At 41.0% G+C, this 576716-nt stretch overlaps 9 protein-coding genes and 2 long non-coding RNA genes across 37 annotated transcripts; 4 read left to right on the forward strand and 7 right to left on the reverse strand.

Moving 5' to 3' along the window:
- Window positions 1-7147: 7147 nt before the first annotated feature.
- PTER (phosphotriesterase related) lies at window positions 7148-30445 on the forward strand. 4 transcript variants are annotated; one of them, XM_075143865.1, is made up of 6 exons: window positions 7174-7247; window positions 18856-19291; window positions 21476-21741; window positions 25195-25335; window positions 25924-26077; window positions 29601-29689. In XM_075143865.1, exons 2-5 carry the CDS (start codon window positions 18860-18862, stop codon window positions 26066-26068), a joined length of 984 nt encoding a protein of 327 aa, XP_074999966.1. In that variant the 5' UTR covers window positions 7174-7247; window positions 18856-18859; the 3' UTR covers window positions 26069-26077; window positions 29601-29689. The 4 variants fall into 4 exon arrangements, with proteins under 4 accessions (XP_074999963.1, XP_074999966.1, XP_074999964.1 ...); XM_075143862.1 differs by lacking the exon at window positions 25924-26077 and having other exon boundaries at window positions 7148-7247; window positions 29601-30445; XM_075143863.1 differs by lacking the exons at window positions 7174-7247; window positions 25924-26077 and adding an exon at window positions 7415-7455 and having other exon boundaries at window positions 29601-30445.
- A 2250-nt stretch (window positions 30446-32695) lies between these two features.
- On the reverse strand, window positions 32696-38920 carry C1QL3 (complement C1q like 3). The gene is made up of 2 exons (XM_075140791.1): window positions 38303-38920; window positions 32696-33361 (listed from the first exon to the last, which is right to left on the reverse strand). The coding sequence occupies exons 1-2, from the start codon at window positions 38888-38890 to the stop codon at window positions 33182-33184; spliced, it is 768 nt and encodes a 255-aa protein (XP_074996892.1). The 5' UTR covers window positions 38891-38920; the 3' UTR covers window positions 32696-33181.
- Window positions 38921-65362: 26442 nt separating this feature from the next.
- RSU1 (Ras suppressor protein 1) lies at window positions 65363-176728 on the reverse strand. Of its 2 annotated transcripts, XM_075143866.1 has the most exons (9): window positions 176377-176728; window positions 175985-176096; window positions 168121-168171; window positions 151364-151484; window positions 147628-147746; window positions 146059-146141; window positions 145674-145788; window positions 131802-131934; window positions 65363-65836 (listed from the first exon to the last, which is right to left on the reverse strand). In XM_075143866.1, the coding sequence occupies exons 1-9, from the start codon at window positions 176452-176454 to the stop codon at window positions 65734-65736; spliced, it is 915 nt and encodes a 304-aa protein (XP_074999967.1). In that variant the 5' UTR covers window positions 176455-176728; the 3' UTR covers window positions 65363-65733. The 2 variants fall into 2 exon arrangements, with proteins under 2 accessions (XP_074999967.1, XP_074999968.1); XM_075143867.1 differs by lacking the exons at window positions 175985-176096; window positions 176377-176728 and adding an exon at window positions 175690-175747.
- A 7057-nt stretch (window positions 176729-183785) lies between these two features.
- On the reverse strand, window positions 183786-332836 carry CUBN (cubilin). The gene is made up of 67 exons (XM_075143880.1): window positions 332583-332836; window positions 332299-332428; window positions 331834-331926; window positions 330796-330834; window positions 329912-330013; window positions 327794-327897; window positions 324103-324229; window positions 322477-322645; window positions 321577-321708; window positions 320303-320398; window positions 319621-319742; window positions 318152-318338; window positions 316298-316416; window positions 314757-314991; window positions 313219-313400; window positions 312246-312408; window positions 311857-312047; window positions 306402-306558; window positions 305651-305829; window positions 305057-305219; window positions 304594-304810; window positions 303452-303582; window positions 295014-295200; window positions 292562-292722; window positions 291819-292000; window positions 291003-291159; window positions 288327-288514; window positions 275397-275556; window positions 265640-265821; window positions 258364-258538; window positions 256542-256723; window positions 250352-250508; window positions 248561-248677; window positions 246167-246280; window positions 244761-244889; window positions 244358-244490; window positions 241956-242161; window positions 240489-240670; window positions 238737-238926; window positions 237466-237663; window positions 236985-237131; window positions 235910-236100; window positions 235451-235634; window positions 233917-234091; window positions 232710-232888; window positions 230791-231000; window positions 230355-230495; window positions 228389-228570; window positions 226659-226830; window positions 225458-225664; window positions 222236-222385; window positions 221247-221368; window positions 219137-219362; window positions 216916-217103; window positions 214459-214615; window positions 212795-212944; window positions 206316-206516; window positions 203974-204103; window positions 202818-203035; window positions 192328-192533; window positions 191310-191472; window positions 190636-190844; window positions 189854-190001; window positions 189556-189737; window positions 188284-188449; window positions 184498-184733; window positions 183786-184106 (listed from the first exon to the last, which is right to left on the reverse strand). The coding sequence occupies exons 1-67, from the start codon at window positions 332699-332701 to the stop codon at window positions 183999-184001; spliced, it is 10905 nt and encodes a 3634-aa protein (XP_074999981.1). The 5' UTR covers window positions 332702-332836; the 3' UTR covers window positions 183786-183998.
- An 8735-nt stretch (window positions 332837-341571) lies between these two features.
- TRDMT1 (tRNA aspartic acid methyltransferase 1) lies at window positions 341572-371425 on the reverse strand. 14 transcript variants are annotated; one of them, XR_012672699.1, is made up of 12 exons: window positions 371278-371425; window positions 362573-362682; window positions 360846-360922; window positions 359268-359339; window positions 355412-355477; window positions 353811-353880; window positions 352816-352920; window positions 351951-352321; window positions 347900-347957; window positions 346753-346882; window positions 342605-344607; window positions 342257-342336 (listed from the first exon to the last, which is right to left on the reverse strand). XR_012672699.1 is itself a non-coding variant. In XM_075143868.1 (11 exons), the coding sequence occupies exons 1-11, from the start codon at window positions 371339-371341 to the stop codon at window positions 342236-342238; spliced, it is 1224 nt and encodes a 407-aa protein (XP_074999969.1). In that variant the 5' UTR covers window positions 371342-371422; the 3' UTR covers window positions 341572-342235. The 14 variants fall into 14 exon arrangements, 10 of the variants coding, with proteins under 10 accessions (XP_074999969.1, XP_074999980.1, XP_074999974.1 ...); XM_075143868.1 differs by lacking the exon at window positions 342605-344607 and having other exon boundaries at window positions 341572-342336; window positions 371278-371422; XM_075143879.1 differs by lacking the exon at window positions 342605-344607 and having other exon boundaries at window positions 341572-342336; window positions 352816-352899; window positions 371278-371356.
- LOC142079527 (uncharacterized) lies at window positions 357326-368272 on the forward strand. 5 transcript variants are annotated; one of them, XR_012672705.1, is made up of 6 exons: window positions 357326-357622; window positions 357891-358248; window positions 360155-360285; window positions 362502-363162; window positions 363957-364383; window positions 364493-366061. It is a non-coding gene; the product is annotated as an uncharacterized LOC142079527 (long non-coding RNA). The 5 variants fall into 5 exon arrangements; XR_012672707.1 differs by lacking the exon at window positions 360155-360285 and adding an exon at window positions 367709-368272 and having other exon boundaries at window positions 357336-357622; window positions 362922-363162; window positions 364493-366278; XR_012672703.1 differs by lacking the exon at window positions 360155-360285 and having other exon boundaries at window positions 357329-357622.
- A 13252-nt stretch (window positions 371426-384677) lies between the features above and the next one.
- On the forward strand, window positions 384678-392874 carry VIM (vimentin). The gene is made up of 9 exons (XM_075143881.1): window positions 384678-385339; window positions 385519-385579; window positions 389611-389706; window positions 389851-390012; window positions 390537-390662; window positions 391393-391613; window positions 391708-391751; window positions 391913-391998; window positions 392510-392874. The coding sequence occupies exons 1-9, from the start codon at window positions 384798-384800 to the stop codon at window positions 392549-392551; spliced, it is 1380 nt and encodes a 459-aa protein (XP_074999982.1). The 5' UTR covers window positions 384678-384797; the 3' UTR covers window positions 392552-392874.
- Window positions 392875-414768: 21894 nt separating this feature from the next.
- ST8SIA6 (ST8 alpha-N-acetyl-neuraminide alpha-2,8-sialyltransferase 6) lies at window positions 414769-464296 on the reverse strand. Of its 2 annotated transcripts, none has more exons than XM_075143883.1 (9): window positions 464104-464261; window positions 463725-463820; window positions 452948-453046; window positions 447278-447364; window positions 434771-434915; window positions 432340-432452; window positions 430920-431012; window positions 427487-427959; window positions 414769-415091 (listed from the first exon to the last, which is right to left on the reverse strand). In XM_075143883.1, the coding sequence occupies exons 1-8, from the start codon at window positions 464196-464198 to the stop codon at window positions 427491-427493; spliced, it is 1197 nt and encodes a 398-aa protein (XP_074999984.1). In that variant the 5' UTR covers window positions 464199-464261; the 3' UTR covers window positions 414769-415091; window positions 427487-427490. The 2 variants fall into 2 exon arrangements, with proteins under 2 accessions (XP_074999984.1, XP_074999983.1); XM_075143882.1 differs by lacking the exon at window positions 414769-415091 and adding an exon at window positions 421907-423158 and having other exon boundaries at window positions 464104-464296.
- A 34522-nt stretch (window positions 464297-498818) lies between these two features.
- On the reverse strand, window positions 498819-516724 carry HACD1 (3-hydroxyacyl-CoA dehydratase 1). 2 transcript variants are annotated; one of them, XM_075143886.1, is made up of 7 exons: window positions 516399-516724; window positions 512421-512538; window positions 511163-511181; window positions 510993-511075; window positions 508176-508297; window positions 505734-505912; window positions 498819-504258 (listed from the first exon to the last, which is right to left on the reverse strand). In XM_075143886.1, exons 1-7 carry the CDS (start codon window positions 516524-516526, stop codon window positions 504176-504178), a joined length of 732 nt encoding a protein of 243 aa, XP_074999987.1. In that variant the 5' UTR covers window positions 516527-516724; the 3' UTR covers window positions 498819-504175. The 2 variants fall into 2 exon arrangements, with proteins under 2 accessions (XP_074999987.1, XP_074999986.1); XM_075143885.1 differs by having other exon boundaries at window positions 510993-511081.
- Window positions 516725-522636: 5912 nt separating this feature from the next.
- On the reverse strand, window positions 522637-525938 carry LOC142079531 (uncharacterized). The gene is made up of 4 exons (XR_012672708.1): window positions 525614-525938; window positions 524553-524677; window positions 524282-524392; window positions 522637-524097 (listed from the first exon to the last, which is right to left on the reverse strand). It is a non-coding gene; the product is annotated as an uncharacterized LOC142079531 (long non-coding RNA).
- A 235-nt stretch (window positions 525939-526173) lies between these two features.
- On the forward strand, window positions 526174-564181 carry STAM (signal transducing adaptor molecule). 4 transcript variants are annotated; one of them, XM_075143887.1, is made up of 15 exons: window positions 526182-526362; window positions 529085-529240; window positions 538095-538179; window positions 545016-545091; window positions 545179-545274; window positions 545826-545972; window positions 546245-546335; window positions 547846-548038; window positions 548369-548463; window positions 549736-549824; window positions 552395-552482; window positions 555115-555169; window positions 555432-555585; window positions 557633-557808; window positions 558949-564181. In XM_075143887.1, exons 3-15 carry the CDS (start codon window positions 538112-538114, stop codon window positions 559196-559198), a joined length of 1578 nt encoding a protein of 525 aa, XP_074999988.1. In that variant the 5' UTR covers window positions 526182-526362; window positions 529085-529240; window positions 538095-538111; the 3' UTR covers window positions 559199-564181. The 4 variants fall into 4 exon arrangements, with proteins under 4 accessions (XP_074999989.1, XP_074999988.1, XP_074999991.1 ...); XM_075143890.1 differs by lacking the exon at window positions 529085-529240; XM_075143889.1 differs by lacking the exons at window positions 526182-526362; window positions 529085-529240 and adding an exon at window positions 538507-538691 and having other exon boundaries at window positions 538093-538179.
- The last annotated feature ends 12535 nt before the right edge of the window (window positions 564182-576716 follow it).

A 576716-nucleotide genomic window follows, 5' to 3' on the forward strand; every position in this document is an offset into this window, starting at 1 on the left:
GAAACTAGTCTGCCACAAGCAAGGATGAAGCATGGGAATCTCAGAGAGGAGGCTCTTTGCTATCCAGCTCTAAAAGCAATTACCATAGATAAAAGCAAGTTCCTGGCAGGGCAGGCAAACTGACAGGGCTCAATTCTTAAATAGCAATCTGATCCCAGGGGAGTTTCCAGGTCACTAACAGACCTACCATCACGGCAGCGTTACTGACTGAAAACATGACAGCAGAGCAGAAGTGGGAGAGACCGTCCCTCCAAATACACTCATGTTGCCCAGAAGGAGAGGCATTAAAGAGAGGATTCCACGTGGAAATTACTGTTCTTGATGCAGGTGTTGGGGGAATGCAATATAGTCGGGGCTGATATGAGTGAGCTTCAGCTTTACAAATCAGAAGTAAAACTCTCAGGCATTTAAATTTTTAATTGAATCCCCTTTTAGTGTGCTAAATCTGATCAAGATTAGTGTTTGGTAGTTAATTTCACGGATCAGAACAATTGTTGCATCATCTCCCAAACATGATTCTGTAAGGCCTAAAGCTGAATTAAGTTTTTGCTGTGAGTACAAAGTAATATTATTTTTTTAATAAAGGAGGAAATAATAATACATTACATTGTATGGGGAGGCATCTATTTGGTCTAGTGTTATGCACTGGTTTAAATCAAAGTTAAAAAAAAATCGGAGAAAAGATCAAGGTTAAAGTCAAGAGTTAGGGGAAGACTGGAGAAAATGCAATATCTTTCATTTCTCTAAAAGAACGTTTTGAACCGTGTGTCTCATGAGCCATGACAGGGAGCAAAAACTGAGAAGATAGAGCAGAGCAAGAAGCTGGACAGTGAAGCATGGAAAGATGTATGCTTAGTATTACTTAGAGAGACAGGTGAAAACAACAGGTAAGTGAACAAGTGAGAACAAAAGATCAAAAAGATGCAGTTAAAGCTGAAGTGGTAGCAGATGGCCACACTGCAAGAAGGGAAAATAAAGAAACTCTACGTGTGAAAAAATATAGACCAATAATAGAAGTTTAAAAAAAGAAGCCACCACAAATAAAACTTTTAGGATGTGGATGGCTGGAGACAGGTCTATCAAAGTTTTACTCAACAGGGAAATGGTTAAAGGCATCATGTGATAACTCCTTTGCTGTCTGTGTAGTTCTTTGGATCAGGCTAGCTTAGTGCAAAGTACTGGCAAGCTAAGGCATGCATGGGTGCATCGTGATCACTAGGGGTAACCTAGATAGCATTAATAAGCACAAATACTTGAGCTTTCCTTGATCTAGCATTAACCAATTTCAGATCCATCTGTTCCGTTTTGGATAGCAGCCTGGATGTTTCATGTTAACTTCATATGCTTCTAAATTGCCATCGGTTGCATCTTCTAATAAATAATGTTCATAATTCAACAACCGTCTGGACAGAACAAGTGCTATGTTCCCCTCACTAACTTCAAAAAGACTACTTAGAGAATGGGGCAGAAGACCTGATCTCATGCCCCTAAATTCACTCCTAGGTTTAAAGAACACTACTTAACAGGATCTTTTTGTGCCCAAATTAGCAGAGAAACACATGTAAACAAAATAGAAATGTGCTTTAAGCAAACAAGCCAAAGGCTTGTAAGCCAAATTTTATCTTTTCTTAAACATAAGCAATCTCATGACCTTCAAAGGCCTTTTCCTAAGCAATGGAAATTTGAGGCTATAAAGGACAAATCTTGTTTGCAATAAAGAAATGGGAGGTAGGGAATTGATTTAAGGAGATAGGATTTGATCCAGTGAGTTAGTGGGGAAATAAAACAGTCTAGCCTCCCTTTATGGTTTAGTTTGAGCCTGTAGAGCCATCTCCATTTCAATTCCCCTCATTAAGGAGTTTTCTCATTCTCAGTTTCTCTCATTAAAGACATAAAGTTTAAAAGGTGGCAACTAACTGGAAGAAATTGTGTTTGTACAGTGAATTGAAATCTAACGGCCTCAAGTTTTGCCCTCAATTACATCCACACGAAGATATTCGTAACTTTGGAAATAATTGTAAGTACAGATGGTATCAAAGTCATTTATCTGCACCTCTTGGGATTTATCGAAAGAATGAAGGTAAAGTGGCAGGCTGAAGTGACTACTCTTGGTTTACTCATGTGTGTTATCACTGATCACTGGCAGAAATAGGCTTGAATTTTGTGCTACTGAATGAAGTCATCAGCACTGAGGTAGAAACGAAACAGCAGAAGTTTCCAAAATTCCTCCACATAGTACTAGAAAATTATGTTGAAGTCAATAACAGTGAGTGAAACAGTAAAAGTCACTCTAATATTTTTTTGTTGTACCTGTAAAAAAAATCTTTATTTCTTGAAAAGAGATGGAAATGTTTATTTGGGGACCTTTTGCTCTCAACCAGAAACCCATCATAAATTATGCAAATTGCCCCATTGTCCCATCTTCCACTCCGGCAGTGCAACCAGGGATTTCATTCCTCTTCTTCTGTTCCTCTACTGTGTAATCATCAACAGTAAGACACCTGCAGTTTCAGGTTATATGTGACTAGTAAACCTGTCATTTTCTAAAAAAATGTCTGCGTAGTCACTTGTCATCTAGATCGAGTAGATTTACGTACATGTCTTTGAAAAAATTCCTCTTAACTCAGAAAGCGAACATACGCTTTTTGCTGAAAATACCTCAGAAGCTTACAGACTCCTGGGAATACTTGTCTGCATACTCCTCTCCAGGGGAAAAAAAAAAAAAGAAGATATTTTTCAGATCAAACAAAAGCTTGAAAATACTTACCCTCCTAAAATATTAATCAACAAGATAACAGGAGACCTACCATCATATAACCCGCTTAGAGTTTCAAGCCTAGTCAAACAAAAGAAAAAACAGATGAAGGTGCTTAGAGAATTGTATTCAATGGCTGGAAAGCTATGGCTTATTCTAGAGATGCTTGATCCTCCAATCTCTTTCAGTTATACAAGTAATTTATTTTCTTCTGCATTTTTTCCATGTATTTTAAGCAGACATTAATTCCAAATATAAGGCGAGAAATGGCATTTTGAAATGATATTAAAGCTGAATTCTGCAAAATTTCTTAATGATCAGCCTAGCTTGGCTATTTCTAAATATAGAAACTAACTCAAATAATAACTAAGAATGTAAGATTAAGTAAGTCTTTAGTCGAACTCAACTTTGTTCTGCCTTTTGCCTCCAGAAAACCGTAACTTAATATTCTTCAGAGACATATTTACTTTTGGTGTTAATGAATAACTTTGTGTTATTTCCAGTTAAGTATTATGTATTGCCCACTACCATTTTGTATTTGCTCCTTAGAGCACCTGCAATTTAACACTCAGATTGGTACCTACATCTGCAGCACATCAGAATATTTCAAGAACAGCCATTGTCATCTTTGAATAACACTTCTAACCAAAAAAACCCCTTCCTAAACAAAAAAGACACACCTGAAGGCCCTTCCAAACAGTCATGGTTGATTTTAAAACCCTACTTACCATACAGTTAATCTCCTGCATGAACAGAAGGACTCCTGTCTGTTGTTCTGTCATTTAAGAGCAACAGGCGTACGCCAGACTGACAAGCAAATTATTCTTTCTAACCCACTCAATTTATGGAATCACTTTGAAGCGGAGGGGAGAGGCCTTTTTATCATGATCAATAAAGGGCTTCCCTGAAGGATCAAATTTTACATATTTTACCCTTGCTGGATGAATTTTCTCTGCAGTGTTTTTTATGTTCTGGGGTTCCTCTTCATTCATGCTACCAACTTGTAAATTGTGGATTATATTGTATATGTGCGCAAGTGACACTCTCACTTCCCATTTCTCAACGGTATGTGCAAATGCTTATGTTTGCAATGGCCCTTGCACAAATACTGCTTGAAATTACATTTTGCCTCTTTTTCCTTTCCTTGCTTAATAATAGTCACCTGTGGTCTTCAGTAACTAATCTTTATTAAAGCAAACTGAAATTCTCTTGTCTCCAAGTCATACCAGAAGAAAAACTCATATACAGCATCATATTGAAGAAGTGCTTGTTTGTGCCTGGAAGTTTGTCTGGTTTTCCAGTTACATTAGTTGGCCTAGTGAATGATATAATGTTTCACTGTTAACACACTCCCCCAAAAAGGGCTTTGTTCAAAGAAGAAAAATACTGCATTTAAGCTAGTGTACACATTATCAATTGCTCTCTGAGTAAACCAAAACATGGCATGGTTTTTGTATCTTCTGTAACACCTGAGTAATTGAGCCCTGTGCAGAAGATTTCAGGCTGGAGGAGGACCACTCGGTCCCTGGGGTCCCGGTGCAGCGGCCCAGCTGTTTCCATAGCTACCCGGGCTGCGGTGGCTGTCACAGCCTCTCTCTCCTGGGAAATCCCACCCTGGTTTGGGTACCTCTGTGCACCCTCTAGGTATGGCCCCTTTATGGCACTTCCCTCTAGGTCACCCTGAAGAGCACTCCCTTGCATCAGTTCTGGCGTTGCACCTACCGGTTTCCTCTCTTCTTCCTCCACCCCTGGAAAGAGAAGAGACGCTACTGATGCTCATGCGCTGCAAGCATCTGGTCCTTATTTTGTGTCCACTGTTATATAGTGGACCCAGTTTACAACAGTGTCCCAAATGGGAAAAGGATCAGTCATTGACTTCAGTGTTCCTTTTGGTAACTGCATGACGGAGGTGGACAAAAGCACAGGTGTTATTTAGTCCTGAGCAGACAGTAACTTCTACAAAAGCTACTGACACCAAGCTTTTCTTTAATGCAGACCTGGTAAAATAAAAAATATCTTTTTTTAATAGTAAATTGCTGCTCCTTGTTTCTGAACCATGCAATATGGATATTCCAGTTTGTGATGTTTCTGACAGTTGCCACTGCTATTTGTATGGCAACATAGCTGAGGGGTTTTTGTGGGGGTTTTGTTTCCCCCACTTTCATGAGCCATTTAATGTGGTAATCAATTCAATATTTCTAGGAAGCCTGGTTTTCAGACTTAGGAAAGGGGATACAAATGCCAGATACATTACATAAGGTTGTATATCACCTAAATTGTGAATACAGTGTCATATGTATAGACTCTGCCAGCTGCTGACTTGTTTTCACTGTTCACTACACATTTGGTCTGAACGAGACAGTCTCATTACTTTATGTTTACAAGCCTCTGTTTTGTAGCAAGTTGAAGTCAAGGACATAAAAAATAAAAATATAGTACCTTACTTTGATTTGGACATACTGAAGATTGCTTTAAAGAGAAGCTCATTCTGTGTGTGTAAAAATGCAGATTGAATATGGTTTTACTTTGTACCTACCCAAGTTTTAATACTGCTTTTATATTTTAAAACACAAAAGAGATGTAGAAGTGCAGGCCTTATGTAAAATTCATCGCAAATCTTCAAAACAGGTTTGATATGACCAGTGACAAATGATGTCCCATAAAGCATTGCATGCCTATTTTTAACATAGCTCTCATACATAATTTCTCCTGCGTTGATTGCCCAGCAATATGAACATGTTGAAATACAAGGCATCATAAATGACAGGCTTTCATATCTCCACTTAATCTTTGCAGGACCCATACTCACTTGACTTCATATGAGGAGCAAAGAAAAACAAGTGACGCTGACCACTGGAACCATCCCAGCAGCTTAGCTCTAGCCATCTATCCGTATTAATCACTGCTGCATACACGTGGTGACTGGCTGCTAATGGCAAAGATCCCAAGCATTTCACTTGCTTCACCTTCTTCATCCTTACTTTCCCTTTACTGGGCAGCAATTTCCCTTTCAGTTGAGATCCTAAAGGTGAAGTCCTCCCCACACCAATATCACCAGTCATTGTGGACTCTACCTCTCAGGTCTAGTATTCTCACAATGCTTTTTTGCTTTCCTTTTTTTTTAAGCCAAAATTCCATTTCTCCATCACTTTCATAAAAGCACAACTTTCTCCTACCTCCTACCTCTCTAAAGTTGTTTACTTCTGCACCCTCCTCATTTTTCATCCACTACCTCCACTTTCGTCCTTCACTGTAAGATAGATGATGAAAGACCCGAGCATCAGCATGCGTTGGCTTTCATTCCCAGTTTTGCCCACTCACTTTCTGCATCACAGGATTATTTGGGATCTGAATAAAGGCTAGGATCCAGCTCCCCCAGGCAATGAACAGCCATATTAAAGGCAGGCACACCAGAATCCATTTGCAGGCACCGTGCTTCAGGGCTGAGTGCAGGTTGAGGCTCTGCACAGCGGGATGCAGGGCCATTGCTGGCCCCAACCTGGTACGAATGGAGACTGGGAAGGAGTCGAAGTAGAATGGATAGCTATGAGAACAGCAAGTACTTCTCCCAGAAGAGCTTGAGCTCTCCTTCCCAGGTTCAGGTAACATGCCTGCACAGTGCACAAGGTGGCTTTGCTGCAGCTTTGGCTGCGTGCGAGAGCTGGAGGAGTTCACCACTCCTTGTGCCTTTGCTAGTGATGTTGCCAGCATCTGCTTAGCCTTTTATAAAATGGAATAGTACCACACAGGATGCTGTAAGCCTTTGGGAGATAAGACACTTTTGAGATCCTGGATGGAAAGTGTAAGAACTTGGTGTCAGCTGTGTTCTCATTTCATACCTTGCACCTGCATTTTCATCCAGAATCTCTGTCATTGTCATCCTGTTTGTGAGTACTGGTAAGCACCTCCTCAACTTTCCCTGTTATTTGCATTGCAAGGGCAAATTAGAAAATATTGCCTCTTGCAAGCCCAAGCATTCAGCGCAATCTCCCAACCCCCCAAAATGACTCAGTGGATCCAGGCCTCCTCCCTGCTGTGTAAACAGGGGGTACGAGCAAGGACAGGCAGGATGCTCACATCCACCGACTCTCACTTGTACTGGGAGCCAACGCTGGCACAAAACGCTGCTGCGCCTCCCTCCGAGGCGGAACGGGCTTCTAGGGAGCACGAACCGTGGGTGGCGGGGACGCGGCCCAGCGCCAGGGCCCACCGCGGGCACCGAGGGAGCCGAGCTCCCCGCAGGGAGCCGGCAGGGCAGCGCCCTCCTCCCCTGCCGCTCGCCCGGCCCGCCGGAGCGCCCCGGGCTCCAAAGTCCCCGCCGCCCTCGCACGCGGCTCGCTCCCCCGCCTCCACCGCCCGCTCCCGTCCCCGGGGCCGGGCCGCGGCGGGGAAGTCCCGCCCCGAGCGGGGCGGGAGCGGCGGGCTGCCAGCCGGGGGGCCCTGCCGTGGCGGCGGGGTTGACGTGCTGCCGGCGGAGGGTCCTGCCCGCGGGGTGAGCGAGCGGGAGGGCGGGCGGGCGGGCGCGGCGGGGCCGCGGGGCGCGTCTCCTCAGCCCGCCGAGCCGCTCCGCGTCCTCCCGCGGCCCAGACCCGGCCCGGGCTCGCCGTTAATGCCCTCGGCCCGACGAGAGCTGCTTCCGCCCCTTCCGCTGCCGGCCCGGGAGGGCCTGAGACGCGGAGGGCAGGAAGCGGCGGCCGCGGGTAACGGCCGCGCGTCGCGGTCCTGTAGGGCTGGGGCCGCGCCGGGAGGCGGCGGCCTGAGGCGGGCGGGCCGGCCACCGCTTCGTGGCGGCAAGCGCAGGTCTGGGTGCCGGGGCTTAGGGGGCCGCCGCTCCGCGGGGCTAAGGGCGCTGAGGCGGGGCCCGGCCCGCCCGGGTGCAGCCCCGGCGGAGGGGGCCGCTGGCGTGAGAGGGGGAGCGGAGGCGGGACGCGGGCGGAGACCGCGGCCGGGACAGCGGCGCTGGGGCAGGCAGGGCACCTGTAGGAAGCCCCGCAGCAGGTCTGGAGCTTGAGGTGACGAACACCTCCTCCTTTCTGGAAAAGTGTTTCAGAGGATCGGATGACAGTTACCAGCAGAGTAACGCCCCAGCTCAGGAGGGCTTCACTGTGTGAGTGCAGCTACGCTGCTGTTGTTAGAGCTGGTATTTAATATTTGTACCGCCATAACAAGTTAGATGTTGGAACTACATCCTCTCTAGTACTCCTCTCCCAGTCCCTGAGGGTGGCTCCATGAGGGAACAAATGCCTCAATCCAAAACTGGGACCTTCAAAGCCTGCCTTCAACTGCCTCTCCATTGGAAGCACCTGCAGCCTTCTGCAAGATGCTTCCAGAGTTGCTTAAGCTTGACAAGGCTCAACAGCAAAGCTCCAGACTTGCCAGCAAGCCTTGTTGGGATGCAGACACCATGCATTTTCTCCGTGGCCTGAGGTGTGCTGCCCTTTACAGAACGCAGTTGCAGCAGACGCCCTGCTTTGTCCTCCCCCTGCGCCAGTTTGGCGAACTGCGGAGAGGAGTGCTGGTTCTGAGTGAGGGGGGTTCGGTTCCCTATGCCAAGTGGGGTTCAGCGCTGTAGCCAAGCCACTGCCCAACAGTGGGCTTGGGTGTTTGGCAGCCCCTCTGCAGCAGGTCTTGTGTTGTGGTGACATGGTCCCGGGTTGAAGCAAACAAGTCCTGTTGGTGAGGAACTCAGACGAGCATCTTTTGGCCTAGCAAGTACATGAGTATATATGATCTCTAAGAAACTTGTAGACACAATACTTTTTTTAGGGATGTCTGTTGTTAAGGATGGTATCTTCTGTATGTTAGAGGCTTGTGATACTTTTGAATTAAACAGATTTTTAGCCGGAGGTCACTTGCTTTTGGAAGATTGTGTTTTGCTTGTCTGGAATTCCCCTGTGCTTTATACTGGATACATTATTTGACGTCCTCTGTCGTAATATGTTCTATAGTGTTTAAAGGTCGTTGCCTTCTTTTTGGTGGAGGCTATGTTTCAATGATGGGTAAAGCGGTGCTTTTAATAGGCAGTTTTGTATCATTTTGTTAGGTACTTTGGGATTGTTATATGAAAGACTACGTAATTGTCATTCGTTATTATGAACGTCTCTCATGGTTTGGAATTTAACAAACATAATATTTGCCATCATGTCACCATCATCACATTCATTTTTGTAGTTATAATCAAAGGTGGCAACAGTGGCATTCAGATGCTTAATTACATTTCGTGTAGGTGACCAGTGCTAACTTATTAAATTCATGCGTGGTGTAGCAGGAACAAGTGTCACTGCTTCCTTCTGTGGCTAGGGAGCCGTCAGCTTGCTCCTCACATATAAAAATCAGTATATAGTGAAGCATATGGCACCAACGAGTTCTGTGTTTATTAAAGGACTGTTTCTCTGAACATTCTGTGGATTTTATTTCTTATTTCACTTGTTGCAGATCTCAAATATTTTTGCTATCTTTCAAAACTTGAAATACTGAACAAGGTTCATTTTTTAGTAAGCTGAAACCAAGACTTCTTAAGGTTTCATGAAAACAGAGAGAGACTTCTGCTTGCATCAGACTGGCCACCTGTCTGGTAGGGGGAGGATTAGAAATCCATCTAGGTTGTGGAAACTTAAGGTTCAAGTCCTTGGTTTGATTCAGAGCAGTTTTGAACTTAGGTCTTCTCTGCTTCTGGAGAATATACAAGTCATTGCATTACCAGCTGTATTAGAAGGGAAAGGGACTGTCCCGACCCCTAATTCTAAAAAGAAATTTAATCTTCTTCTCAAAACTGGTAGGGTAGGTTTTCCACTTAACATCACTTTCTGGTCACAAATTAAAAAGCTTCCTCAGAATTTTCTAAGCAGTGGCCATGTCTTTAGTCTGATATTAATATGTAGTGGGTAATAATCCAAGAAAGGCATTTTATCCTAGGAATGGCTGGGATATATTTCAGAAGTATTAACTACTTGGATAAGAAGAAGAAAGACCACCACTACCACCACCATTATCTCTTATATGACAATTTTAAGTAAATCACAATTTTTCAGTTGGATCTCAGAAACATGTAGGATCACTCTTCTCAAAGATATTCTGAAACCTCAGTTTTGCATGGAGCAAAGCCACAGGGTTTTTCCTGTAAAGGAGGGAGGACCAAAGACGAATGGTATGTTACCTGCTGAGGTACTGTCTCTTTTTCTGCTCTTTGAGGATCTCACCTCTTACCTGAAAGCGTAAAAGGAGAATTGTTTTATTCCACAGTTGTCTTTGCCCTGTCCTGAGTCTTTGTAGTGACGACTAAATGAAAGGAATTTAACTCTTTCTTTGCTGTGATTTGTGTACCTTCTGGCAGATGGGTCATTTTCAGATAGGTCTTACTGCTCAAACTCTTGAGGGTTGTAAACTTTATTGCAGGACTTGTCTCTGTGTTACTCACTTTAGACTAGGTAGCAAAGATTTAAAAAAAAAAACAGGTAATAGTTTCCAGGGCAAAGATCCTGAGTTTGTATCTTCTTTCAGAAATACTGTGATATCCCATTCTGTGGTACAAAAAGACAAAACAGTGGCAGGGTTCTGCGTCCAGTTGTTGTTAAGACTGAAGATTCAGCAATACCTGGAAAGAAAGCAGAAGGATATGCAGGAAACAGTCTCATCAGTTTGTGTGTGTTGGTTGTTCCAGCTGTTTCACTATTGCACCCAGCTGTGGGTAAGAACTTAGCACCAGGAGCTGTACAAGCAAGAGGTCATTGTCTTTGACTACTGACAAAGCATGCAGACTCTATAAAGGCAGTCTCTAAGCTAAAAGATACTCTTTAAGTTACACCCGTCAGCTTTAAGCTCTCACTTGGCTCACATTAATTTTCTTGTGTGGGCTAGTTTCTTGCCCACAAGTGGACCTTGAGAGGAGCATACAGCTTCCATTTCCTGGCACAGCCATAGCAGAACAGTCACAGTTGAAACTGTGAAGGCTTTTCTTGGGGTATTTTTTTTCCAGTGGGTCTTCAGATTGATAGCAAGTTTTGGGATACAGTTGTTTGCAGTACTAGGAAGCTGAATTTAGTTCCGTGCATCTAAACCCATCGCTTGCTATTAAAGAAAGTAGTTTTCTGGAAGTCACTGCTTATCCCAGTTGCTGCAGTCTGAGATCTTGAATGAGGCACTAAATCCGATCTCCATGCTGTTCTCCACAGTGTGTGGCTTCACAGGCCTCCGTGAGTCAGTGACTGATATGTTCTGCCACGAAGCTGACCTTGGGGTTCATTCATCTGAATTTTCTAGCTAGTAATGTCCAGTCTTGACCAGGAGGTAGTAATGAACATTGTACTTCCATTGCATAGATATGTGTGGTGAGAAGGATGATGTCTCTTCTTTGGTGCCTTTGACCTCCATCCCTTTTCTCTCTAGCTCTGCATGTAAAGATCCATAGACTGATTTGGTGTTGCTCTTGGTGATGGTGCTGCACAAGTGAGTGATAATGCTCCATCCAACATGCTTACTGAAATGTTTAAGCTCATGTGAAAATATTTAAGCATATGTGACCTTAAATAAAGAGAAAACCAATTAAAGTCAATGAGAGTAACAGTAAGAGTAGAGTTATGTGTATGCTTCAATTTCAAATTTGAAATTTAGAGAGAATGAAGACTGGACATGCATTTCTGAAGCACAAACTTTTTTCCTATATCATGTTGTCCTAGCAAGAAAGAAAGTGTATGCTTGTAGCCCAGTACCCATGAGAAGCAAATATGATTCTGTTTAGGCTTAAGAATACAAATGCATGCATCAGCATGCAGGACTCAGCCCATATTTGCATATAGCGTAATATGAATTCAGTCATGATTTTTGGCCTAAAAACACTATGTGTGCATGTAAAATATAATTAATGTAATGTTGGACCCTAGGGGAGAATTTTTATCTGACCTTTTATCAGGAGTAATTTTGGAAGCTGCCCAAAATGTAAAATCCCCTGAAGTTCTTCTAAACGAGATTTTGATGAAAAACCTCTTATGGGGATATTGGTCTCAGATCTCTCTGAGGAAAGGAAACTTCAATGTGACTTTGCTCAAAGAAGCCTAGGTTTTGAGACTGTTATCTGCACAGCAATAAGGTAAAATAAAAGTCTGACTATTGTGCTTACAACAACTGAACTTTAACCAAATTGAAAAAAAAGGTGTGCAAAGTATTACATACTAAGTGGCTTAAACTCTGCCTCTGGGGCAAATCACTGTACGCGTGCATACGTGGTCATGTGCAGATCACATGTGCTTGCTTTGATCCCAAAGGTATGGCCATACTGTGAAATCGATATGAGAGGCCGCACTTTGTTCTGGTGTAGCTGTTCAACTGTAAAGAAGAAACCTGGTTCATGTACGTCTGGCTCAAAGTCTTAGCTGGAGCAACAATGTGACTGACCCTCAAACCATGAGAAGCTGGAAAGTCTGTCTGTCTGCCACTAGCTGAGCAATGGAGGGAGTACACAGTGAAAATTTTCACTTACCCTTTCAGGTGAACTTTTAAAAGCTTTGCTTCTCACTTGCCCAATTCCTTTCCCCAAAGTGTGCTTTTTGGAGGTTCTGAGGGCAGCGAATCAATATATTGGCCTTTCACGTATGTGTAATAGTGTTTAAATTTCTCCTATTATTTAAGTGACTTTGCTTTTAGGTTGTAGAACATTGCCAAGCATCATAACTGTTGTGGTGTGTGTACATGCATATTTTGCTGGGACTTCTGCTTACCGTTGTAGGATTATTAGAGTTGTCGAGCTAGGTTAGAATAGAGTTCTCCTAATTTTTTTCATAGCATGTATTGTAACTTAATATAAAGTCTTACTTCCGAATATGAAGTCTTACTTCCGGTATCCCTTCTCATTTCTGTAGTGTAAAAGCTTTTTGGTTGCTCAAAGCATATATAGAAGATCTAGTAAAAAACAATATTTAGTGTTTCTTTTAGCTTGGCTTCTTAAGGAAATACATGTTTCTGAATAGTTTTGGGACCAGAGCTAGGTCGTTGAAGGCCACTGCATTAACGCACAATTCTAAGTATCTCCAGAACAGTGTGTTACAGGAAATAAGGCGGCAAGGTAGGGATAGGTGGTGCTTTTTAAATATTTCCCCCAAGAGTTCTCTAGGTTTTCAATCTGTTAGCCAATTCTACCCAGTCGAGAGAGTACAGATATCTGAAATGGTGAAGTTCTTACTTGCTCCATGAAAATATAGCCACCCAAAGATGGGAAAATGCAGGTGCCCCATTAAAGGAAGAGCTTGTATGGGGTTAGACAGGAGAGAGGTACTGTAAGTGTTGTCCTCCTCTCTGAGAAGAGCTTTAGTCAAGACATGAAAAATCTCCCATGTGACATCGATCCTTAGGACACAAAGCCTTGCCTCAGTGTTGATGCTTGTGGAAGTACTAGTGTGCCATCCTTATGCAGTTTGACTGAGAACTAGGAGGAAGGCCAGCACTATACATCCAGTGTCCTTGTCCCCTTACTGCGCTTCTGCACACGTAGTAGGCAAGGGGCCATACTATGAAAAGCTGTCATGATACTTGTTGTTTTTTTTTTTAATTAATAAAGTATGAATGTAGTGAAAAAAGAAAACACTGCCTCTGAATAGATAAGATTATTTTCCTTGGCTCATTTTTCTGAATTAGCTTGAAGTTCAGCTAATCATGATAATCTTATACCTACTCTTCTCTTTGGGAGAAGAAAAAGACCAATGTCACTTCCAACCAATGTCAATCCTGAAGACGGGGAAGAATAAATATGACTTTAATGAGAATAATGTGCATCACCTTCAGAGAAGCACATTTGCCATTTCTGCAGAAGAGACAGAAGTTTGCCCAGAAACCTGCATTTTTTCATAGTACTTTTACTCCATTTCCAAATTCTGTTTCTTGGGCAAAATAGCCCAAAAGTAGTATGAGATGTGCTGTTATCTCGCGTAACACAGAGACAACTATCGGTGCTGTGAGAATGCCCTTGTAGGAGTATGGCGTCGCAGGCTGGTGGACACCTTTACAGACATTGATGCAGAGGGAATTGCTGGGCTAAAGGACAGGTAAGCCTGTATCTGTCCTTCTGGAGCAGATGCAAGTTCACTCCTACTGCTGCTCTCCCCCACCAGTGGTGGACTCTGCTCCACAGCCCCTTGTAGCTGCGCTTCCCTGATGCTGTGCATAAGCAAAAAAGCCATGCTTTTTGAAACCAGTGTATGAGAGAGAGATGGGTTTCAGGCATGTTTGTCCTGTAATTAGCCCTTGTGATTAAATTTTTGAAGAAGGTAAAGTAGATCTGGCACCCATCTGTCAGAGAAGTTAGAAAACTTGCTGGTCTGGTGGGGAAGAGGAAGAACTGTGCTGGCAGTATTGAGTTCCTTCCACCCTGTAAACCTCTACAGAATTGGCAGGAGCATAGAGGAAGAGAGAAAGAAGTTCATTTATTAATTTTTTCCTGACATAGTCTACATGTGTTCTCTTACCCTCTGCCTCTCGTCTTCCTTTGTCTTGCTAACTTTTCCCCTCGTCGCAAAATGCCTACATGTGGCGAATGGTGAGATAACACAGCATAGACTAGCTAATGGTAATTTACTACAGATGTCTCATATATTTCTAATTTGGGGCTTTTCCATGGTCTGTAGAGGTTGCTCACAGTGGAATTGAATGCTCAAAGTATTTCCTCCATCTGTAAATATATAGTGAACCTGCGCTGTGTCACATTTCCAAGGACTGCATGGTTATAAAGGAAAGACCCATCTACAGTGCTCTTGATGCAGCCAGGGCAGCCCTTGTTTCTAAATGGCAGCTGTGTTTAACTTTTTCTGAATATAATAAATACCTATTGAGCCATCCTTTTTGCTTTTTTGTAAATTTCGTGTCACAGCAATCTGGATTTAGTGTTGCTGTAATCTCACATTGAAATATAATGGCAGTAAAATGATTCCCATACAAGTCTAGAGAGAATCTGTGCTAATACCATTAAAATGTGCTTACCGAATCAAAACAAATGCGGCGTTAGCATGTGAAAACTGTGTTTATGCGATTATAATGTTTCAGCAATATGAGATTACTGTAGGAAACTAATCCAAACCTAGAGAGGCTTCCCATTACAAGACCATTAAAATGGCACAGTGACTGAAGCACAAGTTTCAGATGGGAAAAGTGGAAACACAAATCTTGTCATCAGTATTCAGGCAAAACATCTATTGAACTCAGTGGAGTTTTTACCAGAGTCAGGAATGCAGTATCATGACCTTTTTAGCAGCAAGTCTCTTTCCTCTTAACAATACCTCTAGGAAAAATATTTACTTCACCAGTATTTAATAGTTGGCTAATGGTGACAGTCGTGTTTTATGCACCATACTATTGGTGGTTGTAAAGATTTGTCCAGAGTTTATTACAGAAATGTTAAGGTATTGTTTCAAGGCTGTTGTGAAATAATACAAGTTTTGGTTATATGTTAAAGCAATTCTCATTTTCTTTTTATCTGAATATGTAATTTTCAGGAAATACTATTTATTTCTCTGTTTATACTGCACCTAGAGCAGAGAAGCCTTGTTCTATGCAGGAGCACCTTGGTGATACCACAGCATAAATTAGTGATTTCCAAAACCAAAATACCTGTTGTTGCCAGATGAGAGCCTACCTGTTTATCTTTTGTCATAGGAATTGGCACCTTTCCCCCTCCCCTCAGACTGGGTTAAGATTCAATAAGTATGATTCATACGTCTTATGTAGGACCATCTAAAATATACTTGTCTTGTGCAGGATTGTTTCTTGGCTCCCTCCATGGAAGGAGGCTGATATTACAGAAAGTGACTCGTCCTGTTCTGTTACGAACATTCAAAATAGGCTGGATGAGTTGCCTATGGATATGTCTTTTCCTCTCCACTATGAAAATGGTCTTCTGGAGAAGACATACATCATTTTAGATGGCTAAATGAGGTGATATGAATTCAGTCCTTGGTGTATGAAAGAAGCAGCTTTCTCAGAAGAAAGGTCTGTGTAAAACATGGAACGCAAGTCACTAGTAAAGCACACGAACATTGATTTCTATAGTAATGTATACATGCTTAAATAAAGCAGCAATCCTTATTCCATTTAAAAGCTGTTTGCACCTAAAATCTGTTTTAAAGACACTAATTAAATTCTGGTTCCATCAAGTGAATCTTATTATGAATAATGTGTCATTATAGCATAATCAGGGCATGCTGTCTGTGTAAATGACAGTGGGGAAGCTACCAGGACAGTAGTTTTAAAAATAATTCCAGTCATAGGTTGTTGGCTGTCTTTATTTTTCATAATTTTTTTATTAAAAGCTGTGGGTTTCTAAAACTGCGTTAGTAAGCAGGCACATACATTAATATTAATCATATTTTTCATGCAAAATTAGGCCTACTTTAAATGCTGTTTGGTCAGTTTCTGGTTTTGTGATGCTTCTTATATTTATAAAAATCCTTGGCCTCAATCAAAAGGTTCAATAGTAGGCACTGGTTCTGTAAACTCTGTATGTGTGCTATAATCTGAAATCTAGAGTCTAAAAATCAACAGATTGGTATCTGCTACAAGAGAAACCTGGCACTGGAACTGGTAATTTTAAATGTTTCCTGCTGTTATAAATCAGAAGACAGCATAAGAAGATTTCACACACGCAACCATAGGTCTTCGCAGTGGTCAGGACAGATTAATTGCGGGTAATCTAAGTTAACTGTGTCAGAAAGGAATTAGTGGCAACAAATGTTGAAAGTCAACTTTTTATCAAAGTAGTAATCTGAAAGTGAGCAAAAATTCACATTCAATTAGAGTGGCCTTTTTGAGTAACTGCACTATTAAATAACTAAAAAACTGAAGTGGAAACTTGTTAAGGAAACAGACTGTAATCGCTTTGTGTCAAGTTTTATCAAAAGAACTTCAATACTTATATATTTAATTATATAACAAAATATTTATATAGGTTTGTTTTCCTAAGTTAATAAATGTATTTGAAAATTGTCGATGAACATGGGAAGAGAAAAGTGTGTCTCCAATGCAGAGTAGTTATCATTCTCTATGCTGTCAGGGTTTTACTGAATACCAGAGTGTAGATCTTTAACGCAAAAAAAAAAAAAAAAAAAAAAAAAGCAAAGGTAATACAATTATCTTAGAATTATCTTAGTCTCTTTGCTGTGCATATAAGAATGACTCAGATCATTGAACTTTTTCCAAAATAGTGGATTGCTCTATAGAGCACCAGCTTTGTTCAAGGATAAAATTAATGACTGGGTTGGACAACTTAATTGAATTGCAGCTAGCAGCAGTTTCTGACTAAGACAGGTATTTTGCTTTTAATTATTTGCTCAAGAATAATATTTTCTGAAATCATGCACTTCTTAATTTATTTGGCAAAAAATAAATCATTATATTAATCAGCTAGCAGTCTGTTCTATGAGATTAATTGTTCTTCTGCCTTCTCAAACAAGTCAACATACTACTCTAGAAATGAAATTCATAAAAGAACAGTTCTTCCTAAGTCTGCTTTTACACAAGGCAAGCAAACATAGTCAGTCAGTCCTTTCTCGTTCTTATCCATAATTTTTCATATTAAAATAACTGCCAGGACTACAGACTTCACTAGGCAGGCAGTATCTGCTTTTGCAGGGGCTGGGTCACTTTCGTACACTGGTACTCTGATAGTGGCTGCTTCTTGTGAGATGAAAGTATCCCCAAAGAGACCTCGACGTTCTTGTGGCCTTTGATATGTAGAGTTCAGTGCCCTTCAGATTTCAGTTCTTCCGTCATCCTGGCAGATTAACTTTAGCAGTTAAAAGGAAAGTGTCCTCTGAGGGCTTCACCAGTAGCAAACCCGTGTTTATGATATTATTCACTAAAAGGGAGACAGAATGGGAAAGACCTCTCTCTTTAATCAATAATACATGCTCTAGTTAGTCCTGTCCTCTGGACATGATTAAACATGTATTTTGTTTCATAACTGATGATTTTGGTTGACTAGGGATTATAACTATATATCCTCAAGCCTTTGCAACTAGCACCAGGCAAATCTAACATGAGCTGGGTAGTCAGCTATGTTTAATGTTAATATGGCACATACGCGAAAAAGACTACCCCCACCCCCAAAAGAAAAAGATGCCCCAAAATCCCAATGGGGAGAGCTGCAGCTAATTCTAACCTGTAGCGAGTCAGGCCAAACTTGTACAGGGCAGATGCCTTTGACATGAACCAACTGCAGATAGTAAGCTCGATGTATATCTTTGTCACCACTCATTTCAAGTTTTGAGAAATAACGTTGTTTTGTTCATGTTAAAGATGAAGAAAAAAATTTCTCAGAGGCTGAGCCATATAAATTGTTAGGGTAAGGTCTGTTCTTAACTGGTAAAATATTTGGCCAATGAAGCTGATGAGAAAAGCACTTTGTCTTCTGCCCTGCTGGTTGAGGGCCACGCTCTATCTTTAGCGACTGTTGTTGGCTTTGGAGGAGTTGTCCTGGGCTGTTCCAGACCTCCACAGCACAGCTGGCGGGAGAACCTGAGCCTCTGTTGAAGTCTAAGAAGCAGATGATCATCCCCATCCCGGCGTTCCTTATACAGAGGGGCAGACAAGGTGCCCAAACACGGACAGCTTCACTCAGTGTGCAAGGGGAGTAGTGAGTCTTGGAGGACACAGATAAATAAAATGAACGTACCAGTGAGGAATATTCAGCCTTGGTGCCAAGTATGTTCATCTGGTGGCTCAAGCTGACAAAATTTGACAGCTGCTGAAGAGCAGAGAATTCCAAATGAACATACAGTGGTTGTTATTAAATAGGAAACATTTATCTTAATGTGATATTGACTATAGCACAATAAATTATGATGATTTCCCTGTACTGAAATGTGGTATTTTTACATTGCTAGAGTACTGATACAAGTGCAGTTGAGTAAAATAAATGCTTTGGTTTTCGTATTGACCACTCTACTGGAAACAGCGTTTGAAAACTTCCCAGTGAACACGCAGTGTGTAGGTACGTGCGTGAGAGAGAGAAGGGAATTCAGAAATTTAGTAAGAAATGTTTGCTCCATCTGAAAAGGTGTTGTTTCCTTTTTTCTTCCTTCACAGACTCTTTTAATCTGATTTTTTTTTTCCTTTTGTTGAAGAAAAATGCCTTCCTTGGCAGGGAAAGCGCAGACTGTCTTGGGCCCTGTGGATCCGGACCACCTTGGCTACACGTTGACTCATGAACACTTGACTATGAACTACAGCTGCTGTTTTTGTCCACCTTCTCCAGGCCAAGAGCCTCTGGCTGATGGGCCCATTGAGATGAAGAACTTGTTTTGGATTAAGCAAAACCCCTATAGCCATAAAGAAAACCTTCTTTTGTATCAGGAAACAGATGCTGTGAAGGAGGAGCTCTTGCATTTTAAAGCAGCAGGTGGTGGGACGATCGTGGAAAACACAACCACAGGAATTGATCGGGATATGAATACTTTGAAGAAACTTGCTGAAGAAACTGGAGTCCATATTATTGCTGGGGCTGGGTTTTATGTGGATTCCACTCATTCTTCTCAAACACATGCCATGACAGTGGAGCAGGTAAGTCTTAACCATTGCTTTGGAGACTCTCTCTATCAGTTATCCCTGGGGGAATCAAAGGTGGAGAGAAGTTCCAGCAAAATACATGAAATCTAGAGTTCTCAACATGAAAAACTTGGGAACAGCATTACTGCTTGTTTGTTACAGCGGGACCAGCGCTACTTGTGTGTGCTGGGATTATCTGTCAGCATTTCCAATTCTTAAGCTCCATTTTCTCTCAGGGATTTGTTATAATGCAACAGTAAAAGGAAAATAAAGTACTTCATGTGTGGGCATCTGGTACCACACCAATTATCCTGTTCTTTTTACAATTTTTAAAGAAGGAGTATATGCCTTCTGCCTCTTTTGTCTCTTTTTCTGGCTAATTGCTTCCCAATGAGATCACCCAGAATTCTTGTAAAAAGCATGAATAATTGCAATATTTACAGGCCGGTTGTAAATCATTGCTCTGCTCAGGCTGGCTGTTACATCTCTCTTCTCTACCATTTGTCCAGACTTTTCAGGGTAGAGTCTACATCGAATTGTTTCTACGATGCCTAAGACAATGTGTTAATAATGACCAAGGTCCCCAGATATTCCTATAATAATAAATATCCATTCATCTTTTATTAAGAAAATGTGATGATAGGGAGAAGAGGGAAGGGAACTCTCCAAGGCAGGAGACTGTGAAAGCAGATGAACGGAGCTGAGAAAATTTTTTAAAAATCTGTCATAGTTTACAAATGAGTCAAAGTAATTTTAAAAATCAATGGTCAAAACCTGAGCAGATATAAAGTGATGCAGTGCTGCCAACCACACTGGACCCAAGCTGGCCCAAGCTGTACAGAATGGTACTAGTTTTCCAAAATATTCTTGCATTGCTTGAAATTTGATACAAACAGATTTCTTGGGGCAAAGGTTTCCCTTCTGTATTTGGTGGACTGCTGGACACCCACAGATGTCCTGTACTTAGCAGGTAATAAATACTTAATCCAGTCCAGAAGACAGAAAGGGTTGTGCAGTGACTGATCCGTGATAACCAGTGGTTCCTCATTTGCCAGTGAATTTGACATGATTATGTTTTCTGATTAGGCAAAGACAATTTAAGTATTTTGTTGCTAGCCCTACCGGAGCTATTCAGTGACACAAGGATGTTGCTGCAGGAGAGATGTTCTTCAGGAGAGGAGTGAGTTCTATATCATAGGATAGAGTGTTGGGCAGAAACCTGCTGTAAATTGTAATATCTTGGACTGACTTTTGCGTGTAGATTGAGTATTTCCCAATACGTTGTATGAGGCTATTGAGAAGACAAGGTGTGGAGTAAGGATAAGTTACAGATTTATTTGAAAATTGGTGTGGGGTTTTTTGACTTCCTGGATTTGCTTGCAAATTTTCTTCCTTTGTTCACTTTATTCTTCCTTAAAGTCATGATTTCCCTAACATGAAGGGCCAAAGAGTTAGAAGATCATCATCAGTGCCATTTTGTGCTCTGAATTCTGAATGTATTCTTTAAGATATGTGGCCTATTCTGGAAAAGAAAAACTAAAGCTGTTATAACAAAATGCTTTTATTAGGAGATTCTGATGTCTTTTTTGCTTATGAATATTTTAAAAGCAAGCTAATTTTGACTCTGTAAGTTTGTCAGCTGAGCTTTGTTCTTGTAGTTCTGAAGTCATTGGAGCTCCTGTCGTTTTATGTCGGCATTCCCACAAGATTTGCCTTAAACTTGTCTCTTCAGGATCTTTGCCGGAGTTTCTCCCTTCCCTATCTGAGTGACAAGGTTTCCTTATTCTCTGAGCCCTTATTTTGCAAGAAATTACACTGAATTGTTTCTAGAGCCAATTCAAGAGTGTGAGGCACAGGTTTCATACTGAGCTAACTTTGTTTTTTTTTTAAATAAAAATTAGTCTCAGCCTAAATCAGTGTTCAAATTTTATGTAGACCAGCTTTCTCAGCAAACCTGGGCAACTGTGTGAGTGATACTGTTAAATTGATTTGCTTTGTGTTTATTTTGTGAATGGCTAGCATAACGTTAGTTGACAGAAACCAGATTTTAACTGCAGTGTTTTCACACACCCAACTGTTAATTAAATAAGTTCTGAAAGACCTTGGGAGTATAACTAGCACAGTGTCCACAGGCCAAATTTGATGCTATTTAACACAAATAGTATTAATAACCAAAAATCTCATTTTCCTGTTCTCTAGCTTACAGGGATTATTGTTGATGAGATACTCAATGGAGCAGATGGGACAAACATCAAGTGTGGTGTGGTGGGAGAAATAGGTTGCTCCTGGCCTTTGACTCAGAGTGAACACAGAGTGCTTCAGGCAACAGCGCAGGCTCAGTCACAGCTTGGGTGCCCCGTTATCATCCATCCTGGCAGGAACAGCGATGCACCTTTCCAGATTGTCCGCGTTCTGCAGGAAGCTGGGGCTGATGCTTCAAAGACAGTCATGTCTCACCTTGACAGGTAAGCAGACTCTTCTGCTGTTCTTCTGGCAGTGTTGCCACAACCCGCTGGGGTTTGGGGGAACTACTTGCAAATAGTTAGGTTTCTGTTGTGCACTGGGATCAGGACACGAAGAATTATCTTCAAGTTTACTCACTTAAAAATGTGAAACTGCTTATATAGAGCTTGGTGAGCTTCCAGCACTTCAGTCGGGGTCAGCTTTTAGGTTCACACTGTCAAAGAGATTTGGGCATTTTAAATGCTCTCTTTGAAGGCCTGGTGTGAGATCAGCAATAACTGTAGCCACATTTTTAAAAAATGGGGATTCCATTAATTCATATCCCTGCACAAATCACTGCATTTACAAAGCATTGGACATCGAGCAGCTTTCACCAAATTGGGTGGGAAGCTGCTGGGCTTCCAGCGTTTTGGAAACCTGGGCCACTCTTAAGGGCCTGACCAAAGTCTCTCAGATACTAGTGGAGAACTCCTTGATTTGGCTGGATGCTGGATCAAAGTAGAAGCCAGACCTTTTCAGTTCTGCTACCAGACAGAAGAAATATTGCTTAAAAAGAAAATAGTTGGGTTTTGGATAGCTCTTAGCAGAGACCAGATTGCTATCTTTTAGTTTCCTTGATAGCAAAAACCAGGAACCCCACATCAGACGTGGAGAGGAATTGGGGTGCTTTTCTCTCTCCGGTTTAGAAACACAGCCTCTTATTACCAAATCAGTTTTGTGTGACCTTGTGCTGTTCATGGTGAGCTGGAAAATGTCCAAGCATTGATTAGTTTGGCCAGTTGCTGAATAATGGAGACCGTTTGTGATCATGTGATTCTCAGCAATTGGATTGTTTGCCCTCAATGTGAGTGTAATACAGGCAAGAGCACTGTGCTCCAAATTTCTAACGGTTATAGGCTCTGAGAGCTTGTAAATCAAGCTACAGGTGTTTTGTATTCACACAGAGCTCAATGTTTTACTTGGGGATTTTAGGAGCATAAAATTCAGTGCCACAAAATTTTATTTATATTTGATTATATTTAAATGATATGGGCATTCTTTATGTATTTACCTGCATTCCATTTTATCTATAGCTATGTTTTTCTCTCATTTTTAAAGAAAAACTGGTTACCTAAGTCTTTGTATGAAAGAGGACTGAGCAAGCTGCAGGTGTATGTACTTACGTAGCCATTTTGATAAAACATAAACATCCAGTTATGGTTTTTTGCCTTTATACACTGTTGTAAATTGTTGAATTCAGTGATTTATTGGTGGAAAATAAGCAATGTAAGTAGAAAACAGTCAAGACAGAGGTGCAGTTTCACTAACAGCCGCTGATGCACAATATGACATTTCCTCATACTCCTTCTATCATTACTTTCACACATTCAGGTTGGCACTTGCTATAACATAAACTCTAAACTACTGTGAAGTTTGGCTTTGCAATGTGCATTTAACATTTTAAGTCTCCTCCAGTGAGAAGAATCGACGTGGGAGCATCCCAGTCCCTTAAATGTGAGATAAATTTGTACATAGCTCCATATTTCATGCCTGTTTTTGACATAGACAAAACGGTAGTTTTCAGGTGGATATACAGTCAAATGATAAAACTAAAATGCTGGCTACCATGTTTTGCAATTTAGCACCTTAGAACAAAAGGTAGCAAGTGTCCATAGTGAAACTATGGTATAGATAAAGGCTGGGAAGCAAAAGCTATTGAGGTCTTGGCTTTGGCCATTTATTAGGGATTAAGGTTATAAAGGTATCTTGGTAGAGATCAACACTGATTCACTTGAGTAGCTTTTGTTAGAAGGCTCACAGCAACTGTTATGAATGCCTGTTTGATAATGGTTTGGTGGATGTCCCTGCGGTGATTTATGGATGAGGTCCAAACTACAGGATGCTTCCCTGTGTCCCACCTCCTTTTCCCTGCGTTCAGGGCTGCTCAGGGACATGTGTTGCCCAAACACCTAATTCCAGCACAGGGATTAGCAATTTGAGCTGGGAACTGCTGCTGCTGCTACATCCCTGTGGCTTACAAGGGGACCCAATGGCTGATGAAATTAAGCTCTCCTGCTCTTCGTTGGGACAGAGCACCCAAAAGCACAATGCTAACAGTATTTTGCAGAAGAAATTGCTCTGGCTGTGATTTTGAAATATATTGTTGGGTGGTTTTTGCCACCTGCACAGGGATGAGTACTCTTGGCTACTGTCTCCCTGTTGAACTGAGCAGGGCTGGATCTAAAATGACCTGTTCTGCAATTTGAAAACTCATTTGGTAATAAATGTTGAATCTCTGTAAACTGTAACATTTATTTTAAAATAACATTTTTATTAATTACAGTTGGCAAGTCTTAGACTCCTGCTGATGGCAGGCTTGTTTGAACGAGGGTTTTCTCTCTCTCAACCCATCTGTTCCTCCTACTTGATCCTGTTGTTAAGTCATAATATTGAACTTGTGACATCAGTAATTTCCATAGCAACAGACTGTGATGTAATTGTAAAGGGTAAAATTACTTTGTGACATCAATATCTGCAATAATAAAAAAAATTAAACTACTGCCCTTTTGGTTAACTATGCTGTTCTTGAGGAAACTTGTTTTTTCCTTAGATGAAAAAAATTGTGTTGTGGTTATAAAGACAAATTTATAATGTATCGCTTGATACATTGCTTTCCTTCAGATAGCTTATGCTCTTGGTAAAAGTGTTTCAAAGAAAAAAAAATATTCCAGAGAGCTCTTATTTCAGTTGCCATTCTTTTCTGAATAAGTGTTGGTTTTAGTAGCTTTGTTCCTTCACTTCTCAAATCTGCTGCAAAGCCCATGTCCCAGGTACTCACAGTGCCATTATATATTTTGGTGAGAGCCTTTCCTTAAGGCATTCTGGCCAGATCCCAGTGCAAACAATGATATATTGCTGCTCTAATGACAATCTAGAAACATCACTGTACAGAATAGAAACTAAAGACAAAGTTGTGTATTACCGGTGTGTGATGGATGAAACAAGCCCTGGATGTAGCTGTCTCCTGTAACTCTTTTGGGAAAGTAAATCTGTCTTGTGTAAGTAATCCATTGTCTTTTTTTAAAATGTCACTATGAATTAACCTCCTCCTTAAATGTCCTTCCTTGTTAGGTTGTCTGTTGAGAGGTTTAGAGATATCAAAAGTAAGTAACTTTCCTGTTTCCACTTAAAGATTATCATAAATGTTTTCATTATTTCATGGGGGAAGAGTTGGTTTTGGTTTGGTTTTTTTGATGCATGAAGTCCTAAATGAATGTGAGAAGGACAATGCTGTGTAGCAGCTTAAGGTGCACGTGTCAAACAGGAGTCCTGTTTTTCAAAAGGGTGAATTAAATCCTAGATTATTGTTTTTGTTCCTTGCAAGTAGGAAGGAAGTTGCAAAATACCTATCCTCGTACCATGAGATTTTTTCTCTTCTGTTACAATGCTGACGTTGTGTTATATATGTTCTGCAGGACTATATTTGATACAAAGAAACTTCTGGAATTTGCTAAACTGGGATGCTATTTAGAGTATGACCTATTTGGTACAGAATTTCTTCACTACCAGTTCCATCCTGATATTGACATGCCGAGCGACAATGAAAGAATTGCAAGGTATCTGCTTCCATGAAGTTTAAGCTGTAGCATTGCCATTGACAAATGAGTATTATTGGTATTTGTTTTAAGGTAAAATCACAGAGTAATTCTGCTTGCTGTTCAAAATTGTCTTTGTTCATACTAAAATAACGACAATTTTTTTTCTGCTGCTGTTAGGTCTTTAGGGCAGCATGTGTAATTTCTTCCATCTGCAAAGGAAGATGTAGAATTATAGTGTTGTAGAAAGTTACTTGACAAAAAGATCAAAAGCTTTTTTAACTTTATTCTCCATCCTAATCCCATGCTGATTTGGTTGAATTTTATCATTTGCTGCATTTGTATAGACTGTGAAAAAGACAAGGCTGGAGATACAAGGCTTATATAGGGGTTTGGCTTGTATTTGAAACATAGTATTGGAAACCTAGTGCTGCTACTAAGCACCATCTGAGCCCGTTGCATCTCCTCACAAATGCGCTAACCGAGCAAAACTCATTGGTTGTCTTGGATGGATTTGATCCGTGCTTCCGTCCTGAAAACTGGACTTTTGTTCTTCCAAGCACTTCACCTCTCCTCCCCCTCTCCTTTTGCCCTTTCTTTCTTTTGAAGGATGAGATTCCTGTCTCCTCAGAACTCCCATGCACCTCACACTCACAATGAAAATATTGGCCCCACTGGCAGGAGGCCTCTTCCCTGCTTCTCATCAGCGCATGCAGTCTCAGCTCAGCTGCACAGCAAATCTGTTGTGCTGTGACAACACAAGGTATTGCCGAGGAGATGCATTTCTTGCAGAAACTGTCTGAGACAGGTAGGATCAGCTGGGAATGGGCTTCTCACTCTGTCCAGAGGTGTGGTCCTCCTGTGCTCTTGTTCACAGTGTTCGTGTGCAGTGAAGTGGCAGGTTTCTGGGGGGTGGGGTGCCATCCTGCCTGTGTCTTTTTTCCTTGCAGAGTCAGAAACAATTCTTTCCTTCTCTTTGATGAGAAAGATTTTATGATCCCTGATCACTGATGAAGTAACTTTCTAGCTTTCACTTATATTTCAGACGTAGCTTCCCTGCCCCTCATTGTCAGATTAGCCTCAAGACTTTTCTTCTCTGTTTTCAGGCCGTTCTCTTCTTAAGAAGGTGCTGTGGTTACTGTTCCACTTATGCCAAGTGTTTGCTGCTGCTTTTCACACTAGAAATAATTTCTCTCTCTTAACAGGGCTGTCAGTCTTGCACTCAGTATTTTAAACTGTTGCAATGAATCTGCAGTTTCCACATTTAGAATGGGTAAAGTTGCTCCCCTCCCCTGTGCCTCCTCCCCTCCCCTGTGCCACTGGAGGTCAGCATGTACAGAAGCACCGTGAGGAATGTGTGTAGAGGAACGGACTATGCCTTGGTTAACAAGTGCTTGCTCGACCATGGCAAAGTTTTCATTCCATCCATGATACTTGCTCAGCCACCAATGTCTCTCCTTAAACTCTCTGGCATTTGAGTATTTCTTAGAATCATAGAATCATAGAATCATACAGGTTGGAAAAGACCTCTAAGATCATCGTGTCCAACCGTCAACCCAACACCACCATGCCCACTACACCATGTCCCTAAGGGCCTCATCTACACGTCTTTTAAATACCTCCAGGGATGGTGACTCCACCACTTCCCTGGGCAGCCTGTTCCAAGGCCTGACCACTCTTTCAGTAAAGAAGTTTTTCCTAATGTTCAATCTAAACCTCCCTTGGCACAACTTGAGGCCATTTCCTCTTGTCCTATCGCTAGTTACTTGGGAGAAGAGACCAACACCCACCTCGCTACACCCTCCTTTCAGGTAGTTGTAGAGTGCGATGAGGTCTCCCCTCAGCCTCCTCTTCTCCAGGCTAAACAACCCCAGTTCCCTCAGCCGCTCCTCATAAGACTTGTGCTCCAGGCCCTTCACCAGCTTCGTTGCCCTCCTCTGGACGCGCTCCAGCACCTCCATGTCCTTCTTGTAGTGAGGGGCCCAAAACTGAACACAGTATTCGAGGTGCGGCCTCACCAGTGCCGAGTACAGGGGCACGATCACCTCCCTGCTCCTGCTGGCCACACTAGTTCTGATACAGGCCAGGATGCCGTTGGCCTTCTTGGCCACCTGAGCACACTGCCGGCTCATGTTCAGCCGGCTGTCAACCAGTACCCCCAGGTCCTTTTCCTCTGGGCAGCTTTCCAGCCACTCTTCCCCAAGCCTGTAGCGTTGCCTGGGGTTGTTGTGGCCGAAGTGCAGGACCCGGCACTTGGCCTTGTTGAACCTCATACAGTTGGCCTCGGCCCATCGATCCAGCCTGTCCAGGTCCCTCTGCAGAGCCTTCCTACCCTCCAGCAGATCAACACTCCCGCCCAACTTGGTGTCGTTGCAGCAGGCTGTCTATAGGAAGAAAATACGAAAAGTTTGTCTTCTCATTGTATGGTGCGAATATGTGCACTTGAGTTAGCAGTGCCATTAAATGGATTTTGTTGGGCTTTTGATGCATCCACGCTGGACATACGATAGCAGTGGCAATCTCCTTAGGGATTTTTTTGCCAAACAGCATCAGAGAGGTGGAAACCAAATTGACCTTTAAATGTGTTGATGAAAATACTAAATGGAAAATCTATGTTCAGGTCTTGTCTATTCAAAACAAACTAGTCATGCCATACGTATGCAAACACAGTTTAGCTGTGTGTGTATTTATGCATTTTTGCTGCAATTTTTATTTGCTAATGCAAGTAAAAAACTGAATTTTTTCAGGGACAGGTTTTCTTTGAGTCAGAAGCAAGTACTAACTAAACTTACAGGAATGAGCAAAAAGCAGCAATGAATATGGAATACAAAGGACCATATGCCTCCCCAACCCCAGAAATGAGTCCAAGTATGAAAGGAGATGATTCTAAGAAGATGTTTGGTCAGCAAATAACTTAGTTCCTCCAGCGTCATTGCTCTCATTCTTTGGTTGGCTTGTGGTCTCTCTATAATTCAGGCTGGAGAAGATACTTGTGATGTTGTAATAGTACAGAATGCGTAATGTTGTGCACTGTATTGCACTATTTACGGTGTTTTTATGACATGCTAATTTTTTACCAAGTTCTATCTTACTTGCCTTCTTCTGCTGCCCATATTAATTTGATCCTGCTACCTGTATCTCCTCATAACTAATTGTAATAAAAACTGACAGTAAGAGCTTTCAGATACAGTGTGGTTACTTATAAAACTAGTATTTGCTTTCTTGCTGATCAAAGCACAGTCAGGAAGGTAAGAATTAGAATTTCACAGCGCTGGCAAATGATGGAATTGGGTGCCTTCATGAGCAACGAGCACTTTCCAGGTCTGGTCTATCCGTCCCTGCCACTTTAATGCTGCAATCTACTGCCAAAAACTAAACTGAAGCTTATGGGAAACTTAACAGTCATGCAATACAGACACCCACCGAATAAACTCTAAAAAATGAACTGAGCAAGGGATTAAGGTTCCCAGAGTGAAATGTGGAACGGAAGGACTTGTTGTTGCAGACGGGTTACAAGGGAGCGACCAAAAGATTGCTTCTTTTTCCAAGCTGACTTCTTGTCATTTCGCCAAGTCTGGTTAGCTGGGCTGCTGTATGAACTCCTATTTCCTGGCATATGCTAGCACTGTGCAATGCCTGTCTTATTTATCTTCTTCTTTAATGAACATCTTTGAACATGTTTGGATGATAACTGTCTATATGGAATATGATGCTGACAGCTTAAAAATTTTTATTAACCTGGTTTGCTAAGTAGGAATTAACTAAAGATGTGAAAGTATTTGTGTAAATGAGAAGGCTTCTTAAAGGACCTGTCACACACAGAGTCTGGTCCTTAACAAATGTAATGACACTAGCTTTGTGACAGCAGCAAGAAATAACCCCATGAATCGATCATGCTGAGAAGGAGTTTATGTAGGAAATTATTACTTACCCATGTATGTAAAACCTGTATCCCATGTTTGGTGATGCTGAAGTTCTTGAATTCCTCCTGGACTTAATGGGACTGGGAATGCAAAGTCATGTGCCAGCTGGAAAGAGTTTTCCTTCTCCACTTTGCGATGTGTGGTGGTATGTTTTCAGAGGTGTTTTTTTTTTCATTCAATAAAATAAGTGCCTTAATTTCAATTAAATATAAGGAATATGTCTTCTGAGTAGCTAAAAATAAGTGTTTTCAGTTATAATACAGTCTAGCAGTGCAATAATGTAAAAAACTTAAATCCTGCTCAGTTCTGTGCTGTTGCAGAGTGAGAACCTTTTACTGACAGGTATTCTTTTTACTTTTGCAGGATTCGTATGCTGATCGATGAAGGCTATGAAGACAGAATTCTGATCGCTCATGATGTGCACACTAAGAATAGGTTGATGAAATATGGAGGTCATGGATATTCACATATCCTTAAAAATATAGTTCCTAAAATGCTAATTAGAGGCATATCCCAAGATAAAATTGATAAAATACTCCTAGCAAATCCAAAGCGGTGGTTGACTTTTAAGTAGGAATAATGAATAAATATTCCTATTTTATAGGGAAGCTTGATAAAATTCAGACCTGTTTCAGGAGAGCAGTCATTTTAAAACTTGGTTCTTTTCAGAGAAACTGGAAGTTATTAATTAGATGTGAACAAACTGATTATGACTTATGTTTAATTAGAACAAAAAAATTATGTATTCTCTCTGCATTTTCTCTGTTCTAAAAGTCTGTTCATGAATGATTTACTGGATATGAGCCTACCTGCAAAATCTTTTCAATTGAAATTTTAAAATAATTGTTTCTAGAGGGTAATCTAACCCTATTATTAAAAGTTACGGAAAAATATTTTTGAAGATGCATCATCTGGACTTTGAAGGAAATTACAGTTTTCAATTAAATTCCCCTTCTCCAGGGGGTGATCTTAATTCTTGTAATATTGACAATCTTCTAATTACCCTTATATTCTTTAAATAATGCTTGATAAAAAGTCTGGGACTTTTAAATAGCTTCCATAGACAACAGAAGGCAAAAGAAATCTCAAATAATTCTAAAAAGATACTGTTTCATTCTAGTTTAACAATTTACTTATTTTTAACTGAAGTGTAAAAAAAACCATGGAAAAATGTATTTTTGAATAAAGAAATTTGATGACCTCTTAAACTATGTGCAGTATGGATGCCTTTTTTTAATTGCATTAATTTTTTATCCTGAACCTTTGGAATCCCATAGCAATCATGTGCAACTTCATGCAGACCAGCTTCTTTTTGTAAGGATGCAACACCAAAAGTCAAAATATATTACATAATACAGTTTTAATGAGTTGCAATAGTTATAACAAAGGTTATGATATAAGTCTTTACAAATCAGTGTATCAAGATATGATGAAAAAGGAAGAAATGTTTGCCTTCTATGTGTTTTTCACATAAAGTGTGTTCTTTGCTCTTGTCTAACTTTAACCAGGGCAGGTGATTTATCCAAAAAATGGTCTTATCCAGTAGCAGTGGTAGCCTGATTTCAAAAGCTTCTTCAAATTTGACCATATACATCTTGTAGTATTGAGCTGTTCCAATAAATACCTTAGTAAATATGCATTGCTAGTTGTAAATGATCTCTAGCTTAGTACTTTACCGTTTAATACTACGTAGAAAATCTCTAGCTACACTGCTGTTGTGAGTGCGCTAACCAATAAAAGCAACAGTGGAACTAACAGACATGAAGTCAGTTACACATCTGTTATTGAAATACATTACCTCGTAGAAAAAAAAACAGGAGTAATCACTACAATATACAGATACAGGTTGGCACTTTGTCATAAAGTAAAAGCGTTAACCATTCTGGTGAGATAATATACAAGCACTGTGTCAGCACAGTGTCCCTTTATAAATCCTAGATGAGTTAGATTGGTGATCCTCTCAGTCAGCCTAGACTAACTCGGCATTTATTTTGAATTGGACGACTCAAAACAGAAACAGAAAGGGTAACCTGTTCTGTTGAAGAAAAGCTTCACTCATTCAAACGAGATTTTTAGAGAGATTCGTAAAATCTTCATCAGACTTTTACTGAGCAGCCAGCACTGAAGAGCTTTTTTGTCACAGTGGCAGACACTTTCAGCATTTTAGTACAGGTAAATCTGAGTTTGTACCCTTAGTACATTAGACAAGGTTGCTTGTGGCAAAGTACATGAAATAGAAATGCTAGGGGTAGCCTCTGTTACTCCTTAACAATTTATAGAAATGTTACTTTGATTTTGCCAAAATGTTAAAAATAAATAACGTAACCAACTGTGCTAAAGAGCTAGTTAATTTTCTTGCTAAAATTTAGGTTTAGAATGAAATCTGCAAGTTTTAACCTGAGAGAAATAGAACAGCTTCCCCTCCCAAAAACAAAACAAATAATAAATCCGTTTTCCGAATAAAAATATTCTGTGGACATTACTAGTATGACTGATTTTAAAGCATTTTTATAACTATGTAACTCATGGTACTTGTGTTTAGTTTAATTCTCCAAGCCATTAATCCTTTATATGGATTAAACTTCTTTGAGACTTTATATATATATATATCTATATATATATGAATGAGAAAAATAGGTTTTAATACACACTTTTTTTTGCATGTAAATATCTGCTTCTTTCTTTGCATATGTGTTATCATTTTTGGTAATATGCTTATCTGTGTCCATTTCATAGGCACGCCTTACTACAAACTGGTAACTAGCTACCGTGATAAGGTCTGTGTGACAACATTTTCTCACGTGTCAGATCTCCTGGTCTTCTCTGTGGGAATAATCCCACTAACTTCAGTGAGACAAGACACCTAAGACAAATACGGTTTTGACCCATGATATTCCTATGAAATTCTAGTTGAACATCTGCAATATGTCAAGTCATAACTATTTTATTAAAAATAGTACCCAAGTACAGACTAAGTCCTAAAAGACTAATGAAGCTAATTGCTGCAAAGAAAACACTCTACCTTAGTCTGAGGATGTGGCAGGCTTGCTAAATATTTACACGACTAACCATCAAGAATGGGCCTGTAATATTGCCTAAATATATATTTACACGTTTACAAATATAAAGCCAAATCCTTTTTCCACTAACCTCAGTGGGAGTTTTGCCATTGGTTTCGGTGGAATCAGGGATTCGGTCCAATAGAATAGTTTGTCAACTGTTGTATTTTTCAGAAAAAAAAATGTTTCTTCTATCCTTCTTTTTCTTTTAGAACACAGCTAAGGGAAAGACAAAATTTAAACAACTCCACTGGATTGATTTTATGTTAAAAGTCTAATGTAAACCTACAAAGCAGGAACATTGAGTTAAGGCTTGAAGCTGATTAGTTTCTAGTTTTAAGTGGAAGGATAAGAAAAGTACAAGGCAAACAATTCCTTTGGAGAGAGAAAGTATATTTTGATTACCTCTTCCTTTTATTGTAAAATCATTCCTCACCACACTATGAGTGGACTCCAAGCATCATTGTTAGCAAGTAAGTCACAAGAACCAAAGCTGAAGTATGGATAAAGCAGCAAGATCATAACACATCAAAGTATCATATACACTGAAGAAATAACTCAGCGTCCTTAGGCGGTTTTTTTTTCCTATAAAAATTTGATCTATGTAGGACTTCATTCACATGGACACTAACAACGAGGAAGTATTTGCTTTGGCGGTAGTGGATTGCACATCTGTGTAACTTGTTTTGTAATTTTTTAACATAAGGTTTCTCTGTGTTGTACAGATGTGAATCAGGTAGCATTCGACTTTTTTTCCCCGCTACTGAGGTGTTCGGTGGTCGCTCTGCTGGGGTGCTTGTTTTATTGACTCTTGCCACGCAAATCCATTGCTCAGAAGAGCAAGCTTCATTTTTCGACTGGTTTGGTGGGTCTTTTTACTCATCATCAGTCAGCATAAATAATAAATCCAGAAAATGTGCTGTATTTGTTGTTGTTTCCTCCATGTGCTTTTCCTCCATCTAATTTAATGTAAACTTCGTCTCCTGGCTCCAAGTGAAGAACCACGCTGTTACTGGCATAGTCGTAGTTCTGATCAGCATCCTGAGCAATCGCACTAGCTCGAACCTACGTAAAATACATAATTATGTGGTTAAGAAAACTCAGATAATTTTTACTGCACAGTGAAATAACAGCTTATCCTCAACGTTTTATTCAGCATGTGTACATTGCCGCTTTAAGTGTCTTGCAACATACATTGTGTTTTTTTCATGTGGATATTACAATACAACATTTGGACCTAAAGCAGTAACTTGCTCATTTCTTGGTTAGCATATTAATACACAACTGCTTGCACTCCGGTAAATGTTTGGAGCCTTTTTAAAATATATGCATAATAATAGCTGGAGAGCGGAGAAATGAATCTGGTTGTTTGCCAGTTCTACATCGGTGTAACTTTTATCTCAGCGGAACAAGTGATTGGCATTGGGGAGGATCCACAGTGAGAGGCCCTATTGGTACCAGGCTGGACTTCTTCCAGAGGCAAGTTATTGTCATACTACTGCAGAAAGAATACCAGAAGTACACACCCGCCCACACACATGCACATGCCAATGCACACAAGCAGGTAAGGATCCTAGCTGGGGTTTGGAAAAACTGTTACTGCCACATTTCAGTAAGCAAACATTTAATTTCTGTGTGTTGTAAGAGGTGCACTTTTGAAAAATCACAGGCAAGTCACTATTTGCTTTAAGAGGTTTGGGAATTTACAAGTAATTGAGGACTTTTCATTTGCAACTTTGACTTAAACATACGTTTTTTCCCATTTCTCCCTTGCTATTCCACTACTGATTAAATTTGACATTACTAGCAAACTGGAAGTAATCTGAAATTTCAAGATGTATGTTGGTTTCCAGCAACGAATAGCCTGTGCCATTGTAAGTCTCCAAATCATTTATTTATAATTTGACCCTGTTTGGTAAAATATTTAAACTTAGTTGTATGTGATTTATTTCAGTGTAACACATCATCTGCTTGTTGCTTGTCTTTGTTCTAGCGTAGTTACAGAGCAGTAAGTGATTTAGTGGTACTGCAAACCTGAACTAAGTAATAATGCATGACTTGGCGTACTATATGTGGGATTTTATCTGTTCTGAATTAAAAAAATAGGCTATAAGTCACAAATTTCCATGGATTCCTTTCAAAGTTTAAATGATAAATTTCCAAATTAAATTTTCATGTGATACGATCTCACATTAATATTGAAATGATAAAAAGGAGGGGGTTCTTTACCATGGCATTATGCAGCTTAAAAATCACAGTATTCTTTATACATCCTGTAAGAAGAGTGAGAAAGGCTTAAAAGACTTTTAGTGGTGTGACAGTCTGCAAATTTAAACTGATACATGGCATGATGATAAACCACAACTATTTCAGGGCTTCTTGATCCTGAATTGCCTGGTGGTGTTTACACAAGCGATCTATTTTGCTAGTGTTTAAGCAGTAATTATTCTAAGCAGAGGGTATTTCCTCAGGATTAATGACTAGCAGGGTGGAGTTGAAGGCTCTGGGCCATTAACCCTGAAAATACCCTCCAAAGAAAATAACGGGCTGAGGGTGTTGCTGGTTGTGTAAATGGAAAGGGCAAATGGGAAGGAATAAAAAGACTATAGATGAGGTAGAAAAACTTTCATAGAGAACTAGTATCTTGCATACTGGCAAACAAAATGGTTTAAATTACTTTCCAAATTTCCATTTACATCATAATGAAATGCTACTTCATGGATTTGTCTAAAATGTAGTTTTTCTGTGGATGGTAAAGGAGAATTCGAATTCTATTACTGACTATCCTGAGGGAATCTGCATATGGACACTGACTACAACAGCAATGGATATTTCATTTTTAAGATTCTAGATAGTACATATTGGCTGAAGAAAAAAAGATTCCGGGTATTGAAAGTCTAGAAACCAAAGTGTAGATCTTACTGCCCTGTGTATAAACAAATGTCCTGTAAACTTCAGTTTGCTATTCTTAGAGGTTTTACCTCCTTGTTTGGTCAGCCAGAGCAATTTATTTTTAAAGCCTGGGAGAACAGTCTCAAATGAATTCTCAGTGTACTGCTGCAAGAGGGTACATGTATCTCAAAATTAAACCATTAACGGACTATATATTTCAGACGTTGCGTGACTGCTCACCTCATCTTTCGTGAAGTTACACTCTCAGGTTGCACATACATACTAGCTAAGCTATGTGATTTCAGCACTTCCCTGTTCAAGCTTTATAACCATTAAAGAAGGCAATGTGTTAACAGTGGAGACCTTGAGGTTCCTCCTGTGCATTGTTTAGGAATGATTTTTTTCTGTAAGTCATACACGCTTTCCAATGGTTTGGGTTTTTTCATTGTTAGAAAACACTGAATTTATAATGTTATCTTTGCCAGACTCCATTTAATGACTTACTTCCAAAATTTCTAGCTTTCTTACAAATAATACAGAAAGTTAATTGCTATCACATCAGTGTTTAGCATTTCAAGAATAAATCACAATCAAAAGGAGACACTGCTGCATTAAAACTGCGCATCAATTTTAAATATCTGAATTCTATGCAGATATTCACCTAAATACTTGTCTTTGCACAGATATATACAAACATATATACATAGAACCCCCGCCATTTTTTTTTCTTTGAATCACTGCGAGTTTAATTTGTCTCATGTCTGATACTGGAAGTAGTTATATTTGGAAACAGTTAGACTTCAGGCTCAATTTAATATTTATAAGTGGTTACTTTTTAGAAGTACTGGTATGTATTTATTTTTCAGGGTTTGGGAAAACAAACATTTTAAAACATTATAAATAGGGGTCAAAAATAGATTTATGTTTTAATTGCAAGTAAAATGGTATTCTCGCCGTGGACAATATTGCCTTTGTACGAAGAAATCAAAGTGAATATATTACAATGTACCTTGTTTTATTAGTCCTGGTTTATCTGCTGAGATAGTATTTATGGTAGACATTTTCTAATTTAATGAATTGCTGCTGATGTCCTCATTATTCTGTTTTCACAGTACTTCTGAGGAGCCATAAACAAAAGGTTAAGTGGCATACCAGATTAATTTACTGGCCGCCGATGCTCCCATCCGCGCCGAGCACAAAGGGCCGTGGAGCGGCTCCCGGCCCCGCCGAGCTGGCGGTGCTTCGCGGGGAAGGCGACACGCAAACGAACGAGCCCCTCCGCGAATTGCGAGGCGTGGCGGGGACACGGACTCCGATTTTCAGTCCTATGGACACCGCGTAGTGCGGGTCAAACCCCCTACCCGCCCCGCCGGAGGGTGAAAAGCCCGGGGAGAGCGGCAGCGCGGGGCTCCGGGCTCCCCGAGCCTGGGAAAGCCGGCAGCCCGGCCCTGTAGCCCCCTGCGTGCCGGGACGGCTCCGGCGTGAATGACCTGTTGAGCGGCTGGTGCGCGGCTGGTCCCCCGCCCTCCCGCCGCACGGGGGGCCGGCGGCCGGCGGGAGGACCGCCGAGCTCCCGGGGACACGGGAAAGCCCGGGCACACCGCACTGCCCCGGGCAGCCGGAGCGGGAGGGATGGCGGACACCCTGGCGGCATCGCTAAGCGCTGTCACAATTAGAGCCAACGTATCTTGCCCCTTAACCACGTATGGAAGAAGCGCAAAATCGGGAAGAACGGCTCCCCGGGGGCAATGTTACAGGCACAGCCTCTGAGCGCCGTGGCAAATTTATCCTAATTAAAATGGATGATACCTCCGTCTTTCAGACGGTAGCACCGCAAGATCTGTGATTATTTTGAATGTTTCCATCCCCCCGCGGGGCTGCCGGCAGACCTGGGGCCGTGCCTGCCTTTGCCGGACGCCGAGCGTGCCTCCATCCACTGCACGATCCGTCAGCCGGCGCCTTCCCCGGCGCTCGCCCGCCAAGGGGCGAGGTCTGCGGACGTCGAGCTCACACGGTTACCGGTTTTCCCTGCCAGAGGGAAACCTCGCTCCCCGCCGGGGGCTAGGCATGTCAAAATCGGCGCCCCGCTGCGTGGGAGCCCCGTCCCGTGCCGTGGCTCCTTTCCTCCCCCCATCTCACCTTTCCCCGCGCAGGACCACCCTCCCCCGAGCTCACCCGCCGCCCCGGCTTCCCTTCCTTCCCGGGGAGTTTCCCCTCCCTGGGGGAACGCGCGCCCCCGTGCCTGCGAGACCGCCTCGATCGCTCCCCGGCTCCCGTCCCGGCCGGGCTGAGGGCTGCGCTCCGTGGCCGCGGGCTGGCCGACATCGGCCCGGCCCGGCCCGGCTGTGGGGGCCGGGCGCCGGCCACGTGCCGCTCTGCCCGCGGGCCGGCCGGGACAGCGGGCTGGCAGCGGGCGACAGCGGCGTGACTCTCGGGGAAAAGAGTGCGTCGAGTCCGCATTCACCCGGCGGCCCGGGGCGGCCTCGGCTCTGCGCGGAACCGCCGGCCCCCCAGCGGTCCTCGGGCACCCGAGGCGGAGCGGGGCGGCGCACCCCGCCTCGGCCCCGGCGCTGCCCGCCGGCTGCCCGCCGGCTGCGGAGCGGCGGGCGCCGGCTCCCCTCAGCAACCCCGGCGGCTCACCCGGCCCGCGCACCGCCCGGGCTCGGGCCCAATCCCCCGCACCGCGCCCGCACCGCCTCCAGCGGCCGCCCGGCTACCCCCCCCCGCCCGCCGCCCTCTTCCCGCCCTTCCCTTCCCGCGCCGCTCCGCTCCGCCCGCTCCCCGCAGAGAGTCCGGCTCCGCCTGGGCGCCCACTGTCCTCGCGGCACCCGCTCCCCCAGGGAGTGCGGCTCCTCCCCCGGACGCCCGCTCCCCTCAAGGCGCCCGCTCCCCTCAGGGAGCCCGGCTCCCCCCGGGCGCCCGCTCCCTCAGGGAACTCGGCTCCCCCCGGGCACCTGCTGCCCTCAGGTAGCCCTACTCCCCCCGGGCGCCCGCTCCCCTCACGGTACCCGGCTCCCCTCAGGAAGCCCGGCTCTTCCCAGGCGCCCGCTGCCTTCACGGAGCCCGCTGCACTCACGTCCCCGGCTCCCCCCCGGCACCCGGCGCGTCGCCCACCTGGTTGTTCTTGCAGAGGTCGGCCCACATGCTGGTGCCGTCGCCGCCCCGCATGAGCACATGGTAGGTGAAGAAGTAGATGCCGGGGATGGAGCAGGTGAACTTGCCGGTGGTGGGGTCGTAGTGGTTGCCCAGGTTGGTGACCACGTCGTCGAACTTGAGCACCTCGTAGCCCTCGTGCTGCCGCTTGAGGCCGGCGTAGAAGGCGATCTTGGGGACGGTGCTGTAGGTGGCGGCGCTGATGGCCCCCGCCGCGTTCAGCCCCGGCGCCCCGGGGGGGCCCGGCAGGCCCTGCCTCCCCGGCTCGCCCTTCTCACCCGGCGGCCCCACCGGGCCGGGCGGCCCCGGCTCCCCCGGCGGGCCGCGGGGCCCCGCTTTGCCCGGCCGGCCGGCCTCCCCCTTGGGCCCCTGGATGAAGGTGGGCAGGGACTGCATGAGGCCGCGGTCGGGCGTGGCCGCCGTGCTGGGCGCCTTGGTGCCGCCGTAGGGGTCGCAGACCATGCGGCAGGTGCCCAGCATCTCGTAGTGCGCCGAGGTGCCGGCCGAGCTCACCAGCACCGGGATGAGGATAACCAGCAGCAGCACCATCACCACCCCCAGCGCGCCGGCCGCGATCAGCCGCCGCCTGCTGCCCACCAGCCGGCTCAGCGCAGGGCGATCCTCTTGCCTGCTTTTGGACAAAATCTTGATGGTTGGCGGGGGACCTCCTCAGAGCCGAAAAACCGCCGAGCCCGCGCGAGCTCGGCTCCCCTGGGGCTTCGCCGCCCTCCCGCTGCCGGTGGCGGCGGGGGCTCCGGCGGGTCGCGGCGCTCCGCTGCGGCCGCTGCAGCCGCGGGGCGGGCGGGAGGAAGGGAGGGAGAGGGAGGGAGAGCTGCTGCTGCGCCCCGGCCGCCCGCACTTTTATGCTCCCGCTGGCGATCGACTTTTTTTTTTTGCAGGCTGTGCCAGTCCGAGTCAACTTTCCCTGGAACTTGCCTTTCCTCTCGCGATCGCCCCGCTCGCCTCCTCGCTCGCTCGCTCGCTCTTTTTTTTTCGCAGAGACGACAGTCCTCAGTGGGGATGCGCCTCCCGGCCGCCCCGCGGCCGCCCCGGTGCCCGCCGCCGAGAGCCCGCGCCGCCGCGCCGCGCTGGAGCCGGAGCCGAAGCCGGAGGGAGAGCGGGATCCTGCCCGGGTGCCACCTGCCAGGAGAGGAGGAGGCTGACGAGCGCGCTGGAGCAATTTATAGGCACCCAAAAGCGCAGGGGAAAGGGGAGCTGCTTTGGCATCTCATTCCAGCATCTGCTCTGCTCTTCCCACTCACAGAGAGTTTGGCATTACTCTGGCAGTGTGGGAAATATATATTTTTTTTCCTCTCTCCCTCCCCCACCCCTCCCGCAAACGGATGAACAGCGAAATCGTGAGCCTCACTCACTAGCTGCATCTTGCGATGACAGCTCTTTCTGGAGCAGACCAAAAGGAAGAGATGTGCTTAGCAGTCTCTGGGTACCCTTCAGGTCACCGATCGAGAATTAAAAGGTCAATCCACCTCCTGCTTAATGCTTCCCTGAGGCCACCCTGCCATATTAGTGTTTTCTGGGAAATACCGCTTTAAATGTAGGGATGCTTTACAGTTACCGATTGTCCAAGTACAAGTTATTTGAAAATATACCTCCCACCTCGCACAGTAATAGAGATTAGCATCTCTCACAATTTTGGATCTCCCTCTTCCCCCCTCCCCGATTACAACCATAAAGGCAGAGAAGGAAACAGTTTTTTCTGTGAATTAAAATTGACATACTCATCACCAGCTGCAGTGTTTCCCGGTGTTAAAGCCAGCCACCGCTTTGCTAGCAAACTGACACCGAGGGAAAGAGTTCCCTTTTGTTTAGAAGCCAAAGGAAAGTGCGGGGCATATGCAGATCAACAGATGCCTGGACCTGAGAAAAAGATCTGTCTGGCTTAACTCGGGGGCAGCAAAGCGTTTTGTTAAGTCTTGGGTTTTTATTTTGTGTGTGTGTGTGTGTGTGTGAAAGGTTTCTCCTCCCCCAAGGGCTGGTGGGCACCTCTGTGACAGAGTGGGAAGGTGAATGTGCAATATTAGTGGCCTTTCTCCCAAGAAAACATTAAGGAACTTGTCCTGCTTACAGATATACAAGGTACACAAAGAGCTGTTTAAATAAACAAACAGAATTGATTCCTAAATCATACTTCTGCATTCAGGAGCAATGGACGTCAATCAAACGTGGGTGACATTTGCCTGTCAATACAGGGATGATGGCTGGAAAGAGTGTGACTTATTACAGCAAGGCAAGAATCGGAAATGAGCAACAGTGGCAAATAGGACAACAACCAAATAATAGCATCTCCAGCGATGATCAGAGGGCTGTGATCTTGTCTTCGATTTTATTAGCACGAATCCCTTCTCCCCTCACTCGTTCTCTTTTCTTTCTCTTCTATTCTGCAACACAATAAGGTCAAACAAGCAGGCAGTGGGAAACAAAGATTCATTGATTCTTCCTTTTAAGCAGAAATGTCAGCAGCTCCTTTTGCTCTTTCCTGAGAGACTGAAAGGCAGCGAGTGTGTCCACGCCACGTAGAGATGGGCCAGCCCAGCTCCTTATCTCCCCAGAAAACTCCCGATAAAGCTTCCATTTCCCGCACTTGCAAATATCCCTCCCTTCCCTTTTTTTTTCTTTCTTTCTTTCTTTTTTCTTTCTGCTAATGCTCTGTCTTAAAAAAATTCTTTATCTGGCACTGACACAAGCTAGCCAGTTCCCTCAGATAACGGCTTCCCCTCAAGACCCAGGAAGGCAGTTGAACACACTTGGAGGATTATGTCTGTATCTCATCGCTCTCTTCACCCCATAGGGAAGGGCTTTCAGCACTGCTTTTTCATCTGGGCAGGAAAAAAAGAAAAGTTGTGCCAAGAGCGACGGGTCCACCTCAGCCTGTAGCTGGGCCCTTGAGGCATTGCATTTAGTCATCCCTAACCCAGGCGGTTTTTGTGACATCGGGATGTGCGTAAACCTCCATTGCAATGGCTGTTTACACATTGGGAAAATAGCAAATCTCTTACCTTCAAATAGGCACAAACCTATCGTGGTCTGTCAAACCATAGTGATGCTGGGTGACTTACTGGCATCAAGCACACTCTCAGTTCCTTACTCCAGCTATGATAAGCCTGATTTTTAAGGCAAGGTGCTACCATACCAACCATGTTTATTTACCTTCTTAATAGACAGTTTTATCGTCATGCATATTGCCAAGAATGCTCACTCATTCTAAACTCTTGCAGCTTTCTCACAAAGACAGCCACAAAAATCACAGCAGAATAGAGAGAATGGGTCAAGAACTGGTGCCGGGTTGTCAGTGGAGCTTATATGTTAGCTGGGAACATAACCCGGGACCTTGAATGCCAGACCAGTGTTTTAGTTACCAGATTATCCTTGGTTCCCAAGGAAAAAATATATTTTCCAAGAAAACTAAGGATGGGAAGCGGGAGGGCTCAGAAGTTATTCACTGGAGGTCTCAGTAGTCTGGAGCAAAGTTAAAGGAAACGTAGAAACCTCTTTTTACCATGGGACCTTTGTTTTCCTGAAGTGGTATGTCAAAGCATTGATTTGCTGTAATTAAGGCTTGGGTTGCATTTATTTTATAATATAATCTTCTCTCCATGCTAAAGGCTAACAGTCAAGAACAGTTAAGAACTCCATTCTTAATATAACCATTGTACCTACGTGAGCTGCTGCCAGTCTTAAGGTGTTATATTTCTTTGTATTTTCGAAGCCCTCTCACAGGCTTGCTCCAGCCTTTCAGGCTGTTTGCTTCCCTCCCCGTTCTCTTTGGGCCTTTACACATTCAGACCCGCAGTTGGTGTTTGAGCTGTATCCCCTGCAGCTTCTGCCATTTGAAACAGCCTGCCCACAGCTCTTTTCCTTACCGACTAATTAGTTAATGTTCACACAGAGCCTTAAAGATGTACAGTTCATTTTACCTGCGTGCGGTTGCCTCAGCACTAAGATAAGGAAAAATTGGAGAAAACCGAGTAAGAATGTATCCACTGGCACACAGGGAAACACGTTCTGCAGTTGCCAGGCACAAAATGGCTCCTTACGCCGGCAGTGCTAAATTCAAAGGGTTAGCCCAGGAAAAAACACCACGTAAGAACGGGCAACCCTTTACCAGCTACAGTGAGCAGGAGTAACATGGAAAAAGGCATATGCTGAACAAAGGAGTGTTCAAACACTATGCCAAGTTCCATACAGCTTTGCCTCACTCCTATCTGCATCTGTTTTGCTCTTGCTTATGTTTTAACTGTTTTAAAAATTATTTTCGAGAAGCGTTTTGAATTTCAGTCAACTCAAAAATTAAGGCTTTGCTACACTGTACCTTTATAAGGACTGGTTTAACTACGTATGTAAAGGTTAGCATTTCAACCTGGATACCAGTGGTATGGTCAAGGAACAACATGCACTCACTCCAAAAAGTAAGTGGGTTCAATGCTACAAAATAAAATTATAAATGGGGTGAAACTATTCATATCAGTATAGATGGCTCAAAGGTATCATAGTGGCTTGGTGGTGACACCGTTGCTGCTATCCTAAACCATTCCTGGTATCCTGTTTCAGTTGTGTTCACCCAGTTTGCTAAAATCTCAGGGCTGGCACATGTGTCAGACAGAATCATAGAATCACAGAATCATTAAGGTTGGAAAAGACCTCTAAGATCATCGAGTCCAACCATCAACCCAACACCACCATGCCCACTAAACCATGTCCCTAAGCGTCACATCTACACGTCTTTTAAATACTTCCAGGGATGGTGACTCAACCACTTCCCTGGGCAGCCTGTTCCAAGGCCTGACCACTCTTTCAGTAAAGAAATTTTTCCTCATGTCCAATCTAAACTTCCCCTGGTGCAACTTGAGGCCATTTCCTCTCGTCCTATCGCTTGTTACTTGGCAGAAGAGACCAACACCCACTTCGCTACAACCTCCTTTCAGGTAGTTGTAGAGCACGATAAAGTCTCCCCTCAGCCTCCTCTTCTCCAGACTAAACAGTCCCATTTTGCTCAGCCGCTCCTCATAAGGCTTGTGCTCCAGACCCTTCACCAGCTTCGTTGCCCTTCTCTGGACACGCTCCTCCATGTCCTTCTTGTAGTGAGGGACCCAAAACTGAACAGTCTTTGAGGTGAGGCCTCACCAGTGCTGAGTACAGGGGCACGATCACTTCCCTGCTCCTGCTGACCACACTATTTCTGATACAGGCCAGGATGCCATTGGCCTTCTTGGCCACCTGGGCACACTGCCGGCTCATGTTCAGCTGGCTGCCAAGCAGCATTCCCAGGTCCTCTTCCGACAGGCAGCTTTCCAGCCACTCTTCCCCAAGCCTGTAGCGTTGCATGGGGTTGTCGTGGCCCAAGTGCAGGACCCGGCACTTGGCCATGTTGAACCTCATACAGTTGACCTCAGCCCATCGATCCAGCCTGTCCAGGTCCCTCTGCAGAGCCTTCCTACCCTCCAGCAGATCAACACTCCCGCCCAACTTGGTGTCGTCTGCAAACTTACTGAGGGAGCACTCGATCCCCTCATCCAGATCATTGATAAAGATATTGAACAAGACTGGCCCCAAAACTGAGCCCTGGGGAACACCGCTCGTGACTGGCCGCCAACTAGATTTCTCTCCATTCACCACAACTCTCTGGGCTTGGCCGTCCAGCCAGTTTTTTACCCAGCGAAGAGTGCACCTGCCTAAGCTGTGAGCCGCCAGCTTCTCTAGGAGAATGCCGTGGGAGACAGTGTCAAAGGCTTTACTGAAGTCCAGGTAGACCACATCCACAGCCTTTCCCCACCCACGAGGCGGGTCACCTGGTCGTAGAAGGAGATCAGGTTGGTCAAGCAGGACCTGCCTTCCATGAACCCGTGCTGGCTGGGCCTGATCCCCTGGTCCTGCACGTGCCTTGTGAGCGCCCTCAAGACGAACCGCTCCATGATCTTCCCTGGCACCGAGGTCAGGCTGACAGGCCTGTAGTTCCCCGGATCCTCCCTCCGGCCCTTCTTGTAGATGGGCGTCACATTGGCAAGCCTAATAGGTCCTGGAAAGCTACAGACTCCTGCACCACTTTTTGGTAGAAGCTCATACAGGCAGCGCTAAGTTCTTCTAGACACTTGTTTTGGTCAGCATAACTGAAGACCATCTGTATTTATAGTGATGCAAGCTGCCCACTGCATTTTTTCATAAAATTAAGATTTTCATGCTCATGAAAGGAAAATCAGCTTTGGTGTACAGTAGAAAAAAAGTGTTTTGCTGAATTTTTGCAAGATTTTACCTGTGGTTTGAAATGTGGGAAGTCCTTCTGCTGGATCTTCTCTGCTGTTTAGGGTTTTAAGCCATCTTTTTGTGTGGGCGTGTGCAATTGGAAATACTCTAGATATTAAGTTTTATCACAATTAATAATGCCCTTTGAAGATCAGCCTCTGAACCTGAAAGCAAACAGGAACTAGATCGGGGGTTGGAACTAGATGATCTTTAAGGTCCCTTCCAACCCAAACCATTCTATGATTCTATGAAATGATCCAAAGAAAATGTGTCCAGCCTTGAAAGGGTTACAACCACTTTTAAAATCCAAATGAGTGGGGAATTCAAGGAGGGCTGTCACTAAAGTGACAGGGCTCAACAAGGAGAGTTTGCAAATAAATTCCACATATCTCTTCCTTTTTAGTTTTTAATCTGAAAAGATCAGCCAAGATCTGTACCCAAGTCATGTATACCATGTTTTGACTGGTGAATTACAGCAGATGTAAAAACATAACTGTGTATGTAAAAATAGGTCTTAAACACATAGGGAGCTAAAGATTACACATTCAACTGACCAAATTTAAGGATATAAAATAGTCATATATGACACTTGACAATTGCCAACATAAATAGCAGTAATTAATCATAAAAGATACTCATAACTGCAAGTATCCTTGTTTATTCCAAAGATTAAACCACTAGTTGCAAGCATAAAAGATTGTTCTAGCTGATTTCTCCTCTCCTCTCCCATGTGCCTGCAAGCCTGCTTCCCTCTTCGTCCTCTCTCTCCTTCCCTTCCTATGATCTAAGGTGGCAAGTATAAAGCTGTAGTGATGCACAGGAAAGTGTACAGTCAACCTTGGGAGTACTTCTCCAGCCCCAGTGGGGCCTGACCAGTTGATTGCTCTTGCAGTGGTGATGGTAGAGAACTGCAAGAGCTGTACCTAGGGTCAACTTCATGGTCTCTGGGTAAAGCTGCACCTGCTGAGATGCTTTTTCTGATCTGTCACCCCTTCCAAGTGGCAAGCCCATGCTTTCCTTTACAGGGGAAGCTGTGATTTGGACAGTTTCTAGTGAGGTCATTGAGAGCCATGGTGCTATGCAGGTGCAATTGAGCAATGCTTGCATCAACCACTAAACACCTCCTCCATAAATAGCCTCAATTTGCCAATAAGTGCACTGCATTTCAGGAACCGGGTTTCAAACGACGAGTTGTTTTACACCGCACTTACACCAGCTTTCTTCACAGGAGCCTGGACAACCAGTGCCCCCAGAGACTGCGATTGCGCCTGCTCGCAGCAGGGTCCAGCTCACAGTCTGGGTCAGCTGTACTTGCTGAAGACACCCTTTTTCTCTACACACACCACCTCTCCCTTCCTGTAGGATGGGCATTTTAACTCATCACCCTCTTTCGATGTAGAATTCTTGGCTTCTGCAACCACCTATTGTAACCACATCAGTGGTTGCGATGTTTTTCGTGTAGGCTTTCTTCTTGACCCCCCCTTAAACTCCCTTGTGATCAAAATCCATAGCAGATAACCTGTCGTAAGCAGGCACACAGAAGAACTCACAATGTTCATTAATAAACCCCAAAATATAGAGATATTCATAAGTGCTATTAAATCAAGGAGTATTGCTAATAGTGAAGGCTACAGTGTCGGCATTCTTATGAGGATATAAATAGCAAATACAAAGGGGTGGAAGATAAATGCCTCTAACATGGGAGTAAGATTAAACAACCACTTTGTCCCTGCTTAAAACTATACCAATAAGCAAAGGCATAAATCATGTTGCACTTCCATTAAAAATTATGTCAGTTGTTAGAGTCAATCAGGAGGAGATTTCCAAGTGATTTGCCCATGAGTATGATTTTGGTTACCTTTGAAATGGTTATTAGACTGCCAATGCTATTAAAGAGAGATGTTAGGGGAAAAAAAGCAAGAGCAGAGACAAGCTTTTCTAAACTGTCATCTGCGATTTACCCTACCTCCTCCAAACCTGAAAGACTCCCTTTCCATTGTTCTACCAACCTAGCAATCTTCTAGCGTTTCATACCCGAGTCCTTTATATTCATCAGGAGGTTGATAGATGGGCAGTAAGAATGGATAGCTGGGAGTGGAAAACTCAAAATTAAAATCCCCAGAGTAGCAAGATGCCCAAGAGATTTATTTTTTCTTCTGTCATGCCCTCAACTGATTTTCTTTTTGTGCCTGATTATTGATTTCTGGAGTAGTTAATGGTGTAATTTACTTCGCAAATTGCAATTATTTCTGATCATCCATTTTTTTCCCTATATGTTTCATTAGTTAAAGCAGGAGCCTCTTTGATCCCAAACAATCTTCTTTACAAATGGCATCAGTGGAATTTGGCGTGATCCTGAAAGATGCTGAGCCTTTGATTATTATGGTAGGCAACTACGCTCAGGATTTTGTGAAATTTGGCCTTACTTCATTAAAAAAAAGCATGTTGCAATTTGGATCTGCAGGCCTGATCCATCACAAATGAGGAATAGCTCCACTGAAGTGAGTAACTTGCAAGTTGAGAAGTTAAGAAATGCATGTGAGATCAGAATTGGCTCCACTATTTGCATCACATTCAGACAGCTGCAAAGCACAGGGAGATATAATGAGTGCACTCGTCCCCAAAAGAGACTGATTATGCCTGCACAATGAGGAAGGGACCAGGACGTTTCCTTGTGGCATTGTAGAGATACGAGCCATGCAGAGGAACCATCGTGTATGTTTCCCAGCATAACATACTGCTGATGCTATTATTAATAGGCTATCCTGTAGTGGATGTAACTTTGGGTTTGGTATTTGTGAATTTAACTTACGCTTGTGCATTTAGCAATAACAACAAAAATAGGATGCAGATTAGAGAGGAAAATCAAAGTCGTTATCAGCTTCTGAGATATGTATGTGTTCTTATGCAATACATACATTTTCAGTTAGATGGTTGGTATTTTTTCTACACAGCAATAAAATTCTAATATGCACAATTACTGCACAAATCCAAAAAGCATCAGGTGAGAAGAGGAACGTGACTGGCTAGAGAGCGCGTCTACCATCTGGGGACTGAGATTTTTTACTCTCCAGGAAGTTAGAATCTCAGCTGGAATTTTCCTTTCAAGTAATGAGACGTTATACATATGTTTATAATATGCAGACACACACATGCCCATGCACATGTATGTACACATACATAAAATAAAAATGTGTATGTTTTTTCTGGAATCAGAACAGACCACTAAAACCTGTGGTTATCATAATTCAGCAACCTGCCATTTTATATTTCATTGTTTAAATGTAACCAGAAAGAGAGGATAATTTACACAATATTCTGTGAAAATATTCTCAATCACTGGCGTGCACATGGAGTTACTCTACTGAGCTAACTGATAGAGTGCCAAATGCTGTTTGCGCTTAACACACGAGCGACTCCGTTGGCCTGAAAGGAGCCCTCACTCCTGTGTTACTATGCAGTGAAGCTCATTGAACTTACATTAGAGTTTCACTGCTATTTGTGAGAACAGAATTTAATGTGGGATCTTCTGTTTAATTAGCTTTAAATCACTACTGTCAGTCTATAAATATCTAAAAAAGGCAAGAATCTTTTATCAAATTTAATGCCAGGGAGAGAGAATGAAATGGGAAGAATTTACACTGAGTATTCTGATAAATGCCACTTCTCCTTGCGACGCTGGGAGGAATCAGAAAAGGATATCTGAGGAGAGGGCAGTGACTCTGAGCGGATTAAGACCCTCTGATCGGGAGACTGTTGTGGATGTGGATTACAAACGGACCATCATTTCCAGAGAGCAGCCTTTCTAGCCGTAATGTTGCAGTGATAATATGTTGAGATGAACATAGTCAGGCATTATTTTGAGAATTCATTTTGAAGCAGGCACAGCGCCACACAGAGAGTCTGTCTGCAGGAGGAATCTTTGTACTTCAACGCACGGAGCAGCACTGCAGCGAAGGTGAACGACGGAAACTTCAAGGCAACTTTGACCAAATTCTTCCTCCAGACAACTTGTCTGGTAACGGCTCCTCCAACATTTGTCTTCCACCAGGTAGGGATATTAACGGCTTTAAACATAAACTAATTTGCTGGCAAATTTGTCACTCAGGTTCCTTTTTTCAGGAAGCATGGCAAGCAGAAAGCAATATGCTGTTGTGCTGCCAAGCATGGACGCCGAGGTATCCAGCCATCAGACAGCCTGAGTCTAAAGTCTTCAAGTCAGAGCTCCCTCTTTATGTATTTAATCATCTCCTTAGGGATTATATCCCAGTTTTTTTTTTTTACACTGGGCAAGCATCTATTCGGCATTTAACATATATCTTTTAATAGGTTTCTGTTCTTAATTATGTCATTATCACACTACTTCACTCAATCTATTACACCTTTCTTCATTTTAAAGTGCTTATAAGCAGCTAGTCTGAAGCCAGTAAGTAGGTATCTCATAGCACCACATCTGGGCTTCCCTTCCTCTTACTATGCTCAGTGGGTAGGTAAAAATACAGTTTTTTTTTAATTTTCCAATGAAAATAAACAGCAATGACTTCAGTATGTCATGTTAGAATAGTCTCCTTCACCTGCCTGACATCCTTCATCCGCGCAACTTCAGACGAGTGGCACAAAAGATAGACTGAGCCGCTCTTGCTCGTTCCTTCGCAGGGTTTTCTTTCAGCTGTAGAGAGGAGAGGTCTCAGTGCCGAGGATGCTGCTGCCAGAGGACTGCGAGAGGATGGCAAATGCGAAACCATCCCCAGCGCTCCAATCACTCGGAGGATTCACTTCCCTCCACTCTGGACGATCACGCCTGCTGTGTTCCTGTTTATACAGGTGTTTGTGCCAGGTTCCCAGAGTCTCCTCGCGAGAACACTTTGAATGCCCATAGACACTCTCCTGGGGCCAGGTCTTTACTGCCTACACATTTATTCTCCTTGCGCTGGTTTATCTTCAGTTGTATAAAACCATAAATGAACCAATTTCCACTTGCTTCAGGTCAGACAGGCTGTAGAACAGTGAAAAATACAGACAAAAGATGATTTTTGTCACCCTGTCGGTTGTCGCCCCGGCCTCTCCCGCTGGACAGCTGCTCAGGGTGGTGCTCACCCGGGTGCTACGCAGCGGCATCCGCAGTGCCAGCAGAGAGCGACAGGGAAAGAAGGAAAAGTATTTCTCATCCAGAGGACACTTGCCACCAGCTGATGGCAATTTTCAGGTAAGCTAGGCGCTGCGGTTGAGGTACTTGATTCTGCAAAAAGGCCTGTGTTTGCCTCGCTCCACATGAGAGCTGTGGGAAGTGGAATAGAGAGCAAAAGTCTGTGGCTGATCTTGCTGAATGGGACAGATGGCAACCCTTGCCAAAAATAGCTTTGCTAGAAGTAGAACACATGGTAAATTGCATTAATTTTAATAATTGCTTTTTATGCTTTGATAAAAACTGGCAAAGACCTAAAGGATCCTCTACCCAAGATAATTAGCATAGCTCTCCTCGACTGCTCCCCTTTAAAGGGAATGCTGTTTTGAGGCTCTTACGGCTCACAAAATTGAGAAGGATGAGGCTGCCCACTTGTGCCAGGAAAGCAGAGTGCTCGGCTGTAGATGGGACCCACAGAGAAAACGGCTTAGCTGCTGATACATCAAATACCTTGAGGCCACTGAAGCAGTGCTACAAGGAGCATGCTTGTCTGCAGCCTGGCAACATCCAACCTCTGTCTGGCCAAAGGATCTTGCAGAGTCACACTCTGAAGGCGAGCAGATCCAAAGTCTTATAAAAAGAATTCAGCAAGAGTCTTTTTCCAAAAGGAAAGGCATATTTTAAGAAATTTTTTTTTTTTTGCAGCAGATACACAATTTCCTAGCTGCTGTAGGGGAAAGGGAACAGGCAGCTCCTTTGCCCACTGCAAAGGGGGTTTTTGCCTGCCACAGTGCCAGGTACAGCTGTCGCTTTGCCATGTGAAAAGGGATAATGGGAAGAGCATGCCCGAGCTGGGCTAAAGGGCACCGTAGCTGGTAAAACACGCATGTGTTCACTACCACTTCTTACAACCACCTCCGGTCAGGAATTAGGGATGCTTGGCTTGGAAAGAAATCCTCGTATCAAAGCGAACTCCTCCAGCAACGGTGCTGGGCGCAATGTCAGACAGCACCAGCACCTCGTTTACACCAGCCATCTCGCTGTCTAACTAAATTGGTTTAGTCTTCTGCCCAACTACAGCTAAATCAAAACATAGTACTCTGGCTGCTGGCAGTGTCCACACAAGGGGCGGTGCCAGTGACATGAAATTGGTTTCTAATTGATGCAGTTAATTCAGGGCATCCGTTGTTCAACTGGGTCTAAAATGACATTTAATTACATGGGGGATTTTGGAGAGCCAGCAACGCCTGCATTTCTTTCCAGTTCTTGGGAATACACAATGTGCTTCCTACTCATGGTGCTACACATTTTTGATATGAATGAAATATATTCTCTTTTACAGCTCAAAAGTGTGCCTGTCAGACCAGATCAGAGTCACTCCGGGATACAGTCACAAGCCTGTCAGAGTCAGGTAGGCAAGAGGCCAATGCCTAGGAGTGGTATTTGTCCCTGTTAGATTAGGGAAACTCACTGGAACTGCAGTTTTGTCCCCAAAAGAGCGCTGTGTGACTGCAGCTGAAGGGGGTTGATTTTCTTTTTCCTGCCAGGGCCAACCTCAGGCAAACAGGCAGGATTTGTGCCACCTAACAGCAGCCTGAGCAGCTCTGAGTGTGTGACAGAAAAGTAGAAATACAGAAATATGTGTCTGCATGCAACTAATGCCCCAAAAGGACACCTAAACATTGTTGGTTGGTTTGCAGGTGTGATTTGGATGCACTAAATGCTGATTGTTCAAAGTGCTTGGGCAGATAGCTTGAAAAAAATCCTGCTAATTCAGGTCTTCTCCAGCCACAGGGATTATAGAAGTCAGCAAACTCTTCCCTGGAAGAGGGGCCTGCTCCTCTCAAGCGTGGCGTGGTTTGGTTTTTCTCTCCCCAAGCCAGAACCGAAGCAGGAGCTCAGCGGGGCTGGGGGATGCTCTCGCCCAGGGAGGAGGCAGCTGCCAGCCGGCAGGTCCATGCTGCGGCACTCAGAGTGGGGTTGGCACCGGCAGCCAGAGCCCCTGCGCCCCAAAACGCCTCCCCTCGCTTCCTGCGCCCTCCCCCGGCACCCCAAGGATCTGGTCCTTGTGTGCGTGTGTGGATTATGCCACAGATGTTATTTGTATTTTTTAAAGCTCAGTGATTTAGATTGACAAATGTATTCTGATTTCCTAATATGTTTTCTTCACATCTTTGCTGTGTTTTTCCATAAGAATTATTCTGTTCAGCAGCTCAGGAAAAAACAATCAACAGCTAGAAGGTATATTCCACTTCAGATTTTTGCACAGAATTACAATGCCTCTTCTTTTTTTTTTTTCCCCCTCTGAAAAATGTATTTGTCTCTGTGTTTTCCCCACTGGCACTGTCCTGTAGCTCCGTGTTTAACCTGATATTCCCGTACCCCTTGTGTTTTTGCTGATGTGTTTCCATGAGGTGTACCGGGTCGGTCTGCCACGCTGGCACAACTTTTGCTCCCACTTTGCTCCTACAGCTGCACTGTTGTTTAACAGGCTCTTCACAGAGCACCTGGAAGGCTCTTGATGTTTGCATTGCTGCAAGTGCATAGCGAAGCCCTCTTCAAACACAGGCGGTAGCCGAGAAACACCGCGAGAGGAACAAGGAACGAGGGAGAAGTGGACATACTTGAGCAAACACTGCAGAAGGGATGAAATATTCTGGAGCTGCTGGGTTGAAACATTTGACTGTGTCACAGGCAGCAGCTGAGGACAAATTTTTGACTTTTCTGCAAACCTGTGGGTTTTCACTGTAACTGAGGATGGATGCCTCAGTGTGTCGGGAGATGAGAAATCTTAGAAACACCAACAGAATACAAAAAACACTGCAAGGAAATGAAGCTGATTCAGTTTCTTGCCTTACTTAGTAATCAAAGAAGTTGCTTTTGATAGCTTGCTAGTGAAACAGGCTTTGTCATTTTTCTCCCAGAAATTAGCATCTTTATTTAAATTACCATGAAGATGCCAAAACCATGCAGGCGGTAGGACAACTGCAGAAACAAACTGCATTTTAGGACTGACTGGGGGTGCCCAAGCCCCCAGCTCCAGCGTGTATTGAACAGAGCCACCAGCCTGTGCTCGTAGGTCCCATAAATGCAGAAACCCAGCTAGGCACTGGTGGGATTTCTGAACAGAGCCCAAGAGAGTGCTATTACAGCTATACTGGTTGAGCTGCGTGGGTTTGTTTGATGGCAGACAAGTCATTCTTCAGTGGGTAATTAAAAGGATTAGATATTGGTACAGAAAGAGTCTGTATGATGAGTGAGCTTTGCTATCTGGCAGCTATTTCCAGCACGATGGATACAAAGTTTTTTGAGCATGCGAGGGAGAAAATTCCTTTTTTAATCTAGCATTGGCAAGTTTTTGTCCTGATATTATGGAGAGGCCAGATAATTTCTAGAGACAGAGCCTCGGTTTCTGTTTAGAGCCAAGTTTCTGAACTCTACAGAGGGGCAGATTTGCCCTGCAAGCTCAGGGTGGACGTAGGCTTTCTGTTTAGGAGGGGAGATCCTGAAACAGGGCACTGCTCCATGCTGAACCTGGTTCAAAGATTCACAGTCATCAAAGTCTTGCGTCCGGCACCGAAGAGGAAGAAGGGAAGAAGAGACACCGAGTCCTGCCCCGCAGAAGGCGCTCTGCTCACTGCTAGGGCTCGGCTGAGAAGGCAAGCCTGCTCGTTACCAGTATAAAAAAATTTCTTCTGGACTTTCTTCTGGACCGGAGTGCTGACACTCCGGTGCTCAACAGCCATGAGACCACAAAGATTCTTCATCTGCGATGAATCGAAATGCATAATGTGTTTGTCCACTTTTTCCAAAATTTTATAGACTGGTCGAGCAAAACTCTTGCTGCAGAGAATTAAGGAAATCCAGATCTAAACCTTCCTTGTCTCAAAAGCTCTAATCGTGCTGCTCTGACCTCTGATCCTTGGGTTATATGCTAGTCTCTCTGCCAGATGCGCTCTGCAGAATTATTCATATTCTGTCTGAACTGCACCCAGCCAGCACAGCCCACCTCATTTACTGAGTGCACCCAAATGGTAACCCTGAAATGTAACGGGGGGTCATATCCGAGTTTACTTACGTGTTTGCATTTTCCATAGCCCACCTGCACGTGCAGAAGGGAAACTCACTTCACGGGCTGCCTGAAAGGGGAATTGTGACCGATGGAAACAAGAATACAAGACACGTACCAGAATTCCAAATGTCAGATTAAAGCATTTTGCACTACTCAGAAGCAGCTTAGCATACTTTGTTCAGAAGGAAATGCCACGGGAACTCCACCAGCTTTCTGGTGAACCTGTCTTATTTGAAATTGTGAGGGACACGGTCTGTGAAATAAGGGCAGAAGATTCCCTCTGTGGTGCCATTAGCCCTTTTCAGACACCCACGTAAGAGGCCTGGCTTTCAGAAATGTAGAAATACTGCTTTTTGCCAGTACAGAGGAGATTTATTTCGAGGAGGCCTCAGCCCCCGGTCCTTGCAGCGGGGTGAGTGGCGAGAGGCAGCAGCAGGCAGGGCACCCGCCAGTGCTGGCTGCATGGCTGCCCCCACGCGGGGCACCGTGCTCCCTGTCCTGGCCCTGAAGATTTATTCCTCTTCATAACATCTTGTAACTCCTGCCCAGGTGCACCTCCCTTTGTCTACTCCGTTGAGAAGTTTGACCCTTCGCCCTCGGTTTCCTATGCCCTTTCTTTTCAGAGAGCTACCACTTGACTCCCAGAAGCCGGGCTGAAGCCCGGCCCTTGCTGCAGGGCTCTCAGCGGTGTGGTGACGTTGCACGAGTACGGCCTCGAAGGCAGCTGAGCCTCCTCTGCTGGCTGGTAACGCTGAAACAGAAAATACTGACTGAACGAAGGTTATTCCAAACACAACATGCACCTTTCCTTCTCAACCATGCTTGCATTTTTTAAGCATGGGTGCTACAGGTTACAAATAAAGCCTTCCATCCTGCTGGCATGGCCACCAGACAACCTGGGAAGAAGGTAGGAAGCCCTGCCAGATAAAAAACTAAGGCATGAGGCAGAGCAAACGTGCTTCGGGCTTCATTGGCAGTTTTGCACCCGAAATGGTGCAACTGAAGGTTGGTATCTGGGCAGTGGTCTTACATGGTGCCAACAGTCACTCTTCAGCCTAAATTCTGGGTAACCCTTACTACCAGAGCGAGCTCCTGTACTGGTGGCTGCCTCCGTCTCTTTTAGTGTCGCATCACGCTCAAGCAAATCGAGGTGCTGCAAGACCTTGGAGATAAGAGTTGTGATCCTTGTGAAAGCGTTTCAGAATTTGGGCCAAATTTTATTTGCCTTCCTGGTAGGAAATGTCTGCCACGGCACCTGTAACCAGGAGAGCAGGCCCGAGTGACAAACATTTGTTTTCTTCTTTTTAAGAGTGACTAAAAGGAAAAAGACATTAAGTAAATACAAGGTGGGAAAATGGCTGATTTGAGAAATGTAATAGGTGTGTGATTTTCTTAATAATCCCACAGAAACTGATTATCTCAGTTTACAACTAGTTTAAGGCACAACTCAAAAAAATGACGAGGCTGCAGTCATAACCATCATTTTAGAGGGGGATTATTCATATCATATTAAAAGATTTCTCCATGTCCGCATTGCTGCAATTACTCCCAATTACTGTCACTCACTCTTGTAAGGGATTTCTTGCTGCTGCGTTTGCACCAGCAGCCTCCCTCCACGGGGACGGAGCCGCGTGCAGCCGCCATTGACATGCGGCGGGGGCAGCACCGCCGCCTCGGCTGCGCCAGCCGGGCAGCGCTTCTCACGTGCCGCCGGCCGCCCAGCTCGCTGCCGCTGCACGGGGGTTGCTAGTTTTTGGAGCAGGGCTTAGCCAGGCCACAGGGCAGGCTTTGCCCAGGCAGGGAGGCGTGAAGAGGGGTCGACTCCATCTCCTCTCCCCGCTGTCACGCGCTGCATCCAGTCGCTCCTTCGCAGGACGCTTGCCCTCAGCCTAATTACAGGCCTGCCCTCTTGCAGGGTTGACCCACGCCAGGGGCCTGGTGGAGTGTGGAGCCCCTCAGCCGCCCCTCAGCCGCAGGAGAGCGGCGGGCAGCACCGAGGCATCCATTACGCGTGCTCGCATTTTATCCCAGTCAGAAATGAATTGTCCGCCCCAGGCAAGCCTCCATGTTTGTGAGAAGGTGCCGGCTCTGTAGCAGCTCCCCCGGCTTGGGCTGGGCTCCCCCGGCGCGGTCTGCTAATCGTCTCTTCTTATCGCTGCTTTTTCTTCCCCTTCCCCGTTGCTGGTTTGAGGGACTCCTATTAACCCGACTGATTTCAAGACCGTCAAAATGATTGCCTTGAGACTTGTCCAATTATTCACCCTGTTATATCTCTTCCACTGTGGGAAAGGGGAAGGAGCAGTTGGAGGACTCAGCCCAGCTTTCCTCGGTGATCGTTACAACTCGCCTCCCCGAAGACTCGAGCTCACAGGGGCATGAAGCCTTTTATATCTTGCAATACGCCACAAACGGCTCCTGCCGCCAAGTCCTCCTGCCCGCTGAGCCAAGCCCAGGCGCCCACGCCCTGGCGATGGCGGCGGCCCTGACCGCCCGCTGGCCTTTGCAGCTCTCCTGCCGCGGCAGAGGTCCGTGCCCACTTGCAGACGCGGCCCCGTGCCCGGTGCCGGGGCGCCTGCGCCCCCTCCCCACCTGCCGGTGATGGCTGGTAACCTCCGGCGCGTGCCAGTGACACCCTGGTGCTTGCATTGCCTTGGCTCGGCAAGGCACCTCAGAAATTAGGAGTAATGTACCACATAACTGCAAATAATTACTGTGGAAATGCAACTTTTTTTTTTTGGTTTTCATCTGTATTTGCTGTATCATGACTGAAAACAGACTCACGCTTTTGGAAAGGAAACAAAACTCACTCCTCTCTTCATTTTTTGTCTTTTTATTTAAAACCCCAGATCCTCGTTCCCCGGACACCCTCCTTTGGTTTTTGGAAGATCTGGGCATTGATGGGACAGAAGCAGCTTGGCTCATCCTTCCCTCCCAGATTCAGACTTTCAACAAGAGCCGCTCATTAATGACAATAAACCACCAAAACCCAAGCACTTGCCATTATTGGGGGATTTTTTTGCAGTTACTAATGTGGTTGCCCTGGTAAGGACTGTTACTGAGAAATATGTGGCATTGATGTGATTTACTTAGATGTTCCTGCTGCTGCTGCTAGATTTGCTTTTCTACACTCAGATGCTGGAGCCTGTTTTCTGAGGTTTGTCCAGGGACAGGAGGAAGCCCTCTGGTTCAGTGAGGTTTGGTCTGCAAGCATACACAGCAAACACAGCCCGCTCTGCGCTGCCACCAGACCCAGCCACTCTCTACCCTGAGAGGATGCATTAGAAATGGCGTTGAGGGGGACAAGCGCAAGGAAAGGTGGAGTCACAGCCTGACATAGAGCCAACAGCTTGGCTCGGTGGAGAAACCCACTGGCCGGTCCTGAGGACCTAGGAGCGGCACCTTCCTGCTGGTGAAATTGATTTTTTCCATGCATTTATTGAAGGCAGGAGATACTGTCCCCTGCTAGTGAAACCACTGCTCAAACCAGGTGGACTTGTGTTAACCTCAGGAACATCAGCTCAAAAAGCATGAAATCCTGTTGGATCCAGGCATCGTCTGCCTCTCGGTGCCTGGATGCTCCTGGGGACTGAAATCAAACCTTCTGTAAACCCTGGCAGGGAGCTGAGCCCGACCAGCCCCCAGGGCCCGTGTGCACGGCGTGCAATCCTCCCGCCCTTGGGACAGAGCACCAGCTCTCGCCAGCGCCATTTACTGGGGCACTTTACCCATGACTGGCGGTTTTCAGCTCTGATTTGCAGCACTGAAGTCCCGGAGGCAGCACCAAGGCTCGGCTCTGGCTCTGGCTCCGGCCCGTCTGTCCCGGCTGGCTCGATGCGGGGGGTGGCTGAGGGGCAACACGGCATGGGGACACCCCTCCAAAACTCACGTGTACACAGCGCCGACCATCACCGCACGGCAGAGAAGAGGTCTTGCCTGCACCCGCAGTCTTTGGAGAGGAGCTGGGTTCAATGCTGCTCACCTCCTGGTGTAAGTTTTTGCAGGATTTGTCTTTTACCTTTCATTTCCCAAGAGGGCTTGTGAGCTTCACAAGTACCTAATGAGTCTCGGGGTCCCTCTCGTCCTTCCCATCCCTACTCCAAACCATCCTTTCTGCCTCTACCCATCAGCCCAAAAAGTCCTTACCACCCAAAAAGCTTTTCCCTACCTCTAACCCCCTACATCTGCAGTGTTATCCCACTCTCGCTTTCCTCGGGGTCCCTTGGTCACCCTTCTGCCTTGCAAGCTCCCAGGCTGCTGAGTGAAAAGATGGGAGAGCCAGGCTGGGATTTTTGGAGGCGCTTGGTTTCCAGCGACACCTCATAGGTATTCATGCTGCCTTCCTCCTTGCTGACGAGCCTCGTCTACAGAGTTTTCCTGCATAAAAAACTGCACATGTCAGAGAGGAAAGACAAATGACAATAGCAATAACGTGGAAGAACATCCTCTGAACATCTGAGAGGGCTGAATTCATGAACCACTTTTATCAAGGCGTACAAGAGGCACTTAAATATTAGCTGCTGCTTATAAATAATATTGGTATGTTAAATACACACATATTTTCACAGTTTTATAAAGCGAGTGATCTCTGTTTGCTTTCAGCTGGAAATCATAAAGTAAAAATCAATAAGCTTATATCAAGCTTATATTATAGTCCTTGAAGAGTCAACTGACTCTGTAAAAATGACTGTTTTCTAACGAAGATACCATTAATTGAATTGAGTTGGCAAAGTTTAAGTGCCTTGTCATATTTTGATTGCTATGCAGTGCTAGAGCTTATTGATTTTATAGAACAGCCTGTAGATAAATGTAATGATTAATTTCATTTGGTTTACAAGAACAGAAAACTTCTATGCAGAACTGGATGCACTTTTTTTTTTTTTTATAACCGCCTGTACCTCGCAGGAGCATGGGTCTAGCTGTGAAGCTATGCCAGGTGGCCTGGCCTTCCCTGGCTCCTTATTTACTCAAAAGAAATTCCATTTTCCTCCCAAACCCATGGGTTTCCCTCCCCCCTTTCATTTCAAGGCTTTTGGAGAGATTATTTTTCAATCTTTATTTCTTGGGCGGCGTGGGGTGGGTATTTCTGTTTTCTTGCTGAAAAAAGGAATGGTTGTTAAGTTTTATTCCATGTTTCCCTGTTTATGAAGCCGTCAATCACAGCTCGGAAACCCAGACCCAGCTTGTGGACCTGCTTCTAGGTCAGACGTTGGCTCCAGGCCCCCCATGCAGAGCCCTGCGTGCCCCAGGGGCCCCGCACACCTCCCTGCTCTGCTGCAACACCCCCGGCCCCGCAGCCCCCCGAGGAAGGCGCAGAGGAGCATCGCTGCGAGGGCCTGCCCTCGTGGGCTTCCCCGCGCCCCCAAATCCAGCCCCAGGGGTACGGCCAGGCCAGCTGCCAGGGGTCTGGCTGCCCCCCAAACGGGGCAAGCCGGGGCTGTGATCCTCTTCGCACACACTGCAACGGGGCTCTGCTCGGTGCGGAGCCCAGGAGCTGCTTTTCCCGAGGCTTCGGGGCTATTTTTAGCCCTTGCTATGGCACTTGGTGCCGCGTGGCTGCCTCTGAATTATTTGGTTTCTTAATTGGAGGAGTTGATGTAAAAGCAAAGTGAGGGGAAAGGAAATGGGAACACCCTGCCAAGCCTGAGGGTGACAGTCGTGCTCGCTGTGAACTGTCTCGGCACGTTTTTGTACCCGCAACACGAGGAATTAAAAGGATTTCAGGCCTTAATTTTTGTTCAGGTCTGGTGTTTTCCTTCCTCGCTGTTCTAATTGTATTATTGCACCCACTGCTGGCAAAGGTGGAAAACTGCATTTCTAGATGCTGTGGGTCATTCTTCCTATTTGCACAAGCAGCTGAGAGCTTCTGACAATTAAGCTCCAAGCCCACGCGGTATCTGCAAAGTACCTGAATTTAGATCAAAGTTTTGATTTTTATGTTTGCCCTCAGAATGGATTAGTATTGAATTCCTGATTTACAAGGTGTTTAATGCGTCTCTGGATATCACCAGCAGAGCAGAAATCTTTGAGTAGCTTAAGTTGACCAGAGGTTAAGACAGGAAAATCACGTTGCACGGTCTGGATGGTAACTGCTGAAATCATATCCCGGTGAGTACCCGTGCACCTCATTCCTCTGAAGCAGCGCGCTCTTCTGCTCCAAACACAGATGCTCATTTCTATGTGATCTTGGGAAATCATGTATGCCAGGCGTGTTTGAGTAGCTACCTAAAATAAAATATCTGGATTGATACTGGTGGCCCCAGCGGGCACGGGGTTGGCACGTGAGGATGACATGAGGAGGCAATCGCCGGGGCGGGAGGCATCCCTGCTCCTCAGGCTCTGCCTGGCAATAGCTCCGCGCTGCCGGGAAACCCACTGCCACCAGCCTGCGATTTCCACACCGGCAAAGCAAAGATTGGCAAAACCATGAGAAGCACAGCATCGCCCAGGCTCAGGCAGCGGGTGAGCCCTCCCCCGAGGGCAGTTAGGATGCCAGCCCTTGCAAAGGGCACCCCATTAAACGATTATTGAAACGATGGGGGTATTTTGTCCAGTGCTTGCATGTCGCCATCCGCAGGCACGAATCACTCCAGGCTGGAGGGTGCAGCTCAGCGCCAGGCTCATCCCCCTGCTAGCACCCGGCCGGCCACGGCCACGCTTCTGCTGCTGGCAGCTGCCCCAGCACCAGGCCATTTGAGACATTATCCTGAATAACCGGGATGTCAGGAAAATTGTGAAGCTATGCTTGGCCTGGGGCTCATCACCGCTCGGCTGGGCACCAGCTGTGCGCTGAGGGCTGCCGGCAGCACAGGAGCGGGGCAGAGCAGGCAGAGAGCCTCTCGCCAGCAGCCAGGGAGCCGAGGTGAGGAGCAAATGCCCTGGCAAAGCCGCCTCTCCCGGTGCTTTGCCCCCGATCGCACCTTGTCGCTAAAGCTGCCTCCAAACATGTCTATCAAGCTGCAGGTGACTACCGCAGCTGGTGCTTGCGTGATTACCATGCTCCTTGATCTAAAAATATGGTTAAAATTTTGCTCCTGAGATATATTGTAAAAATATCAATTTTAAGGGCTTTTTCATAATAGGGAAATGGTTCCTGGCCAGCTGTAAGTCAGTTCCTGCTCCAAGGGGGACGGGGAGCGGCGGCGCCTGCGTGCGGCACTCACAGGTGAGCTGGAAGGGGAGGCAGGAGCTCAGCTGTGCCAAAGGCAGCGGCTTCGGCAGCAGCGCTGGACAGAAACCAATCACTGTGCTTTACAGGCAAATTACTTCTTCTTAGATCAGAGGAAACAAAGTACCCAGGAGGGGAAGAAAATCTAACTTTTGGGAGGTTATCATCGTTTCATCCCAGAACATCTGCCAGCCCCGGTGTCAGTGCGAGGCAACAAACACATGGCAGGAATCCGGGAGTATAAAAGATGTATCATTGCAAGAAGGAGTAGGAGGAAAATAAAGCAAGTTGACAGCTCACATCCTGTGCCATAATCCTAGAAATTGTTAATATTTACAAAATTAACAACTAACATAACCGATGACAATCTCACTCCTCCTGGTTGTCATGAGGATATGAACAGTTACCACCCGCTCCAAACTGGAAATATTACCCGTCTCCGGAGCTCCTGCTGCTCAGCACGCGTGGGGACGGCACAGACCTGCCCTCCCAACTTTCATACCAGCACCAAGCCGTGAGCCAGCGTGGAGCACCCACGCGTTGCCGGGGCTGGAAATGCCTCCTGACCTCACTCTGCTCCCTGGCAGGGAGCAGGGGGTCTGGCAGAGCAAGAGGAAGGTTTCTCCCTCTCCCCGGCTCCTCCAGGAGCCCAGCACCCGGCCCTGCGCACTGCAGCGTGGTGGGGAGCGCCCAGAGGAGGAGGATGGGGAAGATACGGGGTGCCAGGAGGGAGGAGAGGTGAGGGCCGCCCTGGCTCGGATCGCACCTCCGAATAAGCTGCCATTTCAGGAGAAATGCCCATGCTGCTGGTGTGATTTGCCAGCTGTAAGGCTGGCAGCTAACTGATGAACAGATGCTACAGTGTCATTTTCTTAATAGGAAAGACCTGGCTAAAACCAAAATAAAGATGCTTGAATACCAGTGACTCCATGGGAAACATATTTCCAGACTAACAATCATAAAAAGGTGAAACAGTGTTGTTGCCCACATCTTTTTTAAATAAGAAAGAGAATAACAGCAGTGCCCAGGTTCTCAGAGCTGAGATTTTTTAGGTTGTGGCTTTTTTTTTTTTTAAAAAAAACTATTACTGTCCATCAGGAGGACTGCAGGAGGCAATACAGGGTTAACAGTACAAGAAAACTGTGGATGGTGCCTGCACATGTGGGATTTCTGGCTTCATTTTGCCCTATCTTTAGCAAGGAGCATTAATTCCCCAGGCCACTCTTTGCACAGGCACAGCATATCAGTCTTACAGTAATTTTTAAAAGTTATCTTTGTCAGGGTGCATTGTATGCAAAAAAATCGCCAAACTCTCTCCAGTTCACCCTATGCAAAATGAAAACAAGGAATTACCTGCATCGTTGTTTTCAAAGAGCTCCCAGGTGCTGGAAAGCTGTAAAAAGCAAATTTCCTTCTCATAGGAATCATTTTTTCCCCTTGAAGCGGCATGTTGTTGGCTGTATGAGAGGTTGGCCTGAAGAGGCAACCTGAACGAGTGACCATGAATGAATGGATGGAAAAAAAGTCCTTTTCAAGGCACCCTGAGATCAGGGATCTCATTGTCAAGCAGGCCGGTGAAACAATATTGACCAGAGGAGCAAAGAGCTGCCTTTACAGAGCTCCGTGCTCCAGGTGGCACAACACAATTGCTCACCTCGGGGCAGCACCCAAGGGCTCGCTGGAAGGGGCCTCAGTTTGATGGATCCTCTGGAGAAATGACCATGGGAACCATCAGAGGGACCATCACGAGCTGCGATGCTCATTAATTGGCTCACCGCAGGAGGTCACAGCAGTTCCTTTCCTTGAAGTACAGTGGGGAAATAAATGTGACCCAGTAAAATGAAACAAGTTGTTTTTAAATATTAAAAAAGCAATGACTCTAGAGAACAGATACATAAAACTATCAAACTCACACTAAAACTGTTATGTAGTTTGCTCTAAGAAGCTGGTACCTTTTTAAAACCACTAAAACATTAGCATGTGACATCCCAGATGGTTGTTTTTCTTCCCCTTGTCTTTTATTCTGCCCTGAGCCTCTGAAGAGCACTCCTTTCCCGCCCCATTTTGTTTCCTATTTGTAAAGCTTTATACATTTCAGTTTTTCATCATCTTCTCAGATCATTATCTTATTTTTTCATCTTTCTTTTCAAGAAACTTCTTTTTTCCCCATCTGCCACCATCTTCAACATAATACTTCTCCCTTTAGGATTTCTTTTATCCTTCTCATCTTTACGCCTTTCACTTATTCTTCCCCAGACCCTTCATTCTTGCTTTTGCTTGTCAAAATTGTGCTTCTTCCTCCTTCATGGGGGAAGAAGTGGGAAGGTTGGGTGGATTTTTTTGCTACGAACACCCAGGAATGCTCCAATCAATACTTCGAAACCCTGCAGAGGAGAGTCTGCACGAGTCTTTCAACACTTTCACAATTCGCAACAGCAGTTAATGGAAGTCTGACTAATGCTTGAAAATCAGCAGCTTATTTTAAAGCGGTGCTATAGCTTCCCACCAATAACATTATCAGGCCTTCCCCAACAAGCTTTTATTTTTACCTGAGAGACTCTGCTCCATGCTTTGAAACCCTTGTAGCCCCGTAGCAACTTCTCTCTTTCTAAACCCCAAGTCACAGAGCAGGTGACGGACGCAGTCTCAGACACCCCAGATGCCTTTGGCTCTGGCTGGATTTCTGTTCAAATCGAAGGAAAGCCATATGGCTACCCCGCTCACAGAAAACCAGGTGTACCCAGGGAGATTTCAGAAGAGGGCAAATCTGGTTTAGCTGGAAGTGAGTGTACGTAAAACGTCTTCAAGCCTGAAAACCAGGGTCTATGGCTGCAGGCATCTGTCAGGAGAGCTCAGCCCTGCGGGCATTGCCACCCCGAGGGCATTCAGTGCCAGGGAAGGATACTGGGGGAAGGATCTAGACCCTCTTCACCCTTTCCCCATAGATGTGCCCTTGCTATTTATTTTGTTCCAAAAGGCATTTGCAATAGTAGTTTGGGGATCTTCTGACATTTCACTGACATTTCTTCAGGGCTTTTTGTAGCATGATTATTATTGTCATTAGGTACCCTCACGTGCTAATGCCTACGCCAGATTTAATTGTGTGCGTTCCAGCCTGGGGCCAGTTTTTGCTGTGAATTCTTAACAAGCACCCAACCTAGCGCCTCCATGGGCCTGTTTCAGTTGGACCTGTTCCCCTAGACAGATCACTTCAGAGGTCTGGAAAACCCTCTGCAGAGCTTGCAACAGATAAAATTGACTGTTCCTGACAAATCTACCATTTTTACTGTTTTCCATCTGCCTACCAAGACTGCCTCATTCTTCTGAAGTACCAAAGACCACTTAAAATGTGTCTAAAGCTTGATGCCAACTTCCTAGCCCTGCTTGCCAATTCAAAAAATCTGTTGCAAAATATATGTCAATACATTTATTCTCAGACTAAGGCAACCATGTATTACTTAAATGCTGGGATAATCCTAAATGAGATCAAGAGGCTGGTGCTGATAACAGAGTTTTCAGATACAAAACGGCTTCTGTGGCAAGTATCATTTCTAGCATGAGATATTTAAATCCTTTTCTTCTCTCGTTGAACGCAACAGGCCTGTTTCAGCAGGCTGGGCATGTTTCCTGGCTTGCTGACCGGATGGCAGCCGAAACTGGGCAATGGGTTGCTCAGGTATGAAATTCATGAAATCGGAAATCAAGGGCAGGAAGGTCTTGACACGAGCGATCTAGGCATGAATATCTGTTCTTGCTCCTTGAGCTTCCTGGTTAGCTTTTGCTTTTAAGGCTAAAGTTGTTTGGAAATCACTGTCTGTAGATTTTAGGTTTTTCTTCCCCACTGGTAAGACCTGAAGCTATTTGAGATGTTAAACAATTTGCGGCTTCTGAGCTTGGTTGTGGTGCTGGCTTTGTACAGATAAATATAGAACCTGTGGCATTTTCAAAAGCCATTTGGAACAGATCTTCAATACAAGCACTTTCAGCAGAGATTAAATACATTATTTGGGTTTTCTGCCTAAAAAAAAAAAAATCACTTAAAAAATTGGCAGAAATACCATTTTCTTCAAATGAAAAAGTTCTCTTTCCCCAAATTGAGGCTGGCAATTGGCAGCTCTTTACAAAGACACTTTTTTTTCCTTTCCTCTCTCCCTTCCCCTACTCCTTGATTTCAAAATAACCTTCAAGGCAAAAAAGCAGGACATAGCAATGTAAAAAAAAATAGAAACTGATTAAAATTTTTCACTCCTTGAACAGAACGCTTACATTTTAACTAACTGGTATCAGATAAAATGGTATCACATTCCTACACAAGAAGTTAACACATTGCAGGAAAGTGGACACATATGTTCCTCAAGGAATTCGCTATTCAGAAGTCCTACTGAAGAAATTGAAACACAATACAAATAAGGACCTTTATTAAAATCACTTAGAATATTATATGAAATTTAATATTGTATAATAGAGGTGCAAAACCCCTGATATTAACAGGACGTGATACATGTGAAGAGAGGACATTAATATACATATAAATAGAAAAGCTAAAATGTGTTTGACAGTGATATATTAAATGGCTACATAAATGTGACCATAATTAGGAGAATAGGTAGTTTTGTGTTCCTTAAGCAGTATCTTCTAAAGCAGTATACATAGTAAATTGCTTTTACCTCTAGTGTCTGCTTTCTTATGAGTAACAGGAGATGCGTAGGACTATTATAGGCACATGCAAAAGCAATGTAAAAGATATAAAAACAGAGGCAGAAGCCAGGGACTTATTTGTTCTTGGCTGCCAGAGGCTTACGGCTGATCTTCTTTGACTTGTCATTGTTCTTTTTTGGAGGTTCAGGATTCGCCTGCATGTGTCTGCCATAAAGACTGTAAGGAAATGAGACAAAGAATATTTGTGATATGACCATTAAACACAGGCTTTTACTCGGCAGCATGTTAAACAATGCATCTAGTTACTAGAAATAAGAAAAGGAAGGTCATTATATTTTTTTTTTCCTCAACACACTGAATTTCCTATTAGATCTCATGCTGCAGTCTATAATAATGTTTTTTGTGACTTATCAGGAGAGTAACATTGGGAAGAGCAGGCCTTTGGAGCAGTGAAGGAACAATCAGTTTTGCCTTCAGAAACTAGCAACCTTTATTCTGCAGTTATGGGATTAAGGCTCAGAAGGCTGCAAGGATGTGTATTCAAGCTGACAATGACAAAAATTGGGTTGAACTGGAGAGATAGAGTGCCCACTTAGAGCAAAGTGAGCATCATCCCTAACCAGAAAACCTGAGGGCTTGATAATGTGACAGAGAGCAATGGTGTCACACCCGCCTTTGCTGCTCACACATGATTGATAGTACTGGGACAGCTACCAACACATCAATGCCACATTAGTAAGTACCACTGATTAAATGTTGACAAAGTATCCTACAATTAAGATGGCTAGCATTCACAGCGAAGTTAAATAGACTACATGGCTGAGAGGATCTTGCTAAATATCACATAGTAATTAATAGATAATTTATGAGTAATCCTGAATAAACGAAATTAAAAACCTACCCAAAATAAACACAGCTCAAACTTAACTTCCCTTATTGACATAAAGTGCTTTTTGAAGACGTACTTTGCGGGGGTGTCAGCGTATCTAGAAGGGAACAGAGACGAGCTTTGTTTCTGCTCATTCAGCTGTATAAACACTGGCAATGTTGACGCCAATACTGAAATCCCTCTGAAAGGTGTCCCCCTGCTAATACTTCAGCCCGATGCTGGTGAGTGTCCACCCCAACCCCGTACTCGGCTTGGCCAGTCAAGTTGGACGCTAACTTCTACCACTGGATAGGAATTCTGCTACTGAAGAAGATAACGGCACCAGTTCCCACAAGAGCCTTCTTGTGTCACTGCCCCTCCACATTTTGGTGGACTTTGTCAAGAAACAGGACAGATTCAGGGGCTTGGGGTTGAGAAACTCTGAGTCTTCCTAGAATTGCCTTTTGATGTTGTCCTGGTTTTGGCTGGGATGGAGTTGATTTTCTTCCTATTAACTGGTATAGTGCTGTGTTTTGGATGTAGTGTGAGAATAATGTTGATGACACACTGATGTTTTGGTTGTTGCTAGGTATTGTTTACGCTAGTCAAGGACTTTTCATCTTCCCATGCCCTGCCAGATGTGCAGGGGGCTGGGAGGGAGTGTGGCCAGGGCGGCTGGCCCAGCTGGCCAATGGGCTATTCCATACCATATGACATCATGCTCAGCATATAAGGTTGGGTGAAGAAGAAGGAGGGGGGGGGCGTTCGGAGTGATGGCGTTTGTCTTCCCAAGTAACCGTTACGCGTGATGGAGCCCTGCTTTCCTGGCGATGGCTGAACACCTGCCTGCCGATGGGAAGTGGTGAATGAATTCCTTGTTTTGCTTTGCTTGCGTGCGCGGCTTTTGCTTTCCCTATTAAACTGTCTTTATCTCAACCCACGAGTTTTTCTCACTTTTACCCTTCTGATTCTCTCCCCCATCCCACCCGGCGGGGGGGGTGAGCGAGCGGCTGCGTGGTATTTGGCTGCTGCCAGGTTAAACCACGACAGATGTGTCAAAATCTGGATGGGTAGCTGTCAGCATTGTTGCCACAGAACCCGGGTCCTGCATTTTCATGTGTCTGGGGCACGCAGAAGGTCCCAGCTGTCACAGGCGAGCTGCACTGGTCCATCCCACACACCCTCGCATGCACTCTTCCCCGCTGCAGTCCGTGTATGTAGCCTGCATGCCTGTCCAGCCCTCGCTGCAAACAAGGAGCAGGTACAGATCCTTCTGCTACTTTTGCTTAGCCCTGTCGGGACAGACTTAGTTACTCATGATATGCTGTTGCTTATACAGAAAGCATGACCTGATACACAATTCTGCAGTGGGTATCACCCTGAGCGGGTATCTCAGAGAAAAGCAACTCTTTATTTACAGTGACCTCTTCTGCTTTGCAGGTTGAAACTAATTTCAGCAGAGGACAGGCCCTCCTTCTTCTACAGGGCCTGGTGGACTATGCAGTCAACCGTATGCAAGAGACATTGAACAAGGATCCAAACAGGTAGAAATACTCTTGAATTACTGTGCTATAAGGCATGGCCATGGAGGGGCTGTTTATGTCAGATACAGAGAGGTTTTAGCTAAGACATACATTGCTCTCTACAGCTTCCTGAGGAGGGGAAGTGGAGAGGGAGGTGCCGATCTCTTCTCCCTGGTATCCAGTGATAGGACGCGTGGGAATGGTTCAAAGTTGCACCAGGGGAGGTTTAGACTGGACATTCGGAAGCATTTCTTTACCGAGAGGGTGGTCAAACACTGGAACAGGCTTCCTCGAGAGGTGGTCGATGCCCCAAGCCTGTCAGTGTTTAAGAGGCATTTGGACAATGCCCCTAATAACATGGTTTAACTTGGTCAGCCCTGAATTGGTCAGGCAGTTGGACTAGATGATCATTGTAGGTCCCTTCCAACTGAAATATTCTGTTCTGTTCTAATTCTATTCTATTCTATTCTATTCTATTCTATTCTATTCTATTCTATTCTATTCTATTCTATTCTATTCTAATGTCAGGAGATTAAAAGCTACAACCTGCTCTGGCTTTATTTTGCTGTATCTGGAAGATACTTCAACCCTGAGGTTCCTGGACTGCAGAATGGGATTAGAGCTTCTCGTAGGGTGGGGTGGAGAGGCAGCGCTCGCTTTCACCTCCTCAGCAGGTGCCGTTTTACATGATGCTGCTCAACAGGCTTGCTGTCAAGGTGCACTGTACCCAAAACAGCCTTGCTCAAGGAAAATACAACTGTAAACTACGACATTACTTCACCTTACTGAAATTTTGTGTGTGCCATCACCTACTGTCAACAAGGGATCAGATGTCATTTCCTGATGAACGCAGAGAGCCTTGACCCTCCGTGATAACTGCATGCTTACTAATAGCTACAATACACATATTTTTCTTTTCATAAGAGGTACAGCCCCAACAGCACAAGGCTATATTTTATCCAAGTACACAGTATGCATACTAATCAAATATCCATCCTAAATAACTGTCCTGTTCTAGAAGGCGTTAAGTGAGTTGAGGGAGGGAAGATATGGAAGGAGATGTTTCGGTGTCAGGAAATACTATCATTGTGGAAGAGCACAGAAGTGTCATTCAAGGAGGTTGTCCCATCAGAAACCGATCCAAGGTAGAAAAAGTCAGGGAACAAGCAGCATCTTGTTCTGAATGACATGCAGTGCAGCATTTGAACCACTGTCAGCAATAATTCTGTAACTCTGAAAAGTTAGCAACAGAGAAGTGGAAATGCATGCTCAAATCTGTGAACAACAATAGTTAGTTAAATACTAAATTAACATTCAAGTTGTTTTTTGGCTCTAGAGAAATAACGCTACATTGGAGTAGAATGTGAGGTTTTTTCATATAATACGAAAGTCCCCATTTGGGACTTTAAGCACTGAATTAACAGAGAATCCACTGATCCACTGTACCTGAGCACAAAAAAATCTTCGTGGATGGGAACAGGAGTCCCCTGTCACTGTCCTGTCTTCCACCTCCTGCTGCTCCACAGCTCCTTTGCCCTGTTAGTGCCAACCCAGAGAGGACTGTAACAGCTTTAGTGGTCTTCAGGTGTTACATACCCTTTTTTTGCTCAGGTTGGTTTAGGCTCCACTTTTTTGCTTTGGAAACCTTATATGAATTTCCCTCTCAGATGACACTTCTGGCATTCATTCTGCCTCTCATTTCCTGCTTTCTCAGTCCAAATGTTCAAGATTGTGGACTGCCAGAGCTTAGATTAGTGAACTTTTTCTCAAGTAAAAGGGTGTGGTGGGAATTCTACCGACTACACGGGTGCTTTTGAAGTGCAGAAACTGAATATTGACAATTTTGAATGAACTTCAGAGTTCTGGTAAAGTCTACTGGGGCAACGCCTTTTGACTGCGAAATGAGGTCCAGTGGCCACTGCACGTGTTAAACAGCAAAAATCCCAATTGACCTGTAAGTACTTTTGGTAGCAGTTTTTCTTTGATATTTGCTCCTTACGACATTCAGTGCTATTGGTGCTCCAGCAATTCCCTCCGCCCCATGCAAATGTCATGTTAGTAGTAGTAGATGTGCATGAGTTGCAGACATCTGCAGCATTTTTACATCCTTTTTACTTACTCTTATATCCAACCACTTCTATCAGCATGTGCACCGAAGTTTCATCCAGGAAAATAATTATTGGGTTTGAAATAAGCAAATCAAATATATCTACTTAGGTTTCTCTGGCAAAATTTCAAGGAAGTTTCAGCTGCACATTGCTATCTCAACTGAAGATAAGTGCTTTACAATCTATCACAGTAGTCTGCTACGCAAAGAGCAAGGATCAGACGTATTTAGATTATACAAGCCTTCACAGACAGGGACTCTCTTGTGTTTGCACACATCAAATACAAGGAGACATATGGTGTCACAACAACGTTTAAATACAATAATGACTGCGATAATGCCTCTGGGGCAGAATTTGCCTTCTGTTACTCTAGGGAAAAAAGAATTCACAATTTTCAATGAACTTCTGGTACAACAACAGACACCAGTTTTATAGTTCCCAAGGAAAAAAAAAACCAAAAAAAAAACCAAAAGAAAAAAACTAATGGAGCTGATCTGCACAGAGAAGCAAGTATCTGAATTACACGAGAACCTATAACCCCTTGGCTGTAATAGATGTGGAGTTTACATATACAGTCCTTAATGATTTCGATACCTACTGGAAGGATACAGCCCCAGAAACCATAGCTTGCACATCACCGTCTGTCAGCCAAGCTGTAGTAACTAACTGCGTACATGCTCTTGCTCTGGCATCACTGCGAAGTCAAACATGTTAGGCAGAGACACTCGCACACCGTCCTCGGCAGCGGAGGTCAGCTTAAGACACGCACACAGACAGTTACGCAGCTCAGCTGACGGACGGTAATGTACTAGGAGTTGGCACCTTGACATATCGGTTTGTACAACTAGACCCTTAGCGGAGGCAGATGGTCTCCATAACAGACAAAGGAATATTGAGGCAGATTGCGGCTACTGTTTCAAGGCAGATTTGTGAGATAAGTGCTGATAATACATTTATGGCAGCACCTTCACACTTGATATTTTGGAATGTCACCTGTTCACGGGGCTGGTATAGCTCTGAGCAGGACATCACACACAGCTCGCAGATCGCAACCTCAGCTGAAGAATAAAATCTGGAGTGCAAATAAATATTTGAGATGTTTGGGTTTGCAGCAACAGTCAGAAACTAGTTATTATAACCACAGTTCACAAACTGCTGAACCTTTGTAGACTTAGCTGCTACAGTATTGCATGCAGCCTTCTCATTATGTTAAAGTGAAAGGGGAGATTAACTGCAAGACTGGAAATGCAGAAAGCCCTCAGAGATTTCCAGTTGCTTTCTTTCCTTGTATACATTTTTCAAAGCAAATATCTCTCATGAACGTAAATGTTTCTTTGTATGCAAATATAAACATAAACAAAATCTCCCTGCATTCTCTATCTGCCCCACTGGAAGTAACAAATGAAAGCACTATGGCTGCTGCAGCAAAACTAACAATATCAAGTGAGAAAGATGCTCATTAAACTTCATCATTCTGTCTACTTTAATGATGCTTTTACTTAATAAAAATTCCCCGAGCAGTTGCAAGGATATTAGGCAAGGTCTTTGGTTATGTATCAGGGGTCTAAGCTGTCACTAGCAAGCATGCAGTTCAGGAGGGGCATTCCCAAGAGGAAAGAGTGAATACAGCTTTCTTGTAATAAATTCAGAGAGAATCAATAACCACAGCCTGCCACATTACTTAAGCATTTAGGAAAGTAGGTGATCCTTCTAAATTAAACTACAAATTGCTAAATGTTGCAATTTACAGCATAAGATCAGATATGAAGCCTTGTAATTTGAAAGCATACAGTCTTGCTACCAAAATCTCTGAATTTAAAAAAGAACCATAGTTAAAATTCATAAAGTTCAAAAGAGCCACTTTCAAAAACCACCTTCAGCACAATTGCCTCGAATTTTTCTCTCTTGTACAACACAACACTCACTAGCTGAAGGCTACGTGCTCCCAGAGATGAAAAGAGTGAACTTGTGTAACTAGTGAGCTAGTGTACAGTGTCTGATGCACACATTGGTCTTCTTGAGTTTAAGCATTTTGAAAGAGGATTTCAAGAATGAGCCATAAGAAATACATTGCTCTCACTTTACGTCTGTAATAGACCTACGGGGTGAGTATGCAGAATGAAAAGGACGCGCACAGTTAAATGCAATCCTGGAGAGATGCTACCTCCAGGTATGTACTGTAATCTGAGAAACAAAGGTGAAACATTCCAGCGCTGCTCGCTTTTCCAAAAGCTCGAGCTCAGGTTCAGGCGGGTATCTAATGCTCAGACACAGCTTCAAATGTGGGTATTTACAACGACCTCAACAGGACGGTCCCCAGCCCCAGCTGCTGAAGCAGGAGAGGGGAAAGGCTGAATCAGTGGTGATATCACTAGAGACCCAATGCTGAAAGAAGTGCTTGCAAGACCGCTATCTGCTGGCTAGCCTGTGTTAGTTACAATTCTCAAGCACTTACTGCAAGATGCTTTTGCCCTGGCAATTTTGGCGTAGCTTATTGCTGCTTCTGGCATCCCCTCTGAGCGACTGAGACTGGCCTTCTCTCCTGTGGGAGCTGCTAACACATCGCCTCCTCAACCCACATCTTCTCCCAGGAAGGGGACAGATACTGGAGTTTAGTTTGCCAGTAATGTACCAGTGAAGGAAAATAGTGGGGTTAAAATTACTTTGCAAGTGTCACGTTATTTTGGTAATTTACCAATAATTTATTTTTATTCTCTGTGACATAAGTCAGATGATTTAAATTAACAGGAACATTGCATGGGTAAGTGAAACGAATATCTGGTTTCCTTGCACACTCGGATGGCAAGCTGAAGTTTTAGGATTCTTAATAAGGAAGAACAGACAAGAGTGACTCATTTTATTCAGCTAATTTTTTGCCCCTTGTTTGCGAATGCTCTGAAAGCAGATGGCAGCAGTGTCAGAGATGTTCATCATCTGAAGCTCTCTGCAAGTTTCTTCAAAAAACTCAGCTCTGGCTTGTCATCTGTCTGTGTACCAGCTCACTCCTCATGCTCCGAAATGGAGGCAGCGCTGGCCGGCTGAAGGGGACGGGCGCTGGCGGTGCGGCATGCCTGCGACGCTGCAAGAGCCTCTGGGCTACTAAACCTGCAGCTCTTAATGTGTTGTAAAACTGCTCCAGTATTTTTAGGTCTGTAACAGTTTGTCTTCCCCTATTGCCCACTCACACTCTGGTATGCCTAATACTTCCGACTGCCCCCAATCTCCGCACCCCAGAGCCCAGCCCCAAGACACTCCAAAGTGTAACAACCTGTGATATTTTTCCGTTCCCTTCACCTGTCCCAATAATCTTCATAACCCGAAGTTCCTGCAGAGTTTGTCCTGGCATCACCCTCCCTAATTCCCCCCAAGTCCTGCATTTCACCTTTCAAAGAGACTTTCTGCATCACCAGAAATCCCTAATCCCCTCAAGTGCTTTCTGGGGTCTTAGCCCCCAGAGGCACTCCGCAGGGGAGCTGATCACTTCTTCCCATCTTGGTTTAGCTCTTTTTTGTAGCTAGTTTCATTTTTTGGAGCCCTAATTAGATAAGAAGGAGAGGATTCAGTACAGGTGGAGAGGTAGGTATCCAAGCCCATGTTGCAGTCACTGGAGATCTGGCTAATGAAGCCAGTGGAGAAGAGAGCTTTTTGGGTGACCAAATACAAGTGTCTGCTGTGAGATGCCTGGTTGCTATACTCTGTTACAGATTTTCACCAACTACAGTGGACAGTGGGCAGCTGGTAGACACTCACACTTAGATATTTTAAAATGCTAGATGAAGGCCACCCAAAGCAACCACTCCCTCTCTGTTCCCACTTTGCACGCTCTCACAAGCTGTTAGCTACCTTACATTATAGACCCTGCTGAGTCACACAATCCAACGTTGACTTACTGCGAATTCCTGCCTAAAAACACTCCAAATCTCAATAAGCAAAAAAAAGTATTCTGCCAAAACTGTCCTGTAGCTCACTGTCTCAGCGACTGTGTAGAACATGCATCCTCTAAATTAAGCCCACCCATCCCATGTGTCTCCTGCTGGCCACTTCATCATTCAATTCCCCACAGGGCTCCCTTCTGCCGGATCCCTCAACCCCAGTCTTTCCCCTTCACATTTGCTGTGCCATATACCTGAAGAAGAGAGATTCAACTTCTACGTGTCATATTTCCCACCCTCTTTCCCTACAGGTTACTGTCAGAGATGGACCCTGACCAGATGGACCTCTGGCCTGAGCTCAGGAGCTCCCCGTGGTGCTCCTCACTACAGCATCATCAGTCCTGCCATGACAACTCAGGAGCGCAAACACGGCAGTTATAAAGGGAATACGGTCCAGACGGACGTATAAGGAGACACCTCAGGGGAGACGTGTCTGTGTGGGGAGATTTGAGCCAAGGTAACTATGATTTACAAACACCTGCTCTCCTATAGGGCAATTCCTGGGTAATTTTAATTCTGCCAGACACACTCACTCTTAAACTGGTTAATTTAATTCCTGCTTCACCGAACTCACCATCTTGCATGTTAAGGAGAACTAATTTTTTTTTTTCCAGAAAGGAATTCCAAATAGGTGTTAGGCATTTCTTTAATTAAATAAAGACAATAAAAGAAAGCCTTCTCCTCATATTCTCTGAGGCTAGCAGCCTTTTGAAGCAAGTACTTTAAATGAGAGGCTTGTTAGGGGAGCACAGCTGGAAGCTCATAGAAACCTAGCAAAAAAAAGAAGTCTTTTTTAAAGGAAAACATACAGGCCAAGATTTGCAAAACTGGCTAACGACTTTGCATACCCAACTTGAAAGACCTTACAAAAAATGTGGCTTTTGGCAGAGAGGGTTTTGAAAGCACATGGAACGCCAACATCTGCTTTCTGAAAATCAGACCTATCTCACACCCAAGGAGCCCAACACTGAAAATCTCAGTGTGAGACGAAGCCAGAGAGACACACAAGGGGATCTCCATGGAACTGTAACGAAGATGGAAAGGAGAGCAAGAAGTAAAAAGACTATTCAAGTGAGAAAGAAGTGTGTTCTGTTTACTGAAGTCATCTGTATCATCACAACCCTTGTCTTTATGTATTTGCAATTCCATGAGCATGCAGTACATAAATCATCAGTTTGCTCCATTTCACCAAACCGTGTTGTTGGGACCATATTCAGGGCCACCCGCCTGCTCTCAAACTAAGCCTGGACAGGCAGTGAACATGGTGCAGAAAACATACTGGCACACAGCACAGGCACCTTCCTGGAGCCAGCCGAACAGAGTCTTCTTCATTCTTATGTTATTTTAACGTTGTTGTCCACATGGAGTCCTTTGGGCTTAAGTAAACCAGTGCTCATTTTCCTTTTTGAATGCTACACTAAGGGGCTCGCTGCTCAGATAAATCCCCTTACATAATCTTTATTATTGATTTACTGCATGCATTTTGCTGTGCACCTAATTAACATTAAAAAACAGGAAAACAGAGGGTAAAAATAGCTAAGTGCAAGCCAAGGAACTTTCTTTAAGTTATTCTACATCTGGCAGGTATGTATTTCTTTTCCAGTAACTAGACAAAGTGTACCAATAAAATGTATAGAAGGGACTCTGGGGAAATACTGATACGCAGACTCTCTTTTTTCCTCTTTTTTTTTAAAGCAAAACTGAAGTGTCTGAGTTAATCTGAGCCTGCTCTGCTGCACACTGAGGATGACCGATTTCACTGGCAGTAGCAGCGAGAACATTCAGGGGACCGCAATTCTCCACACCCAGGGTTATATAGCTGCTGTGCTCTGCTGGGCTGGCTCACACGCCGCTCCCAGGGTGTCTACCTCCGTCATCCCCACCGGCTGCAGTGCTGGCTGCCTAACGGCTCCTCAAAATAGACACAAAGACCAAACAGTGACGAGGGACACACTCAACCAACTAACCCCCCTGAATCACCGCTCCGGAGACCCTCAAAGGTGAAAGACTAAGCCCCGGTCCCGCCGCACAACCCACCTGAGTGACCCAACACAAGAAACTCTTTCTGGAAGGCTGTGCAAGCTCTGGGGACCACTGCGTAAAGGGGGCATAGGACTTACTGTGGGATGCTTAGGGGGAGTCTTGGGATTGAGCAAAAGTATTTAAGGATTATACAGGATTTATGAGATGTTTAGGGGAAGGACCAAGAGAGTAGGGAGGGATCAAGGTGGATGAGAGAGAACAAGTGCAGGAAAATGGAGAGAGGATCAAGTGGGGAACAAACGAGGCCAACAGTGTGCAAGCAGGAGGCTGGTCAGCGCACTTGTTTGGCTAAACTCTGCGCCAAATCACCTCCACTTTGTCCTGCCTAAACCCTCTTTCTAACTGTTTTCTGTGTGAGTGTGCTCTGTTCTGACAGCAAGCATGCATGACCCATCAGCAAAGTTCAAGCCAGACTAGCTGGTTACTAGGATGGACCGAGTTCTGGATACTGGAGAGACCAAGGATCTGGGACCAGCTCCCAGGGAGACTGAGGAGCCGTAGGCTGGTAAGACTGGGTCTGGGGGCCTGATACTTGAAACATCAAGATCTGGGAGCCAGGTACCAGAGGGATCCCTGACATAGGGGTTTCCCTGAGCATTGACCTCTAGAAATGCAGTCTGGCTGTTGTTTGTCCTCTCTGTGTTTATGTGGCCATCTGTCCTCCCGTCATGCTAATCTGTTCATGGCTGTATGTGTATATACACGTGTATATACATGTTCTGAATTTGTGGTTAGCCTTGCTACTGGCAGGACAAGGGAACAGGGATATGGAGCAGCTGCTCACTGCCATCGGTGGAGGAAACCCCTGGCTCCTCCAGCCCCCTGGATTTAGCTGCTCAAAAGCACTACCATGAAAAAGGTGAAGAAATGAGGAAACACACTTCACCTTTTTGACACAAAGGACCACATCCGAGGTGCTACACATCACAGACAATCCAATTTCACCCAGTCACCTGAGTCGGCTTTGTTTGACTCCTGTCGGATATACTTTCCAGAAAGGCTGTTCCAAAGGAACCTTCTTGGATTGAATTTTTGAACATGCATAACAGGTCCATGCAAATATTGAATTTGCTATCTTCCTCATGAAATCTCTTTTCAGTTCCCAAATACAGCCCTTTCAACTATGCCCTGGCCAACACTGGCACAAACATGCCAATGATGTCAATCTTCCAGCCACTCTGATGAGTTGTGCTCCGACAGGTCCACATACAGGCAAAGGAGCAAGGAGATTCAAAGCCAATTTCAAAATCATTGTCACCATTCATGTTACTTCATTATGGAAGCAAAAAATTATAATACAGTGGCGCGGAAGACCAAAGATGGTCACACAGATACCATGTAATAAAATGATTCAGACCATTCACCCCATTTTCCAGCCAGTTTTGAACAAAGCATCACACCATTAATATTTGGCTAACAATTACTGGGTTTTAAGCAAATCTTTGGCGTTTCTCCATGGCTTTTACTGTGCCAACAGAGCTGTTCCAAAATCTTTTCAGGAGGGACCTATGTTATGCAGCAGCCAATAACCTTTATGGTAATGCTGCAATGAAAATGTTGCTTACTGTAATGAGCAGAGATCATAAGCTAAGCCCCCAGGTACCTTTCTATTATTTTTCATTACAGTCTTTCCGGGTTTGTTATGCTTCAAGGGTACTCAGGGAATTACACCAAACTAGGCTCACTGGTCAGCTCTTCATTACTGAGATCACACTGAAACCGAGCAATCAGCAAACTGCACCAGCTCCTGAGGTGACACGACACTAAGATTTGTTTGAATATTTATCATTTCTTTTTTAGCTTGTCCTCTTTCTTAAAGCTCTGTTCTGTAAAACAAACTTGCCTGCAGTTGGAGGTGGTTCTGAAAAAACAGGAAAATCACATAATATTTTTTCATGCCATTAACACCTTGAGCGAAGGGTTGGGCTTCCTTTCGTCTACCAGAAACAAACCGTGATGTACTCATGTTTTCCTGACAGCAGTGTTTTTCCTAGTGTTCCATAGTGCTGGATGAGCTGGGTGAGACAAGAAGTCTCACTTGCTGTGTGAATCCTTGTCCCTGCTCCATTGCAGATTTTTACATTGGCTTCCTTCCCTCTTGCAAAGCAAGAAGCTGACCACCCCTTTGGAAAACAGCAGCTACGCTGACATCAGTAGGTTCTGATGTCATCCAATCTGCACGACTTCCCAAGTTGCTTTCAGTGTCTTTCAAGGCCCACAGTGTGAAGAACATAGAGCCTTTTGAAAGGCTTTCTTCTCCCCTGATGTCCGTCAAGATGAAATGGCAACATAGTGTCAGCCTGATTTTGATTTCAACAAAATCAATACAAGTTTTGCTTCTGATTTCAGTGAGTGCAAGGTTTGGCCTTTAAGGTCACGCAACCTATTCCTGACAACTGAAAATCCACTAGTGCACACCGTGCAGCACGGGCTATCCTGGGAGATAGGTCTCTCATCACAGTCTTCCTCGAAATCAGGTACATTTCTTATTTTAGTTCTCTCCTGAACAGAGTGACTTGGGAAGTGCAAAGACCTCTAGATTACTTAAGAATTACAATAGAGGTTTCATAATAATTTGTGTTGTAATTAGTGTTATCAACTGAGGCATATCTTGGAAACTGCAAGAACAAACACGGCTTTACGATGTCAATCAAACAGCACGTTCTTTGTTATTTAAATCCTCTACACATGGCCATTATTATCCATGCAAGCAAACAGGCAAACTGCACTTGCAGTACAGCTCACAAGCCCCAAACTATACAGCAACATACGAACATCTAGGCTGGCTATGAACACTGGAGTGAAAATAATGTCTTCTCATCAAGTGCTAGTAATAGCCAGGGCCAATGAGTCACTCTGTAAACTTCTTAATGCACGCATTAACCAAAATAGTTTCTCTTACAAGGGAGGTGGGATTATACATACTGATATGATCTGGTTTTGCTGAACATCTTTTTGCTGTAGGTAGGCAGCACTCATCCTAAATCGTTGGTGCTTACATACGCTCATGAGTTAGGGGAACAAATATGGAACTTTTACTTAAAGGGACAAGAATTAGTTTACTCAATCATCAGACATTTGCAAACGGGAGACTTCAAGAGTGATGCAAAATAAACCAGTGCTTCCACCTGTTTCTGGGCAAGAGGAAAAGGAACATGGAGTTGAAACCACTTGCACTGAATCAGTCCAAGCGCCACGGTAGCAACGAAGGCAGAAAGAGTGCAACAACGGAGAGCCAAACCCCAAGCTGCAGTCTTGGAGGATAAACTGCAGGACATCTACTCCGCGTCTTCCTAGAAACATGTTGGAAAACACATTGCAGGGAGGGCAGACATGGTCCTTGGACTACTGTCCTTACTTTCTGGTTCCTCAACACACAAGCTACTAACATGTTTGCCAAATCCCAGCCTATGCACGTGAGGTAGCAAACAGGCACCCCCTTACTTGTGAAACTGTGCTAGTATTCCCCCAGCTCGCGGCATGGAGCGGATTTATGAGAAATGCAGGAGTGGGAAAAGCAAAGTGGCAAAAGATTTGTCAACAGCTCTCTGTCACCGAGAAAGCACTTCATTAGCCTGTCAATTGCACAGTGTCTAGGAGATACATTTATTGACAACTCACTGCCAATTGATCCAACTTCTATATAAAGCTCTTCTTATGCAATGAGCTTGCTGACTCACATGATCATGAGATCTATAGAGAACTAATAGCTGTACTAAGCCCCAAATTGCTCTAATTTCTAAACAAAATGAAACAAGAAGTCGTAAAATCCCACCAGCATCTCAACAGCTAGACCATATTCACTGCTTACAGCACAACATTTTAAAATGAGATTAATTTTTGATACACTTCATAGGTGGGGTATGAACTCCATGGTGAATAAAAGTCCTTATAGAAAACAGAGTTTTTCACTTCTATGGTCATTTGTGCTTATGGGATTACTTTTGAAATACAGGGAGTCTGCATTTTCTGTTTCCTCAACTTAGCATGGAAGTACCCAGTGATGTTCAATTCTGTATGCCAACCAACTGCTCTGTGCGGTCAGGTCCCTCAGCCTCTCATCGGGTTAGGATAACGCTGCGAATGGCTAATTGATCCTGCAGTGGCTTTAACAACTGGCAGTCACTTCACACAGCCAGCAGCATTCCTGCAGCGCGCACGCTCCTAACCCTTGCTTGCTTTGCTTTGTACTACTTGTTTTATCACTTCATGATAAGGCAGCGTCAAAGACAGCAGGAGTAACCTATTCCGGCATCTCCATCTGGCACTATATATCAGGCTTGTGCTGCTCTGGTGGATTAGTTTCAGATCCCTGTTGGCAGATCAAAGGCAGCAATAATAACCACAAATCAATCCCTCTTTAAGCCTAAACCATCTTCTCCCTCACATAGAATGCCTCATTTCTTCACCACCCCAGAGCCCTTATAAATACCAACTTTGCCTAGACACAACAGTTGTATGCAGATACTCAGGCCCTGGAGAATTTGGCGCTGTGTTTTCGGCTGCCTTCTCCTTATTCACTGACAAACAAAATGAGCAGCATCGGTAGAGAGGGGCTCATGTAGATTAAACACTTGAGTCTCCAAAAGTCAGAAAGTTGCTGGGTGCCAAAGTGAGGGCATACAGAGAAGATGGCTTGCTTCCCTCAGTCTCATCTCAGGTAATATATTTTCCAGCACCCATCGGTGAGACAGTGCTGTATTTTCACTGAAGCACCCAGCTACCAGCAGCTCACTGCTCAGTGCTCTAAGCTGACCAACAGATGTTTTCAGAGCACGTGTTCAGATACAGAATAGATGCATCTCCAGTTGAAGAACTGCACTGTGCACAGGTTGCTTTCTAATGGTGTTTCCAGACAGCTTACCCACTTGATTAGCACATGCTCTAGAAAATAGGGCTCACAAAGGGGACTCACGAGGTTCAAGATCCACACAGCAGCTCCAATATAGGGGGAACATCTGGTCCCTTTCGCAACGACTGTGCTTGCATTCTTGAGATTGCGCTTGAATTCTTGATGCTCACCTGTTAGGTCTTAGCTAAAGGCAGTGGGAGTTAAAATATGACTCAAAGGCTAGGTATCAGCTCTCTGCCTGGCTATGCTTTACTGTCAAAATGAATTTTTACTGCAAGAAAAGTAGCTTTTGTTTGCTCCCTCTCCGTAACACCTTCACAGTGACAAAGCTGTATTTACCATGATGTGGTTAGGCAGTTCCCTAGGACTCAACTCACCCAGAGATATTGTGGCCAAAAAAAAAACATCTGTGCCTTGGATTTTACAGGAGAACAGCTATTATGCTGTAAAAGATATACTTGCATGGGCAGTGAAGACATAAGCCTTTCCTCTTATTTTTCTTTCAGTCTTTCAGTCTTGTAACTTGCAGTTTCAACTGGGTCTCCAAAGAGACTACAACACCAGCTAGAATAGCAACAGTTCAACATTCCTACGTTCTTCCTAAAATGAAGCCCAGAGATAAATAGTGAAAATGTTAGCTGCTTAAAGATCTTCCAAAATTCTTAAGAAAAAATGAATCAAGTAAAGGCAAACAGCCATAAATCCTCTGGTGCCAACATCGCATACTAGTACAGTTTGCAAAGACCAGAAAGACCTAATATTTCAGGGTTTCCACATGAGGGCCCAAAGAACATTTTGTCCTAAAATTCTTTTGAATACAAATGTAAAGTACTTTGATCCTGATTTTTTCAGTATTCAATTAAGATACCGTTCCACTTGATCAACTGTTTATTACTGATATTTTTTTTACTATGCACACAAAACTAGAACATTGTCTCAACATATGGAAAATGTGGATAGTACATATTGCTCATAGCTGCACATAATTTTAAGAACTGCAACTGTACTATTTCTGGTTAATTTTTAAACTATGACAAAGATGCATGCTATTGAAGAAAAATGGCAAGCCTATAAAAAGCTACATGTGTTTGAGTCAATCAAGTATAAAGAGTATCATTTTTTCTTATAGTATGATACTTTTACATGCTAGTGTAAGTAGGAAGTCAGAAAGGTTAACCAAAGATCAAGAAAAAAAGACCACCCTCTTCTTCCCCCCTCCTACTACTGAGCTTAGAAAAATATCCTAAAAAGAAAAAAAAAATTATACTGGCAGTTTCTAAAACAGTTTAATAAACCTTGGGGAAGGCCTTAGTGTTGAATTTGCCTTCCTGGTAGTACCTAAAGCACTGCTACTAAAGCAATACAATAAAGTTTATGAACTCGTCTTTACTGCTGCATAATTTATCTTTGAGAAATGATACTATGGCAAACAACTGCTCTCTATGAATCTCTTTGGGGCTTCAGTGGACTGCAGTTTTTATCACAGCAAGTAAACTGGATCAAGATTGAACTCGAAACCAAAATATATGTAACATTTTTGTATTAATGAAAAATACTTAATTCAAAAGTTAAACACTACTATACTCAAGCAAGTGTTTTCTTATGTTCTACGTCAACTTCCCAACTAAGAGACTTTCTGAGATATTTTACATTGAAAATCAAAAGAAACAATTTCCAGAACCACTCATATTTCTTTCTATTCAAGAAAACGTCCCCGTTCTGTTTTATTAGTTTCCTGCCTAACAAAAAACAAATATATCCCTTCATAAAAAACCCCAACCCAACCCAACCCAACAAAACCAAATCCAAAACCACACTGCAAATTCAAAACAAACATAACTAAACCCCAGCAACCAAAGCCAAAGATACACCAACTTCACTTCTTCACCTGGTCTACTGCTTATGGTATGGTTTACTCAGACTACTTTCCAGAGCTGTAGTTACACTGCTCTAGAAAATGTTTATTTTTGGGGTGCATGCTTTCTGTCAGCTGACCAAGGTAACATGACTACGCAGCTGTTTGGTTACCAGATTTAATGTGATGGAGGCATGGGAAACCCTAGTCAGAGGAAAAAGGTAAAGGAAAGAAAACAGATCAATCCATTTTTGTAACTAAAAAAACCCACACAAATTAGATGGTATGAATCAGAAGGTACAACTACACAGAGGGACATGCATACACGTTGCGGAGAAAACTTTGTTGTCACTCAAAGCCCAGAAGCCCATGCAAAGCTGATGTGAAGAGTGGTGAGGAACAAGCACAATGGAAGGGAGACCCACAGAATAACGGTCAGCTCCGGTTTCATGCCAAGAAGGTATTAGATCAGTCTGTAGAACAGCTTCATAAGAAAACTGTCAGATATTCAGCGTAGCCTGGAAAAACAATTGTGCTGAGGGACTGATGACCTGTGAGTACAGTAGGGTAGTTTTCATCCCTGGATGTTACGATTGTTGGCTGAGTGGCATTTCTCCATGCGTTTGTCTATTACGTGATAATTTCAGGACGCTGTATTATTTGATGAATTCCAACATTTCAGGGAATGTTCTAGGCAATGGGCAATGTCATATAGATTTTGGTGAAAACAAGAAAACAAAAGGGGAAAGGTACCTATACGCACAGGATTTGTGACCTCTTGCAGTTAGTTAGTAGATGCAGCTGTTTCAGCCATCCAGGTCTATGGGTAATGACCTATAGATCAAAGAGCCAGTGGATGGCTGCCATCTCCTTTGCCAGCATTAATGATCCCCCCCTTTCCTCCATATCGTTGCAGCACTTGCTCCCAGTACAGTTTAGAAACGCTGACACCCAGAACAAATTGCCTCAGGGAGAGGAAGAAAAATAAGAGGAAGAGCTTGTGTCTTCACTGCCCATGCAAGTACATCTTTTACAGCATAATAGCTGTTCTCCCGTAAGATCCCAGGCACAGATGTTTTTTTTTTGGCTACAATATCTCTGGGTGAGTTGAGTCCTAGGGAACTGCCTTTCCGAGCTAGGGAGAGGAAGGAAGAGAGGAAGGAAGAGCTATGAGGGCAAAAGAGGGATGAAGAGACACACAAAGCTTCATGTATGGAAAAGCAGCTGACCTTTGCATGGGAAAAAAGAGGACCACACTGCTATATTGCAAGAAACACACAGGCAACTCTCACTTTGGTGAAGAAAGGGAGCATGGAGGGAATGAAGAAACAGATGAGCGTGCAGACTGTGTGAATTCAGGGAGCCCTTATGGTATAGAACAGAAGAACATGGGGGGCTCTTGACTGATGCAAGGAGCATATCCCCCAAATGCTGTGCAAGTTCTCCTTAGTCTATGTTTTTCAATACCATTACTTCAAGACCAAGATTCAGCATAAGCACAGACTGCAGCAGACCCTTCCCCGTTTAAACATACATGGTGCTTGTCACTTCTTCACATCCATCTTTCAGTCACATTAGCGCCATTAATGAAAAAATAAATGTTGCAAAAGGGAAGTATTAACATAGCCAGTGCCAAGGACATTAATTTTAAAAACGCTATTTACTTTGTATCAGAGCAGTCATCTATCTTGATCTTGAGCAGTTCTTAGCTTTACCCAGATTCTGATTCCATGCTATAGAGACAAACTCTGTCCTGACTCTCCTTCCTGACCATGATTCATTCACTTGACATCTTTAGTACTGTACCCACTTGATGGGCTTCATGTATTTAGTAAAAGACAGTAATTCTTATTTAAGCAAAAATGAGTTTTTTAATGCAAATCCTGGATAGTGACTTACCGTGAAGTATAGACACAATACAGCTCAAACTATCTGCTTGAAGAGAGAAGTCACCTGGCTCCAAACACAACAGTTGGCCTCATGCTCTGTGAGAAATTTGCAGCTCCATGAAGAGAGTGTGTAGGTCCCCAGTCTCCAGGGATAAGCACTAGGTCCCGTGAGCTGCTTACAATGTCACTCAGCGTCTGGCTTTGAAGATCCATGCTACATACTAACAGTGCAGCTGCAGGACCCTAGTGAAGAGACTCGTGCAGGTAACCCGCCTTCCTAATCTGTTCCCCTAAAAAACCAACCAGAGATGTCAACTTTGCATTTTCCCCGAATCAAGAGAAAAAACTATAGAGAGGACAAAACTAGTGCCGAAGCACAAGGAAAAGGTCAGCCCATGGCTACTCTTCACAGTTTGTTTGATTTGCCAAGAGAACTAGGCAGCCAGGGCAGGAAAGCCCGTGCAGCCTCCGGGACGCAAGGGTGGTGCTGTCAAAACACAGAGGACCTGGGAATTATCTCCATAGCAGCCACTGTTAGAATTAAAGCCAGTATTTTCAGGAACCAGAGAGGAAGCAGAAGCAATTACCCTGTCAGGAAATGTGCCAATAGATAACTTGGGAATAACCTGCGTATGTGAACACAAGGTGAGTTTATTTCCACCACCTCCCCATCCGTGCGAGCCATGACTTCAGTCACTCGCTGGCAGACGCCGGGCGACCTCGGTGCTCTCACGCACTCATACCACATTACTGCCCGTCTCCCCAGCGGGGCTCTTTGGCAGATGTCACATGCTAAGTTAGCATTACTGAAGCCCCAGCATTCCCTTCAAAACTCCTCTGTTCCCCCCTTTCTCGGTCACTATGGCAACGCCCATCATCCTGCAAACAGCACCAGCCGACTCGGGGCTCGCTCTGCACTCATTCATCTAAGCTGTTCTAAGAACTGCCTTTTTTCCCTGTGCAACATTTCTAAAAACCGAGTTTTACTCCCTGCTGATGTCCCCACATCATTGACACAGTTCCACCGCCCTGTGTCCAAACCCATGGCTGCCCCAAATGCGGTCCCACTCCGGACGCGGTAAAAGAGCCAAAATCAAAACCAAACACAGCACGTTGTGTGAGTATCTCTAAGCAGACTGGAGGCAGACTGAGGACCTTGTCGTGAAAATCCTGGTTCTTGTGAGCAGCTTTCCCTTTTAAAAGCTGTCCCTGCTAAGTAAAGGCATTGAAGATCAGCTGTAGATAGCCAAAATAAAAACAGTGAGGCAAGGACAAAACAGCAGGCTTTCCTTTGATCTAGATTTTTTCCAGGATACATCTTCCTTACTTGCTATTTTGTTTAATTGGGCTGTGACTGTATGTTAATATTCCTCATGTTACACCCATTCTGTATTTATGTTAATCCTGGCCTGGGAGAAACAACAAGATTTCATTTAACTTGATTCTGTTTTTACCGATTTTTTACTATATTCTTGAAATATTATTTCAGTACTGGCAACTTTAGATCAGATATTCTCACAGGCTTTTTAAATATTTTTTTTTATTTGGAAATTACTTTTAGTAAGGAGGGAAATACACTCGTGGTGAATTTTTTAATTCTGCCAGAACAATGAAGAACAGACCAGGGGTTCCCAGATTCAAGATAAAATAATCAGCACATAAAATAAAAACAGTTCCAAGGAAGAAAGACAATTTTTTGAAGGAATCTTCCATAATTTTTGCAAAAATTAGTTTAATAGTACTGCTATTTACATGTATGGGGACAAAAACCACACATGCTACAATGGGAGATCTGTAACTTCTCTCAATACATGGGAGAAAACAACATTTTCTTTCAGAAGGAAAAAGTCATTTTTGTTGAGGCAGTATATAATTTTCCACACACAAATGTGTTCATCCAAACCCAACCTACATGTCTCTGTACCTTATGCTCAAATTTTCTCTCACTGCATTCAATACATTAAGTGCTGCCTAACTCCCACCTCCTGAATTCAGCAAAAAAATCATTTTTTCCTTTAAAAAAAACACCCTTTGAAATAGAATGTATTCTTATTGTTATAGCCTACAAGTTAGAGGCTGAAAACAGCCATTAGTTAACAACCTACCCATTACCCTGTAAAGTATTAACAACGCATGAACCACTGCTGTAAGGAAATTGCCCAAAGAAAAGGGCAGGGCACACTCCCTGATCCACTCACTTCTGGAGAACAAAAATGTACGGGAGGGGTGGGTTTTACGTCTCAAAAAGCCTGGCTCCTTTATCGTCCCGTGCTGGCTAACCTATGCTAGCTGGCAAATGAAAGGGTGGGCCACAGCTCGGCCAAGGGTTTAGCATCCCTGCACTCACCCATGCATCTAGGTCAGCGTCTAGATCCTGGAAGCTCTGTACCTCTTCTGGAGCCACCCCACCACCCTAAGGACAAGGAGATACTTGAGATTACGCACCACCATACTTAGCACACTGAAGGCTGCGCACCCCTTATACGCTTGAGCTATCAAGTCAAAGTGTTTGCTAGTTACTGTATTAAAAGCGGGGAGGGGATGTACTGAAACTTGCACTTTTCTAGAAGCATGAGGAAAAGAGATGATCCAAAATTGCTCAGAATAATTTTAAAGCCTGATAGTTCAAGCTATGATCCCAAAATAATACGATTCAGAAAATTCAAAGTAGTCATAGAGTTTAGCAATACCATGGTATTAAAGGAAGTGTGGTCTACCCAAAGTAAACATGGTGAACCAAAATCAGACAAAGGAAACCCAGAGTCCTAAGAAGAGGACAAGCAAGAAAATACAAGTTGGTTGTGCCTTTGACATTTGTCCATCATCCCTCTCTCCCATGTACTGATTGGTAATGGGAGGAAAAGGCAGCCAATACCCTTTTATATCCTATCCTTTGATTATTTGGTGTCCTTGATTTCTGCTTTTACTAAATCCTCCATTTTTCTGCTCTTGCTGCACTTCCTCCTATCTCTTCCCTTTGCCTAATCAGCTGATTCTCCTCATTTATCTTCCCTGTTGAGAATCTTGGCTCTTCCCATTTCTCTTCCCTTTCCAGCTCATCAGCCTTCGCCTTCTTACTGGTCTTCCTCCTGTACCACTTTTATGCTATCTCTCTTCCTTTCCTTGTTTCTCATCATGTTATCACTTCTTTTTTTATATAGGATACTCATCTTTCCATCTGTGCTCCCTTTTTGCCTCTCAGGTGACTGGATCTGAATAGGAGTGACTCTGTTTTGAGACATTTAAGTAGGAAAATCAATGACTCCTCTTAGTATTTTCCTCAGCAGATGGACACACACTACACGGAGTGGATCTGCTATAATGGGTTTTAAGGTGTTTCCCTGGATCCCATATCATCGTTCAAAAAAACATTTTAAAAGTATTTAAAAAGGATTTTATATGAAACATTCCATATAAATCTTTATGGGAATTGCAGTAAGTTCAATTTTTTTCCTTAAAAAGTAGGCATGAAATAAAAGTTACTACTGACATCTGTCATATTTTAAGTTCCTTTATAAAATTTAGTAATGGCAGCAGCAGATGTAGCATAAAACACTGTGAAATGATCTCCTTAATAGAGCATCCTTTAAGGAAAGCAGCTTCATCATTGACAGTCATTTAGTAACACAGTAGGCAGCTTCCCAGAAGATATTTGCTGCTGTTATATTAGAGGTAATTAAACTATAAGGTGATTTATTTCTTTGCAGCCATGTAATTGAACTTTCTAAAGCCATTGATGATACCTTATGAAAGTATCAGCACATACAGAACATGATTATCCCCAGCAAAACCGTGTTTACAACACATAGAGCCACAAAAATTCTACAAAATGCCTTTTATTGGCAAAATATTAATATATTAAGCCACAAAGGACAGTGCACCGAGGGTAGAAATGCTGTCACCAAACGTATGTCTCTCCTTCACCCTTCTCCCAGCTCTCCCTTGCCTATGATTGACAGCGATTTTCTGAGAGTAGGCATTATCTCCAGGCAAGAAAATCCGTGTACATAAAAAATAGTTTTACATTAGTCCTATTGCAGCACTGTTGATTACTAAAGGAAACTGTAGGCAACAAAATACCTATATTTAAAAAAAAAATAATGTGTATTTAAGAGTGGGAAAAAACCCTTATGTACAGAAATTCAAAGGAGCATCAATGTCTCACATACTTTCCCCACCATATTAACTAATCCAGCAAAAAAGATCCTTGATATGTCATTTGCTGATTGATGAGCACAGAGAGCTGAGACCCGAGCACAGAATTTTATTGCTGAAGACATTTTCATCTGCAGCCAAATCACCAGGGAAACACTTTGTCAAACAACTTCATTCTGCAGGGAGACTTTGTGACAATATTGGCAACTTAAGAATTTGTTCTGGTTTTTCCGATAGCATCTACCTGTCCATGTTGAGAAACATTTACAGTAGCACTGCAATTCATGCAGATGTCCAGCTTGAGACCCGGGAACAAGTGGTTCACATTTCATTACAACAATATGTAAAAAATAGATGCTCACAAGCTCTATTTTTTTTAGTATCTATCTATTTATCTATATATAAACGATCCAGTGTATTTTTGGCAGAATTTAATATCAAACCCCTGTACTCTCATAATAACAACTGATCTTATATCGAGCATCTGCAGGGCTACGAATCGTTACTTGTATTCAAGAACTCAAGTACCTCTTTTACCCTTTTTTAACCTCTTTTACCCACCACCCCCCCCCAGGGGGGACTGAATCTAACAAAATGCTGCTAACTTTTATACCATCAGGTTAGGCAAGATGTTAGGCTTCCAGTAGCACACCATGCGTTCATATATCCACACTCTTATCCTCTTGCTGCTCCTGAAATTGCTAAGGAATCTGAGTCCTGCTGGTTGCCTCGAAACTTATTTTCTGTGTTGAACAAAATTCCCAGGTTTCACAATTTTTTACTGCAGTGACAGCAAAAGTGACCTACTATGAAATTTTCTCAGCTGAGTAATAGTTATTCGGTGTTCTCAATGGCTCAGCTGTGCTCTCCACAATGGGCTAAACCTGATAAATCCAGAAACAGGTAGCCCCAATCAGGATTTATGTATAAAATTGTACGTACAATTCCTTTGTCCATACATGAGCACAAGAAAACAAATGAATGGCCAAACAAGATGGTTAAGGCTAGCATGTGATGGAATGGGGGGAAGAGAAGAGCGTTACTGTTTCCCTGCAGACAAAGGCATAGTTTCAACTCAGTGGAAAAACAGCAACAAATTCCCAGCTTCAATCCAAGCTAACGATAAAACTCCAGTCCTTGCAGTCAATGGGGTTAGAGTTTCTCCTTGGGATTTTAGGGTTAAATCCTCTAAGCCTCATTGATAATTCTGCATCTGAAAATGGGGGCTTAAGCTGAATAATCGTAATTTTTCCCAGAGAAGTCTCCCTCGGTACTGCGATGCCATTTCACCCAGGCAATCTGCCAATGGCATTGTTCCACCAACTAATTTAAAGGACAGGGGATCAAGTGTTTAATACCAGCTGCCAGTCAGCTTGCAAATAAAAAGGCTCTCATCCAGCACTGAGCACTGATCCATTTCCACCATTCCTATTGCCACAGGATCCACTCAAACCCCTGCTGCTGCCCATCTTCCTGATGCTGGCCTTCGGAGATACATACAGAATTATGTTCTAAAAAAACCCACACCATGCCACAGGTATCGTAAGCAAAGATAACATGCTGAAATATGCTCTGAGCAGGTTACCACCAACTTCATTACCTTTTTTTAAGCTACGATACATTCAAATAGTTAGCTCTTATGAAACGTACTTCTCTGTGTCACCTACTCTTGTCTGAAACCCTCAGATCAAGTCCCACCTCACACAAATCACCCCCTTTGTTTCTAGATAAATTCTGGCAGGGATGAAGGCTGAATGACTTGGTGTGAGATTTTAAAATTGCAACTCTTCATACCTGTTGTTTCATTTGCTCTTTTTTCATAAAAGCTGAATTAAAAAAATCCCAACACATTCTTTCCTACACCATGAACAGCTTAATAAAAACAAGAGGGTGGGTCTTTCACTAGCTAAATTACTTTGTGAGTAGAACCACGTGCCTAACACCCTCATCTGAGACCATCTACACATCTTTCTAAATGACAGGTGTGCTCTTCTTACAAGGGACAAGTCCCCAGCGCTAAGCTGCTTTTGCAACGGCTGGTGAGGGGAGCGCCCAGCGCCCTGTTCACTTGTCCTCGGTGTGAAAGGTAGAAATGACTCCTCTGGGCCGGGTATCCTCGGTCTGACACGGCTGATCTTTTCCTAGCAGATCCCTTCTAAACACTTTTTTTCCTGGATCTCTGCTTTGTGATCTTTGGCTTGTTGATCTCTGGCTGGTTACTACAGCTTGAAAGTTCAAATGGCATGCAAATAGGTATAATCCAGAGAGCAATGTTCTTACACTCCAGAAAAGAGAGAGCACGAGGACAGGTTGACTGGACACCTTGCCTCACAGCTGGAAGAGGAAGTGCTTTTCCCTTTCTACCAGAGCGTACGAATACAGCTTGTTACAGGCACTGCTGCGTTAACGTGACAGGTTTACAACGCCTTAGCGTGCTCAGCAGTAATGATCTTTCAACATCCCTGTCAGATCAATGCACAACTTTCCTTACGGGAACACTGGTCAGGAGGGAACGTAACTTCGCAAAACAGCGTCCAAACCAGACGGCTCTACCAGGAGCTGCTGCAGTGAGAGACACGGGGCTGTTTGCAAAGTTCTTTGATCCAGCGTGCTGGAGGGATGCATCCCTGACCCTTCACAGACCACGCTGCAGCACAGCTTTTCCTTGTGTTACCTACGATCGTTGAGGATTTTGACCGAATGATCTAGATTTGTTGTAAGTCCTTTCCCGCCACTGGGCTGTAATTTTTGGCAAGTGTCTCTCCCCATCTGGTCTTTGTCCCTGGCAAACAGGAGACAGTGGGAGGCAGTTAAGGTATTGTCCTGAACATACTTTGACAAACTGCAAATGTAAAAAAATTATGTGACATCTCATCACCATAAAAACATGCTGTTTTTCACTCTCTCCTAAACATAAGTGTAGCTACACGTAGCTTCATCACGAAGACCTGTTAAAAAACAGAAACAAAACAAAACACCCAAGAAATGACAGCTCAGCTGTTACTGTTGGGTAACGACTCATTTCTTTCAGAGCCCGTACAGCAACTTCTTCATTTGAGACAACAAGGTGTTTGAGTGCAGGGGGGAGACGAGAAGGGTTTCGATCTTTCTTTTTAATTTTTTTTTAAACACTTCACTGTTACAATCTAACCTAGTGAAACTAAATTTCAATAACAATATATATGGTCTTTTTCTTTTATATTTAAGCAATTAAGTTTTAATCCTCTTGCTCTACTCAAGAGTAATAGCTGTGAACAGATTGCTATTAGTTGAAAGGGAGTTCAGAAGGCAATTATTTATAGTTACCTTAATCACAGATGCAGGCCATATAAATAAGAAATAATTTCTTATTTTGAAAGTATTATTTTTTGGACAGTGGAAAGTCTATCGCAAAATTTGGAAGTTGTTTCTCAAGGATCTTCATTTTTGCAGCTCAGAATTACTAACGTGAAAACCCCTTCTTTTCAAATGTCAAACACCAGGCACTAACATATGTGTCTGAGTCCCAAACGTGGCTTCACCAAAGCGACACTGCCTCTTTCAAACCTGCCTTCTCTAAGAGGAAAGACATTAATACCTGACCAAACCATGCTAACATTGCTCCACCTCAGGAAGCTGAACCCCAGCATCTCAAAGAGATGTCAGAAGACTGCTACTATGGACTTATTACCTAACAACAAGCTTTAGGGCACAAATGCTAGTCTAACCTAAAATACATCAGTTTAGTCGTAAAACAAGGCAGCTTTACAGTAACTCAACAGGCACGTACGCCGCCATTTAGTGCACACAATCTCTCAAAAATAATTTATCCTACTGATCTGTTTTAAAAGAAGCAAAAACCAGAGTGCTGGATGGCAAGAGCAGCCAGCACCAGGAGGAAATGAACAAAGCCAGTGCGGTCTCCTTGCCGGGGTCCCATCGCTGGGGGCAGTTACACAGTTAAGGTCATAACGGAGCAACTGCAAACGCTGCATTTTCAATCCTGCTTCAAAACTATTATTTAATCTCTAATATATTGCTGTCTCCAACTGAACACCAGAAATAGTATGAAATTAGGACTCAGTACTTATTCATGAGATCAAATTTAAGCAATTCTTCTTTTCAGGATTACAGGCTTGATTCTCCCCTCATTTGCTCGCACACAGAAGAGAAGTAATTCTGCTGAGGTCAATGTCAGTGCAAGAAAGGGACGAGCCATTCCTGTACTGAAAGGGAAGAAGCGACTCCCAGCCAAGGTAGCACAGACAACAGCAAGCAGTGAAGAAGCAGAGCTATGAGTTTCAGCTGCACAAGACTGCTGAGCCTTATGTTGTTGTATCTTTACTGTTATTCTTACTCATTAAAACCAGCTCGACTATGTTCTGGCATGCTGAGGATCAGACTTTTCTCTGAAGAACAGACAAAAATGTTTGAAGTGTGCTCTGTTTACATGCCATGGGGCTCATCCTTGCTAGGTGTAAGCTGGAACAGCACGATGGAGCTTTGACCTCTTATGTCAGTGGACAATCTCTCTATATAATTTTAAGAAGTTAAGAGACAGTGAATTTACAGTATATATGTTTTTAAGTTTTACCCTTTTCTTACATTCCAGAGTAAAAGATCTAGCCTTTGACATCAACTGTTAAGACTATACTCAAGAATTTCATGGGTGGACTGGCTATAGTGACAAACAAACAAGTCCACAGATGATTCGGAAATGTTACCGACAGAATCAAGTCACAGTGGGAACACATATAGTGTGCAAAGACACCAGCAGATTAGACTAAAATCCACTGAAATGACTGCAAGGAGATTTAAATTTAATTAACAGGATACAAGATTCAGATGGACAGACATGAACAAAAACAGACAAAATGAAACGAAACGCTGAAGGTACCTCCTTTCAACTGCAGAAAAGAACTGAAAAAAAAAAAAGGCCATGGATATTTTACAAGTATGAGTATTAATAACAGTTTCTATATTCCTTTTACTTTCCTGTGAGGGAACACTTTTTTCTGTTCTGACAGTGACAACTTCTTTGACAGACAAGAATACTCTTTAACTCCATAAGGTACCAACTTAAACTGCCTCTTAGGAAGGCTCACACATCGTTTGGGGAGTGCCAAACCTGAAAACCCCTATCAAAATCTTGACAACGAACACCACAGCCTCACACCTATTGGAAATCAGCCAGGCAGATGAAGGAACCACTATGTTTGCAAGAAATTTTATCCAGAAGTACAAAGCCAGGATGATAGCACAAAGAAACCTGTCAAGCTGGACAGACAATACGTTTCAGAATCGGAAGAGTGACACAGCAGGCAAGTCATGCCGAGCAGCGCAGCAAACAGCAGCAGCTGAACGGCCAGGACCACCATCGGGGATCTGCAAGTGAAGTAACACGTAGGTAACAACTCTTCCCCATACCTGCTCTCACTCTTCTCTGGGAATGACTAATTTTTAACTTGATGGGATCTGAAGAAATCCCGCCAGAACAGAAGAAACTTGTTTTGCAAAGTTTAAAATCCATTCCAGCTTTAAGGAAAGGAAAGCATGAGGAGGCCTGGATAATACAATAAAAAATGAATGGAGAACGCAGTTTTACCAGTCTCTATTCAGGAAGAATTAGCAACTTTGTCTTGTAAGACACTATGATCAAATGAGCTCTGACCTCAGAGGACACAGCTGACCTTGAGTATTAGATCTATCACTAAAACACTGTGATGCAACTAGGCAACTTTTTTTTTAATTAGCCATGCATCCCCAGAATATAGGATCTCACTTACCAACCATAAGCTGAAAAAAAGTTGGATACAGAAGGCCACACTGGGCCAGAGGATCCGTCACTGGAAAGATCCCTTTGAGACTGGATCTACGTAGTACGAAGAAGTATGCTGGAGCACCAACACATCTATCAGATGTAAGCAGCCTGTGAGCACTGAAGAATGTGAAGAGAGGTTCTCCTTCATGTTGTAAGCAGCCTGTGAGCACTGAAGAATGTGAAGAGAGGTTCTCCTTCATGTTGCATCTGCTTACTGAACTGCTGGGCTTTAAAACAACATCTCTCTTCTGCCTGGTTGGCCAGCCCACTCCCCAAAACACTCCACTGAAGCATGTTTCCCCTCCTCTGGGCGCCCATAACGTTCTCTTGGAATTGTCTTAGGGAATTTATCTTCGATGCTTTTCATCACTTCTTAAGTTCCCACCTCCTCTAATTTGGCAAGTCTGTGGTATTACGTTAAGGGACTTAAGGTTAAACTTAAAGGTTAAAAATGCAGCTTCTAAATTATCTGGATCATGCCTTGGCTGCTTGAAACTAAGCATCTTCTTCCTTGAGAATTACTTTTCTCTTTTGCTTGGATGCTACCAGCATGTAATAACCATCAGGAACACCTGTTGGGGAAACTAGCAACTGCCCCTCAAAAATGCAATGAAATTACTGCTCTTCTGCAAAGGGGATTTTCTAAAAGCTGGCTATTTAGTCTGCTTCCAGCCTGCACGAACACTCTTCTCCAGCAGCAAACACATGAATTTTTCTATATCAGGATCTCATCTGTTTCTCTGAAATTCCCCAATCAGTACATAAGAATGAGGTAATTTTTTAATCAAAAGCCTATTCTGTGAGCTGTCTGCCCTCAGGTCCATCTCATTCATCTCTCTGGACATGGGTTTCAGTTTTTTCCTCCAAAGAGGTTAACAGATTGCCGTAATTGGATGCCCCAAGAAAAGTGCTTCAAGCACCAGAACAGCTAGAAACAGAATCCAGCCCATGCTCTGACCAATGAAAGATTTCCCCCTTATTAAATATTGCTAACAATGTGTTTTAAGTACTTCAGGGAAAAGTATGATCTAAAGAGTTAATTCACTTTTATCTTGCTATGAGGAGTTCTTCCCTGGCATTCAGGCTAAAACTATTCATACTGCACTTGTAATAAGCTAAAAAAAAAAAAAAAATATTACTCCAACTAGTGTATTCATTTTATAAACATCTGTAGACTGTTACGATCCTGTAATTAACTTCCTCCCCTTACTGCATTACCAGCCACTACTACTGCCACAGAAGCACAGCTCCTCATGTGTCTTCTGCTTTATTTGCAAGCCTATCTCCTCAATTATTTTCTAAAATTACTTTACGAAAATGCACGAATAAGATGTCTTTACTGACCTCTAACCTCGTGAAATCTGTACTGTATTTTTCATCATTAAAAAAGCACACCTGGTTCTGCATTCTTTTGATGTTTTGTTTTGGGTTTTTTTAGGAGGATTGTAACAAGGTCACGAGGTATCTTACTGTAATTACAACAAGCAGAAAACAGAACAACTTTCAACTAATCATTCATAGTCAGTTAAAATGGACATGTCTGAACAACATGCAAAGCTATGTGAAGCGTCATCTTTTCAAAAGTATATTTCTGTAAGTGAAAAACCTCATCGAGTGTCACATACTCCATCACAATTAAGACTTCTTGAAGTTTCAATCTGAATATGCCTTATGCCTTTTAATTCTCAAAAGAGTTGAAATATCCATGTACAATTGGTGAATATTTATTGACAGTTAGCATAACATTAAATAACAAAACAAGGCTAAATATATATGTGCCATCCTCTGTGATGGCTGTGAAAAAGAAACTGTGTGAAAACCCCTCACTACCAAATCAGATTAGACTTTTCAGTATTATAAGCTAAACTGAAGCCCTCCCCATTTTAACAAAACTGAACATATAAACTCTGCACTGACAAAAACTCAATTGTTATCTATTGATACCACTCACAGATAAAAACGGTCCCTGGGATGGCCCAGCACCACACAACGGCAGAGTACAGGGAGTAAGTCCCACAGTACCCAACATGCTGAATCGAAGATGATACATCTGGACAATACCAGTTAAATCCATAAATATGGTGACTCACTGGAAGGATAATAAGATATCATCTCTTATTGAATTGGGATGTGCAATGATGGATACCCTAAAGAATGATGGATACGCTTCAGTTAGAGGGAGAATTTCTGCTAGACATAAGGATATCAGAGGCAGATCTGAAAAAAATATTTACAGCCTTCAGATGAAACACAAATATTATATCAAAAGCATTTGCTATATCACTTAACCCAGGCAAAGATATAAAAACACTTTTAACGTGTCATCTTTTAAAAGCAGGTCTTCCAGAAAAATCCAGTTACCCAAAATACGTTTCTTCTATTTCCTGATGCTAGAATTTTGAAGCAATGCATGAATCAAAATTGTTTCTAAGAAGTGGGGTTTTTCTTTTCCCTTTTTGTTTTTAGGGTTGGGACAGAGTAGCGAGGTGAAAAGGACAACAGACCCATTCATTAAATTGCACACACATACATATTCTTTTACATCCAGATTGTCAAGAAAGTAAAAAAAGATCACCGTCATCCAAGTGTGAATAAAAAAATGTAATTATATTGAAAGTTCCTGTTTTAAAGGCACCAGAATTACCTGTCACACCAGAGCACTGTTCTGTGGGTCTGAGGGACAGCTTTGAAAGGTGTTTGTCACCGAACCAATTCACACAGGAAAACCGTTTAAACTGGCAGCACCTACAATACAATTGGACTAAAAGGAAGAAATATTTGCTCAAAGTTTGAAGTGTGTAAGGCATAGAGACAGAAGATGGCAAAAAAGCTTTCTTAAAAATATTAGAGCAATCAGCTAGGACTGTTATATCAAGCACAGGGGAGAGCTCTCTAGGAGCAGAAGCACCAGTGAAGCATTTGTCCCACATTAAGCCCTGCTCCCAGTGACACTTCTGTGTGTTGTTATTTATGTGCTGAGAAATTCTTGCAGTGTGCCGAACTAAGGGTGCTTACTCGGGAGGAAAGACTTAACGACAAATGTTATTTCTGCACGAACACATCCTCCTTAAAAGCACTGTCTTTAAATCTAACTACAGATGTAATATACTTACTAGAAACTCCACTTGAAAACCTGTGATTTCCCAAAGCCTTGCTTTATGATTGCTCCTCTTCTCAGGAAATGTTTTTCAAAGGGTTCTAAAATAGCCTGGCGGCTTCCAACATAAAAACTAAACATATCTCCCAAAGCATCAAAAAATATAACCAATAGATAAAAACACTTCATCTGACTTTTAAAAATACTGTTGTTGGAGTTACAAATCTGGAAAACGTAAATAAGAACTGGGGCCACTAGGTGTTGTTAAAAGAAAACTATTTCATATCGTTATACGGTTGCTTTGAAGCTTCTATAACTCTGTCAAAATGGAGGTGAGAGATTTTATGGGTACAAGAAAAATATTTCTTAAGTTCTAAGTGTTTCAAAACTTGCGTAAAAAATCATGTCCATGCTGAACATATGTGAGAATGAGATGGATGAAGGCCCCCTACGTTATGTGAGGTGCAGACTACAGTTCCAGCAACTGTGCAATTTGATGACCAAGTCACCACCGTTACGCTGGGCTGTGAACTTACAGCTCATAAGCTGCTCCTGCAGGAGCTGCCCGCACGCGTCCTCCAGGCGTGCAGTAAATGGCTTTCACTGGAGGGGTAAAGCACCTTTGCCTCAGCACACAAGGGTGCGTTTCGGCAGGTCTCAGAGAACAGCTGGTACGCTAGAAGGTGGTGTGACCATGCATCTCACCCTTGCTCTAAGCCTCAGCACTGAAGAAAGGGCAGGGAAGCACACTTGTAGCAGCTGAGGTCTTAAAAATAGCTTCCAGCCCAAAAAGCTGAACTGGCCCTGAATTAATCCTAGGCTCTCAGGCAATGCAGCAGTTACAGAGCGACTCTATGTAGACCACGGGTCAGCAACCTTGCACAAGTGGTATGTCAGACTGCATGTATCTATCCCAAATCAGTAGAAACCCAAAGGTACCAGAAGACGCTGCATCTCAGAGAAAAACGGGGCTCTCCTTTTACCAGTAGTATCTATCCTCTGTGGAGGAACCAGCTCTTCTGAGATGACAGCTTGGTGGAGAGCAAGTGCCAGAGATGTTACTTGTCTGGGACACCTCTCAGCACACTACAACCGCTAGCTCCTCTTCTGCTAAATGCCACTACAACCGCTAGCTCCTCTTCTGCTAAATGCCACTTGAAGTACATGGCCCTCTTTGCAATTTACTCTTACACAGACTACGTCAAACAGACAGCTGACATAAAATGAAGAGGGCAAGAGGAAGAAGAATGCTCAGTCCCAAGTCTCAATGCATCTCCTCTTTGGTATACGTCACTCCCTCCTCCTGTCACCCACAGGTGACTTCTGCACAACCTTCTTCTAACTCACATCTTCCCTATACCACTGAATAATATCAGTTTTTCTGCCCACAGAGCTTTAGGTGGATCCATCTCCAATAACCTGAATATTACGCATTTACCCAGAACATGGGTAGTCTGGCTGCATGTAAGGAATGTCCAGGAGATTGAAATGCAGCTCCTTCCCAAAGGCAAAAATTGCGCCTGGGAGGTAACAGTGTAGCCAGATGCAGTGTCTGGGTCAGGTGATGGCATGTGTTATGGACTGCTACTCCTACATACATAGCAGATTTCTGTGTCAGTGCAGAGGCTGTTTATAAACTGCTCTGCAGATACATATTGTGACATCCCACCATTATCCAAATCAATGTGCCTGTTCCTCTCTGGTCCATGCACCCCAATTTCTTTTCTGTGGGAGTAACGGTGAAGGGGATATGAAGAGGAGCGGTCTTGCCTTGAGACAGCAGCAGAATGAAGCTGGGACGCACAGCTGGACAGGGGACTTGGAGGCCCAGGTATAAGATCCAGCACTTTCTCTGCCACGCTGGTCTGCTGCCATGGGCATGAAGCAATAGAGGAGATTCTTCACAAGCTAAGTGTTCGACTAGCTGCACGCTAAGCATTCACCCTTAATATACATATTTCTTAACGACCCTAGAAGCAAGAGGAACAGGATGTCACATGAAAAATTTCTTTGTACATGTTCCTTTGTTGTATTCTTTTAGCAGCAGTGTGTGCTATGGCCTGTAGGACTGGATGAGCCTTTTTTGATCCAGCACAACCATTCATTCCTGTGGCAGATCCTCTTCTCTTCTGGCAACCAGTTTTAGAGAATTCCTGAACTGGGGTCACACCTAGTGTATCTTATTTAACAGGACTTTCTTCCACCAGTTTGTCTAACTGCTTCTGAAGCAAGTTTATGCTATCTGTCTCTACAACTGAATGACATGTGATAAAAACCAAACCACCTCCTTCCTTCCTTTTGTTTGTTTTACATCTGTCCCAGATTATTTCTCATAATTCTTGGATTATCAGAAATACTGGGTAAAGTTCCTTATTCATCTGCATCATGCCACTTACTATTTTACAGCTCTCTAACACATCCTGGTTAATCATTTCCTTTCCAGAATGGAGAGTTCAAGTCTACTTCTGCACATTTGTGTTTCTTGTCTTATACTTCTCCATTGAATACACAGTTTTCCAGTATTAGTTATCTTAATTAATTTAAACGCCTTCCCTTCCTAACTACGTAAAGCCACCGAAAGCCTATAAGCTCTGAATCTGCAACCCTTCAACTACTTCTGCTACAAATCTGATCCAAAATTATAAATTTTGTTTTGTCACCCAACGGACTCATTTTTCACTGTTCTTTTCTATACGATTCCAGGCTGAAGAGGTTTTGTTATAGTTTTACAGATGTGTACTACGCAAATCACTTTTAGATACAGGTATGCATAATCTTAACCTAATAAATATTTTGAAAGTAACCGAATGAGAGAAATTGTTTTACAGGCTTCAACTGGCACAATGACTTCTAAGACAAAAACATTATTTTTATCATGACTGCTCACCTAGAATACAATTTCTGCCCAATGAAATCCAACAGAAAAAAGAAAGAATTAAGAGTTCTTTTTTTTTTCTTCTTCTAAATTAAACAAATCCTTATGTGTCACGATCTCCCTGCTGGGCCTTTCTAGGTCGTGCTGCCCTTTCACTCAGGAACAGACTGAAGCCTTTGCTGTGAAATAAACAAACAAAAAGTATTTCCCAGAGGAATAATTTTATCCCTCTCTAGATAAGTCTCCCCCGTGCCTTTACATTCCCATATTACTCTTGAAAGACACTGACAGCAGACTGAAGGCTCTGTCACACAAAAAATACATCTGCAGAGGACAGAAATTCAATCTTGTAACACTTCTTTCCGACCAGATAAAATTTTTGTAGACCCTCTCCTAAAATGGAAAGTGTTTTTCTCTTTCTAATCGGTTTCATCTTTTGGCAAAATGAGCCTCACAATTTAAAGGAGGATTGTGAACGAGATGGTTTATTGGAGAAGAAAATGATAGCTACTGGCTTTCTAACTGCCAGAAAAAAAGGAACAGAATTAAAACGTTAGCCATCCCCTACTGAACAGAAAGACTACAGGAGACTTTGCCAGAATATCTGCTAAGACTAAGGCCATAACTCTACCTTGTTAGAAGTTTTACAAATAAAATGAGAGAAAAGTGCGTCTGAAAGGGAAACTGCATTAGGTGGAAAACAGTGTTTTAGGCTGGATATAACACACTTCTGATGGTAGAATTTAACCAGTCCCATTGCAAGTGAAACACTTCAGTTAAGGACATGCAGAAATCCTGCTAGGGCTGTCCCAAAATACTCCTGTTCTGTAACAAGAGATCCAATATAAGACATTGGTACTTCAGAATTTGTACTGTTACTCTGAACATGCTTCACTAACAAATAAAACACTAAAGAAAAGTTGATAAATAATTAGCCTCTCTTTTTTACTTAAGGAAGGAGAAATACTACTGAGCAATAAAGAAAACCTGAAATTAAAAAAAAAAAAAACAAGATAATTACCAAAAGAACATCTCCCTCAGCAACACTGAAAACCAAGAGCAACAAAATACACACAGTTTTCCTATAGACAGCATATGTAAACGTTTTATTTTTTTATATATACTCATTTTACCAAGAACATTTCCAGGTTAAATAAAATAATGCTATTTGAAACAGTTTACATTTGAAATGTCTTTTTTTACTTTAAAATACCCTGACACGACAGTCAAGTTTTACAAGATGATAAAACGCAACTGTAATTGAGCAGAACTACTCTTCAGAGCATTTCTACAACTTCATCTTTGTGGCAACAATGCACCTAATGCTGAAGTCTGATAAACAATACTTATTTGGCCATCTCTTACTGTTTAAGGGGTTTAATAGTATTCTGTGTAGATAACTACATTACATGCAAATACTTTGCCATTTATTTTGGCGGTGATGTATACAGAGTTTACTGTCAGCCACAGCAAATGCAAATTTTTTTTTTAAAGGAAAACTACAATTGCTTATTGTTGAAGCCTGTATTTTACACCTTTTTGAGCATAAGCAGATAAATTTTCAGTGTCACTGTTGCTGAGATTTCCTGCTATTTTTATTTTCTACTGACAAAATATTCAAAGCTGACAAATGTTGTAGAACAGACATAGTTATTAAAAGCTTCAATTTACAGGAAATAGTGACAGTTTGCTTTTGCTGCTCATAAACCAAAAATCTAAGAGGTGTAAATAGAGGGAGGGTGGCAACAAAACACTTAGATAGTTCTTTAAATAATTCTACAACTAATGGTGATACAGAGTAACACACTTGCTTTCACTGTGTGCATCCAACATCATCAGGTTTATGGATCTTGAAACAGCCCTTTTAAATTTGGCTTATACAAAAAAACCCAGGTACCATATGCCTAAGTGAGCAAAAAGACCAAAAAGATAAAGTGTACCGGTATACTTAAGCACACCTCTTTGAACTGCTGGGCTTTGCTGTGAAATACCACCGCTCTTCTTTACTGAGGTGGTCCTTGTGTTTGATGAAGTGGTGTCTCTCACCTCTCTAGCTTTAGTCCCTAAAAAGGTAATTTCTCCTTCCTCGCTCCCCCACCATAAAATTTGGGTAGCAATTACTACTAAAGTTTTTCAACACTCAAAAAGTTTATATTTATCTTTCAACAACCATGTCAAATACTTTATTTCAGCACACAGCTCTCTGAATCAGATTAATTTTAAGCCCTTTTGTGCAACAGTGAGGTAGTTGTCCGAGATGATGAGGATCCCTGGGAGCATGGCACTCTCTCTGCTTAGAGATGGCTAGTCAGAAATATAAAACATTACTGGCATTAAATACTGAATTGCTGGCTGTATATCATGTAAATTAATAATATTATATGGTAGAGTATAAAGGATAAGGAAGGAAAGCATACCTGCCACTTCATGGTAAAGACTGGCAGAACTCAACTATGTCAAGGAGAGCTGTAGCACTTTGTATTTAGGATGTTCTGGCATTACTGCACTTGCCAGTGCACATGCTCTGCCCGACCTCCGCACCTGCACAAAAGCGGAGGCAGCCGGAACGTGTCGGACCTCATCTCACAAACGATCTACAGCAGGTCTGTGGATGGGCAGCATCCCCTGCATGATGGAGCTTAAGGTGTATGATCTCCACTAGCAAAGAGTACTAGCATAAGAAAAGGCGATTTACTGAGTGGCAGAAGTGAAATATGGAAGACTAAATCATCTTACCCAAGCGGAGATCATAAATGAACTTGTTGAGTAACTATTCTGTGATTGCAGTGTCCTACAACCCTAACCTGGCTAGTGTGCACAGTCAAACAAGTCTGACGGTACATTTAACTTTTTAAGAAATCTCCCTTTATTTCTTCCTCCTAAAACCTTTTTCACCGAGCAATTTTTTTTTCCACGTATTCAACTCTAACTCAAAAAAGGCCTTCCTGGGCTTGAAAACCTGTGTTAATAAGCCTGCATTTTGCACAATTGACACTAAGCAGTTTTGCGTAATTTTTCCTTTCACTGCACTGTGAACACTCCCAGCACAAAGCACAGCACACACTGCTTTGCTCTTAAAAATTCCTAAGAAGACTCATTTTCAGTACATCAGGTTTGCAGGAAAATATTTTGTACTTTAGTTATAATATGCATAGTAATTGCTCTGAAGACTGAAACAATAGATGTTTCAAACAAAACACCAAATCAGTTGTCGATTTCACTGGGGAAACCAATTTAAACACAGGTGTGGGTTCTGACCAATGCGAGTTGCAGCCTGTTTCAATAACTGTATACATACATACACCATCTGTATACCATGGAATGAATAAAAAGGAATACTTAATACATACCTTAATAAGAACAGCAATCTTAAAGTTATATGTTTGATGCATCAATTTTAATTTTATTTCTTACTTTCTCCTAGTTATCTTCTCAGCTCAAAAAAAAAATGTAATGTTGACTGACAAAACAGTGAAATTTTATTTATTTCAGCTTTTCACACCAAAATTTTTAAAGGTGACTTACAGAAGACAACCTTTCAGGCTTTGTCACTGCTTCCAAATAATCCCCAAAGGAAAAAACTTTTGAAAGCTACACTTGACAAGAGCAGAAAACAATCTCATAAGGTAGCAAGCATGCTGTGGCACGTTTCTCTACTTTAAATACTTATTTTTGCTTACTAAGCAACTTGAAACTTTTCTGTTCACATTCTTTCCTGACAAAGTTGTGTTTTCAGCTACATGAGAATATTGTAAAGGCTCTTAACTTTTGTTTTAAAGTAAACTTCTCTCCCTCTTCTATTTAAAGAGTCTTCAGGGTTAGGACAGAAAATTATTTTTTAAAAAAATCAGAAAATCTACTGTAATGTCTTATGTGTGGTTCACACCTTCCTCTAGCAAAACATACACTATAAAGCAACATGATGGGTCTGAAATAAGAGGACTACAGTTCCATGACAGAGGTTAAGATGATGGAGTCTTGCAATGAACTCTGCCCACTGAGAAAGTTGGAAGCAAACAGAACTTGAGTTCCAGATTTCATGTGGCCTTTAGAAACAGTTGCTGACCAAAATTTTGGTCAAGAATATTGGATGCAGGAGGAAACATAGTGACAAAGGCTGAGGAAAAGGCTGAGGTACTTAATGCCTTCTTTGCCTCAGTCTTTAATAGTAAGACCAGTTGTTCTCTGGGTACCCAGCCCGCTGAGCTGGAAGACAGGGATGGGGAGCAGAATGAAGCCCCCATAATCCAAGGGGAAACAGTTAGCGACCTGCTACACCACTTAGACACACACAAGTCTATAGGGCTGGATGGGATCCACCCAAGGGTACTGAGGGAGCTGGCAGAAGTGCTCACCAAGCCGCTTTCCACCATTTGTCAGCAGTCCTGGCTAGCCGGGGAAGTCCCAGTTGACTGGAGGTTAGCAAATATGACGCCCATCTACAAGAAGGGCCGGAAGGAGAATCCAGGGAACTACAGGCGTGTCAGTCTGACCTCGGTGCTGGGGAAGGTTACGGAGCAGATCACCTTGAGTGCCATCATGCAGCACGTACAGGATGCACAAGCAGGTGATCAGGCCCAGTCAGCATGGGTTTATGAAACGCAGGTCCTGCTTGACCAACCTGATCTTCTTCTATGACCAGGGGACCTGCTTAGTGGATGAGGGAAAAGCTGTGGATGTTTTTTACCTGGACTTTAGTAAAGCCTTCGACACTGTTTCCCACAGCATTCTCCTGGAGAAACTGGCTGCTCATGGCTTGGACGGGTGTACTATTTGCTGGGTTAAAAACTGGCTGGATGGCCGGGCCCAAAGAGTTGTGGTGAATGGAGTTAAATCCAGTTGGCAGCCGGTCACAAGTGGTGTTCCCCAGGGCTCAGTTTTGGGGCCAGTTCTGTTTAATGTCTTTATCAATGATCTGGACAAAGGTAATCAAGTGTTCAGTTTTGGGCCCCTCACTACAAGAAGGACATTGAACTGCTGGAGCATGTCCAGAGAAGGGCAACGAAGCTGGTGAAGGGTCTAGAGAACAAGTCCTATGAGGAACAGCTGAGGGAACTGGGGTTGTTTAGCCTGGAGAAGAGGAGGCTGAGGGGAGACCTCATCGCGCTCTACAACTACCTGAAAGGAGGTTGTAGTGAGGTGGGTGTTGGTCTCTTCTGCCAAGTAACAAGCGATGGGACGAGAGGAAATGGCCTCAAGTTGCGCCAGGGGAGGTTTAGGCTGGACATTAGGAAAAACTTCTTCACCAAAAGGGTTGTCGAGCACTGGAACAGGCTGCCCAGGGAAGTGGTTGAGTCACCCTCCCTGGAGGTATTTAAAAGACTGTAGATGTGGTGCTTAGGGACATGGTTGGTGGCGCAGCTAGAATATGTACTTAAAATAGGGCTGACAGAACAGCAGGCAGATTACTTCTCCCATGTCACATAAGACGCTTCCCCAGTGATGTGGTGGCATTTGCTGACCCTCTGTGGTTCTAGAGCTCATTCTACAGATCCAGTGCTTAGCAGTAATTCCCAATCATGCATTCCTGCAGCCAGTACTTTACACTCAGCTTTGTTGACCTGCAGGCTGGTTTTTTCAGGAGACAGTAGTGGCAGTAGTATTTATATTTCAAATGTTATTTTATTTCCCAAAATCATCAATGGTGGATTTTTTCTATTGTAACTCTGTCTCCTGTACTGTTATCTTCTCTTCAACTCTGCTAATCACTTTATCATGCTGTCATGTCTACAGAAAAAATACTTGTCTACTGTTCTCAAATACACAAGTTCCAAATTTTTCACAGGAATACTTTCTTATACAAATAAACTGCATGACTAAACAGTCAGCAGGCAAGTAGTACAATAAGTAGAAGAAAGAGAAAGAAAAACAATGTCTGATATAAACACTGACATACCTTGTCCCTGTTATTCATGGTATCATATCTCCATTTTTTTTTCCTTTATTCTTAGCTAGCAGCTGCTTATACTGCACCTCAGGACCAAGCAGTAGAAGGGAATGTGCTTCAACCTTTTGTACAGTAGAGCGACAACTTCTCCCAAACAAGCAGGAGTGGAGGAAAGAGGATCTGACTTGCACTATGAGATGGGGTTAAAGACGGCATCTAAGAAAACTCTGCTTCAGAGATCCGCTGAAACACCTGATTTCTCCTACAGCAATACTGGCTATTCTAGGAAAACCAGTCACTGCCTTCCTGTAAGTTTTCTTTACTCAGATTTGGCTCAAGAAAGAGGCTGAAGGCTTGAAAATGTTTTCGAGCATTCACGGTCATTCTGAAGAATCATTTTCCAGTGCAGATACTTACACTCTGATCTAGTAAAGTGCTAAAACTAATGCCCAGCAGGTGTAGGCATCTATAAGGGAATACATAGCTATTAAATTAATTATATAACAACTCTGATTCAGGTGCCCCGTGCAACAAGCATAGTACTGACAAAGAGGGAGTCAGAGCTCTAGAGGTGTAAAACTGTAATGAAATAAAACATAGGTTGGCTAATGGGAATAAAGTCTTGGGTGAATTAAGTTTTGTTGCAAAGCCTTGAAAATTCTTCCACCAGAAATCAAACAAATTTTGGGGCAATCAGGATCTGAATCCTGATGCTGTTTCCTTCACAACACTCTGAAGATCTGGCCATTCCCCACTGTCCAGATAGCAAAGAGCATAATTTCCTTCTGTATACGTCACTCCTCTCCAGTCCATATCAGAAGTTACCAAAAATAGTTTACCCTTCTTCACCGCATTATGTTCAATCTTCTGTTTCTCTCTAGTTGGTTCTGCCCAACTACAACTTGATACAAAAGGACCATTTTTTTTCCCCCATCAATCCCATTTTCTCTGCCCTATCAATGACGTTAGCTTTATTGTCCCATTTACCCATTTCCCACACAGCAAACTCCTGATGTTCTTCCACCAACCATGTATGGATGAATCTCTCCTGACATGCTATGGCAAGGAATTACCCCTTTATAATTCAACATTTTCAACGAGGTCCCATTTATATTGCGAAGCATCTAACCAGTTATCAAAAAAAATAAAATCATGAAATTATAAAGCACTTGGGAAATGTTTATTCCCTTTGACATTGTGTTGTCTTTCAGACTCCTCAGTTCTCATATACAAGACAGTTCCTGATCTTGAGTATTGTCCAGGACATTTGGTAGCATCCAAAATCTAATAATCATAACAGCAATAAAAGCAGTAACACATTTCAGATGCTGTCCTTAGAGATTTCATGTTCCAAAGGGTTCAGCCAATTAATGGAAAAATCAATGTTGCCAGTAATTGCTTTTAGAGTTGGTTGGTTCAACCACTTTGAATATCATGGTTATATTTCCACCCACTGGGTAAACAACCATGATAGAAAGCTCGTTTGCATGATTTTTAGAACACAGCAGCACAAACTGAAGTGATCTGCATGATTTGCAAGGCCTACAACATGATGGTTTTTTCAGTGCATGTGCCAACATTAAAAAAACCCTTTCTTGCAACTCAGTAGGGGAGTAGGGTATTAGGAAAAAAACACTAATAGAACCCTGTCTTTTTACCTATAACACATTTTGAACTTCTTCCACCACTTAGTCAACAAAATTAGCAATCAGTAGAAACCCTAAAGCGAGATGGATGGTTTAGTTACTGTCAGTAACATATTTCGGAGGTCTGTAACAAATAGCAGCATCAAATGAATAAATAATGTTCAAAGTCTAACAGCCGGCTTCCCTAACAGTGTGAAAATATGTAAATGTTACATCGCTTTACTCTTCAAACTGGCTCTCCTTTCATTCCTCAGAGACTCTTCTGTCAGAATAACAAGCTAAAAACAAAATATGAATGACAAGTGCACATACTTAGCTGATTGAGAACATAGATTCGAACAGTAACCATATTAATCTCGTCTCTCAAAGAGGCTGTGTGAATTCCAGGCAGAAATATTGATTTTGATCTAGTCTACTGCAGTGTAGATTGATAATCAGTGTTCAAAATCTATGTGGGAGTGCTTTCCTCCAAAACAGCAACTTCCAGCACTTTTCTTAGTTCAATTAGAACACCTGGAATTTTATACTTAAAACCCATTAACACTGTCAAAATCCTCTGCTATTTCTATACATCCTTAACAAACATCTGACTTGTGAACTTCCAGTATATACATAATCATAGCCTAAAGACATAAGAAAACTGTAAATGTTATCAGTGACTTTACTCTTGAACTGGATTTTTTCAGTGAAGCAAGTATTCATCATATTGAAGCAAATCCTTTCTTTAGTGCACTACTGTCATGCTGACTTGCCTCGCTGTAGTACTGCAGTGACATTATTACCCCTCGTATGTCCCCAACTCAGCTCAACAGTTCCACACCATCCTCACTGTCCTCTTCTGTATACTGTGCACCTGCCATCACACTACAAAATCCTAAACTCATTCCCAGTAATTCATCATTCCCTTTCCTGCACACCCCCCTGCCAATTCACAAACCATCTCACCAGACCAATGCTCCTGAAGCTGCTGTTTAGCACTTACAGGAGTAAGATGTGGTGGATTACTTGGTACACAGTGGCTCTCGGTTCCCATTGCTGTTCGTTTCTGCATGACGGTGCCCCATCTGGAAAGTTGTGGCTAGTCCAGCCACAATGGTGGTTCTTTGCCACTATCCCTATCTGTGTATTAGCAGAACAATTTGATCTTAAGTATAATAAATCCCATTCCCATGTTTGGCCCTCAATGAATCAAGAAGATCAGTTCAAACAGAAAAAAGACCCAGCAGCTAGTGAACTTCCAGAACTTGCTGGTACAGGAGACTCTGCTGGCAGACAGTCTCAGGAGCTTAAAAAAAGAATGAGATAAATTTGCTGACAACAGGTCTGTAAATCATAGAATAGAATCACAGAATCATTAAGGTTGCAAAAGACCTCTAAGATCATCGAGTCCAACCGTCAACCCAAGACCATCATGCCCACTACACCATGTCCCTAAGCGCCACATCTACACGTCTTTTAAATACTTCCAGGGATGGTGACTCAACCACTTCCCTGGGCAGCCTGTTCCAATGTTTAACCACTCTTTCAGAAAAGAAATTTTTCCCAATGTCCAATCTAAACCTCCCTTGGGTGCAACTTGAGGCCATTTCCTCTCATCCTATCGCTAGTTACTTGGCAGAAGAGACCAACACCCACCTCGCTACAACCTCCTTTCAGGTAGTTGTAGAGCGCGATGAGGTCTCCCCTCAGCCTCCTCTTCTCCAGGCTAAACAACCCCAGTTCCCTCAGCCGCCTCTCATAAGACTTGTGCTCCAGGCCCTTCACCAGCTTCGTTGCCCTTCTCTGGACATGATGCAGCAGCTCAATGTCCTTCTTGTAGTGAGGGGCCCAAAACTGAACACAGGATTCGAGGTGTGGCCTCACCAGTGCCGAGTACAGGGGCACGATCACTTCCCTAGTCCTGCTGGCCACACTATTTCTAATACAGGCCAGGATGCCATTGGCCGCCTTGGCCACCTGAGCACACTGCTGGCTCATGTTCAGCCGGCTGTCAACCAGCACCCCCAGGTCCTTTTCCTCTGGGCAGCTTTCCAGCCACTCTTCCCCAAGCCTGTAGCGTTGCCTGGGGTTGTTGTGGCCCAAGTGCAGGACCCGGCACTTGACCTTGTTGAACCTCATACAGTTGGCCTCGGCCCATCGATCCAGCCTGTCCAGGTCCCTCTGCAGAGCCTTCCTACCCTCCAGCAGATCAACACTCCCGCCCAACTTGGTGTCGTCTGCAAACTTACTGAGGGAGCACTTGATCCCCTCGTCCAGATCATTGATGAAGATATTGAACAAGACCGGCCCCAAAACTGAGCCCTGGGGAACACCGCTCGTGACCGGCCGCCATCTGGGTTTAACTCCATTCACCACAACTCTCTGGGCCCGGCCGTCCAGCCAGTTTTTTACCCAGCGAAGAGTGCACCTGTCTAGGCCGTGAGCCGCCAGCTTCTCTAGGAGAATGCCGTGGGAGACAGTGTCAAAGGCTTTACTGAAGTCCAGGTAGACCACATCCACAGCCTTTCCCTCATCCACTAGGCGGGTCACCTGGTCATAGAAGGAGATCAGGTTGGTCAAGCAGGACCTGCCTTCCATGAACTCATGCTGGCTGGGCCTGATCCCCTGGTTGTCCTGTACATACTTTGTGAGCGCCCTCAAGACTGAACTGCTCCATAACCTTCCCCGGCACCGAGGTCAGGCTGACAGGCCTGTAGTTTCCCGGATCCTCCTTCTGGCCCTTCTTGTAGATGATAGGTGATAAAAGGAAGAGTCAGGCATGTACTCTCCATCACCCCTAATACAGCACTGGATGCTGGGAGAGAACAAGTGGAAGGGACGGCGGGTAGCAGCCAGCCTTGTGTGTTCTCCCTAAACAGTATCTTCTACCACCTCTCAGGGGGAGGCTGCTGGGCTCGATGGGTCACGCGTCTAACACAAAGTCTTTTCTTATGTCCTTAGGATGCCCATTGTAGAACCTGGGAGCTGAAGCAGTCAAACCACAGGTAAGACTAGCCACAAATGAATGATGCTGTAAAGGTTTTATTCAGAAAAAAACCCAATGTATTTGTCCAAAAAGGTCAAGAATCATTATTTTATATCTAGTTATGAAAAGCTCTCAAGTTACTAAATGAAAACTGAAACATTTCATTTAGAAGTTTCACTGTGAGAGGTTAAGGAAGCAGTTGCCTAAACTCCAATTAGTGCCATATCCCGTGATTTTCACACACTAATTCACAAAGGCCCATTTTAATTAAAGGAAAAACGCCAGGTCACTTTTGTTGGCATCATTAGGTGGAAAAAACCCCCCACAACACCCAACAAACCAGCAGCAAAAAAAACCCCAGCAGGCATAAGCAGCTGTTTACCACTCTAATGCCATAAATAACAATTACATTAAATCAGACTTCAGGAACAAGGCCCAAAGTTTGAGCTCGTGTCGAGTCTTTATTGACTCGAAAAATTTCTGAGATTGTAATAGCAATAGCATTAAGCATTTCCGCTCAGTGGAGTAGGTTCACAGGAAAGGAAAGGGTATAATAAAATTGATGACAGTATCTCATTGGCTGCTGTTACAGAAGGACTGACCAAGGGTAGTTATTGGCCCAAATTGCCTATTATGTTGGTTAAAAAAAAGGCTGAAAAACTTTCAGCCTCCCCTGGTAAAATTGATGTCACATTGTTCTGAGAGGAAAAAGGGCTGTCTGCTCTCTGAAGGAGAAAAGAAAGGTTAAGCTTTCCAAGTTGTCCATCTTTCATCCCCAAAACAATTGTACTGACAGTAAACCTTTAGCCTGCCACTGCCCTGAAACCCACAGGTAGTAGGAAGTGTCACTGCTTGCAGAGACTTAGCAAAGAAATTAATACCACTGGTTCACTATCAGCCCATAAGCACAAACCCGTCCTGGTCTCTCAGTAGCTTCCAGCCAGTCTGCCTCTTTTTGTGCTGGACACCCAGAGAGAAACTCCTTCCAATTACAAAACTCCCAGAAAGTCCATCTTTTATCTACACTGCTTGTGCTGGCAGAACAGATGGGTGAGACTGTTTGGACAACCATGTGCTTCTCTTAAATTGCTGCCCAACTAGAGGTGTAAAATATTGGACTGCATACAGAGAAAATCTCTTTTCTAACTGTAGCACAAATTTTCACAGAGGGTTTGAGGCACTTCGTCACGTACTGCTCCATTGCCTGGCTGGGTCACCCCTCTCAAATCAGCACATAATTTGACATTTGCTGCTACCGGGCTGTAAAGTTTCAGAATCCAGTCACTTCAGGTATTTGTCTTGTCCACTTGCTATAGCAAAAACTTCTAGTAACCACTGTCTGGGAATTGATTTCTGTTATCGCATCACTTCGGAGAAGCACACCTGGATCTACAGACCATTATGACACAATACCCTTAGGTTGGGAAGAGGCATGGGGGTAATTTGTGAGAGGAGTTTTTGTTCGAGACATAATGAAGTTGAATAGTGCGTTTTCACTGTGATCCTAACTGCCTTGAACCACAGTATCACACTTTCTGCAGAGCAAAAAGACTTTTCACATGTTATTCTGCTGAAAAGTTAAAACAGAAGGCAGCCCCCAAAACCTGGTACAACAGTCCTACACATTTGAGCACAGGAATTAATGAACAAATTGCAGTACAGAAAGATATTTTACTTAGTCTATGTAAGGGTGAGCTCAGACAGAAAGTGGATAAATAGGCTGGCTAAAAAAAAAAATTCCTTGGATTTCTCCTTAAGGATACTTACACTTGGCCAGCAAATCCAGCTAGAAATCTCCCCAGAGAGATAAGGTAAAGCATGTGCAGTTGCATTTCCTTTCTTCTAGCTTTCCTTATTTCTCATTTTTTCCCATTTTATTTGCAGCATTACGCCTATGTGGAAGACCTTAATCTTGCAACAGAATTTCCCTGGAGCCCAAACAATTTTGATGCTTTGCAAAATCCTTTGATAAACAGAGAGATGCTGCACTTCTTTGGGAGCAGGGAGTGCACAGCTGGGACTGTGTCTTTCGTTTGAATGTAAAGCAATTGCGTACCTCAGGCATTCTACAGGCAAACCATGGTCATGGCAGCAGTGGTCACAAAGCGATTTGTTATGCAGATTTGTCATGGTTAGCTTTTCAACTATCGTGTTTTTTTCTTAAACTGTTTTCTGTTTAATTATAAATGGGAATCTGGGTGTATTCCAGCAAGACATGAAATAATGTATAAAAAGGGATTGTTCCTGTATTCCCACCAAGACGTATTTAATCAAATGGAAAGTGTCTGTCTGATGGTTTGCGCAGAACTTTATTAGCCTCTAATTGCTTTTGACAACTACTGGAAATAATGCTGCATCACCATGCAAATGGCAGTACAGTAACCCATTTCTAAGGTATTCACCATAAAGCAAAACATTCCAGCTACATTATCAGACTCCTTTGGCTTTCCACAATAAGCCCCAACCAACTTATAACTGTTCTACACTCCTAATGTGGAAGTGTTTTAAGTTAAATTTTTCTTTCTGAAAACTAAGCTTTTTCTTCTCATGCTCTTCCAAATTACCTAAAAAAAAAATACATGGTTGACAAAATAAGATACACAAGATGTATCACCTTGGGTTCTTTCTGGATATTGGTACAGGCAGACTTTTTTGTTTGAATTCTATTGGAAATAAAGATGTCTTACCTGCGTACACAAATTAGCCAATGGTTTGTAGAACAGCCACCAGATAAGGTAACTGTGACTATCTTATAGTCACTCCAACTGCATATCAGGTTGGTGGAAAGCCTTCCCATCCTGCATTTTTTTTTCCAGCAAAAGAGCCTTGTGCCCTGACAAAGCCGGGGGAAAGAGCTGTGAGGCACCATGCAGTCAGTAGGTATATAATTGATTTTTATAACTTTGCTGGGACATCTGTGGGGAAGGTTATAAAACTGCATTATGAACATGTTTCACCATCGTATGGTATCTTTAAAAGAAGGAATTTATAGTTGTAAGCTGGAGAATGGATAAGCACATAAAATTTAATTAAATGCATATTCTAACTTCTTTCAATGTATATCCCTTTTTCATCTAAATAAAACCCTTTTTTTAAAAAAAACAGCAAACAATTATATGTAGAAAATATGTATTGCTACTAAATCCTTTGAAAGTATTCTTCAATGTAAACTGTAAATACGTGTTTTTAAGAGATGCTGATAAGGGTTTTGGAAAATGCCCCATGGATCATTCTAAAATTTAGACAAATTTGCATTATAATGTCATGATAAAATGGTTCAGAAATGTATTGAAGCAAGACATAAGAATAGAGCAGTTCATCTAGGCAGCAACCATTTATGAATAATTTTAATAAATATGCAAAGACTACATTCTGCCACATAAAACAGCTAGTCAGCTGTAAACCTACAATACATTTTTAGGCTATAGTATGTGTATATCTAGAATTAAATAATTAATTACGACCCCCATGAATATAATAATTCGAATTCTGCAATATCTGCATTTTGCATCAGTTCCTCCTGTGATTCATTTTGATTATCTCAGTATTTTACCTATGAATATTATTTTTAAAAATTTATTTTTAGCACCATTTGTATTTTTATTTCGTGCCAACAGAATTCTACACTGCAATGCCCATTGTTTTCTAAATCTATCGTTCTTCCTGGAAAAGAATAAAATGGAACTGAGTTAATGGATGTATCTACTGAACAATACATAATTTGTAAGCACTAAACTAAATATATACAGGAATGTGGAGAATATTTATGGATAGATGTGTGCAGAAACACATACACCACAAACATATAAACTCACAACTTGTTAGAAGTCCACCTCTCTCCTTCTAGCAGAAACACAGAGGGTGTTTTAGCTTATCTTAATCCAGACTCCCTCCTTCTCCAATATGTATACTCATTAGTGCTCATGCATATATTCCCATGCCAATGTATGAATGTTTGAGTGAAAGTGGCCTTTCCGATTCCCAACTCCACCGTCTGTGAAATTTGTTTGTGGAAAGGAAGTTTTCGTGTGAGATATGTCCTGGTATTATCTAACATCACAAATCAAGCCTTTACAGGGAAAGAGGAATGACTAACATTCACCCTTGTTACAAGGGTCTCATCTTCTTACACGTAAGTGTTAATACCTTTTTCAATGAGAAAGTAATGAAAGCAACTCACACTACTGACTTTGTGAACATAGGTAAACCCGGCTCTAGTAAACCAAGTTTCAGAGGATTAAAACTAAACATTAAACATAATGAAGCAATGCAACTAAGTTTATGAATAGTTATCTAGATTACTGGGTACGTGAGTTGCCAAGCACAGGGAATATGAAGTTTTAATTACCATTCATAACACCATAAGCCACAGAACACCAGGCATTTATATGTCCATAGGTAAATGTTACTGAAAAAAATTATTATCAAGCAATGCAATATTTATAAAATTAAATCTTCAGAAAAAGGAGCAAGCATCAGTACTGCCATAATCCAATGGGAATCCAAACACACCAGTATGTAAAAGGAAGATGTTTATCTTTGCAAACTGAAGTGTCAAATATTTGTGAGTGCTCAGGTTACTGTCACTAGTCTAATAAAAGGCATCTGTGGGTTTCAAGTTGGTCCATAAGAACCTTTACCTGCAAACTCTCCTCCATAAAACAACATGGGATGTACAGATTATTGCAACTCTCAGACATGGATTTGCCACCTCCAAAGCTATGAATCTATGCAGTGAATCAATTGGAACTGATACACGACTATCAGCCAGATTTTGATCATAGGCATTGCTGAATCTTTAGGGCAATCTAGTTGGGAGTACGTCATCATATGAACAGGACTGTACTTAAGAGGAAAGCAGAACAAACCAACTTTTCCAGAAGAGATTAAAATCTCGTTTTGGCATGTGTCTACAGAATAGTCCCAAAACTGAAGCAAAGAGTAAACAAATTAATCAAAATCTAAATTGTGAAATGCCAGAAATGCCAGACTGAATTTCCAAGAATTTCACCCGACTTCAGAAAGAAACTATTTTGTTTCAATTCCCAGAGTAAAACTGCAATTAAAGCCAATCAACAAAGAAAGAAAAAGGAGTCAATATTACTAATTAAAAAAAATGCACAATGGCTTGGTGGAGAAATTTGCAGACAATATAGCATGATTTGATGTACCCATGTGTAAAACTGTTTTTGAACCATCTCTCCTAGTTACATCAAAAGTATCACACCAGAGACCACCTCAGATGCATCAGGTCAGGTACAGTAAGTATCCAAATACACTGAACAGAATTCATCCTCACTAGCTTCTAACAAAAATGCAGGGTACAAGAAACAACCTCATAAAAAAGAAAACATCACCTGTTCCTCAAGTTCTCTGTACTACTGCTTAGAGCAGCTCTTGACCCTTTCCATCAGTGGTGGGAAGGGGCTGTGGGATCCTGAACCTGAAAAGCAGGAACCCACCCTGTTTGAACTCTGTGTGCTGAAAAAAGGCTAGAACTTTATGCTTTTGTCCTATCTATGGCACTCGAGAAACTTCTAGTCAAGTTACGGAAAATGATGGCCTGGCCAGGTAGATTTTACACTGGGAATGAAGTGAATGGAGTTCCCAGTGAATGGAGCAAACAAACTGTGTGCTCTAATGCCAGTTTGTTATTGACTGTCTGATTTCTAACCAGCCATCTGAACTGCAGATTCTCCATGGTAAAATGGATATGTGTTTTTGTTTACTGTATATGCGTTCAGTAGCCTTGTATGACCTTTAGGAGCTTATGGCCCTAAACCAAAGTTACCTTGTGTTGAGATCCTTGAGAAGTCGTCACTGTATAGAAGTCACTAAAGCTATACATGAAATCTGCAACAGACACAGGACTAGGATTCTAACTTACACCTTGTCAGCTTCCTGATACCTCTCCAATTTATAGAAAGACTTGGATCTCAATCTCCCACTTCACTATTCATCCAACGGATGCTTCCAAACTTACTCTGGGAGTACTCTGAAATACATATGTATTTTAAGCAAGCCTCCTGAGACACTGTCCAAACCACAGCCTTTAATCCACAGTATTTAACAATTCTATTAACTGTAGTTTTATATATTCCACCACAAATCTGTCCTAAGCCTGGACCAGTCCAAACTCCAGTCTGCCTTAAAATCAAGACCAGAGATTAGTTCTTTCTATTCTGAATGCAAATGCTACTGAGCAACACCCGTATAAAAGGTACACAGATAGATGGTTAGTTATTTTGACATGTTAATGACAAATACACCAGCTTAGAACTTTCATATCTCATTATAGATTTGTCTCAAAAATAAAAAGAAGATAAAATCTACTCTTGAAGTAAGATTCACACAGATGAAACTGTAGGTAGGCTGGTAAAGACAGTTAAAGAAAATGTGAAGCTGCAGTCAGCTGTTAGCATTGATTACTGTATCTTATCATTAGTTTTAAAACCACCACACCTTTATAGCTATATCTAGAAGAGAAATAAGAGAACTATATCTAGTTTTCTTACACCTTACATACACCACTAAGTGAGCAACCCACAGCAACCATTTTCAGCCATAACTCACTTGAATTGGAATCAGACCAGGGAGATAAACTTTAAGAGCTACAAGACAACAGTGTTTCTGTAAGCCGTTCATCCCATAGACAGCCCTATTTTCAGTCATACTTAGGACTACAAACACAGAAAAAGACAATGCTGAAGTTAAATACATTTCTCCTGTAAAAGCACGCATCGGGTGGAAGAGGGAACAGTAAGGTTTCTTCTGTGTCGTTCACACTTCTGCATTGCTTGGTAGCCATCCAGAAACATCCTTTCAGGTTATTAACACAGAATAAATTAAATCTCCCTTCAGTTATTTTTTTATCAGGTAAAACATGAAAGCTAGCTACCAGAACTCCACTAATGAGACTTGCATATTTTCGGCATCACCAGATTCATGTGAAATACACAGGCTCTCAGGATTTTTTCCCTCCCCCTATTTTCTGCACACAGACAAATCCAAACTTCCCATTACTTCACCGATGTGGGAAGTTTTTATTTTTAAGTTCTTAAAAGCACTCCTCCTGTTCTCTTCATAGGGGGTTTGCTTCATTTGGTGCATGAAGTGAGTCGCGTAAGGACCCAGGTTCTCCTCCTCGTGCCTTTGGATGCACAGCTGAGGGGCTGATGTAACCAGCTCCTGCAACCTAAACTTACCCTGGCTGGGCTACCTCTTCTATAGCTGTGCTGGCAGTCAGGCACTGAGTTCAAGGAGGTAATTCAGACTAAAACTGCCAAAATAAGTGATTAGTTTCCAGCTGTATCAGCTCCCCAAATCCCCTCACTACGTGGTCACACGAGAGCCAGTGCTGGCCTGGGTGCACGGGTGGGAATGTACAGCCAGGGGTGGACGCACAGGGCTGGTGTCACTCGATTGCTTCGGCAGCGTACCACCCGTGGAGCAGTGGCCAAGGGCCCAGCCTTCCCCTCTGGGCCTCAAGAGCATGACTTAGTTTTTTGGTGAACTGTCTTGGTCCCTGAGGTGCCCCCTTGACTATAGGGACAACCTAAGGTGACTCTTTCGTCCTTCTCGCTTGACATGCCTATGTTTGAGTATGGAGATGAAGCCAAGCTCCATAAAACAATGCAATTTTCTGTTTTCATCATTCCTCAAACACTTGCCCTCCTCTGAGGACAGGGCTCCCAGCTTGCACATGGATTTTCCCACCAACACATTCACGCCAGGGAGCCAACAGCAGTTATCAGGGGCAGGTGAAGCCACCAGCCACACTCCCAGTGCTGTCACCAGTATGTTCTTGCCACACACCTGTGGCTACGTCCCCTTGCAGTCGAATGGGCCAGCCAGGCCAGGGAAGCCCATTGCTCGTGCACAGAGACTCAACCAATGCAAATGTTAAATGCAAGAGCGTTTTGGTAAGACGAGCATTTTGCTTTAACAAAAAGGTAGATTTGGGAAGTATTCAGCTCTGGCTTTACTTGGTTACAATGACAGCTACAAGAAGCATGACCGGGAAATTCTTCTTAAAATACCAAACAAGAAACACGTAATCTTTTCAGAAAGTAGAAAGATTACTGTATCAAATAAGACACTACAGGTTTAACTGGAACAAATATCAGAGCTCCTTATGCAACTAGATCAGAGACTGAAGAATATTCGGGGCATGCCAGTACTACTCGCAGCGTACTTCCATCCCACCCTACTCCTGAAGCGCACACGATCTACTGTAACTAACTATAAAAGTTTCAGATTTTAATTAAGGTTCTATATTACATTTTACATAGAAGTTTCATGCTTTACCAGAATGGTGCTAACATGAAATATACATACATATATATATAAAAAATGGAAGGAAGAAAAGTCTAGCACAAAAGGAAGCAGTTGTGTCACAGTGATGACTATTTTAATGAAAGTTAAACGAAACCTCTGACCCTAGCAGTAAATGCAATACACAAGGGTCAAAAAACATGTAGTCTTGAATGATCTTTTACATGCCACTTTGTTCATCCTATTAAGATGCTAGTTGTTTCTTTGATTTATCTGATAATAAATTTTTGATGACTAGTGAGTCTCATAAAAATTGCTCTGGTGCTGACTACATTGATTAATAAGCCCAAAGAATCGAAACTGTCAGAAATTCATGTGCAAGAGTAAATTACTGCCAAACATACATTAGATATTCCATAAAATATAGAATAAAAAAGGTTGATTTGGTAATTTTATCTTGCATCAATTTGCTTGATATAATTTATATTCAGGATCATCACTGTCAGTCCTTACATAGCTTTCCTTTTTTTAAAGTCAACATTAGAGTAAATCTAAATTTGGGACAGCCAAGAAATGAACAGGAGACAGAATATCAAATGCAATAATCAAAACTAATATTCAGAATTTAGCTTGGAAATTATATTCAGTTGAAAGGTGACTAAAAACCATCGTCTTAGAGTTGCAGCTTTTGTAAGTAAAATTAACTTGTATTCTAGGAGTCAAAACTGGCACGCATATATCCATGCCTAAATCCTATTCTTCCAAAACTGTGATATCTCCTTATTGGAGCCTTTGCATGTAGCAGGTTCTTGCAATGCATTTTTGAAGAGTCCTGGACTCTGTGGTCCCACTCTCTTTTCTTGGATAACTTCCAAAAACATTTAACATGCAGAAAGTCCCACAAAACTAGACGCTGGAACAGGCCAGAGGTAGGGATCTGGGTATACATATGAATAGGGATCAAATTTCTCCTTTTCCTGTCAAGGGGAACCATACTTACAGCCCTGAGTTTAGGATTTGCTCCATTTACTTCTGCATATTTACCATCATGTGACAGCATTTTGCTGCAAGATGTAGGATTGTAGGTTTGAAAACCTATCTGATTATAAATTTGTAAGTGGGCTTTATGGATAATGAAGAGGATTCAGGGAATCACTGTTCTCCATTCAGTGAAATAAATGCTGCTGTTTACATCTAGCACTGGAGCCAGCTTCTTAAAACATCTGTCAAAACTATGTAGAGGGCTAATATTCTTGCATTTATTATTATTGCTTTTGTGAAGCTAGAGCAATTGAAATGGTCAGTATCTTAAGTAATTCTATTTACTGTTTATGCTCCTGTATACTTCACTTTAGACTATAATTTCTTTCCCCAATTTCCCAAGTGTAATAAAGAAGAAAAACTACAGGATATTTTTTCCTGGGATATTTGATACTAGCTGATTTTCAGTATATCAGACTTTTAGGGTTAAATTATTAATGTGGTTGGGTACAGAATAGAAAAAAGCCATTGCAAAGCTGTAGTCAAAAGGACTCGCCTAAACAGGACCTAAATCTAACTATCTCCAGCTTTAAAAGTAGGACATTTCTTAGTTGGACAGAGGAAAGGGTTGAAATGCAGGACAGAGAAATCCTGTGTCATATGCAGTAGAAGCTCCTGATTTTCAGGTTATACTTTTCAAGAAAAAGTTAATTTTAATAACAAGAATTTAAAATAAAATCTGATCATAACCATTTTCAACGCTGTGCCTTAGGTATAAGGGGCTGTAAGAGTGCATATAAACCGAATGGCAGTAAATACCTGCTAAAATAAAATCAAGGCTTTTAGAAAAAGTTTATCAGAGCTTGCACTACAAGTGGCTCCAGCAAATTATACCAGAATCGTTCCCACCTCAGCCTTCCACTGGATAAACAGCTGAAAAAGGCAATCATAAAATTAGGGACACTTCTCTATCTAACTGATAGCCCTCACCAGGAAGGTAAAAAAATTGCTAAAGATCACACAAAACCCTCAAATAATGCGAGACTGAAATAAGAAACTGGAGTTCAATAAAAGCCACCATGTAATAAAACAGATATGACCACGTAGAGAATAGAAATTGCAGACGGTTCTGCTTGATTATAAAAGCGCCACTTTTTAATTTATCTCTCAAATAAAACCAGCAAATGTGTGCAGTAACTCTTCTTGTTTGGTTGTAAAGAACCAATCTGAAGAAGAAAACAAGAAAGCAAATCAACTGAATTTTGAAGATTACAAAGGGTTAACAGGCTTACCACTACTTACTGTTAGCTACAAGTTTACCAGACAACCCTTATTGCTACCAAACATGTTTTCCACATTAGTTCTCAATTAGTATTGTTTTGTCTGCCATTTCCTATTTATTCTTCTCCCTGTTGCAGTCTCGACGATTTTCTTTAAAATGCTCTATCCTTTTTGTTACCTACTGTAAAGTCCAAATTCTCCTTTCTGCAATATCCTCACAAAAAAAAAAGATTAGGTGAGAAACCTTCAGAGAACATCAGCCAAGTTTCTTAATTGCATGCATTTTGGACACGCTGCCTTTGGTTAGCAACAACACTACCCAGCAACGTTGAGAAAAACCCTTGAATCCATTGGAGATGAGGAGCTGGACCCCGCATGCCCACAGCAGCCAGAGCAGCAGAACACACTATTGGATGTGAGGCCTTAAAATTGTGGCAGTTCTGGTAAAGTCTAAAATCAGGCAATAGATCACCGTCTTTGTATACTAGGCATAATGTATTAAAAGCCATCACGGTTCATACAGTAACTTTCATACTGAGATGTTGCTCTAAAACACATTTTCCCAGAAACTATCCTGAAGCAATCAGAGGACAATAAGAGAAAATGAATCTGCTACTTTCCCTGGCAGCTTGCCCTAATATAAGCATTCTTTTACAAGGTTGTACCTTGCTTTCTTTTCTTGATCTGCTTTACTTCTGCTCTCAAATAATTTTGAGATATCTATATCTAAACACATTTTTAACATCCCTTTAAAACTACTGACACCAGAACTGAATTCAGTATCAGCCTCAGCTGATGTTCAAAGTAGTAACTTCCTACTCCTGTACTCACTAACCCAAGGCTTCTTTTAGGCCCTTCCGATACAGCACTGAACGGTGAGCTGACAGTGAACTTCAGTTATATTACATCTCCCAAAACATTTTTTCAGAGCCAATTGCTTTCTGGAAAGCAGTATTCACTCCTGTTTATCTCCTCCTGTAATCATAACCACAACACATGGTATATCCTGCATACCTTATTCACAGATAGGCAACTCTTCTTTGAGCTGCTTTAAAATACACTATGCACAGGCACAGTTCATTAAGTGATCCAGGACAGCCCATATTTTCTGTTGTCTTTCACCAACTTCTGTTTCTTTCACCAACTGTTGTCTTTCACCAAATTGTCATCTACAATTTTTAGTCAGAAACGACTGTATATTTGCTTCCAAGTTCTTCTTAGTGTTTTATTGAAATTATACAGTGCTCACTTTCTAATGAGAACATTGTGCAGCTGTACAAGCTAAATGCTTCACAAAATTCTATGTAGTTAAAGAGTTGCCTTGACCAACCAAATTTATAATGTTTCTTTAGGAAATAGTTCTTAAAATCATATTCATGCCTTAATTGTACGAATTATATTCATACTACAGTCACATTCTTTAAATCTTCACTAGTAGACCCCCACGTCTCTTCTTCACTATTTAACCCAAAATTGATGTCAGACATCTGACATCATGACATCTGGACATAATAACGCCGTTTGGTCTATTCGTCTTCCCTGATGTTGGAAGGATACTAGCACTTCTGTCACTTTTTGGCATTTCCCTGACACCACAATCTAATTAAGACTGAACTTTGGTGAGTCCAGACTCTGTCAGTCAAGTCTCCTAAACCTTCTGAGTGCATGTCGACCGGCCTGGAGGTTTAAAACCATTTCTCACAACAAAATGCTGGTCAGTTTTCTACTTAGTGGACTGAGAAATAACTCATCTTCCCTAAAAGATCATCCTCCTTGCACTGAACATACAACAGAAGCATAGCAGAACATGACTTTCCTTCCTTCATCATTATTAATAATCTGATTATCATAGTTCAGAAAAGGGTTCATTTAATATGTAGATTTATCATAATCAGATAGCCATAACCAGTCTTCCGATGACTAAGAGCCTAACATGATAGATCCCACTTTGGATCGGCCCTCTTTCCCACTGCACATACTTTATTCAATCCCACCTATCATTTTTCCTGCTCAGGGTGCCACTTGCCTGCAGCTGCACATCTCACACTTTGCTTGCTTGCTTAGACCCCAATCCGCCCTCTAGGCCAGGTGCTCGATTCTGCTTCTTACCAGTTTCTTTGACACACACATCCCTACCTGTTTCTCATTTTGGATTTTACCATAATTACTACTGATTTTTTACGCAGCTACTGATCTTGCTTTGCCCTATAGTTAGGTGCAATTTTGTCTTGTTTCCCTACTCAAATCCTATATCCCACTATCACTGTTTCCCTACCTTTGGTTTCATCAAGTCCTCAGCTGCTGTACTTTCCTCACTTCTTCATTCCAATTCTGCTTCTAACACAGCCCTAGACATCTGCCCCAGTGACTTAAGCCCTGGGTTATCATCCTTGACATGGTAAATGGATTACTGCATAATATTCTAAACTTTATAAGAAGTTCACATCAAAGAGAATGGTAATATCAGTAGTTAGACCAGTATTTATATGTGCAGTATCTATATCTGTCAGATACATCAGTGATAGCTTTGTTTTTATTACATATCCATCTTAGTAATATATAAACACAAATATACAGAGATACTGTTTTTCTTGTTTATCTTTCAACATGGGTTCCAGTTTGCTCTTTTTTAGGGAAGAGTTACACATTTGCATGTAAATGTTGTCTAAAGATGTCAGGACTCCGAGTCATCTGTTTTCTCTGTTGGAAATAATGTACTAATATATTTATCAATTTTTAAAATACAGCCAATAAATACAACATTTGGTTGGAATACGAATCAGTATTTTCATATAAAATATACAGCACCATGCTTTTGATAAAACAGAACAAAACGTAAAGGACATTTTTTTTTACTTTCCCCACATCAGGTTGATAAAAGATTTTTATTGGTTAATTAAAATTTTTTACTGGTACGTGATCGAAATGGGTGAACTGGGATTGTTAACACTTGTTTATTTCTTAGCTGTGATGGATCTTGCTTCCTGCCATCCTTCGAGGGAAGCTTAATTTGCCGTGAGTTCATCTTCACAGGAGATGCGGCATCTCAGAGCATGTCACCTAAGGTAGATCACTGAGGTCCTCCCTTTCCACTATCTTTACCCAGTCTTTGAAGCCACCCTAGAATACACGAGGTCACAGCTATCACTGGCATAGATAGTGCATCCACGTTAGGGGCCAAATGGTAAAGACGCCAGGCTAAAAAGTCACTGAAATATAGACGTGAGCTCCAGCAATGGACTGTTGGACACATAACAATGGACACATCCTATTTCTTGTACATGGCCTAGGACAACCACACTGTGCAAATGAGAAGGGAAAAGAAGTTCTTACTAAAGGTTCATCCTACGAGCACATGCACAAGACCAATCCCTCTAGGAAGAATGATAATACCTGTTCTAGAAGTGTAAGTATTTGTAGAGCTGAGCCCAAGAGAAAACTAATGCATGAAGCCTTCTATTCCACAAACTACCAAAGAATACTAGTGACAAAAGAAAAGAAAAATGAAGAAGGAAAATAGCATTTATTATGGCCTATTTTTCTTAGCAAGGCAGGGTAGACTCACACTATGCAAGTTCTTTACATCTTCATTGACCTCTGTGTGTCATAGAAACAGCTGAGGCATCTAATCATACTCCTTTGAACCAAATCTACATTAGACATTTAAAGCAACTGATCTGTGTTCCTCTCTATGATCTTTATTTCCCCCAGGGAGTCCAGAATACTCACCATTATAAAATACTTCTGAGATCATACTGTGCTCAATTAGGTTCTTTCTGGTATTGTTACAAGATTAGATAATGACTGGATAATACAAGTTATTTAATTTTACTTAGAGACAGCCAAAGAGAAGCATTCTCTCTATGTATCTGTTCAACCTAAGTGGAGAAAGGAATATTATGAAGGTTTTTATAACCCCAAATGAATTTTTCCTAATGAATATATAATAACAAGTAATTATTAGGTTATTAAAAATTTTCAGTAATTTTAAACTATTGCACAAAACTGCCATACATGTTTATTTAAACAAGTTATTAAATGCAAGAATATGCAAAAAAATCTTTTGCCTTATTTATATTAACAGACAACAGTTAATTGCACTGTACAGTTATCTAAATATATAGGGAAAATCAGGAGACATGAATACAGGAGCACAAAGGTCTGCTTGCATCACAGACATGCCGTCCTCTGCCACAAGCAATCACGTCATATACTTCTGCTCAAATTGATCAGTGCCCACTTTGAAACAAACAAGATTTTGGCCTTCATTTCTTCTGTCAGAAGGCTATTTCTATCAGAAGGTTATTACCTTGCTCCCTCAATAATTAGATGTCTTCCTTCAAATATACACCTGACCAGCTTGCTTGTATTTGTTCTTACGTTCATCATTTTTTTTATGCTTTAAATGAAGTCTCTTCCTCCCCTCTCAATGACAGGAATGATCTCTGTTATCAGTCTTTGCTTTGCTAAATAAACCAAATACCTTTTAAATCTCCTCTTGGCTCCTCATTCCTTTTATCATCCTACTATCCTTCCTCACTTTGCCTGTTCCTGCCTGAATTCATCTTTCATGAACATGACCACCAGAACTGTGTAGTATTTCCTTTTCTGTACTGGAAAATTTCCACTCTCTTAACGCAGCTCTGGCGATTGTGCTTCTCTTTCTCTTCCCCTCACTCCAGCATATCACACTTGTGGCTCACGGAAAATCTGTAACAATACATGCAAGCCTTCCTCTTCATTTGCTAATTCTTCCTGTGTGGCATGCTGATTCTCCTCTGTGCTGCTAGCTTTGTGTCATCAGCAAATGTCACTTAAATACCCCTGCTTTTTGTGCTAAAAAATTAAATTCTTGCAGGTCCAATGCTGCACAAGTAACACCATTCCAGGACAATCTCTCCTCCTATCAGTTCAGCCTGCTGATGCCTCCATCTCAACTGCTGGCAATTCCCACTTCCCCAGCATGCTTCCCAAAAACCAACACATGGATTTTTTAATTGTTTGACCTCTTTTCCACTCCTTGATAGGTGGTTTTACTGATCATCATCTTTACATCTTGGACAGCACCAATCACACAGCTGAAATTTTATAGGCTTAACAACTGTGGAGTAAGAACAGGAGATATTTCAGGATACTAATTGTATTCTAGTGCATTACTCTGAGTATCTTGCCAGTCTCCTCTAGTTAAAAATAAATGCTGAAATACTCTTCCATTAATATAACCCAGAAGAAGAATCTCTTACTTCATGACCTGTGTCTGCTGGCCTGAAAGTAGCTGCTACATAACAGTGGGGGTCCAGTACAACAATTCATTCTCAAGAAGAAAGCTGGGGCAGTCCTCTTCTCTAAAGAGGACTGAATCAAGAGTGGATTTTCCCAGACTGTCACGGCTGATAAAATGAGGTTTTTCAATTACAATGCTTAGCACAGAGCAGCCTGCCCAGGGAAACCTATGTTCCAATGCTGCCAAGCGATATATGCTCAGCACAGCATTTGTCAAACCATTTCCTCTGCTAAGAGTTAATGTGTCAGTCTTTAAAATGGCTTGCTCTTCTACCACCTTTCCTGATAGAAACGTGAAAAGTGCAACTTACTTCCTTTCGCAAAACATCTTGTCAAGACTCTTGACTCCAAATTGACTGCCTCATGGGGAAAACCTGCTTTCTAGAAACTTAACAAACAGTGACTGTTCCATCATAATTCTGCCTCACTGGAATAGGGAGGTCAAACAGGGAGACAACAATCATTAAATAAAGTGTTAAAAGGTGATTGCTGACAGCTTAAAAATGCTAGAAGTCTGAATGCTATCCTAAGCACTCAAGACCTAGCAAATTATTTGTTTTAGCTGAGATTACACTATCAGGTGATGATGACCGCAATAGACTCTGCTGTGATAAAAAAAAATCACTATCCTTTTTGTTACAAGAACAGGCAAAGAGCAAGTTTCACATGAAGATTGATCAAAAGCACATGATTAATGCCAGAAATGTACCCAAAGAGCAGCTTTCTGGATTAACTTTGCCATAAATGCCAGCAACCAAACCCACCCACTGGTACCAATTGCACATCTCAGCTTTAACTCATCTTAATCAAATCACTAATTATCTTACACTGATCCTGACGAGCATCACAGGATTTCAGTTCTTCATAGGAGCTTAATTCACTGTTTTCTTTCATTCACGTCTGTCTGCACTTGTCTAAGTACATCGTAACCACTAAATCATACAATCCATCATCTCTTTGTCAGTACCCTAGACAGAGAAGATCCTCTGAGAATATGCTTACAACATAAAGGTCACTTTGAAAGTTGACTAAAGGCATGAATAAAAAATAAAACATTTAGTTAAGCCCTTTGAGAAGAGGAGGTTGCCATTACCCTTTACTGTTTGAGCAAGTTCTTCAACTGCTTTTCAACACTATTGTGACACCACACGGTGAGTTTGATGGTAGCTTCTGAATATATGTGGAATCAAAGCCAAAATTCAGCTTACTAACTTAACTTTCAGAAAGATAGCACGGCAGTCAGAGATTAAGAATCATTATATACCTGGCAAACTGACCTATTTCCAAATGATGCTGTCACAGGATGATATGTGCAGTGGGCATATTTTAGCCAACAAAAGCTACCAAAGCGCCAAGAGCTGCTGAATTTCCTGTTAAGAATTAAGAGCCCCTCCACACACATTTTCTGCCACAATATATGGCCCATCTTTTTGTCAGCACAAGTCTTCCCTGAAAAATGAGCGTTGAAAAAAATCACCTGGCATCATTTTTCATGAAAGGTAAGGAAATGAAAGGAAATGAAAGAAGCTACAAAGTAAGAAGAGCTGATCTGAGTGTCCTACTGGCTAACACGCTTCTGAAGTAAAGTGCAATTCCAGTTTTATACTTGGTGCATAAGTACCATGTAAAACAGGAGTGTGAAAATGTAAAAGTATGCAAGACAAATGACATTTTATCTTTAGACATAATCATCCCTCATGGGTGCCATCCCTACTTACCAATTAATCATTAGAGCATGAATATCCTAAGACAAGGCTAAAAATGGGGTGTCATTTTTCATTAAATACGCTTGAAACAGCCAGTACATTTCACAAAGGAAAGAAGAGGTTTGTGATCTATTTGGTAGTGGCTTCACAAGTGAAACCTCACAGAATCTGAATGGAAATCTCCCATATTGACTGCAGCGTACAGTTATGGCTTATGCCAGCCATCAGTAGAAACCTCAAGGTTTAGTAATGTGACTGCAATGACTGCATTGCCAAGACTTACCGAGTGACCACTTCCTGGCTGAGATAACAGCAACTGAGTAAATATGATGTTCTAGTCATTGCAAACACAAAATAAACTGTATTAGCATAAACCCACTTAGTGAAACGTGACTTGTAAGCCCCTGAAACTTGGCACTTGTGATTGTATGAGCATACCCTCTCTGTCTTGGCTAGTATAAACAATGTTAGACTTGTAAGCAAAGTAAAATCAGTATTTCCAATCAGCCAGCAAAAGCAATGGGCACAGGGAGACAATTATCATCTCTGGAGCTCAAAATCCATCTACCATACAGATGCACACTTCCTGGTTTATGAAAGTACCTGAAAGTAAACTTACTGATCTGATTACCAGCTGCTAACGTATGTGAGCTGTTCTCTCTCCTCAGTGTTGCAAGTGAGGTTATCTAAGCAGCATTCTGTCCAATCATCCATTTAACTGTACTGCTTTGCCTCAGAGTAAAACTTAAGGCGGCTGGGCCTATCAAATGTTGCAAGTTATTTTTTTTTTTCTTTTGGCTGAATGATCCAAAAAAGCCCAAGAGATCAATTTTGCTTAGTTAGATATCTATAGACAAAATTAACTACATTCACATCTCAACCTTGTTATTTGCTTAATGAGAAAAAAGACACAGTACCTGGACATAGGCTCTGAAAAAAAAAGGAAGGTAGTGTATAGCTATTAGTGAGAAAGATCAAAATTTCATCACAAAAAGGAGTTTTCATTTCTTCTGTGTTCACAGATTATTTGCTTTTGTGCACAATAATGCTGCTAGACCTGTTACCTGGATTATGCTATTGCTTATGAGTTTTAACACCTAAAATCAAATGCGAACAGAAAAATGTCTGTAGCAGGTGGCATCCAAGTAATTCTCAGATAACATATTTAAAGGAAATTGGAAATAAAAAGGACAATTTTTTTCAGCAGGAAAATCCACAAACTCTCTTTATAGCACGTGAAACAAGTACAATCAAGAATGAAAAGAAGTTGCTACTGGGATTCTAACAAAATTATACAGGTATTTTTAATTTATGGTTTAAATATAAAATGGTTATATGCTGAATATAAAAAAGTGAATCTAATTATTAACATCTGCATGCATTTGGTTTTCACCACTAATCTTTAAAAATAATAACATTTTAACGGAATAAGCTTCTAAGATCAAAATAGAAGCCATGAATGAGCCATGGAAAGATTCTTTGATTTTATTTTTCCCCCCTATTAATGGTTAGAGTCTGATTTTGCTTACACTGTTAACTCTACAGGCTTCAAATATTTACTGTGGACAAAATCAGCCCATTAGACACTGTTACACCTCAGCAAAGAATGAGACAGCAAACATAATATGGCTAATTTAAAACAAAGAGCAATAGTTGAGGCAAGTGATGAATTACAGAACCTTTTATGTCAATTTTGATTGCAGAAGGAAAGTTGCCAGAGCAGCTTAATATATCCACAGTTATAAAATTTTTTTTTTTTAAATTATAGATATATAGCAACAGCTCCCTACCCCTCTAAACTGAACATGGGTCAAATTCTCAAAACTGCACTTCAGTCTTTGAAACTTTGCTGTCCTCACAGAGTTGTCCCTGTGAGAACTGTATGGGGGTCCCTAATCTACATTGCTCAGTAAATAGAAATACAAAATTGGCAATAAAAAAAATTACAAAACATTATCAAGAAATCCAGATGCAGCTACACAATGGACTGTGGGGAAGGGATGGTCTAAGGATATAGACAGCTGTTTCCCTACACTATGTCTGTAGACAGAGTACTACTGGAAAAGGGTGTTGCAGCCTACTTAAATCTATGAATAAATCTACCTTGAGAACACATATTACAGCATAAATATCTGGACACTTCTGAGACACACAATTTTTGTAACCACTCTCCCATCTGTGATCCTTTTCACTTAAATTCTGTAAATGAAGAATAGCCTACAAAAGCCATTGCTGGATCATTTAGTTTCATATAGAAATTTACATCTCGGTTACTTAATTGGAATCCCAAAACCTTCACTTGTGAATACTCTCCTTTGGTAACTGAGTTCAGACAGCTACTGTATAAAAAAATTGTCAGAACTGCTTCTAAATTATTAAAATGTTTTTTTTAAAATAAAGGGGAAATGCAAAAACTAACTTTCCAACCTAGAGGTTGTACTGTGTGTTGTACTACCTACTGCTCCTAGGAAGACAGCATCAAGGTTGTTGTCAGACATGTAAAAATAATTTCCCGTCTAAAGTTTTACTGTGGAATGGTAACATGGAAATTTTTACTGAAAAGAAATATTTCAGTTCAGTGAGTGATTAGAGACATCATTTCCTAAACAAATGCTTAGCATTTGTACATAGAATTTTGAATTAAAATGGAAAAGTCCCAACATGAGGTTTATTTTTTTCCAGTTACACTGTTGAAGAAAGTACTAGTATCTGTATTTGAATTATCAGGGTTATACCTTTTGTAAACCAGTCCAGTTCAAAACAGGTTTCAATTCGAGACATCTCTTTCAAAACGTAACAACCTGCATCCAAAAACGTTAACAAATACCTATTTCAATCTATAAAACCTTACTGTACATACTTAAAATTAGTACTTCTCAAAGGCTTGTAAAGCTTGCTCTTTTACATCTCTCATGTTACTTAATAGCTCTTAGAAATGAACAACAAATGCAGGACGATATCAAACAGTCTTTGTGCTTTCCTAACATGTCTAAATCACATTTATCTTCTTGTCAGCAAAATTCCTTAATATAAATGTACAGGTTTGCATATTTGCCCTGAATACCAAGCTACTGCATGGAAGGGTGTAGCTGATAACACTTTGCCAAACACACTACAGGAAAAAAAAAACAATACAGCTACAGTATATAAGTAATACTTACTATTTATATGTTTCTGAACGAATGTATTCAAAAACATGAGATACTCCCAGCTGGAACTGGTCAGCAATAGGGGTAACCCAAGGATTGTTCTCTGCTTTGAAGACTTGCTTTTGACCAGTCAAATCCAAATTACCTAAAAGGGATTAAACAAAACAGCATATGAAAAAAATTTGAAATATGAAAAATTTGAAAGAAATATCTTGCTGTGAATATGAAACTTCTCATTCGTTTCAGAGAGTACAACCATAATAAAAGCAAATATTTCAGTCTTAGCAGAGAGGAAAAGGAGGACATAGTAGTTCCCACTATGATGGATGCAGTTCCACCCTATTCATTTCACAGCTCTACTACATATTGCGCAACAGGATTGAACTCGGCCCAGTGCATATAATATCTATTCATCAAATTAGTTTTAAGTAGGGCTTAATAAGCACGTAGGTGTTGGGGTGTCCTTCTGCAGGCGAGTAAATTCACTCAGCATGGGCAGAATAACTGCAGTAGAACTTGGGGCTTCCTGATTCCTAACTCCAAACCTCCTAACTCTGTTGAGGCATTAAGTCTCGCGCAACTCGACCATTAAACATAATCTTCAGGGCTATGGGACAATTCAGCAAAGTATCCCTCTCCACCATGGCTTGCAGGAATGAAAGGAGAATGATGCTGTGGTAGGAGTTTGCTCTGCTGAAGCTTAGCATTGCAAGCATTTCTCAACCACTGCTGCAAGCGTAATGTCAAAAAGCGATGCCCAACAGGCTTTTTGCCTTCCCAGTGCCCAATGTGTTGTTTGTACTGAGATCCTACCACTGATCTGTGGTTATAGTTCTCTATACTGAGAAAAACAAACAAAAACCATCATTCTTGCAATGTGCCGGTTTCACCTATTCTGTTGACAGGAAGACTTGAGAGACCTATTAGGGGTTTGCTTGGGGTTTTTTTGTTTGTTCATTTTGTAAATATTTACCACCCAAAACCAAAACAGTACATGCTCTACTGAAACTCCTCATGACTATGGATACAACAAGCTGAATTCCAGGAAGGTCTAGCCATTGAAATATTTTCTTGTGTTCTTTAAATTAAAATAAGAAATCTGTGCTACCATTTTAAATTTATTTTTGTGAATTTTACAATGAAAAGAGGCCTACCTTCCCCTCAGAAATATGAAGTAACAAATAAAAAAATCTTTAACCAATCAAAACAAAACAAAAATTACAAGGTTTTGAAGACTGACTGAGCCAAGCTGCCACAGAAATCTGAAATCAACCTGATGTACTAGCTTTTCAAAATTAAAGGCGCTCATGTAAGCAGCATGAACACACATGCATGCTACGGGAGCTGCTGCAAGCCATGTGCTTGCTGGCCATTTCGGTTGCATGTTCTACATTACAGCTAATCCTTGACGCGTAAAAAGGGTTAACACAATTAGAGTAAAGACAGACCATTATACCATGTGAAAAGATGTCATGCATCTCATATCGGCCTATCAACAAGTTACCATTACCTTAGCAAGCTCGTCTGTCAGCTGTCTGAGGCCTGTTCTTTTGAAATAACAGCAGGCAGGGAGCATTTCACCCCTCTGACAGTCAGGCGGCAATTGCCCTCGCTGCCTCACGCTTCAGTGCGCCTTGTTAGGAGCCTCGCACCCGTCTCCTTTATTAAGGGACTCGGCAGCCCTGTTCTAACAAGGATCAGGAAGCAGGATTAAGTACTGTGACAAAGAGGACCTAATAAGCTAGAAACGGGTGTCTCTAAATCTATGCTGGCTCAAGGTGCAGGCTCACGTTGCTCACTATTCAGTTTTCAGGCGCAGGCCACGGGGGAAGCAAGCCAGCACTGTGATTAGCCATAACCCTCTGACCGGTGCTGCTACGAAGATCATGTATCACTCAGGGGCTTGCTTTGCAATTGCTAATTGGATTTTCCATTTTATTACCTGCAAAAAACCGCATACATTGCTCTCCAAAACTACCGATGCTGTAAGCACTCACTTGTAATTACAGCTCTGCAAGTACTGCATCAAGGTAAAATGATCAATCTGTGTACAACTAATAAAAATAGTTAAATTTGGGGAGGCAAGCTTGGCCCCATCATGGGTCAAATTCAATGTTGCTTACAGGAATAAGTCACACATTCCCAAAATCTCAATAGCCAGCATCTCAGCTGAATCCTCTCGTCCTGAGCTGTGTCAGAAATTTACCGTCCAGGGAACGCTGCCATATGTTTCCATCCCCGCAGTGCAGTGTGCCCACTTCCATTCCAAATACCACACGGCCCATTTAAATGTAAATTGTAATAAATACTATTCTACTAAAGCCAAAGAAATCTTACAGCAAAAAAGAGGAACTACTCAAGCAAAATGAACTGTAGGTCCCCATGCCAAAGTAATCATTTTCCTCCGCCTTCTGTTTTTCCTCAAAACACTGGGGGCAGGTACAGATATTACTTCTTACCTTCAGAGGGAAGGGGCTGGCAGAGGCCCTAGGGATAAAATTAATGTCATTAGAGAGAAAACCCGGGCACCCAAAAGTCCAGCATCTGCACTGAAATCCACCCCCTCCCTGCCCAGGACACCCCTCTGCGAGCCCGGCCGGCAGCAGCTCGCCTGGCAGCCCATCCCACCGGCTGCCTACGGCTGGAGCAAGAGGTCAGCTGCCACCTCACAGCCTGGGCTTTTAATTGAAGAATTTAATCAAGTGTTGTAGTGTGAAAAGGAACAAGCCGCCTGTCCTCATGGCAAGCACCAGGCAGAGAGCGGGTGCCCCTCCGCAGGGGAGCGAGGGAGGGCTGTCTCACAGAAAGCAGGAAGGACGGGGCACACGCCGCCTTACACTCCTCCCTGTTCAATACCGAAATTTCCATCTGGAAATGAAGGACACAAATGGGCAGCAAATTAAACAGGATAAGAAGTCACAGAGAGCCTGCCTCGCCTTATCAGCACTAGGGAGGAAACAAAGTCTAACACTCCTGCCATAAGGCAAGCCACTTGAGAACAAAGAAGCCGTATAATTAAAACTGAGACAGGATGAAAACATGTCACTCCTGCATAACCATTTATTGCTTGGGGACATACCCCGGTGTCCGTTCTGCGCTTAGAACTAAACCATGTGTGAAATGAGGGCTCACCTAATTCTTCTCCGACCACAGGACCTACAGGAGTCCCAAGCACAAGGCCAAACTCTCAGTAACATCTCAGGAACAGTACGTGCTGGGGTAACCAAACACCCGGGAGCCCGGCATGAACCCTTCTGCCCCAGTGCACCAAGATGAACCCAGCAGTGTGGAAGACATGATCAAACCCGCCTGAAGCAATGGCTCTGGTACCAGGCTCACTGCAGGAGTGCTGTGCAGCTGGACACCTTACAGATGTGTTCCTCTCCCCCCAACCCCCAACAGTCTCCTTGCCTAGACGTTTTATATGGCAGCACTGTGCTGAGAAATGCTGTTCCATCCCTGCAGCACTAGAGCCATGGGCCAGGGAAAGAGCCATGGCAGATGCGCCTTTATGCATATTGTCTAACAGCAGCATCAGCAGAACACTATCCCCAGGCCTTTAGGAAATTTATATACTGTTCTGCTACACGGATCACATCAAATCCTTCTGATATTTTTAGCAAGCAAAATACAAAATTGCCTCTAGTAAAAATCCAGTACTGAAGATTCAATCACAAAATATATTAGGGTTGGGGATTGCATTGGTCATTGCTGGTTTGTTCTTTCCATGTGTATCAGTCTATAAAAAAAAAAATGTGTTTATCATCTCTAAAATTTGGCGTAACTAGTAGACTAAAATTATATTTCTTCATAAGGAACTTAAGGTTCTTGCTATTTTGCCATACTGAAAGAGACCAGCTCCACCGAAATGCATTACAGTCACATGCATCTGGTAAGAGAAGAGGAGAAGGCTCTCCTTAAGACTAGTCAGCGCAGCCCCTTTCCTAGATCACAGAAATGTTTTTCAAATTATTTTTGAGCACTTTAAAAATTATTCTTATAAATAAATAACCAAAACTATATATCCCAGAACCCAGATGTAACATGCTTAAAGAACCTTCTAATTTCTGAGCCTGAAGAATACTTTTTTTAAGCTTTCTATCTTGAACAGACATAGATTTCCAAGTAGTAAGAACGCAAAGTGGATGTATGCTGCTACCAGTGAGCAGACACTGAAAAGAGAACAGAGTCTGGAAAAGAGAAGAGCAGAGATAAAGGTTTAACAGCTGACTGCTGTGGATGACCTGCACAGAATGACCAAAAGCCTTCTAAAAGGAGCCAGCTGTGTGGTCTTAGAAATACCTGATCCTGGCTTTTTTTTTTCCTGTCTCAGCACTTATTGTATCTAAAGATGATCCTGAACTATTAAGTTTGATTGGATCAGTGTGACTGAAATTCTGTGTTTAACCCACCTTAAGAACAAATTGTTCCTATGCCCAACTAGTAACCTGTGCAGACCTGAAAACTGTCTGCTGCCCAAATCTGTTAGCTGTCACTTGGAAGCTACAGTAAATAGATCTACACCAAAACAAACCCCTGAAAATTCAAGGACAGAAATCAAAGTATGCATATTTTTAATTTTCATGTATTCTAGCTTATGTCATCCATTGACTAAAAATACCATTTATCACTGCTTAAATTCAGAGCTCCCACAGCCATGGGTGGACAGAAGGGACATCTCGTATGACAGGGGGCACACCCCTGAGCAACATTAAATGGAAAAGGCAGCTACAGTTTCCCTGGACCTCCCTCAATAAATCTATCCTGCATTTGATCTAAAACATGTTAATTAATGTTTCTTGTTATTTTCCTTCAGTGCCGTTAAAATAAAAAGTGGTTTGTGTGAACATTCATATTTTGCTCAACTGCCTGCAAAGGTCAGAAAAGAGCTCATAAAAGCAAATAAAATGCTGCCTCCCGCAGACGTGTTTGCAGGAAGTGTCAGAGCCAGTGATAATGCTACCTATCACTTTGACCAAGGGTGTCTCCAGACTTCCGAGGCTCCTCCTGTCCATTAGATCTAGCCTGCAAGCACCTCTTATATGCAACTATAAGCTCCTCATCCTCTTGTGACGTATGATATACCAAGTGCATAATATTTACCCAATGTATGTATACTTAAGGTATAGTAAGGTATGACTTGTATACATAGGCATTAATTTAATTAATTAATTAATTAATTAAATACAAACAAAAGAAAACAGAATGAACACAAACCTGACTTGTCCTTTCCACTCAAATGCCCCCTGGCAACATTTTAAATACTTTCAAAAATTAAAAGGTGAAATAAAGTAATTAAACAACTCTGACATTTGAGAAGTGAACATTGGCATTCAGCATAAGAAACATGATCCTAGCTGTAAAATACCAGATCAACGCTTCTTTGTAATGGTTTAAATCCATCCCTAGTGGAGCTTCATTAAAATCAATGGAAATAATTTTTAGCCTGTATACTGTTGAGTTTCACATCTGCGTCCCGTTGATACACTGACTCACCTTCCAGCCTACACTCTACTGCACTGACCTCAAGGAGAGTCCTCAGGCTGTAACATATCCCTTTTAGCGATGCCTCTTAAGACTGCAATTTAAATGTTCTTTCTCTTTACAACCCAAAGGTCTTACTCTCTCACTGTCGTACATAAGGACAGGAGGAATGAAATTAGTTTTATTTCTTTATTTAGATATAAATACCCTTGAATCCTGTTTTATTAAAGGCTAAGTAAGGGATCAATCCACTACACTAAATTTAAACTTCAGTTATATGTAAAAATATGTCTGTCCTGGCTTGTTTTAGATTTGCTTTACACTACAGAGCTTATAATTTTTATTACTTTTGTGGCATGTGCTTTGTCTCCATAGAGAGATTGGTTTAAGCGTGGGGGTGGAAGAAATATCATGACTACTATGTCAGAAAATGATACCAAAGTAGTTAATTGTCAATGATGTCTTAAAATCTACATAAAAAAATGAAAATATGTACTGACTGCTATGCCACAAAGTGTTACCAAAAGCAAATTACTTTTACACCAGTCTTAAGCACATGTAAGATGTGGATCGGTAACTCGAATCATTCCTATAAACAAGTAAGATCATCTCTACTTTGAAGACCACTATCACTTTTGAAGGATTAGTAACAGAAGAGCATAGATTTCAGCAGTAGTTATAAAGAAGCAGTAAGACAACGGAGAGCGAAGACTTCTTGTACATAAGTGTGACTCAATCTTTTTGGAACCAGCAGAAATATTCACAGAAATATTCAGTATGATAAACAAATCTACAGCTCCATAGCATATGTCGAAAATACACATTTGCTTCTTGATGAGTTTTTATGCACTAAAAGAAAACAACTAGTAAATCTAAACCCAGGCTGAAGCACCTCCAAAAGATCCATCCCAGCAACACTTTTGCCCTCTCGCCCCTCCTTTCTTGTTCTGGAGAAGGTCTAACAGTATCACTTGGAGTCACCAGCACTTCAGAGAACCCCGAAACAGCATTTGTGGTGGTTTTACCTAACAGGGGAAAAGGTTCAAGCCTCAAATAACAAGAAGTCAGATTCAGTCCGTACAAATAAACCAAACAGATACTCCAGAGCATCCATCAGACAGAAGCAGGCTGGAAGTCTTCCTCTGACTGCCTTCCTGACCGCACAGACGGGAATGTCTGCAGCCTCACCTGTGAGCGTTAGACAGGAAGCCCCAGGGTAAGAGAAGGCTGAATGAGCAATCTGAAAGCCAAACACTGAAGCCTAAGCCCATCCTCAGTTTTACAATTATTTTCAGGGACAGAAAACAGGAGCGCAGATATTGTAACATCACACATTATTCTAGCAACTTCTTAGCTGTAAATGAGAATTTCCAATAATGAGTTCAGAGATTAGACCCCAACTTGAATGTTCACTTGAATACATCTAACAGTAGATCTCTGTGTCAGTTCAGTAACTGCAGAGTTTAACAAAGACATTTCAAACAGAAAACCGTCTGGTCTGAAAAACATCAGGAGATGGAGTCTCTGCCAGTGGTGTCTTGTTCAAATGGTTCACCACTGTTAAAATGCATTCTTTTTTTTCAGCCTTAGCTCTCAAACACTGCTGCTGCTTCTGCCCATCTACAAGGGAGAAAGATGACCTGTGTTTTCTTCTCGTGGAGTTAGTGAGGATCGGCAGCTAAGTCTTCTCTCACTCTTTCCTTTGATAGGTTAAATAAAGACTCTGATTATTCTGTGTGATCCCAAAATGGCTACTCCATTTGCTTCAACTCTTAGCAAAAGGACCACAGCTGAAATCAAGTAAAAGCAGACCAACTAAATCTTGAATTCTTTACCCTTGACATAAAGGTGAAGTGATACAGGGCAAACTGGTATTGCCTCAGCTACCACTATTACGATTCTATGGGAAGAGGATTTTACTCTCCAGCACTGTCCCACCTCAACCTTTCATAGAAGAAAGTTTAAAACAAAGTGAATTCAGTCCCGAGATATTTATATGAAATTCCAAGCATCATAGCAAAGGTCAGCCAGAATCATTATACTAAAGTATAATGGGGAGTCTGGCACGAGGAGACTTCCACTCCAGAATGTGCCAGGACTGAAGATGAAGCCTGGGAAAGACAACAGAATGGATGAAATGCTGAACCTCTCCCTTAAACCACATTTCAGGCATTAAGTACAGACAGAATATAGACCTACCCTGGCTGGGCAAACTCACATTTCCATACTCAGGTGTCAGGAGGAGTGGTTAACTCCCTGGGAACAAGGGGAGAGTCCTGGCAATTTCTACCATCACTCCACACAACAAACCTGACAGGACAACTAATAGAAAGAGTAAACAATATTAACATTCACAGATGAAAGCCACAAAACAGGAACTTAATCAATGCAGCACACAAGGCACTCCTAGCCAAACAACACTCTGCTAATGGCTTGTGCTTCCCCATGACAAATCACGCTGTTTCAACAGCCAAACTCCACCACACACACAGTCTTCAGGTACCAAGGCAACCAGCCCGGCCAATGCCGTCATGTGGGTAGCTAAGGGGAACGGCAGAAGAAATAGCGTTTTGACAAAAATCCAAGAAATTCCTTCAAAATGTTTCCTATATTCTTTCTAAAATTATTTCAGATTAAATTAAGTTCTCCCACATTCCTAATGAGACAGTTTACTAGAAGATCTACAAGTATTGCTAAGTTTCAACAATTTCTTTCTTTGAAAGGTAACACATTGTGCTGGAAATACCATTTCCTTCACTGCTCTGTGTAAAAAATGTCCGGCGCTGACCGGGATCTCGAGGGGCAAACCGACAGTCGCTGCTAAGTGTTGCCAGTCAAGAAACCCAAGAAACACACTACGTGGCAGACGGTTTTTGGAACAAAGGGAATTAACGTGATGTCAAAGTAGTTCAACATCAAAAACGTTTTAATGGCAGAGGAAGTATTACAGGCTTAGAGGATCAGCATCCCAATTTATTCTGAAATGTATAGCGCATTTTTTCCAACCTCAGAAACTCCCCTGGGATTCTCAATTACACAGGAATTGAACAGAGCATTCTCTCTTTGAAGAGTCCCTATCAGACCAAAATCTAGTTAATTTAAAAATATGAGTTCAAAAAGGATTCACTGTATTGCTTTTGCCCTGCACCTTTGAAACTTCCATTCAAACACAGGTTGACAAGTACTCAGAAGAGTGAAACCACTTTAAAGTACTATGAAACACGTAAAATGAACCAAATTTAACAACAAATGTAACACTTGCTCAGATTGGCTCTAATTACGGTACTCTTACCTACCACAGATCCAACAAAACAGATGAAATATTTGCTGACAGAAACATCATTATTATGCTGATGGTACTTATAATCAGAATACAGTCAACATTAGGAAAGCCTACACACACACTGTAGTCATCTGAGAAGCGACAGTAGGACTTGCATATTTTAAAAACTAATGTAAGATCAAATCTGAATCTTGGGAAGTTTGGCAAGGATTACAGCAGTGTAAGGAAATGAATGCCTGTGGTGTAAATCTAGATGACAGGCTATAGAAAACATCTTTCTGGGTATAATGGAACTACAGAGCTGTCATCTCTTCCCATACACCTTAACTCCCATCGAGTACTCTGTGGAATCAGCCTGGTTTCTAAACACATAAAAAGTGGTGGGTTTTGTTGTCGTCGTTTTTTTCGGTTTTTAACTTAAAATAAGCCTAAAATGAGAAACACAATTAGACTATTCACAAATTTTCAGAGATGCTTTTCTTACATAGATGATCTGTCCATGACCTATTTTGTTATGTACATTTTTCTATTATTCCTTAACTAACAACTGCTACATCAGTAGTCCTACAAAACAAAGTTATTTTATTTATCCACAGGGAAGTTTAGTAAAGCTCCTTATTTTCTCACACCACCTTTGCCTTAGTTCCAACAGCAGAAACAGGTAATTTTTTTAAAAATTGCAAGGTATCAATTAGTTGTTCCAGTGCTCAGAGCTGGTGTCTAGAGAGCCCCGGGATGTTCAGGCTTCCAACAAGCACCACAGACCTGTATTTGCAGGTGTGAGCAGCATTGCGTTATGACACAGGTAGAGTGCAGTTTATACTGAAATAAGAAAAGTTTGGCGTTTACATTAAGTATATTTAGAAAAGAAATATCTTTTGTGAAATAAGTGATTCCTATGTTTGCACATGCCTGTTATAATTATCTAAGTAAACTGCTATTTCGATTAGTATTAACTTGAACAAACAACTGCAGCAACTACTTTGTGTAATATAATATTCATTCACAAATTCTAGAGCCATTTCAAAAGCCTAAATTTTAAAATGTCTTCCTGTGATGGAAATACTGAAACTTTTGGCAGGATTCCTTGAACTTTCTATTTAAAGCCAATCCTTTATCCACAGAAGATAATTTAACTGTTCAAAACTAAAAAAATGACGGAAGAATTACTTAGCCATTCTGAGATACAGATTTAATTTACAAAATGTTTCACCCTCCTTAAAAAGGAACATGGCTACTTACCCTATCAAGTTTTTTTTTCTTTTTTAAAGAGCTTGAATTTTCTACTTTTCAAGTATGTACCTAACTTTACAGTTTTGATAGTGTCTCCCTTTACCTGAGGAAATTATTTGATAAACTAGAATAGCATTGAATAGTATATTTAAAAGCCATTGATGTCAACATTCAGTTTTAGAAAAAGAGGATGGTAATTAAAAATGCATCCTTAGAAACCACTGTTCTTGCCACAGGCATAAACATGAGTGAACTCTGTGTACATGCACACACACACGTGTACTGGCAGCAGGGTAACGAACACAGTCAATATTAGAATCTGGGTTTTAAAAATCACGCCATTTGTTTTCACATTGAAACCGCAAACCTACAGATAAGCTAGTTACATTCTCTGGGTGGCTATTTACATTTAGCTACAACTTTGTGAGTATTCTGCACCATATACTACTCTTACACTTCTGACTCCGCTAAGAAAATCTTTTATGTGGCACATATGGGTCCACCCAGATGACCATACAATGAACTTAAAACACCATCATTGATCTTACTAATTGCATCTGCCACTTTACATGGTTCTCGCTTCTACTCGGCTTTCTTTCCAAACACCGTTCCAATTGTTAAATGGTCAGAATACACAAAGTGACAGATTTAGTGCTTCCTTGGCAATTTATATAACTGACTGCAACTCCATTGTTGCAGTGAATCATGATTTATTTGTCTCACAATGCAGCACATAACCTTTTAAATGCTAGGGAAAAAAATGCCAGCGCTTCTTTAAAGTTTATATATGACTGCCCACCACCATTCCTCATGAACGGGGTTTCGAGAGACAAATGATAAAAACAAGCTGCAAATTCCACCCACCTACTCCCGGCCATTTCCTGCGTTCATCACTCACACGTACTGTATTTACAGACAAGCACCCTCACCCAGAGCACCAGTGCACTCTTCTAGACCCCTCTTTTCCTCCTGGGCAAGAATATTTTTCTTAAATTAGTGATAGGTATCCTCTGCTAAACACAGAAGAGGATAATACTGATCTCCCCCAGCCTTCTTACCAGTGCATGCCAGGCTCAATCACATCAGGTGAAATCAAGGGCAGACTGCAGGGTTTTATTTATTGGTATCTCTCTCCGTTCCAAAATTGCGATCCCAATGCCTGTCTGTGGCCTTTTCTCATACCTTACTCTCCATGCCTTCTTCTGCACGTATTTCCATTGCCTTTAAAAACCAGTTTAATGTACTCCTCCCCTTCTCCTCATTCAAATACACTGTTCTATTCTGGTGTTTATATTGTGCCCATCTCCCAGGTAAATGAGCATCTAATGACTCATTGCTGTCCACCAGTGCCCGAACTAAGCCAGCCAAAAGCCTTCAGCACCTTTAATTATGAAAGTGATAATAAGAGAGGAAAGATTGTTTACTTTAAATGGAACAGCACTACCTCCAACTAATGCAAATAGGACCTGCTCATTGAAAAAGCTATTTATCCAACATGCACAGCACAAAGTATTTGGATAGTTCTCCTTACATTATAATTCAATTTTAAAAATTTAGCAGGGAGAACTCAGACAGCAGATAAAATTGTTTTTCCCTCAGATGGCGACTATGGAATCAGCAGTCCATTCATGAGGGTGGAACACTCGCATACCACCTTTTCTTGGCAGACTAAAACTGTCTGCAAAGGGGCCTGCTTCTCTAAACTGTCGCGGTTTACAGAAGGGAAAACAGGGCTGCAGAGATGAAGTGACTTTTTCCAATCATTCAGCAGATTCATGCTTGCCTGTGGCCTGCTCCTACCTGGCCTCCAACAAGCCCTCCAAAGCCCAGCCTGGTGCTCCATTTACTAAACTCCACTCCCTAAAAGTTTGCCTATATGTTTAATAAGCAAGCAAGAACATTGCTTTGCACAGTAAATATGCTTGCAAGTTGCACAAGTTACAAATCTAGACTTCAGTGTAATGTTCTCTGGAAATATACCCCAAAATCTAAGCCATTTTAAGTATTTGATATAGTTCTAGTGCTACACATGGCATAGACTGCAACAGAAATTATGCCAACCAACCATGACTGAGGATCTTGGGTAAGACCATAAAATGAAGCATTGGTAAATTAATACATGAAGAGAAAAGGATAATTTATAGAATAGCAGTTGAATAATAAAGAATGGAGATGACAAGCACTTAAGCTGAGTCAATGCACCTCATCCTGATCAGGTGGGGCAAAATTACAAGTCCTTTCTCTACCAGATTGTAATATTGTTCTATAACACAAACAAATGTTAACTAAAAGGAGAAATGCTTCCCTTGGCCATCCTGAGTTTTGCAGGTCAGTGCAAAACAAACATCAAGAATTTTGTTTCAAATGTTTCCATTTGGTTTGGACAATGATGGTAAAACCATTTGAAGTGAATTTGCTGTTATGCTTGTAAGGCAGCAGCATGTTTAGAACATTTAATTAGCCACAGAAGGTGGTTAGACTCAGTGCAGCATTTAACTTCCACTTTCTGGAAAAAAACAAGGCTATAATTTAGGAAGCTACAGAAAAAGATACTACACGCTTCTGAAATGTTATTGCTGTTGAAAGAGACTTCATAAATAAATATGATTTTGACAAAAAGCTAAAGAAAGTATACCCATGTCAAGGAATAAACACCTGAAATTAAGGAAACGAGAGCAACTTCCATCTACCAGTGGCGAGGCAAAAAAAAATACTCAGCATCATATAGTCCACTAGATTGATAAAGGCAAAAAAAACATGGTGGGTAAACAAGTAAGAGTCAAAACAAACATCTTCCCCCACCTCATAGAAAAAAAGCAGACACTTTCCTTTGCTGTATAAAACGAAAAGCATACTATCATATTTATGCACACAGCTGCCCCATTCTCTAATGGGTCAAAGCAAGTTCTTATGACAACAAATAATTTTGCTTTACCATGCTAACTTCAGTCACTATCTTTCTGAGTTTTGGCAATTATTATTTGGAAGGTACTAGTAGAAGCAAAGAAGCTTCCCTATATAACAGTTCACAATAACAAGAAACAAGGAGTAAACCCTCTGTAACAGGTGTTTCAACAACAGGTAATTGATGCAGCTACATTATTCCCAACAAAAATATTTTATGACAATCTTTAAAAAAGATCTGAAACCAAATTCTGGCTCAAACAGGCACAACTTCTATTGAAGTTAATGCCCCTCACATAAAGCAGAATACTGCAATACAAATTCAGCAAAATCAATACTTAAGTTTCAAAGAAAAACTCTACCTTATAGGTTGAAAAAAGCCACTTGTAATCATATTTAAATGGCCAATATCACAAATTCAAAGTACATCAACCAGATCCACTGCTTTAAGTGAAAGAGCTGTCAACTCACTAAGAAAGGTAAGCTACTGAAATAGAAAAAAGAAAAATTCCTCTAATTTAGCTATATTTCACTCTAGTTGATCAAACTTCCATTTTTACAGGAACAGTCACAAAAAACCACTTATACTGCTGTCATTTTTGCTTAATATAATTTTGGTTGATCCAAATACTGTTCTCAAAACACAGCCAGAGACAAGAATAGCTTTGCAGACCCAACATTTATGATATGTTATATAAAACAAGATGCTATATACAAATTGGCAGTCAGGTGTACTAATACACAAGGCAAACGTAACATGTAAAAAACTAGTAAAACCAAACACACATCATCTTCTGGCCCCTCTGCATATCCAGTAGGAGTGAAAGTGAGTGTTTCTCTGGGGAAAGTAAATATTAGCAGCAATGACGACTTAAGCATAATCATTTCCTAGAGTTTAACAACTGGTTTCATTTCAGAGGGAACACAGTGCATAATTATCATTATTATTCAAATAAATAAATGATCATCCATAATCTTACCTAGTTCTGGGGGCAGCACAGTAAGACGATTTCCCTGGATATGAAGTTCCTTAAGCTGAGTGAGCTCACCAATTTCTTTTGGCAGTGATATCAGGTCATTGTCTCTAAGACTGAGCTAAGAGTGAATATAAAGTAGTCAGAACAATTTTCGGTTACTATAAAGCAGCCTAAAACAGAACTCTACTCCCTCTGCCCCCACCTTTCTCCTAAAAACTCAATTCTTCCAATTTATTTACAAGTGTCCACTGGTAAACAAGAAACAGTTCCAGGTGTAGTGGTCTATTCCTGCAAACATACCCAACTACTCCTCAAATTGACTAGATTCTATTCCTACAAGCGTTGCAAAAGTGAATTGATTTTCCAAGAATTTAGATAAATTACTTACTATCTGCAACTTTGTGAGCTTCCCAATATCTGGCGGCAGGATTTCAAAATCGTTGTCACTTAGATAGAGTGCACGCAGGGTGGCTGCAAATTAAATAGCAATATATAAACAGGGTGGCACATAACCCAACCATTTGAGGTCTAATCAATAAAAGGGAGTCAGGTTTGATTAATAACCCTGACTCGGTGAAAAGCCTTTGACATACCCAAGGCTCACAATAATAACAAGCAGGTTAAACTTAGATTTACTGGCCTATTGTATTGTTGGTGAGTTCAGGAAAACATCTGTATTCAAAAGGACTGGCACAATTAACAATTTCTGCAATAGTAGACTCTGGCAGGTTCTGGCATATAGTCTCAATGCTCAGCTGCCTGAATACAATCATTACTCTTTATTACCCCCGATTCTTATTCATTACATCAATTTGCATCCTAAACAAACATTAAAAAAGTCATCTGAGTTTTTTGGACAAATGCACATCTGTGTCTAAGAGACCTTGAAAGAGAGCAATACAGAAGGCTCAAATTGTATAATTTGTAATTTCCATGCTTAGTCTCTACGAAATTCACAGAAAAAGAGATGACCCAGCACAACCATGTAGCTTGCTATTATTGAACAAGCATACATGACAGTTTGAAAAAAAAAAATTGAAATGGAGACTCACAAAGAACTGTTGGGTGCAGCGGGAAGGAAGGTGGTCAGGTCAGCAAAACCTCTCCTCCCCACCAGAGAGGAGATCCCGTTTCTCTTACGCAGTTTACTCCTCCTCCTCTTTTCATTTAGTTATATGTGACCATTTTTAATAATGCCGACTTAAAAATTTCCCTCTGCCAGGTTACAATCACAAAGTCTCTCAGACAGCGGCACTCCTTCCTCTCCCCTCACCTGTCACTTTTGCTGCTAAATGCATTGATCCTGAAGTCGCTTCAGCATAGTACACTGAAAAGACCAGTAAGGTAGCAGAATCACTGAAATCCAGAAAGTGCCAGAATTCAAGTTGCTTAGGCAACCATAATGCAGCCCTTTTGCACATATGCATTACAATACCTTTATTTTAACTCTCTGAGCGTGTATTTTTAACATGTGCAAAGGTCAGCTTAGCTCTACCCTTCCTGTGCCAAGTTTTGTAACCTTCACATATTTTTTAAAATACTGGTCACTTAAACATCCACAAGCTGTTAAAACTATTTCAGCAATGAACTATCAGGAACACAATTGCTTCCAGAGCCAACACACAACAGCCGCCTTGTGAAACAGTTTACTTTCCCCTGAGGCTCGCAAGCTTCCACGAAGTTTTAACTGAATATGGGACTCAAGGAAATATTATTCAGAAGAAAACAAATATACCATTACTAACCAAGTCTCCTCGTGTCCAATGATGTCAGGTGACTGTGTATCAGTGATAAATACTGCTGAGCTATGTAGAAATATTCAAAAGATATTCAAAGAAAAACATAAATATCAGAAAAAAATTCTGTTGGAATTTGGTTTCCATCAAATAAATTTCAACTGCAGAAAGGAAAGCACTGTATCATGAAGATTTGTAGAGTTTTTACAAAAGTTTCTTACTCAGATAGAAGAAGTTTCCTGGTAGAGAATTTTCATTTAAGTTGTTGTAGGTCAAGTCAAGAACCTCCAGAGCTGGTAAAGAGCCAAATCCCCGTGGCAAGGTGTTTAACCTGTTCATGCTGCAGGTAAAGAGGAAAAAACAAAACATGACATCAGTACTCACTTCATCTGGTAGGCATAATACAGGCAACCAGAGTTTCATTTCTAAAAAATGTAATGTACACCAAAATTCCCTTTCGTTTTGTTTTGAAAAGAGCTTGATGCTACAAGATATTGAGCAAGTCTTTTGTGACGCAGACCTTTTTTGACGCAGACCTTTTTTAGCTCTCACTCTCATAAATATGCCCAAAACTTATGCACTCACAAGGGATCCCATCTGCTACACCTGTTGATTGAGGTGCCACAGTGCTATGCTCAGCTTAAAGTGTGCCACTGAGCAAGCTGGTCCTTGGTAGATGACCTATCTTCTAGCTAAACTACAAATTACCTCTTTGCACAGCATCTTTACCATCTGCCATTCCCCCATACCACATATTTTTTCAGCATGGTACCAAATACAACAAGAAGTACCTCACTGCACAGTATTTACGTTTAATTGATAATTGCTGCTCAAACCCCTCCTTAAGAACAGCAAATTTGTGTCACTAGATAACTATTGATGCACATGGAGCATGAGGTAAATAAAATGTCAGCCCTCTGATTGATGTGGCTTAGTCTAAATATAGCTCATTCAGCCAGTCTTTAAGGGTTTAGAATACCAGTTCCTACTGGCAAAAGCCAGAAGATGATGGGGTAAGCTAACAGGAGAAAAAGGTTTCTCTGATAACCTGGAGCAGACAAGCTACAGAAAACACAGTAACTTTTCTCTGACCTCAAAGGGCTTGAATGAGGGGATCCAGATAATCGCTAGAGCTGCTGCAACGACAAAGAAAGGCAAGGAGCTGGAGATGATATTCATGGCACCTTACTGTTGTGTACAAGCTAGAGCTCTGGCTGCTTGTCACAGGAACCGAAAAGAACTACCAGCCCAGTATTTATACTGTCCCTAGTGTACACACACCAAACACGTAGCTTGCCTGTGTAGATCTTGCTTCATTTGTCACCTGGGTTTGAAAGTGGAACACAGAAGACGGGCATCTTCAGGGAGAGCACGTACAGGTAGCTATTTTGAAGAACTGGATTTTATTCTTACGATGGAAAACAGTCATGACCTTTCACATGTTATCTCTAAACTTATTCTTAATTTGACTCTCCTTCTGACACAAAAGTGATAAATAGCAATAGCTACTACTGAAGTCAAGAGAAGATGTAATGTGAATTTATGGAGAGTGATGTAATGTTAAAACTATGAAAACTCAAGTCAAAAGTATTAACAAAGTTGGGTACCCAAAAATAATAACGACTTTTGGCTCTATTCTCTCGGGCCTTCCCTCCCCCCCCCATGCAATGTTTGTGAAACACTGTGCTACAGTATGTGATAAATACTATGAAAGACATCTACAGGACACTTAATAAGCCCATCTTCTAAAAGTCCTTTGGATGCTGAATTAAACACAGGAGCAGCTGCACCTCCAGACTAAGCATGATGACTACACGTGCAACATTTCTTTTACAGACTCTCAGGTACTAATCTCACTTTTCCTCTCCCACTTCTGCATAAACCATCCCCACCAGAACAAGAACCTTTAGAGATCAGCTCTCTGTAGCTAAATTCTGAATGAAATCGTCTTCCTCCTCATCCCTGATGAGAAGTCCTACCATGGACTTGCACCTATAGTATTACTGTTGCAGTAGTAGCTATTAAAATACAGAAGGGCATTCTCCACTATTGCTACTGCAGACTTGTCACTGCTTTTAAAACTGTTCTTCATATCAAATAGGACTAAAGAAAGCAGCTCCTTTTTTACTAGTAAAAAGAGTAAGTGCCCCTGATGGCCTTCCCTTTTGTAAGCAAGGAACAGGGAGAGAAAGCGTCTTCTTCCTATTGACAACAGGCAGAATGGTATCTATTCTTTGGCATGGAAAAAGAACCACCTGAAAGTCCCTGCCCCGGCCCTACAGAAGTTCAAAAATTGAGCTTGTGCCACAGAAACCATGCCACATCTGCCTTCCAAATTTTTTTTTTTTTAAAAGCTTTTGGTGCAGCAGCGCACCTTCCCTCTTCCCACCCCACTACTTGATCCTTCTGCACCAAAATCCTTCCAAAAATCATCTATGCTCTTATTCAAGCTTCCCCTCTTCCCCAGAGGGTTGTTTTGATGCCCTGTGTGTATACATGCACTGCAGATGATTAGAGGCTTTCTGGGCTCCCCCCACCACAGTCCCAAACTATTAGAGCAGAGCAATTTCCCCTTCACTGATTCCAATGACTTCTGAAGCAGAACCCATTTTGCAGAATTAAACCTGTGTCTGGAAGAATCTGGGTAAGGAGGGGATTAAGAAGGAAGAGCATTTCATCTACAAGATCTTGGACCACATGACACACGAAGGTGGCAACTGTGGTTCCAGACCTAAATGTCTGCTGGTCTTAACCCCAAGTGGCCTTTGTATTACATTAATAGAAAAAAATGTAGTGAAGACCAGTACTTGAATTACACAAACACTTGTCAATGCTTCAATCCATGGAAAGAGTCCAACTTCTTCCGCCCTCTATACACTGCAACACTTCTATATGCCATTCCAAAATACGGATTTTAACTCCCAAAGCATATAAAATGCTGCTTTTCAGAGAAAATATTCATTCATGATCAAATCCAGGTTCAAACAGATATTAGGGCATGCCAGAGATCTAAAGTGACCACATAAAGCCCAGAAAAGACAGATCACCATGAAAACATTTATTGGCATTCCAACAGTTCAGAATGCAATTCAATTATCAGCACTTCACAAAAGTACCCGAAGCAGGATACACAGAGCATAGACAAAGTCATTTGATATTTAAAATAGTAAAAAATCCTGTTTGATTACGGTGTTCAGAAGTTTGAATTTATAAAATACAAGCATTCTTTCTATGAGAAGCCTATAAAGCTAAAGCTCGCCCCTACTAGTGCTTTCCTAAGTAGTTTAATATGTCTAGTTAGTTTTGAGAAGGTTCTGTGCTTCACATTTATTTTCTTGATAATTCAAGAAAGCCTTTTTCAACTGTAGTCATTATAAAGTATCACCAACTCTACTGGAACATGGTATCTGAACACTTAACAGGAATGCCTCTGGCTCAAATTCAGTCAATACTAGCTCTTTGAATTAAACGCAGACCACATTTAAAGATTTGCTGCTTCTTTTACAGGTTTAACAGAAATTGAAATTTCTTTAATCCCAAATTTGGAACTTTGGAATTCAAGTCTTAAATTAACATGGAAAAATTAGTACTTGTTTGGGTTTTTTTTCTAATTTTTTTTTTTTAAAACAAAGCAGAACAGAAGATAGAACTGGCTCTTACACAGCAACCACAGAATTAAGAGACAGTTGCTAGGGAAGTAAAATTCAATAATTGCTTAGATGAATATGAGTTGCTGTTGCCCTTAAATGGTTATTAGTGTATCAGAGTGCTTGATCACTTAAGTATCTGATTATTCAGGACATTAGCTAAACACTCTGAAGCCGTAATTGCCAAGTTATCATCACAAACACTTTCAAAAAGAAACTTTAATAGCAACAAATAAGAAGTTCCAGTTTCAATTGCAACAATGTTTGACAGCACCTCTATTCCAGCAAATTTTTGCATTAAGATACGCACCCAAGATTCAGGTGTTTGAGCTTCTGGAGACTGCTAATCTGTGTAGGCAGCTCCTCAATCTGGTTGTTGAAAAAGTTGAGCACTTCTATGTTTCTCAGGTCCGCGATGTTTGCTGGCACAGCTGTGGAAAAGTTTTCACAGTGAGAGACTGCAATTAGAGCAAGCTACCTAGACTATAGATGCTCTGCTGTCTCCTGTCTTTTGCCCTCTTTGTACAGTGGCTGATGGTAGAAACAGCATCTAATAGCTATTGCAATAAAAGCAAAGTTTGTATCAAAAAAGTCTCCCATCTGGAATCTGTTCTCATTGCTGAGCGCAGTCACTTTGTACTCTTCAGAAATTACTACCAGTATTGTAAGGTATTTTGACTAACAAAGACCATTGCAGAGAGAATGCTCTCAGAGTAAAAAAGAGAAGCAGGGCTTCCTCTGTGTTCATGTGGCACACACAGGTCTCAAAGGAGCAGAGCTTAAGAGACTCAGATCATGTCATTATTTGAGTTGAAAAAAAAATGAATGATACAAGCAGTTACACTAAGGTAACAGTTTTATTAAGGGTCTTTAATAGCAATGATGAAATAAAAACTCATTTTTAGCGATGGCCTATTCTGCTTACTGCTTAAGTAATCTAGTATCCAAGTTTTTGTGCATTTAAGATTCAACAAAATTCACAAAAATTTAAGTTCAGCCCTAGAAGATGAACAGTTCAGCCACGCCCTCCCATGATTGAATAACTGATCAATACACATACATGTTTACATTGGATTAGCAACAAATCAATACCTGGTTATTATCTAGAAACATGAAAAATAAGGCAGTAGCACGATATGAATATGCTCCTCAGCTCCTCAGATGAGGTTAAAAAGCTAGTCAGATTTGCATCTTTCCACCCTTAAACTTAGTGAGATTTAAGCAGACAGCTGAGGTTTACATAAACAGAGGTTGGCAAATCACCTGCACTGAAGCTTGCACCTGTGTTCAATATTCACCTTGGTTCAGTCTCAACTTTGACTGCACATCTAAATAATAAGAAGTTTTTATGAGGCCATGATTTTCTTTTATTTGTTGGCATGAGGCAATCTCAGTCTTAAAATGGAGTCAATAATGTTTACAAAGCAGAACATTATAGTATGTCACATTTACTAGATTATAAGCCTAATTACATTGTGAAAAATAACAGGATCGCTAACAAACACTCTAATTACACTACATAAATATTACTGTTGAGGGTCATATTCATTGTAGGAGACTTTTAGCAGACTTTTTTTATAAAGTCATTAAGGCAAATCTGAACATTTAACAGCCCTCCTTTGTGGTATTTTCCAACTGGTCCTTGCATATCTCTCAGTCAATGATGGCAAGAGTTATGTGCCTTCAGAAAGTAGAGAGTAATGTACTACTACTGTTGTTTTAAATTATTCCCTAAAAGAAGTTAACTGAGGATTTTAATTGACAAAATTCAGCTGTTTCCAGCCTCAATATTTCACAGAACAATAATTACCACTATTAAAATGTTTTCCTTTCAGAAATTAGGCTTTATAATTTGACTTGGATGAGATGGCAAACCACGTTTCTGCCTTCTCAAACATATACTATGTTTACGCAAGACTAGGAATCAGAAGTACTAGCAAATACAGGTTTTCGTTTAGTCAAAGCCTAGACAATACAGAGACAAAATACAATTCTCCCGAAGTTACACTGTTGATGCAATTAATAAAAATTTGGTATGAAGGTTTCGGCCTTTTTGGCAGTGTAAGAGATTAGTCTCCTAGAAAAAACAGTGCAACTTAACATCACAAGTTATACTAAATGCAATGCAGAGCTCTGTTGCAGGAACACTGAAACGAGCCCGACATTCAGGAGGCCACACTTACCAAGCCTGCAGTCAGCTTGGCTGCCTATGTGTCAACTCCGTGTTTCAATTATTCAGGCTGAACGCCATCACAAGATGATAAAGAAATTAAGAAGCTATTATCCGAGACACTGAAAGTTCTCAAAGGCAACTAAAAAAGTCTATCTTACACCAGGGACAACACTATCACCACAAAGACAGGAAGCCCATGAAACTTTTTTGATCTTGCTGTGAGGCTGGACTACAGAAACCGTCAGACTACAGAGACAATTTGTTAGTGCTACTCTCATGCGAGGAAAATCAGCAATACCTGACATGCGCTTCAGTGTTGGTTAACGGGCACCTTAGATTTAGTCAGTACTACTCACAGTGGATTTAGTTACCTAATGACCTCTTGGATCATGGAGTAGCAGTAAAGCTGTTCTGCATCTGTGAACAGACCACAAGATGGAGACAAGTACCCTCCAAGCAGCCTGACAGAGTCCAAACAATAAGTGACATCAAAGCAAAAAGCTGGACACTGTTACTGAGCTACCTTGAACTAGCAACACTGATTTAGTGGATGTGTCCTTTCAAATACCTATCCAAACCAGCTTGTTTCCCCCTTAAGAATAAATGAACTCTTAAGCTTGTACCTCACTTCTGACTTAAGCTAGGAGACTGTGGAGAGATGAAGAATCATTTCAAGGAAGAAGGTAAACAGATGTCTTAATTTAAAAAAAAAAACCAACAACAAAAAAAAAACCCAAAAAACCAAAACCAAACCAAAACAAAAAACCACAAACTAGAAAAACAATCAGAAAAACCCCATGAAACTACCTGGAAAGAGATGACACCTAGACACCAAGATAGGAAGAAAATGGCTTCCAGAGATTTGTTCATGAAGATTACACTTGCACTGAAGATCACACCATCAAAAGAGAACCCTAGTTTCAATGGGTTATTACACAGCTGAAGTTCTCAAATTCTGCCTGCTCATCCCACTTGCAAACACAGGGCAAAAACTCAACCTCCATCGGCTAGTTTACCAGAGGTTTTTAATTTGGTTTTCTTTTGTCAGGGGACAGGTGTGAGTAAGTGTCCCTAGTGAACAATAGGAGTTGTGTCCTTGCACATGGTCCGCTAACTTTCTGATATATCTGTATAATTCCCACATACTGTATTTCATGTTGTGAATCACACTCAGGATACTTTATATCATTATTTTCTTCAAGCCATACTAAAAGCTGCATGGGTAAGCAGGCTGAAAAGAGAAAAAGGATAAAAATTTAGCAAAGGAGTTGGATGAAATACTTTGTGTCTCACCCTGTTAAATCAAAATAAAAAGCCCCAATCCACAATTGCATTTTTTGGCTTGGATGGAGGGGCTGGAGGTATTTCCTGAGAAGGAAAAACCAGAAGAGTAACTCAAGACCAGACTTGTGGGAGGGGAGAGAGGACTTTTTCCTGTAACAGTTTATTTTCTGGTTCAACAATTCAGATTCATTTGTAATATGAATGAATGCTCTCTTGGATTCAAAGAAAAACAGAAGACCAAAATTAACTCCTGTACTGGTCTTGTAGCTAAACTGCACAGGTTCAGTACCTTCAGGTCTAAAGATCAGCAGCGGTCAAGCAAGGTTGACTATGCATATAATGTTCTCTGTTCTGAACTTCACACGACTAAGTGAGTCCCGACTATCATCCCACTGTTACGTTGCAAAATTCTTTCCAGATATATAGCAGACTGCCAAATACCAAGAAATTCATGTTCTGGCAATACCGAATTCCACTCAAGTCACCTTCTCATGATGAGCGGTGAGAGTGAACTGTCAGCATCCTGATTCCGTTCACCCACGTATTTACAGTACGATCCACAGTGTCTTAACAACTCTTCTAAGACCATCTGCTGCCCAGTGTCATTAACAACTAAACTCCCCCTCAGCAAATGCTAGTAAAATTTGGCAGCCCACTGCTTTTGCATTCTCCTGTGAAGCTTCAGTCACATCATGAAGCCCCATTCATAGTAAGGCTCACTTCACAAGACCAGGAACGGTGTCCCTCCCCTTGTTCAATACTGGAAATCGCATACAGTGATTCACTATGACAGCTACAGACTTCACCTTGATTTCAAGAGCTTGGTTGAGAGCGAAAGAGAGGGTCTAGAGGCTGCATATCAAGGAATAAGAGGACTTTGTTCATGCTTCTGGAAATAAGGATTGGCAACTTGTTATACTTCAAAGCTTTTAAAAACAAATATGCTCTTTTTTGCCCTGAAGTTAGTGGCAATTCTTTAGGAACTAAAATATATTCTCATCAGAGCAGCCTTTCACTCAAGGCAAGTTATTAAATTTTATTCCTACATAAGCAGCAGCTGTTCAAAAGTTCTAATACAATTTCCAAAACATACAGAAGAAGGATTAAACATTACTATTCAATGCCTATATATAACTCCACACCTAAGGATCCTGGATCTGGACCTTAGTTCTCTCTCCACATCAAGAACCAGAAGCCAACACTAGACATCCGTCTTTACTAGAGGTCTGATGTTGCCCTCTGTTGGAGAACAGATACTGGGTTAGATGGACCTTTTATCTGAGACAGTTACGCAGAGAAACATGCTAAGAACATTTAAATCAGTTAAAGCAGCTTGGACTTACAAGTGCCTCAGATGTAACCCTTTCTCATAAAGCAGGTAGTTAAGTGGTTCTCATACCATTACTTATCACTGACATCTAGATCCAGCTCCTTTTCTACACAAAACCTCTGCAAAGGAGGAAGAACACAGAAGATGGAAGTGGACAAAAGGAGGTGCAGTTCCAGTCTGCCACTCTTTAGTCATTCATCTAGGTTTCAATACAATTCCTCTTGTGGTGGCAAAGCCCTTCATGCAGCTGAAAATGCACAGGCTTTCTGATAAGTGTCTATTTCTGCAAATGATCTCCAGGATTGTTTCTCTTAAATCTTCCGTGAAGCACTGGAAAACAACAGGAATCCTCACAACTTTAAAAAAACTCAGGTGTTTGCAAGATTAAGTCTCCATTTGCTTTTCAACTAAAAGATGAAATCTAGTCTGCTTTATTGTATTTAGTAGGTACTGACATTAAACCAAACATTTCTGAAGACACTCTTAATAAAAAAGACCCATATAAAAATCTACAAATTAAAACTAAAATAAAAAACATTTTAGACAAGGATGCTCAGATGAAAAACGTGACAAGAGTCAATAAACCACCCAATTGAACAAGTGAAACAATTTTGTAAAAATGTAAGTCTCCATGAGAGGAACAATGGTATGTAAACTGAGCTAAACATTTCAATTCATGTATACCTTAACATTGAACATTCAAAATAAACATTGTCCCACTGCTGCTTGGAAAACCATCTATAACACCTGCCTATTCATAAAACTGCACAAGTAAGTTTACAATCTCCTCAATAAATATGATTCAAAGGCTACAGAAAATCTCCCATTGAATTCAATGGATTTTGAATCAGACATCAAGTGAAATAAGAATTTTAATTATTTAAAACATGATTAGTTTCTTTGGCATTCATATCTTTAGAAACTTTAAACTGCAGAATCCCTGTTTTTTCCAGAATGTTTCTTTAGTTAATGAATTAATTTTGCAGTACCTAGGAACATAACGTTCAGTAGTACTCTATACCTTTACAGGTTCTAAGGGAATATTTATCCAGAAGAGCTATTAAAATGGCACTACTTGTCAGAGAAAAGATTTATAAGACTATGTCAGTTTCTCATTAAACTGTTCCACTTAAAAGGTGGTCAAGAGTCAATGCAGACCTTCAAGAGTGCTATCAGTCCATTGTAGATCCAAGGTAAGGTTTTCTTGCCAAAAGCAAGAACCTACTTCTTAAGCCTAAAGTAAAACCTGTGGGCTATACAATACAATAAACCCAGTTCTGCAGACTGTTGCTATTCCAGTTAGAGTCAACAGGAACTTTTCATGAGTAAGGATTCCTTAGAGTAAAGGTCATAAAGACATGAAATGTTACTCATATTTCATGGGGGAGGAAGACTTTAGAATACTAAATATATAATGCATTCTGTGCATCCAATATAACTGTACTCATAGAGCTGGAGCCATGTTTAGATTAATTTGACAAGGGTTCTGTTATACTGAGAGAGAAGCAGTCAGCTTCACCAAAATGAAAGAGGAATTAGCAGAGGGAGAACACAACAGTTTTAGTTTTAAATATTCATAGGCATGCTGATATCATACTTGGCAGTTAACTGGAGAGAATCCTTATCCCAAGTGAAGCATAACAGTTCTTAATTTACACGTTATGTAGTTCAAGTTTCCCCTTTTGCCCTCCCTCCGCTCTCTTCCAAAGGTGGATACTAACCTTCCTCACACTGAAAACATTAGAAACAAACTTGTCTCCTTAATCTTCAGCTCTTTCCAGAAACCAGCAGAGTTCGTTTCTGCAATTATCCACAGAAGCACTGCAGTTATGAAAATGTTCTTATGAGCATGTTTAAATTATACTATAGCTCACTGATGTGCTACTGTGCTAACAAAACAATTTATCAATAAACAGTTTTAATTTAGAAGCCAGAATCTAAGGAGAAGTGCTGTGAGCACAAGAAAGGCTGAGAAGAGACTGGGAATCAAGTGACATCTAGTGAAGACAAAGGACAAATCTGTTCTTCTCTGAGAAGAAAGCTTAAGGTGCACTTCAGAGTTTGAACAGAAATACTAGAAACCAGGGGCTGAAGTTAGGAAGGGATTATTAGGTTGAAAATAAATCACTTAACAGCAAAGAACTAGAATCACACCAAAATAGCTCACAAAAATCTGATGTTTGTTAGCCTTTTTACAGCAGTAAGGAACAGTACTGTTCAAGTGGGGATGGGTATAAAAATGTGGATATAAACATGCCCCTTCATTTCTACAAATTATTTTGAAGAAAACAGAGTATTAACCAAGCTTTTTGAGGTAGTGTGACATGCAAGTACTGTAGCGGACCACATCATCTTCAGCTTCAATAATTGTTTTGAGGAGTGCACAGTTCAGCCAAGATGCTTTGCTATCTTACTTTTATGTCAGGAGAAAAAAACCACGTGGTACACCATGCAAAAAATTGAAGAACACAGCCTACAACCCCTTGTTACAGGTCAGATCATCTGTATGTGCTGATATTTCAACAGCAGGGAATGGTTAAGAAAAATAACTTCTGCAGGACTAAAGAACTTTAGCTGATAGTGTTAAATTGAGATTTATTATTAGGCATCCACCAAATGCAATTGCAAATGGTCTCACTACATCTCAGTGAGTCTGCTTCAGGTGTTTAAGATGTTTAAGCATGATCTTCTCAGAGTTTCAGATTACTGCACAATAGCCAGCTTTAGTTCAATCACACCAGCTGAAGTTCAGCATATTCAGCTTCCCCTCCCTCAATATTCTCTTCACTTCAGCCTATTTAACATGCTTTCTGCAGTTTACAAGAGGGACTAACAAAAGATGCCCTAAGTATCAGGTCTTGAACAGATACTATAGGTTACCCCTCACAGGTCAAGGTCACTTCAGCCTCAGGAATACTGATCTACTCGTGTGCTTAGCAGTGCTTGTTTACAAAATCCTGCTTTCACTGTATCTAACAAATAGTCCATACTTTCAGTTCGCTTTATTGGACAGTATTAGCAGTTGACACTTTCTGTACCACTGAAATGTTTTTAAGAACTCCTGTAGGACTATTTTTCACTGCTGCTTGGATCAACTGACTCTTTCCCCCGTTCAGCATCACAGACTGCCATGCTGAGACTGCTTATCAAAGACACCAGTCTGGCCTCTACACACACACACAGGGAGAGGCTGCCATAAAAAACCTCACTGCTCGAAAGCAAAGTCAGCACATGTGTTTACACATGTTCTAATTCCAGCCCTCAGAGTTGGGCATGAATTAAACTCCCTCCTAGTTCGGGCTCCCTATACCCAGTACTTAAAGCCGCTTCTTTGAGTCTGCATGGCAGAGTCCTCCCTGCGACTCCACATCAGCTGATCCCAGGCTTCAGCTGACTAGGGACATGGTTTAGTGGGCATGGTGGTGTTGGGTTGACGGTTGGACTTGATGATCTTAGAGGTCTTTTCCAACCTTAATGATTCTATGATTCGATACATTTCATTTCCAGCTACAGCAGATACTCCTCCTAGACAAGAGAAACCACGTTACCATAAATTGCCCATCCTCAGATAAAAATCAGGAAATTATTTCACCCTAAGGGTTATTTCACTCTACAGTATTTTTGACGCAGGGCACCAATGGAAAGAGTAAGAGGCCAGATGGGGTGAGTGGTCTGAAAGGAAATGCTGTGTCATTATCCACTTCAAACCAACACACCTCATTACTAGAAGAACAAAAAGAATACACAGAAAATAGAGTACAAAACCAAGAATACAAAACTAAACCCAGTTTTCCCTCAACCTAGACCAAATCTACCTTTTCACCTCTGTCCTTCAATATTAGCAACAAAAAAATTCCACTCAGCTTGTTAGACAGTAAATTCTTTAAGATGATACAAAATTAAGCTCTTTAGTGAAGTGAGTTCACTAGCTTTGAAAATGCCAACTTCAAAATAGTCTATATCTGGCAAGAGGATTTCCAACAATTTTACATTACAACCTGTACATACACATGGAGAAAGATCATTTATATGGGGCTTCCACAAAAAAATTATAGTTATTTTAAAGCCACTGGGATATAAGTGAAGACACAAGATATTTGTACTAAAACTCGTCAGAAAACATTGAGACTTACAGAAAAGGAGTTAATATGTTTGCAGACGCCTTTTAATAAGAGAAGAACAGCAGCTTCTGAGGAACTATGTTCATAGAATCATAGAATAGTTTGGATTGGAAGGGACCTTTAAAGGTCACCTAGTCCAACCCCCCTGCCATGGGCAGGGACATCTTCAGTTAGATCAGGTTGCTCAGAACCCCGTCCAACCTTGAATGTTTCCAGGGATGGGGCATCTACCACCTCTCTGGGCAACCTGTTCTAGTGTTTCACCACCCCCATTGTAAAAAATTTCTTCCTTATACCTAGTCTAAATCTACCCTCTCTTAGTTTAAAACCATTCCCCCTTGTCCTGTTGCAACAGGCCTTGCTAAAAAGTCTGTCCCCATCTTTCTTATAAGTTCCCTTTAAGTACTGAAAGGCCACAATAAGGTCTTCCTGGAGCCTTCTCTTCTCCAGGCTGAATAACCCCAACTCTCTCAACCTTTCTTCATAGGAGAGGTGTTCCATCCCCTGATCATTTTCGTGGCCCTCCTCTTGACCCGCTCCAACAGGTCCATGTCTTTCTTGTGCTGAGGGCTCCAGAGCTGGACGCAGTGCTCCAGGTGGGGTCTCACCAGAGCAGAGTAGAGGGGCAGAATCACCTCCCTCGACCTGCTGGCCACGCTTCTTTTGATGCAGCCCATGATATGGTTGGCCTTCTGGGCTGCGAGCACACATTGTTGGCTCATGTCCAGCTTTTCATCCACCAGTACCCCCATGTTAAAGACAAATGATTTGTTTATAGTGCTGTATTTAGTATGTATGCTTACTTATGATGCAGAACTGACTTTGTTGCCATACAGCACAAACTTTGACAATTTAATTTATGCATAAATTGGGGTAGTTTCAGCATGCACTCTTTATACCATTACAGCACAAAACTCTTTCATAAATTTTTCTGCTTCATTCTCCCAAAGCTTCTTAAAACCAAAATTTGTATTATTTAAAGCTAAAATGCTCTACCATCTGTAGTTTGTCAGAACCAAAGGTTTGAGGTTTTTTCAGGGAGAAAAGAAAAAAGCTAACAAGGTATTTAATCTAAACATTTGTGCAGAACTCAGATGTCACAAATTTAGTAAGGCATATGCATAGGGATCTCTTTTTCCCTCCTTTTCACATCCCCCTGTGCACTGCATTCATAAAGATATTTCCCTTTAGAGATCCCTTCACCAGAAATGGGAAGTAAAAACAGATCAAAAATATATTACAAAAATGAAAGGCTTACAGTTAATTTAAAGCACCACTCCCAAGCACAGTTGAGAGGCCACTGTCAGGCAGAAGTCTTGTGCTTTGGAAACCCCAGTTTCACTACGCAGATAGCTTGCTTACACCATTTTGGGGTATATCATGTCAGTAAAACAGTGTGGAATGACTTACCAGAAGGAAGCAGAGGTAGAACCAAAGTAGAGGAGAATACAAGAAGCCATAAAGAGTAAAGAGTATATGGGCATCTAGTTCCCTCTAGAAGTCAGCAAGTTTGCTATATAAATAACCTGATACCAGGCAAAATGTGAAGTGTCAGACAATACCAGTGGGAGACACCATAACACATTTCAGCAGTCTGGAGAAGACAAAGCAGCTAGACTGGGAAGGAATTCAGGACAGACAGATGCAGTGTTGCTGTCTTTGGACCACCTCCAATACATCTAGGTATACACTACAGCCAGAAAGGTGACTTATAAAGGAGATGGCCTAATGTAAGGATGACATCAAGGGAACTTAGCAGCATATTAAATAAGATCAAGGATACCCTCAAGAGGGTTAGCAGTGATGAAGGGACAAGCTTCTGTGCTGGTCACGCACAGAGAGCAAAACAATTTGGAAGGAGATGGCAGAGCAAAGCAGCAGTAAGCTGTGTGAGCAGCAAAAAAAGGAGAAAAGTTTTGAACTGGGTAACTGCTCTGCTGGAAAAAGGCAAAATGCACAAGGATGATAAAGGGTGACCACGTGGCTGTCAAAGCAACATGATGAATAAGAGACAGCTATTCTGACAGGATCAGAAAGTTAACTCAAACAAAATTCAGGTGTGGAAATGGAAAGCAGCAGCAAAAAGCTAATGGATCACCTCACAAAAAGGAAAGGACTAAAGATGAGGAAAGGATTACACTTGAGGATCAAGGAAGCAGCAGTGGAAAGAGCAGAGGACAGTAAGGGACAGCAGCTCAGAGGAAAGGGAGAGGAGATCAGAGAACGCAACATCAGGTAATACAGGGGAGGTTTCAGAAAAAAAAAAAGTTGTTCCCAATCTCTTGTCATTCAGACATTTGATAATATTGGGCAAGGAATCAGAGCACAAGAGCAAAAGGGTAGAAAAATCGTCAGGAGCGAGCTATGAATAGCAGACAACTTTTGAGGACATTGAAAGGCAGCACAAGAATATGGTGAAGCTGGCGAGCACAGAATCACCTGAGGTTAAGGAGACTGAGGAGAATAGCAAAACTGAGGAGAATAGCAAAGCTAAGCTGCTGTTCACTACTACCTACCAGGCAGACTGAATTGCTGCGTGGAGCATAAGCTGCTTCCCACGAAAGAAACTGCTAAAGATACTCAAACAGTGACCTCTAATGGACAAATCATATAATACCAGTATTTCCACTGACTGCAGAAACACTCATGGACTCCAGGTACGACTGGATAATGACACAAAATCTATAATCTCTGAATAGATTCTCCAAATTATTACAGCATCAATTAATCAGGTAGGTAAGTCAAGTAACTGTTACAGTAGTTACAAGCCATCAAAAACTTACAGCATATACCAAAAATAACTGAAAATAAAACATGCCAACTTGGCAGCGCAATAGTTGCACACATACTGATGACCAGCGCTTGCACCTGTTGTCAATGCTGAAGTAACCTTTAACATCCCAGCCTGCTTTCCAGGTTTCACATCTTCCCCTCTGTACACTCCTGGGATGGACTACTGTTAACCTGAGCTTCTGAAAGCTCTTCAAGCACACAGGAATGATGCAATACAGGGATTTTATTCATTGAACCTCATCAGCATACCAAGTAAGGATATTAAGTGTGACCATACTAGGATGTGAAATTTTGTACACACTTTAAGTAGCTGAAGAATACCTTGAGTTAGCCTAGCTATGTAAAGTCTAGAAGTTTCAGTACCACTTCATACTTCACGGCAAAATAGTTCACAAAAGCTGCTCTGCAAGGAAAAAAAAAGTCAGGTAAGGCATAAGCCACAATATATATGCTCAAGCAGTCTTAGATGTTTCCTTTAAAAAAGGATGTTTCTCTGTTGCTAATTCTACTCCAGTTACTGCTCACTTGCAAATCTAGTGGCGTAAGGGGACCAAAAGGTGAAGCCTCATCTACCCTGCTGACTTCAGTTCAAGCCTGCAAAAGTACTTTTTTCGCAGTCAAAAGCAGCCATTTGGTGTGCTAGTGCAACAACTTTTTAAAAAAGCTAAGTCCTCAAGACAACGTGATACACAAACTTTATTCCCAGCTGGATACCCCACCCCTCCCCACTCATCTACTTTACACTCTGTCCCAGAACTCCAAATCATTTTGCTTGAAGTGACATGGGGCAAGTCCCACAGTAGAAAAGACAGCCGAGCTTGGCAATATGTCTTTCCTCTCCCTGACATCCCAGTATTCTGCAATTCCCAACAACTGTCCCCCAGAACTGTTATGAAACCACAAACTCTAGTTGAAGAGGTTTGAACAAAGTAGGACAAAATTTGATTTCAAGAACTTCTATGACAAATTCCTTAACACAACTTTCAGAAGCCTCATGACACTCCAAACCACTGGAAACGAAACACAGAGGAACACACAACTGGCACGGCCGCCCCAGCATCACCCATGGAGCAGAAATCTAAGAAGCAGCATGCTCGCTGGCCCTGCAAAACATGCAGATCTACACCAACACCCTAAGTTCACTTTCATCCTGCACCAGGGTGTCAGAAAGAGCAAGGGGCCAAGATTGCTGCGGAGTTCCATTTGAACTTGGGTGAAGCAGTCCTAAGTAGAAGTGCACAAAACAGTAGAATGGATACCCATAAAAATTATTACTGTTGCACAGATGTGGAAACAGTATTTGTGATTGACTAAAGTGATCAAGCATGGTTTCTACATAAGTATGTCCTGTGGCTCCAACTCCCTCCATACCCCTCCAGCACAGTTACCCTAATTCCCTACCACTATTCTTGTCCTATTAGCAATCCCACTGAGCAGGAGGTGAATGCCACTTTTATGTCCCCCAGCTCCCATCAAATGGCATAGAACAAAGACAACTTGGTCACATCCACCCAAATTAATCCTCCACACTGAAGGGCAGATCTCTATCATTCAGTCACTCATTTCCACAAATTTGAGGAACATTTGTCAGGACTTCTATTCCATTTATTTTGATGTTAGCCAATGGGTTCAAAAGACACCTGGGTCAGGATCAGACAACCTATGCAGGCTAATAGCATAAGCATGACTGTCTTTAATTTTGCTTCTCATTAAATCACTAAATGATGGAACAAAAAACTCCCAGTACAATATATGGAGACACTGGCTCATGTGTCTATATTAAGTTAAGAAAACCACAAATACTCACTTTCTCCCTCTGCTTTCAACTGGATTGTCACAGGAGACCCCAAAGTGGAATCACCCCAGGTTTGTCACTTACGCAGCAACTGGCTCAAAAAGACTGCCGAATCGGAGCTATTTAGCTTCCCCTAGAGTTTTGTTTCTGATTTTGAAGCACAAGAAGTTCTCATCAAGCAGCAAAGGACAGACTCAACTGTTTCAGAAGTTACCTGGAGTAGAAGTAGCCAGTTCAAGACTCCTCCATTAGCACACCACCAGACAGCTGAAAAAAATCCAGCCTAATATTCTCCAGAAAAAAAAGTGAATGTGGATTTGAGAACTTCTGATAATGAATGATTTACAGGCATGTAAATGCACAAGCACCAGCAGTATGAATGGCATACTAGAAATATTAACAAAAACCGTGCCACAAAAATATTCTAAGCAGTACAATGGATTTAATAGTGCGGTCCTCATACTTGCTAATGAAACTTTACTTACTTTTACTAGAGTTTGCTGGCAAAAATATGAACTATGGTTACATAAAAATATGCATATCCAGTTTTTACATGTATTTATTCTTCCAGATAGACATATTTACTCTAAACAGCAGAAAAAAACAGCACACAGAACACTCATTTAAATGGCAGAAAACTAGTAGAAGATGCTAATATGACCTTAGTGTAGCATGTCAAGTGTCACTGCCACCACTTTCCTAGTCATTTTAAGAACAATCTGCTAAGACAATTAATTACATAGCTTAAAAGATTAGGTCAACAGTGTCAAATATGAGAATATGAACTTGAAATTTAGCCTTTTAAAAATGTGTGCCGTCTATTTAAATGTCTACATCAACTTGTGAAAGAATAGTAACTTTCAGGCTTGATGAGTTATTTTTCAGAAGCAGTGGTTTACCTTCCCATAAAAGAAATCCAAACACAGCAATTAAAAAGGCTGACAGAATCCCTTGGCTAACACTTGCAGCCTGCTGACCTAAGGGCTACTTTAGAAGAAAGCAGTAAATAAAAGTTGAGATTTAATATAACACAATTTTAGAGTAGTGGCAATTCTTAAACTGGTATTTTGAAAACTAAACCTGCTTTAAACAAATGGTGTAGTCTGGATTTTTCTTGACTAAACATCCTTCTTGGAAACCTCTTATTACCACATCCTTTTCCTCCCCCAGTCAGGTCTACAGCTAAGACTCTTAATAGGACATAGGTTACTTACTTAGCTTTTAATTCTGGCGCTCGTGTGCAAGTATGTCACCCTCAGCAGGCTCAGTTCTCAGACAACCAAGTTTACCATGATTGAAGTCTCCTTGCAGGAGTTTCAGCCTGGCTTCTCTTCCTCAGAGCAAGGTAGATATCTGCTGCCTGCCCAGCCAGTTGCGTGTTCAGCTGAACTCACTCTTTAGCTACGTTTAAGATTCATAAGGTGTCACATGGAAGAGATAATTAAGTCCTTGGAAGTCTGTTAGTTTTCAAAAGTTGTAGGATTTTTACAAACCCCAGAGAAAGAATGGTCAAGTTTTCCAAGAGTAATGCTTACAACTCATTTCATCCTTGTGCCAGGTAAGCAGCCCAGGTAAGCAGTCATTCAGACAGATGATACTAGAGCAGATAATTGGCACCAGAGAGAAGTTCTGTCTGGCAGGACTAGGTACCCAACTTTCGATGAGTTGTCTGACCTTGTCACACAGGCAACAGAGTTGTGCAGAATGAACTGCTATCTCAAGGTGCCCACAACCCTCCAAAAGCTGCAGGGAAAGCTGAAGTGGTTGAATACATTTAACTGCCTAGCTTCTAGGCAGCTCAAGTTCAGAGACAGGCATCTGCTTGCAGTGACCTGAGGGAACACAAAAGCCACCAGCTGGGTGGCCCTGTAACCCAACTCCATCAGTGGCTGATAACAGATGCCAGACGGCAATATGCCCAAAGCAAGTTTACCATAATGCTTTCCCAAAACATTCTCTCAGCTTCCAGCTATTCGTAACTTCAGGACCTTCTCAACTAGAGGTAGAACTGCGTGCTCAATAGCAATGCTTACGGTTTTCCCTTCCTGAATTTGCCCCTGAATATACCCATCGGTCGTCATTACATGTTAGATGGCTGGAAATTCCTGGTCATATTTATAATTTGAGATTTCTTTGACTACTACTGCAAGGACAAAAACAAGTAGCAAGAGGCCAGTCTAGAGGACATTACACAATCAGAAGCAGGGCCTAGAATAACTAATTTGTACTTCCCACAGCCACTCACATAGTGCTCATATTTTTATTTATTTCCTACTACTACTTCAAACCCTTTAAGCTGTGCATTAGTACCCAATAAACTGCATCCAGAGAAGAAATATTTGTGTTAGAATCTAAGAATATTTTCATTTTTTCCTCATGCTTAATCCTCTGCAAATGCTTAAAGCCTTAAAGTGAGGTTTTTGTATTAATACATATATTTTAAGTAACACAATATCTTACAGCTCATGCAGCAAATAATTTAGAATTCAATAGGTTTTTGTTGGTTTTTTTAACCCTAGTCTTAATTTGTAAAGCTTTTCTTGGGTATAGCCCAAGCTGCTAGAGCACCTGCGCAGTCATCTCCCCAGCACCCCCCCTCTTTGGTGGTTCCATTCCCCTCCCCATTTCATGTAGTCTTAAAAAATTCAGTTCCAAAACGGAAGAACTTTCGAGATAGAAATCCAGTGGCACATGCAGAGAGCAGACAAGGACAAGCAGAACATCAACAAAACCAATTCTTCTTTTCAGAAGATGTACAGTAACAGGGATCAGATGAAACTCACTGCTTTTATTTCAACAACCAAGAAGCAGGAGTGTATGAACAAGACACTGATAGGTAAGCCTGAAGCATTCTCCTAAAAAGAAATAATTTCTTTGCCTTGCAAAAGCCAGTCTGATATCTGCCTCCACTAAATTAATTCTCACGTTTGTGCTGCTCTCATGACATGCTATTAACCAACACCTCACTTGAGGGCTTCTTTACTATGGGAAGTAGGATCCACAAGGCAGTGACTGAAGGTGGTATGTGCAGTACAAGCAAGAGACAACTTACACTCAAAAGATTTTTTTTGACAGAAGGAGACTGCTTGACTTTCATGCCTGAAGCTCACATTCAGTTGGCCTTGCTCACATATGTTTGGTTATAGATATAATGCAGTTGAGTTGTAATTTATTTTCACTTGCTTCAGTTAAATTAATTATCCGTCTACTAAAATGCAAACTGATTCATTTCTGATACAGTTTAAAAAAAAAAAAAAATCAAAAGTCCTCACCTAAACATAAGGACTTCAGAGCTGTGGTAGGGAATGAATTTTTGGCTGAACTAGTAACAAGACTAAGAACTACAGATTTTCCGGTAAGTGACAGATGTGTAATGACGTTGAAAAGGCACGTTGAACACAGCTGCTAAGTCACATCCTCAATCTCTTTATTTTTAACAAAGTGCTTCACTAAGAAGTACTCTTAACAGTGACATTGTGCTCTGTTAAAAAAAAAAATCAAACTAGCAGTGCCAGGTTTTCAATACTGCTCAACTGCCTGTAATGAAGTCCGAAAACAGGAGCATACTTACTGGTAAGCTTGTTGTGACTCAGAACCAGCTGTGTGATATGAGACAATGTAACTGCAAATGAAGAGAGAAAGTTAAGTCAGTTTATGGACATGGCAACCGAGAGTTTGTATCTATTTCAGCTAAAAAAGAGGCAAGTTATTCTCTCCACTCCAGTAACTCCAGATTCATACACACTGTTGCAAAACAAGACAAGCTCAAGACTTAAGGACGTACCCAGCCACTCCTCTGCCCCTTGAGTCACGTTTCTGTACCGCATCAAACACAACGTAAGCAGTAAGCGCTGGTGCCTCCCAGCAGAGGTCTGGTTCTGGACACACATAAACACCTTTTTCATTTCCACCCTTTGGATCATTCCCAAGGAAAACCTGTTAGGTACTCTAACATTTATCCCATTAGGAACACATGCCACAATTATACTTCCACATGTTCCCAGTTCATCATCTTCAAGTCACTGGTGGATTTAAGTCCCAAGTACCAATAGCTGTATTTACAACCTTGCACCCATAAAGCATAGTAGCAGATAAGCATCATTTTTGCGTGGCAAATGGTCAGATGACAACATGCAATATTTACTCAAATTAACTGAATGATCTGATTGATCAAAGCCCCTCAGATTCCACCTTATTGAACAAACGAGTGCAGGGCACGAGGCAGCTACAGAGACCAGCATTCCCCCTACACTTCATCCTCCTTTACATTTCTTCTTGCCTACTTCCACCCTCCACACCATTACTGCTTTCCCTAGAAGCTCCACAGTCTACAACCGACAAAATTATCTGATCAGAAAAATATGCTGAAATAATAAGAGAAGAAACTCACACCTTGAAGTAGTTCTCAAACATCTTCCTCCTCCCTCCTGTAAAAAGTTTGATATACTTTATTGAACTAGGAAAATTGAGAGATTTTCCTCCCCTAGACCTTTTTCCTTACTTCCAGGGTAGCCTCTTCAAAACAGCTCTAGAAACCACCCGGCTGCCTCTCCCAGGCCGCTGGGAAATTTTCCTGCCTGGAGGACAGCTGATAGTGGTCTGTCTCTCATCCCTCAGAGCTTTCCTCAAGCAACAAACATCACTAACATTAGCCCAGCGATAGCCCACAGGGGTCTTGCTGCCTTAGGGAACGAAGATATCCTGGTGAGCATGTGCGAAAACTGGCCATGCTAACCAATGCTTATGAAATTGCAAGTCGGAGGAGGCAGCTTACTGACATAGCAACCTGTTTCAGCTAACCCCTGGAAGCTCATGACTTACCACAGGCCAATATAACCTGTTAGCAGAATGAAAGCAGTCACTCAAAGGCAGAAACAGACTGGAAAGTTCAGTATGAAAAAACAAAAGCATCGCCAGAGTTCCCTGTGCAATTGCAGGTTGTGGAGGAAGGAAAGGCAGGGAGGAGAAAGGAAGAAACAGTGCACCCACCCTAAATTTCTCCTAAAATACGAGCGCTTTAAGTACTGCCTGCATCAGCCCATGAAGCAGAACAGGAGGACAGAGAACGAAGCCCACAGAAAGCCTGTAAGAGTACTGTATAAAAACCAGCACTAAAGGGCAGACAAGTGCAGCAGCCTCCATAAAGAGCTCTAAGCTTTAAAACATAAAAGGCACATCAGCATCTGAACCATAAGCAATCATTTATACTAGTGATTACTTACACGTAAAGCTAAATATATGAACTCAGTTTACACAAAGTAACTGAGAGAAGGTGCTGGGGATAAGTTACAAGCTTGTGAACAAATGCCTAAGTACTCCTTATCCAGCTTTTATTTCTCTTTGTCACAGCTATTAAAATATCTAAACCATGAGTGAAAGTCAACATTTTACAGGCCCTTGATATCCAGCCCTAACTAGTAAGAGCCCTGCCATCGGTAGGGCAACCCATCTGCTGGCATCCTGAGATGAGAAGTGCTCTAGCCTGACACCTCCAGCTCTAAGACAACCTCATCTAGATCACAGCCAGATCCAAACTGACATCACCAATGCCAGGAAAAAACATCTTTTCCTGCATTTAACTTAAGAAACCAAGTCATTCTAGAGCTCTGAGGCTCTGGCTAGGCTCACCAGCATCAACAAGAAATCAGCCTTGCTCCACTGTATTTCAAGAGAGTCAATGATTTTCCTACCAGGCAGTGGAGTTACCTACTCTGCCCTCACCTGTTTCCTCCCACCCCATTAGGAGAGTAATGGGTATCTTCTGCATCACAATTCAAACGGTTTGTGTGCCTATCCATGTAATCTCCTCCTGTCCAAGATGCCCCTTTTCCCCCATTAGTCAATATAGGAAAGGTCCAATTAGTCAAGTATAATATCTTCCCCAAGCCTCAGATGTTCAAATAAATCCTATGTGATCAAAAGGCAGGAAAAAGCACACAACGCACACCAAAGACTTCCACCAGCTTTGTACTCTCAGTCTGCTCACACCGAGAGTGGTGACATCCCCCAAAGCAACAAAAAAGGCAACATCCCGATATTACTTTGAAAAGAGCAAAGGTTTAGGCATCTGTGCTCTGGACTACTTCCAGCAGCATTTTAGCCATATCTAGACAAAAAGATTTTCAGTCTTGAAAGGTCCAAAGCTACTACCAGTTCGGAGACAAATTTGCAAGCATTTTAAGAAAGGGAGCCTAGATATAAAGTGGCATTTGGTCACTCCTTACAAGGAAGGGAATTTGCTGCCTTACATTAAACTGACCTGTGTGAAACAACCAGCCCCTGGAAATACCAGGTGTTTCAGTACACTGCCACTCGCCTACTCCTGTGAAAAGGACTGTCCTGGGGGATCAGCTGACTGTGGTTTTCCTCATCCTATATATAAAGTCAATTCTGCATGACAACTAAACTATCAACTCTTCTGATAAAGCCACCTGTCTTAAGCAACTAGTTAACATCCCCGAGTAACATCTAGAAGGCTGAAGGGGGCCTAGGGGGGCCATTTTGCTTTGGACGTACGCAGCTCAGGTAAGCATAACTAGCAGGACTCGCTGAGGATCACTCAACAGGTCAGACGATTCACCCGAGTGCCAGCCCCCTGAGATTCGAAGGGGACCGTGATGCCCACAGGGGAATTACTGTAACCTCTGCATGATGCCACCGGAGGAGCGCCTGGACGCTAAGCAGCAGCTCCTCGAGGACTGCAGACCCCAGATGCCTTGTTAACGTTACAGTAGTTAGCATACAGGCGATAAATTATTTTGATTTTGAGAATGCATCAAATATCCACACAGAAGTTTGAGGGTCAGGATACTACCGTTTGCTAAAACAATTTACTTGCACAGTAGTTACAAATTCTCATTATGGTCCCAGTCCCACTATTGCTTCAAAACGGAGTGGGTCAAGGGAAGAATATTTAAGCTCTTCCCCTTTGGCCCTAGTATCAAGCCTTTTCATATACTGCTGTCATGCACTGCAAGTTAGCTTGACATAAAATATTTAAACGACAAGACTTGACTTAATTTATTTTACAAAGGAAAAAAACCCAAACAGGAAAACTCCAGAGACCTTGCTGAACCAAGATAAGACATTTTCTGTCCCATCGGAGGAAGTTAATGCAGGATGAGCATTACAATATCGTACAAAATGACTTACAAGTAGCCTGCCCCTCCATCTTTTTTGGTTATTTTAGGAGCAGACAATTATATCAACACTAACTTTCTGATAAAAAATTCTAGCGCATGTTAATTCCTACCACACAGGCATGTACTTTATGTAAAATATGAATAGCTTACAGATGGAATGATAGTGAGTGCAAATTAACACTTTCAGAGTAAATAGGATTTCATCCAATATTCTTTCCCTGACAACAAGACTACAGAGCAGCAGATGTCTCAAGTTATTTGGGCAAAATAATTCCTTAATTCATAGCTTCCCCATATCAATCACTTAAAGATAAATAAATCAGAGATTAGAGACCGGTCCCTACTCCAAGAACAATTCCATAATTGTTGATGGCTGTCTAAAGTCCTACCAACAAATGCCCTAACCATCAGGCTAGGGAAAAGGCACATCATGCCCTACTTGCCGAATCCGATTGTTCACCCTACAGTACATCTATTAACGCTCTCTCCCATTACCTGTCAATATCTAGGTGCGTTGTAAACAAATATGATCTATTTATTTCACAATGGAATTTAAAAAAAAAACCCACCACATTAGAACACTTCCACAGGGCAAGACATTTTTTAAAACTATTTGTGTATGGATGCACAACTATAGTATAGATGTGCTCACAAATGGTTATACCATTTGCTTTATCGCATGCCAGAATAAGAAAAGCCTTTAAAGTTTAAAATTGTTTCACGTGGTCTTTGCATTAATATGAGGTGGTACAGAACACCTAGATCAAGGGATATTTTTAGTCTGAAATGAAATCTCTTTTCTACAGAACACCTTTGAAAAAAGTTTTCTCATACTACATTTCCAAAAGCCTTGAAAATTCAGACGCTCTGAAGGCCTGCAGCACAATTCTAGTTTGTACTTTAAGTCATTACTAGAAAACACAGAAGTGCCTGGATTCGAGGAATATTCCAAAAATAGAACTCAACTTGTAATGACATTAATGGACTCCTGAGCAAGCAGCAGTTCAGGGACTACTGAACTTTTCTTTGTGAATCTGAACACCACGTTATAAACTGATATAAGCTGATAACTCCACTCACCCTTTACGAAACACAAAAGCAGGAAGAGACGTAGAGGTTGCCAAGCTTCTAGGTCTAAGCTAGTTTAAGGCAGTTTCAGATACCGAGTGTCAATCTCCATCCAGACAGGAAAAGTATTTCATCTTGATTTGGAAAGAGACATTGGTATTTTCAGAGGCAAGTTTGGTCTGTTTTGTCTCTCCCACAGCTGCTACAGAGGGAGGAAGTCAAGGCAAAAGAAAATATGAGTGACTGCCCTGTATTGTAGCAAGTCATTCACTAGACTAGAAAGAGAAGCCAGAAGAGAACTCCACCCAAGTCAGGGCACATATTCCCCTTTCCCTTTTCTCCTCTCTGCCCTCATATAACACCAGTTTTCTATGATCACTTATGTTTTTTTTTTTTTTTAAATGATAAAAACAGGTCTGCACCTGAAGGAAGAGGATTGGCACACTGAGCAGATGCTACACGGTGCACTGCTTCCAAATCCTGGTGTCTGCATTAACTCTATGTGAATTAAGTTGAGCAAGCTTAAATACAAGTCCACTAGCCACTCTGCAGCAAGTACTCAAATATGCAGTGGGACAAGGCTTGGCCCTTTTCTTGAAAAATAACCAAGACTAGGGGGAGCAGCTTACTTTAAGAGTTACTGGGCACTGGGGGCAGGGTATTCACAACCATTAAATAATTACATGAGACAAAATCCCTATCAGGGGCTACTGAACACAGTAACTTAGGAGTATCCTCCAACCTAGTAAGTCCTTAAACCTCAAATGGCTGAAAACAGGGAAAACACCACCAAAATGTTTCTCCAATCTTAACTTAATCTTATGTTTATATCTGAACATGCCCTCATTAAAGACAAGAAGTTAGGAAAGAACAGTCACTGGGCATGAAGCATGATGGTTATTTTTAACAAAGATTTTTATTTCATGGAAAAAACAGTGTTTCTGAAAAGGCAAGCTTTAACACTGCACTGTATCAGAAAGATATCCAACACACCTAGAAGGGAAGGCACCAGGTCAGACTCATTTAGCTTCCCTGCCAGTTCTGAGAGCCAGAGAAACCCAAAACACCCAATCTATGCTAGGAATCGTCATCCACTAGGAGTCAGATGATAGAGTTAGAAAACAAGCAAGTTTAACATTTTCTCAAACCATTACCCAAAATTCAGAGGTAACACCTATTGATTACTTTTTTAAAGGCATATTTGGAGGAAATTATTCCTTCTCCAGACAGGGAGTGGCAAATACCTTGATGATTAAAAAAAAAAAACCAAAAACAAAAAAAAACCCCTACAACACACCCAACTTATAATGCCTTCTCTGCCAGAGTGCAGAGTAACTGAAAAAGCAAGGAGGTCTCAGTTAACTGAACAGAAACCAGTCATCATTTCCCCCTCCCCTAACTTCCATCTCAAATTGGAGAAGGCCCCCCAAATCCCCACACTAAAGCAAGTCACACGATGTGCACCAAGAGTATCTTCACATAGACTTGTCTGATGCAGTGTAACTAGGGTACCACGAGTCTGCACTTCACATAGTGAGCTCCCTGCCAAACAAGCTCCAGATACTTAATTAGCAACTTGGTATCAGGGACCACCTGTGGACCACAGCGTCGCACATTGTGGTCCCTTACCCTGCTTGCACAACAAACCCAAGACAGTCTTTGTACAAGAAAAGCTTTTTTTTTTTTACTTTACCATTACTGATGTACTTCAATATTATCTTTTTTTCCCCTGTCTGAAAGATCAAAGTTGGCTAATTAATTATGTGTCTTAGCGTTGATAAGTTTAATAGGCACCAAGTCTACTTAACAAAAGCAACAGTACTCTGTTGCTGCCCCATACTCTTATTGCATTAGTTTACCTGAAAGGGATAAGTTCTGAAAAATGGGTCTGTAGTTAATGCGAGCTAAACACCACTTTGTCTCAAACAACTGTTCATCCAACAGAAATACAGTGAAACTTTCTATTTAACATGAATTCATATAGACAGGCTTTACACTGTAATTTTTCTGAAATCCAACGCACAACTCAGAAGCAGGAAAAGAATCAGTGAAGGATGAAGACTTAAGTACAGGACCTAGTTCTGCAAAACTGTACTTCAGTCTTCATCCTTTACTGATGGGACTGAAGATACTTTGCTCTGCTCCTGAATCTGCAGACAATGGTGAGTTGATAGCGAGCCACACATTCCCCTGAACTCATTTCCATCGTGAACTCATTTCCATCATGTAAGAAGAGTTACATAAACTTGCTCCGGATTGCTATGAAGTTTAACAAACATAGCAAAGAGTTAAACCAGGATACAGTTAGAGTTTCAAGTACATGGGTTGTTTTAGGTTTTGCTTTTTTCTCATTACATCATGCATTCAGGAAAATTTCAGCCTGTGGCACACTACAGCCAGTCACAACTTTAACTTACTGCATATCAGCTGTACCATAACATCATATGCACTCTCAGCCAAAGCAAAAGCAAGGTAAAGTCACCTGCCTTGCTCTTCATTCATGAGTTCTCCAGAATGCTGTAGTTAATTTACAGCAAATGCAACACAGCAGAAACAACATACTGTCACAATTCTGGAAACACATGCAATATCCAAAGTATGATATTGCTGTACCTGTAAAACAGTATTACCTCACTCTCCTTCAGAGACCAGCCATGCCTAGCTGCAGGCTAATGTCACCCTATCCCTTTCACAAACCAGTGGAGATGCTACTTGGCTGGTGGTTTTGTTTCGGTAGCAGGAAGAGGCAAGGTCGGACAGGAGGTAAAGTCTCCCCATCACCCAAGTGCCAGAATGACCGCAGAGAGAGACAGGGAGCGCTTAGGGTTGCAGGCGGTGCACGGGCAGAGGTGATGGGAGAGATAAGCCGGAGTCCCCACGCCAATCTCGGTCCCTCCAGAGCAGTGGGACAGGGGCTCTCCGGAACACACCCGCGTGTGGTGATGGTGCTGTCGGGGGCTGGAAGCAGAGCATTTCCTCCTGCCCACGAATCCCTCCCCAAGCCCCCGACGCCCAAAGCTTCAGGACACCCCCAGCACAGAAGCGGCTCCGCTCGCCCTGCCAGCGCCGAGGGGCCGGGGCAGCAGCCGGGAGCGGGGTGGCCCGCACCGCCCCCGCACCGCGACCAGGGCCGGGCTGCGCCCCCGGCCGGCGGCGGCCCCGGCTGGCCCCGGGACAAATAAGGAAGTTTCCGCGCTCTCCCCGCCCGCCGCCGCCGGTACCTACAGAGGCCGGGCACGTCCAGCATGTTGGAGATGCCGCGGTCGCACATGTCCACCTCGGGCTGGTTCTTCTCCCTGCTCTCCTCCACGATCTTCTTCAGCGACTTGGACATGGTCTGGGCGGGGCAGAAACGGACACCGTGAGGCGGGGCGGGGGTGCCGACCGGGGGCGCCCGCCGGGACAGCGCGGGTACGGCTCCCCCCCTGAGGGGGCCGAGGGCGGCGAGCCCGCTCCGCTCCGCGCTGCCGGGGGGTCGCGTCCCGTCCCGTCCCGTCCCCCCGCGCCCGCCCCAGCCCCAGCCCAGCCCAGCGGAGCCCTGACAGGGATGCCGGCCGCCCTCCCGCCCCCGGGGGGAGGGACGGGCCCGCCGCTGCCCCCAGGGCGACTCGACTCACCGCGCGGCGCTGCGGCGGGACGGCGGTCGGTGGCGCGGAGGCGTCTCCCCGCGACTGCACACGCCCGCCACGCCCCATCGCACCGCCTCGCCGCCCCTGCTCTCGCGCGCAGGCGCGCTGCGGCCCTTTCCCTGGAGCAGGGGCGCTCCCCGCGCCTTCTAAGGCCGGCCGGCCGCCCGAGCGGTTCCACCCACGGCTGGGATGGTGTTGGACCAATCAGCGCGCCTCCTCCGTGCCGACTCTCTGGCCATTGGCTGGAGGCGCGGAAGGAAGGTTCGCTGGCCAATAAGCGCGTCCCCTAGGTGATAGCGGGTTTTAGGCCGCGAGCCCCCAGGGTTCCGCTTGCGCGAGTGCGGCTTTAGCGCACGCGCAGCGGTGGGGGCTGCTGGCTGCCGCGTGGCCCGCCCGGCCCCGAGTGCGGCCTTGGGCAGCCGCGTGCCACCGCCAGACTGCGGAAGTCGCCTGCCCGGTAGCGGAGTGCAGCCCTGAGAGAGGGGCTGCCCTGTGGTTTCCACCATGGCGCCAGGCACCGGGGGCGGAACTGGCACCTGAGGAGAGGAAACTTGGCTCCCGTAGTGCTGCTGCTCGGGTGGTGGCCCGTTTCCCAGCAGGGTCACTGGGGTGCTTGTACACCTGGATTGGTGAGGGAACTTGGGGTAACGCAGTGTCTGGGGTTAATCCGGCCTTTCCTGTTACAAGCCTCACGTGGTTACACAGCTGTCTTTTCAAAATACAATGTTAACACCCGTTTCCATTTCTTCAGCACTTGGAAGGCACTTCATAAACCTGAGGAGGTGGGTTGTGGCGGGTACGGCGCCATTTGCAGAGAAATGGGCATGCAGGTGCCCTTCCCACAGAGCGCTCTGAGCAGCGGCAGCTCCTCGTGCCCTGGCAGGGGTCTGGACAGCGGCAGGGCTGTGCTGGGGGCGGTTGGTCAGCTCTGTCCTGGAGCCTGGGAGCTCTGGCTCTGCCCAGTCAGCAACAGGAGGAAGGAGGAGCAGCAGGGCTATGGAGCTGGAAAGCTCAGGCTCCCTAGGAACTGGCCAAGTAGTGTTTCAGAGCACTCAGAAGTTTGGTAAAGGCTACCTAAGGCAAAAAAAAATGGGTTCAATGAAATCAGTGGTTTCCATTTTTTAAGGTTTCTTTGTGGCTTTTCTAGTCGGCTCGAGTTGCAAAATTAGTCACAAGGCTGGGCCTAGGTTCTGAGCACTTTTAATTGACCTTGACACCATGATGGAGTTACAGCCTTACTGCTTAGAATATATTTACATGAATAACATTGTTAATAGGAGTTTAGAAGCTCCTACTTACTGGCATTCAACAGATATGGAAGCTCAGAGCAATTAATGACTAAATCTATAAAATGACCTAAGGCCAGGCCACCCATTGAGAACCACAGCCTTGAATTTTGCATATACGCTCCCTATGCACTGCACGGTGTTACTTAGAAGCCTAAAAATAATATCCACAGAAACCAAGATGATGAATGGGAAGGTGCCCAAACCAGTAAAGGAGAAACATTGCTGGAGGTGTAACTTTAGCTTTTCCTTTTCTAGGAATGTAAGGATTTAATGCTGGGTTGCAGAATTGCAGCATGTTTATCCCTAAATGGTGTTTACTACCTGGAGTCCTTTGCTGAAGTTACAGGCTGCTTTCAGATCTTTCTTACAAAACACAGCTGGAAGAACTTCCTTGCATCTAGATTGCTCAGCAGAACACACAGTCATTCAGATGTACAAGACAATGATGTACAGTTCCTTTTTTTCTGCAGGTACATGAATCAGGATCCCTTTCCTGTCTAAGAAAATGCCCTGATTGCCACCAGTCAGTTGTCCCAAAGACATAGGTGCCAGCATGTCAACTGTTCTTATTTCATGGAGAACCATCGCAGGCTTCATTTAGTAGCAAAGACTTAGGCAGATTCATTGTCTATAAAATATAGTCCTAACTTGCTTATTCCAACAAACAGATAAAGTACACATGACTGTGACAAGATACTCACAAAACGCTGTCATCATGGCTGATGAGAAGCTCACCTGGCTTCTCACTGCCCCATTTATGCAGTGGCCAAAATGATAGTGTATTACATTGCATGTGGCCTGGATGTCCACCTTTTACCCTTACCGTAGAAGTATTTAATTACTCCCTGCTTAATAAACATATTGTCATTATTCCCTTTTGTCAGGGTGAGGTTTTTTTGGTACCATCCACCTAATTTCATTATCCTCTTGTGTAAATAGTTCATCTATCACTCACACCTTCTATGTGATCTACTTTGGTTCTTGCTTTAGCAAACCTTTCATCTGAGTAAAGGCACTAATCAATACCCTAGTCAGGTCTGCATTGGATTTGGCAAAGAGGAATCGCTGTCAAGCCTTCCTTTTAAAGCTTCTCAGCTCCTCGTGAAGCACTAAATATCAACTGGATGAGAAGGCGTGGGAAGGTAAGTACATGTGCCACACTATCCGAGGTCATTCCCCGATCTTGAAAACTTAATTTTCGGGTTATTCCATTAGCGGTCATGCTCACGAAGACTAATTTCCTGCAGAGGGCCTATGCCACTGCAGTAGCCCCATCTCCCCTCTCTTATCCCCTACCACCTCTTCCCAGTACATCTGGTTCTTCCGCAACGCCTTTGACCCCAAATATCCTCAGCTCGCTCTATACCCCCCCAGAGGGCTGGTCAGCCTGTGTCTGGGGACTGGGCAGCGGAGCCCTCCCCCCATCTACGGCGGTTGAGCTCACAGTGCAGGCTTCTCCAATTTAAGTCTCGCTGTACTACCCAGCTACAGATTTCTTACTTAGGAAACACCTGTAAAATATCTTTGATATCTGTCAGATTTGTTCTAAATTTGTCACTTGCTCTGTAAAGCAAATGCCTGCATTCTTTGCAGTGGCTGGCCTATGCCTTCTGTCCTTAGGATAGCAGGCTGAAGTAGGTGACTGAGGTAGAGGCATGGCCAGGATCGTATGGCAGAGCTGCAGCTGCCGTGTGGTGGCAGGAGGAGGGGGGAGTTGCTCCCTGCACCGGTTCCCCCCAGCCTGCTCCAGCGGGCAGCGAGCGCTGGACGTGCCTCCCGCTGGCTCCTCTCGCTCTGCTGGGGCAGCAAGGGGACGAGCGGCTCTGACGCTGCCCTTGCTCTGGCTGTCCTAGGTAGTCCTTCTAACCAAGGAAATGAGGTTTTACATTATTACTCTATTTTTATCCTTTTGTTTTTCCCCTCCAAGGAAAGCTATCATAACGGTCAACATTAATGCAGGTCAGTGTATCACCAAAACGATACAACAGCACCAGGCACCTGCAAAAACGGTTCTGTACTGCTAGGCACTGCTACTAAAAATTTATCCGTCAACATTACAGTAACTATGTGTGACAGCTGGCACACAATATTTATTTTGCTGATCTTTGCCTTATAAAAGCAAACTTCTAGAATTTGGCCTCTATTTTTATTATCAGCTAATAAATATTTTAAACATTTATTTGTTAGTAATCCTGTATTGTAGCTATTGTTGTTATTATGAACAGTAGTCAATGCTATGAATTTTTGTTACATTTCATTTTAATCAGGACTGCAGAATAATTCTGCCATTTTAGTTTGGCAGCTGACAAAAATATAATTACACTAAATATGCTAATTCTGATGCCTAGGACACTTACCTTGAGTTACTGTGGGAAACTGAGACACCTCCTCCTTTGCTTTATGAGCTGAGTGAAAACTGTTTTTCAGCCAAAATTGCTTTGTAAATTTAACTAAAATTAGCTAATGTTTTAAATTGACCAGCACCACAATTTCTAGCATTTTAGCTGTATATCTTCTCTCTCCTTTACTTCAAGTAACTATAGCCCCAATGATCTCATTCTAGAATTACTCCGCATTTATTGTTCATAAAGAATAGCCCCGCCACATGGGAAGGGCAATTAAAAAACACTGTTACGGACCTTTTAGTGCTTATTCTTCAAATCCTAGTCTTTGGAATGCTTACCATTCATATATAACTGTCTCGTAAAATATACTTTATATAAGAATAAATATATATAGTAACATGCAGAAGATTTACACGTAAGTTAAAAACATGCATGTTCATTATCCGTGTTTTGTCATTGACGGGGGAGGTTGTTTGCAGTCATGCAGGTATCGTAATATGGACACGCAGCATGCAGAACTATGACATTATCTATAAAATAGACAGCAATGTGCACAGACATAAAAGCAAAGATATTCATGCCAGTATTGTGAGATAAAGCCATAAATCTTATTAAACACAGATTTTGTTTTTTGAATTGTACACTGCAAAAAACACACAGAAGTTAATTCTTTTTAAATTATCTGTTTAGTTGTTCCTGTTTGCTTTTGCTGTGCATTCATTTTAAATGACTCCTTACCTTCCAAGACAGAAACATGGCTTAGCACCAGCTCTCTCCTCTAAGGACCTCCACTTTAATACTCCTGCAGTGGTATTTCTGTTGTGGTTCCTCATATAAAATGTTAGAGGACAGCAGTGGGTTACTTTGTTCCTGTTTTTTTAAAGAATGGGTTTGATAATTTACTCTAATTTTAGACTTTGACTATTTTTGGCGAGAGTCAGTTGGGCTAGATCAATTGAACCTTGTACCAGCAGCTTCATTCAACAGTCTTCATGAGCACAAATTCTCTGCTGGACTTTCATTTTTTTCTAAAGAACCTCATGCATTTTACTCATTTGTAAATAAAATTATGCGCAGGTATGGAGTATTTGTAACATTTAAAGATGCACCAAGCATTAGTTATTGTTAGATTAAAAAAAAAAAATCTTACAAATTTCTCTTCTTCCCGTTCATAGTGCTCCTGAGTCTTTTCTTCTGCAGAAGTTCAATGATTCCATAAAATTTCTTTGACATTGTGACAGAAAGTCATGCCGAGACCAAGTATTTATCATATCAAAAAATATCTGAAAACATTTAACCTGCTTTAAAGTGAAACATGCTTTTTCTCTTAGTGAAATGAATCTTTTTGAAGTACAAATTTCAGCAAACTCATCAGTTTAACTGCAGTTCCCCTCTAGAGCTTAAGGCCAAAGGTTGTGTTACCAGAATGGCCTCATGCACATCACAGGTCACCAGAGCGCATCTACATACTATTCACTAAAAGTCAACAGTAGGCCAGCCTCAGCGCGGCGAGCACGGGGACGGGGGTGTCCTCGGGGAACTCAACTTCGTGTCCATAAACTGTACGATGTGTGGCTGATACCAGTCTCAAAAAGCCACTAATTAACTTCATTCATTAAAACCATGTACAGGTTTGTATTGGTTGTCAGTTTATGCTCTGTCATACTCCCGACAAGGCCAAGGTTTAACCTGAGAACTCATTGTCCGTCAGGCCGTTCAAGAGAAATGAACGTACCGCAGAGCACTACCCACAGCGGCCGGGAGCTGTTTGGGGGAGACGTGCCCTTCGCTTTCACCTGTGGCTTCCAGCTGAGCTGCGCTCCAGGCTGCTGAAATGCAGAAAATGACAGTGTTCTCGCCAAGCCGATTGTTGCCTAAAATCTGATGCGTCCACGACCAGCCACCTAGCAGCAAGAGACAGCAGCCAGATCTTGAGGGGATTCTCTGCTCTGCACCGCCTGCACCAAGTCCACAGTCATTCATAGGAAGGACAAAACCACAATCGACATTCACAAAGCCCAGCGATGCAGCCGTCCACAAGGAAGAAATGAAGTCCTCCTGATCTCTGCAGGCAAACAGCCGAAGCCACGCTTGACTGTACTTGCAGTGTCTTACACACTGCTATCTTTAGAGCTTATTTTGTAGCTTTATCTCCAGGTGGTTCAGATGACTTTGTTTTCTTTACTGCTTGCTATCCTCTTTATGGGCTTTTTAAAACATTTTATGGACAAAGATTGTATTGTCCCTTGATTGCTAATATGAAATCAGTTTGGCGTGAGCAAAAGTTTTCCGGGCCAGTAATCTGAAAATGTTTAATTTGACTATATGGTCTTTTTATGTCTTCCCTTATTAGAGGAACTTTCTGTTCTGCCGGCAGCTCAGTAGGACATAGATGTCTCCTAGTTTAATCCAAATACAGATATTTCTCCTTTTTCGATGTTATACTTCAGCATGTTAGCAGGAGTAGCACCTGTACACAGGCTAGGTTTTTCTTGGTGCTTGGACAATTCTAAAATGCTGGCTTACATGTAATTCTGTTGGCCAGTGGGAGTTCATAGGTTTCTCTCTTTCTAACTTATTACCAGATCATTTTGAGTTGTACTTTATAGCTTGCCATCTACCTTTTTGCCCTTTTTGTCTGTTTTGTGTTTTCTACATTTTCTTTTAACCAGGATGGCTCCTCAGCCACTATGAAGTTTTGTATTTTTGTGGAATGATGGCTTTTTCGGCATTCACTGGCAAATCTTCAGAGAATTCCTAGATTTTGTTAAAACTGCCATTAACAGTTTAATGTCATTTCATAATTAATTATTACAGCAATCACGTAAAGGAATTACTTTCACTGTGACTGACTCTTTGTAATAGTTATGAAGTGAGAGTCCTCATGAGGCCCATGTTCCTCTGCTGCTATGTAAATTCCTCTTGCCTGCCCATCACGGGTGACATTCAGGAAATGAATTGGTCATTCGTTCTGGGTTGTGACAAAAAATGTTTCATGGTGGGAATCAGCATCCTCTGCAGACCCCGCCAACAACATTTTTTATGTATGATGTGTGTTAGCCTCGGGAAGGAACAAACTAATTCTAGTCACAAGTCAACTGATATTTTTATGTTTGCCCTATTCTGAAGTTATATCTGTGTTACAAATGTCTAGGAAGTTGCCTACAAGTTGACTAGGAAGATGAATTGGTTACTAAAAATCTCACAAGTTTTGCATAAATTCAGTTGTAAAATAGATTTTGAAGCTTAAAGATATAATTCAATAAATATAATCACAGGTATTTGTGTATATTGAACATGATCCTGACATAACTTCTTGATGTGATTAAGATTTAGTACCACAGCTCATCCTTACTGTGTTAAACCTCAGTGAATGCTTGAGTACTTATTCAGCTGGGTTCTTACACCCAATCCACAGTATTACAGAAAGTTCTTCAGCAAAGTTATGTGTGTAAATGGTAGCAGGACAGGGGCCATTTTTTAGCAATGTCTGATTTTATTGTAGTTTGAATAAAAATTTAGGTAACGCTTTCAAAGGTTCTTGGGACAAAAACACATAACTATAGAACTAACTAAAGACAACTTCATATCTTAGCTTCTCTTATCAACTTTATGTTGAATATTTTGTGTTTATGTTTTATCCTGGCTAATTCACTTCCTGTAGCATTAAATGTAAAACTTTTTTTGGCATATTTACTCAGAGCGTTTGAAATTATGTAGAAGAATATAAAAAATACGTTTCAAAAACCAGCATAACCTCATTTTCACAGTTGGGTAGGTAATAGTTTATTTTCAGTACAATGGGAGATCATATATTTTTGACAGAATTCTAAATTTGTAACAGCTACACTTACAGTGATTTTTAAAAGGCCTTACTTCAGTTGCAATTATCATAACCAAATTTCAAACTTATTTTATGATCGCAAGTCTCTTCAGTACAGCAAGGAACGGTAATATATTTCTTCTAGACAGCGCTCTAGCTCGTCCAGCTTAACTGGAATCCTGATGGTAAAGTCACATATTCAGCATGAAATTTTATATAGACTTGATGAGATGTAGCAGTAAATGGAGAGATGTTTGTATCCTAAAAGTAAAGACAAATGAAAAACTTTATAGAACACCAAGATCCTTTGGAAAAGCCAGTCAGAGAGTTAAAACTGAGGCACAGATCGGATCTGTGGAAGGGACCTCAGGTCTGTGCTAGATACTGCTTTTGCATTTCTCCCTCAAGGTATTACAAATGTTTAAATCACGAATACAACTAAATACAGAGCAAAATAGCTTGATGATGCCTCCCACTAGATGTCACTGTAAGGTCTGCATCGGAAGGCTTCTAAGGTGCCACAAGCCTTATGCCTTCACTTCCACTCATCTGTATGGAATTCGTGCCAGAATTGGGGAAACAATCCTAAATACAGAACAGTAAAGATACATTTTAACTGCTTACAGGGTCACAGACAGTAGGGAATACATACCATCCCACAGTATGGCCCGGCTGGGGGATAGCTGGCGTCTGGCCCGTTGTAAAGAATCAGATAGTTGCTACTGCAATCCCCTGGGTCATCGATGCTGATGAAATCAAAGTTCACTGTGACAATTTGTCCCTTGGGCACAGTAATGGCCCACTCACAGTCAGTGTTGTTGTGGTAAGTTGCAGGGTAGCTGGGACTAGCAAATGAGCCAGCGCTGCCGTATAATGTTCCTCCGCATCCTGGAAACAAACATTGTTAATTAGCTTAGAAGGCTTAGTTTCACAAGATACTACATGATGCTACATTAGCACAGTATTAGTAGTAGCACTGAAAGAGAGAGACGCTGGGAGCTGGAACAATGAATGTGGCTAAAAGAGCATCATTCCAATAAGAGACAAAACTGAGGCTCTAGCTTCAACAGCCTGAGAAGAATATGCAATGGGCATTAGACCATCGCTGGCTATTACAAATCAAAACACCCAAAACTCTTTGAAACAGGAACCAAAGTCTTAAGTCTGTGCCTTGGTCATTTCAGTTCCCAACTACTCAACTAGAGACAAATTCTCTTTGGCTGTTCTTTGGAATGAAAAGTAGTGAATCCTCATCTGATAGAAAAATACAGAGAACAACTCGAAAGTAGTCATATTAAGTAAACTAAAGGCCATTTATACCAAAATTCAATCTCCAACAGTGGGCAGAAGCAGATGCCCTGCAAGTTTATAGAGTAAGAGTAAGTATGTGCAGATCATGCCCCAGACTACTCTCACAGTCTCCAAAAATTTTCAGCTCACAGCTCCCAGAGATGGCATCTTTGTATTTAACAGTCTTTATCAGATGTCTTCCGTGAACTTGTTCAGGTAGCCCTCGAATCCATGTAAATTTGCAGCATCCGATGGGAAGGAGCTCCACAGCTTAACTGCATACTGGGTGAAGAACTGTTTTGTTTGGTTTGTTCTGAACCTACCACCTCCTGGCTTTATCTGATGGCCTCTAGTTCTTCTATGGGAAAAGTCAATGAACAGTTGATCACTATTTATCATGCATTATCACTGAATTTTATAGATCTCAGTAGTTTCTTAATCAGATTAAAAAGTCTCAGCACACCTCATACAGAAGCCATTTTTTGTGTTGAGCACTTAGTTATGCTGGCTTCTTTATAAGAGGAGGAGACCAGAACTGTGCACATCATTCAATTTGTGTGTGAACTATGGATTTACACAGTGGCTGTCTGTTTGTTCTCCCTTCCTTTCATAGAATCATAGAATCATAGAATCATACAGGTTGGAAAAGACCTCTAAGATCATCGTGTCCAACCGTCAACCCAACACACCATGTCCACTAAACCATGTCCCTAAGCGCCACATCTACACGTCTTTTAAATACTTCCAGGGATGGTGACTCCACCACTTCCCTGGGCAGTCTGTTCCAAGGCCTGACCACTCTTTCAGTAAAGAAATTTCTCCTAATGTCCAATCTAAACCTCCCTTGGCACAACTTGAGGCCATTTCCTCTCGTCCTATCGCTAGTTACTTGGGAGAAGACACCAACACCCTCCTCGCTACAACCTCCTTTCAGGTAGTTGTAGAGCGCAATAAGGTCTCCCCTCAGCCTCCTCTTCTCCAGACTAAACAACCCCAGTTCCCTCAGCCGCTCCTCATAAGACTTTCCCAACATAAGAATTTCCCAACAATTCCTAGCATTGTGCTAGCCTACCTGACTATTAGTGAGCTCTTGCTTTCATGGAACTATTTTACCCCCAAGATCTTGTTGCTGAGTACTAAAAGTCAACTCAGAGTACTAAAAGTCAACTCAGAGCCCATACTTTTGTAAGTAAAGTTAGGATTGTCTTTTTTTGCCCACGTTCTTCATCAACACTTCCCTACACTGAACTTATCTGCCTTTTCATCACCAAGCCACTCAATACTGTAAGGTTATTCTGCAGTGCTTTTCAGCTGGCCCTGAGCTTTCCTGCCTCCAGTAACTTAGTGTCATGAACAAACTATTACCAGCTATTCGCTGCCATTTCATAAGCCATTTATGAATATGCCTATGATGTAGTCACTACACAGCATTATAGTTAGGTTATTTTCTTGGGGCAAATTTCAGTCCTCTTCAGGCTTAGCAGTGCCTAGGTCTTAGGGCATATCACAACCGGACTATTAATGGAGTAGGCTGAGTCACCACCACCACCTGTGGATCCCAAGATAGAATCATAGAATCATAGAATCGTTAAGGTTGGAAAAAACCTCTAAGATCATCATGTCCAACCATCAACCCAACACACCATGCCCACTACACCATGTCCCTAAGGGCCTCATCTACACGTCTTTTGAATACTTCCAGGGATGGTGACTCCACCACTTCCCTGGGCAGCCTGTTCCAAGGCCTGATCACTCTTTCAGTAAAGAAATTTTTCCTAATGTTCAATCTAAACCTCCCTTGGCGCAACTTGAGGCCATTTCCTCTCGTCCTATCGCTAGTTACTTGGCAGAAGAGACCAACACCCACTTCGCTACAACCTCCTTTCAAGTAGTTGTAGAGCGCGATGAGGTCCCCCCTCAGCCTCCTCTTCTCCAGACTAAACAACCCCAGTTCCCTCAGCCGCCTCTCATAAGACTTGTGCTCCAGGCCCTTCACCAGCTTCGTTGCCCTCCTCTGGACACGCTCCAGCACCTCCATGTCCTTCTTGTAGTGAGGGACCCAAAACTGAACACAGGATTCGAGGTGCAGCCCCACCAGTGCCGAGTACAGGGGCACGATCACATCCCCACTCCTGCTGGCCACACTATTTCTAATACAGGCCAGGATGCTGTTGGCCTTCTTGGCCACCTGAGCACACGGCTGGCTCATGTTCAGCCGGCTGTCAACCAGCACCCCCAGGTCCTTTTCCTCCGGGCAGCTTTCCAGCCACTCTTCCCCAAGCCTGTAGCTTTGCATGGGGTTGTTGTGGCCCAAGTGCAGGACCCGGCACTTGGCCGTGTTGAACCTCATACAGTTGGCCTCAGCCCATCGATCCAGCCTGTCCAGGTCCCTCTGCAGAGCCTTCCTACCCTCCAGCAGATCAACACTCCCGCCCAGCTTGGTGTCGTCTGCAAACTGACTGAGGGAGCACTCGATCCCCTCATCCAGATCATTGATAAAGATATGGAACAGGACCGGCCCCAATACTGAGCCCTGGGGAACACTGCTCGTGACCGGCCGCCAACTGGATTTAACTCTGTTGACCACAACTCTCTGGGCTCGGCCGTCCAGCCAGTTTTTTACCCAGCGAAGAGTGCACCTGTCTAAGCCGTGAGCCGCCAGCTTCTCTAGGAGAATGCTGTGGGAGACAGTGTCAAAGGCTTTACTGAAGTCCAGGTAGACCACATCCACAGCCTTTCCCTCATCCACTAAGCGGGTCACCTGGTCATAGAAGGAGATCAGGTTGGTCAAGCAGGACCTGCCTTCCTTCCGTGCTGGCTGGGCCTGATCCCCTGGAAGACCTGATATCTTCTGACCTCTCAGTGAAAGAGGTAGATCTTCATCTTAAGTGGACTACATCCTCTGAGGTTGCTAAAGTCAACATTAGAGAGAGGGAGTTGCTTCCATCACATAAAATGGATCTTGCCCCACTGGTTTTCAGGAAAAACTACCTCTCTCCAGTGACTGAATAGGGTGGACTATGGGTGCTTGGGAAGATCTTCAGTGTTGCTGAGGCAGGACCCAAACTGAGCAGGCTAAATTCCACATTTTTGTGTTTTCCCTCTATGTAGAATTGCTAAGTGGAATGACTTTTAATTACAGTCTTACCACTTGATGATGAAGTCCAAGTAATTTCATATCCATCATGAGCCCCTGAAAAATCACTCTTGAAACGAAGGTAGACAACATGATTTTTGGGGAAGATGGGACTGGGCACAGTGTTTCCACAGAACCTGCCAAGTAGTGGTGATTGCACATCACTCCCATTTCTGACCTTCAAGGGACACAAAAAAACATTGTCAACATTAAATCCCTATGCCAGTTATACACCAGTACAATTATGCAGTGATGTAAGCACAAACCATGTAGTGACTTGCATGCATACCATCATTATCTTTTTAATACTATTATTTTTCCTACTATATATTCCTCTATAGAAGGAAAAAGAGATCATTAACCAGTCTGTCTGAGTTTTGTAAGTAATTGCACAGAACAAGTATCATCAGAAACAGGTAGCTAAATTTTATGGTGTGGTACATCTCCTGACTGAAAACATTACTTGACTAGTGGCTAAGATGCGCTTTTGCAATTCAAGCCCATGTTTCACTTTTCATAAGAAATGTTAATATTCCAGATGAAAAGATTAATTCTTTACCCTGCAGACCACTTTTTTCCCCTGGTCACATTAAGACACAGATCATATTACATAGCTCAGATTTAATCTGATGTTTTTTTCTCAGCTCCAATAATGCTGGTGCACAGATCCATTTCTTGAGACAGTAAAGAGGATATGAAAGGAGAACTAAATAATGATTCTGCCACAGACATCTGATTTTTGTCATCTGACCAGTGAATAGGGAAACATTCAACAAGCGTGGAAGGACAGAGTGAGGATTGTGTAGGAGGATATGCTTTTTATTGACACAAAGTACCTTTGCAAGTATCCTACACTTGTTACTAGAGCTCCTTTTTTTTTTAAAAGAAAAAATGCTTTTTTAGAAAAAAACATTCTTTTTAAGAAAAATATCAAGCAGATGGAATCTACTGCTGGAACGAAAGCACTCAGTTTTATGGCTTTCTGTTCATGCACAGATGTTAATATCGGATGAAAACTATCCCGGCTTGCTCTGTTAACTGGGTAACATCAACAAGAGCTAGGTAAAGATGAGCTAGCTGATAATGAAACTATTTATTCATTGGTTTTGGGCTTACTATAGTGTGTATTATTTAACCTCTTACTAGACATATGAGTACCTTTCACCATAAAACTGTAGCAATAAATTAGTCAGTTCAGCTCAGACTTCATCCAAGCTTATTAATATCCTTTGAATTCAGCAGATTTTGACACAGGTCCACAAAATGTGTATACTTGCTTGGTACCTCTAGGAAATCATGTGAACACTGGATGCTGTCTTCCAAACTGAAAGCATGGAAAAAGAGAGAAATTGTGTGATTCAGGGGAGCTCGTAGAATGATAGAACAGTCCATATTATTGGGGTGACGACCAGGCCAGCCAGGGCTCTTCAGGTAACCAAATGGTTGGTTATATTCTCTGCTGCAACCTTGAGACAGAAAACCAGAAATATGTAAGCATTTCAAATCTCTGTATTGCATTTCACTGTATGGAATAAACAAAGAGAATGGTAGGTAAATTTTTTAGACATTTCTTCAAGCTTACCTGTAGCTTGATAGGTAAATCTGACTCCATTGTTAATCATATATTCATCTGATTTGAAAGTCACAATGGCCGTGCGATCGTAAGAATAAAATTCAGGGATTAGAAAAGTTTCAGTGCCACAGAATCTATGGACTGATCCTTGGCTGTGCTGGAATTCAATACATGTCAAATGTTACTTAATGATATAATTCAGTTTTCTACTTACTGAACTTGAGGTGAATAAATCTCTCAACACTTTCTATACCAGTTATACAAACGCATTTTAAAGTTCTTGTGGAAATCACTTAATAATGTCTCAACATTTTATGTTCAATTATTATGAGAAACAAATCAAATGTAACAGGTATTTTCATGCTAAAGTAAGAAACAATGAAGAAGGTTTAGAATAATATAATGCAAGGGATATAAACAGGTTTTTTTCTGGTGCTTTTTACAAACACTCTTCTTGGCATGAATATTCATTTTTATTATGGTTCTTGGATGGGAGGAAGTACAATTAGTTTATGAAAACTTGCTGTTGGGCAGTATTTTCTGGGTGTTACGTTTGGCAGCTCTGTTACTTGGTGCAACTGTGAAAAATTGTGTAACGCTTAGCAGGTCTAATTCAATGTGTGCTTCCATGAAGTCTGTGTAGCAATTAACACGCCTTAAGTGCTTTGGATGTGCCCCTCACACAGAATCATCAATTAATCTATTGCCAAATGATGGGTTTCCCCTCTCTTTACAAAGAGTGAAAGGAGCTGAATGTGAATGGGGAACGGTATCAACTGTAAATTTCTTACTGCTGGCGAGTCCTGGAGCTCCAGGTAGTTCTGAGAGCAGTCCTGGCTGGGATGGAGGTGGAAGGCATCTACCACCACCCTGACTTGCTGCTGCGGAGGGGCATCAATGACCCAAGTACAGAGAGTAAACGGTGGATATTCATTTGGGAAGTTAGGAGACGTTGCAGTCAGGGATGCAGAAGTTGCATTATAAATTCCTCCACACAGTCCTGTGTAAAACAGTAATAATGCATCATAGAGTGAAAACCTTTCCAACTGGGGAAAAATATTTATTGAGCAAAACTATACTGGACAATATACTTTTGTATTTACCTGTGACTCTCTAGAAGGAAAAAAAAAATTGAGGAAAACACATGCTTCTGCTGTGTCATTGTATGTCATAAAACTCAAATAGATGTTTGTTCCCTATAGTATCAGCGTATTTGTTAACAGTGTGTGTTACTGGTTTGCACTCCAGACTGACAGCCACCCAGCAACCAGTCAAGACCGAAGAGAATTGCACTGGCCTGTAGCAGTGCTGATTTTAGCGTGCTTATAGATGCTGTGCTAAGAACTGTCTTTGCCCGTTCCTGAGCCCTATATCTAGAACAAATTTGGATGATTTATTATTCAAATATGCATTTCCACAAAAGAGTCACAACAATATATATACATACATATATACGTATACTTACGATCCACTGTGGCGTAGGTAGCATTGAAACCCTCCCTTTCCACAGAATTGTCTGTGATAAATGCCACAGTTAAGGAATTGTGGGTAGAAAGAAAAGGAGCTGGTGTTGTAGATCCACAGAATGTGCCAACTAAATTGGCATTTTCATTATATCCATCATAAACCTGAAATAAGAAAAGTATATAAGCCACTAACAGTTTAGGCACAATAAACAAATAAATAGAAATAAAATTCTCTGACCTCTCCTGACATTACAATTTCTTTTACTTGAAAGCACAGTAGGTGCTCTTGTGCTTTAACAGGATGTTCTTGAAGACTACAATTATTCACTGCCATATTAACTAATTCTGTCGGACATTGTAAATCTCATTATGGAACATTCTGGTCCTGTCTCAGCAAATCGATGAAAAATTTATTCTATTTTAAATTGGCATTCTGATTTCTTTTTTATATGTAATCTCAAAGCGCTTTTCAATGAGAAAGATTGATTTTATTCACCAAAATGTAGAATTCATTCCTACTTTCATTGAGCATCTCTAGTGCTCAACAGCATCTATAACACTCCTTCATGGATCTTGCTAAGCAGCATTCTGCTATCCTACGCTCATCTCCAAGAAAATAGCTTTCACAGGTAAGCATTGAGCGTCAAGACTTATTTATTCAAAATTTTATAAACTAAAGTCTTTTCAAGCAGTTGTGTGTGATAATGAATCTGCAAGTTTATTTTCAAAGTGCTTGAGTTTTGTTTTGTTTCTATTCTGTGAAATAAATACTCATTTATATAGGCAGTCTAAGACCAGAAGCATGTCCCCATAACAATGTTAAAACTCTTATTGGTTTCCAAAAAGGCAGGATGTCATCTGGAGTAGTAATCTAACCCAACAAAAAAATTGTAATTATATTAAACAATTTAATTTCTTCATAAGACCATTTTCTATTAATTAAGTTTTAGCCTCATGAAGAGGATAATAGATTGTATCTCACTGATATTTTCTTGTTAAAATACGCAGTTATCTTACTTTGACATAATCATATCGGCAAGCCTGAGCAGACTGTGCTTCAAGCACGAATGAGGTGAAGGTGAGGTTGATCAGTTTGTTCACAGGCGCAGTTATGATCCATACACATTCCAGATTTTTCTCATATCTTCTGGTCACATTGGAGACTGGAGAGCCAAAGCTGGAAGCTGAATTTGTCAAGTAACCACCACAGCCATTCTGAGGTCCTGTTGAAGAAGCAGAAGTTTTCTAAAAGCAATTCCTGGCATTTATTTAATCTTCATATCTTTAATGTCAATCCAGCAGCTTTTTCTGTGCTACAGAATTTTATTGTCCTGTCTCACAAGGACTATCTGAACAATTAAAAGGCTTTCAACACAAACAGCGTTAGACAGATACGAATCACAATTAGATTTGGTAGAGTGAATTAAGAAAGGCTCATGTCTTCTGTTGAATATAAAATCAGAATACACTCTGAAAATGTAGCAACAGATTTTTTAAAAGGGACTGTAAGAAGACAGAGGACAGAAATTAAATAGAAGAATAGTGGTTAGAAAGCCTTTTAATGTAATTCTTACTTGCTAGTAAGAGTACTTGGACAGTAGGGGGCACTGGGTTGTTGACTTTGAAAATCTGGTTAAAAATTAAGTTGCTTATTTTGGCAATACGACCTCTTTCTAGGGGGATTGAATTTGGCAGCCTGACACTGGGACCCAGACTCATACTCAGGAATCTAGCTAAAAGGAACTTCTGGAAGTGTTTTGCGTGGTGGGAACTTACAACCCTTCTGAAAAGCAGGCTGCTTTTCATTTGGATCCCACAGAGCTAAGTCCCTCACTGTAGTTACTCGCTGTGAAAATTTGAACTCTGTAATGTTTTCAGTCACATTGAGAGAAATTACTTTTGGAGAAAAGCAGTTATTAGAAGATCAGAACCCTTTTATTGTGTCTAATTACAAACAAGCAAAAAATACAGACTATCTGAAGGGATTATTTTTTTTTTTTTTACTTTTTTTTTTATATGGTTTGATTTCCAGAGGTTGGACTGGGCTAGTAAATCTGATCAATTCAACTTTATGCTTCCTTCCCCAATCTCTATGGGGTTTCCTGGCCACTTATTTAATTCAGGAATTCAAATAAAGTATGGTCCATACTCTTGCTTTGAGTCTGAGAGAGTTTTTGTAAACTGCACAGAGCAAAGCGGTAACTGCAAGCAGCCTGCTGTCTCCCACAGCGAATCCTTTTAGGAGAATTAGATAATAAAAGAAGCTACAGCTGTGGCTAAGCCACATGAGCAGAGTTTCAGAATTTCATCTGCGTGTGTAAAATATGCCTGTCTGGCTGCCACGCAGTGACTTAACCTTGACACACTGATATATTTCCAGTCATATAAAACTGCGCCCTACTTGAGCTACAGTATTACAAAAGATCACTCTGGTGAAAAATCAGCATCCAACTATCAGGATTGCGTCAGTAATCCGGGGTTGGAGACAGCCCTGTCTCGCAAGACTGTAATAGTTAAACCAGAGTGACTAAGGCTAAATGTCACCCTGCTCTACTAACTAAAGCCGGAAAAACCCCACCCTAAAAAGAAGTTTGCTTAAAACCAAAATCTTAATAACATGAGATTTAAGCTTCTGCTATAGCTAAAAATGAACAGAAGAAACTTATTACAAAGTGAAGAAGTCAAGAATTAATAGACTCTAGTCCAGTTTTGTGGGCTGTTAATGAAGTCAGAAACTTGGAAAAGTGTTAGTGTTCATTCCAATGCCACTGCAGAAGCTGAGAACAACAGTGGGGGAAAAGCGAGCAATAAATCACATTCTTACAAATAGTCTAGGAAGGAGGAAAATGTCAGACAGGAGGGTACCTGGGCCCTAAAAAGGCAGTTTCACTATATTTTTCTCTGGGTTCACCCTTCTGCATGATTTAATCAGTCCCCCTCATTGGAGCCACTTCTGCTCAGCATTTTGGACATACTACTCTGGACATACATGTCTACTAAACATAACCTTAAGCATATAATCATTAGGCATAGATCATAGTCTGATCATCCAGTCCTGCAATATTGAGTCTGTAGCAATATATGGGTCAGACACCTTACAAAGCTCCCCTTCACCCTTTTCAGGGTTAGAGTTGCAGAGATGCCAGTCAGAACAATGCAACAGGAATCAGTGAATTGCCACAGTCACGAAACAGGAAAGCTCTCAGTGCTGTTGGATTGTCCTTTTTTTGGATATAAAATGTCTCGACTTTTGGAATGGTGCGCTTCACTGCTAGCTGTGCAGCTATAAAGACAGCTCAGATGACAAAAAATACCGATGTGGGTAACCTGTGTGTGTACAGCACATAAAATGGACCCGACAGCGAGAGAAACAGCCAAATCCTCATTATCAGAAAATTAATTCTAGCTAGTATAGCCAGTAATAGCATCTAAGGGGAGATAAATAACTAAAAGTATGATTTACAGTTAATAAAGATGAGGTTTCATCATTGGCTTTCACAATGCTTAGCCTGCTCAGCCAAGGTTGAGTCAAATGCTTACAGGACAGTACGTTATAAATAATGGCTAGACTGGAAGCCAACCAGATATCAAGTAGCCCTGCATCAAGCCAAATAAAGAGCAGCCCTTGTTGAAAAATCTATCTTTGTGTTTTTCAGTACTAATCAACGTTACATCTGATTGCAGCCACTAAAAGTTACAGAATAGTGAAGCTGTGTAGATCTAGGGAACGCCCATGAGTAAATGAAGAACCAACTGCTTAACAGGAGGAAACTCACGCTAAGAGAAACACTATTGCACTGCATTTTAGCCAGGACACAACTCATAGTTTCAAAAATCAGCACCACTTCTGAATAGAAGGCCAAATAGTAGCCATCCAGACTGCTAGTGATCATTGATGGAATGATGTTTATCGTTAGCTAATACAGCCAGAAAAAATTGTAGCTAAAATTTAAGCAAAATGTGGGAAAACTAAGTGTCTTAGTGGCAAAACTAAGAAGTCTGTTAATTTGTAGAATAGCCTCCTAGATATTAAAAGCTAAACTTGATAAAAATAATGAGAAATGTGCCTTATAGAACAATTTGTGTGGGCAGATGGATTGACTACATGGCTTACTGTGTTGTTTCAGTCTCTGGTTTCTTACTTAAAATAAAAATCATAAGGTCATCATAAATCAGATTGCAATCTTGTCCTCATAAACAGCTTGCCAGAGAACACAAGTTATGAGACGAACTAGGGCACACACTGTCATCACTAATTGGTTTTGGTGGGAAGCATTAATGAAACTAAAAGGCTGAAGGACCATTCAGAAAAGAAGGAATTGAAGGTTCCCTACGGCAAATAAAAATAATTACAGCAGAGAGCAAGCACATGTTTCTCTGTTAAGAGTTACATCCTCTAGGTATGGAATGAAGATGAAGATGAATCTTTGAAGCTGCCTGCCTTTGAAGCACCGCCAGGGGTAAGGTTCATTTATACAGGTATGGATGCTACGAAAGGAAGCCTACTGAATAGTTTTAAATCTATCAGAAACAGCTAAACCAATGACGTTTCGAAACACAACAAACTAATTTTGCTGCCCTTCCCTTCTCACTAAATGAGCACCACAAACACCTACTAGAAGGCAGCAAAGTTCAAAGAACTGTTTTAGTTCTGCTTGAACAGTAATGAAAATTCTCTCCCAGATTTCTGAATCACATTTGGTCTCACCTAGAAGCATCCCTGGGAACTCTAGGCTTCTCTCTGATCTGAACTAAAAATCAGAATAAGCAAAGATTAAGTCTGCCAAGACTAATGCTTCTTTCCTGACGGGTCTTATTTCCAGTGCAGAGGAGCGGCTGGACTAATTGTGGCTGTAATAATTATCTCATAGCTTGTTTGGATCATGGCTTCAAACAGGAAGGCTCAGAAGGACATAGAGCTGGAGAGAGGAATCGTACTGTCGTATTTGTCTCATGGCTGATGTGAAGGTTGGTAAACCTTCACAAGTTGAGCTGTAGAGGTCAGTTCCCATGTTTGGCAATCACTGTACAGACACTGTGACTTCGCATGGCAGCAGGACCCTTGCAGCAGTGCCTACCCCGACCACAGTGCCTGCAACGTTTCAGGAGGAGACTTCCTGACTCTTTTTAGTCCTCAGCCTAGCCTTGACACAGAAGGGGTTTTTGACTGGTTTGATGTCCTGGCAATGGTTCCAGCAGTGACATTTAGGACTGTAAAGCCCCAGTCTTCTGTTTTAGCAGGATTTCACAAATGCTGTCAAACAACATTCATATTCTTAAGTTTTTAGACTATTGGCTGATCCCAAATATAACAGTCCAGACATGCTCTGTGCTAAGCCTGCCCTAGTTCTGCAAAACTGTGATGTATGTACCATCCTATCCATCTCCTCAATGCTCGTCTGAGAGACCAGAGGCAGACATGCAGTCTGGCCTCATTCTAATACTTTCTAATACTGCATTAGCATGCCTGTTGGCATCACAGCCACCCAGGCCTTTGCAGATCTCTCTTGCGATGTGAATAAGAAATGTCTCCTCACCCTTTGTTTGTGTGCACCGGAGAACAGATTTTCAGCTGAAGCAGACATTGACTTTAGTGAAGCTAAGACAATTCATGCCAGCAAAGTTTGCCCACAGTTGTGTGAAGTGCCTTTAATTTGAATATCCCATTGGCTTTTAACTGTTTAGTCACCTACAAAGTTATGTTTAATCACTGTTTCCGAAAATTATTTTTCACCTAATTTTTTCAGATCAGTTGGAAATTTCGTATTTAAAAGTCTACCTCTTTTCTTGTCTGTCCAGTTTGAGTATGCAAACCACTTCTATTTATTTTGCTTTGGGAGAAGAAATGTCACAGACATTAAATAACTGACATTTCTGAGAGGCATTCGTAGACTATCCCTTAACTTAACAGTTGTATTCTTTTCAGAGATATTGAAGCGATGTATTTCAAAACTGCAAGTGCTTTCTAAATTTAGTCATGACGCATATTTTTATATTTGAGCCCCAAAATACATTTAGAAACAGTTCAGGAATTGTGACTTATGAACATATATTCTGAGTTTGTTATGGATGTTCTGATTTTCAGAGACTATAATAAGATCAAGAAAAGATATTATTAGCCATGATTTATTCATTATTTTAACAGATTAAGCTAATCATAGTTAAGCCATGACAATGTAATGACTCTGAAATGTGTAATATTAATGTGTTATATATTTGGTAAAAAATCATATGAACCAAAAGCCCAAAGAAATTTTTGCAAGAAGACTTGTGAGTTTCAAGCATTTTGCTTCTCAGCTAGATCCTCTGCAGCACCAAAGTTTAAGTCCAGATTGGATATCTTGAGATAACCCCTGGAAACCAGTCCTAATGGGCTGTGAAATCTCTGCCAGGCACTGCTGCTTTTCCAAAGGCATGAGAAAACGCAACAGCATTCACATGCCACAGTCAAGGACACGTTCCTCTCAGATTTTTTTGTTGGAGGGAGAAAAATTTGCGGGAAACCTGAGATTCAGCCGTGCTGAGTCCTTTCCCACTTAACAGGCCATAACTGCTGTTGTCAGTACAGGTGCCTGGTGCCACCTACAGCAGGTGCTAACATTATTTACATAAATCAGTGCAATGAATTACTGCTGGTGGTGTAATAATTTAAAAATGACTCACAAAAAAACACCTAACCCTGACCTATGCAATAGAATAACCAAACCAGTATTTTACACCTTATATTGCCCATTCAGAACAGGGTTTTTTTTCAGCAATTCTGAACAATCCAAAAAACCTCTGCAGCAACAGCGCATGCTGAGCACTGCTGAAAATCTGCACCTAGAAACTGAATACAGAGTGAGCCAAGCTTTCAGTTTGCAGGGCAGAACTGGACTTAGAACTATATTATGCAAATTTTTTTGTTGATAAAATAAAATAGCATAAAAATTCTGTGAAAATTCTACTGGATCCATTTTTTAAAAGTACACTTTAATTTCATTAGGGGAGAGCATAACAGTAAACCCATTAGTGGTAGACACTTACTGTATTGTATTCCAAACAGGAAACAAGTAATTCAATACACAGCTAATAGAACAAGGGAAGACAAATACCTCCGGGTGATTTATCAGGTAAATTACAGATCATTTTGTCAGGAAGAAAAGCATAGAGGTTATAATTTATTTCTGTGATATGCATACTAGATTATTCATGTAAATTAACTCTTTTTCTGGTATACCAGAGAAGATGCCTTTTTCCAACTACTTTTCTTCTAAACCCTACTCGCTTATGCTTTTTTTTTCCTATGTAAAATGATTAATATTCATTCAGTAGAAATCCTCATTTGAATAGAAGGACAGAGGGATCCTTGAGGGAAAAACTGGGCAAACTGAGGACAATGCAGAGGACTTCACATTCCAGCAGTTTAATGATTGCCAAAGGTTTTGGAGGCATTTCTTCTGCCTTAGAGCCTACATCACTAATTTTCTCATTGTTGCCAGCCTATTCTTCTTGCCTGTCTATATCCATCTGGTTTTCCTTGTCTTGTGTTTAAATCATAATCTCTTTGTGACAGCAGATTGTTGCTTTATTCTGCCTGTGCAGTGCCTAGCACAGTGGAATCGTGGCCCATGAACTCGTAAGCCCCAAGGTAATGCAAACAAGGGACGACATTAGTATTAATGCAGTACACCATATTGCTCTTTCACAAAGTATAAATGTGAATTTCTCCTGCATGCTCACAAGAGATAGTATAAAAAAGGGGAGGGGAAAGAGCTGGCTACAGCTTGAAGGTGAGCAGGATTTAGGGCTGTAGAGAAAAAGCAACCAGTCTTCCTGCCTCCTCCATCCCACCTTCCCCACTGTCCCAACTCCGTTTCAGTTTTGCCTGTATTGTATGAAGAAAGCTCAGGAAGAGCTTTCTGACTCAACCCACTTATCTAACCATGTGTAACACTTTGCTTCTTGTAAAATCATGTGGCTTCCTCAGACATCTCCCATGAGCAGAACTGCCTTTCAGAAAACCCCTAGACCCTTCTCCAATGGTTTAGAATGTGATATATTTTTCATTACTGAGACAATGGGGCTATGTACACGAGCACAGAAAGCTGCCAAGCAAAAGTGATGTGCTGTTAATAAGGTCACAGCTACATCTCCTGACAGGGGTTGCTGACTTCTTAAAAATAAGAAAAAACCCCAACCCTTATATGTCTTCTCAGCCTTTGTATCATAAGCCTCGGAGGGATCACAAACTGGGATGAGAGGGTCACCCCACTACTGGATGGGAATAGGCAGAAGCTCCATTTATCACCAAAGCACAAAGTTCCTGCTATCACAGCAGGGATGGCAGAGGTATGTGCAGGCTCTGTCCCTGCCAGCCAGGGTCAGCTGAAAAGCTCAGGTCTCCCCTTAGAGCTGGAGAGATAATCGGGAGATCTTTGGACGAGCCACAAGCTCAGTACCTGCAGACCTCGTTCTTTGGGGAGAGATCTTGGCTCTCCTTCCTTTACAGAGACATCTCATGTAACCAGATGCCTTAAGCTGGTATTGATTTATCTCTTCTCATCCTTTTATTGATTGCCTAGAGGAGCACACACTTGCTGTGGAAAGGAAGTCTCATTTTACAGACTGAAAACAAAGGCAGAAAAAAGGTCAGTGGTAACTAAGGTAAGAGGAGTCTTTCTTTCCACAAATCTAACACTTGGAGCAGGCTGGGATCCTCAAGTCAGCCCAGTTCACCAGCTCAGCCTGAGAGCATGTCCAGTGATTCCAAAAATGAGGCCAATAAGTGTCCAAACTTAGCAGCAGAGACAGTGGAATTATAAACCCGCTGAACTGCACCAACAAAGGCCATATGTTCCCCTGCCTCAAAGGCATCATAACACAGAGTCGATTATGACAAAGAATGCTGCTTGTGAAATGTGCACTTAACATTATATTGCACAGCATACAGAGTAGCATGGTGAAAGAAAAGACATTTGGCAAAAAAGGTGAGATATTGCTGTACTGTCAAATTAATACTATTTCACACTTTCTGTTAGTCTCCCTTTTCTGACTAGTGGGGGGACCTTAAATATTCTAGTGGGTGTAGGATCAGTAATGTAAACAAATAGTTTTAATTAAAACAGAGCATGTTTTTCTGCAGAAATTTCAGGGTTTAACTCTTTGAATGCCTGGTTATCGTCAGTCTTGCTAGGCTTCTGTGAGTTTCCTACTTCATCTTGTCTCTTCCCTCCCACCACAATGGTTATAAGATGGACTCCCTACTAATAAAATTCACAAAAGAGAAAGAATGGATAACCCTGGATTTTGGCAGTAACCCTGAGAGAAGCCTGATCAGGAAAGAAATTGGAAGAGCTTGTGAGGAAAAGAAATAGTTTAGTTTGCTACAAATGAGTTTACTGTTTCTGCTCACTTTCCAATACATAATCAGGGTCACGCACAGCATTAAACAGAGAGCAATAATTACGTTATCCAGTTGTGCTTCCCTAGGGTAACTACAGAATAATGTGCTCATTGTCATCCAACAGAGGATGAGGCTTCTTGTTTTTTTACAGATACCATCTTCCTTATCCAAGACATTTATCATTATTAATTGTCATCTGATTGCACTTGTATTCTTACAAAACCACATGGGTTTTTATCTTTTGACAGACATGAGGGAGCTTCTCTAAAGCACCATTTAGAATAACAGGCTTTTAGATCTTCATGGTTTTATTCTCTTTCATTTGAAGCAGAAAACTCAGACCTCATAGCACAAAGATGTGTCATAGATTTTCCTGGCTCTATTTTTTAGATAAGTCAAACTGGAAAAGTTTATAGGACTGTGACACATGTTTTCCTTTTATAATATACTTTTCTACTTTTTGGCCATTCTGTACTAGCATGGGACTGTCAGGATTCTTCCTAACGGCTGTGTGGTTTAGTTCCTGTGGCTTGTTTCCCACAGCGGAGAAAGAAGACCTACCATTAAACATCTCACCACCATGGGCTCTTCATCATACAACCCACATCTCCACATGGCCATCTTTTCCAAGCAGCTCTATTGTTCCTGAGTAACTCCTGCAACATCACAACCTCCATTTCCTTGGGAGCCTGCACAAATGTCCCTCCAAAAATTAGCCTAATAGATGTCAAAGTTTATTCATAAAGGGCTTCTCCTCACTCTAGGAAACAATCAGGCTTGGTACTGACTTGAAGAGCTTGGCTTGTGTTCTGTTGTGTGCTTAAGCAGAATCTCTGGCAAGTTGCACAAATAAATCTAAAGTCAGTGGCTAAAAAAATTGACCCTATGCCAACAGGAAGAGCAAGAGCTTGGGGAGTTCCTGATGATCTCACCCTGGAAACATGAACCCAGGCTGCGGGGGATCTCTGACAACTGATACCTAACAGTTTAAAGACAACAACACGTGAAGCAGCATTATGTTACTTGAAATAAAAGTCCACAAGAGTGGTCTTAAAAGATTCTTGTAGCAATTACTTAGAGTAAAGCAAAGAAAGAGTTAATAATAGTAATGACCATGAGGTTCTGTGGGAATATTTTTCTTGGCAAAGCCTGTAGAACCAGTTATTTTCCTTATCTGTAAATACTTTCTCAGACTGTATCAAATGAGAAAGTCGCTGGCTAGTGGTTGGGAGGGGATTCAATGATTCAGCAGAAGACTATGTTTGTTCTGCCACAAAGGCCTTTCATTCTGATCTGTCTGAGTGCCAGCTTTGTAAGCTGGACAATTACTTCTTTCTAGATCACAAAAACATTGAGTTAATTACACAGGAAACTAGTAGTGATGACATGAAATCAATTTACATGTAATAATAATTTGTTGCCTATCATCCCTAAACAATTCAGATGTTAAAAAAAGGTAAAAAATTCCTTTTACATCTTGGTTTTAAAAATAGACTACTAGGCTTAAACCTTTTTTTAAGGCAATAATCAAGTTTTGCCCTGACTGTTGTGTCCATTAAAACATTTAACATCCAGTGCCTTCTTACTATGATCCTTATTTATGTTATGGCCAGCTAACCAGATTGATACCCAAAATCAGTAGAGATCACCACAGTGGTGCCTGTGGGGAACCCCAATCTTAACTGAACTTAACACTTTAGTTTTTAAAAAGGTGTGAGGTGAACTGCAAGGGAATGGAAATTGAGGATAGATGGAAAGGAGGCGTCTTTAGCGCACCACCAACCTTTGACTACAGAAGAATAAGAGTTCTCAGGTATTGCCAGATTTCCTCCAAAAGAGAGGCCTTTGGGTGCTGCTAAGCCTTCAGTCACCCAAGAACTGTCTGTGCCTTCAGAGAGGCAGGAAAAGGTTAGCAAAGAATAAAAGGAATCAGCTCAGAACTAAGGCTGGAACACAGGGACCCCATAAGCCTCCTATTTAGCTTAGTTCACTCAATTTTTACAAAATCAGAAACAGTCTTCTGCTTCCAGCACCCCTAGTGAGTGAGACCATAACTGCTCGTCACCAAAGGAAATTACTTACCAGCAGATTCTTGGGGTTATGAGTCTGATAATACTCTTACCTAAGGTCTCCCTGAAAGATGCTTTCCATCCCCTGTCTGCTCCAAAGAAGTCAGTGTTAAACACCAGGAACAAGTTATTACTGGAGCTCTTAATATTCGGAGGCAGTTCTGAGCCACAGAATTTCCCGAGAAGAGGAGCATGGGTGTCTGAGCCGTCATATATAGCCACATAATCTTTGTAGCAGGAGGGAGATATTTCAAGCTGGAAGCTGTTGAATCTGTAAAATACACTTGGAGATTTAGGTATCGCATGTTCATTTCTATTCCTGTGCTATGTGTGTTTTTAGTGCTTGAGGAAAGGTCCAAGTAATAGCAATGGCCAAAGCCATACACAGATAGATACCACAAAACATTTCTCTTCAGGAACAAGCAAGCAGAACTGTTAACTGCATGGCAAAAACACTCCAGCTAACCAGCCTCAAAGAAATAGTGACCCTCACCCACTGAGCCTCTTGCAAGGCAAGCTGTCAGCACACCTCAGCTTTCTGTGAAGCAGCAGATCTCCCCTGTGCAAACATACCCTCTCTCACTTCTGCAAATTGCTCAGCCTGCAATTTCCTTGGGCACGTGAGGGGCATGTAAAATGCAGGCTCAGAGTGCAGCCCAGCTAGGTCTTCCACTTAGCTGGGAAATGTTCTCTTAATTCACAATCAGCAAATACATGACAGAAGAATGTATCTATCTTTTAATTTCTCAGTGGCAAGATTTTGTGGCAGCCATATCTCTCTTTTAGGCAGGACAGCACACACTCAGAAGTATACTCTTTCTGGGTGGGTATTATTACTTGGTCTGTAAAGTGAGTACCAGTCCTCTAAAAGAATTATTTTTTTTCTTATATCAACTCACAAGAGTCTTAGAACTCCTCAAAGGCTGACAGAATTTAACTAAAAGCATGAGCTGCATTTCTTAGCCCTCTTGCTAACCAAAGTAGGAAGTTACAATTGTGGTGATGTTTTGCACATAACAAGTTACAGAGAAAGATGTAAGGAAGCCTGAAGTTGATTAAGGGGGCTTCAGTAGCCATTTCTCATTTTAGTTCAGCTTTCCCCCTTGGAAAAAGGAAAAATGGAGAGAAAATTGACAATAATAGCTGTCTTTAATTGGAATCGGAGACCTCCCTGCCCCCTTGATGACAAGCTGAACTTGGATTACATACTTGAGGGCCACTACTTTGCCATTTCCAACTGTGATGTAGTATGAGCAGTTCATGTTGTTGTGATAATCAAGAACTGAATGGGCCGGACTGCTGATAACACCAACAGAGCCATTGAAAATGCCACCACAAGCTGTAGGGGAAACAGAAAAAAAAGAGTGATTACTGTCTGAATACCAGCTTGGTCCTAATTCACATATTTCTTGCAGGAGCTCTTGTTAGTCCCCTTTTAGCCATAAGGAAAGAAAAGCCCTTGATAAATTAAGAGCAGTCTTCACTGTCATGCCTAAAACTGTTAAAGGCAGAGATGTATATCAAGTTGTGCTCTGCAGTGGAATACTAGAGGCAGTATTGAAGTAACAGGTTGTTACTATTCCATACCAAATGGCAATGGCTCCGTGTTTGTGTAGTAAAAGATTGTGCCTGATTTCAAGTGTGCTACAGTAGGACCAGGGAGCAGCGGAACGGGGCGGGTGCCCTGTGCAGCAGAGTGTCAGGTGTATCTGGAGGAACCCTGTACCTGTTCTAGCTTGCCATGAGAAACCTGGCTGATAAGTGGGCAAAGAAATTTCCTCATCCAAATCCTGGCCCCATGGAAGCCTCTGAAAGTTTGGCACTGACACAAAAGCAGCCACAATTGCACGCATAGCCCTGCCCCTGACTTTTCTGGAATAACTGTACACACAGTCTCATCATCCCTCCATCTCCTGTCAGGGTGGGGGTTTTACTGTAGCATTTGTTCTGTGCAGAAAGGCAGAGAGGAGTCCCCAGGTGTCACTAACCCTGGGGACTGTTCCCCACCTCGCCTTGTGCTGGGACTTGCCAGCAGTGGGGGGTGGCTGAGATGGAGGACTGCATACTTGCTCTCTCGCTGAGTAGCAAGTTAAACTCTGCAGCTGTGAACTAAAGGCACTGCTTGGCTTCTCAGGGTTTCAAACCATGGACGCTGATGAGGCCAGGATATGGCTAATGTTTGTTCCCAGCTTCAGTGCTTGAGGGAACAAAAACTATTATAAAACCAACTCTAATCTCCATTGTTAGCTTCAGCCTTTACTTTATAATCTTAACTTGGCAAAAAACGTTTCCCTGCGTCCTGTTGATAAATAGCTTAAAGCCATACACAGCTTTTCATGTTTTAAAGGACATGCCATTACCCTGGCCACGACCTGAACAAAGGCAGTCCCATACAGGGTGCCGCTGGATACAGAGCGCCTGGTTCCTCAGCCGCGCTCAGGCTGGCGGCCTGGAGCACTGGCAGATAAAGGACAGGAGCCGGGAGGATCAAGAATCAGCATTATTCTACACTAGGAGGAGGAAGCTTTTTTCATTTTTTTTCAGCAAACAATACAACTAGAGGGAAGAGGAATGTTAATTGCTACAATCTGCTTTATATACAACAACAAGCTAATAAGGCTGCAGTCATGTTTCTCAAATGTCAGAAGTCACAAGTCAGATAGCAGCAACTGACTTGAGTGAGTTATGAAGGTCTTTTCCATGAGTAACTGCACATTGTCATTTCTCAGTGGCCTCTGTCTTATCTGTATCAGGCCATTTATTTTATATAAAGAATTTAGCCTTATGCTTTTTGCTGTAGCTTTGAACATGAGGAATGCATTAAGGGAAATACCAAAGTTAAGAACTCACACTTTTCTCTGCAGATAGAAAATGAAATAGCTTTCAAAAATCAAAGTACTGTCTTTACAACTTAAACCTAGAAAATATTAAAATTGGTTTTGAAAATAAAATTAATCTTTTGGGATATTTATATTTGTGCAGATGTAAATTTTAAACTCAGTTGGAAACGTCTTTTTCTAATACTTCTAGTATTTCTAATTAGTATTTCTAATACTAATATTTCCTCTTTAAAAAAAAAGAGATCTCATGTGAATGCCAAAAAGTTTTGGTGAAATGTAGTTTTAGTATAACAGAATTAGACCATTCTCCTGTATGTTATAAAATCTTTTAAACGATCTCTCAGTTAAATAAACTGGTGATGTTTCTCCTTAAACATTGTAAAAAAAACCAAAAAAAACCAAAAAAACCAACCCTGCCAAAATGGGTTGCATTTCTTTTCTATAGCAAAGAAAAAGTGTTTCCATTCCTGACGTGGTCCCATGCAGTGTCTTGAAATGAGAATTGTGAGATAACACATCAGTCACTGGCAACACACACCAAACAGTCCCACATCCTGGTCATGAGAGCTCTTTTGGGCATGTGCAGAGGGAATATGAATCATCTACATCCATCTAAGGTATTCCCAAAATGAACTACAGCATTTCCTGCACTGAACCATTATCCAGCTGGAATATTTCCACCACCTAAAGCACAGGACAGTGGCTACTCACCAATTGCTCTGTATCTTGCCTGGAATCCAAAGCCTGCAATATGGGAGTCAGTGTAGAAGTTGAGCAGCATAGGTCCAAAGACACTGACTGGGGCAGGGAGCTCATTACCACAGAGGGTGAGGAGAGGATGCGGTGTAATCCTGGTCCCACTGTAGATGCTTACTCCATCATAAAGACAAATTCTGCTCAAGAGTGCTGGAGCTGCATGGACATATAATGCAGAAGTATTAGCAGCATATTTTCCATGTGATTGACTGAGCTGCAAGTATATAGACCTCACACAGGATAACAATTAAATTTTGTATTACTTTCCATTCCAGGATCTCTGGATCTCATTTGCTTGCTGAGGAAGCAAATGTCAATTTTTAACATGCAGAAAAACTGAGGCAGAAAAAGGCAAAGAGACCTTGTGTATGAGACATCAGACTGGTCTCATTCAACACATCCTATCATCTGGAAAAGGCTCCAGGCCCCTTGAGTTCTTGGGAGTTCATAGCTGAGTGAACACCATCTATGAGGAGATGAGAGGACCTGACAAAAGCGTGGATCTCCTCTGCAGATCAAAGCAATGCACTTTCTGTTACAGGCAGCCAACTACCTGGTATTTCTTTCCCCTGATGTAGAAGTCAGAACTCAGTGCAGGTAATTTTAAATCACTAAGAGTAAGAATTTTGGAAAATGAAAAAATAGTCTATACGCTAACTAACATGTTTCAGAGCTGACTTCTTTCTCTCTGAATTCCCTCAAACTTTGGAGTACCAAAACCCAGATTCTTCAGCTTGACTCAGGAGACAGAAAAATGTAAATTTAATCTTGCAGTTTGCCAGTGAAATGCTGTAACTGTGGCAGTCAGTGGAGATTTGGAGGTGACTGAGCAATAGGAAAAGAAACAATGATTTTCAGGAGCAATCTTCTTTAGGGGGCAAATCGGTACAGATACTAGGGTGCGTGAAAAGCTGCCCATTCAGAAGCACTAAGAAACAGAGAAATGGGGAATGTAGCATTCTACATTTTTTCCCCATTGGTTTTTAGCTTCTCATTTGCAGTTAGTTTTCTGGAGGATCAAGCCATCCTCTCTGACTCTCTGCCCTACCTTCCTGACTTTCCAGCCACCTCACCATTTGCAACCAGATTCGACTGAGATGAAAGATCTCAAATGAATTAAGTTCATATAAGTTTAATGAAGGTCAGTGGCTGAGTTAGAGTGCCAGAGGAATGTCCCCAAAGAATGACAAGCTGTGCTTTCAGCATAAGGGCTGTGAGTTCGAGCAGAGATCTGCTGAGCATCCTGGGAGCTCAGAGCCAGCTGGGAGCCGTGGGCATGGGGAGAAATTAGTGGTACCCAGGGTGATGCCGCCAAGGGATGTATGGTGGGAGCTAGAGGGGTTGGGTATCGTGTGGGAGCAAGAAGGGAGCCACATGGGTTATGCAAGGAAGCTGGATTAATGCTGTCGGTGAAAAACACAGTACACATCTACTGAAAACCAAGCTTTGTTAGTTGTTAGACTTATAGCACAACTTGGTGTTTTCTTTGTCTTTTTATTCATCATTTACAAGCGCAATGGAAGCAGAGGTGCCACATGTTTATTGAGGTTAAATTATCATGGTTAGCAATCCATTAGCAGCAATGGGGCTGTTACTTAAATTGCAAAAGATTAATCAGGAATTATCTGAATTTAACAGGAGAGACACTGAGTTTAGCATTGCAGAGGACTGATTCCTGCAGATTGTCCAGTCAAAACAAGCTGCTTCCTAGTGTCGTAGGAAACACGATGACTCGTATTGAACAGGATGACAAACAGGAATGGAGTGATAATTCTGTTTCACCAGAAAAACAGAGTCTTCCCAGCAGCCAGATATATTTTAGAACCTCTCTGGAGTTTTATTTTTAAAATTCTTTCTCTCTCAATAAAGACAATGTATTCTAACATGTTTTACAATTATGCCGATAGGGAAATATGGTACCAGTCTGACTCTAATAAGAGTAACTAAGCTGAAAACAACCAGCCATGTCAAATAACTGATTACACTATTAATTATAAAATAATTAATTAAAAATATTCTTCATGTCCTACTCTATTATGAGAATACTTGATAATGTGATACAATTAAAAAACATAATCAATTTTAAAATACAAAGAAATGAAAAAAAAGAAACAGAGACAAGTGCAATTTCAGAATGGAAAAGGTTTGAGAAAGCAACTCAGGTCCCTTTCTGGAAACACTTTGGAGAAAGGCATGAAGTGAAACAGATTTCTCAGCAAAGCAAAGGTCCACAATACCCGTCACTAGTTGTTTCGAACTGCTGCACTGGGAAGAATAAGATGGTTGACGTAGGATTGTGAGCAAAAGGCTTAATTTCCAGCTTTGAAACCTCATTGTTTGGGCCAATATCATTTTTCACCCATGCATCCTGGCAGGACTGATGATTGTTTGATCTTTATCCTGTAACTCATCACATGTTTACACTTTTCCTTAATTTCTCACCATACTAAAATGCATTATTCTGTCAATAATCCCCAGCCTCAGATTCCTCTATCCTATCTCCTCATGTCATACTTCCAGCCTCTACACTTTTCTAGACAAACTTCTGTCCCTTGCACTACAATGGAACAGCTTTCACGAGTCTCCAGAGATCTTTTCTTAGCCAGATGTCAGACCCACATCCTCTTTGAGCTGACAGGCACTTTCCACATAGTTAGCACTGTTTTTCTTCATAAGACTTGTCTACTAAGAGCTTTTGCTCTTCCTTTTAGTATTACTGTATTCTGCCTTCCAATTCATCCATGAGGATTCAATGAGACATCTTCTCTCCTGTCTTTCTCTCTTTATCTCCACATTAGCTCTGTGTAATCTCATTTGCAAGGACCGATACAACTACTATCTCTGTGCTGATGACCCCATAAGTCTACTTCCCTCCTCCAGGTCTCTTTCTGTTCAGACTAAAATCTTATTTCTGTCTCTCAACAAAACCATTCAATAGGAGAGCTTTTTTCCCCTTCCCATGCATGTTCTTTCTTTACAGCCTCATTATTTTGCCTGCTCTCATTAGGTCCGTGTCTATGATTGGGGTCTCTCTAGGTCTTCACATCCAGGCTAGATGTAAGTATTGTCAAGTGTTTCCAGTTATTATCTTTAAGATAAATTCATTTGTATCCTTCCACATACCTATGACTCTCACCCAAAAACCAGTGATTTTTCCAACATTTGTCTATTTTCTGAATTGCGTAGTAACAACTGAGAAAGCAGATAGAGAAGACTCCAAAATGAAGCTGTGACCCTATCTCAGATTGCAAAATTACAGTTGCATGTTTAAAATAAAAGGAGAAATAAACAGGCTATTAAAACATTTTTCAGGTCGACATGGTATCAACACAATGCAGTTGTTTTGTATAGACAGAGTATAAATACTACAGAATTCTAAAAGCAGATATTGCAGGAGGCCCCCATCCATTTCCCCTAATTTTCCCTGATTTGGAATTCAGACTTTATTGCATGTTATACTCGAAGAGTATTACAGCCATTTAATAATACACTACTCTAGCTGTCCTAGAGGTCTATTTGTAGGGATGTTAATCTGAATAAAGCCTATGAACAAAAGATGGATGTGATTAATTATTTCTTAGATAGCAAGTCTACTAAGATAGATAGATAATGGGTTTTGACTAATTCTAATACGTTAAATTTGTGTAGACCTTTGATCCAAGGTGGGAGGATAGATGGAAGAGAACATTTGTCGCTGCCACAGAAGTGGGGCTGAAAAAACAAACTCACCCCCATTTGTTTGGTTCTTTATAAAATAACCAAACACAACAATGTAGATGGTACTACAAGAAGCAAATGGCAACCTAAGCAGCATCATGAAACAGGCAAATCAAGAGAGGTTCTGTAACTGTATTCAGTTTGGCACAGGAAGAGACATTCTTTGGGCTGCAAGGAAATTACAGAGACTAAACCAAATTCCATTCAAAGGGTTAATCTTGCCTATGTTTTCCTGCCTAAGTGTTAAGTATCTTGTGTAGGCTATTGTCTATGGCTTCCTGTAATAGTCAATGGGTAATAAGAGTGAGAGAGGCCTTCATTCCACCTGTACAGCACATTTGCTTTTTAGTTTAAAGTACTATCTTTTTCATTTCATTATAGGAGAGGATAAGTCTAGATGATAAATCTAAATTAGATGTTTATTTTCATGGGCTCAAGGTCAGATAAAAATGATTTTTCTACCTACAAGGAAGCAGCCAATTTAAATTAAATTTTGATCACAAAATCAACAAATGCAGTTTCCTCCAGTTCTCTCTTGCTCTGTTATTGCTATATTTAGTGCTTAATATATATTTAATATATAGTACATGCATGTCATGTTCATTTGGTTCCATATACTGACATTGTATCACTACTGTGGGTTAACTGCCTCATTTGGAGTAATTCTTTATAATCAGAACAGGCGACTCATCATAATTGAAAACATAACTACTCTGCAGCAGAGAGCTGTGACTAACCCATGAAGCCATTCAATTTTGTACCAATGTGTCACTGCACTATAACCAATTACCTTCTGCCTTCTAATTTTCTGGAAAAAATATCTCAACCAGTTAAAGTCAATGAGATACGTATGCCTTACAGGCATTATTTTAGGTACTTCATTTCATTACTAAACAACCATGAAAAAAAAATTGGATTTCTTTTGAGAGGTCAAATAGGTAGTAAATTATGTTAATTGGACATGTAGCTAAACTTTAAAAACCCAATCTAGAACATCTGTACTAGTATGGTTAAGATTTTAAAGACCACACTCAGCAACAATCTAAGCAGGTGCAATGCTTCCTTGCATATGGAAAAGCTGGAAATGTTTTTAACAGATGCTGCCAAACATTGCTCTGCCTTTGCAAAAGAACTAAGGGAGTTCACGCTGGAAACCCTTAGGCACATGTGCTAAACATATTCAGTGGGACAGCTGAATACGTTTTCACTTATGCATGATAGTTTGCAAGATGGTGGTTTCAATCTTATTTCCAATTCAAACCCAGGCAATTTCTCTTTGCTACAGGGTTATATTTTAAGATTCTGTGAAAAATATTAATAATCAACTACTGGAGAGTGTCATACTTCCTCTTTTATAATCAGATCTTCTTTTGCTCTTATCCAAAGTTCTTTTCTTTCATGTGACTAAGGACTTTTAGTTTGTATAGCCTAAGGAAGCCTATAACAATAAAGGAGCAAATTGCCCTGCAAGAATATTTTTAGTATTTATTTAGGTCTATGTTTATTATTATGTCAGTATCACTTAACTCTTTGTTTTAACCTTCTTAATAATAAAAGCTTGAGTTAATTTATAGATTAACTGAATGCACAGACAGAATACAGATCAATAACATACTTATAGAGATGTCAAAATTGACATCATCTGATTCAGCCTAATGTTTAGTGTGTCTGCTGAATAATAATGTCTTCTACATGAAGAAATGATGTAATTTCTGTGGTTTACATTTCATTTAAAAAAAAACCTCTTAAAGTAGCAGTTTGTATTGGGAGATGAAAAAAATGTTTACGATAAAATCATAGTCAAATCAAATCTTTGTCTCAGATCTAAATTAAGTTTGGACCAGAATACTTTGGAATTCAAAACAGTTTGCAAACTTAAAAGGAAAATAAAGGAAGCCTATTTGCTGACTTTATGAGTTAGTCTGAAGAAAAATTCAAATTATGCAGCCCAGGTTAGTAAAAAATTACTCAAAAATCTCTTTGTCTAGGTGACTTCAAGGGAACCAAATTAAGATGGCCTCAAAATATGTGATGCCACCCAAGTAGTTTGGACATACTGATTCCTCTGTGTTATCATGACATCTCTACCCATAAAAATTTGATCCTATCAAAGTTGGGAAAGTTTTACCATTCACACCAATAGACCAGGATATTATACCTGTTATTTCTTAGCTAAATGCTGCCAAGTTTGAAAATCTCAAGAGTGACTTTTGTTGATGGGTATATACAGGGTAACAACTTTTATAGGTTTTCAGTTACTGTAGTCTTTCACCTAGTTTCACATTTATATGTTCATACATCCTTGTATAACACCTGAGTATATTTATATCCATTTTATCGGTTAGGGAAACAGAAGCACTGAAATGCAAAACAGCTGGCCTAAGATCAAAAAGATTATAAGACTCAATGGCAAAAAAAAGACAGGAACAAACACCCAAATTGGCCACAGTCACTCATACTCCAGCCGCTTGGGAAATTCCCAACATCATTGCTGCAAGATATTCAACGAGTGAGATCTATCTTCACTCTTCTGGAAGCCGTCAGTGACGTGAAACTGAACCGTGGAAACTATCTCTGTAAATGTTTGTCTGTAAATGATTTTCAGAATGGACCGGCAAATTAAACCATCAACCATTTTCTAAGATAGAAGACTGGTATATTTTTAAGAAAGAAGTTACACTTCATAATACATACTGAAATTATGAAGAACCAGTTACCTTCCAAGTGGAAAGTCTCAAACTCTAGAATCACCAGTGACTGTGGTCCCTGATCTATGATATAACTGCAGTTCAAGTTGTTATCATACTGACTAGGGTAGTTAGGAGAGACGATACGACCTGCAGGGCTGGTGAAATTTGCTCCGCATCCTGCGAACATAAATAAATAAAACACAGTTATAATCCAGGTGATGATAACATCATTCTGGTTTTGCAGTGAGAAAACCTATAATGTACACAAGGACCTCATCTATCCTTAAGAGGCTGGTCAAAAAAACAGGGAGAGTAGTATATATCATGATGGCAAAAGTAGGTCCTACACACAGACAGAGAGCAGTGGTTTTGGGAAACATAGGGCCTTCCTGCCTGCATCCTCACACAGTATCTTTGCATGTCTTGGGTAAGACCAGGCCATAACCCCTCAGCACACTGACCAGAAGGACACAGCACTGCCATTCTTATGGGTTTGGAGCCTGCACATTTCAAAATCCCTTAGTACATACAAATGTAGCTGAACTGGATGGGGGGTTATTGGGGCACATCAGCAGTTTAGCCTCATTTGAAAATGCCCATATTAGTCCAAATGGTACCATTTTTGCTTCATGCTTGACAGCCAGGAGGATGTCTGTTGTAGGGCTATCTCTGGGTTGCTTTGCTATACCCAGAGGCAGGAGAGGTTTATCTCAAGCACACAGAACTGTTCATTTTCATGGCGCTTCTTCTGATCCTAGTGATTTGCATGGACTTGGAGTTTCTCTTTATTTTAAGCTACAGGCTTAAAAGAGTGCAGTGCACAGTGAAATGCTGGTATAAGATTAGGAACAGCCATATGGAGCCTGTGATTGTCTCCACTAAGAGGTTGTTATTTGTTACTGACAACATTAGTGCAGACATTATAAAAACAAAAGCAGTTTCAGTTCAGAATTCTGTAAACTTCAATAGTGTCTTCCTCCAAGCACTTCATTTCTCACTGTTTTAATCTGAATCCAGTGAAGGGAAAGCGGTTTCCTTTGGCAGCATCCTACAAAAAAACCAAACAGCCGACAGCAATTGAGCACTACTTCCTACACTTCTGGTGGGTTTGACCATCACAAAGCACATGCCATGGTGAAAGAAATGGAGAGCCCACCCAAGAAATGCCACTTGAGCTACATGAAATGTAAATACAACAAAACAAAGCAAAGGCCAGGGCAGGTGGTGAGAATTCATTTTTTCTCCTGAGAGCAGTTTATGTGAAGGGCATGGGCTACACTATACACAGGAGGAATTACCACAGTTTCAGCATGTGCCTTGAAAAGAACAGAGAGAGAAATTCTAAAGGAGGAGCAGATCCTTCTTCCTTTTTAAGAAGATTATAGCTTTAACTTCCAAGCAGTTTAACTAAAGAGAAACAAATTCTCAAAATTTAAAGCCTATTCATTTCTTTTCGGCACACTGAAAAGGCAAAGGTGACTAACAATAACTACGAAGTTATAGCTGCATGGAGGATCTTTGGCAAGTCCAATACTGGAGCACACAGTAGCTCCATTGTGTTCAGTAAGGAAACTCTTGGTTTCAAAAGCAGGGCAGAGGCTTCAGTGCCTTGCTGAACTGAGTTTGAATTGCTGATCAAACTAATCCAAAATGGACTAATAGAGCAGCCACCTGGCTTTGATGTTACTTACTGCTTATGAAAGATGCAGAGAAACCTGGCCCAGGAGCATCCTGAGACTGAAATACTGTAGTTATCACATTGTTTGGAGCAACAACAGGATCAGGAGCTGAACTTCCACATCCTGTGGTTAACAAAGCTGCTGCTTCTTCATCATTTCCTCTCCACACCTGACAAGCCCAGATTGAAAAATGTTTAGTGCTTTCAAAGCCCAGGAACTGCATATGCAATTGTTCTTTCCATAGACTTAGGGCAGGATTCATCTCACACTGAATCTTAGAGATCTAAATCTGAGCTAATCACTCTCCATTCACTCTACAGTCAGTGGAGACAAAAAGACTTCTCCAAGGAGTGAATCATAGAATAACTTAGGGTGTCAGGGACCTTTGAAGGGCATCTGGAGGTCATTTGCTCAAACCTCTACTGATAGCAGAACCAACATAGATCAGGTCCAGGGAACCAGAGAAAAATATTTTATGCACATCATTACCTACCTCCATTTTGTCTCTGCTAACTTATCTCCATACACCCTATGAATATGAATATCTGTGTATACAATGAATTATTAAATGCAATCCTTATATTATTCATAAGTCAATAAAAAACAAAGCTGTCATGCTAGGCTAATGTAGAGGCATCAAACTGGAAGATCTGGATCCTTAATATCTAGTGTTGCTAATCAAAAATTATTCCCATTTTTGTAATGTTGCATTCACTTCTTCAATGACAAGTATCAAATATGTAGAGAGTTAACAAAAGAATATAATTCACAAAAAATATAATAAAGAAAAATACACAATTTTTAAAAATATTACTTCAACTGTACCAATAGCCAATTTAAGTTCAATCAAACCATGCATTCAAGAAGCACATGCAGGTTTAGGTAGGTATTTAAGTGAAACCTTCTTCAGGTAATTACTTAAACATGTACTTGAGGCTCACGGTTTAAGCACTGAATTTTAACACACATCTAAAATGAAACATAGGCATAAATGTTTGATGTTTCTGAGTGCTTAAATAATTTCCTGAATTGGGATGTTTATTGCCAAGGATTTAAAATGTCTCCTTAAGAAAAAAGAAAAAAAATTTTATTCTAATAATAGATTTATTTTTCATCGATGTGTTTGAACAGTTTTTTTACTGGTACTTTATATCAAAAACATATTAAAAACAAATAATATCTGTTTTTTAAAATAATGTGTTTGAAATAAGTCTAGTGGAACTAGGACAACCACATGAAATTGTGCTTGCTCTAAACAACCATCCTAGAAAGGGTTAGCCAAGGGTTAGTCTGTAAGTGTAGGCATATGAATAACCTCATTCATCTGGCCAGGTGTTTGAGGCAATGGATGCTCAAAGAATTAACATAAACAGTCCATGGCCTGGCCAAGATTTTGCAAAGTCACTATTGATTTTGGATTCCTCTTTTTTGGCTGCTCAGCTTAGAATGAATGGAAGAAACTTACACCTGTTCCACACTTTTTCATATCCAGACACTTTCATACATCTCAAATTGGACATTCAGAAACGGAGGTGGACATCACCAAAAATTTCAGATTTTTCTCTATGGAGAAAATCTCCAGTTGACATAGTTTTGACCATGTCATTCAGACAGTTTAGAAATTTTAAATTAAAGCACCTTCACTGGGTGGCATTAAGACTTTCATATTAGTGAAATTTATTGTAACATATTACATCAATTAATCAGAGGAGCAGGCTATGAAACAACAAATCTAATAGTATTTTTTCCCACAGCCTTAAGAAATGAGTGCAACTGTGGTTTGTAACTTAGTAGGTATAGATCAGATGTACAGCTGCTCAAGTCTTCCTACATGTTGTCAAATTATGTTTGCCCTTTATTTCAAGTGGGAGTTGTACTGCTGTGGAGAAAATGAGCACAAAACCACTGAACATATGCCAAATGCCTGAGAAAAAAATGACACTGAAAAATTCAAAGCATGTCCACTCCATTCTGTTGCTTTGAAAACAAGTGGCTCTTGACAACCTATGAAAGATAAGAATGCTATCTTTGTTTTTTGAGATAAAAAAAGAAGGATTAGTGCAACTTGGACAGTATAAAGAAGTTTTGTAGAATTATAGTGTCACATTCCTGTTTTTTTACTCACTGGAGTAATTGAAAAGGTCTTTTCATCACCCTATATTTTCTCACTATTTCCTGGTTCTGAAGACATATGTACTTTTTTCATATTTTTCATTTTTGGGGCAGCATGTAGGGTGATGGGACCCTGCTGGAGGTGGAACCTCAAGAACTGATAAAAATTAAAAATATATACAAGCCAGTTCTCAAGGCATACAGAAAATTGACTGTATTGGTACAAGGACTTCAGTTTATATTTCCTAAATTTTATGCCTTGACAATCCTAACCATGACATGATTGCAAAACAGGATTCTGGAATCATGACTTCTTAAAGCACTGCTCTGCTGATCTAATGCCAACAATTATTTTACCTTCACATAACTGCTCTGGCAACTTCCATTGCTATCTGGGATCTGGAAGTTACTGTGGAAGTTCATCTCCAAGTGTTTGCTTTCATGCGTAATGATGGTCCATGTGCATCTGGTGTTCACGGGAAAGTTTTGAGGCCAGTGAGGAGACTTGATCATACCATTATCTGAATGAATGATTCCACCACATCCTGAAAAAGATAGCAACAGGTGGGAGGAATGTTCAAATATTTCCTGTTGTGTAAGCTTTGAATGGCTGCTTGCTTCTGTGGCTGCAAGAGTGAGAGTGAAAAGCCATGACACCCATTCAAATTTCATTTACCCCTCTTTTGCTTTATTTTCCTTCTCTCACCCCTGTAGCAGGGAGGTAGCTACACTCTAGAGAAGATCTGTCTTCGTACTTCACTTTCTCTTCTTCACAAGCTCCTTCTCCTTGCCAGTTCATACGCTTTTGCTTTGGTCCATCTATACGCTGCTGACAATTAGGACTATTGCTCACATAGAGAGTAAGGGTCAGAAATACATTAATGAGGAGCTTCTCCTGAGACTTCCCACACCCCACAGCATGCACATCATGACTGACAGCCATTCAGAGAAGTACCCTGGGGAAAAAAAAAATCAATCTACTGCTAAATCCTTGTTTTTCTCACTCTGCAACATGTTAATAATGCAGTTCCACATGTGAATCTACTCAAGCTACATCCGTTTACCCAGGGCAAGATGGTGACTTCTCCTCCAGCCCAGGCAGCCCTGTGGATCTCAGTGGGATTATGGAGAGGGCTGAAAAACATGCCTTTAAAAATTGTTAACAGATTCATTTATAAGGGGGAATAGCTGGTCATGGCTCTGTGGCAGCTCTTGTTCTTATACATAATAAGTTTAGTTAATTTGAAACATACTCACAAATACCATGCCAAGAATTATTTACTCGGGCTATGCGTACAGTACTAGCAACCCATTATTATTTCAGCGATGATGTAGTAAAAGGATGAATAAAGAACAAAAAAAGCCTTACAACATTCTACTTTTTTTCCTCTTAATTAAAAAAATATATATTAGCTTTAAAAGGAAGGTTTTATTTTTCATTTTTCTATGTTAGATAGCAATTGAGTTTAGAAGGATATGAGGCCAAGTTTTGCTCACACATACAGAATGTAAACCCAGAGGTTCTCAGTGGACAAATGAGAAGAAAGCTTAGGAAAGGACACCAGGTATATAAAAAAAGAAATCTCCTTTCACAGAGAGAATACTGACTACGCACATTGCATATATATGCTAATGTCTACTACATCATTGAAGAGGGGTCCTCCTTGCACATGAAATTCCAGTGACAACAGAGAAAAGTGTCAAAAACCTGCTTGTGACAGCAAGCAGAGACTATTGATGTGTTTAAGATGACACTCCATCAACTGACTGTGTGAATACTGCTAGATCATTAACTGATGGAAAGCTGCTCATCATCAGCCAGAAGGTTTGCAGCTCGAGGTGACACTAGGGAACACATTGCCGGCTCTGTACTGAGGTAGGAAGACACAATGAATTCTGCACTGCCACCAGCCAGCATATCTACACTTGCCTTTAATCACTTCCTGAAGGACAGTGTGCAAATGGTGAGCTACCTTTTTTTTTTTTTTTAATCCTGAGAGATGATAATTTCAACAGAGGGAAGGTATCTTTTTAAAATATACCAATTCAATCCTGCGTGTGTACCACCTTCAAAAGTGTACCAATATCTCCACTAAAGTGGAAAAGTTTTAGGCTGTTGTCACATGTGCTCTTTGAGAAGTTCTGTCTGCCTCTCTGTTTTGAAACTGACCTCTTTCTAGTTTTAAGTTTTTAAACCAAATCAAACTGTGAAACAATTGTTATTCAAGAAATGAAATGTCTCATAGTCACTGACAATAGATACCACTGCTGGGAGGATAACGGGCATGGTATCAATTTACAGACATCAAGAAACTACCAGTGGGAGGCCTAAAAAGTACAAAATCAGTCCAAATTTGATTTCATTGTGTGAGATCAGACAACTCTGGTTTAATACTTGACTTTTTTATTGCTGGCTTCTCTCAGAAATGCTGAAGATGTTGGCATGTATTTCTTTTGTTCTTTAATGCAAACCTTATTAAAGAGGAGGAATCCTATTTCATTTTCTGGTTGAAAAGTGCTATATAGGCATGATGTACCGCTATGTTAGACCTGACAAAACCAGTATTTTTTCTCTTACCTAGAGATTCTGCTGTCCATGTTGCATAAAAACCACCTCCTTGAATAGAGTGATCAGAGTTAAAGATGATGACTAGCTTGCTGGAACCAGACTGAATAGTCCCAGGGGATGTGTTTCCACAATACTTTCCTATGACAGGAGACCCAGGAGAGCCACCATTCAGGATAGTAACAGAGTCCCACTTACAAAGTGAGTGATTTTCAACGTGGAAGGCTGTAAAAGTAAGCTGCAACACACAAAAGAGATATTCAGGAGCTAACACCAGCCACACCAGAGGAGGGGTTAGAGCAATTCCAGCCAAATCCCGTAGCCATCCCAGCACAATGATTTCTGGGTATGCTCAGAAATCCGACTCTCACTTCACTGTGATGCTTTCCTGCAAGTATAGCTTGGAGTCTTGCCACTCTAAGTAACAGTAGCTACTTACCATGAAAAAAGAAATGGAAGAGGAACACACAAGTTCAAGACTGGCACTATTGGAACTTAACCATATGTTTGAACCTAAGTATTTGCTTCAAAACGGTCTTAAATATGTGCAGGTGTTGAACCACTTTCCTGCTCTCAAGGCTTCTGGTCATGAAATCTGAAGTTGCACATTCAAATATAAGTAGCTATGTAAGCAGAAAGCCTTGGATTTTTTTTCTTCCTATTATTTTGAATCAGAATACTTAACAGTTGCTAAAAATAATGCTAGCTGCCATTAAATCTGAGAGAAACAGTTGCATGGTTGGTTCCTGTGGGCCTGGATGCAGCACTTAAATAGATTGGGTTGGGCAGGCAGCCTCTGAACCCTGTCTCCCTGCCACACTGATGCCATTTGTCCTTGGAGCGATATGCAAATGGGTGGGATTTCCAGTTCAAAGATTTAGATTGCTGATCCAGTAGCCTCCTGGATTTGTTGATGTTGAAATATTGATGTACGCTAATGACTGCCTTGCCCTTTTCCAATAAGTTTTTTTTGCCAGTTCCAGGATTGGGATCTTTGTAGAAAAGTTTAGCAAATACATAGTACTTCTTCCTGTAACTTTTGTGTATATTCATTTCCAGAAGAACTCTGCCTGAAGCAAAGACCAAATACAAATTTAGTTCAAGTGGTTTAAGTTTGGAACTTTACCAGCAACTGAAACTGGCAGCTTTTACTGGAAAAGGTTAGTCTGCCTTCACTGAGGGGGCTGCTACTCAGTCCTTTTAAAATAGAAATTTACTTCCATCTGATTAAGATTAGTTCTGCTTTAAACAAATTTGCGGATTAAAGAGAAGTTTTGTCTTCTGCTAAAATAATCCTGTATTCCCTGAAGTAAGTATCTAGACAGTGGTCAGAATATCATGCAGCAAAATAATTAGGACTATGGGTTTGCATTTCTAAGAAATACCTTGGTAGTTGTAAATAAGGAAAACATGATAGGGAAATTAATGAAAGACATTGCATATGAAAATCTGCAATATGTTTTTACAAAATTGCTTTTCAGATATTTTTCTGACCTGGACCTCAGATGTCATCGGTTGGACCTGTTCTCCAAAGGATCAGTCAAATAATTCAGTGAGTGAAATTCAGCACTCCTTCATCATAAAGGTACTTAAATTGGTCTCTCAGCACTTTGGGTCAAGGAGGTAGCACCTCAGGCAGCCCGTTAATAAGTTATTGAGAAATTAGAGTAGGATCTCATTGATGTAAATTGTACCAATATTATCTTCCAGACTAACCAGAAAGTAAATACGCAAGTAACTTTCTAGTGGCTTGTAATTTTTCTGCAGAGAAGAAAAAACTTCAGCCTCATGTTTATTCTTATGATAACGACAATATCCATGCACATCTAATAACATGAGTTATTTTAGTTTCCTAAACGTAGAAAGTCATTGGTTAAAGGAGAAGTTGGTGCTATGTTTTGAGGTCAAGTTAGACTAGGATCCTTCTGCTTTTCAGAAAGCACAATCTAGTTTGGTTGTGTTATCTTCGTTTCCCCCTCTTCCTTAGGTAAGGCTGATGGAGAGATATTTAATTCCTCCACATTTCTGATTTTCCAAATTGTCTCAAACCTGTTCCTCAAGATTCAGAGGGTGCTTCTCGCACTGCCAGCTGCACACACAATCATGGCATTGTGTTACTCACAGTGATGGTTTCACCTTCAGGGGCTTCCAACAACCAGGAGCAGCGATTCAGGTTGCTGTAAGGCTCTGGGTAGTTGGGACTTGAGATAACTCCCCTTTCACCTGACTGTATACCACCACAGGCTGAAGAAAAAAAGTAACATTTCAATACATTTTAGAAACTGAACACTATAAGCAAATGACTGAAAAATTATTCAGCTTGTAATAGTATTAAAGCATATTTATGTTGGACTGATACAGGGAAGGATGAACAATTTATCTGGGAAAATCCAAGTTTTAAAATCTTTGTCACTGAATAGTAAACGAACAGATGCAATGACCTTGAAACTTTGCATTTATTCTGATACTTAATATAGCTCTACAAAACCTTTGCCAGCTGACACTTACAGCTGCCTCCTCCACCTTATCTTCCATTTATTTATCTCAGACTCCTAAGCAAACTAGTGCCATTCTTGGACCAACACAATCAAGTCAAAAACTTGCTGATGTGTCTAGATAAGCACCAGGGCTAAATTCAGCTGTGACAGGAAGAATAGCTGTGTTGGCATGTAAATGGCAAAGTGGTGTAATTTGCACTGATATGGCTTTAAGTGGATTTCAAAATGAGTGCAAAGGTTCAACAGCAGAATGCATTTCAGCCATGCTAGCGCTCTGGAGGCCTATTTGAAGTAAGTCAAACTTGGCTGCTGTTACCTGTTACATCCCTATTCCCAAGAGCAACCAGCTGTTCTGAGTGTTGCACTGCATTGCAAAAACTCAAATGTGGTTTGGGGAATGGGAACAGTGAGGCGGAAAATAAATCTGAAAGTTCAATTGCTAGCATATGTTTGCTTTAGATGGATATAAATAGTGGCAGGCACTGTGTAGCTTTTGAGGACCTCTTTTTGAGAGTTGATCCCATAGTGTGTATTCTCAGTATCACCAAATGAATGGCAACATTCCCCAGAAGTGCCTCAGTCAGCAAGGGCAACAGTCTATCAAGCCATGTACCTTCAAACGTGTAATGGGCCAAGAATCCTTTATCTTCTGTGTTTTCATCGCTTACAAAGTGTACCCAGATCTGGGGGGCAGCTATGACTAGTGGCACAGATGGTGCTGCCTGACCACAAAGTCTGGCTATTAGCTCTCCATCAGCATCCCCTGAGTAAAGAAAGGAAAAAACCACACTTTTTGAATCCTAAAAGAGCTACAATATCATAGGAATACATCAAAGGAATACATAGGGCAAACATGCATTTCGTTTTGTTTTGACTAGAAAACAGAGAAAAGTACATATCACAATAACTGATTATTTGTTATCGGTATAGGTAGGGTGCTGCAGTTCATTGCTAGGATCTACATCTTGACAACGAGGAAGTTCTCTCCAAAGCTGTTTTAATGATCCTTTTAATATCTTGGGCTCCTTCTCTCCCCTCCCTGCCATCCTGTACACTTTCATTTTGTATGACCCATCAGACCCAAAACCACAGAAAGTGTCCCAAAACCGCAGATGTTTGGGGCAGAACAGTGGAAGATATGGCCCAAGGACCTGATCTCATGGAAGCCTATTGAGTCTCTTTGTTTGTGACATCCTCATTAAAGTCAACAGGAATTTTGAGTTTTCTACCATATAGGGATGTGCTTCATCCATGAACAAGCTGTCACTGCTGTATTAATAATGGGCATCTCTTTCCTAGGGAGCTCAACTTACTGTTCTCTGTATGGCAAAAAATGCCAGCACTTGCTCAAATCATTGAAACCTAAAAAGAAAGCACAACACAGGTTGTTGCACTTCTGTGACGCTGAATGTTTGCTCATGTTCGTGTAAGCTCTTATCCATCACATATTGGTAAAAGTATCAGTTTCTGTTTAGTACTGATATATTCTCAGGAGAAGGAAAATGAGTGTAATAGTGTTCCTCACGACATCCAGGCAATGCCATTCCTAAGTTTGCTTCTCTAATAACAGCAGGCTGCTGGTCTTAAAAGTCTCCATTCAAAAGCAACTCCTAACTCCATACAGAGTGGCAGGCTGTTCTTGTGAAGAAGGCAGTAGAGCAGGAGGGAGAAACTTTGGGCACTCTTCAAAGCCCTTTCACAGTTATTGCAAGTAACGTGGCTGAGTAACTTAATCTTTCTGTCATATATAGTGACACAACCACCATCTGAAATGCCTTGAAGCACAGGGATAAAAGGTGACCTATAATAAAATTCTATTAATGTAAATTACATAGAGAAATGCTAAAACCTGTCTTGTTAACATGCACTAAAAACGATACTGAGCTGTACAAGCAGAAGACGTTCATGATAAATTATAGTTTGGGAAAAAATAGTAATAACTACTTTGAGCATTAAAATGTGAAGTGTACTTTTTCTTTTTTGCACTTCTTACAAGGTGATTGACTATGTGACAGATGTGACCCAGGTTACTCAGTCTCTACAGTGGGAAAAGTGACACCAGTCACTGCTTTCATGAATGGTCAGCTGGCCAGAGATCTATACTGTTGATAAACAGAAAATGTAAAAGAAAGATTGTGCTGTAAGATTTGGTTCAAACTGAAGGGAATGGTCTGAAAGACAAAAGCAAGTGTCTTCCGCAAAAGCCAGAAGTTAGGACTATATTTCACTGTAGCGATATGCTCAGCTTTTTTACCATGTACAGACTACATGCACGTGCCTGATAATTTAATAACTTAATATAAACCCTTGCCCTAAGAAATACGAAATATTTATTTTATCTATTTAGATTAAATATTTCTCAGTGAATACACAAAGTCAGTTCTGCGCTTTTTTTTTCCATTCAGTACCATTAAGTGTGTTGTATGGGTAGCTCAAAAGAATTTTACACATCTCAGCTTCATTTGGGGTCTCTCCGGTAACTTACTGTGAATTGGACCTTCCCCCAAATTCACATCTGCTCTGTTGAGAGTCTTAAATAACACGTGCCTGAGTTTAATGATATTCTGCACTATTTACATCTCGGTGCTTGTTAAATGTTACTTGTCAGCATACACAGCTGAATTAGGGCATTCTGCCTTTGATATGACAGTGGTTGTGAAACAGAAGATCCATTAGTATGGCCAAAATGAACATTACTATTTAGATGAAAAAACTGTGTAGAGCAAAATAAGACTACGTTTTTTCTCTTTCCTTTGATTGTATTACCTGGAGGCCTGAGGTTCACAATAAAGTTAGAGTAGTGGGAACTGATGAGTAACAGACCAGATATATTTTATTATTTCTTTCTCTGAGTTTTCTTTCTATTATTTCCTAGCTCCGATGCATACGTGGGAGGGAATTGTTAGGCTATGCAGCTATGCATGCTTTGGCTCTACACAGGACAAACGGATGCTATACAATCAAGAGCTCTCTTTCAAATGAATGCAAATAAGGATGTAACAGATTCCTGCTCTCAACCCCACCACATCTTTCAGAAACAACTTCCTGGTAAATTAGAACCTGCTCGCGCTGGGACTCACAGATACAGCCTCTCAGTGAAGAAGACAGCTGGAGCTTTCATACTACGCTTGGCATTAGCTGAGCGACTTCCACATGACATTTCCAGTTGCTTGTTCTTACGGATAGCTAAAGTTGCTCAAAAATGCAGAGATATTACTGGTGCATTAATCCTGTGATTTTTTTCCTTTTAAATGCTTCAGTCTGTATATTGTGATGCAGTCTCACAGGAAATATGGATTTGTTTTTGGAGAATCATCTTATAGAGTACAAAAGCGGGGTTTGAAGTGGGTATGCAGCCCAGAGGCTATGAATAATTAATGCATTCTTTACTCCACTCCTGCTGTCCCTGGAGATATTTCAGGAGCAGGGAGAGAATGGGCTGTGGACCAAATAAATTGTATTGATGACTTCAACTTCTCCTGACTGCCATCTTTCAAGGGAGATTAAGTGAAATTTGTATTGTCCCTTGTAAAGAGAGAGTAAGGTGTGTGTTGCAGGCACCAGAACACTTTATCCCCTCAAAATACGTATCCAGTTTTCCATTTTCTCCCCTGAAAGAAAGGATGACCAAATCCATGCATCCATTGCTCTGGCAGTGAAATCCCACTCCTGGTCCAGGAGGCAACATGGAAGGCATGCATGTGAACACTCTCAAATGTGCAGATCCTACAACAATCACTCTCTGCAAATATATATGAACAAGATTTGGCACAAACACTGTTGCACAACTGGAATCTTGACAGGCTTATTCCATTCTCCTGCTGAACATACAAACCTATTTGTAACTCTAGGTAGTCATACTGGCAGTCCTGGTGATGTTCCAAGTGGAAATCCTCGAAAGAGATATATATGGATGAATTATAGTGGGAGGGGTTTTCAATGGTCCATTCACAGTTCAGGTTACTTGTGTAATTTTTGACACCATCATAACCAGGAGAAGAGAAATTCCCACCTGCATATCCCATCAGGGTTCCACCACAAACTGCAGAAACAAAATATAATTTATTTAAAAATAGTAATAATTCTTGTATGAAGAGAAATCTTGCCCCTGTTTATCCTGATATGCGCATGTCAGCAAGTCTATGTACTGATTAGATCAAAACTTTTTCCATCTTCTTCCTTTTTTATAATTTACTGCTGTGTAAAAGAGAATTCTTGCCTAGTATCCCAGAATCTATTGGCAAGTCTTTAAAAACACATGTGTAAAGCAAAGAAACAACAATTATTCATGGCATCAAATAAAATATTTCAGCAGCACCATCAATACAACAAGCATTATTTAACATTTTGATAAAATCCCACTGCAGCTCCAGGTCAGTATTGCTCAGCCCTACCCATTACCTAATTCTAGACTCAAGAGAAGATTTTTCTGGAACATACCCTCAAGAGCAGTACACTCATGCTAGTGCATCAAGTAGGATGCTTGAGGGGGGGAGTTGGAAAATCAAGTTCGAAAGACTCAGGGCTGTAGTAGTAAGGTTCTGCCAGCTGCCTCCTCTCTGGAGGCTGAGCTTGCAAAAGTAGGTTAGCTGCACTCTTTCACAAGTTACAATAAATTAATTACCCCCCTGAGTAATAAAGAAGCACTTGAATTATTCAAGCTGTCTATGGCACTATGTTTTTTGGATCTTTTCATGGAATAAGACTACTTCAGACCATCTCTTACTCAAGACTAAGTACAAAACCATAAATCAGTAGTGAGAATAAGGACTGTGATCCATAACAGAGATTGTTCTTTCCATTTGAAGTTTGACATAACAGGCACATGAAGTCCATAACTCCCAGAGATTCCCCATTTTTTCAAGTCCTTTCAACTAATTACAGATATATATCTACTCCCATCCAGAGACGTAAGAGAGAAAAAAAGGTATCAGAGATTTGTGTTCTGTTTAGGTCACTTTTTTGACATGTGCCAGTACTTTAGCTATGAAATGACTCACCAAATATCAATCACTTAATTCAAAAACACACACTACCTGCATCTTCACTAGATGTGTATGAGACACTGAAACCTCTGGTTGCACGGGACATATCTGTCACCAAAATGACTTTCATTGTGTTTCCAGAGGATTTCACCTCAGTGCCTGGATTTACCTCACCACACAGCTTGGCCAGCTGGGGAGAGTTCTGTCTGAGGCCATTGTAAACCTGTTGGGTCAAAATAAACTCTTATGAGATCAAAATACAGTCTTAGGAGCATCTCCTGTATCATTTAACAGTGCTTCACATCTTTAATACAAGGTTCATTGATGTCCCCTGCTCCATTGGGAGCAGGTTAGTTCCCAAATCTACTCAAAACCTTGGAACAAACTTCCATTGCCTTGAGTGGATGAGGCTCTGAAGTAAAATATAAAAAATACCTTGCTTATTTTGGCAAAACATAAACATATTCCCTCTCTCTCTCTTTTTTTCTTAAAACAGAAATTGAAACAGTTTGGGAAAAATACTGTATTTTAGCTCAATATTTATATCTTCAATCACTTAATAATACCAGCTATTGATCATATTCATTCCATTTCAAATGATGGTCTTTGTAGTCTTGTTAAAGCCAACATGAGCTTTATTAAAAATCTCTTCCAACATATTCAGTGCTGGTGGGCATTTTTTATTAATTCAAACATTTCACTTTTTGATGATCCAGATGTATTTTGCTCAGTTTCTTTCATACAGCCTTTAGCCTAGGAGTTAATTTCCTTCTTTCTACTACTATCTCAGCAGTGCAAGTGAGGCGGAAATGATGTTTCCCACTGAGATTTGGAATATGTTAGAGTGCTGAAGGCACAAAAGCTGGCAGGACAGATCTTCCTTTAAGAGATCATTACTTCATTAATCGATAAAAAGCCAGCTCCCCATGGTCTGTCTAAAGCATCTGTGAAGGAAAATAAGGGCAAGATCATCTACAAATGACAAGGGAGAGCTACTTCACCCCTCACACTTGTGCATGGGCTAGCTTCTGATCATAGTAAAGCTAATTCCTATGTTTGCACTGCTAATCTGAACAAATGTGAAACTAAACTAGATGTCCCATTCCTGCAATTTCATAGAGGAATTATATTTTTGAGGCATTTGTACACCTGACCAGGTCCTTTTCTGTGTGCCAGGTTTGATTTTTTTTTGCACTAAATAACCAATAATCTAAAATAACCATGATAAAATAATCAAAATCTATCTTTTTGGAGATGGAGGGTGATAAAGAGGTAGAATTTTCTGGGTTTTCCCTATCTTTCTTTCAGAATACGCAAGGTCCGACACAATAGTAGCCATCTGTTGCAATCTCTGGCTTTTTCTCTTTCTTTTTATTTTTTTTTTAATTGACAACAGTAAGTAACAACAGCAGTAACAACCTCCAAAGTCAAAAAAGACCTGGAACTGACTGATGGACTTTGTGTCCACAGAGAAGAAACAATGAAAGCTTTCAAAAATCCCAGAGTTTTTTTCCATAATTGATAAAGAGCCAATTCCAATGATTTCTTCAAGTCCTCCCCTCTGCCCGGACCATAATTTCAAAATTTCTCTACTCTAAAACAAGCAGATGAGTTTAGACACCCTACAGAGCTAACTTTCTCTCATTTACCTGTTTTCCCTGGATTAAATTATTTGTCTTAAAACCAGATGTAGACCTATAAATGACATTTCAGCTCTATTATGTCCATTAATGCTCCATAAAGGGATTAGGATTGGGCGCGCCTTCACGCCCAATACTCACAGCCACATAATCTGATGAGCACCTCCAGTGTTCTTCCGTTTTCATATCATTAAAGGTTAGAGTCACACGTCGGCCTTCTTCCACTGTGATCCTCCATTCACACACTCGATTATGTGGGTATAGGTTGGGATAGTTGGGTGAAGTAAATGTTCCAACAGGGGCAGAAAAATCCCCACCACATTCTGAAATACCCAAATATTTGAACACTTCTTAGAGTAAAGCATTGCTTATGGAGTTATAGCAAAAAAACCATTAATAATGCAAGAAAAAGAGATCCTGAGTGCTTGATTTGATATGCTTATCCTGTCCATATGTTTGTCTAAACAGCTAAGTTCCTGACAGTCTTTATCACTCAGCCATAAATGTACTAGAACATTAATTGACCATGGCAGCTCCTTTTAGTCTAGTTATTAATATTGCCTTCTCTGAAGGGCTTATGCCAGGCTTCAGAAGCCTGAGTGAGCCACAGGCTTTGATGTCAAGTGATACAATCCTTTCACTGTGGCAGGATTGAGGCATTTCTGCCTTTCAGATGACTGAGCAGAGCTACACAGAACGAGCAGGGTCTTAGAGTGGGTAATGATGAAGGATGTCTTTTTCCTCTGCTGGTTAAGAGGGAGAGAAAAAGCGTTCAGGGATTTTAAGCAACACTTTTTCAGTACAGTTATTTTGTGGTTTTCCTATCTTTGTTATGAATATCAAACTGTGCTCTGAGGAAAGAACACTAAAGGTCTTGGGTATAGAGTGCATTTTTTTTCTGAGACTAATGGAATAAATTTACCAGCTTACACTTGGTTTCCATTTAAAATACAGAGATATAGTTTAATGGAGTGCAGTGGGAGAGTTAGTCCCTTTCCTCACCCACACAGGCTCCTGCAGAACAGTCTAATCTGTGTATCCACCTGCATTAAATTTTTGCTAATAGAGTTTCTCTTCTATGGTTGCATAACAGGGTCCTGGGAATGGAATAACATTCTTTTGGAGTTTGTTTCCCCCTCTGTTATTTATTGCAGAAGCAAACACAACAAGTAAGGAAGCTTCCAGCTGAGCTTTTAAATGAGCTGGAAAGAGTTAAGAAGGGTTGGCAGGAGATTTTTCAAGATCACTACTGCAAAGAATTTCTTAAAAAGTAGCCATATTTTGGCAGGTCAAGCATTGTACGGGCACTAAAGAATGTGAAGGAGAAGTGTGAAGCAGGAATAGGTCTATGTCCTTAGTCCTGATCAGAGCAGCTCTTTGAAGTCATTGTGCTCAGGACAAGAGACAATGGGCACAAATTGAAACACATGAAATTCCATCTGAACATATGAAAACTGTTCTATAAACACTTTTTACTGTTAGGGTTGTTGAACACTGGAATAGGTTGTCCAGAGAGGTTTTGGAGTCTGTCCCTGGAGACATTCAAAACCCGACTGGCCACAGTCCTGGGCAACTTCCTCTACTTGACCCTACCTGAGCAGGGGATGTGGGCTAGCTCATCTCCAGAGGTCTCTTCTAACCTCAATGGCTCTGCAGTTCTGTCGTTCTGCTTAAAACCTATTGGTCAAAACCTATTTGTTTTAGGGAGATTTAAGAATACCACTCACCTTAGAGGGAATAACATAAAGGAAAATCACAGCATTTCTTTACCTTCCTCCTCATCAAGAGGGATGTGGGGAGAATATGTTAGGACATCCCTGGTCTGATTGCTGGAGAGAAAAGGTGTGGAACAGTATGCTTCATTGTGTAAGACCTATCACTGATGGCAACATCCATTATAGCAGGAGACTGCTTGCCTCTGAAAGTTTCAGCTCGGCTAAGTAGTGATCATAGAGCTTTATTCATACTTCCCCCAGAGTTTAAATTTAAGAGCAAATACACATCACTCCAAGAATAAGTGATCTACAATATATGCTGTACTAGTGCAATTATGGTCTGTGGTATATGTTGCTTCCCCAAAAGTAACTTGCAACCTTAGAAATCCAACCTTCAGTACTGGAATCAAAGCGCAGTCTGAATCCTCGGGCATTGACTGATCCATCAGTGACAAACTTGACATAAGCAAAACTGTCAGAGGTGTCCACAGCATCAGGGAGAGTATTACCACAGTACCTGCCCAACAAATTTCCTGCAAAAATCAAATACCAAAAGACAAATATATCAATATATTATTTATATTTATATTGAAGGATCACTTTCCAATTTAACCTGACAGGCAGGAGTAAACTAGTAAAATCAAGTTATTGCTGGGAAATATAAGGGGTTTGTTCGCCTTACTTTGCTGCTGCAAGGCAGACAGAAGCAAATACTATACATTGAAAAGGCTCACTTTGTTCCCAAAGGGAAATGCTTTCAGGAACCTTTGGTGAGGTTGCGTAGTAGTACTAGGGAAGGGAAGACAAACACTGAAATAATTCTCAGACCAGAAGTGTTGTATTCTCGGATCTCCACAAAGTCATTTGTGCACTCGGAGGAGTTTTGAATATCTAGGCCTTCTAGTCTGATGGTAAGATAGTGGCCCCTGGGACCCTGCAGGAACCATTCACACTGCAGGTTGTCTTGATAACGAAGCTCAGGATACCCCATGCTTTCAATGATGCCAGTTTGTCCTATCACTGTCCCGCCACAGGGAGCTGCAAAAGGAAGAACATTGCTTGGTTGACTGAAGGACCTCAGAAAGATGACCTTTCCCCTAAACAAGACTTAAAGCTAAGGCACATCTGACTTGTTCTCTAGCTGTGGTAATAAAATAGGAATTGCCTTCCAGTTAAAAATCTTCCACATTCTCCTTCTAATTCAACCAGTCCTAGTTTGTTTTGGCTTTTTTTGCACACCTGCTTCCATTGCAAGCGTCCATTCCTCCCTGTCATATCTCTTATTATTTTGAATAAACTCACAGATTTCAAGGTCTATCTCTAATGTCTACCCATGTCTATATTTACCAGAAAATCTTGGAAAGCTGTATCAGATAATTATAAAGAAATTTAGTTTGCTAAATGTGGATCTAGATTTTTTATGACTGACAAAAGTTGACTGCTGGTTTGGGCCTACAGCTATGGTTCAGACTCCTCTTCTCTTTCCTGCAGTCCCTTCCTGTTCACATTCCACTCCTTATGATGCCTTGGTAAGGAATCACTGCACAATTCGTGAAACAGCTATTTATTTTTAATTTTCTCTCTCTGAAAACTCATTTCTCAGTGGTACCTGCAAACAGAAATTCATAATACTAAGGCTTACAGCAAATAATATTCCCAGGTGGAATTTATTGGATTTTACAGTATATTCTGTGTGTCTGCCAGTTACAATCTTTTTGTGGAAATAACAGTTCTGTTGATACTGTCTGCTCTTCAGAGTGATTAGTGCTTTGTTCCAGGATGACTGGCATACAGCTGAGATACTGTAAATCTGTTATGGATAAATATAAATTATGGCTTCATCTACTAACTATTTTCTTGCAAGTTGCTTCAGTTTTCACATTCAGAAATATAATAGCACACTGTATTGGATTAGGTGTTTGAAATCTAACACAATCAACAAAATTCTGTATAAAGCAATATAGTCCACTACTTTGCCTTTGAGAAATTAACAGTCCTAGACTTTCCTGTATGAGTGACACTAACATAGTAGCTGCTATTCTTTGAAGATTATTAACATTATCAAACCCAAAAAAGTAGCATGTTTCTGAATTTGATCAAAGACTATTTTTTATTTAATGTTAAAACTTTGCTAGTGCTTTCTAATCCTGTTTTTGCAGCTTGAGGGCAAATAATTTTAAATTATTTCTTTTCCCAGCTGACAAATAATGGTTCTTACTGTTCGTTTCTTATTCAGTCCATTGTTGTGCTGCCCCTATTCATCTAGCAGCATTGTTATTATAGATTGATTTACATTTACAGAGAGAAGCTCCTAATTTGTTCTTCTTCTGCCAACTCTGAGCTGGTCTTTGCATTCCCCTTCAGGATTCTGCTCATGAAAGTGACACTAATTTTGCATGCTGAAAATCAAATCATGTTACATGACTTTATCCACATCGACCTTTTTTTTCTACTGCCCCTTTGATAATTGTCTTTGACAAGAGGTTATCCAGTCTTTGTTTCCACTGCTGCAGATCTATAAGCACTTTCTTATTCCTGTTTCCATAATTTTCACCTCTTCCTAGGTGCAGAACATGCTGATGTTAACCCATATGATGATTCTGATGCCTTAACTCTAACACTAATTGAAAGAGGCACATATCTGTCAGTCCACCTCATAGGCATGATTTAAGCTCTATTACAAAAGCCTGACACTTGAGACCAAAATCTTCTCTAAAATCAGAGAAATTGATAAATCCAAGCATTACCAATGGAGTATTTAGCATTGAATCCCACATGCGTGGCACTGCTGTCAGACTTGAACTTCAGGTACATGACAGCTCCTGAGGATCTCTGCAAGCCTGGCATCGAACCTCCACACAGCTTGGCAATGATGGGGGCAGTGGAGTCGGCACCGTTGCGTAGCTCCAGGTAACTGGAAGTGCAGCTAGAAGAGGAGAGAATTTTCTGTTCAATGTATAGCAATAATGGTTTGAAATCATTTCAGTACGTGCACAAAGCCATGAAGCTGTAGTGAATTAGATCAATTTCCATGCACTATGACCAGGACAGAATCAACAGGTTAATATTCAATGATAGTTATGTAATATTTGAATCAAAAGAAGTGCTAGAAATATTGAGAAAGATTCATCCCAAGCCCAGCCTATGATCAGATCAGATCTGACAGAAGCAAGTCCTAGGGAAGGATATGAACAGCACTGATAAAGTAGTTGTGACCATCTTTAATATGTATTTTTTAGCAGCATTCAGGTTCAGCAGATATTCCCTATTAAGTCTCATTGATGATTGTTGAACTAAGGAACAGATACAAAACAGATGAAGGGAATAAAATTCAATCTGGGGGCTTACTTAGGTGGGCTTAGAAAGACCCAAAATATCTTAACTAACAGCTTTGCCTTCAGAATGGTGCAGCATCCTGGGAAGCCAGAGAGAAAGGACACCTTCGGGATTCTCCATCCTGCATCATTTTTTCTGCACATGGTCTCACAGGCGTATAGTGGTCCAGCCCCAAATCAATGAAGTTACAGCTGGAAACTAGGCCTTGTTTTGTGCTTCAGGCAGGGGGTGCAAAACATGTAGACCCATTGCAAATCAGCAGACAGGCAATGGATGAAGAATACAAATTGTTCTGGTGGTAATCCATTGGACTTAAAACCATTGTGACTGAAAATCTGAATATGAAAGCACTAGAGGGCATAGATTTTACAGAAGGCACCTTTCTACCATAAATGCTTCCTCTCTGTCTGTTACATTCATCTCTATCATGCACTGCAAAGTCCTAGGAATGTATACCAGTGACTTGATAGCTTCAGTGATCTCTCGTGAAAATTTCCTAATCGCTTTTGATTGTAAATCTGGAAATGCACCCTGGGAGGAATTACAGAAAGTAACAGGGAAAGAAGAATCAGAATGGAGTCTCTGAAGAAACACAGGCAAAATAATGTGGATATATACTTTGGTGAAGGTTCAATGTAAAACTGATCTTCAAATTGCAGCTCTACTGCATGTCCGTTAGGAGCAGTTATGGTCCAGACACAGTCAGCATGCTGGGGATAATTGTTCGGATAGTTGGGGGAAGATGTATATCCACTGGGGTTGAAATCATTGATATAAATATTCCCTCCACAAGCTGGGAAAGAAAAGATCGCCAATAAAACACAACAACATGTTAAGGAAATGGGTGAGGCATCAAAGATTTGAGTCATCACTATATTCCAACATAGTTTCCTTTCGGTGTCGTATAGTTACATCAAAACCAAATTCATTTTACTGTTTATTGTGGGACAACATTTTAATGCAGTAGAATCCTATGTTCCTGTGCTCCTGCTTACCTAGCCCTCCTCATTTCCAAATGTTCAGGGCCCTGAATAAAACTGCTATTAGTTCTTCCTTGGATTGCTTCTAAACCAAGCAGGAAACATATTTCTTGCCTTGTTCCTACCCCAATTCCCAAGAGCTAGAAAGCCTACAAGTCAGACCCATCAATGCTTCTGTGAATTATTCCCTACTTCTGCTTCCCCAAAATTGAAATGTCTGTTTGAGACAATAATGAATATGTGTGAGGAATGCCAATCAGAGCAAACATAAGGATTTGTTCAGGTCCTTTTTCCTACAAAAATATCTTTATTTTGACCAGAACCTTTCTGTCAAACCCCCCCACTATGTTCTAGCAATACTGGTAAACACAGGGTTTTAGCCAAGTGTCCTAAATTGAAGTGGTAGAAATACTATTGTACAGTTTCACCCATTCCCTTCATGAATCCCCTATGGTAATGCTAAGAATGATTCTTTGTGGCAGCAGGGAAAAATAGGCAGAAAACCAGCACTTACAAATTTGAGTAGATTGACAGGTTGTTGTAGTTGTGTTTAGTTACACTTTAATAGGAGGCCTCCTGGTGTCCTAAGTGGCGTTTGTCATGAATACAGTGGAATAACTGCAAATGCCAAGTCCCTGATTTACCCCTGGAACCTGAGTCTCCATTTTCTTCATTCTTTCAAAAAATGTTAGCTCTGGCAGGGAATGTTATTTTCTCAGCTGAGAGAAAAACTTGTGAGAAATGTTATCACCTTTCTCAACACACAAGCCTAAATCATTCCTGACATAATTTATCACTTGCACTGGATACTATATGTTCAAAATAATGTTCTTGTTTCCGGGTTTTTTTTTCCTTTCCTGTACGAATTATGAACATCTCTTCCTAACTATAGATGCTACTTCCCCGCCAAAAGGTCCACCATAAGTTTGGGGTTTTTTTGCTTTGCTTTGTTTTGGGGCTTTTTCCCATGACCTGGAGCTGGCTCTCTTTAAAAAGGAGAAATTTGAGAGTAGGATCAGAAGTCATGCACTAAAGAAGGAAACAGGACATGTCTGCAGACATCTGATTTTACCAGGGTTGGGACTTAGAACAACAACCTCCTTTAAGAGGACAAACTCCAAGTTATATCTATTGAGTTGCAGAACTTACTTACATTTATTTCCTAGACTTACCTAGACTCTTAGCCTCGTACTTCAGTTTGAATCCTTGACCCTCATTCCTGCTGTCAGAAATGAAGTGGACAAACAGCTGATTGTCTGTGGTGTACATGGTAGAGATGGAGCTGCTTCCACAGAACCGTCCATTCCCTCTTCCAGGCACCAAAGGTGGGGCAGCATTATCTAGCCCATTCTTCAGCTAGAAGAGAAATTGCTAACGTCACTCAAGCAAACAGCTCAGGAATGTAAACTTTGAGCACCATCTCAAGGCTTCCAGCCGTGTGGGAAAACAAAAACCTAGTGATTAATTAATGCACAGCAATAAATAAGAGAGAGAGAGAGATAATCTCTGTGGTATTTCTCTTTGGTATTTCCACCCCCTGACCACCTGGGCTGCCTTTCTGACACTGAAATCTACAAGATTCAGTAGCTTTAATAGCTTTGAGGATTTGGTGACCTAGCCAATAACCTCACCTCTACGTAATCTCCAAGGCTGCAGGAAGTATCCTCACTCTTAACCTGGAAAGGCTGTTCAAAATGGACAGCAATGATAAATCCAGAGGTTACCACTACATGCCAGGAACAATTCAGATTAGGAGCATAGTCTTGAGGATAGTTGGGGGATGTTATCACACCCCTGCCTGTGTGCAAATAGCCTCCGCAACCTGAGAAAAAGGAGTTGAAGCAAAGAAGAAAACATTACTGTCAACTATTCACACATTCATTTAGAAAAAAATCCAGTCTCCTAAAAGGAATATGTGACGGGTAAAAGCAAATGTTGAAGCAAGTGTATGAAGAGTTGAGGGGCATAAAGCAATGCACACAATGAATGATCTCCCAAATACAAGCTAGTAGACTGTAAGATGACACACACCAAACATCTTGACAGTGAGACTCAGTTCTCAGACTTAACAGATGAGTAAGCAGGCAGCTATGCCAAGGACCTCCCATGGCATGAGCATATTGTTACACTGTCTGAGCACATTGCTTCTAGCCATGGACCAAACCACTGTCACCTACTCAAGCTGCCAGTCAGAAAAACTTCCCCTGGCTGCACATTGTTGTCCTAACACCTTCCTTGGTGCCTCAGCCCATTCAGGAATCTGTTATCATCCCTGGGTGCATGTGGGAGGAGTGCCACTGGAAATTGCTGACATTCCTGCTGGAACTTACATAGCTTTCTGCATCTGTCTCTCTCTGTTTTGTCTCTATGCTTTGAGTCATTTATTTCCCTCTCTCAGTTGAGCATTCTTTCACCCTTCAGCTAAGCTGTAACAGACTTAAGCATGCACTTTTCTTACTTCTGAAAAGTGACTGGTCTGGTTGAATCATGCTTTGTTGTATTATATCGCTGGGAAAACAGCAAATTTTACCTTTGCAGATTCAGACATTTATTAATGCATATTCATGAGATGTGAATAACTGGCCTGTGTGGTTAATTAGATTGACTGTAGACAGCTGTTAAAAATGTCAGACACTTTTCTGTCCTTACCCCATTGTTAGCAGCAAGGCAGACATTTATCTGGGGGAGAAGAGAAACAAATCTTACTTTTGTGATAAGAGGCATTAAACCCAGCTCCAGTGACACTTGCATCTGATATGAAGTGGATGAACATCGCCTCTCCGGTTGATCTTATTGGCCCAGGAGGTTCTCGTCCACACAGAGTAGCCAGCACTGGAGAAAGACTAGTGTCTCCTGAGATCAAAAGAAGAAACATTAGTGTTAAAACCAAATCAGTTCACATCTGCCTGTTGGTGGCTGTGGCTCACACTTCCAGGCAGGTGCTTTTCAAGATCTTTAACCCCTTACAGAATGAGAAATATTTTTATAGACCACCAAATATTTTGCTAGATTTTGGTAGTTTTATTTTAACTAGCAGAATGTCTCAGCATAGAGGAAGAATACTGATTTAGAGTGTGTTCCCACTGCTATCTAGATTGCTTAAGCTCAATGGACATGAGAATTCCAGGTACTAGGACCTTGGGTGTCTATTGCACGCTGTCAGCGTAGTGCAAGAATGGCTTCTCACCGTCTTGGATAATAAGTTTGTCATAGTTGCATGAGCTGTGAGATTCTATGTCTAGGGTTAGGATATTGAACTCTACAGTGGATCCAGGAGCTCTGATAAGCCACACACAGTCAGCAAAATTTCTGTAATTCATGGGCCAGCCTGGTGAGAAGAGGAAAGAAGGTGTTTCTTCAGTTGTTGCAGTCCCTCCGCATGCACCTGTCACGTACAAGAAGACAAAAATGAAAGCATCCTCTTTTTAAACTGAACACTCCCCTTGTGTAATTTAAAATGGCAGTCCTATCATTAAGCACAATGAGGGCACAGTGATGATGTGTGTAGTCACAGGAATGCATTTCTTCAAGCATTGCTTCAGTTTGGACCGGGAATACAAAACCTGAAAATCCTGACCTATAAGGATGTTCCTGTGCTACCTGGTGCAGCAATGATGTGACCTATTTTACCATGAGGAGTATCTAGCAAAAGACCTAAAAGCATCTACCACAGTTTAACACAGGTTGCACATCAGAAAGGAATGGTATATGCATAACCAAGAATACATAAACAATTTAGGCCCTGTTCAAATTGAAGTACTTTTCTTTCTTCACTTCTAAGTCTCTACTATAAGTTTAGATGAAGATGAAGTTCTTGCTGGGATATCTAGTGGCTCAGTGCTCCCCCAGCACATAAACCCATTACATACTGCTACTACCCTGCAGAGCCCCAGGGATTCTTAGTCCCTCTGTCCCCAGAAATCTGCCTTCAGATTTAGAAAGAAAACATTGCACTATGTCCTAGTTAGTCTTAACTTTCTCTTGTTGAATTTGCTCAGAGAAAATAAATAGTACAAGAAGCATATTCCCTCTCCCTTCAGGACCTATTTGTCAGAGGTACATGATCATACTGAGCGTATTCTCTTTATTTATGGATATGAGATGCATTATAGCAAAAGGTTTCATATCACATTGGCCAGTGATTTAAGAATGGTATTTCAAGACGGATACTTTTTCATGAAAGCATATAAAATGTTTAGGTTTCATGAAATACCTCTGTAAAGAAAAATTACCCTCTATCAACATGCTTATTTTTAAAACACTGTAAAACAGTATATCTGAGAGTCTCTAGAACTAATTTTTAAAAGCTATTAAAATGCTTAATTAAAATGTCAATGAAAGCTTTCCCTCCGTTAACAGACAGGGCTTTCTCTTGTGGTGAAGTTGGAGGTTTTTAACTAAAGCTCAGTATATCACTGGCTATATGACTTTTAACCATGCAATCCACTGAAAACCCACCTCTAGTAATGGTGCGTGTAACAGCAGAAGCATCCACTGCATACCACTCCAAAAGAAAGCCTTTTCCGGTCACAGATGAATCTGACTGAAACTGGATTGTCATTGAACTGCCAGAGGATGCAAAAGAAACAGGGTCTGCACCACAATATGTTGCAATAGGACGAGAATGAATGGTGGGCCCATCATAAACCTGTAGAGAGAAGAAAACGGTGCCGTTCTCACACCAGCAGATTTTCATCTGCCCCATACTCAGCAAGTTTCCATGGAGAAAATTAGCCTCTTTAAATGAGTGAGGGATCTTTCAGCAATTCCCAGTTAGAGAGAAACCTCTTTTACAAAAAATGGAACAAAATCTCCCTTTCTATTATATACTGTTAATTGTGAAGCTTTCACAGAAGAAGGATCTGAATGGGTCAAATTCAGCTCATTCCCCATCACAGGGCTGCTCTTTGGGGACATGGACTGGCCTTCCACATTAAAAAAGTCCACCAGTACAATCTTGTTCCTTGCTGAGGAAAAAACCAACATGATCTAAAGGAAAAAAAAGGCATTGTTTTTTATTTTTTTTCCCCCTTTTTCCCCCCTGAGGAACACACATATTTTAAATTCTATCAAATAAATATGCAATAATATTTTTTTAATTTTATATATTTATAAGCCAAAATCTTGGCTGGTTAAAAGATGCTTCTCTTTTGCCACCTTTCAAACCTATTTGTATTCTTGTCCTCTTCCTCACAGTAAAAAATGTCCAGTAGAGAAAGCTAGGAAATATTAAATAAACATTAACATTACATTGAATATCTGATCCTTGAGTCAAGTTAAAGGTCAGACTGATTCACACCCACTGAACGTCTAGCTGATTTAAGAGACTCATTTTGCTTTCAGAGGGACAGGCAAAGAAAGGCAGGCTGAGTTAGAAGAAAGAAGATACCATTAAAATCTGACATGAGATGAAGGAAAAAGTTATATTTCCTTTTTGAACTAATATTAAATTTGGATATCAGTGAATTAATAATGAATTGAATATACTGAATATATTGAACTAGTATTAACTTTCTTTTCCCAAACATGAAAGAAAAGGATAATTATTAAATCAGCTGGGTAAAAAAAACCCAACCAACCAACCAAAATAAAACAGACAAGAAGAGATTTACCTTATTTAGCTAAGTAGCTATGTTTAGCTAAGTTCAGAAAGAAGTGTTGCCTCTATTGCTTCATTTTGCTTAGTACCATGTGTGTTGTATTTTTTAGCCTGGTAAAAAGGCTAGATTGTATTACAGGAGAGTATGGAAAAACAATCCAACAGGAAGAAAGAGGTACCTTCCTACTGCCAACAGCAAATTATTGATCCAGAGAGCAAAGAAGGTGCAAGTAAAGGATTATTCCTGTAGGATTTTAAAATAACCTTATTTTTAGAGGCACTGAGATGTTACTGTCACTGTTGTCCTCAACTGAACCAGCACAGAGCAAAGCTCGATCCGGTATCTGACCTGAAATTCTTGGATTTGAAAATTCAGGATTGTACCATTGTGGACTTATTTTTAATAAGTTTCAAACTTACAGCTTGGAAATATCTGTTAGGGAGCCAAAGAGTGTGTAACCCTTCCTATAGCTAATAATTACTGAAAAGACAACATAGCAAAAAAAAAAGCCACATCCTCGGAAATTCTTCCCATTCCTCTTGTAGGTTTCTCTATTCAAAATTTTTATCAAAGTTAATTGAAATAAAATAACTTCTCACAATGAAATCACCTTTAGCTTGTCATAACGGCATCTGTGATGATTTTCAATATCCATCTGCAGGATACGGCCATGAATGACTTGTGAAGCATTAACGCTTATCCGCCACTGGTAATTGGAATTGTGAGGGTAACTTCTGGGCCACTGTGGTGAAGCTATTTGTCCTCTGTTTCCCACAATGTCATTTCCATACACTGAAAAATAAGAAAGAGACAACTAATGCCTCTTATTCACATAGATTAAAAGAAGCGTTGGGGGCCAGCCTGGAATATAGCTTTCATTTCAGCCCATCTGCCTTAATTTACTTAGGACTAGACAGCACTGTGAGGCATAGACTTGTGTTTCAGACAGTCCTAGGATGCACATCTAATTACTTTCTTTTTGTGAGGGATGCAGTGTGCCCTTATCTGAAGGAAATTACCCATTTGAGCTGTGTGCCCCTACATGTAGGAGAGGTAGGAAGATGGCACATCTAAATTCCCCCCTGACTCTGCCTACTTCATGCTCATTTCTTCCCAAGAAACATTAAATAATAAAATGATTTTTTTAAAAATGCCTTTGGGTGTTCTGGTGAAAAATGGTTCTGATTTGATTGAGCTCTGACCTATTGATAATGCCTTTTGAAAATGAGTAGTAAAAGTCTCCAAGTAAGGAAAAATATTAGAAGTTTAGCTTGCATAATCAGAATGGCTGTGGATGTTTAGCTTCAGCAGTCTGTTCATGCAGCAAGTCGGAGCTTGATGTTTGCAATGGTCCCTTGCAATTTTGGATCTATAAACTGGCATAATTTCCTTTTCTTCTAATTCTGCTCCCTGGTTGATGGCATTTAGATCCAAACCGGAAGATGGACACTGTCGTACTCAAAAAGCAAAATGGAAAGCTGGGAAAGAAACACTTTTTTCTTAATTTGTCAATTGCCTAATAAATGGGAACATAAACATTAAATGCCATTGCTTAATCTCAGGTAGCAAAGACATATGGTCAGATATTTTTAACTCTAACAGGCTACTGGTAAACTTGGGTTGCAATAAAATTTTTTATTATATAGCTCTTATTTGTATCTTTACATCCCAATACTGCTGAAAGAAGAATCTGAAAACCAGGTGATAAACCATTAGAAAACAGCCAATGAAATAGAGAACATTTTATTTTCTGTAATCCGTGAAGTTTTTTGCTTCTGGAAGGATAATATGATCAATTTGAAAAAAGTATATAAATGATAATTTAAAAAGATAGAATTTAATGTCTAATTCTTCTGATTATGTTACATACACACAAGTTCTGTTCTCGTATGTTTTAGAACATCCCTTTATATTCAGCAGATATTTTACAAAATACTTTTTAAGAGAATTCAGAGCTTTGCTGTCAATCAACAGGCATTTTCTAATAGGCTTTACAGGACCAAACGTTCACTTCTTTGAATAATTTTGGAAGTGTTATGAAAGAACAACAATTTTCAATTAAATATAATTTACTTACAGTGAGAGAATGTGGCCCTGAAGCCAACATCAGGGCCTGAGTTGTCTGAGACAAATTTGACCCACAGGATATGTCCAACAGTAGACGTATAATTTGAAGGCAAAGAGCTCCCGCAGAATCGTCCTGCCAGTGTGCCTGTATCGTTCCCTTCACGAATCTCCAGGTAATCTTTGGTGCAGCTGCTACTATCTTCTACCTGAAATGCTCTGTTTCAATAGCAGTAGAAGAGCATTAGCAGGCATATGACTGACACATACTTCAGAGTTTGCCCTGCCAGGCCACAAATCCCGCTGTAGCTCGTATCCTACTGTAACAGTTAAGAAGAGGCAGCAACAAAACCCTCCAGAACCCATAAGTCATTGCTCATTACCTGGCAGTGCTACTGATACAGGGCGCTCTCCTTTCTGGCCCCTTATTTTACAACAGAGCTTCAGCATCAAAGTTATAATTTTTCAAGAGTCCTCAAACCCTTGTAATATTTGTTGGTTCTCCAAAAACAACAACAACAACTAACAACAACGGAAAGCTCCTGATATATAAAACAGATTTTTTATATAAGCCCAGGTCAGACTATTTACTGGGTGCACATCTATTGGGTGCAGAGAATATTTTTAGCTTTACAAATCAGTTTGCAGCCCCTTCATATGTGTATTATTTCAGTACACTCTCTGGTGAGATAATAATTTCCAGAGGCCTAGATTCATTTGTAGTTAAAACCTCAGAGCTCAGAAATCCCTTAGCAGTTTCTCCAGAATTATAAAATATTACTGCTTCTCTGGCCTCTCTGAGTTTCACATAGCTGGGTGTGCAAAATAATAATAAGGATTACTATGAACTCTCCTAAACCAATTTTTACCTTAGAAAAGGAATGGGTAGTAATCAAATTATAAATTATTGCACCAAGCTGAATGCTACATATATTCTAAAAACCGTCATGTTATTCCAAATGAAGTGCTTTGATTCAATCCAATATACTTTCCAGAAGCAGGCTATGAATATATAGTAAAGATTCCAGAGAGTGCCTCTTATAGCCAATGGCCCAAATATTTATGCTTTCTGATTTTCTGGTAACAGCTCCTCCCTTCAGTCCTGAATATAGCCATATGTGTTCAGTGTACACATGCTGTGAAACGGTTCCAAACACTCATCTGGATACACTTCAGACTAATTTAAAGCTAATGCTCAAATTGCAAGACAGGCATTTCTGTTCAGACTGAGCTGAAGAAAATTAATGCCTCATGCCAACAAAACTTTATAAACCCCTAATATTAAATTAAATAAAATAAATACTGCTTTCTAACCCAATTATTCCATGCTTTCCAGTATTTTCAGCTTGCCTTTCAGCTATGTGTAACTGAAGAAAAAGAGTTTACATCTACTCAGTGTCACTTTATATAACTGAATGTATGTTCCACTGATAGTTTCTGCTTCACACTAGATTTCTGTTTTGGTCCTGAAAAGTTGTTATTCATTATTTTTTAGCAAATATTTTGGAAAATGTTTTCAGGCTGTAATACTTCTTCTCTGCTTCAGTGAGTAAAGGAGGAATAGAATGTCCTTTTTATTGAATCAGTACATGCCTAACAAATTGCACCTTATGCAGTTAGCATGTTACTGGGCAAATTTTCCTTTTGTCCTGATTAACTGTAAATGCACGTTTCAAAATTACTTTTCTTTTCCTGCTGATTCTTAATAAGCTTTGCAAAGGGTCAGTGCTTGCTTTCTTGGCAGCAGCCACTGTTTGATGCCGGGAAATGGAGAGGCTCAGAAATCCACGTCAGGGTAAAGAACAACCTAACGACCATAGTAAAGGACTCCACATTGTTCTATGGATCACACATGACTTTCCTGTCAGAAGTTTTCAAAGGGAAGTTACTTTGCTGAAGGGAAAACAAAATTCCTTCAGATAATCTCCTGGCCCCTGTTGTATCTCCACTGCTATAACTGTTGGAGAAATTTTGAAGAGTTTAATATAAATTTTAACACTACAATCTGTGGAGTATCTGGGCCCTTTATATTACTCAGCTATATAATAAATACTACAATGAATCTGGTAGTAAGGAAATAGTAGGAATTTCCTTTGTAAAGAAAAGGCAGAGCAATGCTAAATTTCCTCTTCTTGTTTATAAGCGAGTGAGAACTGGCTTCTTCAGCATCCCATGTTGCTCAAACAATAAATCACCTACTTATATAATGCTGTCTATGCCTTAATATAAGCAATGACTAAGACAGGAGGGCACTGATTGCAAGCTGCCACTAACCACTGCGGTGTTCTCTTTCCACGTTACTCTAAAAATATGTTTCAGCTTTATCAACTGGTAATTACATTTCCTAATAAACACAGAGCATCCTCCTTCAGGTCTGTTAAAGGGCTGAATAATAACCCCTGGCAATGCATTTACATGAAGGACAGCTGGAGCCGGTTGCCAGGGGAGCTGAGAATTGTCCAGACACACTCGGTGTTGAGCGGATATGGCTCGGGATAGCCAGGGCTGTTGAAAGCTCCTCTGTCCATGTGGAAAGTACCCCCGCAGGCTGCAACAAGAAGGAGACAGCAGAGGCTTGAGAAAGATGACCAAAAAAAATACCTTGAGAGAGCCAGAGCATTTGCTAATCAAGAAAGCATTTCTCCTTGTCTCCTTATTCTTTAGCTTGTTGATATACTTGCTGAGACCTTGGCCAAAAAGAGGGAGGGCAATAGGGGATTTTAAGAGAGGAATGTCAGAGAGACAAAGAGATACAGGATCTGTTCTTTTTCTTAAAAGTCAAAGGCATAAGGTAGCAACACCTGTGATATGGACTTACATGATGATGATGCAACATAGGTGGCATGGAAGCCCCTGGCAGTAATGTTGTTGTTGGAGATGAAATTCACCACCAAGGCATTACCAAAAGAAGTGATAGGATGTGGTATAGTAGTGCCACAGTAACGACCTGAAAGAGAACAAGCCAGAGAGAGAAAAAAGGAGTGTTCACCATGTAATTACTATTGCTAATTTAACATTTGGGGTTAATGCCTGACAGCAACCAGGAGTAACATTTGTTGCTTACAATTGCAGTTGTCAATTCAATCTACATAAAAATGAAATACTCCATTTCATTAGCACAGAACTCAACTCCGGTGGCAATTTTTTTAAACAGAGGAATGACCTCCTGCACTCCAGACACCCAGTCACTGGCTATTCTGTCATTGAGCTCCTTTGTGTTCACTCTATCCAGAAATTACAGCCTAATTGAAAAAAAAAAATCCCATCAAATATATCTGACAGTATTTTCCATTTCACTCAATTGGTTTCTGATGAAAAAAACAAGAGACAAATAACAGACCAGTTCTTCTGTAATGGATTGTAACATGGGGATTAGGAATATGAATCATGATCTATCAGAAAGGCATCTGACAGCAAAAAGAAAGACAGCAGCTAGTATCCTGGTCTTTTTGCCAACTGAAAGCCAAGGGCAGGAGACCAAAAAATGAATTCTGTCTTAGTTACAAACCATTTAAATTGAGTGCAGCCCCACTCCTGACAAAGGAGCATATACAAAAGTAGAGTAAGGGAGAGCATAATCAGGCACAGATATTCCAAATTTCCCAGAAAGGAATTTGAGGCAACCCTGGGGATGTGAGGGGAGTCAGGACCACCCTGTGGCCAGGGCTCTCTTATGGCCTCCTGGCAGCATAAGCACTGAATTTTGCTGTTCCAGGCTGCTCCTGCCACTTGAAAGTGATGGCTCTGGACAGAGATGTTGGGAGAAAGCTGTAGAAAATTCAGGAACAAGCAGAAAATCAGGCTTTCTAGGGCTTGAGGAAAATCCATTTTCTGGTCCCAAAAATCTGCATCTTTCTTCACCTATGTTTAGTGTCGACTGTGCTTATGAGTGTGGGCTACATTATGTTTTTGTACAGTTAACTGGGAATTCAGTTTAAACTGAATTGCTTGGTTGCCAATATTGCCCAGCTGAGGAGGAAGGAAAAGGCAGCTGGAGTCAACTCCAAACTGCAGGTTAGTAGGAATACAGTCAGAGCCTGGGAGGACTGTGCCATTCACACTGAAGACTTATCCTCCATTCCCGGTCTCCTCTGGCCAGAGTGGCCAAGGAACTTTCTTTATCAGAGAAAATCCATGAAGCAGGAGGACTCTCACAGAAAACCTTCTCCTGCTTACCTTGGGTGTAGTTCTATATATGAAATAAGCAAGGAAAAGGTACAATACCTTGAAGAGGAGCCTCGTAGTTATTCCCATCCAAAATCTCCACAAAATCCGTTGTACAGTTTTGTCTATTATTTTCAATATCAAAGTCAGTGAATGAGAGTGTGATGTGGTTGACTGGCAACAGCAAAGAGTAAAAACTTAAAAAGAAGTTCGGCATTTCACAAAGAAATAATTACATGTAAACAAATGTACCATCTTTTCTTTTCTCCCCTGAAGTCAATCAGTCCCCATAAAGCATAACATCTGAAGTAGTATATTCCCTGATATGTGGAGTGAATTTGATGGAAGTGCATTAATCCTTACTGCAAAGGCCCTGGTAAATCTCTTCCTATTTCAGTACTTTCTAGTACAACCGACATTAGAAGCATAGGATTTAACACATACACATGAATCTAAATTTCCTAGTACCCGAATAGCTTCATTATACACTGAAAATGGCAGTAAATACAACATGGAAAATCTACACACATTCAGAAAAAAAATTATCTCTACACATCCATGACCTTCTGTCCCTTTGTGATCTATACCACAGATCCGGACAAAATGTGAATTGATGCTGTCCTGCTCCAGCTTAGGAAGGGCTGGTTCTTTCATCGTTTTGTAACGTTCCACATACATCAGTTGGACTGGTTAAAGGATCATTAACTACCCTCGGCTATATTTGTACGGGATTGGATTTTCCACACCCTTGGACTGCAGGCTACATCCTGAAAAAGAGCACTTCTGACTCAGGGTATTTTTGACTCTCCGATTGCTCTTGCTTGTCTGATATGAAAAAAGGTGAAGTCACAACTGGAAGAAGAGAGGCTGTCCTCAACACCAGTCTGTGACAGTAGTCACTCCTGGCCTTAGAGTTCCTATGCAGTTCGAGCGGGTCAGAAAAAGTCTCACGATTTAGGTAATAACTAAGTTTTCTCCCACATTGACCAAGCCTGAATTTGACACAAATATTTTGCTTCTCACTGGGCTACAATTAATTAGCTAGAATAAGCTGAAATGACAGACATGGACCCAGGCGCTGCATTCAGCAGGGTGCCACTGACTGGCATTCAGCTGCATAGTCTGCCTGTTCGGCATGCTTTTGTGTCCTGTCGGGTCAATCAATTACCGCTATCAATGCAGGTCCTCAGGATACAAAGCAAAAAGGAAAAACACAGTGGGTGGCAAGAGCAGGAGACCTGTTTGCCTTCTCAGTAAAAGCAGAGCTTTTTAGCCATTGGCTAAATCTATTGTATATGGCTATTGCATATGGCTATGCCCTGTCATGCTGTGTGACTGGCATAATGAAGCCTCGTGTACCTGTAACGTGTGGTATGTGGTGGTCCTGGCGGTAAGTGGAGGAAGTCACTACATACACAGGCTACTTCTTATGCAGCATTTTTCTGGTCTGTCATACTGATGTAATTCAGGAGACAACAGTTATGTATGAGTTTTCAACCTGGATCCAGGAAAAGATTGTCTTTAAAAATAAATGCTGTGTAGGTGAGGAACAGCTTTGACGATGTCCCTTTCATGTATTTGTATAAGAACCTATGCTAAAAAAAAAGTATTGCTTATCTCCTGATTTTTGTTCCGGTGTTTTCTTTGGCAAATTGGTTTTCATTTTATAACTTAGCAAAATAAACTATAAATGTGGTTGGAACATTCTATGATTTTAACAACAATGGCTAAATATCAGATGAACAACTGAAGTTCAGTAGTTGCTATTAAAAATAAACATTTATTTTAAATGATGTTACCAGGATACTATTACCCAATTGTAAATATTTTTTAGGAATCTTATACAATGTAAAGGTAATACTGGGTATTAAAGGTAATACTGGTATCTGATGGAAAATATTTGGTGCTTTATTATCAATCATAAATCTGTCTAAAATTAGGAACGTTTGAGAGTGTATCTATGCACATAAGACCACTTTATTTATATTTTTTTTATTTGAAATTGAAATTCCTCTGTACCTTTTCTCATTATTTAATTAAAATTTCTTTTTTTTTATGTTAACAGCATAGATTTGATCTAACACAACTCTAGCTTGAAAAGTCCAGGCCAAAATAAGATCGGCTAAATACAAGTACTTTAATTATATATAAGCCATTAGATTTTCTCACAGATGAATCCAACTTCACAGAGTATTCAGCACCTCACTTAAAATTGCAACACTTGTGTCAGAGTAAATCAGCTAAAATGACAAAGTTGTAAACTGTTTTCCTCACTATGCACTAAATCTTTTACAGTGAAATCTGACTTAGGACAGATTAGGAGAGCCACACACTCCAACTACCAGGATGCAGAACTTCCTAGAGAAATAAGGGAGGAATTTTGTATTGTTATTACAGAAAAGAAGATGAGGATGTTAGTCATCCCAGCTAACTATAAAAGATGTTTTTACTTACATGGTTCCTGAGCCTGAATAATCCAGCTGCAGTTCTGATTGTTTGGGTATTTGGCAGGATACAGAGGAGAGGAAATTGCTGCCCCAACTGAATCTGACTCTATGAAACTTCCGCATGCTTTAGAATGAAAGACATACAGACACACATACACACATAGATATTTATATACAAAAAACATGTCTTAAATTCTGTAGTGAAAACGAATGCATAAAATGTAACATGCTACATCTATGTGAAATGAGGATAAAATTCCTGACAGTAATTTATCAGAAAAAGAGACTTAAGGACTAGCTCCGAGCACCAGGTGTACTTTCATGACCTGGATCCACAGGCCATGCTACACCAGGCTGACCATCTAAGAGAAGCCAAACTGACGTGGGAACAGACCTCATATTCATCAGCTCCTCATAGCCCAGAAGAGCAATCTTGGGGCCAAAATAACTTGGTTTCAGGGTAGTGCAATCATACACCCATTTCTCTGATCATGTGCCTGTGTTGGCAACTAGGAAGGAAAAAATCATAAGAAACACTCCAGAACCTTCCAATGTCCAATGATGGCATCACATTGCATTGGCATGATCCTCTTGCGAGCTGCGTCAAGAAAACTGCAGTCCTGTGAAATGTTGCACATATGCAAGAGCTTGGCTGATTGCGTAACTTTGGCTGAGTGCTGCCATGCCTCATTTCTAAGCATACTGACTCATCATAAAACCCCCAGATCTGAGTTTAACACACAGCTGCTTTAAACAGCAGGGTGGGGAGTTAGGTACCAAAGACTGAGATTCATTTATCATGCTGTGCTGCCTAAACCGTCCAGCAGGGTTTTCACAGGAAGAGGGAAGCTGGGTTGCCTACATCCTAGGTAGGGAGCACTTGCTCACCAGGCATGTTTTGTGCAGAGCCTAATCCAGTAAATGTGCTCTGAGAATCTTTAACAGATTAGGCTTTCATAGCTGTTCGTCAGAAATGCCTAATTAGGTATCTAACTAGTACTTCAATAACTGGGGTTCCTGAGATTTTTGCTGATGCAAATTCCTCCTTTTCTTTATAATTATTCACAATATTTTCAAAGAAAAAAAAAAACTTCTGGGAAAAGTACTAATTTATAGTGAAAAAAGTCCTAAGAAGAAAATGAGAGAAAGGGATTTTCTCTGCAAAAACTAAATGGCTATATCTTGGGGAAAAATGTTTCCAATGTTATTGTGAAAAAAAGAAAGAAAATCACCAATCGTCAAATAGTATGCAATTTCTTGAAAAATTCTGCCCAGTTGGTGTTATTTTTCATTAAAAAAGAAACCATGTAAAATAACAATTAGTCCTCCACAAATTGGATAGTTGATGTTTGGCAGGGTTTGCAGGCCTGAATCCATGGACTTCATCAACAGCACCACATAGAATTCTTTTACAGCTTTTCAGATTCATGCGCATGGATAGACATATAAAATGTTATTTTGTCACTAGGTCTGTGGAAACCGCCAGTTGCACATTTTTCTCAGGACAGTTATGGGTAGCTAACCCTCTAGGGAGGAGGAATAAGAGGCAGCTGATGTGTGCTAGATGCCTTGCTATAAAAAGTAAATTTTTTCCCCAATCAAAGAATCTAAGATGGCCATTAGATTTTAAATTCTTTAATCTATAATTTGGAGAAATTCAGTCCTGTTAAAGATACACACTGGTATGCTGCATGTATAGAAACAATACTTCCCGTTATCAGCAGTGCTAAAAGATTGTGTCTAATACAAACAAACTGGTGATTAGATAAATGTGCATTAATGTAAATGACAAAATTACTTTCAGTAAAGCGAGCGCTGAAGCCCCTGTGCTGGATGGTTGTATCAGAGCGCAGTCGGATGTACATCAGATTTTTGGAGGATGTGACAGGAGGAGGAGGCTGTGTTCCACAGAGTTTTCTAAGAAGTGGTGCTTCATTGCTAGAACCATCAAATACCTGTTATGAGAAGATCAAATGAAGTATTTGGTTTCAATAGGAGTATTGAGAAGACTTTTATTTCATTCCCTGTCTTATGTTTCATACATTTTGATCCTGATACAGCCCTGGTATAAGCAGTGCAAACAAACTATGCATTGCCTATCTTAATTCTGTGGCCATTTCCAAAAAATGCATGTATTTCAGGCTGAAGCTACTGTAGCTTTTATAAGAAAAATGCATCAAGTAACCATCTTCCTCTATGTGTATCTGGTATGGAAGCAATTCTCCTTTAACAATCCAGATACCCCCATACATTTATTGTTTTCTGTTAATGGCTAACATGAGTTCCCGTGTAGTTTTTATTCAGTTAAACCCTACATCTTGCCTCAGTAAAGACTTCTAGATTGGCCCTAACATGCAACTAGAGCACCAGTGGGAGCTATGACTGTGTATAAAAAGAGAAGACACTAGAATTATGGTTTCAGATACATGTACCTAGCACCAAGGATCAGAGTCCATATATCTATGACTTAGCTTTAGGGTGCTGAATTACACACATATACATGAAGTGTTATTTAAGCAGAAGGTAAAGAAAAGTAAAAAAAAAGAGAGGAAGAAAGTAAAAATGTGTTTACAAAACTTCACTTTTAATTTTACCATAAATGCCTTCCCTCTCATTTTTCCCCTCACAGTTGATAATTCTGTTTCCTTCCTCTCTGTTTCACAATCAGGAAGAGAAGGATAGTGAAGTTAAAACCAATGAGTTTCTAGCTTAAGCAACACCAAAATTATAACAAGAGAAACCACAGAGAGGGGAAAATGGCCACAGTCTTAGATTCTCCCACTAATCTATCCGAGCACTCCAGCAGACGTGATTTGTTTCTGCTGTGTTTGGAGCCATAGGCCAGTCTCAGAGCCCTTGTGCCTGGTTTCAGAAGTGACGAGCACTGGAGCCATAAGCACAGTTGCATGACCCACACAGGAAGAGCCTCTGGGCGACTGGGCAGCAACAAGAGTTGAATTCAGTTCCTGTTTCAGCATTAACATCCTGTATTACCATAGGCACTTCATTTAGAATAACCTGTGACTCAGCTTCCTATAGCAAAATGGAGAAAAATATGGATAAAAATATGGATAGGAGGACTGGAAGATATTCAGGTGCTAGGATGTTAAAAGCTATATAAAAGCCGGCTTTGCGCAAAATAATGCCATTGGGTTAGAAGAAATTTATTTCTTATTGAGATTGTCATCTTTTACTTCAAAATGCCTCAAATTCCAGCAAGCCTGTGCAATGGAGCACTGATGAATTAAAAATTTCTAACTAGACTGTATAACACAATGCAATGTTTCTGCCTCCAGTATTCAAAGGCCTTTGAGCACATTAGTGAAAAAAAAATATAAAAACAGTGGGTGAGAGAAAGGTGACCTGTCTCAAATAAACCTCGGAGCTGAGAAAAAAAGGACAAAAATCCTGCTTAATCCACTGACATACTCTACATAGCCAATGCTGTATTCATGAATTAAACATTTGCCTTTGGGCCTATACACTAGCTATCTGTGTAGGACCTTGTGACAGAGTATTAAGTGTACTGCAATATCTGTAAAAATGAGTACCTGGCAAAAAGACCCAAAATATCCATCCATTCAACCTTTTCTTCTCTCTTGGCATCCTGCCACAATCAGCCCTTTAATACATAGTGTGCAGTATTCATTTTTCCTCTGCACATATATTCTGTATATAAATCAAACTGCCTGAAGTTAAAAACCACAAAGCATGGAATGTGAAAAAAAGTAACGACTACAAAATAACCCTTAGGAATTAAGATACTGCCTTTCCCTAGACAGTAGTGAGAGGATTTTGTCTGAATGTTAGAACTGAGAATAATCATTGCATTGACAGGGCATAGAGAGAGGGCCTGGCTACAGTTCACGTAAACTGCTGGTTTTGATGGATCTGTGCCACCCTGCACAGCTGAGGATATGACCATTGACACATGGACTATTGTGAGACTCTAGTAGTTGAGCTTTCTCACTTGGGAAGATATTAAGGATGACTAACATAAGAGACTAAGTAGGCATTTCATTCCAAGAGTTTTCTGGAATAAAGAAGTCTTTTTGTGGTAATACAGGGAGAAGAGCATGAAGTCAGAGGAATGTTTTCTAAATCAAGTGTATTTGCTGTTTCTGGACAGCTTGCTTGAAGAATAGTACTGTCTCCTCTTTCAGAAACCCAGAAATTATTCCTAGCCTTTTCACTTGCTAAAAATCTGATTCTAGCAACCGTTCAGCATAAGCATTAGTGAGATACAGCAGCAACTCTTAGGAGTTATGGCAGCTACAAGTTAAGCAGGAACAGTTACACATGGATATTTTATGGCTGCATCATTTTTGCTCACCTGCTATTTATTACCTTAAACTATTTTATAGGGAGGATTTCAGTCTTGAATCTAGATCAGAAGCCACAATATTCGCACACTAGTTCAGGAAAGAGTTGTGTCTCTCTGCAGCTTCTTAAAGTTATTTTGAAAACATCTGAGAAATGCATTTCTGTGGCTGCATGAGGAAAGGAAAATGATGCATCTGCTTACTTAAAAGCCAAGTTTTCAGTTGCACTAGCAGCAATTTGCTCTTCTCTTCCCTTTCCACAATGAACATAACTGAGTGACTCATTGCCCTCTTGTTCAAATGTGTCCTGCATTTTGCAAAAGCACATAACAAAAAGAAGATAATTTTTGAGTTTGAGCCATAAAAACTCCACATATTTCTAGCTGTCCTCTCTTGGAAGATCCTCTTTGCCAGCACCTGGAATAAATGAAGTCATACCTCCTCTCTAGCTCCCAGAGGCTTACATTTCTACATTTCTGTGTACTACTTGTTATACTGCAACAGGAAAGAAAAATAACATTTGCTTAATCAAAGCCACTGAAAAGAACAAACTATTTCTCCCTCCCCTTTTCAGTGCCTTGTGCTACAAGCACTGCCTTCCCAGCCACATCCTCCTTGAGTCTCCAGATACTTGAAACTCTTGCTGACCTGCACTCCTGGTGTAGCATCAGATACAATACTGGTTAAACACATGGGCAAAAAATCCAGGAAATAGTGCATTCACTATTTCTTTCTCTCTATTTTCCTTCAAAGAAACAAATTTCTTTGTTGTAAGACACACTCTCCAGATAGAAATGGGCTGGTACACAAAGAGAAATTAAAAATTTATTCCTTATGTATGGTGACAGTGACAGCATAAAGCCTTCTCAAAGATCTTATGCTTTCTATAGAATATAACCAAGTTATATTTGAGATCAGAGAAAGTAAAGGCTATACATCCTCATTTAGCAGATGAAGAGATGTTCATCTTTTCTGCAATCAGATAAGGTACAGAACTGAGGCACAGAAATTGAGGAATCAACTAAATTTAGGCAGCAAGGTGAATGAAGAATGTGCTTTTTGGTGGCCTGGACTGCTCTCTGCACACTCTATCCATTGACTCTAGAGGGAGCTCAGAGCAGTTACACCACAGGTTACCGTTACAGGCTTAGAATTCTTTTGGCTGAACCTAAACTTGTGCTCAGATTCACATGTGAAATCATTGAGTAGGACTGAAAAATGCACTGGGCTTTTTGGAGTTGCAGCATAGCCAAGAAGCAGCAGACATGAGTATTTTCAGTCCCTCCATTTTGCTCACATAACAAATGTGCAATGGAAAACATTGCAGGAAAAAAATACATTTTCATGTGTTCCCCATAGAAAGGAATTTACGGTAGAAATATTAAAAAAAATAATAATCTCGAGTCATAATGCAGGGAAAAATGACTGGGTCTAGAAGGGAAAGGATGAAGGAAAAGGCCGTTGGTATACTCAAGGGTGGAGGGGAGCCCCAGGAGAACTCACAGAGCAAATAAAATCCATAAAGATAAATAAAAATTTAAGAAATAAAAAAGGACAGAACCACTGTGTTACTCATACACAGTAGTTGTTCCTATATTAGAGAGAGAAAAACCCCACCAGCTTCCTTAGCTGCCTTATTTTCCATTTCCGCAGCTTTTGGAATGGAATTCCTAAACCACTCACAGTCATACATCTACTTATATATTTCCAGGCACTCTCTGTCTCCTCACTCTGTTCTCCTATTGCCATGTGAGGCATATAATAAGTCTTGGAAGGAGATGAACACAAATCACATCCAGGTGTTGGTAACAAGTGATTTTCTGCTTATTGGCATACCAGATAGAGAAAGAAACCCCATCCACTCCTTTCTTGCCCTGCTGGTCCCCCTACATTAGCACTGAAGAGCTCTTCTCTACCTCATATGCCAGAGTCTCAGAGCCCTTCATTATCTCTTGGCTTCAAATCAGGATTCTCCCTCATCCATTTTCAAACCACCTTCCATTTGGTAGGCAGTTACTGATGCCTGCATTAAATTTAAATCTCCCTCCCTGCTCACATTGCTGCTTCGGTTGTGTTTACACAGCTGGGGCTGATGGGCAACTTCCTCCACCACCACCCCCTAAAAAACCAAAAAGCAGAAGCAACCAACAGATACTCATATGGCAATAGAGGAAAAGGGGTGTCACTGCACTGCAATGGTCTGCAAACTCCACTCACGCAAAAAGCCACAGCCATCTCCCCTGCCAGCTGAAGGACTGATGCCTTTCAGTGATTAAAAACCCAGTACCTGTATCTGGCCTATAAAGGTAACGGGAGTTGTGCCTGTAACTGCAAGGAGCTCATGGAGCTGAGTGCTCTACAAAGTGTTTAGATAGGTACTTATATCCGTTGGCATCAGGTTTAAAAGAGAAACTTTTTTATCAGGTCTTTTCAGAATTTAGTCCTTAATTTGTGAAATTTTTTTGGCATTTTTACCAGTACTGCCATTTCAGATAGCCTGTGTTTCTGTCAGGCAATCTGATTTTCTACTCCTGTGTGATATCACAGAAGACTTGGAATTTTTTCCAATAGATTTTCCCTTTCAATGATCCCCCTGATGTAGTTAAACAATTTAAATAGAAAGACATAACCATATTTCCCTATGTTTCAGAACCAGAAAAAACTGAACAGACATTGTACAAAGATACTGTGGCCAAATGAAATCTTCAGTTCTGCTCAGCAAAATGGGGACACATTTCTTTTTTTCTGGTTCAGTACAAAAAAGCTTTACAAGGCAATGCTGTTAAAACTGATGCTGTTTTCAAGAGAGTCTCAGTTCCTGCCAAATTGAGTTCTCTGTGAATGACAGTTTATCAAGGAGAGGAAAGCTGGATTTTGGGCTACAGCCAGTGTGCTTTATCCGACTAGTACTGATCACACATGCCTTTGTACTGAGTGAAGTGCAATCTGACATCAAAGGTCGGGATTTCATGTCCCTGCTCCCAAAAGGCCAAGGGGAGACGTGGGGAGTTCTTCGTTGTCGTGCACTGATTGAGCAGCAAGTTGAATTTCTGTGACATCAACAAAAGCTCACAAACCAACAGCAATGTGAAGCTTTTAAGAGCGCAGCAGCTCTAATGAAGCAATTAGACAGCTGAGGAGCACCTGAATACACAGTGCGTACATAAAGAAAACCAGCCAGCCACAGTGCCCTCTGGATGTAGACCTCCCTCTCTCCTGAGTTTGTAACAGAGTGTGGGCAATCTATTATATATGTGGGCAGTCCATCTTATGGCTTGGAGCAAACTGCACTGTAAATGGGAAAGGGTGTCGTAATAACAGCCATCTATGTATGAGGTTATTCCTGCAGTGCTAACTACAACTCACACCACCAAAATGAAAAACGTGGTGCAGCATGCACTGTTTCAAGAAAAGATCCTTCCAGATATAAGTGGGAGCCTGGAAGAATGCAGAAATGCATTTGTGAAGCCTGTTTCATTGGCGAAGTGAAGGGAACTAGATCATAACTATTTAGCTGTAAATGTAAGACTTAGCTCATCAGTGAATAAATATGACTATGCAACTACCAGCTTACTATGCAGCCTAGGTTGCAGAGTAAGCTTCCTCTTTTGCTAGCTTTTCACCAGACTCATTAAGGAAACTTTTGAAATTGCTATTGTTACTTACTGCAACATTGTCATATTTACACGAATGGTGATTTTCAATGTCAAAATCCGTGAAGTTCAATAGGACTCTGTGGCTGTAGTCAACTTGGATAACCCAAGAACAATCTGTGTTGTTATTATAAGGTTGAGGATAGTTTGGAGAATGGATTTCCCCACTGGTAGCTTGGAAAACACCACCACAGCCTGAAAAAGAAAAATCAGTTTTAATCACAAGCTCTGTTATGCTTAGCGAGATTCCACCTCTATTTTTAAACTAAGGGAAGAACACCTCCATCTTTATATTTTCTACATTAAACTTTTGTAAGATGAGTGCTCCAAATGTTGAAGTTTCCTGCTGCAACAAAAATAAATGGAAATTACTATCAGGAAAATATAATATTATCATTATTGGTGAATATGCAACAGCAATGCTTGTGAGTAATGTTTCTTTCTAGCCCCAGGCTGGTAGTAGATGTCGTAAAGGCTGAAGCATTAGTACTGGTATACTTCTATCCTAGATATTGTAAAAGCAATCAATAATACCATTCATATGAATGCCACAGACCTACCACACTGCGAAAGCAATGACTAGGCCTAGCTGAGCATAGGGGTGAGAAAACCATTTCTGAAAATAACAAGACAGCTAGGAGCTCCACTTTACCCATGAGCAGTAAAATAATTGCAAGCCTCAAGTTTCTACTTCTCTGCTCATGCAGTTGAGGGCTTCCTGAAGACTCTAGGTATTTCTGACCGGAACAGCTCCAGTGCTCATGAATATCTAAATAGCCAGGAATGATGCATCCTGTGCAGGAAGTGCCAGGGCTTTCAACAGGACTAACAAACAAACAGACTTTTATATGTTGTAAAGGGACAGAGGAGGGTGAGAGAAAGATATCGCGGCTGCAGTAGATGGAGGCAGCCTGCTGGAAGGATAAAAACTATACTGTTATTGCGTTCTGGTGAGCGGGTATTTTAGAGGCTAGAGGGGGGTTGGAGTAGAACAGGCAAGATGCTGTAAAGGGATGAGAAAGCTTCAGGGGGGGCAAGTAGAAAAAATAAGCCGCCAGATCTTGGAAGGGGATTAATTCAAAGGACTATTGTAGACTTCTTTTATTCAAAAAAACTCTTGTGCCTTTCTCATAAAACTTGTGAGAATGGACAAGTATAAACCTTGACAAACTAATGAATCAGTGTGTTTAATCAAGCAAAACTGCAAGAATTAAAATCTGCCTCTCCTCAATTTTCATTGCAATTATTTTCTGATAATTAGCCTTTTCATAAGAACTCCCATGTAGAGACATGTGGTTGGGTCTTTTAAGCATGCCTCTTCTTTTACTGATTACCAGTAAGGCTTTGAACAAATAATCACATGCGGGATGGATGAACCTTATAGAGTTCAAGTATTTACTAATCGCTCCAAATATTTTTGGAGTCTGCTGAGTTCTCCAAGTTAAGCCACATTCTCAGATATTTTTCACTTCACAGTTTTAAACCAAAAGCATCATTCAGCTAATAAAGAACTCTGTGTGGATGAGTGGGTGGGGAGAACTGCCAGCATGCAAAAGTTCTTTTCTGATTACAGTGATGTCTTGATTAATTATGTAAAGAAGAAACCCCAACAAGGTAGACTGTTACAAAATACATAAATAGGCCTAGATTTCACATAGTCAGACAATTTTTAACTCTGTGTTTTTCAGCATCTCTTAGTGTTACCAAATCCAGTAACACCCAAATTCTCCTTCAGTTTTCAGTCTTATGCTGTTTGACTACTTTAAATGCTTGCATGGCTGATCCACGATTCTCAGACTTCCTGAATTTCTCCTAGTATTAATCAGTATACTCACCACCCAGATTTTCTTGCCAGGAGGCATTAAAACCTTTCCCTGTCAATGCTGCATCTGTCTTGAAATGGACAATGGCTGAATTGCCAGTAGTAGAGACACGCAGTGGGTTCTGTGCTGATCTTGAAACACACAGCCGGGCTAGTCTAGGAGAGAGGAAATCAGGGCCACCATAGACCTAGGAATGGAAGAAACACTATCAGAGTTTTTCAAAGAGACCATCCGCCACACAGAATACATGAGAACCGTTCAGCTAGGAGAAAAAAAAATCTGTAAGTATTGAAAGTGATTCCACATTTTGAAGTGTAAAGTAGCTAATAAAGTTATTTTCTGTGCAGGTTTACTTGGTATCTGAAACCTGGAGCAAGTATGAAATTCTAGATGATTTCAAAACAGCCTTGCATTAAATAAGAATTTTCTGCTTTGGGGACTTTGCCACATTCTTCTTCCCCCATCCTTCCAGGGTTAGCACCTTGTTTCTGTGGGAATATAAAACCAGATTTTTTTGTGTGCTTGTGCAAACAAACTGTATCTCTTTGCAGCAACTTGTGCTGATATTTTATACTTTTATGTTTAAAGGCACAGTTAAGACTGATTATTAAATTGGGGCTAGATTTCATCACTCTTTCTGATAAAACAAAAAAAATGCAGTTTTATTGACTTCAGTGGCAGAATCAACATTCAAACTATGGGATTTTGGGCAAGTAAACTACATTTTAATAATACTCTTTGGAAACAAGGATATATATCATACATATTTCCCACAGAAGACAGGTTTTGACTTTTAAGAGTAATTATTTCCTACTTGGAAGAGTGTGCTTCAGGCAGTTATAAACCAGAAAACCACCATTCTTTTAAACATCATCAGAAGTATTGTGTACTTTATGATGCATTTTTAAACCAATTATGTGAATTAGGTGGCAGTGCTGAAGCCTTGTTAATCCTGTTTCTTGTTTTCCAAAAGGGATGTGGAATTTTAGTTTGAGCCCATTTATAAATGGTGGAACTGGCTCACCTTACTTAGTCTTCCCTCTCTGTGAAGAAAATACACATGCTGAAGTGCAATTTTCAAAATCAGACGTGATTTTGGTGCCTAGTGCCTTCAATGATTGAATTTTTTTGGCTTCTTAGAATCATAGAGTCATAGAATAGTTTGGGTTGGAAGGGACCTTTAAAGGTCATCTAGTCCAACCCATGGGCAGGGACATCTTCAACTAGATCAGGTTGCTCAGAGCCCCACCCAACCTGACCTTGAATGTTTCCAGGGATGGGGCATCTACCACCTCTCCGGGCAACCTGTTCCAGTGTTTCACCACCCTCCTTGTAAAAAATTTCTTCCTTGTATCTAGTCTAAATCTACCCTCTCTTAGTTTAAAACCATTCCCCCTTGTTCTGTCGCAACAGACCCTGCTAAAAAGTCTGTCCCCATCTTTCTTACAAGCCCCCTTTAAGTACTGAAAGGCTGCAATAAGGTCTTCCTGGAGCCTTCTCTTCTCCAGGCTGAACAACCCCAACTCTCTCAGCCTTTCTTCATAGGAGAGAATGAAGAATCCCCTGATCATTTTTGTGGCTCTCCTCTGGACCTGCTCCAACAGGTCCATGTCTTTCCTATGCTGAGGGCTTCTTGCATGCTAATTAAATGCCACCTGATATTAAGGGTCTCCTGCCTTCCATTGGCATGTCCCTGGTAGGACAGCAGCTGCAAAAGTCAGCTTGACAATAACCTCAAATGTGAAAACTGTTAAAGAGATACACCAAATAGAGAGTGTGCTATTGTCTTTCAACAACTGAAGCAATAGATAGATTCTCATTGTATCAGCATTTATTATGTATAAATCCTAAAGCTAAACTAGAGAATGGCAAGCTCTAACAACAAAACCAGGGAATAGGAAGATAAGGCAACGAATCCCATCAAGATTTTCCCACCAGTAGCATCTCAAGTCTGCTGCAATATTTTATTAGTCTGGTAAACATCAAAAAGGTCTCAAAAGCAATCCATGAATCTCTCTCAGAAAGTGGCAGTACTATAAGAACCAACATTCTATATGGCCCTTTTGCCTCTGATTCCTTCTAGATGAGGGGAAACTTAATATTTTAATAAGCTCTGCCAGATACTTTTTAACTTCAGAAGTAGTTTGGGTTCTGTCCAAGCTAAATATCTGAGCAAGTCTTACAAATAGCTGAGCTAGTCCCACCACCTTCAGGGCTAAGTGTAGTGTATTGCTACATAATTTGATTGATCGTGTGCTCACTAACTGCTCATGGTGCCTGACACTGCTCTGCAATTAGAGGTATAAGGGAAAGAACTTTTTTTTTAAACTGGAAAAAATATTCAGTGACTCCAGGATAATGTGAGACCTCAGAAGCTGAAGTCTGCATCCCCAGAAGAAACAATGAATTAATTTTTTTATAAACATCATAGTCTGTTAGATGTTCAGAAGACTGTATTTTGTTTTAGTGGCTGATTACACAGGCTTAATAGCTTAAACATTTCAATTTTGACTGAGACAGCACTTTTTTGCATTCTGCAGGGAGGCTGCATGACTTGAATGGAAAATGGTTCCTCTGTTCAATCGATCGTCTCAAGGCATTCAAGAGAAGTCAGAATGGATGTAATCACAGCTCAGATTAAGAATCTGTAATGAAGCAGTCACAGTCTGGGGAAGAAGCATGTTTGTCCGCTGGAAGCTCAGTGTCTCCAGCAAAATCTTACTGCTTGGATGCTTGTGAGCCCAAGGACAGCTGCATTTGTCAGAAGTCTCTTCAAAATGTGGATTTTAAAATGTGTTTGTGGTATACTCCCTGAGTCAGAGCCACAGCATGGGATCTAGCAGGAACACATGCTCTTAATCATCTAAACCAGCCCAAAGAAGCTATGTGGCAGAGGAAACAGCAGGAGTTTCTAATATGCATCTAATAAGCATCACAGACCAGCCTCTCACATCATCCCTGGTGCTCCCTGGGGCCATCTGCACACCACAGGCAAGGGGACCAAACCCAGCTCTGACATAAACCCTGCTGATTTCTGTAGTATTACCTCAGAAATGATCTTGGCCCAAGCTGAACACTTATAGTTGGCCTGTTGGAAGAGAATTAAGGATGGGGAAGAAATATTGATGGAAATTTAAGGTTGTGGGTCTCCTTTACATTGTTAACTGTTCAGCAATGGCCTTCTGCACAGTTTCAAAATAAAAAGCACGGTCAAAGGCATGATCTTTGCAGTTAGGAGTGTATTTTCTTTTCTCCTTTATGCCAGTTCAGTTAATCAGATGCTTTCACAAGGGCTGGAACAAAACCAAGTTAGAATGTTTCCATGACAAAAAACAATAAAATGTTACTTTTGGCTACATAGAGGAAAACCAACAGTTACCACATGAAAAAAGAAGAGGGAAAAGAGAATAGATGGAAAGAATGAATTCCAGGGTGTGGTTCACAAAGAGTCACAGGATGTCTGAGCTGCAAACAGATAAAAATAAAAATAAAAACATCCAGTTTGACCAGAGCACCTGATCCAGAGATAAAATGATGTTGGATGGCATAGAGGGGATGCAGGACACTGCCATAAAGCCCATGGTTTTAGTCTGTTCTTATCATTTGCTTCTGCCCCGTTAGATCCATTTATTGTTAACAGTCAGCATTCCAGAGTTATTAGCAACAGAAAGCTGTTTTTATGTGGTTGGTCACCCTCATGACACAGATTTTCTGGGAATAAAACTGATCCCTCTTCAGATATAACTGCCAGCAAAGAGAGAGCCCAGCTTTGAGAGAGAATTAAGAATTATGGTAATACTTGATGTTTCTTTATATTTAAATGAGAAGACCAGGACATCTAATAAAGACTTGGAAGTGCAATAGATTGACAGGGTTCCTTCCTTTTCACCTCAGAGCTACTTCTTGCTGTGGCAGAATGTATTTATAGTTTACAAAAATCTGGCCCATGTTAAAGAAAAGATGTCATAATTTAACAAAGCAGGCATGGTCATTTTTCTCTATGTATGTATTTTCAATAGAAGCCATTTAAAAAATATTTTTAACTCTTTCATTGTGTCCAACATGATGGCTTCTATTTCCATGAAAAATTTCTAGAAAACATCTTTAAGAACAACTTCAAATTTTCTTCCGGATGTTTGTAAAAGGAATGGAATCTGATGGGGAAGAGAGAAAGACAGAGTGCAGCAGTGTCGTAAAAGAAATGAGGAGGAGGATTAAAGGAGAATGTGTCAAATGCTTGAGCGTGCAGAAGCCACGTAACTATTATTGCGCAGTCTTGGTGAAACATATGGCGGGACTGGGATACTGACATGGAAGGGACAGCTTGTTTAGGAGGCATTGTCAAAGGAAAGGGAAAGGAGACAGTTGCTGCATTTTACAAGAACAAATATGCTTCATAAAAATGTGCAAGAGAGAAATATTCAAGAAATCATCGTATAAAAATGAAGTTAGCAGCAAAAGGGCTGCAATGGGAAAGATCTCTTAGAATTTTCCTACAATTCTCTGCCAGGTCAAAGGGGTGAGGGTGTTTCTAAGCAAAAGCTAAATGCATCCAGGTGAGCAAGTTCTGTGATTACTAGGGAATTTTTATTACAAGGTAATACGTTTTGGAAAAGCAACAGAAAAGAACATAATTTATTGCAACATTCTAAAGACAGCTTCTTATTTCAGAGACTAGAGAGAGTTAATGGGACAGGGAGGGACAGTAGGGTGCAGAGCTACTTTAGTACTGATTTTGACTTCCTATTAAAACTGGAAAGTTATTTGGCTTGAAAGAAAACAGGAAGCGGTAGAACTCACTATTCAGAGATAAGGAAAAAGTGAAATCAGGAGAATAACTATGAGAAAAAGCAGACTTCAAAACCCAAAGAATTGGTTCACAGGATACTCTTGGGAAGATAATGTGAGAGTGAACGAAGTTTGGAACCTTACTGATCACTGAAACATACTGTGTCAAAGGCAAACCAGGAACCCCTTTTTTTCTAACACTTTTCAAACTTCTCTGTGTGTGGTTTTCAGCCTGGACATATGTCAACAACTACAGGAAAAAAGATTACAAGATAGAGCAGCTCCTGAAAATGGTTAACCACGTTCTTTTTTTTCCCCACTGAATCTGAGTCATCATTTATTCTGTGCATACTATATCAATCATGCTGTGAATGTGTAATTTTATAACAAAAGCGAGAATGTATGTATGTGGCAAGGTATCTAAAGCTCCACCAAATGCCTGCAGTTTGGCAAGGGAAGCTGTTCCCTGCCAGGCAGAACTTTCGATCTTGCACTAAGACATGAACCAATTTTCTCCAATAAGTTGATTTACATTAGGTTATCTGTCAGCTGATCAGAGACAGGTGTTGGGAACTGGATGAGCCAAGGTCAGGAGACAAGGAACTCAGAGGCATGCCAATTCTGAGGGCAGGAAGGTGGGGAAGTTCAAACAGCAAGGTGGGCATCTGTGCTGATGAATGACTAAGACTGGAAAGAAGTAAAGCATAGCAGCTAAGCTTGAAATGGTGAAGAAAGAAAATCCAAAACCTAAGATGAATACCTTGCTTAGAGACACAGAGCAGCAAACTGTAGGATCCTCTTAAACAACTTTTTTAAGCAATTTGTGTCCAGCAACCCACTCATTGGTTTCAGGCCAGCCCCCCCACTAGTCAAAAAGTTGTCAAGCAAATGGTTGCCAGCCATCTGTACTCTTACTGGATGCCGATAGGTCCTGGGTGACCACCTGCAGATGTAGGCACTGTCCTTGCACTATTCAAGAAATGGTCAACCACAGCAGACTTAGGTTTTGGGCTCTTTAATGGATTCTTCTGGGCAACAGAGGCATAACTGAAGCTTACAGGCAGATTAGCTTCAATCTAGTCATTTTAGGCACAAACAACAATGAAGCTGCAATACAACAGACTTCATCAATACCCAACCAGCCAACACGGGTCACCTACTCACAGGCACTGGTGTCAGCAACGTGACATACAGTCATACTTGCCAATGCTACTGCTGGAGAATTCATGGAACAACAACTTCCTTATACCCAAATCCTACAGAAGTCCCAAAGTCAATAGGATACTCAAAGTACAGTGTCCATTTGGTCAAGACTTCCACTTCATTGCTAAGCTAGAGAAGCCTGTTTCAGAGCCAGAAAGCTGGAGTTAAGTTATACATCTCTTCTACTCATACAAATGCTTAGCAATCATCTATCTGGCAACTGTATATTTAGAACCCGCTTTGGGATGTGGATTAAGTCTTCCAGGAATATTGCTGATGAGTGTGCACTGAGGACCATAGGCTGGAGAAAGCAAAGCTACAAAGGTAAGAATAGGCAGCAGTGAGTATGTGTACGTGCTGGATAGCAAGCTGTCTAGCTGTATGCCAATCACACATCACGTTACCCAGGAGAAGAGGAGAAAAAAGGCCCCAGTGGAGTGGTACAGAACTCTTAATCGATCTTTTGGGTTCATTACAAAAACATTCAAATGTCACCCATGTATTAATATTGAAAGACCCAACAACCATACCTCCATTAGTGATCTCAAATGTCTTTAGTGAAAGCGATCTAGCAAGTCTATACTTCTAAAGAATTTCTTCCTGAAATTACTTCCTATCCCTTCTTCCTGCACTGGAAGTCTATTCAAATCTGTTAGCTGGGATTGGTCACCTGGCTGCTTCCCAACACGAGCACAAAAATATCATATATAACAGGACCATCCAGTCTTATGGGTGTCTTAAAGGTCAGTAAACCCTTAGAGAGGTCCTTTTTCTCCTTGTTCCAGTATGCTGACTAGGACACTGCCACTTCTTTTATTCTTTTTTCTGGGTACAAAGATTCTTCACAGTTTTCAGCACTCAGGGTTATAAACCTCCCCACTTCCTTGGAATGTCCTACACAAAGTCTCACCTTAGTTATCCCCCCAGTGATCCATTATCTTCCTTTACATCAGGAAATTTTATCTCCATGGTACAGCACCCTACACTTAGTTCTTTGTAAAAGGTGGACTTTTTAAGACTCAGTTTTTCAAGGCAGTTTTGTCTCTTGTTAGGAAGTGGAAAGTGCCTAGCATCATTATGGATTAAGGTACACAGACACCAAAGGCATAAAAGCAAAAAATAATAAGAGCATTGTGGCTTCTGTGACAACATCCGTGGAACATAACTGTAACCGCAGCAGAAATGGGAAATTGCAGTAGAATTGTTTGTTCTGCTCCTGCAGTTCTTGGGATTATCTGCTCCAGACAGAAAAGCATGTAACTTGTGTATTTTTGAGGAGTAAATCTAATGCTCTTACCTCCAAAACATCATAGTTGCAGTTTGGGTGATATTCAATGTCGAATTCCTGAATGGTGAGTTGAATGCTGCTACCAGGCACTGTGTGAATGTACCAGATGCATTCCCTATTGCTTGGGTATCTGTTGGGGTAGCCAGGGCTGTGAAATGAACCAGAAGGGCCAGAGAGTTCTCCTCCACAACCTGACAACACAGCAAAGCAGGCCATCAGTGAAGGACCTCTGGAAAAACTCACTGACAGCTCTGCAATGAAGACAGGTATTAGGACCCATTTAATGCACAAATGTGTACACTGGACTTGAGGGTCTGCTCTATCACAGGGGACCGAGGTCTAGCAGGGAAGAGAAACTCAGGAACGGCAGGCTGGACTTGCTGGCACTGCCCATGCAGCAAGCACTTCACCTCCTGTTTTGGCATGTTTCTCACCGTACCTCAGCATCTGCTTTGACAGCTGAAGAAACTGAGACACAAAGCAAAAAAAGTGACATTTTTTGTATTGGCCTCTGACTTTGATCTGTTCTAGAAAGCTGAATCAGATCCATCCTCAGCTGTTACTGACCTCAACTAATACACAAAGTTATCATGGGGAGGGCTTCCTATTGTTGTAAAAATGCCATTTCCCACTGCTTTAGAAATCATAAAATTAAAGACAATGCAATTTCCCTCAGCCCACTGAGCATGATTACAAGCTGCCAAGTCACAGTGGATAAACTGGCTTTCTGACATTTGGTGGATTTAATGTTCTTTTATATTGAATTGTAACTGTGCAATTGTAAGACATGCCATGTTTGAAAAGTTATGTATTTTCTTTTCAGATAAGAAATTATTGTCCTAACCTCATTCCCCAGCCCCTTGGGTGATCAAGTTCTTGCATATTATGAGCTAGATTTGAAAAAAAAAAAAGATCCAAAACAATGCATCAAATGCAGGCCCTGATTTGACAGCAGAAAGCGGCTGGATACCTGAGACTGCAGTTTTATCATTGTTTTATGGAGATGTGGCAACTGCTGCCCTCGCCTCCTTTTGTTGAGTTCCTGGGAAGAAATCTCCCTGACCCAGTCCCCGGGGTGCAGGTGTCAGCAGGGTGGGAAGGCACAACAGCCCTTCCCAGCCTCAGGGCAGATTTAGATAAGCTACATTCATGGTAAAACCTCACCTTTAGAGAAGCCAGTAAGGTGGCTGGTGTATCTATCACATGCAGAAAGCAAGGGAATTGTGTGTTTGATCTGATTTTACATGTGTGTCGCTCTGCCTTGCAGCAGCATTTTTTTTCCTCTCTACATTACAAGCCCTCAAGTGCTTCATTTAGGCATGAGCTAATCTTTTGCTCACACGGCTTTTACGGGTCACTCGAGCTTTGTAAGTAAAGCCCACACTCCATCAATCTCTTTGGCTTCATCTCCAGAGGGAAGGTCCTGTCACATAGCAAAAAAGCCCCAAAATATTTAATAAAACCATCTAACAAACCATGAAGTGTATATTCCCAGAGGCAAATACTGCGGTATGTCAGAAGTGATAAATAGCATCTGTATCAGAACTTTTAGTTATAGGAGATATTTTATAACATAAAACAAATAAACTATCCCTCTGACCTGCTCAACTAATCCACACAGATGTGTAAAACTCCCCTAATCTCTAACAAGTCTATGCATAATTTGCAACTCGAACGAGGTATCTTTGGCCATTGCTCTGCTTAACACTTTTTTTTTTCTTCAGGAAGCTATAAATCAAGATCTACAATTAAATGCAAATACTTTCCTCAACACCTTCTGTGGCAAACTTGTGGTTATTGAAGGGTGGCTGCTGAGCCCCAGAAGCATTTGCCATTATCTCTACCATGGAGTCTTTCAGCTCCTCACTGAAAACCTGAGTTTGGCTTTGCCACAGTTGGCTCTAGGACTTCTAGGACTGCAAAACACAAATCTATGAGAGGAAAGAGCAGCAGGTCTGAAAGGAGCAAAGCACTAAGAAGCTATTTTAAACTGAAAAAGAGCCATCTAAATGTGGATGTGAGGAAGACATCAAGTCTCCAGCCATGCCAGCAATGTAACACAGATCTCTGTCAGTCCATCACTCACTACTCACTGGAAAACCACCTTTCAAACACAAGAATTCCCACAATTGAACAATAGTTAGTTATAACCCAGGAAAGCCTTTACATAGGTGAGGTTGACCTCACAGGTGAATTGGCACAGGCTTAGTTCTCCCTTTTTCCCCACCCTGCTGAACACGATGCTCCATAATCCTGAGGTGGTTTGCCCTGCAGCCACAAAGCTACATTGTCAAGCTACCGGATGTCTCAAGCAAGGAGTAAAAGAAGCTTTTAAGTGTATTTGAAACCAATCCTGCCTTCAGTCCCTCTGGAGAGAGAAACACAACAGAAAAAGCTAGTGCACTTCCGTGAGGTGGGTAAATGTTAAACCCCTGAAACTTTGATATCCATGAACATTTCAGCAGAGAGACAGAGAGGAAGAAAGCTTCGGGGTAACCCACCATCCCTTTTTTTTCCCCAGTGCCATCAGAAGATGGCCTAATTTTCCTCAAAAGAAACCAGATCGTTGGGTTTTTACAACTGGAGAAAAAGGGGGAGGGAGCCTTACAGCTGAATTTGCAGGGTGAGTTACTCTCTTTTCCCTCAGCAGCAGGAATGACACGGCCGCTGAGGACAGACTTCAGGAGGGGAAACCCGCCTTGCCAGCTTGGGAAACAGAAAGATTTCTCAAACAGACTTGATGGCTCCGCTCCTGAGGGGGTGGGAACGGGGAGGCAGGGGAGTTTCAGCAGGCAAGAACAAAGCCAATTGCTATTTATCTCAGCCTGAAGAAAGCTGGGAACATTTTAAAACTAAACAGGCAGTTATGACTCAGCTTCTCCTACTAAGAGTTTCCTGATAGCCACAAAGGCATGTTTTTTATTTAAACCCGAAATGGCTCAGATGAGTGGAAAGCTTGTGTGCTGCGCTTTGAGGCACAGACATTTCTTTCTATGCAACCCTTGCAGGTAGCATTCAGATTACTCACACTCCCTCTCCAGAGTGGTTTATATTTTCTCTGAGCTCAATCGATATTCTCTGGATGAGGTATGTGAAGCACATGAATAAGAACGTCAAACTGTTGTTAATGTGCCATTTCTTTTCTTCCAACTACAAATGTTCCCAGAAACGGCTTTTTGTTCAAAGAGAAGTGATTCTTTTCAAGTGCTCCAGTAAAATGGAGGTAAAGTTTAGATCTCTGTGATTCATTTCTTATAATGAATGTGCTGAACTAATGTTGCCAATCATTTATTAATTGTTTGCAAACAGATTGGAAATTGCTTGAGTTTATGCCTAAGTATTCACTGACTAATAGCTGAAAAAAGGACTCACTGATCTTTGCAAATATGTGAACTTCACACCTGAACTGTTTTGACTGACCTGCATATGGAAGCAGAAACCTCCGTATCACAGCAGAAACATAATCTCTGAACTCTGCTGCCAACTGGCAGAAAGTCTATATATTATGTTTCTGCTCTTATATAGATGAGGTAAGAATCAATTCTGTTGTGCTGCTTTGAAAATATAGATGCTAGATTATTTTAACAAAATATTTACAGAAATACTTAAGAGATCAAAACAAATGTTCCTGCCTTTAAACTCATTTGCTACATCTATGGAACACTAAAATGAGAAAAATAATGATAGAAAAACTTTTTGAAATGCTTACAAACGTTGTATGTGAAAGATTTGCCCAGCCTTAGAACAAAAAAAAAAAACAATTGTCCAGGAATACTGTTTCAAAATGAGAAGCAAACTTTGATTCACCAACTTTGCTTCTTATATTTCAGTTCCTGGAACATTACGGGTCCTTACTATTCACAAACTTTTTGTCTTGAATATTTTAAAAAGGTGAATTTAGAATTTGATCCCTGATTTATTCAGTGTCTTCCCCATTTTCATTAGCCACAAAATTCTTGAAGCATTATCCCTTTCTTTGGTTGGATCATAGATACAAGCCTTCAAGGAAAACTAAACTGCGAGTATTTTTCATATCATTTGTGTATTACCTATGAAGACAGATTCCCTGCCTTAAGATGCTTATACTAGGCTTTGAAATCTGCCTTGGCAGATATTTAAAATAATCAGAAAAGATATCATACAAATTACATTCATATAAATGCTGTTCAGGCTGAAGATGTAGATGCAGATGCATATTTATTTACATACATATATGAATATATGTGAATATATGTATGGATTTTGCATTTAAAAGGAAAACTTCAGGAGAAATGCCAGTCCTGTTTTTCTGAAGCATGCATTTGTATGTACCGTATCCTTTTCCCATTTTTTGAGCAAGCTAAGAAATACATTTTTATTTAACCTGGAATGCAATTTCCATACAAAAGTAGCCTTGCTACTTTATTGAGATATTGAAATAGGAAAAGTTTAAATGATGATGTAATCATCTCAGCTAATTAAACTTCTTCCATCTCTGGCATCACCATTAAATGAATACAAACCTTCTCCCAGTGTTTACATTTGTCTGCAAACATCAGATTAGAGTTTGCTTCTATTCAAATAAATGGAATTTGTGCTATTTATGGCAACAAAGTAAAAAAGATTTGGTCTTTAGGGGTAAATAAAAATGAGGACGCAGTACCTATAAATCACTCGTGACTTCAACTCTCACTGAAATAATAGTGAATAATCTGAAACTATTCTGTTCCTAGTGAAACATCTTTAGAAGTTTTTCTCAGCACAGAAATACACGGTCTTGCTGTATGTGGATAGCTGTACAGACAGCTGCACTGTGGAAAAGTTTCTTGCAGCTGAACTGCATACGGCATATGCTCAGTTTGTGCAGACCTCCTTGCAGTCATTTTGGAAACTTCAGCCCTGCAGTTAAACTGAGAAAAAAACAGGGAGGGGAGATGATACTCTTTCAGTAGTGTAAAGGTCCAGGAATTCCCTTGAAAAATACTTAAAACAACTATCTAACCTGGTGTTAGTTGCTAGGAAATCAGTCAACAAATAGAAAGCTCAGGAAACGTATATTTGGTGTCTTTGCTTTCCTCTGGCTAAAATCTATGAAGATTGAAGATTGTGCAAGGGATGATTTATAGATGTCTTTCCATATTACTGCCTGTCTGGTTAGCAGATGGTGTTCATTAACCAAAGAAGAATCCCTATTCTCATAAATAATTATAGCTGAATAGAGAAGTAGTGATCTGTGGAAACCTCTATTATTTGCAAGGTTTTCAGATTTATTCATGGCTATGTTTTAGCCACATGCTAGAAAAATCCCTTCCATAAAGTTTAAAGTGAACCGGCACTGTTCCTGTAAAATCGGAGTTAGGGAAATGAAAGGATTCAGAGTTGTTCCATTTGTTGTGCTCATGGTGAATATTTCAGTAAATGTTAACTGACTCTAGCTGCAAGAAGCATGTAGTATGAACATTTGCCTGTACTACACTAATACTTGCATGAAGTATAACTTGGATTTGATTCTGAAATCTTTTGCTCTCTTGAGTAGGTTTAATTCATAGAATATTATCCAATGGAGCAAGTGGGATAATTTTTGTGATGAGTATTTATGCAAAAGAGTAAAGATTCAAGTGAGAAACTGTGGTTTTTTTCTTCTTTCTGATTTGTTAATCACTTCTGTAGCTTTGATTATTATTGTTTTATCAGTCTTCTGAACTCTGGAATTTTCTTCAACATGTTCCAATCTGAAATCAGTAAGATGGATAATAAATAAAGATAGACTACTGGGACCCAGACACCTAAAGGCAAATTTAGGCATTTAAACAGGAGCTGAATCCTCCAAGATACTGAATGGCCACAGTTCCCATATCAGCTGCCAGTATTCAGTGTTAAAAAAAAGTCATTTTCTAGCTCTCAGACATGAACTGAACAGTTCAGCAACAAGCATTTTAAGAAAATTTTGGCCCTCATTCTTATATATTAGTTTGGGGGGGTGGGGGGAGGTCCAGTTTGCTGAAGAAACAGAAATGAAGTCATCCTTAGCTCTCATAGAGAACATGTCTGTGTTTTTAACGGCCAGACTGCAATACAAAAAGCCAGCTCTGAACATGGTATTACCCACAACTCAAAACAACTGCTCAGGACTTCAAAAGATCAGACCCTGTGCATCCTTAGACTTAATGTGACAGAAAGACACTGAAAAGGAATAGTCATTTTTGAAAACTGAACAAATGGCAATTTGTCAAAGGCTGCACGAGAAATCAACAACACAGTTATGATTCAGGCTTATGAAATCTGGGCCTCAGCTCCCTCATTGACCTGCAATGCAATATTATCTCCAGCAATCCTAACGGATGCCTGGCAAATGTCTGCAGTGAATGACTTCTGCATCCTAATCTAATCTGTTTCTGTTATGCTTCCCTGAAGAACTAACAAACTATTTCACATTTTACCTGGCACATATACTGAAAACCCCAGTCTTTAGTTATTGTATGCCTTTTAATAGTTTTCATCTTCTGAAAATACAGATCCAGAGTAATGAAAACTTCTCTTGTCATGAATCAAGTGGCTTTCTCCACACCCTGTCCATCAATCATTTCTTAGGGAAATCCAACAGAAAGAAGATGATGGTGAAGGAAAAGAGCAATACAATACTTTGGGGCTACATAATTCTTTCTCAATAGTGTGCTTTGCTTCTTTTTTAATGGGGGAATTAATGTGTCACAGAAAACAGAATACTGGGCGCAAATTTTGACTATGCTGAGAAGGCCACTTGAATTTATAAGCTCTCCCGACAATCAAGTAGCCTAATGAGTAAGCTTCCAATGAAATGAGATGTATATATAAAGCAAGCAGCTCCTACATGCACATTGCTTAATAAGGTAAGTGACGGGTCTAGGAAATATGTGTCTTCTCAGATAGTGACAGTTGTCACTGGTGTAATTTTGCACTGAGAGACCTTTGGCCTTTTGGCCTTCTGATTTTTTTTTTTTTAAGGAAAGCCATTCAATTGGCATGCCGTCTTTGCAACATCCAGACTGTTACCAAGAGTTTGGTCTTTCTCAAAAGGCCCAAATATGCCCCAAAATATATCTGCCTGTACTAAGCTTCCTAATAAACAGCAGAAGTGGAATGAGCACTTTGTAAATTCAAGCTTTCCTCTGGTGAATAAGCCTCTTGAGGCCTTGGCTGCAGAAGAAAACATTGCTGATTTAGCCAAATCAGTTGTAAATCCAGCTTCAACAATGAAAGCTCCTTAGATGAACCATGTTATTTCAGAACCAAAATCACTTTTAAAGTTAATTCTTTGCACTCAGCTTTCCATCCAAGTTAAAATTATATAGGATGCTTTTAAGCACAAATAACAGCATTCTCCTAAGATCAGTTACTAATTCTGCCTTTGGGAAAGCCTAAAGACTGGGTTTCCTTCAGCAACCCAGATTTGCAACTCGGCAACTGAAAAGCGGCGGCTTAGCAACTGGAAAGATCAGATGCAAATGTTTTAAATCAAAACGCTTCAAATTTGTGTTGTGTGTGGCAGCAGGAGCTCTTCACACCAGTTATCAATGAGGTAAGCTTTTGGCTTTTTGTGATCACCTCATAATCGCAAGCAAAGCTGCTGGAAAGAGTGTCTGAACTGAACTGTATCAGGCATGTGGTGGCAAATATAAGTGCTGCTCTCTTTTATCACCAAAGCATGTGAATGTCCTTGATATATACCTCATAGATGCTTCACAACTGCCAGTTAAGAAGCACATGGACAGCCTAAGAAATAGTTCATAGCAGCTTGAACTCTAGAGCACACATTTGTCACTTGAGCAGAAGTAAAAGCTCTTCTCTCAGCAATATATAGAGCCTTGTTATTTTCTTGTCAGGTGAGACGTTACCAGATCCAGGTTTAGATTCTCTTAGGGATTTGCCCTCAGGAAAGAGGGGACCTGAATGCTTCACTCTGAAATACCCAACTCAAAGCTGCGTTTCCTGATGAGTTCCCCTAGACTAAGGGACTTTCTCCACTGAGCTTTTTTGCGCTTCTGAAAGATTTTCAGTAGGGAGAAGCAAATATAGCACCCCGACCATGGGAACATATCTAATTTTATCCAGACTAGGGCAACAGTATATGCCCAGACAACGTAGCCACCAAGGGTAAGAGGAATACCCATATTTGTGCATGACACCAATTGAGAAAAAAAAAGAAGTGCCTGCAATGAACAAAAAGAAGATGACTGTGGTGAGCTCTGGAGGAACTTGCACTCATATTACAGGCTGTCAGGAGTCACAGCTGTGACGTTCGAAGACAGCAATGACATTCCCTAGAAGCCAGCGCTATCTGAACCCACAGATCCTGCTCTGCTGCTCAGATACAGCCCCATATTAGAAGTCTGGGCCCTGTGCAGCGTTGGGCTGCAGTTTAGTGTCCAGGAGCTAACAGAGGGGCAATGCCGGCTGACTCAGAAGTGAATGTATCCGTGCAAAAAAGGAGTGCAGGGGGGTGGGAGAGGGCTGGAGAGTCCAGGAAATGCTTGGGAGGGGATGTGTAGCGAAAGTGCAAGAGTGCTTACCACACAGGCAGGTTCTGGAAAGCTTTGAGAGCTTTAGAAAAGAAAGTTAACCCAGCACCATGGCTACTGTATGGAGCTGATGTCATCTGGCTGTGCATAAAAGCCTCCACTTTTTCTTCTTTTGTGCAGTCCTAGAATGACATCACCTCAAAGCACAAGAACGTACCTTTGTGCTGTGGCACTTCCCCTGCTGGCTCCTGCCACACATCTCACTCCTCCCGCATACGTCCCTCCTTTGCCCAGAAACACTCCTTGACCTCCGCTGAATGCACAATACCGCTGTCTAGTTGACGAAAGCCCTTTGGGAGCCCGCAGTCTGTGGTAGTGCAGAGGAGCTCCTATTCAAACAATGTATAGCATGCCGTACACCTCAGCAACCCATGGTGGGGCCTCTGCAGCCGATTTCAGCTGCTTTACAATGCTGTCAAAGCTGAATGGTGTGAACTGATTAGACAGACAGGGCAACTGTGGCAATTTAATTATTTTCGAGGTTGGATCCTCTTTGATGGGATGTACAATGGCACGATTTAATCTTGTTACACTCCAATATTGCTGTTAAATAAGCAGAGTGAAAAAGTTGCATTTGTATCCTCACTTATGAAGAAACTGCAAACATAGTTTGCAGTTGTACAGTCATTAACAGATTTGTTTATAATTGGCGTGCATGCTTGCCTACTTAATGAGGCCTGTGACGGTCTTGTGACATGCAAGAACATGAGAAAAAACACCCAAAGCACATCCTGGCCAATGTTATTTCATGCAGTGAAGGAGGGTGGGGGGCAGCTGGAAGTGAACGCGCTACCCAAGAAAACAAGCACCATTAAATAAAACTAGAGAGAAGCCTGCACAGAAAACACAAGTCTACAGGAATGGGGCAAACTGAGGGCTGAGTGTTTCCCATTAGAAAGCCCAAGTCACCCACGGTTCCCCTGTAATAGCATACATCTCCTGTTCAGTACAGAAATTCTGCAATGCCCCTCGTCCCTGTGCCTATTCCTGCAAACAAAAGCATATTTCACTAACAGCTGTCAGTCTCTGATCAGATGATCTTCGAAGGTGTGCATGTGCAGAAACATCCACTGGGAAAGTATTTGAGGAATTATAAGGAAATGCAATGTTTTTAGAGCTGTAAGAGGTTATTTCTACTTAGCTGACATAGGGTGGCATAAGCTGGAACTCCATTACACATACAGGGAAGAAGAAAACAAGCCTTCCCAGAGGAAACCTGGGTAACTTACCATTAACATGCCACAGCATCTGGAACCCACTTCTAGCGTTCAGTCCATCAGAATAGAACACCACATGAAGGCTGGTCCCTGTAGTGCTCCCTGCCAGTGGAAGAGACTGTCCACAGAAAGTGCCTATCAGGTTGGATTGTACATCAGGACCATCATAAAGCTGAAATAAAACAAAAAATATCCCAGTGAGTAGAAAGCAGCTCCCCAATTCTTAATGTTTTGTACAGGATGTCAAAGAAAAAGCAGTGAGACTTCTTGCACTGGCCACCTTTGCACAGCAATATAAGCTCTGGGGAGCATGGAAAGATTTGGATTAAATGATGAGCAAATATAACTGCAATATGTCTTTAAACCTGACTGCACACTGTGTACAGTAGGAAGGTTTTGCTGTTTCTGTTTTGGTGTGTATTGGGGGTTGCTGGGGAAGAAGATAAAGGGCAAATGGCAATGAACTGAAACAGAAAAAAAAAGGGGATGTCACGGATCTGATTTGACTGTGTATCTAACATGCTTAGTGCTTCCAAACCCCTCGGTGACAACTCTGTTTACATCTTCATTTCTTTAAGACTGCACTCAGGTGATTTCAGGACTGACTGAACTTGTGATGGAGAAAACCAAGCAGTCAGCATTACCAGGGCCTCCCAGAGTAGTGAGGACAAACTGAAAACCAAAAGCAAAGTAAATCCCCCAACAGCACAAGGCAAACTTCACAAGTGTTTATTTATTGTTTTGTGATCTTATACTAGTGTCCTGCTTTGGAGGAGAAGTGGACTGAGTCATGCTTTCTGAACTTTTGTACTTAGAAACAGTTCATGTTTGATCTCCTAGTCATATTCTACGTGATGGTATTTTGACAGTCAGTATGTTGGCAGATGTGGCCAACCTGAAAATCTTTCTGTTCACCAAACACAGATGAGAAATTCTCCATCCTACTCTTAAAACATCACCACTAAAAAAAAAAACAACCAAAAAAACAACCCAAACAAATAAAATGCTAAGGAAATATTCCGGTATTTAAATCTTGAAATCTGAACTTAGTCATATACTCACATTTAAATGAAAACACTTAATATATGTTTTGATGGGGCGATAGTGGATGCTTAGAGCTTTTAAGCTGGACATTAGTTGTCTCCAAACAGGCTTAAAGGGTCTTTCAAATCCAAGTTTTGCAACTTTTTTCAAATCCAGTAAATCACATTGAATATACATCTATGTTCCTCACAAAATATCCCAATGCTCAGTGTCATTTTTCGGGGGTGAGATGTATAATTTTTGAAAAACTGGTAAAAAGGAGACATTTTAGCTAAATTGCCTTTGACTTATGATACCAGATTGCCTGTTGTCAAGTTAGGAGTTGCTTTATTATTTCTACTGTTGTTACTATGATTCTTAAAGTTTAGAAAAACAGCAACCCTTGTGCTTTTTTATCACTTTGCCACAGTTCATCTGATCTTCTGTCTCACAGAGCATATCTTCCTAACACAACAGCAAATTACTGGCACAGAAACCATGTCTGAACATTCTCATTGTGAATTTTTGGCATGCTTCCTTTCAGAATTTCAGCAAAAACTTTTCTCTGTTCTGAAGCCATCACCGTAAAGTTCTCTCTGTGCAAAGAATCAAATCTATGATCTCTAGAAAAACAGCTAAGGTTTATTTATCTTTGCTTTCCATTCAAATCTCTTTTCCAAATATCTCTGATTCCACCAAGAATTCTTCTACACTCAACACCCCTAGTATGGAAGTATGATATTACAGTAAATATTGATTAACCATGCTAGCTACTAACTTTTGCACATGTTTTCTAGCAGACTCACATATGGGAATGAGTAATTAAACCCTCAGTTTTTCTCTTCAAGATGTTGGTCTTACAGAACCTTCAGAAATCTTGTTGATTTAAGACATAGTTGGGGCCAAGAAATCTACTCAAATGGTTTCAAATCCTCAAGCAGACAGTCTAGTTTTAATGTCTTTTTTTTAATAAAAAATAAATTGGATGTAGTTCAGCCAGAAGTTAAGGACAAATTGCAGGAATAATTCTATGGTAATATTCCAAGGCTTATTTTATGGCTGGTAACCCTGAATCTTTTTGGTTTTCAATCCTCTAATGCAATGAAAGGCTCAGAGCATAAGAACTTGTGTGTTGGAACTTGAGAACTATCACTCCATTTGGTATGATTCCTCTAGGTGAAATCAGAAAAGCTTGAAAGTTTCTAATTGCAGACCCATTGCTGGTAGTTCTTGCAAAGCCTTGATCAGATGTATTTCATAATAGATATGAAATTGTCATAAAGATTAGATGTTAAGAAGTTGAACATCCATCTGTATTCTTCCCAAATGTAAAGCTTGAAGGACCGCCTGACAGACAGATGAGCTGTCCTATGCCCAGCATTACAGTTATGACCTTCCTCCAAGCCAGGCTGAGCGCTTTACATATTCTTTTATGGCTTAAGTTCAGCAAAATGAAATAAAGTCAGATCCAATTAGATTTTTTAGTAGAACTACTTCCTTTGACAGCTTTGTGGTATATACTGCTCATATTTCTGTGGCTTCAAGCCATGGAAACCTTACACCAGAAAAATATGAATGGGGAAGAATGAATCAATGTGGAGATCATGAATCTGTGCTCTGAATAGAAGCAAAAACTGTGTTAAGATACATATTCAACGATCAGCCGTTAGCTTTAGTGATTACAAATGAGAAAGCATTCTAAAGAACTATGGACTAAATCATACCCAGAAACTTTCAAATCCAAACAAAAAAAACCCAACCTTCGTGAGTCTCCTGCAACGTTGATTCATCAAGGGAGTGTTATTTTTATCTAAGACAGCGAATGTCACATTTCTATGTAATTTCCGCAGAAAACACGCTGTCAGTTTTTCGAGACACAAAGAATGGTTACTATGGCAATCCCTTCATGCCGCGCTGCCCCGTGGGTCTGGGTTCAGAGCAGAGTTTCGCAGGAAATTCGAGTGCCTGGCCAGCTGTAACTCATTGACAGAGGCAGAGCGTGACTGCTAGAATTACAGCAGGGTTTTTCGAGCCATCTTTCACTTCTAAATGAAGGGAACAGCTGTGTGTTTTCACCGGGCATTTTGAACTTCTCAAACCCCATTTTGCTCTCAAACAAATACAGGCAAGTGAAACTGAAGCTGAACGCAGATCTCATGAACCACAATTTCTCTTCTGATCTCTGATACAGTGTTTCTTGTTTAAGGGCCTGCTTTGTCAGCTGTGCTATCCTAAACTGCTGCAAATTGAGGGAAGGTTCTTCCCCAGGCTATATGAGGCAAGGTACTCCCTTGGTCTATGCAAGACAATTGAATTTTGAGGCAGTTTATTAGCCGCTCTGGTACCATACTTACTCTAGGAACTGGGGATTGGGCTCCCTCCCAGCTACTCATTGGGAAGAAAGCACTTGCTCCCTTTCTGTGTAGATACTTGTTTTGTAATTTATTTGTTTGTTCAGACCTTTTAGAAAAAGGTCTATCAGAAAATCCAAGGGCTTCATAATGATTTTGGCAGACAATCCAACAGGCAAAACATGCAAACAGCTGCAACACATGTTCAGATCCTTAGCCCCCCCTCTTTAACTGAAGCAATTGTCCAGCAGCTCCCGGAGTGCTCCATTTCATCAGCCTGCACCCCGGCACCAGGCCCAGGCGGGGATGCAGTACATTCAGACAAATTATTAGGAATGGGCTCAATAACTGTTACAAGAAACTCCTTATCAGGCTGCCCAGGAGCAAGCGTATAGGCTGACACAAAAGTAAAAAGGGGAGGTACTAGCTCTATAAGGGATGAATCAAGCTGTGAGACTGCCCTACAGCAAAGTGGCAGCTGAAAACCATCTGCTGTACATTGGAGTGGGGCTGGGACAGCAGGACTAGCCTAGGCTGCAGGAAGGGTTCGGCTTGGATAGCTGTCCCAGAGGAGACACCATGGTCACCAGTATTACATTTTGGCTTTTCTGACTCTTCAGCCTGGAAATATGTCACTGACACCAGTAAAGATGCTCTGGAGGCCACAGCTGTTCAAATCTCTTTGGAGGAGCAAAGCAAAGCAGCATGACCTGTGTCACAGAGAAGCTCATTGCCAGAACTGGAGCTATGGCTCAAGGACGGACCTGACCGGAAAATTGAGTTTCTGCTGCGTGGAAAGAAATAAAGATCTCAAAAAAATGGGAGGAAGGAATCTTTGAACATGTTCCATTTGGGCATACTCGAAGCAGGGACATTTTTCTAGCCAAGCACCTTGTCAAGCTTATTCCTTCTTGCAAAGTGAGACTGACAGGACCCTTCCAGACAGGTAGTGGGACTCCATCTGTTCAGTTTTCCTGGCAGGAAACTGATTTTTTTTTTTAGGGCAAAATTTCAGTTTTCTCTTGGAGAACTTAACTTCTGTGAAAAGACACATTTTTTCATGAGGAAAATCATTATAAAGGAAAACTCCCAGTCTAACCTGCTCTGGAAAAAAACTGCTTGCGTAATTAGTTAGGCACAACATGTAGTCTCGAACCAGAGATGACGGAGTCTTCAAAGACAAACTTTCAGTTTCATATGAGGGGAAAATCCGTCCTATGAATACTGACAGTTCTGATTTTTATAGTACTTCTGTTATCAGATGTCATTAATTCATTATATAATTATAAGTAATTATATCAATAATTGTCTCAATTTGAGTCTTGAAACAAATTGTTTGCAGTCCGAAAGCCTTTTTACAGGGACCAGCAGCAACAGCCCTGTATTTGCAGAACTCAGGAAAGGAGGTTGCGCCTTGGATCAGACCAGCATAGCTGTGAGTGGCCCACCCATTGCCAGTGGGGACATCCTCCAAGAGCTATTCTGACACACACAAGTATCCCTTTCCTCTTGCAAGTGGAAAACCTGATGTCAGATTGATTTGACTGATCTAAACACTAGAGGCAATGACTACAGGTATCTGAGCAGCTCTTCCTGAATGGATCATTTTTTGAAAAGGAAATTCTGATGGCATCGCAACAAATATGTTACCAGAAAACAAAATGAAGCAAAAACCAGACAATATAATCAACATCCAAGTAAAAGAATGCACTCCAAAGTGAGATCACCATTAATTGTTAAAGCAAGAATTAATACAAATAAAAATAATCCATTTCCAAGCAACACATTTCCTTCTAGAAGAACTAGAGTGCAAGCTTAAGAACCTGCAGGTCTGTCAGCCAGAATAAAAAACGTCAAACTAAAGCTCCAGGATGTGGCACGTTGCACCAGCTTAGTGCCACGGTGACATACTTTTCATAGAAACAAAGGCAGCTTAACACTTTGAGCGATTTACTGTGTGGAGCCTTGTTATTTCTGCACAAACAGGAGAACAAAATAAGGTTATGTTTGTGCTTGCATGATGAGAAGTGTTTGCAATTGCCACTAGAAAAAAGCCCTCCTTAAGAACTCATTCTGAATAATGTTTTAATATGATTATTTAAATATGTTTATGCCCTAGATGACCTTTGATAAAACTCCTTGCTCTGACCACCGTAGGCAACTTTCTTGTCTCCACACAATGACACACTTTCACTAATTAACTATTTTATTCCATAGTACAATGGAGTTTGACATCGTGCATCACTAGACATACAGGCACACTGGTTAATCTTGCTGGGATTTATCTAACATATGGAAATGTATAAATGTCTAGTTTTTTAATAGTAAGAGTTGTATCTGAGTCTATGTTTTGTCTCGTAACCTGAGCCTGAAATACTCAGAGCCCTTTGAAATTTTCAGGAAAAGTTAAATTCCACATTGGACTGCAATGATATTTTTTAAAAAGAATTTTTCATCTTTTACATTACCACTTACTACCTTCTCAAAGAGAACAAGAATTTCTAACTACAGGCAAATCTGCTCATTCCTGTCTTTCTAGGAAAGGTTTATTTCTGCAAATGATATAAAAATAATGATTTTCTTTAGTAAGGTTCTGGATTTATTGTAAGAATGTAAGAAATGCAGGGTGTATCTTTGGATGAAATTTTAAAAATGTTTTAGATATAGGAGTAGGAAACAACTGCTGTTTAAGAAAGGAATGCCTAGGAGACATCCACCTAGTCGGTCAACCCTAAGACCTGTACTTAAAACCTTACTTGTTCAGCATGATATTTTAAATCCCCAAGCCTGTATTAGGAAAGCACCTCCACCTAATCACCATGCTGTCTGGATGGAGAAGGTCCCAGGCACCTGCAACAGGGCAGTCCTGGAGTCTCACCCATGCATGCCGGACAGAGCAGGCTGAGTCAAAAGCAAGGCAGTCCAGTGCAGAAGTGCCTCCAAAAAGCCTGCCTTTCTGCTAACCACTGCGAGTGCTTCGACATCAAATCATCGCTCCATTGCCTGGGGCAAACCCAGGCTGCCCTGGTGTCCTGTTCCTGACCCCGTGCCTCTCCCTGAGGTACAGGCAGAGGTTTGCTGTCATGGCCAGCATCCAAACAGGTCCCTGAAATGTCTCTCCTGCCTTTGCCGACCAAGGGGCTGCTTGGGGATCCATGCCCTTGTGGTAGTGGGATCACACATACCTGGTCACAAGGCTGCAGCTATTTTGGTAGAGTGTTTGCTTTCCTCAATACCTCAGAAATTGAGGCGGTTCCTCTGCAGCAAGAATCCACTCATGGTGGAGGTAGCAGGACTACTTTTGAGCTTGGAACAGTAATATTTCTAAAGTTATTCTTCAGCAGAAAGCTGCTACTGTGGAAAAAGCTCCTTAGAAAGAAACAGAGCTGCGCCTAGGGACACAGCAATTGGGGAGGATGGAGAAGGTGAAAAGCCCAGGGGCTTTTGCAGCGCCACTGACTTGCATACAGGGCTGAGTGCTGCTCCTCATGTGCTTTGCCAGCCCAGATGAACTGAACTGCCAGTGCAAGCAACATCACACTGACACCGTCAGAGCTAGAGAGGGCAGGATCCTTTCTGGGAATCCCCCCATTTGAGAAAATTTGCATCATGTATGACTATGGCAACTGAGAAGAGCTGCAGCTTGGTCTCAGCAAATGAAGATGGGAGAAAAGGGAAATATTCCTGCCTCTTAGGCTTTCAGGAAAGCAAAACGGCCTGCTCATGGGAACAACGGGCAGGGGAGGGACAAGACCTTCCTCAATGTCCGGTGTGGTTTTCTTTGAGCCATCTGGGGGCTTCCCTTTGATGAGAGGAAGCTTTGACCAATTCAGATGGGGTTTCTCCAGCCACCATGTAATTTCGTATCGTGATGCCTGTGCTGAGTGGGATAAGCCACTTAATTGCACAGCCAGTCTCACAGATGCTGGCCAGGCTTTCCAGCAAAATTTGGAATACAGAAGAACAGAGGAGAGAAGAATCCAGCTGCAACTATATGAGTCCCAAATGCCCTTTGCCCAACAAGGGGCATGCACACTACCATCATATGGTAGTATTTCACAGTCACTTCATTGTACAGTGCTTTTTCCTGAAGGTACAGGCAGTCACATTGCTCTGAGCTGGCAGGGCGTGGAAAACATTGAGTGCATGAAGGTCTGACTCATTTTGTGAGTCCAAGAGCAGAGTCTGTGCTGGCTTCACTCGTGCTTCTTGTCACTTGAGGTTTCTGTAGGCACCATGCAACCCTTTCATCACTGACAAATTTAGCTGTCTTGAGGGGTGGGGGGTTTTGTGTGTGCATTTGTACATCTGCTTCTAAGTAACCTTTCAAACAGCAAAGACGAAGTGTACTTTGATTCTGGAAATGCAGGCAATTGGGAAAACAAAAATCTGAGCCCTGAGCCAGTCTTGTGTAGGGTGGGCAGCTTTTGGCCCAACACTCTCCTTCTGAGTATCCAGATCTCGCATTGAAAATCAGTGCAGGGGTTAAGATTTCCTTGTGCACCAATGGTGAAGTCTGTCACAGAAACCCAAGGAGAATTATAGCTTTTATCTTTACAGTCTTACACTGAAGGACTTCTTGTGGAGGCCCATAAACCCCTGAAGGAATTCAGGGATGGGCTGGCGTGCTGCCAGCTTGCATGGTAATACGTTAATGGATACCACTGCAGTCCGGCCAGCAGGCTGTAATTTGATGTCTGTGTGCAGAACTTGGATGGGTATATTTAATATATTATCTGCTTCCCCAGGGTGATGTACTACCGGTGACATTTTGTAAATCAATGCATGTCCATAAGCAAAGCCATTCTCTGTGCTTGGAGAATTCCTGCAGCACTTTAAAAAGACACACTCATAAATAAAATGTAATAATGTTAATCTCCTAATATGGTTTAAGCATATTTACTAATTACAAGTACAAAAGAGAGTAAAACTAGAAATACTTTTTTTTTTCCCCTGTGATAAACTCATAAAAAAGAGGATGACCAGTTGAGTGCAAGCAACAATTATCTAATGCAGTATTCCCAGATGGAGAAAAAGGATATTATGGCACATCCCTGGAATGCTACTGTGGTTTAAAAAAGAAAAAAAAAAAGACATATCCTGTTACCATCAGAAGGAAATTAAACAGTTCTCGGGAGCAGATGCCATATTAATTACTGTACTCAGTTGATAATATTCCACAAATAAGGGTGCAATGGTGTTTTAGCCACCCTGAGCCTAATTGCTGAAAGAGTCTGGACTGCTTAAGTACACTGGCAGTAAGCAAGCAAGGAAGTGCTTTATTCCAAAGAGGAACTCTGTCCTGCCCTGCACTAGAAGGAAGGCTACTGTTGTTATCAGGCAGTGATTTGCCCCCATAAGATGTTCTTTGGCATTAACCCAATGGTAATTCCATCCTTGCCACTAGACTAACGTGCTGCCCAGACCAAAGGGGTGAGACTCAAACAGAGAGCTCTGAAACTTGTCTTGCTGCATGACACAATTTTACTATCTGCTTAGCAGGCTGGCGGTATCTTGCAAAAGACTGGGCAAGGTCTTCCCTGTACTTATTAAAAGCAGATGTTAAACAGACTGGACTTCAAGAGACGGTTGCACTTTCTAAGCAGAAGAACGTAAAGGGAGATTGTCACTGAAGGACAGAAAGATTAATGGTTTTCAAATGATATTTTTCTTGGATAAGAAAGGAGTAAATTTCAGTCCTACTGCAAGGTTCTGATCTTCAGGGCAATAACATGACATTCTCCTTACTTATAAAATAGCTTTGCCCCTGTGGAGATTATGTTCTGTCATACTAAATAAGAAGATGGGGAGTTAAATATATGCTTGTTCAGCTAATAACCTGATGAATGTAGAGGAAGGATGGCATTTCTCTGTCATTGTCTGTAATATCTCACTGGCTACAGCCTGATGATTCCTCTAGAAAGACTAATGTTAGGTTATTACGCCAAGCCACAGCACGCAATATAATTTAAAGACCATCCAATCTAATTAGTTAGTGCAGCATCACTAGGAAACAGTCTGCTATTTGGTATGCCTTGTATCATATCATTGCCACTTCTGTACATGTCTTTATCACAAGCAATTAATCTCATATTCTTGAAATTTTGCTGTAAAACTCCTTCCAAAATGTCACACATCCTGTGAGCATTACTAGCAATGAGCCAACATCCTCTGACAGGCCATGAAACACTGCACATTGCTTATTTGCTGATAAAGTGCTCATATGAGATTCATGTTAGAGACTGACATTATAAAAAACTGCAGTTTTGCCTCCTTCCCACACTGCCCCTTCTCAATTTCTGGCACGTATGCACAGAGGCAGAAAATTGCCACCAAATCAGAAGAACGGGGCTTTTTCCTTCCTACTTGACACAGGTATAAATAGTTATACGTGCTGAAGCAGCGGAGATGCAGGCCCTGCCCAGGCCAGACCGAGTCAGAGTCACTCAAGGCTCCCTGCGGAGATGGAATGCTGCTCGCCATGAGTAACACCAGCCAGCTGTTGCAAACTCCGGTCTCACTCACAAGAAGCATCCCATGATCAAAGGAGAAAAGGAAATAGGTAACGCAATACATGGCTGACTTCTCATTGTACAGCTGTGACTGCATTTCACTCTGGGACAGCCACACACTGTACTTGCACTTATTTACTTACTCTTTGGACATCTAACTATCTTTTTCCTTGTCCTGTATTCGAAACAGTTATTTGCTCCAGGTGATGATAATATCTTCGACTAGGAATACCTGTATCTAGAAACTTTTGGTTTTGTCATTATTCTACATATTTAATTTCTGACTCAGACGTGGACTAAGCCAGGGAGCAAATAGCAATCAGACTGAATTAGTCACGAGGCAAAATGCTCTTCCTGTATAATACATGTGGATTTGGGTCAGAAGTGTAAGTCATAATCAACACGAAGCTGAAGAACAGGCCCTTTTCCAATATGGAGACTGGGACCAAAACCACAGTGTCCAGTGGGCCAGGTCCAGCAGTACTCGGGAATGCAGCTTGCCCAGTCTAGCTGTCCCCACCCACCAAGCACCATGATTTTCTCCTTCAGAATTCAGAAAGATTTCCAAAAAATCAGAGGTCTAGTTTGAGACATTTCCAATGTCATAAAAATATGCCCACATGCATTAAATATGTTTCTCCCACTGATTTTTCAAAGCAACTCTGTTATTTTTTCTTTTTCTTTTTTTGCAACTGCCATTTCTTGATTGTACTCTGCTCAGGCAGGTCAGCTCTCTGCCATAACATCTCTGCAACACTTAATCTTGTCCTTCTCCGTCACAGACCATTTTCTCTTACTCCCTCTACCACCAAAACTATGATCATCACCTAATCCCATCCAACAGCTAACTCTTATCCTTCCCATCCCCAGCCTCCCAGCAAGTAGCAGCAAATATTGTCACCAAGCCTGCCATCTGCTAGCTGCCATGGAGTACCAGGCTGCTACTGTCAGGGCTGCCACAGAGCTGAGAAGACAAGTAGGGTGTTGCTGTCTGTGGCAAGGGGCTGAGGTGGGAGAGCTGCTGCCACCAAACCCAAAAGGAGATGGCAAAAGGGGCACCTAAAACCTCCTGGGGAAAAAGAGCACCTGATCAGCACCAGTGGCCACTCCAGTTTGTGAGTGCAGCTACATGAAAACTGAGCAGCAGCTTCCCATTTCCTCCAAGAAAACAGTGAAGGGCTCTGGCACATGGTCAATGCATCACCCACTTGGACTCCAGTGAACAGGATTATACCTTTATTTTCCCAGTGTTATACTCAGCCAGGGCATCAGAGCTTTCCCCTTTTAGGCCTCTAAGCCATAAAAGAATCTCAAAACTAGCATGTGGCAGAAAAGTAATTTATCTTAGCTGAACAGTTATGAGTCGGGGTTTTTTTTTATCAACCTTTTTTCCAATTTGCAGTGGCGTCAGACTCCACATGGATTTCAGACAGAAAAGTCCCAAATATCTGCAGTCTGCTTAGAAAGTGAACTGCGCACTTGTTCCAGATGATTCCCCCTTTCCCCTACACCACAGAGCACTCACAGCCTTGCCAAAATGCTCCCCTTTCGCAAGACGCAGGGTGGGAGCAAACATTATTCAGTTCCCTGGCTGTTTCAACCTTATTCTCTTTTTTACACTATGGCACATATTTGTGCAGCATGCAACAACCAAATGAGAACATCTTTTCCAAGTGGTATTTCTTAATGGCATTTGGAGAAAGACTTGTAAGTAATTCACTTGAATTGCAAATTAAAGCCTCCTTAACACACTTCCATGACTCTCTTTTTCCCTTGCATTTTCCTTTTTACGCCTCTTTCAGTCTGTGTTTTCTTTGATTGGAAGCACTGAAAAATTGTTAAAACAAAGAGTGCAAGTACTTTTCTGCTCCCTGTCTCCTCACTCCCTCCGATATGTTTTATTTCTGTTCTTTTAAGTGCTTTGGATCAGGTCCTTGCCTCTGGCACTATTCCTCCAGCCTTGACTTACATCTAGAATAGCATCTTCTGGCAAGTCTCTTGCTCCTCACTGGCTGGCTACTGTGTGCAGGGCTCCTGCTTTTCATGGATCAAGGGCTTAGGCATCTTGAGACTAGCACTGGCCTCTCCACTTGGCTCCAATGTTTCCTTTTCAGCCTCCTCACAAAAATGAACCAGGGTTTAATAGTTAGTTCTCAATACAGTGCTCCCTTGTTTATTTTCTTCACATGTCTATTCTTTCTTTCCATTCCTGGCCACAAAGAGAAGAAAGCTGGAAGAACACCACTTTTGCCAGTTTATTACCAATTTTGAGCTGTGAAAGCTGGCATAGTAAGGAGGTAGAGGGAACAAGGGAGGACATCTAGAGAGAACAGATTAGCCGGTCACCAGGCCTGTTGCTGCACCTTCTGCAAGAAGTGTAAGTAAGTATCCCCAGGAATGTGGGCACTATTCCTCTCCTTGGCTGTAAGTAGCCTTCCTAACACTTCTCTAAATTTCAATTCCTCTTGTGCAAAACCTAAGTAGAGCACAGGGTCTACATGCTGGCACCCTGTACAAGGGTGAGATCTGAAGGATGGATTAGTTCAGCAAAAGAGCGAAATTGTAGGCAGGATATTATAATCCTCAGTATAGCAGTGGTCATGACTACACTCTACTTCCCACAGTACCAAGTACAAAACTGAGAGAAAATATCTTTTCAGTTGTCCTAGAAATAAAATTTTTCAGGAAATTAAAATAAAGGGTACTTGGCTTTAGATTGACTGGATGGTTTTATTTGGCTAAAAATTTCTCTCTTTTTTTTGTGAGTAAACTCCGTTTCTTTCAGTCCCTTTAAAGAAGCAGATTAATTATGAAAATGAAAATATAAACAGCAGACATAGCAACCCTCCCTTTAAAAATGTAGATATAACACATTTTAAAGTTTTTGAACATTCCCGACTCCTTCTCAGATAAAAACATTCATTTGGACTTAATACTTGATTTTTAATGGCTAAATTTAGATAAGAGAAATTTCCCCTTCTGGTCTTCTGCATCCTTATGTTCTTCTTTATTGGAGAAGACCTGATTTTTCTTGTTTCTAGAATCTAGGTACATACCTTCAAGAAGTCACGGTCACAGTCAGATCCATCTTCTAAATCAAAGGCTGTGAAGCTATAGTTGAGTGTGTTCCCCTTTGTAGTTTGGATAGTCCAGTGGCAGTGCTCATTTAATGGGTAATTATTTGGATAATTTAAACTTTCCAATATGCCATGGCTACGATTAACAGTGAGAACTTCATGGCAAACTGAAAAAAAAAGTGATAATAAATTATATTTGTGCAGCGCTTATTAACCCAGTATCTCAAAAAATTACTAATTGAAGTTACTGATAGCATTACAAGGTGAGAAATGTTTTTATTCATAGATTAGAGAAATCATGCAGAAAGAGAATTGTGACCTATTGAAGAACATATTACCTATGTTGCAAACAAAATCCAGACTTTCCAAACTTGAATCCTTCAGTTCTATTATGTCCTCCTTTTCTGACACTTGCAGACTCATCAGTATATGTATTACATATATTTTTGGCAGTTTTCTTTATTCTAAATACATGGTTATTCCTGAAACATGTTTTCTTCTTTTTTTTTTTTAACTAATAATAGAAATTTGCCCTGTCATTTGAAATAATTTGGGGAGGGTGCTCAACAAAGATTGACTAATGGATTAAAATGGTTTATTTCAGCAAACTAAAAAAAAAAATTATAACCCCTGGCTAAAACAACAAATGGAAAGCACACTACTGTATTGGATTTTCTAGCTCCAGGAACTGGAAGTGATCATGAAATTCTTTAAAAAGGAGCCATGATTTTCCTCATGAATCATCCAATAACATCCTAGCATAAGAAATGGACACTCACATGGAATAATGAGAGCTTTCCTTGAAGTGCAGAGAAAATGAAAAAGAAACTGAACTAGATAAAGAGTGACGTTACAATTACAGCATTAGATCAGTGAGTCTCATTTTCCTGTATCCAACTTTCATTAAAGACAGAAAATATCAATGTGGGCAATCCCTCACCTGGAGATAGCATACAATGTGTATCGCGAGCGGAGAAGTGGGCAGGAGGCGGGGAGCAGGACAGACTGTTTGCTTTGTACAGCAAATCTTCAGTGTTTGAAGAGCAGAAATAGGTGAGATTCACTTGCAAAACTCGTCTGTCACTAGGGATAATACACCTACCTCCTGCAAATTTTTTTTATTCTTTCCAAATGATTTACAGAGCAGCAAGGTCTGTGTTTTTAGGACTTCAAAATGCTCAGGATATAGCTGAAGGTCAGGGTCAGGTGGAGTGGAGCTTGTCTGCAAAGCTACACTGAAGCATACAACTGTTTGAAAGGACAGGATGAAGAGCACAAAATGGATTTTGAAGAATGCAAGTCGGGTTAAAGCTGCTACCCCCTGCCATCAAGATTTTATTAGAAACATATCGGACACAAAGATGCCTTTGAATGTTAACTTGATACCATGTTTTCTTTTGCAATGTTTTCCAATTCATCATTACATTTCTTTCATGTACACATACAGATGCATCTGGCATCTAAGTATCCTTATTTTATACCACTATTTCCTACATAATTTTAGCTTTTGGGCAGGTCGTTGAAAGCTTTCACTGATGCATCTTCAGGAATTAAATATGAATGTAAAGTGTAGATCACATTATCTGATAGCTCAGGTTCTACGTCTGAGTGCTTTGAAAGTGCTCTTTCTGTTTAATTAATGAAAGCGGGAGGAACCCTTTTCTAATATATTGTCTTGACTTTGCAGTCTGAAAAGTACATAGTAGATATATCTTTAAGGAATGAGGGAATGAGGGAGCCAAAGCTCCCTCACTCTTCTAATTATTGTACGTGCCATGTGTGGATGAATAGCTTTGGTTTTTTCGTAATCCATTTACTATTGTCCAAACCTAGGACAACTTAATGTCTATAAACCTACAGCAATATCTATCAATTGGGCATGTCATATTTAGATGCTTGCAAATAATTTTGTATGTGGTGAAATTCCATATCTTCCAATGTGCATTCAACCATATATGCTAGTGTATAAAGAGAAAAGTAAACACTGGGACGATAGTCAAGGTTATGACTGGGAACAAAATAACTAATTTGTTATGTATCTTCTTGGACTTTTCTCCAAATGTTATTATTCTGATATTTCTGGGGTAGAACTATTTTAAAAAAAAAAATGTTTGAAAGAAAAATGTGACCCTTACCATAAGATATAAAAAATGAAACTTTTTGAAGTGTTCCAGGTAGGCTAAATGATCCTAAGCACCCACAATGATCCAGGATGGCTTATCCTTTGCCATCCTGCCTCACAAGCAGATAGAAGAGCAGAGAAGCTTTTTCTATCTGCCTTCTCTGTTAAAAAGTCAGGAGACTGTGTGAGCAGAAGAGCAAGAACAGTCCAATCTACCCTGTTACGGACTTCCAGCACTTGTTATTCTGAGTAAATCTGGAGTGGTAAGTGCCGCTGGTGCAGGTAATAGAAGCAGAGCCACCTCACCAGCTTTCTTCTAAGGAGGAGATAATCTCCATCACGGGTAGATGAGCAGATAATTTTTAGCTCTCTGTGTTCTGTGACTGTAGCAGACTAGAGAATCTGGGTCAATAATATGCTCTACACATTGTCCTCTACTCATGAATAGGTAAGATCATGGGCTGCAAGAAGCACTTTCGGGAACAAGCTGAACTGTAGAAACATGTTCTTCTCAACTTCTTTTACTTACTTACCCTGTTTGTATTTAGCTAAAAACCCTCCACCTCGCAGACTGTTATCTGTTCTTAGTTTTACATACATGCTGTCTCCACTGGAATGGATGGGTTGTGGTATCTGATTCCCACAAAATTTACCTAGCTGTTTACCATTACTGCTGTTGCCATCATACACCTTAAAAAAAAAAAAAAAAAGAATTTAATAAAGCTGATGGCATTACAAATCCAAGTAATTCCCCCCTGACAAATGTCTGCTTAGGGAATTATTACTGGGTATATAAGAGGTTAAATTCTATTTCTGCTCAGAGGAAGCCTGACAGGCATTTCAAAAACAAGCAATTCAGTGGAAAAACAGGAAGCCAGTAACCGAATACTGGTGGGTTTTGAGGGGCTTACTCACCAAGAGAGGAAAACTGAACTCCATTTCAAATCTATTAAAAATATTCAAATAATTTATGCAACAATTCAAATATGAAATTTGGGATTAACAATAGGGCTACTGACACTGTTGTGCCTTTTTCTTTGTAATTTACTAAGAGAGCATACTAAGGCCTTGGTCCAAAACACAGCAAATTTAAAAGATATAGACAGATTCTTGTTTCAGTAGCCTTTCTATCTAGGCATAAATGCTTTTCTTACCAGCAGCTACACAGACACTGCTACCTTACCTCTCACTGCTCTGTGATATGGAGGGAGCATGTCAGCATGGAGATTTCCTATTCTGGGTCTGTTCAATTACGAACATTTGAAGACCAGGGCCATGTGTTTTTCCTCGCCTGTGCACTCATCATACTCAGCTCCCTCCTATGGAGCAAAGTGTCACAGGGTACATACCGCAAGGTAATCGAAGTTGCACTTTGGGTGATACTCTAGATGGAACTGTTCAAACTGGATTTCGAATGGGGTTCCTCGGTTTCCTCTGAGCAACCAGTAGCACTCTGAATTGTGGTAATATGGCATTGGGTAGTTGGGAGACATGAAGATACCAGAAGCTGTCATCAAAGTCCCACCACAACCTGAAAATGGCAAAGAAACCAAACCAACATTTAACATCTAGAAGAGAGAATTAGGCATGATGTGTGAAATTCATGTACTGTGAGATACCTGTGTGAGATTCAGATTCACTACTGACCTCCTTCACATGCCCTGAACATCTTCAGTGATGCCCCAAAAATCTGCATTTAGCCAACAGTGTTGTAAGAAGAAAAGAGCCCATAGCACCTAGAAATATTAACTATCTAATTTGAAGAGTGCTCTGATAGATAGTTAATCTTCAAATAGAAACCTCCCCATTAAATTCTTGGTTACTGCTTTCCTAAACGTATGAGAAAGTTGATGCTACATTATATCTGGGGAATAGTACATCCTTCCCTATGGAGAAAAAGAAAGCCCAAGGATCAAGAAAGTTGTATCTTTGATCTTAACAACATGAATATATGTTGCTATATAATTAGCAGACAGATTTTAGAAGGTGGAAAGCAGAAAAGATGTGGGGGAAAAGGTGAGAAATTAAATACAAATGAAAGATCAAGAATGAAATGTGTAAAATGGTTTTATATCTGATGAGGTCATTTTACCTGCTGATGTACCATCCCACTCTGCTGAAAATCCCTGTCTTGTGCCAAATATGTCACTTAAAAACTTTATCCACAGCTTGTTACCATGAGAGATTATAACGGGAGGTAGGTCTGTACCACAGTATTTTCCCAGAGGAGGGGAAGTTTCATAACCTCCATCTCTAGAATGATAGAAAAGAAAAACCTTGGGTCAAAGAGAGAAACCATGAGAAAGGTTAAGAAATCAAAAATCTTGGGATTCTTTCGGGCCTGGGAAAGATTAATCCTAACTCTTCATCTTCCACAGCAATACAGCTACCAAATACTGGAGGAGTCCTTCCTGCAGTAAGGAGTCCTACCACAAGCACCTGCTTGCTGGGTATGTCCACTCTCTCAGCTCAGCAGCCTGTCCCAGAGTCTGTCAATACAATGACAGACTCAAGAAGTGTCTCAAATAGGCTTGATGCTGCAAAGGCAGGACCTTCTATGCATAATCATTGGTGTAACCAAAGGTAATCTTCTAATTTGAAGAAATAAGTTTGCTCATTTCTCACTGTTTAGCCTTGTACAAAACCAGATGACCTATTAAAAAAAACATGTTTATTTGACACCACACAAATGAGAACCCATTTCTCAGAACTGATATGATGCATGTTTTGAAATATTTTCTTAGCCTTCAGAGTTGTTTCTACAACCACTTATTTCCCATTTTTAAAATATGTAATATTTTCAGTAATATTTCTAATACTGTAATCAGGATGCACATGTAATGTTCTGTTTTGCTACCCGCACATATCTTATGGGAATAAAAAAGATGGTGACAACCTGCTTATCAATTGCTTCCTAACCTTATCTTTAAGCACTTTCATATTACAAATACCCCACAGGTCATTAGGACAATAATAAATACATTTATATCTATATATGGGTGTGATCTTGATATAACGCTTTTTAAGTGGACAGTAATACTTTCAATTACATTTTCACAGGTTTATACGTGCTTTTGAGAGAAATTTCTACTTAGACCTTGCCATTCTGTTTTCTTGTCATCCTCCCAGCTTAAATTGCTTGCCGCTGTCTCAGGTTACTGGCAGTTGAAGAACTGTGCCAGAACCTCCCCTCGCTTGCATCTCGGCCTCTGCAGCTGTGGTCAGATGAACAGTTTTCTTAGTTGACTGAATGCAATTTATCAGAGGACACCTCAGGACAAGAAACCAGAGTGGCACCTCATCTAAGACTTATCTAGCTACCCCATTTAATGGTATCAGGTTTGATGAGACACTCTGGAAATCCAGTTATGGCAGCAGAAATGTGCTGAGTTGCACTTAGCAATGTTCTGGCCATATCTTAAAACCTGTTTAATGCTGCTGAGCTCTTCACACAGACCACAGAGTTAGATTTATGCAATAAATGAATGCTTTCAGTTCTCGAGATGAAAAAGTGAAAAAAAACCCTGTTATAATTCAGGTCTACCCCAAATTAAGGTGTTAACTGTTAACATAAAGTTAGGTTAAATTTAATCTCAGATTGTTGTTTTAAAATGAAAAAATGAAACACTTTTTACTTCTTAGAAAATATTGAAAAAGCCTTTCAGTTTTTCGTAACTTTCTCCAGTTTGCAAGTACAGCTGAAAACAACCAGCTAATTCAGCAGGAATTCAGAATCTCAATACTGCAACTTCAGCAAGCAGCTTTTTGTTTGGTTCTAAAAAATAAGACACTAGTTACAGAGGAATAACCCATACAGGATATCTGGTGTAATGTTCAGAATGAGTTTTATCATGGTGCTTATTGAGGTCATGGAAACTCATAGCATGCTCAGAGTGAAAAACCACGCTGGTGTTCTGCAGATATGGTTCACCTAGACAGCTGGCTCAAGAGGACAAAAATGGGTGCACTGACACTGCAAAGTGCAAATCCCATACAGCAACACAGCAGAAAGAACATGTACTCGGTGCAGCTGTATTGTAAGCATGTAGCTAACCTTCCTGCAAATATTACTTTCTTCTACCTGTCTCTGTCCTGTAAAATTTACTAGAAATCACCATGCTTATATCCTAATTTTAATGGTGATGTCAGTATAGACAAATATCGCAGATTATGTACATGTTCCTAGTGCTGCATCATAGAATAGCTGCTGTTTAAAGATGATAAACATAAAACAGAATATGTCACAAAACAGGCAATAAAACTCTTTGTTTCTGCACTAAGAAAAACAACCAGAACGCAGTGCATGGGAACACAGTCCACATACTCCACTTGCTCTGAGAACAGGAATTGACCAAGTGGGAAAGCCGACAATGAAGCAGGATGGGAGGAAGAAAAGGTAGCTTTTAAAGTTCTCTCATAAGTCCTCTTCCCACATCGACAGCACAGGTGTATATCTAAAACTATAGCTTCTGAACATGCCTAAGTGGAGCTGGATAACTTCCATGGTTATCAGTAATAAGGACACGAGAAATAATTAGGCTTGCCTGATTTCTACATAATCCTCTGTACAGCGTTTATTCCCTTGCAAGGTGAAGTTGGTGAAGCGCAGCACAATCTGTCTGTTTATTCCCACTGTGATGGTGTATATGCACTCTGTCCGGACAGGGTAGTTATTGGGATAGTTTGGAGATGTTAGCACACCAGTTTCAGTACTGTAGTTGTGTGAGCACACTTTAAAAAGAAAAGAAACAAGTAGGAATTAATTTAATACGTATGCTAAATTAACAGGAAATTTCTATTTCCAACAGACAGAGGAGCAAACATCCTGTGCTCCTGTGCATTATAACTCTTCCTGGACACATCTTACTGCTGAATATCATCACTATAAACTAAAACCAGAATCCAGCTTTTTCATGAGATTTCTTATATTTGAGCTGATTTGTTCAGCTTTTACCAGAACACTGTGTCTGTAATAAATAGGCAAGGTAAGAGTAGTTCCAGCTGCCTAAAGTTGGCTTTGACCTAAAACGCAGCTAAGCAGAGAAAGGAAACTGAAAGGGACGTCTTAATCAACACAAAAGGTACGATTCCTGAATTTCTGAAAAGCAGTGGTGGTGGAAACCGAATACAGTCTCTAGCTACGAGGAGATTCTATATTGTTCGCAGGCATTTCCCATGATCAAACCTGGGAGATGGGGATTTTATATCTAAATTTCTTTTCCCATTTTCTGGGTCATAAGTGACAATTAGCTGGAAAATAGTATAATCCTTAGATTGTGAAGACAAAACAGTTCTACTTAAGGTCTTATACTAAAATCAGCTACACCATTCTTCTGTGAGCACTGTAGAAGCATCTTGGTATTATAAACTGCAAAGAAGAAAATAGTGTGGACTAATGCTGAGCCAGAACCTGAGCAATAATTAAAAAGAAGCTCTTTTGAAAGCACAGACATAAGAACTAGGAATAAAAATATCTGCTATACAGTGGTACATGAGACTTATTTTGGAAAGAACAATTGTCGTGTATTAGTTGATCACAATCTAAGCAAGGTTTGTGATCTGGCTGCAAAAAGGGCAAAAAGAAGTGTCATCCATGTCAGACGTTTTCAGTCGAAACAGGGAATCTTGATGCCACTGCACGAGGTAATGGTGACATGTCACCTGGAAAAATGTGGATAACCATGGTCACTGGTGTTTTGGAAATCAAATGAGAACAAGCAAGATAGAGGTTGTGGAGATAGTGGGAAATTAGTAGATTAGCAGGCAAGAGACACTAGAAAAGCTTAAATTGTTTAGCTTAGCAAGCACAGGGGAAAAAGACAGAGATAAACATCATGAAGCATGAAGAAAATAAAAATAGAATAGACTTTCAATGACAGTACAAGCTCTGAAGTTAGAAACTGTCCATGAATACAGATACACAGAAATTAGGAGAAAGTTTCTATCAGGAAGTGAGTTTCTAGAGCAATCATCCAACCAACATAACAGATACAGAAAGGGGAAAAAAGTCCACTGTTTTTTAAGATACCGTTTGATTAATAAAATTAAGAAGGGGATCACACTATGCAGCTCTTGGCAAAAAACAAAAGAGGGGGAGGTGTAAAATTGTGGGCTGTATTTGATGACCCTGGAGGCTCATTCTGGTTCTTCATTCCCCTGCTTCAGGTCCTACAGGTTGCAAATATAAGAAATGAAAGTAGATTTCTTAAATACTTTCTATCAAATAGGCAGGGTTAGACTAATTATAAAGTATAACTGAAAGAGCAAGCAAAATATTATGATTAACTTTATACTCATTTAAGCTGGTTTCCATAGATCTCTGAAACCTGTTTTCTAACATAGCACAGCTGCAGTGTAGTAATACTTGTGCTTAATGCTTCAATATGCATAATAATTTAGGGGGAAGGGATGAAATTACAGTTCAGGCCCTCCATGTCTAAGGTTGGTCATTTCCATGTCTGTTCTCCAGCCATTCTAACTACTAAAATGCTTTTGCTTTTAATGGTGGCTTTTTTAATGATGGTTTTTTGCATTCTTAGTCACATGGAAGGCCTCTGTTGAAAATGTTTTCTGTGGGATAAATACCCCCAAAGCTAGCTACCAGACTTATGTTCCTCATTCATCACAAGAACAAAGAAACGTGACACAGAAACAGGCCAATAATTTTCTGCCATTGGGTTGTACTTTGGTATTGACAAGTCAAAAAGGTTCCATGCACTAGTTAACATAAAATCATGATCTATTAAAGTCTTTATCTAGAATTTTAGTCATTTGTGTGTTTCATCACAGATATGTTCTAATGTATGCATATAACAATCAGGTTAGTCCTGGTCACCTTAAAAACGTTGTGCTGCTGTATAAATCCTTATAATGCCCTTGCTGTGCTGCCAGCTCCCATGGTGTTTCATAAATCATAAATCCCAGATCCTTAATTCATGCAATTTCTTGAGAACCCTGTCTGCAGGGTTAGAAATCTGACTTAGAAATATGACCCAAGTTTTTCCTAATGGCTTATTACACAAAAAGCAATAAAAAATTAAAATTAAAATTAATATGTGTGCATATTTATCAGCTTACTTATTTTAAGTAATTATTTTCTCCTGATTTTGGAAGGATGGGTGCCTGACTCATGCACATTTAACGGTTAGAGGAATTGCGATACTGCCATTCCTTATTCACTGAGGCTGAGACCATGAATATTAGATTTTAGCCTGAAGAATATTAAAATTGATGTACTAGATAAGGGCCCTTAGGGTAAAATTAGCAACACGGAAGCCAAAATATTTTTATCAGTCCTTTTAAGAACAATTTCCACAGAGTTGTCCAGGTTCCTTCCCTCATCAAAGATTGCTTTCTTGGGAGTAATCCATACAGAAACTCATATCCCAAGTGTGCTATTTTAAACTGGATGCTGTATACTGCTCTACACTTCACATAACAATCTTCTTTATGAGCTAAGAAGGATAAATACAGAAGGTGGAACAGTGACTGCCTTAGAAATGTCAAACTTCTGGCTACAGTGAAATAAATCCAAGTGTAGACTAAGCATATGCTGCTACGAGGATTAGGGAAAGCATAAATGAACCCATGTTTTTTGACAGCCAACTCTCTTCTGGTAACTGGATTCATTTGCTGTGTTCTACTTTCAGCAGGAGAGCTGGCACTCCCCTTTTGCACTCACACAGCATTTGGGGTGTGTGCTTGGGCAGTAATAGTTCCTTCAGTGAAAACTGTTAGCAAAGTTAGCACGAAAAAAGTACTTTGACTCCTTTGCCAAAGTTCAGAATGCAGTCTAATGCCATACTGTGATTATTATATGCCTGGAAAAAATACTAATTCAGTTTAGTTTGAAGACACTTATCACAGCTCGTGGAAAACAGAAGAAGGAGGCAATTGTCGAGGACAATCGCACATTTTGCTTTGCCAGTGTGTGAGGTTTGAAAGCTATTCAATCTGCTTTCTGATTTTGGTACTGAATGTATTTGCTCTTCTGAAAAAAATGCCATAAATGGCAGTAACCCACTATAATAGCCAACAGCAGTGAAAAATGCCAGCTTTTGTACGACTCACTCATGCAATCATGCCTACTGCAGAAAATTATATCCATGTTTTTTTCCATAAAGAGATATTCATCAGTTGCCGCAATTCTAATCAATCAAAAATAAAACTATAGTGTCGTATGTAAAATGGCAGTTTTCTTTCAACCTCACTCTGCCAAAGGAAAACTGGGATCCCTAATAATTAGGCTTGTTTAGAAAAAAAAGGAAGAAACTATCACATGAAGTATATGCCTCTCCACAAGAAACGGAAAAGCACATCTGCACTCCAGGGCCTTTTGTTACTGCAGCTGGCAGATGCTAACAGGCTTAATTTTTACCAAGAAGGCACACAAAGGTCCTTTGTACCGTTTCAGACCCAAACTCCTTAGAAACACTGGGTACAGCTGTTCAAAAAGAATCTCTGACTCTCTTCTGCTGATTTACATATAAACACACAAACTATAGAGTCATATACATGTATCTAGGCATATATAGGCAGACTAATGCCCTGATCAAACATAACCAAGTTACAGTGGCCTAACAAGTGTCAGTTGCCAGCTGATTGAGCCTTTTTCCTGAGACTCAGGATGAGCTGAGCAGATGCCCAAGATGCATGCAGGACTTCAGCTTTTTTTTCTGTCTTAGCTCAGGCTTGTTCAACCATGCCCTGTATCTCTGCACACACATATTTGTCAGATACTGCCTTCCATTCCTGTCTTTGCTCATTCAGCTGAAGAGAAAAGCCAGGCAACATCCTCCTAATAATTACTGGGTTCAGTCAGCAAGATGGGAACTGAGATCTCAACTTGTACTCAGCTATCAACAAAGACGACACACAACTCTATACATCACCTTCAGGTGCACTTTTAAGTCCATGGGTTCACAAATGTTTTTCTTTCTTTCTTCATCCTTCTCAAACTCTGACTTCTCCAGTCAGTCATTGTCAGCTAACTTATACCACACAATGAAGCTCTTTAAAACCAAGTTACCCCTCTTGATAAATAATATCATCCACAATTCAGGATGATAAGGAGGAAAAATCTTATCTTTCACCAAAGCCAGAGAAAGACCAGGAATAAAAACTCTACCAGGAAGGGAATCTGCTAAAAACCTTGTTGGCTGACTTTTCTTAGCAGAAAGGATGAGATGAAGCCTCTTTAATGAAACAAACAAATAGAGAAAAAAAAAAAAAAGAAAAAAGTCCCCCCCCCCAAACCCGAATTCAAAGTAAAACAAATAAATTCCTACTTACATGTGAAGAAGTTGAGGACAATAAAATACATACACTCACTCTAGCGCTATTCCTGTTGAAAAATTGTGGCCTGGATCTTTCAAGGCCCTGAGCAATGCTTCCATGAAAGACTGAGCCCTTACAAAGATCTTTCAATAATTTTACATGGGTTCTTTGTGGTGTGGTCAGCCAAGATGGGCAAAAGAAAACCCTAAAATCTATCATAACACTTAGATGGCTGTAGTGACATTCGTCTATCTAGTATTTGAGACCTGGGCTCTAGGAAATAAATCCAAATATTACTTTGCTTTCCATGTGACTTTCCCCTTTAAAAGACAAAAAGATGGCCAAGAACTAAGCATCCGAGGTACAGATAGTTTAAGTGGGCAATATACATTTTAAACAACTGAGTATCACATACGCATATTTGACTGAAGGATTTCCATTTGTATTCCTGCCATATGAGCTATTCACATTTACCAGCTGGCAGACTGCTAAAACAATTGTTTGCACTTTATGGACCATGGCCATGGCTGTATCTTGTGGCATTCAAATCTTTCGACGAGGAAATATAGCTTTGCCATTATTTTCAGGCTACTTTTCAACTAATTAATATATCACAGATAAATCATGCTAACAAAAACATTGTTTGCCAAGATGCATGGAGAAGGAAATTAGTTTTGTTTTACATAAAAACATTTTTTTCACTCCTACTTAACCTTTTTTTTTTACTCCTATTTATTCTTTTTTTTTTCATGATAATCTTGTCCATCTTTTCAATAGCTCATTCTCTGTAAAATAACTCCAGGCAAAAGCCTATTGAAACATTTAATATGAACCAGAACAGCTTTGACCAGTTCTAATATTGGTTATGCTCTAGCTGGCTAAGAAAACAGAGCTCAAAAGTATGAAGGATTCTTACTGCACAAGAAACATTATTAGAACCATATTTTCCTTAGCAAAAAAAATGAAAACAGGCAGCAGATGTAAAGAAAAAAAATATCCATAGCTTTGGTAAATCTCTCAGATATGATTATGCTCAGCAATTTGCTACCTTAGTGTAACTGGATATACATAAGATGAATATCAGGCCTAAACTTCTCACAGTGGGAAAACTAAACTTGATATGATTTCAGGGAAGTGGGGAGTTGCTTCTCACAGCAAAGTCCACATACACACATGTGTTTGCCTTCTCTCAGGCCATATCAGCTTCAAAACACTTTATTCTTAATCAAAAATGAATGTTAGCAATGCAGTATTTTTGACAGCTATGCTTGTGCTGGGACCAAAAGAAACAAATCTCTGTAACGAAAACAGATCACAGTTTCAACTTCTCTATAGGGTTATTACTCTCAGTTTCAGTGGTTATCTGCTCCTTTGCCATAGTTATGCAAACTATAGTGGTTGAAGTTAAAAAGCATTTATTCTAGAGATCATAGTTCTAGGCCTGAGTGAGAATAAATTGAGAATAGGCCTAGTTTAGCTGAAGAGTGGTAAAGATATCTGTGTTAATTATGGGGAAAGAAAATCATACCTGTTGTTTAGAGTTTGGATTAAGATACTATATAGTTCTTATTTCATATAAACATTTTATACAGTTTCTAGTTGCTAATAGTATTAAAGAGAAGATAGTCTTGCATTTTTAAGGCATAATTTGAAACCGTTCCAGGGATAGTAAAGTTTGAACTTCACATGATGCTTAGGATGCACAGTGCTTTGGATGAAAGATGAGAAAATCCTACCATCATGGTGGTGGTAAAGGAGGGGAATATGGAAGAGAGGAGACAGAGTAGTGAAGCTGGACAGAAAATCTTGGGATTCATCAGCAATGAGATACCTAACAAAATCAGAGAAATAGATAGGGTTACCCAGAGACAGAAATGTAGATTAATGTTGAGTAAAGAATATTTTGATCTTCATGAACTGTGAGAAGAGCTATTATAAGAACAGTTAGGAAGGAATCAAGTCTACCCATGAAACACTAATTTGTGGTAAAGAAAAAGAAAAAAATCACATTAACAAGCAACAATCACATTTACAGAAGTTACAGTTGGCAGCTGCAAAAACAGGCCCACAAAAGACTTTCTTTATGAAGCTGATAATGTCACAATTTCTTACTAGTAATAACTCAAGTTTTCAAACTACAGAGTCTTTCTTGGAAATATTTTTCAAAGTAGAACTTGGGGTTTGGCCTATTATTTTCTAACAAACAGAAATTTCCTCCTTGGAATAGTTCTCATTAAATCTTAATTGTTTTTACTGGCTTTTTGGTTTCCATGCCAGATAATTCAAGTATGAATGAAGGCAGATGAGAACATGGATTATTTGGATTTATAAGTTATCTGGTAGTGAATAAAAATAGAGTGGCAAAATCTGTACTTGTCTCGCCTACACACATGCTTGAGAGATGAAATAATAGCCAAATTTTCCAAGCTCTCACCATGAAAACAGTTATTTTTCACAAGGTAGAAATTGGAAATTTTGCTGGTTTTAAACAGGTTGGAGAAACTCAGAAAGTAGGAAAAATAAAATTATGAAAGAAACTAAGAGCAAACAATGAGCAGCCATGGGTAGTTTATGGCTACATAGATGAGTACTATGAATTTCTGGTATTCATCTAATAAATCCCTTGCGACCTGCACTCACACAAACCAGCTAGAAACTGGTTAATGATGGATAGACAAATAACCCAGCTACAAATGTATTCTCATTTTTACTTTTTTTCATTGTCCCACTCCACCTCTTCTGTGGTTTAATTCTGCTAGTCAGAACCTGTCCCTCTACCCACATAAATCCTCTTCTACTACAGATCTGTGTTTAGCAGTGAGGGGAGCAATAGCAGACCCTTGTCTATTGGGTTTATGAAACTGTCAGTTACAGTCTTTCACCAAGAGGCTGCTTTTTCAAGTGCAGTCACTGCTAAAACACTCTCAGTGCTGGAGAGATGTGCAAAACGTGGATCAAGTATGGTGGGTTCAGCATAGCTTGAAAACACAGATGTGCCCCCACCCTGGAAAACCTTCAAATCAGTTAGAATTCAGAGTAATTTCTCAGTTTTCCTCTGCTTTAGAGAACTAAGGGAATGAACGGTCATTCTTCTCTTCAGTAGTCTTTACCCCACTGCTGTATGTCTTGGCCCCTTAAAAGGAGATACTTAAAGAACAGATTTAAGGCATAACAGGAGCCTTCAACTCTTCTGGAGACAGAAACATTGCACTCTGTTGTAATGAAAAAAACAGCTTGTGCTTTCAAGTTGTTTTGCTGCTTTATCAAATTTCATCCTATATTACCTTTCTCTGCCCATCATCAATATTGCACCTTAACGGGCACTAAATTAATTTTTATGGCACCTGAGAGTCTCCCATTCAAGTGAGTTGTCCACAATTGCTAAGCTTCCTAGATCACACTTACTCAGCTCAGAACGGACAAAGTAAATTCAGAAAATACTTTTCCTAAATAATTCATGCAGTTCTGCCATTTCAGCTCTTACTGGCTTTTTAAAGAAAACAGCAGTGTCGCTTACAGAAATTGCTTTCTGCTTTCCTAGGGAGGAAAAAGCTTGTGAATAAAGCAGGATAAATAAGAAGGGATAGAGGAGGCACCAGGCAGTCTTCTGTTAACACAGAAAATAATGTTTCTGTTTCTTGTAGTGGTTATTTACAGTGACAGCAGAAAACATTTAATTTGCATAATTAACAGGCTGACATATTACCTTTTGATGCATCCAGGGAGATATAATTAATTGAGAAGCCCTCAGATGCAATGCTGTCATCAGTCACGAAGTACAACATCATCATGTTGCCACCACTAGTGAGAGATGGTGGAATTGATCTTCCACAGTACCTGCAGCAAAAAGATGCCCCAAATTGAATGGCAGTACTTTATGAAGCGTCTGTATTACTGGAAGAGTATTCAGCTTTCCTGAGAAGTTCGAACAGCTACACATACACAAATCTTTCCTTTGCATGATACTGATCCCAGCCATAGACCCTGTATCATGGCACTGAATATCACACTACATGTACAAGGGTACAAATCTAACTTGTGTGGCAAAGTCAGAGGAGAAACTGTTCATCAAGTTGCCAAATTCTTATTGAAATTATTCTATGCTGTACCTACAACATACTCTTTTGTAGGAGTCAGAGTGGCTGGCCAAAGACTAAGGTTGCAAAATGCTCTCCATTATAACATGAGAGTCATTTGCTCCATATTTTCCAAAATACTGCCATGTCAGCCAACTACTTTACAGTCTGTAGCTGCAGCTGGATACTCAAGTAGTTCAGATGTTCTTGAATTCTAGGACGGCAAGAAAACCCTGTATATACCCCAACTGGGGTGAAGGGGACTGGGAAAAAAAGAAAAGATTCTTCCCTAAGATAAAATCACTTAGCAGGAGAAAGTGAAAATAAAATCCTATAAAATGTAGACTTTGGTTTAGTTTTTGCTGAGATCCAAATGCACAATCTTTTAAGTAATCTTTCTTTCACTTCTGCAAGTGTTTCAAATCATGTCTTTTCCTGGGCATATTAATGCTTTTGAACTTATTTCCCACAAATTAAAATGTTATTGGAGCTGGAAAATGCCAGTTATTGAAACCTGTCCTTAAAAAAGCTGTCCTCTTGACACAAGTTAGTTTCTCCCAGTATAATATTTATTAAATGTGGTTCTCATTCCATGGTCAAAGAAAGCAAGCTGCCTTTACTATGCTAGGCAGTGAAATTGCTGATATTGTTTCTGTAATGCAGAGAAATTAATCTATACACAAAATTTAAGGAAGCTAATTGGATGTCAACATCTATAGAATAGTGCTCACTCTACAGTAATTCAGCTCTGCAGGCTAATGGACATATTCACCTTCCCAATTTTTGCACAGTGCTGTTGTCATATATTTCAAGATAATCCTTTCTGCAACTATAATCAAATGCCAGGTTAAATGAAGTGAATGTCAGGCGGATAAGGTAGCCGGGTTGAATGTTGATAGTCCAGGTACACTTAATACCATGTGGGTAGACATCTGGGTGGCCAGGACTTGTAATGGTTCCTTCTGGTGCAGTGAGAGTCTCTCCACATACTGTAGAGATTTAAAACATCAGGTTAAATGATCTGTTTATAAAAAAGTTAGGCACTTATGAAATTGGTTACTTTTCTTTCTGAAATTTCATAGTCATTTTTTCCTTGATGCATACTACACAATAACTGATTCAGAATGTATCTCTCATTACACCATCATAAAACTTGATGGCCAGTTGTTTTCAGTGTGCAGGAAAATTTGGAAAGTCCCAACACTCTACACAGAAAACAAGAAAAAAATCCTTACCTGTATCTAATGGCCAGTACTCAGCTCTGAAGCCAAGGTTGGTAAGAGAGGAAGCTCTGAATTTGATATAGAGATTGTTCCGTGTAGATTGCACTCTAGACGGTACAGCTGTACCACAGTATTTCTCCAAAAGAGGAGAGTCTGTGTTGTTGCCATCTCTGACCTGAAGAACAGTTTATTCAAAATATCCATACAAATTTCTATTATGTTCAAGTTGTAAGTATGCATGAATTCATAAGAATCATATAAAAGAGATCCTTAGTAAATCAAACCCTACCCTTTCTTCAGCATGGTTTCTACTACAGGCACATACAATGCAACCTTATGACTGCCAGAGAAGCACTCTCCCACCCAAAGCATATCAGATGGAGAAAATCTGAAATCTTTCACCCTCAACAGTAAGTGGCACATAAACCTCCAAAACCAGGTCTGTCTAGGTTTGGGATCCCATTAGGAACCTGGAAAAGCTTTTATAACTGCTGTAAGAAGTGCTTGCCTGTCAAGCAGTTCTGCTTTGGTGGAGATGAGTATGAGAAGAAACAGAGAGATAAGAATCTATCTACTATTCATAGTATATGAATTATTATTCTTTACCTCAATGTAGTCTGAGTCACAAGTGGTTGTATTTCCAATGTCAAAGTCGATAAAGTTAAGAATCACTACTTTGCTAGCTGGCTGGGAGATGATCCACTCACAGGTCTTTGGGTGAGGGGACATCCTGGGGTAGTAAGGTGAATGGATAGTGCCTGCTCCAGACAAGGAGCCTCCACAGGCTGCCAAGAGACACCAAGAAGCAGTACTTGTGATGAATGGTTTCAAGGAATGTATAATGTGATGGCTATCAAATATCACTATGAAATTATAAGAAAACCACCCCTAAAAACCTATCATCTTACAGCATCTACTACAGATCATCCAAGTAGTGTTAAGAAGGTATTTAAAAGAACATATTGCTATAAGTATAGCATAAACTATCTAACTGTGCCCATGAAAACTAATGGATTTGACTCATTTGTTTCACAGACACAGACAGATTTGTTGATGATTAAGAACTAAAAGATAGGAAAAAGAAAGTAAGAAGATTTAGGCAGAATTATAGCTGTATCATCTTTGGTATGTTAGCGGTAAGTGATTTATCACTAATAGAAGCAATGCAGCTTCATTTCCAAGCACGCTAGGAGTGCCTACAACAGACCTACTGCAGACATCATCTTAGAATTTCTAAAAGTAGCAGTTTTGTCTTAAGTTTGTCTTAAACCCATTATATAGATAATATAGCACAGAAATGACTGAAAGTGTCCAAATTAGAGATCACTTCACTGTGCAAGTCACCAGTTCCTCTTACCAACTTGATAAATGGCCCGGAAGCTAGCCCTTTGCACAGAAGCATCAGACTTGAACTTGATCCAGAGACTGTTGCTGGTAGAAGTGATTGGAGACATGAGTGTACTATGACAGAATTTGCTAATAAGAGAAGACATCTCACTGTCACCGTTTCGAACCTAGTCGTCGAAAAGAAAAAAAAAAGGTCAGATCATAAAAGCGTTGGGATGATACCTGGATAAAATTATAATCTCACAAGAGCTGCTAACAGGAGTAACTATTTTACTTATTTCTAAGAGGGGAAAAGAGCCATCACAGTAATTGGCACAAGCACATGATTTACAAGAGCTCAAAGGAAGGACTGGATGATCAACACAGAAGACACACACATACTACTGTCACAGGACATTAGGATGAAACAGATCTTCTCTATGAACCGCAGCTTTAGTACAATATGCTTCCAAAAGTGACACCTTTAGTATGTGTCCTGGTTTCAGCTGGGATTAACTGGTATAGTGCTGTGTTTTGGATTTAGTACGAGAATAATGTTGATAACACACTGGTGTTTTAGTTGTTGCTAAGTAGTGTTTACGCTAGTGAAGGACTTTTCAGCTTCCCATGCTCTGCCAGGTGCACAAGAAGCTGGGAGGGAGCATAGCCAGGACAGCTGACCCAAACTGGCCAACAGGGTATTCCATACCATATGATGTCATGCTCAGTATATAAAACTGAGGGAAGAAGAAGGAAGGGGGGGGACGATCAGAGTGATGATATTTGTCTTCCCAAGTAACCGTTACGTGTGATGGAGCCCTGCTTTCCTAGAGATGACTGAACACCTGCCTGCCAATGGGAATTAGTGAATTAATTCCTTGTTTTGCTTCACTTGTGTGTGTGGCTTTTGCTTTACCTATTAAACTGTCCTTATCTCAACCCACGAGTTTTCTCACTTTCACCCTTCTGATTCTCTGCCCCATCCCGCTGTGGGGGGAGTGAGCGAGCAGCTGCATGGTGCTTAGTTGCCAGCTGGGGTTAAAACACAACAGTATGAAAGAGACAGGTAAGGTGCTCACCAGTGAGAGCTATGAAATTTTTGCCTGCACTAAAATCTGCTGGGGAAAAAAGGGGTATTTGTGGTTTTCTTGCTCTGGCTATGAACCTTCTAGGGATTTTTCAATGGCACTTCTCCAGAACAAGCACATGTTCCATCACACCCATACATCAATGCAGCCAGACAGCTCACTAACAGGAGATGCAACTCTGAGTCCCTAAAGCACTAAAAAGGTATGCTGACATTTTCCATTACTTTAACTGAAGGGTCCAATGCATGATAATGAAAATTAAGCTAGATCAGGGAATCACTTCCAGCTTTTACCTTCTGCACTGCCACTCTATTGCCTCAATCAATTTGCTAATCAAAGGAGAAATGTATCTTATGTGTTTTCCCAGAAGTTGATTATAAATCCTGACTAGAAGGGAAAGAGGTATTTGCACCTCCGAACTTCAGGCCCTGAGCCCACAGTCTGTGAGTAACAAAAGGTGCATCCAGGAAACCAGGCAGAGTACTGGTATAAGCCAAGGAGCTCTGAACACCCTCTGAAGTGTCGGATCGATGGGCTGAGGCCAACTGTATGAGGTTCAACAAGGCCAAGTGCCGGGTCCTGCACTTGGGTCACAACAACCCCATGCAATGCTACAGGCTTGGGGAAGAGTGGCTGGAAAGCTGCCCAGAGGAAAAGGACCTGGGGGTGCTGGTCGACAGCCGGCTGAACATGAGCCGGCAGTGTGCCCGGGTGGCCAAGAAAGCCAACGGCATCCTGGTCTGTATTAGAAACAGTGTGGCCAGCAGGAGTAGGGAGGTGATCGTGCCCCTGTACTCGGCACTGGTGAGGCCACACCTCGAATACTGTGTTCAGTTTTGGGCCCCTCGCTACAAGAAAGACATTGAGGTGCTGCAGCGTGTCCAGAGGAGGGCAACGAAGCTGGTGAAGGGCCTGGAGCACAAGTCTTATGAGGAGCGGCTGCGGGAACTGGGACTGTTTAGTCTGGAGAAGAGGAGGCTGAGGGGAGACCTTATTGCTCTCTACAACTACCTGAGAGGAGGTTGTAGCGAGGTTGGTGTTGGTCTCTTCTGCCAAGTAACAAGCGATAGGACAAGAGGAAATGGCTTCAAGTTGCACCAAGGGAGGTTTAGATTGGACATTAGAAAGAACTTCTTTACTGAAAGAGTGGTTAAACATTGGAACAGGCTGCCCAGGGAAGTGGGCACCATCCCTGGAGGTATTTAAAAGACGTGTAGATGAGGTGCTTAGGGACATGGTTTAGTGGGCATGGTGGTATTGGGTTGATGGTTGGACTCAATGATCTTAGAGGTCTTTTCCAACCTTAATGATTCTATGATTCCATGAAGTGCCTATCTCATTCCAAGAGGGCAGTCAACAAGCTGAGGTCCAAAAAACAGGTCCTCTGCTATTTGCCCAGGCAAAAAATGCAATTTTTCTCCCAAAGATTCTCCTGAAAACAAAACAGTACTTTTCTGCTGTAAAAGTGGTGGTAGCTCACGTAGCTAGAGCTCTTTTTAAATGCACCTATATGCTGTTGACCCCAAAAACTCATTCCAGTGAAATCATTGGCAAAGGCAGGGACATCCAGTTTTCAGGTCCCCTCTCATCACCTCTTCTTTCCTCCTCAGCTGTATTCCTCCATGGGCTGGGAGAGAAGGCAGGGAACCCTCATCGGTGCCTTGGTGAGCAGGCAGTGGCTGGCCTGCTTGCCCAGCTTTGGCAATCTCAAGTTGGTGAGATGGCTTTCTGACTAACAGATATTTTAAATTTCCCTGTAACTTCAGTTTAAGGTGACAGAATTATTCTGGATTTACAGCAGAGCAACTGAGATCAGATTTTGTGCCAGAATATTTAGAAAAACTTTGGACAGCAGTGAAAGTTTCCAGAACTATAGTTCACAGGAGTTTACATTTTTTCTTGAGCTGATTCTCCTTACATTTTTGGTTTATAAAGCCCAGTGAGTAGTGATAAAAATAACAGGTTCTCTAAACCATGTGAGTAATGTCTCCTATTGCCAGTTAGGATGGCATGGAAAAGGAGCTGTCTTGGCTAACATCTTACCTCTGCAGCACCATGTCACAGTCTTCCTTAAATAAGTTTTATTGTCTCTAGTTTCTTACTGCAGATCCCTGGCCCCAGGCTGTTCCTTCCTTAGTAAGAGACTAAATATCCCTCCCTGAGCAAGTGCCTGTGAGCTGTGTCTGATCCCTGTGGAAACTCTGCAGGTTTCCTGGTATCGCCAGGGATGGAATAATCTGCACCTTTTCAAAGTGACAAAACAATTGTCGGAGAGTGACTTTTAAAGTAACTTAAACACCCAAAAGCTATCTCTTAGCTGAACTTCATTATAAAACCCAGTGAGACTGTCATTTTAGAAAAGCCTATGTGGAAAATCAGGCCTTGATAAAAGGGCACAGTGCTTTAGTCGTATTGACTGTCCCAGTCAGAAAATGTCGGTCCTGTTTCTCTGCTCTGGGCTAAGCTACCAAGCGAGAGGGCAGGAAGAAGAGGAGGACAGAAACACAGGGAAACTGAACAGCTTGTGACTGATCAGCAAACAGCGAGGTAAATGCCTTGCTGAACTAATACAAACTGATTGCGTTCAACAGAAATGTTTTTGTTTCTTTGGCTGCTGTGAATTTAGCTGCTGTTCTGCCAGCAATTAGGCAAGAGGAGTACCAGGCCAAACAAACAAAAGCTGTCTGTTTTCATTAAACACACTTCCCCTCTCATTTCAGAAATTAATTATACTTCATTCCAAACAAAGTCCGTGAATTAGAGGAGAAGGGAAGGGAACGATGTCAGCACAATAACATCTTTTAAAAACAGATTAACTACATGGAGCTCACAGGGGCCGATTCCTCGCTCGGTCAAGAAGAGATTAAGCACAAAACCAAACTCCACTGCCACGTAACCACGTAGCCGGCAGTGCAGGGCCCTGCGCTGGGGCCGCAGGGCTTGCTCCTACCTGCTTCAGCTGTGGCGGCACCTTCACTAATCAACCGGGTGTCTGTGCCCAGTTTGTTTTACTTCTGTTTACCTCTGTGCTGTACAGCCACAGTTTTATACAGATAGCAGTACCCAGCAGTCATTCCATGTAGGATGAGGTATTTATGACTGTATGAAGAAATACAGGCCGGACAGCAGGCGCCTTGAGACGTGGCGAGTTGGGGCGCGGTGCAGAGGAGAACAGGGACGGGGTGACAGGAGAAGGGGCACAGGCCTAACCGACATAAAGAGCTTGTCAGGCCCTGAGGGCACCACCAGGACTCACCGGCCCAGCCGTGCCTCCCCTGGGGCTTCCGCACCCCACCCGTGGCCCAGGACCCCACGTCAGCCCCCCAGGGCTGTGAGTCCCTGCCCCAGCGACACTGCAGCAGGGCTGGTCTCCAGCTCCCCACAGACCTACCCCGCCCCGCCATGGGTTCTGCTGAGCCAGCCCCACCCGCAGGTCCACATCCCAACCTGACCTTGGCCCATCCCTGTCCCCAGGATGCCTGGGGCTGCCCTGCTCCCTGGCCGGGGCAGTGGGACGGGCCTTGACTGTGAGGCCTTGCTCTGCCCCTCCGGGGAGCCCCCACGGGCCCCGGCACCCCCGTGCGCAGCACCGTGCCAAACCTCACCTGCGGTCAGTTAGAGAAACGCAGACCTGGAGCTGGACAAAACTGGGGTGAGGGATAACAAACAAAATGAAGAAGTGGTACCTAGTGTACTTAAAAGGCACATGGTAGTAGTAAATTCAGATGTAACATGAAGCTGCAGACCAATGAAGAGAGAGCTAGGTGTAAAAGCAAACATAAAAAATCGCCTCAAGTGGATCCCAGTTAGTATCAACATTACTATTGTATTATTATTATATTTTCCATATACAAATGTTCTAACTGTACTATTATTTTTTCTATAATAATTAGATTTAGACTAATAACAATTCTTGAACTAGACTTGTAAGATTTCAGTTATGCTCACAATAAACTCCTGGCTTTACATATATATACCTGTACATACGTATGGATATATAAATATATATATGGTGTTCTTCCTTTTTGTGCCAGAACAAGATTTTCCATATAATACCATGACGCCAGAAAATGCTGCATAGTGGCTATGGCATTATTTCTATTTTTTCTGCATTTGGCATGCATTTACCAAAGGTCCAAACTCTACCTTAATCATGTACAGCCGATTAAGAATTAGTGTTAAGCTAGACAGATTTTCTTGTTTTCTTATCTTTGCTCCATTCCAAATGTACAGTCCTGCGCTTTTAGCGCCTGTGACTTTTGGACCCTAATAAATTGGTATACTTAGTCCTTTGATTAACACCTATTTCTGCAGTGGCCCTTGGGACAGAAATTATACAGCATGGTTTTGTACACACATGTAATCAACCTTTCATATCAACTGATTAAGAGAAGTCACCTCAATATAATTCGATGAACAACCAGTGTGACTCTCCAGCTCCATATGGGTGAAGTTGAGGTATATTTTTTCATCCTCTGGCTGTCTGATAATGTAGATACATTGTCGATTGTTGATATAAGGGTTAGGCCAGAAAGGGGATGTGATAACCCCTTCACTATCCGTGTAATTTCCTCCACAACTTGGATCTGCTATATTAAGAAAAAAATATATCGAGATACTCATAAGCATGGTAACTCTTTCAGTTTAGGATGCCTCTGTACAATGGCTGCAAATCAAAGAGGATTTCTGTATTATTAAATAGCAAGTGTTAATTACATCCATTCATACGTTGTTGGCTATATCTTGGGAACGTCACAGATCAACCTTTAGTGCTGAATTTTACTTACCAGTAGATGTTGTATAGAGAATGTGGAAGCCTTTATCAGTAACCAAGTCATCAGAGTGAAAGTGAATCCATGCATACGGACCAGTGGTTTGGAGTGGGGGTGGAGATACAGTGCTACAGTATTTACCAAGGACAGGGTCTTGTGGAAGAAGACCATCTCGAATCTAGACAGAATGATAGATCAGCATTTCGAATTATTAGATGCGTGCCAACTGTGAACAGTACCAACACTCTTAAAGTTATCTCGGGGACCCCAGGAGATATTGCAGATGGTGGGTGGAGGGAAAGCGCATAGGAAGTTTCCTCCAAACACACAGGAACCAAGAAACAGACCCACCAGCATAGCTGTGATGGTGCTCCTAGGAGAGTCATCAAGGGTTTCATGAAAGGGAAAAAAAGTATCAGGAGATCTACTGTTGAACTGTTTTCCTGAAATCATGCCCTGCATTGCACAATTTTGGAGAACACGCTATTCCAAAACAGCTTCTCATTTCCATGACTGCGTATTGGTGAATTCTGTAACCATTACTTTGCACTTGAGAAAAAGCCCTAAGCTCACACATCAAGTCATGGACTGTACTATGATATGAGTCTATTAATCTTACATCCCTTTCCCTAATAGTTTACCTTAAGCTGATTAATTCTCTGTGGGTTGACATTTGACAAGGAGTTTGGAGACTGAACTTTGTAAGAAAGTGAAAGCTTCCCACCAGGTATTTGGCCTGAATCCTGTCCTCTTTAGTCACAAGACTTCCACTGACTTCAGTGGAGCAGGATCTCATCCCCTTTCTGTTACACTGCCTGTGTACACTGATTGTGCATTCATAGCTGGAATAGGTAAGTACGAATGAACATTTCAGCCCAGGATTTAATTTTCAAACAGTCCCCTTCTGTACATACAAAAAGTTTTGAAATATCTTGTTTTGCAATAACATAGCCATAAAATGTTGTCATAATCCACAATTACACTTTACCTCTAAATGGTCATAATTGCAGTTTTCATGGTGTTCTAGGCTTAGTGTGCCAAAAGCAAATGTGATGAGGAGGCCAGGACTGGTTGAGATGGTCCAGAAACAGTCTCTGTTTACAGGATAGTTACCAGGGTATCCTGGAGAGCTTATTGAGCCGTAAGTACCCGTCAGCTCACCACCACATTCTAACAGAAAAGAAACATGGAAGAACACAGACTTAAACACCACATGTGAGGTCAGAAGACAAATTCTCCTGTAGTGTCAAAACTAGGTACCACTTTGGGATCCAGAATAAATTCAAAGCCAAAGATCAAGCCAAATAAACCAACAAGTCACTTCTTTCTTTAAATTTTACAATTAATTCTGCAACTCAATTATAAAAGCAGAACTCCAAGTATTTCCTGATTTGCACAGTAAAAGATTCTTTCCCATTTATGATGGAAATATCTTTAGGAGAATGATCAAAAGCACTGTGTTTTGGATTGGATTTACAAAATTAATCTGAATTTCTGTACTTTGTAAATAGTCTCCACGTTTTATCCTAGCACACGACTGTTTTCATTTTAAAAAAATGTTAATTACAGGGAAGGCTGTTTTATATACCTGTAATAAAAAAAGCATCCCTCTCAGCGTAACAGTTGGGAATGGTAGGGGTAACTTGTATGTTATACCTAAGGAATAGCTAGTTTAGTCACATCTATACCTCTCTCCCTCTTTGCTTTTTTTGTTTTTTTTTTTTTCCCAAAAGATCTGTTTTCAGTTTTCAGTACCCATATTTGTCAATTAGTAATTACCTGTCTAATAATGTCAATCGAAAGAAAAAAAAAAAACACCAAAAATCACACTAAAACATTTCAATAAATATTTCTGGAATTAAAGAAACTGTCCCCCCCTGAATTTTCTATACTTTTTTTACTCTATGGTTCTTTCAAGACACAACCCAAAGCACAATTTTGTTTCTAGATAATACACAGAACGTTGAAGTGAGCTTGATGTTGCACAAGATAATTTGGGGTTTATCTCTGGAAATGCACTGCCAGGCCTCCTGGAAGAATCACGCAAGTGGTGTTACCAAGAATTCAGGCAGAAACGTACAGCAAATCATACCAAAAAGCTCACAGATAATTTAAAATCAAATTCCCAACAATCTATTATGTTTGGAAAGCATGGTTCAAACTCTTTAGCCTCTTGTAAATTGTCAATGGCAAAAAAAGGTAACTTGCTTGCTCAAAGTACTAGATACTTCTGTGGGAAAAGAGAACTAATCAGAAGAACGGCATCTCCAGGAACACATGCTCTTTGGGGGATTCCTCACAGGAGGTATAAAACAGCCTTAAAAAATAACAGAAAGTTATTCATGCAGAGGTTTAGGGTTGGAGTTTAAATATTTTAAAGTGACATATATGTCTACGCTTCAGCCTCACTCCCTAGTAAAATACTGTCCTACGGCTCCTAACATTTCCTAATCAAAGGAAACAAGTCATCCATTTTGCTCCAAAGCCATGAAGATGCTAAATTACTTGACATTTCATCAAACTTACCAGGATCCCGAGATTCCCACTGAACAGTAAAACCTCCAGCCATAACGGTCTGGTTTGAGTAGAACCAAAAATACAGGGAGTTGTGGGAACTGAAAAGCTCTGCAGGAGGTGAGGAGCCACAGTATTTTCCCAGCATGTGCATTGACGCTGAAGGCCCATCATGGATTTGAAGGAAATCAGAGTTACACTCATTACTTGCCTCCAGTTGGAAGAATGGGAAGATAATACGCAGAATCTAACAGGAAGTAACAAAACAAGAAATCTCTTTTTTTCCATCTGCTGAGACTCTGTTTATGCAGTAACTCTGTATAGAGCAGATATATGTGTTCATGCAACCATGAGAATCTACAAGCTTGGAGCCATTATGCCATATCCTGAAAAGTTCCAGGACAGAAGAAGATATTATAGAATCTTAAGGGCCAAAAGGAAAGAGAGGATAGATAGGAAAGAATTTGGACAGGGAAGTTTTCTGGAAAAAGCATTATTTCTACAAACTAATAATTGAGACCATTTGCCTGTGTCTGTTATATATGTGAAATACATATATGTATATATTTCAAGCCATGTGAAAGGCTTTAAATACAGTATAAAACACTTTATTCCAGGTTTCCCATGCAGTTTTCTCATCAGATAATTAACACTTCTCATCCATTGCTGTGGTTGAAATATTGTCATGGGAGTTAAAAAAATGAAATCATCTTTTTTTGCACGTATAAAATCAGTATTTCATAAGCCCACCCTAGATACTTAGTGATATACACAGCTTTATGTATGTTCAGATTCCACACTGATGTGCTTTAATATAGCTCTGCTGAAGACAGTAGTGGCTCTCAGGCTTAAAGCTGAGGATACGTCACATACATATATATAATGCTCTATAAAACACTAACAACCGCTGGTTTATAAAACTATTTAATTCATTCCATTAAATGTCAAAAATAGATCAAGTAAGAAGCCCCATGCTAAAGTGTGAAGTAACATATTTTGTAGTTGTTGTTTATAAAACAAGTGGAATTGTTAGTTGCAGATCAGAATATACATTTGAGTGTAACATTTAAAAATTAATCCTTAAAAAAATTCAAATGTGGTTATTACACAAAGCCGCAATTCATATTGACGATATGAATTCAGCATTCCACATTTCTTGCGCTCAGAAATTAGAAACATGAAATTGTTCTGGGGTCACTTAGCTCACGAACCAACTGCAGAGCCCATCAGAGCACAGCTTTTCTCATGCAGCTATTCACAGATCACATTCTAAAGCAATGTAAAACAGGCACCTTCTCTAGCTGGTGGTAGGTGAATAAATTCTAACCCTCAGCTGCACAGGAAAAACCTTGAAAACGTAACCCAGGCAAATTCTTAGGCTAAGGAGCCTAAGGCTTGTAAGGATCTGAAACTTACTCTGTTTGAAAAACTATTTATTCTGAGGGGATTGGATCACAATATTGGAATATGTGGCATGAAGATGGTCACGTTTGCTCTGATGAGCTGAGGGGTCCTGCAGAGTGAGGGTTTCTTTAACCTGAAGTCTATTTTACCTTGTTGGGATTAGTTTGAATAACCCAAGCGCAGCTGACCCCACTACTGTACTGCTGGCTGTTTGGATTGTTAGGGTAACTGAAAGTCCCCCTGGAGCCTGAGAGGTATCCTCCACAAGCTGCAGAGAGAGAAAATTACATAGATTAATTTGTGCTATCTCTATACAGACTTAAACAAAACGTAACTTTTTTGCATAGCTTTAGCTTCCTAAACATTTAAAACAAGGGTAAAAGATACTTCTATAAAAGGGTCTTCGGGATTTCCTCTGAAGTGGAATAATGTCACAAAAAATGAGCAAAATTACTCCCTGAGAGAAAAGCAGTTCCTGGAAAACGAACAAAGATTTTCAGCTGGAATATGTGAATACTGCCAAAAGATGTTGATTCTGCCTCAGGAAAATGTCCGTAAAGTTGTTTGTTTCCAGAAGGCTACCTCCAGATTGAATGTTTAAATTTTTCACTTACAATGAAATAACATTTTGAAGCTAACATGATGTAAAATTGTCTTTCTCAGTAGTGGTGCATCATAGAAGTTACCTTTCAAATGTTTTATTGTCCTATTTATTCTTTTTGGTTGGATTTCTGGGCCTGATATTACCTCTCATGATATACTGTGGTCTCTTCTCTCACTGAGCCATTCAATGAATGGGAGCTGTGAACTGGGAATCCTGAACAGCTACAGAAAAATATGTCCATAAAGCACCCAAAATCCAATGTATATATAGCTACAGTGTACAACAAGCAGCTGTAGTTTAACATAGAACTGATGCTAAAGAAATACTCAGTTCTCAGCAAACTGAAGTATTTTGTTTCACAGAGTGGTAAAAAGAATATAATTTTGTTTGAAGTGTCCATCTAAAACATCTCACCATTTCTCAACCAGATTCAGAATTATCATGTCATAGAATGTATTATTTTTCCCTTGATTAGGAACTAAACCAAAAGTTGATACATTATAATTTCTCACTGAATAAAAACTGGTTCTGTCCCTTCTATTATGCATGGTTAAAAATAAATTTTTTTTCCACATGTGCTTAATAATAAAAAATTACTGTTTTTAAGGATATTTAAGGAAAATAGGAAAGAGCCTGAAGTAGCTCTAAAATAGAGCAGATTTCACAGGGGCTTAGTGAAAGTTTTACATTCTGTATTCTGCGATAAATTAATCTGCTTTCTTCACAGCAACCTGCAATAAATATGAGCCATCTGACAGATGGTTGCCACAGGGACGCTGACTGGAATGCTATCCTGACCTTGTTTAATTAAAATTAATGGCAAAAAAATCCCAAACAAACCGAAAAATTGATATTAAGAAGAAATGTTAAAGGCAAGACCAAGGTCTATAAAACTCAGAGTCCCTCATTTTCATGGATAACATTTCTTTCGTTAAATCTCTGTTGGAAAACATTTTTTGGCTTTTTGTCTTGACTAAAAATGTCAGGACCTCTCAGCTTCTCAACAAATGAAATAGTATGCACAAAAGAGAAACATTAATATATTCTCTTGTAAATCTGTTCTCCTTATATTGGATCCTCTTTCCCAACCAGCTTACGAGACCACTTTCTCAGGAACAGAGATCTGATTTTAGGATGTCTGGCGTCTAGTCAAGGCCAGTGGGCCTGCAGATCAACTTCATTGTTAAGCTCCTACTGCTAAACAAAGCAGTTATAATAAAACCTCATGGAAAACTCTGACTTCAAAGCACTTTGGATTGGGACCTGTAATCCACCGAGAAGAGGCCTGTTTTCTTCCATCATAACTTGGTTCTTATTCACATATTAATCATATACACCAAGCATCTACTCGTTGAAGCCTGGTGGCCCATTTCTCCTGGGGAGGAGGTCCTGGCTGTACCTTGCTGGGCAGTCTGGCACTGTGGTCCTGTCCAGGCGCCGGTGCACTCACAGGAGTAGCCGTTGACCCCATCGGTGCAGCTCCCCCCGTTCTGGCACGGGTTGCTAATGCATTCGTCAATGTTCTCCGTACAGTTAGGGCCTGTCCAGCCCGCATTACACAGGCAGAAGTATCCAGAGATCATCGCCTACAGGAATAAGCAAATGCAATAAACTTAATGAGCATGGATCACTAAAGGAATCAATATAGTCGGCAGAAAGACTGATATTTACATTTATTTTATGTGGAGATATCAGAGCAAAGAAATAAAAGCTTCGGAATTTAATGGCCTTGATGGTCACTGGTGAACACCAAAATAAACCTAAAGCCTAATCAGATTATCTAGCTCTTTGCTTTTTCTATTAAGTTATTTCTTTGCAGGGTTCTTTCAGATTACTTTCTAAAAAGTGAAAATCTGTATTCATTTAGCCATTCAGAAAACTGTTTGCTTGGCTTTGAGATGATCACCCTAGAAACAAGTCAGTCATATTATCTAAACCTTATAAATAGCAAGTCAAGATAACAGTGGTTTATAAATCATTTCTCTCAAGCCTGTTCTCTGGGAAGTCTGCACTGCAGTTATGTGGGCTGACAACTTTCATTTTCACCCTGAGGGATGTTAAATAGAAAAAATTTCATTGCCTTCTCTGCATTATTCCTTATTCTGTATGTCTCTTTTCCATTTCTTTTGTCTCAACCTTTACCACTTCTCCTTATAATCAAGTTTTTCCATATCTCTAACTGCTTCAATTTTGTATGTCCTCTTTCAAATATAGCTGGCCAAATATAGCTCTGCTGTTCCTCTATTTTATAAGATGCTTTTGTAGTCCCATTACTGAAGTATCCGACTTTGTAGCCATGATCGCCTATGGTTGTATATGAGGATATATTTAGGGGAAGACTTTAATAGACTGACTAAAATAAATAGATTCTAAATAGTCAGAAAAAGTAGATTAGATCTGGGCATATCCATATAAACAGCCTGAGACTCCAGGGGGACTCTCACAAGATCAGCCTAGGAACACATAACTAACTGTACTGGATATTAACAGTCTGAAGGTCAGCAGAGGTACTTGATTTTGTTATCATGGGTAATTCCTCCATGATCCAAGGTGGTAAATTACTGTCCCACTGGGGACAGCCATTCATCAGTTCTCCCCCACCAGCGCCAGCATCCCATCGCTAGCCTGGGGTATCAGCTACAACCTCCCAGGTTATTAGTGCCAAGATTGCTGCCTCTACTTCAAACACAAGGAAATGAAACTCACTTTGTTTTCCCCAGGTATAGCCGTTGATCTCCCACTCCCCGCTGACCTTGCCTCATTACCTTTAGCATGTCTGCACTCAGCTTTCAGTCTCACCAGCCTCGCTGTTGTTACTGGTTATAACCACAAAACGTTGTCACTAACTGCGAGGAGCCCAGCACTTACCAAGCACTGCCCATTTGCACAAGGGTTTTGCAGCTGACAGATATCACTGAGAGGAGAGCACCCGTTTGGCCCATATCCGCTTCCAGTGTACCCAGATGTGCAGGAACAAAACGGCATTGGCCCTTGGGAGATGAGACAAGATAAAGAAAACAATTCGGTCCTTGTTACAACGACAATACCAATGACAGCAAAGGTCCTTGACATTTTGAAGCAGAGCCTTTATATAATTCTAACTTATTTGATCTTTTGATACCTTCCCTGGTCAGTGTCCAGTTTGACCATGGAAAGATCCCTAGTGTTGCTTTGCTATGGGTACCTGAGAGTCCAAGGTCACCCTTCGTGGGAAGTGGTGGGAGTAGTCAAAGGAGAAGTATGAAAAGGAAGAAGAATAGTAAAAGCAGATGAAATTGGAAAACTGCATCAAAGAGAAATGGTGAAGGTCTCCACATTTTTATGATGAAATCTGCTCTTTGGTGGAGCCTAAATCTATTTCTGTCAGTGCTTGTGGAAAGGCCTGCTGGCTTCAGCTAACCTGCCTCTAAACTCCTTTGGGTGAGGCAAAACTGACTGCGGAGAAGGGGCTGCAATCTCAATATGTTGCTACAAAGTGGGTTCAGCCTAACCAAACCCGCCTTTGAGATTCACACCGGTATTACTTACAGTCTTTAAGAGAGCATCGTACCTGGAGCTGAGGTACAAGTAGCCAAAGGATGGCACCCTCCGTTATTTATTGAGCAGATATCAACCTGCGTACATGTTTGTCCATCTCCCTCATAACCTGTTCAGAAGTAAATCTCAGTTAGTCTGTAACAAACTATGTTCTGTGAGAATCAACAGCAAAACAATCACCTGGTGAGAAAAAGACTAATTTATGGTGTAAAATCAGTCTTCTGCAGTTAAAAAGAAAAAGTTGAGATAGCCGCTGAAGTAGAACCTGGCATATTTATTGTGGTTCCTACATCGCAGGGATGGATTCTGATTGTAACTAAATCCTCCCGTGATTTTAGAAAAAAGATATATTAGTGCTAGCCAAATATCGGTGATGTCAGTGAGGCCATAGAAGCTGAGCTCTCTCAGCCACCATGTGCTGCCCCCACTACGCATCTGCACCCAGCCAGCCCCGACCACCTCCAGGCTTCCCGCTGGACACCAGAGCTGCCCTTGGGTCTCAAACACAACATCCAGCTCCTCTCGGGAGGCTCAGCAGGACCAAAGCACTGCAGCACAACTCTGCACAGCCAGAGCTGAGGTCCACTGCACCACATCCACGTCTCTGAGGCCACGTTTTCAGCATGGTGATAGCCCTTCAGCGCTCAGTAACTGTAGTCTATTGCCATTTAAATCGCAATTGAAAGGTCAAAATTAGAAACACTTTTTCCTGCTAGTTTTTCTAGTATTGATAGCTTTTCAGAAAGCATTTTAAATCATAAACCACAAATTATAAAGATGTAAGTCACGACTTCCACTGCTTGACCTGTACTGCAATGGAAACACTGCCTTCTTAGACAGCATTCAGAGCGTGACAATTATCAAGGCTTTTTTTAAGACAGACAATACAGGTGATTTATGGCACAGAGGATACTCTTTCAATTAATACCGACAATGAAATTACTATCATAATTACGCTATCCTCGTTCCCTATTAATGATCTTATAAAGGAAGTACTTCATCAAATCAAGGCTCTAACACTGAAAAGGGCTACCTGGTACAAGAGAAACACATTTCAGAGGATCATCATTAGAGACATACTCTACAAAATGTTCATTAATAGCTGAAGCAATTTGAATGGACTTGGACTCTGCATTCTATATTACAGTATTGCTTTGTGTATGTGACACTTCTTTATATAAAACCAATCTTCAGCTTCTTAAGTCTACCATAAAACAGCCTCAAATATGTTGAATCTTCATCTTTTAAGCCTTTCCATAGTTTTATCAACACAAAAATCCATTTTACCTGGTGGACAGAGCCCACAGTGGAAGGAGCCCATTGTGTTGATACATTGAACTATCGGTGCTGTTGAGCAGCCTCCATTATTACTTTCACATTCATCAATGTCTTGGCAACTGTAGCCATTTCCTTGCCAGCCTAAAAAGAAGCACAGGAAAGACACTAAAATGGAAAATGCCTGGCCTTTTCATTTTCTTCTTTGACCAGATCTTTTCATAGAGCAGAAAAACATGACTTTTGAATTTCACTTCATTAACAAAAGAGAAGCCCTGTCCCTCTCATAATTGATGAAAATTAATACTGGTCTGCAAAATAGGTTACAAACACAATAGAGTGGAGATGTGTGTGCAAGAACGTTTTATTTTAACTGTATTCTGGATATTCCAGAATCAAACACACTTTAACCTAAAGAGGAGGCAGTTCTGGTCTAGTGCACACATGTACAATTTGCAGCAAAGCTTTATCATAACTCTGGTTAAATACTTCCAATGCTCCTCCTATACACAACACCTCCCCAACTCAGGAAGAGGAATCATAGGTTATATGGCTTGAGGGGACAATTAGATTTTTATATTGCCTTAGGGCAGTGAGCGTAAGGATATGAAAGTACCTCGGACCTATTACATGAAGGTAATAGGACATGATGGACATGAAGGTACCTATGGACATGAGGGTACATCAGACCTATTTAGATGCTCAGTTTAGGATGGGATAAATCATGCGTTAGACCCCACTGCCTGCGTTATCTAGATAAGACGTAACATGCAGGAATTTATTCTCTAGAATACAGACCAAAGCATTTCATGGAGTTACTGTCACCTGGATCCTGTGTCTGTGCTTGTGACATACAGGCAGTACTACCTACTGCCACCCCTTCCCACCTGAGAGCGTGGAAGGACGTGATACCTGTGGGGCAGGGACCACATAAGTAGGAGCCTGGTGTGTTGTGGCACTGCACGAGCGGATTCTGTGAACACGGACGATTAGGGAGGCTGCATTCATCTATATCAGCACTGCAGGCAGGGCTGCCAGGAGGGGACATCCAGCCAATGTCACAGATACAGCGGTACTTGGGCTGCCACAGCAAACATCACATTACATATTTAAGACAGTTAGAACAGTCAAGAAAAGGGCAGGAGGAGCTCATTTTATAAAATGTCTTTTAAACTATAGCAAGAAAGCTTTCAGAGCATTACATGGTTTGCACATTCTGTTTTATAAGTTGCTTCAGTAGTTTTCTCAGTCTATTTCTTCCTCTGAATTTACCTATTTAGATTATGGAAACGACAACAGGCTCATTCATTACATTCATAAAAGAAACCTGTAATTTACCCCGAAGTTCCCAGAGAAAATGAACAGCAATTATGAGCTGTGCATAAACATAATTAAAAGTCATCAACTTGCTTTGTAACCAAGGTAAACAGATCAGTGTAAGCAACCTGAAATCAGCTTGGCTGTTTTCTTTTAAGCAAACTGTTCAGTAGTCTGTGCAATGTGCAGCGCTGACATTAAATTGCAAATATATGTTTTCTTTGAGGAAAACAGTTTTCTCTCTAGTAAACTTTACTAATGGCCAGATTTCAGCATTTATCTAGCTTTGGTCCAATTAAAGCTAATGGGAGCTGTATTGTTGGCTGTCACAGGAGCAGACACTGTTAAGCCAACACTGATCCCTTTTGAAAAGCTTTCTCCACAAAAAATGGGCAGAAAACAAGTGATGAGTTGTGAAAACTTTTACAAATTGAGTAAAGAAATGATTTTATAGCATAGCACGAAGAATATGTGGTGTGTCTGGAATGGTGCATGGGTGTATAGGAGTGTTAAGGAGCACAGGCTTGGCCGGGTGGTTTTGGAGGGCTGCTCTGAGTGGAAAGAGCCAAAGCTGGCATGTTCCATACGTCCCTTTGGAGTGAACACCCTGTACCCAGATTCTCTCCCAAAAACAATGAGCTGGCTTGCTCCAGAAGACCGTTCAAGTCCATGCTAGCATCCACCCAGTGCAGATGCTTGGAGAGCTTGGGCCTGGAGTCAGAGACCAAGTCCAGCTGACAGTGAGGAGCACCAAAGATGAGCAGCAGCCACCCAGCCGCTATGCAGCCCTGGCAGCTCCCAGGCCGCTGACAATAACGTTCCACAGGTATGCCTTTTCCCAAGAAAAACAAGATTCATGATGTTTGTCCTTCTTAATCATTTAAGTAATAAAATATTCTAGCAACTTAGAACTCCCCAAATAATGAACAGTAAGAATATTATGCTTCAAATAAGACTTTCACTTATTCAAAGAATATTCCCAAGCTCCCTATGGATGTAGTAGTAGATCTGATACTGTCACAAGTACCTTTAACAAGACACAAGGCATTTTCAATTTTTTCTGGTGTCCTTGGGACAACAGAAAGTGTAGGTTATGTTGAACAGTGGCATTTCTTGCTGTTTTTCAGCAGCAGTGTGTGCTACACAGTTTTGTGGTGCTCAGCATTATTTGTTGCTTATTCATGCTGTGTTGTATAATGAGACTTATACATTGTTCCTTACCTTGTTGGGCTGATCCCTCTCTGCATCTATGCAGACGCCGTGCCCACAGAGCATCTCAGATCCTCTCTGGCAGTCATCAAACTTCGAGGCACAGCGAGGCCCATAGGTTTCCGGAGTACAGGAGCAGCTAATTGTGAAAGCAGACAGTAAAACCAAAATGTTGTCTTTATATAGCTTAAAGATCACATATTGTCATAGCAAGAGACCATTCCCCACTCTTTTATTTATATGGTGTTCCTCATGAAATCCATCTATTTAGCTATACTGACAATCCCATTAATAATCGTGCACAGAGGCAAGGCTTTTGTTCAGCAGAGGCTCAAGAATCACGTGGGACTTGTGCATATCCATGACTGTCTGACCCTATGGGAGAATCCACAGCTTTTTGTTACATTCATAAGTGCAAATCCAGAAAAAACGTGAGACTTCAATAGAACATGAGCCTGGAAATCCCACTTCGGTCAGAGAGCACCTAAAGTTTGTGTTTCACTTTATGACATTCATATGATGCCAAGTGCCTGAAACCCTACCTCTAGCAACACGGAGCGCAATACCTTCACGCCCACACCTCAACACGTGGCAGCTGCTGTCTCAGCAGCAGCCCAGCTTTCAAGTAAGTGTGGTGGGCAGGAGGAGGCATTTGGGGCTGCTGGAGTGGAAGAACAGAGTAGTGGCTGAAGGAAGGCATTCTACAGGGGAGATCTGGCTTGCAAGCTGCCAGCTGCATCACGTTGTTATTTATAGGGCACACATAAGTCACAGCACTGTATGTACGCAGTGGAACTGAAATTGGGACCTTCTAAGCCATCGGGTAATGTTTTCCTTTTCTCTGGCCCTTTATTTCCACATAGGTCAAACCTGAGGCTCTGAAATACAACTGAAAGGGACCTAAACCTACAGAAAGCCTCCTATCAGATCACTAGCTTTTTATTAAGATGACAGTGAGACACTTATTTGGATGCAAGTTATATGCTGCGATGTCTGCTGATGTCTGCTCCTCACAGAGACATATGGCAGGTACACACCCTTCTTGGATTGCTTTTAAGCTGGCTAACAAAAAATAATCTATAAAAGCATTTATCTGCAGAATTTGAATCAGGGTATTGCAGTGCAGCTGATCTGGACCTTGGAGCAATTATTAATAAGCTGCTACTGTCCCTGCCACAGTGTCACATGCTCAGTTGAAATAGCAGTCTGATAAGCCAACTGCAGGTAACTAAATGCTGCACCCAGAACAAGCAACCCACATGAACTTAGGCTTAAAAAACCCACAATACCTTAATGCTTAACTGCAGTCTGCCATACTGTAAGACAGCATGTTCATTATTGTAAGAGACGGCAGATAGACCAATGCCATCTTGCCAGTGCAGTAGCTCAACCTGGGCAAGCACAGAGCAACAGGGTCAGGGAACCAGATCACCTTTATATGTTCAAAGTACATTCAGAGCTTCACGTTTGACTCCAAAGGACACAGCAAGGCAATACGGCCGGCTCCAAAGGAGGAGGACAATGGCACTGTCTCCTACCTAGTCTGGCAAAGATTAATCCGCTAGCCATCTGAAGTTGCTCAGAGAACAGCTTCAAGAAGTAGGTCACACTGCAAGGAGCTTCAGCCAAATTGCAACGCACTGCTGCTCAGCACTGCCCTGGTTCTCTCCCTTTGCTGACGGCATGTTGAGACGAGGCCCCCGTTATTTTGGTCCTGACACAAAAGTCTGATAGACCTGGGAACCCTCACAGCCTTTCATCCAACTGATGCAATGTCCCACTAAAGTCCTGATTCAGGAAGGCGTTTCCTGGATACCTGCTTTTTCCTCATACTTCTGTGCTTTCCCAAATTACAGCTCGAAGCATGCAGGTTAAGAATCTGAACAGGGACTGAAGACTGCATTATGCTCCATTTCACGGTACCTAACCTAGTACTGCCCTTCATCTGGTGTTATATCTGGGGGCCTATGGAAAGTTAAATATCACCCTTTTCTTTACCCGCAGTCCGCACTGGTGTATATACCGACACCAGAGCAGGAGTGGGGTGACCTGGGTTGCCGGGTCCCAGAAAATTTAGCAGCAATGTTCTCACAGCTGTTGAAAAGAGCTATGTCACGCTCTACCTGGGGAGGGATTTCGCATCTGGGGAGCACTCAGAAATAAGTAAGACAGTATATGAAGGGAGACTGTGAGACAGTACAATGGGGTTGGGGAAAGGACTAAACAATAGTCCTGAGGGCGTAATGCAAAAGCAGTAATATTAAGATTTGGATGACTTATGAAGAGGTCTTAGTTCATTTTAGGAAGCACTGATTCAGCAAGAATTACATTGGGGAAGAAACTTACAGGAATCATGACTGTACTAGCACAATGACAACACTTGAGAGAAAGGCAGAGGGTTTGTCCTCTCGAACCTTAATTTAGTCACACACCTGTACACCACATCTCTGAGCACAGTAAGAAAGAAGTAAAGGCAGGCTACTTCGTGGGAGGTTTCCTTGACAAATGTCTGTACTGGGGACAGCTGCAGGCAAGCTAGAAACAGCCTTTAAAATCAAAGAAAAGCTGACAGGAAGCATCACGTACCAGTGACACCTCAGCAGGCTCTGTGTTAACGCTGAAGTGTGAGGAGCACTGCGGGAGAACTTCCCTTGTCTGAGGCTCTTCCAAGAACTGACAAAGCACTATAAGCCAGTCTTACGCCGAGCAAATATTTGTGGGGGCTGAGATTTTCATGCAGAAACAAGGGACAAAATGCTTTGCAGAAAGCTGTGGCATGCTTTCCAGCCTGCTTGTTCCCATTGCACAGGGATAGCTTTGTATTATATCTGAAAGTTATTTATTTACCAGATTGTTTGACATTTTGGAAAATAAGACATAGAACGTTCAGGCTGGCTTGCCCTGTAAACAAGAGCATGTCTCCTAAGGAGCTGGGCACCGCCAGAGAAGGATATGCTCCAGGGACCTCAAGTCTAGGGGGGCCCGCACACAGGCAGCCCCGGCACCCTCCTGGCCAGCCGCCTGCAGACAGCACTTCTCCTCCCTTTCTGCCTGGCAGCCCTGTGCATTGCCTGCTCTGCTGCAGCCTCAGCCGTGCCTGTATTTCTGGAGGGGGTGAAGGCATTTCTCAGAGTTATGCGGTAGGCTGGGAATGCCAGTGATCAAGCGTGCCCATATATTCAGGAGGTTTCCAACAACTCAAAGCCTTTGCTGGGCCAAAGCTGTTCACCTCCTTCATCTCCTCACTCCCTTTGGTCTCAAGGGGTAGGCGATAACGGAGGGCTGATAACGTGGCTGTGCTAGGTGGGCACGTTGGCGAGTGCTGATTACAGACCAGCACGCCGCATCTCACCGCCCCATCTACATCCCAAGGTGCAAGCATCTGCACCTACAACAGAGGCCGGGTCACTGGAGCCCGTCTCCAATTTGCAGCCTTCTTCCCCAGCATGGCTGTGTGATAAATCTGGTTCTCGCTGCTCTTCTTGTGTCAAAGCAGGCAATGGCTTTGGAGGGCCTTCTGTGTCTGCGGTGGGCTCGGTGTACGGTGTATTAAGGATTTTATATTCTCTCAGACTGCAAGGGATTATAGTGCATAGATACTAAACAGACTTATTCCTAGAACTTGTACTGGAGGTGTGATACGGGGTTCAAAAATAGCAGAGTATTTTATATAGGATTTTTGTGTCTGGTTTTGAAAAGTTACCTGTAGCTGCCTGGTGTGTTCACACAAGTGGCTCCATTCTGGCAGCCTAACGCTGTTCCAGCATAAATCTGGCATTCATTAACATCCACTGAACACAGGAGGCCCTAAGATGAAATGGAAAACTGGTTTATTTTCCAAATAACTGAGAAATGAAGCAAACCATGGAGCCAATGTTTAATATAGTTTCCAAAGATATACAAACCATGGGCTGCTATCAACACAGCTTCCCTTATGAAACATTATAACAAAACTCTGTTTTTCAGCTGTGTTTTTGTGACCCTGGTTATCAGTCAGATGGGGGATAAAATATTTCAGATGTTTGTAGAAAGCATATGGAAAGCATAGTACTGTCATCCTCCCTACTTTCCAACTTGCTAGCAAAAGGCTCAGAAAACTTTCTTTCAAACTCTTTCTGTCAGGAGATGCTGTTTTATTAAGACTGAAAGCACAGCAGTTCTGACCCAAATCTTGCTGGGACAACTTTCAGGATGAGAGCCTTTGAGAAAAAGATACAACTTTTCCATCTCTAGTGTCTGTAACAGCACCATTCAAGCCTTTGCCAGTAAAGTCTTTGGATTTAAAAAACCCAGAATGGGATTGATTACTTGTACCCCCATTTGTCTTATCTGTTTGAGCTTGAATAAATATCCTTCCCTTCCCCCGTTCTCTCTCTATCGTTGCGCAAGATCAACAGCAAGGCATGCGGTGCAGTTCACTGCTCAGCAAAAAACCAAAGACTAATTCTCTGCTGTGGGAACTGCCAAACACCACTGACTCCATGGGCCATCGCCCGCGTATAGCAGTGCAGGGTCCGGCTCAACGGTTTGGGCTTCGGTTTTTTGCTATATATTGATATTGCTGAGAAGCAAATGTGTTGCCCTTCAACCAAACGATGAGTGTGATACTGTTGCTTTGCTGTTCAGTGTATCTCTGATTTACTCTTCACTGGGTAAAAAACTGGCTGGACGGCCGAGCCCAGAGAGTTGTGGTGAACGGAGTTAAATCCAGTTGGCGGCCGGTCACGAGCGGTGTTCCCCAGGGCTCAGTTCTGGGGCTGGTCCTGTTCAATATCTTTATCAATGATCTGGATGAGGGGATCGAGTGCTCCCTCAGTAAATTTGCAGATGACACCGAGTTGGGTGGGAGTGTTGATCTGCTGGAGGGTAGGAAGGCTCTGCAGAGGGACCTGGACAGGCTGGATCGATGGGCTGAGGCCAACTGTATGAGGTTCAACAAGGCCAAGTGCCGGGTCCTGCACTTCGGCCACAACAACCCCAGGCAACGCTACAGGCTTGGGGAAGAGTGGCTGGAAAGCTGCCCAGAGGAAAAGGACCTGGGGGTGCTGGTTGACAGCCGGCTGAACATGAGCCGGCAGTGTGCCCAGGTGGCCAAGAAGGCCAACGGCATCCTGGCCTGTATCAGAAATAGTGTGGCCAGCAGGAGCAGGGAGGTGATCGTGCCCCTGTACTCGGCACTGGTGAGGCCGCACCTCGAATACTGTGTTCAGTTCTGGGCCCCTCACTACAAGAAGGACATGGAGGTGCTGGAGCGTGTCCAGAGGAGGGCAACGAAGCTGGTGAAGGGCCTGGAGCACAAGTCTTATGAGGAGCAGCTGAGGGAACTGGGGTTGTTTAGTCTGGAGAAGAGGAGGCTGAGGGGAGACCTTATTGCGCTCTACAACTACCTGAAAGGAGGTTGTAGAGAGGTTGGTGTTGGTCTCTTCTGCCAAGTAACTAGCGATAGGACGAGAGGAAATGGCCTCAAGTTGCACCAAGGGAGGTTTAGATTGGACATTAGGAGAAATTTCTTTACTGAAAGAGTGGTCAGGCCTTGGAACAGACTGCCCAGGGAAGTGGTGGAGTCACCATCCCTGGAGGTATTTAAAAGACGTGTAGATGAGGCCCTTAGGGACATGGTTTAGTGGGCATGGTGTGTTGGGTTGACGGTTGGACACGATGATCTTAGAGGTCTTTTCCAACCTGTATGATTCTATGATTCTATGATCTCACTCTGTCCTGGGCAACCTTAAAATGCTACGCTTCATCACAATTACACTAGGCCAGGTGCATCCTTACAGTTAAAATACACGCTCTGTATTCAAGGTGGCTAAAGACTCACCTGCCAGTTGCTGGGACAGAGGCAAAAGAAACCATCCACCGAGTCTACACAGGTCCCTGAGTTCTCACAGGGGTTACTACTGCAGGCTTTCCTCTGGATAGCCTGAAACCCAGAAAATGAGCAGAAAATTAGGTTCCTGCTTACCTGGTGTTCCATTAGCATTTATTTTCAAGACAAACCTTTTTTTTTCTTTTTTTTTTTTTCCCCATTCTTTCTTGGGTTCCCCTCCCCGCTTTTTTTCAGCGGGGCTGGTTTGTAAAGGTTTTGAGCTGTTTCGCTTATCCCTGTACAAAATAATGACTAATATGACTGGTCTTACACAGGATGGCCGGCTGCAAGCACTGGGTGAGAAAAGCCCTGTAAGAAGTAAGTATTAATAGAGACTGTTCTTCAGCAGCAGACTGTGAGTCTAGATGGAGGGTTATCTTGCCTTCCCAATTCCATGGGTGACTCATCTGACAACTGCTTTTACTGGCAGCTCTAGCTGTGGCTTGTCACAAGCTCAGTGGAGAAGCAGGTGACAGTTGAAAATTAGCTATTTCCAGTACAATCTAAAATCCAGTTTGAATTCTCCAGTCTTTGTCTTGACAGATTAGTAAAGGAAAGGTTTACTTCTCCTTGGTATCTAGTTGTTGTTCTTGAGTCTACAACTGTTTTTCCTTTAAGGAATGCAGGCTCCTACACAGTTTATATTTTGTAAGAAGGCATTTCACCTTCTCCACAAATCTTGGCTTTTTTTTACCTCCTGTTACCAAAAAAAGTTTTCCTGAGTAATGCATGAGAGGAAAGAAATCATTTAGCTATTTAATCATTGTAACCTCACTTTATTTACTTGGGGCTGGGTTTTTCTTTTTTGATGTCTAGTTTGCTTCCCATTTACTCACCTGCTCTAAGCTTTGAAGTTTGTTGTCAAGACTCACGATCTGCAAGAGAAATGCAAATTACATTGTGCTTGGTATGAGAGTGGCCACAGAGGTACGGGCTGGATGCCAGTAGGCTAACAAAATATTTTCTTTTGAGAAAAGAGAATAGCTGGTATGTGAAACCAGGTGACAATCATGTTCAAATCTGGCCCCATTCACTGGGATCTGGGTATTTTAGGCCGTTTAGAAAACAACAGCTTAAATATGTCCCACTTTGGCTCCAAAAAGCAAGACTCAGTCTTGTGAGTGTATTCAGGTGCTCAACATTGAGAATGTGAATATTCCAGCCGGACTGTTCGGATGCTCGCGTGCATGCGAAGGACGGAGGTCTGAGACAGTACACCAAAAGCCAAGAAAAGATTCACCGTATCTCAGTGGGTTATAACCACAAACAGCAAGCTGAAACTGAATCGGGGAATATGATGGATATGTATTAGCACAATTTCCCTAAAGGGAGGTCTCTCAGCCTATAAAATAATAAGGCGCTTATGGCAACACTGTAACAAAAGACACTTAAACCAAGTCAGGCAAAGGTTTCAAAATCTTATGTTGGAGAAAAATCTTCAGTAGCAGGGAAGAGACAAAACTACTGCATAGGTCTTTTCTTTCTACTGCAAACCCCTGTAGCCCATTTCACCTATGGAATGGAATGTCTGTGTAACTGCTGTAAGAACATATATGGTCCATTTCCTGAATTTAGTGGGTTTTCACTTCCATAAATATTTGAGGATATAGCCCATGGAGATGTTGACAGCGAACAAAAGAAGAAGCCTGGTAACTGGAAGTTATGGGATTACAGGAATATTTCCATTGTCTCCAGAGTTACTGAATAAGTATCTCAACATTAAACACAGACTCTGAGCTGGTGTTAAACATGGACTCTGCCCCAGTTCCCTGAACTGGAGTCCAGAAATACTAAAACGAATCAGGTAATGATGTTAATCTGAGGAATGGAAAACTGGGAACGCTGGACAAGGATAACACAAGGGTATGGCTCACCTTGGAGGTCAGCAGAGCAACTTGCTGGGACACGTTCTGAGAGGCACCATTGGCTTTTTTAAGTTCTTGAATCTCTGCGTTACTTTCTCTCACCTAAATTTAAACAACAGAGATAATGTGAAACAAGCTTGGCTTTTTCAAAAGCTTACAAATGTAAACAAGCTTTGCTTTTTCAAAAGCTCAGAAAAGTTTCGTTCTTGCTTAACTTTACTATTATGAAGTCCACTTAAATACAGAGGGCTCTGTTACATACACAATTTAATCTTTTAATTATTTTCTGCAATGGCATGATTACTTTACAAGTCTGCAATAGCTTACTTTCATATTAGAGTGCTGACAGATAGTATAAAATAACAATCATACAAAACACATCAAACATTTGCTAAGACAAATTCTGAAGACAATTAAACTATTAATGTGCAAAACCGAAAATGAAAAAATATTAAGGAAAAGTAACTATATCACCTGACTAAAAAGTTCTGCAAGGTCTTCTTCATTAATTTTTATTTTCCCCAGTGGTCCAGTTCTAAATTCAATATTTTTGCTGGAGCCAGCATGGAACACTAAATTACCCTGCACTGAGGACAAACGGGGCCTGTTGTATTATGGAAAAAACAAAGAGATTATTTAGTTACACATATCTGCCAAAGAGTATGTAAAAAAGAGCTGCAGTAAAGCCATTCGGTTCCCATTACTGGCACTTAGAAGCCACCATATGAACAAATGTATTTGCAAGCAATGGTACTTACTGCTCATCATAAATGGTTCTTTTCTGCCTCTTTTTTTCATAGTGGTTTGATTCACAGCTCAATCCAGTAAGTAATAATAACGCAACTAAAAGCCCAGGAGCAGGAGCAGCCCAAAGCATTGCTCTCCTCCAGCCGTCCTGCGTTTGAAGTGAAACCTCCAGTGCTGAATTGTACTGCTGTGAGCCCAGGTGCCCTTTGCTCTCACACAGCTCTCTATTCACAAGGCGCCCATTCTGCTGTCTTGTCTTGCAAGGGTGAACTTTATCTCAGGTATCTTAATTAAAGATTGACAAAATCCTCCAGACATTAAATGCATTTTTCTCTTTTTGTCTTTTGGTTTCAGGAGCTTTGAAAGATCATTAATTGAAATCTGCCTGTATTTTATCATTATGTCTTCGACCTTTGTACAGCCGAGCACCCCTGTGTCTCAGAGCACCTGGTAATCTGCAGCTGGCTACCGCAGGCACGGCTCGCTCTCCCCACGTGCTGCACCACATGGGCGAAGGAAAGATTATATGGCAGCGCTGAAGGATCTAGATTGTTACCAAAAAAAAAAACAACCCTAAACCTCACGTATAAAACCCACAGTGGCTGGCAAGGAATATTTGTATTGAAAGAGAAACTTCCAGCCAGTAATTCTTTGGGCAGATGACACAAACAAGTTAGCAGTACCAAACAGCATGCCATGGATTACAACAGCAAAATACAGTTTTAACCAAATATGGTTGCTCTGACTCAAGGATGACTCAGTCCCCAGATGCTGGAGAGACGATTACACACCAAGGGGACTGCATTTTGTTTGGCATGTGTAGGCTGTCTTCATTGCACACACTAGGGCTCCCAAATTCAGGGCCAGCCATAGACAATGCAGGAGACCAAGAAAGAATTCAAAGGAAGCTCAAAAGTAATCAAAAAATGCAAATTAATATGTTCTAAGAGCCAAAATTTGAATCTTGACTCCATCTTCCTCTACCCTTCAGCAGTACCTCGCAGCCTTCTCAAAAGAAGCGTCCCACCCAGGTGCTTGTCAGCACTTGCCTCTCAGGCCCAGGCTGTTGCTGCTGGAAGCCATGGCAGAATCCACATCCCACCTCCCCTTTGCTTGTGCCAGAGTCTCCATATTCCCCTTGCACAAGACCTTGCTGCGCTTTCCTCTCCCTGTTTAGGGGAGTTTTCTGTATCTTTTCCTTCCTCATGCTAGGAGCTACCTGAACCTCCAGGCCCACCACCATTCCTTTTTGTTTAGTAGATAACTCATTCAGGTTGCTCACATTTCAGAACTCTACTGAGAAGAAAAGAGTAGCAACAGTTGTAACTGCTCTTGCAGTAGCCACTGTTCACTGATCCTTTAAGCCCCAGACCTTCCTGGAGGCCATGGAGCTCCTGCGCTTCCTAACCCTGCCCAGCCTTCCTTTCTGCTCCAGTTTGCACCTCTCACCCACAGAGGTCCCGCAGATATGCGGGACATGCCCTGGAGCTGGGGGATTGAATGAACTCTACAGCTTTCACAGAAATGTTACGAGGTCAAAACACCCTGGGAAGACATTGGATGTGGCCACAAAAAGTATTAATGTCAGCTCAAAAAGAGACAGAGGTGGACTGTGGAAATGAGTGTGAAGCCAGGACAGTTAATGTTTCTGGTGCTGCCCCAGATAACAACTTGATCCTTACGATGAATAACTATAATTCTTTATATCAGCTGCATCCCACCACCTCTGCTATTTTCTGTTGTTTGCATAAGAACTAGATTTTTATCATGTTTTATTATCCGTGTTTTTAGAAACTTATCTCAGAATTCAGAACAGCGTGAGCCTGCAGACCATCTTTCTTGTGCTCACACAGACGGTGATGCAGGTAACCCAACAGTCACTGCTGCTGCCGAGAGGTCTGCAAGGGCAGAGGTGAAGCTCCCCCTGAACCCATGGAGGAGAGCCCATCCCATGTGCCTCCTGGTGCAGGAGCAGCAGCTCAGCTCTCTGGAGATTCACCTGCTCCACAGCAGCCTGTGGCCTCAAGGAGACCGAGTCTATCAGCTCTTGCTGCCAGAACAGAGGAACATGAGGAGGAAGCCCCATCTGCTTCCTAGGGGAAGTGTTTACATGAAAATAGAGAATTGTATCCTCAGTTGTTGAAAACTATCACTGCTCCATTCAATCCAAATGAGTTACGGTATTTTACACCAACTGAGGATCTGTCCTCGCACATTTTTTTATTTCCTATTCTGCTCTTTGCTCTGACACCTCTGTTCACAAATAGGACAGCATAGATAAATTATCGACGTCTCTGCCTAGTCGACAGGACACCTTCTGCCTCTGGGTGTCCTGGTACTGTCCATTAAACTAGTGCTCACTAACATTCTTCATGTCAGTTCTGATGTCTGTCTGGGGTTTTTTGCTCTTTTTGTTTTAACAGTCTACTGAGTTTTTATAACTGTCAGTTGGGTGTCAACTTGAAGAAACTACAGGCCAACTAAACCTGCACTTCCTAGCAAGCTGGTTGAATGTATGCATACCTCAGGGACTTTCTAGCACAAAGTCCATTGTGTGCTGACAGTTTTCAGCCTGGACTTCGGCTGTGACCCACAAAATCCTTCCTTTTCTCTATTCATTTCTTTTGCATACTGAGTATGCATTGCCCCTCTCTGCGGCCTGTCAATCTTTGATTCAAGCTTCCCTTTCCAACTAATTAACTCCAACATACCAAATGACCAATGAGCAATAAACCACAGAGGATGGGGAGAAAGCTGCTAATGCAAGGAGGAAGAAGAAATAACTCTTTTCACCTTCTTTTCATGCAGGCTTTACAGCTTAGAAAATGGTTGACCTGAAGACCAGGTGACTTTGACTATGCACTGATTATAGGATGGAAAGAGAGCTCTGGACATCTATCTAAACCTTACATGACACACTATTTTCCATTTCATTAGACCTTCCAGATTTTAGTTAATTTACTCTCTATTCCTAGTGAATGCACCTTAGGCTGGCCAAGTTGGGAAATCTATAAACCATCTTAAGTAGAAAAATAGGACCACACCTTTTAATTTTACTGAAATGTATTGGATTGAGACATCATTTCTGGAGGAACAGAATGGAAACCCTGCAAGTATCTGGCATAAGAATAGGGGCTGTTCTTCCTAACAAGGAGAGCTGGCATGAACCCCTCCTCCGGGGACAGATCGTTCGTTGTCACTGACATTACGGCTGAGGAAACACCTCTAAAGAGTATAAGTTGTGCACAGACTTGGCAGGAAGTAATGGAGCATTTGTCTCTGTCTAATTCTGGTTGAAGTTCATCCCGTAATAGCAGGGACTACAACTTACCACCATCTTGCGTAGCTGTGTGGAATGAAATGATGGCATCCCTCTACTTCTCCAGCAGTATGTGCCTGCAATGCAAAGATGCTGCTGTAGAAGACAAGAGTTGACTCAGATTACGGCCAAAAATATCATACGCATTAATTGCACCTAGGAAGTCAACTCAGGTGCAGAGACATGACACGAGTCTGTGACAACGCTCTCTTTTTATATGGGGGAAGGGTGTGAATCCCCTGGCTAATTTTTTAATGGAAGACTAACAAAGAATCCTTTATTTTGTTCTATAGATGCAAAAAAGATCCCTGCTATTCAATGTTATGACTCAAATATTTGCAAATAATTATAAATCCAGCCCTGTTGCTGGTTTAATCCCGAGTAGTGCACATTTACCCGAGTTTCCCCTCAGCTGAGGTCATGTCTCCCAGTACTTCCATCTTCACTTCCCTGGACTCTCTTTCGTCTTTCCTCTTTCTAATAATATTCCAGTGTTCAGAAGTGCACACAACATATGAAGCAGCACTGTTACCTCCATGGTACAAATGTGCAAAATTGCTGCTGTGAACAATGCTCCGTATCGAATTCAGCACTTTCGGTGCGTCCCTATAGCTCTGAGACAACAACCACTAAGCTGGTATTAGGCCCTATACAGAGGATCAACAACCACAAGGTTTACATCAAAAAGGGGTGACTGAAAAATATTGTTCCTCTTTCTGTCCCTTACCTATAACCAGCCATCATCGCTTCCTTCCTTCTCTTTACTTGTGTCTGGAGTTTTGTGGCCGCAGCACCTTCCCCAGGGGCTGCAGCAGCTGCAAGGCTCCATTTCCCACACCACTCCTTAAGGATTTCTTTTACGTCTCAGCATACTGCCCTCGGACACCTGTTTAAGATTTTGCTCCCTCAACACAGTTGATTAAGTTAATAAGTTACCTGCTGATGAAGTTAAACTAACTGGCCAGGAAATCCAGGTTTTTCAGTTTTTAATAGCAAATAACAGAGAGATGAGTTTTGATTTAGTTAGCTACTTCAGCTGGAATTGATCTACTGTCCCAATTCTCCCTGGGTTCCTTTATCACAGTGAAGGCAGTTATAACATATATTAGTTTTTTATTTTCATTATGAGACTCGTATTTTGGTTCCTCCGTCTTTCTGATTTTTTTTCCTACATATGTTGTTTCTACAGATCACCAACCACTTTGATGCTTCCTATTTTCTGTTTCATGCTTTTTGGAAATTAGGTTCATGAAAAGTTTCCAGTCAGTTACATTGGCTTTGTTCTTTTCTATTGATTATTCCAGTCCTTTTAGCACATTCCAATTGCTTTAATGTACACTGGTTATTTTTAGGGACTTCCATTTGCACAGTCACCCTTCTCCACTAATAACCCTACAGCCATGAATGGACCTGGCTGCACAACCTCTCTCAGATTCGTTCTGTTCTGCACTGTCGGCTTTACCGAGAGGCTTAGATCTGAGACAAGGCCATAAATCATTTGCTGTGTATTGATGCTGTGATTACAAATATTGGCATTCTGTCACCATACAAATATAAGGAAGTAAGAGTGGTCATACTGGGTTAGAAAAAGATCCATCTAGGTCAGTACCCTGTCTCCAACAGTGGCCAAGAGCAGATAGGAAATGAAAGGTACACGAAGGGGCAAGCACATACGCTACCTCTCCTAGGTACTCTCTTGGCCTCCATTTATTTTCAGCTTGGGGACTTCTTCAGCCCAAAGTCTACTTACTCAGTACTCTCAAAGGATTTTTCTTCCATGAACTTGTGCAGTCTTCTCCTGAACTCTTCCCCATGCTTCACCTTACAACACACATACAATGAATGAGTAACGCCACATGGTAAGTAAGATCAACATACAGTCAAAATGCCACTCAGAAATACTAATTCTGAGTAGAATCCCATTTTTAAGTATAATATTTATAACCAGAATGGGATTAGTTTCTTTTTTTAAATACATACAGGGCAAATATTTGAACTAATCAAGACTATTTATTACTGTCTAGGTATGAGAAAAAATATTAGCACCATCAATGTGCTTTGCTTCCAAATGCCAGGTTGTAATTTAAAAATGTTTGAGTTACAATAGCCCAGCGCATGGACAAAAGCAGAAGACAAACATGCTCTCAATGAAGCTGGGATTTCAGGATGTGTTCCTGTGTTTAAAATCAGAGAGGCTCCCCACTGGAGATGTCAGGGACTTCTTTGCTGCAGAGTTTTCTGAATCCCAGTGAAGGGTACCCAGCCAGAGCGGCCACCTGGAATTCCCTCCAACACCACTCTCTCACTAAAAGTGGTGCATTCCACTCAATTTTGGCCTCTCCAACTCTGCTTCTTGCTTCATCAGAACTTTTACCAAAAGATCCCTTGTCCGTGCTTCCTCCCACTGTCAAAAGGACCAGGTGGAGGAAAATCAAAGAGAACAACTCAGTTGTCTTGTCTTCACAGGCGGCTGCCTGGTCATCTAAGGCCACATATTTCTTTTCTTCAAGAGCTATATAAATTCCCCAACCCTTGTAATCAAATAAAGATAAAAATAACACAAATCTCTTCATTATCTTCACAATAACATCTGAATTGACATACTATCACTACTCAATACTTCATTTTCCCTGGCGTCTTGGATATCAGTTATCTATTCAAACAAGTTGTTACTAAACAAGCATAAACTTCCCCTAATGAGGCTGTAACACTAGAATACTCATGTTTGCACAGGCAAAAGGAAAACGGTTACTGGAATTCACTTCGGGCTCTATGCCTACTTTCTTATACTTTCACGTTATTTTTCCTCAGATATTTCTTTGACCATTTCTACTTTATACACTATTTATATACGACTGCCCAGAAGTGCCTAGTGTTCTTAACCAATTATTACTTTGTCTCCTCCAAATCCTTACTAATATGGCATATTCTTTAAACACCAAGCAGAAAAAAATACACAGCGCACATATGTGGTTTCAAGTATCTAAGAGGCAAAATATATTAAAGTGCTAAGGCAAAGAAATATAATTCAGTATTTATACAATAAGCCAACAGAGTTAAACTTCAGTATGAATAGCAAGCAAATAGAACAGAGAAATCAAAGGGTGAGCTGAGAATGAATATTTGCTCAATTTTCTATTTATTTTAGAAACATGTGACAACTGCTAAAACAGAATTGTACAGTCATCGAAGCATTGGACCTGTTCAGATTTCTATTGAGATGTCTCTTTAGAAAACAAAATGGGCTTACCCATGACTAAGTTTAAGACATACGACAATGTTATCACAGAACAATGTTTTTCCAGCCTGTAACACACAGATTCCTGACGATCCTTATACTTGTCCTAAGAGGGTCAGCAAAAGGTGAGATAAAAATGCCTGTGGGCAGGAGCCTTACGTTCACTGCACGGAAGGATGCACGTCCACTGGAAAATTTTGAGCTCATGCATCAAAAAATATTCAAAGCCACTGCATTAAACAAATGGTATTTTAGTAACTTCACCGCTACACAGGTTTTTTCATGAGTATAGGGAATCCCTAGGTTAACTCAGATAAAAACAAGCTTATGTAGGTAAGACATTCTGTAAGGCAACCAGCAGGCTTCAAAAATGACTGCATAAATATGACACCACCAAATATGACATTCTTTTCCTCAGTGGAGCTTCTCGAGTTTGAGGGAATGCAACCACATCATCTCGCTCAGATAATGAAATGTGTTTCAGATGCGCAGAATAAGCGAGTTACAAAACCAAAAATTAGATTCTGGAAATCTCCCTCCATTTCCAGAGCTGTCTTCCAGGCTTCACTCATTTACCTTTCAGCTGCTTTTGTAATCACATTTCATTGCTGTGAAAATGCTTAAGCTGAAGTTGCAAAGTGCAGCACTGATGTAGGCCGCAAAGCACTCATGATTAGGAGACTGCTCGGAAAAGGACGCAACGTGATCATCAAGTGAGGTCAAGCAGGTGCAACCCAACAGAGCTCAGTAAACGAGTCTATTAATGACAAACAGATGGGATAAGAAGCAGCCACTCAATTTAGCTGCGCTGCTATTACAGGGTTAGCAGGGGTAAAATACACAAATACATATTTACAACTCTGAAATTTGTTCTTTCAAAATATCTCCTTCAGAAACAGCTCTGACTGGCAAACAGATTTCAGTCTTCACAATCACATTGAACTAAAATGCACCGTCAACATGTATCAGGCTGTATTGCTACATCTGTTTTAGATGCAGCTAGATAACTTTCAATTTACACTTTAATACTGCTTGCTTATGAGTAGCATATAAATCATTAAAACATGTTTTACAGATTAAGGAATTGAAAACAAATTGAAAATTGTTAATAGTAATAATTTGCCAAATATTATTAGTGAGGCAAAATGAACAGACTATTTACATGGTTTAGCAGAAAGAAATTCCAATTTATACATAAAATTGATCTCCTTTGTTTTCATTTCAATGTTTGGATCATGTTAGATAGCAACAGATCTTCCTATTATCATGTTTCTCCCAAGAACAAGACCATACAGCTACTAGTTATTGATCTGGCTGATAAATCAATAACAACCATGTAAACAGGTAACTATGGTTCATAACACTGTCAAAACCACACTTGCTCTTTGCAGTTTAATAGTAGAAACAGCCTAACATTAGTCTAGTACTTTTTTGCCATTACAGTACTACAAGAGACCAGGTAAAGATAGAGGCCAACCTCATCCTTCTCTAGAGCCTAGGCCAGAGCTCTTTTAGGAGAATCCGTTTCCATTTCTCTTTTATAGCTGGAACAACCCAAGCGGTCCAAATGCTCTTAGGGAGTAAGACAGGCTGAAGTAGGTCAACCCAAGCTTTTCCTGGTTTAACAGTCTAGAAGCAGCATGCAAATCAAGACTGAAGAAGAAATACACAAGGAGTCAGCGTAAGATAAACTACGGCACAAAATAACAATACCAAGCTCATTTTCTTTTTCAGGAGGACTACGGCAGATGAGAACAGCTGCAGTATCTCTACAGCAGCTCTGTTCTCTACAGTCTTTAGTCTCTCCTGCATTACCAAGTCTAGATGCAATACTGTTCCTATGTCATTCCATAGGAAAAAAAAAAACACCAGTCTTTTTCAGGATTGGCAGCTTTGACAACTTACTGCTTTGGTGCACAGGAACTATGACCAATCTAAGAAATCCTTCAGTTTTGTGACACACCAGCTCCCTAGTGGATGCTTACTAAGTGTCACCTCGCCTCTTCCTCCCTCAAGCTGTTTTTTCTCTGGATACCAATATAATATTACCTATAAGGAAAAACAACAACTGGAACATGTGCTTCTTTAGGCGGCTTTCAGTTTACCCATAATTTTCTCTGTTGTTTCGGAGATATTAAACTCACAATACTTGATGATTAAAAAAACATTCAGTCCAGCTCTACGAGATGGTGTACAGCTGTCTCTGTATGGCCATATGCAGTGGTTTCATCCCAACATACACTCCTGATCCTAGTACTACTATTAAGTTTTGTGAATCAATCTTCAGAAGCCCATATAGTCTTTCTCCAGTTCTTGTGCCATAGGAACCTAGACATGGAACTTTTAATTTTTTTTGTCTTTTATATGTAGGTCTTTGGTAGGAGCAATGATCTTATCCTGAGTAATGTAAGTGAGAACAGAAAGAGACAAGTTATTGTCAGGGTTGTGATAATCCTGAAATATTTTTATTCAGCTGCACCTAAACAAATCATTCCAGACAGATACAGTTGGATTCCAGAAACCTACAAGTATTTAGAGAGGATGAGACAACCATAAACTAAGGATGACACTGTGTCTTCTTAAAAATTGTATACAAAATACTGAATTTAATAGTTTCATTAGCTACAAAAAACCACATCAAAATCTCAGATCATATATACAATAGATCTTTTAAGAATGGATCACTGATATTTACAGATGAAAACATTTTACATGTAGAACTTGGTCTCTGCTCTTAATTAAAACAGCTGTGGCATTTGCAGCCTTTTTATACTGTACTAAGAAGATGGTTTTAAGATAAAATAAAATAGTCTTATCCATTCTCAACGAGGTACATGTAAATGCTGCTCTTTTTCTCATTTTGCAAACTAAAAAGGACATTTAAATACAGCAATTAAGTCCTGGAAACTTCCATTTAAATAAAACACCTCTACAGTGCAAATCCACCATAAAAGCAAGGTATTAAAAGTATGTCAGAACTGTTCAGCAAAATGTCTGGACAGATATTTCGGTAAGCTATGATTTTTGTTCAGCTGCCATCAGCTCTCTCTTGAAAGATGGAAGTATTTTCTGTCACCAGTCCGTACTCATCAGATTCAGGTTCTAAATTATCCAAGTAGAATGGAGATCAATTTTGCCACTACATGTACATTGAGGCTGTTTCCCAGAAGACGGTAGCATTGCTTTATTGTTATTTTGTCAGGAAAGCCTAAAACAAAAACATATAGTGCAACATCATTAGTCTAGGTTTGTTCCTAGCTTTTAGTCTACTGCTTTTTCCCCATGAACAGTTCTTAATGCAGTTATCACAGGCTGCAGCAAGGTTCACTCCCCCCTAAAATTCACAAAGTTACAAAAATAATTCCCAACCAGTTCATTGGATTTGGATCGATTCTTCCATTAGCAGTACTGCCATCCCTAACGTTTAACAAGAAGCCTCAAAACATTGCTCTATTGTGTAACTAATGCCGATCTACCTTCTCTTCATATAGCATCCAGCAGTCCCAGGGAGGGGCAGCAGCATCTAAAACACTGCACAACCACTACTCCAGAGAACATCCAGAGAGGAACGTGGCCACGACAGAAAGAAAATGTGATGATTCTGCAGATGAACTAAACTGCATTTCTCAATAAGCTTTATATTGTACTTCCAATCTGAGTCTCTCTAACCAGTTGAGGCCAATCACAGGAGTCTCTCAGTGCAATATACCACCAGTACAGATTAAGCTATGAGCAAGGCTTATTCAGTGAGTGATCAAGCAGCTGAACAATTTCCCATGTAATTCAATGCTGACCCTGTCAAATGCACTCAGAAATACAGACAGCATCTGAAATGTCCTTCACAGGGTAAGTGCATGGACTGGCAGAAAGAAGGAAAGCCCAGAAAAAATTAAACCGGTCCAGGTATTGTGAAAGGGCTGTGTTGTGTATTGAGCGTACAAAGGTGACCAAGCTTCTGAGAATGAAGAAGTTGCCACCAGCCAGCTGTCTGCTTTAACTGTCCTTTCTTGCACCCTTAGCTTACCCCAGCTGTGAGCTAAAGCGCATTTGCTTCAACTTGAGTGGAAGATGAACAGCAGTGGTGATTCAACCTTTAGGGTCATTTGCTAAGCTGCTGAAACTTGATCACATCCAATTATTTGATCATTCCCCAAGAAGAAAACCTAACTTGGCGCCCAAGGTCATCACCAGCCAGATTAGCTTTGATGCATAAACACGTTGTCTGTGCAAGTAGTGATACATATGCTCTGAAGTTTTCACAGCACTTCAGAAAAATCCTCTTCCAGGGATTGCTCAGGAGAGAACATGGTTGAACAGCTGCTGAGCCAAGGGTGGAAAGCTGAGGAGGAGGTGTCTGGGAGGAGTTGTTCCATCCTTCTCTGCCAGTTATTAATGCCTCAAACGTGGACTGCTTTGGTAAACACATCTTCTGCCAGCTCCATCCACTCTGCCCAGCTTCTGGCATTCACATTTGGGCAACCGTTCTTCCCTCTTTGGAACAATCACTTGCACTACCCCACACACTTCCTTAGATGGAGTTTTCACATTAAATCACTGAATAAGGTACAGAATCTACACATTTTAAAAGAGTATATAAAAATAAATATGTATTTATCCACACACACACATGCACATGCACTTATAGCGCAAGAAGCTTATCTGAACCCAGTAAATTTCAGAGTTTCTCCTTCTGCCTCTTGGCAACTGAAAGCCTGAATTAATTTTCAGGGCTCACTCTTTCCTTTCTTCCAAGCCTCCTCCATCTGCCTGTTAACATTATCTTGTACCTTCTATCTTCTTGGCTCAAGAGTAGCCTGCATCAGAAGGACAGATTTAACAACTCATAGTACGCTGGCACTTGCTGCACAGCTCTCACTGTATTGTTTAGGTCATGCATGCTACTTGATGATGTTGCGGTCTTGGCAACATGCACTACCACATTGTGGTGGCTTTCCACTGCGCTGCCGTTTGTTTCCTCATAGCTTACATACATCACTAACAGGAAAAATGGAAAAGGCATCCTGACATCACCCTCATGAAAGCAGGTCACAGGTGCAAGAATGCTCCCATCACTTTTAATGATAATGTTGTGGGACCCACAGTAGTGACTAAGACAAACGACTGCAGTATTTCATTGACATATAGTGCAATTACTATTTACACATTTAGATGTTAAAAGCACAAATAAATCTGTTAATGTTAAGAACGAACAATGATTTTAACTCTGGGCCTCACGTATTGGAAAAGGCCATCAATTTGTTAAAATATAGAACCATTTAGACAGAGACATGTTTCTTCTGATAATACTGTAGCTGCAGCTAGTAACAGCATCTGTTACAAGGCTTCCTGACATTCTCTTCACTTCATTTTCAGTTTATAGTTTTCTAACTCTTTAGCTTCTTGGACCAACAACATATTTGCAGTGGGTACATCTCCAAGCTTTCTGTTGTTGAAAACTTCAGCCCGAATGTTGCTGTCACTACAGAACACAAGTGCAGAGAAATTATGGCACATTTCTCTCTGAAAATACCAGACTTCACAATAATGACTTGAAATTTAACATGGGAGAAATGCTGTCAGGGAAACACTCTCTGCTGTAGCCATAAATATAGCAACTTTCAAAAAAGACCATAGCTTGCAAATCCTCAAAAGAAACTTAAGACTACAGTACCTAATTCACCACAGATTTCAATCAGCCTAGAGCTGAGGAACACTTTTTTTTAAGTACAAAGTGGGAAATTTCTTAGATTAAACACAAAGGAAAGAAATGTCAGACTTGTGACTCAGCGCACTGGGAAAAGCTTGTTCTGCCTATGAATCAGGAGTATACGCGAGAGGAAGCCACTGGTTGAGAGAGGCTTGTTTCATGTGTTGTGGAAGTTGGAAAAGTAGTATAGTGAGGCAGGGAACTGCAAGAACTGTAAAGAAGGTCCCACGATTAAGGCAGAAGGCTACTGCCCTCTGAGAGGTGGAATCTGTCCCTGTCCCCCCCTCCGCAGTTCCCAGGTGACAAAAGACAAGTTTGGTAAACGAGCACTTCGTAGATGGTGATGATCTGGATGGTCCTCAAATTCAGAAGCCTGACTTGTCTTGAGAGTTCAGTTCTGGTTTGCAAAAATATTGAAACTCACAGCTGTCCCTGAAGGTGAGCTCTGAACTGAGAAAGCATGGTATCATTACAAGCACTCTGAAATAGTAAAGGTCAGGTTTCACAGACTGATCCCTCTAAATTAATGGAGTCTTCCAAACATAAATATCTCCATTGTCTCAGTTCTCCCTCTGTAAAATACAAGCAATATTAACCCTACTACACCTTTCAGTTATGTTGCAAAGACTGATTTAACATTTGGAAAACACAAGCTGTATTTTAAAAAGAAGAGAAAATGGGCATTTCTGTGCTCAAAAGAGATCTTGAACACCGTGATAAACCTATACAAGCCCAATCCAGCCCTGTTTAGCTCAGGTTCCTTTACATCAGCCTACATCAATATGGAACAGAGCTGTACTAAGAAAAACGCTGTCTGCAAAAAGAACAAATCTATTAAAGAAGAGAGGCTATGAAAAAATCCTGCATGTCAGCATGTAACTCAACATAGCACACTCCTGCAAATACTCTTAAACAAGTAAGCTTAGTGCTGGCAACTCTAACGTTTGACTTTGCAACCTCAATAATGTTCTTTGAATGTAGTAATTTTGAATATAACTAATAAATGAGAAAACAAACTAAAACTGCAAAAGAAATGAATATATAAAAACTATTAGCACTCCTCAGAACTCTAAGTCACTGAGGAAGCCGAAGAAAAATATAGCAAATTACTCAAGGTCAGTGGTATCTTATTCTATGGATGCTTGTGTTGCTGAAAGACAGTAAATTGATCTGATGTGACGGCTGCAGGTCAAGCTCCTTCGCAGGTAGTAACAGCTACACTTTCTTGCCTGTCTTTCTTTACAAGGGGAATTCTGGTGAATTTATTTCAGGCTTAATTCTGGTTGACCTGTGTCCAACATACTGGTATTGCTGAGTCTTGTTCCTTGACTCCCTCTTCTCTACAAAAACAGAAAATGAAGTAATGGACCAAGGGCTAGGACTGCCTTTTCTAGAAAATAGAGATGAGTTAAAAGATCATTAACTGAAGAGTTTGATTACTCCTGAACAAAGAAATATCTGTATCTTCTGAGATTCTCTTTCTGTCATCAGCTGCAAATGTGCGGAAGGGAGAAATCAAGCCGCTCAAACACTGAGAACCACTAACAGACCTCCTAAACTGGCAGGATATGTTAACTTACCACAGTTGTGAGTAATGCTGGCTGCTGAGTAAGTAAATAGTTTCAATGTTAAACAAAGGTATTCCTTCATTGCCATTCAGTAATAGAGCATTTTCTCATGCCAAAACTTTTTTCTTAGTTTATGAAGATAAACGTAACCACAGAAACTGGCTCTTATAAATATAAAAAACTATGGACATTCAGAGAAATTCAGAGTTAGCCAAATAACAAGAATCAATCCTAAGAATTCAGCAGTCTAAAAAAAACCCACAAAATAAAAAGCGATTAGTCCCCAGTAAAAAAACATTATTGGCATTTCTGAAGAATGATGTAGAAATGGGTACTTTGCAGCACATACCAAATTCCAGAGGGAATCCATGAAGATTTGCTATTTCTCTTGGGGTAAAGTACCTCAGTTTTAGTGTTGACAATTTCATAAGCTTCTCTTCTTCTGGTAACTCCTCAATGCGTTTAAACACTGATTCAAGCTATGAAGAATATCCAAAACAACAGGTATCACTGCTGCAGGCCAAATATGTAAAATTTAACACTCACATCTTAACAGAATATTTCTTTGATTATCAGAGTGCCAAAGAAAATAGTGTGTTTTGCCTGAAAGTATGATTGATGTTGTATTTTTGCAGCCAGTATCTCAACACATAGACTTGCAAGAAAGAAATCAATGTTGCCATGAGGGCATTCATCATTTCTTCCTCCAGTTACAAGCTACACCAATACTTAAGAGGCAATCAAAGAACTATAAACATTTGTTAATGACAGGATAGTGACTTAATATAACTCAGTAGCAGACCATCCACGCAAATTAAGCTGTATGGATCTAGCTGTTCTAAAACATTCGCTTTGACATAATCCTGAGTTCCAAAGCTGCATTCTTCTTATGCTTAGAAATGCCACATAATACTAGTGAACAGCACAGAAGTGCAGGAGGCGGTGCTTGTGTACACAACAGGCTTTGTGAAAAGTATCTTGGAATGATGATTCACCAATACATTTATTTTTACCTTCCCCAATGCCAAAACATCACTTTGTGGTGAACTCAGTATCAACAGTAGAACTTTTCAAAATACTACATCTTCCCAGATAAATAATACTTTTGAAATTCAAACATGCTAAACATTTGAAAATATTCATTGGATAATCTGTGTATAAAAAATGGCCCTACATTCACGACACTGTACTGTAGTTTATCCATAGAATTAGTAATTTTTAATGTTTTCACATACCCCTGTGAAACCTCTGTATGACACTACAGATAATAAAATAATAGCTACTCATAATCTCCACAGAGAGAGGCACACATATAATCTTGATTTAAACAAACTGTTGTTTAGGAATGTGAAGTAAATCAATTGGAAACTCAGATGCCATGAAATTTTAGTTTTAAAAGCTTTTTTGTTATAATATTCAGAATAACAAAGCAGAAGACAGGAAAAAAAAAACTTTTAAAACAAGTAATTCTCATATGTTAGTCTACTCATTCTTACCTGTACATCTACTGCTGTCTGCAGAACTGAGCCTGTCCCTTCTACATAGTGTCCATACCTTGACAACAACAATTAACAATCTTAAATTAATATTTTCATTGGACCTCATAGTACTGACAACTGCAAAGATGCAGGGAGGTTACTTAGGTTCCTTTGCTTTGATGAACAAATCGCCTCCTGGATAGATAAAGCAAAAGGCCTTGTTATTAACAATGTTAACCCTTGGAGTGCAGTAGCCTCTAAACACGCTCTCTGGGGATGAGTCTGCAATCAACGCACAAGGGTTTATCCACACTAATGCCTTATATAAGGCAACCAGGCAACTATACAAGGCCAAGGAATTCAAGCATAGCATCATCAGAAAGGGTCATCTACATTGCACAAGCCAATTTTACATTAAGGGAAAATGTTTTAAAGGCCAAATGGCCCCAGGGGTTCAAATCGGCTCTCTGTATTCAAAGAAGGACAATTAGTGTGAGCCTTCAGCTTTTATATCAATCCATTAGGAACAAAGTGGTTCAGTCAGGTTTAACTTTTGGTTGCTTGTGGATTTTCCATAGAGGGAAGGGATGGGGGATGGCCAGGCACCTATGCAGAGCAGTAGAAGAAAGAAAGAAAAAGAAGAAAGACAGAAAAAAATTAAATCCAACTAAACAGTAAGCAAACTTACATTCTAAAACCATATGATAGCTTTTTTGGATGCTTTGTGGTTGATTGCATAACAACATATTTACTCTGTAGTCTCTTCCAGGCTATCATTTAAACGTAATTATGGGCTTTCAGAAACATGCTCTGCTGGTCTAACTATGATAGTATTTGAACATCCTGAACAGAAAGAGACTGAGTCAAGTCAACAGATGGCTTTTGCACAGTGGAAGAGCTTCAGAAGATCCCCTGCATTAAAGCGATGTGGTCTGCATCAACCATTAACAGATACTATTCTCTAGTTTTATCTGTGCATCTGTAAAGTCAGTTGCAAAGGTCTTTTGCTCCATTTGGCGCCCATTCTAAAGGAAGGCGCTGGAACAATTTTTGTTTCAAGCCTTTCTAATTCCACAATGAATAATGGAATAGTCTCCCTTCAGCACAGACACAATGACCCAATACGGCACAATCTTGAGAATTTCTTCTTCAGTCAGAAAAGCTTGCGAGTAGTTCTGCCAATATCAGTGAGAGCAACACTCATTTTAAAATCAAAGATTTTGCAAATCTTCCTTAGGATCCAAACAAAAGGCCCTAAATACTGATACAGATTAAAAACACATGGAATCGAACCGTGTTGTAAACACATCACCTTTAATTGGTTAGTTGCATTCTGAAAATTCCCTAATACCACGTTTAACAATGTAACACACATAGAACTGAGGAATCCTGATCTTCTTATGTAGCATCTGATCGTATTTCAGATGAATGTATCTGAGCCAAAATAAATAAATGAGGATAAATTTCAAGTGGTATTTTAGAGTTTTATTGCGGGAAAAGAATCTTTTAATAGGATCCATGTTATATAAAATACTCCAGTCTAAAAAATTGGCACTAGAGTACAGAACTCCTCACAAAAAAAATCCAGTTGGTGTAAAAGTGGTTTGGGGGCGGGGGGGGGGGTTGATTTTTTAACACAAATGTGGGCAGATGGCCAATGTTAGCTGGATTGTTATTAATTATTATTGCAGCTGCTGACTACAGAAAAATTAACATTCCTACCTTAGACTCAGAACATAATTAAAGACGGGATTTTTTGCCACAGTAAAAAATGATGCATTGATTTTCTGACATTTGATTACCAGTTATAATGAAAGAATCTGGCTTAAGAAATTACAGTCTTAAATTTTCATCTGACTCAAGATTTTTTTTTCCCCTCTCTTTATTTCTGAAAGCTTTCCAAAAAAACCCTCTCAGTTTCATACACAATATATTATTTCTGGCTATATTGTGTCCTGTATTATAAATAAGAAAAAGGTAATTTCCACAATGCTAGAGAGAGTTTCTGTAACTAATATTACACTATTTTAGAAGGTATTGCTTCTCTTGTCAACAGCACATCAAGAACATACTCGTAAGAGAAACCATTTGTATTGTAGTCTCAAGGAACTCAGCAATCATTTTCCAATTGCCTAGGGGTCCAAGGTCGGAAGGGAACGCAGGATCGTCTGCTTGATCTCTCACGCATCACAGGCCATTACATTTTGCCCTATACTCCACCAAAGCCTTTCAGAAGACATACTGGTATGACAAAGGCAAAAGGCAAAAAACTGATGAAATATCAGTGTCTGAGATCCCTGAATTAGCAAGGACTGGAGAAGCCATACCCAGATTATCCTCATCACACGAACCCTGCTGGAAATATCTGAAGATCAATCGTAGAACTGAGGGAAATTTTTCTCCCAGTCTCAAAGCTGATTATCAGTATGACTTATAAGAAAGACATCAGACAGGCATCTCAGCAGAGGGATTCTCTGTACTACTTGGAGTACTGTTCTGTACTTGGAGTGCTGTTCTGCTCCATTCAGTGTCCTCTTTCATAAATCTGATGCTTCGGAGAAACATAAAAACAGAACTCTTAGAACACATACAGCAGCAACTTATTCTTGGCCTCAGAACGTGTCCTGGATGAAGCCTGAGATGTTGATTATAATCTTTCTCTTACTGCAGAGCTGTAAATTATATGACCACATTGAGAACCATGTTGGAAACCTTCCTTCCTAAAGGCTCTTAAAAAAGGGAACAAAGACGGTAAATCAGATTCCTACATTTTGAGCCAAGAAGAACTACCACAACTATCTGGCCTGGCTCCTTCCACATCAGCAGAAGGGCAACAGTCACGTTCCATGTCAGATTTCCCACCACTATATATAAAGACTTCATAAGAACTACTCAGGAGCCTCCTTCAATCTGATTTTGATAAACATGACCACAAACTACCATGACGTATTCTAGTGAAACCACAAGTGGCCAATTTATTTTTGATGACACTTAAGGCATACATGAGATACATAAGAGATCATTCTGGCCTAAGGTTTTTATTTGACTATTCTAGTTAAGAAACAGATCCCATGAGATGCTGACTCTCCCACAACTCAAAAAAGTGAGGACAGAAAAGGTATATGTCACTGAAAGCTGGGGGAAGGGCTTTTCTGTTGCACAAATTTTGAACTTTTGAAATTCTATCTCTTCTCAGCTTTTTTATCGTCAAAAAGTTGAAATCACAAAATTTGCAGGAACTCTGTCAATCTGGCAGTCTAATTTCTACTAATTAAAAAAAGAAGATATAATTCGCTTTAACTCATCAACTAAGCCATTTTGTTTAAACATTCTGAGAATTCCAAAAAAACAATCTAATTTGAAAATTTCACCAATATTAACATTTCCCACAAACATCCAGGCTCCAACCGGCATTTTCCAATACAAATGCATTCAGTGGAAAAGCTCCTGACTGATTGTCTGCGGGGTTTTAGAACACTCAACAACTTCCAGAAGTCAAACTTAAAATTGCAAAGTACGAATCAGAAAACTACGAGACAGAAAAGCACTGATGTTCTGTTCCATCAAATATGATTTGTAATGCACCAACCTAACTGGTTTTATGACATATGGGCAATCCACAGCTATTCTGACCTACACAGCTGAAAAATCCAAGAAATCAATAAAATGTACAGTGGAGACAGTTTTAATGAGGAATGGATCTGTCATGCATGACACTTTGTAACTTCATTGAGCAATATAAAAAAATTCATTAATGAATCAGTACTATACCAGTCTACTGGAACCATATTTCCGCAGGGGTAATTAAGCTTCTGTGAAGGTCAACAACAAATGGCACTGTCTTTTGTGAATGCCTTTTTGGAGTGGGCATATGATGTTCTGCCAGACAGATTCTCATGCTGGCATTCCACTGGACCAGGAAGCACACTATATAAGGAGATTTTTTTTTTTCTTCCAGAGGCCTGTTTTTTTTTGATGAAATGGCTCTCCTTGTTTTTACAGTACACAAGCAAAAACACACTTAAAATTTCAGGACATGATTCAGCAAGACATCTTCTTTGCAACTTACCCTTTTGTAAAGCATGTGGATCTCCGGCAGGTGGGCTTAACAATGTCTAACAAGAAAGCATAGCGCAGTAAGGACTTTGGTGGTAAGAAATACTGACTCATTTCTTCATTTTCCTCTTCCAAGAAATCTTTTAGCATTTGAATAGAGGAATCATTGTTCTGACCATGTTTCCTTTCAATTTCTTCTACTGTTTCAAGCTTAAAAAGAAAGGCCCCTTTTGGTAAACTCTTCTTGCTTCTGCAATCAGGACCAATGTTTGGATCCGGATTCTTCTCTTCAGCAGATAAGGAAGAACTAACTTCACCCACTTTGTCAGTGACTTTGTCCTTGAGTAAGTCTTCTAGATCCTGATCTGGGAATCTTGTCAATATCTAAGAACAAATTTTGAGAAAAAAATTAAAGAATTGTATTTGATAAGCAACTTGACAGCAGACTCTGCAGTTAGTAAAAATTCCTTCAAAGATGCTCAGAATAAAGCAAGTAACCATTCAATGTTATTTTCACTAAGGTTTCAAAAAATGTTAGTATCAAGATGATGCTAACCAGCAATGATGTCAGGAACAACTGCAAATAATTGCCTTTGCAAAAAGACCTTTCCAAGTGTGTGAAAAAGGTAGCAGAATGCATTGTTTTCTCGCCCACTATCAGCCACTGTCCCCCAATAGTTTAAAGCCATCTAAGCCACTGGTATGCATTGCAGTCCTTAGAAAACTCAGTATCCAGGCTGAAAAAGAGAGACAGAATTTAACTTTTCTGTTGATATCACTTATCTCTCTCTCCATTCCTCAAACACACCACTAAACTGAAAATTTAACCCTCAATCTTCATGAAACAAAGCAAATTCAAGCAACACTAATAGACTCACCTGACCAGGAGCTTGAAAGGAAAATGGTTCTTGGTGAAGCTTTGCAATTAGAAAATATCGCAGCCTAGAATTGGGAATGCCAAGCTGTAAGCAAAATCCGTAAGCCTTTAGTCCATGTGATAAAGAGAGAAAAAGTGTCTATAGTGTCATACAAATTATCTACCATTATACACAGTAATAGAACTATGCCACACTAATATATTTTGCAACATCACAGATACCAGTATTTACGGATAATACCTAAACACTTATAACTTCCATATCTAGGTATTTTCATGGAAACAAGCAGGGAATTATTCTTTGTACCTCATGGTTTTTAGTTTCTCTGTAAATGAATAGGAATATAAATACGTGAGGCAAGAAGAAAAACGACATGCATCATGATTTCTTGGGACAGGTACTATCTGTTTTCTATAAAAAAGCAAAAAGGTGTCTCCTTGCCTTTCTGAACAAGGAATTATAAGACATCTAACAATGAAACAAACGCACCAAAACTGGTTTTCAAGCTACCCTCTATCAGCTTCTCTCAGATATGTACAGTACTTCACTGACTCCGTTTAGTCTTGCACAATCTGAAATCTCTCTCAATTCTTTTTTCAGTTGCCAGGGAAACATGCAAACAAAGCCCCTCCTCCCACAAACGACAGAGTCACATTTTCTGTGCTGTGAAATTCACAGGCATCAGCACTTCTGAAGCAATGAGGCTCCTGCAGGGAAAACCACCTTCCTGGTCACGGTGTAAATTCATGCCTTCTTAAAAAATATCAAATGGTAGCAAAGCAATATGGGAACTAGGATCTGAACAATAACAGCAGTATTATTATGCCAGTATACTGATAAAAAATCAAAAGTTATGCCAGATGGTTTTCTCATTCAGAAGAGCATCTTCAGCTCTGGGCATGACTCTTTTCTAATACAATAGATCATTTCCAAATGTTCTTAGGCTCAGTGCAGTTTGAAAAGTTAAATAATATTAGAGCAATTTTAGTACTCACACAGGTTGGAGACAAGAGAAATTCTTGATATTTAAATCCACATGTTTCTAGTGTTCGCAAAAGTTCATTTCTGGCAGTGAAAAGAATCAAAAAGCAATTACTTCCTTTAGGCCCCTTTTTATCCCAAATAAAAACACATTAAATGCCACACCTTAAGTACCAAGACATTCAGCACATTCAGTGAAAGAACTGGACAGAGAATTACAGATATGAAGTCATCCATTTCTGAACTTGAGGAGACAACATGCAAAGTTCAGTGTTACTGTAGCCAAAAATGACTATTACACATTACAGATATCTCACACCTACTTCAGTGCAAACACCCCTTCAAAAAATATCCCATCTCTAGGAGAGTACTTAATGTGTCAACAAGGAAAATAATCAGAGGGCAAGACATTCTCTTTGTTGTGAATTATAAAACAGGAGATTAAAACCACTACAAATAGCTCACTACTTCCTCACGCACATGGCATCAGCTACGCTTAACAAAAGGGCTACCTCAAGGCATGACGAAAATTGGTGGCTTTGATAATAACAGTGAGGTAGGACTGTACTTTATAAACAATGGAAAAATCACTGAAATGGAAACCTTCATAAAAAGAATTGTCTTTTCGATTCCATGCAGACTGCACTAGGCTGGAACTATAGAAAAAGCACGAGCTGTGACCTATACCTAGTACTGTGTATGACACTGCATCCCAAGTGTCGTAAGAGAAAGCAAGCGTTCTGACTGGGGTGTTTTCTGAACTACAACTTGTTCCAAACACTGGCCAGCAAGTCATAGCCTAGGGAACTGCAGGGTCTACAGCAGCAGCCTGCACCTCCAACAAAGTGTTCAAGTGTTCACAGAGGACTGCTGAACACTGAACCAGTGAGAGAGCTGAACATATGTCCCAGCTGCCTGCCATATTCATTAAGGAGCATGATATGCAGGGTGGCTGCTCTCTTGGTGCTTTAAGGAATGCTGTGGAAAGATCCTACTTTATTACAGCAAGAAATGAGAAGGAAGACTGCAACCCACTGTCTCCTGCTTTGCCCACAAGAAAGGAGAATGTCCTGCTGTCATTAGGTAACCTTATTGACAACTTTCCTCTTCCACATTTCAGAAGAAGATTACATACAGTCTTCATACTGTATCTCTGGACCATTTGATGGCAATCCTGAACCACTGATAATCCACTATCAACAAAGGTACTGAAGAAAGCCCCTATACTGTACTGTGATCTTAACACTAGATACCATGAGCTCTTGTAACGGATAAAAACCCAAAACCTCTGAGTGCTATACCTATTGTTATTTTTCTTTGAAAATTAATATTGACCCTTTCTAAAGGACACAGGATCATCAAATAAAATCAATGGAGGCAACTTGTTGTAACATATTTTATCCGCTTAGAGAAAGAAAGACTTATTTAGCAAGTTCCTTTCACAATCTAAGATTTTCATTCCTAAATTAAAACAGTATGTTTAACTCACAGCTGCTAGCTGTCCCATCTCATTCTATTTTGTTAATTTAAAGTCTAGGAAATAAAAATCCTGCTTTCCCCTTCTAAAGAAAATGTCCTTTATTAAAAACTAAAACCTGCATAAATTAGACTTTACCTCGCAGAAGAGCATTCAAATCCTTTAACATTTTCTAAAAGTAGGTATTTTGGAAGCTTCTGGAGCCTATAAGTTAAAAAAAAAATATCAACACATCAGAGTAACAAGATGTAAACAACATTATATTCATCCACAGATTTGTTTAGCTACAAGAAAGACCAAAGTATTTCCACATCATGCTAGCTGTTGAAGTTTAGCATCCTTAAAAAAATGTACCTCAACTTTCAAGATTGCCTAGATCAAATAATTCCCAAGTGAATTTAAAATGTGGACTGCTAGTAATTATAAAAAACAACAAAAAACACTTATGGATGTTCAGATGGACTGCCGTACCCTCCTGTACCCCACGCATGTTCTTCTGAAAATGCTTACCACGTTCATTTCCTAAAGCATAATATGATTATTCAATAGATTGAGTTTGTAATAGGAAAGATAATTGTCAGTGGAAAAAAGATCACTATTTAGCCATTGAACAGAAAACTTTTTTTTAAAGTGCTTAAACCTGAAATCAATGTCAAAATGTCACATCAACTTTAGTGATAACACATCAGAACCAGTAATCATCTAATTGCTTTAAGAAATATGACATGTTTAGAGCTCAAACTGCAGACATTCTCAATTTTCTATACTTAACTTCTTCATTTTGATGGGGGGCAGGGGAAGGAGGCGCCTGATGTTTGGCAAGATCAGTGCAGAGGTCTGGAAATAGGCTCATTCCAAAAACCGCATATTAAACCTCTGGAGAAAGGAACATGCCCAAACTGTGCCAGGGACCATTCTAACAATTTAGAAGCAGAGATGATTCAGTTTCAAGTCTCTGGGAACATTCCCTGGCACTGATTAATTCTCTGGTAAGGCTAATGTAGACATAGTATGTCAGCCACACATTGGGATCTCAGAAGAACATATAGAAACAGGATACTAATGCCAGCAGACAGCAGCTCCATGCTTATTTAAGTCTGTAAGTGACTTTGGACTTCCACTGGTACAAATCACAGCAGAATTTGTTTTAACACGTTCTTAACTATCATCAGTTAAAGACATTCACATGAAGAATTAAAGAACTAAAGCATTTCACAACAAATTGGAAAATGTACAAGATACTATGTCAAATCTAAAAATACTAAAAATAATAGGGAAAAAAAAATACTGAACTGAAAAAAACAGCAGCAGCCAAATTCCCTGGAGAGGAATGGAGAATATATCTGTTGGTATGTTTACCCACGCTCAGCATCATCATCACCTACTATGAAACTTATTTTTAAAGTAATGAATCCAGAGCACAGCCTGAAATGCAAGAGCTCATACAGGATCAACAGATCACAAGACAAGTAATCACTATACAAAGAGTATGTGTAAAGTACTTGGCAGGTATTATCATTACAAATGTATCTGTAAAAGTAGCACTTTGACGTCTTAGCATCAGATTTCCCTGGGTTATGGCTTGGACACGATAAACAGACAGTATCTGGACCATTTAGGTCAGACTTTGTTTGCCCCCTGGGTGCTCCAAGGATTTCCCAGGTCTTTCCAGATCTTGAAATTGTCCTTTCCATATCTCTAATACTTGTCTTCCCAAGCAATCTTTGAGCCTCATTTCAGCAACATTTCATTATAAAAGGCTGAACGTGAAATAGGAACAGCCAAGGGACGAGAAATTATTTTATAGTTTCCATAAACTGAATGCATGCCATACCAATTTAGAATGCAAAGTGATAATTCCTATATTAAGAATTTCCCTTTTTTGGGCTGAAATACTCCATACTCAATGTCTGGCAAACATGTCATATCCAGAAAACACACAAACACTATCTCAGTAAAACATAAATCTATTGGAACTGAGAAACTCTGCAGAAGCCACCATCTTGAACATATTACAGACTGCTTACAGTAAGTACTGCCTCAAGAAACAACCTGCCCAAGGGAGATAAGAGACGTCAACAGGGTCTCATGGGGCGTTGAGATAAAGTGCCACAGCCAAGCCCAGGTCCTTTGCATCATCGTGACGAAAAACATATGTCCTGCAGTGTCTAAAGCTTTGGTTTTGAAAAGGAAAATCTTCTGCCCTTTATCCAGCTAAGCCCACAGCAACCAAGAAGTAACCTTTCCATATTAATGCACAACAGTGTCCCAAAAGCAGCACCCTCTTAACTGTGTCTCAGTTTAATGGAAAGGAATACTGAGGTCAGGATTCCCTTAAGGATAAGGAAGGTACTATTATTCTGACAAATTAGGAACTTATACACTATCTGCTGTTTTTAATTTATCATTTTGAAAGGTCGGTCTGCAGGACTGAGTTACATTCCTTGTTCCAGAAAAGACATCCTTTGCAACTTCTGGAAACCCACGTTATCTCCCTATTTTTGTGCCTCTGCTAGAAGCGGGGGAGTAATAATAATCTTTCTTTTTACCTATTAATTGTCTAACTTACTCGGCTACAGAATCTGTATTGCATTCTGTTTTGTGTTCTCTGCCACAGATTTCTTAGGCGATCCCAGCCAAGCCACTCAGCCCTTCTGCGTCTGTGTTCTCTATCTGCTGATGACAAGGGCAAAGAGATGGTCCCATTTAATGTTGCTCGCTGCAAAAAAGTTGTTTCTGGAAGAACGATGAAGACGTTCTTCTCGCAGTAGTAACAGCAGTTTGAAAGAAAGCCTATTGTTGGTACTGGTTTCCTTCTGTGCAGACAGCATTCATTTAAAAAAAAAAAAATTAAGAAAAAAAGAGCGCCAGCCAGACTTTTTTTCATCCTCCTCCAACTCTGAGAGCAAGATTAACCAGTGAAAGAATATACAGAGAGCAGCTCTCTCAGTCTCCAGCAGAAGCAAGACTGCCAGGTAAGCGTCTGGTGGACTGTAACTAATGCAAATTCCCAGGCTCATACCAATTGGTACCCAATGGACGTCTCATTCCAGTAGCAGAGATTTCTGCTGGATAACCTCCCTGAGCAACTGCTTGCTTCACTTCCCCAGGAAGGGTTCTTACAGTGCTATACATCTCTTCCCAAAAAAGACTACAAGCATTACTTGGCGTCAATTTTAACACTCTCAGTAAGAACAATTTAGGTCAGCAAAAACCACTTTGTTTGGATTTACTGTTTCAAAATTTAATGCATAAATAATACAAATAATTATGGCTATTTTATTAGGAACTGAGGTCTGACCAAGCAAAAATGATAGATGAACACAAAGACAAGGACACTGTTCAGACAGTGCAGTGCTATTCAAATTTTTTAGTATTACTACTTAAAACAAGAGATTGTACTACAAACCAAAAATACACAAGCTGCCCCAAGGTATCTAGAAGCAGCACCAAAAAGACAGAATAGACACTTTAAGAAAGAATAGAAGGGAACGGAAGATGTATTGTATTGTGCAGTCAATAACATATTTAAACAAACTCTTTCAAATGTTACCTATTCAAAAGGTGATTAAATGTTGAATCAAAGCTTTTTCAACCTGGTAATTCAAACAATTTTCACGTTTCCATGATGCCCATTAGCAAACTATTATATTACCTACTCCTGCTTCTAAATAAAGTCAGTGCAAGTTTGATGTTGAACTGAAAATAAATAACTCAACTTGTTTCATTTATGATATAGCCACAGTTTAAACAGATACACAATAAAAAAGAAAACCAAACAATGAAAGCATATACAGTAACTATGAGATGATAATGGCATTAGTAAAATACAAGTATTTAAGTTATATATGATCACGTGAAAACAAACAAGTAATACAATACAATACTAACAGTATCCCTGTAAAACATTATAGATGACTTGTCTCGCTGCAATATAAAACACCTACTTAGTTACATCAAAGACTTAAGAACTGAGGTAGAAGTTCATTTATACCTTGGAAGAATATCAAGGATATAGAGAAAGCTCTTTGTCCGTGGATCAGATACATCACCTTGCAGGCCAATTCTAAGAAAGAATAACGAAACACCTGTATATTACTTGGAGCAGACTGACATTTGACTTGCATCTTTCTACAGAATGCTGACACTTTTTGCTTTGAGTTTCAAAAAGGGATTCTGCAAAAGCATTGTGTACAGACATGAGGACCTGCTCACAGAGGCAGTGTCCTAAGAAATGCTCTAAGGAATGAAAGTCTGCCCTGGAATCCATCAGCTCACAGTGAGATTAAAATCGAAGCATTCAGTAATGAAACCCACTCCCCAGTCTGCAAAGCATTTAGCATTCTGGTCTTGTCCAGCAAACCCCTTGAACGTACTTGGCTCTGAAAGAACAAAAAAAAAACCCCACTGAAGTTCCTGGGAATACCAAGCTATTTTATATGGAATATATTAAATTATTTCTATGAATTAAAGCCTCAGTGCTCACCATTTTGCAGGATTGAGCCCCATATGAATAACTTTGTAACCAATTTTGTAACATTAAACTGGACAGCTCATGTAGGTTTGTTGTGGTTTAACCTGGCAGGTTAAATAAAAACAATAACATAATAGAATGATTCCAGGCTAGTGTTCCTCTAACTTATACTTGTATTAGCTCTTAAAAAGAACAAAGCCTTGCTAGAAAAGCTTTAGCATGTCTCTAAATTAATTAGTCATACAAAGATTTTTTTTTTCCACAGTATTATAAAAGAAAAAAATTTGAAGGAATGATTCCTATATACATCATAGGTTTGCACAGATTTTTATAGATCAGCACCACTTTGGAGGGATTTCTTTTTAATCTTAGAACATTCATTGAAATATACTTTCTTACACAAGCAGTTTCATCACCATCAACAGAATTTTTCATGAAGCTACTACTTTGCATGAGTACAGTTACTAGAATCTTACCTCCACTGGTCACTGCTGTCAAACTATACGAATTTGAAACTAACCTGACAAGCAACATCACAGTAAGTTCAGTTCTTGATTAGCAGATATTTCTCTATACCATGCACAAAATTATTTCAAAGCCGTTATCCTCCTATTTTTGGCTAAAATAGAAATATTCCTCAGAATAAACTACTTGTGTGCACGTGCAATTTTCAAAGTATAAAAAAAAACAGATTACACTCTTAGTCTCAGGCAGAAGTGAGAAATTTCAATCCTCCTTCTGGATTTGCCCCAGAGAGCGATTAGATAGATACCTACAGGGAAAGAAAGCACTCCTAAACAGCAAAATCTTTTAAATTCACTGTTACAGGAACAATGCAAAATAGGTGCTGTAAGAAGCTTACTTAATTTCAACTGAATTAAAAGATACATTACAAGAAATGTGATCAAGAATTAAGATTCAAATTGCTGCATTTCTTCCACTTCAGTAAATCTCACGGTGAATAGGGCTACAACATTGTTGCTTAGGAAGAGAAAGATACACAGGTGAACCACACATTGCGTCACTCTTGAAAACATTTCTCCTTTAACAGCACATACTGTAACAACTGCACTTTTCTCCAAAGGTTGCTGTATCTACCTTGTAAATGGCTGACAGGGAGGACTCATCAAAATCATATCAAAAGATAATCTGTCAAATTCTTTCAGTGTTATGCCCTGAATAAGGAAAAAAATAGAAGAATTTTGAGTGTTGTAAACTGTAGGAAATTCTCAAGTCATCTTGACCAAACTACCCCTCTTACTTTCACTATATGCTTCATCTAGCAAAAAACTTGCTAATCTCCCATTTGACCTAATAATTTCATTCTTTTCTACCTTGGCTAACCATACAATGCAAATATACATTTCGTTGCTTTGAATATGAATCAAAAACACTAATGATGTTAGCATCTATACATAATCTTGAGGCTTTTATCTACTCATTCTTTCAGAAGACGTGTAGTGGTTCTTTCAGTAGATCACATCAAAATACCAACTAGTTATTTCCTCCAAATGAAGCATCATTATTCAGATATGAAGACTTTGTACATCAAAAACAAAAAAAAAATTAACATATCCAGAACAGGTGAAAAAATATTAGATCTTCTCAAAAGACAAAATATCTGAACAGAAAACTAGCTCAAGTGTTAACATGGTCATTTTTACAGGTCCAAACTGTGAGTTTTAACTCTTAGGAGCTCACTACCAATGCAACCTGTAAAGTTTACTTCATTTTAGCTTTTGCCGAGTAAAAATCCCTCAAAGATACTATACGGCTGAAAGCTCTACTCTGCAAAAATATTTATGTTCAGAGAAGAATGAATTAGTCTGTGGTATGAACTAATTACACAGGTAGAAGCTCCTCCAGACTAATTTTAAGCAACACTAGAAGGACAACATACTAAGAGGCCATGAGGAGAGGAGGAGGATAATAATCAAGTAACTATGAGCTAGACAAAGAAATCACCACCTTACATATTTTGACAGATATCTATAAAGCAAATGTAACATAACTGCCCATAGAAACTAGACAAAAGCTGCTATTTTTCCAATAAATTTAAAGAAGGTCTTGCTGACTGTAATCTGCATATTTGCATTTTCCCATATAAAACTTCAAACTATCATTTAGCCTGTTATTATTGAGTACTGAATAAGCAGCTAACCTTTAGCCAGCTGTTTAAGTCTTACTTAAGCTGATGTCTTAAAACAAATTTTACTGTCATGTTGTAAAACTGTAAAAGAAGATTAAAAAGTGTAGAGTAATTTCTAACTAAATCCAGGCAAAACCACATGCTTAGTTTGCCCTTCGATTATTAAAATAGAAGCCAGTTTTACCTAGTTCTTCTTCAAATAATTTGGAAGAGGGACAGAATTCCTAAAATATTTGATGTACTGAGCCCACAAAAAAAATTTAAGACTGTCCCATCCAGTATATTTTTTTGTGTTTTACTGAGCTCAACTGTAACTATAAAACGAAGTCATGCCTCCAAGTAATTTAATTAAATTCTTTCAAAATACATGAAAATATTTTTTTAATCTAAAAGTATGATTTTTGACATTCCTTTATTGCTGGTAAGCATTCCTCTTGACATTCACGTAACCCTTCTTGATGCGATAGTCAAGACTTTTAGGAAAAGTCTCCAGTGTGAGTATCCCTCTAACTTCAACAAGCAACCACAGCACAAGAAATCAAAGTTATTGTAAAACTGCTCTATTCATAACAACATAAATTAAATCTTTTTGTTTCTCTTATTAGTAACAAGGATAGTGAAGACAACTTACGTCTACAAATGCCAGACTAGAGCAAAAAAGACATTCATTACTCACCTCAATTGTCTTTGCCCATAATGGCGTGCTGGGAAAGTTGTGCTTATAAACTTCATTGGCAAGAGTGTTCACATCAACAGCAACAACAACTTCTGCAGATGTGCAGCTTTCTAAAATTAAAAAAGAATTTGAAAACTGTAGTTTCTCTTTACTACTCTTGGAAAAATGCGTTGTTCAGTTGCGTTACAGCTACGCTCAAAAATAAAAGGGAAATTACATGATCCAACTCTGCTGTGTTGCCGTTAAAACTTTATATGAAAAAAATACGGTGTTTCTAATCATATGGCCAATACTTCCCCTCCTTATATATCCAAAAATAAAAGCTAACTGCATACTTCTTAATTTGTAGGTACAGTCACACATAAACTCCAAACAGGGCGCATCTCTACAATGTCCTCACCTGCACTCAGTTGGTCTCTGTGGCCACCAAGTTCCTTAGCTACAGGAACGCAGCCTGAGTCAACCCGCTCAGCCCCCCTATCGCTGCCTGAGACTCTCCAGCCACTGACAACTTACAGGAACTAAATGTGTTATTCTAGAAGTATACCACTTCTCATTGTGAAAAAATGGCACCAATAAATATGTTTGAGGTACGTCTACTCTTGCAATAAAACTTCAACAAGTTGCCTGAAAAACATTTGTGCTTATATTCCAATAAAAGCTTGGGCCTTGAACCCAATTGCTGCCTCCTTTCGGTTCAAGGTCCCCAAAATACCAAATGCTTTGAAGGACAACATTTGGCAGCTCCTCTTCTCTTGAGATCAAAGGAAGTACTTCTGGACACTTAAAGGTGTTATAGAAAAGAAGAGAGTGCAGTGTAACAAACCTACTGACAGCTAAAATCCTGAAAGAAAAATACACTGAAAATAATGTAAATAAGCAATGGTTAATTTACAGAGTAACAGAATAATAGGTTCTACAGAAGCTAAAGACATAAGAAGAACAGTGTTTAATCCACTGCTCATCATGTCACACTATTTATTATTACTAACCACAATGCCTTCACTGAGCTTTTTATCCAGGAAGATAGGCTGTGGTCACTGTTATAGCCGCAGGCAGAAAACAGTACTTCCTGATATACAAGACCAGTTTCAACCACCAGGAAATCTACATTACAGTCACCACTACAAAACCCGAGATGAAACACAAGCAATTTTAAAAAATTTATTGTAAGCCAAAAGAAACAAGGCAAATAGCCACATGCCTTTGAATAGTCTCACAACACGCTCAACTAACATATCGACAAATGACCTTATGAGACATCTTATGAATTACTGCTAGTCAGCTAATTATTTACTGTTTGAGAGGATGAAAAACCAACTATGATGCCCCCAGTAGATTTAATTTTGAGTGATGCAGTTATCACCCATCTACTATCTTTCAGGTTTTCAAGGCCATCTTATTCAAAACTAAGATGAAAAAGAAATCTGGGTATTGGAAAGACTGTAGCAGACATTTTAACAAAGACCAACCTGGTTCTCCTGGATTTACTTGGTGCAGCAGAGGGCAAGAAGAACAGAAGTTTCACAAGAAAAAGATTTACAGACGGCCGCCCATTAAGGGTCAACATACAAATCATTATTTGGAGTTACTGTCTTGACATTTTAACCACTGTTAAAATTGTAACCTAAGTATTAAATACAGGTGTATCCACGAGGACAACAGAATGATTACACCTGAGATTACGGAACAGGTATGTTAACACTGACATCTAGCGTGAAAAGAACATCGCCTTAGCAGATTGACTGTCTCAATTTACAAGCATATTCAGGAACCAACACTTTCATCTTCCTAAAACAAAGCTGTAACACGTAAGTAGTGGGAACAAACTTCAAGTGCTGTTTAAGAGACTGCTTTTCTCATTTATTCTTTCAGTTCTTAAAAGAAGAATGACAAGCTGATCCTTACTGTGTGTTCCAGGCACTCCAGAAGAAAAGAAAAAATAAAAAAATCAAGAACCTCAAGTTATTATCTAAAATAACATATAGTTTAAAAATGGTAATTGGAGAGGCAGGCAGTGTGCTTTCTCTCACACGTCATGATTCAGACGTTCACTCTTTTTACTACCATCAATCCAATCTCCTCCTGCCTACATACAAGAAAAAAGAAGCACTGGGGATTTGCATCAAGGGACTTCACAGGCCCAAATGCCTGGAAATACTGAGAGAGAGCACATAGCTAATAGTAATTTATTGAATCCCCTTGCAATACAATGTTCAGTCCAAACCAGAAATGGCAACCCACATGGAAAAGGGACAGGAACTTTTCCTGAATTATTCCTCTCTTCCCAATTCAAAGACCTGATAATTTTTTCAAAGCTTCTCTCCTTTTCACTCAAAAGCTGTGGCTCTCTTGGGAGTTCCTGTTACAGAACAGACTCCCTCTAAAAGCTGATTAAGAGTATTTGTGTGGAAATACCCTGGAAATGCATGAAGGAGCTCGAGCAGACAAGCAGATCTCACACATCCAACCTAACAAAGAAAAGCTTGTGTAAATTTCAAACAATGCAAAAATGAAACGTTTTTAAAGAACTTCTGAAATTTAAATAACTTCGATGTCAAACTGTGATACTCTGTTTTTCTATAGCATTTCTATTTATTACTTGAAAATGACTGTAGGAATGCATCATAAAAAAGACTGAAAGCAGAATCTAAAAAAAACAGAATCAAGACTGTGTTTAACTATCCCCACTGACAAAAGGCACAAAAGAAACTCAGGAATATGAAAATGCCCCTGAACTGCTGACTTAGTGAGATGTTAAATCAACTCACCAAAATATATAGCAGAACTTCAATACAGAAACAGACACAGCTCTGGAGACTTTTTTTTCAAACAAGTACATCCAATTTTCAAGACAGCCATTTAAGAGAATTACATCTATGCAGAAAACAATTTAATTTTATGCAGACTAAAGAAAAAATAATACACATTTTCTAAGTGAAACTAAGTAGCTACTGGAATACTTGATTTGCAATATTCCTCAACACCACAGTTTTTGAACCAAGACTTCACATTTCTGAAAGAGATGTTGTAGCTCAAAAGGAAGCCACAGACATGATGGGGAAGTTACTGAGGGAGGTATTACGGCTTATTTTTAGGCAGAATAGATTGTAATACTCTCTCTTGGCTGAAAGCAGGTGAACTCAAATTTTTATCATCCTACTAGGAAAGTACTGATTTTGCACTTGAGTCTTAAGACCGCTAGGATCCATATAGCAGAAACTCTTTAAGTGTTATTTAAATTGCCTAAAGACGCAGCAATCAAACTTTGGGTCCCAATTCTCTATTTTGTTGTATACACAATGCTTACGAGCCATTTCAGCTACGTAGCAGTCACTCGAGTGAAAGGGACGCTGTTGTAATGATTGGAAGGTGTAGCATTTGAAACAAAGGAAGACAAGATGTATGCATCAGCTTCTGATTTGGAAAAAACAAACCCAAAGGGTGTCATCCTCAAACCCTGAAAATAAAATCTCTGACATTGCAATATCTGTTCTTTTCCTCTTCAGAATCGACTCCTTTGTCATGCGTTTCTAGCAGACCTTAAAATTAACATAGATCTGTTTATATTCAGCACTGTACTTTTGTCATAGAATCATCAATGTCAGCAGAGCACATGAAATACACGGTGTTACACCAAGGGCAGAGCCCGGCGGATCTCAGCATACTGGAAAATCAGAGCCAGAACAATTATCTATTCTAACAGGTATATGGAAACGGATGGAAAAGGGATGATTAGTCACATGTTTTGTCAGTCCTGTTTCCTTTTAAAACAGAGAGCAAAGATTTCATTTCTGAGTTGTCTGCTCTTGGCTGAAGTGATTAGGATGAACTGCCCATAGCTACAGTCAACACGACTATCAATAAACTTGATACTTGCTTCCTGCAGGATACTCAGCAACTTTTTTCACTGTATTTGTACAGGATTTGTTCATGTTCAGCCATATAAACTAGGTAAATTTACATTATAGCACAACTGGCACCATCTTGTGCTACAAAGGGCTATATTTTAGAGAAGCATTACATCAAAATGAGCTTAGGTGTAAAAACTTGCTCAAACTGACAATATTTTTGTTTTGCATTGTGCTGAATCCTAAAGCTGCTTGCCAGTTTTGTCTCTTTTGCCACTCCTCCTGAGATAGCTATGCTCAGTGTAATTATGCACACCAGTTTATTATGCTGTGCAATTCACAGAGATAATAAAATAAAATTAATAAACAGAGATGACAGAGGACAAGAGACTCAAATTCTTACTCTGTAAAATTGAAATGTAACAATTGCAGAGGAAAAATATCACCAACTTTATCACTGCAAAATTACGGCATTTTTTAAAAGATGTCCTTTCATGTTTTACGCACAGAGACTTTTTTCAGTGACCTGGCAGATTACAAATGCTTGTGGCAGAGAACTGGAACCCATTTTTCATGGGAAAACTGCCTAAATTAATAAGCCAGTTTAAGTTTGTTTTGGCTAGGAATGAGGAAGAGCAGGCTGTTTGTTTGATGGAAAGTTGCTAAGGAAATTAATTTGTAGCCATAGATTTTCTAAAAATAAGACACTGTATTTTTCACTGCAGAAACTCTGCACTTTATATATAAAGAATACATTCACACACACACATATATATATAAAGTATCGTAGGTTTAGACATATATGATCTAAACATCAACCTTTATAAATCTCGCAAAGATGGAGCACAGGGTGGGAAGAAGGAAGAAATGCACTCCCATCTCTTAGCTGCCTCCATCTTTCAAGAGTGTGAATATGAACAGACTCACTGACTTCTGACCTTAATCAAGCTCAACTTTCTAAATTATATCTTTTTGCATGTCTTTGCTGTTAAACTTAAAATACTATTATATAGCATTCAAAATCTAAAACTAGAAATTCTGCATACGCTGAATTATCTACAGCTAAAGTATCAACACAGAGCTAGACAATCCCCAAGATTTTTTTTTTTTTCAGTTTTGGACTGAAATCTAAATTCAGGAACAGCCTTCTTTTCACTGTCACTTTTCACCAGATTCAACTATGTAGCTATGTACTAATAACTTCCACCTACTGTTAATAGAGAAACACTTATAAGAGAGTATAAATTTAATGAATTTATTAAAATTCAATTCTTTCTTACTGTAGGTGAGGACAATCTCAAAACCGACTGCATACTACTTGGTGCCAAATGCATTCTACTTTAATGACAGCTGCCAAAACAATTAACATCCTCATCCCGCAAGCTCAAGTATAGGCTATCTTAAAATTAAGTTTATGAAAGATCACAGCCAAAAAGGGCTTCAAGGTAGAAAAGTCAGTGTCAGATTTGCTAGAAAATACCTATTTGCCAATTGAAAACACTGGCAATTTCACAGAGAAATCGGAAGTTGGACCAGCTCTGCTAAACATAACTGGCCACAAAACTGGCTACATAACACAGCCAGGAACCAACACTGAGCCAGAACTTGCCAGAGCTGCAGAATCCTTTTGTAGAACAAGTAGCTTTCCTAGGGTGCTGCTACTAAAGTATTCCATGTTGCTCTCTTTTCTACATGTTCCTATTATTTTTCTTGGCTGTATAGATTGACTAGAAACCATACCAAGAAAATAAAGTATGATACATAATCTTGCGTATCTGGTTTATGAAAGCACTGGCGAAATGGAAGGCTTTCTTTCAAGCTTCATATTTATATGGAAAAAAACCTTTTAATATTTCTGTACTTGATTTAAATGGAAGATGCCAAACAATCTGCCATTTGCTAAATGATATCCAAAAAATTGTATCAGAGACATTTTCAAATAGCATGGTTTCATATACACATATAGGCCTAAAAGATATAAGAAACCCTATTATTAAAGTACTTCCAGAGGAACATTCACTTTTTTCTGTTTGATTTCCACATAAAAGCAAACACTTAAATACCCTTTCACTTTACTTTGTTCCTTTATAATCTATATAAGAAAACTGAATCCAGATGTCTAAGAGACTTAAAAAGAGAAAACAGCAGAAAGGATCAGAATGCCTGACTATATCAGTGTTCCTGAATGCAATACAATTCATCAAAACCAGTTTTATATAACGACCTGACATTAAATACTTAATTCAGCGCAAATTGCAAAGAAGCTTTTTATTCAAATTGCCTGATTATTAGTTTTAACAACACTCAAAACAAGATATTCATTTAGAGGTGTACAGTTTGGACTTTTTCCAAGACAACACAATGCCTATGGGCTGAGTTCTCATATGTTTCCAAGAAAAATAAGCACCAGATTTGAAAATAGTTATACCAACTGTAATGCAAATAGCATTTTATCTATCCACTTTGCAAATTTCAATTGGTATTTAACCATTTAGTACTAGCTAGGGTCTTTTACACACATAATAATTTAAGTCTCCTCTTATACACAGTCCCTTCATCTATTTTGGCTGGTACCACTACAAAAGAATCTCAGTCTCACTATTCATACTTACTGTAATTTCTTCAGTCAAATGTAAGCCCAGAAGAACAGAAATTACAACATGCACTGACACTGATGCAGTTGTTTTCAGCAAGTTCAGAAACAGTAAGCTTGGAAATAAATTTACCCTTTCAGGAAATAATACAAGGCGTTTGGTTAATTCCTTCACCCTCCAAACTACACAATATATAAAGGTGATATACGATCTTAAGCCTTCATATGCACAGTGACTATCCACTGGGGCATCACTCAATCAGTATATCTTTTGGATACAAGTTTACAGTATTCTGATAATCTTCCAAGGCTGCATTCTCAATATTCCCATCCTTTTAAGTATTTGTTGTGTTGTGAATGATGCTTTCGTAAGTGGCCATCCATAGGATATCACATGTGGCATTACAATTTATTAACTATTGCAGCACATTACCGAACATCCACAAGACATCTAGTATTATGTTAAGAACATAGCTAGATAATATTCAGTAAAGATTTATTACATACATACACACACCAACAATGAAAAACAGCTGAGTGAAGGACCATGGTGTAGGCTAAGTTTCAGGAACCAGTCCACTTTCTATGGAAATATGGAAATTGTCTATAATACATAGATAGTTTCCCATCACTTCAGAAACAAGACTACTAGAAAAGCAGAGCGTTACCATTACAGCTATATACACTATATACAATGTATAACACCCTCTTTTCATTCCACAAAAACTCCAAAATCTGCAGTTCCATACAAAGATATATTTTGCTGTGAATATTCTAAGAATGTCTCTGGAAATAAGGAAAATGCATCCCTACAACAGGTGGTTAGGATTATTTACAATAACAATGTAGGTAACTATTTTTATAAGTTGTGATTTTTATACATTATATATATATAAAACATATATATACATTCAAGCAACAATTAGATAGTAGAAAAAATGCCGCGCTGCCAATTTTAAGTATGTTTTAAGTAAATAAATGATGCTAAACCGATTCTACTCTGTAAGCAGAACATTTTAATATTACACAGCTCCCTGGAAAAATCACAAGATAAAGTGAGTTTTCACCTGATGTTTTTATGACAATGTTCTCTGTTGTAGAGTATAATAATAGAGCTAACGCTTATGAAGGCTGAAGTATTTGAAGGATTGTAGTTGCAATTAAAAGTATTATGGTGATTCTCGTAAATTATACAAACGTGTGTTGAAACCTGGACTTCGAAGTAACAAGGCCTAGGGTACTTTACAAAGGAAATCAATAGCCCTGGCTCAATTTTTTATTTGGGGAAGCCAAGTCACAGAGAGTCTACAGGACTTGCTGAAGGTCACCCAGGCCATGCTTTAACAATTCAGCAAATTGAGCTCCAGGATTCCTTGTACCAGATCAAAAACCCACCTGGGCACATAGTCTAGCATGACATCTCTATACCAGTTCAAATTCCATATTTACAAAACGTTATACCAACCTCATATGGTCAGGCTCATATTGGATCACGTATCAGCCATTCACCTAACTATATGCCATGAAAACCAAACATGCCTATGGGATACCCTGGCGAATTTGATTATCATCCTGTGTCTCCATGATCCTGATCCCATTTGCAGCAGGGGCGCATCAGTAGAAGACAGAGCATGTATGAACGAACACAAAATCTCGGCCTCCCCAGGAGCAGCTGTCTGGGCTGAAGAAGGAGCATGGGCCCCTAATTTCCATCCCAATGTGCTCCTGGGTACCTGGTGCCACCCAGCAGGCCATGAACGCTTTCGGACACTGCTCAGTTTACAGCCATAGCCCCCTAATGCAAACACGTCACTAGCCAAAACCCAGTTACCAACCCCCCTTACAACTCGCCCCCACGCAGCCCCTGACAGCAGGTCTGTAATACAGCACCAACCCCACCGCCATAAGGTCACTTTCCTGCCCCTGCAGAGGGGGAGGTTGTGCCTCCGGGGCTTGGGATAGGGGACTAGGCCGGCCTCCCACCTCACAGCTTCCCTCCACACGGTGCTTGTGCAAGACGGTGGGGGAAGGCGACACCCCGCCTGCGAGAAGCGGCTGCGGTAGGAGAGGGGCCATCTTAGCCCGCCCCATCGAGAAGATGGCGCCCTCCACAGCCTCCCCTCAGGGGTCGGGGTCCCATCGAGAAGATGGCGCCCTCGGAGGTGGGGGTGGGCGAGGAGGCGGGCGGGGGCGGGCGCACGGCAGGGCTGCGGCGACAGCGAGCACCGAGGGACGCGCTGGCGGCGGCCGCTTGCCGGTACCTTTCAGGGCCTGGTGCATCCCCCCGATGCCACTGTAGAGCTCCAGCACCCGCAGCGGCGCCATTCTCCGGCAGCCGGCGCCCCGCCCGGCCCGGCCCGGCCCTCCCGGCGGCCTCCCCAAGCGCCGCCCGCCCGTTCCGCCGCTCTTTCGTTCCCACCTGCCCGCCCTCCTGGGTCCTCCTCAGGCTGGCGGCTCCGTGCCAGCCCTCGCCTGCTGCGCAGCCCCGGAGCAGCGGCTTAATTTGGCATTGCTAATTGCTCGTTAAACCCCAAAGTGGGCTTAGGCCCGGAGGATGAAGCCACCCCCTGGCTTAGCTGGTCCTGCTGCCCCCTGAGGTGGCCATGGGGCTGATGCTGGCCAGCAGCTCTACCATCTGCGTCCTCCCGGGAGTGAGGGATCGGGAGAGGGGCCCGCTCCCGGCCATGAATCCCTTTGGAGTCAACATCTCTCCCGGCCGAGGGCTCCTCACAGGGGCAGTGGTGAAATCCCCAACCCCATTGCCCTTCCTCAGGCCCTGCACCACCACAGGGTGTCCAGCGCCCACAGGGAGGTGGAGGCCAAGCCCGGCCATTGACATCGAGGCAGCAGGCAAGGACAGGCTGGAGACTGAAATGAATTTGGGTGGCTTGTGCCCAGCCAGGTCACAGAGAAGGGGGACGCAGGGCAGCAAAAGGGGCTTATCGCCATGCGGGGGTGTGCGTGCTGGCCTGCTGGGCAGCTGTTGCGAATGGTGCTCGACAGTTTTATGGGCCTAAGCGTTTCGTGATTTCAGTGTGCAGTGCTGTTTTTGAGAAGTCATTTCAAAGCCTGGACCGCTGGTGGAACAGGAAGGAAGGAAATAACTGATGAAACTCTTCTACTTTGCCGTAACAGTACAAAATTGCTTTTGCTAAATTGGAAAAGAAGAGGCGACTCAAAGACATTGTTGCCCATGAAAAGTAGTTTGTTTTTAAAACAAATGTTAGATGTGCATTTACATATATGTATAACAACCAGAGTAAATATCCTGCACACTATCATGTGGGTTACCCCACACACATGAGCAGACACTCACCTATGCCTCAGTTTGCAGATTTAGATTCTAAAGTGAAGGAAAAAACCCCAAACCTGAACATTTTTCTCTAACAGCTTCTTGAGTTAATCATATTTTTGCGGTACCTCCTAGAAACCTGTCAAAAATAAGGTAGATTTGAGGAATATTTATTTTTCCTTCGAAGCTGCCTCATTCAGCTGGTCATAGTAACTCCTACCTCTTGCATCTTGGTCAAGAAAGAATTTTTAGCTGAAAGTGGAGGGTGAAAAAGAGAGAAATCTGCTGCCTTTCAACGCGCTTCTCCAGAATATGGGACACATCAAGTGTGAAAAACAGTGAAATTAGAAACAAAATTTCAAAGTAAGAATATTGGTCCTTGCCAGCTTTTTCGAAACAGTTCTGTCATTCACCTCTGGGTCTTCATCATCAGAGTCTGGGACTGCTGCTTTATTGGTCAGCCATGGAAGTAAGCAGGTGACTAAAACAAGAAGTCCAAGGTCTACTTCCAGAATTTCTTAAAGGAAGTGCAGCAGCCGAGGTACCAGAGGAGAGCAGCACGCATTGCAACCAGCGGTGAGGCAGGTTGCCTGTATGGACGGGAGAACTGAGAAAGGTGGCTGAATCACATGGCATAACAAAACCAGGAATGTGTCAGCTGGAGAAAACAGTCATGGGACAAACACGGTGAAGGCTCTGAAGAAGAGGGTTCAGGATGATGATGTTGGCTACAAAGAGCAAGGTTGTTATCAGCTAAGAAGATACAATTCAATAGGACCCCTTCAAAATACAGATGCAAGGTGAAAATAAAGAAAAAGGCAGCTTTTAGACTACTGAAATTAATAAAGCTGATGAATGAGTTTGAGCTCCTTGTATTACTATTTCAGCAAACTATACATCACGGCAATGTTAGATACTGTGATGAATGAGAGCTGTAGGCAGCGGGGAGCTGTTCATTTATTTGGAGCTGACCAGTACCTGGAGCAATTAAAGCTACAGAGGAGCAGTATTTCCTTATATCAGCGAGACATAGATGAGCCGTGTTTTTCCCTCTCCTTTCCCTGACTCCAAGGTATTCTTGCCATTCTCACACGGGAAAGGTGGAGTCTGGTGGAGAAAGCAGCAGAGATGTCTCTGCTATATTGGTGGCAGTAGAACATTCCCTGCTCAGGGGAAATCCTCCACCTACCTCCTCCACCAGGCATCCTCCGTGTAGTAAACTGGAGAATCTGATCAACATGCCTCCGCTCTGGCAACAACAAAATTCATAAACTAGGTTGGGATTTTATTAGCTGCTTCTTGCAAAGAATGGGAAACACTAAAATTTTGCTAGTGCTCATTTTTAAACAACTGCCAGTAGTCAGTTTTATAATTCTGTATAACTGTGTCTGCCCTAACCTGGTTCTCATTATTATTTACAGCTGTGAAAAGGTCCAAAATGAAAACAGGGAATCTGGAAACAGTTACTTTTAGTGCTCTTCCCTTTATAAATGTAAAGTCAGCATAATAATAACCATACTTTTTGGATTAGACCTTACATAGTAGTATTTAAGGTATGCTGCTTATTTCAGAGACTGGTGCAATGGCTGAGAAGTGCCAAGATCCATGGCCACTCATATCTTTCTTCTTACAGAAAAACTGAATGATTGTGTGGAGAGGATGAGCCCTGTGAAAGCAATTGTTCATACTTCACTCAGAAAATCTTGCCAACACGTGCTGCCACTGCCATGGGGCAGGCTAAACAGTTGCTCACTCTTGGTCTTGTGATCCCAAAGCAGCCACATGTCTGCAGAATTTCCCAGCTGGATCTCTCTGACTTACTGACATTTGTATTGTGACAGTTCTTTCTTTCTCAGCTCCGTGCATATAGGATGGGTAGGATTCCTGTAAATCTCAAGGAACATTTCATTTGATTAGCAGAGGAGATTAATAACAGAGCTGAAGTCCAATGTCCACCTCTGGACTCTTAACACACTTTAGGACACAGGTATGGGCCGTTTCATATATCAGTTATGGCTCAACAATATAGCTGGCTTTAAATAACAGTTAATAGGCTTTTCTAAAAAGATGTTAGTTTATTCTAAATGAGCACATCTATAGAATAATGCATTGATGAAGCAGCTATTTTCTTGACTCTAATGTATTTATAGTAAAATATATTTTGAGCAAACTGATCATTTAATGACATTTTAAAGCCGTTGACATACACATGTGATATCAGCATCTTCATTGAGACAGCTTTTGAAAACTCCTGCCTCCTAGCAACTAGCAGCATTTCCTCAATGTAGAAGTTTCCAAAGTTTGCCCACATCTCTGATGAGTGGTATGATACAGGCAATCATGCTAGATCTGAAAATGTTGCCCTGGTAACCAATAAACACATCCAGTGAAACAGCTACATGTGGTAAGAGGAACACGCAAATGAAACCACTGCAGTATTTTCTCTTCTTACAATGCTTTAGAATTGTTAAAAATGTTACAATCATCACAGAAACATGCAGAAACCACCACCTTAAGATTCTGCATTGTACTTGGCAACTGAAAGGTAAAATTACAAACTATGACTGGACCGTGTACTCTTGTCCTCAAAGTGAGAAGAAAAGATTTTCACTGTTGTGTTTCTATAATCACACCAGCAACAAATGCACGCAACAAACACGCACAAAACATTTTATAGGCAACTCAAGCCTTCTGCAGTTACACGTAACTCTTCCCCCTGCCCTCCCACCTGCAGCAGAGCTAAGACTAACAGGCCAGCAAGGCCTCTGCCTGCACCCGGCTGTGAGCAGAAGGTTGCCAGTCTGCAGTGCGCGTCACAGGGGTTATTGATGCCGCGATACTGCAGCAGTATAAATTGCTTCAAGTTTCCTTTCAATGTAACCCCTCAACGTAAGGCTAGGTAATGGAAGTTAGTAGACCTGTAGCTGTGACGTGTTTGTGAGCATTTCCTCTACATTCAAAAAATGGAGAGAGAACAAGAAAAATCTCTTTCTGATGATACACCAAATGTTTAAAAGTGCATTCACAGTGATCAGCCAAAACTTCAATACAGGCAAATATTAATGTTGACGGCTGAACAACAAACAACACTTCTTGTGTCTGAATGTCCAGTATAACCTACTAAATACCTAAATAAGGATCAGGAAGAGTATACCGACATCTCAGCTGTCTAGAAGGAAAGCTCATGTTCTGGGTCAGAAATCACTGTGGCTAGGAAAGAATGTGAAGCATGTCATACCCTTGCAATGCAATCACTGAATTGAAAAAAATCACTGAGAGTGTCTAGCGAAAATTATTGTTTCCATAACCATTGGCCCAGTAGGTTACTAATAAAACTGAAAACCTTTTGCAGTTTATCAAAATTGATCTGTACTGGATGTAATGTTTCAGGAGAGAATTTATCAGACTTGGTTTCTGCAGAAGTGATGCTCAGTAAAGGTAACGCTCAGCCACAGACATGGCATTTCTGGGAAGCCTGCTGGGCCGTGCCAGTGTGGCTAACAAAGCCAACGATTTTCATTTATAATGCCACGCATCTGCAAGACTAGAAGTGAAACCCACATCAAACCAGATTTGTTAGCCTCTCTCAACACATTTCTAAGAACTCTATACAGGGGAAATTTATGTAGCTGAAATTATTTGGAAGAGTCATCAGACACAAACATTTTTAACCTTTCTCTTTTCAAATATATCAGTCTCTCCATTTCAGGATTTTATGTTCATGTTTTGGAGCTATGCATATACTCTGTAGGCAATAAGGAATAAAAAGACATTGCTTCTCTAATTAAATCTTTACTTTTCTGGTTTAAATAAATTTAAATCTAAATAAATCTGGCCTGTTTGTTATGTTTGGCCTGCAATGGTCGCCCTGGCTGGATGAGAGGCTTATGTTTACATAATGTTATTGACTTTCTTGTTGTACTTACACATTCCACTGCTTGACCAAAAAAAAAAAAAGGATAAAAAAAGGCTAGTAACCAAAAAAACCACCCTTTGCTGGACTGAACAAAACAGACTCTGAGCTCTGTAAGGCCCGCTGCAGTCAGCCAAAAGATTGCTGCCGCAATGAGTGTGTTTTGAATCAGACCCTTGAAGGGTCACAGGAAACGGGTGACAGCAGGCACGGAGCCAGGCGGTGTTAAAGGGGGGATCAGTTCAAGCTGCTCCAGCAGAATGAGGTAATGGCGTGGGAGATCCCAGCTCGCTTGCAGGGGCCGGAGGAAACGGCGTGGTGCCTGCCTGCTGCTCTCTCGGGAGGAGGGGGGATGAGGGGAAGGAGGGGAAGAGAGTGCAGATGGTGAGCCTGGATGTGCCTCCTACCTTTTTGCTTAAGGCAGGAACTTTCATCTTCAGCATCCCCATGTGATTTGCACAGTCTATAGTGTGCAAACTGAGAAAGGCTTGTAGCTGTATGTTGGCGTTGGTTATGCCTTTTGCTCACAAGGCCATCTAGTAACACCTAAAGCTTTTGTATACCATAGACTTGTCTTTTAAGGAGTTCAGCCCCTGCCCAAACTTTCTTTTTTCATTCAGTCCCATGTGATGAGTTTAATCTTTGACTAAGACTGTAGTTAGCACAGGAAATGAGATCTCTTATGCTGGTCACCATGGTGGTAGGATTTCAGTAGTAGGGTGTTTCCTCCAGAGAGAAAGAAAATCTTTAATGCAGCCGCAGGAGAGCTGTAACTGCGGACTTGCTGAGCTATCTTCAAATTAGATAAACCACAATTGCGCACACTAAGTACCATAAAATCTGCCCAAGAAGCTGAGCACCTGGTGCCTAGGCAGCACAGAGGTGTCTTCCACCCTGGCTATATTGCTGGCACTTTGCAAATGAGTTACTTTAAAGCTAATTTAAAGCTATTTGATATCACTTATGAACTGCAGTTACAGAAGTGGTTGCCCTGTAAATATTCCCTTTCTGACTTTGGATTTGTCTACAAATGTCTGTCAAGCACACCAGTATACTAAAGCTTAGCATCTGGGATGTAGCTCTTTTCTAACAGAAAGTCTCTTGGAAAATAGTCTATAGAAAAGCACAGATTTGAAGAAGTCGTGAGAATTTGTATGGATAAACTGAAATGGATAAATTGAAAAGTTATTCTGCAAAAAATCCCAGCTAAAATATAAAAGTGTCATTTTTGGCTGCTAGGTCTTTTGGGGTCCCTTCCCCCAATTAAGTATTGCTTCAACTAAGAACAAAAAGCTTTGGGTTTTCCTAAAGTGGAAACAAACCTTTTTTAGAAAAAGGGCCATGAATTTAAAATGTTATTTTTGCTGAGACAGTCTGGAGAGAGAAGCCCCAATAAGTCTAACCTAAACGGGTCAAGAAAGCCTGAAATAGTTCTTTCTGAAGAGAAATCTTCTTGCACAAGATATATGCCAGTATGGACTGGCAGTTTCAATATTCAGCTGTAGGAAGTTAGGCTGATTTAAGACTCCAGCAAACATGTTTCATATAATTCATAAGAGAAGTACAATGGGAAATTGTTGGAATTGTCTATTGGGAACCCTGTATGTCAGATGAAGTCCCTGAGGATGACTTCATTGCAGTTACAGTGCCAAGTCAGATGTAGCACTCATCTCCTACGGTATAGGACACAGTTGTTCAAAAACTAACAGAATTAAACTCAAGTAATTAATTAACTACACTGTGCGTAATTCCCATTGTCATTACCAGTCCAGGCATCATGTATATTGTAGTACAGTAGTATTATGTCCTTCATCTGCAGTATATATCTCAAGATTCCTCTTGATACCAAAGAAGTTGATTATTTTCGGAATACAACTGCAGGACAGTGGCATTGTTACCATATTCAGGGTAAACCATTCCTCAGTCTTTGAAAGATCCTGACATCTGAACTGCATGTTGTTTCATCCTGGTGTGTTTTGGACTTCATGGTAGCCTTGGTAACTTCCGTGTCGTTTATGGGAAATGCCCGATCCATGTCAAATAAACAGCCACAAACATTGGCAAATGTCTAAGAGTCAGCAAAACTAAAGCACCTACAAAGCTCCTAAGTAGTTGCTAAGTCCTTCTTCCTGCCATCCTACACAAGCTCTTTCCCACCCAATGAACGTATGCAAGACCAAAATCTCAAAGAAAATTTCAGGTAGATAGTGAGTTTGTCTTTGTAATGGGAAGCAGGACACCTTTCCACCTGAAAAAACATGGACGACTCCACTCTTCCAGGTATTTGCTCTCTTCCTTCTCCAGCCATATGCACCATCTGCTCTACACGTATTTAAGAAATTTTCCACTCCATTCCCTGTAGCCTACAATGTTTTATGCATACTATCAGCTTAAATCTGGATCATCTTCTCTCCTCCATCCCAACCGGACAGAGTATATTTATGCTTGAAAATTAGGCATAGAGCTGCGTGTAAAAACAGTTCGTCTTCTTAGAAACTCAGTCTTCTCAGCTTCGGGGTGTGTGCACCACCGCCTCTTCCCTTTGTAAGGAGCCAACTAATCCCAGAATGGCTAACACAATGTACGCTCAGTTTATGAGTCTCATTGGAACCAAGGATTTGGCACAAGAACTTGGACTGAGGAATCCACAAAAACTTGGCCCTCGAGGAGCTAGTACTGTTCTGCTTGTCCTGGGCATCTCAAAGGAAGAATGGAACAATTGCTGCATGCAATTAACGATTCCATTGCTGTGTCCTGCCTCTTCCTCAGAAAGAACATCATCATTTCCTGGTATATCATGGCAAGAAAACATTATGCTATTTATGCTTTGTGTAAGTGGTGGAACTGGAGGAGAGAGAAGAATGAAATCACTTCTCAGATTTAATTGTTTTTTGGCTAGAGGAGCTCTTTAAGCATTTTGCTTTGAAAAAGCTTGGCCAAAAAGTAGTAGTAAATGTCTAACTGACAGGGTTCATTAATGGCATTCTAGAATCGCTTCTTTTAGCTTTTTCCAAAAGAGAGGATGGATCAATGGATGACTCATCTTTGAAAAGATTTGCAATCTCAAAATTTAAAACAGCGATCCCAGACAGATTAATATTATGGCTTCCCATTGTAATGTGACAAATGAATGTTCATCCATGCTGTTGACTTCTACCTCTGCCAGCAGCTTACTGCAGGGATAGCAACTGAGCACTGTTCTTGATAGCAAAGTCAAGATAGCAAAGTCAGCAATGTGGCAAAGGACAGAAAAAAGCCCTGCACATTATAAACATTTTACATAGATCCTACATAGAGCTTAAGCTTTCCTTTATCTGATATTTAAGTTAAATGGTCTTTATAAAGTGCCTATCATGATCCCTGAACAGTTCCTTCGTCTTTGGCAAAACACAAACTTCATGAAACAAGGAGAGCAGATAGCTAAAATTTCAAATTATCTATTTTGGGGCACCCAAATCAAGACTGAGGGACTTTGTGTATTCTGGAAATTAGTTCTGCTTAAAGAGTTTCAGGTTGAGCATCGAGCCTCAAGCCATGGCAAACCTCTTGTCAGTTTGGAAAACCTTGTCCTTTATGTTCCAGTCATTGCTAATCATATTGCTGACATTCAGGAATCAGTGCTGTTGCTATTAAGTGAAGTGAGGCAGATGGAGTATACAGATTGTCATTCTTTTTTTTGTTTAAGAGATGGATTAAATAAATTGCTATACCTATGATAGAGTTGAAAAACTTCTCTTTCTCTTTTCTGTGTTGCTAGAACTGTGCATGGTGTTTGAGACAACCACAGGACTCGGGGCAGAGGGCTGTACTGGCTTTGAAAAGGAGTACTTGATTTGGTACAGAAATGTCCTATTTTGATACAGAAAATGTCCTGTTCTGGCAATTAGAAACCATAGTTTCACAGTAGAGGGGAACTTTATGCACGACAATAATAATTTTTGGAAATGTAAGTCATGCAACTGGGTGGCATGAGTCATGTTCAAAACACTTCCCTAGTAATGAAACCTGTGCCAGTTTCATATAGTTCATTTTACATTAAAATATAATATTGCAGAGAGACTTGGTTAATTTTGAGTATAAAGCCTAGTCATTTCCTTGAAAAAATCAGCAGCTAGTCACACCAGTTTGATATGCTTTGCAACACTGGCAACGACTGTAGGCAACATAACTTTAAAAATAAATTTCATAAAAGAATTTGCCAATTTCTTTCTTAAGACCATATTTGTCAAGGAAGTTACTCACAAGGGGAGACTTCAATGCCTGGACATTTAGATGTTCTGCAGCCAGTGGTGTTCAAAAACCCAGATCAGCTTCTCCCAGGCAGCGTGCAGGGAGACCTATTCTCTGGGTTCAGAAAAATCAGCTCTTCCCTGGAGCCTTTTCGTGGGGGCTCCTCATTACACTTCGCCCCCAGCTAAAGGGAGGGACCGGCCCCAGCTGAAGATGTACAGCCAGAATCCATTTTTTGGAAACAGGAACCTTTTTGTTTTCAAAACCATACAGTCAGTCTTTTCAGACCACGGTGAAGGAGGAAGTGCTCTTTTGGACTAAAGTTACAGCACTCGCTCGAGCGGTAGGCGACAGCACTTGCTGTGGCTGAGCATTACGGGGAGTCCCTATTCAGTTTGCTGTAGGACATTAAGAGTCTTTCATATCCTCCTGTTAAAGCTGGTCCCTTTTGCCTGGAGTTTGTTCAATATTCATGGAGCAGGGGAAGTGTGAAGGAATGCCTCTATGGCCCCATGCATGCCAGGGCTTAAGGTTACTGTATGGTACTGAAAACAAAAGTGATTGCATTTGCATAGCAGGATGTTTTTCCTGGGTATTTAATATTTATGAGTCATTTTATACCTCCTGGAAGCAGAAACTTTACTAAAAGTGCACAAATCTGATTAATGAAAGTATTTGCATCTGTTTAGTCAAGGTCTATAATAACTGGAAAGCACATTCAGTATTTGGACCAAATTTCCCCAGTTTCTCACTGTTTAAATAAAATGGCAAATCAAAAAAATGCGAATGCCATTCTTTTCAGTGATGTTTTCAGACCGACAGATATTTGTACAAGAAAGTCAGGGAAGTTCTGACTGTTATGAGGCCTTTTTTCTTTTTAGCGTAACAGATTTTCAATATAAAGCCATTCAGGCATCTGTACCCTCTCCTTATGCACACCCATTTTCCCTGTTAATGAAAGTTACACAACAATCCGATATTTTTTGCTACACTTCTAGGGCTTGACTCTGTATTTCATTCTTGGCAGTGAACCAATACATCAGTTCTCTGGCAAAAAGCCAAAAAATGCCAAAATAAATTTTGCAGTGTGAACTGAAAGGCTTACGATAAAAATACCTATTTCTTTTTTTAAGAGTGCCATTGGCTTACCTCTGATCTGCCTCTGTAGAGGCAAGTGACATCGCAAACCGACCAGGCAGCTGCCTGACTGCGTACTGGAGTTGCAAATGAAGGCATCGCAATAAACAACACAGATGACAACTAATAGTTTATGAATAATCCCCAATGTGGTGTGTAGTGATGCTATTAGCTCTCTGTCCTTCATGTAAGAAGTGGTCAGGATCCTGACCAGCCACGGTCTCCGAGAGTCCCATAGCACTTTCCTTAAAATTGGGTTGATTACTGTGGTTTCATTTCAGTTCAAAGAAGTACACTCTCCACGATTTTTATAGCTACGCTGAGGTAGAGTCTTTCCTGACAAGTACTGTGGAGATCTTTTTGCATTTCAAGAGACCAGTTCTTGTTCCCCTTTGGGGTTTGGGATGCAAATGTGCGTTAAATTTATTACAGCCTTGCAAGAAACTTAGAGCTTCCTCCATTTATGCATCTGTGTAAGTGCCAACCAGCAAAAGGCACTTAAAGGTTTATTGTAGTCCCGACAACTGACAATATCCGAACATTTCTAGGAAAATTTCATAGTGAGAAACAGCAATGAGGCAGGTGGCCAAGAGTACATATGGCAGCGGTGACATAAACATATGGAAATTACACTTGAAACATGGTGGAGAGGGTCATATTTATTTACTAAAACAAACACCTTCTTGGATTTTAGGGGCAAAGCAGTTTCTGAATGAAGGATGACTGTTGCATGTGTGTGCCATTAGAGGTTTTGTGGAGTATAAATAAGTTGTGCTCTGTTGGGAAAAACAGATTGGACACCTTTAAAAAACCAACAATCTGCTAAAGCTATCAGTACTTTGAGTAAAGCATCTTTAATCTGTGAGGCTGTTGGTTATGTGCTGGTTTATTTTTTTGCCTGCTCATAGGAGGAGTGTGTACTTTTGTGCCAGGGCTCACAAAGGCTCTACAGCTCAAACTTGATGGCTTAAATAAAGAGCTCTCAGAGCGCCGGACAGCACAACAGCGTCCAGGCTGGGCTGCGGGTACCCTTAGCCTCAGGAATGCCGGGTGACCTCTGCCTCCTATTCAGTGGGTGAATGGAATGAGCTGTAGCCCAGGACTTACGCTGCAAGCACTTCAGTAGCTCAACGTTGTCAGCTTCATTTGCTCGACTAAGCTTTAGTGAACAAAGGAAATTAAAACCTCAAGGACCTACATTTAGGTACAAACTGCATTCCTGCACTTCTTGTTGCCATCAGAATGAAACTAAAGCACAGTTTCCTTTACCAAAAAAAAAAAAAATCCTTAATAAAATATATGGGCTACGATTCTTCCTCCTAAGGTACGATACCTGAAGTACCACACCTGGAGTAAAATAGCGGACTTTACTGTGAATTGGGGTGTGAAGATTACCTTCCTCTCTGTTTGTGTTCAGGTTTCTCAGAATTTCCAGAGAAGATATTTGCTTCTGCAGGACTGCAAGTTAAAAAAGATTAAAAATTGATAGTACTTTTGCATCCCATAAGTGCTGAAGTAATAAATTACAGATAATGCCTCTACATCGTATTGGTCACTTCCCATAGCAAAGAGGAAAAAGATGTCGTTTACCTGATGTGTCAGTGCAGGATTAGAGAATATGAGTCGTGCTTTGGCCAGTCAAGTTTTAAATTATCTAAATGACAGGGATTCTGTCATCTCCCTTAAATGACTTCTGCATTCATAGTGAAAACAATCTGCTGCTACTCAGTCTTAGTTTTTCTCGGTTAAATTTTATGCCATTGCTATTGCCCTGTACTACCTACATCATTCTTCTCTACCACTGGTAGCCCCATTTTGATAGTAAAATTGCTCTTGAAACACTGGGATTTTTGTCTGGCCTTTGATGCTACACACATTGGATATTTGCAGATCATGTCTAATGAATAATTATCATTTTGCCAGGTGCTTTCCTAAGACTCTGATTGTGTGCCTACTGAAATTAATAGCAAAAGTCTGTTGGGTACAACAGTGCAGAAACAAACCTTTGTTAAAATCAAGCCTCCCACTATCCTAGTTATTAGAAGGATTGCATCTAAGACCAAGATCCTGATTGCAGGTATTTCAATAATGTACTATCGACACTAAAAAAATAGTTACTGCTGGGATTTTTCTTACAATAATGGCAGAATTAAGTCTTACCCATGTAAATGCTCACCCAGCTACAGGGAAAACACATTTAAATATAAGTGTTTTGTCTTTATGTTATGTAAGTGTTGAGTCTTCAGCACAGAAGTAGGAGCTGAGATTGCTGTCATGGGAGGCAGCTAGAGAAGACACACGTATTATTTTTCTGGCTGTTTATTTTGGACATGTGGCAGCCCTTTGTGAACAGTTAGCATCATTCTTCCCTGATCTTACTTTCTTTCAGGAAGATAAGAAAAGAAACAGATTCTCAAAAAGATATATACATACATATCCATATACACACATCATACCTATAGAAGGTTTTTTAATGTATGCATCCTGGGTTATCTGGAGTATTTTGCCCGTCCTGTAGCGTAACATTAAGCCCGCCAACCCTCCCTTGCAATCGCCGCGCTAACTCTCAGCGGGGGATAACGAGAGCCAAGGGAAAGCTCAGCGCCCACTTCGGCGAAGCCCAGGATGCCGCTGCTGCCACCCCCGTCCTCCTCGGGCGCCCCGCGCGGTGCCGGGGTTCGCCCCGCGCGGTGCCGGGGTTCCCCCCGCGCCGCCATCTGCGGGCCACCGCCCCGCCGCGCCCTCCCTGCCACTTCCCCCGCCTCGGCGGCCGCTCTCCCGCAGCCCCGGGGAGAGATCTGCCGGCCCTCGAGGCTCAGCCGCGCCGCCCCCACGCCGGGCCGAGCGGGGAAGGCAGGGGCGCTGCCCCCCGCGCCTCTCCCCGCCGCCCCCAGCTGCCCCGCACGGCCGCCTTTGTGTGCGCGGCGGCGGCGGGCAGCCCCCGCGCCCCCCCGCGCCCCGGCGGCCGCCGCCCCCTCCCCGCGGGGCGAGGCGCGACGGCGGGCGGCGCGGCGATTGGCGGCGAGCGGCGGGTGGGGCGGCGATTGGCGGCGGGCGGCGGGCGGGGCGGCGATTGGCGGGGCGGGCCCGGCGGCGGGTGGCGGCGCCCCATAAGAAGGGGCCCGGGCCGGGGCCGCCGCCCTTCTTCGCCCGCCGCGCACTCGAGCCGCCCCGCTCCGCTCCCGGATTACAAAGCCCGCGCCGCCGCCATGAGCATCAGCACCAAGAACTCCTCGTACCGCCGCATGTTCGGCGGGGGCAGCCGCCCCAGCACCGGCACCCGCTACATCACCTCCAGCAGCCGCTACTCGCTGGGCAGCTCCCTGCGGCCCAGCACCGCCCGGTACGTGTCCGCCTCGCCCGGCGGCATGTACGCCACCAAGACGACGTCGGTGCGGCTGCGGAGCAGCATGCCGCCCATGCGGCTCCACGACTCCGTGGACTTCTCCCTGGCCGACGCCATCAACACGGAGTTCAAGGCGAACCGCACCAACGAGAAGGTGGAGCTGCAGGAGCTCAACGACCGCTTCGCCAACTACATCGACAAGGTGCGCTTCCTGGAGCAGCAGAACAAGATCCTGCTGGCCGAGCTGGAGCAGCTCAAGGGCAAGGGCACGTCCCGCCTGGGCGACCTCTACGAGGAGGAGATGCGGGAGCTGCGCCGGCAGGTGGACCAGCTCACCAACGACAAGGCACGCGTGGAAGTGGAGCGGGACAACCTCGCCGACGACATCATGCGGCTGAGGGAGAAGTGAGTGTGCGAGGGGAGGGCGGGTTCGGGCTGCCGGCGCCATGCGCTGCCCCCCGCCCCGCCCGCTGGCGCGGAGGCAGCCCCTGAGCCTCCCGAGCTGGGCTGGGGGCGGCGGGAGGCTGGGGGGGAATTTGGGGGGACCCCCTGCTTCCTCCTGACCGCTGTCTCGCCCCTTCCAGGTTGCAAGAGGAGATGCTTCAGAGGGAGGAGGCCGAGAACACCCTGCAGTCCTTCAGACAGGTTTGCGGGGGCTGGAGGGAGGGAGCTGCGGGAGAGGAGAGCCTGAGGTGGTGGTGGTGGTGCCTGGGGCGGGAGGATGGGACTGCAGGAGTTTGCTTTCCTCGCACAAAGGAATTCCATCCGTTCTCACGCAAACCCTCCTTGTTTTCTTTAGGGGGATGCTGCGGTCTGAGGGGAGGGGAGGGAAACCATTGTCTTGCTTTATCCAAGTCTAGCCTGTTTTACAAAAAGTGCTCCGACGTGGAATCGCTTTGCGATCCAATAAAAGTGAAAGGGGGCCATCTGCTCGCTTGGCTGAAGGGTATTAGTGGTTTCTATGGGATTCACCGTGGAATGCAGATACAGACATTATGGCAAGTGTGGTGGCAGCACATTGAAATAATAGATCCCTTTGTGTCGGAGGGGAGGGCGCAGTGGGCTGCATTCTTACTAAATGTGTAATGGTGCAGGCATATTTCTAGGGGAAAGTGCCTATCATGTGTATGGTCCAGTTTTTGTACAAAACAGCTCCTTTTTAATGAATCACTTTGGTCAGTGCATTACTAGACAACAGTTTCAAATTTAAAATTTTTCATATGGCTGTTGTCTGCTCACAAAAAGTAGACAATTTGTTCCTTGGGGCGAGGTCACAGCAGTCAAGTTTGCCTCCTCTGGATATCCGTTAAGAACATAGAATTTAATCCTCTGTAAACGAAGATGTTAACATAGGAGACAAGTTGCGATAGTCTCTGTAGGGTGCTACAATGTTATCCAGATAAACTAAACCTATATGACAGCCAGAACCAACTGTGCAAGCAGTGCTCAAAAAGCATTAAGCTCAGGTTTTCACTTGTGCAAGACCAGCTTTCAGCTTGGATTAAGCCTTGTTTGGACTAGGAGATATTTAGGAATGTGCCGTCTCAAAACAAGGTCTCTTCCCTAAAACTGCTGGTGTGACACGGCATTGCTAGCATTCCTGCCAGCTGGAAGTGACTGCCCTTATCTCCAGACAGCTGGGCACAGGCTGACTTCGTCCCAAAGCTCTTCATAGGCATTAGTAGATGTCACCATTCAGGAAATCATCACTTGATTGTCAGTGCTTCCCTGGGCAAGGCTTTTGACTACAGTAGTTTATAGTCTCTGAAGGAGAGCAGGTGTCTTCATGAGATAACATGTGGAAACCGAGACACCTACTCCCATTCGGAGTCTGGGAATTCAGAGTCTCTGCTGGAGTTCTGGGGACAGAAGTTCAGAACACAACAGTTCAAGACACTGCCTTAACTTAAGCTTCTGGTTTTCTTGAATGCTAAGCCAGTTTAACGTAGTGTGAAGTTCTGTACAGAAGCATTTAAGTTAAGTTTTAGAGAACCTAATCTATTCTGATTCATTGCTGAATTCAGTTGAAGGCTTGCTTAAATGATCTTTCATACTTAATTGGTGCACTTCAAGGCATATCTACCTCTATTTCAAACCAATTAAACTTCATGAAGGCTCTAGGCTTTTAAGTGAACTTGGCTTTGTGCATGTCCCACGTTCATTATCCAGCTCTTCCCTGCACTGTGGAAAGGGGTCGTTCAGATCTCAGCCTCTAGCAGATCTGTGTGTGCAGTACAGTTAGAAATGGATCCATTTAACCTTTTAAGGGGTAGCTTATGCTTAAGAATTGCAAATCATTGTCTGTGGAAACACTACACTAAATCCACTCATGACATAACTGGTGCATGAACCACAGTAATACCTAAGTTTTCCTTACCGTGAAAGGGTTGGCTTAACATGCAGGTTTTGAAAACTAAATGTGTTTCAGTGTAAGTATTGTTCTCCTGCAAGTGAAATTAAATTCATAGAACACTGAAGTTGAAACATCCTGTTGTGCTTTCCATTGTAAAAAAATTAAACTATTATTCTTGCACTGGGAAGTTGTGTACATGGATTCGGAACACTTCAGCAGATACTTTACTGTACTGATGTAGCATCAAATTTACTTTTTACTTGATGGAGCCATTGAATACTTCAGTATTTTAAAAGAAAGTGAACAAATACTTGAACTTAAACTTTATATTTCCAAAAGGTGCCTGCTTTAGCGACTGTTCAACTCCGATGTACTGAATTTTAATTTAATTCTTCTCCTGAACAAAGACATGTGATTTTACTCATATGCTGAGGGGTGTACTACATAAAATAAACCTAAAGGTTCAGTAAGATCTTTCCTGTGGGACAAAACAAGCATCACAATTAGTGAGAAAGTTATTTACTGCAGCTTTGCCAGCTACTCTGGCAGCAAGGAATAGATCCTGAACCTATGATAACACTATGTCTGCTCCTGGCTAACATGAGGTTTGTCTGAAGTAAACATGGATGCTCAACCCTCCAAACTGCGTGACTGGCATTAAAGAATCTCCTAGGATAAAATCAATGCATGGTCCAATTGCATTTATGTATACCTTACACTTTGTTTGCTCAGGCTATAGGTAGCTTATTTATGTGGTTCTCCATATATCTAGGAAATACAGATACACGGATTCTTCACTCCTTAACTTAATGATACCATATATAGTAAAATACATATGATTTATTCTAAGTGTCTTCAATTTAAGATGCTTTCAATTTATTACAAGCTCCTAAAAAAATCCTGTAGCTATTCAGTTGTCCTGAAAAAATAAATAGTCTTCAGGATGCGGATTTCTGTAAAACCCACTGGAAACTCTTTGGATGTCTGTCTAATGGTGTAAACATGTTAGGTCATAGCTGTGTAATTTCTTTCCAGAATGATCTTCCAATTTTTTTGGGGGGAGGAAAACAAATGAATTAAGGAATTCTTTCTCCGAATTTAAAAACAGAGCTGATATGAACTGTGTGGTTGTAAAACTGGAGTTGATAGTGAAGTTATGGGATAACACATCAGAGGGGTGTTCTGCTGGATAAAGAAAATAGAAGAATTTTTCTGGAGCAAGAACCTTACCTCAGAGTAGGAATGATCCCAGGAGTGGCTTTCTAGGAGTCTAAAGAAAACATTCCTTATTTCAAAGGTGCCATAATAGTGAGAACTGCTGATTAGGAATGCTTATGCTTTGGGCAATCCAAAATAGCTTTAGAGTAGGCTGTGAAAACCTGATGCGTTAATACCATGTGAACATAAGCATGCAGCTCTGTATGTAACTAGTATGAAAGGAACAATTGCCCCCTTTCCAAATGAATTGTCTTGCACATTTAAAATGTAAGAAGTTACCAATCAATGTTTAGTCTTAAGTTACGTTTTTGAACTAATTCAAGCTGCTCCCATGTAACATTCATGGCATATCTCCTGTTATGCCTTAAATGAATTTTTGCTGTTGATTAAGACTATCTCCGTCTAGCAAAAGGTGGAGTCTTTGCCAGCTACTGTGAGGGTGTAGGCAATGATGACTAACTCGATTTGCGTTTATGCTCATAACTTCTTTTTCTCAAGGGAGATCTGTTGAACCGCTTCGAGAAGTAAAAGCTTGCAGTTCCTATACGCACCTCACTAGCTTTACAAGTATGCTTTCAACCTGTGGTCTGTGGACCCAAAGGGCTCTGTGGTTGATTACCAAGGAGACCATAAGAAATAAACAAGAAGTTAAGCTCACTGATAGGCATGTAGGCACATGGGTTGCACTTTTAAGCCCCACTGGAAAAAATGGAAGTCTGCAAATTGCAGGAATAACACTTTTTCAGTGTAGCCAAGCTAAAAGAGCTTATCGATGGCTTCTGACCCAAGTACCTGCTTCGTCTTTAAGCAGGATTTACACCTGCCGCAATCTGTGTGCTCACGACCATGCTTAGCAATACGTTGGCAAAGATGAAATAATCTACATATGCTGTATAGTTACCAAAATCTTAATAAAGGTGCATATAGTGGTGTCTGAGGCTAGGGTAGGAGGTGGCAAAAAGAGGTTTTTCACAGCTCTTGATTTCATATTGTCTTGCCAAAAAGCTCAGATGTAGCATCGGTCTGTATGCTACTGAACTTGCTGTAAAAGACTTCTCTACATCACAGTCTTGTAAGATTGCTAATAATTCTTCTCTCTGGTCAGGATGTTGACAATGCCTCTCTGGCACGTCTTGATCTTGAGCGCAAAGTTGAGTCCCTGCAAGAGGAGATTGTCTTCTTGAAGAAGCTTCATGATGAGGTAAGCTGAATAATGGGGTCTGTGGTTAGATGTTGACAGTCTAGCGAGCAAGTAAGCTCTTCACTGGTTCTGGCCCAGATTCCCCACCCATGTGTGTTCTGTATGTTGTTGTGTAATAACACTGAGTATCTGCTTCTCTCTAAGGAAATCCGAGAACTGCAGGCCCAACTTCAGGAACAGCACATCCAAATTGATATGGATGTTTCTAAGCCTGATCTTACTGCTGCCCTGCGTGACGTTCGCCAACAGTATGAAAGCGTTGCTGCTAAGAATCTTCAGGAAGCTGAAGAGTGGTACAAGTCCAAAGTAAGTAAAATCTGTTCAGGTGCCTCAGGCACTCCAACTAACTGTACATAACAGCTTTGCTGTAGCACTCTGCGTGTTCCCTCTGTCTCTCTACTGGACACGAACACAGCCATGGCACAGGGTCGTCTTTAAACTCCTAGTCTGGGAAGAGTACAGCTGAAAACATTACTTTGTGCCATAAGTACAGCATCAAAGTAATGGGCTCGTACTTGGAGTCTTTCCTATGCTTGCACCTGGAAGCAGATGTTGCATGAAATACTGGAGAAAGGAGTGAATGAATGGGTGAAAAAATGATGAAAAGATGGGAAACATACAGGGTGGGGAAACAAATAGGAAAGGTTTAGCTATGAATTCCAATTTAACAATTAGAAATAAAAAGGCATTTTAAGAGTAATGCTAATACTTAAATGTTTCAGGTGTTAAGGCTTTAATGGTTTCAGTTGCCCTCAAATGCTGTGTCCAAAAAAGTCTGTTATACCATTTCTGTTGAAGTGTTGCACTAACCAAACTGGGGATTTCCGCAGTTTGCAGATCTCTCTGAAGCTGCTAATAGGAACAACGATGCCCTGCGCCAGGCCAAACAAGAAGCTAATGAATACCGCAGACAGATTCAGTCTCTCACCTGCGAAGTTGATGCCCTTAAGGGAAGCGTAAGTACAAGACAGCAGTTGTTGGGACATTCTTCCCTTTGCAGCTTTAATCACTGCACTGCAGTTTAGTTTTTGATATAGATGTGCATGCAGCTGATCTCCCATGCAATAGAGCAACATATCTACTTTTTGAAAAGGATGCTATGGGCTCAATTTGCCTGCATGCACTACAGTACACTGGTTAGATTGATGTACTGAACTAGTCTTACTTAAGGTATGAACAATGAGTTGATTCTCTTGCTGTAATAGTCACTGTTCATGTAACACTTTCTGGAAGTGTTTATGGCTTGTCTGTCAGATACAGCTGAAGCTATACAAAAAGCTGGAGCAGAAGTAGAAAGGAGGTGCAAATCTTGCTGTTGCTAGAACCTGACTGCCTTAAAGGCTGGCTTGAAGTGGATTTAAGTGTGTAGTACACCTGCAGATCCCCTCACTGAGGGCTGCCTGCATGCTGATTTATACTGCATGTGTTGGACTTGCTGTAAGGGATTGCTTTGTCACCTGGTAGAACAAATAAATAGCACACCTCAGATCAAGTAGCAGGATAACCCGCTTTGACTTTGCAAGGGGAAGGTAAGAAAATGACAAATTTGGGACACGTCTGGGCACTTTCAGAAAGGATGCTAATGTAGCTCAACTTCCCCTTTTTTTTTTTTAAATTTTAAGGGCTTTGAGGGTGAGGAAGAGTGGCTGAACTGCAGCAGTGCTTGACTTCATTATTCTCTTCCAGAATGAATCCCTGGAGCGCCAGATGCGTGAAATGGAGGAGAATTTTGCTGTTGAAGCTGCTAACTACCAAGACACTATTGGCCGTCTGCAGGATGAGATTCAGAACATGAAGGAAGAAATGGCTCGCCATCTCCGCGAGTACCAGGACCTGCTGAATGTAAAGATGGCTCTTGATATTGAGATTGCCACCTACAGAAAACTGCTGGAGGGTGAAGAGAGCAGGTAAGAATCACATGCAGACGCTTTTCTAAACAGCAATTACTAGAAGACACTCTATACCCGTGTCTGACTTTATCCATTTCTTCTTTTCCTTCAGGATTAACATGCCTATTCCAACCTTTGCTTCTTTGAACCTGAGAGGTAAGCTGTTTCTGCTACTTCAGTTTAGACAGCTGTTCTATCATTAGCAAAAGGGTCCTGGATAGTTCCTTTTACTCTAGTATTTGAACTTGTATAAATGCAGTTGCATGTGAGGAGGCACTTCATTTTGACTATTGATAATAATACATTTTCTTCTGCAGAAACCAACATTGAGTCTCAGCCAATGGTTGACACTCATTCAAAGAGGACACTTCTAATTAAGACCGTCGAAACTAGAGATGGACAGGTTGGTGGTAACTTTGATTATATTTCTGTCACAGCTGGCTACCTTAAAATACTCTAAGTTCGTCTACTGGTCAGTGCAGCCTATACATGATAGTAAGTATTGAGTAGAACAGCATCTGGCAGTCCGAGCTACATGGCTGAACATACAGATGTAACAAACAGGCTTCTGTGGACATGATCACAAAATTCATCTGATAGTAAAACCTTAAGTGGCTGACAGTTACCTGTGTAGTGAGTATTTAAGTTCAGCTGAGTTAGCAGATTTCTTGCATCACCGGGGTAAAACATGTGGCAGTAAACAGAGGTACTTGTTTGGGACAAGATACTGTTTTCAGGCTAAGTCAATAAAGCTTAAATGGTTCCTGCACACTATTTACCAACTAGAACTTCTCTTTTGTGAGAGTTGATACCCATTTGTTCACGTTTCTGTGGTGCTGGATGTTCCAATTCTAACTCTTAAAAAAACAATCTTGCTACTAAAACTTAATGCAAGTGTCTCTGTTTTTCAACAGGTTATTAATGAAACTTCCCAGCATCATGATGACTTGGAGTAAAGCTGAAGTGAAGATGCATACTTATTAATGCAGGAGAAATTCTTACCAGCAAGATTTAAAAGTCCATGTCTTAAAGGAAGAAACAGCTTTCAAGTGCCTTTCTGCAGTTTTTCCATGAGCGCAAGATTATTATGCTAGGAAATAGGTCTTAGATCTTGCAAACTGACTCTCCCTGAAGGATTAGAGTTTACAATGGAGTCTAGTTTACAAATAGCAATATCTTGTGCTGCAATACTGTTTTTAAGTATCTGAATTCAATAAAACTGCTTTTTCCAGCACAGTATGAGCAACCTGTCGCTACTTCAATAAATCTTTGGAAAATGGCTCTTGATGTGTTCTAATTTGTTAACTTTGTGACTTTCTGGAAAGCCATAACAATGTAATGCTGGAATTACTATACGGTTGACATCTCCAGTACTGGTTGTATGGAATGCTGTTTTTTCAGTTTAATTAGATAAACTGTCTTATTCCTTTACTGCTTAGGTTTTGGAACCAACTAAAATGGACTATAACTGGCAGATGCATAATGTATTATGATATTTCTTATCACTTGAATAAAATATGATACTTCAAGCTAATAAAAATTAATCTTGCTTCCATATACGTTAACCCAGTTACTAAGAGCTGAGAATGCCCAAAATACCTTAAAACTTGGCTCTATAAAACATAGTAGTTAAGTAGCTGTGAAATAGTTCATGCAAGCCCTTATCTGACAAGGCACCTTTGCAAAGTTAACAGCTGACTTGATGCATTGAATTCATTTTCCAGGAAAGCCTAGTTCCCAAAGGCTGTCTGTATTACAGCAGCTAGATGAAGGCTTCAGATGGAGTGGGGGTTAGGAGAGGTATTTAAAAGGAATGCATAAAAAGCAATAACTTGTCTTACTGGTGACTTGATTCTAGCATATAAACCCCTTTAAAAAAGGAGAGCCACCATGCTTGGTGTGCTCTGCTGAACATCAGCCTAAGTGCAGCAGAATGGGGAAGAGAAAACTCCCATCTGGCCTGCCATAGTCTCCTGGGAGGCAGAAGTGAAAGGTTGAACTCCTCTGTGAACACTTAAAAGAGTGACTTTTTTCTGCAGAGCAAGATACTTCTCAAATTAAACCTCAGCACAGCTCTTACCCCACAAAAGTAGCTACTCTCTTCTGCATCACTCCTGTAAAGCCTGCTTCCTGTAAGCTTTCCCTCAGATACGCTTTTTGTGGAATGAGTAAATGCAAACTGGAGTTGTTCAGTAGGTGTGAATTGTATTCAGTGCTCATTCAAGGTAATGGTAACAGTTCTGTGTTGTACAGACACTCTCACAAGCACTTGGGAATTAATCAGTAAGTTTTTCTTACAGATAACTTATTGTTATCCCCATCTGATGATAGGGATGAAAAAAAATACCAGTTCTTCCCTTTGCTCCAGTGCATGACTAACCAGATGCAGTGCAGGCACTGGAGTGAGGGGGCAGTAGGAGTCCACTTTTTTCATCCCATTTGTCTGCAGCACCAGGTTAGGAGATCTGCAGCCAGGATGCTGAAGAGGGAGGTAGGCAGTGCCTGGGGTGTGCTGAAACCCTCTACAGCTCAGACACACAGGTACCCCGCAGCCTGGAGGTAGGAGCCAAGGCGTGATGGCAGTTTACATCTTTGAACCTCCCAGGGAGAAGTGCTGAAGCTGTTCATCACAGCAGAAAAGCACCTAATTTTTCAAACAAGATGTGGCGATGCTGTTCCTACTCTGCTTTTCTCTAGCAAGTGTTCACAGAGGACAGAGAGGTTCTCTGGAACCTCTCACTTCCACCTCCCGGCAGGCCAGAGGGCAGCCTTCTCTTCCCTATTACGCTGCACTTGGGCTGATGTTCAGCAAAGCATACAAATCCATTAGGCTGGGATATGTGGCTGTCCAGCTTGGTGCTTTAGGTTCTCACCCGAGAGAAAAGTTCTGTAGCTGGTCCTGCATTTGTTCTGGTGACTCTTCCATGCAAAAGGGTCAGAAGTGGCTCTGAGGACAGTGCCCGGACCCAAGCCTCAGCCACTGCTTCCTGCAAAGCAGAACAGGTTCAACCCGGTCTGCAGTCTGGTGAGTAGGATAGTCTCATCAGAAAGTGAAAGAGTGAACCCAGCCTCTTTTGTGCTGCAGAGGTTACAGACACCAGGTTTTCTACTACCTGTCAACATCCAGAATGATGACAAAAGCACAAGTGAGCTTGCATGGGAGATGCTTTCTGCGATAGTGACAGCTCTGGGTGTGTGCAACAGCTAATTTTGAACACTTAATAGGCACGGGCTTCTACAACCTTTCAGGATAAGAGTGGGATAAGGTGCTGATGTCCTGCCTATTGCAGACTACTGAAGTCTTTTTCTGGATCTGGGCACTGAAAAGATTGGGCAATGCTCAGTGTCGATTCTTGCAGCTGACGGACTGTGGGAGCCCTGGACGACGGCATGCGGCAGCGCGTGGGCAGGGAGAGCCAGCTCTGCCGGGGGACGGTGGGGACCATCGATGGGTCTGGGCAGAGACCCACAGCACAGAGGGTCTGAAATGCACGTTGGCCGCTGAAGGTTACCCAAATTGTGATAGTCTTTCAGATGTCGCTTCTCCCTCTGCTGCCAGCTACCTGGCTCATTGCTTTCTGTTGCCTTTGATTGCTTCACCAAGTAGATGAAAGAATTGACTGTATCAAGCACTGACAGTGCAGCAAAGGAGTTATTCCTGGCTCTTTTGTGTTCAGGGTTACTCAGAGCACAGAGAAGCATGTGGCAGAGCTTTCAACCCTGGGAATAAATAGAAAAATAAATAAAAACACATAAAAATAAAACCTAATTGCCAAGGGGATAGGAAGATGGCAGGAAACCTCCGAAGCCTGCGCTCTGTATGAGTGCGAGAGTACCCTCATGGTGGAAAGGAGAGCAGATGGTGACTGTGTAAACTTCTCAATGTTTGATCTAGCCGCACCAGGCTTATGCTTGTATATAATCGCCGAAAGCTGCTTAGTGCTGAGCCAGCAGCTGACCTCAGAACTGTATTTCACATCCTAATAACCGCAGGCGTCAGCCGTGCCGAGCAGGGCAGCCCACACCAGCGGCTGGGCACTTGTCCTACCCTCCAATGAGCACCGTGAAGCTGCTCCTATGAGCTGAGCAGCAGCACTCGAAGGCTGAACTTCCTCACTTGGTGAGTGACTGGTGCCCATGGCAGACACCAGGTCCTTGTATGGTGAGTAACAGAGGTTACTGCTACAGGAAACATTGCTTTTTTTTTGGTAAATGTTGACTTCTAACAAGCCCTTCTGACACCAGGTCCATTCCAGGTAACCCAGGCAGAACCTAAGTCACTTCTGTCGCATCGTGAAATCTCTTACACGGTGACTATCTCCAAATGTGTGAGCTGAACCCACAGTAAATAATATTAATCCTCCAAATAATTAAAAGTCTTCATATTTAGTCTATTTTGCTTCATATAGCCAACTTGCTTTCCTTTCCTTTTCTTTTTTTTTAATAATCCTGCAAAATATGGAAACTGTTAACAGAGACTCCATGTTCCAAGCCCCTGGAACATGCAACCAATGCATTTCTTCTGCCATCCAGTTTGTCTGCTTTAGTATACAGCAAATTTACTTTTCCCTCCCTCCACTCTCTTTCTTCCCTCCCTCCTCTCTCTTTCTTTTTCTTCCTTTCTTCCTTTCTTTTTCATTCTTTTTCCCTTTCCTTTCCTTTCCTTTCCTTTCCTTTCCTTTCCTTTCCTTTCCTTTCCTTTCCTTTCCTTTCCTTTCCTTTCCTTTCCTTCCCTTCCCTTCCCTTCCCTTCCCTTCCCTTCCCTTCCCTTCCCTTCCCTTCCCTTCCCTTCCCTTCCCTTCCCTTCCCTTCCCTTCCCTTCCCTTCCCTTCCCTTCCCTTCCCTTCCCTATCTCTCTGTCTATCTAACGTCCCAGTACTGAGCATACCTTTTGCCTCACAGCGGGTGCTCACAGCCCTGGCCCAACCAAAGGCTCCTGCCTTCTCTCTTCTCCCCTCTCTGACAGCTCTTTTCGGCTGTTACGTCTGTAAATGACTGGTGCTTTCATGCCGGCACGCTGGGCTCAGTGGGAACATCTGTCTTTTTTAAATGAAGAAAAAGCTAAGGGAAAGAGCTGCAAGAGACTGCTCTGAGGTCTTGAAAGCTTAAATGTGAGGTTTAAAGAACTCGGGACCCTTTGGATGAGGCCTGGTGGCAGTATGGTGGAAAGCGGTGGTGGTAGGGCGATGGCGTCGCTGTGCCTCAGGCTGCAGGGTGCTACCCCACGGCACCAAGCTGCCCCATGGGCTGTCAGGCGTCTGGGCTCCTCGTGCAAAGCCACGAAAGCACCCAAGGAACTGAGACCTTCAGAAACCTGTTTATAGGAAACTGCTCATCCTAGCCCAGTGTGAAACCTCCCAAGTGGGGTCTGGAGCAAATCTCACCACGCAGGCAGGGTGCCCAGTGCTGCCTGTGATAAAAGCACTTACGGGGCTCACGCTCAAAGTCCTATTTGCAGATGTGTCGTGGTTTAACCTCAGCCAGCACCTAAACCCCACACAGCTGCTCACTCACTCCCCGCCTCCAGGATGGGGGAGAGAATCGGGAGGGCACAAGTAGGAAAACTTGCGGGTTGAGATAAAAATAGTTTAATAATTGAAATAAAACAAAGTAGAACAGTAATGATAACAATGATAACAACAACAATAACAGAATATACAAAGCAGGCGATGCACAATGCAACTGCTCACCACCTGATGACAGCATGTCCCAAACCGTGAAAGCCCGCCCCCCCAGTTTTATACTGAGCATGACGTCACATGGTATAGAATACCCCATTGGCCGGCTGGGTCAACTGCCCTGGGTATGCTCCCCCCTCCTCCCCCCCCACCCCCCCAGCTTCCTCTGCACTTGGCAGAGCATGTGAAACCAAAAAGTCCCTGGTGCAAGCATCACCCAGCAACAACCAAAGCATCAATGGGCCATCAACGCTCCTCTCATACCAAACCCAAAACACAGCACACCCCCCCCAGCTGCTGGGAAGAAAGTTAACTCCGTCCCAGCTGGAACCAGGACAAGGTGCAAAATCCCACATGTAAGTGGGTTACTGGGCACTTTGGGACTGGTCTGTTCTCCCATTAGTCAATTAAAACATATCCCGTAGACTCTCAATCACCCTTAGGCATCCACAGAGCATGGAGAAACTTGTGGCTGATGTCCCTGTCACGGGGCTGTTGGTGGCAGCATCCGAGGACCCATGCTGTGTGGAGATCGTGTCCTGCTGGGACACACCTGGTGCTGGGAGGCTCCTGCTCCCGGCCAGGGCTTGCTTATGCCAACTGGCAGAAGGGGAGGTGCCCAGGAGATATAAATTCCCACATTTCGAGAGGATGAGCAGCTGAGTGGCTGGCTCACTGGTGCCCTAACGGCAGGTAAGTATCAGAGATTTTAATTGCAAATCCTTCCACAGGGGAGGGGAAGGGAAGCCTGGATATTACTGAAAATTTTAAAGTCAGTTGCATACAATAAACTGCTGTGAGACACATTTGCTTGAGTGCAGTCACGCATGCAGAATTAGGAAGTGCCAAAAATAAAATTACATCTTCAATCTTCATTTGGTCCCTTTGTGCTCATGCATAATGCTACGGATTTCAGATGCAAGTTCATGGACCTTGTCTCATTCAATGCACATACCCCACAGCACTTCAGGAATCACCACCACGCACTGCTAGAGCATTTTCAGACCTCCTGCCTGTGTGTTCCCCCAGTTTATTTATCTGCTTTAAGAAGTCTGAATTTTTAATTTCCCCTAGGGTACCCTCTGCTGTTCTTCACGGTTCTTCGCAACACCTCTGCAAAAGGTGGGGTATTATTAGCCCTGTTGCACACACGGGGCCATGGAGCACAGCAGTCAAGCTCAGAAGTAGAAGGTAACCTCAGGGGGCCGGTGTGAGGTCGGTTAGCACTGTGTACTTTTAAGGCATTTACCGATTTCAGGTCCAGGTACTTTCCCAGCCTGGATGTCAGATCAAGTTCTCACAAAATGAAGCTCAGACATTCAGGGGTACCAATGCAAAGCACGGTTCAAGTGAAATTCCTAGCCTCAGCCAGGAAAGCTATAGCACAAGCAGGAAAAAAAAATCCAGTTCTCCAACATGGTGTAGAGCTACCTTAACTGTAGGACCCTTCTCTCTCCACAGTATATTGCATCCTTCATTCCACAGTTCCCTTAGTCTGCAATAAGGGCAGCAATGCTCTTCCTAACAGGCCCCCTCACAACCCAGTCCAAGGTCATTCCCCAGGCCCATGAACTGGCCAGAGGTAAAAAGCCGCCTCAGTCTGCAGCAACCAAACTCATTGGTCCAGAAAAGGGCAAGTTCACAGCAGCCAAATCTCTGCACAGTGGTGTGTAATAGTTTCCATACAAACTCCTCAGCCTGAGGTTTTCAGCCCGTTTCTTTTTCAGAGACGTATTGCAGCTGTCTCCCCGTGGTGGGTTACATGAACTGCAAGGGGAAGACAACCTGCATGGAGCATTTCTCCCTTCTGGCGGATCCATGACTGAAGCGTACCGTGCAGGATGATATGGCCGCAAAGGGAAGAGGTGCAGCTTTCTCCAAGAATTGCTCTGCAGTTATTCTCTGCTATGACTGTGATTCTGAAGTCCAGGAAGATGTCTCAGACTTGGCAGGCAGCAAATAAAAACAAGTTCAGGATGGAGAAGGGTGGTGGGTTGAACCCGGCCAGCAGCCAAGCACCCACACAGCCGCTTGCTCACCCCCGTCACCCCCAGCGAGATGGGGGAGAAAACAGGAAAAACAAAAGTGAGAAAATTTGTGGGTGGAGATAAAGACAGTTTAATAGGTAAAGAAAAGAGCGGGGGAAAACCCCAAGAAAAAGAAAGGCAATCAGACACCACCCCCCATGGGCAGACAGATGCCCAGCTGGTCTCTGAACAACGGCCACCTTGGAAGCCAAAATCCTTCCTTCTCCTTCCTTTACCTCAGTCTTTATTGCTGATGATTGAGCTGATTGAGCATGATGTTGTATGGTATGGAATATCCCTTTGGCCAGTTCAGGTCAGCTGTCCCAACCGTGTCCCACCCCCAGCCTACTCGTTGAGGGGGCAGAGTGGGAAACAAAGAGAAAGCCCTGGTGCTGTGCAAGCACTGTTCAGCAACAGCCAAAACATCGGTGTGTCACCAATACTTTTTAGCCACAAATCCAAACCACAGCACCACAGGGGCTGCTATGAAGACAGTTAACTCCATCCTGGCCAGACCCAGTAGAAGAATTTAACAGAGGTTCAGAGGGGTGTGCGTGTCTCTGTACCTGGCAGCTGGGTGGAGGCTGTGTATGAGGACTGAGAAGGACCCAGATGCAAAGTCCATCTTTTCCAAATTAGGAGCAGGGTTTTAAGCCCAGATCTCCCCACATAAGAAGACTCTATAGATTTTATGGATGTCCAAGAAATGTATATGCTAGAAAAGCTCTGCCTTTTTTTATGACCAGCTTTATTATACATGGCAAAGTGAGCAATAGGGGTGGTTTTGCTGGCTGAAGTGCTCCACATGCAGACCAGGTTTCCATCCCCACCCCTAGCTAATGTTTAAATACAGTTGGCTCCCACAATCATATTTTTAAAACTTATTTTGCAAATTGGGGATGGGAATTGCAAACATACTTTCTGCTCTGACAGTCCTCCTTTGACGACGTTTGCTGGAGCGCATGACAGGTTTGCTGCCCCCAGCTTTCCCCATCAGCCCTTAGTGCCCTGCAGCTGGGTGGCTGGAGGAGTGCGTGCCTGTACCACTCCTGCCAAACACAGCACAAAGCGCTTTCCCTGCTGCTTTAAGCTAAAAATATTGGACTGTGGGTCTGAAGTGGTGAATTCTTGCATTGGTAGGATATGCTCCTATCCTGGCCAAATCCTGTTCCGGTGTTCAGTCACTCTCAAAGTGAAAAAGTTGTTTGTTTTATTTAAACAGAATTTCTTGTATTTCAGTTTGTGCCCATTGCCTCTAGTCCTGTTACTGGGTACCACTGAGGAGAGCATGGCTCCATCTTCCTTACTCCTTCCATCAGGTGTTTACACACATTGATGAGATCCCACCTGAGCCTTCTCTCCTCCAGGCTGAACAGTCCCAGCTCTCTCAGCCTCTCCTCGTATGTCAGATGCTCCAAGCCCTTCATTGTCTTTGTGGCCCTTGGCTGGACTTGCTCCAGTGTGTCCATCTCTCTCTTGTACTGGCGAGCCCAGAATTGGACACAGCACAGCAGAGGGGGCTCACCAGGGCTGAGCAGCGGGGAAGGATCACCTCCCCCAGAAAGTTTAGCTTCATTATATTGAATTATACTGACTGGTCTTGAAAAGTGGTGACCTGGCAGATGAGAGAGTAAGTAAAGGCCAGAGCTCTACAACAACACATGAACAGCCATACTGGGTCAGACCAGCAATCCACTGTCTCCTGCAGTGCTTGCTGAGGAGAAGGGCATAAGAAACAGGGCTCTAATCCCCGGAATAGCCTTCATTTTCCAGCAAACAGAAATTCAGGGACTTTTTGAGCCAGTGGCTTTATCTAGATCGTTGATGAACTTGTCTGATCTGATTTGAATCCTTTGATATTTTTGGCTTCTATCAGCCTGTATTTCATCATTTGACAGTGTACCAGGGAAAAACATTTCTTTTGATTATTTCATCCTCACTGTCTGATCATTTGGTTGATTTTCCAGCAGTTCTTGTGCTATGAAACATAGTAAATAATCATTCTGCTTTCAACCCCTCCATGCCACCCCTCATTTGACAGACTTCTCTAGTAGCTCCCCTCCAGCGCCTCTGCATGTTTCTAACATTTATAGTGTCTTCTCATCTAGAAGCCATCTTGTAACCCTAATAGTCCTCATCACTCTTCTCCTCATTTTAGTTCTGCTATCATCCATATAAAACAAGGTGACTAAGTGTATTGGGTTTGCATGGCAAGGTTTTGGTAGCGGAGGGGGGCTACAGGGGTGGCTTCTGTGCGAAGCTGCTGGAAGCTTCCCCTATGTCTGATGGAGCCAATGCCAGCCAGCTCCAAGACGGACCTGCTGCTGGCCAAGGCCGAGCCCATCAGCAATGGTGGTAACGCCTCTGGGATAACATAGTTAAGAAGGGGAAAAAAACCAAACTGCACAACTGCAGCGGGAGAGAGGAGTGAGAATATGTGAGAGAGACAACTCTGCAGACACCCAGGTCAGTGAACAAGGAGGGGGAGGAGGTGCTCCAGGTGCCAGAGCAGAGATTCCCCTGCAGCCCGTGGTGAAGACCATGGTGAGGCAGGCTGTCCCCCTGCAGCCCATGGAGGTTGATGGTGGAGCAGATATCCACCTGCAGCCTGTGGAGGATCCCACGCTGGAGCAGGTGGATGTGCCCGAAGGAGGCTGTGACCCCACGGGAAGCCTACGCTGGAGCAGGCTCCTGGCAGGACCCACGGACAGAGAGCCCACGCTGGAGCAGGTTTGCTGGCAGGACTTGTGACCCCGTGGGGGACCCACACTGGAGCAGTCTGTTCCTGAAGGACTGCACCCCGTGGGAGGGACCCCACGCTGGAGCAGTTTGTGAAGAACGGTAGCCCATGGGAAGGACTCACATTGGAGAAGTTCATGGAGAACTGTCTCCCGTGGGAGGGACCCCCACGCTGGAGCAGGGGAAGAGTGTGAGGAGTCCTCCTCCTGAGGAGGAAGAGGCAGCAGAGACAACGTGTGATGAACTGACCCCAATCCCCATTCCCCGTCCCCCTGCGCCGCTGGTGGGGAGGAGGTAGAGAAAATTGGGAGTGAAGTTGAGCCCAGGAAGAAGGGAGGGGTGGGAGAAGGTGTTTTTAAGATTTGGTTTTATTTCTCATTACCCTACTCTGATTTGATTGGTAATAAATTAAACTAATTTTCCCCAAGTCGAGTCTGTTTTGCCCACAATGGTAATTGGTGAGTGATCTCTCCCTGTTCTTATCTTGACCCATGAGCCTTTCATTATACGTTCTCTCCCCTGTCCTGCTGAGGAGGGGAGTGACAGAGTGGCTTTGGTGGGCACCTGGCGTCCAGCCAGGGTCAACCCACCACACTAAGACAACCAGCATTCTTCAAGACATGTGCATTGGAGCAACACAGAGTGACATAATGGGAACTCCTGTTTTGTACTCAGTTACCTTCAAAGTAACTAAAAATATCCCATCTACTTTTTTGATCACTGCTCAGTACTGAGCTGATGTTTTCAGAAAGTTATCCACAGTGACTCAAAGATCTATTTCCTAAGGACTAATAGCTACGAGTTATTTTTTCCTCCTACTTTACCATCATTTACATTAAATTTTCATCCACTCTTTGATCGCCCAGTCATCCAGGACTGTGATATCCTTCTGCAACTTTGAGCTCAGCATTAATACTGACTGCCCTTAATAATTTTGTACCAACTGAAAACTTTTGTCTATCTACCAGTCATTCTTTGCTAGCTCACTGAGGAATATATTGAATGGTAAAGTCCAGCGTGCAAACACTTGTGGGAGCCCAGCAACAGCTTGCTTCCACAGTGAAGGCTCTCCATTATTTCTGTCATTTCCTACTTTCTAGCTTAAAATAGGGAGAACCTTCCCTTTGTATTTCTTAGGAATCTGCAGCGATCGTTTCGCAAAAGCTTCTGACAAGATCTTCCATCTGCATCATCCTTAGCCACAAAGCTCGTAAAATCCTATAGATGTTTCCACCAGATTCATGAGGCATGACTTCCTCAGGAAAAAAACGCATGTGGAATCCTACCCAGCAGAGCTGCTCTTACAGTTCCTCCTGATTTTGTCAGCTAAAAATGTTAGATTTATTGCTCTATAGATTTCAGCATCACCCTGGAGACTTTTTTAGAGTCTGAAGTTATACTGGCCGTTGATGTTTCTCTGACACCAGATGCATTGCAACTAGCAAATTAGCAATTTCATGCTGAGTTACCCTGGGCCCATTTGACGGTTGCCATCCTGCCTTCTTACCTGTCAATGTATTGATTTGTTCCAAAATCTCTCCAGTTTGAGACTGTTCTTCATCTGTCACATGGGGCTCCTTCACCTTGTCCTTAATGAGCTGTATTCATGGAAGTTTTTTCCTATGGCCTTATCTTTGCTGAGTAATACTTCTGCCTCTTGACTGTCTCACTTGAAGCTGCACTGAATTTCTGGCAGACATCATGGTTTGGATGCGTTTGAAAGTGTTTTTTATTAGCAGCTTGCCTCTTGAAATGGTATTTGATACATCTCACTGGAGATATACTTTTCATTTGCCAGAATTTCCTAGTTTTCTCATTTGGACATGATTTTTGTCAAATTCTAGTAGTTCCCTTCACTGTCCTTTTCAATTGGGCTGGGGTTTTGTGTTTTTTTTTTTCTTTTTGTTTCTAAGAGGCTTTTCAGCAAAATAGTAGGCACTTCTCAGTTTAATACGGTATCTCAAAAAGTCTCTTTGTGGCTTATCAGCATTTTTAATCTTTTAGCTTCTAGGTTTTTTTTTTTTAAATTGATGCCTGCATTTGAAGGAAGCTCCCTTTTTGAAGTTCAGCTTGATTGAAATGGACTTCCAGGTCATTTTTCCTTCCTGGCTCGATTTTGAATTTCAGTACATGCAACTGCTACACCCTCTTCACAGCTAAACCTCTCCACTTTCCACACAGGCTGTAAATCACTTCTCTCTTTCTCTTTGCAAGATATGTTCTTAGCATTTCTCTCCTTTAACCCACAAGTACCTAGCCACCTTTTCCTTTAAGTAGCGCAGCTTCTACCTACCTAGTTGAACTTGGAGCAATTGCTTTGAACTTCAGGGCATCTATTTCAGACGTGAAAAAAAGCTTTCAGATGAGAGCCTGTCAATTTTTTTCTCCCAACTTTATTAGATAGACTAATAAAACACAGGGCCTCTATCCACAAGCCTTGACTTACACTGTCATCAAATGAACGGGCACTGCAGGTGCTCCCCACAGGGGCTGCGGGGCAGGGCCTCACCACCCAGGGCCCATCCCGCCTCCCCCAGCCAGGGAGCGGGGCAGGCTGGTGCGGGAGGGTGGCTGGGGCAGCCCCAGCCCAGGGCATCAGGCATCTCCCTGGGGAAGGATGTGTCCGATGTAGAGGGTGTCTTCTCTAGCCTGCCTGATCAGGAAGAACAAGTAGATGAGGCCTTCTACAGACAGCTAGGAGTAGCCTCATGTTCCCTGGCCCTGATCCTCACGGCAGACTTTAACCACACCGGTATCTGCTGGAGGGAGAACACAGCGGGGCATAAGCAGCCTTGGAAAGCACTAGAATCATAGAATCATAGAATCATAGAATCATAAAGTTTAGAAAAGACATCTAAGATCATTGAGTCCAACCATCAACCCAACACCACCATGCCCACTAAACCATGTCCCTAAGCGCCTCAAGGCTTCTCAGCCCAAGTGATAGAAGAGCCAGCAAGGAGAGGTGCTCTGTTGGAACTCACAAACAAGGAAAGGCTCATTGGGGATGTGAAAGTCAAAGGCTGCCTTGGCTGCAGTGACCAAGAGATGGTGGAGTTCAGGATCCTGAGAGGAGCGAGCAAGGCAAAAAGCAAGATTGCAATCCTGGACTTTAGGACAGCAGACTTTGGCCTCTTCAGGGATCCTTTGAAAGAGTCCCATGGGATAGAACCCTAAAGGAAAGAGGTGTCCAAGAAAGCTGGTTGATATTCAATGATCACCTCCTCTATGCTCAAGAACAGTCTGTCGCAAAGGAAAGGAAGCCAAGCAAAAATGCCAGGAGGCCTGTGCAGATTAAGATGTTGTTCCTGGCAAAACTCAGACATAAAAATGAAGTATACAGAAAGTGGGGTCAGGGTAAGGTGACCTGTGAGAAACGTAGAGATACTGTCTGAGCATACAGATGTGGCTAGGAAAGCCAAAGCCACCCTGAGTTGAGTCTGGCAAGGGATGTCAAGAGCAACAAGAAAGGCTTCCATAAATACATAAGGGGCAAAAGACTAGGGAAAATGTGGGCCTGCTGCTGCATGGGGCAGGAGTCCTGGTGACACAGGACATGGACAAGGTTGAGCTATTGAATGACTTCTTCACCTCGGTCTTTACTAGCAAGACCCACCTTCAGGAATCCCCAGAGACCAGGGGAAAGGTTGGAGAGAGGAAGATGTACCCTTGGTGGAAGAGAACCAAGTCAGAGAATACTTAAGCAAGCGGGACATACATAAGGCCCTGGGCTCTGGTGTGCTGAGGGAGCTGGCTGGTATTGTGAGGCCACTCTCAATTATTGTTGAACGATCATGGTGACTGGGATAGGTGCCTGAAGACTGAAGGAAAGCAAATGTCACTCCTATCTTCAAGAAAGGCAAGAAGGAGGACCCAGGGAACTACAGGCTGTGTCTGACGCCAGTTCCCCTCACTGGGCCTGATCTTGACCCCCACCTTGGGGTTGATATCTTGGCCTGGCCTCAGGCCGGCCCAGCACAGACTCACAGAGTAATTGAGGTTGGCAGGTACCTCTGGAGGTCATATGATCCAATCCCCCTGCTCAGGCAGGGCCACCTAGAGCCAGTTGCCCAAGACCATGTCCAGATGGCTTTTGAATATCTCCAAGGATCAAGAACTCCACAACCTCCCTGGGCAACCTGTGCCAGTGTTTGGTCACCCTCACAGTGAAAAAGTGTTTCCTGATGTTCAGAGGGAACCTGTTTCAGTTTGTGCCCATTGCCTCTGGTCCTGTCACTGGGCACCACTGAGAAGAGTCTGGCTGCGTCTTCCTTGCACTTTTCAGCTATTTATATACATTGATAAGACCCTCTGAGATTTCTCTTCTCCAGGCTGAGCAGTCCCAGCTCTCTCAGCCTTTTCTCACATGTGAGATGCTCCGGATCCTTAATGACCTTCATGGCCCTTTGCTGGACTTTCTCCAGTATGTCCATGTCTTTCTTGTACTGGGGAGTCCGGAACAGGACACAGAACTCCAGGTGTGGCCTCACCAGTGCTGAGTAGCAGGGAAGGATTGCCAGAAAGCTGTCTGCAGTCCATGCACTGTTACACCAGCGGTGGTGGGGCCATGGAGGGCAGCACCCGCTGGGGATGGGAGGGAGATGTCTGGGCATAATGTGAAGGGGTCTTATATTAATGTCTCCCTGTAGGACCTCAAATACTTTGTTTTGAATTTGTTAGAGCCACCATTCCTTGTTACCTTTGTAGTGTTTATGTTCTTTTCTTTTTTGTCCTGGCTTTTTCACTTTTCAAATGAGCAAATGACCCCTTTCTTGCAGAAGGGCCCAACACTAGAGTTTGTGGGGATACCGCAGAAGGTCCTGCCCTGTTCTTCGCTCCTGAGACAAGAGCTCCCCTGAGGCCTCAGATGAGCAGAGGAGGCAGCAGAGGAGCACAGCCTCACTCCTGCTGTCCTGTGGCTGCCTGGCACTCAGCTGATCAAGGGCACGGGGGAACTCTGGCTTCATGCGAGTAAAGACCTTCACTGGTCGATACTTCCAACGCCAGGAGAACAGCACTGGCTGTAATGCAGATGGGTATCCTGATGGCACGCATGACTGCACCATATTCAGCCAGTGTAACTTATCCAGAGTCCATAGATGGCCTCACTGCTTGACAAGTCCCTGAAGGATTGGGCAGAGATCGTTCTGCTGACTGTGCAGTCATAGGCCCTGCATACACCATATGAAGATCCCATTTGTAGTCCCCTCACAGTTGCGTCTCTGCAGGAGGTTGCATCGCTTTGGAGGGACCAGTGAGGTGGACCATAGGGACATGGTGAGTTTGGAGCCTAGCCTGGCACATCTCAGCTCCTGGTGCTGCTGCCCTCCCGAGTGGTGGGAGTGAGGCGCATTGTGCTCAGTAGAGCACGGCGGCAATATGTGCGTAACGCAGTCTGCATCAGTTCGCTCAGGAACTGCAGGGCTCTCCTTACCTCCTCCAAAAACATCACGGACATCTGCAGACAGAACAGTAGTCAAGCGTAATATGGTAGCATATATATGCACTAAATGCAGTGTAAAATGAGAACATAAGGCTTCATCTGGAGAGGAAAAGAGGCATAAGAGCAAAAGGGAAACATTTACAGAGCTACTAATAGAAAACATTTTACTTTAATTCCTAGATTGAACACGAAGAACCAACTACATTAGATATTTTGCGCTTGCAGAATATTAGTGATTGAGGCATGAAGTCAGTCTTCAAAGGGAGGTAAGGTAAGCACTAACTGGAAAGCCAGCATAAAGCAGCATACCAAAAGGAAGACATGGGAGAGCCTCACTAATGACATCATGATAAGAAAGCAATCAGGGAAGTATATGACTGTGATACTGTGATAAGTTTGAGAACGTCCCCAAAAGCAGATCAAATAGTCCACTAAGTGCTGGGGATTCATCTTGTGGGGGATTCACCATGGACTATGGACAACCAAAACCAACAGCAGGGTCTGAGTGTGGGAAGTCCTTCAGCTTCTGTGCGCCTACCAGCCTGAAAACACTTCCTGGTTTAAAACATGCTAGACTTTTTGTGTCCTTCCCTCGCTCATGATGGTTCTCACATTGCTGCAGCTTCCATGCAGACTGGTATTTCCAAGCAAAACAATAGGCATCACAGGCTTCTCACAATAGACCAGAGTCCCTTATATTCCGTACCATCAGCCTCCAGTTGGAGAGTTGCACTTTACTACTTTGCACTTTGAGATATGTTGACATTAAGGTAAGGTATTACGTGGGTAAAAGCCTACATGAATAAATTCTGCAGGGTTTATTTGCCTGCAGTCTGAATGGAGCCTGCTGGAACTGTTAAAGGGGTGAGCAGGAGAGAGCAGCAATCTGAGCAGAGGTGGTGGAAGTGCCGCAGGACCCAGAAAAGACAGATTAATATAGGCTTGGTTATAAAAGGTTTGGAAAATCACTATTTTATGCATGAGGCAAAGCAAAATACTGGGCTGGCCTTCTACCTTTGTTCAATCTCCTTTCCATGTACACAAAGCAATTTCAAATAGAGGATTTGCTTTTCATCTCTCAAATATTATTTCTGTTCATCCAAGAAGCCCTTCCCCAAATGCACCATATATCACTGGGGACCTGCTCCACACTCCAAATGTTTTTTTCATGTAATAAATACTTGACATTTAGAAAAATCGCTTCTAAATTTACACAGTGCAGAGCTCACAGTTTGAGATTACCCTCTAAACACCCTGAAGTGCCAGGCGCATAAATAAATATCTTTGCAAATAGATTCTCATTTATTAGTTTTGCAAGTGTATTTTCACTTCTTGGAGATGGGTGATTACTACAGAAGGAAAGAAACAGCTCTGGTTTAAATTAAATAGTAAGAAAGTGCAGGAGAAAGGCTGATCAAAAATGTTAAATTCTCTCCTTATTCTTTTGATTTGCTTTCTCTCTTTGTAATGTAAGTTTCATAATAATGGTACTATACATCTAAACTCTTCAGTTATGCTTTATGTCATGGCCAACCAAGCATAGATCAAGCTGTGAAACAGCAGCAAGAGATAAACTGCAGTTTTTAGAGAGAGGGAAAGCTGTCTGTCTGCAGTTCATACATGGTCTCTGTCACACAGAACATAAGCGGGTCTCAAGACGTAGTGGATTTACCCCCATAACACTACTGGGCGAGGACCAAGCATTGCTGTCCCCATTTTGAAGAGGGAGTAATAGACGACTAAGTACTTGGCCATAGAGAAAGCAAGGGACTGCTCACTACTCTCACTACACGGAGATTAAAAAGAAAAGATCCCTACAAAGGCATCCTTTGCTCTGAACTGCAAAGTCTTGCCTCATTTCCAGGTGTGTGGAAAGGAAAGAGAGGAAAGATTCCTGATGGCCACAAATCGGTTAGCGTCCCTTCTCACCATCACAAAAGACCGGTGGATGGTGCCTGTGCTGCAGAGGCTGGAGTACTGATGCAGTTAATGGTGCCACGCAAGGATACAACCTTAATCAGTGAGGAAGGTGATCCTGTCATTCACTTTAGCTGTCAAAAACCTAAACCTCTTGTTCAAGTTGGCTCTCTGTTGTCAGTGGAGGCATAACAGCACCGAGGTGGATGGGATAAAGGGCCTGTTTCAATAGTCCACTGACTACAGAAGGCGGCTACATCAGCCCAGACGGTCAGCCTGGGGGCAAGCTGTATATGCCAGTCTCCTCTTCAGTACAGGCTGAGCCTCAGCGGCCAGAAACACAAGGGACCAGGATCCTTGGGCACGTGCTCAGAGCCCTTGAGCCCAGGACCTTCAGCTCGGGCACTGCCTGTGTTTTTCCATGAAGTCTGTGAGTCAGTAACAGTGATGACCATGATGATTACAGACTTTTGTTTTGGTTAGGATGTGCCAAAACTTTTTTCTTGGCCAAGTGTTGACTTTAGTGAAACTAAAGTAGTTTGTCACTTTTTCTAGCAAATGACAGACAAAGCCGTCTGGAACGGATTGAGCGTGGGGGTCCCTGTTAGCACGGAATCATGCTTTCTCTATTGCTTACCTCTTTCTCTGAGTGTGGATATCCAGATTCAAGGATTATGCTGCCCAGTCAAACTTCGTGACATCCTCTTCATTAATGTTGTATTACACTGAGAACTGGCTATTACTTACCTCCAGTCTTTGGTTCTCTCAGGAAGATCTAGCCCATGGCTCCCAAAGCCCCCCAGACTCACAGGTACTTTATGTGTTGCTAATGAATTTATCCAAGTCAAGCAGTGACAATCTCTAAGTGAAAGCAGTTTTACTTGCACTGCTAGATTGCTGAACTAAGCTAAAGCTTAGGATTAATAGGATTAAACTACTTTTAATGTATCTATTCAGGGCTGCACAACAGTTCAAGTACACAAATCCAATACTGATTTCACCAGTGACCATTTCATAGAGAAAAGGAGCTTTTACATTCTGATTAACTTCTTGTGACCGTGAAAATTGTTTTAGAGATCAAAGAAATTAAGTTCACTGTGTCTGTTATTCACAAAGATACAGCTTCTTTCAGAGAATCCGTATCAACTTGCTCTCATTATATGCTGTCTCTAAGTGATGCTATACAGTCTGCTACTTAGCTACTATGGCCCTGGTCATGAAGTCGAATGCCGCAGGTGTAATGATAAGGCCATGGACAAGCCCATGACTTTGTACGAATAAGGGAGATGGTAGCTCAGTCTGGGCTTGTACCTGTACTTCACCAACACCGTGGGTTCTTAGGGTGGAGCATCGAACTACAGACATTATGGCCAAGCTAGTCACTCTACACTTCCTTTATAAACTGTAGAGTCTAGGGCATGATTTATTACATCCTAACATAGAAACCTGAAATAAGCCAGATGACTGACGCTCCACTTCTCTCCATAGAACGTAAAGGGAACCTACATTGATGAGTTTTGATTTCCACACTTGCATTCAATCACACGGAGACCACCTTTGGTGCCAAAATACATCTATTTCAGTTCACTGCTAGACTATACAGCCCTGAACTCCTGCGCTGGGCCACATTCCCTCCTCCTCTTTTTCTTTTCCCCTGGTCTGAGGTCACTTTGCAGTGATCTTCCATCTCAGCTGATCTCTTGCTGTCTGGCTTTTGAAATTAATATCCTCAGCAAATCATTCAGCTCCTGCGGAGCACATACAACACAATCAGTATAATTACTTCATGTCACACCTCAGTTGTCACTTCACTTTAATGGACTGCAAGTAAGATGAACTTGAAAAGTGCTCTAAGTTAATGTTCTTAGAATTTCTATTTTAGACTCTTCTGAAAGATGCTAAATATATTCAGAAAAAGATATTTCATCCTAGAAATTATTATCCATATTATAGCAGATCGAATAGGGCCAACAGAGTTCAGAGCTCTATGATTAAGGCACTATTAAAAAACATTCAATGTAGAAAGAAAAAGGGTAGGCCAGGAATGATGGGACTGATCTAGTAAGTGTAGGTGTTTATGATGTAGAAATTTATACATGAAGTAGTCACCCTGACTATGAAGTAGCATCCTGTGCTTATGGACCATGGAGCTTAGCATACAAGTCACCCTACCTTGAACTGGAGACATTGGTTGGTGAGATGAATCTCAGGCTACTTCCTTCTGCCACCTCGCCCAGCTTTACAGCAAGGTGAGATGCCCAAGGACCCTGGTAGACCTGTGTCACAGCTGCTAGATCTGCCTTCCACTGCAGCCCATCCAGTATTTCATCAAGTCTGGCTTTTTAAAAGGAAGTTATTTTACACCAGCATTTGATGGAAAAATGTGTATTCAATGTCAGAGTACTGTAATCTCCCATTTTAGGTCACTGCCTCTGCCACTTAATAACCACACACCCTTCATCCTTCCTTCATAACATTCCTCCAGGATGTATCATGCATGAGCATATCCAGAGTATCTTACATTTTGCCTCTTACACTTCTATTCCAATGCGTCAGAGATCATTGTCTTCTCTGGAAGCAGTTTTGAAACCTTTCCTGAGACTGTAACAACTCTGTATTTTGGAAACATAGAACCAATTCATTTAAAATCCAGCTAGGATAAGAGTCCTTTTCGTCCTCTTTTATATCATAATCCAGCTTTAGGACATTTACCAAGGCAGCATGTCACCCAGCTCAACTCCTTCCTCTCCTACAGGTGATTCCTACCTTTCTGGCAGGAGTCCTAGGCACTCAGCTACTGACGGGTCCGGGTGGGGGTCGGTCGCAGCCCGCGGGCAGGAGCTGTGCCCGCGGTCTGTCAGAGGGCAGAGAAAGCACGGGGCTGCAGCCCACTCCTGGGGTCCTGCCTGGGCTCACAGCAGCTTTGGCACAATGCGTAGAGGGGCAGTTTGAATTGAGGGACCGTTACTGAGTGTTTTTACTCTGTTAAAACTCCACACATAATACAAGAGTAATTTTCTTCCTTATAAAGGAGATTAAAAGCTAAACAAAAAGAACTAAACCCCTGCAGGTTTGGAGTTACACAAGCAGCACTGCGCTTAGAATTCCATCAGATTATTTTTGCCCTAAAAGTCTCTCAAAATATCTAATAAAGTAATTTAGAAGATGAAAGTTATTCCATTTCTAATACTTATATCTTTTTCCCAGCACATCCAGCATTTCTTCCTCCAATGACACTGGCAGGACGTGAGCTTCTGGACTAATTCAGCTTTGCTTCCCTGTGCTGCAGAAAACAGACAGCAGCTTAAATTCAGTCCTCACTGGGCTCTCTCTTTTTTCATTTACATGATATAAGAGTTTTATCTGCATTTTTATATTTAAGAGCTAATGCTTTCATTATGGTATCTCCATTAACCAGATGGTTCCATCTATCAGTCTGCACAGGCCATGAGACCTTAACACTCCTATTCATTAATTGGCTCTGGCCACAGAGCAAGGACGACACAGGCACTTGATACAGGTTGGAAGAGGCAAGTTAAAACTTCCATGTTACCTCAAAACCCAGGCACATTCAGATACCACAACATGGGCATACTGGGATCCTTGAGGAGGCGGCGATCCCCCTTCTCTTTTTAAGATGCTGATGGTCTTCCTCAGCCTGTATGTGCATTTTTCCAGTTTCTGGCTGTGATGTGGCCATGGCCCGAGCTCCCCTAGCCCACTGCCATGGCTTTCAGCTTGTGGATTAGTCTTTGGCCATTCTCCTCTCCTGGACTAACCCAGTTCCCTTATGTTGCAACATTTTCACATGACACTTTTGCCTAACAGTATTTTAAGGCAGGAGGAATACCTTGGATTGTATTGGACAATCTTGTTGCTCCTCAGAAAATTCCTTCTTAAGTCCTTCTAGCACCAGGGACCATGTGTTTCCCATAGCAGGAGTGCCATCTTCACGGGAGATGCTCTGCCCCTAGGAGGATGGTTTGTGCTTGGTGTGATCCAGAGGCACTACAGCTGTTTGACAGGCATAACCTCAGGGCATAACTGCTTCCCTCCAGCTCTCCTCTTGCCTGCTTTTTCCAGATTGCTCCCCTTTTAAGCGGGGGATGAGGAAGAGGCAATGCTTTGTCTTGGGCAGCACACACTTATTCTGTACCTGGACCAAGCAGCCCCAATCACCAGGCAGTGCTGCTCTTTCAATGTTTAGCTGTTCATCAGCTAAATATTTGAGATGGCTAAGCTCATGCTAAGATGCTTTCTTTCCACAGTAGAAATCACTCAGATTACGAGGACACATTTGCATCTTCATCACTTATATATACAATTCCAGCTGTTAGCACAACAAACAAAAGAAACCCTTTGGTTTTGATCATATATGAAAGACTGACACGCTACGGGAAGGAGAGAGGCCACAAAGATCCAGATCTTCATCTTTGGGCAGAAGCCACTTGGTGGTCTGTGAGGCCAAGTAGCAACTTTCAGTTCTAATCCTCTGTTCTGGCTGCAATAAAATTTGGCAGTTGAAGTTCAGTCCCTAGAGTGCCCTGAAGGATAATAGTCCACATCACAAAACAGCTGCACGTACATATCTGACCTGATTTGACGAGACAGTCAGCTTTTACTTGGAAAAGTCACAGTAAGCAGCGCAGAAGCTATACGGCCTTCTTCTGCCCAAAAGTAAAAAGTAAATGCTTTGAGGGAAAATGGTTTCTCTGAACTTCATCTGTTTTAAATTTGTTCACTACAAGTATCTGTGTATGTGTCCTACAACCAAAACTTTATTAAGGAAAAAACCCACATAAACAAGCCACTAAAACATGTCTAAAGGGCCACTAGATGCACATCTACTAGACATGTACTCATGGTCAGTATTTTGTACGAAAATCTTTTGCATCAGTGGTTTTAACATTTTCAGTTAATCACTGTTTTCAAAGTGTTCAGTTATTTTTAAGGATAGTTTTCAAGTTTAATAGCTATTTTTAGTGAAAAAATATAACAATTTTTGTTTCTTGGTCGGTTCCTTTCCTTGTTTGGTTTTTCTTCAATAAATAATTAAAAAAATATTTCAAGTAATGAGACATAACAAAAGAAGATGGTTAACTGTGTTGCCATACAGGAATGGAAAAGACTGAAATGACATGAAGGTATTATTTAAGGAATACAGATTTATACATGCACCAATGCCCCAAAGCACAGCTTGCTTTTTCCCTGGTACAATTTTAAGGAACTGCCCATATTTCTACTGATAGTTGCTAACACTGCTGTAGAGGAATCAGACTAACACATTTTCTACACTGCTGTGCCTCAGAAGACATATTTTTGATTGCTAACTCTCAGGAATTCAAAAAGGAAAAAAAAAATCACAATTATGCCTAGTAAGTCTTTATTTCCAAACAGAAACTGCAAAAATATTCTATTACAGAACAGGTAACAAGTGCAGAATTCTAAGTATGCGTTATAACAGTGAAACCATTGCCTCCTTGACAAAAAATCATTAGGCACTTAAAACATGAAAACAAAGTACAAATTAAATCAGCCATAACAGATGACCCAACAATACAACTTCACCTTGGTTTTCTGTAATAAAAGCACACACACGGTTGAGGGGCTTCCATGCCCCTCCTAAATCCTGCGCAGAGACACTTCTATGTTATGCTGCACACATTCTACTTGGACAATATCAAGTTCACATCTGAAAACATAAATAAGTTCAGTGTTGAGAGAATTTGAAAGAACCTTTTTGGAAACAGCAGTAGCAGAGCCTACACTAGCAGCTTCACACAGAGCTTGGTGCATGTGGAGGAGCACAATTATACCAGCTCCAAGGGGCAATAAGCTCTGCTTGGGCAATTGCATTGAAAAGAATGGAACCAAAATGAATGCAAACAATCCACATCTTAAGAGACAGTGAAACCTCTGGGCAAAAGCTATCGTGGAAACTTTATGACATTACATTTTGACACATGGAACAGTCTTTGAAAAGAAAAATCATGTATTTGCTATCTCTTAGGAGCAGCCCCATGTACAACCTCTCCATTCACCTATCTTCTCACTTGCAGTTCTTGAAATAAATCAGAAGCAGAGGTAGCCTCTCAGAAGCACATGTCCAAACGACTAATGAAAATAGCCTTCTAAGAAATCAGTCAGATACCCTTAAAAATGATTTGGGGTTGTACCACTGGTTTTTAGGTGACATTATGTAACTTCCCCCGCAGTTTACTCTGGTAGCATAAAATATAAGTAACATTTTAAATACTTTGAATTAGATACTCAAAGAAAAGAATATTAACATAAAGAATACATATGAAACTACTATATAAAATGTGCATATAAAACGTGCAGAAATTTCAGCTATTATACTTCAATTTCACAAGATTTTAAGAATGGGTTTGTACCATAAGCACTAACAACAAATACACCAAGAAGGAGGTGTTTTTAGGGAATCACCTGACAGCTGAGCCAAGAGCTGAGAAGCCTAACAAGTTGTTGAACTACAGACTTGCTGTGAAGAATCTCCTCTTGTCAGGGACTAAAGTGAATAGTGAGGAGTTTAAAACCAGCAATCTTGTCATAGACTAGACAATCCTGTCACAACCATTAGCACGATGCATTCCAATGGCCTCCTACCATGATACCATGAATTCATGGTGGGATCATTAAATATTTCTATCACGCAATTGTCTGAGTTTTCTCCCTCACTGGAGAAAAGCGGCATGAAAAAAGACAAGACACAACAGTACCAGGTGCAGCAATAAGCATCGATGTGGTGTACTGTACTGCTGAAGCTACATCAGGATTTAGCAAAAGACAGATTTAACTTTTTATTTGATGGCAACGCAAGGATGCCACTCCTCATATTTAACCTCAGGGACTAAAAAAAATTCCAGCAGTTCCGGTACTTGCAGTAAAGAAGCACAGCTGGACTGTTTTCATCCTTAAACCAGTATTTGCCAACACCTAGAATCATAGAATCATACAGGTTGGAAAAGACCTCTAAGATCATTGAGTCCAACCGTCAACACAACACCACCATGCCCACTAAACCATGTCCCTAAGCGCCTCAGCTACACATCTTTTAAATACCTCCAGGGATGGTGACTCAGCCACTTCCCTGGGCAGCCTGTTCCAAGGCCTGACCACTCTTTCAGTAAAGAAATTTCTCCTAATGTCCAATCTAAACCTCCCTTGGCGCAACTTGAGGCCGTTTCCTCTCATCCTATCGCTAGTTACTTGGGAGAAGAGACCAACACCCACCTCACTACAACCTCCCTTCAGGTAGTTGTAGAGCGCGATGAGGTCTCCCCTCAGCCTCCTTTTCTCTAGACTAAACAGTCCCAGTTCCCGCAGCCGCTCCTCATAAGACTTGCGCTCCAGGCCCTTCACCAGCTTCGTTGCCCTCCTCTGGACACGCTCCAGCACCTCCGTGTCCTTCTTGTAGTGAGGGGCCCAAAACTGAACACAGTATTCGAGGTGCGGCCTTACCAGTGCCGAGTACAGGGGCACGATCACCTCCCTGCTCCTGCTGGCCACACTATTTCTGATACAGGCCAGGATGCCATTGGCCTTCTTGGCCACCTGGGCACACGGCTGGCTCATGTTCAGCCGGCTGTCAACCAGCACCCCCAGGTCCTTTTCCTCTGGGCAGCCACTGACGGGCAATTATTGCTCACACACAGAGAGGTGTGAGCTCAGTAAATTACCACGTATCATAGTAGTAAGTTTAGTTACTGTGTGGAGCAACTTGGTGTACGGCAAACCCAAGCTGATGTACTCCCATCGGGTTAAGCACTTGTTGTATTGCTTGAATTTGCTCGGCACCAGGAGCATACTGACAGGCTGCTACCCCAGCTGCACCAGTGCATGGTAACCTGGTAACCCGGGGTCATTCCCCGCGTGAGCTGGCATTCCCGGAATAGGAAGGTATTCTGAAATGCGACTTCATGAAAGGAGACCGCTAAATAACAGCAATAGTTCCTTTGTTTAGTGGCATGCTGCAAATCATTTCATGCTCTACTTGACCATTATGATAATTTAGAGCCAATTAAGAAATACTTCATGAAAATCTGGAACAAAGCTTAATAAATATAAATCTGCCCACTCGTTGTGCTCTGTAGCTGAAAGCCCAAAATGATTTCTCCAGAGTACCCTGAGTGATGAGCAGCCTTTGAAACTCGGCTGTCCAGAAATTCAGAGAAAGATGATGTTCCTGCCTAAAATGACAGAATTCAAGATCAAGAGAGCCAGGATTTATATGGAAAATACATATCCCTTTGTCACCATTCTTGGCTAGCAGACCAAGATGAAAGCGATCAGCTGCTGAAGTACCACAAGATGAAGGATTAGCTGGCTGTGAATATTTCAAACTAAGATATATTTAACTAACAAGCTCCTGTGTAAGAAGTCTACTGCTTCAGAGTGTGCAACAAGTGGCTATCAGCTGTTTGTAATAAAGCTGTTTCAGAATAAGCACTCCACAGAATATTCCTTGGGCTTGATCTCACACAGATTCCTGTACACACGTGGGCATGTGCTTTGTGGACCTGAGAGTCCCTGGAGAAGATACTGCACAGATGTTCAGGATCTCACTCCACAGATTTGTCACATGAGAGCGAGTGACAGGACAGAGAGAGATCTCCAGGTAAAATGTTTTTTAAACCTAGATTGCTGTATCAGGCTGTAGCTCCACCACGGAGTCTGTGCAGAGTCAAGGTCTAAGTGACCAATTAACCCAGACTGATTAACCGATCCAGATACCCGCACTGGATAAAATCAAATAATACATAACAACAGAGTTTTTTTTTCTAATAGTTTGGGGTGCTAGGTCACCTAGATCATTTAGTTTCTTTTCCTGAATCACACAGGACAGAGAATTTCATCTTGACTCAAGCATGGCAATATGGTCAGATATCTCACTACTGTACAAAGGAAAGAGAATGAAAGTGAGATTAACTAGTCTCAAAACTGCCAGACCTCGCGCAGCTCTGTTCTCTGCAGATGCTGTTTGAGATGCTGGGATTAGCAAAGACTGAAAGCACAGGCGAGCTGAATAACATTTATGCAAGTTTACTGTCAGTGAACTGAGAAATAGTATTTACAGTCAAAGGTTTTTTACAGTTATTTCAGAACCTGCAGATGGTGGACAGCTTGTTAAAATGACTGTAATGGGAAAAAGAGAAGGGGGAGCAACAATCAACCAGTGTAGGTACCTAGAGCCCTTAGGCGCTTTCTGTCACTGTGGGGAGAGACGGGCTCCTGCCCACCAGGATGAGCTCCTGCCCCAGGGATGAGGGCCCCAGAGATGTTACCTTCCTGACTTGACTGAGGTTTCAGGGGACCACTGGGCCTGTCCAACAGCCATCAGATAACAAACGGCCCCCACTGTATCCCTACGGTCCCACCTGCATGGTCTCATCCCCTCCTTTGCTTTGACTCTGAAATTCCCCTGGCTCTGTTGGCATGAACCAATTTTCTCTCTTTGTTGCCATGTCAGGCTTTTGCCGGCTCAGTGTGCCAAAACAGCTCAGTGTAGGACCAGACAGGAGCCAGAAATGGCACAAAGGAAGGGGTGGAGCGCAAGAACGAGGACTGGACTGCGTAGCCAGCCATTACAGCTTAAGTCACCGTGGAGCTACAGCCCAAATTTAGCACCTCCAGTTAGGCAATGTGAACATCCCACCATGCTGACTTCCTTGAGATGTAAACCAAGCCATTTTAAGTATGTTTTACTATGCTGCAAGCATAGCAGCGTTTGATTCATAGCCATACAAACTCCCTAACAGACACTAAACAGAATACAGAAAGCCTCACAGGAGAAAGAGAAATTACCAACTTGAGGCAGCACTGGATCCTAAAGGAAGATGCAACATTAAAGATTCAGAGGAGAAAAAGGAATAAAAGCAGCCAAGCAGGCTTTAATCTAACAATGCTGTGAAGTAGTCATGTGCAAGGACACTGCCAGCCTCTGCAAAGGTACAGTGGAACTATTAGCACGTTGTCAGTGTTTCTATCTTTAGAAAACTATTTAATCTCAATATTCAATCCACAGCATGTGACAGCATTAGAGGCCCACAAACCCTAAAAATGATTATTCCTCATGTAAAGTAGAGGGAACTGAAAGGCCCTTCCTAACCTTTGGACAAGAATCCTTAATCAAAACTGTACTTGGCTCGGTCTTGCAAAAGTGTCATAAACATTCCCAGCCAGGTACAAAATCCATTTATTCATCATTAACCTGGCACAGATGTAAAATAAATGAGAAATCACAGATGTAAAATAAATGAGAGAAAATTTATTTGGCTACCCAAGAAAACATCCTTTCCCACAGTGAGTATACTTAAGCGAGTCTTGATCAATCTAACTGTACCTTGTCACACAGAAATGCCGCTATTAACTTGCCCAGCCTGTGCACAAATTAACACGACCTAGCCACCAAGCACACAGCAGCAGTAGCTATAATAAAGCCTGGTACAAGGTCTGCCGTTCCTGTGGAGTGAAGTGGATGCAACTAACATCTCATAATAACTTCATGTCTGGAGCAAGGACTGAGAAAGCTACATTAAAAATAGGTTCTTAATCAGAAGTCTAATAGAGCGTATTTTTATTCTATGAGGAGCTAAGAGTATTTGTAGGAAACGGTAGGAAAGGTTAACAATTCCTCCACGCATTTCTTGTCAGTCTTGTGCTCCACACAAATCACTGAGAGCTTTGAGAGCACAGAAGATCACGTCTTCAGGTCAACGGCAAGTTTAAACTTCGCTGAAACAGCGCTAAAAAGTCAAAGCATCTGTCCATGTTACAGAGCTTTCCGTTTGCTCTCATTTGTGAATGCTACATCACACTCCTTCATAAGACCTCTTTTTGTCAAGGAAACTAGAATAGGTTTCTTCTTTTTGGCTAAACCTCTTTTAAAATGTATTCCAATAACCTTTCCAGTTACTAATATGTGTGTTATAAATAACATAGCTGCACAGAAATAGTCCAGACACACAGTGACTTCAGCTCTTTATGGTGTGTCATGGTACACTGTATACATTTATTCACTGAGATAATGCAATACAGTGCTAACTAACAAAAACTTTTCAAAAAAGTTGCTTCTCCACTGCAAATAAATTTCATTTTCTCCTCTCCACATTTTCTACTTACACACAACCAGGTTTTGCCACTTTACTCATGGCTGAGTAGTTCACTGAATTTAATCTGAGCAATGAATGATTGCACCACGTACACACAAAGCACTTGCAATTGTTCTAGATACAATGCAAGATCCTCTCAATCTCTAAAAGATGTATGAATTCTTCCGAGTCAAACCATGTAGCTACTACACAGCCAAGATCATCTCATTGCCCTACACTAGACTGGAATAAATTACAGTCCTTGCCCGAACACAGGTGTGTCTTTGTCTCTCTGGATGAAATATGATGTGGTTCTCCTCAATCTAGGCTGTTTACGTCACCCAAAGGACAAGTACATCACTTTGCACAGCTTCCAGCTATAAATGCTTAGGGACAGTCTACGTGAGTGATTTGTGGTGTAGGAGGAGCTCTTCCGGGAGCAAATTTGACTCTGATCTATAACTAGGGTCTTGCAGTAGGCGATCATCCATAACACTTGTAACATGGATGCAGGGCCTTGCAGCAGCCAGCTCTCTGCACATGAGCAGCAGATGCCTGTGGCCAGAAACTGGCACAAATTTCACTGCTGGTGAAGACAAAATGTGGACGTGTGGTGCTGGAACCATAACAGATCACAGTAAATCAAACCCTTGTGCTCGCCTCTTTCAGTCACCAGCTGGTAACGCAGATGTACCCATCAACTCAATTCTGATGTCTTTGTTTCTGTTAAAAGCCCTACTGATATTCAGAGGTCCACTCGTGTATTAGTGGTGTCATTCAATGCCCCTAAGCACTACCTATTTTTCAAAAACTTTATTTTGCAAAAAATTTACTTTATTGCTGATATATGCAGCCAGGATTTATGGACGCTTCTGCTTGGGTAGGAGTAGTATTGGATTCTGATATCTTTATCTTGGAAATGGATCAAGATGCTGAATGTGTCTCAACTAACAGACCTGGAACCATAAAGATTGATTCTAATACTTTCAGGATTATTTATGTGATTATAAAACTGCTGCAAGCCAAGCTTTCAAATATTACAACAATATAGAAATGCTCCTATAAAGTATCACTTCAAAAGTTTTTTTGAACCTTATTTTAAAAGGTTCAATTCATTTAAGTAGGATTTTTTTTTGCAGATATAATCCTCAATGAATGGAATATTGAATGCTCTTTAAATCAGTTGATTGGGGATTTAATGCTACAGTGGCAATAGGAGTTTTAGCAAAGAAAATACCTGATAGTATCTGACTGTAAAAGAAGGAGAAGGAGGACACTCTTTGAACTGATCTTTGAACTGATCATTCAACAGACTCTCAAAAAAGCCACTGAAACTCTTCTTTTAACAGAAACTGGTTATTACAAATTTTTTGTTGTTTTTTTGGTTTGTTTGTTTGGATTTTCTTCCTGCAGTAAAACATATAAGCAATAACATACAAGCAGCCATAGCTAGGGGAACAACTGCTTGTCATAGCTCCTGTAAATGTTAATGTGATTCTTTCCATTGGGCTGATATTTCACTTTCTCTTGTTGCATGATGTTGCTCCACAGGTATTCCTGGATCATATGGAAAATTACAGCACAAGATCTGCATGGGTTTTAAATTAAGTGACTGTAGGTTCTTTTCTCATATGTCCTGGTATAGGAGAAGACTTTGGGATTGATTGTAAGAGGAACATTTTGCTAATAATGCTTAGTGCAGTTTCCTTCTCTGTAGTCACATATTGATAGGAGGTATGCTAGGTGAAAAAGAAATAGAAGAAATGATAGGTTTGGTACCAGTTATTTTTCTAATGAATGGTCCATCTCATATGTCAGCCGAGATACAGATCTGGGATTGCAGGAATGTGTGCAAAATTGTGCCCCACTGGGACTCTGGGGATTGCAGCATGGAATCTAGTTTATTGTCCTCATTTGGAGCTGAAGTGGACCTTAGACATGAACACAAGCAAGAAGAGGGGTTTAAAAACAATTATACAGCTCTGGTCCTTCTTGTTCACAAAATTGACATCATTCACATGAGTGATCCCATTAAATCCACAGCATTATCTATTACTCACAAAATGAAAGCCCATAAACCACTTGACTATCTCTAACCTGAGAGATTTTTACATCTGTGCACCCTGGGACAAACTAAGAATGACATGGTTCTGAATTAATTACTCCTCTGTAGCTCTTCTCATCACCTTTCTCATGTAGACAAATGCTAGTGTTTGCAGGATCAAGTTCTTAATTGAAAACGTTCACTGCCAACTCATGCAGCTACCATACAGAGACTATTGCCTGTCTTACGTGATATTAACAAAACCAGAGATCCTATGTCAAAATGTTTTAATGATACTTTAAGAAGCAAAACATGATGAATGTCACATATTGCCACCATCCTGAGATTGTGCTTTGCTACAATTAAACCACTAGGCAGGAGTTTCAGAATTTCCCAAATAAATGCTATTTTGTATTTAAAAAAATGATTACTCAAAATTCAGAAATGTAGCAGTCACTGTGTGAAAAATCACTTCCTTTTCTCCCCAAGTGTAAAATATTTCTCTATTGTAATAATGCAGTTTAATGCTCACAAAATCACAACAGACCAAATCCAACACCGAACTGCTGAGATATACACAAATTGTCTCCTTAGGACCATCACCCTGGAATTAAAACAATAAAATATGTTATTGATATTTCTTTATAGTAGGAAAACTGCTTGTTATATTCAAAATAAGCCAATAACTTTGTCTTCTGTGTATGCATTTCACCTCTGCATCTGCTTTTTCAGCCTGATTTCAGACTGGGAGTCTATGACATTTATTATACAGTATCATAGCCTCACAAAATTCTCCTGGGTAAGCTGGACTGCTAGCTTGAGCATCTGCTCTTTCTAAAGGACGACTCCTTTATTCAAATACCCCCAGAACTGCTCAGACTTACCCCACCTGCATCACCCTCTTCAGGCTTCCTATGCTAACCAAGGCTGGGTCTAACCAGTATCTTCATGGGACACATCCACTGCTAATCTGAATATGGATATGTTCTAAATTATATTATCTTAATCATATTTCGAAAGAGCTAGAGATTGAAATTTTTCTGTTTCTTCAACAGGCTAGTTCTGCTGTGGAAAAACAAAACAAAACAAAACCCTTCTAGATCTGTAAATGCTTTTTCATTTGATTCGAAACCTAACATTCTAATTTTATTTAATCTATATTTTTCTGTTCTGGTGGGTTTTAATAAACCAGAAGCAACTTATCTCCACCTGTTTCATTACTGACATTATTCTTAACACTTAAACTTACTTACTGGCTGAACACATGAGCAAAGTGTGCGCTTAAAAGCTATACTGCATGGGTACTAAAGCACAAGACCTTTCTTTCAACGTTGTATACATCTAATAATTTCATGCTGGATAATATTTGCCCAAGTCCAGATAGGCTGAAATTTGGCTGCCTGACAGGAATCCAGAGGTGTCCTTATTTTCAAAATGTCGTATCATTTTTCTGAAGGTAATGAAAAGTGAATTGTGGGGCAGTTCATATTTCTCTAGCTAGAGTGAGACACCACAAGCATAAAAGAATTTCAGCAGAATTTAAGCTCATGTTGGTATCCTATGGTTATAAATAGGTTATTTATAATAGTATTTATCACTTATTTGGATTGCAGCAACTTTCAAGGTTAAAAAAAAGATCACACTCTGACAGAGTTTGGAATAAAATGAGTCTCTTTGATGTTAAGTCCTGACCAAGTAAGCAGGCAGTCGCCTGCTTTACAGGATGCTGCCCTGCCAGCTCCACCTTGAGTGGAGGGCTGCACTGCTGCTCCCTCTGTCAGAAATAGATGGCTTTTAATCATCTGGTTGGAACTAAAAAGCCCAGTCTCAGTTCTTACCTTCCAGGTAAGATACACTCACACTTGGTTGAAGGTTCAGCAGTTTTTACTCCCTAACCACCAGCACACCTCTGCTCGAGCTCTCCTCCTTCAGTCCTTTTGCTCGGACGATTGAGCACTATTGCCCACACTCAGGGAGTCTCAGTCTCATTCTTACTTTCTACGCTTTTTTCTGTTGACTGACTCCTCTGAGCAGCTGTTTAATGTTATGGTGCTGTATGTCAAAGGAAGACATACTCATCTTCCCTGCTGTCTCTTTCTAGCAAGCAGAAAACCTGATGGATTTTTGGTCAGACAAAATTTGCATTTTAACCAGGCTTCTGGGCAATCAAATTTTTGCCAGTCTGATTAATTTATCACCTGACAATTTTTCTAATCATATTTTTCTGTCTATTTTTAAATATGAATCAGGCCATTTCCCCTCCTTGAGCTTATGTTTACTTGAAGCTAATGACATGCCCTTCAGGCTTAATCAGGTTAAACCAATGAACAAACAAGACCTCCTTCAGTTGTGGGGCCATAGCAAAAATTATTTGGTAATTTAATACAAAATAATGAAGATCATTATTTTAATTACATTTCAAGATTTTGCTGATGTCTCATTTTCCATTTTACCAGCTGCGATAGGTACACATCCACTTTAGTGAAGACATGTACATGTCTGTTGAGCATAACCATAAAGGTGCAGGAGCGGATATTAAGGCAGATGGATGCATGGTTCAGCACCAGCTCTCCAGGGCTCTCATACTGACAATTCCCTCTATCCCATAAGCAAAGTTCACCTTTACAATGGCAAAGATGGTGTTTAAGAGCAATACTGCCAAAATGATTCACTGGGATGCAGTTATGCTCTCCCTATACTGTGCCAGAACCTGCTACCTGCTTGCAATATAGGTGCTGGCAGCAGAGCAGCTTCCTTCACTTCTTATTTACAGCAGCAAACTTCTGTGTCCCAGTGATGTGTGAGGGAAGTTCTGCCTGAGACTTCTGTGGGCACCCAGTGGTGTAAGGGACCTTCAGCTACCCACTAACAGGCAAAAGCACGCAGCAGGGAGAAGAACATAAAAGGGAAATTGAAAAGAGAAAGGATATTGTTCAATTTTTAGAAAAAGTCATCTTCAGTGAAATACACTCATAGAATTTCAATTATCTCTAATAGTTGATAATAGCAGAATGGTAGCTCACACTGAAAGCATTCAATTTCTTTGGTTTTAAAGGGCTAACTTTTCTCTTTGTAAATATAAGTGATTCACATAGTGGAGAAAAATCTTAGGGCAGCACAATTTATCCTTCTGGTTGTTTTTTTCTTTACAGCTTATTTTGCAAATTTGGCCACAGAAATGATTTTCAGTCTGTCAAACACGGACAGCATTTAATTAACCCATACAGATGCTTAAACATTTTTGTGGCTTCTATCTGCTTCTCTCTAGATTAAATATTCATAAAGAGCTGCCTTTCATTTTCTTAGCTGGTGTTGTTGCTACAATTAAAATTACATGGTATGTCTCCAGCAATTTATATTATAGGAAGAGTAAATACAATGGAAACTGCAGGGTATAAACACCTTAACCACCACATACATTATGTATTTCTTAACGTTTCCAATATGCTGCAACTTTTTACAAGCAAAAAAGCCTACCTGAGCCACATAAAACTGCATACACATACACACACCTCCTCTTAGGTAATCTCCTGCTATGGACTAGGAGAATGGATTCACTAGATGGCTTCTAGGTCCCTTCTCACATGTTTTGTATTATTCTAATAATATATGAAAGCAGTTCATTTTTCTATTTCTTCAAATAAACTGAAACTGAATAAAATTGTGCCTTCTTGGTACTAGCAATCTGCTAGTTTAAAACTCAGCAGTCTCCGACGATGAACCAAGTGTGAATGTATCTTTGATAGCATGTTTTCTAAATACCATCAAAGGATATTGTCAAAGACATTTCAGAACCTAGCTAGAAGAAAAGCCCTTAGCTTTTGAACTTAAAATTTCTGACTTGAACAAGATGATGCTGTTTTAATTTATTTAATTTGAGTAATACATTCGTGAGATTACATCAGTCCAATTAAAGCATACTGTATGCAATGGTAGTTCTACTGTACATTTCACTTACTGTTGCATTAACTTGAACCCCCTGGAAAAATAGAGTTCTGCGAAAGGCAAATCTGACAACAGTATTGTGAGCTGGGGAACTTCTGAGTTAGCTTAAAAGATGAAGAAGTATTTATACAAATAGGTCTTATTTTGTCTACAGGGCAAATCAAGATTGAAAACATGCAGACAAATCTTTTCAAAGTCATCTGTAATCTGTATGGTAAATTGGCTCAAGGTCAGAGGCCAGACTCTGGGCTGCATTTCTCTGAGGCAATACACAGAAGGTAGAGGTCCAAGGAGGACTGGACAGTTAGAAAGGACAGAGGAAAGGGAATGACACTTCATCCTATATTTGTAACTCCCAGATTCTGAGCTGCCTCAAGGTAAAATCCTTAGCAAGATCTGCTGCAAGACGGCTTCCTCACTGCTGTCCACAAGCTGTTCTGCAGCCCAGGGCTGCGAGAGCATGCTGCTCTAAACTTATCTTTACCTGACAAGAGGGAACAAGGGCACATATGCGTGCTACTCATTCACGGGGCAATCTTAATCCTTACTTTGGCCTCTGTATACATCTGGAATGTGCCAGGATTAGATGTCTTCTCTTGTAGATCATAGTCTGTGACTGCCTTTAATAAAGCAATTCACAAAGGAGGCTGGTTCATGGGAATTGACACCAAACAAAACATAGGTTGGTAGAGACATATATCTGAGATAAGGAGACACTACTGATTGACTGTGAATTATGGTGATAATATGTATTTAGCTATGCTCCCCATCTAAAGTTCTCAATTAGAAAACATTTCTGAACTCTGTGGTACGTTACGTTTATTCAGAAAACTCTGATCTTTCACTTATTTATGAACACAACTTTCATTGAGTGTAAGATAGAAGTGTCTCTCTAGGAAAGAACAGACCCACACTGTTCGCAAAACAAGTTTTCCCTCGACCCATTACTTAAATAAAGACATTTTATGTAGTAAGAATGTGACCTACCTTTTTAGTCTGATTCACATTTACTAAACTGCAACTTCAAAATGCCTTTGCCATGAAGCTGAAGGATCTGGTTGTATTCTTTGGGCATTGCATGGAAACCTGGTTTAGGCAGCTGGTTGTCATAATAGTGGTGGCTGATTGGCATCTTCTCTGTGGATTTTGAGAAAGGCCAGAAGCCATAGAGCTTCACATTCTCACACAGCTCAAGAGCAGCACTAGTGATCATAAAACCAGATGACAACCGGTAGGCTTTCACACCCTTAGTTCTCCAGAACTGGGCAAGACTTTTCAGATAGATGGGGTGAAAAAATATTGCCCTTTGGGCTGCTTTGAACTCTTGCAGAGTGTGATATACTTTAAAAGAAGTGGCTGTGTTGCTTCTGAAGGAAAATGCTGGCAATAAAAGGAAAGCATCTCCATAGACTGCAATGTTCTCCAGAAATTCTGTCTTCTTTTCATTTAGTTTGTTGTATCTGCGAAGTACAACATTTTAGGAAAAGAGTGAATGGAATGTACTATTGATATAAATATTACAGACCAAAACAGCACAACTGCACTTGCATATATGAGTTATGAACTCTGCTGCACCAGTTCAGCATGTCTACATTTCAAATTTATACCAACCTGTTATATGTTGTCATATGTGCAGTTATGAAAATCTGGCTTTATTGTATAATAAGAACACACTCCATAGGATTGAATTGGTAACACGGGAGCTACTGAAGCAGATCAAATTCACTGCTAATGAGACCAGGTCCTGTTTACAGAATTGATCAATTCAAGAAATTTCAAAGGAGAATACAAAAAAAAAATTGTATTTATACTTTCTCGGTTAAAAAATACATGCACTATGATATGTACTGCAAGTGTTTGTGAAATGTGTTTCTTACATCGATAGGTATACAAAAACCCCTCTTCAAAATCTGTGTGTCTGCCCTGTGTGGAAATACAAGTATGCATTTAAGCAGTCTTGGAGTGTTAAAGATTAGTGTGTGCTCAAGTTTTGCAGCGTCTTAGCTACTTTTGATATACTTTTAAAATAGCTGAAAATATAGGCACGTCTGTTTCTCTCCTTCGACCACAAAGGGAACACACGGAGATCTGTAAAGACTTAGAGATCTAACTTCACAAATGAAGAGGATTTATCCTCAGATGCTTTGGTTCCCCAACAACCAGCAAAGAGACTTAGTTCTCACCATTGGATAATTCCATGCTCCCAAATATTGAATAGTGAACTTCCAGAGTTATCCAAGAAGTGATACAAGACAAAGGGGGTCACTCAACTCATTTCCTCTATAGATCTGAGTTATCTGAATCACCTGAACATATGGCACTCGCACCCCCTTTGGGATTCAAAGCACTGAGTCCTCTTTTGTAGGTAGTTGCCTATTTGAGCAGTGTATTTTCACCTTTTAAGGGCTATCGGAGCCCACTTTTCACAAGTGGCTCCAGCAGAAACTGGAAAACTTGGTTTCACTTCTCTTCACAACTTGAGTAGGTTCAAACCCTCTTCTCATGCAGCACTTCAAGACAGAGGACAGCAGCCACTGCCATTTCCATTCAAAACCCTCACAGAGGAGTTATCAGTTACCTCTTGCACAACTGAACTCATGCAAGGAGTGATACACCCCTCCTCAGTCTGAAGGGGTTTAAACTTACAGCTTCTGCTTCCCAGAAAAGTGCCATTACCACCAGACTCTGAATCAAAATGAATGAGGGAGACTCAGCCCCTCCTGTTGACCCTGGGCCCCTGTGCATGCAAGAGTCACACCGCCAAAACAAGCAAGAAACGGCTGAGCCTGTATCTAGGAAGAATGACTGAAAGGTGAACTTCTAGCCTCTAGTCCAAGAATTTTCTCTATTTCTGCTCAGTGTAAAGTACATAAAGAGCCTTCGGGACAGAATTCAGATCTCCGTTCTTCCTTAGCCAGAAGCCTGAACAACTCAACCTCGTCTTGTTTTCCTCTCCAGCTCTGCCACTGCGAGCAGTGTAGCCCAGCTCCATTAGAACACATAAGAACTGTGCTTCTTTCCTCCAAGAGAGTTCACCTACATTGTATACCCCGACAGACACAGTTCAAAAGCTGATTAACCTTAACAATAATAACATCAGACTAACCCAGTACCTAAACACAGAATTATAAATTAAAGCGAATAAAGTCAGAATAGGTCTTCTGAGAGAAGAAACAAACTTAGTTCTGCTAAATGGTGCCAAGTTGCTTCCTGCTCCTCCTTCAAAAGCATTGACAGTGTTCTCTGAATATTTAAATAATTAATTTTTTAAAATCCTAAAGTCCTCTCACAATCTCATTTCATCCTCACACAGTTTTAGCTCCTATTTCCTTCAGTGTAACTCCTATTAACCCTGGCGTGGCTTAATTTGGCTAAAAAAAGAGTGCAGCTGTGGCAGAACACTTTGATCAAGCCCAGACAAATCGTGCACCATGTCAGTAGTCACCAATGATGCTGAGTCACTGGATACAGTTTTCCTTCCTCATATTCTTGTGCAGCCCCGCTAACATCAATGAGCTAAATCTATTTTTGGGGACGCAATAATTCATCTTCATTTAAGTCAAAAAGGGCTGGGTAAGCATCAAGATAGTTAGTACTCATTGCAAAAAATCAAGTTCTATCCTTGAATCAATGACAAATGCCTGTTAGTCATTTCTATGTTCACTGTACTTTTTCCTTCTTCAACAGAAAAAAAAAAAAGCTTTGCCTGATGTTGTCTATTTGACAAATACAGATATGACAGACAAATAAGATACAGTAAGATCAGTAAGCAGTAAATAACATGCCACAGCAGTCCTTTTCATAGATAAGCTGCAGTTCCAGCCTGCTGAAGATGTCAGATTAGTCAGCCCAGCCTTATTAGATTTTCTTTTCATCAAGAAGGTGAAAAAAAAAAACTTTGCTGAGAAAAAAGTGTGTGAGCAGCTTTCGTATGGATTGAGAAAATGGATTACAGAAATTGGGCCTCCATTCAGTAGCCTTCATCAGAATAGCCTCTAAGCACATTACCTAAGAACATGTGCTTAGAGTCCTACTGATAGAGTTGGACACACATTTCCAAGCTTTCCCGATTTATGATTACAATTCCTTTCTTATGTTGGGGGTCATGAGGGTCATGGGGGGGAAAAGAAGAGGCTTGGGCTTGCAATCATCAATTTTACTCTGTCATAAATTGTGGACTGGTGCCAGCCGAGGCACTTGCTCATCTGGGTATTGCTGACTCCTTTCTGCTACAAAAAAGGCCAGGTTTAACAGATTTCCATTTAGACTGGTACATATTTTACATGGGAACTAGGGCTTAATGAAGTAATCTGCATGCACTGCTCTCTGTGCTGGTATCCCAACAGATTTCCAACAAAATCTAAATCATGTCAAACAATTATACAATATTGCACAGAAACAGATTTGTAGTAGTACTTACTTCTGAGCTATGATACTTGGATTAACAGTCACAAGGTTTGTTTTATTGCCAACATCTTTGCTAATGCTTCCCATGGTTGGAGGGAGGTTACACCTGAAATTGAGAAACATTACTTAAATAGATGTGCACCAGAAATGCTTTACAGTTATTATTTGCAAATTCCTCTCTTGTGCAATGACACTTTCACGTCAGCTCCCAGGGATCTCTAAGCACTTTACAAATATTAAATAAGGCTTACAGCACTTCTAGTAAAAATATTTAATCTACTGTACAGATGGTTAAAATAGGGCACAGAGAGCTCATTTTCATAAATCATCTCACAAATCAGGAGCAAAGTTAAAATCCTGGAAGGAGCCAGTCTATGAATGTCCTATGTTCGCTGCTAGGGAGTACTGCCCCTCTTGCCTAAACACTGCATTTCTTCTGAAAGCCTTCTATTATTTTCAGTTTAAAAACAGCCTGATTGATACCAGTCCCTCAGCTTGCACAGCAATGTTGACAGCTGTTTCATGAGACAACAACAGCATAACTTGCCCAACTGCAGAAACAGTGTTTTTTGTAACAGGTAAAGCATTTTTTTAAAGTCAGTAACTTAGTAAGTTTAGCATTTTAGTATGTAGATTTCCCATTTTTATTAAGACAGTTATCTAACTGGAAAGACTTGGTTTTTTTTAATTTGAAAAGCCCAAATACTAGTCAAAAGCAGGAAAGGAAACAAAATGCAGCAGACTGTGTGACTGGACATCACTGAAAAGAAGAATCTTCACTTGGTTACTTTGTTCCCTTGCAGGAACTACAAAGTATGAGTCACGTACTGAGAGAGTGGGTCAAATTACGCTCTGAGTATGCCTGGTTTTCTCCACAATCTATAGAGGGAGCTGAAAAAAACTACTTAAATTAGATGCCTAATTTTTTAGATGGCTAACAGCAGGTGCGACAAATACTGGGGCAGTTAAATAACTGCCTTAGTGAGCCAACCTAAGGCTAAGTAAACCCTTTGTTAAACCAGAGGTAAAGGTAAACATGTGACATTTAATACCAGTCTTTCTTATTTCAGTTTCAGCATTTTCTTTATTCTCCTGTCCTGATTAAAAAAAAAAAAAAGAGCAGGGAAAAAAAAGTTCCCTCCCCTAAAGGATGTTAAATGAACAGAAATTTCAGGTTCTCAGATAATCACGTTTCACATCACTGGCAAGATATCTTTGCAATCATAGATCATACATGTATCCATATAGTCCTCTCTTTACTTAGGAAGCAGCATTCTGAAATCTACAAAGCAGAAGGACTATCCTTAGAGAGGCAGAAATAAAGAATTGTCAAGATCCTTCCTCATTGCTACAAACTGGCGCTGGCATGCTTCCAAGCCTGCCAAGTTTTTAGAAACATTAGTCACCCTTCAGTAAGATGAAGCAGCTCTTACCTAAACACAAAGTCAGAACGATCGATTTCAGCTCCGCAGCTGGAATTTTTCAAAATGCCTCCATTTCCAACCACGGCACAGGTCTTGAAGGGATAGACTGAAAGAGGAGAGGACTGCAAACAAATAAAAAGACACAGCCAATACCTTATAAATCTTTCGATTGCTTCTTCGCATCTTTAGTCATTTGTTCTTGCAGGTTTAATCTGGTAAATCCCAGTAAAAGCATACACCATTTAGCAGACAGGGTTGCCAAGAGCCAAAAATAGGCACCAGCAGACTGAGAACCGCTATTTCTGTCATCAGTACTTTGAGGGAATAACACTGGATTGTTAAAACTGGATGAATATCTTTTATATACCCTTAACACAAAAATTATCTAGTAGTGGACTGAATCCTTGACAAGCTAAGGAGCTAACTTGTACTGAAGATAGTTTAAATTTACCCATTTTCCTTTGCACTGTAACAGACTGGGGATTGTTACATACTCATTGACTTTGTCAGCTAATAGAAGGTAACTTCGTAAATGCTCATTACTTTGTCATCACACAACTACATTTGATGTAAAATAACGAATTTAGGGGAACCTGAAGATGCTGTTAAGGATAATCACGTGCCCTGGCTTAACTCATGGTGAATGTGATGGCTAACTGAAGAGGTTACTGTTTCTGGCTGTTCACCCTCTCTACTCCTCTTCTTGTTAGAGGTTGCTGTCTTGCAGTGGGGAAGCTGAATGAAAGCTAAGTGCATCCACTTCTGAACCAGCAGAGATCACAATCTAGCAAATTAATGTAAATTGTTGGCTACTTCAGCTGACATTAATATAGTTGGCTGTTATCCGAGGGTCTCAGAAACATCTCATAGATCTTGTTCAGCCTCTCCTCTGTGGGAGCACTGACATTCAACACAGAGGCCAACAGCTGGGCTACTTTGACTGCAGAAATTGAACCCAGTTGTAAAATTGAGTCAAAACTTGCTCACACAAAGCGTTATCCTTCCTCAGTCTCTCATCAGCTTGCCCAAAGAGAAGCAGGAAGGGACACTGTTAAAACAAGGCAGAAAGTGTGGGGAAGGTGGCAGACATCACGTTGCCTGGCAATATATTACAAAACAACATGTTCAAATATTTTGTTCAATTCTGAAAAGACAGTAGGAGAACACAAAGGCCAGACAACTCTGGCTAGCTTAGCAAGTATATATGCACATAAAACATACTACTTTTTTCTCTCATTCAGTTTAAATTTGGAACCACTGTAACCCCTACTGCAATAAAATTTTTAGTGATTCACAGCAGCATTAGAAAGGACTAGACTCATGGTAGTTGGGATCTCACAAATCAAGAATGCCAGAGATGGGTAAGAGGGCTCCCATGTGCTCTTACTTTCAAGAAATTAAGTACATCTCTGTGCCCCTCTTTGTCTGATCTCCAGAGCTTATAAGTCCAGAGCTACAAAATCTGATTCCTTTGCTCAATCTATGTTTCTGGCTGCAAAGGCCCCACCCCAGTGGGCAGCAAAGCTGGTGAAAGGGCTGGAAGGAATGTCCTATGAGGAGCAGCTGAGGATTTTGGGTTTGTCTAGTTTGGAGAAAAGGAGGCTGACGGGCAACCTCATTGCTCTCTACAGCTTCCTGAGGAGGGGACGTGGAGAGGGAGGTGCCGATCTCCTCTCCCTGGTATCCAGTGATAGGATGTGTGGGAATGGTTCAAAGCTGCACCAGGGGAGGTTTAGACTGGACGGTAGGAAGCATTTCTTTACCAAGAGGGTGGTCAAACACTGGAACAGGCTTCCTCGAGAGGTGGTCGATGCCCCAAGCCTGTCAGTGTTTAAGAGGCATTTGGATAATGCCCTTAATAACATGCTTTAACTTTTGGTCAGCCCTGAATTGGTCAGGCAGTTGGACTAGATGATCATTGTAGGTCCCTTCCAACTGAAATAGTCTATTCTATTCTATTCTATTCTATTCTATTCTATTCTATTCTATTCTATTCTATTCTATTCTATTCTATTCTATTCTGTATCAGGTTTACCACCAATATAGTCTTCATAAGTTATATGCCCAAGCCTGCACCGGAAATGGCATGGAAATACGAGGAATATGAAATGTTGTTCCAGGCTGAAATGCCTTTGAAACTGGGAATGAGAAAAGCAAGGCAAACGTTCTCAGAGAATTCACTCCTGAATTCAGCTGGCTGCCAAGCCAGGCTGCAACTTGTGTTCTGTAGCAACTCTACCTACAATCTGATCTATGACACCCTGCCCATGCCTCCACCACTGCAAAGGCAGGCAAAAAAAAAGGTCTTACAAGGTGAACGAAGAAGTGCATACAGGAGGTGAGGGGTCTCTTCCAGAGGAATCAAGCAAAGCAGTTCTATTACTAACCCAAAACATATATGATACTGCAATTATAATAACAGTAAAGATACAGTTCTTACCACAGGCAGCATCTTAAAAATGTCCTCTGTAATGAGGATGGTCTTTTTACTGTCCACTTCATAACTCATGTTACTTCCCAGTGGGGTGTTGTTTTGAGAAGCAATAAAATTGTCAACTGCATCACAGCAGGAAGCTAATTCTGACCTGCAAAAAACCCAAACAAAACCTGCTCAAAGACAGGAGAGCGGTGGTAGAGAACTAGATGAATGAAAACCAGTTCTAATTAACTAAGCAACAAAAGGCTATATGAACCCTCTATAACATCAGTTCCCTTGACTTGCCTTGCAGAGCAAGTCCATTTTCACAGAAAATGTTCAGAAACTAATCAGACCAAGAACTCCTTTTCTTATCCTGTTTTTCACTCTTGGTCTCCCTTTCCCATCCAGAAAAAGTTGTAATCGGTCTTCTCCTTATTATTAATTGTTAAGATTATTATAGAAACACTGAGAGACTTCAGTCCCTGAAGAATTAACAATGTGATTTCAGTCAACATAGAATGAGTGATTGTAAGAAACTAGAAGGCTGAAGAAAGAAAGAACCAAGGAGAGGAAAGGAATGGTGATGGGAAGTACTGGCTATAGTACTTAGTGAACGGCTAGATGGCTGCAAGCCAATTAATTAATAATTCATTTCTGCAACTGTTCAGCACAGTTTTCCTGTGCACAATATCACAGATGTTAAATAAATTACATCACAACTTGCAAATAAAGAAGATGGATATCTTTGTGGTAGAGACAGACAGCCTAGCTGCTCCTCGAAACACTTAGCAGAAGTCCTTAAATAGATGAGTGCAAGGGATTCACTCAAACTTTATGTAGGAGTGAAGGCTATCACCCATCTTACAATTCCTGTTACCTCCAAACTTATGAAAATATTATGTGTGTAAACATCCTATGTTATTAACAGTGAAATGCAATGAAAAGCCCCATCAGATCTGAAACGCTCTAATTCATTTTGCTTTAGGGAACAATGTTCTCTCTGCTGCCACTGGATTCAATTTTCAGTCTGTAAGGCTGAAATATTCATGGCCAGCCATTATCTATCAATAGGTAGGACATCGCTGTCTCGTTAGGTGAGATACTAAAAAACTACTAACCATTAGAGAATAAAATTCATTGATAACAGAATTGCTTGGAATTTTGAAGAAGATAACACAGCAGGGAAAAGATAATAATTCCTGTCCTAACACTGAAGGTTAATTGTGAAGAAAAAAATGATATATTTACAGTTAGAGCCAGAGGAAAAGTTTTATTTCATACTTTTTCAGTGAGTACGGTAAACCAAGCCATTGGAACTAGTTAACCAATACAGGTCAAATTCTGGCTGAAATTAAGCTGACTTTAATAGGGTAAGACAGGTAAGAGAAGTGGTTTCATTTGGCTTTATCAACAATGTACGCAGAGCAAATATTCTAATAATAACATAATTTTATTTCTGATGGAGATGAGGCATAGTCTAGCACATGGAAGAATCCAAGGATTTTCTTTCCTGGAAGACAATTAACAAGTCTGGGACAACTCCCAATCTCACTTCTCTTGAAATAATGGTCAAAATGGGGGGAAAAAAAGGTTGGGAAGGTTGGTTTGATTCATACATAAAATACCAAAGGAAAGGGTACCATTTCAATTGTCAGATGGCTTACTGGTGTGTATTAACCCATTTTGAATACTGAGTTCTGAAACTCCTCAAAGACAAAATTTCCAGATGTGTGAGGAACACTGTGAATGACTGAGTGCTGGGATGGCACAGATCTGAAATAATCATACTAGGAGAGTTACCAGGAAATGTTAATGGGAAGTATTACTCCTGAGAGAGGAAACAGTAGGGTTCAGATTTGCACAAGCCATATTCAGCTCCACTCCCTGAACACAGTGATTCCCACTGCCTTGCTTGAAGCCTTAGGGGGCAGGGACGGTCTGTGGTCAATGAAAACCACTAGGTACAAGGGTGGGGATGGAACTGAGACTATGCTCTTGTGGGTCAGGAGGTACACACATGGTGAAAACAATTGCTCAGGGCATATAGTGTCCTATTTTAAACATCTGGAAAAATACAAACGGAGCAATGAAGCAGGAGAGTCAAATGATTAAGACTGGGAACACTGGATGCTATTGAACTACTCTTGACTAGAGTCCACTTGCTTTTCTTTCTTGCACACTTTTTCCTATAACCAGCTCTTTCTAACTTTAATATGTAGTAATAAGAGGATTCAGGTATCACTGTCAGGCCCTGAGGGCACCACCAGACTTCACTACCCCTGCCCAGCCCCCTCCAGGGCCACGCATGACCTGCCCATGGCCCAGGACCCCATGTCAGTCCCCCGGGGCCTTCAGTCGCTGCCACAGCGACACCGCAGCAGGACCAGTCTCCAGCTGTGCCCATCCCGTCCCCAGGGAAGTGCCCAATGCCCGGGAATAGGACTGCCCCGCTCCTGGCTGGGGGTGGGATGGGCCCGGCTGCCAGTCCCGGCTCTGCTGGCCATGTTATTGTGCTGGGATCCCACTCCCTGTCCCTTAGGGAGCAGTCGTCCCTCACTGCTCCCTGGCAATCACATGGAGATGAGGAATCACAAAAAACATAATTTTGATTTCCTTGAATTTTTTCTTAAAGCTAAATGAAGCAGGCCTAAATATTATCTGTGTCAACCACGGCACATTCAGAGAAGGAATGAGGCCAGAACATTCTTGCCCAGCTTTAGTAAAACAGCTGTTTTGTGTGTGATGGCTACCAGAACCTGAAAAAGCAAACTGATGATAGATAACATTCATTAATACAGATGACGCATTTTTGCTTTTTATTACTCATTCCACAAGAACGAGTGCTTCAATAAAAGCACAAACAGTCTGGAAGAAAATCAGGTATCAGAATTAATGAGAAAGTAATAGTTTAATTTAATATTATGGATCCACTGAGGAAGTAAAACAGAGCCAGGCTAGTTCAGAAACGCAGTGAGAATAAGGGAATACGTATTGATTAATGATATATTATTCTTATGTTACCTAAGAGCGTATATGCTAAAAATTTGGAGGTAACAATAGAAACCTCTTTCTTAGATCAACTCATGACACAGAATCCCACCATGCCCAAGCATCCATGTACAAAGCTCCAGTGGGAACGCATGTAAGCTGCAGACAATAATACCCACTGGCAATATATTTAGCCATCTGTTCATATAGGATTTTGTACAAGCTGTGACACATGGTACTCTACAACTGACAGCAAACAATGAGGAAGGGGTAGAGACTGGTCAGTTCAAGCAATTTATTACTGCAACCATCATCATAGTATTAATGTCATATATGGCCTCTGTCATGAGGTAATGACACCCTAAAGAGCACATACTTCATAAGATTATGACATGTATCACATAGTTAATTCTTTTAACAAGTGCTATATGTAAGGTGTTGCAAAGTCAAGACAACATTTTAACTTGTGTATCATGCCACCTGGGGAGAGAGAAATTGTTAAAACCTACCACACAAAGAAGTTCCTAACCAGATGGTGGGATAAGAGACAAGGGTCAGAATCTTAACAGCACCAAACGGTACTACCTTAAAGCCGAACTCTGCATTTTCTTTGGAAGGGTAGAAAGTGATCCACATTGTCTGTTCTGATCGGAGAAAACGCTGAGATATGGGGCCCGCTCTTGGAAGATGGGATGTTGCTATACAGGCTGAGCACCCACCTCAGATATGTGTAAGAACATGGATGTAGCTTACAGTAAGAAGGTTTAAGATCCAGTGGTTAACAGAGCTGCTAGACTTGGGGGTTGCCCTAGAACAAAGTGTTTTTATGATCCTGTCACAGCATTAGAAGTCCAGAGTGAAGGAAGCTGGAGTCAAAGTACCCAAGTTTGTAGGGCCCTAGGTTTGGAAAGTATCTGCTTTGGAGTACAGGTTGGTACTACCAGTTTCTTTTTTGGAGGAAGCCTTCTCTCCAACATTTCTCCTACAAGTAGCTGGAAGCAGAGTGAGACTTAAGAGCTATTTTTAAATCCTGAGGCATAACATCAACCACAGATATTTCTTATGGCAAGATAAGCAGAAAGGGAGTTGATTGCATTATCTGGAAATCTCACTTGTAACAAATAAGGAACAAAATCAGTACCTGGAAAAAGACTACACCATTTGGACTGGTAATACATACCTCATAAAAACTGAGTAAGTACCGTCATGATAGTCTTAATCAATAATCTAACCAGAGTGGTGTGCTGCATTTGTCTGTGAAGTTTTGTTCATATTAGACAAGACAGAGTCATTGTTGCGTTGGAGAACATTTTTTGTAGCTCAGCAGACACTTTCGCTGAATTTTGTCCTTTGTGGACCAAGGACGCTGGACCCATTTTTGTATTGAGGTCAGCTGGGATGGAATTTGGAGCCCACATGGCATCCAGATCATTTCTTCAGGTTTGTGGCTGCTGAGAACTTAAGAAAATCCTGGTTTCTGAAACCATCCATCAGAATAATGTTGTTTTCCAACTGCTATGCAGTTAGTCCACACTGAACTGTGGGCAGTAATTGATTGTACATGTTTCCAAACCCCTCTGCATAACACAAGCCCTTCACATGAAAAGTCCACTCTATTTAGCGGAAGTCAGTAAGTATCTGCAGGATCTAAATATGCTGATGTAGTTTCTTTGCAGCTCCTGTAGTAGCTCTGTAGCCAAGAAGCTCAGCCTGAACTATTGTATCCCTCTTAGCAGCAAAATTAATTAGCTCAGCTTGGTTCTGCACTAACATAGATATATGCATTTTAGTTAGTTCAGCGCTTGTGTACAGGCTGCACGTGCCTGCTGACAAGACACGGTGTGCACACATCCTGAAAAGACTGCAGACATCTCACCATCTTCCTTCCAACAACTCAATTTGAACCAGCCATAAGGGCTAAAGCAGTCAACAATTAGTCAAGGGCTAGCAGAGTTTCTCAGCTGGTCCAGAAGCCAGCACTGCCCTTATCCTGAGTAGAATGGGAAGAATCTATAATAAGGGTGAAATTTGTCTTTATGCAAAGAGCTTCCGCAGAGTTTAAAAACTCCCCACTCCTCCAAACTACTGATACAAGCACCAAGAGGACCTTTGATTCATCCTCCTGCAGTAAGTAGGATGGCTTTTATTCAGAACACCTTCTTTCATTAGAAATGCTTAGCTAAAGTCATTTTGTTCTCTTTTTTTTTTAAATATCTTATTCAGATATATATCTGGTGTGAAGAGGCACTTGCTTCTGCACCAAAGCTTTACACAGCCTCATACTTTGGGACACAGGAAGGAGAGTACACCACTGGAATTGTCTGCTCCAGCCTAGAGCTGGACCACTGGGCCAACACAGTTAACCTTGATCCTCAAGGGGTTGCAGTACCCCCAGGGGGACGTGAGCCTGCAGAATCTGACAAAACTGTGTGAACAGTCTTTTGTGTAGACTACACTTCAGTGTGACGCCAGTGCCTGTAGACCTGGGGCAAGAGGTCATTCTTCATTGCTGAGGACAGTGTGAAATATTTCACTGTCATTATACATTGGACTAAATTGAGGTGGGAGGAGGGGAAAAGTGGATGGGGATGGACACTGCGGAAGTATCAAAATATGCAAAATATTGTTCTAAATAGGAGATGCTCAACTGTCCTCTAAGGCAGTATTAGGAAGCACACTGAAAGAGGTTGCCTAGGCAAGGTGTAGAATTTCAATGACTGGAGATTTTTAATAGATATCTGGCCAAACTTCTTTCAGTAATGGTCTAAGTCCATTTGATTCTAAGTCACCTTTTATAAACATCTGTACAAGCGAATATTTGTTTGCAAAAAGAATATCTTATCAGTCCTGTTATAAAGCATTTGCACATAGTCCACACCAGCAATGCTTACACAGACATATCTCTTTGTGGATCTTCAGTTACCCAACATGCATAAACACCACATTAAAAAAACCCCAAACACAAAGACTAGCAAATATTTAAAGCTGTAACTCCTGTAAGCCTGATGCTAAGTTGTCGTGGTTTAATCCCAGCCGGCAACTAAGCACCACACAGCCGCTCGCTCACTCCCCCCACAGCAGAATGGGGGAGAGAATCAGAAGGGTGAAAGTGAGAAAACTCGTGGGTTGAGATAAAGACAGTTTAATAGGCAAAGCAAAAGCTGCGCACACAAGCAAAGCAAAACAAGGAATTCATTCACTACTTCCCATCGGCATGCAGGTGTTCAGCCATCTCCAGGAAAGCTGGGCTCCATCACACGTAATGGTTACTTGGGAAGACAAACACCATCACTCCGATCGTTCCCCCTTTCCTTCTTCTTCCCCCAGTTTTACATGCTCAGCATGACGTCATATGGTATGGAATACCCCGTTGGCCAGTTGGGTCAGCTGTCCTGGTTATGCTCCCTCCCACCTTCTTGTGCGCCTGGCAGAGCATGGGAAGCTGAAAAGTCCTTGAACTAGCGTAAACACTACTTAGCAACAACTAAAACATCAGTGTTTTATCAACATTATTCTCATACTAAATCCAAAACACAGCACTATACCAACTGCTAGGAAGAAAATTAACTCTATCCCAGCTGAAACCAGGACATAACTGTATTTCACAACACAGTTTGTAATATTGTTTGAATAAAGGGCAAAGTATTCCAAACGACAAAAGTCTGTGGATTACTAATAACCAGAAGAAGTCTATGCTTACCTAATAGCTTGTTTTAATACTTCAGCTAGCTTGGGTATTTGTAATCAATAGTTCATGTGAGCTATTGTATTGTACATGTAAAGACAAAGACTTTGAGGTTTCATATTGAAGAGACTCTTGTGACAGTACAGAGAAGAACCCACAAAAAATTCCACTATATAACAGCAAAATTTCAAGAGTGCAACTATAAACAGCGAGACTACCTTTTATCTATGTCCACTGCTGTAATATTTTATAATAAGCAAGCAATTATCTTATTGTACCGCACTGGGGGCTTTAGACAATGATACGGGTTTCTCCAGGCTCTTGTCAATCCAAGTCAATAGCATCAAAGTGCAATGAGGCATATTATGACATATTCCAATCTTTTAGAAAAGAGTGGTTAAATCTGATATCTGAAACAGAATATGTTGAAGGGGAATGCTACACTGAGAGCCCTTGAACTGTCTATAAATGAAGTAACATCATAAATGTCTAAGACAATGAAAGCCAACAGGGTTGAATGTGAAATCAAGGCTGAACATGTAAAAAGTGTAATAAAACCTAACCAAAGACTATTTAAAGAGTCTGCCATGAAGACATGTCTGATCCAAAATAAGGTTCCCCTTATAAGAATCCTCCAACCTTTCGGAAAGTATGTAGAGCAATTAAAAGATTCAACCATTTCTCCAAACTGTCACCAATTACTATCTCTCCACGCAGCCTTTTGCTCTTCTGAAATAGAAATATGTCTCTGAATATATACTCCTGATTTTACATATGATCTATTAAACCTATGCAGCAAAGGTACTCTTAAATCACACTGTAATCTCAGAGTTCTGCATATTTTCTTGTATACTGGAATGGAAGATTTCAGAGAGTATGTGGAATTATTGATCTGTTTAGTGTTAGGAAAGCTATTGATTATGTGGTGGTGTGAGCTTATGTAAGCATAAATTGACCTTGCAGGGTATTTTATTTGTGTTTCAACTGTAGTTCATTGCAGTACACAGATGTGTTAAGCGATACTGTTATATATCTTAGAGTGTAGCACACTACAAACCTCTTCAAGGAGGAATGGGATTTTATAATCTGAAGGAATGTTTAACACACACTTTTCAGGCGAGATATTAAAGTGGGAAAAGGGTAACAGAGGTCAAGTGGAATAAAAAGCAGGAGGCGAAATTACAGGACCAGGAAAATGGGTTGATCTTTTAACTATTCTTTTCAAGACCCAGGGTTCTTTTTTAAAAGTATAATGTTTTCTTTCAAAAAAAGTTAAAAATATTTTGGTGGAGTGGAGCAGTGTGCCAGCTAAACTGCAGTGTAACATTAGGGGTTTTAAAACTGTATTGTACACCTAGGAATTTCCTTTAGATGCAAATAAGGTTTGTCAGGAATGGTATTTCCATGGGGAAGGCTATTCCAGTGTGATTCCACTCCTGAAGAACTGTTGCATTGCTTTGCCAGGCTCCAAGATCAGCGAGATAGCCCAGAAATACAATGCGTACAGGCTTCTCTGACACACAGCATCTGCTCAGCCTTTCTCCATATCCTCCCTCCCCTCCCCCCCAGTCATTTTAAGGGCTGTTTTAGCTATTTGTTAGCTTCCAGCAAAAAAAGGAGTTGCAACTATTTGGAAAACTTGCAGATTATTTGCCACCATAGGTGTATAGCCCAAATGAGAATAAATCAAGCTTAAAAGTCTGTAAAGCAAAGAGATGTGGAGGTGTAAAAAACAATTACAGCTTGCACCCAATTGGGCTGTGTAATTTGTTGCACTAATGAAACATTTCTTTTAAGTAGAAAACCTTTGAAGAATACTAATATAATAATTAATATTCAGGTTACCTAGGGAACCTGAGACTCTACTGACTGTAGCTAGAAGAGCCTTTGCAGAGGAAGCTACCCAGAACAGCTTTTTTCTGGAGTTTTAAGAATGATGCTTCCAGGCAGCTGCAAGATTATTTCCCCTCCCTTTCCAAGTTTGTACCAATCCTCTCTTATAACCAAGAAATCCGAAGACGCTTGTCTAAAACAAGTTAGAGCTGATGTAAATCTGAAAAGGGAGGAAGAATGCAGGTGGGCTGAGAAACAAAGGGATAATGTGGAGATGCTAGACTGTAGAGCCATAAAAAACAAGAGAAACAAAAAAAAGAACAAGAGAAGTACAGCCGAATTTCATAAAGGAAAGGTCTGAATAAAAAATACTTAATAGTTCTCTACGTGTCAGTAGCAGTAAACATTGGAGATGACTTTCCCTAAATCACTGTTAGTAGGATGCCATTTACACCACTTCTGGTGTAAGTACATCACCTTTGCTAGCATCTATTGTGAAGTTAGATAAAACCTCTTTAGCAATGGCTGACAAACGCTAATGTAGGGCACAATAAATCTTAACTAGATTGCAAGAGCAATGAACCAATGCACTTGCTCCTCTGAGGGCAGCCTAAATCTGGCAGTGCTGATGTCAGCATTACGAATACTGAAATAAGTGAAAGGCCACAAGACTGGTTCCCCAACAGAGGCTGGACAAAGATCAACCACAGACGAGTGACTGTGGATATGGGAGGTATTGAAGAGAACATCATGGCTTGTACTCGCCTCATGATTCTTCTTGATTTTGAGAAATGCATGGGTAAACATCACATAGCTGTCAAGAACCACTGACCACTGCCACATAGCAATCGAGCCAAGTGCATGTGAGCGTGCACAGCAGAATAGCTTTAGAAGAAGCCATTCGGAAAAGGAAAAGGGCAGCTCTCTGACAACAAAGGGACACAGTTTGCACAGCTGCATCGCAAAACTGAGCTAGGTAGTAGAGGGTCAACCTGGAATCCTGCACTCTGCTTTTTGTACAATGGGTTGGCAAAAACACTGTGGTTTGTGCTACACATGGCTGTTAGCTGTAACTCTTTTGCCAAATACAAAGACAAGTATTTCTTTCCTTCATTGCACTTCTAATTCATATTCTTTCATTTGGCCTGGATCTTTTGGGAATGCAGCTTACAAAGAGAATTGATGTATACTCATTGGCACACAGTGCTGTCTTCTAGGAACCTAAGAGTTACTGGTTCAGATCACATATTCATTCACTCCACTATCAGTATGATGGTAGGCAACAGCAAAGGCTGCAAAGGAAAACACAAGAAAGCTTCTTTGAGAAATTTACTACCCCATGGGAAGCTGCTTTTGAACCTTATTAATTAGAGGTTAGTTTATGCCCTGAAGCATAAGACATTAAATCCCTTATAAATATGCATGCCTGTTCTTCAGAACTTCAGGATAATACAGAGATGTCATACAATTGACACTACGCCTGAGAAGCATGTAAGTGTTCACTCCATTTAACAGATGGGCAAACAGGGAAAGAAGTCAAGCAGCTTCTCTGCAGTCTAGTCAGCAAGCAGACTTCTGGTGGCACTGGCAGGTGAATATGACACCGGCAGCTTCAAGCTCTCCTCCTGAAGGTGACTAGCTGTATTACCCAATTCCTGCTGCACAGCCCCTCTGGGATTAATTTCCTCTTCTGCAAAATGGGTGTGTTTATCTACCAACTTAATGAGATTTTTAGAACTGAATAATATTTGTATTACACAATTATTATGCATTACTGACACTAGGCAAAGTTAGAAAAAGGAAGAGATGGGGGATTATTAATTCATTTATTTCACTACATTTCTAGAGCTTTGTTCCCCATAGAGCTCTGTCAATGCATCATTTCTCAGCTAGAGTGTCCTTGCAAAGCTAGTTACAGGCTCTTGTGCTTAAGTCTGATAAATAAGTTTGGGAGTGCTGTAAGCATGGAGCGTATACCGATTTAGTCAGTAAATTTTATACTGAATTTGGTTTTCTCTTTTTTTTAATCTTTTTTTTTAAAGCCTCTATTGACCAACTGCTAAGAGCCTTGAAAGTCTCCAATATGGTCTGGGAGCAAGGGCAACTGTAAAATGCTAATGTCCTGTTTCCAGAAAACAACAGAGAGGAATTTGAGAGAATGGAAAAAGAAAGAAGAGACTTATGCAAAAGCACACATCTTTTGTAAAATAATCATCCACAATGCCCTAAACAAAAGTACCAGTACTTGGTCATATCAGTGGAATTTTTGGATGATATCAAAGCAGATCAAATTTCATAGGGACAGAAAAGTATACAGTACTGTCAGAATTGCGGCATGGATTGTATACATATGAACTAGCTAGTACTCTAGCTAGTTTGGATGTTAAAAAGCAATGACCCCATAACAGCACAGCCCTTGAATGTAAATTAAGTAACATGAGTTTGTCCAGCCTGTGCTGAATCATGGGTTTCAAAAGATTTCTTTCGCTCGGTATTTGAGCTAAGTTAAAACTAGCAAGCTCACCTCAATGTACGTACAGTCCACATTCTCTAAGTGGCCTAATGCACCCCACAGTTTTCACTTTTGAATATTTTCAGTCTGATCATTGGTTGTATAACCCACCCTGACTACTTATGACCCACACTCTTTGCTGGAAGGCAAAGTCAGCAGGAGGAACAGTAAGCATCTTGTACTTAAAGTCCAACAGTCTCATATGACAGTTTAGATAGAGAGTGTCATGTTTGATTCCCATAGGCCTAGAAGATGTAGAAGTTGGCCCAGTGGAAGGGAGAAGGCAGAAGCAATAAATGAAGAAGTCAAACTGGAACAAGGAGTGGTTACTCCACCACTGACTCGTATACCTAGCACAGCAGAAGTGGCAAATTTCTGTTAAGTGGTGGCTGGTCCCTTCAGAAGGAAGATAAGTTAAAAAAAGATTGGAAAACAAAATCCCTAAATGTAGCAGGGTGAAGAGCAGATGAGAGCAGCTTCACCTCTTGTCAACTCTGTACAAGACACCTGCCTGTTCTGAAACAGAATGGGCTGCTTCTACAGCTCCTTATGCTCTGGTATCTCTGTGCACAGCTAAAGCCTGCCTGAGTTAACTGAAAGTTTCTTAAACCTTAACTCCGTGTATTCTCCTACCTCAGCTTTGGGAAACACCATTAGTCAGTTATGATACACAGCAAACACAGCAATTTATGTTGCACAAAAAGCTTTATCCCCCCCAAAACTACTTCTTCCAAGGGTATCATGCTGAGCATGTGGATATTAAGTTTTCAATGCTAGTTACCTCCAAAGAGTTGGAAAGTAGGTCAGTTTATTTATTTTTAATGATCATGACAGAATCTTTAATTCTGATCCATGCAATAATGTAATTCAAGAGAGTATTTCCCCCTGGAGAAAATAGGGTTGGCACAGTAAAGCTGTTCTCTAAACCCAGCATGATGCATTTCCAAATGAGAGTGGAAGCTTTTCAGGGATCGCTTTCCCTACTGAGCATGTAGTTACGTGCCACCCCAAACAAGGACAGATGTAATCACGTGCTTACATGCTCAGGGGCCATGACATGCAGCATCAAACCTAATGAGTGCCTTGGGCACTTCTGTAATGGAAGCAATAGTCTTGGGGTAAGAAATACACTGCTTCATTACACAGTCTTCTACCAGAGTGCCCGTTCAGATGGACAAAATCACATTACCGATTTTTTTTTTTTTTAATACTGTAGGGTTTGTGTCAGGAATATTTTAATCTATTCTACTTAAGTTAGTTAACTATTCATTATAGTGGAGACAGGTAAAATTACTTAGTTTGTGGAGTTCTTTTATCCTACTCAGTTTGCACAGCTCAATTCAAATAAACAAGAAGACCCCCAGCATCAAAAGATTAATAGAAATGTACAGCTATGAATGCAGTCTAAAAGCAATACAAAATTATCTTTTCAAAAGGGAAGATTTAAATTTATGGCTTGTTAGATGAATCTAGGGTAAACAGTTTTTCTAAATGAGACCATGAAAATTACCTGAATTTTGTAGATTCTTCTGGTCTCCTTATCCAGGTGCAGTTCTGCAGTTTTGTGACTACGTGAAGATAATAATCTTCTGAATATCTAAAAAAGGCAACAACATCAAACACTAGAATAATATATGTATGTATATTTAGAAACAGTCTCTAAAACATTCAAATGATGCATGTATTAATAATAATGTGCATGGTGCATATATAATAGATGGCTTTTAGAACTCTGTGACCTATTTTATTTTTGTAATTTGTAACAGTACCATCTTCATTTAATTAGCATGACCTATTAAACATTGCTTCTTAATAGTGGTGTCCTAATGAACTTTTCTTTTCAGAAACTTTCAAAAGTACACTGGTTTCAAACTTAAATATTTGACCATAAATATCTTGAAGTTATTAGAAATCATCTCAAGTGCAAAAGTCCAAAATAATAGAAATAATCTCTTTCTTGTATTGGTGTTTTAAACTTCAAAAATGTTTTGAAATGTGGCTCTTGCAAGTCAAGATGAAACATTACACTTCTTAGGCCTTTTCTTTCATTTACCTTATAGAGTCCCCAAAGCTCACTTAACCATCTAAGACCATAGACCAATATTTACAGATGTAAGTTTTCCTTCAAATTATCTCTTAAATAAAACAATCTGTTGTTTTACACCAACCAGCACTTCGGTTACATTGGTACATGTAACCAAAGAGCCTTCTGCTCCTTTTAAACCCTTTCAAGAGATTTAAATTTGTCCACATGTGAAATACTTCAGAACATGTAAGTCAAAAGAATGGAGACATTTCTTCCCTTATGGGTTCAATGTTAATACTTCTCCCATTTGTGCTTGGATCGTAATATAGGTTTTTTAAAAACAGCAACTCTAACTTAACTCCTAAGGAGGACTGGGGGAATGGGAAGAAGAGATGATATGGATGCCATGACTACAAATTCTATGGAACTCATGTCTCCAGAAAAGCTCTACCTTGTATTATTTTAGCAAAAATGGCTTAGCTTTGGCCCAAAATCAAATGATCATGCATTTATTTAAGCTGGAATTTAGAAGTGTGTATTTTGAACAGTTTTACAAGAGTTGGGATGGCAAGAAACCTCACTTGTCTTTAAATGGAGCATGAGAATTGATAAAAAGGAATACAAAAAAGGCTGTGATGGCTTGCAACAGCAGAGGTCAACAACCCAAAAGCTTCCTTCTCTCTCTGTGTTCAACATGCTTTTAGTACCACAGCTTTATGGTAAACATTTGGAAAAAAAAAGATCCCTTTTTTTGTTTGCTTCATAAAAGTACCGCAACTGCTAACTTGTTTATCTACCCCTGAGTAAAATCATGTCTCATTTCCACATGGAAAAAGAAATGAAACTTTTTAGAGGAATTCTGCATTATAATTGGTCTTCGGCTCAAGTTTGCACCTGTGACAACATGTACAATTTTCATTCTCTAGACTCAGCAAACTCTTAAAGAAACTAGATGATTGTGACTAAACCAATTTTATTGAGCCCTTGCACAACTCAAGAAAGCAGGAATGAATGGGCAAAAGTGGGAGAAGAGCAAAACTAGTTTGACTGCAACTGTAGCTGATCTGACCTGGTGCAGTACATTCTTCCTCCTTCCAGTCTAACTCCAAATCTGTTCTCTCCCTTGTGCCACTGCCGGTATTTACTTGACTCCACCTCTGTTTTGTTTTTGCCAGCTTTTGCACTTGTCAAATGCCTTCATAAGCCACTTTAATTCACTACCATGGCAAAAAAATAACCCAGAAAGAAAAAAATATGCATATTCATTTTCTTCTTCTTTAGTGTGTTAAAGCAGATCAGGAAAGATTCCATCGAACACCACAGCCAGTATAAGTAAGGAGTGATGGGAGCGGAGAAACTGGGAACAAGGCCTTCCTATTTTGGCAAGCTGCCTGCTGGTATGTTGTATTAGCAGCCTTGGAACTGCAGCCAGAGAAAATGGAACTACTTTCTTGCTGAAGCTGCTACCTACACTGGCTCACTGTGGGGTCAGACAAGTGTCAGTACCAGCACAGGGCAGGATAGGGAGTGCATGTGGGGGGAGGATGGGATAGAAGCACAGGACTGAAATAGCCTATGCTGATGTTGAATCACTCATCTAGTTTTATTCCTTAAGGCTACACAATAAATAACTCTCAGATGCTGGGACTTACGGAAAAATTCCAAAAATTAATAGGATAACAGGGCATGAAGAGTTACTTAGGCTATCATTATCTAGGAGAAAAAAATATAGAAAAAGCAAATTCTAGCCTAAAGAAATTGATAAGATGAAGATCAGAGTCAGAAATGAAAAGAAAAATTACCATCAGCTCAGAAAGAAATCGCATGGACTGACAAGTTATTAGCAAGTTACAGGGAAACATTTGGTAAGGAGAAAAATCACAGCATCATCCATAATGCTTGTACTGAGGCCTCATGAGAAACACAGGCACTCACTGTCAGAAACTGTAAGGACCTTCTTATACATGTAACAGAAGCTGCACCTAGGGTAGAAACACCAATTACAATGCAAGAACATTGCTGCCTTTCCACTGCTCTCTGCTGGGTGGAATCACTCTTGCTCGGAGGTGTCTAAGCTCACCAGCTCACACAGACAAGCGCCACTTACAGGTCCTTAAAAGGCACACCACGACCTCTGCTCCACCTGTGCATCCAGTTTTGCTCCTCTTGTGACTTACAAAGACACTATGGACTGCCAGAACTCATCTTTGCCAGTGCTGGCACAGCACCACAAATGGCAAGATAACCCAGCAGCACGTCCTGGGGGGCAGGAGCTGCGGCAGCTCTGCAAGGCGGCCGCCACATCTGCTCACACCAATATAAGGCTTCCGTGAAATGAACTCTACTTGAATACAGACAAAATTCCCATAGATTATTTTTTTTAAAGACTCAAAGTGAAGCTCTGGGATTTGCTGCAGCTGGGTTTACAGCCCAGAAAGCTTTGTTTTCCCTCAGAAAGCCTATTTTAGCATTTCCTGCTTAAAGGAGCCTCGGGGACTCCTCCAATGGAATCAGTCCAGAAGGCCATCAGAATATCATTTCATGGCTCTGCTGTAATCCAGACAGTCCTCTTCTCCACCGTTCCGTTTTGAAGAGCTGGGACAATACATGTATTTCCACTGGCACCCAGGAGCTTACAGCATATATTCACTGATGCTAAAAGGGTTTTATTATTAAGGTAAAAAAGCTAAGGTAAATTGAACTATAAAAATACATGGACAAGACAATAATTACAGTGCTGAGAACAGTGAATGAAACATGTTTCATCCTGTTTTTGTCTGCCACCTGCACCACAACCATTATAATAACTTGCTGTTGTAGGAAACTCACTTATACTGTATGAGCCTTGCTGACAAATAACACCTGGAAGGTTTTTTTTTGCCTATAGTACTTGTCAGGTACGCAGTGACCTTCTACATTAACTGCAGTGGCTAAGGTGGAATTATTATGCACAGTTGAGGCACTGACAAAGTATAAGTATCTTCTAATTTTTGGCAGATATCTAAAGGACAACAGCAAGGACAGAAGTGCTGAGATAGCAGGGACACAATAGGCAAAATGTCAGAACAGAGAGACAGATGCAGCCCCACTGGTTACTCGCTAAAACTAAACACCTGCTTGAAAAAAAGGTTATTTGAATTAGAAAGAAAATTGAGCAGGAGTGAAAAAAGGAGATATTCCTACTTGGCAGCTTATGCTCAAGAAAGAAACAAATAAAAAGAAAAACAACATCAGGAACTGCAAGAGACAGGGAGGATCTCTTTTGCCTTTGGATACTTTAATACTACCAAAACAACTATCAGTTTTTAAAGCCCTCAGGAGAGTGTGCACAGGGCTTGCTCTAGAATAAAAATGGAAAACTGCCAGCAAAACTCAGCATTTCAGGCTCTTTATCACCACCAGCACATACCTGCTATAATAGTAACTTCCCACTTATATAGCATTTTTTACTATCAAATCATTTGACATGCTTTAAAGTAGTAATTTTTTTCCCTTTCTGCCAACTTCAGAGGCAAGAGTGTGCAGAATGTCCCTGAAAGTCTAGAACTGCAATACAAAGCATTTATATACCTTGCCTGTGGGTCACACCTTGAAAAAGCAACAAAGATCCCCGCAGCTCATCTCAGTGAAGGGCAATGAGTTGCAATATTCATGGCGCAAAGCAATCCCTTGCTTCTTTGATCCAAGCATCAGTTTCTCTTCCTACCTGCCCAAGTCATCTTCTGCCTTGTTAAATGGTGTAGCTCCTTTCTCTTTAGCCACAGAATAAAGGTCTCACAATTCCTAAAGCTTCTCCTACAATCTCAGCTCCAAAATGTTCTAGATATGAAGAGGACGTCTGCATGCCTGAAGACTGTACAACTTCATAACACATGAGATAAATAAAAGCATTTGTATTGCTATAACTGTATTTTAGAGTCAATGCAATGACTGGTTGTCCTTCTCTTGGTGTTAATCACTCAATTCTTCAGTCAACTCTTTCACTTCTGTTTGCCAATCCCTGTTTCAGCTCTCACTAGCAGCGCATCAGTAACATAGTGGTCTACCAGCTTTCAAAAGAGTAAAAACTTCAATGATAGCACTGTTGATGAGGTGGAATATTGATGGGAGAAGAGGTTATAGAGGAGAAAAAAAAAGAAAGCATTGAAAGAGTAAAGACAGAATGCTGAGAATATGGTGACTTAAAAATAGTGAAAGATCTTAAAACGCAATGAGAAAGTGAGGAGGGGGGCAGAAAAGACAGGAGAAATTTTAAAATCATGATTTAATGCTGTTTCTGTGTTAAGAAAAAATCTGACTTCTCCAGTCCTTTGAATGGGGAAAGGCACACAATTATTTTTAGCAGAGCTTTTGTTTCTCATTCCATTTCTCCTCTCTTCACAAATGGAGGGGAAAAAAACCCAAACCCTTCCAATTTTAAAGACACCACGGCACATAATTAATTTTAAGCTGGAACTCAGTCCTAATGGGAAGCCTTTCTTATTTACAGTGTTTTATTTATTGGTGCATCCATATAGGCAAAATGTTACATGTCAAAAGCAATGGGGTGCTTCTCCCATTTTCACTTTAGCAAGTGACAAGGAATTTGAGCAGGGCTGATATCAAATATTTTTTTCCATGTCAGGAAAAGGCAAAACAGCAAGATGAAACCCAAAATTAATTTGGGGTGTTTTTTCAATGTATCTAAAATTAAATAGTTAGCTTCTTGTGGACTAGTTATTTTAATGAGTGCAATTAATTAGCAAGTTTTTATACTAGTACATTTTTATACTTACTCTAGTGAATATGCTGAAAAGAATCCATTAACTGAGGTTGCTCATAGCAGGAGTGTTCACCAATCAGAAAAAAGACACTCAAGAATGAAATTAAGCCTCACAAATTCTGTTCTACCTTTTTGTGAATATCTTGGAATAAAATGTTGCTAACTGGCAAGGAGAAATCTTGTTGACTTATATTGTGAAAATAAAAAAAATAAAATCCAAGCTCGAATAAATCTAATACATGTGAAAGAAAAATGAAGGTAAACATTGGTTGAACAATTTCAGTTTCCTGTTGTATAGCTCCACATTAATATCATCGAGAATTATGTAAAAGGGACAATCTTTTACCCTTGTATTTAAAACAAACAAAGTAGAAAGCACAGTAAACACCTACCTTTTCTTCTTGATAGATGATGACAAAATGTTGTCCTGAATTGCCTTACATTTTGAAGCCTGTTCAAACTCGTAAACTCCATTTTTATTAACAGTTGTTCTGTTTAAGGGCAGGGGAGAAAAAGCAACGAACTTTAAAAGAGAGAACATATTCTGTCACATTTACTTTGCTATGACAATAAGATTAATAACAGTTGATTTAGCTGAAAACATTACTAAAGAAATCTTATTGACTTCTATTGTGAAGCTCTTGTATAAAAAGGGAGTTTTCTGCTAGTGACTATAAAATATTTGATTCTTTAAAGTAACCCAATTTCATAGTCTGAATTATATTTTCTGTTTTACACTGTAATCAGAAAATGTAATTTAAAAAAAAGAATTGAAATGGGAAGCCTCTTGAACATTATGTTTTGAAGATATTTAAAATATTCACCAGTAAAATATTTAGCACATGTGATTTCCTAAAGTTGTTGATGAAATGCAATATTCAAAGCCAATATAATATGTACAGGAAACACCACAGGTAAGGTGGATCTTTTTACTTGGACTTTAACTTATTGACTTGAGCTTAATACTTCCTCCCCTTGTTTATTCTTTAGTTACACAGTGAGAATAAATATTTGTAAAAGGAACCAAGGCAAGTGCCAGACAGTGATCTTTAATTCCTGTTGTCTTATTTTCACCAAACTCCTGTGTGGTCCTCTTGCTCTGGCAGTCCCAGTAGAAGATTGAGCTGTAAATTAGTAAATGACTGAGATACTGAAGTCTTATTCCATTCACCTCAGTTCACGCTGTACCGAGATTCAAGCTCATACAATCACCCTCTTCCCTCATCAACCTTCTGGTGTGTGTATTGTCATTTATTATGAAGTTTTTTCCCTCCAGCATTTTTATTTTCCTTGCTCCTTACCATCTTCCCCTCTCCCCCTCCCCCCCCCATTCCTTTTGGGTTCTTTCCACTGATTCACTACTTGCGGAGGACTTGGACACTGCAACTTATTTGTCCAAACCAGAACTAGAAATACAGAAGACAGATGTTGTGTCATTCACTCCTGGGTGTGAGCTGCAGCAGTGAACAGAACCCGTGCTGTTCTTAGAAACACAGAAAAACCAAGCCATCTCTGTACAGAGGCACTCATGCACAAAGAGAAAGGGTCTTCCTGCTTTGTACACAATGCACTCTGCTTCTGAACCATCATTCCTTTTACTGACAAGGACCAAAACTCCATTGCCTTTACCTGCTAAAACACGGAGACCACTTATCAACAAGATTTCTGACAAGCTGATTTTGATGTTCTTACTTGGGAAAGATGCCATTTCAAGTCACGGAATCATAGAGTGGCTGAGGTTGGAAGGCACCTCTGGAGGTCATCTGGTCCAGCCTCCTCTTCAGGCAGGGTCACTTAGAGCTAGTTGCCCAGGACCATGTCCAGCTTTTGAGTATCTCTAAGGGTGGAGACTCCACAACCTCCCTGGACAACATGTGCCAGTGCTCAGTCACCCTCAGAGTGAAAAAGTGTTTCCTGATGTTCAGAGGGCATCTCCGGTGTTTCAGTTGGTGCCCATTGCCTCTGGTCCTGTCACTGGGCACCACTAAGAAGAACCTGGCGCCATCCTCTTGCACCGTCCCTTCAGGTATGTATATACATTGATAAGGTCCTCCCTGAGGCTTCTCTTCTTCAAAAATTAAAATCTTAATTCAAATGAGACAAGAAGTCTGACTGAAGAAGAAAGAGCAGAACAAATGCTTGTTTATTTTGCTACTGAACTGACTGGCATGTTCATAGCTATGACAGGGGAAGAAAAGGAACAAAGTGCCTTTCTTTCTCTTTCCATTGCCCATGGACTTTCTAGTGAATCAGTCACTCCACAGGAGCAATTCACCCAGGACATAGGCTGCAGAGGAGAGAGATCAGCTCTCCCCTTCTCTTTCCACCATCAGGAACTTCTTCCCAGTATACCGCCAGTGCCCCTAAGGAAGTATGCAGTCTGCATGCCCCTTGTTGAGGGCAATGGTAAGACAACACAACATAAACCTCTGTCCTTTCAGTTCTGCGGTGACTTTAATAGGTAGTAACAGCTGGCACTACCTATGGAGAGCTCCTTGGTTGATTTTGCATACAGCTCCTTACCTAATTCTTTTTCAAGGAGCGACATACAAACGTGAGGGCAGAAGGCTCTCAGAGCATACAGTTAAGAGGATCAAGCACACAACTCAGCAATCTTACATAGTAAGCGCCAGCAAATATTCTGCCTACACCATTTTCGCACACAGGTTTATTGCAGCTTGGTCTGAATGGTTCTGTCAACACCGGAGAACCAGGTAGGCCCTTTCACAAAAGAACCCAATACCAGTTCCCAAACAAATTTAGTTAGCATTAAATCACGTTTCCTCTCTCTTGCTTCTTTAACTCAGTAAGCTCAAATTATTCTTCTTTAAGCTGCAGCTGCAGCTTAAAGTAAGAGAAATGGCTACAGGCAAAGCTTTGCTGTATAAACAGCATGTTAAAAAAAAGAACTATTGATATCATAAGCCAAGTGAATGTTACTTCTGCAAATAAGTCTTCCATTACAACTAAAAATCAAGATGCTGGATGCTGATCTGAGAAGTGGCCTCAGCCCTTCTGAGCCACAGCTGGCCAGAGGAGACCTTCTTTAACACACGAAGCCTGTCAGGAAGACCAAGTCAGAGCAGGAGGTTAGGTTTAATCAGCTCGCTGTGAGGTGCATTTGAAGGCATCGTCGGAGAACCAACATTCTTTCACAAGTAGGTTTCAACTCTGAAGAGAATCATTACAAGGTCCTTACAGCTTCCTATTCATTTATGTCCTGAGATCAGTGGGGCAGTGAATAAATATTTTCTCAACCAAATACAAGCTTTACTCAACAAACTTTCAGTCTTTTTAAATTCATAGCACTAAGATCAACTGAAGCAAGTTTACAGTTGGACTCAGTGATCTTAAAGTCTTTTCCAACCTAAGTGATTCTATGACTCTAAGTTGCCTCATTTTTTAATATGTAATTGCTTTTTATGCACACATTTTCAAGACTTGAAAAATTCAAAAAAGGAGGAAGTCAGATTAAAAAAAATGAGCAAAATAAATCCCTGTTCTGTTTTGTCACTAAATTCCGACAATCACTTTTACAGCCATCAAGGGGAGAAAAAAGGAATAAGGAGTCTTTCCTTCCCTTTCCATGACACACGTAAAGATTGGTGAAAATGGCACAGCTGTGGGGAAAACCAGACACCATATAATGCAAGCACAAGATTGATCACCAAAATGCTTCTTCTGTGGCTTCTTCCACACAAAATTTACTCAACACTCTTTATATGGTGCAAAAAGATACAAAAAGAAAACAATTTATTTGCAAGATGTGCAAAACAATGACTTATTCTAGTAAAAGTTAAATTTCTGAATTTCTGTTTCACCGTCAGAGTTGCCTCTGCTTCACATGAGTGAAAGATTTCTGCATTCAGATAAAAGGGGTGTGCAAGGGGCAGTCCAGACTTCTACTGCATTATTCATTACAGAGTTGTGCAGACATCAGATTAGATTTCTGATCACTTAGGACAATTACGCTAGGCAACATTTATCACTAAATGAATGTACCTCACCTAGTGGATGACAGTCTTTGTTCAATACTTAGAACTGCACTAAAAATTCTGCAATGAAATCAGATAAATGCCTAACAATGCAGATATCAGGCTACATTCAATTACTTTGCAAAATCTTAAGCTAGATGAGAACTTGAAGTGGAAACCATGTTATATTCTGTTGGCTTGAACTCATAAAACTGATGAAACAGGGACATTTCTGCTGCATTTCCCTTAGAGTTTAGATGTTCTCAAAGCCAACCTCACTGGCCAAAATCTGAAAAACAGGGATTTTTTAAAATCATAAACGAACAGCTTGAGGACCACATACTTCCTATGGTAATTCTAGGAACTCAGAAAGTACACCATCTGTACTTTAATAAATCCACAGTAGATTAAGACCATGTGCCATATTTATCAGCACGTTGTTATTCTATGTCTTGCTCTCAGGAAGATAGCAGTTCCTTAAACTGTAAAAATCTTTAAGATAAAGATTGCACCCACGTTTAGAATAAGAAATAGAGAAACTATATGGAAAGTCCACGGCCCCTTTTGCTGTACCTGTAGCATTCAGTCCTGAGACTATAGGGAGCCTTAGTGCAGGGAATCACTGGATAGACAGGTACCTCAGTTTTAACATGGAGTTCTGGGGGAGCAGTGGCAGGGAGGAGATGAAAAGGGAAGCCCTTTAAAAACAAAACCAAATTCAACCCCAAACAGTTATCAGAGTAGGAAAATGGATGGACATACGATGGATGAAAAAAGGATGAATGGTAGGGAAAAAAAAAGAAAAACCGGATGGAAAAATAAAATATAGTGCTGTGAATTATACCATAACATAAAGATATGCCCAGGACTGAAAGGCCAATCCTCCAGAATTCCCACAAAATCAGCCGGAAACAACTGAAAGAATGTGGGATGAGATTTTCAAAAGAGCTCAGAACTTCACTGGCAGCACTGAAAGCAATAAGAATTTCACCCCTAATTTCAGCAGGAGTTAAGTCCACACTGGACATAAGGAAAAACCTCACTCATTGGCTTTATTCACTCCGTGCCCAGCAGAATTAGTTGTTGCACTTTTTCTATGGCTTCCTGCTCTTGTCTGCCTGACACAGCACAGGAGCTCTGAACCCTGTTCCAGCTGAGCATCTCCAGCTAAAAGGGATAACTTCTGCATGCAAAACGGCACATTTATATCCTTCTACCAGACTGGCACTCAATGACACTATCCAGATTGTGAATACCTTCTGTCTTAATCTCTCCCTTGAAGAGACTAATTTATATTTGAATCTCATAGTCTATTAGTTGAATACTATTAAAAACCCATAATCCATACTTCCCTAAGAAGCGTGCTCTTAAGTGCTTGACACTATTTCAAATTAATCAGATGATAAGAATATAGTGACGTTTTTAAGGTTCACAACACCTTGATTAGGAAGGCAATACACAATTTAAATGCTCGGTGAAACGGACTACAAAAATGGCTTTATCAAACCATAGGAGTAAGAATTTGTCTTGTAACATTAATCACAGTATCTGTGAGAGAGACTGATCCTACTATCCTTGTTCAAGTTCCCATGGAGGTTTTGCTTCTCTAAGGAATGCTAAATCAGGTCTTTAAGACAAGCATTTTGAAATTATTTGGAAGACCTCCTGGTGTATTCACCAGAGTTATACATAACATCAGATACTTTTTATTTATAAAATCCATAAACCGCATGACACATAACATGACAAGCAACTGAGTTTTGCGGTGGGTCAAGTGAAAAGAATACGGTACTTACACTAAAATGATGTTACAATAGTACATGATAGACAGAATGACAGAGCAGTTTCACTTGGACCAAGTAAACAGAAAGAGGCTGGGAAACCTTTCAACACTGTCAGAACATAAATGTGTCCTGGCAGCAGCTTTCAGCTGAACACCTATTCATTTAGACAGAACTAATACATGAGGCATGTGTTAGAAATGCGCTCCTAAAATATGTCTGCATGCATCACTTGGGAATGAAGGAAAAAAATACTAAGAGAGCAGTAAAATTAGTGAACTGGCCACCAGTGCTGACTAACCTAAACTGCAGCACATTATTTGTGCAATACACTAAGCTACTCTTCATAATCATGGTAATAGTCTGCCAAAATGCAATATTTTGACAGAAGACAGAATGTACAGGTCTCTGTAGCATAGTTAATTAAGTATAGTTGTTTATTCCCTAGGCCTGCATAAAGATCTGCTGCTGCGAGAGGAAAACAACACTATGGAACACTAACTTGTTTACTCATAGCTCCTCAATCACTTCCTCCCACTGTTCAATTACCCCAACAGTCTCTATATTGTGCTTGCCTTGGATATGCGAAGACAGAGAGTAAGTTAGGGAAATAGTAAGTGAATGCCTTAAAATTGGCGACACAAATAGACTGACAGAGTAGTGGTGGTCAGTTCTTCAGGGTACTGCTGCCTTGTTATTACTTGTATATAAAGTGTGTATAAATAGTGCTTAAGAAAACTATTTTCACTTCCCTTGTAGGAGCTGGCATTATTTATCTGCTATATATTCCTGGGCAGTACAAAAGGAGCTAGAACTTCTGCCCAAGCTTAACATAGCACACCCTGGGCCTCATAACAAAGAAAAAACTACCTAGCTCCTCTTACTATTGTCACCTTCCCCTGACAAGCACTAGCAGTACTGAGCCCTCTATTTTGCAATTAATGCTGTGACTACACAAATATTGCCGGCACAAACACAGGTGGGGAGGGAGGGAGGACCAAGTGTCTAAAGGTGGGACAAGTGCATGACTACTTCTTTTGGTTGTACTGTTGGTTTAAGCAAATTTAAGCTTAAAGTTTAAGCTTTGAAGTTACAGCTTAAAAACCAAGAGGATGCTATGAGGTATAGACATGAGGATTTGCCAGAGTATTGCATTGTAAATGATACTGGTTCCATGAATAAATTTGGGAAATCTGACTAACAATGGCCTTTTTTTTAGTAAGAAACCCTACTAACAGGCCCAGTAGGCTGTGAAATAAACCCGAGACAAAAGCTGGAAGTCATACTGTAGAGGCAATCACATTGTTCAAGTGGATGAGGGAAAGGCTGTGGAGGTTGTCTACCTAGGCTTTAGTAAAGTCTTTGACACCGTTTCCCACAGCATTCTCCTGAAGAAACTGGCTGCTCACGGCTTGGACGGGTGTACTCTTCGCTGGGTAAAAAACTGGCTGGATGACTGGGCCCAAAGAGTTGTGGTCAACGGAGTTAAATCCAGCTGGCAGCTGGTCACAAGTGGTGTTCCCCAGGGCTCAGTATTGGGGCCAGTTCTGTTTAATATCTTTATCAATGATCTGGACAAGGAGATTGAGGGCACCCTCAGTAAGTTTACAGACAACACCAAATTGGGCAGGAGTGTTGATCTGCTCGAGGGTAGGAAGGCTCTGCAGAGGGACCTGGACAGCCTGGATCGATGGGCTGAGGCCAACTGTATGAGGTTCAACAAGGCCAAGTGCCGAGTCCTGCACTTGGGTCACAACAACCCCATGCAACGCTACAGGCTTGGGGAAGAGTGGCTGGAAAGCTGCCCAGAGGAAAAGGACCTGGGGGTGCTGGTCGACAGCCGGCTGAACGTGTGCCAGCCGTGTGCTCAGGTGGCCAAGAAGGCCAATGTCACCCTGGCTTGTATCGGAAACAGTGTGGCCAGCAGGACTAGGGAAGTGATCGTGCCCCTGTACTCGGCACTGGTGAGGCTGCACCTCAAATACTGTGTTCAGTTTTGGGCCCCTCACTACAAGGACATTGAGGTGCTGGAGCGTGTCCAGAGGAGGGCAACGAAGCTGGTGAAGGGTCTAGAGAACAAGTCCTATGAGGAGCAGCTGAGGGAACTGGGGTTGTTTAGCCTGGAGAAAAGGAGGCTGAGGGGAGACCTTATTGCTCTCTACAACTACCTGAAAGGAGATTGTAGCAAGGTGGATGTCAGTCTCTTCTCCCAAGTAACACACGATAGGACAAGAGGAATAGCCTCCAGTTGTGCCAGGGGAGGTTTAGATTGGATATTAGGAAAAATTTCTTCACCGAAAGGGTTGTCAAGCTTTGGAGCAGGCTGCCCAGGGAAGTCGTTGGGTCACTATCCCTGGAGGTATTTCAAAGACGTGTAGATGTGGTGCTTAGGGACATGGTTTAGTGGTGGACTTGGCAGTGCTAGGTTAACGGTTGGACTCAATCTTAAAGGTCTTTTCCAACCTAAATGATTCTATGATTCTATGATCTAACACTTGACAATAAAAAGTGGTAAGAAATGTCCTGTAAGAGACAAACTGCATCTTCAAGGTTATTTTCTAAGACACAGATCTTCAGAGAACTTTAGGTGCCTGGTCACCATCTAATTAAACATTGATGTGCATAATAGCTGCCTAAATATCTATGACAGTCTGAACCAACCCCCTGCTTTTCATCCATTCATCCTTCAGTTTCATCCTTTTAAAGGAATTACTCAAAGTAAAAGAACAGATTAGCTTTCAATATTGCGAGGCAACAGAATAATAGGGCCTTAGAGATTCTTCAGGAGATGTCTGGTTACAAATATGCCTCCAACAGCAAAGGAAATCATGGTAAGAAGAAAGATTAGCTTGCGATTCTGAAGATTGGCTAGACTACTTATATTTGGAGTTCAAGGATAGTGCCCAAGTTTTTTTTCTTTTTCCTTTCCTGGATCCTCCCACTAAAGTTGGTGAGAAAACCTTAGCTTTCCAGAAATATGCGTCAAACTGATGAAGAGATCAGAGTCTAACCTAACATCCATGCACATCCTCTTACGCAGGAAAGCACATTGCTGTGAGCAACACAGCAATACTATTCAAACCGTCAGGGTACTTTAGGAGAACTATACTTCGGGAAGCCTGCACCAGTAGATTGTTCCTAGTTTTATGCATCAACATACTAACGTAGCCTCATCTGATTCAAAAATTCACCAACACCTGTACAACCCATTTCAAGGAGAGATTCTTCTGTCCTTTTGCTATACTCATGGATACTGCAGCAAAGCCCCACTGCAAACTGGAATCTAATTCCTATTGACCAAACCATCCACTTCCTTCACTCAGGGATTGGTCTGAATCTCCTGAATGAGTCCAGATGCTCTCTGGATCAAATCCCTCCAGCGTGGCCCTTGGCCAGGTCCAGTCCAGCTGCTGTCTGGATCAAACCCCTCTAGCATGGCTCCCTGCCCAGTCCAGCTGCTCTCTGGCTTAAGTAAAAGCTCCTGGTCAGTCCAGCAGCACTCTCTCCTTTCTCATATGCCAAACAGGCACCACAAACTCCTGTGAGGCCAGCTTACTGAGCATAGTCAGTCAGGTGAGAAAGAACATCCTCTCTTGGATTCAGCCAGCAAGCCATCCCTCCAAAGACACTATGTTTATAAGAGCTAGAGTGAAATGAAACTTTTTCTCATGAATAATTTACTTGTCACACTTTTGCAGTCACTCAGACACTAAGAAATAGTTTCAGGTTGATCAAAACTAGCTCCAAATTGGTGCCAAAATCCTCCAAGTAGATTAAGAAAAACCATGTATTTAAAATCTCATGCTCACTTGCTTTATTACAGAGATTAAAAACTGACCTATGCATGCCATGGATTTTCAACCCTCTTCGGTATGTGTTTCTTCCACTTTCTTTGCTCCAGTTGTAAGTGTACTAACAGCAGATGGGAAGTAACTAGACTCTGTTCTCTGAAGTGTTCTCTGCCAGCATTTCTAGTCAATTTGACTCCATAGTTTAGCAGACAGAGCTGAGTGGCAGAAGACTGCAGCTCAGAAACTATCAGGGAAAAGGAAGAGTATGAGAAGACAGGGCAGGGGGGGAACCACAGACATAACACAAAACAGTGGAAAGGAGAATAGAGTGACAGCTACAAAAACCAAAGCAGAACAGAGTACATACTGCAAAACCAATAAATTGTAAGGAGTGGAAAAGAAGGAAAAAAAAGCAGAAAGGGAAAAAATGAGCACAGGAAAGAGAAGCAGGATAGAAGCACGTAATAGCAGTTAGAATTCTGCAAATGTTCCTGTGCCTTTTGTTTCACTCTAATTTTGAAAGAGATTATAAACTTACAGCTTGTGAAAGTTCTAAATTTTGAGGCAGGGAGCACAAGGGTCTCTCATCGGAAATGTGTAAAAACCTACTGTTAGGGTACACTGCAATGGTTACTACGACTAACGTCACTTGCATTCACTAAGGGAAAGCATACGTTGTTTCAACCTCAAATTCAGCTAGATTGGGTGAAATGGCAGCCTCAGTAAGGTTAACTGCATTGTCACCATTGACTTCAATATAACCAGGACATCACAGTTCCCATTAAAGTCTCAATTCCCAAGTTCTTTCTAATTTTTATCATGTGTTTTTGACCATAATATATATTAACATATAATAATCACTGGAACTGCAATGTTAATGAGGCCATATAAAGTAAAAGAGAATTGCAAAAATATTTGCAAACTCCTTCTTACATAGTAATATCTTACATGTGGATTACACCACCCTCTTCTGCACTATTAGTTTTCCTACAGTGTGTGAAGACTCAACAGCACTAAAACTAAAATATTGAAACCTGCATGTAAGACACGACTTGTTTCACAGCAAATTTTGCCAACTATTTTCATATTAAAATTCACAGTATAAAATAACAGGCTGTAAAGCAAAGATCTACACTGATCTAAAAGATCAAGACACGGGATCAAGCAAAAGGGCTCCCACGAAGTAAGATGCTACATAATATGAAAAAGGCTTCGTACGTCTGGCCTTCATCCTATGGATTTTAAAGGAGAAATCTGTATTTTTAACTAAATACACGTTACAAAAATGATAACAATATTACCCAGTTCCACCTTCCTGGAAAGAAGAAGAAGAGATACCTGGAACATGTCATTCAGCAAGCACTTTTTGCATTGTATGTTAACAAAACTGCTATATGCAACATTTTATTGGGCTCAAAACCAACGGACAGAGTGACAACCGTCATTAAGAGTGCCTACGAGCAAATAATTTATTACAGTTAAAGTGAATTTTCATTTCCTCAGCCTCTAACGCTCTCTCTGATTAAGCTGCCAAACCAAAAGGAAGAATGAATCGGAGCGAAGGCAAATTTCTGCTTCCACACGGACCCACACTACCAGAAACTGAGGGCGGGCAGCCCGTACCTGTTCTCGGTCTGAGGAAGGGACGGCAGGGGGGACCTGAGGGCTCTCACCACTTTCGGCGTGACAGCAGCTACTCTTGCGTCCTCCTCCCAGCCCCTGGCAAGCAAGACGGGAAAACAAAGTTGTCAAAACCAGTGATTAAACATCACCAGGCGTGAGCGGCGCCGGTCTCCTCCCCACGAACCGTTCACACGCCGCCAACACCCGAGCCGAGCCCAGCCCGCTCCGGGGGGCCACCGCGCCGGGCTCCGCCGCGCCACTCTCCCGGCGGAGGGCGGCGGCGGGGCTCGCCACGTCCCGCTCCTTCTTCCCCAGCCGGCTCCAGGCTCTCCCGCCCCGCAGCCCCGCCGCGGCGGGCGAGGCCCCCCAGCCGCCCTACCTGGCCCGGAGGGGCTGCTGGCCGCCCAGGCGCAGGAGGCAGCCGCCGAGCAGCAGGCTGCCCAGCGCCGCGGCCAAGGCGATGACAGCCCGCATGGTGCGCTAGGCAGCGGCGCCCGCCGCAGCTACGGCCGCCCCATAGTATTTAAGGGAGGCTGCGGGGAGGGGGAGGCGGCCATGGCAGCCACAGGGTCTCTCCGCCCCGCCCCTCGCCCGTTCCGGCGGCCGCAGCCCTGCGCCGCCGCCATCAGCCCCCCTCCCACCGCGGCCGCTACTCGGGGCCCTGCCCGCCGGTGCAGGAGGGGCTGGTCGCCCCCGCGGGGCGGGCGCGGCCGTGCTGAGGGGCCGGGCGGGGGCAGGCCGCGCTTCCCGCCAAACTTTCCCCTCAGGCGAGCGGCGCGGCGCTCCCCGGGCAGATTCCCGGGGGGTGGCGGCCGCCGTGCGGGGAGTGGCTCGGCAGGGGCTACCGCCTCGGTTTCCCCGCTCGCTCCTGGGGCGGCGGGGGGCGGCTCGGCGCTGCCGCGGCGTGAGGACAGGACCCGGGCAGCCTTTGCTAACGGGCGCTCGGGGCGTTTCTCGGTAGCAAAGGCAGCGGGGCGGGTACCGTGCGGTGCGAGGGAGTTAAAATACTGCCGAAACTTTAACTGGGAGGGGCGGCCGCGGTGCCGGGGAGCGGGTTGAGGCGCCGTGCGGGGCGGCGGCGGGATCAGTGTGCGGGGGTTACGCGGCAAGGAGCCGCCGGGGGAGGCCCGGGCAGCCTGCCCTGCCCCGTGGCTGGTGCAGCGTGGTCGCTGCTGCTTTAATAGCTCTTATTTATAAATAACATTCAATGTGGTGTTTGTTTTGTGTGTTTGGGTTTTTTTTTTTATAAAGTGTATCTGCAGTGGTTTTGTAGTAAGTTTGCATCTTTTTGCCTATTTGTGTACTTAGTGTTGTTTTCACAAGGCCAACCATTGCTATGAGAACCCTAGTAAGGTGGCAAGGTGCTATTAATTAGGCCCCCTTTATTAAGAGAGTGGGTAGTAGAGATGCTATACCTTACAGCAGCCTTTCAGTCGTGAGTCAGCTGACTTACACTTTGTTTTTGCAGATTCTTCCCTATCCTTCCTGTTTTCTGTATCTGCAAGCATTCCCCTAAGCCTCGGGGCTGCTGTTCTTACATCTTCAAACAATGGCTGGAAAGCCTCAGAATAAGAGCTCTGCTGCAGCTATATAAATGAAGTAACAAGGGACTTGATACTGTGACTGGTAAGTGGTTAGATATGACAATAAGAAGCAGCATGCCTAGGGTCCATCAGAGGAACCGTACAGCACCAGCTGAGATAGGGTATGCCAGGAAATATCTAATTATTTTTTAGGGCATTTGTTATGTCCCTGGCGAGCGGTGCTGTGGGTGCTGGTGGGAGGGAGCTAGAAGCAGTTGTGGGCTGGTGTTGCCAAGGGGTAGCAAGTATCGGACCGGCTCAGTGCACAGCCCCGCCGTGAGCACAGCTCAGTTGTCCTCTTGGCTTTGAAGTACTTGGTCATAATAGAGGAACAAAGACAATGTTAAGACTTTTGAAGTCTGAAGAAGTTTGCCATTTTGAGGTTGTCATGAATCATAAACGTCTTGGACGTGAAGGTGTTTCATCATCATTTCCAAAAAACTTACTTCAGCTTCAGGCCTATCCTATAAGTCCAGTTGACGTTGTATATGAACATGTAGGGGCCAACAGTCAAGCTTTTCAAGGTACATATATGTTCACTGGTTAGCAGATATTAGAAATTTCAATCCCACTGTTACCTCTGTAAAACTTGAAGGTTCCTGCTTATGTTAGTGGATATTCTCAACTATTTCATAATATCCATTAAATACTCTGTGTAAAACCATAAATCTTTAATTTTAGAAAGTCTAGTGGTATTCTATTTCAGCTCTGAATGAAAGAAGACTAAGAATTACAGTCCAGAAGACTATTTTTTTTCCCCCTCACTGTTGTTTCCCTCTGCAATACAGTTTTCCCACGGGTCCTGAAGTATCACTGTCAGCTAATCCATGGGAAATTTAGTGATGTTAGTGAGGATATTGTATGTCAAGTTAGAGGTCTGCTGCCAACACCAGTCTATAATATCAGTAGAGATTTTTTCCCAGATCGGAAGGTTAATCTTTGTGTCATATTAAAGTTCTTGCAAAGAAAATGGGAAAATTATAAACAATACCTGTTCAAATTAAACTTGGCACTTGTGTTTACCAACAACTTTACAAACACTTATTGATTGATTGTAACAATATCTCTAGGTGTTACCAGCCTTAATTTCCTGGCAGAGCAGCTTAGTGGAGAGGTTCAGTGACCTAACTAAAGGGTGAGATGAAAATCAATGGTAAATCAGGATTTTAATTTAGGAATGCTGGATTCAAAGATCAAGTTTCTTTTGCATCATGTTGCCATGTCAGAAGCAACAGTGTCCTGTCAGGTAACATAATGTAGAGGGTCAAAATGATAAAGGTACAGGTGCCAAAGATGTCACACAGGAAAAGGCAAAGACTGAACAGTGTACACTGAGACTGTGTCCCATCCCGTCCTCCTCCTGACAGCTGGAAGCTGCTGCATCTTGGCAGCATCCCCCAGCCTCTGATTCCCATTAGCTTTTAAAGTCAGTGGGAACTGATAATTGCTGGCTTGCACAGAAGGAAGAGATCACTAATCAGCCAGGTGGTGTCATGATGACTTTGTTGCTGAGTTCCTACAACCCTACTTAGCTGCTAATTTGGAAAAGTAAAATGTAGCCTTGGGTATCATCTGTGAATGGCTGCTGCCCCCCAGGTTGACAGGATTGCATCTCAAAAGGAGTCTGGTGGTGGTGCCTGTAGGGCTGCTGGTCACATGGAGTTAGCTTAGCCTTCTTATTTCCAGCAGCTAAATCATATTAAGAAGCAATTAATGTTCATTAAATGCTTTCCTAATGCTGCCTTCTCATCTAAGCAATGGCTGTCACAGGGATATTAGTTATTGCAAATAGGAGGGGAGATGGCTGATACAATTAGGAAGAAGAGAAAGGTACTAAAGATATTCAGTGAAACTGGAGTCCCATGTTATGGCAAAGCATGAGAGTCCCCAGGATGAGGTGTTGGTGCAAGACTACTGTTTGGTATTTTCAGTGTAGTCATCAATGTGAGTGCTTTTAGCAAAAAAAAAATTCAAACCCACAAAACCAAAACCCATGTGTTTCAAACTGAGAGAAAGTCTTTGGTTCACTGAGTTTCACAACTTTTTCACTTATTTCCACCCACAGTTCCAGGCAACATGGTTTAAATAATGATAAATGGCGAGAACGGAGGTGCTCTCTGCCAAACTCCAGGACATCAAATTGTCCAGACCACTTCACAAAAGGAAAATGGCAAAAAACAATGCACTCCTGTACCCCATTAAAAAAAAAAAGTCTAATCCAAACCCAACAATCACCTTGTGTGGCTGTTGCTGCTATGCTTTTTCAGTCTTGCCTTAATGTTTTTCACTATTTTTTTCAGGACAGGATTTTGTGTTCTACAATGTAACAAATTTGGCTTTATTAAAATAATAACCTATTAACTAAATTCAGCCAGCAAAGAGTCTGTTGAGGTCTACATAAAACTAGCTGAAGTATTAGGCGTTTAAAAGCAATTATGTGTACCCCAGTTTTGAGACATTCATCAAGTGTGCCAGTGATGACTCATCTTTTAAGGCACTGTTCACTCTTCAGAGAAGGTCAAGGTGAAAAAAGTCGGCACACGGAGAAATCTTCAAGATGCTGAGCGTTTCATAAGATGTCACACTTATGGTAGGACTTGCCTCTTGTGTACAAAATTAGTGATTTTTCACGGTGTTAAATTGGCTATGATTTTTATGTGTCAGAGTAATGTATTGTGTGTGCTTCACCAGATTCCTCTATTTAGTTTAACCGAGTAACCAGCTTTTCTTTAGCAATTGTGATCCTGCCTCATGGCAGATAAACATTCATTGCCAAAAATGCATCTTGTAGCATATGCAAACTTGAGGCCAGTAACTACTGAAAATCAGTGCTCTGCTGCCAGCCACTGTGCAAGGCTTCATCCAATTAAGGGCACCGCGGGCATTGAAATGCCCATGATTGTAGTGCAGTCCAGTGTGTATGCTCTTCCTGAGGAAGTGGATGGGGAGAAGAGGATCTGAATTCTAATTAGACACAAAGGAGGATTTTAATGCAGAAACCCTGAAAACTTGCAAGTTGTTAACCTGAAGGGAGAGAGATTTTTTTCTTTCCCGTTCTCTCTTCTTCCTAAATGCTCTCAGTGTGACTTCTTAATATGACACCATGAGAAAGGCCATATTGGGTCAAACTAGAACAGCCTGTTCTTCAGGCAGTGCCCAGCAGCAGACTCCTAGGGAAGAACACTGCAGTGATCTGTCCCTTGGATCCTTTCTCAGCTTCCAGCAATCAACGGCTCAGGGACTTTCTGAACCAGAGCTATCTGTGTGTTTAGTTGCCTTTCATGGATTTTTCTTCCATAATTGTGTCTAATTGCTTTTTGAAACCATGTAAACTTTTGGCATCAACAGCAGCTTTTGTCAATGGTTTCCGTCCAAGCTGAAATCCTTCCCATTACGATTAGCCCAGGAATAATTTGCTAAGAAAAATCTCTGTTATTTGGAAACTCTGATCTCCTACGCTAGAGGACATGAAGTGGTAAGTATTCTTTTGCAAAGAACTTTACTACACATTGCACAAATCAGCGCTGCTGTTAATACAAATTCACAGCATCCATTGCTAGAATTCAGAATGAGTTATTACAGAGCATACTGTGAATGCAAATTAAAAATAATGCACAACACTCAACCAAATCCTAATGGACCAATGGCACAATGTCAAATACATCAGGAGCGAAGACTTCTAATACTGTTATTAAAACCCCAAGCAAGCAAACAAAGCAAGTAAATCAGCACTGACAAAAACTGTTGGAGCAACATTTACTCGTCGTAGATCAGCATGCAGACCGATGGTACAGCTCCCAGCGCTTCTTAAAATGCCTGCATGGCTGAAGGGGGAATATGCCTCCAGGGATGTCACATAATGGAAGGGTTCTCATCAGGCTCTGTGGTCAATGGTTGAGGTAATTATGTCAAGCTAAACATTTCTTTCCTTCAGTGAGTATGGCACAGTGCGTCCAACTGTTTATCTGTAGAAAAATCCAATTTGGGATCACATGTTTATTGAAGTGTGTGTATAAAATACTCAGCAATAGAAATGAGGAGCCATAGTGGAGTTCAGTGTCATCCTTAATGACACAAGTGATGAGCTGTGGTGGTCCGTCAGCATCGTTTATGCTTATGGGAAATCAGAGCCACAATTCAGAAAAACAAGTAAATACATGATGTAAGCAAATAGCAGGGATTAGTTGGAAGAAGAAACAAGAGGCTTTACAGAAGCCTAATCTTGGGATGGGAAGATTATCTATTGAGTTTGATCTAGGATGGTGGCCTGACAGCCCAGCTTCAAACTGGCTTCTATGGGATCACAGTGCACTGAAAAAAGCTAAAGCCCATTTTTTTTGGCATTCTTAATTTCCTTTGTTGAAATTCACATAGAGTACAGTAAATAAAAAAATAAGGAAGCATCATATGCTGATGTATCAGGAGAGACTACCAAAGAAAACAACAGAAGTGATACAGAGCACCATAAACTCACAGATTTGAGGGGTTTGGAGGAAGAAAGATGGGACCTCTGTCTTTAAACTGAGAAAAAGCCAACAACCCCATTAAATAGAGTTAAAAATATAACTGCCCAGATTGCAGCCTAAACCTATTCTCGCATAAGACTGATTCTCCTGGTCTCTCCTGCAGTAAAAACCATTGAATACTCCACAGAAACATATCTGCTGCGAATCCCTCATTTTCCACGTTCCATCATCAGGTACTTCTTAAGCTGTTTGCAGCATTGCAAAGTTAATGCTGATAAGGCTGCGGCGCAGGCTAGGCAAGGCAAGGGAGGTGCCAAATGGGTGCGGGTGTCCCCAAGTCCCCCTGCCTGCAGCGTCCATGCCCAAGAGAGGGATGTGGGGATCCGCAGCGCGGGCAGCCGGACAGAGCTTGTGACTCTGGGATGCCCCACTGAGAAGAAGGGATCACCTGGAGGAGAACCCATGTCTCAAAGGTCATGGGGCTGTGTAGGAAATTAATCATGAGGGTGCTTGAGAGCCAGGGAGCCAGCTCAGCGAGGTCCTTTAGCTCAGATGCAGCTTTAAGCACATGAATATTTCTGTTAAACTGGGGCCAGTCTCGTGCTTCTGGTGAAGCACCCGCCAGAGTCCTCTGAAAGCTCAGTGTGTCTGCAATGAAACATCAGTGTTTACACAGGGCAGGGGGCACATCCGCGCAGCGATGAGGAAAAGCAAGTCACCGAACCTTCAGCACACCCTGGGAGGAGAAATGATGTAGGAAAATAAGCCATGCAAAAAAATACCTCCTAGCATCAGGGTAGCCTTCCTGTTTCAGGATCCTCAGTAAAACTGAGGGAAAAAAAAGTCTAGACAATTCTTTATTTGTGTTTGTCTAGTAGCGTCTTGAGCCATTTATAAACTGGAATTGAAAACCTTTGCCTCCAAACAGAAGTAAGCCCAGGCTACTTCAAGAGCCAGCAAGATATACAGGCGTTTTGGAAGCTTATTGTAAACTGAGGTTGTCTCAAATGTCTGTCTTTTTCTCCATTCTGAAGTAATTTTCTGTCTGAATGATACCGGTTGTAGACCAGAGCCCAAAATGGGCCAATACATGATGGGATTCATGCCAACATTTGAGAGAGCCACCTCAGCCGGCGCATGAGCATCGCAGTCCTGCTGGGGTGGGAAAGGCGGCGGGGGGAGCGGGACTGGGGTCGTCCCTGGCAGCCGCGGAGCAGCACAGCCCCTCGCTGGCATGGGGAGCAAGTGAGAAACCTCGGACTGCCTGTGCCGTGGCCAGGGTGTGCGACAGGCAGAGGCCAAGGGAGGAAGCCAGGACTTTTTCCCTCTCACAGGAGATCATCACTTGGGCTCAGCTGTCTGTCCTCTAAACATGTAGTGCCAGGTACAGCACTCCATCCCCAGAGTGAGATCCTTCAGTATGTAAATATAATCTCTTCCGTGATTCATGCATTAATTAAAAATAACAATTCTTTTAAATGTAACCTTCTCCATTTCGGTAAATGTGCTGATATCCCGTGCCTTGGTGACAGGCCTTGCTGATCGTATTGCACTCCTGGCGCACTTTCATTAGGCTCTGCAAATATACTGCCATTCTTGCAAAATGTATGTGCTGGGTAAGCCAGAATCTCTTATGGTCCTCAGATAGCCACTTATGTATTTGTCTCCCTCTCAATTACTGTACTTCCAGAGAAAGCATGTTTTGGTTTATTATTATCCAGTGCTTTCAATGGCCTGGCAGGAGAGAATTAAGGTCTAGCAAAGGGGAAAACCAAATGTAGCCTAGGAAAAGAGAGTGCCATCTGAACAGAAGGGATCAATAAATACTCTTATATTTAGCATTATTTTCAGAACAGGCATTCGGTACCTAGCTCCCAGGTGAGACTTTCTGCAGCACATGGTGATTTTCTTCTTACAGGTTTATCAACCTTATTTTTAACCTTGAGGGCTGTAAGACCCGTAGTACTCATTTAGAGACCCGCTGTGTGAGGTGCTGTTAGAAATACCCCAAAGTTAACAAAAGTCCATCTAAACAGACTAAGCTTATACGTGTGTGGTTTACATACACCATTTCTGAGTCGTCCTTATTCAACAGTGTTGGCATCACCATCAGATCTGAAGGAATCGAAAAACGTATCAGTGTTTGGGAGGAGGACCCAAAGGGGAGAGCAGGAGCGAGCAGGGGAGGACGGAGGCCCTGGGGCGGTGAGGGGGCGCGTGGGGAGCCCCCGGGGCTCAGCATAGGGGATAGCCCACTGGCATGCAAGGGTGTGTGGAGCCCCAAGGGCAGAGCGGAGGGAGGATGAAGGCATTTTCAGCAGAGGGGAATGCTGATGCTTAAAGTACCATTATCATATGCTAAGGAGATGTGCATTTTAAATACGAACATTTAAAATCCTTTGCTTTTTATTTTGCATATTGCATGAGTATGCATTTGACCGAATAGCTAAGCATATGTAAAAGGCGATTCTAAAGCAAGGAATTATCACTTGAAACCTGCAGCTGGAGAAAATTTATTCAGGCTTTCCAGATGTACTCAGGCTCTGCTTGGCTGTGCTTAAGAGCAAACTGAGAATTTCACAAGTAAGCAATATGTTATTTTATTGATAACTGTTGGGTATGGTCATGCAAACCTGAATGAACCCTGCTGACAGCTGACCAGAGGGTAACACAGGCAGCAGCAAGGCGACACAGCAGCATCTCTGCCTGCTGCCTCAAACCGCGCTGCCTGGATCTTCCTCGGGGAGAGATGCAGCTTTAGCTTCTGCTTTTTTCCTTCTTGTGTGACTCACTCTTCAGTAACATGTATGGTGCAATAGTTTTGGGGGAGAACAAAAAAAAAAAAGAACTTGTCATCAGGGATGAGATTGAGACTACAAATTCAGTCCACATGGGAGGAGTTGGAAATCGCTCCCTTTCTCAACCTCAGTGAACCAAATAATCTGCACTGAATTGCATGTTTTCAGTTCTGTGGCACGTTACTGTCTAGCTAGGGATAATTAACGCATAGTGGCAGGTATCTGAAAGAGCTGCTGTACAGGATATTTGCATGTAGCGTACTGAGCCGTGTAAGACAGGAACCAGCGGTCGTCATGGGGCCCATTTAGTGTCTAACCCAGTGATGCATGTCAAGATCTGAAGCAAGATGATCTCTGGAAATTAAAAGGTGCCAAGTAATTCAAAATTATGACATATTGATTTCTTTGTTCAGACACCATATCATTTGTAAAGCTGCAACACAGCGCTATAACTCAATGGTTTGCTTTTTAACGATTGGTCAGTAGCCCACTTACAAATACTGTTTTACCATTTGCTGACATTTTACATTTATTGAGCATATATTTGATCTAGACTCATAAAGATAGCACAGGAAGTTTTTAATAAACACAAAAATATTTCAGGCTAAGCAAAAGCGAGAACGCATGACGATGGGAGTACACTCCCAACGTGAGATGAGAAGGTGCTGCCAGATGTTCTGCAGGAAATCAAGGAAGGAGGCGCGAGCCAGGGACCTGTGAGTGGAGAATGGAGAATTGCCCTGGGAGGGCACCGGTGCGAATCTGTGCCCTGGACACCAGCTGGCTGAGGTCCTGAGCCTGGTGTGAAACGAGTGGCGATGCTTTGAGCTGCCCACTCGTTTCCCCCACAGAAGGCATTATCCTAACCGCATCCCGCAGCAGCTGTTGGCGGCGACAGCAGGGAAGGGAGCTGTGTTTTCCCCAGGCGCTGGGTGAAGAAGCACTGAATGAGCTGTGGGGTAGGCACATGAGGATCAGATCACCCATGGTTTTTTCTGGCTATAGCAAGCAGGCATTATTTTTTTCTGACTATAGCATCTACTCTCCTGGGTCAAGGTAATGTAACAAAAAAGTGACAGATCTTTGCCTTTGCCTGTACTGATCTATTCTGTAACCATAAGGTTAAGCCTGTATAATATTTGGTAGCTTGTGTTAGGTTCCTGATTCCTTATTTAGTCACTTTTCTTATATTTAAGTACAGAGAACATTTTGGGGAATTAAGTTATTAAATATAAACTTAGAAAACTAACTTCCCATTCACGTTTTTAAATAGCCTATAGATACCGTGTTTTCCTAGGCAGGATGTAAAATGAATAAATGATGTACAAACAAGCTGTTTTTGTCAGTTATAGGTACAAAAACTTCTAAGGACCTCTGCTTTTGAAAGGAGGCTGAAATTATACATTTTCCATGCAAAACGTCAACCTCATTAGATCTAGTTATTTAAAAGATCTTTAAAAAATAAAGACACAAAGTGTACTTTTATGGGACACAGCTGGGACACCATGTCTGGGTTTCATATGATCAGATAGAGTCATTTAAAACATATACATCCACCTCTGAACCATTCACCCTGGCTCCATTTATATTTAAAGGAAAGATACTCGATTCTGGGCAGATATTTATCTCCACCAAAAGTAAACATATTTAAGCTCAGATTTCTTGCCACGCATATAAAAAGATCCCAGAGAGGCTGGTTCAGCTACAGGTGAGATAAAGCCCTCCTGCCTGACAATGAGAAGTATTTAGGGGAATTAAAAGCATTCTTGTCCTCATCTGAGAATGCAGATTGTTTCCTTTATTCAAATGTATTGCGCTATGAGATGGTGGCAAGATTTTAAATGAGTATTTTCTACATAGCCTGGTACACAACTTCTACTGAAGACGCAAGGTTGAATCAAGTCCCACTTTAACATGGACTAGGCTTGATAATTCTAGGTTTTAATTGCACTTGCATATTTAATTATGTGAGAAAAATAATGCAGAGACTTGGTACAGTGCGTGCACTCATGTCCTTATTGACATGAGTTACCCTATCAATGGACGCCCTGCTACATTCATGTTGCCTACTTCAATTTCCCTTAAAATTAGAGCCAAAATTTTCCTTTCTCTTCCCTTCCCTTTTCATGTAGCAAATGGCTGCCACGCTCTCTCCCACATCACCCTCTGCCTTACAGCAGGGTGGGATTTTACAAGCAGTTACCACTGAAATCAAAGGGCGTTTTGCTGTTAAATTCCCTAGAGAGCAGGATTAGTTGGTAGGAACTACTCAGGAAAATCCTGCCCCCGGAGTAACTCGTCCGTGCTCTGTGAAGGGCTCTGGTGCTGCCCGTCTGGACGGCACCGGGGCGAGAGCACCACCAGCCTTGCTGCTCGCCGAGTTTGGATTGAGCAGGTCACACAGCCTGTGCTCGCTTTGGCAATTCAATTACCGAAAGCCCGTTCTCCTCAAAGTTGTTCTTCCCCCAGCTATCAGAGCCTTGGAAAGAATATTGGGTTAAATTTTTATTTACATTCATGAGGAAAAAAGCAACATTTAATGAAAGGCTAGGTGTTGTAATGTTCCAGAAAGCTGAGAGAGGAGCAAATCAGTGAACTCGTATTCTGTCAGGCTGAGCATGCTCCTTCAAGGAAACAAGCTGCCAGAGGTTTTACTGTACTGAGCCATAAATGTGCAAGGTGATTATAGCAGAGAAAGCCCCCGAACAGAGCTCACGGGCGCGGGCACAAAGAGCGCCGAGGTCGGCAAAGGGTGGTGAGCGCAGACGCAGCCCGGCCACGCAGGAGGCCTTCCCGGGCGGCAGTACAGCTGGAATGTCTTACTGAACAAAGAGGAGCTAAACTCCTTAAAAAAAGGGTTGGCAACAGTATAAAAAAACCCTTAAGCTGCAAAAAAAAAAAAAAGACAGACTTGCTTTGCGATTCCTGGAAAATGACAGTCAAATTAAAGCAGGGCAAGAAAGCTGTTTCTAACCCCCCCCGTGAACCTATTCCAAGAACTTTTCTCGTTGCATTTGGGTCATTGCATTGAGTTACAGAAGTGGAAGTGTTAAAAGAACTTCCATCATGCAAAACATTCAAAGCTATTTTAATTTCGTAAATTCCTCTTCAAGAAGTAACTGTTACGGGGAAGGGGAACTAGTAATTAATGTAGATGGTGCTGTCTCAGGAAACATAGTGAGCTTGGCTACACGAAAAGCTTGTTTCGTGATTCTCCAGCTATTACCTTTTCTCAAAAAATATTTACTGAGGAACCCTATTAGTTTAAAATAATAGTTTTCATGGGATTTCTTCAATGCACATGCTATTCTTAATTTGAACAAAACAGACATTCTTTGAGTAGCTGTCCGATACTTTAGTCTATGCTTTATGTAAATAAATTTTATATTTATACATGAGCTCAATCAGTAATTTGCCCATGCCATAGCAATGGATTATACTGCTATGGAATTAAAAAGTGAACAGTTTGGTCATGAGTCAGCTTCATTGCAAGCCCTAAATTAAATTAGATTAGATTAGGGGTAATTGCCTTTCCCTGGCCAGGATTAAAATGTTAGCTGCTTTGGAGATCAGGAAAATATTCCCAGGACAAAATCTCAAGAAACTGAAGGATGCCTGTGGTTTAATTATGCATCTTGTGATATTTAGTGTTTTTCCCACTGCTCAGTCACCGGAGTCATGAGATTCTGAGAAGCTGAGCTTTTTCTTTAAAAACTAAATTATCAGTCCTTAAAATTGCTGAGGGGGGAAAAAAAAAAAGGAAGCTCCTCAGTGTTAAAGAAATCAGAGGGAAAAAAGATTAAATATTTTGGAAGAATTACTGTGTTCCTGTGCAGGTTTTGAAAAGCTGTTTGATAACATCAGCCGTTTCTTCTTTCTTTAGCAGCGGTAAGCAACTAATACTGACAAGAGACTGTATAGTTCACGGGGATCATTTTTAAACCATTTTGCACCACTTGGTCCTTAGAGGAAAGCCCCAAACAAATCAAGATCAGGCAGAAGAGCCCCAGCCTCTGCTGGAGCGGAGCCCTGAGCCTCCTCCATCCCCGCCGCAGCAGACGGCGAGCGGCACACGTGCCAGGTAGGTGCAATCTGGCACAGCTGGAACTGCTGCCTCCTGGCAATGACTAATATTTACAGTACTAACAACTCGATGGCAGCCACCCTCAGTCAACAAGCAGTATTAATTTTTTTCTACAGATTTCACAGCCCTGCTCATATTCTGGGACCAGGTGTTTACAGCAAGCCGCCCTGAAAGCGGGAGGAGGCGCGGGGAAGGGGGCCCAGGGCCGACATGCGCCCCCACCGTCCCGCGAGTACCGGGCGACACCAGGTCTTTGCCTCCAGAATGAAACCTGGGCAATGACGGTGAGACGTTTAAGATCATAACAACCACCACGTGGGCTTAGAGTAGCCTCAATGCCTCTCTCTATCCATGTCCGAGAGGAAAAATATAAGGAGAAGGGGATACAGCCAGCAGGCTTTTCCATAGTGTACTGAGTGTCCCTCAGCACTCTCTGAGTTACGGGTGATCTCCAGACTGTCTTGTTAAAAAAACGAAGGGATTTATCCTCCAGGAATTTGTCTAAACGCCTCTTGAACTCACTTGCCATGTGGAATTGAATTCCACACTTTGGTTGGGCATTGTGTGGAAAAAAAAAACGTACTCTGTAATTTCATTTGCATTAAATATCTGATAATTTCACCACATGATCCTTACAGTGTGCAAACAGTGACTAACATTTTCTCACCATCCTCACACCAGTCATTGATTTAAATATCCTTATCTTAATGCTTCTCAGCTGATGAGCTCTTTTCTTTTTCATTTCTTTACACCTGGAAGCAATTCTAAAAAAGTTAGAAATTTAGAAACACATCTTATGAAAAATCCAATTTTTCCAATATCTGTCTTTAGGACAATTTTTTCATTGTCCTTAGTAATTAATTTGCCAATACTACATGCCACATTTCTAACAAGCTCTTTTTTGCACAAATTCAAAATACAATAACAAGCCGCTGACTATCTTTCACCTGTGGCTGATAAAAGCATGGAAAAATAGCCAAAGAAAATGTCAGGATCAGTAAAACAGAACAACAAAAATAATGTTTTATAAGGGAAAAAATGTTATACAAGGTTGTATCTTTTACCTGCAGTAGGGAAAGAAAAGAAAAGAAATATCACTTCAAGGTTTTGTAGAAGAGTCTAATTTGAAGGGACTATTTATAGGTGCTGCACATTATGTTAATTTGGCTTCTCCTGACATAAAAAGGCTTCCTTTGAGAGCTTTTTTAGTAGAAGAAGGAAGAAAGCAAGCAAGCGAGGGGCTCTCATGAACAGAGTTATGATAAAAGCTGCTGTCGTTATAACAGATGATCAGAAAGAGAGAAGGAAATGGTGAGACGCCATTCATCACTTTGAGAAACGTTCACAAACAGCTCTTGGTTAGGTAGGACTAGCTACAATATTTATGAACAGGGATATGTTATCAGAAGAATGCAATTTTTCCTCTTTGCGGGCTGTTTACAAACTCATCCTGATTTCTGCCAGTGTATTTGTTATTTGCAAGAATTCATTCAAATACCTCACTCAAAACAGTAAGAAAAAGTTCATTATTATCTGAGAAGAAATTTCATTTCCCTGAAATGTTGGGGTTTTTTTCATAAATGGGATGTAAAGTTTTCAGCTTGTAGACCGTATGCAAACAGGCCATTTTAAGTGGGTTGTATTCATTTTATTGAAGTCATTTTTTCTACTGCACAGCTGTATGCATGAAAAACAAGCTTTCTGATGTGGGAAAACAGACCAGAACTGATGAACTATTGACAATGAATATAAATAATAGATCGCGTACAGAAAGGATCTGGGCATTGTAGAACTTCAGGTTATGGGTTTCTTTTGATGATTTAAAGGGGATAGTGGCACCCTGGCCACCTTCACTGATTGTTTTACTCATAAAAATCCAATTTTTTCAGGAAGACAAAAAGAAAATCTTTACAAATTAACATCTGCAAACAGCAGACACGATATGGATAGAGAATAAACGTCATGTCAGAAATTATGTGTTCATGGACGCTGCTTTGTGGCCAAGTCCTTTTCACTCCCGCTGCAGACGGCCATTAGAGTTAACCCTTTGCACGGTGAGACAATCCCCTCACAATGTAGAAGTCCTCCAGAAATGTGATGTTGGCGTAGCTTTATTTTTAAAAACACACTAAAAATAATTCACTTGAAGATTATTATGACTTCTTATTTGTATCAAGGTGTTTTCGCGCTAGTCTGTGCTAGCAGCGTTAAGCAGACACTCAAAATACCAAAGACTAATATCCCGGGTAGGTACGGCACAGCAGCGTTAGGCACCGTACAGCCGCTTTGGCTGGTGTTTGTGGGAAAGGGGAGGGAGGCAGGGGCTGGCAGCCTGGCCGCTCGCCCGCCCGTGAAGACCATCCACCAGCTGCTGGGGGTGGCCTGGGGGCACCGCGGAGGCTTTGCCCGGTGTGAGCAGGCATGCAGCGCTGCCCCAGGGAGCGCGCAAACCACAGCGGTACTGACGAGGTTTTAAAAATGAATCGTCTGCACTCCAAAATCATCAAGCATATCATGTTTTGTATATGGCCCACATAGTGTGGACATGCCAGTTAAGAGCTGAGGCTCAGAAGAGCTGATGCCTGTGCAAGTGCTGCTGGCCGCGGTGGCTCTGCTGGCTTGCACGGGGATTTTGCTGTGGTACGCGCTGTCTGGTGGTGTCGTAACATCATCCTGGATTTATGAGCTGAACGAACTCACACCATCAGATCACATCTTGGGCCGGGAAAGCTTCTGCATTTAGACCAGATATAAGGATGCATATAAAATAGTGCCAGGGGCCTCGTCATTTTTCAGATCAGGGATAGAAAGTAATCGGTAGCTGCCAATTCAACAATATGCCTTGAAACATCATCACACCCATCTCCTTTGAGCTGGCAGCTGATACCAAGACTACAGAGTCAAAATGAATCCTTCTGGACATATGGTTAAGTCAGCATAATTTTTGTCTTATCATCACGTTCCTCAAGGGTAGGGGCACAGAGCATCCGGATCTCCTGCATCCAGTTATTTCCATAATTATGTCTATCCTTTTTGGACAGACAATCTTCTACTTCAAAAGTCATCATAAGGTGCCCAACCAGTGTCACCTGCAGTTGGACAAGAGGAGAAGACAGCAAAAGAGGCCCAGCTCCTGTGATGAAACATCCTTGTATACACAGGTGCTGCTCCTCAGCTTTCTCCCATGCATTCAGAGTCGTAAGTAACTCTGCCAGATTCTTCCTGTGACAGTCTCTCCCTCTTACACTAATATCAGAGGAAAGATGGATTTTCTGTTTCATTACATTTAGAAGAGTTTCCACCCATCAATCTCCATCACATGCCTTGGAAGCTGGCTCTTAATGCATAATAAAACCTTTCTATGTCTACGTATGATTGCAGCTTTTGTGTTATATGTAATGACTTTTTCTTTATTAAGACTTTAATTTAACTCACATTACAGATTTTTTTATCTACTTAATAATAGAGTACTATCTAAAGAATATCTCAGTGTAATTTGAAATTAATATAAAAAGGCTGCAGGCTTTAATCATGAGAGCCCAAGGAAGTGGCTCAGACGCCAACTTCAGTAAGTATTTTGGAACTGGAGATCACAAGTCTTAATACATCCCCTCCCATTAAAACAACTTTCAAGGTTTAAAAGGTTATCCAAGCCTGGATTACTTGCTGAAAAGTAATCCAGTTTTAAAAAGAGACATTTTCTTCCTGCAATAGGACCTGCTTTTAATTTTTATTCTAGCATTGTTCAAGGTGGGGGGGCCATGCTGTTTAAACAAGGTTAATTCTGCTAGGATAATGAATTAATTGATATTCTTCTATGCAACTATCTTTACCACTCTTTGTCACTGAGCCACTCTGAATTTTCAGTTGATGCAACCAGATAGAATTGAATTGGAAAAAGCTGACATTTCCAAACGTGTCCAAGTAGGAAATGATTCAGTGGTTCCAAGGAGCAGAGCCAACTGTGAAAGACCATTTGCAACATGATATCTGGAACCCTAAGCCACCCTTTTGTTTTATGAGCTTCTAATCTTTCTATTTTAATGTGTGGTGCTTTCCTTTTCCACAGGAAGATTTTGATCACATGCTGGTTTCTTTTGCATCTGCTGGGAAGAATTTGCATTGTAACTCTCTAGGGAACTCACCACAAGGGCAGCCAGTGGTCCCTGCCCTCTGCAAACCCCACTGGATCCCAGTCAGCCCAGGACAAGCTAGCAATGCACGGTGAGGCGTACATCTGAAGAAGCTAGTCACCGACTGAGGCGTTGTCATTCCGATGATTAGACTTTGACCTTGGATTCAAAATATTAATTTGCATTTGGCACAGATGTAGTCACTGAGGTATGCAAGTCGTGCAGGCTCATTTTATAACAGCCTATTCTGCAGCATATTGAGGTATTGTATGCCCTGAGAGCACAATCAAAAGCTTGTTTTACCTAATAAGGAAACTGCTGAGGCACATGAATAACCGTACTGTTTTCCAATACATTTCACACCAATTAATTTTTCAGTTTTATGAAACAAGCTGTGGTTATCTTTGAGTCAGGTTCAGTGAACCAGTGCTTGACTTTAGATAGAAAACTACTGATGTCGCTGGCCAGATGTGCACAGGCACTCGAAAGACCAGGGCTCCCATCAACACCGAATGACTCCATCCTCTTCAATCTCCCTCTTGCCCCCCTTGCTGGCTTCTGGCCACAGAAATACCGACTGCCTTTGTAACTAAATGATATTTTCATTTGATACTTATGACATTTTCATTTAAGAACCTATGTATCTGCCCTGCAGAAGTTCAAGTTTCACAAAAGAAAAAATGAAGTTCAATTTTACTTTTCTAATTGCTTTTCTACACAGTTTACAGGTTTCTCTGAATCAGGTACTTCATGGTATAGAAGCTGAAGATGTGTTTGGCAGGGTGGCTGAAGGAACAGCTGAGCTGTTTGCTCCTCAGATGGTTTTGTGTTGCGACTCTGTTCATGAAGAGTGTTCCATAAACTACCAATATTAATATTAAATACTTAGTCTTCTCTCTGACATCTGCACATCACTCTTGGCTTCCCTATTATCATTAAATAATACCAATCTTCAGTCTGTCATCTAAAAATTGCTAGTGGCTTTTTCTTCTTTAAATTGCCGCTGAACTGCCAAAAAGAATATATCATTCTCCTTTTGCAGCACGCAGGTAATTCAGAGTGGCACTGAGATATTGATTAATGGCCCATGACTGAACTATAGAGCTCAGACCTTTTATTTCAATCGTATATAAGCACTTCTGCTTTTGAACTGTACTTTACACTTAAATATTCAAGTCTCCCTCTTTGATTCAGAGCTTTCCTTGCCAGCAGCCATGGCATCAGTCCTGGCTGTTTGCACAAAGAGGTAGGAAGAGTGACATTCACGCTTCCTAAGAATCATGTTTCTTTTTGACATAATGGAGCAATCTGTAGGTTCTTGTAGAGCCTGTTCTTTTGCCCCCTGAACTCCCTTTTTCATAATAATAGCATTAGGGACACTCAGTCAGTACCTGATCAGGTACTGACAAATTCAGGAAGGACATTCACACTCACATTCCACCTTATTTCTGATTTGATCTAAAATGCCATCTTTATTTTTCAGGAACTTCGCAGTGCTACAGTAACAATTCTATAACGTCAGCGTATCACATCTTACTGAGCTGGGACTAGTTGGTAGCTGGATGAGAAAAATCACAAATAAACTCAGCAATGGCTACAGAAGGTGATTCTGAAAATTGAGCTGGGAACATTTTTCCACCCAGTTCCTGTGTACAATTAGGATATACATTAGTGAGGAATGTAAATGAGAAATAAAGCAAAGGTCCTCTTGGACAACACAGATAAGTAAATATCCCAAAGGTGTTATTAGAAAATAATGGAGACTGTAATATATAATATAAATAATAGACTCAACATCATCACTGACTCCCATCAGGCAACATCTCTTTCCTTTGTGGGATTATTCCTAGCGTTGCTGTGCTTGGTTAGATGCATGTTAATGGTGCTAGGCACCACATTCCTGAGAAAGTAATTCATGCTTCTAAGATGCACAGTCAAGTCGTGCTTATGTTAAGCCACCAGGAACAGTACAAACATGAAGCACATGTCACTTACCTGTTCATACTCAACTGGCTGGATCTCCGCAGTACCCAAGAGAGCACTGGTGCGCTGGAGGACAGGGCTGTTGGCCCACTGCTGTTAGGAGGGATGTGACATGGCTGCAGGACCCTCACCCAAGGACTTGCACAGTCCCTTCCATTGCCGTTCCCTGCGGCATGGCACATGAGCACCATAACTGTCTACCTAATGCTTATGTATGCCAGCCAGGTCAGAGCCACACACACAGACCCTTTTCAAAGCAGTAGCGAAGGGCGTTGAACCCTCACACTGAGACCCCCTGGTCTGTGCGGGTAGAAAGGCTCCGGCACCATATTGACAGCACAGCCAGCAGCCAGGGCAGGATTCCACACAGAGGTTTAAACGTTCTTAGCATGAAAGGTGCCGTGTGAGTGTCAGTCATCGTGTTCGCTGTTGGCAGAGGGTTAGGTGACTCATTTTATCACCAAGGCTATTCCTAGAAAAAGAGAATGTAAGTGCCTTAGAAAGGGAGAAGGGCTCCAAGTACAAGAAATCTTATAGTCTCTATAAGGGTGCCTTAGGTATCTCAATTAAGTACCGATGAAATCCTGAGTGATTAATGACCAGAGAAATAGCAACGGGTTTATGTTACCGGTTGTGCAGTACCCCAGGACCCGGCAGGGGGATCAGAGATCTGCGGTGCCGGAGACCAGAGGCGCGGGCACAGGCGATCCACGTTTTCCAGAGTTGTGGGTCTGTGGTATTTTACAAATTGTTAAAAGCGGCATGAGAAAGTCTTCGACATCCTAAATAGAGAACTCTGGAACAAATACCGCTTTGTTTCCCACGCGTACTAATTTACCTGTCACCAAACTTTTTCCTGCCCATAGGGATGATTTCCACTCAGCTGTATTTATTGTCAGAGAAGTTGAGAGAGGGTGCATCTGCACTAGCATTTTACACTCAGAGAATATGTTTTTAAAGTCAGTCACCCTATCAACCCTAGTTTTGTTTGCCTTGTGGAGTGGTCTCAGGGTGCACAAGCTGGGTTGCTTTCAGATTAAATTAACCAGAAGACATGCTTCTGGACTGTACCTGATGTTCTCCAGTCACTAACAGCATTAGTAATCTCCTCCATCCCCCTCCACCCTCCCACCCTGAATAGTGCGGACATTGGATCCTCAGTGCCAACTGTTTCACTCCACAGAGCTACTCCTGCTGCAGGCACTGCTTGCCGGCGTGGGTATCCATTCAGACACTCCAGCCAGACTCATGCTGATTTATGCCTCTGCTGATCTGGTCAGCAATATGGGGTCTCTGCTGCTTCCGATTCAGTCGGAGCATGTCAGCTGACACGTCTTCAGCCTTGCAGGTTGTAAACTTCAAAATCTGTAGACTAGACTCAGAGACTGTATGTCAGGGTGTCCATGCATTCCTCCTGATATACCCCCACACAAACTCCAGCTCTTTCCTCCGTGATTCCCCACAACCTTTCTTATCATTTCTTTACACTGGTGGATGCACTCAGCCCTATTCCTTCCCAAGATATAATTTGAAATCATGCAATGTAGCAAAGCACAGAGAAGTTAAAATCCATTGAGTTAGCAGGCTTGAGAGAGGGCGTTATTATGGCAGAAGGCATTCTGGATATTGCTCAACAATTATTTCACCTATTTCAGTTACTCCAAGTACGGCAAATGTGTTTCTATCTTCTCTGCATTTTCATTTTTCCCAGAACGGACCGGTTCGGGAGTAGACAGCTTCCTGAAATCTGGGGATTGGCCAAAAGCCCATATTCAAAAATTGCTCTATTTCAGACAGAAAAAAAGCCATTAAGGTAATATATGGACTTGAAAACTCAGCTATAAGCACCTGTTCATCTCTTCATAGATGAAGTTCAGCTGAATGCATCTTGCTTCTAAAATTGTCCTGACACTACTGGGAATGTTGGCTCAGAGTAAAGGAAATGAGCAAACCCAGCAGCTCTGCCAAACTCCGTGCTACGAACGCTGAACGTACTGGGAGCAGGGGGAAGACTTATTATTCACCTCACGGTCACTGGCAGATTTGACTGTCATATTTCATTTTCCATGACGTTATATTCAGACAGAGGAGGGATGTATCAGAAAGAGTATTTATGTCTTGACCTGGGTCTGCACAGAGAGGGGCTATCAGTGATAGGAGGTCTTAATTAAGGGGTTTATATTTTTCATGAATGAGGGCAAGGTTTTCAGATGTGAGCAAGTTGCGGTCGCTACAATGAGAAGGGAGTTTTGCTGTCAGGTCAGATCTCCATGCTGCTGCCAATTTCTTTGCTGCCCCTCAAAACAATCTCCAGTTAAGGAGGTGCTAAAAAGACAATGATATGAAGACAAAAATAAGTAATTCGCTAAACAGGAAATATTTTAAAAGTATGCTCATTGAGTCAGAACAAAAATCCCTGACCTACAGTAGTCTGACCCAAGCTTTTTCTGAGATTGCCAGTGCCAGAAAACAAGGCAAGAACCCATCCTTGACTAAGCAAGCTGTTTGTTATGTGCTTTACAAGGCATCTAACATATTCTTTTTTCCCTTGACAAAACCCAGTTTTAAAAAACAACCAACTGAACAAGTGGGAAAATACAATTGTGAAGCTGTTTATCCAAGGGGAGAGAGGGCTATTTGCCTGAAGCCTATGACCCAAATCCAGGCCTGTTTGCAAAGTCTGTAAATTCAGACATCACCAAAAGTTGTTGCTAACTTCACAGAATTGTGGTGCCTGGTTTTCACTGAACTCTTGGCTTGATGAAAAAAATTTTTGTTCCTCAGGCTCAAAAACTAAACATCTTTTCCATGACAAAGTTCGCTTCTGAAGTAAGCAGCTAGAAACTCTCCAATGGAAATCGGTGCAGCTTCGTCAATGTCAAGGGAAGATCTAACCCTCTGCTTCAGTAGGCTGGAGAACAGGACATGAGAAGATTCCCGATTGAAAAATGTGGCTTCACTAGAAGGCTGGCAAACAAAACCTGTTTGTTCAGGTTTTATTATAGAACAGCACAGCCGCATGAAAGATGCAACACATCTTTGCTTTGTGCATTGATCTATCAGTTGAGAAAGGGTTCAGATGTGGCCAGGTGGAAGAGCATGTTTGTGTTTTCTTTCAATGTGCACTCTTGCTTTTGTTGTCCCAATTCACTATTCTTAGAGCCACTGGGGGCACAGAACCTTTTCAAGTCACTTTTCTTATTTACTGTCATTTGCTGATAATCCCAGCTCCCCCACTCTCATTCACTCTCAGGTACCTCCTGCTGCTGCTATTGTTGTCAGCTATTAGAAAAAGAAAAAAGCAAAAAAGCAAAGCACCCCTCCTCCCAGACACGTTATCCTCCATACTTCACCTATAGAGGCTGCCTTCCACATCATTAAATTGCTTCATCTCCTGCTGCCAGTTACGCCTGCAGAGCTCTTGGTAGGTCCCCATCTCTCCTGCTCAACGTGGTACACCTTTCAAAATCGCTGTGATTCTTAAGTGGGACAATAACCGTTTGTCTCTTTTATCTCTACTGTCTCAAGGCTTTCAATAACCACCTTTCTAATAGTTATTTATTGCTGCTAACACCACTCTAGTCACTAGTCAGGTTCATCCTGCAAATGCAGAAGAGCAGCTATTAGGGTAGCAGTGCAATTCTTCTTCAGTTAATGTGAGTCGTGGGGCTTAACTCTGTCTTGCACACACGTAACCACCCCTCACCGGAATTTAAGAAGCATCCATCTCCAGAAGCACGGATTCTCTTCACAATCACCTGACAGCTCAATTTTACTGCTTTTATTTTTTCTTCCAACTAGTTACAAGCAACTGAATATCACCTTCTGAGGAAGATTTCATATTTTACAACTATCATATTACTACTTCTGTCAATAGCTGAAATAATTACCTACACCTTTTCTAGTACAGAGGGCTACATTACTGTTCTTCAGTGTCCAGAGTATTTCTTTAACATGTTTCTGACTTACCTGAGCAAGCGAATCTTTTTCCTAGGGTGCAGGTGATTACAGACCATGTGTGCCATGCACATGAGGACAGGGGCCATGGCAGAGGCTGAAACATGCCGGCTTGGAGCAATCCTGTCAGAATTAGCTGATGTGCAGGCAGGCTGAGAGTGGGCCCCATGGATTCCTCTCCCTCCCTCGTGTACCATCTATCTCTTCACATTGTCTTTATTTTTACCTTTTGTTGTAATAATGACTCACTGTGCTTAAAAGCTGTAACTGAATTCTCTAAAAACCCCCAAACCAAAGAATACTCCTTGATGCAAGAAGTGAGAGAATAAACAAAAGTAGATTCAAAAATAGAGAGAACTTTTTAGAAAAAGAAAGAAGTAGCGAATAAAGTGTTTCATGGAGAGGCAGTTAAAAACTGCAAGAGAGGTGACATTTTCCAGAAATGTATCAGGCAAGGGGAAAAAGCTCAAGTGACCATTACGTTTTCTGGGAAAGCAACAGGAAAGAAAGATGGCCTCGAGGTGGGTATTTTTTTAAATATTGCTAGGAGACAGGCACTAGATTTTCATTTAGTCAGGTTTGCATAGGTAAATGTTGAAGTGTTGAAGTCTGAGCCAATGGTCAGGCAGCACGAAAGATACTGAAGGGGTATATCACATCTAGGAGAAAGAAAGTACGCTTGAAAAGTATCAGCTTTAAAAGAGAAACCAATCAGAGGGGAAAAACTTCTCAGCCATGTATAGCAGATCTGTTACTTAACTCAAAATACATCATATATTGTTATTTTAATCAGTGTGTCAGAACAAATTGTAATGGCGATCAGATATCAAAATCAAGTGAAAAAAATCTAATCAACAGTCCTGACTTAACCTGTGAAAAAGCAGAGATTATTTAGCATTAGCAAAACAGAACCAGATCTGATTGCAAGAGTTGGAAGGAACAGAAGACAGTATTACAGTACCGAGAGTAACCAAACTTGACAAACAAGTCACTGAAGGACAGAGGAAAATGAAGGAATTCCAGGATTTCTACAGGCCAAAGGCTGAAAATCATAGTCAGAGTCAATGTGCACCTGCAGCAATCTGAAAGATCATGCAAGATGTGTGTGTTTTAAGGATCCAGACTTTGGCCGGAACTGTTATATTTGTAGCGCAAAACATTTTGTAATGCACCTATAAAGAAACAAGAAGTCATTCACAGTCTATACAGTGAAAAAGAATTTTTCAAAAGGGAATGATGCCAGCAGAACATCACCCTGAATACTGGAACCCCTGTTAAGTAAAGGTTTGTATCAGCTTGATACTGGCTTTTGAGCTAATCCAAGATCTCAAAGAAGAAACCTCGTACTGCTGAGCACAGGCACGCTGGGCACAGACAGAATGGCTGCCATGGTGGGTGTTCAAGAGCTCTATGCAAAAGGGCAGTAACATCTTGAAAATTCGTTTTTATGGAATGGACTACTGCATCTGTTCTAAGGTGGAAAACAGGTCAAATACCCAGGGTCATTAAAAAGTAACAAAATCAAGGTCTAGAAATGGCAAACAAAAAGTTTAATTTTGAGCAAGCAGACAAAGGACAGAAATAAAATAACAACAAATATCATTACCACTAAAAATGTAAAGAAAAATCTCATGGTTTATGCATAGTTTCAACATAGCATGACATGAACTTATTTATGCTAACTATATATATACCGCATCTGGATTATTATTCCTACTATTTAGAAATAGCACTGTGACAATGCCAGACACATAATCTCATACTCGTCTATTGGCCTCCACATACCAGCTATGCTGATGATAAATAGTACACTACCACATGATTATGATGATTTCAGATGCTTTTCAAAGTATTGTAAGCCACAGACTAAAGCCTTCCTGGCAAACAGTACTGAAATTGCCAAAGGACACTTGGAAAGACTAGTGGTAAAGCCCTACCAGATTGCAGAGCCGTGCTTGTGGGACTGGGCTGTGGCTTCTTGTTAACAGACAGACACTACCTCCTTACCTAACAACTGGGCTTAAAAGCAGGGCACTCAACATCCTTAAAATACAAAGAGAAAACAACAGATCAAACAGAAATATACCACAAAAGCCTTTGTAGTCATGGAAAGATGAATTTACATACAGGTACAACAGTGAGTAACCTCTTGTGAAGCTGCTTCTTACCCCAGTGTGGTGACTTCTGAATAACAAAAGACGCACAGCTAGAAAAGGAAACCAGGTTAGTTCCTTTCAGAGATAAAGAAGGAAAAGGAGGTACACCCCACTCATGGAGACTCAAGCAGAAGGACGAGAAGTCAGTCGACAGGACGTGCCAGAGAGTAAGGACCGCGCAGAGCAGCGCAGGGAACGAAGGGAGCATTTCAGGCACTAATGCCTGTGAGATGCTCTGAATACCCACCCAAGACTAACTCAAAGACTGAGGAGGTTTAAGTTACTAGCCATGGTATTGACAGGCACATGCTGATTTTAAGCAGTTGTTCAGTTGGTTATAAGCAGCCTGACAAGTGGGGGGACACAGTTCTTCTCCCTTTCCCACGGACATTTCAGCCTGGATGCTGATCCCCTTCCACACAGGATTCGTGCTGTGCATTTCACAGAATTTCCACTGTTGACCTTTCCATGGCTCCTGTGATAAATTGCTTGGAGGAACAGCCTTTCTACACCTTTTTCTCTCGTTAAGATGTTTAAGTAGACTTATTAAGTATAACATTTGGACAATACTCAGGCAGCAGAGATGACCTCTTTTCTGTTAGCTAAACAGGACTGCAGACGGAGTGCAATTTTCTTTAGATTTGTAAGGTTTCAGGGGGATGCTAAGAGGATTTCACAGTAGGAAACTGGGGATTGCAGAAAAGGATGCTGCAGGTGAAGACAAATCAATTGTTTGCTTTAGTTTCTGAACAGTGTGTCCATCTTACTCTCTCAAATTCTCCTGGTCCTTCTTCAGCTTTACAAGTTAATGGTATTTACAACATTATGAGCGATTAGAAATGACACGTGATGAACAGTCAGTCTTAGCCTGGATTCCTATGGATTTTTATCCCCCCATCATTTCACCACAGACCCAGGTATTCCCTATTGCCTTTCTGCCTCAGCAGCCCCAGTTCCTGCTCTCACGTTCCTGAAATCCTTGCTTTCTTTCACGTCCCCTAGGTACCAGCTAGAGGAGGCAGCGGGGTGCTGTGGCTTGCTCAGAGCCCGTTGCTGCTGGCAGGGCGCCCAGCGTGAGCAGCCCAGTTCAGCCAGCAGCGAGTCAAACAGAGCGGGTACCTGCCCGGCTGCCGCTGCCGCCTTTCTTTTATGGTGACACTCACTTGGCTCTTCCTTCTCTACTCAAACACCAGTTTAAAAAAAAACAAACAACCTTTTAGCAATACAACGTCTTTGAGACATTACTACCTGTTCTTAATGTGGCTAAAATTCACAACTGGGTTGAAAAGCCATTGGAGAGAGGGCAGTACGAACCGAAAGTAGAGTCACGTATGCATCCCTCCTCAGGAAGCCACTAAGAGATGCAGGACTTCGAACCTTCTAGTAGATAAAACCTTCAAAAATATGGGATTGATTTCCCACTTGGAGAGATCATCTGCAATGTTTTCCTCTGTTTGTTCCAAGTGGGGCTCAAAAGTCCTGGAAAATGATCTATTTTGGGGAGTTTCTCAAGGCAAAGGTTATGCAGCAGGGATACAACCAGTCTTCTCCTGATGGGGCAGCCTATGAAGTGTGGATCCAGAAGGCCTTTGTCAGTGTACCTGTAGGAATACTGTTTGCAGAGCCAGCTACAGCATGCTATCTTTACAGCCAAAGAGGCTAGAGTAGGATTCACCTCAACTCAAATTAGATGTCTACAAAAGGTTAAACGAACTGAGTCCTCCAAGTGCCCATTTCTCTCTCCTGACTCTAAAGGGAAACTTGGGTACCTACTCTGGCTGCAAACATCTGCAGCACAAAAATCTAAAGTTAGGCGGAAGGAATCTCACCTCAGAGTCCAGCCAGTAACTTCCCTTTCATTTTACTTCCAAGTAACAATATTCTCAAACAGAAAAATACAGGTAGACATAAAGCAACATGGCAAGACATTTTTAAAGCACAACCTTGCTATAAAATGCATGGGTGCCAAATAAATCTGTCCTCTTGGTGACAAAGTTGTCAGCATTATCTTGACAGGATGCTATCATTCAGCTTGCGAATGCTGAAGTTCCAGTGGAGTAAGAGAACGGCACTTCATTAAAATCCACTTCTCAGTACAACCACTGCCAACACCATGAGCTGTCTCTGCAATTAAGAAAATGTAAAATGATCCCCTGCAGAGAAGAGTACAGTAGCAATGAAGGGAACAGAGTCAAGTCCAACCCCAAGCCAGCAAATAATTTTCTTTTTACAGGTTCCCAGAAAGGACTTGGCAGGGGACATGAGCAGACAACGGAGCTCAGTAAATTGGTGAAGGCTTTATCTTGAACCTACTTCTCTGTCATGCTGAAATGCGTTTCACTGAACTGCATTCCACAAAAATAGATTTCATATTTATATAGGGATGTATGTACATATGTATGAGTATGATTATATGTGAATGCATGTATTTCCTTGAAAAATGAGTACTTTCTAACTAGCTCGAAGCTTGCAGCAGTCACTGCGGTCAAGAGTGACCACTTCTGCCTCTTTGCCTCGTAGAAGGAGATTACTAGCTAGTCACTGACACCACTTACCCTGGCAAAGTCTGAAGTTTGGTTCCACAATGTGTTTTTTGCTAGATTCTCATTATCACACATTCCGATCTGCCTGAGGCAGCTATTAAACCCCTTGTCAAGTCACAGCTTACATCTTGACTGTGAATCATATCTTCTTTTAGCCCAAATTACCTCTGCATTTCAATATTCTGAAATAGATACTGTGCAATTAAAGCATTTTAAAAGCATTAATTGACACTTATGGCAATAATTAATTTTGTTGTTTTGTGTCAGAAAACCTATTTGTCTGCAGATATTGTATTATCATTGTTTTTAGTGCCCCCTTTAGTTTTATGTCCAATAAACAGCATCAATCCTTTGTGAAGACAACATAATGTTCTCGGTGTCAGAAGGGACTGACACATAACGAAGAGCAAAAATTGTCTTTGCCCATAGCCTTAAACCAAGTAAGGCCTAGTACAATGAAATGAGAGAGTGGCTGAATTTCTTTCAGCTTTCCAAAGACTGACTTACAGAGATGTAGTTTAGAAAACTTAAAGCAATATAGAAAAGAGAAATACACATGATGTGTTTTATACACATAAAGGGCCACATATCAGTTGCTGTGAACCAGCTGCTTAACTTTCATGGCACTAGACTAATTCCCACCAAATGCCCACCTGGTCCACTTCAAGTGTCAGAAAAATCTGGGAAACATGGAAACCTTCTCAGTTTACCTCAGATATGCAAGATCAGCTTTATACTTTGGAATTAGTTTGTTTTTACTGTGTACTGTTGTTAAATCCCACATTCCTACTCTCTAAACAGTTCTTGCTGTCACTTCATCCTTCGTTCCTCAGCCAATTTCTTGTCTGTCACAACATTAAGCCTCTTTCTAAGCTTTTGAGAACCAAATATGGTTCTTTCAGCCAGTCACACTTCCCAGAGGGCATAGTGGTGAAAAATGAGATGGGTGAACTGTTAGAACAGGGATTACTTCAACTCCATCTATACGCCCAGACTGAAAACGATGAACCAGTGCAAAAGTCCAGATTCACGGCAGTGGCTGGGTTTCCTTTGAAGATCTGCCCCCTGAATCACAAAGGGGTTGGAGGCTACCCAAGTCTGAAGTCAAATCCTTTTGGCTCCTCTCTCTTGCAGAATGGATCACCGCAGCAGAGATGGATCTCAAATTGCTGGATAGCTAGCAAAACTACCTACTTCAGGGATTTCCAAAAGCTTCAGGGAAGTGGCTGTGTAGGTGTTTCAGACAGACCCTAGAAAATTTTCTCACTACAGAGCTGAGGCGAATCAGGGGTACCCTCCTGATGCACAGAACGAACCAAATACTCCTTTGGAGGTATGCAGTACAAACGCAGGCTTGGCTGCCCACAGAAGGAGGAATTAGCTGGTTCCCGGTTCAAGTTCCTTCCACCGTTCTCCAAATTCGAAGTCAAAGGCACCAGGAGAGAAAATAGATGCCATGATGTGTCAGAAGATGTTTCCATCCATTGCTTATATCGGGAAGAAATAGATTAATTCAGGATAAAAGATTACATGGTGTAAGTGACAGAGTCGGGTAAAATTAATACAGTGGAATCTCATTGAATGCAACTGTATTTTTCTCAAGACTGGGATTAATTAATCCTTCACCCCTTTCTCCTCCAAGAACATTTACCTCCTTTTTCTGCAGGGCAGAAGACCCAGGAAATCTTTCCTCTGGATTTAACGACTGTGCGTTAAGCAACTGAGGACTGTTCCTTTCTGACCCTTGCTCCCTGTGGCCACTCCCTGCTTCCCCAGCTTGGCAGGCTTCGCTCTGTATTGCTCCTTCCACAGCTTCTTTCAGCTGGTATCTCTAAAGCCTGCCCCTGGCAGCCGGCTGTCCCTCCACCTACTGACCCCATTCTGCTGGGGCTGCAGTCCCGAACAGCAGCTGTCTCGGCATGGAAGCCTCCGCCGGCCGCTCGCAGGTGGGGGAGGCAATACAGCTTTTCAGTCACCTCCTTCCACCCTGCTCCCTATACCCACATCCTCGGTCTCAGGACTTGTGAGCTAGCCAGGAATCTCCTAGGAAAATAATGCATTTTTGACAGAAGATTGCATTTTCACAGTATCAGAATATTCAGAAAAAGGTTTAATCTCGAACTGGTTCAGAACAAAATCCCTCACTGTTTCCAGCTTTGTTTTTCTACAATTCTTGTTCTGAAAGGAATGCTGGTATTTCTAGCTTTTGTCCAAATTAAAAAAGGAAAATATCACCATTTCCCATGAACTACATATTCAAATCTTGAACTATTCTTCTTAGAAAAGCTCTTTTAAGAGTCAAGTCTTCAAATTTGTGTAAGTCAGCATAATGCCATTGAGACACAGTAGCAGAGGATCTGGTCCCATCATCTGTATCTCCAAACCTACCGGGAACTGAAAACCTACCCAGCTGCAACATTTTAAAACCTGATCTCTTAAAGGCTTTTCTAAATTGTCACATCCTTCCCATGCACCATCGCAAGAGGTATTATTTGCAGACGAAACCTCTTGGTAAATAGTATACCTAAAGAATAACAGCTATTTAGAGCTCAGTGTACTTACACGGTAATTATTTCTCAGTTTCCCATGGAAGAGGAGTTGCAATAGGAAACGACACTGGTTAGTGCTCTGAGGGCATTTGCTATTATCATGAGACCAGTAATTCTCTACCTGTGGTTTCTGGGAGATAAATACTGAAATAATAGCTTGACTGCTGCTGACTTTAAAGCATGCCTAATTATCACATTCAATATGCACCTGTTACAGGTCTCGGAGTTTCTAGTAAATAATGAAGTAATTTAACCCTTTCCTCCAATTCAAGGTTTCCAGGTTTTATTGTAGATCTCATGGCTCTGAAACTAAGCATTCCTTGATAAAAAAACCTCCATGCTTACCATCACCAAAACAAGGGTAATACCCTTTCTCAACCAGAGGAAATACTAGGTAATATTACTTGGGCTCTGGACACTTTTAAGTACAACAGTCACAGCGTCTCGGGGAAATAAGAAATACCCGCTGAAGAAAGATCACCACTGGAGGGATGCTATGGGCCTGTGATGGGAGTATAACTGAGTAACAGAAAGGTTAAAGCCCCCTGAAAGGTAGAAATCTTATTATTAGCACAGGCACCCTGAAGGTTTAAGCATCACCTCCAAAGGGAAGTAAATGCAGTCATCTTAAAGCAGAAAGACCACCCCAACATGCCTTGGGAAAAAGAGCTTGTGACTGGCTTCTCAGCAAGCACTTACAAAAAAACCATCCCTGAGCAGATTCCCTCAAACAGTTTCACAGACAGGGAACTTGAAGACCACTGTTAGTGACCAACCTTTTTGCTATTCCTCAGAATTGTCAGACCGACATTCCTCCTTGCCATGAACGATTGTAGTGAGGAAGGATAGGTCTCATATTTTAAGCATGCTGGCCCACCTGCATATCTCATATTTCTCTTTCCTACATATTTTATTTTGTGTAATGAGACTTCATACCACAGAATGAATTAGAAGATACAGGCTATGCTGGAAAAGAGACATCAGAAAGATGGGAGACAGGACTAAATTAGCTGCCAGAACTATTTACGGAGGGCACCCAAAACCCTGACTAGATTTACTTCTGCTGCTTGAAACGTTCATGCTCTCAAGATGGAATCAGATCAGTCTAAGGCACTATTTCTTCCAAGAAGTTCTTGACATCTCAGAATTAAACTCCATTAAAACACTGGAAGAAGGTGTTAATTCTTTTAACATGTAAAAAGCAGCACCTGCAAACTGCAACTGCAGGCACATAGTGTGCCCAGCGATGAAAAACAAGAGCAGATATATAAGTGATACCACTCGTCAGTGAAGCACGTCTCATGTGTCTTCTCAATACCAAGGGCTAAATAGCAAGCTTGTTCCAGTCACAAGCACAGCAGCCATCCAGGAGTGACTGACTCGGAAACCGAGTCTCCTTTTCAGTTCCCTAAACATATAGCCTATACACTACCTTCAGCACATTGCTAAAGCTGCCCACTCTTCATCTAACACAAAATGTTAGCTCCGTTGTTCTCTGCTGGCTCTCTGTCTTCTGCACATTGGAAACAGGACACTCTGCCCCTAATGCTGCTGGTCATTCAAGCAGTAAGTGCTGGGGAGAAAGAGACAGTGCCAGGTCTCGCAGTATGAAAATTAAATGGGCCGTGGTCTTGCTCTAAGATGAGAAGGAAACGTTGCAGACCATAGGAAGGTGACTATGTTATCTCCAACTTAGTGCTGTTTAACAGCTCCAGGATTGTAGCAAGCGTTCAAAGGAGTCGGGGGAGTGAAACAAAACTAACAAAAACCTGACGTTATTTACCAGAGATCTTGTGATTGTTCCCTCTTTGTCAGTAGCCTGCATGGATCAGAAGAAAGCAAGACAAAAAGGGAATCATGCTGAAATATTGAATGCATTGAGAAAGATATCCTGAAGTGCAATTCTCACTTCAGACAGCAGGTGAAATCACTGTATCTTTCCCACAAACATTTACAGCTAAGAGTTAAAGCTTATGATCAAGAAAGTGGACTACAAACCTGCCATAAACTCAAAGAACTCACACATATGCCAACCACAAAAGACATATTCAGTAGGTAATGACGTAATTAGTTTGTAAGTAACTATACAGGCGGAAAAACCAACCAACCAACCAACCAACCAACCCAAACCCCAAAACCTGTTCAGCCATATCAGACATTGTTCAGGAGGCAATCACATTCATAGAAAATAATTAGTCATGAATATTTCATCTTCATCCTGCAACTATTGGGAGAACGAAGTTATTTCTAAAGAATGTAGCTATTGCACCAATTCAGGAATATCACGATGCAGTGTTCTTCCAGCTGTGGACTGGGGACTACTGCTGACCCGTAAAACAGCAGGGCTCTGAGACAACTGAGAAAATCATCTAGACCATACACTCATTCCCACACAGCAAAAAAATGGTGGGAAAATAATAATCTAAAAAGTAGCTTAATTTCAGTTTCATGGCAAATGAAAAATATCATGGCAACACTGTCTAATACAGCTTTTAAGATAAGACAATCTTTCCATTTAAAAGGGTTGAGAAACTGAGAAACCATGCCCTCTTTTTTTTTCTAACCCGAGTTTCACATGACATAACACATTTCTATCAGTAACTACTTATATCTATTGATTTTAAAAAAAAAAAACACCCTGCTGTATCAAGTATGAACCCAGTGAAATTTATAACATAATAGACAACAGCAGACACTGCCTACGGATCAAACTGAACTGAACAGGCAGACCCAAGATTTGAGCTACTTCTTCCGTCTGTGAAAAGTTAGTTTGTGCCTCTGCTTTTTTCCTATTAGCTCTAAGATATTATCATCTTTTTAAAGATTCAATACCAGCATATTTAGTATGTGGGCATTGTTCTCTAGATTTCCAACTCCTTTTCAAGCACTGTATTATTGTAGTAAGCACAGAGAACAAAATAAATAAATAAATTCTCATATGATTTAAATTATTATTTCTCCTTAAGAGTATGAAAATGTTCCAAAGTGTTTATATCTCATGAACTCTTAGATAAATTTTCTATTTAGGAACCTCTAGAGGAATTGTTTCCATGGTCTTTTTTTCTTGAGAGACAGACCTTTTTGTTAAGAGTTTGCTGGATATCACGTAAAGATTGGAAAGTTAAATCAATCAAGCCCCAGTCAGAGATGATTACTGTAAAAGACTCCTCCTGACAAGAATTCCAGATATTTATTCTCAGCAATATCACCTCACTTTGAATGAAAACAGCAGTAATGTTAAATACTTGCTTTCAGTTGGCTGCAAGTGTTGGCTGCAAAATCCACAATTCTATCTCTGTTTTGTCACCGAGTGAATCTCAATCTTAATGGTCTTCCCAGACTTCATTTACACAATAAACTGTAATTTGCTGTCTTCAGTACTGAAATTTGTTTCTTTCCTTCATGAGTTGAAGGTCTATTCTATTACACAATGCAACTTCATATGTGATAAATTAAAAGGCACACAAATTTGACTGCACACCCAGGATTCCCTTCCGAGATGCAGGAGAGTGCTTGGTGTGTGAAGTAGTACACCCATCTGAATCTTTTCTTGCTCGTCATTTGCAATTTGTTCTACTGAATCTGGAAGAGCCGCTTAAGGCAGGCAAAGTGCTATTTTATGAGAGTGGTATGAGCACCGATCGCCAAGAGACTACATATGAAAATCTAAGTTGCTCAGTGACAGCAGCATTCCAAGCTAGGAATGTCCAAGCAGCTGTGAGGACTGATCTACCCTGCCTATTTTTAATGGGATGTGTCATTGGGCCTAGATTAATTTCAAAAATAAAAGATGCTTCTGCAGATATGTTTCTATGACTCTGCTGAATTCAGATTAATATAATGCAATAGTAGCGTAACGCTGGAGATTTCCCGGCCCTTTGGCGTGTTCCACAGGGAGCAGTGCTGGGTGCAGTCGCACTGCAAAGCTGGGAGGCAGGCGAGCCACCATGCAACAGCTAATGCATAACAACCATATGCTCTCTCCCAGATGGTGCTAACAGGGAGGCTACCGTTTACTCTCTTCCTGGTAAATCCAGATTTACACAGAACAGAATACGTGAATGTCTATGTCCCATCACATTACTGTTGAGATCAGTGGATGTTCTTCCACCAGCTTCTACAGAAATCAGACTTGTTTAACATTGGTAGAGGTCCGAGACAAGTAAATCCTGCCCTGTAAATTTAGGTCAGAAAACCAGTTCTGCGACTTTAAGATCAGGAGATCTATGTCTCCGTTACAATGCATCTGACTAACGGGATTTAGCCTTTGTAAGCAGTTAAGCTCCTTGGGGTTACAACCACTTGATTCCTAATTCAAAAGAAGTAGGTGTGAATGCTCACATACTGCTTTATCGTACTGTCATGGCAACAAAATCCTCATAGCTGCCATGTCGTTGTTAGTCATGTAGCAAAGGACAGCCAGAGGATGTTCACTGCCTCCACCCCTCTCAAAGGTTAATACCACAAAAAAGTCCTGTTCCAAAACACTGAAATATCCACTATTGTAATACCTATTTGAGGACCAAGTAACACAATTGTTTTCATACGTGTTGACAGATGTTATACATTCTCTTTAATGCCCTGTACTTTTCCCTCTCGTTTGATAAACCACTATTACTCCTGACACCTACCTCTTTTTTAATGGAATATATTTTAAGAAATATAAAAAGGAAGGCTGGCTAATAATAAATATGTTACAGGGGACCTCAAGACTAATTTGTGAAATAATTCCAGATAAAAAAGTATAGTATTTGTAAACAGATACCAGTCTGGTGTAATACACTGAACAGTTGTATGAACTGATTTCTACATGCTACAAAAAAAAAAAAATCAAATAGAACATGGTTTCGAACATGTCTTTTAATTGATGATGAATTTCTACAGTGCTACAGTATTAACAATCTCTAAAACAAATATCTGAATCTATAGCTCAACAAATCTTATAATCTTTGCAAATAAATAAGCTATTAAAAGTATCATATTGTGCTGTTTTCCTGTCTGTATAAACTGCTAATGATAATGCATTTCAGAAAAAATAACAATAATGAGCAGCTGCAGTGCATTTACATTATTAAGAACCTTTAAGTACAATTTTATACATGATACGCTTAGATAAATATTTCTGTACTTACACTTTTACAAAGCCATCAACTGAACGGACATAAAATACATTCAAGACTGAACAGAGAAGCAAGAAAGCTGTGAAGAAAAAGACAACATGTTTAAGTTGATACAGAAGTCTGACACAGAAGGTACTGTACATTTTAGAACTTGAAAGCCACTACCAGTTGCAGGCCTGAACTTGACAGCAAGTTCCTATGAGAAGGCTAGAGTTACCCAACTCTAGGGTTATCCAGGTTCTCCACGGTTTGTCTTGGTACAGCCCTAAGCTCACTTGTCAGACTCACTCACTTTTGTGACCCAAGAGTTCACAAGACAGGTCTTCTCAATCTGGTAATTCTTAAGGATGAGTCACTTACAGACATCTGTAAAAAGACCCCTAGAACAGCATCAGTGGCGTGCAGTACCAGACACTGAACCAAGACTACCACCCACTATTACGGTGTGCCGTCATGAAAGCAAGTTTAAGGAGCTATCCTTGGCAAATATTAACCTGCCACTTTAACTGCCTTGTAAAGCCTAGTAGGCACGAACAATACTGCAACTCACTTGAGCAAGAGAACACAGAGCTTTCCAGAAACATGAGGTGTTTGTTTCTTAAACAGTCATTGTAACAAACATAGAATAAAACATTTTAATGGGCTACAGTTAATCATCTATAAAAAATGTATGTTCAGTATGAGTTTAAATTGTAAACTGGTGATAAATAATACAGTATTTCTGAGCACATTTTAAAATGTACATTATGAAATAAAATTTAATTTTCAGAAAAGCTTTCAATCTTTTTGTTCAAAAACACATTTAACCAATCCTTTATAAACAACTGCAGCCAGTTTGCCTGCCTGAAAATTTTGATTTATGAAGCCCTCCTGCCTACTGCAGAATACTTATTTGTATTAATTTTCCTCCCTTTTTTTTTCCTAAGGCAGATTAAGTAACAGCTGAATTCACAAAAACTGTTAATGTAGCAACTACCTTAAATTATAATTTTTTGTAATGGTTGTAATTTGTTTTCATTCCAGTTTATTTAGTAATCATATAAATATCCAAATATCCACTAAAATAAGCTACTGTGAAGAGTGCAAATACCACTGTCAGAGCAGTAGCTGGACCTACATTTAAAATGCACATATTTATTTCTGGATAAGAAAAGGTAGGCTCCCTCTGGTCACAGAAAAGGTCTCCATGCGCCTCCCTGTTAACTAGTCATTGCAATCTGTCCATTAACATGAACCTGGCTAAATGTCATGTTCAACGGGAATTAGAAGTGGCACACAGCACCATTTCTCCAAGGCTGTTAATTTTGAACTATACTATTGAGAGCAGTGTGGCACAGCTATCTTGGCATACCAGTATTTCGAGAAATGGAGCCCTATAGATAGTAGTAAGATAGCTGAGTGGAGCAGAAAAGCCCTTTCTGTAACACACCCTTTGTGCACAGACATCCTCCCAGCTGACCGCATGAGCTCCCTATGCAGAAGGTACGACAGCACGTTGAGTTTCCTCTCTTCTCACATCCTGCGTAGCGAGAGGTGAGAGAAATGGCGTCTATCAACTACATTCACAATGGCCTCAGTGACCCTCTTGGCAGATAATGTGGAAGATGCAAATTCCCAGCTTGTACTGCCAGGATCTGGCCCCTAGACATTCCGGGCAGAGCTGTGAAACAAGGCGATTCACCCAATCTGTCCTGGAACAGCCTTTCCCAGTGGGAACAGCGTGTGAGTGTTGGGGGGGGGACCTCAAGAAATCCAATTGCTTTCAGCTGGAGTTTATAAAAGGGACGGTGTCTTTATGTTACTACCAGTAGTAGGAAATGTCACCTGATGAATGGGAATCTCCTTCCAAATGCCTATTCCTATGTATCGTCATTAAAAAAGCTTCATAAGGTCATACTCTATATTAATCCAGTCCAGAAGGCATATATAGCACAAATAAGAAAACACATTTATACGAACAATTTGTTAAAGACTATATCAAAACATTAAAAATGCTGATGTTCGAATACATTCCTAATCTTTCATAAACTGCAGGATTTCAGTGCTTTAGAAAACTAGGAATATTGCAGAGAGGAAGACAAAAAAGATAGGTGTCAAAAAGAAGTTGGAAAGAGAGCACCATATGAAAATCATACTTAACTTTTTATGTCCATTTAACAAGCTAATTAAATATTTCACAATGTTATACTGAAGTTTAAGTAAGCCACCTAGGATAAAATCCTGGCCCATCTGAAGTCAATGGTAAGAGGACTTTACCTGCAATTCTCACTATCTTTGAGAAGATATTAAAACAAAAGGTATACATTGAGGCTTCAGTGAAAGGCTTCAATCAAAAAAGAAGAGGAAGAAAAGAACAGGTTCCTTGTTTTTAAAGTACATGCCATGTAAACTAATCTACATGGCAATCTCTCTGGTCTATCAAACATTGAATGCAATACTATAAGTAATTTTTAGCTTTATTTTTATTTATTTATTATTTAGCTAGACTTCTGTTCCTGTAAATCATCTTTAAAATTGTATCATTACCTTGTACACTATTGCTTTATGAAAGTGCAAATCCAAGATTTTAGCAAACGGTGCTGTATTTTTTTCATGTCACATGTACAAAAGGATATAAAAATAACTCCTTGATTTACATATGATAATATCCTTAAGCCACAATGAAAACAAATATAATACAGTACTATAGCGCTGGTATTCCTTTTATTACAGGAACAGTATCTGTGCGATACACTCATCCGATCCAGAATTTCAAAATCACATCCTTAAAGTATGCAATGCATTTTCAATGAATCAATAGCTATGGTCTTCAGTGAGCTGCCCTGACAGTAAAAAAAGAGACACAGAACTTAATCTAATCTCAGTCACTAATATTTCATCATACTCTTCTGCTTGCTAACTGAGAAATATTTCTAAAAACTGCCATGATGTTCCTCATGGATCAAAAAGCAAGTGAAGTTTATAAAAGAGTACTCTAAGTAAACAAATAAAACTGCTAGTCTGAACATGTGTAACACAACTATTTTGTGATTCAGTGTTGTAAATGTAGTTTATATTTTAAACTTTTAATAATTTTAGCTGCATATAAAACAGAGAAGTAATAAGTTAAATTATAGCACCTTGTGTGAAATTTGTTCTAAAAAATACAAAGATTACACCTTTTAAAATTGTAAGAAATAGAGCTATTCTACCTCAAGTCCACTATGCACCTGTCATTTAAAAGGAAATTTTAATTTACCTGTAATGAAGACATGAATAAATATCATAAATTTAAGGCACAAAGTGACAGTTAGGGATGTAGTAAATCCTTGCTTTTTCATCAAATTACCTGATACACCACAAAAAGGTGTATCTACAATTTTCAAAAAAGCTGTATTATCATAGAATCATTGAAGCTAAAAATGGAAACTGCCTATTCAAGTACATAGTTCAAACTCTTGTTAAAGGAAGATTATTTTCCACTATTGCATTACAACCAACTTAAAACTTTCCAAGAACATGTATGCATTGATAAGCACTACTGTGTCATTCCATAACTTAACTGATCTCATTGGTAGGATCTTTCTTCTGATATTCATCGGATATTTACCTTGTTTCAAATTTATATAATCACACTTTCATACTTAGAAAGCCTCTTCCTTTACATGTATTTGTCACATTACAAAAAATGATACATACTTAACGACTCAATCTTTCCGACTTCTTTCTCACTTCAACTCATTTTGTTACTGTTCTCTGACTTTTCAGAAGATTGAATCAATTCCTCACCCGAGGTACCCGTACTCCAGAAATGACTCGGCAATCACAAGGAGTATTCTAATGCCTGGTGCAGCTCTTCTGCATATATACTCTTCTTTTGACATTAGTGATGCCAGAAGCAACTTTGTTGCCTACATTATGAAGGCTTCTTACTACATTATTACATTTCAATCTTCTCTCTCTCTCTCACTAAGTACCCAAGTTTCCTCAAATGCATTACTTTTTTTCTGCATCTTTCAGGCTGCGTCTAATTCTTGTCTACATTTAATCCATCTGTTCGACCTCCCCTACTCAGGTATCATCTGTAACTTTTATTAATATACTGTAGATCCCTCTTGCAGATTATTGAAGACATTAAATAGAATTAGGTCAACACAGTATAAACAATTAATGAGGAGGGAGCAATTAAAATTGCAGAATAGGATGATTCAAAGCACAATTTATATTTTAAGACGCTATTTCAAATATATTTTATCCCACTTAGCTATTTATAAGAAGTTAAATATCCCACTATAGCTACAGTTTCTAAATGCAATACCATAATTTTTCTGCATACATAATTAAACGTAGAATAGGAACCACGCTGACAATCAGTCTTCCTCTGCAAATGAGTCCCATTCCAGCCACTGATAAGAGAAAGGTAGGCACATCAAGTCTACTCCTCAGCACAAACTTTTAACCAGTTAATATTATATCTATTATTCTACATAGCTTTAAGATTACAAATGAAAATACAGAGAGATTTAAATTTGCACTGACAAACAAGAATTCAGCTCCTTTCAAAAGTCCTTCTGAACTCTACAGTGTGATCCTGTAATTCAAAGAATGTTGAACAACATGCTAACAGCACTTATAACTGGAAAGATATTATTTAATATAAAGCTTAAATAACATTTAAGCCTCCCAATCTATGAAAAACATCATTACCTAATTTATGCTCTGTTTTCCAGAAGACTCACTTTCAGTACAACTTATCAACTCTCCTTCTGTTCTTGATGATGACTACAGGTCATAACAGAACTTTCAGAATAGAAAGCACAGTGCCAACTATTCCAATTCTTAAAGCTATTTGTCAGCCTATTGAAAATAAGAAAATAATTTGTCTGAAGAAATGAACAATTAAAAATCAAAGTGAAACTAAGGATGAAAAGGTAAGTCTGAAGATATATTAATTGTAAAAATAATACAGTCCATACTATTTTATGCACAGTTGTTTATTCTTGTTCCATGTTTTAAAACTTGGACTCAGAAAAATCACAGAAGTTTTGTGGTTTTACCCTCTTTTTTTCCATTAAAAGCACCATAGTTACACGGCTTGATTCAATCGTCCTTCTCCACAATCACTTCGCCATGAAGCACCCTTCTTCTCTGCCGCAGCATGTGGAAGTAGAGTTGTGGAAATACTTGATCAAAGCATAAAAGAAAGCAAATTAGATGAAAAAATTCAACAGATCACATAATGGAAAAATACAATTTTGCAGAATGATGAACTGAGGAAAAATTATGGCACACAGTGCTGCAGTTGGTTAAGGTAAATAATAGCAAGTCATGAGCATTGCAGTGAATTACAAAACAATAATTACTCAAAAGTCAGACAAGGCCCCCTGAATGTATACCCTGTGTTCAGGGAACTTCCCTCCAACCTTTCTTTGTATAAACAGGACTTAACCACTTTCCAGCAGTGCCTGAAGTCTTCAAATTTGTGCTAAGGTAAGCATGTTTGAATTACGACTTTGAGGAGGATACAACTTTACCCTACTTGTTGAAGTCTGAAGTGAGGAGCTCCCTCTCTCCTGGCCCTCTGAGATCTATTATATTACTGTCCTGCTGATACATTTGATCCTTCTATTTAATGGATAGAAAATCAGATTTATTCCTGAAGCATTAAGTTATATAAACAATTGTAAAACTGTTAGTAAGTTATGATAGCTTAGGACATTTTGTACTCATGTAAGTATCTCTTGTTGGCCTTCATGATTTCTTGTGACAAAAAATTTCACAGTGTATGCATACTGTGAAAGTCCATGTTTAAGGTCAACTTCTTAAAGGAATACCTTTTATGGATGCAGATCACAGACCCTTTTAACTTCAATTTTCCTGCTTCTCAATGCCTCTCCCTAATCCCTTGCCTTGTTTCTAGCCTCATTGTCCAGACCATCTAAAATATTCTACTTGCCTAGTTTGGTCTAGCCCCATTCGTGGTGCTGTATCTGAATCAGGTTGCTTTTTCCTTGTCTACACTGCTTAGGTACCAGTGGAAATAACACTGGAAGTGCAAGATAGTCTCCCATTTTAGCTCTGGTTAGCCAATTGATCTGTGGCTTCTGGTATCCAGAAGTACAAGGATGATCTGATTAAACCAGGGACTGAAGTATGTTGAGAGGTTTGGGGGATGGATTTCTGTGAAAATGAAATCTTGGAGAATATTGCTTCAAGTTTTTCCTGAGCATGCTCAAATGTTGATTTTCAGAGACGACACGTAAACAGATATTAATAGCAATAAAAACAAGGAAAACCTCTGGCACAACTTGCAGGACAATTTTTAAGCCATTGCTTCAAAGAGGCAGAGGCACTAGGAATTCTGTGACATAGCTACAGACATTTCTGTGTGTAAGCAAAGAGGTTTTTTACTTTGTCCAAGTCTTAGAAATGTTTTTAGCATTTTCACTGAAATTTTTAAGACGGCTTATGTTCTGAGACAGCTAACAGGATGCAAAATTTCAGTCTAACCAATTAAAGTACAGCAAAGCTTGGAACAATAGAAAGCAGGCTTTTATAGTAGAAAGTGTTCAACGAGTTTAACTACAAGCAGTGTTTCCAGCATTGCTGAAGATTGATTATTATGCTGTTAGCGTTACTACAGTTAAGTAATACTTACATGGCACATAGGAGAACATGACAATAATAAGGAAATAATAGTAGTCAAAGGAGACATTATATTTGTTGGGAAGTCTCAGTGAAAACATTCCTGTTTTCTTCACATAGGGTAAAGCAGCATATATGGTTAGCAGTTCACCTGCAACTCCAGCAGGATACAAAATGATAAAAAAGTTGTATCTGCATTAAAAAAAAAAACCCTTGTGAGAAACACCCCATGAATTTAAAATTTCCTCTCGCTATTATTAGTGGCACAGCAATGTATTACAGTAGTTTCTGCACCAAAATCAAGGACCAGATCCTGACTTGGCACAGAATACCAGTTTCAGTTACTTTGGATAGCGTTGCTTAGGTTTACAGAGAATGCATTCTTCAGTCCTTTTATTTAAAAACAGTGAAGTATCAGAATGTTTGTATGTCTTTCTAATACTAAAAGGTAAAAAAATCCGCAAATCTCCAATAATGTCTTTTTTTTTAAATTTACTGATCTTGCTCCTGTGGTCACCGACAGGATTTAGACCAGGACTGGATCCCAAATTCAGATGTTCCTACATATCTTTGTCACAGTGCACGCACACTGGGTCAACTCTATGTATTATAATTTCTTTGAAGATAATGAAAACGTCGAGAAACGTCATAAGCCTGTTTTACCCACTGCCACATGGGAAATCCAAATAACACTGCATTTGCCACTAATGGAAATAAAAGAAAATGAAAGTGCCAGAAACTTATCAGATCCATTTTAAAATGGGAAGATGATGTTCAAATAAAAGGTGAAGGCATTCCGTTTAAAGAAAATGTCGTTTGAATGCCATAGGCCACATAGGTGGTGACAAAATGAAAAACGTTATCAGTCGGGTTTCTGCTGTCCTTGTGCGTAGTGCACCATGGAGATGCAGTTTCTCCTAAGGAACAGCTCTCGAGTTCATTCAGGGAACAGCAATGTGAGCTGCTGCACAGAGAGAAAGGTACAGTGGGCACTCCATGACCAAAAGTGATGAGGTCCAAAACAGCAGCAACCAAATATGAAACCCTCCTAGGGGCGAATGGGCTTCAAGGACTCACAGGTCAGAGAACAGATTAGGGGAGGTATAAGAAGGCACTGATGCCATGATCTACACACAATTTGTCTCTATGCAGCGAAAAAAAAGCAAAGTAAAAATTCTGAACTAAACTTTAGAGCGTATCTATTCCATTAACACTGGACAGGCAAATCTCTTACAGTTATAAGCTAAAGATCAGCAATTTCCAGCTCCCTTGGAGTACTGAATTTATGCCCAGTTGTGCTGTTTGGTTATCCATAAATCTTGATGGGATATTTTGGACTCTACGAAAAGATAATACATTTTCAAATATGGTGTATATTTCACCATATATCTCTGCTGTGAGAATGTCAGTTTTCCCTATTGTCTATTATAAGGAAACAAAAATTCTGTCATTCAAGATACACTGACTGGATGGCAAAAAGTGTATCTGTCAATGTAGTACTTTCTGAATGCATTTCTCTTTCTGAAGCCTACATAAAAAATTATTAATGAAACTAGACCTGATTATTTTTTAATTTTGCTATTTAGTGCTTAATTATAACCAATCCTACCACTTTAGGTATTAGCAAAAAGATAATGTATTATAACAATGGACATAAATATCAGACATATCAAAGAAGTGCATTAGAAGCATCAGAACTGCATTATCTATAAAACAAAAATAAAGGAAAATAAACAAACACGCTCTTTTAAATAAGAGTCGCCTGCACTAAATGTAGGTAAAATATTTTCCTTCTAACAGTGTAAGTCTGTCTGTCTTACATGTATTTTTCAAATAATGACTACAGAGAATACTACTCTTCCAGTTAAGTCTCCTGATAAACATGCAGTCTCTGTAATATATCCGATTTAATGGCCAACCTTAAGTATGCTTTGAAATCAAAGCAGTTTTGAAATGGAACACACTTTTTATGTGGGCTAAACTAAGCAATATTCAGCTTTGCTACATGAATATAACCTTACAAAAGCTCTGATAAAGCAGAACTTCTCATAAAGTACTAATATGCATAAGACTGAGTGACAACAACTCCCACATTTTCAAAAACCTGAAATCCACAAAGACTAGCACAGGTGCTTAATTTTGGGCATTGTAAGGAGTCATACTGTAAGTTAAAAGATGACTCCAAAGATAAAGAAAAAAAATTAAAGTAAATTAAAGCAGAGTTCAAACTGTGAGACACCGAAAGCAAAGAACAAATCACACCCCAAAATGTCAGCTAAAATATTTTTAACATTTTAAACCAAGTAACAATGATCCCAAGTACAGAAAGCAACCGACTTGCACTCTGCTGACACATAGCCAAAGCTCAAACATCTGCTTTCCTGTGTGTTAGCTCAGCATGCGTGAAACTAACATGCACAGAACCATGAGAAACTGAAGTGCAAGACATCTCCACCTGGCCCATTTAATGAAGTATGGCAAATGGTTGAGCAGATTGAATGTGTAGAAGGAATATCGAGTAATCTCTGTCACAGTCCATACGACCAGAAAAAGAATAACGCTCTCCTCATTCTGGATCTGCAGAAGTATAAAGAACCAACACTTTCTTCATCCTTAAGCTTCTTTTCTGTGCAAACTGCAACAGACTTCTGTTTAAGATATACGGAACAGAACTAACATCTTGTAAAGAAAGAAAATTTTGGCATAAAAGTGGTATGCTGAAACCATCACCATGTACAGTTCTTTATCATATGTATTTACTAACATACAGACATTTTGCAAACTGAGCAATCTTTATCCATTATGCAAATATCAAAATATAAAACCCTATAATTGAGCTTATTCCTCCTCTTTATTCTCTATTTGCATTTTCACTATGCTATCTAACTGTCTAACTCTTTTTATTTGTGGTTGATTTATTTGTTTATTTTCTTACTCCTCAAAACAGCAAGAAGAAAACAACACAGAAGATATGTTCCTTTCATACTCAGTTTTTACCCGTTCTGCATTTCACTACTCTATCTCCTAGACTTTCTCTTACTTTTTATCTTGCTTTTTCCTCACCATATAATGCACGTCTCCACGAAACTTTAGACAAAAGGAATTGCTTAGTATAATCTACTAACTGGAACTTAGTCGCAGAAAAACAGATCTGGCAGACTTCAGGGAGTTGTAAGATATTTAAGGAGCTGAAACACAGATGATCACTGAATGAAGAGTAGTTGGTAGATCAGGAGCTTTGGGTAAACTCACTCAACAATCCCGTTTAAGATTTGAGTTCTGAGTCATTAAACTGCCTCATCGGTAGGTAGCACACCTATCTGCTGTTTCAAAACATCGGTTCTTTTTCACTCTGAATGAACAAATAAACAAAAGTCCCCACATACAGAGAAGGCACATGGGGATCTATTACAAACACTACCTTCTGAGAAGAAGAATTACACGCAAGTAATTTTCTTTTCTTTAAAAGGGGAGGAATTTTGTAATACACTTCCATGCCTGAAGGCTGAAAAGCTCCAGGGATGTCTGTGAAATAAAATAAAGTAACACAAGTTTTGTTAAAATTACAAAAAAGGGAAACGATTTTTTAAAATAAAATGCAACACGGTGACAAAGCTTAATACATCTCAAAGATGCTGAAAATGCACAACCCTGCCAAAAGTCAAGAAAAATTCCAAGTGCTCATCATTTCATAAAATATTGCCCTCAATGTGTCAGTCAAAGAAGGTGCACTTTTAGTGAAAGGATCTCACCAACATCACAAAAGGAGATGTAAAAATATCGCCAATCTCACAAACAAATAGCAACAACTGAAGTGCAAAGACATCCAAACAAATAAGCAAAGGGAAAGACAGAATTAGGCTGTTCTTAGCCTCATGCGATTAGAGACAAACATTGATAACCCAAACTTGGATTCATGTCACAGTGCTAAATCCAAGCAGAAGAGCTTTAAATAAGTATGCAGAGAATTCCTATCTGTTGCCTTGCAAATCTCCAGTCAAGTAGAGAGATCTGGGTCTGGCTATTATCACTAACATGCCTCTCACCACCTAAAATGACCTGAACATTCATGCCTGCTAAGCAGTAACAGCGTGAAATACAATCAGACATACATTCAGATGTATTTTTTCTTGGACACAGCTTGACCTACTGTACTGAAGATGGAGGAAACAAAAGAAATTACTGGATATGCTAAAGATTTAATCCACTGCAGATAGCAACAAAATGGCAAAATGCAATGCTTTATTCCAGCATTTGTGTAAACATTCAATATGAAAATCTTGCTAATCTTTGAGACATTTTCCTTTTAGGGAAAAATGAAAACACTTAGCTTACCCTCCCCCCCCAAAAAAAAAAAAAAAAAAAGCTATGAAAACCCTATTCCATGTTAAGAAAAGCGACAGTAAAGGAAAAGATGAAGTGTAGAAAACAAGTCCTCTGTGAACTGAAACAGTGATTTGACAACCGAGGCAGGTGCTATGGTATCCCATCAGCAGAAAAGCATATGCCATCTGCTGGTGAGACAGTTTAATGGCTCAGCTTTTTAAGTTTAAAGAAATTCAGGAGCACAGACTCAAAATCTATCCCTTAATTCTTACATGCCCTTCACAGAAAGCAGACCTCAGAAACTGAACTGAATGTCCTATCTACTAGCTGTAAGCAGTCTGCTTGTTTCATTCTGCTAACGAATCACTAGACTTACGATAACCACCTACAGCCAGGCAAATAAACTACCGTCATTTATACAGGATCTTAAGCATCACTGTGGCATGCTGGATGACTTGATATATTTTTAATGAAAACAATGCAGTATGCATGCCATCAAACGTTAATATTACCACAATATTAAAATCTTGAGAAGATTGCAAAATCACAACCGTGTTTATCCAGGTAAATTCAGTTTAAGACATATTTTCATTTAGATTAATTCAGTAAGTGCTAATTTAAGTTTTTGAAAGGGAACCAGTAACACTGTAGTAGATTTGCTGGTAAATAATAGCAGTAGTCATTGATCTCACTTAGGTCTCATTGACCACAGCCGGCACGACACCGAAGACAGTGCTGATTCACAGCTAAGACCCAGACCCAGTCTCCTGGGTAGAAGCACATAAATTCCATCCTGTAACTCCAACTTCCAAAATCACACTCAAGTATGTAAGTATTCTCTATGGGAATGTCATTAATTTTTAAATTGGTCTTCCTGGTGAAATGAGAACTGTATTAATAGCTTCTCCTTAAAAACAATCAAAACACGATTTGCTCACGCCCATACCTGTTTTATACTATGTGCAATGAACCACACCATGAAGATTCTTGAACTCACTTGGACCCCAGTCACAAGCACAGATGTGCGAACTATTCCTTAAAAAGAGAAACATGTTATCTCTGTTCCACAATTCATGTTTTAATTAGTTACAGGAGAAACTAAAACAAAGAACTCACCAACTGCACAGTGGACTACCTGTAAATAAAAATAAGTTAGAGGTTACTGATGTACAGTATGTTACTATCTACACTATAAACATGGCCTTTTGATATTAATCTAAACCTAGGCTTAATTCTGAAGGAGAACTGTTTCTTTGTCTCCAACTAACAGTCTTTAAAAGAAATAAGCGTTAGAGCCCTGGCAACCAATGCTGTGATGGGCTCAGTATCTGATCTGTGCAAACACTTGAAAGGGATTTCTTTTCCTAATTAATTGTATATATTACATATTTAGATACTTACAAAGCATTTATTTTTTCAACTACTAAGCTTCCCTTCCATTACGTTATTCAAAGAAGAATTTTAGAGGATAGTGTGGAGGGAGTCATATAAGGGATGCTAAATGCATAGCGATTTTAAAATGTTCTGTATTCATTACAGATTGATAACATTATTATAATTTTGCCAATGACAGCTACAAAGCTTCAGATTTATTGTATTTTCTGGTCAGTAATGTTTAGCAAATAGAGTGCTTTTCATTATTTTGACAGATTTGAGTAGAGTTACTTATTGTGAAAGTTTAATAGCATAAAAGCCTAGATACAGCTGGCCACATGATTTTAATAGTTGTTTGAACTACAGATGTTGTAGGCAGATGGAGAAAAAAAGTTAAAATGTAGATAGGCACTCTTTGTTGTGCCTAGGAAAGAACTGTAAGTGCTCAACACACCCAACAGTTTCATTCCATGTATGTATCATAAACTGAGACCACTAGCGCATAGTTGGCAGAAGTCATATTATTTAAAGAATACTTTGCACAACTTGCACAGACCCTGTTGTAACGGATTATAGGGGGCATGTGAATTCAGTTTGGGAATAAGCAGAAGGAGGAAAGGCACAGAAGGATAATGAGTCCAGTACAAGGAATAAGAGGGAAGCTATCATCTCTGGAGATGAAGACGAGAGATCTACTAAGCTAGAGAGTTGATCTGCTGGCTGGAATGCCTTCAGAGATTTTGCCTTTTGAGTTAAAGACTCTCAAATCAAACCAGTTCCCAGGCAGTATTTGATTTAAAGAAATATTAGAATAAAGTTTGAAAAAATGTGTCCATTTGTTTCAACTAATCACCTGGCCCCCCAAAAAACCTTCATTAAATAATAAAGTTAAAAGGACTTTAAGTACTAATATAATATTTTTATATTAAATTCAGGTTAATAATGTGTTTTGCCTACGATATGCAGCATCCAGTAAAGCAAACTAATGTTTAAAATTTACCTCAAGCAAAGCAAATGTCTGGAAAAATTTAAGCGTCTTTTGAACGCTTCTGAATAAGCCTCTATGTGTTCCTTTCTGTATATAAAACCGCACCATGGCAATACCTAATACCAGCCACCTACAAAAGAAAGAGAATGGATACATTTCAAATTAGAATTCTAAAAATATCCATCCACCAAATAATTTAGTAGAATATTTTCTTCACAGAATATCTTTGCTTCTTCACTTGTCGGTGTTCTTAGGAGATTATTAAAAATATCTTTAGACATAAATATTATATAATGTTATGTAAACATTACACTCTTTTATCTCTTTACTTGGAAAAGGATAAAGAATGACTTGTTTACCTTCAGAGGATTGACTTGAATTGAGGGGACCCCCCAAAACCACAGGTCCATCAGACTTTTCATTAGCAGTGGCTACATATTTTTACTATTAAATCCTCATGCACCTTTACTGTGAACTACTGTTATTTGAAAACACGCAATGAACTCGGCACTGAAGCCACCGTTTTGGGTCGCGGATTTTTATAAGTAAAGGACTGGAACTTACGGACATCATTTTTACATTTTTCATGGCCCCTCAACTCATAATTTTCAGAACTGACTACTGATCTGAATGCTTCTGTTTGTGATTGTCCAACTGAAGTTACCATTATGATTCAGTTTTCAAAAGTGTTGAGAAGTCGCTTTGAAAATCAGACTCCGAAGTGCTGAAAGATGGGTGCTCTATGCTCCTGGTTTCCAAAGGCAGGCATATTTAACTAGCACATTTGATGGTGTTGGCTAATTTTTTAGTATTTTTTTAAGGAGACTGAACAATGCTACAAACTGATAACCCTTCCAGTGTGAAAGAAACTAAGTAACAGTATCTTTTAATCAAACTGGAATTTGATATAAAACTTAAATTGAGATCTCAAATGGAAATTGAGACTAAAAAAAAAAAACTTCTAAACTGTGGTGGGTTGATCCCCACCACCCAGCCCAGACCCAGTACAACAACCCAAGGCATGCGCAATTCCTTCCACATAATTAATCCATGTTTATATAATTAAGATTTTCAAAATAGTGTACCATATGTTCCATGCTTAATGTAGAGCTATACCACATTCTTACAAACATCACACTAGCGAGATGCCTTGAAACTTCAGGTTTCAATTCACAAAGACTAAGAAAGTATAAAAATTCTTCAATATAGACTTACAGGCATACCCAGAGACAAAGCAGAGGGGTCTGAGAAATACTCAGAGGCAGATTTGGAGAGCATATAAACATTCGGAGAAATATTTAGATAAACATTGGGATAAATATTTAACACCTCTCATGTTCTTATACTCTTCCTTAAGCATAAGGTACCGGCTAACATTGGAAACGGGGTACCAGGAAATACTGATCTTTGGTCAGACCTGTTATGCTGTAACAGCATGAGAGTCGCATGGATCGTGGCAGCTCTCTGTTCACCTCAGATGGCACGTAGTTCAGTACCAGCCCCTTAACAACTCTTACACACAGTGCCTACTGCTACGCAGTCACTTGGCGTGGCCCATTCAGGCACTTCATGACAGCATTTCAAACTCACTTAGAGTTAGTCAGGCTTCCTCACACGGTAGGAATGATTCCCCTCCTTGATCCCTTCTACTTTAAGCCCATGAATCTGATCTGCCAGTGCTCCAAAATTTGCCCCCACAAGCGTTACTTAGATTTTATAACGGATTTTTTAATCTAAGCGCATTAATTTGAGGTTGTCTCCCACCACTGTGGAAATGAGGAATTACTGGAATATCACTGGTAGTCCTTCACAGCAAAGCTGCCCTGTTTTATAATAGAGTGTTTGACAAGAGGAAGGTGACAGTGAGTTTACATCCAGCTGGCAGCATGAATGGTGACAGCAACAGCTCTGTCCTAGCCCTAGCCTGAGAAGTCATAATACGTCTAATCTAACAAGGCATTTTCTGCACTTCATTCTGTAACAAAAGGGTTGCAGAGAGACGTAATCTTGGACTACACTCAGAAGCAAAGGCGGCAAATATTTTTCTTAAATAAATTTTTATTTGGACATAGTTTTTTGTAGATCGATTTATTTAGTTGTCAGGGACTTTGACTTTGGATCTCAGGAAAGCCCTTGTACTGAGTATTGCAAATCAGCAGGAAATGGAGAACACTTTCCATAATAAAGGTAGCACTTCCAGTTGGGACTTTCAGTAAGATTGGGTACTGATCTGTCAGTCCCTTAAACCTTTGTTAGAAAGAAAGATAAGCCGCAATGTTTTGTTAGAATGGCTGTTAACATGCAATTATGTATTAGTTTGTTAAAACTCTAGAAACACTTTGCTATACTGCACTGTCTGGACAAATGGACAAATACACTGTTCTTGTTACTTATTTATCCTGTGTAGTGCCCTGTTAAGTACTGCTCTATTTCAAATGTTTATTTTTCTCTTAAGTTGTATCCGTAAAAGATTATAAGAATTTGTTCCTATCTCTTATTTCTCTGTTTCCACATAAAACATGCAATTTTGCATGTCTTAATCCCTTTTGATGTTAATGGAAGATGGGAGAGAAGGAAGTGGGAGATACTGAATCAGCAGCTAAGGTCAAAACTAATATGGTTCGATAATCTTCTACAGACATATAAAGGTCAGTGGCAAGAGTCAGTGTTCATTAGCAAATTCACACATGGAGCACGAGGCTGGGAATTCAATGAGGTAACATTAACCTGCCAGCTAGAAAAAAAATTACATTGAGTAAAAGCACTTTTCAAAAGGTGCTGCTGCTGCAATATATGAACAGACTTCAATACGTGTTCAAGATTCACGGATGCTAGGAAAAAGAAAGCCATTATGATCATATTCCTGGCTTTCTGCATCAGTGCTTGAACTCCTGCTTCAACTACAGCGTATCAGTTTTGCTCTACGAGATTCAAATGGCAAAGAGTTCACCCACTGGTAACCAAGGTAAAATTGTTCTCATGATGAACGTCAGCCTGGAAGTTATGAAATTATTCGTTCTTAGTTTTCTTTTAAGCATGTGGAAATTAATAGTTTGTTTTGTTTTTTTTTTTTTCCCCAAGAGTTATTGAACAGGACAAATTTTCAAGAAGTGAAAATATGTGCTTCAAGCACTAACAACATAAACCTGAGTGCTCTTATGATCTGTGACTCAAAATAAATACGCACTTTCCTCAAAGCAAAGCATCGCAGTATGGAGCACTAGCTCAAACGAGCCCCTTGGGTTATTACAGCTCTTTCCCCCTCCACCCACCCTCTGCTCATCACTAAATGCTCGCTGGCGCTGAGGACCACGCTCGGCTTTGGAAACGACTACCTGGCAGGAGCCGGTGCCAGCTCTGCTCGCTTAGGTCCAGGGCTCACGGACCCGAGCGAGCCACCCCACGCGGTAACGCGGGGCGTGAGCTCGCCGCGCCAGCCGCAGGCGGGAACCGCCGCCCGGGACAGCTCGCCCCGAGCCCCCGGCGCCCCCTCAGCGCCCGAGGCCGCCGCCCCGAACCCCTGGCGGCACCCAGGGGCGCTTTCGCCTCCCCGCGGCCGGCCGACAGCCCCCTCCCGGTGAGGCGCGGGGGCTGGCCCGGAGGCGGGCGGCGGTGGAGGGGTGGCGGCGGCGGCGGCTGTGCCGAGGGACGCGGCCTGCGCGGCACCCCCGCCCGGCATTCCTGTCCCGGCTATACTTAACCTCTGCGGCGGGCTCGGGGTGACGCGCTGGCGGCTGGCAGCGCTGCACCGTATTAGGCAATGCCCGGCAGGCAAGGGCTAGCCCCGCTCCCGGCGACTCCCCTGCGCCCCCGGCTCTCACACTCGGCTGCCCCAAGGTTACCCCAGCCTGCCGGGACCCCGGCACGCCGCCCGCGCCGCGGACAAGCTGCACCCGGCTCCCGCCGCTCCGCGCCGCCGCCCCGCCCTGCGGCTCTGCGCCCCGCCGAGGCGCCGCGCTGCCGGCCCACGGCGTGCCCGCGCCCGCTTACCCCGCGGTCATGGCGACGTTGTAGAAGATGAGCCAGGCCGTGGCCAGGGCGCCCAGCCTCCTCTTCTTGCCGTTCTCCTTCTCCTCCACCGCGCCGTTGCCGCCTCCGTCCTCCTCGCTGGACGCCATGGCTCCCCCGGCCAGGGAGCGAGAGGCGCACACCCGCGGGGAGGAGGGGCTCCCTCCGCGGCGGGGCTGAGGCCGCGCTGACAGCCGGACCTCGCGCTGTCTCTCACCCCATCTGTCTTCCTCGAGGGCCGCTGCCCGCCGCCAGCTGCTCACATGGCGCGGCGCGCTCCTCCCTCCTCCTCGCGGGGGCTCCCCGGGGCACGCCGGACTCCCCGGGGGCGGTGCGGCCCCCGGGCGGGCCGGGTGAGCCAGGCGGCGGCCCTCACGGCGGTCCCCGGGCGGGGCGGGTGAGCCGGGCGGCGGTCCTCTCACAGCGGTCCCCGGGCCGGCAGGGCAGGGCCCAGCCCTCGCATGCGGTGCCCGGGCGTCACACTGCTGTCCCCTCCCGCGTGAGGAAGCTCCCTGTGGGTTGGGGAGAGAGGCCGAGTTTTGGTATGGCACATCCACTAATCTTTTATCTGAAGGCCCGGGAACTGAGACCACCTGGGTGTTTTAAACATTGAGATGACCCACCACGTCCTAAAGGAGGTAGACTTGGACTCTTGAAATCTTTTAGGACTGACAAAGTGACCATCAGCCAAAAGCGGCAGACATAGCCCACCCCAACAAAAGTGACAGAAAATATCACTGTTCTTGAAAATACAGAAACGTGTGTCTGAGATTGGACAGAGTCTGGTCAGAGACCAATGGGCGGGAATATGCCCAGAGGCCCAACAGCCACTGCCAGGGTGACTGCGGGGAGAGGACACCTTCCAGTCCGGTAGGTCTCAATAAATACCACCCGCAATACACAAGGAAGACTAAGGGCCAGGCCTGAGGAGGGGGAAAAATTTCTTCCTAGGGCCTGGAGAGAACCCAGCTGGCAGGCTGAAGGATGACGTTTGAATATTCATGTTGTCTTGAACTGCAGGCCCGCTCCCTGCACACACGGACAGGGAAGCAAAGCCAGCACAGGGAGCGTTGCTGGGACTCGTTCTGGACGGGGGAGCAGCCTCAGCCTGAGCTATCTTGGCGTGACATGGCCCTACGGAGGTGCAGGCTGCACCCGCCGTCCTGACACCTGGCTCAGTTTGTGCCAGCCTGGGGATGCTGTTCAGAACTTCGGGCGGCGTACATGTGGCCTCGGGCTCCTCATTTCCACAGCTAAGCGTGGTGATCATGGCCACTCAGTCCAAACACCACGAACACAGGCATATACAGACAGAAGAATTCCAAAAGTGGGTCAGGATATATCTTAGAAATGCTACTTTGTCAGTCCTAAAAGATTTCAAGAGTCCAAGTCTACCTCCTTTAGGACATGGTAGGTCGTCTAAATGTTTAAAACACCCAGGTGGTCTCAGTTCCCGGGCCTTCAGATAAAAAATTAGTAGATGTGCCATACCAAAACTCAGTCTTTCTCCCTCTCCTCACCAAAGCACAAAAGCAGATGTTCGGCTTTCAGCATCAAAATGCACGCCCACTGCCAACAGCAAACGTGTAACGTGCATGCAAAATGAGTAGCTGGCAAAACAGCACCATGTATGTGCTAGTAAGATTGTAGTAAGTACCCATATTATATATGCACAGGCACTTTCCCCTGTATACAAGTGTACAAGTAGTCATAAATATAACCCAACTTGGGAATCCTATAGTTAAAAAGTATAGATAGAAGAATTTACACACAGGATTGAATGACCTAGTTCAGAAGTTTTTGCCAACCTCACGCTTCAGAGGAAAGTGCAAGAAACTATGTAGTGGGTAAATATGGGATAATCTGAGCCTAAATTTCATCTTAATGTAACAGTTATAAGTTGGTTTAAACTCTGTAGCTTTCAAAAATATTTTCTATATTTACTATTTTAATTCTGGGTATTCCTGCTACCTTACTTACACCTTTTTTCCCCCAGAATTTCAGTTCTCTCTTCAAACCTTCCTACCTTCTTGCCTTTGACAAATTAACCACATACTATGTGAAAAATGTGGTTTTGTCTCATTTGAATTTGCCAACTTATTACTTCATTAACTGATGAAGGCTTTCTGATTTTAAATTATGATACACAGAGGAAGGCATGACCTGATTCCAATTCTTAATATTAGTTGTGATTTTTTAATACTTTTAGCTATTGTTTGCCATTTCTCTCTTGAGATTTTTCCACAGCAGATTTGACGGAACAAATCCTATTTGCTTTCTGAAGTAAACATTTTCTATTTTTAAATTGCTCCTTGGATGTTTTCCATGCTTTTGCACAGAATCTTTTGAAATTTGATAAGCAATGTTTGATATATTCTCATTAGAATTCTGTATTGTTTTCCTTCCCACTATTTATTTGCTCAAACTTACTGATTTTGGATGCACAAATCATCTGTAATGATGGTTTGACTTGAGTTGATTTAGTCAGTTCAGAACTTATTAGTGAGGATAAGTAGCTTAATGTTTTTGCTCTAATATTGTGGATTTTATTTATGAGCATACAATTTCTCTTGCTATCACACTACCCATTCACCCAATTGATGAGAAATTTCTGAATATCCTCACAATCCTTTTTGGATTTGAATAAACTAAACATCTTGTGTCTTTGCAAGTTTTGCCATCTCACACTTGTCTGTGTTTCCCGACCATTTATGAATGTATTAAGCACAAAACTTATTACAGAACTTTCATAAACACCCCACTGATTTCTTTTTGCCATAATAAAGAAAAATTTCTCTTTGTTTCTGTTTCCCATGTTTTGACCCATGGAGATATTTTGTTCCTTAATCTGTAACTACTTCATATCCTAGGTAGTTCCTGTTCGACAATTTTTCAGCAGCATTTTCAAAATGTGCTTGTTGTGTTAATAATTTTTTTTTAATCTGTTTTTGTAATTACATGTTCCAGGAATTGCAATAAATTAGTTGAAACATAATTTTCTTTTCATAAGTTCTCTATTGTTATTCTTTTAATCATGATTTCTGTCAATTTACCATGTATATATTTGTGGTTTACTGGTCTGTATTTTCTGAATCACTGTAAGATCCTTTATTTAAATTTGATAAAATGTCAGCTATTTTCAAAGCATTAAGTACTGTATCTGTGCTTAATTAGAAATACTGTACTTTTATAGTGGCAAAAGTATTTCATCTAACATTTCAACTTTGGCTAGCACCTTTTGGCCCAAAAAATCTCAAAATGATTCATAAGACAGGTTTTGTCTACATACAGAAATGTAATCAATGGAACTGAATAGGCTTAATTGCATTATCTAAATCAGCTTTTTAAATCAATTATGACAGGCTTATCAATTTAGCTCAACTCTGCTGTTATTCAAGTACAGTCTGAAATCAGACTTCCTAATAAATTTTAAGATAGTCAGATCACGGTCTTTTGTATTGTAGATGAGGGCATCATTATGTTTCATATTCATTCTCAACCTTCACAGGCGGTTCTCCTTTATTCACTGTAGTTCCAAACCATCAACATTGCTATACTGTTATTACAAAAATGAATGGTTTTCCCGGCCTTCTTCATGATTGATATTATCAATGTAAATTTATATTCTAGGTTCCTATTGCACAAATAGATATTCAATACCTTATAAAGCTGCATGGGTTTGATTTCCAATCTATTTCCAGAAATACAAGGTGAAGCTTTTATGAGAATTATTTTCTCATGCAGTGTTCTATAATGATTTTTTTTGTTACAGAATTTACCTATCCAATATGGGAACATTCCTATGAAATTAAAAGTTGTAGTGTTCTGAAAATAATATAATGACTTATCAGGTCCACTATCACAGGGGAAGGTCATCTACTATGAAATGCTGCAAGAATTACTTAGTATGAACCCTGCAGAATCATGAGATTACCTTTATACTTCAGAACAGTTAAATGCCAGATGATAACTTAAAATCCTGAGGAAGGAGAACTTGTTAAAAAAATTAACAACTGAAATTCTGCTTGTCCTTCTGCCTTGTCTTCACTTAATGTTCCCAACATGCTTTGCAAGAACAAAGTGTTTAGACAACAGACTTATTGTTGTCTAAACACTTACACACTATTTTAGGTTTATGGTATGTAGCAATCAGTGAGGTATTAAGGATAAATGTAAGTAAACAGAGTTTAGCTATGTCTAAATTGAACACCACAGTGTTTATGCACTTTTTGTGCATTCATCCAGGTGTCTGTATAGGAATAGGACAGAAGGTGCTTTCAAAAGACTTGGTGTAGAACGGATTGCCTAAGTCTTGTGGGAAGACCTAGAAGATGTCTTTGTATTTGGCACATCAGAAGCAGTTGGAGTTTTGCACTGCTACCAGCAAGATAAATGATTCATGTTAAGCCTCTGACTGTATAGTTCAGTAGCCAGCGAAGGAAAACAGGCGTCATGAACACAGGTTGAAGTGGAAGTTTAGATTTCTGTTATAAAAATACAAAAATTCTGGTGTGAACATTTAAAAGTCTGTGTATGAAAACTATTGATTCTATATATCTGAAAAGCACTGATATATTTTTTTAATGTTCTGAAAAGCACCAGTTTGAGATGCCCTTGTGTATTGTTCTATTTAATCCTCTTCAGAAGCAAAACTATAACCCAAACTGCCATGTTGGAGGACACACACATGTTAAAGGGAGATGACTATCCTGCTCATGTGTGTTTGGTTTATCCAAACTCAGTGAACTTTTTGGTATAACAGACTAATTGGACTCTGTACAATAATTATTTTCTTTATGGGATATTTTGGACTGTACCACTGTTTAACTATCCTGACATTTTGTTGCATTGCTAGGCTTGGATAGATTTATGTATAGACCAGTCCCACAGACTGTGCAGTTGGCACCTTTGCACACTACGCAGACTGGCTGTATCAAGAAGCTAACTCCACAATAATGTTCTAATCATATAGATACACACATAAAATGCTCAAAACTTAAAATTAGTACCATTAACTTCGATGGTGAGTGAGTAAAATAAAGTACATGTTGAAAATTAACTGCTAGCGTAAGTAAGATATTCGTAAATTCCCTTCCCTATATTTATGCAATAAATGTAATATTTTTCTTAAATAAAGAAGCTTTGCTACCTTGCCAACAGATATCACGCATTTTTCACAGGGTTTCCCAAAACACATTTCAATAATATTCAAAATACCTTCTAATTCTCAGTGTATTTCAATCGTACCTTGCTTGTGTGGCACTACAATCTCTATAGAGGAGACTGCTTCCATTATTAGTTTCAGAGCACACACAGTCTTTGCTTGTTATTTAGTTTTACTTCAAGGACTTGAGTTAAAAAGGGCTCTTTATCAAGGGAGTAATGTTCCAATCTAACTCCCATTATGGTCAGTGGAAGTATTTCTATTTTCCTTCTTTGAAGAGTGGTGGAGAACAAAAAGATTAATTTTAACCTCATCATTGGTTGAAAACTGGTCTGAGTTATCAGCAAGAAGAAGTGACCATATTGGGTGTAGTCAGTTTGGCCACACTGAGAACAGGTGTTCGTGCCAAAAAAAGCACTAGGACAAGTGGTCCTCCATGGCAGTGTCAGGAAGCTGGCACAGAGTGATGCTCCTGCCAGCACCCCCAGGGAAGTCCAGGCACCCAGAGGTCCCAGCAGCTCCCAGATTGTCTGCTTCTTACAGGTATATCACAATACATCACTATAAGCTTACCAAAGCAAATAGTATAAACACATTTTTGTGTTTGACTTTGGTGAACTTGTTATCCAAAATCATTTAACAAAACTGCAGTGTAAACATATGAAATATTACTTCATGTGAGCTGGTTTGCAAGTACTGCTTTGAATACAGAAAGATTGAGGAAGATATAAACCCTTGTTTCTGGCATCTATACGTGCAAATATTAACTAGAAAGTTGCATGTTACAATTTTTAATGTGGTTAGGGCAAACTGAATTGTTTTATAAAGTTTATTATTTGAATACTTGCCTTCTTTACATGGATTTGAGGGAACTCCAGCTATATGCTTCATACAATCCTACTTTCATACTTCATAAATATTAAGGCCAAAAAAGACAATTAAATAATTTTAGCCTGACTTCTTGTATAACAGAGAACACCAGACTTACTGTATTGATATGTTTCATATATTCTCTTTATATAAAGAAATAGATAAGAATACCATAAGTAAGCCATGCAACTTGGACACTTGCAAAATATTAGGACATGTACAATAAAATTATAGATAGGGAGTAAATCACTGTAGTCCAGTAGTTAGAACATTTATATACGGCCTGTGACTGGGGATAAATTTTGTCTTAATCATATAATTGTATTGTTATGCATGACAGCATCTTGTATGCCATCCAAAACATCTTGTACTTGCCCTGTCAAAGACAAAAGCTGTGATTAAATGGACTGCTGGCATTTTCTCTATTATGAACCTTCCTCTTTGCCTTTGATTTTCTTTTCTGCCCAGCTTCCAGTTCTGAAAGCAATGTACACAGTGGACTATAAAGAAAATGCAGTTAAAATAGAGGTCAGTGTGACTGATCCCTGAGACAATCCTTGGTCTTCATATCTGTCTCCTTGCTAAAAGTGTACTGGCCTGACTTTTTGCTGGAGTTATACACCTTACCTTTACAGTGCAGCAGCTAGCAAACTAATATGTGTTAAAGTAAATAGGGATGCCAAGTATAATACTCCTCCAGTAAACTGGAACTGCAATGGACTTCCCCTCTGTGGCCATAATGTTTTTGTCTTCCTCTAAAAAATACACTTGTCTAATGCAGATGTGTGTCAGTTGAGTGATTGTAAAAAATATTAGAATTCTCTAACAGATTGTCATTTATAAGTTGCTGTTCCTAAGTACCCTTTCCTATCAGAAAACTATTACTGATTATTGTATATCATCAGAATCCGAAACTAACCTTGGTATGGATAAACCCTTGTCATAATTAAAAAAAAATTAATAAATTATATAAACAAACAACAAAATGAAACAGTTACTTAAGCAAATTCAGAAGTATGTCACATCTTTAAAATCCAGGAAGCGATTTGCACTGACAGTTAACTGAATACATGCCTTTACCACTTAGCAGTATCTGAACAACAGTACTGTATAAAAAATGAAGTATGCAAAGGAAGAAGAAGTGTCCGTACCAATCATCTGAGACTGTTTACTTTGGACAAAAGTAGCACATATTTTTAAAAAACACCCTACCTAAAACTTGCTATAAGGCTGTCTGGAGGCAAGCCCTAAATCAGGGAACTGTTGGGCAGATAAGCTCCTTTGTGAAATCAACAGAGTCAGACTGTTGCAGACGCCATCTTCAGAAGGAGATCTGAAATAGAACAGATGAATAATCCCCTGGACATGCCTGTTTTTCTTGACCCAGTCTGGTGAAGTACAGTCCCCAGCTGTGCCTTCCCACCTCTTCCCTTGCCCGGCGATCTAATTGCAAGGTGAGTCAGATGAGTGACATGATCCAACAGGGAACTTTCTGCAGTGAGGTAGTTTTTGGCTGGATCAGCTGATTGTGCAGCCACAAATGAATTGGATCAAATTCCAAATCTAATTCGAGAAATGTGGTGGCAGCACATAGTTGTGGGCACAGGGAGTGCAATGTTGCTACATTCTCTATCAGCTGTAGTTACCCTGAAATTAGGTGCAATTTGAGAGTGTACCTTTGAACTAGATTCCTTGCTTTTAGATAGCTAACTTAGGCAGCACGAGTCCCATTTCAAACGCAGTAGGAAATAATACAAATATTTTTGAACTACATCCAACAAAGGAAGCTTAACACACCTTTTTTTAATAGCATACTCATTATACTACTCACACATAAGGTGGAAAAGCTGGTTTCCGTAGCCATCTGTGCCTGAGAGGGCAAACCCCACACTTCGTGGAAGAGTGCTCTAACCACCACTCATTGCTGTGCCATGGAAGAATGCTAGAGACACGGGACAGGGAAAAGAGGGAGATACAATATAATACAGAGTATTCAAAGGACTCTTGTACTTCACACTGTGTTCAACAGAAAAAAATAGTTACAGAAACAAAACATGAGCCATGACTACAGAGCCTTGAGATGCTCCGTGAGTATAGATTACCTTTTTCAAAATGTTGAGTAGGGTGTTGCCTGGGAAGTAAAGTTGGGTTGGAACCCTTTCAGGCTGAAGAGAGTCTAAAACTCCAGTTCCCCACATCTCTTGCGTTTGCTTTTACTGTTGGACTGCTGCATGTTTTGAAAGGATTCTTACAATTAATTTTGAAACCCATCAGAGGGAAGGGATGAAAAAGGAGGGGATAAAACAGGCTCTGAGAACATCTACCATATGTCTTTTGTGAACATAATGGGGGATGATGAATGGTGAGGAAGTAAAGCATCCTCTCAGAGAATATCTAACAGATGTCGTTGAACTGAGGCAGAATCCAAAGAAAACATGCAATTCGTTAAAAGTAGTCAGTCCTAAGCAGTAGATCAATGCTGACCTGCATCAGCTGCTGAAAACAGTTGTTGTGGATAGGGAAAGAAGGAGAACTCCAGATCTTGCAAAAAAATTTAGTAAAATAAGTTAAGTGCCTAATGACTGTAAATCCCTGTGGGAAGCAGCTTGGTGTGCAGTTCTCATCTGAGGTGTCCAAAGTCTGCCTAATGCATGCAATCACGTTCATTATTGAGCATGGTAGTGCTATTGATTGCATCTAGTGTTTCTGCACTGCAATCAGTAGTAGTATCTTTTTCAGTTCTTGTTTGCACTCTTGTGACGTGCCCATATTGCTCTTTTAGATGTCTACGACTCTTCCTTCACGTGTGTGCATGTGCCTTTTTTTTGCTTAATTTTGCTTAACTAGTTCAGAGTAGTTAAACGCTACTAAAAGTAACGACTTGAGTTTTATGTGACAGCAGAAATAGGCAGAACATGTCATATCCCGTGAGTCAAATTGTTATCGTGCGATACATCCCATCGAAGCCAACAAGATACTGGTACAAACTGAAGCAGCAAGATACGACTGCGCAACCAAAGGCCACAGGATAGTCAAGGCCTGTGAACAACTGATAGCTACTGATCTCAACAGGATCTAACCGTGCAGAAGTGGTCAGGCTCCCATGCCATGCTGTGAAAGACACCATCATAACCACCACCCTGCACCTTCGCTGTCAGGCCACCTACCTCAGAAGCATGACAGCAGTAACAATGAAAAGACTCACTCAGCCCGATGTATGAAGAAGCTCTGAAAATTTTCTATAGGGAGCGAATGTGTCTGGGCACGGAACCGACTCAGCTACTAAATAGGGAGGCACGAAAGGGCTCAGCAGAACTAAAACAAACTCCCGCCTTGAGCCGTCCTGCCGGCCCTAAGCTGCCAGGCCTGGGGCGGCGGGGCCGACTGGGGCCGGCCCGGGGGGCAGCAGCGGCGGTGCCGGTGCCTCCGGGGAGCCGGGCAGCAGGAGAGGCCAGGCGAGGCCAGGCCAGGCCAGGCGGGGCACCCGCCCACCCACCTACCTACCGGGCCCGGCGGGGGCCAGGCACAGCTCGGGCCGCGGGTGCCTGCGGAAAGGGCCTGAGGGGCCTTCCCGCCCGCCGGGCCCCGCTCCCCGGGCCCTGCGCCGCTGCCGCCGCCGCGGGGCGGGCCGGGGCTGGAGCCGGGACCGGGTCGCGGGGTCGCGGGGGGGCCACGGGCCGTCAGGCGGCGATGGGGACAGCCCCGGTTTCCCAGCATGCTGTGCGCGGCGGGCTGGCTCCCCGGCCCTGCGAGGAGGCGGCGGCGGAGGTACCCTGGGCGGGAGGAGGAGCCGCCGCCGCCGAGGGCTTCTCGCTCCGCCGCCGCGCTGCCGGGAGGGGAGGGGTGGCCTCGCCGCGCCCCCGTGCCCCGCGATGCCGCTCTTCGCCACCAACCCCTTCGACCAGGATGTGGGTGAGTGGCTCCCGCGGCGCCCCGGCCCGGCCTCCCCCTGGGGTAACCCCGCGGCCGGCCCGCCCCCGACCCCGCTCCCGCCTCCGGCCCCCCGCGGGCTGCTGGCCCTCTGCTGGGCTCGCCGGGGAGCCCGGCGACAGGGCGGCCCGGCCGGGCCGGCGGTTACGGTGCGGCGGGAAGCGGCCGGGCCAGGGGCGCCTCCTGGCAGCGGGCGGCGGTGACTGCGGCCTGGTCGGTGACAGCACGGGGGGGGCGGGGGCTGCTGCGGGCCCTGCCTGGCTTCGTGGGGCTCCGAGCGAGGGGGGCGAGCACAGGGATGCTTGTGGGAAACAAGCTGGCCTGCTTAGCAGAAGTAACGTTGCAGCGCAGCAAAACAAGTAGTGAGAAATGCTGGAGTGTTGCTGAAAGATTGAAAAGTAAAAAACACCATCTACAATTGCTTCACAGACAGGCATGAGAAAATTGTCAAAGAATTTTTTATTCCTGTGGGAGCTTTCTTTTTCCCTTTCAAGTGAAAGTTGACGTGCTGTGATCAGGTTTCATCCCTACCTTGCTTGTTCCAAGGCCGAACTAGGTGGAGAGGGTTTGTCTGGCTTTTACTTGACAGAAATTATACTTAATGCTGATGTGTCCAAACTGAAGGTAAAACAACATACAGGCAGTTAAAAATTCATTTTGCACGTCTGATTTGTGATTGTGTAATACGGTTTGTCTCCCACCTGCTGCTGACGTCTGTTTTACTTTGAGTGATAAAAGCTTTGTCTGGGGAACAGCATGATGTAAAGGGACTTTTTCTCATATTTGGATATGTACCCCCTACACCCATCTTAGATTATTTTCTTAGCAGTATACCACCGTATATGTTTCTTGGAACAGATTTCTTTAGTAGCCTTGTACTTGCTGTAGCTTTCAACTACAAATACATTGTTTCTTTCTTAATGTTTATCCAACTTTAGAAATCAGGGCTCCAATTTAATTCTTCCAGCTCTTCAAAAAAACAACTCAAAAGTGTTTGAAAAGTATGTATCTTTTCGGGGGGAAGGGTTAGAGCATAAACGAAAGACTGTGACACAAAATCTGTATGTATGTTATCAGGAATTTTTAGTCTGTTGCATCTTAATAAAGCATAGCTTGCTTTTATTCTCATTTTGAACAGTTAAGAACACTTTTCTGCTGAAGACTGCCCTTCAGTTTATAATTTTCTTGGTGGCAAAGTTGACAATGACTTATCTTGAAAAGTAGTAAATAATTTTTCCTAATTGTTTCGCTGTCTTTAGTGTAATTTGGCAGTTGAAAATAAGGAAGAGATTGCACTGCTTGCCAATTTTCCATGAACCATTAGAGGATTGAAACATTGGTAATATTATCTGTGAGAGTGGTTTGAACTAATAAGATTAAAAAGTGATAGCTGAGGTTCTGGCAAATGTTCACTTTCTTACTTCCTAAGGCCGCTGTCTAGCAGTGAAGATCAGACTGCGTGAGTGGGTTTCTCTAGAGCTAAGTCTGATAGATGTGCTTGTCAGCGCTGTAAGTTTCATAATGCAGGGCAGTAGCGCCCAACTGTTGCTTCGGTGGGTTATTTGCTATTTTCTAGGTGCAGAGGATGCCAACACCTTACCTACTGTGCTTGCCTAGTATGATCACCAGCTGATATTTTTCAAAAGTATTATTCTGTATACTGTGTGAGCACAGGGAAATAACCACTCAATCCCAAATTGTTCTTGGAAAAGCAGATAGTGGGCAATGGGCTAATTTTCACCAGTAAACACAGCCTCTTTCCGTTGGCCCCTTTCATGGTGTCCTGAGGGAGACTGAAGGAGCAGCAGGCTGTTCAGTTGGTTGCAGCCTACTTTCAGGAGCCTGGTGCATTTATCCATCACTTAATTGGATTTGTGCCAGGAGGAAAAGAATGATGAAGTCTCCCAGAAAGTGTCCCTGGGCCCTTCTTCCCTGAGGCCCCTTGGGATTTGCTATTATCTGGATGAACTTCTTGGCAGGCTTCATAAGATAACGTCAGCTGTAAAGTAAGCTCTCGTGTTCTCGGGAAACTTCCAAAAGTTGTCAAGCAGTAGTGTTATTTTTCAATTCCTTTCTCAGAATGAAAGTTGAGTGCTCTGCTTTGTTCTTGCCCAGCAAGAAAGTTTTCTTTTGAAAATCAGATTTCTGAAGCAGGAAGGCAGTCAAAAGCTATCCTTAATTTCGTATGAATTTGGACGTTGGTGTAGTTGATAGTATTGCTGTGATAGCTGTACAGTCTTGTCTACTGGACAGCTAATCAGTACTGTGTAATAGTTGGAAATGATTTTGGAACCATTTAGGGTGATGGATTGCAGAGAACACATCTGGAACTAAATTGTTTTCCATTGTTTTGAGGAGCATAAGTATCTCTAAGTTCAGAAGGAGAAATTTCTCAGTTTGTCTGGCAGTCATCAGCATTTGGCTAGTCCTGTTAGCATGCTCCTGCTGTGGAACCTGGTCATCCATAATGGCTCACCATTTAGCGTCAACTTTGCACAGAGATTTTTCAGGGATGCACCTCTTCTTTATGTGTGATTGGCAAAAGAATGTTGTTTAAGACTACTGTTAAACTAATAATATTAAAGAATGCTTTAAGCTGCCCAGAGATTTGAGGAGGTAAGCCATGCCATCCTCAAAGAGTCCAAATCTCTGGATGAATCCCAAATACTTTTTGTTTTCTGAACCCTCTTTTTACCATTTTTAGGAATATTTCATCAGGAGGGGATACTAATCAGTGGTGACACAAATCAGTGTAGATTTTCACAATCAAATCTGGGAACCTTTGATGGTGTGTCCAAGCAAGGAACATAATATTGGAATTTAACAAAAGAAAAAACCTTCAAGACACTGGACTGCTGAGGTTGTAATTAAGAGACTCTAATCCTCCATTTAAGGAGTTAGAATTAATGGTGTTCTTATTAATTTGATGGGGAGTCTATTTCTGCCATATTTCACAACCTTAATCATAAAATTACTCCCAGAGAATTGTTCCTGAGAAATGCAGGTTTATCTGTAAGTTTGATGCAGGAAAAATAATGGTGAAATGTGCATTAAGAACCAAAAGACTGTCTGCTAATCTGTCATGACAGGCTAATTAATAATGTAGCGGTGGTTAGGCTAGGTTTGATGAAGAACTTACTGCTAAAGCAGTTCTGAAGTGTCATTTAGATGTTATCTCAATAAAATCTGTAACTCTGGTCTTAATGTAGTGCATACTTTATTCTAACTTGATGTCAAGCATTGTAAACTTAATCTATGCTGTAGGAAGAGAACCGGAAGAATATTTTACTCCCTGCTGTAAGCTTATTATTTCTGAAATTTTATAAGCTGCAGTAAATACAGGTTCTGGTATGAGTTGTCATAAAATCACACATGATATTAAGAGCAGGTGTTTAAAAAACACAGGGGATTTTGCGTTATTTTTCTCGCTTATGTCCGGTAAGGGATGAAGGCATTTTTTGCATTTGCTTTGGATGTTAGTCTAGTTCTAAATGTAGCTGGTGTAACGATTTGAGGCACCACAGGAGTGGGAAGAAAGGAAAGATTCAGGCTTACTATTTACAGTAATAGGAAATTAAGCAGATAGTTTAGTAATGTAGTAGAACTGTCAACCTGATGTGTCTTGCAATGATTTTTCCCATGTTTTATTAACTGTAGCAGTTATTGATCATTTTATGCTCACGACTCTTTAGTTATTATATCATACGCATGAATTACGTGTGATTGTAGGTAAGTGGGGACGTTAAGGTTTGATGTATTAGAATATAAGAAATGCTTTGCCCATGATTCCCATGGTGCAATTTCTTGTAATAAAATACTCTTGCTATTTAAACTCATTATTCTTTAGATTTATCCCCTTGGTTAGTCAATATCTTCAAAACCATCCAATTACATATCTCTCTGAGCTGGGCTTTTCTCTGTTTAGGCCAGGTTTGCCAAAAGGAGGGAAAATTGTTGCAGAGGAGATTGTTGACCCCAGATAATTATGGAGACTGCAGACAGTGAGTTAACTTCTGGCTGCAAAGGAAGATGAATTCCGGGGATTGGTTCAGCTTGTCATGAGGCTGGCACTTTTTTGGCCTACTGCTTTTCTCAGCATTGTTTTAGGGAGAAGGATATAAACTGTGAGCTAACAGGGAGGCTGAGTAGCAAATGTGTGGGAAAGGAGCTATAGCCACCCCCCTTTTCAGTTATTTATAAATGTTTATGAAAAACAAGAACTTCTCACTAAAGATACCTTTGGTGTATGTTCTCAGTGAAAAATGGCAACACTGACAGGATGAAAATGAGTGGAATACCCTTTCTGTATAATAGCCAACAAGAAAATCTTTTTCAGGATCCCTTTCTGAAAATGAGTCACCAGACTTTGAGTTCAGCTGGGCAATTTGAAGCCAGGATAGTATGTTCCATAGGCAAAGGAATTTTTGTGGACTGTACTTTCCCGGTAATTCTCTTTCTTTCCTCCCAGGCAAGAGCTGTCATTTTAAGTGCTTCCCCTCATTTCAGCTGTGACAGTGTGTATTATAACACAAAATTCAGAAGAATCAAAGTAGTTCTCCAACGTGTAAAATCTGTTCCTCTAGCTGATAAAAATAACAGTGTATATTTGATATGAAAAGTGAAGTCTTTTGCTGATCTTCCTTCTGAAATGCCGCTTCTACTGTGCCTTTGTTTGTGGGGCTCTGCAAATAAATCCTGGCACCATTTATTAGTATAACATGCCTGTGATGCACCTTGTTTACAGAGTAATCATCATCGTTCTCATATATCTCTAATGTGCTCACCTTCCTGCCCTGTTGTAATATTTCTGGGTGAAAGGTAGTTTGAGTTCCATGGACTTGTTAGAGTTTGCCATAAATCTAAATTATTTTTGCCGGGCTTGTCTTACTGTTGTTTTGAGCATTGTCTTACCAGATCTTGAATCCTTTTGTCTTCATTCTGCTCAGCTTACTGAGTTGACCCATGTCTATCTTGGCTAGGCTGTCTCATGCACGGTGAGATCGTACATAGTCTTTTGAAGGAATGAGTTGAGGTGGCCTCATGTCAGCTCAGTCACTGCTGCTTGCTTTGCCTTGGATCAGCTAGCAGTGCTTTCATAGGATGCCTTCTACAAGTGCTCCCATAAGGACTTTTTAGGAATACTGTAAATGGGGATACAGTTAAACTGAAGAAGTTGGTTAACAGCTTTACTGAAGTTAATGGTTCAGCAGGGAATTCTAGTTTCTTTCTATGGTAGCATTGCCTGTTAGAGGTTATTTTCAATCTTGTCTAAATGGAATTTGGTTGGACGTATTCTTCTGTGCAGTCATGAGCATGCTAGTGAAATGTAGAGTGGTTAATATTAAAGCGGTGTTTTTTGTAGAATGGGCCAACAAATACATTTGTTCATTTTATTTGACAGACAAAAAGAACAAAATTAATTAAACTTCAGTGATGTGGAACGGTATGTAATCAGAATTTCTTGGTGAGTGACTGCAAAAAGAAAGAAAAATTTGCAATCAGTTTCAGTCTTTCAGGACTATTTAAACTATATTGAAGAGATGAAATAGTTACATTTATGTTTTTACAATGCTTTGGAATTTTAGTATTTGCATTTATTTAGAGAGGAGAAAAGTTATTTATTTAGTCTTGGGAAGAAAACAAGACTTTCGGTGGCAGAGGGGGAGAGAAGGCTGAGGGGAGCGTTGAAGTTTTTGTTAATTCTGTGGTGTTTACATTGATATAATGGATTTTTGAGGATTTTTTATCATGCTAGAAACTGGTTGTAATTTTAGCCATTCTTTTGAAGACTTTCTGTATCTGTTCTTTTCTTGGTAACTTCAATTACTGAGAACTTCAGTATTTCATTTTAGAGATGTGCAACTGGGGAAATGGAATTATGTCCATGAAACCTTAGTTTAGTAGAATATTCTGACAGTTTTTATTGATATTGGTTTTAACTGCTTCAAATCATGTACATTTTAAGTGTTCGGTTTAGGGGTGTTTTGATCTGTTTTTGTTATTTCTTGAAATTCTAGGTAGTTTTAACATCTTCGAGACTTTCTAGCAGAAAAATAGCTCAGTTCTAAGATTGGAATTTTTAAAAAATAAACTTCAGTAAAATCTAAAGCTTAGAAAGGTCAAACCTGCCAAGACTTCCCTCTAAATATGTTGTTAGCAATAGGTAGTATTTAAGTTTTCTGCCTTAAGAAATGCATCATGCTTTTCACTGCAGTATTGGAACATTAATGAGAGTATTTACTCTTGCAAAATTCTAATAAGGCTGTAAAATGCTATTGTTAAGATGCAGAACTAAGGCAGAGAAATCAAGTGACTAGCACATATTTGCATGGAAAATCTGCAGCAATATTTATATTTCTCTTACTGGCACCTAAACAGTCAACCACTAAGTTTGGCAGTGGCTTTTTTCAGCATGTACTACATTTTTTCTGCCTATAGTGCTTTATAAATCTGATGATCAATTTCTTTTAGGACAATTACGAATTATTAGGAAATTATTATTTTTTCTTCTGAGAAAAGTTTGCTTCTTCTATCTTCAGTTGCGTTTTGTATGTAATCGGGAACTTCAAATAGAATCTCAGTGCAAATACTTTTGCTTTGGTTATAATTTCTAAATAACGCATAAAACCAGAGGAGAAAACAGAATTTTATTGATGCTCCAAGCCTTCAGGTTTGTGTAAATTGGAGGGAAGTGGGGCCTCAACAAAATTAATGAACTTTACAACACAAGGAGGGGCTGGTTTATTTAGGTATCCCAAAAGAACCCATGCAAGAGCCCGTGTACTTTCACCACAACCAAAGTGTAAGTGATGTAACTCATATATTTAGATCTTTCTGGCCTGGCTTCTGATCAATAGGTGTAATGCTTGGTTTTTGGTACAATATTTCAGTGAGACTAGACAGCATTTGTATTGAGGAATGGTATTTTCTTTAGAAGGCAGATAATGTTCAGGTTTGTATAAATTTTATTCAGTTTAGTTGAAAAAAAACAAAGATAGAAAATATGTTTGGAAGTATGGTTTCAGCATCTAGGTATTTTATTTGAAGGAGATTATGTTCCAGAACTTACTGAGAAATTTTGAAGATACACAGCTGAGATTTCTATCAGAGGAGACGCATTTTGCTTCAGAACACTTTCTTAATTATTTGTTTTATATGTGATTTATGGTTACGTTTGCGTGGTTGAAGCACCATTTCTGACTCAGGAGTTACGAAGCGGCAAATTGCTGGTCGCTGAAAGGTGTGTTGTAGGGAAGTACAACTAATGCTGACGTTATTCTTTTTTATGTTTTCCTAGGCATTTGCTTCTTTAGGTATAATATATATTAGAGACTGAATGTTGGGCAAGGTGGAATTGGTCTGGCTTGGCATGATTAGTGTTATGAGTACAGAAGAAGTGTAAAGGGAGAAGCCTAGTGATGCCACGCTCTGTGCCTTGCAAAGTGGCTGAAAAATGTAATATATTGGTTTTGTGTGTCTTGCTTTTGTTTTAGGAATTAAATAAATTGTTGAAGTTATTTAGAAAGGTATTCTTATATTGTGCAGAATCATTGTTATTGTTGTTGTTGTCCAAAAAAGCCATAGTTCTAAGTATTCTTTTCCTCTGAAATGATGGCGCTTAACACTTTGTGTGTCTGTCTTTGTGGAGTTAATTATAAGAAAATAATTTTAAATAACTCCTAGAAAAATAAAGGTGAAAGTTGAAGACCTATAATGGGGAAAAAAAAAAGGAAAACAAGCAGTCATAAAATTTAAAAGCTACGAATTGCAGTCTGAGGCGACATAAGATTTTATAGTCTTGCACTGGTTAAAGTTACTACATTAATTTGTAGGCCTTGCTTGTGCTAGGAAAACAATGCCTTGAATTTGAGTTTCAGAAAACTTATGTCCAAAGTTCCATCATGTATACATCTGTGTCACGTAGTCCTGTTTTCCTTTGTGTTTGACATAGCATTAACTGATTAACACTGATTTCATGAAGGAGCCAGCACTGTCTTTAGAAGTTGTTTTACTAAAGTCCGAAATGTTATCTGATCCTGGCTTGGCATTCACTAAGTTGAATAGATTTTCTAGCAATGATGAGGTGGAGGGATAGGGTCTGAAGTAAACATTAATATTGCTATGGCAGAATTATTTTTGATCAGGGATGGAAGATGAACATTTCTAGTTTAAGTTATCTTCTACCTCCTGTGGTAACCTACCCTAAGGCTTTAAATACAAATCTCTGTTTTTCTCTCCCTATCAGAGTCCATTTTGGTACTAAGATAGAGTTTAACAGTGACATCTCAGCTGTACCTGAAGGCTGGTAAGATGCCAGCTGTTAGTCAGGGTAAGCAAATACTGAATGCACATAAAGTTCTTTTTGGCTGTGAATGTGTGCCTCACATTAGAAGAGAGAGCATTCATGGATTTTAAGTGATGATAATGTAAGTAATTTAACTTAAGTAGCTTTAAGTCATAATTTTGTCTACAAAACACTGATGCAACATAGGAATTTTGTCAAATCATCTTTGTTGCTCCCAGAGTGGTGAAAAGTGACAGTCACTCACTAATCCTCTGACAGAGATAGTGGCCTTTTTTGTGGACAGTCAATGTCAGATAGTGTACTGCTAACATTCACAGTATGCCATTAACTTTTAACTGCCCTTGTCTGAGACAGAATTTAACTAAAACTCTAGAGGCAATTTTTTTCTCATGTCTTACAATTAATTTTATTATCCATGTTACTACAGAAGAGAGAAAGTACACAATGAAACTGCGTTTCAGACTGAAATTTAGTAAGAAACTATCTAGTGTTTGTTGGTGGAGGAAATGTCCTGACTAACAAGGGGGAAGGTGTTGCAAGCAAATGGCAGTTTTTATACAGGACTAAGTTCAACTTCCAAGAAGAAATGTAGTCATGATAGAAAACTTGTAATTGTGATTATGGATAAATTTGCAAATATTCTTACTGAGAATTAAAATGAAGGTTGTAATCGTTGTGGTTGATATGGATCAGGGATTTCAAGCACCATCTTTTTTTAGTTTAAGCCAAACTATTTAAATTAGCATAAAAGACAGTTTGTTGTTATTTTTAAACCTTAAGCATGCATTGTTTTACTATGTAAAAGACATAACCGTTTGCCATGCCATTTCTCTCTTGATGACATTGTGAGGAAAGAAGGACCAATTGTTGCCAAAAGTACAGACAACTGTCTGTTATGTAGAATAATGGAAAAGATCAAAGTTTCAGTTCCATTGGATTTCTCAGCTCTGACTGTTGAAGGATGTGCTAACTGAAGTACGGCATTAAGTGTGAGTGAACACCGTGGATTTGCGAGGCTGCGTGTGAGCTCTGAGCCTGGTGGGAACTTATGGCTGTGGAGAGCACCACGCAGACACACTTTGACTGGAGCTGGTCTGGCTCCAGCAGAACTGGCAATGAACTGAAACAGCGGAGTCCTGGAACTAAACTGCCTCCATGTGGTCTGCTTTGTGCGTCTCTAGACTGTGCTTATCAGCTGTTTTTAGTTTTGGGAATGTTGTATGGGCACACCTTCAGCTCAGGTACAGCTCCACTTAAGCTCCATGTTTCAAAAAAGCAGTTACAATGCCTCAGTCTGGAGGCTGGCTTTGGAAGCAGTACAGCTGCTGTGCTCGTGGACTATGATAACAGAAGACTCTCTTGGCCTGTGATGGCTCTATGCAAGGCATTCAGTTCAGGTGTCTTATCACGTGTGGCAGAAGTATTCTGCCTACAGAGGACTGAGAGCTGGCTATATTGAAACGATAAATAACAAGCAGGAAAAGTATAATGCATGGGTTTTTCCTTGCTTTTTTCTTCCCCTTGTCTCATTTGCTTATATTTATAAGGTATCCCCAACTAAAGAACCAAAATTCTGGAGTAATGAAACAATGTTAATTGATATAAGCAGGGTACAGTCTCATTGCTCTGTTCTCATGTTTTGGCATTTTTAGTTGGCATGCTGAGTGGTTTCTGCCATCATGGTGTTCCTCTCAATTTTTGCTTCACAGTTGATGTTTCCTTTATGAACAAGATTTAAAAATCAAGAATTTCTCTGATTGTTAGCTCTACTAGTCTTAAGCATGATTTGGAACAATAGTAGACTGAAAGAAAAATAAAGTGATTGGTTGATCAGCTGGTATATCTTAGTGCTAGATATTAGCATGGTGTCTGCCCAGAATTTTTCATATTTTTGTTGATTATGACCATTTTTTGTAATCAAATAAGTTTTCTGATTCAGTTTAGAGAGAAGAGGCAGTGCTCTTTTACTTTATCTGAGCGAACATACAGAATTGTAACTAACTTCCATTTAGGATTTCCCTATACTGCTTTGCTGTTTTCCTTGCATCAGGCTGTGCAACTGATATGTTATCACTTTAATTGTATATGGCACTTCTAATTTTTTCTCAGAAATAACCATAGAGCTTTGCTTTTCTGCATTTTTGTTCTGAATTAAGAAACTAATTAACGGTAACCTGACTTCAATTTGTAGGGCAGAGAAACTCATTCATAAAGACAAGCCATCAACTTCGGGATGAATAATTCCTAGTAACTTTTGGAGATTAGATGTTTTGCTTTGTCTTTCTCTTCTCTGCAGTCTTGCAAGTGCTAATACAGATAACGAATCTTTCCTGACAGATAAGTTTTTTTAGGAAATCTTTGCTTCCTTCCATGAAACTCAGTAGTCTGAGACATTCCCTGAGGGATGGTACTCATTGAAGAGGCATATTTTGTGTTTTGTAGATTAAGAGATTAATATTAGATGAATCTGGGATAGGAAACAAAGTTTGTATACTATTCTGTGCCCATTCTCCTTCTGTTTGGTGAATAATGGAAACTGCTTGTGAGTTCCTTTGTGCTCTCCAGCCTTGATCTGATCTATCAGTGTTTAGATAATCTTCCATGCAGCTGCAGTGTAAGGCTCAGTTTCCTTTAACGCTTTTATTTATTGTTATCCTCTGTGTACCTAAGCTTTTCTGGGTGAGAAATAGGGAGGCAGTCTTTATTTTTTTTCTGAAGCAGAATCTATTTCTTCTCCATCTACCCTCTCTATTTCTTCACTCTTCAGCAGGAGCTCTTCTTGTCCTATTCAAAAGCTTTGGAAGAAAGAGTCCCAATGGCTTCTGTGAGATTAGCTTTGGTTTAGCAGTCTCTGTAGCTGAAAAGAGACAGTGGAATATATCATCCAAAGCAGAGATGAGAATGGGGAGGTAAAAGTTTAGTGATTATTAATTAATTGTTGTATCCTTCTTGTTGAGTTGTAATACATCGAAAGGAAATGCAAGACACAGCAGTTTAGTGTCTGAGGAAGTGGTAAATGCAGTTGTATCTGACTCTGCAAACAGCGAACTAATGCTCTGGGTATTCATATCCTATTAAACTTTATAGTTCCAAATGGAAAAAAAAATCTGTTGGTAGCTATACTACTTTTGTCATAATCTGGGTATATCTTTATTATGTGGGAAAACAACCCCAAAATAAATACTTGCTTATGAGTTTAAATTCATGGCACAAGTGAACATTTGAAAATTAAAAAGAATTAGGTATAACAGTTTTAATATATGAATTTATTAATGGAGGGATTTGTCATGCATTTAGCAATATACAAAGAGGTAATATTGCAACATCTTTGTTGACAATTTTGTTAAATTCTTTTATCTTTTCTTTTTTCGAAATTTATATTTTTATTTACTTGTACTTTATTAATCAGAGAAAGCAACCAGTGAGATGAACACTGCAGAGGACTGGGGCCTCATCTTAGACATCTGTGATAAAGTTGGACAGTCACGCACAGGGTAAGTGACTTCAGAAATTTCCTCCCCAAACTTTTTAAATTGTGTTATTTCAGTTTCATATTCAGATGAAAGGAATGAAATTTTTGTTATCTTGTATAGACTTTTGCAACAGTTCAATTTAACTTAAATTTGTTACAAGTAAAAGGAAAATATATGGATTTTCTGCTCAAATATTTTGCAAATCTTCCTTTGGAGATACTAACTGATCTCTTAACATTAGGACTTGCATACAGTAGCTTTTTACCAATGTAACAGAATAAATAAACTGATATGTTTTAGCAGTGTCACTGTAAACTCAGGAGACTTCATGAGGGATTTTTCTTACAGAATCATAATCTAGGTTGGAAGCGACCTCCAGAGGTCATCTGGAGTCCAACCCCCCAGCTTGAAACAGGTCTAATTAGATCAGGTTGCTCAGAACTGTGTCGAGTCTTGAATGCCTCCAAGGTCAGAGTTTCCACAACCTCTATGGGCAACATGTTTCAGTATTTTAGTATTTAACTACCCTCACAGTAAGTAAATAAATAAATAAATAATCCTGCAATCTGGTTACAATTTCCCCTGTTCCAACTTGCCTGTTGCATCTTGTCCTATGACTGTGCAGCTCTAAGAAAGAGTCCAGCTGCGTTTTCTATGTATTCTCTGATTAATTAGTTGTAGAAAGCAGCAAGATTCCCTTTTAGTCCTCTCTTCTCAAAATTGACGCAGTCCTCCATCTCTCCTTGTATGTGACTCTCCTTTGACCATCCTGGCAGCCCTCCATTGGACTTGATGTAGTGCATCAATATCCTTCTTGCACCAAACTGGGCAAAGTACTCAGATGCAATCTTACAAGTGCAGAACGGAGGGGAAGGATGGATCACTTCCCTGGCCCTGTTGACTGCGCTGACCACTTGTTTGACCCAGGGTGCGGTTGGTTGTCTTTGCTGTCAGGCTGCACTGCTGACATCTGCCACCCAAAAGGACCTGCAGATCCTTTCCTGCAGAGCTGCTTTTTAGGTGGTCAGCACCTGGCCTTTGCTGGTGCAGACCATCAGAAATGCAACACCTTGCCCTTGCTCTTGTTGAACTTGATGAAGTTCCAGCCTGTCCAGGTCCCTCTGAATAGTAAACCTGCCCTCCAGTATATTGATTGCTCCCCCCCAATTTGCTATTGTCAGCAAAGTTTCTGAGAGTGCACTGCCTCCCATCATTCAGGTTATTAGTGAAGACATTTAGCTGTGTTGGTCACAGCAGAGATCCCTGAGGGACCCCACTAGTTACTGCCCGCTAGCTGGGATTTGCACCACTGGTGACAACTCTTTGAGCTTAGGAGGCCAGCCAGTCAGTTTTCCATCCACCTTATCATCCTTTTATCCAGCCCATATTTCACCAGTTGGGTGATCAGGAGACTGTATGAGCTTCAACTGTTTGTCGAAACTTTTCTAAAACCAAGGTATAAAGCATCTGCTGTCCTTCCCTTGTTCTCACCACAAGACCACCAGTGTCTTTGTCACAGAAAACAATGAGATTCTGTGTTTCTTCCCCTTGTTTTGAGAAGCTATTCTCTGACATCAGAGCTTCGATAAATACACATTTTGAAAATGTGATATTAAATTAAACACATCTTAATATGGGCTGCTAATGCTTCCATTATTGATTCTTTACTGAGCTCTCTCATAGGCTTTATGCATGCACTTGTTTTTTTGGACATGAAAAGTTAAAGTATAATTTGAGGTAGCAAATAAAAAACACAGTTTAAAGACATTATTTCAGTGTATCTGTAGTGTTTTTATTCAGTGTAGTATTAGGCTATGGAAATGTTTTAAATACATCTTCTCCAAGCATTCCCTGTAACAATTCAGGTAAGGAATAGCCTCAAAAAGAGAGTTATGCCATTGTGCTGTTTACTGAAAGGCTTCTCTGAGAATGATATGGATTGCCTTGTAAGACTACGGGAAACAGTATGAGATGCCAGACTGCAAATTCCCACCTGGGACTTTTGTTTCAAAGGACAGGTTTGCAAATAAGCCTACTCCTTGGGATTAGAGATGGTCTCTAGAGGAGTACTTATAAATAGCATGGCATATTGAGACTTCTATGCGATTGTGTATAACTGTAGTTAAGATAACAGCTGGCAAGTTGTTAATAATGTTTCATATTAGTCTGTATATGTAAAACTGCTTTCTGCTCCTTGTGCATGTTGATGCTGAGCCTGTAACAATAACTATATTATTGAAGGCTTCAGTGTTCTATTTAACCACTGAAAGCATTTCCACAGGCAAGATTTAGTCTCACAGCAACTTAGCCTGAACAGTGCTCAAATGTATGTAGCTGCAAGGGACAGCTGCTTGGGAGTACAGACAAAGCTAGAGATCTTCTGGTAATGTGCAGCTAAATTTCTCTGGCACAGCTGGAATTTCTGTTATGATTTGTGGGTTTTGTTTGTTTGGTTTTGGTTTTTTTTGTGTTTGTGTTTTGTTTTTGTTTGTTTGTTTTAATAAAACAGTGGTTTTATCCTGGCTGTGACTTTAATCTTTGTAATATTTACCCTGCTTGTAATAGGCTGCCAGCTGACTCTTTGCTTAAATTCAGATTCTGTTAAAACTTGCTGATAGTGGTTTTTCTTGTTTTGATGGATTATGTCATGCCATAGGAAGGTAAAGCAAGACAAAGTTCCCCATTAAGAAGTTTAAATCAGATATGCTAAGCTGTTTGAAATTCTCCTGTAATTTAAGTTCCTGTGGCAAGGATGCTAGTCGTCTTAACTGGGATCTGCTTTAATCTTTTAACCAATTCTGGTCCAACACAAGCTTAGTTACTGTTCTTGGCAGAAGTTTAGATTATAAAATCTCTGTTTTATGGGTTTTCTTTGTACCAGTCTATAAGCTCCATTGCATGCCTGCAGCATTTTAGATTGTCTTACACATGAAGCCATAGCAGACTAGAAGGACTATTCTTCATTAAGTGGCATTTTTTGTCCCACAGTGTTACATGGCACAATGTCTCATTTAGGTCTGCCAACAACTTGTTTGCATCCAGAGTAATTGTTGGAAACATGTTACGCTACAAAGGTGCTACTTTTTCTCTTAAGATAAATTAGTTACAGTTCAGTAACAGAATTGCTACTGTTAATTTTTACATTGCAATCCCTTCATCACAGAGAATGGCCAATAGCTAAAAATTTTATCTTTCTTCCCTTAATTCAACCAACTGGAACAGATTGCCCAGAGAGGTGGTAGATGCCCCATCCCTGGAAACATTCAAGGTCAGGTTGGACGGGGCTCTGAGCAACCTGATCTAGTTGAAGATGTCCCTGCCCACGGCAGGGGGATTGGACTAGATGACCTTTAAAGGTCCCTTCCAATCCAAACTGTTCTATGATCCTAACTAAAACAGGTTTTAGCAAGTTAGAATTCCACTGACTCTCTCTCTTTCACTATTTTTTTGTGAATTTCAAAATCTAATTGATTAGAGTTGATGCCAGAATTTTCATAGAAAACACAGTAAATTCAGTAATATTTTTAATAATATGCCTTTTTTACAATAGCATATATAAAGTATTGCCATATGTAGTGTGGAATTAACTTGATAATTTCTGCGTGTTTCGCATATCAGGTTCTTAAGATGATCTAAAGTTTGTCTAACTATGAGACAATCAACACATTTGTTTAATCTCTGAATTTGTTTTAGGAACTCATACAGCTCAGCAGTTGCGTATTATATTGTTTGCATCCCATTTTGGTGAATATTGGTAGTTCAGTAAGCAAGTTGCCTTTTCAGCATGGAAACACGATTAAAACAAAGGTTTTACCATTAGAGGCAATCTTTTTTTCTGTTTTTATATGGCATTATTGAAAACTTGTTTATTTTAAAAACTTTCATCATATTTGACTGGCATTTTAAATCATTTGACTACAGGAAAGCTATAGATTTTTGCATAGTGTTGGTTTTCTGCAAGGAAAATGCTTACACAACTGAATCTATAGTTTATCAGCTCTGAGTAAAATAACGTTATAAAATTTGAATGATTCGTTAAGCAGGATAAAAGGGAAAATTAAAGGCCACATATGGTGTATTTTAGCATGAAGCGCTCGCCCTTCCTCAGTCAGTTCAGTGCTAGCCAGTTCCTGAGTCTGATTCCGTTTGCATTTGGCTTTGAGATGGTTGTACCTTTTGTATTAACTTAATGAGACATATCAGTCTTTATGTTTGAAACTATCACAACTTCAGTTTTTCTACTTAATAAAAATGATGACTGAAAAAAAAAGGAAGCCAGTGACTGGGAGAAGACACCGATGGTTGAGAAAATAGAAATGTTTATTGCAGCACTCTCTATTGGGAGTGGGGATGGGTATTGTAAAATTGTCATTGAGAAATGGTTTGTCTATATTGCTGCTTGCCTAACTTTGTCCTGATTCCTTATGGATTAATCACTGCCTCAGTGAGTCAGTGTTCTGGTTAGCTGATTCTTCTTTGGTTGTTTTTGTGCCTGTTCATACAAGAGAGAACAGTAAAATTGCTTACTTGATAGTCTTCCAAACTACCTTCTGGGTTTTTTTTCCCCCTCAAGTTACCCAATCTCAGAAGCATTTTACACAGTCATTGCAGTGTATGTCTAACAGGCTGACCAGGAAGCTCTTTGAGCAGCTTGTTTCTAAAGGAGCAAGAAGGAAAATTGAGTCACCTGTGCAGTCTTGAGCCCCACAGCCAGTTACCTTAGACTGTAAATGAACAATAGATTCCTGAGAATATATGAAATGTTTTGTCCTGAGTAGTATTTTAGATTCCAATTGCTGTTAATTTTGTCTTTGTTAAATAAAATATAATCAAATACATTATTTTTTACTCTCTAAAATTAACGTGAAATTTATTGTGAATGTCTTCTGGATATACTAGTATATAATACCATAGCTTCTATTGTATCTTGCCCTATTTTTCCCCTAGTGATTCGTTATTCCCACTCACTGTGTGGCCTCTGAAATTTTGATTGTAGAATCATTGGAGCAGAACTGCGGCCCAATATTTGTCTAGCATGGTCTGGAGAGATGCCTAATAAATAGATAGAATTCTGTTCTCATGGGGTGTGTGCCTTACCTCTGATTTCCGCATTGTACTTCTCATAATTTACAAACTAAATTGTATGATGAATTAATTTGAAGTAAAAATAAGGATTGCAGTTTTGTCTAGAATAGGGATTCTTAGTCTCTGTGACTAAACATTGGTAAACCTGGATTTTTTTTTTTTTTGGTGTAGATGTAATAAAGAGGTTTTTTTTTTTTAAACATTTGAGCATGTTAAAACATTAACACTCAAATATTGATTGTTCTGTTAGATATATGAGCAAATAGATTTTTTATTTTTTAAGGTGTTTTTATGAATTACTGAGGGGTTTCTTGGGTTTTTTTTACCTTTTCAAAATTGTACTTGACACATGTGGAAGATCATTTGGCTTTGAGGCTTTCTTGTTACTTTATTACTTTTTAAAAAGACTTTGGATTCCTTAATAAAAAAATCTTAGGCTAGTGGTCCTGTTCCTGAACTGCTAAGCTCTTGATCCTGCACCCTGCCTGTATAAATACTGGCTTAACAATTAATGGACATGCACTTTTTTGTACTTGTGCTCATATCACATTGGTAGTCCTACTCATAAATTAATGGTTAAAAAAAGCAGTTATTTCTGAAAATTTTAGCATGTATTCTTTCTCAATTAAAGTGAACATATGAGAAGTCTTGGATAATTAATAGATAAAAGGCAGTGCTTGCCTTATAGCCTTCATTTGTAATCGTTGGTTATATGAAGGTATATACTGAATGATATGTAGTCTTGCTGTGTGACAGCATTTTCTATAATTAGTACTACTAAATATGAGGTGGACATTTCTGTAAAATGTAGACACTGCCAAATATAGTATAGCCAAGCAGTGGTGTATACCTAAGTTTCGTGTTAGTTTTTTTAATATCAGTTCAATAGAAAATAATTTTGCTTCCCCCCCAAAAAACCCGTTACTATAAATACTCCAGAAATGCATAAAATCTCAGTTTAAATTTACCTTCTCTTTTCCTCTTTCCCTACTTACCCTCTTTCAGGGTTATCTTTTCAGGGCTATTCAACAGATAGTGCTTGTACGCCCATAATAATTCCTACCCCAGCCTTGCTCAGCCTTCCACCACCTTTAAAGACAGAACAAAATAACAGGTTTTAATATGCTAAACTGTGTCTGAAAATCCCATTCAAATTCTTTCTTAAATTTCCTTTTCACATTATTTCTATCTACCACAACATAGGTAAGACTTGAATTCTGTATTTAATTGTTTTGAAACTTTGATGTAGAATGTCTAACAATTTTTTAGCACTTGTTGGTTCATTGCACATCTTCTTTATAAATGTTATTCTGTAGATTAAAAGAGACGCTGAGGAACGTAGTGGTGGTAATTTAAAAAAAAAAGTAGCAAAAGGGTGTTGGTAATCAGTATGTAAGCAAATGTTCTTACATATGTATGTGAAATACAGAGGAGTAGGTGCATGGACTATAGAGAATTACAATTCTCTAATTGTAAGGCATTTTGTGCATTTCTGGAGTATTTACAGTAATTCTCTCTAACTACAAAAGGTAACGTAACTTACTGAGAGGTTTTGATAACTAAGAAAGCTACCAATCCTACAGATAGAAATGGCTACAACTGTTAATGGTGTTAATTTATTTTTTTTAATGTTGCATTTACGAGTTACTAAATAATTTACTGACGATGTTCAGGAGAGCTTGCTGTCTGTTAGCGTTGTCATGCATTGTCATGTGTGCAATAGGAAATATTCACTCCATTACATTTTTTTAAATCTGTCTTGTGTTTTTTAGGCCTAAGGACTGTCTCCGATCTATTATGAAGAGAGTGAACCATAAAGATCCCCATGTAGCTATGCAAGCATTAACAGTAGGTTCTTTTTAATGTAGTGCTTTTCCTTCCTGAATAGTTATATTGCAAAAAATCTTCTCTGGGTTTTAATCTTTCTTTCTTTAGCTTCTAGGAGCATGTGTATCAAACTGTGGTAAAATCTTTCATTTAGAAGTCTGTTCAAGAGATTTTGCCAGTGAAGTAAGCAATGTGTTGAATAAGGTAATGTATTACATTGATTTATACAATTCATAGGAAAGCGAAATCAGACAGAGAATTGGGGTAATCTGAAAGTGGAATGGAATCTACTTTTAGAAGACTGGAAATTTGGTGGCAGGGGAAGGATACAAGATTACTGGGAAGATTGTGGCTGTGAAAAAGAACTTCCTGAATGCCACTTCACACTACAGTTACTTAGGTATTCTGTTTGGGGGAGGTGGGGTGTGTGCGTTAATTTATAAATATACAAATTCATTTTCACATTAAATAACAGCAATGAAACACTAAATACAGATGTGGTGAAATGGAGATAATACAGGGCTTTCATATAACCTTGTTTTACATTATTTTGGGCCTAGTACATATTGTACTAGTACAAACACAATGCTGGTGTACTATTCTCCATTTCTAATAAACATACTCCTTACTGATACACTTGACTTCAAAATAAACTGTCTATGTAGTTTATATTGACAGTAACATGAAATTGTTTGAAATTAAGGAATTAAGAACAGATTCCTACATTATATAACTAGTTTCTACTGTTCTTGCAGGGTCATCCAAAAGTTTGTGAAAAGCTGAAAGCCCTTATGGTAGAATGGACTGATGAATTCAAGAATGACCCACAGCTTAGTTTAATATCTGCTATGATAAAAAATCTTAAGGAGCAAGGAGTTACTTTCCCAGCTATTGGTTCACAGGTATATTAAATTTTGTGGTTGTTCTTAAAGGGTATCACAAATTCTTTTTATCCTCAGTTCTGTATTTTACAGTTTGTAGTCTTGAATTCTATAATGTGTTTGGCAAACAAAATGAAATCTCTCTTGTCTTAATAAAACATTCCTTTGAGGGGTGAAATGCTGTGATTTACTTTAGATTTTTATATTGCAGATGAATAGAAATCCAAATGGTGAACTTAATGTGTTGTCAGTTTTTCATTGAATTTGTTTTTACATCTTTCACTTTTGGCTAGGCTGCTGAACAGGCAAAAGCGAGTCCAGCTCTAGTTGCCAAAGATCCTGGTACAGTAGCCAACAAAAAGGAAGAGGAGGATTTAGCTAAAGGTGAGTGCATTTACTTGCTGACCTGATGAATATATTGGTAAATATCAAGTAAAGCAGGAACAAATGTTTTGCTTCCTTCCTGTATGTGAGTAGTATATTTATGGATTGTGGTTATGATTTCTCTTCCTTTCTTTTTGTACCCTTACTGGAGGGTTAGAGATTAAAACTATTCTATGGGTAAAAAATATGAAAAATTCCTGGTTTTTACTTTTTTTCCTTTGCCAAACTGAAACAACACAGTAAAAAATCTGCAACATCTCATGTTAAGGACATGCTTCACTATAGAAATGTTTGATACAAGTTCTGCAGTTGGATTTTCCCTCTTCCTGGGGCAAGTGAAGCACGTTCATTCGCAATTTAAATATTTGATGGAAGGAGAAAATAAGGATTATAGTACAAGTTGTATGCAAAGTATTTTGGGTATATTACTTTAAACTTTTATTCCTTTGAATACTGCTTCTGTAGTATACTTTAAGGCTTTGATTGCTGTAAGCATAAGTGGCTGTTAAATATATCACTGCAGTCCCAATAAACAAAACTAGGATGGTTTCTTTTGACTTACTGTTGTACTAAGGTATATTTAAAGGTCATTTAATGATCCGATACCAGACATGTGTGAAGAGTTATTCTTAGAGTGGTTTAATCTTTATGGTCTAGATACTGTTTTTTGAGGTCAAACTTCAGCAATGTAAAGGCATCAAATGTTAGCCCTTGTACGTAGTATGGCTTTGGGCTTAAAGTTGTAACAATGGCTGTTTGCTATACGAGTGAAGTTCTTGCGCTAGTAGTTGGTGGATGTTTGCAATTTCTCATCTTTGATAGGAATTTTTTTTGTTTAGCTATTATCTAATATAACTGATTTATTTAAGTTGCCATTAGTGACTGAGCACTGGCACAGCTTGCCCAGGGAGGTTGTGGAGTCTCCATCCTTGGAGATATTCAAAAGCCATCTGGACATATCCTGAGCAGCCAGCTCTAGGTGACCCTGCTTGAGCAGGGGAGTGGACAAGATGACCTCCAGAGGTGTCCTCCAACCTCAACCAATCTGTGCGATTCTCTGGTTCTGTGAATTCAAGCTAAAGACTCCTGATCTAACAGAGAAAGAATGTGTACCTGAAGAGCTCTATGTTTTTAATGTTTCAAGCAATCTGGAAAAGTTCACCATCATGTATATGCTAGTAAGAATGTAAATACTTTACATCAGCTCAAGGTAATAACAGTAATATAATAATAAAAAATGGATGACTTCTCTGAGTTATCCCGTTTGTACTTAAGTGCTATTTATTCATCCTGTCCATGTTGAAAGCCTCAGTAAATCTATGGGCAGAATCGTGCTCTCTAGTTGTAAAACATCTTTTTGCTTTTTACCATTATTTCTAAGTGAAAGGCAGAAGTTTATTATGATGCAACAGGAATGGAATTATATTAAAAGTTTTCACAGAGTTAAATTTTCATATCATTCAACACATTTTTATAGGGAATTTTCATGTGAATAACTCTTCTTTTGTAGCTATTGAACTGTCACTAAAAGAACAAAGGCAACAACAAACAACGCTTTCCAGTTTGTATCCGAGCACCTCAAATCTTTTAACAAATCACAAACATGAGGGCCGAAAGGTTCGTGCAATCTATGATTTTGAGGCTGCTGAAGACAACGAATTAACTTTTAAAGCTGGAGAACTTATAACTATCCTTGATGACAGGTAATTTGTATACAACGCCTACTAGAAGTATATTAGACTGTAAAAATCAATTGGGAATGATCATATCTTCTATGTAGAAGCATACGTTGAAATACAATTGCAATAAAATATATTTACATATTAAATACTTTATTTAGTTATCTGCTAGATTTTTTACATACAAATGTAATTGCATAAAGATTCTTGTATAAAGATTTCTGTGTATATACAAATTGTATTTATGTACAAGTAATATGTAAATGCCTTGTACAGTGCAATTCTTAGGAAAATTCAATGTAAATATGGGTTTTTTTAATGTATGGGGTTTGTAATTATTTTTTTTATCTTCAGTGATCCAAATTGGTGGAAAGGTGAAACTCATCAGGGAATAGGATTGTTTCCATCTAATTTTGTAACAGCTGATCTTTCTGCTGAGCCAGAAATGAGTAAGTAACATTATATTTATGTATATATGTTAAGCCTTGCCATGGCCCAAGGGATATTTCTGTAGTGATTTCCTTTCCCTTATGATGGAGTTCAGTTGCAAGTTAATGTGATACTTGAAGTAAAACTGAGGAGCTCTTGCTGTGCTCTCAAAAACAACAGTCATGTCTTTATGTGTTAGACCAAGGTTGCTCAAGCTGGCATCTGCTGAAACATATGATGCTGTGTACTGCTGGCTTTGTCAGTAGCTTCCTTGAGACTCATTTAACAACTCCATTGACACCTAGATAAATGTAGGCAACAGCAGTTTTTTACCAAATTGCCTTTTTGCCTGGTTGCAATGGTACATATCTAATCAAAGAAAAACTAAAGGCCCCTGGGCAGATAGGAGGTGGAGACAGATTACCACCGTTCAGACAATTCAAGAAACCTACATACTGTAGGTATGTATGTGTGCATAATGGAAGGAGTTTTTTCCCTGCATACTGTTTATCTTCTTGTATCTATTTATATCAGTCTAACCTACTCTAAATATTTAATAAAAATATTAAATATTAGACAAGGTTTTAAGATTCTAGAACGGATTTCTGTAAATCTGATGGGTTTGCAAGATTGATCTCCTGTGATCTCAATACGAGTGTGCCAAAGGTATGAAGAGGTCAGCAGAATTACATGCTGTAGGAGTCATCTGTTCTATGTTAAGACTAACTGATAAGAGTAGTATGAGAAGAGTAGTATTTGGCAGCTTTTTTGTTGTGGCCTCCACTACAGAGGAGTGAGATGCTTCTGCGGATACTATTTGATGGAGAAGGAATAGCAAGATTTGAGAACTTTCTATTCCATACTTTGCTCTGGAGAAAAGAAGGCTCCAGTTTGTCATAGGTGATTTTACCAGTTTTCTCTTAAACCTGACTCATTAGCCCTGTTTCTTCCAATCACTCTCTCTTAGTCTGTTTTCCTGATGACTTATTAATAAGTATGTTATGTGCAGGGAGACTAAGATAAAGACAATTACTTGCTAGAACATGTTTCTATTGACCTTGTGTGAACTGATGTCTTTTTTAATGCAATTTACAGATTTGTTTAAGAAAATTGTTTACGTCTATGGAGACGTTTTTGGCCTTTGAATGTCAACAAAATTTTAATTTTTAAAATTTTCACAGTAGATGTTTCAAATGCAAAGAACTTAGGCAACATGCTAGCTGTATAACATTTATGTAATTGTTTTGTTTATTTTTATTTTGTAAAATAAAGTCTGCCTGTTTATCTTACAGTGAAAGCTGAGAAGAAAACAGTGCAGTTCAGTGATGAAGTTCAAGTAGAGACAATAGAACCTGAGCCTGAACCAGTTTATATTGATGAAGTAAGCATGATGAAAGTACTGATTTTTCAACTGCTGGTACATTTAAATGTGTGACGTTTAACCCTTTCATACTATACTTAAAAACAATTTGAGATATCAGGAGAACATAATCAAAAGAGAATGGGAAACAAAAGTTGATGTAATTTAAAAAAAAAGAAGAATCTGCAGTATTCTAATTTGTTCATGTGTCTTGAAGTTCTTAGGAATTTCTGAAACTGAATTTGGAAACTGCATTCCATTTAGGGCCCTATTCCTATTGTACAGCTGTTCACCTCCAAACTAGAAGCTTGGTGTGGAGTGACGCATTTGCTTTCAAGTTTTGCTTTAAGTACTTCAGGATACCTCAGAGATACCCATCTTGAATACTATCTTAGATTTATTTCCAGTATAACCACCACTGTCTTCCCCCAGTCTGAAAGATTTCTTTCCTTCCCTGAAAACTGTGAGCTTTTTGTTGCTCTAAGTAATATTTAGTAAGATTCGTATAACGTCACCGCAGTGATTCTGCAAGGTTCCCAGGAACTCTCAGCCCAGGATGTTTTTCCCCTGCCTTTCTTTTTTTTCTTTTTTCTTTTTTCTTTTTTCTTCTTTTTTTTTCTTTTTTCTTTTTTTTTTCTTTTTTCTTTTCCCTTTTCTCCCTTTTCTCCCTTTTCTCCCTTTTCTCCCTTTTCTCCCTTTTCTCCCTTTTCTCCCTTTTCTCCCTTTTCTCCCTTTTCTCCCTTTTCTCCCTTTTCTCCCTTTTCTCCCTTTTCTCCCTTTTCTCCCTTTTCTCCCTTTTCTCCCTTTTCTCCCTTTTCTCCCTTTTCTCCCTTTTCTCCCTTTTCTCCCTTTTCTCCCTTTTCTCCCTTTTCTCCCTTTTCTCCCTTTTCTCCCTTTTCTCCCTTTTCTCCCTTTTCTCCCTTTTCTCCCTTTTCTCCCTTTTCTCCCTTTTCTCCCTTTTCTCCCTTTTCTCCCTTTTCTCCCTTTTCTCCCTTTTCTCCCTTTTCTCCCTTTTCTCCCTTTTCTCCCTTTTCTCCCTTTTCTCCCTTTTCTCCCTTTTCTCCCTTTTCTCCCTTTTCTCCCTTTTCTCCCTTTTCTCCCTTTTCTCCCTTTTCTCCCTTTTCTCCCTTTTCTCCCTTTTCTCCCTTTTCTCCCTTTTCTCCCTTTTCTCCCTTTTCTCCCTTTTCTCCCTTTTCTCCCTTTTCTCCCTTTTCTCCCTTTTCTCCCTTTTCTCCCTTTTCTCCCTTTTCTCCCTTTTCTCCCTTTTCTCCCTTTTCTCCCTTTTCTCCCTTTTCTCCCTTTTCTCCCTTTTCTCCCTTTTCTCCCTTTTCTCCCTTTTCTCCCTTTTCTCCCTTTTCTCCCTTTTCTCCCTTTTCTCCCTTTTCTCCCTTTTCTCCCTTTTCTCCCTTTTCTCCCTTTTTTTTTCCCTTTTTTCCCTTTTTTCCCTTTCCTTCCCAGGGGGCTTAGAATTGTTCTCTATAGAATTTTTCCCTTTTTCTCTCATGACCTTCCATTTCTTTCTCGACTAGGGTTCTGTCTTTGTTTTTTGAAATGAAAAATCAGTTACTGCCTTCCTAAAGTCCTATTTAACTCCTGCCTCAAATACTCTTCCTCCCAAGAGATATTAGTTTGTAATCTGCTGAAATAGCTTATCTCAGGCCTGCCTTGAGGTGCCTTCCAGCTTTTGTCTTCTGTGATTCCATGTTGCTTTATGTTTTAGTGTCTTGTTTTGTTTTTAAAATTACCATAGTATAATTTTTAAGGAAGTAGTTCATTTGGCTTCTTCCTGCCTTTCCTGGAGGAAAAGGCAGGAAAAAACATGGTTTTAGTTTTCCGCTTTGATACAACCTATATAACTCTGGCCTGTTAAAGGCTATTTATTTCATAGCATTCAGCTAAAAAGTGATTTTTAATCATTTACATGTAATGTTTGGTTAAGCAATATAGTTCACTCAAAGACATACTTTTCAAAGAGTTTATGCCTGTTAATTTTCTACCCTTTGGTATTTTTGTAAATGGGTTGCACTTAAACTAGTTAATTAAAGATGACTTATTCTGAAGTCAACCGTGCAACTGCTCCAAACATAATCTTAAAAAAACCCTTTCATATATATTAGTAATGGCATTGCTCATGTGCTGATAGGCCTCATACACTTACAAAATGCAAGGTAGTTTTTCAGTGAATTTGGTTTTAAGCACCCATTTCTTTTTAAAGTACTCTCTCAATGTATTCTGTCAAAACATTTCCACTAATTCCACTAGGTGGTAGTATTGCATATGTAATAACTAGAATGGAAAAATAGAAACTGCTCAAAAAATACTATTTAGAAGGACTTTTAGGAATAAAGGGGTATTCTGCACGTTCCACTTGTTACTACTAATAATTTTTATCGTTTGGCTTTTCTTTGTTCAAGCATCATCATTCCTGTAAAGTAGCACGTATGATTTGTATTTTCTTAAAGTTAGTCTAGGTGATTTCCAAGTCCCAAGAGATCCAAAAGGCTGTTGTAAATAGCTGATTTGATTTACTATCCTGAAAGTGTGAAGTCTTCCCCCCTACATATGCCCTAATTACGCAATTTGTGTTCTAGGATAAAATGGACCAACTCTTACAGATGTTACAAAGTGCGGATCCATCTGATGACCAGCCAGACCTCCCAGAATTGCTTCATCTTGAGGGTAAGAAAATCTTATGAGGTTTTTTGTTGTTTTCCTCTCTAGTAATTCCCTATATCAAAACAAATTGAAACTAAGCTGAAACTACTTCAGCTTCATGTGCACACCACAAGCATGCCTCAGGAAAGTGCCTGAGCCGTAATTGTCTTCTCACTTCCTGTTTCCCACATCTAAGAGACCAAAGTGCAAAATTTTGACTTAAAACAAGCCCACTCCTCTCTCAAGGAAACTATATTCTATATTCTTTTCCTTTTCAAGACCCAGGAATATTAATTAAATCTTATTCATCCATTTTTTTTTCCCTTCATAGAGTAGCACAGCATGAGTTGCAAAAGGAGTGTAAGGAAGATTCCAGAGGAGGAAGCAGAAATACTGCTGAGGTTTAGAATAGACCTGTGGGTGTCCCACATGCTTTTCACTTGCATGTGTATTTCTATAGGACTTTAATATTAACGAATACCTTATACAGTGCTACAAATTGGACTAGTCCTTCAGATGCAAATTATTCAGACTACCTCTTCGAAGAGGCATTATAGACCATTCTACCTGGGTTGATAGATGCAGCAAAATTTTTGGAAGGGAACTTTGGAGAAGGAAGTAAACTTACCCATTATGAGACAGAACATTGACTTAAACTGACAATTCAGATAGGACCATACTTTAAGAAAATGGCATATTCCAGATCTATCTAGAATTTAATCAGGAAAAAGTGCATAAGCTTGCAAGCTTTTGGATATCTCTGATCTTTTCACACCCATCTGGTTCATCATACCTGTTAAATGAATCCTGTTTTACGAACCATACATCAGTGACATGTCTGCACGTATTCTAGTTCCACTAAAGCTAAAGAGGGGTGAAAAGAAACATAATGGTTTTATTCTTTCAAGTGCCAAATATAGTTATAGATGCTGTTGTCTAAGAAGCGGATTGCCTATATCTGGTCCAGGACAGAGGCAAAGAAATTAAAGGTATGCTTGTCAACCAACCTCCAGATATGGCTTACATTAGGATCTCCTTTCAAAATGCATTGTGTGATCATTAGAACAATGCTGAATTTTGTATTAAACCATGGAACTGCTCCTAGAATCTGAATCTGTAGTGTAGTCAGATGATCACTCCCCAGCTATCTACAAGAGCATTTGCCAAACATATGGCTGCGTATAGTTCTACAATGCCATATTCAAGACTGTACTGGCTCAACAGTCAGGTAGGCCTTGGGTACCTACTATTTTTGGCATAGGTTCTGGGAATTTTGTTATAGATGTGTGTTGGATCTTGGGTTCCTACCAGTGGTGGCAGGTGCTGATCAACATTTGACAAAAAACCACTTTGTTTTCTTCTGCCACCCAGATGTCCAGTCACAAATGTCTTTAAATTGGAGAGCTCACCACAACACTTTCAGGAGCCCAGGGTTTGTGGTTGGCAGCAGTGCAGGCATCATGTTAGTGTACAGACATCCAAGCAATCCTTGTCATGCCTTTTACCACGCTTTGTGTTATACATAAAAATAGGCAGAACTTACACCAGGTTTTACATCTTTTCCTAGCATTTCTACCAGTGCGTTACTGATCCCAGGTTCAAAAAAGCAAATGGGTGCCTTTCATACAACTCCTCTTTCACCTGCAGTTGCCTTCAAGGAACACATCAGTGATGCCCTTTAATCCATCATGGCTTTCAGGACCTTCTGCGTCTCTAATTTGGGGAAAATGGGAGTGAAGACAGCGTTCCAGAGCTGCTTATAATGCATTTAGGTTATCTTTGATGCCTGAATCTTTTTTTCTCAGCTCTCAGTTTGAATGTTGTGTGGCTCTTGGGATTAAACACATCTCTTGATTAGTAAATAGTTCATTGCTTGGATAAGTGGGCGCATTTTGCATTCTGGAGTAGGGTTAAACTGTAGTATCCCCTTTCAGCTTCCTTGTCTGTTTATTTTACATTTGACAAACTCTGTCTTTCTATTAGTTAACTGTGGTTTGCTTGGCAATTATATGAACCCCATGCCCTTGTGCTGAAAGTTGGCGGGGGGTGCATTTTTGTTTATTTTAATGCTTTTCCATTCTACTTCTGATAAGTTTTTGTGTTGGTTTTTGCACGTGTTAGTGGTTTGAAAAAGCCCCCTTCCCCCAATTAGGATTCTAGTGAGATAGCAATGTGCTGTTAGTGCAGATGATTTGAATCATTGCAACCTGTTTTCCCCTTCATTGTTTACATAGATAGTCTTTTTGTAGTAATGTTAGTTGAGCACATGATCTAGGTTACAGTGGCAAATTTTCTTCCTTGAAGAAGAGACCACCTTTCAGATTTACCTGAACTTTTTAATGCAAAATAGTTTCAGCTTTACACTTCCTGGATGTTAAATGTATTTTGTTTCGCTGTATTTTTATTTTCTTTTTAAAATGTACTTTTAAAACTGTACCACTACTGAAAACCTCAGCTGGATCTCATTCTTAAATTGTTCATGACACTACCTCTGTTACTATAACTTTTTTGGCATACAGATTATAGTAATGATTTAAAAAAAAATTGGATTAGCATCTACACATTTCTATCTGATAATTTTTTTTAAAGCTGCTTTCTGATTTGCAGTATGAAAATCTTTATTACTCTGATATATTTTAATGTCTTTCTATTCTAGCAATGTGCCACCAGATGGGACCTCTCATAGATGAAAAGTTGGAAGATATAGACAGGTAAAAAAAGCCAAATGTTTGGACTCAAATTAAGATTCATTCTTAGAAATACCAATGTTGTTACTTAATGATATCTTAATCATTTCTGTGAATACTGGCAAAGAAAATAGGTGTATTTATTAGTAGCTTCTCATCTGGGAGGAGGTCTGAAGGGTTTTTTCCCCAATCACATAATATTTTACAGCATTGTACCGTTTGACATTCTGGCATTTGTCAGGCATCACTTCACAGGTAGAAAGAATATGTTGCTTATATTTTCTAGGAAACATTCAGAACTTTCAGAGCTCAATGTTAAAGCAATGGAGGCTCTTTCTTTGTATAACAAATTGGTGAATGAAGATCCAATGTATTCCATGTATGCAAAACTACAAAACCAACAGTATTATATGCAGTCATCCGGTGTTTCTGGCTCTCAGGTATGTATGTAACCTTTAATAGCCATTGACGTTATCAAGCACATACCGAGCTATGGTTGATTTCTTATAAATTATTAGTGATAAGAAGTTTTTCACATGAGCTAACTTTTTTACAAAACTTGCTCAAATATTTTTTTTACAGTATATTTCTCTACATTACTAAAATAAATATATACTGATGTATAAAGTGTAGTGGAGCATGTTGATTGCAAATAATAATTTATTTCCTACTTCTGCCCTTCTGTTCCTGCCCCCCTCGCCCCGAGTTGGAAACCTCTTTTTATGATCTTTGTTACCATAATGCTAGGTTAAAATCATCTTGCTCCCTCAGAGATAATCTCAAATGAAAGAGTAGTGTCTTCTCTCAACACAGTATATAAAAACAAATATTGTCAGTTTTCAGCTGCAAGCTTTGGATATTCTCCATTTGCAGGTTCTAACACTTTTAGTTCTTTTCTGTTCAGTTCTTTTTGATCAAGGAAAAAGCCCATCCTGTGCTTTGAATTGCATATAAAATTAAAAATTAAAGCTGCCAGGGCTTTGCATAGTGGGTCAAAGAAAGTAAAGAACCACAGGAGTACAATTCCTGTTTAAGATTATGCCCTCCCCACACTAAAATCAATCTCTTCTTTTAGTTTCCTTTTTTTCGAAAAATCAGTAGAGAGCATTTAGCATTTAAATTACTGAGGTTAAAAATTATAATTATTTCATGGCAGCGTTTCCATGCAATTGACTTATCTCTGAGTAGGTCTTTTGGCTTATTCATATACTATGGTATTTTTAAAAGGACTTTTAAACATTTAAATGTTTAATTCCATAGTATAATGCACACTTGCTGTATTCTTTTCCTGTTTATAGCAATATTTAACATTTCAAACTGTTTTTTCAATAATTTACCTGCTTTTTGAGTGAGTAAAAAAAAATTCAAGCCGACTTATTAATACCTACGCAGTATTATATTAAACATTGAAGCAGATTTAGTTCTTTTAGCGTCCTACAAATATGTACTTTTTTCCAGTGTCCTTTAAAGAAAAGGTTGTATGTTTTTGCAGTGTCATTAAGAGGAACATTGTCTTCCCTTCATATGTGATAAGCAATCATATATGACTCTCAAATAATTTTAATGTTTTATAAATGGGCATGTTTCTGGGTCTTTTTAAAGGGAAAAACTGGATTTTGGGGTAAAGATGAGCCAGTATAAAGTTCTGAAAAGTTAGGAGGTCTCATGCCTTTGCTGCCTTCTAAAATTCTTTTGTGATATTGATATGCCTTCTATGAATATGTCATCTGAGATTCATGGATCTTAAGATAGAAGAGCTGTATATCATAAACTAACATGAACTCAGTTGTGCATAAGACCTGATAATTTCTTCTAATAATTTTTGTTAAGCCAAATAATTCATGATTGAACAAAAGCATAGGGTTTAGAAATTTAGTCTTGATTTAGAATACAGTTGACACATTTACTAGCAAGCTTTTCCTCTAGTTAGTTGTAAAACATTACCTTATTTTCAGTTGAAATTTTCTTAAGACCTCTTTTTCCCTTCTGCCCTGCTCAAAAAATTTTACAATGGCAGTCTCAACAGTTACATTAAATCATAGGTTAACTAACGACACGAAAATAATACGTTATTGGCTTTCCATTTTAACGATTCTACTTAGTGAAAGTTATCTGGGCATCAAAAAGTATTCTGGTTCGGACTGCTCTTTGTTCCATGATTTAAATCCTTTGGTATTTTCATTCAAAAGTAGAAGCTCTTAATTAGCATGAGTGATAATCATTAAAATAAAATTTGGAATACAAGTTTTCCAGTAAACTATTTGACCTTTTTAGTACTGATGCCTGAGGTTAGAAATGTAAACAGCGTTCTTTGAAAATCTGGTAATTTTTTCGTACTGCAACACTTAGTAGAAGACAATCAGTTGCTTTCTATTAAAACATCTGTAATAAAAGGTTTGAGAGGCTGTTTTTAAGTTCTAAAGTCAGATATTAACTACCAAATTTTCTTGCATTTTATTTTTAATATTCCTTTATTTAACTTCCTAGGTTTATCCAGGGCAACCTCAAAGTAATGCATATTTGGTGGCAGGGAGTGCACAGATGGGCCATATTCAAGGCTATAATCTTCCTCCTGAACAACTCTCCTCTCTCAGCCAAGGCACAGTTACTCCATCTGCCAGCTCAGTACTGCCTGGTCAGCCTGCACAGACGTCTTACACAAAGTAATTTTAAATATTTTCCTATTCAAGTTTAAATCAATTTAAACATAAAGAACTGCAGATAATATTTAAAGGAGATTTTTTTTCTTACAGAAGTATAATTTTAAACACAACTGAAAGATACTTCAGGGCAATTATTTCCAGTGTGCTTTTTATTGGTGTTGTGTATTTGGTAAAAATTCCTGATAAACTTCAAACTTTTCTGTTGTTTTTATAATTTTCTCTAGTTTTTAATTTTATATAGAAGAAATATATCATTTATATATATATTTCTTTTATAGAAAAGAAAAATTAGAGAAAATGATATAGACATGACTTTTTTTTTTTAAGTTAACTTTTAATATACATTTAACGATGAAGATTATCTGCTGCTCTGGCTGGCTTTGCATAGTTTCTGAGATAGTGTATACTGTATTGTTCTTTTTCAAATATCTTACTGTGAAAGCGTGGGGAGAATTCTCCTCATTTTGGGAAAGAAGTGAATGGGCTATGAATACTTACTAAAGCTTATACAGCTTCCCCATATAAAGGAGCTACAAGTGGCTTTCTATTCTGGGTAGATGCCCAAAGATGCTAAGCTTTGGCTAAGTTACCTGTATTGTGAAAAAGTTTTGAATTGACCTTAGGAAAAGATTAGTTCGGGGTTTTTTTTATGCTCTGTATAAAGTAATTTTATTTTGTAAACTTGGGAGAGACATCCATCTTGAGTTATTAAAGTATTTGTTAGTCTCTGTCCCCCAAAAGTTACGTATTTGGGGTGGTAAGACATATGTTGATAAAGTGAGTTTCTGCATACTTCACCTGACTTGTTTTGCTATTTAAAACAGTTGATTGGGTTTTGGTTTTTTTCATGAGCAGAACAGAAGGTAGATGGGATTCCATATTGCACATTAAAATAGAACAAAGTATAGATTCACAATCTAGTTTTGAATCCATGGGAAGTGTGTTAGGTGTGTTTAAATCTGAGGAGTGTGTTTGAGTATTAGTTGGAATATTCATTGGCTACAGTTTTAAATATGCAAGGTGTCCCGAGTTAGGAGATTTTTGTGTGTATATATAGAACAGCTGAAGAAGCAATGAAGTGTTGCTGTTCTGTTGGTAAATTGTTTGTTAATTCAACTTTAATTTTTTTTTTTTTTCCAGTGCAATGGTTGGCTCTGTTGCTGGAAATACTTACTCTAACCAGGCTTCAGTGTATAGTCCACCACCTGCTACTGTTGATGTTGCTGCTTATCAGAATGCTGGAACTAATATGTCCCAGGTGCCAAACTATAACTTAGCGTCTACACCTCTGCCACAGACAGCAGGCAGTCAACAAGCACCTCCACAACAACCACAGCCTCCGCCACCTCAACAACCACAGCATAGTTACTCACAGAAGGCTCTGCTATAGGATCCAGGACTTCTGATTCCTAATCTTCTTTAACCTCTGCTACAGGCAGTTGGCAATTCTTTGAGTTTCTTCCTTTAATCTCTTAAACTTTGTTTATCCTCAGCTTAATAAGAATCTATCTTGGTGAACAAGTTCAATTTGCACTGACTTTTTAGGATTTTTTTTTTTTTTTTGATTTTGCAGAGGAACGGATGTATTTAGGACATTTAATTCCTTTTAAAATGCCTAAAAATTGGTACAAGATTATTTATATCTGGTAAAATTGGCTAGTCTGTGAAAACTCAACACTTGCAAACTGTTGTGGCATATATGTTATGTACATATAGTGTGTGATAGCAATAGTGGCCATTTCGTATAGCTATGGTGATCATGTGAATATATTTAACACAATGTTTAAAAATAATTTACTTTACTATTTTATTTTAATCATGAACTGACAACCATGTTTCATAGTTTTGTCTAGTTTTATGACAGATGTGATGTCTTTTTCCAATGCAGGAAGAGCAGTAATTCTGCATATCATGGTTACACTTACAAGCTAAGGTCTATATATGAATTTACAAACTTATCTGAGTCTAGGTTTCATTACTTCTTGAATTGAACACAAGTGTATCATGACTCTTAGATGGCTTATCTACCAAAGTAAACTAGTTAACTAGTAAGTGATTTGGGGGGATAACAGCAAATTATGATTCTGCTTCAGATATAATTAATAACTTCAAACCCTATTCAGAGGCTGCTAAACATATCATGGGACCATGCAACAGGATCTTGCATTTTATCATGAGAAGCATGTAATTTATTTTTTCCAAGTTGTTTTTTACAGTGAGAACCAGAACTGTATTCTATGTGTGTTGGTAGAGATTACACCAAAGACAGAGGAATTGAGTTGGAGGAAAAACGATGGAGTTTTAAACTGGAACACACAGCATGAATAACACTACTTTATTCAAGTCTTCTTAATTAGAACATGGAGAATTATGGACATTTAAATCACTTTGCTGAACAAACCTTCAGGGCTTTATTTTATCTCTTGTGGCCTTGCTTAGCAATTTGTTCTGTTTACTGTTTTTACACAGACACTTCTGCCTTAAACATCTGTTTCAATTTCCAGTTGTACCATTTGAGTTTATTAGCCCTTCTATAGTATGAATAGTTTATGAGGCATCTTGTTTTCATTCACTTTCAGGTTACTTTGAATTCTCTTCTGCAGCAGCAGCAGCATGCATTAGCCTTTTTTAAATCCTTGCATTTCTCAGTAACTTAGCTAGGTGGCTCTTTCAGGCATGATATTTTCTTTCTACAGCTGAGGTGCTGCAAAAGGAACATGGTAATGGAAGGCAGCATTTTAGATATGCCTGATCAGAGTTTCTTGTACAAAGACACTTGTTACTTTGCATTTGTATTCAATCTATTTATGCATCCTTGTTTCCTCTTATCTTTTCCAGTGACTCTAGTTCCAGTTAGAGCAATACTAGATGGCTTCAACATCAGATCTGTGTTTTCAGTCTTGTTAGTGTGTCAGAAATTGTTCGCTTTTGTGTACTATATTTTCGTGTGATCCTTCTGGAATTAAATGTTGCAATTGTACGTTTTACTATAAGCTGACCTCATTATCCCATACACTCCTGCGTCTGTTCACTGTTACCTGACATGCCTTTGTTTCACTATTTTAATAGACACTGGTATTTTGCCTGTTAATGCTTTCGGATGACTACTGTGCGTAACTTTAACTGGGGTAGTTACAAAACATGCCGATAGCTGATGTGTTCCAATTGGGGATGTTCTAGCCAGCAGGCTGTTTTGACACTAGTATTTTCACATATTGTTTTTCTCCAGAATTCTTAAGCACCCTCCCAAACTGTCATTACTTCAGTACTTGGTGTCATCACAAAAGTCTGTGGAATTTGGAAAGAAATACTAAAAAAGAAATTAAATCCAAGATATTGTGTCATAGATCATTTTTAATAGATTGAAGAGGTGATTTTCTTTAGAAAGGGCATGTAGTATCTTTTAGATAGTGTTCTCTGTATGCTTTAGGTACCTTATTCCAAAATCAGAGAAACAATGTGTATAGAAGTGTATAATTTCTACACAAAAGTGAAAATAACTTTTTACTCTATAGTTCTTAGGCCCTGGTTCAAGGAGAAGCTTGAAGCATCAAAACGGTCCAGCTGACATTGACTATTTGTATTCTTAGGTTTTCACATGTTGAGTCACATGTTCCCTAATAAGGGCCTATGGAACCTCTGTACAGAAATGACTCAGCAAAAATACTTCTTGTTACTAATTTGTCTTTGTTTTTAAAATTTTTGAAGTCGTCTTTCCTTAACATACAGAAATGCTTGTTCCTGGTTTCTCCTTTGAACACGGAAAACTTAGGCGTATCTTAGGTTTTTCTGCTTTCTAACTTACTTATTTTGGGCATTTATCCATCTTTAAGAAAATTAAAATCACCTTTCATTTGTGTTCATCGTGACCAAAACCACTTTCTAAAATGCAATGCCACTATAAATTCAGTATAATAAAAGTTGTGAAAAAAAGATGGACATGTTTTATTTTCCTTCATGCCTTTATTAGAGTCACTGCTCTAAGGTATCTCCTGTAACAAATTGTGAATTTTAGTTGACTTAGAATCAGTTTTCATTGTCCACAATTGGTGCAGCAGAGCACTAGATTTTTAGATTCAGAGTCTTAGCATTTCTATTGCATCCTACATTTTCCATTTCAGATGCAATTTTCAGATTAAATTGAATTTGGAGCTGTATTGCTTCATGTTCATTTTTCTCATTTATCAGAAAAGATTATTTCATCTTCTTGCTTGGTTGTGTCCCATATGCTAGATACTCTAAAGTGATGCCTCCTCCTACCTTGGTAGATGCTGTCATTGCACTAATTCCTTCACTCATCCTCTCATATCCTCTCTAACTGATAATTTAGCAATTATATTTCGATTCACCCCCTCTCTGCTGGTTTAGTATCACGAACCTGGGGATGCCATTGCTGGGGCTTCTTTGCTGTGATTTATTCCGAGATTCCTTGTTTATGCATTGTTTTGACCCAGTTCACATATGTTCTGTCTTACTATGGTATTGAACACTGAAATATGGGTGAGATGGGGAAAGTACATGTACAGCTACTGTACTGAAAAGCTTTTTAGGAAATAAATAAAGTGTCAGAAAGTTAATTTATTTGAAAGTTAAGAATCCCTGGAAATGATATGTTATTCATGTTCCAATAGAAGATTGGAATGTCTTGTTTCTTTACACGGAAATTGTCAATGAAAGGCTAAAATATTTTCATAATATTTTGTATAACCCTTTGTTATTTAACCCTTTCATTAAGGAATACAAAAATGTTAATTAACTTCAGAAGGGGTATTTTAGTAGCTTGGTTATTATGAACTGGAGCAAACTCTGGAAAGTGCCTTCTGTGCATTTCACTTCTGTAAACAAAGCTTGTTTACCCATGTGTATCATCTCAATTTACGTGGTCATAACAAAGATGTCAAGATTTACCATAAACCATCCCAGGAAAAATACTGAGGCAGCGTGTTAAAATTTGCTACACTGATGTCATGGCAGTATGTTCCAGAGTGCGCAGTTGCAGGAACAGTTGCAACATATTTACCCACCTCTATTTAGTAACTGGTACCCAGGTACATGTGTATTTAATGTCACTGGCCGAAGTACATATAGACAGCAGTAAAACAACAGTAAAAAGGAACAAAATGTAAGAATTACTGCATGCTTCTCAACAGGTGTGGAGCAGCATATTGCCCTCATGGTACAGTTACTGTTCATGAATTTGGCGGCGGGGGGGACAACTGAAATTAATTTGAGTAACCAGAACTTCAGAGAATTCTGCCAGATGGCAAATGCTTAGATGTAACAAAGGAGATAAATCTGCTTTTAATAGCATGTACATATTTTGCTGATCAAATCTAGGCTGCTATTATAGTTCTCTGATTTCATCTAGATGGCAGGAACATCGGATTTACACTGGAGAACTGCTTAATACCTCATTCTCCAATTTTTTTAGTGTTTTCTCTAATATCACTTACCTTATTTTTCAGTCATATTTCAAAGATATCTGTGCAGTCTTTACATATAAAGGTCTTACCTTATTCCTTGTCTGCTGGGTTTCACAGAAAGAATGAAAAATAACGTCTTTAATTACAGCAGCTACAATGGCACTTTGAATTACATAACTGCAACTTCCTTTGGAGAAGATGCATGTATCTGTTTTGAAGAACAAGGGAGCATAATTTTTCCAGGTAAAAATTAGGAGAAGATTTTTTTTAAAGAAAAAGATAAAGCAAAAGTTACAGAAACCTGCATTGCTACAAAAACCTCCATTGCTAACAGCAGGCAGAATCATTTTTTACTCTGTTATTCAATCTTAGTAAAGCTGACCAACTCCACACTACAGATACTCCTTTTTCATTTTCAGCTGCAATGAAGAATATCAACCTTCATGTGTATACTATCGAACACCATAGTAAAACATGGGAAGGCCTTGACATGTGAACTTTTTGCTTCAATATGTAAAAAACACTATGTACGTTTCTGAAGCCTTGTTTCTTGAAGTAGGGTGTTTGTGTTTAAAAACATTCCATTTGCTACTATGTAAAATTGCAGATCTAAAGTTCACTTTTCATGCTGCTACCTTGGCAAAAAGGTGGTAGGAGGTTTTGTTCTTCTATCCTGCATGTACTTCTGGAAATCCAAATAATTTTTGTCTTTGTCATGAAAAAGAAAAGAAGCCTGCTGCAGTCTCTTTGGTTTTAATAAAGTGTACACAGTAGCAAAGTGCATTTTTGGTTTTGTTTGTTTTGATGCTCCCTTTGATGTTGGCGTATGTATATATTTAGATATACTGCACTGTTGTACAAGAATTGTTTTAGTAAATAACACTATTTGTAAAAACTGTTAATTGTTTTTGGTATGAATGCAAAATATTAAAGTTGGAGTATTTAGTTCATTACGTTGCAAAGTCAATTTCTGAATTTCATGGAAGAATCAGAAAAGGACTTCCTTTGCTGGAAGGACCTGGAGATGCAGTAGGCAAGGTCTGTTAGAAGTACTTAGCTCAATTTTCTGATTTCAGGTGGGGTGGAAGGGGGGTTTTGGTTATTCTGGGGTTTTTTTGGTGTTTTTTTTTTTTTTGTATGATGCTTACTCACAGATTATATTATTTTTACTTTTAAAGTTTTTCATCTGTCATTAACTTCCTTCCACTAAAATCCAAGTAATACATTTTACATCTTATTTCAAGTATGCTGCATGTCCTCTTTCTTTTGGTAAGAAATACAGCATGAATATTTTAAAGGGGTGGTAAATAACAAATGAAAACAACTGTATCTGTACACTCTAATATATATATTTGCTTACAGATCAATAAGCAAATACTACTGGTAGCTTGACAGTTATTTTACACAGTTATTTGACAGTTAATTCCATTTCTGATGACAGTAACACAAAGCGTAAAACTTGGTTGTTTGATCTATGTGAAATGAGTTGAAGATCAGGCTAAAGCCTAGTTTGTGAATCTACATTACTGCTTAAAATACTGTCACAGTTGAAACTTGATAGTCTTGACAGATGTATGTTGTGTTCTTAAAACAATGTTAAACTTTTTAAGTTTCTTGCTTAAACCAATGTAAGTATCTGAGATCACTGTGGGACTCTGGGAGCAGTGAGAGGCAGATTATGAGTTTGGCCAGTTCTTAGGGGCTCTTCCCAAAAATGTGAGCTGAACACCTTAGGATAAGTGATTATGTGGACTGTGGGTTAATTCAGTATGATAATTGTGTTTCAAGAGAATATCGATTCAGTTGGCAGAATTAAAAGCCCTACAGATTGTGTAGAAATAAAACATGTAATGTCTCTGATTTGGAACAGGGAGGGGGCATTAATATTGAGTTTGCTTTACTGCCCCTCTCTTTTGGACAGAAAGCGTATTTCTGTTGAGATGTCTATGATGAAAATGTAGTTTGAGAGTTTGTTCCATAGTATTTAAAGCTTACTGTAAAATCTGCTGCCATGAATCTGGGCAACAGGTAAAATAAGCATCAGTCTATGTTCAAGGGGATCAAACCAACTATCTTTACTTAAACTTGTTTATATGTAATCTCTCTTCATAGCAGTCACTTCATATTGCATTACGAAGCTGGGGACCTTTATGCGTTGTCTTACTACTGTAGCTGTTTTTCAAAATCTTACGCTACTCTGTTGCAGGACAAAGTCTTAGCTCTCACAATATCTACAATTTTAAATTATCTGGATTATTTTAAGTCAAGGCTGTTTTGGTTGATACTGATCGTGATCTGTGTTTTAAGCGAGAAATGAGAAATAAGCCATTGTGAAAGAACTTGTGGAGAAACTTCCACTGATTAAGGCTGATCTGCACTTTTTAAAATTCACATCAATGTTAGCAGTATACATGGACAACATGGAATAGTACGGAAAATCATATGGGGGGGGGGGAAAAGGCAAATATGTATTTCCAGTTGTAGATTGAGAGCATCTTTAGAGTACAATCTCTTGAGTTGACATAAAACACAAGGAATGTAATGGTTGTAGCACTTACATTTTGCTTTGACTTTGCTTAACCCTGTTAAGCATGAGTTTTGAGTCCTTATGCGTGCGCCTTTGATTTCTAAAATCAAGGCAGGTTGGTGTTCATGCCCCGTGTTCCCGAGACTGGTGACAACTACTACCTTAGCAGTTGTACTTTGGACCCTCCTCACAGAGGTGCAGAATCCAGCAGGAACGTGTTGTGTGGTTGGTAAAGCCTGTCACCAGTCTGACACTGTTCACTAGTAGAAACTCATTTGACGGCTCAGTGTCTCTATTCACCACTTTCTGGCTATAGGAAGCACATGTATCAAGAAATGGGACCCTTCAATGTATTATTAATTTTATTAAGTATATTCTATAGCAGTTTTCTAAGCTTGATTTACTAATAAGCAAACAAATCTGCCCTGACTGCTACTGGAATCACACTGGAATCTATTTCTAGCCAGTTGTGATGGCTCGCCCCTGTTGACTCATGCGTGCTCAGGTATTTGTGGATTATGCAGATGGGTTTACTTTCGCAAACTGTGTGTCAGACTGTCCCAATTTACTGTGCTTCACAAAGGAGTGTGAACATTTACATCCCCTGGTTTTAATGACTTTTAGACTTGTGAAAATTTCCCCAAATTAGTCTTTTTCTTTGTTCCCTTGGTGACATACTCGTGTAGCTGATGCTGAAGAATTGTGGCAGAGTTCATTTAGGCAAACCCTGCAGCAACACACATGTGGCCTGAGGAATATAGGTAATATGATGATTTACATAAAAATACGGTGTTTTTCATCAAAACAAATGGAAGTCTCAGCTCAGCCGAGGACAGAGAAGTCATGGTTCTCTGGAACTGTAAGAAGACAGGGTCAGTACCAACCACCGCACTGAAACGTGCTATTGAACCATTCAAATAGGTGTTTTTCAGAGAAACCATAGGTGTTGTCTAAAAGAGTCTTGTTAGGAGTGTGTTTGTTCAGAGGACTCTGTTTCTTCTGGTGCGGTGAAGAAAAACAAAAAGTGAAGCATTTTTTGCTTTAACAGAGTCCACAATCTCACTTCGTAACAAATTTCTTGCAGCTTCCGTGGAATCGTGATTTGTATTATCTGATTGTGTGGATAATGACAGTCAAGTAGGATTCAGCAGTAGTAATTTTTAAAACTCCTCCTGCTCACTTAACGGTAAGGTAGATCATTTTAATTTAGTAATTTATCTTGGTAAGCTTGTTCTCTCTCAAAACAGACATGCTTTCTACTCTTGAGCACTTCTTATCTTCCGGATAATCAAGGCTTCCTGTAAATGTTGGCTGTTCCTTCCAAGGTTTCGGAGTCCCACTGATCACTTCAGGGGGCAGCTATTTGCCTTGGTTGCTCAAACCAGTCCCTAATTTTGCTTCTTCCAAGAACAAGACTCCCTTGAATTTGTCTATCCATGAGGCTCAAATTGACACCAGATTTGTTGCTCAGGTTTCTTTATTCAGGACAGATGGTAGGTAGCAAGCAATTAATTGCATATCTGTAAACAGCACTGAGCTGAGCAGCATTCAGTGGGATTTGACTGGGATTCAGCAGCAGCAATGCAAAGAATCCAAACCCCAGCTCTCCTGCATGTGTATATATATTTTTTTTTTTTCTATCAGTTCCATATACTATATATGTTTCCTAATGGTTATCTCCTCCTTTCATATGCTTTCTCATACTTGATCCTTATATTAAGCATGCTCACAAATATTAATGATTAGTAAATCATAAATTTAAATAATTTTATATATACCTTTTTTTTTTAATATTTGGACATTTCCACTCTGCAGATCGTTCTTCCACAATAATACAGGTGTCTTGTGGAGCCTTTAAGTTGTTTTCAGAAATGCAGACAGTCCTGCTCTTTAATCTCTGAAGTACTCTCTCTTTCCCTCATCGCTGGTTCCGTCACATGACTGCTGTAATTGGGCTTTGTGTTTTTCAGGTCTCCATGATGTCGCTTTGGCCTACAGTGTATTCTTCACATAGCACCTTGCCATTAACTTTGGATCATCATTTTCTGATTCGCTTTATTTTTTGTTCATCCGTGGTACAGTTTCACAAGGGAATTGGCCAGACTTCAACCCCGGAAAAGGGTACCTCTGTTCTTGGGGACCGAAGTTTAGTTCCAAATGGTTTAATGATACAAGCTGGTAGTTGCATCCTATTTGCTATTTTTATCCGTTACAGGATTCAGAAAGGCAATTGCTTTAGTATGTGTGGCAAGTCCATCTTCAACTTTTATGCATGGTTCGTCATACATTGTGTGTTGCTTTTAAGAATTTCATGATGCTTATACAATCCCGGAGATTATTTCAGCTTTCATTCCACCTAGACTACGCACTTAACAGCTTTTGCAGTCTTGTTTGTCTCTGCTAGAGACTTTGTACATTCTTTGGACTCTAGTTAGTTACTAAGGACTTCATACGATGGATGGATGGGGTGGGAATGTAGGAGAAAGTTGATCGTTAATAGTGTAAGAGCAGTCTATTCCAACCCTGCATTTATTGAAGTTTTGCCTAGATTTTTCGGGTATTAATTTCTATCTTCCAAAGTGAAAGCATGTCCCTCAAGAGCACAGGTGGTTTCTGCAACTTCCTGAAAAAAAAAGTTTCTAAATCTGTGACAAATAGGGATGTACTTCCAGAACACCATGGATTCTTTGAAAATAAAGTATTTTTTTTTATTCTACAGTGAATTAATATGAGCACACAAATTCCAAGTAGTTAGAAATGATAACTTTTTAAGCATTACTGAATGGCTGCAATTTTTACCGTGCAGGTAGATGAAGACTCTAAGCTTTTCCAGGAATAAGTCAGTCAGTCAGTGCTGCTGGGACTATTCTCTTTGACATGTCCCGGCCTCATCGTTGAAAATAAACTGCTAGAAAAATAATCTGTTATGGAACAGTTCTAAAGATAACAACCAAAATCTCATAATCAATCAGCTCTTCATTTCTTGCTCATACTTTGCTCAGGAGGAGGCTATTCTGATTATTTTAATTGTACCATTTAGGTAGAGCAAATAGAATAGGTTTAAGTGTTTAAAAGCAAATGCTTTCCTTTGGAAGTCATTGTTTTTAAAATATTGTACTGTGCTGAACACAATATTCAGACGGAAATGTCTGTCTGCCTAATTAGCTGACCCTATTAAGAAGTGGAATTTGTAATAGACCTTGTAAGAGTTTCCACTTAAGCATAATCCAGTATGTGTCTGTATTTTTATTATGGTATTTGTGTTATTAATCTGTTCCCTCCTCATATTTTTCTATTATTACTTTGGGTAATTTTAATGATTTTTTTTTTTTTAATAGAGTTTACATAAAGGCAACTCCCAGCTAAAAGAGAATCACATTCATAAAATATGGAGTCAGCAATGGGTCCAAGTGCAGCACATTTGTAATCGTGTCGGGAGTGCCCATCCTGGTCTTCAAAATACTCTATTTAACAAGCCTCTTTCACCAACCCTTTTTTTTTCTTTTTTAATTTATTTTAGTATTAGGTGGAAAAAGTGCGTCTTTTCCCTCTCCCATTTGTATTGGCTCTTTTTCAAATAAATCGGACATGGTTTATGGTGGACTTGGCAGTGTTAGGTTAACGGTTGAACTTGACGATCTTAAAGCTCTTTTCCAACCTAAGTGATTCTATGATTCTATTGCACACAAAAACATGGTGGTCTTGACATTTTTCTCCTATTTTCTGTCTTACCTCCTACTCCTTCCTATGTTTGCATTTTCCTTTCATTGTTATCCTAACAAATTTCAACTCTACTGGTCTCAATTCCCAGCAAGTCTTTCAGGCTGCAGCCAGCTGTGTGATGCACAGCTCCCCCCAGGATTTGGAAATAACGGTTCACTGTTGAAGATTTGCTGCAAAATCCTCCTGTGGTCTGCCAGGAATCTTATTGCCATCGTTGCAGTTTATGGTGACTTGATTTGTTTCTGGCTGTTTTCTTTACTAAGTTTGATTTTTAAAATGCTTCAGAACACTAGTGGGTGCTTTGCAGTTCCCCCTCCTCCAAGTTCAGAGAATTGTCTTGCTTAAACAGTTCGAGCATGTGCTGAATCGGAGAGTGTCTTGACAGTGATAATGTCCCCATTATCTGTTGGAATTTTGTAGAATAATGTCAATTTAGCCTCTTATAGCCTCTTGTCTTACCTATATAATGCCAGTGCTGACTATATTCAGTTTATGATCTTGGAACTCCTCCCTCCTTTTTTTCTGGAAGACATTTGAGTCAGAGGTTTAACCAAATAAGTAGCAGCTCTAATCAGAACTACTTTCAGTTCATATTTTTGATAAAAAGCAGGATAAGCGCCATACGTTCCCTGGATGTGTTCCAAGAAATCTGGATCCAAATACCCATGCTCACGGGGATCTCCATATCTTGGGGTACTGGTATGCAAAGGGATGACACCAGAGGTGGGACTCCACATGAGTATTTTGAAAGAGTGCTCCAGACTGAATGCGGCACTGCACACTTGCTCGTCCTAAATGAGGGACTGGATGGTGGATGCCTGCGGAGTTAATTTTCTGCATCTTTACTAATAACAAAACTGTTATTATTACAGTTGCAATACAGTTTCACATATAGGCAACAGTTCAGGAAAAATAGTTTTGACCTCCTATGTATGCAATTTTATTTTTTGAAGATTCTACTGCCCTGTTAAGGAATATGACCTCCTGGTTCATTACCACCGGACTGGTTTTTATCAGCAGCCCTACGGCATGTTCCACAACAGTAAATCTTGTAGGCTTAAGAATCTTTCTTATCAACATAGTCTGCAAAAAATCTCTCTTTCATGATTCCCTCCTAAGCCCTGGGATCCTACAGGACAGCTGTAGCACTGTCTACATATTCATGGAATATTTAAGCCCACCTTGTGCACTGAGTTTACTGGAATACCAAGATTGCCTAGTTTTTCTATTTCCATTGGAGGCACAAAGTTTTAAATTGTCCCTTGGAAAAAAAAGGACTTGACCACTGAGGTACAATAGTCTTGGGTTAATTTATTTTAAGAATAAAAATCAGTCCTGCATAAGGTCAGTATCAGCATTGCAAACCTAAAGAGTTTCACCTGAGAAGGTTGGTAAGGGAGGATCTTCAGCTTTTTTGATAGGAGGATGCTGTATTCAGGTATTGATAAAGATGTCACTTCTAGCATATGCTTTGCATGGGTAGTCATCTTTGCTTCACTGATTCTTTGATCTTTCATTGATTGTGACTCCCAATGCAAAACTATAAAGGATGTTGTGCTATAAAATGGATCTTAGCTGCAGATCTAGCCTGTCATAATTACCCAGAAATACTTATTTTCTCTGAATTCCTCAGCTAAATCAGACTTGATATCCATACCTCACTACAGGTATTTGGGCTATTTTACTTTTTATTTTTAATACTTGTTTGTCTCACAGAACAGAAGGGGCAGCTGTTGAAGGTATCTGTGGTAAAACATGGAATATAGTAGTCAATCTTTTTGGGTAATGTTGTACTTTGGGATAGCAATGACAAGCATGATGAAATGGATTTAATCTCTTTTCTTAGTACTTCACTGCCAAATTTGTCAAGCGTTGGCTTCACTCAAATTGGGTATGACATGTGGGATAGGGTCTCAAGGACCCTAAGGACTTAAGAGTGGTGGAGGGAATGAAGGAAAAAAACATATTAGCACTTGAGGTGGGTGATGCAATCAGGAGAGACAAAGAAGGAAGAAGACTTTGTGCAAATAAATGAATCTTTATTATTAAAGCTTTGTTTCTAGAAGGACACGCATGCTTCATATAGAGAGGATTCATCCATAGAAAACCTCAATTGTCTGTAAACCAAGCAGTATTTTAAGCCTGTGTAAAAAGTAACCTCTCTGTGTAACAAAAGGTGTAAAGTAAGCCAGGGTTGTGAGTGAAATCAGAATTACAGCATGTTCTGTAATGTCAAGAGACTTACAGAAGTTTCGTGCTTTGGGTGCAGTAGTTAAGTACCTCACCTAGGAGAATTATTAAAACAAATGAAAATTAAGGATATATATAGGCAAGTCTTTTTGGACAGTATTCCGACTCCTATGGCACGCGATATCCTGAGCACTTCAGTGTTCATCTTCAATTGGTTATGTTTGCACTGACTAATTTGTAGGGAAAATCAGGTTTTATGTTTTATGAAGCACTTCAGCTTTCTTCCCCCCTATACCTACGTTTGCTGTTCGCCACTTGGTTCTCAGCTTTAAGAGCATAAAGGAAGCATGGGATGTATATATGGAGCATGGTTTACTATATCCTGCTTCGCCGCCTGTGTAACATTTGCTGATTTGGTTTCCTGTAAAAACTGATACATCAGCTCACTTCTGGCCATAGATAACAGGCAGGAAGAGCTGCCAGGACTCCCAAGAAGAATAGTCTGTATAAATCCTCCACGCAGCACAGAGCTGAAGTGAGTATTTTTATTTTAGGAAGAAAAAGCAAATGGCATGTTTTGATACTGCAGAAGGAAGCTGTTCTCAGAAAATACAGATATTTTAAGTTGTTCGTGATTTCAAACCCATTGCTCTACAGAATGCCTAGATCAGATGACAATGTCAGTATGAAATGAAATAAGAGAGAAACGAAGTTGTTGTGTCGTTGCTGTCTTGATTGTTTGGCAGGCTGCCGTAATGGCTCTGCCTGAGCAGTTACATACTGTACTGATTGAAATAACAAAAGGCACAGTTGCTATTGTACCTTCAGAAACAGACTGTGAGGATCTCTTGTACTGAACTGAATGATGCAGATATCTAATTTCTGGGATTGCTAGTGGAGGTAATCTAATTTGGGTTTAAATGCAGATAGCACAGCCAGCCATTAGTCAATGAAAAATCCATGATTTATCTACAGACTCTCACAGTACTTGAAATGACAAAAGTGCTTTGAAATATTAAGAAGTTTCTTTTTGAAACCTCTAGGTTTGAACATCTTCCATGAAATGGTGGAGATGGCAAATTATAGAAAAGATATTCGTCTTGACAAAAAGCGTGTCCAAAAAAAGAAAAAACCTACCCGATCACAAAACTATTCTTAACGTATCAGAGAAATTGTTTGCCTTTGAATTTTTCTGATTTAACTGCCATTTAATCAGTTTTGAGACTTCACATGTAGGATTAAATTAACAGCTAGGTTTCACATTTTCAAGGTCATTTTGATGCCTAACTCCCACTGAACTGAGGCACCAAAATAATCCAGCCACAGCTGTGGCCGACATTTTGGTTCTAGCCAAGGCACCAGGAAAGGCAAATAACTAATCCCAAATCCTGCCTGGTTTGAGATTATTATGCCTTTCCTCTAGGCACTTTTTACCGTTTCCTGGATGTTTGCTCACATGTGTGGTTTGGGGTTTTTGTTTTGTTTTGATTTTTACTTTGACTTACATAAGAAATATCTTGTCCACCTATGGAAATACCTAAAAAAGTGGGAGTCCAGGTCACCCATAAAGAACCTGTATCTGTTTGAAAACAGGAGGCGAAGGCTCTCCTGGTAACAGGACCATTGCTGTTTGGCCAGGGAGGAGGTACAGGACTATTTCGTAGCAGAGAAAGGGAGAGTGTAGGAGGCTCCTCAGCCCTACATTATTGTTGATGTCCACATGTGTGAGGGCTGACCCCACTGCTGGTGCAAAAAAGGAGATAGTAGTTAGAGAAAATAGTATGGTACTCTGAGGTGTTTTGCGGAGCAGGACATTTTTTGGCTAGGGCCCAGACTTGATGCTGTTGCCTAGAGTTTTGGTCTTTTATGTGGTTTTCAAAACCACGTTTGAATTTGGCTCCCTGCTGTTCTGAGGAAAGCCTTCGTGATTGTACTTTACCGCTCACTCTGCAAACAAGTTTTATCCTGAGGAACATTACTATCTCACCTATAAGTGGTCATCATCTTACAAGTATTGATTGACCTACACAGTACGCTACGCCAGCATGCCTTAAACTGGTGAAATGTGGCATGCAGTGACTGCGCTGCACGCCACGAACATGCAGAAAACCGGTAGCTGAGGTTAAATTCCAGGAGCTCTGGATTCTAGTCCTGTTTGCACATCATGAGAGTGCTGTTTCCCTGGATTCAAAATCTCTTGGCATAGCTCCCGGGAATCTGGACTGCTTCCCTTTCAGATTTTACAAAGTCAATATTCATAAATATTCTCAAGGAAATGCCTGTTGAGTCTGTTACACAGTGGTACAAGACTTAAATCTCAACATTTTAAAATATTTCTTTGAATGGGAAACCAGTTGGACAAGTAACAGTGAAACTGCCTGTTTTGCTTATGAATACAACAGGTACAGCTTGGCTTTGAGGCAGTGTGAGATTTTCTGACTCCTCGTGACGCTTCCCAGTAGGAGAGAAAAAGGTGATTCAGTCTCTCTGCTTTTTCATGCCAGGGCATTTCTGCTGAAAATGCTACCCAGTGAAGAGCTGAAGTGATGGCTTACGTTTGGATGCTTCTGGCCCAAGTCATAGAATCATAGAATTATAGAATCATTAAGGTTGGAAAAGACCTCTAAGATCATCGAATCCAACCGTCAACCCAACACCACCATGCCCACTACACCATGTCCCTTAGGGCCTCATCTACACGTCTTTTAAATACTTCCAGGGATGGTGACTCAACCACTTCCCTGGGCAGCCTGTTCCAAGGCCTGACCACTCTTTCAGTAAAGAAATTTCTCCTAATGTCCAATCTAAACCTCCCTTGGCGCAACTTGAGGCCGTTTCCTCTCATCCTATCACTTGTTACTTGGGAGAAGAGACCAACACCCACCTGGCTACAACCTCCTTTCAGGTAGTTGTAGAGAGTGGTAAGGTCTCCCCTCAGCCTCCTCTTCTCCAGGCTAAACAACCCCAGTTCCCTCAGCTGTTCCTCATAGGACTTGTTCTCTAGACCCTTCACCAGCTTCGTTGCCCTTCTCTGGACACGCTCCAGCACCTCAATGTCTTTCTTGTAGTGAGGGGCCCAAAACTGAACACAGTGTTCGAGGTGCGGCCCCACCAGTGCCGAGTACAGGGGCACGATCACCTCCCTGCTCCTGCTGGCCACACTATTTCTGATACAGGCCAGGATGCCACTGGCCTTCTTGGCCACCTGGGCACACTGCCGGCTCATGTTCAGCCGGCTCATGTTCAGCCGTCTGTCGACCAGCACCCCCAGGTCCTTTTCCTCTGGGCAGCTTTCCAGCCACTCTTCCCCCAAGCCTGTAGCGTTGCCTGGGGTTGTTGTGGCCGAAGTGAAGGACCCGGCACTTGGCCTTGTTGAACCTCATACAGTTGGCCTCGGCCCATCGATCCAGCCTGTCCAGGTCCCTCCGCAGAGCCTTCCTACCCTCACTACTGGTTCACCGAGCAGTTTTCAGATGGCAGGTTCTTTGGGCCAGTGTAGTGCTGTTCATGTATTTAACATGTTGCTACATTTCTTAATAACTTTGGAGCTCTTGCCAAACTTCTCAAAATTCAAGGCAAGGCTGTTGAATTTCCCAGAAATTATGATTTACAGACTTCGATTCACCCTTCCTATGTCATCAAAACTTCGTAAGAGGAGGAGAGCAGTTTAAACGTCTGTCTTCTCTTTATCTTTCTCCCACGAAGACCTAGCACAGGAGACACTGCATTGAGAGAAGGTGGTAAGGTGTTTCTCTCTTGGAGCAGAGGAAAAAGTGAGAAGGCTCATTAGTGCAACTCCTGCAGCCCCCTTCAGATCCAGGTAAGGATTAAGCCCCAAGGCGTCTCTTGTACCAGTCCCAGCCACCTGTTTCAGTATGTGCCTTCTCACAGCAGCACTCAGCATCATCCCAGCCCCTCCTCACCCCTCAGATGAGGGCAGGTCTGCTCCCTCCATCAGAGCTACTCCCACACACCAGGTAGTACCAGCCTCCCTCCCTCTACCCCTGTCTCGCAGGTCATCCTCCTTCACACATACCTCTTCAGATCACAATCTACAAAATTGTTACACGGCTTTTATTTCATTTGAAATAGGCTGGAGGGTAGAATAGCTCTGAGACTGTCTCAGCCACTTTTTGGCTCATAAATTTCACTATATTCAATACTCAATATACACATGACTATATTTGCTTCTCTAGTAAGTCGAGGGAGGTAGTAACTATCTCATTTTAAGAGTAAGGAGGTGAGGGCAGAAATAAAGTGAAACACAGGACCACTAAGTTAGGTCCTTAGGCCTGGCTTTATGGAGAACTGTGTGTTCATCAGGACTGGCGATGTTCCTGGGTGACACTGCAGCGACAGGACACGGGCTGTGCAGATCTGAAATCCACTGTGGGAGGCATCTGTCGCCGTACATGTGCCAGATCTAATGCCTCCTGCGGTGGTCTAATGAGTCATCCCGTCTTCTGAATCCAGCATGACAATCACGTTTCAAACAAACTTGGTGAACTGCGTCTGAATGCATAAACAGTTTTGGACTAATCAAAATGACATTATTTGGTGACTAAACAATGTCAAATAAAAACATCATTATCAATCTCGGTCATGCTCAGGAGAGATAAACCTACCACATTTATGAGCAAAACGCAGGGAGAGCTGTAGTGGGGCAGAGGGCCATTTCGCTGTTCTGGTGCTGGCCTAAAGGGAAGTCACTGGGAGGGACACTCGGTCTGTTCTGGCACAGACAGAACTGAGGCGTGGAAATTTTATTCTGTTCTGCACGAAATATTACGAAACGAAAAATCCTGTTGTTGAAATTAGAATGAAATGTAACAGTGTTCTGCGAAAGAAAATCTCATTTTTTCCCTACTATATTGAAAATGCAATAATATGTACTCAGTGACTGCTTGGTTTACATAATACTTCAAATATTTCAATGTTACTGAGTTCATTTTCTGATGAAAAAAGATTATTAAATTCTGCAAAAATGGTGAAAAAAATTCCAGATAGCACAGGCTTAAGGAGTTCATTGAGTAAGACAGGAGGTT

Source organism: Calonectris borealis, chromosome 2, assembly GCF_964195595.1.
Source record: "Calonectris borealis chromosome 2, bCalBor7.hap1.2, whole genome shotgun sequence".
NCBI classification, from domain to species: Eukaryota; Metazoa; Chordata; class Aves; order Procellariiformes; family Procellariidae; genus Calonectris; species Calonectris borealis.

Coding starts and splice junctions, on each gene's coding strand:
- VIM (XM_075143881.1), top strand. CDS start 384,798: ATGAGCATCAGCACCAAGAACTCCTCGTACCGCCGCATGTTCGGCGGG. Junction 390,013..390,536: donor AAGAGTGGTACAAGTCCAAA/GTAAGTAAAATC, acceptor GGATTTCCGCAG/TTTGCAGATCTCTCTGAAGC. Junction 391,614..391,707: donor CTGGAGGGTGAAGAGAGCAG/GTAAGAATCACA, acceptor CTTTTCCTTCAG/GATTAACATGCCTATTCCAA.
- C1QL3 (XM_075140791.1), bottom strand. CDS start 38,890: ATGGTGCTGCTGCTGGTTATCCTCATCCCGGTGCTGGTGAGCTCGGCC. Junction 33,362..38,302: donor ACCTCTGCAAGAACAACCAG/GTGGGCGACGCG, acceptor TATTTTACGTAG/GTTCGAGCTAGTGCGATTGC.
- HACD1 (XM_075143885.1), bottom strand. CDS start 516,526: ATGGCGTCCAGCGAGGAGGACGGAGGCGGCAACGGCGCGGTGGAGGAG. Junction 508,298..510,992: donor TTGCACATAGTATAAAACAG/GTATGGGCGTGA, acceptor ATACTTCTGCAG/ATCCAGAATGAGGAGAGCGT. Junction 504,259..505,733: donor CATGTTCTCCTATGTGCCAT/GTAAGTATTACT, acceptor GCTTTGATCAAG/TATTTCCACAACTCTACTTC.
- PTER (XM_075143862.1), top strand. CDS start 18,860: ATGCCTTCCTTGGCAGGGAAAGCGCAGACTGTCTTGGGCCCTGTGGAT. Junction 19,292..21,475: donor ATGCCATGACAGTGGAGCAG/GTAAGTCTTAAC, acceptor CCTGTTCTCTAG/CTTACAGGGATTATTGTTGA. Junction 21,742..25,194: donor GTCATGTCTCACCTTGACAG/GTAAGCAGACTC, acceptor TATGTTCTGCAG/GACTATATTTGATACAAAGA.
- CUBN (XM_075143880.1), bottom strand. CDS start 332,701: ATGCTTTGGGCTGCTCCTGCTCCTGGGCTTTTAGTTGCGTTATTATTA. Junction 330,835..331,833: donor TTGCTCTGCTGACCTCCAAG/GTGAGCCATACC, acceptor TTTCTCTTGCAG/ATCGTGAGTCTTGACAACAA. Junction 305,830..306,401: donor CCGGGCCATTTATCAAGTTG/GTAAGAGGAACT, acceptor GTCTCTTGGCAG/CCTGTGGAGGCTCCTTGTCT.
- ST8SIA6 (XM_075143883.1), bottom strand. CDS start 464,198: ATGCGGGCTGTCATCGCCTTGGCCGCGGCGCTGGGCAGCCTGCTGCTC. Junction 463,821..464,103: donor CAGCAGCCCCTCCGGGCCAG/GTAGGGCGGCTG, acceptor CTTGCTTGCCAG/GGGCTGGGAGGAGGACGCAA. Junction 427,960..430,919: donor CCAAGTATCATAGCTCAGAA/GTAAGTACTACT, acceptor TGTACTTCGCAG/ATACAACAAACTAAATGAAA.
- STAM (XM_075143890.1), top strand. CDS start 526,323: ATGCCGCTCTTCGCCACCAACCCCTTCGACCAGGATGTGG. Junction 548,039..548,368: donor ATAACTATCCTTGATGACAG/GTAATTTGTATA, acceptor TTTTATCTTCAG/TGATCCAAATTGGTGGAAAG. Junction 552,483..555,114: donor AGAATTGCTTCATCTTGAGG/GTAAGAAAATCT, acceptor TTTCTATTCTAG/CAATGTGCCACCAGATGGGA.
- TRDMT1 (XM_075143868.1), bottom strand. CDS start 371,341: ATGGCGCCGCTGCGGGTGCTGGAGCTCTACAGTGGCATCGGGGGGATG. Junction 362,683..371,277: donor GATGCACCAGGCCCTGAAAG/GTACCGGCAAGC, acceptor TTTTAATTTTAG/AAAGCTGCACATCTGCAGAA. Junction 359,340..360,845: donor CCCTGTCAGCCATTTACAAG/GTAGATACAGCA, acceptor ATTCTTTCTTAG/AATTGGCCTGCAAGGTGATG.
- RSU1 (XM_075143866.1), bottom strand. CDS start 176,454: ATGGGGCGTGGCGGGCGTGTGCAGTCGCGGGGAGACGCCTCCGCGCCA. Junction 151,485..168,120: donor GAGTCACAACAAGCTTACCA/GTAAGTATGCTC, acceptor ACTTTTCCACAG/CTGTGCCAGCAAACATCGCG. Junction 147,747..151,363: donor CTCAAACACCTGAATCTTGG/GTGCGTATCTTA, acceptor CTTTACCTGCAG/CATGAACAGGTTAAACACCT.